The sequence below is a fragment of the Gopherus evgoodei genome, chromosome 1 (genome assembly GCF_007399415.2).
Source record: "Gopherus evgoodei ecotype Sinaloan lineage chromosome 1, rGopEvg1_v1.p, whole genome shotgun sequence".
Classification (NCBI taxonomy): domain Eukaryota; kingdom Metazoa; phylum Chordata; order Testudines; family Testudinidae; genus Gopherus; species Gopherus evgoodei.
In genome coordinates, this window is record NC_044322.1 from 130,194,275 (window position 1) to 130,770,990 (window position 576,716).

At 41.6% G+C, this 576,716-nt stretch overlaps 2 protein-coding genes and 1 long non-coding RNA gene across 7 annotated transcripts; 2 read left to right on the plus strand and 1 right to left on the minus strand.

Annotated features, from left to right (window-relative positions):
- Positions 1-75,105: 75,105 nt before the first annotated feature.
- LOC115646293 lies at positions 75,106-95,466 on the plus strand. Its single transcript, XR_003998987.1, has 4 exons — positions 75,106-75,118; positions 88,918-88,929; positions 91,334-91,339; positions 95,400-95,466. It is a non-coding gene; the product is annotated as an uncharacterized LOC115646293 (long non-coding RNA).
- Positions 95,467-113,987: 18,521 nt separating this feature from the next.
- On the minus strand, positions 113,988-259,801 carry PUDP (pseudouridine 5'-phosphatase). Its single transcript, XM_030572322.1, has 4 exons — positions 259,676-259,801; positions 212,005-212,223; positions 181,717-181,946; positions 113,988-115,784 (listed from the first exon to the last, which is right to left on the minus strand). Exons 1-4 carry the CDS (start codon positions 259,752-259,754, stop codon positions 115,608-115,610), a joined length of 705 nt encoding a protein of 234 aa, XP_030428182.1. The 5' UTR covers positions 259,755-259,801; the 3' UTR covers positions 113,988-115,607.
- STS (steroid sulfatase) lies at positions 259,291-442,135 on the plus strand. Of its 5 annotated transcripts, none has more exons than XM_030572287.1 (13): positions 259,291-259,706; positions 275,289-275,445; positions 276,265-276,420; positions 304,511-304,581; positions 313,864-314,016; positions 315,172-315,293; positions 318,020-318,142; positions 325,405-325,828; positions 335,180-335,316; positions 383,368-383,505; positions 394,113-394,272; positions 400,442-400,563; positions 440,182-442,135. In XM_030572287.1, exons 5-13 carry the CDS (start codon positions 313,871-313,873, stop codon positions 440,559-440,561), a joined length of 1,752 nt encoding a protein of 583 aa, XP_030428147.1. In that variant the 5' UTR covers positions 259,291-259,706; positions 275,289-275,445; positions 276,265-276,420; positions 304,511-304,581; positions 313,864-313,870; the 3' UTR covers positions 440,562-442,135. The 5 variants fall into 5 exon arrangements, with proteins under 5 accessions (XP_030428147.1, XP_030428131.1, XP_030428140.1 ...); XM_030572271.1 differs by having other exon boundaries at positions 276,323-276,420; XM_030572280.1 differs by lacking the exon at positions 304,511-304,581 and having other exon boundaries at positions 276,323-276,420.
- The last annotated feature ends 134,581 nt before the right edge of the window (positions 442,136-576,716 follow it).

Consider the following 576,716-nt stretch of genomic DNA (forward strand, 5'->3'; position numbering starts at 1 on the left):
GATCAAATCCTCAGCATTCATCTGCAGTGATTTTGATGCATGCTCTGCCATTAAGCACATGAGGTGGCAGGAGTACCCCACTGCATACAGTCCCTGGGTCATTGTTTGCTTAATTTGACTCAATGTACTGTTGTTCTTACCCTGCATGTTTGAAGCATTGTTCACTGAATACACAGTACATTTATTCCAGGTAATACTCTGTTTTGATAGCACTTTGATGGTTGTATCAAATAAGACCTGAGATTAATTCAATGTACAAGAAACCATATCTAAAAACTCAGTAACTGTAAGGCCAGTTTCTGGGTATTTATATGGAATCATGATTGGAAAATAATTCTTGAACTCATCTAAACTAGCATCCAGAACCAAACCAAAATTTTGTTCATGGGCATCTATCATACTTTGTACATTTTCAGGCGCTTTAGGTGTGATTGCCCATTATATAATATGGGTTATTTTTGTGGAACCACTTTTATGGCTCTTGGCAATTTTGGAATCTGGGAACATTTTCTTGAATAAATAACATGATCTAAGATGATCATTGTTGGTGTAACTCATGCCTATGGGGTGTGATGGTCTATCCCCCTCTAGTGACACCTAGATCATGTAGAGATTGATGAGTCTGCTACAGCCTTGTCTAAAAACCGTGTGGCTTACAGTAGTGGTTTATATACTAAGCTTCAGAGGTCCCAGGGTTAATCTCATCTGCTGACAATGAGGGCCTATCAGTGTTATGCTGGCAAGACAGATGTTAAGTTTCAAAAGAAATCTTGTAAATAAAGCTTCGTCTTTTATTAAACCCACAGGTTGGAAAAAAGCTGCCAGAACCTTAACACAGCTTGCATGTTTCTCCATGGCAATATGTCTTGAAATATCATTGTATCCACCATGACTAACAGAAAAATCAGCTCTGCACTACTCACAAAAAAAGAAAATGTTATGCCTCACCTTGATGTTTGTAGAAAATGGTGCCTTAAAGTGATAACAACTTTTCACTTTTTTCCTTAGTATAGCCTTAAAGTCTACATCTGTCATTGCTGATGTTGAGTCTTTTGTTTCTTGGAGCGTTTGTGGCGGGGGGGGGGAGGGACGGGGGTTGTTTTTAATTTGGGGCAGGGTTGGTAATCTTGCAATTTTTGACCTATACCCAAGTTTATTTTTAATTATTTGAGACTTCACAACCAATACAACCCTACTATCCCGACTGCTTCTCATTTTAACACTCTCACATTGCTTGCTGTCAGCTATGGCTCTCTGAACTCCTCAAATTATAACTCTCACATAAGTACTTCTAGATGTCACCTTGTAGTGAAGTGGAGTTGTTTAATAATACAAGGATGGGGAGAGTCATAAAGAAGAAGTTAGAGTAATCACCTGACAGAAAATATATGGAGTTGTGACGTTGCACAACAAATTAAATACAACTGTGCTGATATACTCACAGTTTTAAATGTATTTTTGATCCCCTATAGAAACTGATTCTACTTTAAGGCAGCAAGGTTAATATATGAAATGTTCTGCTTCAATTGAGACAGAAAGCTTTGGGGGTCAAAGTGAGATAGTCCTGCAAAACTTGGGACTCCTGGGAGGTATGGATTAGGGAGGTTTTGTGGGGAATAAACAAAATTTGTTGCTTATATAGGGAATGCCTTTCCTAAACAGAGCAGCTCACAAGGCCAGTGGCCACTCTGTGATGGGTGGTAACAACTGAAGCTTTACATTTCTGGCCATGTGCGCATAGCCTGACTTCTTACTGCCCCCTTCAAACTCTTCCCTCCTGCAACATATGATCCTCACTCCAGATTCCATAAAGATTACTACAGCTACACTTAAAATTCATTCTGATTCTAGAACTCCTACTACCAATATCCCCTCTTTTAAGTATAGGGAATATCATTGGAGTGGGTAAATTGTCTGAATTTAATTCCAGCTTGAAATCTGTCAGAAAGAGAATAGATTATTTGAAGGAAAAGCAATTCAGCATCAGTCTTTTAATCTCCCAGTATAGGCTAGAAATATAGGGTAGATCTTCTGGCCCAGCTGACTGCAGGACCCATAAAAATGTTGAAGTAGAATAAAGGTGTCTGCATACCACTTTTATTTCCATCTAGTCCTGGAGGTTGCCTTGAGCTGATTAACATTGTCACAAATTAGAGTAGTTGCATGTCTGCATTATCTTATGCTGGCTTTTAATGAGGCTGTTATGCTGGCAGAGATCCATACCCACAACACGCTTCCTACATCAAAGTGAGGAATCAAGAGAGAGTGATGTAAAGTAGTGCTATGCTGATTCAATATGAGGCACAGCCTCGCCCAAACTGGGTAATAAGGTCTCAGCTATATTTTATCTAGCCATATACCTTCTACAACCTCTCAAACAGGGCTAGCAGATAATCATGGGTACAATAAAATCAGGTTACTTAAAATGTAAGGCCGACTGATGTTAGGTACCCAAATCCCTGTTAAGGCACCTAAATCAAAGTTACCAGATTCTTTGAGGTGTTTTATAGCTGCAACTTTGACTTAAATTGAAATCTGGAAAAGGTCCTGTAATTTGCCCCCACAGTTTTCCCACAGACTTGAGCCATGAGCATAAGTTTTGGGGCAGATTCGTCCAAGCTCCACCTCACTGCCTTTTCCTCCAGGCCCCTTCTCAGAAACTCCTTTATCCCCCAAGTTTAGATTTTCTTCTCCTCTAGTGTTTTCCTTTTGTTGTCTTTGGTTTTTAAACATTAATTGCAAAAGAATTGAAAAAGTAGAAATAGGAGTGGATCAGGGTGCTGAAGAATACCTGGAACCAAATGAATGTGATCGTTTAACATTGAAAAAGCAAATATTTTAACACAAAATATCAAGCAAAATTAGTCTGATCTTTCACTGACTATAGGAGTCTGACCAGTAGCATTTTGTTCCCTTATGAAACTCTTGAATATGTCACAGACACTGTACTTTAAGCAAATATAAAATTCAGAAGAAAAGAGAATAATGGTACTTGCAATAATATTTTGATTGTACAGGCATGTTTTATCTTAGAACCATGAAGTGCTTTACAAATATTATTTCATCACCTCAATATTCCTGCGAGGTAGGCAAGTCCTTTAGCATCTGTTTTACAGCAAAGGATCGTTAAGTGATTTTGCCTGATATCACATAGCAAGTTAATGGCAGAATGAAGAAGAGAATCCATGAGGTGTGACTTCAAGTTGCTGCTCTACCCAAGAGAAAGCCATGTCTTTGTTAGCTTAATTAAATTAAAGAAATTAAAGAAAACTTTTTTTATGGTAGGAAAACTTATTCAATCTATTTTCAAGTCAGACAGTCTCTTGCAAGGGTTTGTAGTGACAACACAAGCACTCTCCTCCCCCTCCTGGTAATCTAACATGAGATGGGCCAAAGGCAATCACAGTCCCTGAACTTGGATTGCAGATATTGATCACTGCATGTGCCCTGGGATCAGAAGTAGAGTTAGATGTAGGTGTATTGTGGATTTATATAATGGCATTATAGTATTTTTCCTTATTATATCTCCCATTTCTAATAGTTCCTAACATTCTGCTAGCATTTTTGACTGCCGCTGCACATTAAGTGGATGTTTTCAGAGAACTATCAACAATGACTCCAAGATCTCTTTCTGTAGTGGTAACAGCTAATTTAGGCCCCATCATTTTGTATGCATAGCTGAGGTTATGTATTCCAATGTGTTTAGTCTTGAGAAACAATGACTGAGGAGGGACCTGATAACAGTCTTCAAATACGTTAAGTTCTGCTATAAAGAGGACTGTGATCAATTGTTCTCCATGTCCGCTGAAGGTAGGACAAGAAGTAATCAGCTTGATCTGGAGAAAGGAATACTTAGATTAGATTTTAGGAAATCAAGGTCCCTTCCAGCCTTTTGTGTCTATGATTCCAGTCTTTAATTACATAATGTCCCTTGCTATTCCTCAAATAATACTATGGAATGTATGTGTGGTTTTCATTCTTTTATGCCTATATCATTTTCATTACAAGTTCAGTATTACTATATCTAAGCTGGTGCACTTGCTCGCCATTGAATAGCTGAGCTGATCAGCAGTTTCATTCCTAAGTACAGAGAATTGCCGTAATCAAGACTGAAGGTCACAAGTGTGTGAATCACCAGCTCTGAAACCAAAAGGAGGGTAAGAGTCTTCCTGTGAGATGGAAAAGGACATTTTTCACGGCTGGGTCTATTTGAGTAATTAATTTGATCAATTCTGTTCTAGACAGGTTCTTTTAGCATCCTCATCACCATAGTAACTGAGCACCTTCCAATAGTAAATGCTACTACCATCTGTCACATTACTCCTCTTTAAAGGTGTAGTGGAAAGAACTGGATTCTTGGAGATATGTGGGAAGGCAGGGAGACCATGAATATTTCTTTACCCTTTCCCCAGCTGCCCCACCAAGCAGCTTTTTGTTCCAACAGGGGGCAATAACAGAACTGTCTGAGATTTGGGGATAGAGAGCAGGGATACTGACCATGATCATCATGGCTTCAGAGCGTTTCATGAGCCCTTGAGAAAAACTCCAACCGCTTACAGCAGAGGAGGGAGGAACTGCATTGCCAGCCATAAAGAGGTGCAGTGGTATGCATGTTTCCCTATGCAACAGAAAGTTCTGGGAAGCATCCTGCTTTTTTAAGTCAGAATGTCTTTGGTGCTTCTCCTGTCCAGTGTAGTTCTGCACCCATCCCAGGTCCTGATCCAAAGCTCATTAACTGAATGGAAAGACTCCCAATGACTTCAGTGAGCTTTGCATCAGGTCCCCAGTGCAAGACTGTGTGTAAATGGAACAGCCTAGACCTGAGCTAACATCCATGTGCTAAACATTTTCTTTTCAACCAACAACACAGCCTTTCCTGAATACAATTCAAGAATGCAAAATAACTATGAAGAAGCTAACTTAGCTGCAAAAGTAGATAGTCCACATATGTTAGCAAATGTTAACTATCTCTCTGTTGTACACTTACAACCAGTTCTTTAGCTGATGTAGAGCAGAGGAGCTCCACTGGGCCATGCCAGCTTACACAGGCTAAGGAAGTGGCCCAATAACTCTAGAATGTTCTAGAAGTACCATTTACTGTATACTTTTTGTATAATAGAATTTCATGTGCTGTTTCACTGACAGGAATAATGTTACCCACAGTACGACAAGATATAAACATGTATCTACGTTTTTAGCAAACAATTTTTTGCAGCCTTAGTTGTACTGGATACTACCTCTCCCACTAGCATTTATATTACGTATAACATATCAATACAATGTAACCTAATTAAATTATATAATGGGATTATATTATAGTGTAGCATTTTAGGTTTTATTCATATTCATTTGGAGATGTCTGCATACCTCACTTGTGACTTTATGAAGCCACTTAAGAGTTATACAGGTTATTTCAAACTCAGGCTAAGAAACCTTTTAATTCACACCACACAACTGCATCCTCCTCTGGGAATGCCACATGTTTTACAAAATAAATAAATAAAAACTATTTCAGAAATGTTTTTAAAACCTTAACTGGTTCTAATTTTTATAACACTATACCTATAAAGGCAAGCTACTGTAGTACCATGAGTACAACTGTACAAGAGTCACAGGGAAAACAAAAATGAAAATTCTTATAATTAATACATTTCAGAAACTTCTAAGAGTTACATAAAATAGCTATTTCTTTATATAATCACAATTTTAAGGTCTGTTATCTCAAGACCTATTGGAGTTAGGAGCAAGTGCTGTGTATTGCATTGGAAAGCTGGGAATCTCGTCAGTCCAACTACATAAAGTTCCCAACTATACCTTTCGAGGTCACAATATACTGGAACTTAACCTGTCTCTAATCTAAGTCTGCACATTCAGCCAGCCTAATTTTAGGAATGTATGACAGAGCTTGCCTCCATAGCAACTCGTGGTGGCCCAAAGTTGCCCTATTAACCTTGCCTCAGGGTCTCCAATGGTTGGCTACTGCCTCTCACAGAATCCAATGCTTTTGACCTCCAGCTAAGACACTCCTGAATCCCACCCCTTCTAAGGTATTAAATTCCAAACATAAGAAAAAACCAAGAACTCAAAATATGGTCAGCTAATGAGTCTCCCTTGGGATCCAACCTTTCAATTCAGGACCTGTCTTCAAACAACCAGTCCTTTGGTCTGTCTCCTGGCCCAGTCATCCCACCCACCACATGGCTCATCCACCCAGTGAGCTTTCTCAGACTTCTAGCTGTAACCAGGCTTCTGTCACAGAGGAAGGAACAGAGCACTGCTCATCTTCTGGTCAGCCACCAAGTGAACCAGGTCGTCTCTACTTAACTCCTCTCTCCACACCTGACATCTGCTGTGGATGGTGCCAGCTGGTCTCACAGGCCCTCATTAACTGCCTCTTTGCCACTGTAAGGCTTCTATGCCCCATCAGAGGGTACATTCCACACTTGGCATGAAAGAAGGAGATATTTCCCTGGAAGATTGCTTTAGGTGTTTGAAGTTGTTCAGAAATTTGAAATGTTACTTTTGGAAGATATAGATTAGTGGAAAGAATACAATTAAGGCAGTAGAGTCAAGATTCATGATAAACAAAAATTATCATATGGGTCTTCGATGTATCACATAGATATCACCATTTAATATGCAATGTCATTGTATTTATGAATCTGTATATGTATGCATATATAGCTATGAATATACAAAAAACTCATGAAGACTGGTATACACGCCTTATAAAGTGCTGATTCAGCATAATGCAGATATAGGTTAAGGCTGGAGCACTGTAACATTTTCAGTGGTGCAAGTTTCTGAAGTGGAATAGTTTTGGCTGTGAATTTCCTCTTCCTCTAATCCCTCTGCAAGGAGGAAGAGATCCCATGACTCTCCCAATTTGTAAAGGCCTTTGCTTGTGTTTCCTATCCTTAAAGATGGGCCCTGCTGGACAGGAAATAAAGACAGCTGAGGTTTGATTGGAGCATTAAAAGTAAACAATACAGGCTTCCTTTGAGGGGAAAAAAGTGAAAAGAGAAAAATGAAATAGAATTAAAGAGATTGTCTTAAGCCCCTAAAACACTGACATTTTGCAGAGCCTCAGCTAAATAAATATTTAGAAGTAATAAATGACAGGGGGAAAAAATCCAATGCTCCTTTAATTTGGAGCAGGGGTCTGTCTAATGAAGCAGATTGGCAGGTAGGGATTTATGGTTTGGAAGTTAAGTAAGTCTGGGAAAATCTATTCTGTTTAAAAAAAACAGATTTTTGATACTTATTGTAAAATGTACGATTAGGAGCACTGAGACTTATTTTCATTCCTCAGTCGCACACATCCAAGTTTCTCACCCCCACACAAGTGCACACGCATGAGAATTTCACAGTCGAGCACTCTCATATTCTTAGGTTATGCTGGTTGATAGGATTTTTGGAGCTTGTCAGAGAATAATCCCATCTATCACAGCCCAACAGGATATTCACATCATCAGAGAGGGATTTTCTTCCCCCCCCACAACAATCTATAGCATAATTTCTTCATGTTGCCTCCTTAGAGAGGGAACTGAACTCAGTTAGATTTTACTCCTAAAATATAAGAAATCATACCATCTGTCACCAACCACAAAGCTAGCATATGATTTATAAATGTAATCTCATTTCAATTAATTGAGATATTTAAAAATAGACTGAAAATGCCATAGAAACTATAGTTTTGGGAACAATCCTGCATTGGTGAGGGTATGGTACAGATAACTAAATAGGTCTTTTTAAAAAAAAAAAAAGATTATCTCCATAGCTTCCTGAATATAATAATATTGTTGTAGCCATGTCGGTGCCAGGATATTAGAGAGATAAAGTGGGTGAAGCAACATCTTTTAATGGTCCAACTTCTGTCGGTGAAAGAGACAAACTTTCAAGCTTAAACAGAGCTCTTCATCAGGTCTGGGAAACTAACTCAAACTGTCATTGCTAAATGAAAGATTTGAAGGGATTGTTTAGCATAAGTAGATAAACATATTTCAAGGGACCATTCAAGGTAAAATGGCCCATTAACAGACCTCCAGTCGTAGGGAGGATATGGGCAAAACCAGACAATCACTACACTCTCAAATGAACTCACATAGGAAAATGATAAAAGACAAAAACACCATCTGTGAGTGAACACTTTCCATAATGTGATCACCCTTTATCAGTCCTCATCCTCAAAGGAAACCTGCACAACACTTTCCACAGATGAGCCTGGAAGCTTAAATTCATAACTTTGCTAGACACTAACAATCATGGACTGAACACAGAGACTGTATTTATTATTTATTACAACAATCTGTAACCCACTAACAACCTCCCTCCAACTGCTTCCTCCTCCTCCTTTCTTCCCTATGACTGGAGGGATATTAATGGGCCACTTCACCTTGACTGGTCCCTTGAAATATGTTTTAACTACTTATGCCAAACATTCTGTTCAAATCTTGTAATTTAGCAGTGACACTTTGGCCTGGTCTACACTACACGTTTAAACCAATTTTAGCAGCATTAAACTGATTTAACGCTGTACCCGTCCACACTACAAGGCCCTTTATATCGATATAAAGGGATCTTTAAATCGGTTTCTGTACTCCTCCCCAACGAGAGGAGTAGCGCTCAAATCGGTATTACCATATCGGATTAGGGTTAGTGTGGCCACAAATCAACAGTATTGGCCTCCGGCTGGTATCCCACAGTGCACCACTGTGACCGCTCTGGACAGCAATCTCAGCTCGGATGCAGTGGCCAGGTAAACAGGAAAAGCCCCGCAAAATTTTAATTTTCATTTCCTGTTTGCCCAGCGTGGAGCTCTGATCAGCACGGGTGGCAATGCAGTCCCAAATCCAAAAAGAGCTCCAGCATGGACCGTACAGGAGATACTGAATCTGATTGCTGTATGGGGAGACAAATCTGTTCTATCAAAGCTCCGTCACAGAAGACGAAATGCCAAAGCGTTTGAAAAAAAAATCTACAGGCTACACAGTGCTGCGTGACAAGCGTAATGGGAAGCCAGAGACTCAAATGGACACTCATGGAGGGAGAGAGGTGGTACTGAGGACTCCAGCTATCCCACATTCCCCAGCAGTCTCCGAAAAGTATTTGCATTCTTGGCTGAGCGCTCAATGCCTGTAGGTTCAAACACATTGTCCGGCGTGGTTCAGGGAATAGCTTGTCAATTTACTCTCCCCCCCACGTGAAAGAAAAGGGAAATAAATCATTTCTTGACTTCTTTCAATGTCACCCTATGTCTACTGAATGCTGCTGGTAAACGCGATGCTGGGCAGTGAAGAGAAGTATCCGCTCCTCTCCCCTCCCCGGTGGCAGACGGTGCAATAGGACTGGTAACCGTCCTTCTTATCAACCCGTGAGTGGTCCTGGTTGGCTGGCCGGGTGCGCCTGGGTGAAAATAGGAATGACTCCCGGTCATTCCCAGTAGATGGTACAGAATGGCTGGTAACCGTCTTCATCATAGCAACTGGGGGCTGAGCTTCAATCAGCCCCCTCCCTTTCATGTGAAAAGAAAAGATTCTGTACTGCCTGGACTATCATAGCAGTGGGATGCTGGGCCTCTCTCCCCCACACTGCTTAATGTTCTGTCTGGACTATCATAGCACTGGGAGGCTGTCTCCCCCTCATTTTATGTCACTAAAAACTCTGTGTTTCTTATTCCTGCATTCTTTATTATTTCATGACACAAATGGGGGGGACACTGCCACGGTAGCCCAGGAAGGTTGGGGGAAGAGGGAAGCAATGGGTGGGGTTGTTGCAGGGGCACCCCCCCTGAATGGCATGTAGCTCATCATTTCTGCGGGATCTGACATAGAGCAGCTGTACTTTCTGATATATTGCTTCTCTAGTACATTTGCCCCATATTCTAGGCAAGACTGACTCTATTTTTAGAAACCATAAAGGAGGAATTGACTCAGGGAGTCATTCCCAGTTTTGCTTTTGCTCCCCAGGCCGATCTCAGCCAGGGGCACCCATGATAGCAGCAGATAGCACAGAAGGACAGATAACTGTCATCTCATTGCCAAATTACACTGGCAGCAGACGGTACAGAACAACTGGTAACCATCTCTGCTATCATGCAAAAGCAAATGAATGCTGCTGTGAAGCACTAGAGTATCGCCTCTGTCCGCAGCATCCAGTACACATACGGTGACTATTAAAAAAAAACGCTGAACGGGCTCCATGGTTGCTGTGCTATGGCATCTGCCAGGGCAATCCAGGGGAAAAGGGCATGAAATGATTGTCTGCCATTGCTTTCCCGGAGGAAGGAATGACTGATGACATTTACCCAGAACCACCCGCGACAATGATTTTTGCCCCATCAGCCACTGGGCTCTCAACCCAGAATTCTAAGGGGCGGGGGAGACTGCGGGAACTATGGGATAGCTACGGAATAGCTACCCACAGTGCAATGCTCCGGAAATCGAAGCTAGCCTCGGACCATGGACGCACACCGCCGAATTAATGTGTTTAGTGTGGCCGCATGCACTCCACTTTACACAATCTGTTTTATAAAACCGGTTTATGTAAAATTGGAATAATCCCATAGTGTAGATGTACCCTTTGAGTTAATTTCCAAGACCTGAAGAAGAGCTCTGTGTGGCTCAAAAGTTTATCTCTCTCACCAACAGAAGTTGGTCCAATAAAAGTCATTACCTCACCTATCTTGTTTCTACATATTATAATATAATCTGGAAAATGTGAAGAGAAATACTATGGATCTGTACAGAGAAATCACAGAAAATAAAATGAAAACTAAGATAAATGGACAGTCTTGATCATTGGAAAGGGATTGTTGTTATTACAGATGGTTCCTGACTTATGCAAATATTCCATTCCAGAACACCTTGCATAAGTCAGGAAGGTATACCTGACAATTACGCAAAAAAAATAAAATAAATTAAAAAAAACCCCAACCTTACAGAACTTTTTCCATAAGTGCGGATTAGCGAAAATCGAGTTTGCATAACCCAAGGAGCGTCTGTATTATATAAATAGTCAAAGAACTTTTCAAATCACACATCCTGAGGGAGAATGTCAATTTAGATGGAAAGGAGACAAACAACAAAGGATTGTGATAGAATGTTCTTCAAAGTAATGCTGCAAACTCTGTGAGCTGCAAGGCAGATTGAGTGATTTTACACCACCAAGCACCAGCAGTTCTCAGTACCTCACTCCAAGTGTGTCAAAAATGAAATAAACTCTTTGCAACCTAATCTTTCTCTTTTGTACTACTGTCTAATACTGATGGCTAATCCTCTGCCTCTAGGAAAATGATACTTCTCCAGACAAAGGACTAAGTCTAGCCCTGGTGCAAAAGGGAGCAGCTCAGTTCCAAAGCTGAATCCCAAAACAGAAAAGGATAATAGAGACATTTAACCCTACCAGGTATATGTGTGTATTGGCAGAGGGAGTGGCTGAGTGAATGACTGACTGCATTCTCCAAGAACGTTATCCCTTCTAGTGGGAGGCCTGGTTCAGAAGATAGGGTATCAGGATAGGACTCTGGGAAGCTGGGTTCTATTCTCAGTTTGATTTCTAGCCCACTATATGACCTTAAACAATTGTCCTGCCTCTTGTCTATACAAGTGAGATCCCCATTGGCTTAAGAGGGACAATCTCTCATTATGTGTTTGTACAGTGCCTTGAACGTTAGGGCACTGATCTCAGCTGACAACTCTAGGTGATAGTGTAATATATAATGATAATTATTAGAGATTTAACGTACCTAGAAATAATCTTGCCTTTTTAGCAGCATTTGGAAAACCAGAAAACAATCAGATGCCCCAGGTCAGTTATTCTCATGTTTGGAAATGCCAAATCCTATGACATCCATAGTGAAAATGAAATGTTTATTATGTTCAGTGGTGATGTCACTGTTGTGACACACTCTAACCTTGTCTTCTGATATTTTGACTAATAGCTTGTAGAAAGATTAAAATATTGCTCTTAGGGCTAGAGTGTGAAGCCGTATGCACACTGGTGAGCTGTTACTCTTCCAAGGTCCAAACTGAAAATAAAGAAAATACTTTTTCATAACACACATGATTAGACTGCAGATCTCATTGCCACAGGATGTCGCTGGGGCCCATAGGCACTGGCTTTTTCCTTTGCCCTGAGGTGCTCAAGCCCCGCTCAGTCCCAGGCCCCATCCTCCACTCCACCTCTTCCCCCAAGTCTCCCTGCCATGCTTCTTTCCTCCCATGCTCTACCTCTGGCCCTGCACCACTGTACCCCTTCCTCCAACCCTCCACCTCCTCACCTCTTCCTGTTCCCAACTCCACCCCAATCCCACCTCTTCCTCGCCTCTTTCTGCCCCCTCCAGCTAGCGCAATCTGTCCCCACTCCTCCCTGTCCCTCCCAGTGCCTTCTGCACACTGTGGAATAGCTGATCATGGCAGCCAGGAGGCGCTGGGAGGGAGGGGAAGGAGTTGATCGGTGGGGCTTCCAGCGGATGGGAGGTGCTGGGGGGGAGGGGAGGAGCTGCCTGCCAGTGGATGCTAAGAATATGCAAATTTTTTTCCTTGGCTGCTCTAGCCCTGGAGCACCTATGGAATCAGTGCCTATGCTGGGGCCAGTCACAGCAAGATTCAAAGAGGGATTGGTCGTTTATATGGTTAACAAGAAAATGCAGAGTTTCAATAGTTAATGTATCAAAAATTGTGTGGAAGGGATATAAAACCTCCCATTTCATGGTTTGAACCAGTGCCTAGCTACTAGGGACTAGGATGATACCTTCATGGCGGGGTTCTTACCCCACATGTACCTCCTGTGAGGATTCTTACACCTTCCTCTGAAGCATCTGGAGCTGGCTACAGTTAGAGACAGGAAACTGAATTAGATGGACCTCGGATCTAATCTAATATGGCAATTTCTATGTTCCTAGGCCCAGTTGAGTGAATGGCACTACTCGGGTGAGTAACTGCTCACCTTTGTGAGGGAAGTGTTTACCATCTGATCCTTAATATAGTAAATAAAACAAATACTGATGAACACTACTATTTTAGTGTTGGGAGCGGGCTATTATGAGGCAAAACAGCTAGCTCAACGTTTTCGTTTTATGTGCACTCTTGGAAAATAGCACCTTGAGACATTTTTATTTTGATTTGCTATAAGAGGACTGTTTACTGCCAGACAGTGTTAGAGTAACTGTTTGACATTAGTCAAAACTAACCTTGAACTCCTCTTTACTGGATGCTGTGTAACACTGTTCTACACCTCCCAGTGCTAAAAAGCCAGTTAATGACACTGTGAATTAATGAGTCAAACACCTTACCTATAAGAATAAACAAGAAAAGGCAAATAATTTATGGGTGGTTATCATGTCAGTTTCTAGTAAATGGAGAGCAAGAGAAGGTGTATAGCTCTGTGAATCTCCAGCACTTGGAAATACATTCAAATCTCGTCTGCAAAGAATTGATGATGTACATCCCAAGCTTTTTCCCCCATTGAGCAAGAAATCAAGATTTGTTTGATTATACAGTGGCTATGTGAATATGTTGTGCCTTCTTAATATATGATACTCTTATATTATAAAGACAGCTTCTAATGTAGCAAAAATCTAAGGCCACTGATTTTTGCATCCTAAGATCTACATTTTGAAAAGGAAGGCAGTGTTACCTATTGGCTAAAGCACTAGCAAGGAACTCAGAAGATCTGAGTCCTGCTGGCCTGCTGGGGGATATTGACCAAGTCATATCACACCTCAGTTTCCCCATCTGTAAAATGGGGATAATGACACTGACCTCCTTTATAAAGTTCTTTGAGATTTATGGATGAAAAAGCATTATCTATTATTGTTACAATTTGAAAGGGTTATTAAAAATTGTGCATACAAAATTAGCACAGACAAATCAGGTAATTGCACTGGCCCAACAGGGAGTAGTGGGGACCGAGTTCTCTGACTCTTAAGTCAACATCCTCTTTCTTGCTGAGAGCTTTGTTTTTGGGCTGTCAAGCCAAGGAATATGATTGTTAGCCTCCACAGTCCAGTCCATCTCCCAGGCTGCCAATAGTTAAAGAGCAATCTACCAGCTTCTGTAGAAGCACTGCCTGCTATATTGTGTATTGTACAGCTCCAAGGACATGGAGGGCAGTAAATGATAACAAAGGGGATTGCTGAATATCACAGTTAAGTAGTTTGATTCTTTGTCATGCAAATTGCACTAATATGCAATGAAGGCTGCCATCATTAGCAGTGCAGAAGTTTGTGAGTGTTTGAACAGGAAAGCATAGTCTGACACATAATTTACCCTGTTAAATTCCTTATTAACACCCATGTATAACAATCACCTTAATGTATCACAGGAGCAGATACCTCTTTGGAATCAGCGCTGAGAACTAGGATCTCCTGAGTTTCATTCTCTATCACGTTCCATGTCTATCAGGTGGTAGATTGCTCTCATCAAAAGAGGCTCCATTCTTGATTAAACATGTGATCTGCATGTTTCAGCAATTCATAATTGTTCAGGCTGAAGTTTAGTAACTCTCTTCTGCTTTTATTCCCACATCCTGTCAAAAATAATGATCATATTCTATAAATGTTTTTGCAACGTCATTTTTAATCCTTAAACATACAGTGCCACCTTCTCCAATTTGTATATTATCAGATTGAGGTTACTGTCACAGAATTACATTAAAACAGAGGATAACATCTAGTAGAGGGTGACAAGCCATCTTTCAGAAGTCAAAGATTACATGATTTATGCCAATATAAGGCATGGCCTCATGGAAGCCACTTTGCTTTTCAGGTGCCTTTTTCCTACCATGCTAATGCTAAGAAACATAATGACAAAAGTGAGTTAAAAATGAAACCTTTATGCAAACGACACATTTTACTTTCAAATTCCTAAGTACAATTATCCATCATGTTCCAGAAAAATGGTGGTAACTAAAAAAGCAGATAATGAATAAGTACTATAGCAGACCAATTACAGTGAATGCTAAAAATTACCTCTTTACAAACTCTTTCTCAGCTCCTTCTGTTCATTTGATTTATGTGTCATATGACTTTTTAATCTCTGTATTTTATCTCTCTTTTGAGATGCCCCACTAAGCTGCTTATATTTCAGGGAGTTTGGGAAATGAAATTGCCTTTCTTTCTGTATAAGATTGTACCTTCCCCAAAGATTTTTGATGGGAGTTCTTTGCAAAAAAATATTGCTTTTCCTCTATAAGTTCCTATAATATTGGCCCCGATTATTCTTTATGTTATACTGGAAACTTCTTATTAGAGGTGCAGACAATATTGGTTTGGTTTCTCTCCAGAGATGATCTCAATGGCATAAACAACACATTAAAGATTCACTAACAAAATTGTGATGTGTTTGGGAATGGAAGAGGAAAGAAAGGGATGTAGACCACTTTCTGACTGAGAGGATCATCACTAGGTTTCTAAACTTGCTGGAACAAATAGACTTTATGGACTTTTAGTGTATGGCTTCTAAGACTGCATATGACTATCCTCTATAAAGAGCTCTGGTACTGAGGTTAAAAAGGAGCTTTGCTTAAGTAATGATGGCAGTTTATGGCACTATCTGTATCAAACATTTTGGGCATTGTTATTATTAATTATTATTTATGTGTATTATAGTAGTACCTGGGAGCCCCATTCACAGACCAGGACCCCACTGTAGAAGATGCTGTAGAAACACAGAACAAAACCACAGTCCCTACCCTAATGAGCTTGCAACCTAAGCACTCAAGATACCTTGACTGTATGTATCTTTGTAAGTGTTCCTTTTCAAGGTGTCCTCTCATATATCCTACAAAGGTCTAGATATTCTTTTTCTCCATTCTATTTATTTTTGAATATTATCAGTGACAAATGAAAGTTTCATTTCTTACAATTATATCTAACACATAAAGAGGATGATCCAACTTTCACTAAAATCAAGAGAAAAAGTCAGTAAGAGTCTAATGGCAGTTGCATCAGGCCCATAGGCCCCAATCCATAGGTCTAGCTAAAATGACCTATACACAAGACCCTACAGGTGAAGGCTAAATTTTTGTAGTTATTGTTGTTTTAATTAGATCCCTAATTCTCATTCTAGCATAAGTAAGAGCAGCCTTACATTGGCTCCACCTACAATAGTTCTTCAGGGGTTGTGATGGTAGCAGGTGATTCATTATAGTATGATCCGTGGGACTGGGGAGAGAGGGTCAGGTTAAAGAAAGGATCTAGCTGGGCATGTCACCAGGGTAGACCTGTGTGAATAACCGATTTTTCAGTGGCCAAATCAAAAAGAATCAGAAAATAAATGGCTTCGGTCAATCCAAAATGAAAATGTTTTGAATTTTTCAATGAAACAAAAAAAGTAAAAAAAAAAATTCACTTCAGATAAAATAAAGCATTTCATCCAACCCAAAATAAAACATTTTGTTTCGATTTTGAGGTTTTATCAATATTTTGAAATAGTTTTTAAAGTACAATTGAGGGAAATCAGAAAAAAAAACTCTCTGAAAAGTCAAGATGTTTCATTTTGAAAACAGGGAAGCAAATTGTTTTGACATGTCTGATTTTTTTTCTTTCCCCAAAACAACTAGCTAAAACTGACCCAAATTTTTAAATTGTTTTGATTGATTGAATCTGCATTTTTTGGTGAAAAAAGGCTTTGCATTGAGGCCAATTTCGAGAACTTTTTGTGGCACTAGAGTTCAAATGAAAATCTTGGGCAATTTTATCAAAATTTTTGAAATCTGAAATTTTGACTTTCAAGTGCATCCCCCATAATGGTGACATTTTTACACTAAAACATGCAAATATTTGAGAGCAAGAGAGAGTATGAAAAATATTATTTACTGAAATTTCAAAAATTCTGAAAAAAGTTCAAAACAATGTGTGCTTGCTAAATTGAGGATTTATAAACAAGCAGAAAAGCTGACTTTCAGATGCACAGCAGCCACATTTCAGCTAATGAGAAGACATTCACTCCCCCAGCTATTCATATAATGTAAATATTGTATGTGCACTATGAAAAACTTATTCCACAGTTCTTATGCTAAAAAGAGCTCTATCCTGATTGCCACAGATCTTCATACATACAACATATAGTTGTATTTTACCATGCTCTTAAAACCATAAATAATGACATATTGAAAAATCAGGGCAAAGGAATTAACTAAGATCAATAGCAAATTAGTTTGAATGATGCACAGATGTATTAGAGTGGGAGTAGTTGTATTTACACAGTAGTGTTGTTGCTGTGCCTGTCCCAGGATATTAGAGAGACAAGGTGGGTGAGGTAATATCTTTTATTGGACCAACTTCTGTTGGCGAGACCTGCAACCTTTTGAGCTTACACAGGGTATGTCTACACAGCAAAGAAAATCCTGCAGCTGGCCCATGCCAGCCAACTCAGGCTCACAAGGCTGTTTCATTGCTGTGTAGATTTCCAGGCTCAGGCTGGGGTCTGAGCTCTAGGATTCTGAAGGGTGATAAGTTCCCGAGCTAAGGCTCCACCTAAACCCAGAAGTCTACGCTGCAATGAAACACCCTTGCACCCCAAATCCCATGAGCCCGAGTTGGCTGACATAGGCCAGCAGTGAGTTTCACTTTGCTGTGTAAACATACCCTGTGTAAGCTCGAAAGCTTGTCTCTTTCATCAACAGAAGTTGGTCCAATAAAAGATATTACCTCACCCAGCAGTTCTATTTGTAATTATATTTTATTGAGGTTGAAGTTTAGTAAAAGTAATAAAAAAAATAGTAAAATTTGATTACTAATTATTATTTATTAGAGGTGTTTGGAGACAAAATTGCAATAATTTTTGAAAATTTCAGACATTTTCTTGTCATATTTTTTAAAAAATAACTTGATTTTTTCAGCAAAATTCACTTTTCCTTTCCCTCATTGCTTTATTCTTCTCTTTTTTCTTTTTTTCTAATTTACTACTGAAAAGGAAGAAGAAATGGCAAGAAAGAGGGATGGAAAGGAAAAACTAAACACCAGCAAAACAAACACTGAAAAATGAATATTTTACTGTTCTAGTTTTCAATTAAAAAAAATAATTCAGAAACACTTTTTTTGTAAATTTTTCCTGTTTTTTTATAAATGGCCATTTTTCAATGAAAGGAATTTCTTATTCAAAAAAGTTCAGTTAGCTGTAGTGTTTACGTAGTGTCATTGCTATGTGCACTGCTTTACAGATGCGTAAACAGAAAAGGTTCTTGTCCAAAAGAATTTAGGCCCAGATCAGCAAAGGTATTCAGACTCCTAACTTTCATTGATTTCAGTGGAAATTAGGAAACTAAATACCTTTGTGGAACTGGACCCTACAGACTCAGGGCCAAATCCTGCAATTGTGTCCCTATAGTCTCCCTGAGCTGAGCTTCACTGAAGCATAGCAAGAATCTGCCAGCAAGAGATCTGATTTCAGGATCAGGAGCTATACCAGACAAGAAGCAGACAAAGAAAGGAAAAGGGATGTAGCATACAAGTAAGGTTTTTTAAGTTTCTGCATTTTTTTAATATGACTAAATTTTCAGAAGGCTTTTGGGTGACACCAGTTTTCCTGTACAGCATTTAAAAAGTGTGAGGGAAGGAAAAAAATCCAAAGTAGCTTATGACCTTTTTCAATACTTAATGCTGCATCAAATGAAAAAGACGAACCAGTCCCAGATAGAATGAAAAATGTTTCCCACTATTCTTTCATACAAAAGGACGCTTTTTGCAATGAGTCATCTGGGAACTAAGCTGAAATTATTCCTCCCCACCCCCCTCTGCAGCCCTTAGCAAAGGGAGAGGGGGAAATAGATCACCTTTGTCAATCATTATTTGAATAGGGGTCATTGTGTTAAACTGTCATCTTGGTTTGCTAATGATTGATAAGTTAGCTCTGTGAACCTTATAGCAGACAAGTGGCAAATGTGATCATTTACTCTCACGCCCACCCCTTCCTCAGGACTCACGTAAAGCAGGCTGAGATTTAAAGGTGACATTGCTTTAAACATTGCTTGTTTACTCTTCTATGGGATACAGTACAAAGAAAAAGAAAAGCATGCAAAATGCAGAATTGCTATGATCAAATCATAATTGATATAGCCATATGAGTAAAAGCCTGGGTTTAATCTTTACATGTGTTTTCAGATCATATTAAGATACCAGGCTATTTGGAAAGTGAATGCTGCTTGAATGTTACCTGGAAGGCTCGCTACTTTCCCTTTTTTAATATTACCAGACAGCCACGGTTTTATTCCCTTTAGCATTATGATGAATATCTCTTATGAGTGATCTGCCCATAACAGAGTTTTTTGGAGTTTTGTTTTTTTTTCAAAGTAATTATATGTTGCCACCAACTCTTGCTTTTGTTTTCTTCTCACATCAGTGGCTAAGTCTACACTTGGAGCTAGAAGTGTGAGCTCATGCTAACTCAAACAGTACATAAGAATAGCCACCCTGGGGTAGACCAATGGTCCATCTAGCCCAGCATCCTGTCATCATCTGTACCCATGGGAAAGAGGCCCATGAGGAATTTCACTAGTATTTCAACAATTTCCACCCCATCATCAACCTCAGCCTTGACCAGTCCACACAAGAGATCCCCTTCCTGGACACTACAGTGCAAATAACACTGGTCACATAAACACCATCCTATACTGGATATCTACTGACTGCTCTACTTACCTACATGCCTCCAACTTTCATCCAGACCACATCACATAACCCATTGTCTACACGCTCTAAGATACAACCACATTTGCTCTTATGCCTCAGATAGAGACAAACACCTACAGGATCTCTATCAAGCATTCTTAAAACTACAGTACCCACCTGCTGAAGTGAAGAAACTGATTGACAGAGCCAAAAGGTTAGCCAGAAGTCACCTACAACAGGACAGGCCCAACAAAGAAAATAACAGAACACCACTAGCCGTCACCTTCAGTCCCTAACTAAAACCTCTCCAGCGCATCATCAAGGATCTACAACCTATTCTGAAGGATGACCCCTCACTCTCACAGATCTTGGGAGACAAGCCAGTCCTCCCTTATAGGCAGACCCTGAATCTGAAGCAAATACTCACCAACAACTACACATCACACAACAAAAACACTAACTCAGAAACCTATCCCTGCAACAAATCCCGTTGCCATCTCTGTCCACATATCTATTCAAGGGACACTATTATAGGATCTAACTACACCAGCCACACCATCAGAGGTTCTTTCACCTGCACCTCTACCAATGTGATATATGCCATCATGTGCCAGCAATGCCCCTCTGCCATGTCCATTGGCCAAACTGGATAGTCTCTACGCAAAAGAATAAATGGACACAAATCAGATGTCAAGAATTATAACATTCAAAAACTAGTTGGAGAACACTTCAACCTCTCTGGACACTCAATAACAGACTTAAATGTGGCAATTCTTCAATTAAAAAAACTTCAGAAACAGACTCCAATGAGAAACTGCAGAACTGGAATTAATTTGCAAACTAGACACCATTAAATTAGGCCTGAATAAAGATTGGGAGTGAATGGGTCACCACAAAAACTAAAAACTAATTTTCCCATGCTAATTTCCCCCTCACAATTAGGTTACTCACACCTATTTGTCAACTATTTGAAATGGGCCACCCTGATTACCACTACAAAAGTGATTTTTTCCTCCTGTTGATTATACCTCATTTTAATTGAATTGTCTCATTAGAACTGACCCCCCCACCTGGTTAGGTAACTCCCATCTTTTCATGTACTGTGTATATATATATATATAATCTTCCTACTGTATTTTCCACTCCATGCATCTGATGAAGTAAGTTTTGGCCCACAAAAGCTTATGCTCAAATAAAATTGTTAGTCTCTATGGTGCCACCAGTACTCCTCGTTGTTTTTGTCTTCCGACAGTGGCCAAAGCCAGATGCTTCAGAAGGAATGAACAGAACAGGGTAATTTTTGAAGTGATCCATCCTCTGTCATCCAGTCCAAACTTAGTGGGAGTCAGAAATTTAGGGACACCCAGTGTCATGTCCTTCTATACCAGATATAGATTACTCATAGAGCTTGCTTATACACACCAGATGTATTCATCAAAAGATCCTTTAATGCTCTGCCAGGTATGGCTGAGGTTCATTTAACAAAGCATTTTACACACAGTAACACCTAGTGACTGAACAGTATAATAGAGTTTAGCATTCTATTACATTTCCTCCTTAAAGTTCTACATTCCTACAATCTACAATATTTACACTATCACGGTTTCTTGGAAGTTCAGTACAAATTATTCTAAGTGTCTCTGAATGATAATGATTTTCTAATTAACAACCCGAACTTGTAACAACTCATCTGATTGTCTATTAGTTGCAACATCTGGTTGTGGTCAGTTTGGAATCCTTATGTCTTCTTCTTTTGCTGTATTGGCCACCTGTAGAGTTTGCTGTTTAGACTGTTCTTTTTGGCAAACAAACTGTAAATGTTGATGGTTTCTGTTGAAAACTCCTCTGTCAGTTTTAATTGCATATGATCTGGCAGCTGAATTCTTTTTATTTATGACAGATGGAGTTGTCCATCTTTTTGCTCCAACCAATTTGACATGAACATGGTCACCAGGTTCTAAAACTCGCAGTTCTCTGAGTGACATTTGTTGTAAAAGTGTTCATAAACTCATTTTGCCTTTTAATCTGATTTGGCTACTCTCTTCATGTATGGACACTTTGGAAATAAGTCCTTTTCCAAAGTTGGAACTGTTCTGAGTTGTATTTCCAGCAGGAGTTGTGCTGGACTATATCCAGTAGCTGCTATTGGTGTTGATCTGTAACTTACAAGAGCAAGGAATGAATCTTTCTGCTGTAGGATTTCCTTGGCTGCAGGTACAGCTCTCGAAACCTCTCCATTCAGTAGTGGGTAATGTGGTCTGATAGTAAAATGATCAAAATCATGTTTCATTCAGAAATAGCTTAAATCTGCTGCAGTGAATTGTAATCCATTGTTTGTCATAAGTTGTTCTGAAATACCAAAGTGAGCAAAAGTGCACTTCAGTTTCCCTATAACATTGCAACGTGGATGTCTTCCAAGTACATTATTTCTATAAACGTGGAGAAATAGTCCACTACAATCAGGTAATGAGGTTTTCTGAATTTACAGCTAGTGTCTTCTCAGGTCTGTCTGATAGAGATGTTATTTTATATGGTTCAGCATTGTCTCTTAAGTTGATTTGTACTGGATCTTCTTTCAAAAGTCTAATATAATCAAATCCTCTGTCAAGTTCTTCCATCTTTCTCACTAGGCCCATCATGGCTGCCATGCAGCGGTTGACAAGGTTGTTGGTCTTTGATCCTTTGATCACATGCCCTCTGAATATATAGCCTGTGTCTTTGTTTCTTTGGTGAACTGACCCATTCAGTCCAGAATATATCCAGGTCAATAAGAGCTGTGAAAGTGATTGTAAGTCCCTTCTGAGATGACTATGATGTCAGTTCCTGAGTTAATTTTAAAGTCAATAGTCTCGCCATGAGTATTCAGTTTCACTTTCCAGCAGGCTCTATGTCATTAGAAATGATAGATCCCAGAAACAATGGCTCTTGCTTGTCTGTAATATGAGTCAAGTCCCTGACTGCTTTGGTGTGGCAAACAGCTGCAAAATGTCCATATGTCATACATGTATTACACCGTGTGCATCTGGTTGGACATCTATTATCTCTTGGGATATAACTTTTGTCCCTCTTAGCCTGGGTGTTCTCTCTCCTAGCCTCAGGGATTTTATGATAATAACTTTTTAACACAAGTTTCTGTTTATAGTTTGTAAGAAAGTTTCAGATTTTTCAAGTTGCTCCTGTTTTTGTTTTGTTGTTTGACTAATTCTGTCTATTTTGCTATCTGTACAGTTGTGGCTAGGGTTAAATCTTTCTTCAGTAGCAGCTGCTGTGGAAGGTTTTTATCTGTTAACCCAATAGCCAACCTGTCTCTTATATTTTTGTGTTTTGCAGTCACAAAATCACTTTCAGCCAGCGTATGAAGAGCTTTTATAAAATATTCAACACTGTGGTGAGCTGGAGCCGGTTCGCACCAGTTCATGGGAACCGGTTGTTAAATTTAGAAGCCAGTTTAGAACCGAGTGCCCTGCATGGGCTTCTAAATTTAACAACCGGTAAGTTGAAGTGACCAGGAGCATAGCTGGAGGAGGGGAGCAGGGGAAGCAGATGCTACCCCTGAGCACGTTATCCAAAAGTGGCACCTTAGGAGCTGATCCCGTGGGTGCTTCAGCTCCCCACCCCACCCTCAGCCCCAGCTCACCTCTGCTCCGCCTCCGCCTCCTCCCCTGAACACTCCACCCCGCTTCTCCCCCTCCCCCCATTTCCCGCAAATCAGCTGTTCACGCGGGAAGCCTGGGAGGGTGGAGAAACAGTGCAGTGGCATCACACTCAAGCCCAGGGAGGTGGACATGAAGCGGAGGTGAGCTGAGGTGGGGGGGCCGCCCGTGTCACAAGAAGTAACCCGCAGGGGGTGCGCAAGGGAACCACTCCCTGCCCCAGTTCACCACTGCACCACTTCTCCGTGCCCCCAGGCTTCCCGCGCAAACAGCTGATTTGTGGGAATAGGGGGGGCTGCAAGTTTGGCCTGACTCGCTGCTCCAGGCACTGGTGGCAGAGTCCAGGGGGAGCAGTCAGGAAGGAGTCGGGGTTGGATGGGGCGGTGGAAGGCAGTCAGGGGACAGGGAAGGGCAGTGGATGGGGCAGGGGTCCCATGGGGGGCATTAAGGAATGCAGGCAGTTGGATGGGGCAGGAGTCCTGAGGGGTGGGCCATGACCCCCTTGTGGGATGAGGAGGGAACCGGTTGTTAAGATTTTGGCACCTCATCACTGATTCAACACATTCCTTTGGTTCTTGAATTTTCTGGTGAAAACATGCTCTTTGATAAACCATATTTCTCTGAGGTATAAACATACCCCAACCTCAAACATAGCCAGAACCTTTTCATGGTATCTTTCTGACTGTCCTCAATAAAATCAAAGGATTTAAAGCTATGCTATGCTTGCTTTTCAATAGCAAACATTAAAGAAAATACGTGTATATTTCCAATTTCTTTGTGGAGATTGGTAGCAATGTGAAATATTGCAAAATATTGTTTCCAGTCTGTCTATTGTGAAGGTTTGTCAAAACTGAACTTCTCTGGGGCAGTGAAAAGTGATATGTGATCCAGCAACCTTTATTCCTCTGTTCCTTCTGTTCTCAGTTTACTCCTGATACCATGTAATTTCTTCTGTACCAGATATGGACAGGCTACAGACCTTGCTTATACATATGAAATGTGTTCATCATAAGATCATTTAATGCTCTGTCAGATATGGCTAAGGTTTGTTTAAAAAATGTATTTTACATACAGTGTCACCAAGTAGCTGAACCGTATAATATAGTTTAAAATTCCACTACACTCAAAGCATGTGATTGCGTCCATTACCATCATAGCTATTAGCTATTGGTGGACTTAGTATCCATAACTTAGCTAGTTTTTTGTTTAATCCATTTATATTTTTGGCCTTCACAACATCCCCCTTAAATGAGTTCCATAGGAAGAAGTACTTCCTTGTTTTTATTTTAAATCTCCCACGTATTAATTTTGTTGAGTGATCCCTGGTTCTTGTGTTATGTGAAGGGGGAAATGACATTTCTTTATTCACTTCCTGCACATCATTCTTGATTTTTAGACCTCTATCATATCTTCCATTAGCTACCTCTTTTCTTAGCTCAACACTCCAGTCTTTTTAATCTCTCCTCATATGGAAACTGTTTCATAGCCCCAATAATTTTTGTTGCCTGTTGCTGATATATATATACACACACACACACACACACACACACACACACACAGAGAGAGAGAGAAGCTGCAATCACAATTTCATGCAATATTCAAGGTGTGGAATATCATAGATTTATATAGTGGCATTATGATACATTCTCTTATTATCTAACTCTTTCCTGGTTCCTAACATTGCTAGCTTTTTTGACTGCTATGGGACATAGAGCAGAAGTTTACAGAGAAATATCCACAATGACCCCATAATCTTTTCTTTAGTGGTAACAGCTAATTTAAACTACATCAGTTTGTATATATAGTTGGCATTATGTTTCCGAATGTGAACTACTTTGCATTTATCAGTGTTGAATTTCACCTGCTGTGTTTTTGCCCAGTCACCCAGTTTTGTGAGATCCTTTTGTAATTCTTTGGAATCAGCTTTGGATTTAACTATCTTGAGTAGAACTTCAAATTTTGCTACCTCACTGTTTACCCCTTTTCCCAGATCATTTATGAATATGTTGAACAGCACAGGTCCCATTACAGATCCATGGGGGACCCCTTATTTATCTATCTCCACTGTGAAAAATAATGATTTATTTCTACATTTTGTTCCCTATCTTTTAACCAGTTCCTGATCCACGAAAGGACCTTCTTTCCTATCCCAATTCCTTACCTTGCTTAAAAGCCTTTGGTGAAGGAGCTTCAAAAGCTTTCTAACGTCCAAGTACACTATATCCACTGGATCACCCTTGTCCACATGTCTGTTTATCCCTTCAACAAATTATAATAGATCGGTGAAGCATGATTTCACTTTACAAAAGCGGTGTTGACTCTTCCCCGGCATGTTATTTTAATGTGTGTCTGATAATTCAGTTCTTTTTTATAGTTTCAACCAATTTGCCTGGTACTGAAGATGATAATCATCTATGGATTTCTTTTGCTCAGTTTTATCCCATTATTGACATATATGACAGGTATTTTGTTGTTTACTGCCTTAAAACACATGTGGACTTTTATTCTTCCCCTCTTTTTTGTTTAGCCAACACAGTAAACACAGTTGCATATGCAGTTGAACCCAAAGAAAATCTGTAGGAACAGAAAAGACCAAAGCGGATTTAACTGCATGTCCATCGCATATCAGCATAATTATGGCTGTGCTTTCATACAAGGTTGTTATCCTCCATGATCAAGACAAAACTAGACTGACAAAAAATAGGAATGCTATTTAAAATGAAGTCAAACTTCTATCTGAAATGTTGGTCTAATTTCTTACTGAAGCCTACGAGAATCTTTCTATTCCCTTGGTCCTCAAGTGACCCTTATTTCTCCTTCATGTCTCCAGGGAAAATATCAGGTGTACACGGATCTTTTTCATTTTGTAACCCTCCTGACAGCTGACTTTGTTCAAGAGAAGAAAGAAAAAAATGATCTCTCTCCTCTTTGATCTAATTTCAGTTGTTGGGTTTCATATGCCGGAGCTGGAAGTTGTTGGTGGCCTGTGAAATACAGGAGGTATAATCTAGATGATTTGGTGGTCCCTTCTGGCTTTAAACTCTATATCTATGTCTGTCAGATGTCAATCTGCCTGCCAGCTAACGAGCTCTCCCTGTCATACCTCTGTCTTCTCAAAGCTCAAAAATATTTACAAATATTTTCACAGTCAACCTGTGGAACACCTTGTCAGAGGATGTTGTGAAGTCTAAGACTATAACAGGGTTCAAAAAAGAATTAGATAAGTTCATGGAGGATAGGTCCACCAATGGCTATTAGCCAGGATGGGCAGGGATAGTGTCCCTAGCCTCTGTTTGCCGGAAGCTGGGAATGAGTGACAAGGGATGGCTCACCTGATGATTACCTGTTCTGTTCATTTCCTCTGGGATACCTGGCACTGGCCATTGCCAGAAGACAGCATACTTAGCTAGATGGACCTTTGGTCTGACCTACTATGGCCATTCTTATGTTCTTATATCTGAATGAATGGGCTAAATCCTGCTTGCCTTTTACATGTCATCCTCTGCAAGCATTCTCATTGCAATGGGATTATTTACATGAATGAAGTAATCAAGACTTGGTCCCAATTTTTTCATTCATTGTTATTCTTATTTATTAATAACTGCTTATGCTAAACATTCTGTTCCACCTTGTATTTAGCTGTGACACTGAATACATTTCCCAGACCTGAAGAAGAGCTTTGTGCTGCTCCAAAGCTTGTCTCTCTCACCAACAGAAGTTGTTCCAATAAAAGATATTCTCTCACACACATTATCTCTCTAATATCCTGGGACCAACCAGCCTAGAACAAAACTGCATAATCTTATCCATTGTTACTATTAATACCAATTTACCTTTCCTATTTTTGTTGGAGGAATAGTCAGATATTTTTAATGTAAAACACAATCAGTATAGAAAAATTAAAAGGTCTTCTTTGTAACATGATAAAGAGTGGGGAGGAAAGGACAAAATCTTTTGTTTCATTTGTAGGTAACCTTTCAAGATGAACAGACATAGTAAACCTTTCAAAAAAAATCTGTGGGGACCTCCTAAAATCCAACAACGGTAGCAGAATTTGTGCATCAGATACAAAAAATGATGAATACATTTTAAAATGAAATAGGTGTAAATATTTTAGGGTCTAATTCTGCTTCCATTCATCAACTGAAGAGCTATCTTTGACTTCAACATATGTAGTATTGAGCCTGTACTTTCTTGCCAGGACCGAAGTTTAGCATTCTTCGCTTCTTTTCACTGAGGCCTCAATTTAGTATTTAACTACTAAAGTACTTAAGTTCAAAAAAATAACTTAAGCAAATGAGTAGTCCCACTGAAGTCAGCAGGTCTCTGTGAGGATGTCTACCTTTATTATCACGTTGCAAGATCAGGACCTAATATGCTAAAAACCAAAAACAAAAACAGGAGGCATTTATGGTTCAGTTTCAGCTTTTTTGATGCCATGCACTGTTTCAGAAGACAGAAGAAACCCAAAGCTTGGTTCTTAATGAGAAAAAAAAAGTGTTTGGGTTGATTGCTTGAAATAGGGGAATCTGAATTTAGTCTTTCATGCACAGATGGTAAGTAGTAAACAATACTAGAGGTCCCTTGAAATTAATTTTTTCCCCCAGGGAAATGAAGGGTTTTTTTGGTATTGCTAACAGAATAGAATCTTCTACATTAACCTTTCGCCATCATTGGCTTGGAGACTGCTCTAAAGTAGACTAACACAAGAAATGCAAGGCTTGGCAATGTTAATTTCTCTGAACATTTCAGGTAGTGCAAATTACAATATGATAATGGGAGCAGATGCTGTTCTCTACTTCTAGAACTCATGTTCACACATGGTACAGTCTGATAGCTGCCTGCTACCCACAGGCCCAAAGATTCCCTTTTGAAGTATTCAAATCAGCATTATGTCAACTCTCTTTCCCTTTTCACATGTGACATGTCACATGTACATGATCTTTATTTTTTCTCCAGGACTTGTCACAATATCCCCCACAGCCTCATAGGATGAATAAATCAACATAATAATTTAATCAGTCATTGTGTGATAGATAACAGCAAACAACCCCCTTTCTTTTGTTTATACACATACCACACGCACATCTCTCATTATAATTGCTTCATTTACAATATTACTGCAGAATCTCAAATGTGTTCTCTTTCCCTCTGTCTCAGACTTTCTCCTGTCTTTCATAGATATATTGTTAATTTTGGGTTAGAAGACAAATTTAAATTACTCTTCTTTTATATGGTTTGGTTCGCAATGAGGACTGTTCTCAAGCTGATAAAATGAAAATTAAAAATGTATTCTCTGTCTCTTACAAAAGATGGATGAAAGGAGTAAAGTTAATAGCAGAGTCAAATTTGAATGAGGTTTATTAAAGGGACAACTAATAATTGAAAGTTTTGCAATTAATGGGGATAACAAAAAAGTTACCATCCTAAAGGAACTGAAAGGGGGGAAAGTCATTTTAATCTTTAGGCCATATCACTCTGACTAAGCAGCATTTGATATTCATTAAATGAGAAGGCAGCTCATAATCAGTAACCTGTGAATGATTAAACTTATATAGAAGCATTAGATTAAATCTGGGCTGAACAGGAAACCCTGTAACCAGAGGAATGCCAAATCACTAGATAGTAAACCAAATGCTCTTAAACAAAGAAGTTGTTTTCATGGCTTGTGTAGAATGTACCCCTTTCGCCCCTGCTGTTGTGAGACACACCTGATTGCCTCCTGCCAGAACACCTTGTGGCCTGTTAAATATTAGGAAAAATAAATGGTTGCTATTAAATCTGATCAGTTGCTGTTCTTCTGAGCATCGCAAAGAGATGAAATATCTTTCTCAGCTGTTTGGAAATCAGTGCAGATACAGTGACACACTCAGGTCTGGTCTATGCTAGAGGAGGGGTGTCGATGTAAGATACACAACTTCAGCTACGGGAATACAGTAGCTGAAGTCAAAGTATCTTATTCCAACTTACCTCCCATCCTCACCGCTTGGGATCAACGTCCACAGCTCCTCCGTCGACTCCACTACCGCCGATCGCTCCGGTGGAGTTCCAGAGTCAACGGGGAGCACGTTCGGGGATCAACATATCGCATCTAGATGACATGCGATATATCGATCCCTGATAAATCGATTGCTACCCGCCGATACGGCGGCTGGTCTGGACATGCCCTTTGTCTCTTTTACATATGTCCCAAACCACCTGAGAAACATCCAGAGTGGTTTATAAGGAGGAATAACTGCAAAGTCTTGATTGTCATGGTTCTGATGTTCTCACCACAGCTATCACCTGGGAAATGGAGGAAGAGGACCCCAGTAGTTTCTGTCAAACTTGGATATTGGTTTACAGCACACCACATAATTCATTATATAAAGAGATATAAAAGGCCCGTGCATGGTGGTAAGACAAATAAACCACACACATATAAAAATAATAAAGACACATATACTCTAGCCACACATATACATCATAACCAGCTTAAAGAGTGGGAGAAGAAGAGTAATGAACTAGATACAAAAAGTGGGATTTTTAGAAGTACTTGGCATTGACCTAACTCTACCCCCAATGAAACTTTTACCATTCTCTTCAATTGGAACTGCATTAGGACATGACTAAACTGAAAATTCCACCTCCCAAAAAATCATAGTCTTGAATCTGATAACCAAGAGCTCACTTCACCGTTTCTTGGAGAAGAAAATCTCCCATTAAAACAATTGGGAGAGAGATGTTTGTTTCCCTCCCTGCCTGTAGGTCCCAAGGCTTCAAAAAGAAAGATAAAAAGAGAGATTGAGGGCATAATTTTAATTTCTCCTGAACACCTTCATCTGAACAAAACAAAAGACCAGTTTCACAGTGTGAAAAGAAACCCAATCACTTACACTTGTTACACTTGTTATTATAACAGATACCTATCACTGAAATAACTGGCCACACTTTGCATAGTTTAAATAAAGGCAAACAAAAAAAAATTCTCAAATGAACAGTGTTAATCTAGCAACCTCAGGCAGTACCTAGTCAACTAATCTCAAAGGATCAAAGGAAGGGATTGCCAGGAGAAGATTAAAGGCCTGACCCTGAATATTGCTGAGCACCCTCATTTCCCATTAACTTCACTGAAACAGCAAGTATATTCAGCACCTCCCAGTATCAGGTCATGAGAGTATTAGTGCTCCTTAGTCTTCCTCTATTATCATTTTAGGGTAGCAGGTTAGCTGCTCTGGAACACTGCTAAAGGGATTTCAGTTTGTAATTAGCTGAAAGTCTGAACAATATGTCAAATGTCCTTGGGAGAGTGGGTATAATGCCTCTTCATATTACCTTCCCACAGTGTGTGCTCCACAATAGTTCTGCCCGGTCTTTGCAAAGGGACACAAATGCCTGGGAAGTTTCCTTGCAAACACACACACACTGCATACTTGGGAGAGCTAGTCAATAGCTACTCTTTCTACCTAGGGCAAAATAATCCCAAGTTCTCAATGTGAAGTGGAGCAAGGAGCAAAAGGAATCTTATAGATTGTGCACTCAGTGTAAGGACCCAGGACAACCGCAGTCCCTGCACTGAAGGTAGTGTAGGAACTGCTTCTGCCATGTGACCCCCAACACTGTGAGGTACCCAAAAGTAGGTCTGTTTTGGATGAGTTGGAATAGCATCATTAAAACCACCAGTGCCCTGTTGACATTCACCATAACTAGAATATGTGCCCATTTTATGAACCAGCTACTCAGCTAATGTAAATTGGCCAAACTTAGTTGGAGCATATGGAGATCAACATGTGTAAATCAGTGTAACTCTGGCCCTGTGGTTGGGGGCAGGTGGAGTGATTAGATATTACTGTGATTGAGCCATATAAGCAGCTAGGTAGGGACTGTCTTTTTGTTCTGTGTTTGTACAATTCCTAGCATAGTGGGATTCTGGACAATGACTAGGCCCCCTAGGTGCTCTGATCATATAAATAATAATGTATAACAGGTAGACAAATAGACACAGATGGGGGTAAATAAAGAGCATGTCCTGAATAGTAGCACTTCTATGGCCCTATGGATGTGCACCATATTTCCTAACATTTCACTGAAATTTTCCATTTCAACAAAGGAGTCAACAGAAACAACATAGTTCCTGAATGCACATGGTGTACAGGTATATACCAGATTGTAAATCATTTCTCGTTATCATCAGTTAAATGTTTACATAGAGATATCTGCTAAACAACTGGCATTGCTCAGCATCCTATCACACATCCTATCCTTTCTGATTACCAGATAGGTAAAATCAGGGTTAGATGTTCAGTGTTGTAGACAAAGCTGGAATAAATAAATAAAAATAATAAATAATTTCTTTGGAAAAATGGTAAAACTCTTTCAATAAATGATTTGATAAATATTATCCTAATTTCTCTAGCTATCATGAAACCGTTGCTTTTATTTTGGCCAGCTGGAGACTAGGATCATCTTGGTCCCAGTAACAGGAATAAATGCAGGAGTGAAGATGGAGAGGGAAGTGTTTTATAGCTCCCAGGGTCACAAATTGAAATATAATTTAAAATTGAGATCAAAAATCTAGTCGTGTTTCCCCACTGACAGAGCAAAGAGGGGAAACATTTAAAAATTATACCTTTTTTGTAGCACATCTTTAAGGGCATTTGCACCATTAAATGTTTAATTTATAGAATTTGTGGAAATGTTTAGTATTTTATTACTAATTTAATATGATGTGATTGATTTTGCAATGCTAAAATCAATAATTGTTTCACTTTAATCTTTCCTAATTAAACTGTAAAGTAACACATTAATAATACCAATTTAATTTAAAATGATATTTTAAAATAGTTGGCAAAAAGCACCTCCATAAGTCAAAGAAACAATATGCAAAGTCAAACTCACTGCTCCAGCTACAGTGAAGAAATAGATGGTGAATAACTTAATACTAGAGATCCATGTTTGGCAATCTTTAAACATATGTTTATATACAATACTGAGTAAAACTTCTATCAGCGTATTTAATTGGTTAATTAACCATTTGCTTATGAACACACACCCTCCTATGCAAATTGTGGGCTCAATCATACCAGGTGCTGAGCCCCTGATTTCAATCTACTTAAGCACTGAAACATGTGCTTATCTTTAGGCACTACTAATCCCATTAAAGTCAGCGGGACTATTCCTCTGCTTAAAGTGATCATCATCTTGCAGGATCAAGCCCTAAGTGACATATCCATCATATCTCATCTCTCTCTCTCCATTTCACCTGTTTATACTTGAATTTAATTGCATTGTCCTTAGCTGCCTCCTCAAAGCTAAGTTCTCCTAGAAATGTCAATTTACCACTGCATCTCGGAATGGGAAGTGAAATTGAACCCATCTAATGATAAATGCAACATTTGTAAATCCGAGTCAGAAATTCTATGACAGACTATGGTAATGGGAAGTGATGTAAGGAGCTGAATGTAATCCAGACATACGTTACAGACTGTCAGTAAAGGATGCAGAGTCTCAGGGCTTGTCTACAGGGATGGGTAATATGCTCGACAAGAGTGGTCTGGTCTGTATATACCCTGATGCACACTAAGCTTCTCTAGGGCACTTTAACATAGTACTGTTGCCAACTGTTCTACATTACAGCACAACAGCAGGGTCTACACACACACACAAACACACACAAAATTACATTCCTCTGAAACAGAATGGCTTAATGGCTTGGATGTATGCACACCTCTGGATACAAAGAACACACATAATGGGTAGAACATGTTGGAATTATTAATAATATTTGAAATCATTATTAGTATAGGAACCCACTAAATACGAATTTAACCATAAATTCCTTTATTAAAACCAGAGGACAAATGGTACTTATGCAATTGCTCTAAACACGCCTAAATAATTAGCAATTTGCCACATCCAAACAGAAACAAAATCTGTATAAGTATTTGAACAAGATACTTACAAACAGGCTAAATCCAGGTACTCAGACCCATATTGGTTGGCTCCAGCATGGTCAAGCAGGTATTATCAATGAACACTTTAAGAGTATGTCTACACAACAATGTAAGCCTAGGGTTAGTGGGACTTAAGTCAGCTGACCCATGTCAGGGAACCCTGGGCTTGAGTATCTACACTGCATTTTAACTCTAGGTTAAAGACTTTCTGACCCATGCTCAAACCTCAGGTTCAGGTTTGTGCACTGCAGAGTGGACATTAGAGTCAAAATAACCCTATCCCAGAATAGGGGATACCCTAGCACTCTGCTTCTGCCACCCCCCCCCCCAGCACAAACACACTAGCCCTACAGCCCATCCTGTTTCCTAACTATGGAGGTGCTATTGAGGGGACTCAGGTGTTCATAATCAGCTCCTTTGGTGGCTGTCTGAGTAGAATGACAGGCTTTGTACTGAACTACCACCTAATGTGAGAATTGGGCTCTCCACCTCCAAGCTGAGTCACATTGGCAGGAAAATGCTCATGTGCACCTGCCCTGAGGGTAATTAGGACATCAGTCTCCAGGGCTGTCAAACTATTAAAATGAAACTTTACACTTCGTAATGTTTAAAATGGGATGTTCATTGAAGGTGGTGTTGTTTGTTTGTTTTATTTTTATCTGTTTTTTTTGAAGTTTGATATAAAATGTAGGTTTCAGAGGAAAACCATACACACACTGCAGCCTGGCTGCTGTCAGCTATACAGCTGTGAAGTGCATCTCCAGGGCTTGGGGTTCAGTGTGCTCCAGAGTCCCCCGGATCCCTTATCTCTGCCTCTATTGCACCCTGGGAGATAGGGATAAGGGATCTCCAGGAGGCTGTGGGAAAGTTTGGAGACTGGCTCCCACTTACTGCCCTCATAGTGTGCACTGCTCAGGCACCTCTGCACATGCAGCCCAGGGGAAGACAGGAGCGGGGCCAGGCACAAAGGACAGAGAAACCGGACTTCTAGTAGAAATACTGACCCGGCCTTAAATATAAGCTCATTGGCAATTGTGTGTAAATAAAAGGGGAGGGGGGAAAAGAGAGAGAGAGAAATTACATGTCTTTTCAGAGTACTGTGTCATGGAATATATCTTTTACATGCATCATTGCAAGTCTGCTTACATCAGATTGTATCCTATCATCTGATGCACAAGTGCAATGTACCCTAATGCAGTGAGACACAAGTGTCACATTGTGTACAAGGCTTAAAGAAACCCTTAGTATTACAGAACTGACTCTGAACCTGTGAGTTGGCCTGTTTGAAGACAACCTAAAGTACTTGTATGCATGGCAAGTCAAGCTCTTGTAACAGAATTCCAGTGAACTATTGTTTCTGGTATAATGGAGGGAATGATCTTCATTGTTAGTAAACAATAAGTTATCTTTGTTTTCTGCTCTACACTTAACTGCCTGAATAAAATGAAATACATTACAAAGTACATTTCCTTTGTATTAATGTAAATTCCCTCTCAGCTGGGATCACTTAAATGCAAATTTATATTTGCTTTTTTTTAATGAGTAACACTTTGAAAAAGTTTTACATACTAAACAAAGAGAAATGGTTTGACAATACAAATATTGTTTATGTCCAAATAAACAGCTATGTGCAACAGGACACCATCATAGTGAAATGTTATTCCCCTGCAAAATAAAGTCACTACAATCAGATTATCACTTGAACAGAAGGATCCTACCTGCAAAATACCCTCCTTTGTTCACCTGGGGAATGGCAACAAGGCCAGTAGAAGGGGGCACTAGTTGCAGTGGTAGGGCCTATATAAATCCCTATTATGATCTCAGAGAAGAGCAGCAATACCAAGATTCACCTGGCTCATCTTCACTATCTATGGGAAGCAAATGGTGACAATTTCTCTCCTTTTCCCCTCCTTGGCTTTGCCAGAGGGGAGGAGTGCAAATGTGATGATCTCCTTGGAGTGCAGCAATCTTTAAAAGATGCTCCAATCTTTAAAAGATGAACAATGCAGAACTAAGTTATACTGAAGTAAAAAATTCACTGTTGGGCTGATTCAAAGGCTTCTGAAGTCAATGAAAAGATTCCCTGTAAGGGTATAGCTACTCTACAAAATTAGGTCAATTTTATAGAAATCAATCTTTAGCCAGCAATTTTATACAGTCGATTGTGTGAGTCCCCACTAAGTGCATTAAGTCAGTGAAGTGCCTCCTCAAAACCATGGCTAGCATCGACTCATAATGCACTGTGGGTATCTATCCCACAGTCCCCGCAGTCTCCACTGCCCATTGGAATTCTGAGTTAAGCTCTCAATGCCTGATGGAGCAAAAACATTGTCATGGGTGGTTTTGGGTACATGTTGTCAATCTCCCCTCCCTCCATAAAAGCAAGAGCGGACAATCATATAGTGCCTTTTTTCATGGCTTACCTGTGTAGTGCCATAGCATGGCAAGTATGGAGCCTGCTCAGCTCACCACTGCTGTTGTGAGCACAGTAAACACCTAACGCATTATCCTGCAGTATGTGCAAAATCTAGCTAGGAACCAGCAGCACGAGGACGATTGTGAGGAGGACATGGACACAGACATTCCTGAAAGCATGGGATGTGGCAATTGGGACATCATAGACTCATAGACTCATAGACGCTAGGACTGGAAGGGACCTCGAGAGGTCATCGAGTCCAGTTCCCTGCCCTCATGGCAGCAGTGGGGCAGGTTGATATAGTGGAACACTGATTCTGGGCCCAGCAAACAAGCACAGACTGGTGGGACTGCATAGGGATGATTCCCAGTGGCTGCGAAACTTTTCCATGCATAACACCACTTTCCTGGAACTTTGTGAGTTGCTTTCACCTGCCCTGAAGTGCAGGAATACCAAGCTGAAGCTGCCCTGACAGTTGAGAAGCAAGTGACGATAGCCCTGTGGAAGCTTGCAGTGCCTGATTGCTACCAGTCAGTCGGGAGTCAATTTGGAGTGGGCAAATCTACTATGGGGACTGCTGTGATCCAAGCAGTCAAGTCAATCACTAACCTTCTTCTAGCAAGGGTAGTGACTCTGGGAAATGTGCAGGTCATAGTGGATGGCTTTGCTGTAATGGGGTTCCCTAACTGTGGTGAGGTGATAGATGGAATGCATATCCCTATCTTGGCACCAGACCACCTTGCCAACCAGTACATAAACCACAAGGGGTACTTCTCAATGGTGCTGCAAGCACTGGTGGATCACAAGGCACATTTCACTGACATCAACGTGGGATGGCTGGGAAAGGTGCATGATGCTTGCAACTTTAGGAACTCTGGGCTGTTTGAACAGCTGCAAGAAGGGACTTACTTCCCAGACCAGAAAATTACTGTTGGGGATGTTGAAATGCCAATAGTTATCCTTGGAGACTCAGACTACCCCTTGCTACTGCCTTGCTCCCATGGCTCATGAAGCCATACACAGGAGCAGTTCAACTATAAGCTAAGCAAGTGCAGAATGGTGGCAAAATGTGCATTTGGACATTTAAAAGCTCACTGATGCTGTTTGCTGACTAGGTTAGACCTCAGCGTAACCAATATTCCCATTCTTATTGCTGCTTGCTGTGTGCTCCATAATATCTGTGAGAATATGGGGGAGATGTTTATGGTGGAGTGGGAGGTTGAGGCCAATCAACTGGCAGCCGATTTTGAGCACCCAGACACCAGGGCGATTAGAAGAGCACAGCTAGGCATGCTGCCTACCAGAGAGACTTTGAAAACCGGCTTCATGATTGGCCAGGCTACGGTGTGACAGTTGTCTGCATTTCTCCGTGATGCAAACCCACCCCCTTTGTTGATTTCCATTCCCTGTAAGCCAACCACCCTCCCCCCTTTGATCTCAGCTAGCAAAGGAAATAAAGTCACTACGTTTGAAACCATGCATTCTTTCTTTATTAATTAAAAAAAAGTGAGATAACTGACAAGGTAGCAGGGACATTTCTGTGTATTTTGCCTCCCCAAGCACAGCAGTCAGGATGCTTTTGGTGACATATCTGCGGGAGGTCCACTGGTAATGCAGATTTGGTGGCATGCCTGCAGGAAGTCCACCAGTCCCGCCACTTAGGCGTACCCACCGCTGAACTACTTCCAAAACCATGGTACTGGCAGACCTCCCACAGGCATGCTGCCAAAGGCAGCCTGATTGCTGCCCTCACGGTGACCGGCAGGCAACCCCACGGGGCTTGCCACCCCAGGCACACACTTGGTGCACTGATGTCTGGAGCCGCCCCTGCAAGGTAACCTGGGTGGCGTGGGCAACGCGGGAAGGAGGGAAGGACAAGGCCACATTGCTTATTGTAGCCACACTACAAATCAAAACTGTTTGAATGACAGCCTTCTGTTACTTGGGCCATCCTCTGGAGTGGAGTGGCTGGGTGTCCGGAGCCTCCCCCCATGCATTCTTGGGTGGCTAGATGAGGAGGATATGGAACTTGGGGAGAAGGGCAGGTTATATAGTGGATGCAGCAGTGGATGCTGTGTTATACAGTGGATGCAGCAGTGGTCTGTGCTCTTGTTGCCTTTCCTGCAGCTCTACTAGACACCTGAGCATGTCCATTTGCTCCCCCATTAGCCTCAGCGTTGCCTCCTGTCTCTTCTCATCATGCTCACTGTATGCTTTCTTGGCCTCTGTCACTGTATGCCTCCATGCATTCAGCTGTGTCCTATCAGTGCGGGAGGACTGCAGGAGCTTGGAAAACATGTCATCGTGAGTGTGATATTTTTGCCTTCTAATCTGCGATAAGGTCTGGGACGGAGATGATAGAAACATTTTGGGTAGAAACATTTGCACCTGCGGAGGGATAAAAAGGGAGAGTAGAATTTAAGAAGATACAATTCTGAGAACAAAAAGGAGACTCTTTCACAGTGAATCAAACAATTCACAGCAGACAGCACATGTGCCCTAGGTACAAGGTCGCATTTTGTCTTTTATATTGAGCTCCTGCCAGTATGATGACATATCACACATGGCTGGGCAACAGAATTCGGTTTCCAGGCAGCCATGGTAAGCCAAAGGGTATGTGGGGTTGGCTTCTTCCGCCTTCATAACATGTGAGAATGGCTTCAAACTGCAGCACCCTCCTTTCCCATAGCAAGCAATGCCAGTTGGGTTTGCCATTTAAAAGGAGGGTCTGCAGTTTTTGGGTGGACTTGCAGCACACCCCTCCCCCTGTTCCACTGCATAGCTATTCTCTGGGATGATCCCTTCCCCCCACCATGTGGCTATTCTCAGGGATGATCCGTTTTAGCCAAGCACAAACATCCCAGCATGAAGAGGGTCCTTTTACTGTTCCCTTACAAAAATTCCCCTATTTCATGAATGATAATCACTACCCTGAGGCTAACAAAGAAAGATATAGATCAAATGTTGCTTGAATGAGACCAAAACCCAGGACCATTCGCTGCCACTCTTTGTGCTGTAATGATTCCAGACTACATGCTACTGGCTTGGCGTGGTAAAGTGTCCTACCGTGGAGGACGAAATAAGGCAGCCCTCCCCAGAAACCTTCTGCAAAGGCTTTCAGAGTACCTTCATGGAGATGCCCCTGGAGGATTCCCACTCTATCCCCAGACACATTAACAGACTTTTCCAGTAGCTGTACTGGCCATGAATGCATCACAAGTCTTCAGGGCAAATCAAACATTAAACACAATTGCTTTTAAACCCTGTAGTATAGTTACAAATGTTCATTCAGCAAAGGTGCCTTCTCCGGCTTTAGGGTCCAGGAACCCGCCTTGCGAGTGTATTGGCTCCAGGGTGATGAAAAGGTCCTGGCTGTCAGGGAGAATGAATTCTCTGCTTGCCTGCAGTGCATTCTCCTCCTCCTCCTCCTCTTCCTGTTGCATGAGACACCCCTCCTTGCAGGTGTCCCCAGATAGTGGTGGGGTAGTGGTAGGGTCCCCCCCCCTAGAATTCCATGCAGCTGATCCTAGAAGCGGCGTGTCTGGGGCTTTGATCTGGAGTGACCGATTGCCTCCTTTGTCTTTTGGTAGGCTTGCCTGATCTCCTTAACTTTCACACGGCACTGCTGTGTGTCCCTGCTATAGCCTTTGTCCACCATGCCCTGTTCGATTTTGGCATATATATTAGCATTTCTTCTTTTTGATCGGAGTTTAACCTGCAAAGATTCTTCTCCCTATACAGCAATCAGATCCAGTCTCTCACATTCAGTCCACGCTGGAGTTTGTTTGCGATTCTGGGACTGCATGGTCACCTGTGCTGCTGAGCTCGCCATGCTGACCAAACAGGAAATGAAATTCAAAATTTCCCGGGGCTTTTCCTGTGTACCTGGCTACTGCATCGGAGTTGAAAGTGCTGTCCTGAGTGGTCACATTGGAGCACTCTGGGATAGCTCCTGGAGGCCAATACCATCAAATTGCATCTGCACTACCCCAAATTCGACCCAGCAAGGTCTATTTTAGTGCTACTCCTCTCCCAGAGGAGGAATACAGCAGTCAATTTTAAGAGCCCTTTAGGTCAACAGAACGGGGTTGGTTGTGTAAGTGCCTTGCTTATAAAATCGACCTAATATGGCTAAATTTGACCTAACTACATAGTGTAGACCAGGGCTAAGAGAAGTGATGATGCACCGAAATGTCCAGACAAATTTGGGACATTTACTCCACTTCACCCTATAAAGTTTCACTATATCAACTGTGATTCTAACAGAGTTCTATGTATTACAGTGCATAGAGAATGCCTGTATACAGGGCATTTATGATATACTCGAAACACTAAATTTATAATGGCAGATGAAAATTTCCCATGAAGAAGCAGACAAAATGTGAGGTGGTAGTATTGTTACCTTCTCCTCCTTTTCCTGCTGTATTATGTTTATTAATGTACTGACAAGAAGTGTGTGTGTGTGTGTGTGTGTGTGTGTGCGCGTGCGTGCGTGCGTGCACACATGCATGACAAGATATAAAATGACCTGGCAAGACATAATAGTCAAAACATTTCAACTAGTTAATTATGAAATACAATACAATTTGTTCCATCAATTAAGTCAAAACCAAATCTTTCAACTTAATCAAAATGAAATGTTTACTTTAAGAACAATGGCTATGATGTTTGCAATACTTAGTATATAACAATGTAAGACACGGGATTTCCATCTTGTGCTTCTGTTAATTAAACAATGCTACAGAAGACCTCTAAACAATTATACTAATGGCAACAGTACTGTACAGCAAAGACAAATCTTTTCACAGATGTGTTCCTTTCTGCAGAATGTAAGCTTTCATGTAAAAATGAAATCTCTCACCCTGTGATTGTGGAGATAGTCTTCACTACTCAAATCAATAGATTTCTGTCTTGTCACTCTGCAGCTAGACAGACTAGAACAATCTAACACCTGGAGAAGTATGAATTTCTTTCACCTGAATAGTGTTTTAACTTCAGAAGTTTATTTTTGACCATTTAAATACTTAGGGCTCAAGTTTTGGTCTCTTACAAGCCCTGAGTAGGTGCTGCTCCAAGTGCAGACCAGTACCAAGTCTCTGACTGAGGGTATGTCCAGTTTGCAATTCAAAACCCACAGTTGGCCCATGCCAACTGACTCAGATTTGTGGGGCTCAGGCTAAGGGGCTGTTTAATTGCAGTTTAATTGGGCTCAGGCAGGAACCCTGGCTCTTGTATGCTGAGAGGTTGGAGGGTCCCAGAGCTCAGCCCAATCTCTGCAATTAAACAGCCCTTTAGCCCATGTCAGTTTGCATGGGCCAGTCATGGGTGTCTAACTGCAGTGTAGACATACTCTCTGTCACACTTGAATTCCGATTGCCCTCGTTCCAGAGGGAGTAAGCTGTGCTAGCCCTATATATGACATATGTATCCTTCTATGCAGGCTCAGCTGTGTTGGCCACATTATTGATGAACACAAAAGCCAAGGCTACAGCCACTCTCTGTTCACTTCCCATATCCCTGGGCGAAAAGAAGAGTAGAAGCCCCAAGGAAACTTTTCTCTACCCATAGACTGCACTGCTACCTATGACCTGGATAGCCCACACAGGAAGAAAATGTGCTCCCTACACCACCTTACTCCACTGTGCAGGTGCATTGGGGCAAATATAATCTCTTCCTAAGACACTGAGGACAAGTTTGCAAAGGGGACTCAGATGGGCATGCTGTGAACATGCCATGTTATGTGTGAAATCAAAAGCATGGATGAAGTTTTGTGCACTCTCCCTTGTGACTTCAAATGACAGAATTTTTGTACCCAGTTTGCGAATGCAAGTAGATTTGGTTCATGTACATACTATGAATGGTAGTGCACCAAAAACAGGCTGGACATGCAAAACCGTGTACAGACGAAAAAGGCAACATTGTCAAAAAGTATCCCTTAAATCTAAGAGATGAGAATGTTATTATGAAACATTTTATGCTGTTAAGACTCCCTGACTTTTCAAGGAAAATTTTGACAATAGTTCATGGGAAATGTTAAGAAACAATCCATGTCCTTCTCATGAAATATAACAATGGTCTCAAATGATTCCTCATGGAAAAAAATGAAGAAGATTGACAAACAATCCTCCTTATATTTCATGTTTTTTTTTAAAAAATGATATAGATTTCCTTGTAAGAGAGGTAAGAAGAAAGTTACAAATGCATGAATATCAGATATATCTGAAGGTTTTTTTTCAAAAGCCAAGTGTATTATGTGTTCAAATATTTTCAGTGTAAAATCATTTCTGAGAATAATTTAAACTTCAGTAGCAAGATTTTAAGACAACTATCTGAAGAACATTGCAGAATAAAAAAAAAGTCATGGAACTGCTAACATAACTGAGAGACAAGCCAAATAACACCCTCCTTCCCCTCAAAAAAAAAAAAGGTTCAGCACAACTGTAAGGAATATTATTTTATAAAATTGCAATTAGAAAATTAGGTCTTATATTTAAAACCATGTTAGCTAACACATTTTAACTAGCACATTTTTAAACATGCCCTCATAGGTCCAAATAAGCTGTTAAATTTTGTCTACACTTGTGTTTAAAAGTGTTCTAGTTCATCTGTTTTTAAACATGACTGATTTTTGAAGTCTAGACATGGTGTGTATACACTCAGTTGGCTAGTAAAGTAGAATACATATGATAGTAGAATACAAGGATACAAAACATCAGTTCTATGTAAATATGGGCAGGAGAAGGAGGAAAAGATCTACTGGAAGGAGGAAAGGAATCAAAGGGTATGTCTACACTATAGGATTATTCTGATTTTACATAAATCGTTTTTGTAAAACAGATTGTATAAAGTCGAGTGCACATGGCCACGCTGAGCACATTAATTCGGCGATGTGCGTCCATGTACCGAGGCTAACGTCGATTTCCAGAGCATTGCACTGTGGGTAGCTATCCCATAGCTATCCCATAGTTCCCACAGTCTCTCCTGCCCATTGGAATTCTGGGTTGAAATCCCAATGCATGATGGTGCAAAAATAGTGTTGCGGGTGATTCTGGGTAAATGTCATCACTCATTCCTTCCTCCGTGAAAGCAACGGCAGACAATCATTTCGCGCCCTTTTTCCCTGGATTGCCCTGGCAGATGCCATAGCATGGCAACCATGGAGCCCGTTTTGCCTTTTGTCACTGTCACCGTATGTGTACTGGATGCCGCTGACAGAGGCGGTACTGCCGTGCTACACAGCAGCATTCATTTGCCATTGCAAAGTAGCAGAGATGGTTACCAGTCGTTCTGTACCGTCTGCTGTGCTATTGTAAATTGGCAATGAGATGATGGTTATTAGTCGTTCTGTACCGTCTGCTGATATCATGGGTACTCCTGGCTGGCCTTAGCTGAGCTCAGCTGGGGTGCAAAGACAAAAATGGGAATGACTCCCCGAATCAATGCCTCCTTTATGGTTTATCTAAAAATAGAGTCAGTCTTGCCTAGAATATAGGGCAAGTGTACTAGAGAACCACTGTATCAGGGAACCAGAGAGCACAGACACTCTGTGTCAGATCCCGCAGAAATGATAAGCTGCATGCTATTCACAGGGGGTGCCCCTGCAACAACTCCATCCATTGATTGTCATCTCCCCCAACCTTTCTGGGGTACGGTGGCAGTGTTCCCCATTTGTGTGATGAAGTAATAAAGAATGCAGGAATAAGAAACACTGACTTTTTAGTGAGATAAAATGAGGGGTAGGCAGCCTCCAGCTGCTATGATAGTCCAGGCAGGACATTAAACGATGGCAGGGGGGGGAGAGGAGCCCAGCATCCCGCTGCTGTGATAGTCCAGGCAGTACATCTGACGAAGCGGGTATTCACCCATGAAAGCTCATGCTCCAAAACGTCTGTTAGTCTATAAGGTGCCACAGGATTCTTTGCTGCTTTTACAGGCAGTACAGAATCTTTTCTTTAGACATGAAAGGGTGGGGGGCTGATGGAACTCAGACCCCAGTTGCTCTGATGAGGACGGTTACCAGCCTTTCTGTACCATCTACCAGGAATGACTGGGAGTCATTCCTATTTTTACCCAGGCGCCCCCGGCCGACCTCACCTGAGGCCAGCCAGGAGCACCCACGGGCTGATGATGATGATAGATAGCAGTCATATTGTACTTTCTGCCACCGGGGAGGGGAGAGGAGAGGATGCTGCTGTTCATTGTCACAGCACTGCATCTACCAGCAGCATGCAGTAGACATAGAGTGACATATAAAAAAGTCAAGAAATGATTTTTTCCTCTTTTTTTTACGGAGGGGAGCAGGGGCAAATTGACGACATATACCCTGAAACACCCCGGACAATGTGTTTGACCCTACAGGCATTGGGAGCTCAGCCAAGAACGCAAATGCTTTTCAGAGACTGCAGGGACTGTGGGATAGTTGGAATCCTCAGTATCGCCTCTCACCCTCCATGAGCATCCATTTGATTCTTTGGCTTTCTGTTACGCTTGTCACGCAACACTGTGCTGTGGCCTCTGTCTATCATAGCCTGGAGATTTTTTCAAATGCTTTCTCATTTCGTCTTCTGTAACGGAGCTGTGATAGAACAGATTTGTCTCCCCATACACCTATCAGATCCAGTATCTCCCATACAGTCCATGCTGGAGCTCTTTTTGGATTTGGGACTGCATCGCCACCCGTGCTGATCAGAGCTCCACACTGGGCAAACAGGAAATGAAATTCAAAAGTTCGCGGGGCTTTTCCTTTTTACCTGGCTAGTGCATCTAAGTTCGGATTGCTGTCCAGAGCAGTCACAATGGTGCACTGTGGGATACCCCCCGGAGGCCAATACCTTTGATTTGCGGCCACACTAACCCTAATCCGATATGGTAATACCGATTTCAGCGCTACTCCTCACATTGGGGAGGAGTACAGAAACTGATTTAAAGAGCCCTTTATATGGCTATAAAGAGCCTCGTTGTGTGGACGGGTGCAGCATTAAATCGGTTTAACACTGCTGAAATCGGTTTAAACATGTAGTGTAGACCAGGCCTATGACTGAGCTAGAATTGATCAGATTTACTCTAGTCTGTACAAGGCTAAATATGTCTGTACCCCCAGGTTGCTATCACTATAGTCTAGGAAAGAATACCAACTCATACAGTATTGTGGAAGTTTTTCTTAATCTTTTAAAAGATGGCTCAGTTTATCCATGTCAAGAATGTTTCCATTTTATTTTTAAAACAGCTTAGTTTGGGTGAGTGCAGTGATTTTCCAGCTGGCAGATGGAGCCATTCTGGATTGTAAGACCCAGATCCTCATGTAGTTAATAAAAGTCAATGGAGTTATTGGAATTTACACCAGGTGAGGATCTGGCCCTGAGGTTGTATCTGCATTAACAAAACTTCATAGCCACAACTCAGTACTGGAGCAGCTTCACTGCTGGTTGCAATCATAAAGTGGTACTCTGGCCAGGGGTCAGGAGTTTATACTACCATATAACTGATCCCATTTTATCTAACTTGTCTTTTGCTCTTTACACAGGAAAAATAATTTTAAGAAATCACTTGGACACAGTTGGGTACCAAATATCCATGAACATAACCTCAATATACAAAAACACTTTAGGTCTAGGCCCATACATACTGCAGCTTTGCCTGGTTTCTGGTGGTTTTGAAGTCACACAACACTGTGAACAACAATAGAAGGCTTACAAATTATTAAAAGGGATACTACCCTATTCCTAATCATTACACTAAGCATTCTGATTTGATAATATTTTGTGCTCATTTTGTGCAGGTCTAAATGCTGCTCAAGATACAATATATCTGAGGAACAGGTCCTATGAGTAGTTGTGCAGTTCTTCAGAGAGTGCAAGGTATTATCAGGGTCAATAAATAGAATGTTGCAAAAAAGCCATGTGATTCTCTCTGATGGTAATTTGTTCAATATGGTGGAAAATACAATTCCTATAATTAAGGATACTTGAACAGAACCTGTGCCACAATGGCCCAGGCTAAGACTGATTAAAATCTTACATCAATAGTGCTTTTTCAATGAAAAATAGATTTTTCTATTAAATAAAGTTTCCGCAGAAGGTGTCTGCTTCCCATGAAAAATTTCAACTTTTTGCCAAAAAAATGAAAACCCTAAAACATTTAGGTTTTTTTATGAATATTCAAAATTAAATATATGAGAGAGGGAGAAAGAGAAGAAGAGGGAAGACAGCTCAAAGAAAAAAGCCTTCTTGGGATAAGTTATGACTGAGAACTAATTTAATGCTGCATTTCTAATTTGGTTGATGAGAGAAAGATTTATTTAAAAATAGCATACTTCATACTGAAGATTGATGTTCTCCAAGCCTGTATGTCAGAATTTTTCAAACTTGGTTACCTAAAATTATGTCAGGTGTATGCTAGAAGGAGTTCACCTTTATAGCTATACTAGCAAACCCTCCTCGTGTCACAGCGGTTATTCTGTCAAAAGATTGCGTTTGCTGGTATAGCTTATACCAGTTCCTCAAACAAAATCAGCTATATCAGCAAAAGCAATGTTATGATGGCACAATTACATCTACCCGGTATCGAAATATCATAAGAAAGCCACAACCCTAACCAACATTCTTATACCAGCAAGTTGGTAGTTGTAAAACCAGCCTTTGCCACGTAATTTTTAATTCACACTTGAATAAATGATCTGAATTTCAGAGCTCCTCTGCACCCCAGCTTCCACTGACATATGGGAGTTATCAGTGCCCATCAATTCTGAAAAATGAAGCCCCAGTTATTTATGTGTTTAAACATGGATTTAGGTGGATTTAGGCACCCAAGTTTGATCATTTGTCCATAGATGCCTTTAGATCATTAACCAGCCAGTTTTCATTTACTAAAAACCTGGACTAGATTTGAAAGAGGTGAAAAACTCTTAATTCTATTGCCAGTCCACTCAACCACCCTATCTCATTGTGGATGCATGCTTAAGAAACAAGGATCTTGCTATCATGCAAATATTCTGAGTATTAATGAACTACTAAGGCCTCACCCATATACTCCAAGTAATTTTATTCTGCATGTAAGCAGAACTTTCTCTTAAATGAAGATTTTTGCAGAACATGTGATGTTCACAAGATTGTTGCCATGTCTACAATTACCAGGGATCGATGCTGCTGTGATGGATGCACAGTTAAATGCACAGTTAAGACCCACTAAATCAACCTCAGAACACTCTCCAGTTGACTCCAGTTCTCCACCAGCATGAGAAGATTAAGATAAATTGACAGGAGAGGCTAGGACAAGAAGCAATGGGCTTAAACTGAATCAAGGCAGCTTAGGTTGGACATTAGGAAAAACTTCCTAACTGTCAGGATTGTTAAGCACTGGAATAAATTGTCTAGGGAGGTTATGGGATCTTCATCATTGGAGATTTTTAAGAGCAGGTTAGACGAACACCTATTGAGGATGATCTAGATAATACTTAGCCCTGCCATGAGTGGATGGGACTGGACTAGGAGGCCTCTCAAGGTCCCTTCCAGTCCTACAATTATATGATTCTATATCCTTAGCCTGGGAATACCAAGATACAGGCTTTATTTTAAGTCTGTCAGCTCCATTTTAACATTAACAAAAAGAAGAAAACAATAAGGTAATTTTTCTACTTTTTTAAAAATGAGAATAGAGTTCAGTGCAATAAGGACTTTGTTATCCTAACATAACATATTGTCTTTTTTTCCCTACCCACTTACAGAGCATAATCAGGCACACTTTCACTTGCAGAAGGAATTCGTGCAGCTCTAATAATTTTCCAATTTACTAGGAGGGCAAAATCTCACTGATTCCTCTTCAATCACCCTTGATGATTCTTGAGATTCAAAGGTTTTGTTCAGCTCTTGTGTTAGAGAGTATTCAGTATCCTCTGTTTTCACAATGTCAGGCAGTCCAACCACTCCATGATTTTTAACCCACACTTTATTTTCGACTTCAGAGTTTTAATTTCTTTAATAACCTGTATCAGATTGTGGCACTAAATAGCACACTGAATAACTTCCTATGTAGTGTCAGATACTCTAGCTGAGATCTTCTCATGATTTTTGCTCCACTGAAGTTATCATTTCATGTAATGAACCTGTTCTCCTATTTATCATCTCTTGGGTTTGAGTCATCATATCAAGTATTTATTTCCAATGAACAATAATTAAAGAGTTTAACTTGGTGCTTAAAGATGACAGTGTGTCTTTAGAGAGCTACATGTCCTTAGATTCTGTCAGATTGAAGAGAGACTGCCACTGTTTCAAAGTCACTGGCTTGTTCTGGCCGCATGATTCAATCCAGAGGAAGGTATTCACACAGATAATTATTTATAAAAGCATGTTTGGGGCAGAACTAAACAAGAAAGAAATAAAATATTCAAATGCCTCAGTATCCAAGTGTTACTCAACTCATTTTTATTTGTGACCGAAGAAAGATTTCATGTTAAGTCTTAATAGGGCAGATTCAATTAATGCCTTTTTCTGCCAGATACAGGTAAGTATCAATAATCTGCTTCTGAAGTTGGACCTGGTCCTATTTATCTTTGCTCATTTTAAAAGAGCACAAAATTGATTAACTTACAGGCAGATATTTTTTGTTGCCAAGATTTAATAGCTGATCATGTATTTATGCGGCATCAACAACTGAGCTCTAATTGATCAGTGCTGTCACTTTTCCCCCTCATCTAACATTTTCTCTTTTTAAAATTTATTGTATTTATATCTAGAGTTGTGACAAACTGTTTTACAATCTGTGATTACCAATGTACATAAAGTTTTTGTATTTTTTTAAAAAGAGAATTCTCTGTTCAAAATAACAGGGTTATACTGGAAATAGCAGTGGTGTTACCCATTGAAGATGATGCAGTAGGATAAAAACCAAGGTTATGAGTGAGAGTGAAAGAGAATTTACAGCTCTGGTGGGACATAAACTGAGAGTCTCATATTCTTAAGTAATATATCCAATTTCAAGTATTTTGTGAAATTTCAAATGTCCCTGGGATTTTTCAGAACATCTGTTGTTAACTCAGGATTTCAGGTATTTTGATGTTAGAAAACACCTGCTTAGATTGCATCATTTTTGCTGACCTGGATCTCTTGTGGAAACTTCTATTCTTATTGCATTAATTGCAATGCAGTACATCCTCAACAAAGGACTTCTTTTACAACATTGCCAAATTCAGTATGAACTAGCCAGGGAAACCTGAGGTCCAGAAAGCAGAGTTTTATAGTATGTGTGTGGCGCTTAAAAAAAAATAAAACAAAAACAAAAACAAAACAAAAGAGTGACTGTCAAACTTCTGCCCCATATGGATCCCTCACTGTGTATTTTTGGACCAGTAGCCAGCATGACATGGAAAGGAAGTATGTGATTATAGCCTCTTTTAAAAGGACAAATTTTGCTTTAAAAAAGCAGACAAACAAACCCCCTATAACTGCAGATCTGTCAGGAAAGAAGGTTCATTGTTCTTTTTATTGTCTGTTAAATGCCAAGACAGTTTCAAAGAAATAGCAATAAATGTGAAAAAGGACTAATCTGTTCCCTTTACCTTACCACAGTGACACATTTAGCTTGCTGCGTGGTTTGGCATCATTTTTTTTGTTTGTTTTGGTATTTGAATAGGTCAGGAATGTCTCTTTGTACTAAAGGAATGCTGACCCTTTAAAAAAAATAGACTTTTAAAATATTCTGCATACAGCAGCTACTCCTGCTGTGAGTAAGACTAAAATTTAATACCAATGGAGAGTGCAGAGAGTCAAATGTATTTCTGCAAAATATCATGGAGCCCATTTAATCAAAGACATGTCAGTGCATCAAGTAAAATGAGACATTTTCGATCCTCAGAACCAAAGTATGGAAATCCATTGAAGCTCACTGAATTAAATACTTGATAAAAAAATAAAACTGATGAAGATAACCATATTGGGTCTCCTTTTGCTAACCCAGAGTATTCTTAATAGTCTTATTGATTTCAGTGAGATTATCCAGGGAGGGCCAGATTTTGTCACTCTTAAACATACCCTTACTCCCATTAAATAGTACCTTCCTTCATGAATATACTAATTGGTTTCAATAAAAAGAACAGGAGTACTTGTGGCACCTTAGAGACTAACAAATTTATTTGAGCATAAGCTTTTGTGGGCTACAGCCCACTCCTTTGGATGCATGGAATGGAACATATATTGAGGAGATATATATACACATACAGAGAGCATGTAAAGCTGGGAGTTGTCTTACCAACTCTGAGAGGCCAATTAAGTAAGGAAAAAAAACTTCAGAAGAGATAATCAAGATAGCCCAGTACAGACAGTTTGATAAGAAGTGTGAGAATACTTACAAGGGGATTCAATATTTGTAATGGTTCAGCCATTCCCAGTCCCCATTCAAACCTAAATTGATTGTATCTAGTTTGCATATCAATTGCAGCTCAGCAGTTTCTCGTTGGAGTCTGTTTTTGAAGCTTTTCTGTTGCAAAATTGTCACCCACAGGTCTGTCATTGAATGACCAGACAGGTTAAAGTGTTCTCCTACTGGTTTTTGAGTGTTATGATTCCTGATGTCAGACTTGTGTCCATTAATTCTTTTGCATAGAGACTGTCCGGTTTGGCCAATGTACATGGCAGAGGGGCATTGCTGGCATATGATGGAATATATCACATTGGTATATGTACAGGTGAATGAGCCCCTGATGGTATGGCTGATGTGATTAGGTCCTATGATGATGTCACATGAATAAATATATGGACAGAGCTGGCATCCAGCTTTGTTGCAAGGATAGGTTCCTGGGTTAGTGTCTTTGTTCAGTGACATGTGGTTGCTGGTGAGTATTTGCTTCAGGTTGGGGGGTTGTCTGTAAGCAAGGACAGGTCTGTCCCCCAAGATCTGTGAGAGTGAGGGATCATCTTTCAGGATAGGTTGTAGATCTTTGATGATGCGCTGGAGAGGTTTTAGTTGGGGGCTGAAGGTGACAGCTAGTGGTGTTCTGTTATTTTTTTTGTTGGGCCTGTCTTGTAGGAGGTGACTTCTGGGTACTTGTCTGGCTCTGTCAATCTGTTTTATCACTTCAGCAGATGGGTATTGTAGTTTTAAGAATGCTTGATAGAGATCTTATAGGTGCTTGTCTCTGTCTGAGGGACTGGAGCAAATGCGATTGTATCTTAGAACTTGGCTGTAGATAATGGATCATGTGGCATGTCCTGGATGGAAGCTGGAGGCATGTAGGTAAGTATAGCGGTCAGTAGGTTTCTGGTATAGGGTGGTATTTATGTGACCTTCGCTTATTAGCACAGTAGTGTCCAGGAAACGGACCACTTGTGTGGATTGATCTAGGCTGAGGTTGATGGTGGGATGGAAGTTATTGAAATCATGGTGGAATTCCTCAAGGGCTTCTTTTCCTTGGGTCCAGATGATGAAGATGTCATCAATGTAGTGCAAGTAGAGTAGGGGCGTTAGGGGACGAGAGCTAAGGAAGCATTGTTCTAAGTCATCTAGGGATGGAGAATTACACAACAAGATTAAGGGTGGCAGAATTGGGTCCTAAATCAGGGTCTCTCAAACAGGGGTCACCCCTTGTCAGGCCAGGCCGGTGTGTTTACCTGCCCAGACCACAGGTCCGGCCTATCATGGCTCCCACTGGCCGTGAATTGCTGCTCCAGGCCAATGGAAGCTGCTGGAAGCGGTGGCCAGTAAGTCCCTCGGCCCGCAGTGCTTCCAGCAGCTCCCATTGGCCCAGAGCTGTGAACTGTCGCCAGTGGGAGCCAAAATCAGCTGGACCTGCAGACGGGGCAGATAAACACACCAGCCCAGCCCGCCAGGGGCTTTCTCTACACAAGCAGCGACGCCTGTTTGAGAAACCTTACCTTAAATGAACAAACACACTTTTAGAAGAAGAAATTCATTTTTTATAGCACTTTTAATGCAATCAGGGGTTAGTGGGTCAGGATGATCAAACAAAACAAAATCATTTGAAGATAGTGCATCGCCAAATGCCACATACACAGGTAACAGTTGACAAGGGAGTAAATTTCTGAAACAATGGCCAAAATTTCCAAACCTGGCTGCTGATTCTAAGTGTCTGAATTTCAGAGGTATGGAGCACTCTGCAACCCCACTTGAAGTCAGTGGGGTTAGCAGAGTAGTTCTTAGAATCGGGCCACTTCTATTGACTTTATGATGTAAATATATACTATGTACTCCTTGCACCAGCTAGTTGAATCCTGTGAATCTCACTCTGTAATGTTTTATCATTATGGAATATTTATTGCCTTCTAATAATAAACTTACCTTTTATTAATAAGTTCCTTACCACTTTTGCCATGCTGTGTTGAATAGAAACAATTTGCAGAATACTGAGTGGAACTCAGAAGAGTGAGTAACTATGATTTTACGATCTTTTTAATCAAGGATGGGGAAACAGCTGCATATCTCCTTGGAAAATGGGAAAGTAAAGATGCAGGTTTTGTCTACACTTCTGCGGTAAATTGACCTAAGTTACACTACTCCAGCTACATGAAAAATGTCTGATGTTTGTTTATGAGAAGGTCATGCTAGACAGTATCAAAAGCCTTACTAAAGTCAAGATATACCACATCTACCACTTTCCCCCTAACCAAAAGATGTGTTAACCTGTCAAAGAAATCTATTCGGTTGGTTTGACATGATTTGTTCTTGACAAATCCATGCTGTTACTTATCATCTTATTATCTTATAGGTATTTGCAAACTGATTGTTTAATTATTTGTTTCATTATCTTTCCTGGTACTGAAGTTAAGCTGACTGGTTGTAATACCCTGGATTGTCCTTATTCCCTTTTTTATAGATTGGCGCTATATTTTCCCATTTCCAGTCCTCTGGAATCTCTCTCATTTTCCATGACTTTTCAAAGATAATAGCTATTGTCTCAGATATCTCCTCACTCAGCCTCCTGAGTATTTTAGGAAGTATTTCATCAGGCCCTGGTGACTTGAAGACATCCAACATACCTAAATAATTTTTAACTTGTTCTTTCCCTATTTTAGCCTCTGATCCTACCTCATTTTCATTGGCATTCAATATTTTGGTGAAAATGGAAACAAAAAGGTCATTTAGCACTTGTGCCATTTCCACATTTTCTGTTGTTTTTTTTCCCCACTCATTGAGTAACAGGCCAACCCAGGTCCTTGGTTTTCCTTTTGCTTCTAATGCATTTGTAGAATGTTTTCTTGTTATCCTTTATATCTCTAGCTAGTTTAATCTCATTTTGTGCCTTGGCCTTTCTAATTTTGTCCCTACATACTGTGTTATTTGTTTATATTCATCCTTTGTAATTTGACCTAGTTTCTATTTTTTTAATTTGGTTTTATTTTTATTTTTTTGGTAGGACTCTATTTTAGATCATTAAAGATCTCCTGGATAAGTCAGGGTGGTCTCTTCCTATATTTCCTAGGTTTCCTATGCAGTTGGATAGTTTGCTCTTGTGCCCTTAACAATGTGTCTTTGAAAAACTGATTACTCTTTTGAACTGTTTTTCCACTTTGCTTCCCATGGGATCTTACCTACTAGCTCTCTCAGTTTTCTAAAGTCTACGTTGTTGAAATCCATTATCTTTATTGTGCTGTACTTCCTCCTACCATTCCTTAGAATCATGAACTCTACCATTTCATGATCACTTTTACCCAAGCTGCCTTCCACTTCCAAATTCTCAACCAGCTCCTCCCTATTATCAAAAACAAATCTAGAACAGCCTCTCCCAAGTAGCTATCTCCACTTTCTGAAATAAAAAAATTATCTTCAGTACAGTCCAAGAACTTATTGGATAATCTGTGCCCTGTTTTGTTATGTTCCCAACAGATGTCTGGATAGATGAAGTCCCCCATCACCACCAAGTCCTGTACTTTGGATGATTTTGTTAGTTGTTTTTAAAAAAAGCCTCATCCACATCTTCTTCTTGGTTAGGTGGTCTACAGTAGACCCCTACCATGACATCACCCTTGTTTTTGACTCCTTTTGTCCTTACCCAGAAACTTTAAACAAATCTGTCTCCTATTTCCATCTCAACCTCAGTCCAAGTTTTTTTTGATATATTTTTGATATATAAGACAACATTTCATCCCTTTTTCCTTTCCTGTCCTTCCTGAGCAAGCTGTATCCTTCTATACCAATATTCCAGCCATGTGAATTATCCCACCAAGTCTCTGTGATGTCAACTGTGTAATAGCTGTGTTTATTGACTAGCATTTCTAGTTCTTCCTGCTTATTCCTCATACTTCTTGCATTAGTAAACAGACATCTAAGATACTGATTTGATTTTCCCCCTACGTTCTCTCTTGTCTCTCCCTTAGCCCTTCTATAACAGCCCTTATCCTTGCTACATATTAGAGAACAAACTAACGTATTTTTACTCTGGAGAAGGTGGTTATGTTTGTGCACCACTTAACCAGTGAGGTTGAGATGGAAGCAGAGGACCTAGATGTTAACTCTCATGGTAGACAGGAAAAAGTGTTTTTAAAGGGGAGATAGTTATACTTTACTGATACTAGCTAATGTGTGCATCAGCTGTACAAATTGCTGTAATAGTTCTCTCTTTCCTATGTGCCCTGGACATCCAGGGCCTTTCCCATAGCAGGTTATTCGCACTGCCTGGAGAGGTGGAATACTGGGTTGGTATAGGTGGGACTCGCAGGCTGTGTCTCCTCTACTCTATCTGAGACTGATACAAAGATTAGCAGGAGGAAAGCCTGGTAGAGCTGCTGCAGAGTTGCATTTAATGACTGGGACATTGGGGTCATTGCAGTGTGTTCTGCCCGGTGCTGTCCCTCTCCCTCAGACACACATCTGTTTTTGGATGGGGTTGTTTCCCATATCAATTCCTAAGGCTTCTCCAGATTCCAGTGGGTGCAGAGTCACCAGTGCTTCTCTCTACACCTCTCTCCCACTCTTTCTCATTCTGGGAACTATTTCTCTCTGGACTTACAAACTGCTCCTTATTTCAGAGATGAGGGGGGCAGGTCACAAGTGCTCCTACCACACCGCCTATTCCTCTCTCGTTTTGGATGCATGGGGAGGGGTGGGATTGAGAGGAATTAGTCCCTTAAGGAATACTAGATGCTTACTCTCTTCCCACACGCAGGAGTAGAGGGGGGAGCAGGGAAAAGGCAAACCTACCTCCAGATATCTTAGGTCTGGTGCAGCCTCTGCAGGAAGTCTCCACTGCCCCAGCTGGTCCCTCACATAGCTCAGGCCATGTCTACATCTAAAATTTTGCAGCGCTGGTTGTTACAGCTGTATTAGTACAGCTGTATAGGGCCAGCGCTGCAGAGTGGCCACACTTACAGCAACCAGCGCTGCAAGTGGTGTTAGATGTGGCCACACTGCAGCGCTGTTGGGCGGCTTCAAGGGGGGTTCGGAGAACGCGAGAGCAAACCGGGAAAGGAGACCAGCTTCCCCGCGGTTTGCTCTCGCGTTCCCCGAACCCCCCTGCAAACCGCAGGGAAGGAGACCTGCTTGCTCGGGGGTTCGGGGAACGAGAGATCAAACCGGGAAAGGAGACCAGCTTCGCCGCGGTTTGCTCTCGCGTTCCCCGAACCACCCTGCAAACCGCAGGGAAGGAGACCTGCTTGTTCGGGGAACGCGAGAGCAAACCAGGGAAGGAGACCAGCTTCGCCGCGGTTTGCTCTCGCGTTCCCGGAACCACCCAGCAAACCGCAGGGAAGGAGACCTGCTTGCACGGGGGTTCGGGGAACGCGAGAGCAAACCAGGGAAGGAGACCAGCTTCGCCGCGGTTTGCTCTCGCGTTCCCCGAACCACTCTGCAAACCGCAGGGAAGGAGACCTGCTTGCTCGGGGAACGCGAGAGCAAACCGGGAAAGGAGACCAGCTTCACCGCGGTTTGCTCTCGCGTTCCCGGAACCACCCAGCAAACCGCAGGGAAGGAGACCTGCTTGCATGGGGGTTCGGGGAACGCGAGAGCAAACCAGGGAAGGAGACCAGCTTCGCCGCGGTTTGCTCTCGCGTTCCCCGAACCACCCAGTAAACCGCAGGGAAGGAGACCTGCTTGCACGGGGGTTCGGGGAACGCGAGAGCAAACCAGGGAAGGAGACCAGCTTCGCCGCGGTTTGCTCTCGCGTTCCCCGAACCACTCTGCAAACCGCAGGGAAGGAGACCTGCTTGCTCGGGGTTCGGGGAACGCGAGAGCAAGCCGGGGAAGGAGACCAGCTTGATTACCAGAGGCTTCCTAAGGTCTGCTGGGATACCTGCTTATTCCACGGAGGTCAAGAAAAGTGCTGGTAAGTGTCTATACTTGATTACCAGCGCTGGATCACCAGCGCTGGATCCTCTACACCCGAGACAAAATGGGAGTACGGCCAGCGCTGCAAACAGGGAGTTGCAGCGCTGGTGGTGCCCTGCAGATGTGTACACCTCCTAAGTTGCAGTGCTGTAACTCCCTCACCAGCGCTGCAACTTTCTGATGTAGACAAGCCCTCAGTGATATAGGCATCTATCTGGGCAGAGCTTTGACCTGCAATCCAGAATAAAAGGAAAAGTTGATCACTCTGTGCTCCTAAACATATAAAATAAATTCAAGAATGGCCATTTACTCACCCTGACACTCATTTTTTACAGAATATTATATATATACACACATACAAACACACACGAGTGAAGACACAAAGTAAAAAAACAAGACAAAAAGGTAAAAAATTTCAAAAGTGCCCAACTGGCTTAGAACTCCAAGTCTTGTTTTCAGAAGGGGCCTAAACCTTACTGAAAGACATTGGGATCTGGGCTTCTAAATCATGTAGGAACTTTTGAAAAGGTTACCAAAAGCACTACTGTCATTCAGCTAAAGTTTTCTTTCTGGTCCTCACTCCCAGGAGGAAAAGTTACATGCTTGGGTTTTGAAATGTTTTAAGTAAAATTGATACATGTTGTGCTGCCATGTGGTAAAACAAGGTCAAAGAACTGAGTTTTGCATTTGGAAAATGGCGAGGTTTGTTTGTGGTCATTTCAGTTCCTGCAGTAGTGAATTTCACAGTCTCATACCAGCCATCTCGAAAGCTCTGTCTCCTGCACACTAGCTTCATCCTTGTGACAGATAGTTCCTGAGGAGCGTGGCTATTAAGGTTCTGGAGGGTTAGATGGTACCTAAAATAATCTGTCCATTCAGAGCCTCAATAAGGAATAAAACCTAAAATTTGACTTAATGTTCTATAGTGAGCTAACAGACTGAGCAGAGTATAGTGTTTACTTGCTCTTGTTGCTTTGTAGCTTTTTTAGGGCTAATTCTTTCAGTTCCAACGTAAATTACGTTTTCATGAGGTACTGGAGGAGTGCATGATTGAGATCAGCTCATGATTAGGAAGAAGGGGATGAAGTCTTCAATTCCTAAATTGTTTCTTATGGAGGCTGCTATTTGTAAGACCAGACCCAGTCTAGAAACCTAGAAAGATGTGTAACCTGAAGATTGACTTGAAGATTTATATACATATGTACTCAGCTGAAGAAAAGAGCAGCATGAGGGCAAACTCCTTGAAGGGTTTTTCTCTGCCTACAAGCATAACCTCTGTCTTGCTTGGGTTTAGCTTCAGTTTATTCCTCCTAATCAACCTGCTGATCTCAGCCAGGCACCAGGATAGCAAGCTGATACTGTAGATTGTGAACAGTTGAGTATAAGCTGTATATGATTAGCTACTGAGCCCATGAAATCTCACCCTTTCACCTACATTTAGTAGCTAAATGTAACAATCTGATTCAGAATTGCACTGCATTTTGTGTAGTCATTTACACTAGTTTTTACAGTGAGAGTGTAAGGCTACTGTTCTGATTTGATAGCATGTTACATCCTTTTTGCATTCACTTTGCACTGGGATAAGTGACTACATAAAGTGTAGGGCAGCAGCAAATGGGTCCTAGGCATTTTGGTTTGAGATTTATTTATTTAGGTCTAGATGATATTTTGCCTTCCTATAGGTTTGCTAAGTAATATCCAGATCAACAAAAATAAAATGATAGAAAAATGAAGTCAATAGTATCATTGAGACATATCCACATCAGAAAGTGCCACATTATCAAATATAGTTGGCAGTCTTTGTGCTAGAGTAATCAATCTGGACTAGCAAAAGGTACGGTACTGACAGTTAGGACTGAGGAGCCTTCACAGAGATATATGAAGTTTTGCATATTGCCCGCATATTCAGCAACTACATCCAGAACTATAGGTTTCTCACATACATGAGCACTGCATTCAAGCTTATGAATTCAGGGTCAGATTCTAAACCCCTTACTCACAGTAAGCTATGTAGTATGCCCAGTGGTCTGTGATGGGATGTTGGATGGGATGGGATCTGAGTTACTACAGATAATTCTTTCCTGAGTGCTGGCTGGTGAGTCTTGCCCACATGCTCAGGGTTTAGCTGATCGCCATATTTGGGGTCTGGAAGGAATTTTCCTCCTGGGCAGATTGGCAGAGGCCCTGGAGGTTTTTCGCCTTCCTCTGCAGCGTGGGGCATGGGTCACTTGCTGGTGGATTCTCTGCAGCTTGAGGTCTTCAAACCACAATTTGAAGACTTCAATAACTCGGACATAGGTGAGGGGGTTGTTATAGAAGTGGATGGGTAGGGTTCTGTGGCCTTCTTTGTGCAGGAGGTCAGACTAGATGATCATATTGGTCCCTTCTGACCCTAAAGTCTATGAGTAATGCAGCTGGGCGCACGCGTCCAAGAGAGGGTAGACAAACGTGATAGCTCTGCTCATGCTAACATACCAAGAATACTGCTGTGTAGCCAGAGGTAGTATGGGCAGTTGCTTGGGTTGGGAAGGATATACCCAAGGAATTTGGGCAGGTTTGCACTCAGCTTGGACTAACTGCCACCCGTGCTACCTCCAGCTACACTGCTATTTTTAGCACGTAGCTCAAGCAGAGCTAATGTGTGTCGATCTAGCTGTGCTGGAAAGCACACTTCCAACTGCAGTACAGACAGATCCTAGGTTACTACTTGAGTGATCCAGTTGGCAATGGGATTACTCATGGACTAAGCTACTATTTGACATGAGCAAAAGTATCAGAATTTAGTCTTTTAACATATACAATTATTTTATTGTTCATATACTTGGAGTGTTTACCAGAATCACGTGAATAATGAATTTTTTTGGTTCACTGTGATTTCAAAAAATTAGATTAAATAAATCGTTTTGGATCAAGTTGAACATGAATTTTTTCAAAATTTTTAGCAAATCAAAAAGTACTAACAATTAATTTTAGATCACCCTTGACCAAAATGAAATGTTCCATTTCAGTTTTGAGCATTTAATCTTTTTTTTTAATTGTTTTTCATAATACTCAAGGAAATTTCAAAACAAAAAGTCATTTGAATTGAAAAAGCAAAAATATTTCACTTAAAATAGTGAAACAAAATGTTTTAGTTTTTCTGGACTTTTGTTTGTCTGAAACAATTTGTTGAAAACATCACAAATCCATGAAATAACAAATGCAGATTTATCAACACTGTGTTCGTGACAAAAACTGTGTCCAAAAGAATTTCACCCAGTTTTAGTCTTTATTTTATTAACAATTAATTTAAAACTATTCAATGGTACGTGAAATCCTTCCTGCACACATTTTTAACATTAATATATTTTCATTTTTTTGTTAATAAAAGATCAATGCATACATGCTTAAAGTAAACTCCATTGGTAACACAACTTTCCTATTGAGGGTTTGAAGAGATTATAGCTTTAACTCGCTTTAAACTTGCTATTCCTCTAATATGAACTAAATTTAAAGGAAAAGACAAATAAAGCTTCCATACTTATACATACCTGACCATTTGCCGCCATGTTTTCCATTGCTTACTCACTGAGTTGAGTAGGAAACACCAGTAGATTGTAGTGTCTCAAATTATCAAATGGGTTTGACACAGATGGCTCTGAAATTTAGATACAACCATAAAAACATTTACCCAGAAGTAGTTATGGCTTAGAATGCACTTGAAAGTTGCATGCAAGCTGACCTGAGGATGAAACTCTCTCTCTCTCTAAATGTTGCATTGGGCTATTGCTTGAAATTGAAGCACATTTTATCTACTCTTCTAAAGACAAATTTTCACTTTATATTTCATAGAATTACTTGGGCGTTAGGAACTAAAACAAAAGATACATCTTGGGTTAAAGCTAATCTAAGAAGACTTCAGAATGTAGTTCTGGAACATGGTGATGGCTCACTGAAAAACAAATTGTAGAGAAGAGCTTTTAAAAAAAGAGAGGGAGACCCAGTGATCCAACCTTGACCAAAGTACTGAATGGACTTGGAACACTAGAGAAATCCTGATGGAAGGATGAGGAAGAAACATCTGCCCCATGAGCAGTGACCTCAGAGCACCTTTGCAGCCACCCCAACATGATCCTTGCTACGAGAGAGAAAATCTGCTCCACTCACAAACATTGCAACTGGGATATCATTGAGGAGTGCCTTCCTCAACATATGGAGAGTGGGTTCTCCCCAGCTGAGTAACACCAGAGAAAACTGAGGGACTGACTGCTCCCCTCTTCCCTGGAGCACAATACAGTAGAGCATTTCAGGGGGCAACATGAGACCATCAGTCAGAAGATACAATTTCCCTAGGAAGGGCTATTGGAAAATGGGAACAGCAGAGACATCCATCTCTCCTTCACCCACAAGCACCTGTTTTCAGTAAACAGAGATCCCCACACACACACATCTGCATATCCCTCTTCCTCCAGATAACAGGAGGCTTTGTGACAGTTAGTATCAACCCAGGTTTGCAGTAGCTCCCATAGGCCCTGTGCAGGAGATGCAGAGTAGGATGTATGGAGAGCCAGTCACAGGGCACTCCTCAGTGCTGGTAGGGGAGCTCCAAAAGAAAGGGGTGGGTTCGTTATATTTTAATGTGTTGGAACACCTTCACTTAACCTAGGAATAACTATATCAATATAGTTTTTTTTTGTAATCATATTCCTGAGAATAGTATTGAGTTTCAGTCATTAAAACATACATCCAGATCACTGAGTCATTCTGGGAGCAACTAAACTTACTGCCAGTCCCTCTCATCACTTTTACCTGTCAGTGCCACAGCAGTACTGATTCTTGAGCCAAAAAGCATTAAACATGTCAGGGAGGCTACTATGTGGATCTGCTGGTAGACACCACTGAGAAAGTGAAAGACTCCAACTAAAATACTTAAAATATGACATTCAAAATCTAGGAAAGATGAATACTGGAAATGGAGGTAGCAGTTGAAACAAGTGAAATTACTGTTAATGGAGACGTAATAAAAGAATAAAAGGGTAAAAAAAAGTGTGTGGTGGGGGGCAAACATTCTGGTCTTAAAAGCAACAAAGTTAGGGGCTGAATTAGGGACAGATAGCAAAGTAACCACCATGGACAAAACAGAACTTCTTTTTTTATCCAGAAGGAAGGATTTCAGTTTTGAAGCAATGACTAATAAGTTATGTTGTAGCCAGAGAGCCAATGAAAGCAGACAGAATGATCAGAGAATGAGCTGGTGATCTAGGCTCAAACAAACAAGGAGACATTCTAGAGGGAGAAGACAGATGGAGAGAAGGGGATAAAATTCAGCCTCTTGGCAATTACCTGATGATAGGTCCAAAATAAATTTCTACAGCCGATTCCAGAAATGAAAAAGAACAATCAGCAGAGAAGAAACGCCTTCTTGGACAAGATGCTCAAGGAGGACAGGTAGAGCCACAATGAGATGAAGAAGGTTGAGAAGGGTCTGTGATTATACACAAACGGAAAGTCATATCTGGATGTAAATTTTTACACTTCAATATATTAATACAGTGCTATGCTTGGTTCAGTAGCATTGTTCTGTAATTCAAGCCATGTAATTGCATATATCAGTAGTACACTTGGTCACACAATAGGATGATTCATCTGGTTCTTCATAATAGCCCAAAAGGAACTCACCTACTTCATTTCAGAAACCTTTATTGTTGTCTTTCGATGTCTGTATGGTATCAGATAGGAAGAATCCCTTTGTGACAAATTTATGTTATTAATCTGCCTGAGGCTTCAGATGATCAGACTGAGGCTGCAGGATCTTTAGGGGAGGAGATGAACAGGGCCAGCTTTAAGCTGATTCCCACGATTCCCTGGAATCAGGCCCAGCACCTAAGAGGGCACCATGCCTGCACCTAAGAGGGCACTATGAATTAGGTGTCTTAATTTTTTATTTTTTTTTTACTCACCTGGTGGCAAGGGGAGGTCTGCTCTGGGTCTTTGGCAGCATTTTGGCAGCAGGGGGGTGGGGGTCCGCTCCAGGGATTTGGCGGCATTTCGGTGGCAGGGGGTCCTTTGGTGCCGTAGAATACCTGGAGCAGACCCCCTGTCTCCAAAGTGCTGCTGGAGTGCCGCCAAAGCCCCGGACCACCGCCGGGTGTTCAAATTGGGCCCCACCCTTCATAAAGCTGGCCCTGTAGATGAAGGAGCACACCAAGTGACTAAGTTTAAAGCTTTATTAACCAAATAACAGTGGTGAGGGCAAACTCCACATCACTCAGAGGGAGGAAAAAAACATTAGTGCCTGAGCCCTAACCCACTTTCATACTTACTCATGCACAACCCAAGGATGGCCAAGCCTGGGTGTAATGTAAGAAGAAGGTGGGGGGGGGAGGGTAGATGAGAGTTCTGCCCTGTGCACAGGTCATCTAGAGTCCTCTGTAAATCTCCCACTTGCTTCAGCTCTCGGGAGGGTTTTAAACCCTGGGTTCTTCCAGGGGCATTTTCATCCAGTACAGGTACAGTACATGCTAGTGTTGGGTAGAAGCCAGCTGGATAAAGCAGTAGATGGAATACCAGTGTTGAAAATGGAAAAAATTGAAAGTGAAATTACTGTGTGCTCAAGGGAAGAAACAAGAGAAGTATAGTGAGATCTGAATAACGAAATGTTAGAAAGAGATTCCCACAGTGATAAGTATTAGGATCTCACAGCACTTTGTTTACTTTCTACCTCAGTGGCTTGAAATAAGGATTGTACACTCAGGTCATGGGGAAGGAGGTCTAGTCAATGCAATGGAAGAGGGAAACAAAATTCAGAGCTAATCATAGGCAGATTACATGACTAGGTAGGCATTTTATGGCATTCAGTGTTTTTATAATTAGGGACTAAAAACATGCCAAGGGAATAAGTGTACTCTCAGAGGTGATACGTTACATAGAGTATCACAAATCCAGGGAAGAATATGAATATAATTTTGTGGCTATAAGAATTATAATATTTTTCCACACAATTTCCAAAAGTAACCAGTGATTTTGGATGCCCAATTTGAGATGCCTTATGGGAGCCTGACTTTCACAGGACAAGTGCTCAGTACTTTCTGAAAGCCATACCACATTAAGGTGTCTCCAGTTGAGAACCCCAAAACACTTTATCCTCATCTGGTGTAAACTGACCTAGTTTTTTACTTCAATGGAACTACATCATTGTTTACCAGGTGAGGATTCAGCCCAATCATTTAAAACACATTAAAACTCATATGGACCAACAAAGAAACTGGCTGTTCTCTGTTGCTGAGCCCAAGACTGCTATCGTATAAAAACTTGCATTTTTCTATTTAATAGTTGTTATGCAGTAGAGCTGATTCACTACTGTTGCCCACTGAGATCCATAGAATTACACTGGTGTCAAATTGAATAATGTAATAGTGAATCAGTCCCATTGTCTTCTTACCATACAGTTTCAGTGAAATATGAATGACAGCGTTTCCACATTCTTGATATTTTCATTTTATCACTTAATATGATCAATATATAAGAAGTAAATGAAAGGTCCAAGCCACAATGGAAAAGAGGAATCCAAACAATGATAAACTTAACACTTCAGGAAAACGGACAGCAAGGTGTACTTCTCCCTTCTATAGTGCATTGCATCATGTTCAAAGTGGTCTACAACTGTTCATTAACTAAAATGCCTCCTTTCATCCTCCCAAAGTAATTAGTAGGAAAATGGGAAGATGTTAGATGTGCTAGAAGTGTGTTAGAAGATGTTAATGTGCACACATACAGTACAATACTTTTGCCATTTATTAATTGATGTGAGAGGAGAAAGAGATATTTTTATCAGAAATGGTTCAAGGGAACCGCTCAATTTAAGGCACCCTACCTATACCCTCCCGAGGGCTCAAGGCATGACCCAATCAATTTAGGCACCCCTACCCTTTCCCTTCTGAGGGCTCAGGGTATAAGGCATCTATCCTTACCCAGGGGACTTAAGAATAAGCCTGGTCAATTTAAGTACCTGCCCTTTCCCTTGGGACTCAGGGCTCTACAGGTCTGTGGAACCTTTTCCCACTGAAAGAGCCTTACACAGTTGTGCTCTAAACATCTATTTATTAGCAACACACACAGAATACATATACCAAGCAAATCTCTTATGCTCCCCTCTACCAAAATACAGACAAATTTCACCCGATGGTCAGTCAGGATTCATTCATCGGGAGTTCCCGGCAATGCCTCTGCATGTCATGGTCATGCAGAGGGGTCAGAGTTCTAGCAGCTTGATGTTTCATCGCAGTCTGGAAATAGTTCCCAAAGAGCATTGTTTTTCATTTACATTATATAGGTAAAATTAGCAAGCTCCTTCAAATTTACTAAACCTATCACATTGTACCAAATTCCTAAATAAAATTTTTAATCAATTACACACTGGCACCTATGTGTTCTCCTTCCTGCCCAAGTTTTTTACATATTATCTTTCATGCCCAAATTGTAACTTAGTTGTGACCTTCTCTGTTTGTCCAAATGGTCAGCATAAAACACTGGTCAGAGCTTATTTTACCGTTTGTTGAATCTCTTGCTGTATCCTCCCTAACTTCCGAGCATTTTTACAATATTGGTGGTTATAACTCTTGTTAGGGACATTCCTGAGGTGGGGGTGCTTTATCAGCAGCAGAACATTCCTTTTTTTCAATTTTAGTAGTGGACTCCCTGAGTTTCGCCCAAGGCTGGTTTAATATGTGGGGGGGGGGGGCATTGATCAGGTATCAGGCCTACAACATGAGACAGAAAAAGGATACCAAGATATGGCAGGGTAAGGAGACAGAGATATGAAAGGGAAAGATGATAAATAAAACTGAAGGACATAGCTATTTGGGGATAGGTACTTACTATATTTTAGCAAAAAGGGGAGTAGAATGGAAATAACCTCCTTTCTGTCCATCCACAAAGTGATGATGAAGAATTTCTGATGGCTGAATCAAGAGTAATACCATCTATAACAGTGTTTCTCAAACTGGGGTCACTGCTTGTGTAGGGAAAGCCCCTAGCGGGCCAAACCAGTTTGTTTACCTGCCCCATCCGCAGGTCCGGCCAATCGCAGCTCCCACTGGCTGCGGTTCCCTGCTCCAGGCCAATGGGAGCTGCTGGAAGTGGCGTGGGCTGAGGGACTTACTGGCCACTGCTTCCAGCAGCCCATATTGGCCTGCAGCAGCAAACCGCGGCCAGTGGGATCCATGATCAGCCGGACCTGTAGATGTGGCAGGTAAACAAACCGGCTCAGCCTGCCAGGGGCTTTCCCTACATAAGCGGTGACCCCAGTTTGAGAAACACTGATCTGTAAGTCACATCCATTATAGCCCAGTCTGGGCATGTGTCTATTTTACCTATAGTAGCCTCACAAAGCCCACATACTACTCAGCCCTGAGGTGCTGTACTAAACAAAACATGTCTCATGTCCTTAATAACTCACACCTGCTTAAAAGAACATACAGCATTTCTTTAATTCATTCTACTTCTACAATATAATTCATTCTACTTTCCACCATTACACAAAATTCACACACATTTTGTCTTCACTAAGTAAATAACAAACAAACCATTGTTCAGTAGGCATATTTGTAGCTTTGCAGGAAGCAAAAACTAATTCCATTCATATCCTGAAGAAAAACTGCAGTACCACAAAGGCAAATTTTCACCAGTTTGAGAACCAAATCCTTTCTATACTTCAGTCCCTTCAAATCTGAAGAATAAAATAACCACCTAAAATGTGTGTTTTCATGATTTCTGCCTGTAGATTTGTAAATGGCAAATTGCATGTGACGACTTATTATTATTGGGATGTCTTGTTTTGAATACAAGCACCATCACTTATTTACAGCTTCTCAGTCACTTTATCAGCAGCTAGCTTAATTCAGAGATGGAAGATAGCAAACAAATAAATACAAATATTGGAAGACATAATTTTCTGTTTTGTTACATGCATCATAATGTAAGTGGTTTCTGCCCTATGTCTTTTCTATGTAATCAGTCTGACAAACTCAACCATTTTCTTGTCTAAAAGAGGCATTTAAAATAAATAAATCACAAACTTGATGAAACATTAAAATTTCCTTCTTGTTCATCACGTATAAAGGTACAAAGAGAAGAACATACTTCATTGTTCAGTATATTATTCCTTCTTGTTTTGATAAAAACCTGCTTTTATTTAAGGAAAGACTTTGTTTCAAATACTTATGAGGAAAATGAATAAAATAGGCAAAAGACACATTTCTCTCTGTGACCTTTTAAGAGCCATTTATTTAAAATAAACTTATAATATGGGAAAGTTAAAAGGACATGAAAGCCACTTTTAAAATAAAATTGACAAACACATTTAGGACTTCATGTTACCTTCAGATCTGCAATGTAAAGCTGCAAGAGTTGAGTTCCTTTACATTTTTAAGGAGCTCTCAGAAATTCATGTGGTTAACTCAGGGTCAGTTGGTTTTCTTTCCTCCTGTAAAAGAGTAACCTCTCAAATTGTTCACATCTTCCTTATCTGATATGAAAACCCCATTCAAAAAGGAATGTTTTGATCAAAATTTAGTAGACTAAGCAGAAATAAATTGTGACCAAGTTCCTGGGATGGACCACACTGAGAATGCCACACTCAGAGCAGACTGCAAGAAACAGGATAGACAATCCCTAAAAGCTGGTGGTTTATTCTATAATTAGATTCACCAGATGAGTAACAAAAGAACTTCTGTAGCCCACACTGGTTAAACAGAAGCCAAACACAGTCCCCTGTAGCTATTCCAGCCCTTAACTACCATCCAGAGAAACAGGTCTAATATATACAGGAAATCCAATTCACCATATGTGAAGTTTTAGTAATCCCAAAGGATCAGACATTTACTCCCAAGCCAATATATATCTCAAATCTTTACCTAAATATCACACTGTCAGCCAACCCTTAATAAATTAACTAAAGAATTTATTAATAAAAAGAAAACAAGACAGTTACTGAATGGTTAAAGAATCATATACATATAAGTAATATCAGAGTTCATAGATCAGGATCATAGCAGTGCTGGAATGGACAGCTGGCTTGCAGAAGTCTGTCTGGTGACTGGCACTCAGTCCATAGTTCAAAATACTCCTTTTAGTTGTAAATCTACAGTTCAGAGAATTGGAGCAGGAATGAGGCAAAGCAGTGATGTCACAACTTGTAATTTATAGCTCAGCCCAGGTGCAGAGAAAGTTTCTGGCCCAATATGGACTCCAGGGTCACATGAGCATGAAAGTCACTGGTAAAAGATAGAATCTTAGGTCACATATCCTCATCTTATGTCCTTGCATGGTTTGCTGAATCACAGGGCTGGCCATTGGCCCCATGCTGTCTAAGACATCCACAGGAAAGGCCTATTGGGCGGGATGAGTTTCTTCAATGGCCCATTGTGAGCTGAGTGTCCTTAATAGGCCATCAGCTCATAGCTCTCTAGCCCTTATGTAAATCTACCCAGGCATACAACACATGGTTGAGATACAGATACATAACCAATGTTCAGAACTTCAGATACCAAAATGATGCATGCATATAAACAGGATTATCATACTTAATATGTTGTAACTTTTTCACTGACACCTTGTATGATACACTTTGTATAAGATTAGTTGCAACTGTGCAACAGTGGTAGCAACAATGATATAAATGGTTAGCTTCAGACAGTATCACACAAATACATAAAATTATCACCTGTTGTCATAAACAGATAGTTAAGGGTTAATGTCTCTTTTACCTGTAAAGGGTTAAGAAGCTCAGTAAACCTGGCTGACACCTGACCAGAGGACCAATAAGGGGACAAGATACTTTCAAATCTTGGTGATGGGAAGTCTTTTGTTTGTGCTCTTTGTTTTGGCGGTTGTTCACTCTTGGGACTAAGAGGGACCAGATGTCAATCCAGGCTCTCCAAAACTTTCTGAATCAGTCTCTCATGTTTCAAAGTTGTAAATAACAGCCAGGCAAGGCATGTTAGTCTTATTTTTGTTTTCTCAACTTGTAAATATTCCTTTTTGCTGAGAGGATTTTACCTTTGTTTGCTGTAACTTTGAACCTAAGGCGAGAGAGGGTTCCTCTGGGCTATATGAATCTGATTACTCTGTAAAGTATTTTCCATCCTGATTTTACAGAGATGATTTTTACCTTTCTTTCTTTAATTAAAATCTTTCTTTTTAAGAACCTGATTGATTTTTCCTTGTTTTAAAATCCAAGGGGATTGGATTTGGACTCACCAGGAATTGGTGGGGGAAAGGAGGGGGGGATGGCTAAATTCTCCTTGTGTTAAGATCCAAGGGGTTGGATCGGTGTTCACCAGGATCTTGGTGAAAAAGCCTCTCAAGGCTGCCCAGGGAGGGGAAGGTTTTGAGGGACAGAAAGTGTTCCAGACACTGAAATTTCTGGATGATGGCAGTGTTACCACATCTAAGCTAGTAATTAAGCTTAGAAGTGTCCATGCAGGTCCCCACATCTGTACCCTAAAGTTCAGAGTGGGGGAGGAACCTTGGCACCTGCAAAAAGCAATTAGTAAAAGGATTGCGGGGCAGATCTACATTAGGAGCATGACCTTTGAGTCACAAAATCTTCTTGAGTCCCATCACAAAGTCATTGAGAAAGCAGTGACCACTGAGATTGTACATATGCCTTCATAGGACTCTAAAGTTATGAAACCATATGGTCCAGTCACCAATCAGGTCTTTCTTATAGTCATTGGTGGTGAATCAGAGATCCACTGCTTCACTTCTGCATTATGCATCACAGCAATGTCTTTGGTTTTAGACCAAAGTTATCATTTGCACAGGCAAACTCAACTTGTGAGTGTTTCTCATTGTAATCTAAAGTGTAGTTTCCTCCTAACAAGTGCAGCTGTATAAGTAGCAGTATGGAATTTCCTGTTAACATCTGTCAATAACTTCCAATTCAAACATGCACAGTTTACAAGAAAAAAATAAATAAATAAAATCCTTCTGTTACGCAATCCAGTAAATTCATCTTGAATTGCAGATTCAATGGTGAGTTGTTTCCAGTTCAGGCATCATCACCCATTGTCTCCAGTTCAGGTGCTGAAACTTGTTTTACTTCGCTGCAGAGCTCATGAGTTGCTCAGATTTGAGTACCCAACACTAGCAGTAGCTTACCTAGTCAATGATCCAGATCTTTAGGTTTACTTTCACTGATTTCAAATGAGATACACTGATTTATATCCACTGTGAATCTGAGAATCCACTGAACTAAACAAATGAATCAGTGAGATCTAGTCTTCATAAGAAAGCCCTTTCTTCTTTTCCTATGTTCTGCTTCCTCTTCTAAAGCCTGGCCCTTCTGAAAACCAGGAAAATCCACCTTCTCGCTGACTCAGACAGACTCATCAGATCCCCCTCTAGTGAAATAAGGCAAGGCTCTCATTATCCTTAAAGCCCTGGTCTGCACTCCTGTCAAGGCTGAATCCCCACCCTGTCACTCCGAGTGCAGAAGTGGGACCCGCAAAGATTTTAAAAATGAATACTTGCTACTCCAGGCTTGTATTACACTCCAAAGTTTATAGCTTCTCTCTGACCTTAGCTTGGTAAACACTGCCACAATCCAACTGCAAAAGAAAAAAAAAAAAGTTTGAACCCAGGAAGGAGCACACGGAAATTCCTCCCTGTGGGGTACCCTCAGGCCCTTTCGCCTTCACCTCCACCCTCTCCAAGGAAAAGCTGAGAAAGAAAACAAAGGAGATTAGCTGTGGCTATCAGCTAATCAAACAACATGCACAAAAATTTTAGGACACCAAAAATCCAGTCCTGTTCTTTAAAAAGGTAAATGTTATTAAAAACAAAAAGGAAAAAAATGCATCTGGAGCTTAGGCTTTTTTGCTAGGTCTTAAAACAAACAATTGCAAAAATTAAGCACCCAAAATAGCTTTCTTGAGGGTTCAGCTTAAAGGTAACAAGCAAAGAAAAACATCTGGGGTTAGCACAGAGGAGATCTACAAGCCTTAAAAAGTAAACAGAAATAAACATGATCACCTCTAGCTAAACATTCTGATCTACTTATACATTTGGGTTGTTAAAAGTAGTTCTAGATATGATCTTATGATTTTCATATCTGATTCAAACTTTACACAGCATTCCTGCTGCCCTGTCTCTTCAGCCCAGAGAGCAACAGACAAAGGAAAAGTTTCTTTCCCATTTTAAAAAGTTGTAACCTTCCCATTCTCTCTTTTGATCAGGTGCCCACTCCTTTTCTTTTACCTGTGGGCTTGTTAACCCATTACAAGTAAAGCAAGCAGAGAACAGCTACCAAGAGGGATTTTACAGCTAACTGACGGCTGAGTGTCCATCAAAGGGAGCTACTCGCCCTTTCATTTATCATAACTTCATTATGCTGTTACTTCTTTTGGGATCTCCTGTCACAGAAGCCAGGGCAGGTCTCTTTTCTGTCTCTAGATTCACTCAGCCCAACGGCAAGGAACTTGTCAGACATGGATTTTCAGTCCTCAGATAAGATGCATTCTTTTTTGCTGTTCATGTCTACACTAAGGATATATTTCTCACAAGTGGAGTTAGTTTCTTTTTTAGCCAAATTATATAACCCCTTTATTTTGCTCAATCTCTATTTGGTTTGCCTAGACAAGTCTGGATTAAATATTAAATATGCATTGGAACATGAACTCAGGTCTCCCACAGTTTAGGTGAGTTCCCTAACCATAGGGCCAGGGGATCTTTCTGACTCTCTCTCTGGCACAAATAATATTGAAATATATTATATTAACTAGAATAGCTTCAACACTAGAGACCCACCCTAGAATAGCCCACAGCACAATGGTTAGGGTGATCATGTTGGGAAGCAGCACCCCTGGGTTCAAATTCCTACTAGGTTCATTCTACATCATGCTTCAGAAATATCTCCAAAATCTGGTAAACCAAGGTTCTCAATCTTCTTTGTAATGTTCACTCCTTCCTTCTTATGATCACATGAACCACCCCATTCCTGTTTGCATAACATCCCTATGGCAACTACAGAAATTGCTTGTATAGAGAAGTAATGTTAGGAAATTATTTAATATTTTTAGCTGCCTTTTAATGTGATTATGCAGCTGGAAATCTCAGAGGAAAGATAGCATTATGAGACCATCCTGTTGAGTATCAGCAAATACTGTTTGGATTCACAGTTCAAAAATTGGTGTGTTAGAAAGCCATGTGGAGCTCATTAACATTTTGCGTTAGCACTGCTCTCTAGTATTAGGAACCAAATCAAAGGCTTATTTTGCTATATCACTTTCAAAAATGCATTTGAATTAAATTTTCTTCAGCCGTACAAGTTGTCACTACCAGTCAGTCTCTAAAATGAGGGGATCTTCATGAGGTAATTATCAAAGGAGAACAAAATGTTACTTAGGTGTAAGTAGAGTTATGTTAGTATATTGCATCCTCTGATCCACATTCATTCACCAACCTAGATTCTCAGAGCTAAAAGTGCTGTAAAGGGACTAAGAACAGCTAAGCTTCCTCAGATAACCTTAATCTAAGCATTCTATTCACTATTTTTGGATGATTTCAAGATATTAGGGGCCACATGATGATCTGCAGAAACAATGGACTAGATTTGCAGCTTGTGATTTCAGTGGAGTTATACTGATTTACACCAGTTGAGAATCTGGCCCAATATATTACAGAAAACTCCAGTTACAAGTAAGAAGACTTTGTTTCTGAGATGGGTAAATTTATGTTCTTTTATGTCTGTCTATGTATGATTTATTAATTATTTTCATTTTCACTATTTTAACATATAAGTGAGGTAGATAAAAAAACTCAAGTGTAAAATCTAGCACTTGAAAACATCTTGTGAATTTGTTTTGCTCCCTAGAGGACTTTGGGTATTTTAAAATAATTAATGATTTATGAGGATACTGTCATGGGCAGTGGGTAAAATATGCCAGGGAAGGGTCTGTCCTCTCTGGCTGCAGCCATGCAGTGGGATGCTGGGCTGGTGCTGCTCCAGCCCGAGCTGGCCAGCATGACACAGGCTGCTCCAGCCAGGCTGGCTGGTGTGGCTGGGGCTGCTGTGGCCCCAGGCCAGGGCTCGGATCGGTTGGCCAGCTAGGGCCCCTCCTGGGACTCCTCTGGCAGTATGAGGGAGTGCAGCTTGGGATTTTGTCCCGCCAGGGGTTTCTCCGGCCGCAGGAGGAGGCGGGAGGCTTAGGGCTCCAGCCACACATGGTGGGGCCTCATGTGGAAGGGCTGGGGCCACAGGGCTAACCTCTCCGAAGGGGAGTCTACCTGCCGCCCATGTATACTGTATTATATCTGGGACAGATGACTATTACTTCCCATTTGTTCTTAGGGTGGCCATACAAATGATCCTTATGGTCACCCTAAGAACTGAAGAATGTTCTTGGATGAAAAATAGATATTGTAATGCATTGCCTTGGTGTAACCAAGGAAAGGACTGACAAGGATCTCCTCCATAAATGGTCACAAAACAATTATAATAAATAGATTAAAACACAATGTGGCTGCACAGCATAGGATACCCTATGGTATCCTATGCTGTGCAGAACATAAAAGCCAGATCCTCGGTTCTTGTACATAGCGATACAGCTCCATTGAAGTCAGTGGAGCTACAATGGTTTATAGCAGCTGAGGATCTGACACAAAGATGGGAGGTGACTAACAGCTGTGATAGGCATCACTGTTGTCTGCCAGTGTTGAAGATTAATTTTTGATATTGTTAGGAAAAATAGTGTAAGAGGCAATTTATGCATATGTGACATTATTAAGCTTTCAATTACTGCTTCTGCCCCTCCCCTTTGGATCTAACTGAAATCTCATGTGGCTGTATCCATCATGTTTACTTCACTGATTTTTTTCCCCGATTTCTTTTCTCTCTTATTCCTTTTTCACCCATTTTGTATGTTTGTGATGGTATTTTTAGGGTGGGAATGGGTTTTGTTTGCTAGGATGAGTCATCTTCACTCTCTCTCACACAGACATGCTAACACACAAGAAGGCATTGAAATGTCCTTTATTTCTTCCAAGCAAGATGCCAGTCTCCCGTTAGCATGTAATTTGATTTGTCTAACAGATTTCTTATCACTGATGTAAGAGCTACTTTCAACTTTTATACAGATTTTTTTTTTAATTCCCTCTGGAGATTGTCTTTGTACATCCATATTTCTGTTGTAACCTATAGGTGAAGGCATGTTTTTTATACTCAGAGCACCTGGAGATTGATTTGTTGATTCCTGACATGTTTATTTACTCTGATATAATTCTTTTTTGGTTAGCCCAGATGCAGGAACAATAATATTCCCTACATGAGAGTAGTTTATAGACGTAGCATTATTTGTCTCTTTGATGGAATGCACCCCTGTATTCACACCCTATACACTATGTGACAAAGTTCTTCCTCTACCTTGGTGGGTCCTGTGATTATTGGCAGATTTGCTCACCTCAGTGATCTTCCCCACAGTCTGGATCAACTCTTCCTTTGTCTGATTAGGAGCTGGGAGGTTTGGGGGGAACCCAGGCCTGCCCTCTACTCTGGGTTCCAGCCCAGGGTCCTGTGGATTGCAGCTGTCTATAGTGCCTCTTGTAACAGCTGCATGACAGCTACAACTTCCTGGGGTACTTCCCCATGGCCTCCTCCAAACACCTTCTTTATCCTCACCACAGGACCTTCCTCCTGGTGTCTGATAATGCTTGTACTCCTTAGTCCTCCAGCAGCACACCCTCTCACTCTCAGCTCCTTGTGCCTCTTGCTCCCAGCTCCTCACACACACTTCCTCTCCTCTGGCTCCCCCCTCGCTGACTGGAGTGAGCTCCTTTTTAAACCCAGGTGCCCTGGTTAGCCTGCCTTGATTGGCTGCAGGTGTTCTAATCAGCTTGTCTGCCTTAATTGGTTCTAGCAGGTTCCTGATTACTCTAGTGCAGCCCCTGCTCTGGTCACTCAGGGAACAGAAAACTACTCATCCAGTGACCAGTATATTTGCCCTCTACCAGACTTCTGTACCCCACTGGTCTGGGTCTGTCACATATCCCTCCCCCCTGCTCAACACCAAGGGGTTGGGCATCTTGGGAAGCCAGACAGTGCACACGTGAAAAGCCATTGGCATTGCCGTGACGGGTCCCTGCTCTGTGTTGCACACAGAACTGGAAAGGTTGGAGGGATAAGAACCAACTGGTCACCCTTGTGTTCTTCTCCTTGTTCCGCTGCATCCATTGAAGAGGGGCATGGTCGGTCAAGAGGACAAATCTGCGCCCGAGCAAGTAGTAGTGCAATGCTTCCATGGGGCGCTGGAAAGTAGCTTGGGCCCCTATGTAGTCCAAAAGGGAGGACAGTATATTGAAAAAGATCCTCTGGTGTAGAGATTGCAGTCTTTTCCTTTGCGTCTTCCTCAAGGGGAATCTGCCAGTACCCCTTTGTCAAGTCTAGAGTAGTCAAATACCGGGCATTACCCAGACGGTCCACTAGCTCATCTATACAAGGTATGGGGTATGCGTCAAACTGGGATACTTCGTTTAGTCGCCGGAAGTCATTGCAAAACCTTGTGGTGCCATCAGGTTTGGGCATCAGTGCGATTGGGCTGGACCACTGACTGCGGGATTCTTCAATAATCCCCAAATCCAGCATTTTTTTACTTCTGCTTTTATTTCCTCCTTTTTGGCCGCTGGCACCCGATAGGGCCTCATTGTTATTCTGGCCCCAGGGTTCGTGATGATGTGGTGATATTTCTAGGTTGTTCTACCTGGTTTTGTCGAGAACACATCTTGGTTCCGGAAGAACATCTCAGACACCTCAATCTTCTGGTCTGGTGTTAAATCGGGAGACCCTCTCTATCCCATTTAGTTTCACTGGTCTGGTGTATAAATGTAGGGTTAGTGAGACCCCCACAAGGTGGATTAGGGAGCATGGGTCTGCCCAATTCCCCAGGTTACACGGCATCGACTCCTCAGCATTGGGACACTGTGCAGCTATATGCTCCCACTCCCCACAGGCATAACATCTGTATGGAGCCCTAGGCGTTCCCCGGTCTCTTGGTTTGGGCAATCTAACATATGTCCTCTTCTCCCGCCGTGCTCTGACTCTTTGTGGCCTCTGGTCGGCCTTCAGCCCCTCTCTTTTTCCACCTGGGCCCTCCTGGTGGCCCAGTCACCCGAGCTCTAGGGGTTGGTGCTGCTAGTTTAACCCGGGGTGCCTCTTCCTTAACTGGTTGTGTCAGCTCCCTCGCCATCCTTCGCCTCTCTACCAGTGCAACAACCTCATCATAGGTGGAGGGTTCATTCTGGCTTACCCAGGCACGAAGCTCTGGCGGTAGTCCCCTCATGTATCGGTCGATGACCAGAACCTCTAGTATCTGTTCCGGACTCCGGGACTCCGTTAGCAACCACTTTCTTTCTAGATGAATGAGGTCATACAATTGGGACTGTGGGGTTTTGTTTTCTTGGTACCTCCACTCGTGATACCATTGGGCCCACACTGCGGTCTTTACCCCAGATCTGGCCAGGATCTCTGCTTTCAGCTGGGGGTAGTCTGCTGCAGCCTCTTCAGGCAGATCATAGTAAACCTTCTGGGCCTCCCCACAGAAATGGGGCAAGGATGCCAGACCACTGATCTTGAGACCAGGCTTCCCGTAGGGCTGTTCTCTCAAAGGCCAGAAGGTATACCTCTACATCATCCTCCCGCGTCATTTTCTGCAGCCAATGGCTGGCCCATATAATCTGCATCCCATCATGGCAGTGGTTCAGTTCTGTAAGGGTCTTTATCTGGTTTACCAGTTCCCACAAGATAGCCCAGTCTTGAGAAGCCTGGTCCATCAGCAGGCGATTTGTCTCTTGCTGCAGCCGCACTGCCTCCTGTGGGGCAGCTGCCTGGACACAGGTAGCCTCCTGCTGGGCCGCCGTAGCTTGTATCAATGCCCGTACTAAGTCATCCATTGTGATGAAAAAAAAACAAAACTTTCTATCTTTTTTTTTTAATTCACTCTCCTTCTTCTGCCGCGCTGTGCACACCAAATCCCACCCTGGTGCCAGTTGTGACAAAGTTCTTCCTCTACCTTGGTGGGTCCTGCGCTTATTGGCAGATTTGCTCACCTCAGTGGTCTTCCCCACAGTCTGGATCAACTCCTCCTGTGTCTGATCAGGAGTTGGGAGGTTTGGGGGGAACCCGGGCCCGCCTTCTACTCCAGGTTCCAGCACAGGGCCCTGTGGATTGCAGCTGTCTATAGTGCCTCCTGTAACAGCTGCATGACAGCTACAACTCCCTGGGCTACTTCCCCATGGCTTCCTCTAAACACCTTCTTTATCCTCACCACAGGACCTTTCTCCTGGTGTCTGATAATGCTTGTACTCCTTTGCCCTCCACGGGGCCAGCTCCAGGCCCCAGCGCGCCAAGCATGTGCTCGGGGTGGCATGCCACAGGGGGCACTCTGCCGGTTGCCGGGAGGGTGGCAGGCGGCTCCGGTGGACCTCCCGCAGGCGTGCCTGCGGTGGGTCCGCTGGTCCTGCGGCTCCGGTGGAGCATCCGCAGGCATGCCTGCGGGAGGTCCACCAGAGCCGTGGGACCAGCGAGCGGCAAAGAGCTCCCTGTGGCGTGCCGCCGTGCTTGGGGGGCGAAATGGCTAGAGCTGGCCCTGGTCCTCCAGCAGCACACCCTCTCACTCTTAGCTCCTTGTGCCTCTTTCTCCCAGCTCTTCACATGCCCTTCCTCTCCTCTGGCTCCTCCCCGCCTGACTGGAGTGAGCTCCTTTTTGAACCCAGGTGCTCTGATTAGCCTACCTTGATTGGCTGCAGGTGATCTAATCAGCCTGTCTGCCTTAATTGTTTCTAGCAGGTTCCTGATTACTCCAGTGCTGCCCCTACTCTGGTCACTCAGGGAACAGAAAACTACTCAACCAGTGACCAGTGTATATGCCCTCTACCAAACTCCTGTACCCCACTGGCCTGGGTCTGTCACAACTACTATAATATTTTTTGTTCAAAATATGCCTTAAAAGTATCACTTGAAAGCGAATAACTTGCTGTTCAGTAATATTATGGTGAAATGTACATAGCAACATGAGATGTAAAGTTATGAACATAAGCTGACATGACTGAAGTGTGTTTACCAGACAAGTCTGGGGAATGAATAGACCTGTTTCTCAAAGACAAAGGACAAATTGACATTTCTAGCCATCTGTCACCAAAGCTGATGACCCTCCCCTATCAAGTGCCCATTCTTTGGCAAGGAAGCAGAGGCAGGAACAAACAGTGCTGCATCTTAGCAAACAACAGCATGAAAACCTCCCCCCTCATCGGATACCATATCTCTTTGGTCTGTGCTGGAAAGAACTTGATGTAGGAGTCACTCTTAGGAAAATGCATTTCAAAGGGTGACTGAACTATAAAAGTGAGGGGTAAAAATACTGCAGGTTATCTCTCCCTATCCATGCAGAGAGTTCCTTCTTGGGTGCTGGCTGGTGACTCTTGCCCACATGCTCAGGGTTTAGCTGATCGCCATATTTGGGGTCGGGAAGGAATTTTCCTCCAGGGCGGATTGGCAGGGGCCCTGGAGGTTTTTCGCCTTCCCCTGCAGCGTGGGGCACGGGTCGCTTGCTGGTGGTTTCTCTGCAGCTTGAGGTCTTCAAACCAATTTTGAAGATTTCAATAACTCGATCCTGGGATAGGGGTTGTTATAAAATTGGATGGGTGGGGATCTGTGGCCTGCCTTGTGCAGGAGGTCATACTAGATGATCAGATTGGTCCCTTCTGACCTATGAGTCTATCTCTCCTTTCCACCTCAGAAGACAAAAGGAACAGCCCATGACTTTGGGAGCAGATCCTGGTCTGAGTCTGGTCAGCAATGTACTGAAAATACATGGTAAGGGACTTCACCTGGAATCAAGTCTAGCTTAGAAAGCGTTTTATCTTTATTTTTCTTATAACTATTTCTGATTTTAATAGCTCATTACCTGGACTCACTTAAAATCTCTCTCTCTCTTTCTCTCTCTCTCTCTTTGTAGTTAAATAAACTTGTTTTATTCTTTAATTCAAACTAATCCAATGTTGGTATCAGATTGTTGTATATTGATCCCCTGAGACGGACAATGGACCTAATATATTTGGACTGTCCAGGAGAGAGCTGGACAATGCAAAACACATATTTTGGGAGGGGGGAATCTGAGACTGAGAGTGTATTGGGGTCACTCTGCAAATAGTAATCAAGGCTGCTGAAAGCCAGACTATGGCTGGTGTTTGCTGACAAGCTGCGGGCGTCCGAACTGTTAGTTGGGAGTTACATCAGCAAAGTATTGTGAGGCACCCTAGGTTGCAAAGCTAGCAGTGACACAACACCTCACTGGTCTAGATTGCACTCCCAGGTATCATAGTCTCCACTGGGGAGTTCATCTTTCTGTAGCTACTACAGCACTTCTTTTTAATACTCTTCTGCACTGGTTTCCCATGCAAGATTTTAAGAGTGAGCAGTAGTATCCTTCTCTTCACTGCCTTTGATTGTTGTATATGAAATATATCTGATCACTATCAGACGTCATCACTACTTTTTATATACACATATCGGAAACACAGCCATTTTTACTTCCTTGTAACATCATGGGCCATCCCCTCACACCCCCTTGCAGCCAGTGTCATGCTGCAGGGGTACCATACCTTAATTCTCACCCCACTACCCAGAGGGTGCAGTCTGTTAACTTTAACATCCCCAGCCAAGGAGAAACCCACACATGCTAACAAAATAGCATGTCCCCTGTTAACAGCCTTTCAGGATAAGAGAAATTACAATATACACATCAAAAGGTCCTCACCTCAGGACCCTGGTTCAGAGCTCCCAAACTTAACATCCACAAAACCAAGTTTTAAAGTCTGTTTAGGCTGGTCTCCTGAAGCCTCAAAGAGAAACCATCAAGCACTACAGCCTGCATGGCTTCTACCTCTCATCCAGCTTCTTAGTCCTGACCAGCACCAGGTTGGGGCAGGGCCTCCTTGATTATACCACAGCCTGTCCTGGCATTTGGCTCCAGCTTGTCCCTTAAACAGGTAGTACACTCCGTCAATGCCTCCCCCCAGAGCTCGGCCCTAGGGCAACTTCTACTGTCTGCCCATGCCTATATGGGAAGTTCAAAAGGGCAGTCTAACTATTTGACTTCATTAAGGCTGCTGGCCTAGCCACCTCTCCCTGACAATATCATTCCCCAGCCAGAGGGGCACGTCCTGCTTAACAAGGAAACCTCAAGACCCTTAGCCATGTTTTTATTCCCATCAACAATGTATGTAGAGACAGGAATTGCATTCCCCAAAGCCCTATGTAGCTTGTGCAATGAACAAGCTCCTTCATAGTCTTTCACAGTCATAATTCAAAACAAACTTAACACCTTGTAAGGAAAGTCCTCTAGTTGCACTGAAGGTAATCAAGAGCACCAGGCTTGCACCATTGCTAAACCAGCATAAGGTTGCCTCCTGGTCTCTTCAAGAGCAGCCTCCCCAGGTACACTCACAAGCACATCCTTCATAGTTGAGGCTGTCTTTCATCCAACCTAAATCACTGATAGGATTTACTGACTGCTTTTTTCCCCTACAATCTTCAGAAAAGGACTTACGAGAGCCCACTTCCATTCTCTTGCAACTGTGTGTGTGACGTTATCAGTGGAGCAAACATTTTTATTCTCTTCCCTTTGTGGAATCATCTTTTCTTTTGGGATGAACTTTTTTTTAGCCCCAAGTTGGTTAGTGCTGCTGTTCCCAGGCATTCAGCAGGGGACCAGGCCCATGTCTCTTTCTCGTCTGCTTTGGTTTCCTCCTGGATGGGTGTTTCTACAACCTCACATGGTGGCTTTTCCCTTCCAAGGGCTGATACACAGGCTGTACAAGGCAGTGTTTCATTTGACATTCCCCAGAACTTTACTCGGGGCTGCCCTCTCCACCTCCAGTGGTTCCACCTTCTTATGCTGGGCCTTAATGATCTGACACTGCTGGAGGATTTCCTTGTGAAGCTCTTCCTGGTCTTTCTCCAACAGCAAGTACTATTGCTTACAGTTTTCTTCTTTTGCCCTGAAGCAGGCCAATTCCCACTCCTATTTTATGGCTTGAGCCAAGACACGGTCCTTGAAGGAGCGTATCACTTCCAGCTCCTGCAAGGCCGCTGCTTTTTTATGCCTGCAATAAGTTCCTCTGTTGAAGGACTTCAGCACTGATCCTCTCAGATGCAGTAGCCCATTCTTCTAATTTTTTTAATTAGTGGAGGAGTTTGCTGGGAAACTGTAGAGGGTATCCCATTATTACAGCTTCCCTGAGGCTCTTCTAGCCGTACTGTCCTGGCCTCCAAGGCAGCAATGGAAGAACTATACTTGAATGCCATCGTTTTTTCCATTTCCTGCAACTTGGCCTTCAAGTTCATATTTACCTGGCTGACCTGCCAACTTATTTCATAGTCAAGGACAGGCACCTCTTTGCATCCCCATCACTTCTTGACTGTAGGGGGTTTTCAGGATCCTGCAGACTATTCCATGTGTAATGGCCAGGACCATTCCCATGCATTGAGGCCAGTATGAGAGCGCAGGTGTGCCCCACCTTAATTCCACCCTCCCATTTGTATGGGGAAAGGGGGAAGGAATAGTCATCTGTCCCAGATATAATACTTGAAAATAGTATGTTCCCTTTTCAAAATAAGGTTTCAGGACTGGAATACTTACAATACACTCTTCATAAAGGCCTCACCTCAGAACCTTGATTCAAAGATCCCAAACTTAAAGCCCCAAAAACAAATTCTCAAAGTTTGGTTAGACTAGTCTTTTGGAGTCTGAGAGAGAAACTACCATCCACTGCAGCCAGCATAACTACTACTCCCTTTTCTTTTGCTTAGCTTACTGTTTCTGTTTTACTACCCCTGCCCGAGGTGGGACGGGGCCTTCTTGATTACACCCAGCCTGTAGGCTTGGGGTAGTGCACTCCTTACACATGTATATCACACACACAATTTGTGGATTGGTGAATGATATGTAAGTATGTAAGTATGTACAAATTAGGAACATACAATTTAAAAATAAATTAATGAAAGATAGAAAGTGTTTTTAACATCCAGCTCAGTCAGCAGAGCATTTTTGCTTTATTTCGGGTTTATGAAGATATTTTTTCCATACTGATTTAAATTGTAGATATTGACCTGGAATAACACATAGGTTTTTTACTTGTAATTAAATTGTCTAAACACTCTAAATGATAATTATTTTTCTATTCTATGTGATTTCTGGTTAAAACATAATTCCGGACCTTAACTGCAACTTACAAAATACATAAGATAATCTTTTTGTTCTATTTGCAACTCCCACATATGACTTGATTTTTCTTGTTAAGTGGGATAGGAATCTGTTGAGTGTAGCAATTACCTTAATTCTTACATCCTTTGTTAAAAAATGCAGGTCTCTGCAACAGACTGGAAAGAGCTATTTTCTTATTTTGAAATCTGCCACTGACTTTCCTGAAAAACACTGGTGCAGAAAGGAAAGTTTACTTTACTTTTCATTTTCCTTTTACAATATTTGGGCTTCAGAATCATAGAACCAAAATAATTTTTTTCCTAAATTGGTGTAATTTACACATTCTTCTGTGCTCTTCAGTTGGTGTGTAACTCCCTTAGGTTAATTAGAGCTAGATTCTCAACTGATGTAAATCGATGTAGCTCTACTGTGGAGCTATTATTATTTAAATCAGTTGAAGCTCTGACTCTCAAAGTCACAGACACATACTGACATGCCACTTAAAGCCCCTTTAGAACATAACCTTTTAATTTGACCCACTGAATCTAACTGAATTTTAAGGGAAACTAAACGTGCATAACTTACATGTAAAGGGTTCAGAGGAGAGAGATGTTGAAGCAAATGTATCAATCATATGCATCAGTCCAATGAACAATTTCTGATTCATATTTTATAAGTGTGCATTGGATGAGGCAGGACTTCTCTGCCTTGAGTCCCTCACTGCATATTGTTCAAATATTAATTCTAAGATGTGCATTTTGTCTGGTGCACATTGAATGGATCAGTGCTCCTGAATTTCTTTTCTCATTCACTGTACAATTCATAACGTCCACCAGAGTATTTGCCTCATCATGCAGGGTAAAATCAGCACAGTTCCTAAGGTACTCACAAGAGCTTTTTGCTTCTATGGACCTCTTACACTGTGTACAAAAGGTAAAAAAAAACATGGGTGGCTAAAAAATCACCATGTAGATGTTCAGGCTTGGATTGGAGCCTGGGCTCTGAAACCCTGTGAGTGTGGAGAATTCTAGAGCTCAGGCTTCATCTGGAGCCCAAACGTCTACACAGCAATTTTTAGCCCTACATCCCAAGGCCCGTGAGCCTGAGTCAGCTGCCACGATCCAGCTACAGGGCTTTTATCCCTTTGTACACAGACCCTTAAAGTGTTTTGGATATGACATTCTGGTGTTGTCCTACCTTCTTTGGTTTTCTAAACCATTACCACCAGCAGCCCCTGAAAAAGCAACAAACACAAGAACATTTCATTTTAAAACAATGTTATAGCTCTGCTGTTAAACACTCAAGTCTTGAAATATCAAAGTGAAAGTTGCAGGCCGGCTCCTCAGTTGGTGTATAACAGCATATTGCCACTGGCTTTAATGGAGCTATGCCAAAGGACCTAGTACGTTTACACCAGCTGAGTATTTGGGCCTTCACTTTTGTCTTCTTCAGTCACTCCTGTCTCACAACATAGGTAGACAACTGATTCCAGAACTGAGTAAATTTACATACAAAATCCAAAGAGAAATAGTCAGAAACACCTGATTTTGTAACTGAATAGAGGCATGGGTGTCGGAATGGAGGGACTGGGGGTCATGGCCCTCGCACTTTTTACTGGGCCATAAGGGCAAGCCTCAGGGAGAAGGGAGAGGTGAGTGAATGGGGCGGGGTCTTGGGGAGAAGAGGCAGTGTGGGGATGGGGTTTTGGGGGATGAGCGGTACAAGGACAGGGGCTCAGGGTCAAAGAAGAGGCAGTGTGAGGGCGGGGCCTCTGGAGTAATGGGCATTGTGAGGGCAAGGAATTTGGAAGAAGGGGTGGTGCAGGGGTGGGACTGGGGGTGGGGCACAATTCAGGATCGTATGGCTTCTCCACTTCAAGAGCACTTTTTCACTCCTGCTGTATAGACAACCACTTACAACTGTTCTGAACATAAGAATGGCCATATTGGGTCAGACCAAAGGTCCATCTAGCCGAGTATCCTGTCTTCCTACAGTGACCAATGTCAGGTGCCCAGAGGGAATGAACAGAACAGGTAACTGTCAAGTGATCCACTCCCAGCTTCTGGAAAACAGCGGCTAGGGACACCATCCCTGTCGATCCTGGCTAATAGCAATTGATGAACCTATCCTCCATGAGTTTATCTAGTTCTTTTTTGAACCTTGTTATAATCTTGGCCTTCACAACATCCTCTGGCAAGGAGTTACAGAGGTTGACTGTGTGTTGTGGGAAAAAATACTTCCTTGTGTTTGTTTTAATCCTGCTGCCTATTAATTTCATTTGGTGACCTCTAGGTCTTGTGTCATGAAAAGGAGTAAATAACACGTCCTTATTTGCTTTCTCCACACCAGTCATGATTTTATGGACCTCTATGGACCATCCCCACTTAGTCATCTATTTTCCAGTCTGAAAAGTCCCAGTCTCATTAATCTCTCCTCATATGGCAGTCGTTCCATACCCCTAATCATTTTTGTTGCCTTTTTCTGAACCTTTCCCAATTCCAATTTTTTTTTCAGATGGAGTGACCACATCTGCACATAGTATTCAAGATGTGGGTGTACCATGGATTTATATAGAGGCAATTTGATATTTTCTGTCTTCTTATCTATCCCTTTCTTAATGATTCCCCACATTCTGTTAGCTCTTTTGACTGCCGCTGCACATTGAGTAGATGTTTTAAGAGAACTATCTACAATGACTCTAAGAGCTCTTTCTTGAGCGGTAACAGCTAATTTAGACTCCATCATTTATTACATATAGTGAGGATTATGTTTTCCAATGTGCATTACTTTGCATTTATCAGCATTGAATTTCATCTGCCATTTTGTTGCCCAGTCACCCAAATTTGTGAAATCCCTTTGTAACTTCGCAGTCCACTGGGGACTTAACTATCTTGACTAGTTTTGTATCTGCTCTGTGAAATTTCACAGCCATAATGGTGAAGATAAAGTAACCTTTCGTTTCCTCCTTTGCTACACAGCGATGGCATAGGACTTCAGAAAGGTTAATGACGCAGTTGGTTAGATTTGGCATAGGACTTCCATCATTGGCACTGTAGCCGTCTCCCAATCATTTATCTTTCACAGGCTATCCATAAGCACTATGGAAATTCCTGAGGATGAAGCTGGTCAGGAAGACATTAAGGTTTTGTCTACACTGTAGTTTCATCGTTAAATCATTTGTCGCTCAAGGGTGTGAAAAAACACACCCCTGAACAACAAAAGTTTGAATGACGAAAAGCACCAGTGTGAACAGCGCTTCATTGGCAGGAGATGCTCACCCACCAAAAAAGCTACCGCCCTTCATTGGGGGTGGTTTTATTTTGTCAGTTGGAGAGCTCTCTCCGGCAACAAACAATGGCTACACTGCTTACCTTACAATTGTGTGGCTGCAGTGGCACAGCCTCACCATTGTAAAGTGTGCAATGTATACGTAGCTTTAGGCTTTGCCTATTACAAAAGTTATACCACTTTAACTATACTGGAATAGTTAAAGCAGTACAATCTCCTTAGTGTGGGTGCAGTTATATCAGTCTAGGAGAGCTTATTTCTGTATGGGAAGGAGACTAAACTATACCAGTATAATGGCACCTTTATAGTGGTATCACTGCAGCCAAACTAGGGGTTGTACTAGCATGACTGTATTTAACTTAAAAAAAGAATCGCAGCCCTCATTAATATAGTTATACCAGTTGAAAATCTGTGTGTAGATAAAGACCCTTAGTGAAGGATAAGGTTCTGGATCCTGAGTCAAGGCTAAAAGATTGTCAAGTTCTATCAAACCATAGATCAGAGGTCTCAAACTCAATTTACCTTAGGGCCAGTGCCAGTCCTCAAATCCTCCCAGTGGGCCAATAATGTCACTGAAGATGGTGTTCAGAAAAGAAAACGTTTATATTGTATTTTTTATTTCAAATTTCTTCAAAATAATAAAACTGTGATACAACTTCATACAATTCTTAGTCTGCCAGCGAGCTTTTAGTGTTTACCAGACACCTGGTAATGCTTCAGTTCTGTCAGTTTGTTGATGTTTGGCCTCAGTGACTGAGCAGTTGAAACCTTCAGGATTGCAGAAAGGTGTACATCAGACAGTTGTGTTTGGTATTTTGACTTGTTTATATTCATTGCGCAAAAAAGTGACACTGCCTTTATGGCTGACTCTGCCCTGCAACTAATGATGCTGCCTCTATGGCTGACTCTGCCCAGCGACTAGTGATGGTAATTCTGTCCCTCTCCCCCATCCAATGGGAGCTGTGGGGGGCGGCACCTACAGCAGACAGAGCCAGCAGCATGGGTGCATGCGTCTCTCCTCTGCAAGTTGCAGCGGGCAGGTTCTCAGGCTGAAGATGGCCAGCGGGCTGGGACTTTGAGACCCCGCCAGAGACAGAGTTGTCCATTAACTGACTAGTATAGACTCTTAGAGCCACCTGGAAACACACTGGTTCCATGAACATGTGAATGTAGATCATCAAAATAGGTCTCTTGCTTCAATGGGAAAGATGCAGCTCCAAACTAAAGGAAGCAGTGGTCAGTCAATGACAAGAATGTAACCCCACTTCCATCTCCTGACCTCCAGTCACATCTCAGAAACAAAATGTAGCTATATAGAGACAGAAAATGCCTAGGATCAGGGGCAACTCTATGTATTTTACTGTCCCAAGCACGGCAATCAGGCGGCTTTCAGTGGCATGGCTGTAGGAGGTCCGCTGGTAACGCGGATTTGGTGGCATGCCTGCGGAAGGTCCGCCAGTCCTGCACCTTCAGCGTACCCACTGCCGAATTACTGCCGAATTACCTCTGAAACCGTGGAACCAGTGGACTTCCCTCAGGCATGCCACTGAAGGCAGCCTGACAGCCGCCCTCACATCAACTACATGCCGCCCTCTGCGGCTTGCCACCCCAGGCACGTGCTTGCTGTGCTGGTGCCTGGAGCTGCCCCTGTCTAGGAGAGACAGACACAAAATCCTTTATAACCAGGAAATTTTTCACTAACATGGAATAATCATCATCAATTGCATGTAATTTGAAGTCAGCAAGAATGGCCTTACTATTTAAAAGGAGATGTACGGCTTCTAAAATATCTGGTGGTGGATTGGATACAGTCCTCACACATGCAGAAAATTCTTTGGAATGCGTAAGTCCAAGAAAATTAATTATTATGAACCATTAAATAGTATGAGCCTTGCATATATTTACATAAAGCCTGATTTTGGCCATGAACATGTGGATAGAGATACAAGCAGCAGAATAATTAAAGACTGAGTATGGTCAAAAAATAAATCCTGATCTATGTAAACAATAAATCATTGCAACTGAAAGCATTTTAAATAAACCTTGGAAAACAGGAACAATTTTTCATAAACATTTGCACAAAAAGAATTGTCTCATTTTTGGAGGAAAAGTTTTCAAATGTGATTTCCCCCCCAGCTCTAGTTTCTAAAATCACATATACTTTTTACTGGTTATGCTGTGTATTTACTTTTTATTTTCCTCTCAGCTTGGACATAATGAAAATAAAACAGTCCATTTCACTTTAGTTTCTAGTCAATTTGATTGTTGAGTTTTTGTGCCTTAGAATAATTCTGCTAAGTTGATGTTGTTGAAAACAAACAAATAATACTAATAAACCTATTTTTTCTTTTTCTGTCATTAATGGAGGCATATCTATCGGTCTCAGTTTTTGTAAAATATTGATCTTGCAATTTGCAACCAAATTTGACTTCATAGTGTCTTACTTCTGGAAACGTTGAAAGACAATATGCAATGGCCAGAGAACTGTGAAGGACTTGAGAGCACAAACTAGCATGATTAAGCTGGGTGTTTTTTAATCATAAATCTTCATTGTTTGTTTTTTTCACAAGGCACTTGGGTAATTGCTTGGCAAAAAGCATTGTGAAAATTCAGATGGGGATACTAACAAAAATGGATCATTTAAAGAATATAGCATTACAATAGGCTATATCAATATCAAATTAATCAACACTGAGAACCAACAGGCCTAGAACAGTGAGAGTATAAAGAAATGAAAAAATAATGAACAAGAAAATTGAAAATCAATGTTAAAATTAGAAAAGAACAGTCAATATGAAAGTGAGCGAAATATGAATAACATGGAGATTTGAAATGCTTTAATGTTAGGAACCAGATGAGCATTGCTTTGTCCATTGGGTAATTAAACTAATTGAACCTTTTTTTGTGTATTTTATTTGACAGAACAAGAAGCAATGGTTTCAAGTTGTAGCGGGGGAGTTCTAGGTTGGATATTAAGAAAAACTGTTTCACTAGGAGAGTGGTGAAGGAATGGATTACCTAGGGATGGGTTACCTCATGGGTGGTGGAATTTCCATCCTTAGAGGTTTTTAAGGCCCAGATTGACAAATCCTTGGCTAGGATGATTTAGTTGGAGTTGGTCCTGCTTTGAGCAGGAGGTTGGAGTAGATGACCTCCTGAGGTCTCTTCCAGTCCTAATCTTCTATGATTCTATTGATATTTTGGGGCCTTTCTCTTCAAAAAAGTCACACCAGACAGGTTGAAAACTATGGGTGTTTAAGAAAGCCCAGAGGAGGCCCTGGTAATGCAGTTATACTATTTCACCCATGTCACACCATTATAGTGCCAGTGAGGCTCTGTGTAAATCCAACAATCTGCCCAGGGGACTCTGATTATAGGATTGGGATCTACATTTGTGTGATGATTTGGGGGATCTATCTGTACAATGTATGAATCCTCGTTGGCATTCTAAAGTTATAAGTCATTACTATGAAAATTGCTGTATCATGAATGCCCCTCTGCATGTGCATTCCCCATGAGCCACAAGGTTATGTCAGGTCTCTGCCAGACCAGAGGCAACAGCTGGTTGGTACAGGACTGTCAGCTCCTGAAAGGTCGTACTTGGGGAGAACAAAAGAGTAACTGCACCACAGAGAAAACCAGTTCTCTCACCATTCCCTCTGCAAGGGGCTGATGTTGGGAGAATGGAAAATGCCCAAACAAGACTGAGCCAAATGTGACAAAGCAGGGGGTTGAAAGGGACTCACAGGTGGAAGACTGGGAGAGACACACAGGAAGTTTGGACAGCAGAAAGGAAGGAGAACGACAGGCCAAGGTCTGAGAAGAAATGCTGGGAGAGAGAAAATTCCATGTGTTAAAACACCAGCTATATAATGGGACAGAAGAGCTCTGCACAGGCCCCAAAACTCCTGCCCAAAGAATGCTCTGGAGTGGTGAGGAAAATGAAGCAAGGAAATGCCTGTAAGATTTATTATTTTTGCATAGATCTATGTGTTTCACATGTGATTAAGCAAAGAGAAATAATATGTTAATTTTATGCAAAGTATCTCTGTATTGTATGCTACGCCTACAACATGGCCACTTGAAGAGGTAAACCTGTGGGTGGGGCTCTGGGAAAGAGTTTGTTTAATCTCCAGGCCCTGAGGTGTCAGCACTGGTTCTAGGGACTGGATAGAGGGTGCTAGCTCTTGAATCCCAAGAGTGTCCGTAAGGACCCCAAGACAAAGGCAGTGACTGGACTTTGTTCGGATTCTGGTGACTTAAAGCACCTGGGGATTCAGCATCTGAATCCTTCACAGGAGTCAGAGGGAGCCAGACCAAATCTATGACAGTTTGTCCATGGGGAGCATGAGCCTGACTACAACATAGAGAAAACCAGTTCTCTCACCATGCCCTCAGCAGGGGCTGCTGTTGGGAGAATGGAAAATTCCCAAAGAAGAAAGCTATGAATCTTTATTTTGGGTTTAAGTGCCTTAATCCCTTTGTGGAACTAGCTCTAAATGATTTAACCAAGGCCACCCAGGCAGTATATGGCCAAGCAGGGAACTGAATACAGGTTTCCCAAGTTCCAGGCTAGCCCCTAATCACTGGACCATCCTTCTACTTATTTCTGTATTTCTTTTGCCCTATGTAAGTATTTGCCTTTGTGAATGTTACTCTTTAATCTTTTGTGATTTGACTCACATGATTCAATAAAGGATTGGCTGCTTACATCCCAGACAAATAAGGTATGTAATAACCAAGGGAGAAATTAATCCTGATACCAAAACTCCAGCACAAGGCCCTTCACTTAACCCCTGGGTAGAGCTATATGGTGGGGGCCATGCAAGTTGTCTCTGTGCCAGTTCCACATAAGTTAGTACAGAGAGTGGCATTGTGAGTGGGAGGGGAGGCATACTACAGGATCCACCACCATGAATATACCATGACCCTAACACTCCATGGATGTGTATGGACAGTGGACATTATTCCAGCCCATAGTCATTTAATGTCTCCTCTGCACCTTGTAATTCATCTGCATTAATCCCAATTATTCTGGCTTTATGTGGGTGAAGTGATTTTTCACTCTGAGATGCTAGCTGTCTGCTGTTGCTAATACAGGGCATGTGAACTGGGGACAATTGCACATACAACATGGTTTGCATACAACGTGTTTTGGAAAGGATGGACAGGGATTTACACGTGTCAGATATTTAGAATCAAATTTCAGTTTGACATCTCTTGATAAAAATTCTGTTTCCAAATGTGTGGGCATCTGACACATTCCAATATTTTTAGAGGTTATTTCAATATATTCTTGTATTAGTTTTTGTTTTTAAACAAAAGTTTCAGCTTCATCACATTTACAGGCAAGAATTGAAGAATGAAAACAGTCAGTGAATTTTGAATGTGGGTGAAACAACATTTGGGTAGTCTGACATTTTGCTTTCAAGGGTCAAGAAATAGAGCAGTTATGGTTGTAGTATTCTAGACAGCAATGTCTCACAATAAACTGTCTTGCTAATTGCAGAATGTTTACAGAGAAGGTTATAACAGGCATGAAGCAAGACTGACTGGAATGAATTTGCTCTCTTTACATCCTTTTAAAAATAGATCCCACATTTTCCTCAATATTACAAATCCTTGGATAAATATTGAGATGCAGTTGTAACTTCTTTTTTATGATGGCAAAATTATGCCCCCTGATGCTCTGTCCTTGCCCCACCTCTGTCCCCCAAGACCCTGTCCCCAAGGCTCCTCCCTTTCCCCCGGAGATGCCACCCTGGCCAAACCGGAGTGGAGAGCAAATGCCAAAAATGTGGACATGCCCAGGTGAAACTCACTGTATTGGTTTTAATCTTTAAATCCTCAAATTATTTGGGTCCAGATTACCTGAGAGACCAGCTCACCTTTCTGGGCCATTCTGCTACATAATCAGCAGCGAAATATGAGCACAAGTACAAAAGAGAGAGTATTCCTGGCATTACGCAGAAAGGCCCTTTGACTTGGGACATGCTTGATTGCTACTAGAGTTCAATTTTTTTAAGCAGGCAGGATGCAAACCTTTTTTATTTTATTTTTACATATTGAAGAAAAAAGAGCAGAGGGACTACTTATGGGAAAATGTTTGCATTAGGATTTGTTGATAATTGCAAGGGCATAATGCAAAGGATAGAAGCAGATTACTGGAAATTTTAAATGTTGTCAAGGGGAGGGCCAGAACTCTGAGACAGGTACTTTTTTATCTATTGTATGCATCAAATTAAATAAAACTGTGCAAATAGAGTAGGGCCAATTGTACGGATTTAAATTTTTATATCTCACAAACCACCAAATATTTGAAATCACCAACTCTGACAGGAAAACAATCATAGAATCATGGAAGATTAGGGTTGGAAGAGACCTCAGGAGGTCATCTAGGCCAGCCCCCTGCTCAAAGCAGGACCAACACCAATCTCAAATACCACTAAAGAAGTGTGAAAATAGACCACACAATCTTTTATTTATTTAGATTTATATCCATATAGAAGAAAAACGTGCCTCTCATATGCTCTCTGTGGCATCAACAAAACTTAAAAATATCCCATATTCAAAATGACACTCTAATTGTAGAGCCTCTCAGGGGTCCAAAAGAGATAATGACATTTAACTTTACACATAAGAGTCAAAGTATATTGTTTCTTATTTAAATTACATTCCTATTAGCCAAGCTTCTCAGGCAGATAAATACTGACCTGCAGTTAGAAATTTAAGCTTACATTTTAAACCTAACATTTTACTTTTACCTTTACAATAAACAAACAAACAAACAAGAACCCAAGAAAGGGAAATTACCTGCATATATTTGCTTAATATCTAACCCGTTTAATGTGGAATTTTATGGATTTCAATTACCTATAACTCTTATGAGAGACATTCGTCTTTCATTTTAACTGCTAGTGTCAAATAAGAAATGTGTGAACTTTTTATTCTTATTACTTCCCTGGGGTCAGGCAGAAAGACAGCATCCTAATTTTCTCAAGAATCACCACAAACATTTTACATTTTGTATAAAATTCCAAAAAGAAATTAGTTAAAATGAATTTAGTGCCAGTGGATGCCCTGAGGGAATGAAATTGTACATTTAGCTATGAAAGAGGTATAACATAAGCAAAGTTAATATGCAGCCCTTCCATTGTGACTCAACACTTCACTAAAGCGAAGTGAGGCCAGTCAGCCTCACCTCAGTCCCTGGAAAAATCACAGAGCAGGTCCTGAAGGAATCAATTCTGAAGCACTCAGAGGAGAGGAAAGTGATCAGGAACAGTCAGCATGGATTCACCATGGGCAAGTCATCCCTGACTAACCTAATTGCCTTCTATGAGGAGATAACTGGCTCTGTGGATGAAGGGAAAGCACTGGATGTGATTCCTTGACTTTAGCAAAGCTTTTGATACGGTCTCCCACAGTATTCTTGCCGGCAAGTTAAAGAAGTATGGGCTGGATGAATGGACTATAAGGTGGATAGAAAGCTGGCTAGATCATCAGGCTCAACTGGTAGTGATCAACGTCTCTGTGTCTAGTTGGCAGCCCGTTTCAAGCAGAGTACCCCAAGGGTTGGTCCTGGAGCCAGTTTTGTTCAATATCTTTATTAACAATCCGGAGGATGGCATGGACTGCACTCTCAGTAAGTTTGCAGATGACACTAAACTGGGAGGTGGTAGATATGCTGGAGGGTAGGGATAGGATACAGAGGGACCTAGACAAATTAGAGGATTGGGCCAAAAGAAACCTGATGAGGTTCAACAAGGACAAGTGCAGAGTCCTGTACTTAGGACAGAAGAATCCCATTCACTGTTACAGATTAGGGACCAAATGGCTAGGAAGCAGTTCTGCAGAAAAGAACCTAGGGGCTACAGTGGACGAGAAGCTGGATATGAGTCAACAGTTTCCCTTTGTTGCCAAGAAGGCTAACGGCATTTTGGGCTGTATAAGTAGGGGCATTGCCAGCAGATTGAGGGATGTGATCATTCCCCTCTATTCGACATTGGTGAGGCCTCATCTGGAGTACTGTGTCCAGTTTTGGGCCCCGCACAACAAGAAGGATGTGGAAAAATTGGAAAGAGTCCAGCGGAGGGCAACAAAAATGATTAGGGGGCTGGAGCACATGACTTATGAGGAGAGGCTGAGGGAACTGGGATTGTTTAGTCTGCAGAAGAGAAGAATGAGGGGGGATTTGATAGCTGCTTTCAACTACCTGAAAGGGGGTTCCAAGGAGGATGGATCTAGACTGTTCTCAGTTGTAGCAGATGACAGAAGAAGAAGTAATGGTCTCAAGTTGCAGTGGGGGAGGTTTAGGTTGGCTATTAGGAAAAACGTTTTGACTAGGAAGGTGGTGAAGCACTGGAAAGGGTTACCTAGGGAGGTGGTGGAATCTCCTTCCTTAGAGGGTTTTAAGATCAGGCTTGACAAAGCCCTGGCTGGGATGATTTAGTTGGGAATTGGTCCTGCTTTGAGCAGGGGTTGGACTAGATGACCTCCCGAGGTCCCTTCCAGCCCTGATATTCTATGATTCTATGATTCTAAAAAGGATGGGACCCCCACTTGGGATCAGAAGATAGTTTAGTCTTCACTCCTATTCACTTCAATATAACCTGTGCAGGTCTCAGAAACAGTCAATGTGAGTCCATATGCTGTATTGGCACTTCTCTGATGTGACCATCTTCTCTAGACTCTCAGCTTTCACTAAAAGCAGTAAGTCCTTTATAATGTGAAGAAAACCTCAAAAATGTGACCTAATGTTAGCCAACACAGGGGTGTCTGTAAAGAATCCGCAGAATGCCTAGAACAATAGCTCTGAGACATATGAACTGCCTTTCCATCTCAGTAGGGTGCTAACTCAGATGCCCAGTGCTGAGAATCATATTGACATTTATATTAACTATTTAAATCTTAATTTAAAAAAAGAAAGGGAGGATCACAGAGCCGCACAATTTACCGTGACACTCTGTATTTTTTCTCACAATCAAGAAGGCAAGCCCAAGGAAAGCAACCAAGCCCACGGGCATATTCTACTGAAGAGGAAGTGGGGAAGCTAAGTGGAGCTCAGAAAGCACATAATTGCATTTTGAATTTCTGCGCAGCCTGCAGTGAGTGGTCTCTCATTTGGATTTCTCACCTGAGTTGCATTTGTGGGTGGAGCTGGGAAGAGTACCACTACCACTACCTATCACTAATCTGACATCTGAGTCTATGGAGCTTTTAAGGTTCCTTTCACCTCTGTATTATATTTAAGTACAGAACAAAATGTTGATTAAAAGAATGTCCAGAATAATTTATGTTTTCTCCTTCCAGGATCCCAGGGGACAACTGACATGGTTAAAACTATTAAACCACTAGAACTTTGCTTACGCCGGGGCTTCTAATAGTGTTGCAATTGGTGAAACTAAATGGATGGTTTGAACCATACTATTTGTTTTTTTGTTTTTTGCTGAAATTCTCAGCCTTGGAAGGTTTTGAAAATAAGGTGGCAGTCAGGTCCCACTCAGCTAAGGGATTTATAGGTTAGGGGCAGGACCTTGAAATCTGCTCTGAAATAAATGAGGATGCATTTGCACTTTAATGCACAGGTGACGTATTCACTTCACCATTTGCTGGTATCAGGCATGCCACTGAGTGCTGCATCAATCCTCTTATGAAGTTATGTTCAATGATGGGTAGACCAAGACACAGTACTCTAACATGAAGATGAAAAAAATGTATTGATCACAATGGCTAGAAGCTAGGAAGAACACCATTTCATGGATATTTTAAGACAATATAAGGCATTCCTCATCATTGCAGCAATGTGTGTCCACGAGCATGATGGGTCCAGCATAACTTTGAGACTCCGGACCACTTTGAGGAACTACCTTTGATTTTAGTGACTGAGGGTATCAGACCACAGATTATCAGAGTGCTTTTTACTAACATAATTTTCAATTTCTCATTTCATGAATTGACCCAAAACTTTTCATCAGTCAGCTGATTTCTTCCAGGTATTAGGACATATTGGCAATGCTGCAGGTCTGCAAATTCTGGGGAGTGTGTGTGCCAAAGTGAAATAATAATTGGGGGGCTGGTTTCACTCCTTCGAGGACGAGGAGCCAGAGAGGAGAGTCCTTAAACTTCAACAGGAAGTCCTGCATGTTGCAGTCATGTCTGCTCAGGAGTGCCTGCTGTCAGTGATCCTGAGCTGCAGACTCCCAGTTGAGTAGATGTTTCTACCGAAAAGGTCCAGCTTTTTGGAGTCCTTCACCTTGGGAGTCTCCCCTTGTGACCCTGCTGTTCTTGTTCATTGGCCACAGCAACCAACAGGGATTCTAGGGAGGAGGGATGCATACACAAGAACTCATACCCATGAGCTGGGACAAAGGACTTCTTTTCAGTTCTCTTGGCGGTGGGGGGCAGGGAAGTGGGGGTTTGCCACAGGCTTTTATTGGGTCCATATTGGATGGTCTCGTTGAGAGGTAACACTACTCTTGATGGGCCCTTTGTGGTCATGTTGTCGACCAAAGTATGAGAGGACTCCTTTACTACATCCAAATTTTGGGGTACTTTTTTCAACAGCTACTGGTATGCCTTGAAGTCATCCTGGGAAGGTGATGTGCATATCCCAAATTTGGCTTTGTTGGGGGAGGAGGAGGTTGGCACTGGCTGAGGGCATTCCTTCTCATTTTTGCACTGGATGGGTCACATGGTATTGGCTCCTGGTACTCAGCACTAGCCTCAGTATTGAAGTTTGGATTAGGGACTGCCCGAAGAGGTGGTGGAGCCCTTCCTTCTGAGGTCATCGAGTAGGAGCGCCTCGACTAGGGTCCCTACATTGAAGAAACACCCACAAGTTCCAAAAGGGTCAATGAATAGATACCAGTCAGTGACCAGGGGGCCAAGTACCCAAAGGCATTGCCTGGTTTGGGTCCACCACCACATAGGGCCGACAGGAGGAGTGTCAGGGTCAACTGCTGGCATGTCTTCAGGTCCCACCACTTAACAGAGCTCTCAGTGATTTCAGTTGTTAGTGGGGGAGTCTCACTGCTGGTGCACGCTGGGCAGTCTCTTGCATCCGAGACACTGTCCCAAAGCGGGGCTAACGCTTAGACCAAGGTATCAGTGATTTCAGTTCTGCAGTGTGTAATGAGACTCTCAACTGCATTTCTGTGTTGCTTCCTGTTCTGAAGCCCAGTGACAAGGGAATCCAGGATGTTGACAGAAAACAGGTGCTTACTTTGTCTCTGCCGAGTTTATCAATAAGTGTGTCAATTTTGTGCCAAATGGAGTTACGGATTTAAGAGGTGCGTACTTGTCCACTGGCTCCTGAACTGAGCCTACCAAATAATTTCACATAGGCTACAAGCTTTCATTCACTCCTAACCTAGGCGGAGTGAAGGACTTTAGTGTCTCATAATCCATTCAACAAGCCACATCCACCCATCCCTATTAAAAAAAAATAAAAAAAATCTATTAATATTTTGATAGCACCCACTACGTGTTTGATACTATTCATAATAGTGTTGCATTCATAAAACAATTACTAACCACAATTATACTTCACAGGATAAGGCAATCTCACAGGGTGAAACAATGTATATATTAGTCTGATTATTAGAATCAATTATTGACCTACGGCAGGGAAAAAAAATCATCATCAACAATACATTCACCCCCCCCTTTTTGTGTTTTACTTAAAAAAAAACCTCGTTATTTGTATAACATATATTTTAGTCTGAAGCAAATAAACACTAAGGGTTTTGGAATGTTCAAGATACAATCATCAATAAGAACAATGTTAAGGGCCATAATCAATAAGTTTACAAGGCTGCACTCATAGGCCACAATGAAATCCATTTGACTTAATCAGGTTTCCTATTTTTCTGGTAAATATATAGCAATTTTGGACTATAGCCAAGCCCTGTCTACTGAGGACAATTATAAACCACTGCAGAACAACTTGCATGATCCACACAGCTCCCAAGTCACACTAGCATATTAGCAAACACATTCTATAAGGTTGACAGATTTCATTTATTTTCTTTTTTCCACCTTTTATTTCAGCCTGTGACTGATTATTTACCTTTCTTTTCTTCTTCCTATCTCCCCGCCCCCCACCCCGCTCCTTTTTTTGGCACTAGAAAGAAAACTCCGCAGCCGTGCTTGGAATTCAGATGAATGATTTCATAAGCTTATCACATATACTGTAGGTAGACTGCAGCAGTTATAGATCAAAAACATGAAACATTCCCTCAACATAAAGGTACATTTTGCAGAAGCCCCCTTGTAAAGTCTATGGTTTAAGGACATTGCTCACGTTACCACACAACTCTGAACTCAATGAGCTTTAAATACTTTTTGAAAGATGAATGCCTTTTCTGAAGCTCTCTTTTTTCCCCATAGGAGCACTCAACATTTACATTCTTCAAGGATTTCAGGTGACAAAGTTAGAATACTAGGGCCCAGTACTGAATACTTAGCATTCAATGCCTCACAGGATAGGGTTGTCAAGGAGCATGAGCAGTAATTCTCATGAACAAACAGGAGGTAACAAAGGGGGCAGACACTTGCAGACTCTTATCTTATACATTTTACTAGGTGTGTCAAACAGGCCATTGTGAACCATCAGGTAGGTGTTTCCTAGCTACAGATAGCATAGAATTGCCTGCGTTAGAAATATGCTGAATGTGAAAGTCAGTTCTCTTTATCATCCTTTCATTTTCCCTCAAAACTTTCAGTACCATATTTAATAGACAAAGCTGTATGGACAGTAACAGGAAAAAGTTCTTCCCATCACGCAGCCTGAATTACTAGGACTGCAACCTTGCTCTGCAAAAGCACTCCCAGTTTAATTGCTTGAGTACCATAGCCCCACAGGCTCTCCCCTTCTTCTGCCTGTGGAGTCAAAGGACTGGAGGTTTAGCATGGTGGTTCTTGTCCAACCCTTCCCACAGTTCACTATCCTTGCACACCCCATGGGCACAGTCATTAAAGGAGTGAACCCACCCTGTGAAGCTTTCCTTAATTATGCTTTCTGTTATCTATCAGCTCTGTGTTCTTGGGAAACTAGGGCACGATACCTAGGACCATCTCACAAAAATCCTTCCCCTCCACCAGCCTCTGCTTGAACCAAAGCTGATCAGAAGAAAGACTTACAAAAAGCAATGCAAAGGCAGTGGAAGACACACCTAAACCCCTCCGGACAAGGCTGATAGGATTAAGGAAATTTCCCTAGCCTCATTTGCATAAAAGTTGGGATGGGGAGGCATCCTCATTAGCATACAGAATGGAGAACAGAGATTCCAAGGCAATAACTGCACTGAACTCTGGGACCAGAAAAGCTGGGAAGCACTGCATGATGGGGAATCTCTGCTCCAGATGTTAATGAACCCACGCCTGCACACACCCAGCTCAGAAGTTATCAGACCAATTCTAGTAATAAATCCTTTATTGGTATCCAGAATACTGAAGCTGCCTAACTGCATTGTGACCTCCCTCGAAGGAACACCACCCATAGCCAGGAATGATCAGTTCCTATCATCTAGCCTGAACAAAACAACTTTGATAGATTCCCTTGAGTCATCAGTTTACTCATAAACAAATCTAGTGTTCTCCCTTGAATTATTGTTCTTTCCCTAGAAGAACTCCTACCCATGGTCAAGTAAGTGCTCTGATGCTTGGATCCAAAATCTGCATCAGTTCCATTGGGACTTCATCTTCTCCTGACTGATCGTGCTGGGGGCTCTGCCTGCCTCCAGCACTGTGGACCCTTAGCTACCACAACCACCTGGGAACCCTGATCAATTCAAGCTTCAAGGAGTGGTGAGAACCCAGCTCTCTCTCTATAGCCTTCTGACCCTGTCTTGTGTGATCAGTTATAGTTTTCTAAACCTGACTTTTATAATCAAATTTAAGTTAGATTTAATATTATAATCATTTTGTTTTTTTGGCTCCCCTTATATGGTTATTACCTGGCAATAAATAACTTTCATAGTTAAGCTGGTTGCTTCTCTCACTCTTCTCCCTCCAGGTGTTTTTTGGCCTCCCCATTCGCTCTGCAGCAATGCTTCTTGTACCTAAGCTAAAGATCCTTGTAGCACCCAAAAATCCTGTGGGGTTTGCTCATCAACTGGGTTACTACCAGAACAATTGTAACATGAAAGTGAGGATAGGGACATGCTGAACTGAGTCCAGGGACATATAAGGTGTCAGCTCAGGAGTGCTGATTAATCCATTCCTCTCAGATGCACTCAGTTAATGCATGTGTGTTCGTCTGATTCTGAGACTGGAAGAACCCAGCACTGAGGAACCTAGGTCCTGCAGGATAGCTCCATTGGGAGGGAACTTGTATAAGGGAGAAGTAGAGCTCCATATGAGAACATAAGTGACACAAGCAGTACATTGATAGAATTACAGAACCTCCCCCCCCCAGAAGAGTAACCCTAATAAATAAGCGTACCCCAAAGTAACAGATAAATCTGGTAACATGTCACATATGCACACTTGTGCCAGAGTATCTGCTACACCTTTGTCACAGGAGGAAAGATGTGCCTCTTAGCATACACAGCCAAAATTTATCACTTGACAACAGATTTTATTATTTTCAGCTCTCCAATTCTCACACAAGTATGATAAAAACCACACCACCTAAGTCAGCCTGAAGATTAAAGACCAATAACACATATTCAAATGTAATGTTCTTAATTTTTTGACTCCTTCACGAGTGTTTCCCCTACCTGTGTTCCCTTTGTGTTCTGGTTTGTATAATGTGCACGCTATTCTCTGTACACCTTGTTTGCGCTCTAAGTTGAGATACCTGTACAATAAAAAACTGCAAAATGGCCAGGTGATATGGTGATGTTCGTTGCATTATATCAGGCAGAAGTTTCCAAATTGTGTTCTCAAACATCCCAAGTGTGGAGAGCTGGCTGGCCAGATGATGCTGTTTCAAGAAGAAACACAAAAGACGGAATGGGAGATTAAAGGAATAGTAAAAGACAACTTTGTAATACACTTTTCAACAAGAATACATAATCTATTGTATTAAAGACAGCTAAAAATAATACATATGGATGTTGCAGGATCATGAATTAGAGCAGAGGTGTCAAGCAGATAATGTCTCTATTAATATGTGGCCCCTAGGAAAAAGTTTGGGAACCCCTCATATAAAGATGCAGAAGTTCCTTTAATTTCATTTCAAGTTGGTGGCATGCTCTTCTACTTCATCTCAGGTCAAGTGATTCAGCATTTGTAAGTCAAGACAAATCATTTCTCATGTTCATGTTTTGATGTTATGTGATTTACAGTTTTCACATTATTTTGTACACCATGCTGGCAGTTGTCAAGGGTGATTTATAAATATGTAAACCTTTCATTGACTCAAACTCAGCTGCTATCCTGTCATGGAATCATAGGGTTTGAAGGGACCATAAGAGTCATTTAATCTAACTCTTTGCCAAAATGCAGGATTTGCGGTGTCTAAACCAGTGGTCCCCAAACTTTTTCACTCGTGCCTCTGCGTACCCCCAGAAATCTGGGATGGGACGGGGGTGAGTGGAGCAGGATAAGGGAGGGGGAGCTGTGCTCCAGAGTGGAGGGGTGACTGGGGAAGGGTGAGGGTGGGGAGAGGAGCTACAATTGGGGCAGGATAGGGGAGACGCCAGTACCTCTCTTTCCCAAGTTTCAGAGTAGCAGCTGTGTTATAGTCTGTATCCGCAAAAAGAACAGGAGTCCTTGTGGCAGCTTAGAGACTAACAAATTTATTTGAGCATAAGCTTTGTGGGCTACAGCCCACTTCTTCAGATACATAGAATGGAACATATAGTGAGAAGATATATATAAAAACAGAGAACATGAAAAGGTGTAAGTGGCCATACCATCTGTAAGAGGCTAATTAAATAAGATGAGCTATTATCAGCAGGAGAAAAAAAAACTTTTGTAGTGATAATCAAGATGGCCCATTTTGGAGAGTTGACAAGAAGGTGTGAGGATACTTAACATGGGGAAATAGATTCAATATGTGTAATAGCCCAGCCACTCCCAGTTTCTATTCAAACCTAAGTTAATGGTATCTAGTTTGCATATTAATTCAAGCTCAGCAGTTTCTCATTGGAGTCTGTTTTTGAAGCTTTTCTGTTGCAAAATTGAAACCAGAACAGACCCCTACTGAATCCCACTTGAGACCTTACTCCAAACTGATATCATTCCATTAATAGAGACTCTTTGTTTGAAGTTGTTTAATCAATTATGTATCCACTTAATAGTAGTTTTGTTCAGGCTCCATTTCTCTAGCTTACTGATGAGAATATCATGTGAGACTGTGTCAAAAGCCTTGCTGAAGTTCCAGCATATTATGTCCACTGCATTCCCCCCTATCCATCAGTTGCCCTGTCAAAGAAGGAAATCAAGCTGGTTTGGCATGATTTGTTCTTGGTAAATCTCTGTCGGTTGCTAGTGATTATGCCTTCATCCTGCTGTTATTGGCAAACTGCATGTTTTATAAATTGCTTTAGTAGCTTCCCAGGTATTGAAGTCAAGCTGACTGGTCTAAAGTTTCTGGCTCCTCCTTTCCCCACTTTTTAAAGATGGGCACGATGTTAGCCCTTCTTCAGTCTTCCAGGACCTCTCCTATCATCCACAAGTTTGCAAATATTATTGCTTGTGGCTCTGAGATTTCTTCAGCTAATTCCTTCAGTAACCTCGGGTAAATCTGATTTGAATTCATTCAAATTGGTCAGAAGATAAGACGGTTACTCACCTTTGTAACTGTTGTTCTTCGAGATGTGTTGCTCACATCCATTCCAGGTAGGTGTGCGCGCCGCGCGTGCACGTTCGTCGGAAACTTTTTACCCTAACAACTCCAGTGGGCCGGCAGGTCGCCCCCTGGAGTGGCGCCGCCATGGCGCTCGATATATACCCTTGCCGGCCCACCCGCTCCTCAGTTCCTTCTTGCCGGCTACTCCGAGAGTGGGGAAGGAGGGCGGGTGTGGAATGGATGTGAGCAACACATCTCGAAGAACAACAGTTACAAAGGTGAGTAACCGTCTTTCCTTCTTCGAGTGATTGCTCACATCCATTCCAGGTAGGTGAATCCCAACCCATACCTAGGCGGTGGGGTCGGAGTGAGAAGTCGCGGCATGGAGCACTGCAGATCCGAAGGCCGCGTCCTCTCTTGACTGCTGGACCAGGGCGTAGTGGGAAGCAAATGTGTGGACCGATGAACAGGTCGCTGCCCGACAGATTTCCTGGATGGGCACACGGGCGAGGAAAGCCAGCGACGACGCCTGCGCCCTGGTAGAATGCGCAGTCACACGGCCCGTAGGGACGTGGGCCAAGTCATAGCAGGTCCTGATACAGGACGTTACCCATGATGATAACCTCTGGGAGGAGATAGGAAGCCCCTTCATGCGGTCCGCTACTGCCACGAAAAGCTGGGGGGATTTGCGGAACGGTTTGGTTCTCTCCACATAGAACGCGAGAGCCCTACGGACATCAAGCGAGTGGAGCTGCTGCTCCCTGCCTGAACAGTGAGGTTTCGGGAAAAAAACCGGGAGGAATATCTCTTGGTTGATGTGAAAGGTCGAGACTACCTTGGGGAGAAAGGCAAGGTGTGGCCTCAGCTGCACCTTCTCTTTGTGGAAGACTGTATACGGGGGGTCTACCACAAGAGCCCGGAGTTCTGACACCCGCCTAGCTGAGGTGATAGCTACTAGAAAGGCAGTCTTCCAAGAGAGATAGAGTAGGGAGCAAGTAGCTAACTTCTCAAAGGGGGGCCCCATGAGCCGAGACAACACTAGGTTAAGATCCCAGGTTGGAGCAGGGAGTCGGACGTTAGGGTATAAACGTTCCAGCCCCTTCAAGAATCTAGACACCGTCGGGTGAGAAAAAATGGAGCGGCCATCCCCACCGGGGTGAAAGGTGGAGATAGCTGCCAGGTGGACCCGCAACGACGATATCGCCAGACCCTGTTGTCTGAGGGACCAAACATAGTCTAAGATATTGGCCACTGAAACTTCCATAGGGCGGAGACCTTTCTCCATGCACCAACAGGAGAAACGCTTCCACTTGGCCGAGTATGTCGCTCTAGTGGAAGGCTTCCTGCTGCCCAAAAGTACCTCCCGTACCGGGGTGGAGCAGCGCAGTTCAGAACTGGTCAGCCACGCAGGAACCATGCCGCTAGGTGCAGCGACTGCAGGTCCGGGTGACAGAGAGTCCCGTGTTCCTGGGTAATCAGGTCCGGGTGAAGGGGCAGGGGAACTGGGTCGGCTATGGCCAGGTCCAGCAGCATGGGGTACCAATGTTGCCTGGGCCACGCTGGGGCTACCATGATCACGCGAGCCCTGTCCCTGCACAACTTCAGAAGGACCCTGTGGACCAGTGGGAACGGGGGAAACGCGTAGTACAAGTGGGTCGTCCACGGAATAAGGAAGGCATCCGCTATAGACCCGGGCTCCCTGCCCTGAAAGGAGCAGAACGCCTGGCACTTCTTGTTCCCCCCGGACGCGAAGAGGTCCACACGGGGATAACCCCACCTCTGGAAGATTGAGAGGGCGACGTCCGGGCGAAGGGACCACTCGTGTGATAGGAAGGATCTGCTCAGGCGATCCGCCAGCGTGTTCCGTACTCCGGGGAGGAAGGAAGCCGTGAGGTGAATGGAGTGGGCTACACAAAAGTCCCAGAGTCGCATCGCCTCGTGACATAGGGGAGAGGATCTGGTGCCGCCCTGCTTGTTGATATAGTACATGGTCGTCGTGTTGTCGGTAAACACCGCGACACAATGACCTTGAAGCTGGTAACAGAACGTTTGACAAGCAAGGCGGACCGCTCTCAACTCCCGCATGTTGATGTGCATCTTCACCTCCTGCGGGGACCACAGGCCCTGTGTTCTCAGGGTTCCCAGGTAGGCCCCCCAGCCGAGATCTGAGGCATCCGTTGTCAGGGACACCAAGGGCTGAGGTGGGTGGAAAGGGAGCCCCGCACACACTATGGACTGGTCTAGCCACCAGCCAAGAGAATCTAACACCCCCTGGGGGATTGTGATCAGCATGTCTAGCGGCTGCCTTGCCGGCCGGTAATGTTCGATGAGCCACAACTGGAGGGGCCTCATGCGGAGCCGAGCGTAACCGGTCACAAATGTGCATGCTGCCATGTGGCCTAACAGGGTTAGACATGTCCGTACTGATGTCAAGGGGGCTGTCCGCAATCGCTGAACGATCGCCGACAATGCCTGGAACCTCGGTAACGGCAGAAGAGCCCTGGCCACGGTGGAGTCCAGGACGGCCCCGATGAACTCCACCCTCTGTGTGGGGATCAGGGTGGACTTGTCCATGTTGATCATGAGGCCCAAGGTAGCAAACAGGCCGGTGATCACGCGGACGTGGCTGCAAACCTGTAGTTCCGACGTGCCCTGAATTAACCAATCGTCTAGGTAAGGGAACACGTGGATACGACTGCGCCGAAGATGTGCCACAACGACTGCCAAGCATTTTGTAAATACCCTCGGGGCCGTAGAAAGGCCAAATGGGAGGACTGCAAATTGGTAGTGAAGGGGGCCCACCACGAATCGAAGGAAACGTCTGTGGTGTGGCCAAATGGCGATGTGAAAATAAGCGTCCTGCATGTCGAGGGCGGCGTACCAGTCTCCCGGATCCATAGATGGGATAATGGTCCCCAGGGATACCATGCGGAACTTCAACTTCACCAGGTATTTGTTGAGCTCTCGCAGGTCGAGGATAGGCCTGAGGCCTCCCTTGGCCTTGGGGATCAGAAAGTAGCGGGAATAAAACCCCTTGCCTTTCTCGTTTTCCGGAACCGCCTCTATAGCTCCTTTGTTGAGGAGCGTCTGTACCTCCTGTCGAAGGAATTGCTCGTGAGAGGGGTCCCTGAAGAGGGACGAGGAAGGGGGGCGGGAAGGAGGAAACGATATAAACTGCAGGTGGTATCCCGTCTGCACCGTACGCAAGACCCAGCGGTCCGATGTTATTTGGGTCCACGCCGGAAGGAAAAACGAAAGGTGGTTGGAAAACGGGGGGGAAGGATCCATGGGGGAAACTGTTACTGCGCCCCCGGGGGCACCTTCAAAACGAAGGCTTGGGTCCAGGCGGGGGCTTAGAGGAGCTTTGATTCTGCCCCCCTTGGTTCCCCGAATGCCTACGCCTTCCATTCCTGCCACGGCGCCTATTGAGGTCCTGCCGTTGGCGGAACTGGGGGTATGGCCTGCGCTGCTGCTGCTGCTGTGGCCGGAAGGGTCTGCGCTGCGTTCCCGGCGTGTGCATCCCTAGGGAGCGCATAATGACCCGATTGTCTTTGAGACTCTTAAGTCTGGGGTCTGTCTTTTCCGAAAACAGGCCCTGGCCTTCGAACGGGAGGTCCTGGATGGTATGTTGGAGCTCCGGTGGAAGGCCAGAGACCTGCAGCCAGGAGATATGGCGCATCGTTACCCCCGAGGCGAGGGTGCGGGCAGCCGAGTCTGCAGCGTCTAAAGAAGCTTGCAACGAGGTTCGTGCAACCTTCTTGCCCTCGTCCAGAATGGCCGCAAATTCTTGGCGGGCGTCTTGGGGCAGCAGCTCTTTGAATTTGTCCGCTGCCACCCACGAGTTAAACGCGTATCTGCTGAGCAGGGCTTGTTGGTTCGAAACCCTGAGCTGCAGGGCCCCAGCCGAGTAGACTTTGCGTCCAAGGAGGTCCATACGTCTGGCCTCCTTGGATTTGGGGGCTGGAGCTTCCTGCCCATGACGCTCCCTGTCGTTCACCGACTGCACCACCAGGGAACACGGTGTCGGGTGGACGTGGAGGTACTCGTAGCCTTTGGAGGGGGCCATGTACTTCCTCTCGACGCCCCTCGCCGTAGGGGGGATGGAGGCCGGTGACTGCCAGATTGTATTGGCGTTGGCCTGGATCGTCCTAATGAAGGGTAGGGCGACCCTGGTGGGAGCATCAGACGAGAGGATGGTGACAATTGGGTCCTCGATCTCAGAGACCTCCTCGGCTTGTAGGCTCAGATTCTGAGCTACTCGCCTAAGGAGGTCTTGGTGCGCCCTGAGATCCAGCGGGGGAGGGCTACTGGAGGAAGTGCCAGCCACCACTTCATCAGGGGAGGAGGATGAGGAGACCCCCGGCAAGAAAGTGTCCAATGGGTGGGTCTCCCTCGGCCCTCGCCTCTGTCTCAGGAGCCAGAGCGGAGTCTTGCTGCTTGGATCCTTCCTCTCCATCCGGGGAGGGAGGGGGGCGAGACAATGAAGCTTCCGGCACCCTGTGCTCCGCCGTCGCAGGCCTAGCAGGAAGCTGTTGGGGGCCCTGGGCTTGATGGTATGCCCAGGGGGTCCAAAACCCCCACTGCTGCGGACCTTGGTCCTGTTGCGGAGGGTCTTGGAATAGTGCCGCCTGCCTGTCGGTGCCCAGCGCATACACGCTATCTGTCTGTGAAGACAACGACGGCTGCCTAGAAGGCCATGGCGGGGCCGACCCCGGCTGGTAAGGGTCTGCGCGGGTCGGCACCAAAGATGTTCTCGGTGCCGGGGATCGGTACCGGGAGTCATAGCGGTGCCAGGATCGGGACCGGGTTCTGTCTTGGTGCCGGGATCTGGACCGGTACCGGCCACTACTTCGGTGCCGGGATCGGGACCGGGACCTGCCACCGACGCGGTGCCGGGAGGTCGACCGGGACCGGGACCTGCCACTAGCTCGGTGCCGGGAGGTCGACCTGTGCGGCGAGTGACGGCGGGACTGGCTCCTGGAGTCACGGTGCCGGTATCGGCGGCTGGAGTCAGACCGCGATCGTCTGGAGGTCGATCGGCGCCGCGAGTGCGACCGGTACCGCGGAGGGGAGCGGTGCTGGGACTGCGAGCGGTGGTGGGATCTTGATCGACCGTGGCGTCGGGACCTGGATCACGAGCGCGAGTCCCGAGATGGTGCCGACATCATGGGCTTGCCTCTAGATGCGACCCGCACCAGAGGTACCGGGGGTGGCAGCTGAGTAGACTCCGTTAAGGCGATAAGGTCCCGTGCCGAGGCGAAGGTCTCCGGCGTGGATGGGACCAATAGCTCAACCCCAGATCTTATGGGGGAGCTTGGCGGCACCGGACTCGACGGACCCACCGGGCCCGGAGTCGACGGTGCCGGTGGCGCCGCGGCCGATGTCGATGCCGGGCGCTCCAATCGGGTCTGCCTGGCTGGAGTAGCAGACGCTGACCGTCTCGCCTCTGCACCCGGTGCCGGAGAAGGTCGGTGCCGGGGAGTCTTCCCGGTGCCGGTGCGCTCCGGTGCCGGCGCCGAGATCACGGCCTGCGAAGCCGCCGGGTCAAGTGCCGCCTCCATGAGGAGAGTCCTGAGTCTTTGGTCTCTCTCCTTTTTTGTCCTGGGCTTAAAAGCCTTGCAGATGCGGCACTTGTCCGATCTGTGCGATTCCCCCAGGCACTTCAGGCACGCGTCGTGGGGGTCGCTGGTAGGCATAGGCTTCTTACAGGCCGCACACTGCTTAAAGCCTGGCGAACCAGGCATGAGCCCGGTGCCGGGTGCCGGGAAGGGCTACAGCCCCCGGCGAACAACTATCTACAATACTATTTACACCTAATTACTTAACTAACTACACTTAACGATCTAACTAACAACTGTAACAATAACGATAGTTAACAAGGAGAGCTAGGGACGTGGAGGACAGCTATGCCGCGCTCCACAGTTCCAACGACCGACACGGCGGTAAGAAGGAACTGAGGAGCGGGTGGGCCGGCAAGGGTATATATCGAGCGCCATGGCGGCGCCACTCCAGGGGGCGACCTGCCGGCCCACTGGAGTTGCTAGGGTAAAAAGTTTCCGACGAACGTGCATGCGCGGCGCGCACACCTACCTGGAATGGATGTGAGCAATCACTCGAAGAAGAACTCTAACTTCTTTAGTTATCCCGATCTGCATTCCTTCCCCTTTATTTTCTATGGTAACTTCGCTAGTTGTCTGGTCACGTTATTTTTTGTGAGAAGACTGAAACCAAGTAGGCATTGAGCAGCTCTGCCTTCCTATCATCTTCCATTACTAGCTCACCTTCTCCATTGAGCAGTAACCATCTAACCTTTGATCAAACGCTGTCTAACCTTTGGTTCCAAGCAAAGCGCTTGAGAAAGTTGCATCTTATCTCTCTGCTCAATACGTCTCACCTAACAATATACCTGAATATGTTTTCATTCTGAGTTTTGCTGCGACACAAAAGGGGTCTGAGAGGCTTGCCCCATGTAATTAATACCTCCACATTTTTGCTGACGAAGACAGCTCATTGATTTTCTTTTCCTTTACTAGATTGCAGCCTTTGACCCTGGATTAAGCCATCCTCCTGGACTGCTTACATACTTATGGTAAAGTCTGTGGTTTCCTTCTATTGTGGTTTTGTGCTTTTCTATTAAAATCATATTCTCTTTGTCTTTGGTAGTAGCTATTTCTTTGAGCCAAGAGAGTCCCTTTTGTTTTAGTTCTCAGCCCTCGACTCATATTTTTTTCTTCTTGTTCCTCTGTTCTCATTTTTCTATTACTTTTACACTATAGATAGTTTTTGACACCCTGAAGTACTCCCTCCCTGTCCAGTTTCTCCACTTGTCTTGATCGCATAAACAGGTGGCTCTATCTCATGTTTTGTATATGCTGGAGTGGGGAACACTTGCACTTGGAAGGTCATAGAAAATGGAGCTGTAGTAACTGGAATGAGAGGAGGAAAAGGAAACTCAACTAAATGTCTTAGAGACAGTCATGTTTCTCATGCAGTCTCCACAACTGCATTTCTCTAGTCCCCTCTCAGAGCCACTTTTTCCACTTGCTTCCGCTGTTAATAACTATGGCATAATCCTATTTTGTTCTCCTTGTTGCATACACAACAACAAAAGGACAGTAATTGATATTAAAAGGTAGCAAATTCAAAATAATCAAAGGAAATACTTTTCACGCAACATATAATTGGACTGTTGAAGTCAATGCTACAGGATACTTTTGAGGTCAAAATATAGGAACATTGAAAATGAAATCAAAATTTTATACAGATAATAAATATCCATCATTATAATGACAACAAATTCTGGAAGAGATGTTAAACCTCATGCTTCACAGTTTAAACCAATCTCTAATAATAAGAGAATGGGATGGACTGAACATGATGGGATATTATCCTACATCTTAATATGAGATTTCTTGCAGTTTCCTCTGATACCTGGTACAGGCCACAGTCAGAGACAGGATACTAGACTAGATGGGACCACCGATCTGATCCAGAACGGCAATTCCTATATTTCTATAGTTGAACTAGAGCGTATCTTTTAGAATGACATCCAATCTTGAAACAAGTCCCTCAGCCTTTGCCTTCTGCAAGTGATTATCAAAATACAAAACCTCACGAAAGTCAAATTTCATTTTGAAATTATTACAGTTCCAATGCAATGTTTTTCATCTAAATAAGTTTTATGAATCTCCTGTCTGAACCTTTATTTGAAACCTAAATGATCTAATTATAATCCTGAATTTTTTTCCTCTACTGCAAGATGAATCCCAGTGATGCTCCTGGCATAACAAAAAGACACTGCATCCCTGCAGGGTAGGAAGAATGTTATGGGCCCAGGAATATAGAAAATCCAGTTAGTTATTTTCCTATTCATTCAGTTGTATCTTGTCCCATCTTGCTGTCCAGATTTCAATTTCAATCCTTAATGACAAAGAATATTGTCCTTAATGAGTGGTACCCATGAAGTTTAGGATTTATTCATTCAAGACTGAAGGTGCCACATTACTGGCTATTTGGCATAAGCAACCAGAGCATTCCATCAGAACAATGCTGGAACACTTGATTTCACAGAAACATGTATCTTAACCACAGAATATTAATGAAATATACAATTATTAGTTTCCCCTTATTTGATACATTTTGTTTATCTTGTTGGATGGCAAGACTGGGCCCCTCATATTTGAGAGTGAGGGTCTGTGGTCAGATCATTATGACCCCAAATCAAGAAAATCGTCCCATTTAGGACAGCATTTAAGCACATACTTAAGTCCCATTACGTCAATGAAACTAAGCATGTGCTTAAAAATCAGTCATGTGATTAACTGCGGCCCTGAATGGGAATAGACTTGAGCACATGCTTAAGTGTTTTTCTGAATCAGGTGCTATCTGCATGGTCAAGAATTACAGATTAATGGTCAAGAATGTTGAATCAACTTTTGCCAGCACCAGTCTCCCCATAAGCTCAGATGAAGCACCCAAATTTCCTGAATGCTCACCTGAAGAATGATCTGGTGACAGGAACTGAGTGGATTTTTCAGTCTGATCCAAATAGGATTTCAAGCAGAAAAAAAAACCAAAAAACCAAAACCAAAATACCCCAACAACCCTGTTCCCGACCAATGGTCCTGAGATACTGTGCTGCAGCATCACAAATCCAGAGCCAGAAAAGGGTGAGGGGAGGTAGACAAGTACATATGTTGAGGCTTGGGGAACTGCTGATCAGGCAAAACCAGTCACTTATGACTGACCTAATATGTTTCATTGCATCCACTTCTCAATTGCTGGGGCTAACAAGTTGTTGTCATGACTGAGCATTTTTTGGTTTCCAGTGGGATGAGGATGAAAACAGCCGTACTAATAGCTGCTTATTTTATTAGGAGTCTTTTGTAGTATTGAGACATCTGAACCCAGAGCCAGGAGTAAGTAAGCAATGGTAAGTAGTAAGTACATTTAGATGGGCTTTTACTGGTTGATAGATATGCCTGAAGAGGCAGATGTTGGTGTTGTCAAGTCAAAAACCATTTTGTTTTAAGACATCAACTACACTGATGACATAACCCTGTTGGTCAGTTTTGTAAATCACCAAAGCCGATGGCCAATCTGGTTGGGCAGAATTGGTAGGGTTATTATATATATTGGGCATTACTATCAAGCAGCCTCCTACTCTAGGTAACAACCAGCTCAATATTAGCCTGTCTAGATGGGTTACAGAGCAAGCAGAACTATCAAATACTTGGAAAGTGTCACACACAGAGCTGGAGGATGCTTGAAAGATGTGGCTGCTCATATAGTAGCAGCCACTGCCAAATTCTGGGCCCTTTGGTGGCCTCTGTGGAGATGTCAGGACATCAACCTTGCTACAAAGCTGCAGATTTACAGAACCATAGTTATACCAACTTCATTATATGCTAGTTAAATGTGAACATTGAGGTAAGCTGAAGAGCAGCAGATTGACATTTTTGATTCTCATCCTCATCAGCTGCTCCACATTAAGTGACAGGACAAAATCCGCAATAAGGCTATTAATAGCCAAATATTAATAGCCAGTAAGTGCCTCCATCAGGCCTGTTTCAATTTCAGCAGCTTTATTGGTATTGACATATTAGTATTAGTAGCAGGGAAGACCAACAGATTACAATGTGTGTTCACTGAGGAATGCTACTACACAGTTGCTGATCACATGGTTGCCAAATGCTTTGGTGGCATGATAAAATTGGCAATGAAGGACACATACCAAACATCCAACTAGATTGTCTTAAGGACCTAGCCAGAGATTGATCTGGGTGGTGCTTGACCTGCAAGGAGGCTACATCTCTTTGGGATTTGTCTTGATGATTACCAAGTAGGAAGTGAGGCATCCACTGTCTGCCCCAGTTTGAAGGATTACAGTTAGGAGAAATTATCTCATTTGATAGAACCTTGATATGGCACAAAAAGTGCTAACAAAATTTGCAGGTGATACAAAGTTGGAAGGTATTGTCAATATAAAGGAGGACCAGAATATCATACAAGAAGATCTGGATGACCTTGAAAAGTGAAATAATAGAAATGGGATGAAATTTTATAGTACAAAGTGCAAGGTCATGCACCTAAGGACTAACAAAAATATTTTTTGCTATAAACTGGGGACTTAGTTGGAAGTGACACAGTAGGAGAAAGACCTGGGTGTACTGGTTGATCACAGGATGACTATGAGCAGTCAATGTGATGTGTCTATGAAAAAGGCTAATGCAATCCTAACTAATGCACCAGGCAAGGTATTTCCAGTAGAGACAGGAAAGTGTTAGTACAATTATACAAGGCACTGGTGAGATTTTATCTGGAATACTGTGTATAATTCTGGTCTCCCATGTTTAAAAAAGACGAATTCAAACTGGAACAGGTGCAGAGAAGGACTACTAGGATGATCGGAAGAATAGAAAACCTATTTTATGAGAGGAGATTCAAAGAGCTTGGCTTGTTCAGCCTAACCAAAAGAAGGCTGAGGGGAGATACGAGGATGATATGAGGGGAGAGGCTAAATGATCACCATATTTAGGATTGGGAAGGAATTTTCCATCAGTCAGATTGGCAGGTTTTTTGCTTTCCTCTGCAGCATGGGGGATAGGTCACTTGCAGGTTTAAACTAGATAAATGGTGGATTTTCTGTAACTTGAAGTCTTTAAAACATTATTTGAGCGCTTCAGTAACTCAGCAGAGGTAAAGAGTCTATTACGGGTGTAGGTGGGTGCAGTTCTGTGGCCAGCAATATGCAGGAGGTCAGATTAGGTGATCATGATGGTGCCTTCTGGCCTTAAAATTTTATGAGTCTATGAGATTAAGTGTGATAAAAGATGGCTGAATGGGATTTACTGCTGGGTTAAGGGGAGTTTTCTGACTATGTTAATTTGCTCAGTAAGAGATGAAACCATTAACTATATCAGAATTGAAAGGAACAGAATTCATATTCATTCATAAGAACATAAAAATGGCCAGACCAATGGTTCTTCTAGCTCAATGTCCTGTCTTCCGACAGTGGCCAATGCCAGATGCTTCAGAGGGAATGAACAGAACAGGACAATCCCCTGTTGTCCAGTCTGAGCATCTGGCAGTCCGAGGCTTAGGGACACTGTAGCAGGGTGGACCCCTGCTCCTGTCCTGAAGGGGTTAAAAACAGCCCTGGGAAGGGGCTGTGGCTGGAGAAAGCAGCCTTTAGGCTGGGCTGATTGGGGAAGTGGCTGCAGCTGGGGCCACGCCCCAAACTGGGCAATGGGTCCTCATAAGAAGGCCAGAGGAGTTAGAAGCAGTCAGTCTCTCTCTAGCTGTAGAGGAGATGGGCCTGGCTGCCGGGAGCTAGAGACAAAGTACCTGAGGGGAGCAGGGCTGAGGACAGGCTGAGGAGCAGGGAGCTCTAGCCTAGAAAACACCAGGCTGAGGCCTAGCATTAGGCTAAAAGGTACTGGGGGTTGCAGAGGGCAGCCCAGGGGTAGGCTAGGGCAGCAGGTCCAAACTCCGTTGCCTATGATGAGTGGCTGATACTACAGTCTGCCCCAGTGAACGAGGGCAAGATGGAAACTGGGCAGTAGCCATATACTGAGGCAAAGTGGGGATAGAGGGTGGGGGTCCCCTGGGAAGGGGAAGCCCTCAGAGAAAGGGGTGACTGCTTGGGGGCAGCACTCCACATAAAAGGGCACTGGGACCAGGGAGGGACACGGGGCCAGAGAACAGGTGGATCACTGGCCTGCAGAGGGCGCTCCGGAGCTGGAACCGAGCTAATTCCCAGAAGTAACCAGCAGGAGGCACCGCAGGGGTGAGTCCGCACGTCTACAGACACCCAGAGCATGGGGTTACATTAGTGACCATCTTGCGTAATAACATGGGGTTGCATCCCTGATTGAATATCCATTATCCCATGGTGGCACTGCCAATGCGCTTTTGTTTTGCCATAAATATCCAATATTTATCTACGTGTATATGTCTTAAGAAAGTATTTGTAATGTTTTGGTGAGAGACCCTTTGGAACAACTTTGTAAATGTGATATGTGCCTTGATTTTTTTTTTAAACTCCAAGTTCAATTAAATGTATACAGCACTTTGAAAAAGTTACTAATTGCATCTTATTAGAGCTTGTTCTACCTAATAAGTTCCCAGTTGGAATTCAGCAATTATGAACTAAAGGGATCCCCAAAAGCACCTGTTTTACACTTGAAAGCTCAGAATTATTGCTGTATGGTAACACTTTCTGATATGCAACATTAGCCATGAAGGAACTGTGCAATAACATTTCTGTTATCTTGAATGGCAACAGAAGACGCAGAATTTACATTACTTTAGTTGGACTGTAGATACAATATAAATATTCACTAGAACTTCAACACATGGTTATACATAATTATATGCAAAATAGTATTACAGGAATATTCACCCACCTGCACTTTCAGATCCTTGGAAGAAAGGCATTGCAGATAAAAAACTATTACTACATTGTGCTTGACAATATTTTTCTGATACCATCCAATTAATAATCTACTGATAGTTTGGAATAGGATATTCTTAATTTTAAGGTATTTAAATAGTGTACTCAGAGATACAGACTGTTTTAAATTTGCTTTCAAAAAGTGTAAACAAATTTGGATTTGTTTTTCTTAGTAGAAAACCACAATTAAAAAAAAATCCATGTAATATCTTAAGAATTTTAGTGAGTCTTCCAATGTTCATTTATGTTTTGCTTTTTATTAAAAACAAATACAAACTAAAACTGAGCTGAAGAAATGCTAGAAAAAATATTTCACCTCTGAGTTCTTGTTTGAGTTACATTCTGTTATCTTAACAGTCCACTCATTTAAAAAATGAACAAACAGCACTCTAATCATTCAACCATTTAATTTTTTTCCACATGCATATTAGAAAGAAACGTCTGATATTATTCACTGAAATGTAATACTGAAGAACCTGTTTCTTATCTTCAACATTTTTTACATTCACTATTTTCATGGAAGAAGTTTTACTGTGATTATGAGAGTAATTTAGGACTTCCCACAGCTAAAAGGTTATTTTTATTTTCAAATTTAGAATGCAATCATTATCTCCATACAAGAGTTAAGATCTTTTAAATTAGTGTTTCCCAATCCAGGGGCTGGGGCAAAGTAGTACAGGGAAGTCAAGACACAGAGGAGAAGAGCAGTAGGGAACAAGAATTTTAACAACCCTGGATATGTTCCACCGTTCAAATTATACATCTCTACCCCGATATAACACAACTCGATATAACATGGATTCGGATATAATGCGTAAAATGGCACTCCGGGGGGCGGGGCTGCACGCTCCGGTGGATCAAAGCAAGTTCAATGTAACGCGGTTTCACCTATAACACGGTAAGATTTTTGGCTCCCGAGGACAGCGTTATATCAAGGTAGAGGTGTACTTATTTGTTTGTTTATAGTAGCACTCACAATGGGCTTTATACTTTCCAAAAAGAAAATACAGTCACTTTCCTGAACAGCTCACAATCTAAAGATAGACAGAAATGGACCCGGCTTAGCAGGAATGAATATAACATGTAGGATGGTAAAGATGGTGCTTGGCAAAATAAGATTGAGCTACAAAACAAACATAAATATTACTTTCGGTATTAAATCAGCAGAATTCTCTGTAATAATGTAAAGACTTTTCAGAAGGACTTAACTCTGGCACATGATAGGGGGCCTTCTGAAGGCTCATGAAGGCTAAAGGGGGAAGCATGAAAGAATGGAAAAACACAGAAAGGTTTATGTAAGAAGCTGAAAATGGACAGACAAGGCTGGCATCGTTGGGGGAGCAAAAGGAATGGGGAAGAGGCTATGTGAAATGAGAGGGGGGGATAGGTAGGGAGTAGTAGAGTTACAGAGGCTTACATCGAGCTCTGTTGAGCTGCAATTGCATATGGCCATAGGAAGCTGACAGTGGGTTCCCCCTCCACCCCATTCCAGAAAAGGGAAGTCACAAAACAAGAGAACAAAAAAGAACATGAAAATAAAACACACAAAAACAAAAAATCCAACCAGAAGATAAGAACAGGAAAGACAAAGGGATAGGTGGCGGCAACTATGCAGCACGATGGTATAAGGGGACAACAGCCTACCCGTAACAGGGAAAATGTTGAGAACCATTGTTCTAAGAAGTCTGTTATCAAGCAAACCAGAGCAAAAACCTCCCTGTTTGAAGCAGATTGTCTTTGCCATTTTGCAAATGCTCTGAGTGTACATGACATTATGCAGATGACAAGACTAGTAGAGGTGATGGACAGGCAAGAAGAAATATTCCTTCCACTTTGCAGTGAAGAAGACAAACCAAGAGTATCCAGTGAAATTTAAAAGTAAATCATGAAAGACTTCATTGTTTTATTTTGGGGAAAAAAATGAAAAATAGGTCATTTTTTACCCTCAATTTTCATTCCCTACCCCCCAATCTCCATAAAAAAAGAACATGTTGAAATATATTAGTCCTTAGTCATATGGTGGTAAACCAAACAGTTCTGGTTCAAAGTCCTCCATAGATTTCAGCACTAGATTTGCTTCCTTTGTAAGATCTTGATTCAAATTTTCATCTGGAATCATAACCACTTGCATCCCAGCTGCCAATGCTGCTTGCACTCCAAGTGGAGAATCTTCAAACACAAGACACTGAAAAATGAGAAAATAAAGACATAAAGGTTAAAATGTTGTAATTACTTGTATGATCACAAGAAAGGATGGCACATTATATACAGGATCACATGCAAGTCACTTTCTTGAGTTGAGTAAATGAAGCATCTATAGGGCCTGTTTGTGTACCACAGAAGTCAGTGAAAGTTTTCTAATTGGTATCAATGAATGCCAATTGATCCCATAATGCTGAAGAACAGCTGGTCATAACGTAAATGGTTTTCAGTGCAGTTTAGTAATGTATTCTAGAGAACTGGTGGAAAACTTAACATTTTCTACTCCACAAAGCATCTGGCAGCAACTGACATGCATATTGTCAATACAATAAATACAGTAGGACCTCAGAGTTAGGAATACCAGAGTTACGAACTAACCAGTCAACCACACACCTTATTTCAAAGCGGAAGTACGCAATCAGGAAGCAGCAACAAAAAAAACCAAATCAACCAAACAAACAAAAAAGCAAATACAGTACAGTACTGTGTTAAATGTAAACTACTAAAAAATAAAGGGAAAGGTAAGGAAACTGTTACTGTGCTTGTTTCATTTAAATTAAGATGTGTGATAAACTCAGGACAGATAGCTGCAAGGGAGAAGTAGGAATCAGTAACAGAAGGTTAAAAGGCCCTCCTCCTTATCAACTGAGAGGCAACCACAGGTCAATCAGGTTCAGCTGGGAAAGGTTACCAAGGTAGTAAATTAGAATCAGCTGAGGGGGGAGCTACGTGAGGTTAATTGGGACCAGCTGATTCCAACTTGGGGCTGCCTGAGACCTTTTTAAACCCTTCCCTGTGGAAGGAAGGGGAGGAGAGTAGAGAGAGAAGAAGCCCTGCTGCCAGGAGTGCAGGAGCAGAAAAACAGCGAGACCCTCCAGGAGGAGAGGCCGTATTTTCTCCCACAAGGGGGATAAGAATTCACTAACCAGGACTAGTGGAGATACAGGGAGCAAATTTCCCTTGTGTCCCAAGGGGGACCGCATTACCTGAGCCTGTCTCACCAGGGCTGAAAGCAGCAGAGACTGGGGAGATTGAGGAGGTGCCTTGCCACACGTGGTGTCAGGAGTGGGATAAGAGTGAGACTTCGTGGCACGTCATCTCGGGGCAGGGTAAAGCACCCCCCAACCCAGAGAAAAAAACCACAAACAAACCCAAAATGGAGGATGTAGTAAAGGCATTGTTGCAGGCCACTGCGGTCCAACAAGAAGCTACCAGGGTGCAGATAGCTGCCCAGCAGGAGGCACTGAGAGTACAGCAGGAGACAAATCAACTACTGATGAGCCAGGCGGCTCAGGATCGAGCCACTCTGCATGAGGTTGTGAACCAGTTAAAAGCCCTGACCACCCTAGCGCACGGCCCCCCTGGGACTCGGCCCCTGTGGGCAAGTCACTACTTACAGAAGATGACGATGGATGATGACGTGGAGGCATACCTCTTTGTGTTTGAGAGAACAGCCTGGCGGGAGGCCTGGCCCCAAGACCAGTGGGCCAGTATTCTGGCTCCTTTTCTGTGTGGGGAGGCACAGAAAGCATATTTTGACATGACAACTGAAGCAGCTTCAGATTACTCCCAGCTAAAGGCGGAGGTCCTAGCGAGGTCTGGCGTGATGACAGCTGTAAGGGCACAACGGTTCCATGAGTGGAAATACCGGGTCAACAAAGCCCCGAGGTCTCAGCTCTTTGACTTGATATATCTAGCCAGGAAGTGGCTGCGCCCTGAGACCCACCGGCCGGAGGAAATCATGGAAACCATGGTGCTGGACAGGTACATGAGAGGGCTACCGCCGGACATATGAGGATGGGTCAGTCAAAATGATTCCTCCTCCTATGATGAGCTAGTTGCCCTCGTAGAGAGACATCTAGCAGCGCAGGAACTTTCTCGGACCACCGGGGAAGGGAGGCGCCAGAATAGGAGGCAAGTCCATGTACCAAGGGCTCGAGTTGCTGTAGCTCCGGGCCGAACTCTGGAGGGGAGGAAGGAGGCCAAAGAGCAGCCAGAGTACTCGGAGGGACTCGGGGACTGGGAGAGAAAGACTCGGGGGGTAACGCCTCACAGCCCGAAAATTAGGGGGCTGCCCCGAGCAGGATACCGATGTTATGCATGTGGAGAGATAGGGCATATAGCTGCCCAATGCCCAAACCGAGAGGAGCCCATGCAATGCGACCTGGGAAATCTGGAAGAGCCATGTGACCTGATAAATCTAGTAGGGGTAGCGATGGTCCCTCATAGATATACTATGTCAGTTAAAATGAATGGCATGAAGACCACCGCATTAGTAGACTCAGGAAGCGCAGTCACGCTGGTCTCGGGGAAGCTGGTCGGGTATGATCAACCATCCCGGGCCAAGTGCACAGGGATATCCTGTGTCCATGGGGACATCAATTACTACCCGACCATCCCAGTAAAAATGGAGGTCCTGGGGAACCCCACTAAGGTGATGGTGGGGGTGGTCCCAAAACTCCCCTACCCAGTCCTCATAGGACGAGACTTCCCAGGGTTCGGCAGTCTACTTCCTGGAGGGGAGTCAGAAGGTGGTAATGACCCAGAGAGCAATGGGATGGCCTCGATAGTTAGTGACCCCCCGGCCTTCCATGAGTTTGCCCAGGATTTATTCTCGCCTCCTGGGAAACCCAGGAAGACTCGGCGAGAAAGGAGGGCAGATAAAAGGAGAGGAACAAGAATCCTGACCCAGAACCAGAAGCCTATACTCGTAGGGGAAAAAGTTGGTCGGACTGACAAGGAAACTAGGCAGGAGGCTGGGAGGCCAGCAGCTGGGCCCAGTTCCCCAGGGACCTCCCTCGAGGGGGAAGGGGAAGTAGAACCCCCTGAGTTTGGGCAAATTTGGCCTTCATTAGAGAATTTTGGGCTGGATCAGGCCAATGATCCAGTATATAATAATATTCGCAAAGAAGTAGTTGAGGTGAATGGGGTCCCTGTGGAGGGAAGAGCCAAGGGCCCAGGGCCATATTATGTGATCAAGAAGGATCTGCTATACAGGGTAGTCTGTATCCAAGAGCAGGTCGTGGAACAACTCCTAGTACCACAGAAACATCAGAGGGGAGTGATGGAGCTAGCCCACAGCCATTTGTTCGGGGGCCATCTGGGAATAGATAAAACCCTGGATCGAATTCTGCAGAGGTTTTTTTGGCCTGGAATATATGCGGCGGTCTGAAGATATTGTGCCTCTTGTCCGGAATGCCAATTACATGGGCCTCGACCACGCCTAAGGGCACCTTTGGTACCTCTGCCGATTATTGACGTCCCCTTTGAGCGAATAGCTATGGACCTAGTAGGGCCGCTGGAAAAATCGGCCCGAGGCCATCAGCACATACTGGTGATGATAGACTATGCCACCCGGTACCCCGAGGCCCCTACGGAACACTACGTCCAAGATCATAGCTAAAGAATTAATTCAGATTTTTGCTAGAGTGGGAATACCTAAAGAGATTCTGACGGACCAAGGGACTCCCTTTATGTCTAAATTAATGAAGGACCTATGTGCCATGCTCCACATACGGACCCTAAGGACATCAGTCTATCATCCGCAGACAGATGGCCTCGTCGAACGTTTTAATAGAATATTGAAGAACATGATATGAAAGGTGGTGAGCCGGGATGGGAAAAACTGGGACACCCTGTTACCGTACCTAATGTTTGCGATAAGGGAGGTACCACAAACTTCAACTGGGTTCTCCCCATTTGAACTGTTATATGGTCGCCACCCACGTGGCATACTGGACATTGCCAAGGAAAGTTGGGAAGAACAGCCGAACCCAGGGAAAAACCTCATCGAGCATGTGTTGCAGATGAAAGACAGGATAGCCCAGTCACCCCCATAGTGCGGGAACACATGGAAAGGGCACAAGGGGCCCAACAAACATACTACAACCGCCAGGCGACGATCTGAAAATTCCAGGTGGGAGATCGGGTAATGGTGCTTGTACCCACAGCGGAGAGCAAGCTCCTGGCCAGATGGCAGGGGCATATGAGATAATAGAAGCCATTGGAGATGTCGATTACAAGGTCCGACAGCCTGGACGCCAAAAGTTGGAGCAAATCTATCATGTAAACCTGCTGAAACCTTGGCAAGACAGAGAAGCTCATGTGGTCACTCTAGGGTCACCTCCTCCCGAGAGCAACCCACCTGGCCAAGTGAGAATATCCCCAGAATTGACCCCTGACCAACGATCTGAGGTGATCACATGATCAAGCGCAACCGGGACGTATTCTCGGAAAAGCCAGGCAGGACTACGGAGGTTCACCATCACATCCTCACAGAGCCTGGAGTGAAGGTGAATGTCAAGCCATACCGGGTCCTGGAGGCGAAAAGAGAAGAGATCAAAACAGAAGTCAGGAAAATGTTGAAGTTAGGAGTTATTGAAGAGTCACATAGCCAATGGTCAAGCCCAGTGGTCCTTGTACCTAAACCGGACAGCAGTACGAGATTTTGCAATGACTTCTAAAAACTGAATGAGGTGTCTCAATTTGATGCGTACCCTATACCCCGGGTAGATGAGTTAATTGACCGACTGGGGAAAGTATGATTTTTGTCCACCCTTGACCTGACTAAGGGTTATTGGCAAATTCCCTTGGCCAAGGCCGACAAAGAGAAGACAGCCTTCGCAACACCAGAGGGACTGTATCAATACACAGTCCTCCCTTTTGGTTTACATGGGGCTCCGGCAACCTTCCAACGGCTCATGGACAAACCGTTGCGTTCACATGGCAAGTATGCAGCCGCCTATCTTGATGATGTCATCATACATAGTCCAGATTGGAAGACGCACTTGGGAAAGGTGGAAGCAGTCCTCGACACCTTGAGGAAGGCGGGGCTGACTGCAAATCCCTCCAAATGTGCAACTGGGCTAGCAGAAGCCAAGTACCTGGGGTATATAGTGGGGAGAGGCGTGGTGAAGCCCCAACTCAACAAGTTAGAGGCAATTCAGAATTGGCCCCGACCAGTCCGGAAGAAACAAGTCAGAGCATTCCTGGGGCTGGTTGGGTACTACAAGCGGGTCATCCCCCACTTCGCCACCAGGGCATGCCCGCTAACAGACCTAACAAAAGCCCGTGGTCTGGACATAGTAAGATGGTCTAGTGCGGCTGAGGAGGCTTTTGCAGATCTGCGGACCGCCCTCTCCACTGACCCAGTGCTGGTATCTCCAGACTGGGAGAAAGAGTTTATCCTGCAAACGGATGCCTCTGAGGTTGGATTGGGAGCGGTTCTTTCCCAAATGGTTGGAGCAGAAGAACACCCAGTCCTGTTCCTCAGTAGGAAACTCCTGCCCAGGGAACGTAAATATGCCATAGTAGCAAAGGAATGCCTGGCCATGAAGTGGGCCGTAGAAAGCCTTCGCTACTACCTACTCGGACGGAGGTTTACCCTTGTCACAGACCATGCCCCTCTGAAGTGGATGCACCAAAACAAAGAGAAAAATGCGAGAGTGACAAAGTGGTTCCTGTCGCTACAGCCCTTCCACTTCAGAGTACAACATAGGTCCGGAATAAAGCATGGCAACGCGGATGGCCTTTCAAGGGTGCAGTGTTTGCCGACCCAAGTAGCCCAACCCTGTAGTGTTGAGCGGGGGGGGGGGAATATGTGATAAACTCAGGACAGATAGCTGCAAGGGAGGGATAGGAATCAGTAACAGAAGGTTAAAAGGCCCTCCTCCTTATCAACTGAGGCAACCACAGGTCAATCAGGTTCAGCTGGGAAAGGTTACCAAGGTAGTAAATTAGAATCAGCTGAGGGGGGAGCTACGTGAGGTTAATTGGGACCAGCTGATTCCAACTTGGGGCTGCCTGAGACCTTTTTAAACCCTTCCCTGTGGAAGGAAGGGGAGGAGAGTAGAGAGAGAAGAAGCCCTGCTGCCAGGAGTACAGGAGCAGAAAAACAGCGAGACCCTCCAGGAGGAGAGGCCGTACTTTCTCCCACAAGGGGGGTAAGAATTCACTAACCAGGACTAGTGGAGATACAGGGAGCAAATTTCCCTTGTGTCCCAAGGGGGACCGTATTACCTGAGCCTGTCTCACCAGGGCTGAAAGCTGCAGAGACTGGGGAGACTGAGGAGGTGCCTTGCCACAGATGGTTAAAAGCAGCATTTGTCTTCTGCATAGTTAAGTTTCAAAGCTGTATTAAGTTAATGTTTATTTGTAAACTTTTGAAAGAACCATAACATTTTGTTTGGAGTTATGAACATTTCAGAGTTACGAACAACCTCCATTCCCAAGCTATTCATAATTCTGAGGTTCTCCTGTAGCTATATTGTATTCTCCTAAAAAAACCAAACACCACAAACTTAAATAACTCCTCCCCTTCCCTGGTATTTATGAAGTTTAGTGAGAAGAAAACTGTCGGCACAGCTTGTCTGGATACCTGTGAGCTCTCTTAGGTTCAAGAACTGTTGCAGTTTTTGGCCCACATTACTGCTTATAACAAACTGTAAACATGTGATATTCAAAATGCATGAGCCACTTAATATCTTTTCATATGTTTTGTACTTAAAACAAGTGGTTTTTTTTCATGGTTTCCAGTTTTTGGAAAGCTGGGCTCCATTCAGAATATAGCAAACAATTTAGTAACAAAAAATGAATGCATGGCTCAGGAACTTAAATGCTGCGTCTCCTGCTTAATAGATATCTCAGTTAGAGACATAATGAAATGAAAAACATTAACTGAGGCCTGATACATAAAGCCACACCACATGAAATAATTTGTATCAATGAATGTTCATATCTGTGATTCCAAAAGAATTCTGTTGTTAGTTTGTTCTGTATTTAAACCTGAAACCCAATGTGTCATATCCTGACCCCACTGAAGTCAATGGTAAAACTCTCACTGATTTCGGTGAAGCCAGGGTTTCATCATATATTTGTAGCAATAATTTATCTGAATAAGCAGTATTAGTAAACAAGACAGTTAAGACTATTTGAAAGCTTTAGAAAACCGTTAGGAGCACATATTAATATGTGCATATCTTGTGCATCTAGAAAGGTTATTTGCATATATCTGTTTATTGCTCAGCAGAGATGTTCTAAATTGATATTATAATCTCTGTTTTAATGCAGAAAGGTTTTAGATGGGAGGAGAGGTCACTCAACTTGTACAGTAACTGTGGTTCTTCGAGATGTGTTCCCATGAGTATTCCACTTCAATTATGCATGCAGCTCTTGACCCTTTGATCAGAGATTTTCTGTTAGCAGCATCTGTTTGGCAAGCATGTGTGTCCTATGCGTCTTCAGGCTGGATACTAAGGCTATATAGGAGTATGTGGGTGAACCACTCTCAGCTCCTTCTCCACCCAAACATCCCCCAAGGAGCAATCCGATGCAGAGAGAAAGGAGGGCAGGTAGTAGAGCATCCACAGGACACACATCTTGAAGAACTGCAGTTACGGCAGAAGGTGAATAACCACTTCTTCTTTGACTAGTATTCTTATGGCTACTCCACTTCATGTGATTTTCGAGCAGTATCCCTAGAATTCAAAACTGCAGAACCAAGAGCCGCATGAGACTTGACATCATGGATCAGGGCATAATGTTTCAAAAACCAGACAGTTACGTATTCTATAACTGGTGTTCTTTGAGAGGTGTTGCTCATGTCCATTCCATATTATGTGTGTGTGTGATGAAAGTTTTTCCTGCAGTGGTATCCAAAGGGGACCGGCTCTGGCACCCCTGGAGTGGCATATACATGTCGCGGTATAAGGGGCGCTTCCAGCCCTCTTCACCCTCATTTCCTTCTTGCCGGAAACTCCAACAGTGGGGAAGGAGGGCAGGTCATGGAATGGACATGAGCAACACATCACGAACAACACCAGTTATGGAAAAGGTAATGGTCTTTTCTTCTTTGAGTGCCTGCTCATGAGCATTCCATATTAAGTGACTCCCAAGCAGTACCAATGGAGGCAGGTAGAAATTCATCGGCATATAGATTGCAGCACAACTCTGCCGAACCCAGCATCATCTCTGGCATGCTGAGTGATGGCGTAACGCGCTGTGAATGTGTGAACCAAAGACCACGTCATGGCTCTGCAAATGTCCTGGATGGGAATGTATGCCAGGAAGGCCACCGAGAATGCCTGAGCTCTGGTCAAATGGGCCCTCACGATCGGTGGTGGTGGGACCTTTGCCAACTGGTAACAGGTCTGGATGCATCCTTCAAGTTGAGGGGGGCATACCAGTCTCTGGGATCCAGGGAGGGGATGATGGAGGCCAGGGAGACCATGCAGAATGTCAACTTCTTTAGGTATTTGTTGAGGTTTCGCAGGTCCATGATGGGTCTTAGGCTGCCTTTGGGACTAGAAAATACTGGGAATAGAACCCCTTCTTCCTGTACTCACGAGGAACTTCCGCCAATGCTCCAGCTGCAGCAGGCCCTTTACCTCCTGTGCGAGGAGACTTTCATGAGAAGGGTCCCTGAAGAGGGACAGGAAAGAGTGGTGGGGTGGGGGGGGTAGAAAGAAACTGGAGGGTATAACCCTGTGCCACTGTGCTGAGGACTCAATGTTCTGACGTTATAATAGTCCATGCAGGGAGAAATAAAGAAAGGCGATTGGAAAAGCATAGGGAAGAAGGATCCAGGGTACAGTCTGGTAGGTCATCCTTGGGCACACCCTCAAAATGCACACTTGCCACCTTGCCTGTTGCAGGTGGAGTTTGACTGGGCGGAGGGCTGAGGTTGGCAGCCTTGATGCCGCTTGTAGCCTCTTCTCTTTTTATGAGCAGGCTCCGGCCTAGGTTGGCTCCCATGGCCCTGGGGTAGTTGTGAGTTAAAGCATTTACGGGCTGGACCTGGGATGTAGAGCACTAGAGTTTTTAATGTGGTGTGGGAGTCCTTCAAACCGTGCAACTTTGTGTCTGTCTGTGCAGCAAACTCTTTCTGGCTGTTGAAGGGGAGCTCCTGTATGGATTGCTGGACCTCAATCGGCAAGCCAGAGAGAGTCAATCAGGTTGCCCTCCGCATGGAGATGGCTGACGCTATAGTAGGAGCCGCAGAATCCACTGCATCTGAGGCTGTCTGGATGGCTGCTCTGGCTGCAGCCCTGCCCTCCTTCCAGACCACTGAGAACTCCTTGCTGATGTCCTTGTGAAATCTATCCTCGAACCTGGCCATGGCTTGTCACACATTGAAATCATATCATCCAAGGAGAGCTTGGTGATTGGCGACTCTCAACTGGAAGCTAGAGAAAGAATAAACTTTCCTCCCAAACGGATTTAGCCTCTTGGAGTCTTTATTCTTGGGGGTTGCTCCCAGCTGTCCTTGTCTTTGTCATTTGTTAATGGCTACAACTATCAGGGAGATTGAGGCCGTGTGGGTGTCTTAAGTATTCATGACCTTTCACCGACACATAGTACTTTCACACTGCCCTTTTTGAAATAGGGGGCAGGGAGGAGGGGGTATGCCATAAGACGTTAATAATTTTAGATATCCTCTAGGACGTCGAACAATGAGTCTGATGGTTCCTCCAGCTCTTCAGCATGGATCCCCAAGTTGGAGGTGACGTGTTTCAATAGTTCCTGGTATGCCTTAGTGTCATCTTGTGGAACTGGGAAGGGGGGCAGTAATCGCCTCATCAGGAGACAAGGAGGACGAGGCTGGTAGTGTGGGCTCCACCACCTACAGTGATAGTCCTAGGGGTCCAGGTAGGCCTAAGGATGACTGTAACCAGAGTGGGGCGAGACATCGTGGCTAATGGTTTGTCCACAGTCCCTGTCACTGATCTGGGCACTTGCCCAGGCTGGGTAAAACCCCAGAGGTTCCAGGGGGACTAGGTGGCAGGCCCTGGGGCCATGGAGCAGTAGGCGGTACTGCTGATGAGGTGGTTACCAATGGTGCCAAGACTTGACCCACTGGCAAAGACTCCTGTCCGGTGCTGGGGTCCAAAGCGGGGAGGGAGGGTTTGCTCTCAGGTGACCATGAGCAGGTAGATGGGCAACTTCGCTCATTACAGTGCCGAGTACTATGGCGCGACTGGGACAGCTCTTGTTGTGATGAATCCCTTCTGCGGGTACCTGGAGACTGATAGTGTTCAGTGGATCGGCCACAGTGGTCTGGCGATCTACTCCTCCTGCTTCCTGATCAGTACCGAGACCTGGAATGGGAGCAGAGAGCCAGGTGGTGCAGCTGGGCTCCGTGGTGGGGAGCTGAGAGCCTGGAGGGGCAGTCAGGCTCTCCATGCGGAGGGAGTGGAGAGCTAAGATCCCAGAGGCAGCTGGGTTCCCAGTGGTAACTATGTGAGGAGCTGAGAGCCTAGGGTCTCAACAGCCCACATTGCCCCTCTTAAGTTGTTGGAAGCGCTCCTGGTGAAGGAAGGAAGGTGGTGTGGACATCAACCACTGTAGATCAACTGAAGTTTTTAGTGTAGGCATTCCCTGAGTGTGGCCATCACTCATAGGAATAGTCTCTTGGCAGGAAAGGCAACATTTGAAACCTGCTGAGGCAGGAATGCCCTGTCAGGAAAAAAAAAAAGTTTCCCCGAGGGCAAAGAGAGGATATAAAACATTCCCCTCACTATTTATCTAACTAACTCTAACTATAAAACTATCTTCTTATTATAAAAATATTAGAAAGTCAAGGCATGCTCAAGATGGATACGCTAGGGCTCCATTTCAGGCTGAGGAGGCTGAGAAAGAACTGAGGGCATTTAGCCTGTCCACCCCTCTATAGCCTCAGTATCCAGCATGAGGAGGAACAGGATGCATGCACAGGCCAAACAGACACTGCTAACTGAAAATCTCCAATCAAGGGCTTGAGAGGTGCATGCATACCTAAAGTGGAGCACCCATATGAACACTACTTAAGTCAGGGCCGGCTCTACTGTTTTTGCCACCCCAAGGAGCGTGCTGAATTGCTGCCACGGACGCCAGGGGCAGTCCGTGTGCCGTTAGGGCAGCACACGCATTTCCACAGCGGCAGTAATTCGGCGGCAGCTTCTCTCTTCAGCCGGAAGACAGAAGCTGCGCTGCCGCAGGCAGCTGAGCATAGAAGCTGCCGCCGAATTGCCGCTGCTGTGGAAACGTGCGTGCCGCCCTAACAGCACACAGACTGCCCCCGCCGTCCGTGGCGGCAATTCTGCGCGCTGCCTGGGGGCAAAAACACACAGAGTGCCGCCCCTTGCAGATTGCTGCCCCAAGCAACTGCTTGGAATGCTGGTGCCTGGAGCCAGCACTGACCTAAGTAGTATATTGTGGATAGTCTGTGCATAATGTTTGTGCTTTTTCCAAAGTCTTAACTTATGAGAGAAACAAAAACCACTTCAAGGATGAAAGAATTGGCCACATATACAGGAACTAGCCATGTAAAGATATTATATGTACTGGCTGTCAGAACCAAGCTAGAATCAAGATGTTTTCCTTACAGACTTAAAATTGTCTCCTTGGTGACTAAGAATCAAGACATATTTTTTGCAAACGTTAATTATCTCCTTAGTGACTTATTTTCTACCTACTAAACTCTTGGAGAAGGGAAGAGTGCAGACTATCAACACACTGAATACAAACCCACGGTATGCACTACATACCATTCTCGGGGGGAAGGGGAGAATTAATTAAAGTTCTGAATTATGCCTGAACATAGGCAAGTCAGTTTATTTACAATCTACAATGAAGAGGCCTTTGTGTGTTTGTTAAACTTTTCCATAGGGTCTAAATGATAATACATTTGAAAAGACTCGCACAGCTATTTGGAAAAAAAAAACCCAAACATAACAAAACAAATAAACAAACATGCATACATTCTTACACTGCTAACATTATCTAAGGTTTACAGGTTTGTGTGCAATTTAAGTTCAAGTAAACCTATTTACATACACACAGACAAACTTGAAGGAAACAACTACAGGACTAGTCAAGCAGGAATCATAATAGGTATTATAGAACATATTACTGAAATAAAGTCTCTGGCATCAACAAAATGATTTTATATTATTTTATATAAAAGGAACCACTAGACAAGATAGGATGGGATTCTAACAAATGCTCAGGAATGGCCTAATTCTGCTTCCCATTCAAGTTAGAGGGAATTTTACCACTGATTCCAACAAGGAGCAGAAACAGGCCAATGGCAGAGTGCTTTTGAAAATCTCATCCATAAAATATTAAAGCACAGGTCATTTTCTCGTTTTAACTAGAGTAAATGGTGGTTTTTCTGTAACTTGAAGTTTTTAAATCATGGTTTGAAGGCGTCAGTAACTCAGCCAGAGGTAATGGGTCTGTTACAGGAGTGGGTGGGTGAGGTTCTGTGACCTGTGATGAGCAGGAGGTCAGACTAAATGATCACAATGGTCCCTTCTGGCTTGAAAGCCTACACTATGCGGGGAGGGGGAGATCAATCTAAGTTACGCAACAGCAACTACGTGAATAGCTGAAGTCGACGCATTTAGATCTACTTACTGCGGTGTGTTCACTGTGGTGTGTCGATGGGAGATGCTCTCCCATTGATTCCCCTTGCGCTTCTTGTTGAAGTGGAGTACCAGAGATGACGCTAGAGCGATTGGCGGTCGATTTATTGTGTCTATACTAGACAAGATAAATTGGCCCCTGCTGGATCAATCACTGACCGCCGATCCATCCGGTAGTGTAGACAAGCCCTACAAGTCTATTCCTCTCCAGGAAGAGTACCGCCTTCTTATTTACAACACAGATATTTTGAAACGATTTTCCCTTTTATAGCATTAGGTAAAGTTTTATTATTCCCATGTTGTAGATAATATTTCAAAGTCAAAATTATATGTCAGGGATTGGAAACCTTTGGCATGCGGGCCGTCAGGGAAATCTGCTGGCGGGCTGGGATAGTTTTTTACCTGCAGCGTCCGCAGGGTTGGCCGATTGCAGCTCCCACTGGCTGCGGTTCATTGTTCCAGGCCAATGGGGGCTGTGGGAAGCGATGCGGGCCGAGGGATGAGCGGTATGCCAAAGGTTGCTGATCCCTGCTATATGTCATTTAACTAAAATTAAAGTCAATATCAGATTTCTGTGTTACATTTAAAATTATACCAAACAGAAAATGACGAAAACCTATATATGGATAAGAAGATTCCAGAATTTTTGACCCATTTATCTACGGTACTCATATGACCCGCGCCAGTGTAGTATATGAACACCTCACAATCTTTAATGTATTTATCCTCAATACTCCTCTGAGGTAGAAAGTTCCATGTAACATCATTTTGTGAATGGGAAAATGATGCACAGAGAGGCTAAGTGATTTTTCCAAGGTAACACAGGGAATCAGTAGCAGAGCAAGGAACTGAACCCAACTTTCTTAAGTCACCAGCTAGTATCCTAATCACTGGTACCCTTCAACAAAATGTGAGCTTTTTGCTAAACCTTAAATGGGTGTAAGCTGTCCAATGGTTAAAGCAAAAAAATGAAAAAATGTTAAATTTAAAGATAAAAGTAGTTCAATAAAGTATATTTTAAAGAGATGCAACACATATGAATAGTCTTTGAAAGCATTAAGATGTAAGAAATATACATCAAATTGCCAGTTTGTACTTTGAATTTTCGGATAACTTAACGATGATTTTTTGTTATTTTTATTAATACATAACCAGAACTGTTGACCATACAGCCTTACTTTTTTCTTATATAAGCCTTAAGAAGGAGGTCATCAGACATACAAGGTCAGAAGAGAGAAGAGATTTGAGGCGTATAAATAGTGAGTCAGAGTAAGTGTACAAAGTAGCCAACATGTTTAAAAGCAGATACTTAATACACAGGTATCTATGGCACTTAAATTTCCAGGGTTATTTTCAGAAATGTTGAGCAACTGCAGCTACCATAAAATACAATGAAATTACTAGGTTCTGAGCAGTAGGTGGCTAGTCTGGTTCCCTGGAAGTTCTGAAAAATAGAAAGAGTCTGTTTCAGGTTCAGTGAAACATTTTATTCAACCTGAAATGTTTTGTTTCCAGGCCTTTTATAAGGACTAGATTCACAAAGGAAGAAATGCTAGTTCCTCAACAGCCATTGGGCTGAGGGAGAGAGGGAAAGGGGAGACGAGAGTCTGGTGGGTATGGTATCCACCTCGTATGTGGGAGATCCAAGTCCTCATTCCAATGAATATTTAATTATTTATATAAAGCAGAAAGGATTTCAACAGCAGAGATTGTGAGGGGACACCTTCCCCGTTTCACATGAGAATTGCCAATATCCTGGTGTTAGGATTCTTACCTGGGCACAGAAAGACCTGGTTTCAAGTCTCCTGCTCCAGAGCAGTGATTCAAACCTGGCTTTCCCACTTTCCAGGTGAGTGCCTAATCAATGGGCTGAAGTAGTAAGCGGGGGGAGGGGGGAGGATTCCTCCCCATTTTGTGAATGGTGCCTAAGTCCCTTGTAAATCAAATCTAGCTTGAAAAAAATGTAGAGAAAACTTTTCAGTGAATTTGTGTGAAATTGATGAATACCTTCAGGTTAACCAAACTACATTTTTCAATGCGTAAACTATTCATGCAAAAAAATTCACCCAGCTCCACTGAGCACTTCTAAAATTTAGGCTGCATTTTTCTGTGTATTCTTAAAAATAACATCAATAAGTCTAGAGAAAATGAAGTGGTGGGATAGACCGCAATGGCAGTGCTAGTACAAGAATTCCCACCTAGCTCTGCCAATGCAGCGAAGCTCTCACCTATAATATCTCTGTTTCTTAAAGACCCTTCATAATAGTCACTATCAACTGTCTCAGATTTCCTCCCTGTGTACCCTAGGTGAATTTTCTTATCACACCATCCATATCCTGGCAACACTAGACAACTAATGCAACTAATGACAATGAGATGGTAACATTAAATTTACTTTTGACCTAACCCATACAGCAGTATTTCCCAAACTTGGGATGTCGTCTGTGTAGGGAAAGCCCCTGGTGGGCCGGGCCAGTTTGTTTACCTGCCCCGTCCATAGCGTCTGCTGATCGCGGCTCCCACTGGCCACGGTTCGCTGCTCCAGGCCAGTACTTGAAAACTGTTATCATATCCCTCCTCAGTCTTCTCTTCTCCAGACTAAACAAACACAATGTTTTCAATCTTCCCTCATAGGTTATGTTTTCTAAACCTTCAATCATTTTTGTTGCTCTTCTCTGGACTTTTTCTAATTCAACCACATCATTCCCAGAATGTGGCATCCAGAACTGGACACAATACTCCAGCTGAGGCCTAATCAGCGCAGAGTACAGTGGATGAATTACTTCTCGTGTCTTGATTACAACAATCCTGCTAATACATCTCAGAATAATGGTTGCTCTTTTGCAACATATTGTAATGGTTACTGTAAGGAGGGTTACACTGTCCCTTTAAGAGTAGAGGGGGCCAGAAGACTCTGTTCCAGGAAGTTGGAATGAATAAAGGCCCAAGAAATGTTAATGGAAGAAAGGAAGTGGTCCTGGGTAATTAGGAGCTGGATGGGGGAAAACTTGACGACACTGTTCCTTTAAGGGCCCAGCTTCAGGAACCTTGTAGTGTAGGGTTGGTCAGAGCTTGCTTTTCTTCTAGCCAACTGGGAGGAGCTCTCTGGAGGAGGGCAGTATATAGACTGCTTTCTCCCTCAGAACAGGGGAGGCACTGGCAAGAGAAGGAAGCCAGAGTGAGAAGACTGAACTCCAGAGAGAAACAGCTATGAGAAATGACGAGAAAACTGGCAGAGGAAGAGCTCTACGTGAATGGCAGAAGAGCCAGAGATAAGTATGCATGTTTGTACTGCAGTGATGCAATTTACTGGCAGGACTGTTTGTCGGCACTAAACCAGCCCAAATGGAGGCCCTGAAGGAGGCTGTTGCAAAGAAAACTGGCCATGAGGAACTGCTCAGCCCTGTTAAAGTTACCAACCAATGAGAATCAATCTTTCTTTAGGAAAATAATCATGTTTTGTATTTGTACTTTTTAGTTAAAACTGATTATTTAAATCAAAGTTTCCTGCTTGCTGATTTAAATAATGATTAAAATTGGAGATTTAAATCACTGTGATGTAAATCAGTCCACCTAGGTCAAACAAAACCCTTTTGTCCTACTTTCTTTTAAAAATACTAACCCCATGTCCATCAATATGTCAGCAACTATTTGGAATCAGCCAAGGGAAAGTAAAAGACGCTTTCTGTCTTAGAGATTTGATGAAGCACGACTTAATTAATGACTTCCAGTGGGCAATGGAAGTGCTCTCTAACTTCTTATGTTAGTCTCCCTTCATATGTTCACTAAATGTTCTTAATTTCTTTTTCATTGCAGTTTGAGGAATAATATTTTCAATCTGTTGATCATTATCATTATGTATAAAGAATTGTCTGGCTAATATTATGAAGAATGGAACAACTGCCGTCAAAACATGGAGCACAGTCCCCCCTGTGGGTTTGGTTGTTAACAGTATACTTAGTTTGTGGCATACATCCATGTCTAAGCTCTCAATGCATTCTGAAAGCAGAAAAAGCATAAATCTGACACACACTGCCTTTTTAAAGAGTAAGCTTAAATGTAGAACAAAACAAACATTTTTCAATCCACACTATACATAGAAACAGACTTCACTAGTCTGGCTTGTGTTACTGGCTTCCGTGATGTCACTAAGCTTGTTATATGAGAGAAGCAGATGATTATGGAAGGTAATGTGCATAATGGAAAAGCTTAACTAATTCCCTGGAACTAGAGGCAATTAAAACCCTTAATTACCAAAGAAGCCAGGCAAATGACCCATAATTATGATAGCTATAATGTTACAGGAAATAAATGCACCAGTTCTTCCTTCTGCTTTACTTGCTACTGACATCTATTGTCAGCAGCATGGCAACATTTTTACTGAAACATGAAAGGTTTACAGAGGTTACATACAGAATGGGATTAACAACTGTGCTGCATAGCGATGGCATAAACTATTCACTGCCTAGGCCCACCCATGCAGGGGACTGGACTAGAAGACCTCTTGAGGTCCCTTCCAGTCCTATGATTCTATGTGCTAAATGCAGAGATATGAAAGTAGAGCCAAGTTCTTCAGTGTTTTGCATGAATATTGCAATGTCAGTATCCCTCCAACAAAGAGATGTGATTATACAGCTTTTGGTTGGGAGTTCCTACATTCTTTCCCCCTCACCCCATCTTGTTCTGAATGCAGTGTTCAGTACAGCTGCTATGACATGTCTCAGAGAGGAATATTATTGACAGTGTTGCCTTAAGACTGTTTTGACTTTGGCAGTAAACCAGATGGCTAGAAGAAAATAAAGAAATAAAACACTACATTTCATTCTTGGACTCCACACATGCAGTTAATAATTTCAACTAGGAAACAAACAGCCAGCAACAAAAAACAAACCATGAAACAAGAGGCCCTAATGCACACACTTTTTATCTGAGAAAGTGAGGTAAACATCCTAGTAAGGACTTTTAGTTAGGATCCTAGGTTAATACAAACAGGAGTAATGTATAGCAGGAGCACTCCAATATCTATACAATAGACAACTGTCTGTTATATTTTTTCACCCATCATAAATGGCTTAAATCTTCACAAGATTAAAAAAAGGGATTGGATATTTATATAGATATCAAGAATATCCAAAAGTTCTTATAATTAATAACACACATTTTGGAAGGGATATTAAATCTTATGCTTCAGGGCTTAAACCAATCTCTATTAGAGATCACATCTGAGGCACAGGCATAAGAATTAAAAAAAAATCCTTTCATTATAGATATATATGGCCAGTTATGATACTGCTATATCACCAATGTGATAAGGGAGAAAATTAGACTTGGGGATTTTATAATTTACATACATACTTTGTCTGCTAATTAAGAAATTTCTCATTTGGAAGAAGAATGGTAAGGAAGTTCCATCCTTTTTGGAAAGGAAACTATAATAAACTTTTCAGAACATTTCTTACATGCTATGATATGGATTGTACTTTTGATAAACATATCAAAAACATTCAGCCTGAATCTGCAAAGAACTTGAATACATGCTTAAATCCACTGAGGCCAAGCATATATTAAAGTACTTTTTTTTAACTGAGATCTTACTAAGGTAGTATCAAATAATTCACTCTCTTTTTCGAAAGAGCTAGAAGAACAAGAATTGTATATCTGGTGTTTCCTCAATTTTTTCTGTTATATATTTTATCTTATTTGCTGCATTTCCTAGATTGAGAGTCACAGGCAACAAAGAAACTGAAGAGAAAAGCATCTAATTTCTGTCTGCATTTTTTGTTACCGCTCTTACCTTTAGCCTACCTCTTGGCCTGCTCAAAGCAGATTCTGACTTGGTTAAATCTTTCTCACTGGAGAAGGCATCCCCTTATGGATACTGTCATCATATTAAGGCACAGATAGAATTAAATTATTATTAAACTCTCTACTGGGGAAACTAGTGGCAGAATGCCAGCTTCCTTTCCCAGCATGCATAAAACCTATTTCAAAATCTTTGGGGATATATCAGAAAACCATGTCCTCATTAAAAGAAATGCAAAACGAAGTCATGGGGACAGGAGTATTTAGCCTGTCTTATTCAAGAGAAGAATTAGCAGCTTTTCCCACCAAAAATAAAAATGAGAAGCTTTTTCTGAGGTAGAGGAGACCTCCTCTGTGCTTTCTGACGGATCTTTTGTCTCTCAAGCTCTTGCTATTTGTAAGGTTTCAGATTGTAAAAGAAAAAAAAATAGTTAACCTGGGTTGAACCCCAAGATGCAAGCAGCCTTCCTGAAGTAACCCTGAGTAGGCTGAAGAGAAAAGTTAGAAAAAATGGCAGAGAGAGTCTCTCTCCCCTTCAGTAAACAGGTTCTGCCAAATTATTGTTGCTGAAGTTTAGAATCTGGATGGATGTCCAGATAGCAGCTATGACAAGGAGGGCTTTTTTTCAAGGTTATAACTCTTCTTTCAGAAATGGTCTTTACTACAGTTAACCGGGACTTTGTTTGCACCAGCTAGGACTCTTACAAGTTACTACTATATTTATCATTAAATGACTCTGAAATAACATTCAGTGCAGAATATGACTCCAGTTCTGTATTGGTGCTTCTTGTAGATTGCATGTTATTAGGGCTATCGATTCATCACAATTAACTCATGCGATTAACTAAACAAAAATTAAAATTGCAGTTTTAATCACATTATTAAACAACAGAATACCAACTGAAATTTATTAAATATTTTGGATGTTTTTCTGCATTTTCAAATATATTTATTTCAGTTACAACACAGAATACAGTGTACAGTGCACACCTTATATTTTTTATTACAAATATTTGAACTGAAAAAAATGATAAACAAAAGAAACAGTATTTTTCAATTCACCTCATACAAGTACTATAGTCAATCTCTTTATTGTGAACATGTAACTTACAAATGGAGATTTTTTTTGTTACATAACTGCACTCAAAAACAAAACAATGCAAAACATTAGCGTCTACGAGTGCGTTCAGTCCCACTTCTCGTTCAGCCAATTGCTAAGACAAATACGTTTGTTTATATTTACGGGAGATACTGCTGCCTGCTTCTTATTTACAATGTCACCAGAAAGTGAGAACAGGCATTTGCATGGGACTTTTGTAGCCACCACTGCAAGGTTTTTACATGCCAGATATGCTAAACATTCATATGCCCCTTCATGCTTTGGCCACCATTCCAGAGGACATGCTTCCATGCCGATGATGTTCGTTAAAAAAATAATGTGTTCATTAAATTTGTGACTGAACTCCTTGGGGGAGAATTGTACGTCTCCTGCTCTGTTTTACTCGCATTCTGCCATATATTTCATGTTAGTAGGCTCAGATGATGACTTGGCATATGTTGTTCATTTTAAGAACACTTTCGCTGCAGATTTGACAAAATGCAAAGAAGGTACCAATGTGAGATTTCGAAAGATAGCTACAGCACTCAACCCAAGATTTAAGAATCTGAAGTGCCTTCCAAAATCTGAGAGGGATGAGGTGTGGAACATGCTTTCAGAAGTCTTAAAAGAGCAACACTCCGATGTAGAAACTACAGAACCTGACCACTAAAAAAGAAAATCAACCTTCTGCTGGTGGCATCTGACTGAGATGATGAAAATGAACATGCATCGGTCCGCACTGCTTTGTATTGTTATAGAGCAGAACCCATCAACGGCATGGATGCATGTTCTCTGGACTGGTAATTGAAGCATGAAGGGATTTTTAGCACATCTGGCATGTAAATATCTTGTGACATTGGCTACAATAGTGCCATGAGAACATCTGTTCTCACTTTCAGGTGATTTTGTGAACAAGAAGCAGGCAGCATTATCTCCTGCAAACTTGTTTGTCTGAGTGATTGGCTGAACAAGAAATAGGACTCAATGGATGTGTAAGCTCTAAGGTTTTACATTGTTTTATTTTTTAATGCAGTTTTCATAGATAATTGTACATTTATAAGTTCAACTTTCATGATAGAGATTGCACTACAGTACTTGTATTAGGTAAACTGAAAAATACTTTCTTTTGTTTTTCACAGGGCAAATATTTGTAATAAAATAAATATATAAATACATAAATATAAAAATACATTTGTAATAAAAATAAAGTGAGCACTGTATATTTTGTATTCTGTGTTATAATTGAAATCAATATACTTGAAAATGTAGAAAACATCCAAACATATTTAAATAAATGGTATTCTATTATTGTTTAACAGTGTGATTAATCGTGCAATTATTTGTGATAAATTTTTTAATCACACGACTAATCACATTTTAATTTTTTTAATCGCTTGACAGCCCTACATATTATAGGCACACTCCATAGATTGAATTTACATGGATTTTCTTTCATGGACCAAACTGATGAGATTCAAAAACTTACAAATATCACATGTAAATTCCATAATATGGAACTATGTGGTTAGATACCATCAGAATACCTCTCACACCTGACACGACCAACTCTCTGCACACACTTGGAGAGTGATACTATAGGAGCAGAACTGCGGCTCTGGCAAGACTTAGGAAGCCAAGCACCTTCAAGGGCTTGGAGCTACTAGGGTGTGCTGCACCAGAGCAAGGGTCCTTCTAGTACCCTTCAGGATGGCTGCAGGTGGAAGCCTCATTCCTGACACCTTAGGTACTCTAGAGCTAGGGAAGGGATTCTGATTGCTGGAGTTCCTAAGCATCTCTGGAACACATCCCCTGCTCTAGTGGAGGTCAGGGATAACCACAACTAGAGGTTTCCTCCATTTGAGAAGCTCCAACAGCTCTGCTGACTTTACAAGGTCCCACAGAAGACCGTTCACAACCACCTATGCTAACCTCACATGTCTACAGAAGCCTTTTCCTTAGGGCAGGCCTACACTTAAAATGCTGCACTGATGCAGTTGCATTGCTGTAGTGATTTAATAAAGACACTCTATGCCAATGGAGAGAGCCAATATAGCGATGTCTACAATGGTGCGTAGGTCAGTGTAACTATGTTACTGGGGGCGGGGGGATTTTTCACACCCCTGAGTGACTTCGTTTTACTGAAGTAATTCTGTAGAGTAAACCTGCCCATAGTCCTTTACAAGGACAACTGGTCAATCTGCCTCTGTATCTTATAAAATTAGCTAGAGACGTCTCTCAGCCCTTTTACACTTCACATGGTCTGCAAAACTCTTTTTTTTTTACCCCCATTTCTCTCTACAATTCACAGACAGATTAGTCAGTTCATTGTGGCACAAAGGGCTTGCTGCAGCAGTTAACTCCAGTTACACCACTTGAGCAAGCCTAGCTGGAGTTAGACCAGGGTGAATGTACTGCAAAACAATACCTGAGTTACACAGAACCAGTGGTTGAACTAGTGGTTGTAACTCGAACTGATGCATCCCAACTACATTACTAGCTCAAAGTCAGTAATACTTGAGCTCCAACTCACCCCCTTTGACAGGCCAACTAGCTCAGGCTTAAAGCATGTTAAGTTAGAGATTTTTGTGTGTGGATGGGAGTCCGGTTAAAGGAAAAACATAAATTACTCAGTGAAAAAATGCAGTGAAGATAAGTGCTCAGTTACACTATGTAAGTACGCACAATGCATCCTTCTTTATATGTGCACTTACGGCCTGGTCCAAAGCCTACTATGTCAATGGAGAGACTCCCATTGACTTCTCTGGGTTTTGGATTAGACACTTAGAATAAGTCTACACAGCAATGAAATACCCATGGCCAGCCAGGGTCAGATGACTCGGGACTGCAGGGCTCTGGCTATTGGGCTGTAAAACTGCAGTGTTGCTGGAGCCCAAATGTCTACACAGCAATTTTTAGCTCTGCAGACCAATTCTTCAGCTGCACTTGTAAATACATATATTTTTAAAAAGTGATTCTCTCTTTATGCTGGCAATTGTATATTTTCACTTTCTTCATCTTCAGAAATGGACACATTTTTGCTCAAACTTGTAAACAAAATTCAAATTTAAGTAGTGACCAAGGAGGAAGATGTAAGACTGAAAGATGAAAGTTTCACAAGGTTAAGTGTGGCTGATTAAAGGGGGTGAGAATAAAACAGTCATCCAGAAAAAATGTATAGTACTATCAATATGGCTGAATGATGAACAGTTGCTACTAATATGACAGTTTACATTGACTGCTGGTATATGGGAATTTTCATGAGTCATTATACAAAAAGGCAGACACATGCACCTTACATATAAAATGGTGGGCTTCTATTTAGCACTTATGTGAGTGATTGGAAAAATAAATTAGAAAAGGAACAACAACTTCTTTACTAATATGTCACAATGTTTGGTGGGTTATTGTTTAAGTAATTTGCATTTTCTTTTTTCCTATTCTTTGATATACATACTATCTAGAAACAAGGAAAAATGTGTTTAAGTGACCCATTTACCAGTAGACTTATTGAAATACTGAATAAATGCATTTTAAACAGCAACAGTATTTGCAAATTTGGTGCCCTACTGTTTTTAACCATCTGCAGGCTTTTTTTTTTTTTTAAATACTTAATGGTTTCTTTCTTTTTTGATATTTCATTCAGTTTCTTGGAAGTGTCTGCAAAGGTTTCAGTAGCAATTATTAATCATAGCTGGTTTTACTATGAGGGTACATGCCAATTCAAATTAACAGGCAAGGAGAATCTTACGAAGTATTAATTAGGCTGTCCAGGGAAATTATATTTCCTCTAGTTCTCTTAGTTCCATTAGGGAAAATGAGTACTAGGCTATGATGTTTCTAAATACTCCCCAAATAAACAACTCAGGTAATTTTTCAGCCATTTTCTAGGATTTTAACGTTCACATTAGACACAATCAGGAGAAGCATGTGAACCTAATCTTTTTTCTTAATTCATATTTATATTAATTTACTACTGTGACAGATGGGGCAGCTCAGTACAGAAATAAGATCAGTTACAGCACAGGTGCAAGGTTAAAGCAAACATCACTTGCAGTAAACAGAAATCAGTAAAACAGGAAGGGAAACTTACATTTGCATATCTTAAATGTCCTTTAGTGAGATGGTAATTAGAACACTCTGCATGTCTAGCTGTTGCATAAATAACATTTTACTTTGAGGCCAAAACCAGCAACTATTTTTCATAAAATTATTCAGAAAAGGTTATCTTGAGGAGGTGGAAGGGAGTGGGAGAGTTGGGGAGGGGATATAAAGGAGAAGTTTCAAACTTCTTGCTTCTATTCAGGATTCAGTCAAGTGAAAGAATGTGTTTCTGTGACTGACAGTTGGACACAGACACTGTGACTCTGTGAAGTAATGAGAAGGTCACATTTACATGTGAGGTTACTCTGATCATTCCGGATGGCTGGAGCATTCTTTTTATAGAGGACTGTGTGTTTAGAGGACAACACACTAAGAACTTTGTAAGGCATCTTGTGTCACAGGCCTCAAGAAATTCCCAGGCATTTCTGAAACAGTGTTCGATTATATGAACAGCAGAAATCTAACTCAATCAACAGTAGCTTGGAATAGCAATAGAGAAGTATTGTTCTTTTATGGGGAATACAGGGAAAACACTCAAAATGCTCAGTGTTGATGATGACCACTGCTACTGGATACTATATTTTCTGGTATCTGCCATTTACTGAACTCCAAATCTAGCCTGAAGGAGGAATTCTGTGCAGTGAAAAGACTATCAGTGATATCTTCCCTTCCACATGAAACTAATATTAATACATTTACCCAAACCACTGAGTTTTCCTAATTAAAAAATAATGCAAAACTCACATTTGTCATTGAATCCAGACTGTGACCCTTGTGCTGGATTAGAGTCAGGATGACTTACATGATCAATGTAAGATGCAACAGCAGCAGGCCACAGATAGGAATAAAACATGGTCAGAGGAAGAGATTGGTGATGTCTTAAGGTATGTAGGGAAAACTGATATATAAAAGGTCAGTTCCTTTTTCAGCACTGAATGAAGATAATACCATGAACAGGAGCCCATGGCCAAGGCCTTCTGCAGAACATTGTCTAACCTGAATCTTGATGAAAATCCAGCAGAACATAAAGTAATCTGGAAGCTCTTACTATTTTAGACATAAGAAGACTTCAGCTCAGTGCGCAGCAGCGGTCAAACAGGTTCAGAACCATTAGGAAAGGGACAAAAAATAACACATATAATATCATAATGCCCCTGTATATATATCTGTGGTGCACCCGCATCTTGAATACTATGTGCAGTTCTGGTCACCCCATCTCAAAAAGGATATAGTGGAACTGGAAAAGATTCAGCGAAGGAAACAAAGATGATGAAGGTATGGAACGGCTTCCATACAGGGAGAGAAACAAAAGATTGGGTTGTTCATCTTAGAAATGAAGACAACTAAGGGGGGATATGATAGAGTTATATAAAAACACGAATGGTGTGGAGAAAGTGAATAAGAAAGTGTATTTCCCCATTCACATAACACAAGAAGCAGGGGTCACACAATGAAATTAATAGGCAGCTGGTTTAATAGAAACAAAAGGAAGTACTTTTTTCACACAATGCACAATTAATTTATGGCAGCGGCACCGACCTTCTAATCTACCAGGGAGTTCTCAAGCCCCCCTAGCTCTGCCCCAAGCCCCACCCCCATTCCACCCTTTCCCCAAGCCCCCATCCCCGCCCCATCTCTTCCCACCCCACCCCCATTCCATCTCTTCGTCAAGCCCCTTTTCCTGCCCTAGTCCCACCCCCACTCCACCCCTTCCCCGAAACTCCCACCCTGCCCCCACTTGACTTCTGCCCTACCTCTTCTTGCCCCTTCCCCTGAGTGTGCCCAGCCCTCACTCTTCCCCCTCCCCTCCAGCACCTCCTGTATGCCACTGAACAGCTGATTACAGCAGGCATGAGGCACTAGGAGTGAGGGTGAGGTGCTGATCAGTGGGGCTGGCAGCAGGCAGGAGGTGCTGAGGTGGGGACAGGAGGTGGCTGCTGGTAAGTGCCTGTGGAACTTATTATCATAGGATGTTCTTATGGCTAAATGGTATAACTGGGATCAAAAAATAATTAGATAAGTTCATGGAGGATAGGTCCATCAATGGCAATTAGCCAAGATGGTCAGAGATGCAACCCCATGCTCAGGGCGACCCTAAACCTTTGACTGCCAAAAGCTGGGAGGGGAAGACAGGGATGAATCATTCCAACTGCCAAGTTCTGTACCCTCCTTGAAGCTCTGGTACTAGCCACTCCTGGAGACAGGATACTGGAATAGATGGGCTGTTTGTCTGGCCCAGTATGGATTTTCTTATGTTCTAATTAGGACCTCACTTTCAAAACTCATCCTCAAAAGAGTGGCTGCAGTTTTATACACATAAATTTGATAATTAGACACCTATTTCAGAACCTGGTTTAAGGACAGCTTAAACCCTGTCCCTAAGTATGATAAACTGATTTGGATTCTCACGAAAGTAACTCCAGAAGAATGCTTCTAACATCAAGTTCTGTACACTGTTTATGGTAACATCAGCAAAGATATTAAAAAAACCAGTCCTTATGTCTAGGTGCCTCTTGAATCGGAGTATCCCAGAAGCACTAAAGAAAATATATGCACATTATTAGCTAGTTACCTGGACTCCATTAAAACAGGTTTAATCCTTACTCTTTTTTAATCATGTGTTGGGAGAATACACGCATTCATTATGGGCTGGCTTTCAGAAAGGGCTGCTCGTAGCCTCCTTCTGCGTGAGTGCAAGCAGCACTGTGCATAGCTTTTCAAGCACTAACAACTGTAGGCACAGGTATTAGAATCAACTACATAAATATGCAGGTGTCAGGGCTTGAAAAAGCACATTTCAGTACAGTAACATTGCACACACACAGAAAGAGGCCAAACAGTGAGACATCCTGTAACATTTTGTCTTACAATCGCTTGAACAGAGGTACCAGATCCTCTTGCTTTTGGTAGGTGAAGTTAAGCTTCCATCTTTCCCTTCCTTTGTGAGGAGAGCCTCAAAGAACGCACATCCTGGGTCTGAAGCTGAACCCTCTCCTGAACAAACCAGATAGCGTCTTCTACCGAATACTTTTGACTGGGACTTTTTGTTTGTCTCTGAATCACTTTCAGTCCCAAGTTCCTGAGAAATGCATAAATGTATTGGCTTTAGAGAGTATAGTACAGAGTTATATTCTATATTTGCAATCTATAGTTTTATTATTGCAAAGTCTATTTATTGACCTTTCCTGTTTGTCTTTAAAAAGAATTGCTCCCCTGCAGAGGATATTAAATTCTTCTGTTTTATAGGGTGCTTTAGTTTTATTTCTTCTTTACATCCAGTTCAAAGTCAGTGAGACATTGACGTAAAATTATTTGTGGGTACAAGGTGAAAATCTAACATTGTTTGCTAAGGGACAAATAAACACACACAGGTAAAATTATTATTATTATTATTATTTCCCTCAAATAAAGTAATTTACCTGCCTCTTAAAATTAATGAGAACACACTTATGAAAAAATGCTTATTTAGTTTGTAAGACTATTGTAGCTTAGGGACGGAGATGTGAAGGTAGAAAAGGAAAGCAAAAAATCATGTCTACAATTAAGGCACAAGTAAAATATGTCATTGACATAATTAACATACCTAATTATTTTGAAAGATTTCCTTGCACTATTATATAGTAGTTTTGGGAAAGTTCTTCCTATTTCATTTTTTTCCCCCACTTACAAAACTGGTATAGCAATAATCTCTCTCTCCCAACTCATTATTTTCTCTTGAGCAGTGTTGTCCTGACAAGAATATATGTATTCATAATGAAATGTACATGACTAAACTGATTTAAATATCTATGGTACTGTCTAGTTGTTGTATAATCTTTGTTAGAGGCTTTAAAAATTACCGACCTTTCTGTGCCAAATATGTCTCAGGACACAGGTCCACTTCTTGATTTGTTCAGGATGGGAAGAAAGTGCAAGGAGCAACTTTCTCCTTTAAACAGCCTCTCACTGAGTTAGAAAACGAGCATCAGTAAGGTGGGTCGTCTATCAATCAGAATATGGCCTTCTCACCAGCTACGCAATGGGCATTGCCACCAGTCAAAAACTGAATGAAGACAGGTATGTATACATGCTACATTTGAATTTTTCACACCCCAGAGGCAACACTGCTTTCCAGTTTTTCTAGGGAAAAAAATGCTTTTGGCTGAGACTCAAAATGAAGAAAGTTAAAAATTATATGCAACTGAAAGATCTTTTAGAATGGAAATGTCAAGGCAATATTAACTATTAGTTCTCTATTCACTTCAGCTATAATAAACATTTCCTAATGATTTTTAAATTACAGTAAGTTGTCTAATGTCAGAATGTGGCTTTCAATGTAGGACAAAAACTAAAAAAAATAAACAAAACTGAAGCAAAAATTAGTTGTTTCCATGAAGATTTTTCTTACCATTATTATTAATGTGGAATTTGGATACTATACATCTGAATTAAAAACAGAAGGATCTTCAGCAGGAAATTCACAAGAGAAGCCATTTTCTAATATTAGCACTTTGGAGATTAATTTTAAATAAAATCAAATATCAAGGTTGTTGGGTTTACACCAAGCTGCTGAAACAAACCATGATTGAAAAATTAACATGAGCTGTCTTTATTAAAAACAAACAAGCAAACAAACAAACCAAAAAAACCCTGTGATGTTATCAAGGAAATGTCTGCCCTTCCAGCAAAGGGTCACAGAAATAAGATGTGGAGGAGGGTTTGAGAAAAAGAAAAAAATTCAACACTAGCCAGATCATGATGCCAAGATGAAGAGCACAAGGAGCAGAGACAGACCTAAAAATGCAGTAACAAGAGAATTAAAATAAAAGCTACAATAACAAACAACTATGTTCGATAAGGTTTCAGAATTTGAAATAAAAAGGGATTATGTCTAAATCTAGGTCATCTTTCAGAGGTTTTTCTACAATAGGACTACAGTTCATTTATATTCAAATTTCCATTGCCACTGTAATGTTAACTACCAAAAGGAAAAGTTGGCTGTAAAAGAACCTATTTGCATCTGTTTAAAAAAAAACAAAAGAATAGAGAGAAAACACTACAACATAATCAGTTTTATGTGTGATTAGAAACATCTCCATATTATAGGTAATTAATAGACAACAAAATATTCCCTCTAAAATAAAGCACTCTCTATAGATTGATAATAAAACATATTTAATTAACTGATCCTATGACTTCAAAAGGGCAAGTCCATAATTCTGAACCTCTCAGATTGCAAGACCATTCTGAGTGTAAAGGGCAGGCAAATCTCTGAACATTTTTAACACTGAAGTTAGGGAGAAAGGTAGGAGACAGGCAACATATATACCCTCCCTACAGGGGTGAAAGTAACTTAAAGGACTTACTGGTACGTTGGAGTCCTGAGCGGGGGCATGGCCTCAACCGAAAGAGGCATGGCCTCAACTGGAAGAGGCATGGCTGGGAGCCCCAGGGCCTTTAAATCACCCTAGAGCTACCTGCGAAGACGTGGCTGGGAGCCCCGGGGCTCAGGGGCAAAATAAAGGGCCCAGGGCTCCGGCTGCTGTGGAGCTCCAGGCCCTTAAAATCACTGTGGGAGCCCTGCCTCCGCTACCCAGGGGCGGCAGGGCTCCCGTGGTGATTTAAAGGGCCTGGAGCTCTGGCCGCTGCAGTGAGTCCCGGGCCCTTTAAAGCGCCACCCGAGACCCGCTGCTGGAGCTCCGGCAGCACTTTAAAGGGCCCGAGGCTCCCCACAACGGCCGGAGCTCTGACGGTGATTTAAAGGGCCCCACAGTGGCTGGAGCTCTTAGCCCTTTAAATCACTGCTGGGGAAGCTGGTCCAGTCCAGCACGGCGTACTGGCTCTTGCCAATAGGCCGTACCAGACCGTGCTGGCTTACATTCACCTCTACCTCCCCTACCATTAATACAAGATACGCTAAATGGATAAAACACAATAATTGAGCAAAGAATGTGGGCTCTCTTCCTGCTGTGCCACATAATTCCTCTATATACTTGCACTTTACCTCTCTGGACCCGTTTCTTTATCTGCAAACTAGGACTAATAAACATTTACCTTATAAAGATGTTGTGAAGGTAATGTTTATGAAGGACTTTGTTGTCCACAGACAGAACATGCTATGTAAGTACTAAGTATTAGCACTTACTGCATATAGCACTAAGTAGAGGGCCTTCCCTCTCCTCCATATACAAAATCAGATTCTGTTTTCATACAGATAATGAAAGGAATTAAACAGAACACACATACTGGAACAATTTATTATGAGCAGTGAATGAATGTTATGCAGATAATTCCCTGGCACTGACCTTATAGTAGGAGTTAAGCTGAATTGTACCATAAGGTCAACTGGTTCTTTGTAACACTCATAACAGCTAGAGTAAGTTAAACATATATTTATTTATTTCTACATTACTACTACTTTCTGTATCTTAATTGAGATGTATTATCAATTATATATTATATGCTGCTGTATTTTATCAGCTTTATCTTGACTATCCTAATGTTAGAACTGACTGTATATTGTTGCTTTAAGCAAAAATTATCAAGCAAATTTAGGCTATGAGAAAATCAAGGATGCAAGAGATTGATATGTATGTCGTAGAAGAAAATGATAAGACAGGTTATTTCTCCTGAGTGTTTCCATTCAGCTGTGTTCCAAATTCAGTTTTTTACATAAATATTGAAATTAATAGGTCTGCTCTGAAAATGAATTTACATTTTAAAAGATATTCATATTTTAATCTTCTATTTTAATATTTTTGAAAACACATTTTAATAAAAAAAATTGGTTAGTAATGACATCTTTTTACACAATAGCTTATAAGTGCATAGGCACATTCCTATAAGCATATATTGCTCATTTTCAGCTATTAAGATGCATTTAATTTTCCATTAAATCAATGTTTTCATAAATGAAAACATCACTAAACTATTGTTATAGTATCATAAGTCATCAGTTTTCCTCCTGATATGGGCACATATACAAACAAAATAAAAGGAGAACTTCTGTGAAGATATGAAGGGGAGAGAGTAAATCTCCCCAAGTAAATGAAGACAGACTTGGGACAGAAAAAAAGGCCAAGTGCTTATTAAAGTAGGAGGAGGATGTGAGGATATAGATGGTAGAGCTGAGCAGAGTACCACTGTCCCAAAGGAGGCATCAGCAGAGGAGTCCTGCACCAGGGCATAATGTCTCGCAAATGTGTGAATGGACCTTCACTTGCTCCGCAGATCTTCGGCAGCACTTCGGCAATGAAGACACCTGGAGCGAGTGAAGGTCCCGCCACCAAAGTGGTCCTGAAGACCCGGAGCGCTGCCCCGCCAGCAAAAGCGCCACAGTGGGTGGCGCCTTTTTTTTCCCCTCTCCCAGGTGAGTAAACTTAAAAAGGCATCACTTGTGCTCAGTGGGGGAGCGGCCACTGCCCCGCCACCGCTCCCAGCTACAGTACTGACTCCACATGGGGGTGGGGGTAGATTTAGTAGCTGATAAGATTTAGCTTTGTAAATAAGTTTTATCTTGTAGGATGAAGCCAAAGCTACAGACACTGGAGGTTCTGGATCACGTGGTGGTGAAAAGGAACTGGAGAGGCGGTTGGTTCACCCCACTTTTATCCCTCAGCCAGAGGCACAATGTGAGTCAGGGTGCACGCGCAGACCAACAGATACTACTTTCAAATTCTCCAGCTCTGGAAGCATGGTGCTCATGCATAAATTCACAGAGGAATCCACTAGGGAGCATCACATGAAGAAAAATCCTACATCTCTAATCAGACACTGCATAACTCATTGGCATAGTAAGACGTTGTATCGGGTCGCGTTATATCAGGGTAGAGGTGTATTCTGAATTTGGTGACCTTTCAGGCATGCTGCAAAAGACTCCAGCTTAATCGGATTTTTAGAGGGGGCTGTGGGCCTGGTTCCCATACAGACAAATGGGGTGGAATTTCCCCACGTGTCAGAGTTGCTGCTGAAATTATTACTATAATGTTAGTGGGATTGTATTGCGTTATCAGTAATGTTCAGCCACCTGAAGCTTTGGACAGACATCTTTTATATTTTTAATAATCAAATAATGTAAACACATACTACCTATATTACTTCTCATACACATCAGCTAAAAGCTAACTTATTTTTTTACATCGTATTCCCTAACTACCTCCAACCAACAAAGTAACGAGATTTAACTGATATACGTGCAGGTGGCAAAAAGAAATAAGAGAAGAGTGACTTAAAATTGTTTAAGGCTGGAGTATTTACAATACATTAGCTAAAATGTTTCCCGTTTAAAAATATTCAGACATTTTTGTCGGATATTCTAAAATAATTTAACATCTGGTTTGATTTATTCAAAATGTATAATAATAGTGCAGAGATAGCTAGCACTGTAATGGAATTTCATTAATTTAAAGGTAAGGATGACGAATGAGAAAAAGTAAAGACAAAATACATTACTAAGTAACCATTAGAGCACCTATAACAAGAGTATAAATCTTCCCATTTGGAGATGAGTCCACCTCCTTAAAATTGATACAGAAAGTGCCATATTTCTCCACAATCAACACTATGGCAGATGTCCCCAATCCTGCATATACTTATGGACATGCTTAATTTTGAAGTCAGTCAGATCAGAAGTTAGCACATGCATATGTGTTTGGACGATTGTAGCCTATATATGCTTTGGAAAAAGAGCTAAATTCTTTATTTTTTTAAAATCTGTGTAGGTCACCATGCTACATACAAATAGGACAGTGGTGGCCCATTTTATACAGCAGTTTTGCATGGTAACAAGCATTGGCACACTTGAACTGGAAGAGACTGTTTCTATTATATTGGGATAATCAATCCTTAAATAGACATTAGTGAGACACAAATACTGAAGGCAATCTAGATAAATTGAGAGGCAGCTCAGAGGTATTATAAAGTAGCATTTGGCTGCTAACTTAGAACCCTGAGACCACAGTAGAAAATAAGGATCCTGAGAGGAAACCAGCCTGCTGAAGGTATGTCAAGATGACAAAGTATTTACTACCCCACAATCCATCCAAGGAGCTCTATTGGCAACAGGAAAAATCTGTGACAGAAAAAAAAAAAAAAAAAAAAAAGGGAGACGGGTTGTCAGGCGGAACACTGGGGGAAAAATCCCAAACATGTCTGATTTTGTATACAGAAAGCAATGTAGATACTTTTTCAGTCCCTGTGTATGAAATTGCTAGTGTTTTCCTCTTATCATTTATTATACTATGTTTACTTGTTTTTAAAACTGTGTTCCAGAATGAGATTGGGTATATTAAATTCTAAGACACCTTCTCTGGGGCGTGCACCTGGACACACACAGAAAATTGGAGTGTTCCAATGAACCTTCACAGGAGTTTTAATTCCTGGTAGGGCCACCCACCCTGTACAGGTCAAAGGATATCAGACAAAAACCAGTCCACTGGTTCTGCAGGCTAAGGGTTGGGGGACAGGCCAACAACCCTATCCTAATACAGACACAGAAAAAGATAGCCATTCTGGCAAACAGCATGATAAACTGGATGGCGGACCCTTGTTTGTGCTCTAAGTTATGTATGACAGCACAGGAAGGATTCAGACTTTGAAACTGAAGACTGTAGAGATGTCTGATCTATCTTTATACATTACAGACCAGACCCTTAGCTAGTGTGAACTGATGTGGCTCCACTGACTTCAGCTCAGGTTATGGCCCAAAAATCTCCATGCTGTAGCGATTTGTAATGGAAATGGACCATTTTCCTTGGCAATGACATCTGATATCTATCTAAATTAAGAAATTATAGTTGGTTTAAGAACAGATATGTTCACCAACAAATCCACCTCCACTTCAGAGGCTGTGGGATACAGAGATTACAGAGACCTGGCACACCATGGCTGGGATGAATAGAAGACTGACTATTTCCTATTTTTACAGGCTTACTGCCTTACTCTGTGCCCCCTTCTGGCGACTCTAAACATTCACAACTAATGCCACATACTCCTTTCACCCAAGCTTTAACATAAACAACAGGAATAAGATATCAACACAAAACAAGAATAAAGAGCCCTATGAAGGACACGATAGATTGCCTGAACTTTCAGCATTGCATCAGCAATAGTGTATACAGGAGGAGCTGCTAATTGATGTTTCTTTAGATGCAGTACTATCAACTGCAAGAACTGAAAAAATATGACTGAGTCACGTCATGACTCACTGCAAAGGCTGGACAAAACAGAGTACATGGCTTTGCATTTCATTGAGTTAAATGTGCTATTTCCCCAATCCTTGGAATCATTTTAGGAGACCCTTTGTGATCTCAGATTCTAGGTCCACAGTGACTGGTTCGATCCTTACAATCAGGCCTAGGGCCATGATTGCAGGGCAGCCAAGTAGAGCATAGCTCATCTATACTGCAGACCTCTTGCAATGTAGAGTCTTCTCTTCAAGTTTCAGAGTGGACAAAAACACAAGAGTAAAAGAAAATTTTTTACAACTCTTAACTGATCATGGGAATCCAGTACAGAATAGATGCCTCTCCACAAACCAAATGGTGAATAAGACTAATCTGTAATCATATGGACCCATCTACTGGATATCAAAGGAAAATGATACCAAAAAGCAGACCTGGTGGTCAACCAACGCAAAAGAGAGAGTGCCTTTCTCCAACACTCCCGCTTTTCTTGGCCACTAATACAGAGGAAAGACAACATAGATTTTTGAATTCCTGGATAATTTTCATACCATAATCTTATTGGAAAAGGAGATACTATTATCACATTATCAAAATTAATTTTAGATCTATAATTTAATGTTTTAGACCTTCAGAATCTAGAGTGTTGTTCCCTACTTTCTCAAAAGAACTGCAAAACAGATATAAATTTTCAGGTAGCCAAAAATGTTTCAGGCGTTGAGCAACCTGGCAAACCACTCTATAGCAAAAATTAAGTGTTTCAGGCTATCAGGCCTTCCAAAATATCTTGCCAGCAAATTTATTAAGTTTTGGACCAAGTGATTCTTCGTGGAAAGAGAAGTATGTCTTGAGAGCAGCTAAACACAAAGACATCTTGGCTTTGACTACACTATGAGCTTTGAACTCAGCATGGCTGAGCCATGCCTTTGCTGCTGCTATCAGTGCCGCTGTTACTATGGCCATATTGCTATTTATACTCATGTTAGCTCGATGAGAACTAGTCGAGCACATGTACACGAGCAGAGGAATCACACATCCAGCTCACAGTGTAGACATAACCTTGGAATATATTTTAGCTTTAGCAGATGGGGTAACTGCTGCAGAGACTTAGGTCTGTAAGCTTTGAATTAGCTCCTTTTTCTGCTTGCTGGTGAAAGAGGGAGAGAAATTTAGAGGCTACTATTGAAGATGAGTGCCTCTCTAAGGATAAATAAGATACGCCCTTCATTTAAGGCAGACAGATTTAGGCCTTTGCATCAACTCATCTGTTTTTAGTAAAAAAACAGGTAGCTTCAGCAATATCAGGATTTTTCAGGTCTCCCTGACACCTGTCAAATTGGATTTAAGCCTAGATATTATACTGGGACTAGAATAGTTGTACTGATTGATGATCTACAGCCAGATTCTTTTAGAGCTCTTTGCAGAACTGGTGCCTTATATAGTATGTTAGAAATGATACTAAATATAGAAATCAACAGAAAACAAAACAAAACAAAAAAACAACCCAACAACAGATAAGGCTCAATTTAAACATCCTGCTTTTTCACTCTTTTCCATGATGCTATTATTCCAATGTTCGGTCTGATCCTAACACAGTATGTCACAAGCATTATTATGTCTTCATACTGAACAGTAACTGAAATCCTTTTAATAAAATACAGCATTCTAAGATGAATTTCTTCATCCTCGGAGTGACACTGAGCCCGAAGCCCTTACTAGTAATCACTTCACACAAAGCCAGATCACGCACTCAACACAGACAGTGAATCTGGGGACTTAATTCACAGATTTTTTTTTAAATTTATATGAAAGGTTATGGGTTTGAATTTGTTCTTTAAAACTGAAATGGATGTATTTCAAAATTTTCTGAGAAACTATATTTGGGATGTTCAGGGCTGTTTATGAATAACCAATTTACCACAGGACTATTTAACTTTCTGCAGTACACTCCTTTGTCTTCCCGCTCTTCGCCCCCACCCCATCCCCTCATACTCCTTCTCCATTTCTTTTGTGATGTATAGAAAAGCAGTTCCACATTTTCATTTTAAAAATAAAATGACAGTCAACATAGTGAATATTAATCATCCTTAGCTAAGGAACTGTACATGCTAATGCTAGATGCTCAAACAATATATGTTGTAGTTGGCTGTGGCCCCCATCCTTTGTTTGGCCCCTATCCATGGCTTGGCCTTCCCCAGACAGCAACAGCTTCTGCTCCTGGGGAGGAGGGGCAGCCCATTTCCCCCATCTACTCCCCCTTTTGCTTTTTCGAATGCAGTCTGTCTGTGTCTGTGCAAGTTTCCTGTACCTTGTTCTTGAAGTACAGTTTGCAGTTTCCTGTCTGAACCACAAATAAAAGCGGAAGTCCTTGCTGATGTCGCATGCTTGCTTAAAGCTATATTTCCAGTTGTATTCATGCTTATGAATATGTAATCAACATTTAAGGAGTGAGTGAGATAATGTGAGGGTAAGAAATCAATCACAAGGCTGGAACCAAAATAGTACTGTGTAAGGATAATCAAGGTGTATATGGGACTGTATATAAACCTACGGCAGTAGTGGCCAGAGAGAACTGTAATCCACAACAGCAAACGCTAAGGACCAGACCGGAAGCGGTGGAGCCCTCCTCTAGAAGCCTGTGGCCTCAGTGGAGCCTGTCTCTAGAAGGGACATCGGGGACTCTCGTCGCCTAGCGGTTCAATCTCTGGGAAGCTTGAAACAGGCCAGTCTTAGTCACCTAAGATTAAAAGCAACATCCGCACCTCCGGCCTGTCACCAGTATGAATGGGATGTGTGTGCGAGTATAATTGTGCAAAAACACCAAGGAGTCCGGTGGCACCTTAAGGACTAACAGATTTATTTGGGCATAAGCTTTCGTGGGTAAAAAACCCACTTCTTCAGATGAACCAGACTCCTTGTTGTTTTTGTTGATACAGACTAACACGGCTACCTCCTGATAACTGTGCAAATAAGGAAAGCAAGCAACAAATCAACCTTCAATACCGCTTTAGTTCGACCTTTGTTTGCGGTTATTTCTTGGCCTGATTCCAGGAAACAGGCAACAGGTGTGACTGTTTTAAAAGTAAATTTACAGACAAGTTAATCCCTAGAGAAACTATAAAAGAGAGGAAGTGACATCATCACTTTCCCTCTCCCTGCCCCCTTCCCAACTCAACACCTGGAGGAACGTCTGGAAGACAAAGACTTTGAATTGGGGAGGGTGATCTCAGGCTGGAAAAGAGTCCCAGCCTGTGTACTGAGGATCTGTGACCTGTTTGTACCATATGTCAGGGTGAGACACTGATTCATTCTAATCCTGTTTAGTTTGTAGAACACAGACCACAAATCTATTTTTATTTCTTAGATATCCAATTTTAATCTGTACACTTGCTACTTATAATAACTTAAAATCTTTCTTTTTGTAGTTAATAAATCTGTTTTATATTTTACCTAAAACAGTGTTTTGATTGAAGCGCTTGAAAAATCTCAGTTTACAAAGGCTAATGTGTGTCCTTTCCACATCGAGGGAGGAGTGGTCTGGGTAATGAACTTACACCGGCCAGGCTTCTGACCAGTGTAGATGGTACAGTTCTGGGGTTCAAGGCTGGGGAGCTGGGGGGAACTGGCTGTAGCCACTCTATTGTTGGCTCATGCAAGGCTGGGAAAGCATTAATGTAATTAAGTTGGATGCGTCACTGCCTGTGTAAGTACAGTACCTGCCAGAGGTTTGTGGCTTGATATAGCATGTGACATAATCTGATTAAAATATGACCATGCAAAATCATGGTTGCTACCACTGTTATATAATTGCAACAAATCTTATACCAAGTGTGACACATGGCCAGAAAGGGTTAAGGAGGTTGCAGGATAAATGGCCCAAAGTCAACCATTAAAGACGTGTTAAAAACAGATGTGAAAGGTAATTAGGGCGACTCCATGCTAGAATAGGCTAGAACTTTGAAATGCAAACCTGTATTACTAGAGAATTGGAGATGATACTAATTGTATAAGTGTACTTATGTCTTGTAGGATGTTAGCTATGTAAACAAACAGTTCCTGTCTGTCACTATAGCTATTGATTCAGAGATCAAAAAGACATATTAACATTTAGATGAACTGTAAACTATAGTAACATCACTGTATTCATCTCTCTTTGAAATGTATAGCAAATCATCTGTGAACCGTGGAAAAATGGGCAATTGCCTTATGTTAATCTGTGTAACTAATTACCAGCAATTCTTAGGAAACAGGTCTACTTCAAAATACCCATGATTGCCTATTGTTCACCAAAGTGTTCCAACATGTCAAAGAAGACCTGAAACCGTATGACTAAAAGATGCCTTGGGTCCCAATCCTTTTTATCTCAGATCTGCTTGATGCTTCATGCAGGGGAAGCTTAAACCCAAGATTGTGATTGTCAGTCCTAATCTGAAGTCACCCTGAATATGAACATTGGACAATAACCTATGAGCTAATTCTGAAAGAATTCTTTGCAACTACAAAGATCACGATCTCTGCTATGAATTTGATCTCAAGAACTGTACTCATGTCTGTATGTATACCATTCCCAAACTGGGGTTTGTGAACCCCCGGGGATTCATGAAATATTATAGGGGGTTCTCGGGAAAAAAATCCCTAATGGTGGACAGAGCTGTTCCTAGGGGCAAGCAGCCCAGAGCTCCTGGACTTCCAGGAGCTAAGCAGATCAAAGCAAACATATCTATCACACTGAGGAGATTTAAACTTCAAGACTCCTTATAAGAAAATGGAAAGGGAGATGGATATTTTTTGCTGTTTTTAAAATTAAATAGGCAGCTAGTATTGTTTTAGAATTATTATGAAGAACAAGTTTAAACTTTTTTGTAACATGCCTGGAATGCTCAAGACCTGAATGCTTGTGTAGGAAGAGCATTTTGAGTTGGCTTCTTAAATACCTTCAAGCTGTTTCACATCTGATACTCCTTCATGAAACATAGGAGCCTTGTCTTATAACAGGCTTATTCAAAGTGATACAAGCTACGAAAGTGAGATCTTGGAAGAGTGTTGCCGTTTTCATAAAGTAATAAAATTACGGTAATGATAAATAATAATTAATAATAAGTAGTGTGTAATAAACATGTCAGAAAAACAAATTGTATATTTCCAAGATCACTGCTTTTATATTTTATACTCAGGTAAAGGAGAAAATCCCTGGAAATATTCATTTTTAGGAGAGGGTTCACAAGACTTGACATTCTAGTGAAAGGGGTTCTCGGGTTGTTGAAGTTTGGGAACTACTGATGTATAGTGATCTTTTAACCAATACACTTTCTCTTTTCTTTTTAAATAAATTTTAGTTTAGTTAATAAGAATTGGCTGTAAACGTATATTTGGTAAAATCTGGAATATTCATTAACCTGGGAGGTAATGTGTCTGATCATTTGGGATTGGTAGAACTTTCTTATATGATGAATAAGGTCTTCAATAATCATCATCATATTTGACTTGGGAGTCTGGGCGGAGGCCTAAGGCTGGGTTGTTTTATTGGAATGTTGTTGGCTTCTGGGTAACCAGTAAGGTATTACAGAAGCTGTTTTGTGCTCGTTTGGTAAATCTAAGTATTGGAATATCCACCATCTTTGGGGATTGTTTGCCCCATTCTTTGCAGTTCACCCTAACTGAGTAACTCCAGTGTGGCTCTCTGGGATCCCGGTCACACACATGACTGAATGAGAGGGATACCTAAACAACAAACTAAAAGAAGCAGTTAGAGGCAAAAAGGCATCCTGTAAAAAGTGGAAGGTAAATCCTATTGAAGAAAATAGAAAGGAGCATAAACTCTGGCAAGTCAAATGTAAAAATATAATTAGGAAGGCCAAAAATAAATTTGAACAACTGGTAACCAAAACCTCAAAAAGTAAGAGCAAAAAAAAAATTTTAACTAAGCACATCAGAAGCAGGAAGTCTGCTAAACAACCAGTGGGGCCACTGGACAATCAAGATGCTAAAGGAGCACTAAAGGAGGATAAGCCATTGCATAGAAACTAAATGGATTATTTGCATTGGTCTTCACAGCTGAGGATGTGCGGGAGATTCCCCAAACTGCACCATTCTTTTTAAGTGACAAATCTGAGGAACTGTCCCAGATTAAGGTGTCATTAGAGGAGGTTTGGGAACAAATTGATAAATTAAACAGTAACCAGGACTAGATGGTATTCACCCAAGAGTTCTGAAGGAACTCAAATGTGAAACTGTAGAACTACTAACTATGATACCTATCTTTTAAATCAGCTTTTATACTAGATGACTGGAGGATAACTAATGTTACGCCAATTTTTAAAAAAAGGCTTCAGAGGCTATCACAGCAACAACAGGCTGGTAAGCCTAACTTCAGTACCAGGCAAACTGGTTGAAACTATAGTAAAGAACAGAATTATCAGACACATAGATAAACGTGATTTGTTGGGGAAGAGTTAACATGTTTTTTGTAAAGGGAAACCATGCCTCACCAATCTACTAGAATTCTTTGAGGGAGTCAAGCAGCATGTGGACAAGGGGGATCCAGTGGATATAGTGTACTTAAATTTTCAGAAAGTCTTTGAAAAGGTCCTTCATTAAAGATTCTTAAGTAAAGTAAGCTGTCATGGGATAAGAGGGAAGGTCCTCTCATGGATCAGTAACTGGTTGAAAGATAGGAAACAAAAGGTAGGAATAAATGGTCAGTTTTCAGAATGGAGAGAGGCAATAGTGGTGTCCCCCAGTGGTCTGTACTGGGACCAGTACTGTTCAACATATTCATAAATGATCTGGAAAAAGGGGTAAACAGTGAGGTGGCAAAATTTGCAGATGATACAAAACTATTCAAGATAGGTAAGTCCAAAACAGACTGCAAAGAGTTACAAAGGGACCTCAGAACACCGTGTGACTGGGCAACGGAATGGCAAATGAAATTCAGTGTTCATAAATGCAAAGTAATTTACATTGGAAAGCATAATCGCAAGCACACATATAAAATGATGGGGTCTAAATTAGCTGTTACCACTCAAGAAAGAGATCTTGGAGTCATTGTGGATAGTTTTCTGAAAACATCCACTTAATGTGCAGCAGCAGTCAAAAAGGCGAATAGAATGTTGGGAATCATTAAGAAAGGGATAGATAATACAACAGAAAATACCGTATTGTCTCTATATAAATCCATGGTATGCCCACATCTTGAATACTGTGTGAAGATCTGGTTGCCCCATCTCAAAAAACACATATTGGAATTGATAAAGGTTCAGAAAAGGGCAAAAAAAAAAAGATTAAGGGTATGGAACAGCTTCCATATAAGGAGATATTAATGAGACTGGGACTTTTCAGCTTGGAAAAGAGATGACCAAGGGGGATATGATAGAGCAGTGGTTCCCAAACTTGTTCTGCCGCTAATGCAGGGAAAGCCCTTGGCGGGCTGGACCACTTTGTTTACCTGCTGCATCCGCAGGTTTGGTCAATCGCAGCTCCCAGTGGCGTAGGCTGCTGCTCCAGGCCAATGGGAGCTGCTGGGAGCAGGGCAGGCTGAGGAACATACTGGCCGGTCCTTCCAGCAGCTCCCATTGGCCTGGAGCAGTGAACCGTGCCACTGGGAGCCACGATCGGCCAAACCTGTGGATGCGGCAGGTAAACAAACCGGTCCGGCCTGCCAGGGGCTTTCCCTGCACAAGCTGCAGAACAAGTTTGGGAACCACTGCGATAGAGATCTATAAAATCATGACTAGTGTGGAGAAAACAAATAGGGAACTGGTATTTACTTCTTCTCATAACACAAGACATAGGGATCACCAAATTAAATTGATAGGCAGCAGATTTAAAACAAACAAAAGGAAGTATTTCTTCACACAACGCACAGTCAACTCATGGAACCCACTGATAGAGAATGTTGTGAAGGCCAAGACTGTAACAGGGTTCCAAAAACAACTAGGTAAGTTCATGGAGGATAGGTCTATCAATTAGTATTAGCCAGGATGGGCAGGGATGGTGTCCCTATCCTCTGATTGCCAGAAGCTGGGAATGGGCAATGAGGGATGGATCACTTGATGATTACGTGTTCTGTTCATTCTCTCTGAAGCACCTGGCATTAGCCACTGTCAGAAAATAGGATACTGGGCTAGAAGGAGCTGGTCTGACCCAGTATTGCTGTTCTTATGTACCCCAGGTTGGTGGGACAGAGGGCTCTCCCACAGCCCGGGTTGCACCCCGAGGGCTCCATCATAATGTTGCAGTACACATTCTTAGTTGGCGCTTTAGGAGATTTTAAATTTAGACATGTAACATCTTTAATGTTTGAAGAGAGTCTGCTATAATTTTAGCCTTGTCACAATTTTTTTTAGATATTATGTATCACCCTAGGACTGTAAAAGCACAACGAGTTTATATTATATACCCTGTTAACTCACCTGCTATTCCCTGACTTTTCAACAATGTATCCTTATATAAAAAAAGAAAAAAAAAGTTTGGGAAAGTGGTCACAAGAAATGGGAGAGTGGACATTTATTTCTGATAATTTATAATGAAACTACTATAAATGTCTAATACAGCCACAAACTCACATTTCTTATTTTCACCTTTAAAGCCCTAAATCAATTTCTGAACATCTTGCTTATTGTCTCATTTAATTGCTCTCTTGATCTCTTTCTTCCCCTTTCAGCCTTGTGCTTGTATCATGCCTGGAACAATCTGCACTTCAACAAGTACATACACTCTTTATCCTCCTTCAAAAACCTTTTTAAACCTCACTTCTTTCAAGAATCTTTTCTGTGTTCTTCTCCCCGTGCCCACAGTCATACTGCTGAGCTATTGGCTGGGATTATCTTGTTTAAAACCACCTTTGCTTGTCCTTTAAACCAGTGCTTCTCAACCTTTTGATACCAGGCATTGGCTTGCTGCCTTCCTAAACTGTGTCAGGGACTGTGTATATCCATGGACCAGTAGTTGAGAAACACTGCTCTAGCCCATACCCTGTGAGAGGTACAACACAGAATCTGGCCCTAAGCTACTACAGAGATGATTGGTTCTATTCTCAACTCTGTCAGAAATGCAAGCTCTGTTATCTCACCAGGAAAATATAGGAAAGTATACTTTCTTGCCACCAAAGCGAAGTTCAGAGGCCATGGTCAGTAAAATGGGCTGCGAAATACAACAGATTAACAATAATCAGTGGGAAATCTGGGGCTAAAACTCATGATCTCATTCCTGGCTCCCAGCATATTTTACTCTAAGTCAAAATGGCAGCAGCTGCTATTGATACTAAATTGTACACCCATTTTAAGATTCTCAGCATGGAGGACATAGAGGGGGAGGAGCATGCTCATTGCAGATGGACCATGCAGGGATTTTAGCAACAAGTCTCTGTTTATACATAGGTCAACCTAATATCTTGTTTTTTTAACTTAAAAAACTCCAGACTACATTTTGTATTATTTACACATTATCTACATAAAGTCAAAACAACTTCTTACACAGTTTTTTTTCCACTCACCTTACACAATCCTCGCTTCTACAAATCTCGCGTTATTAGGGTTACAGTTAGCCTAACTCTTGCTAACAGAGACTGTCATGCATTAAGATCCCCTACAAATACCTGTCAGTTTTTTCTCTACTTCCACACTCCCCCCTTTTGTACTTCTAGTACAACAAATATTTTTAAACCTCTATTTGCATTAAGCCATGGATTTCAGATTTTACATCAGATGTTTCAACCTTAAGTGTTTTGATTGGATGTAATGACAATGCATGATTAGCCTGGACATGAAAGGTATTACTATTATTATGTCCTTTACTACAGCAACATAATTCTAAACTAAATAACAACAATACAAAAAAATAACATTTTTATAACAACATGATGGGGTTGTTGTACAGTTTTAGTGACAAAGCACAATACATTATACTTAATACATAAAGTAGACACTCTATAAGCTGTATGGAAAGCATTTTTTTTAACTTGATATATATTTTGAAGCATATGAATTTGTCCTTTTACTTTAGAGATTCTTTGAACATCTGGTAACAATGAAAGCAAATCTTGAAACCGTTTAGGTACTGAACTAGTCCAATTAAAGGGTATTTGGAACTTAAGGGCTATTTACAAAATTTTATCTGCAGGCCAGTAAACAATATGATTGCCTGCAGTGGTAATGAGATTAAAATGTATATTTTGCAATGTGGTGGTTTTAACATACACACAGCTATTGTTAGCTTGAAAAAGTAGGTGTCCTGTCAGGGTAGTTCCTTGTCCCCTACCCTCCCAACAAACGTTGTCATGAACTGTGACAACTTCGCATGGTTTCAGTTTATGGATACACCGAAGCTGTAGGAGTTTTAACAGCCAAAATGTCCATTGACTCTCTATTCCTATCTAAAATGTCAGGTGTTATTCTAGGGGCACTGGCTATAAATCAGTTAAGTATACCAGGTGGTCTAATTTTCCAGATGTCACGGTGAATAATTCAGTCCCACATGCATTCTCCTCATGGACTCGTCAGGATTCGGTATGTGAGAGCCCACACCCCCCTAACTGATCCAAACGCTTGGAAGGAGCACTGTGAATATCCACACTTCCACCCAGAAAGTCTCCAAGTATGTCTCCATGGCCACAGATCAGATGGCACTTCTGATGTGTCTGTCTGGGCAGTGGGCCAAGCCTGGTGCTCAAGATTTCCTGAATGACCAGCTAATGGCCATTCGGAATGATCTTGGGCACCAGGCTTGGCCCAATGATGATTTTCAGAGGTTTATAACTTGACCGATTATGGGTGAATTTTCAAGATGCAGGTTGTCCACCACTGCTCTAATAGTTCTGAAGAACAAGACAACAGGCTGGAGCCTCTTTTGCTTCCTCCTTCAGTCACAGAACAGTAGACTGCAGTAGTGACAAAAGCATGATCACTGTGACCAGATCCTTCTCTGGGAAACAAGGATCAATTTCCTAGAAAGTAAATGTAGAGGGAAGAATTTTTTGTCACACTGATGGTACCCATGACATAACATAAATAAATGGGAAGTTAATTACATGAAACATATCTTTTGCTTGTTGGGTTATTAATTTCCCCCCTGAGTCTTAGTGAGTCAGCAGGATCTTGAAATTTTGAAACAGCTTAAGCATGAAGTGGTTGAGCTGCTAACAAAAATATGTAATCTCATTAAACACTGCTACTGTTTCAGAAAATTGAAGGGTGATAAATGTTGTAACTATATTTTTAAAAAGTCTCTGGTGTGACCCAGGGAATTACAGACCACTAAGCAGGTCATAGTCTCACTGCCCCCAAGGCACCCCACTTGTGGTGTGAAAAAACAGTTATTTAACTTTCGACCTTTCGTAACTGTTGTTCTTCAAGATGTGTTGCTTGTGTCCATTCAATTCTAGGTGTGCGCCCACCCACAGGCACGGCTGTCAGAGATTTTTGCCTTAGTGGTACCCAGAGTACTCACTGTAGAGCCCTCTAGTGTGCTGTGTTCATCACACAGTATATCAGGCACTGCCAGCCCATGCCCTATCCGTTCCTTCTTGTCAACAATTCCAACAGAGGGGCAGGAGGGCGGGTAATCAAATGGACATGAACAACACATCTTGAAGAACAACAGCTGGGAAAAGGTAGGTAACTGTTTTTTCTTCTTCAAGTGTTTGCTCATGTCTATTCCATTCTAGGTGACTTGCAACCAATATCACTGGAGATGGGTTTGGAGTTCTCTGTCGTGCAGTTTGCAGCACGGCTCTGACAAACCCAGCATCATCTGCTGGGTCAGTGCATAGTGCGATGTGAACTTATGGATGGATGACCAGGTGCCAGCCTGACAAGGGTCTTGGATTGGCACCTGTGTCAGGAAAGTCACCAAAGATGCCTGCACTTTAGTGGGATGAGCTGTCACAATCGATGGAGGGGGTACTTTCACCAGCTCGCAGCAATAATGGATGCACGCTGTGATCCAAGATTAAATTCTCTGGGCTGACACTGAGCAGCCCTTCATCCTGTCCACAACAGCAACAAACAACTGTGATAACGTATGGAACAGCTGTGTTCTATCAATGTAGAAGGCCAGCATTTGTCTGATATCAAGCGTATGCAACCTACGCTCCTCATCTGATGCATGAGGCTTTGGACAGAGGACCAGTAAGTAGATGTTCTGACCGTGTGGAACTGGGAAACAACCTTGGGCAGAAAAGCCAGATGCGGGCCAGTTGGACCTTGTCCTTGTAGAAGACTATATAGGGCAGCTACAACATGAGTGCCCTGATCTTGGACACCTGACACACCAATGTTATGGTGACCAAGAAGGACACCTTCCAGGAAAGGAGCAGGAAGCTAGGAGCTCAAAAGGAGGGCCCTTGAGCTTTGAGAGCACCAGATTCAGGTCCCACGGGGGAACCAGATCTCAGACCTATGGGTACAGGTGCTCTAGACCTTTCAGGAACCGTGCCATCATGGGATGGGTGAAGACAGACCTGCTCTGAAGTGGAGAGTGGAACGCAGAACTGGCAGTCAGGTAGACCTTGACCGAAGACAGCGCAAGAAGCCCTGGAGCTTTAGATGCAGCAAATAGTCCAGGATGACCTGCAACGAAGTCTTGTCAGGACGAATGCACTTGTCCAAGGTCCAACATGCGAAGCACTTCCACTTGGCCATATAGGTAGCCCTGGGGACGGGTTTCCTGCACCCAGTAGAACCTGCTGGACTGCCGCAGAGCAGTCCTGCTCGTCTGTGCTTAGCTACAGACCAGCCAGGCCATCAGGTGCAGTGATGCCAGGTTTGGGTGCAGCAGATTGATGGGTTCTGGAACAGCAGTTCCAGACAGAGAGGTAACTGCAGCGGATCGGCCACCAAAAGGCTCAGCAGCATGCTGAACCAGTGCTGATGAGGCCACGTGGGGGCAATGAGAATGACCCATGCTCTGTCTTACTTCATGTTTAACAGAACTCTGTGGATAAGCAGCACTGGCGGAAAGGCGTACATCAGTGCTCCTGATCATGAGATCAAGAAGTCATCTGACAGGGAACCCTTGTCCCCACCGTACAGGGAGCAGAACACCTGGCACTTCCTGTTCTGCCTGGATGTGAACAGGTCCACCTCAGGAGTCCCCCACCATCGTAAGATCAGGTTGACCAAATCCAGAAGGAGGGACCACTTGTGGCAAGTGGAGCAGGATCTGCTGAGGCAATCTGCCAGGACCTTCTTGCTTCCAGGTAAGTGAGCGGCCATCAGATGGACAGCATTCTACACACAAGGGTCCCGAGGCTGAGCGCCTCTCGATGCTGCACTGAGGACCTAGTGCTGCCCTTCCTGTTGATGTAATACATCGCGGCCACGTTAGCTGTAGGACCTGTACCACCTTGCCTTTCAGGTGGGGTACAAACACTTGGCAGGCCAGGCGCACTGCCTTGACTTCCCTGACATTGATATGAAGAGCTAATTTCTGCCACATCCAGCAATCTTGGGTGCTGAGCTCACCCAGGTGGGCTCCCCAGCCCAGATCTGATGCATCCGAGACCAGGGTGAGCAACGGAGACGGGGAAATAAGGGGACTCCTCATAGCAGTGATTTGGGGTGTAGCCACCAGTTCAAGGATGAGAGGACATGGTCCGATATCATGACCACTTGGTCTGGGGGTGCCTGCTGGGAACGTAGACTGTTGCTAGCTATGATTGTAGGAGTCACAGATGAATCTGGCCATGCCTGATGAGATATGTGCATGCTGCCATGTGGTCCATCAGCCACAGGCAAATCCATGATGATCGGATGTCTCCTCATGTGGGCAATGAGATCCACCACGGCCTGAAAGCGTGCTTCTGGGAAGAAGGCCCTGGCTCGCATGGAATCGAGAATGATTCCGATAAACTCTATGTGCTGGATTGGCATCAATGTGGACCTTTTTGTGTATATTAACAGGTCCAGGTCGTTGCAGGTGGAGCATACCAGATCGAGGCTTCTCTGCACCTGTTCTGGAGACCTGCCCTTAATGAGCCAATTTTCTAGATCTAGGAAGATCTAAACCTTCCAGTGTCTGAGGTAAGCTGCTACTGGCACCACACATTTTGTGAACACCCTCGGGGCCGAGGACAGGCCAAAGGTAGCACTGTGAACTGGAAGTTGTGCCCTGCCACTATGAAACGCGGGAACCGTCTGTGTCCTGGGAATATAGAGACATGGAAGTAAGCATCTTTAAGCTGAGAGCAACATACCTGTCCCCTGGATCCAAGGAGGAGATAATGGAGGCCAGGGATACCATGTGGAACTTCAACTTCTTTGGAGACTTGAGAGGCCACACAGGACCAGGATGGGTCAGAGGCCCACCTTGGCCTCCAGGATTAGGAAATATCGGTAATAGAATCCTCTTCCTTCCATGTCCCGAGGAACCGCCTCCACAGCCCCCAATTGCAGGAGCTTGTCAACCTCCTAAATCAGGAGTTGCTTGTGAGAGGAATCCCTGAAGAGGGATGGGGAAGCTAGGGGGCAGGAAAGAGGAGTATCACAAACTGCAGGGTGTAGCCCTGAGCTACTATGTCCAGGACCCAGTGGTCCAAGGTAACCTGCGACCAGGCTGACTGGTAGGGAGAAAGGTGGTTGAGGAAAGGACGGGCAGAACCCATCTGACTGACTGGGGCATCACACACGAGCGCACCCTCAAAGCAATTGATTTTGGCCCCCCGGGTACTCAGTGGTTCTGGGTTGGGCTGGCAAATGAGGGGAGGAAGGGCAGCAATGGTTGTCCGGTGTCCCTCGGTGGCGAGGAAGTTCGCATCATTTGTGATTATGTGACGTGGCTCCTGGCAGACTGCAGGGTATGCATGCCACACGAGCAAAGGGTAGCAGTAGTGTCCTTCAACCCATGTAGCCTGGCATCTATTTGACTGCAGAAGAGGCCAACTTCATTGAAAGGGAGGTCTTGAATAGAGGCCTGCATCTCCTGGGAAAGGCCCACCCTTTGGAGCCAGGAGCTGTGTCACATACTCACAACTGATGCGAACATCCTCACCACCGAGTCCCATGGCATTTGCAGGGAGCATCTGGTTGCTGTGGTCCCTTCCTCTACCAGGATACCAATCTCTTGAGCCTGAGGAAGGGAATCCTGGAACTTCTGGAGACTCTCCCAGACGTTAAAATTGTATTTGCCCAGCAAGGCCTGATGGTTCGCCACCCAGAATTGTAGGCTAGCTGTTGAATACATTTTCCTTCCAAATAAATTGAGTTTTTTGGTTTCTTTACTGTTGGGAGTAAAAGCAGTGGGGACCTGCTTGTCCTTTTCACTGGCTGCAGACACAACCAGTGAACCCGGCAATGGGTGAGTATAAAGGTAATTAAAACCCTTGGCTGGCACAAAGTATTTTTTCTTAGTCCATTTCAAGGTGGGTGGATGGAAGATGGAGCCTGCCACAGTGACTTGGAGATCTTAAGGACTCCATTGTGCATGGGCAGGGCGACCCGGGTGGGTGTGGAGGCCGAAAAGACATTGAGAACAAGGTGTTCTCCTGCTTGGCCATCTCCTGCACTTCCAGCCCCAAGTTCTCAGCCACCCGCCTGAGAAGGGCTTGGTGTTCTTTAAAGTCATCCAGGGGGCTGACCCTGGAAGGCCCTGCAACTGCCTCGTCTGGGGAAGAGGCCGCCAGTGGAGACGCTGGGGGCTCGGCAGCCATTGGAGAGGGAGATTTGGGGGTGGGCACTGGGTCCTCCATCCCAACCGCTGAATTACCTTACAATACTGGGCCTGGTGGGGCTGTCGATTTCCGCTCCGACATGGCCACTGATGCAGGCTGCAAAGGGGGCATTGTCATCATTGGAATGTCCTATGCTCCCCAATATGGCCACCGTGTTAGCCACTGGCCTTGCTGCCACTGCTGTGCTGTGGATGGCAGAGCAGTTTCCAGTGCCCAATCCTGTTGTGGGTGATGGGCTGAACTGGGCCTCCACACCAGAGAAGCCACTCTTCAGTGACCAGGGAGGAGCTGTCGATACCTGGGTCTGCTTCCTTGTCATAGCTACCAGTGATCACTGACCAGTCATAAGCAATTGATGGCTATACCAGGGAGAGGAGTCCCGGTACCAGGCAGATCAGCATCAGGGAGAACAGTGTTGCAGAGACCGGTAACATGAGGGGGAGCGGTCCCACGGTGACCGGGACCAACGTCTAGATGCAGATTGGCGATAGGGTGAATTGCATCAATCATAATACAGGGAGCATGGACTCCGCACTGGGGAATAACGTCTTGATGTCCGGAGGGAGAATTTGTGTGGCATGGTTGCGACCTGCCAAGGGATTGCTTGTCTGACAATCTGCAGTGTTCCCCAACCCCCAGAGGGCTCTTAACGGCTGGCTTGCCCTCTCAGCAAGCCTTAGCTTGGTCCTGCGGCCACGGAGATGTCACAGAAGCAGGTGGAGACCTATGTGGGTTTGGGACGACGACGGAGCAGGCAGGATGGTGGGTCACATACCACTCACTAGAGTCAGTGACGGACCTTTAAATGGGCTAAGAGCCACAGGCGCGGAGGCACGCTCGTGTTGATCTGGAGAAGGTTGGCGGATAGGCCCATTCCCTCTACCGGATGACCCTTAGGCCTTCTTGCTCGGCGCCGGTGAGTGCTTCTTTGCCTTCTTCTTTGGCACCAGTGACAACAAACGGTGCCGAGAGGAGCCGGGCGCCAGTGGCGCACTGTGTCTAGAGGCCAAAGTACTCTGTGCGGCCTGTGTAGAGGGCTCAGAAGCTGGGTGGAGAGCGGACTCCATCAGGAGAGCTCTGAGGCCATGGCTCTGAATGTCCCTTTCCTTCTGGGTGCGAGGTCAAAAGTTCTTACAGATCCGGCAATGCTCCTTGATGTGTGATTCCCCCAAGGCAACTGTCATAAAGATCACTCATGGGCAGAGGTCTGCCACAGACCAAGCAGGGTTTAAACCTGAGAGCTTGGGGCATGCCCCACTTGTTAGCTATCAGCTAACTACAATACTTATCAACTACTTAATACTAACTACAATTAAACAAAGGCCCAAAGGCATGAAGTCCAGTGGAAGAAAACTGCTAGCTCTTGACTGACCACCACAGGCGGTAAGAAGGAACAGAGAGAGCATGGGCTGGCAGCACCTGATATACTGCTGCTTGAGCGCAGCACGTTAGAGGGCACAACAGCTGGCCCTATGGGTACCACTGAGGCAAAAATCTTTGATGGCCGTGCATGTGGGCGTGTGCACACCTAGAATGGAATCGACATGAGCAAGCACTCAAAGAAGAAAGAGCATTTCAGTGACTCTGCCCTGCTTTCCTCGTAAACTCAGTGGTTTTGTACGGTGATGACTTGGCCCTCCAGCCAGGTCACACTATAGTTCCACCCATTCCAGGCTCTCTCTGTCCTAAACAATGTCTGACAAAACAGTGAAAGGTTTCAGAGTGGTAGCCGTGTTAGTCTGTATCAGCAAAAACAACAAGGAGTCCTTGTGCACCTTAGAGACTAACAAATTTATTTGGGCATAAGCTTTCCTCATTGTTTTGACAAAATAGTGGTAATTAACACAATGTCTTCCACCCCTTGTGGGCACCTCTTCACCCTCATTCATCCAGAAAAGCAGCTAGCAGGACTTCCCACTGGAGTCCCTCAGTAAACCTCATAAGCCAGACAAAAATACAAACTAAGCAACTTCTGTCAGCTCAAGCTTTAGTCCATCTGAGGTTCTCACTACACCTGGCTTCTGTCAGGCCCTTCCCATGAAAAAGAAACTCCAGACCACCTCTCCCCCTCCCAACTGCACTGAACTCCTTCCTTTTAACTTCTCCTTGGACCTAACACACCCACAGAACAAAGTGGGGCTAATTAGAGGTAACAGGCAGTTGGTGTGGTGGTTATACACATTATCACATAGACTTATATCCATACCAGGTAAACTGTTTTAAACTATAATTAAAAATAGAACAACAAAACACCTGGAAGTTCATGATGACCTTATCTAACCAACACGGTTTCTGCAAAGTATTATTATGGATCAAAAATTGGCTAGGAGGAAGAAAACAGAGTACATTAAATAGTCAAATTACATGATCAATTTTCATCATGGCAAAAGGTTAACAGCAAGGTGCCTCAAGGTTTTGTACTTTGTCCTGTATTTATTAGTGATCCAGGAAGAGACCAAGTAGTGAGATAGTAAAATTTGCTTATAACTAAAAGTTAGGTAGATTAGTCAAGACCAGAGGGAACTGTGAGAAATTTCAGAGGGACCTAAACAAGCTAGGGGAACGGGTAACATAATGACAAATTAAATCCAATGATTGACAAATGCAAAGTAATGCACATTGGAGAAAAATAATTAAACTACTTGTACATCTTCCAGGGGTCTATACAAACTGTATCAACTCATGAAAAGGGCCCAGACATCACTGAAGACAGTTCAATGAAGACCTCTGCTCAATGTACATTTTCAGTCAAAAAAGTAAACAAGATGTCAGGTTGCACAAGGAATGGGATGGTAAATAATATGGAGAATATTATGATACCTTTATATGGTGCAACCTCCTCTGAGTACTGTGTCATCCCAAATCATATAGGACATTGCAGAGCTAGAGAGGGTCCAGAGAACAGCAATAAGAATGATCAAGAGCTTGGAAAAAAGTCACATGAACAGAGATTGAAAAGACTGTGACTGCTTATTTTACAAAAATGAATAAGAAGGGATAAGATAAACTTATACACAGGAAGTCATTGATGCCATGAACTTAACAAGGTTCAAAAAGGGACTGGATATGTATATAGATAAGAATACCCAGAGTTATAATTCATAACAAATTTTGTGGAAAATATATTAAGCCTCACGCTTCAGGGCTTAAGCCAATCTCGAACTATCAGAGAGCAGGATGAGATGCGCTGGAAAGAGTAGATTACTCCACATCTGCCTGCTGCGGGGTTCTTACACCTGCCTCTCACATATATGGTGCTAGCCACTGTCAGAGTCAAGTTACTAGGCTAGATGATCCAGTATGGCATTCCTATATTTTGCATTATTTTCATTGATAGGAAGGGAAAGGTATCTTTGATGGAAGGGAAGAACAGCATCGCTACTATCACTTTGAAGTGTTTCCTTCTTCAAATCAGCAACACTTCAGCCTTGCCTAGGCTTAATTTGAACCATCTGTCTCATTTTTGAATAAATACTCATTATTAGGGTAAGATAAAGAAATTCTGGAATGGAAGCATTAAGCACGCTTTAACAGATAAACCGGTCCCTTTTCCAGCTCTTCTCTGTGCTACTACAAGGTCTTTTATATTTATAATACTAATCTATCACAATACAAATATTTTGTTTCCAAATACATTTCTTTATGGAGTACATTTTGTAATCATCTTATGAGTGCACTCATTTCATGATATAGCGATCTGTGCACTACCACCGCATAAAATTCTTTGCCCTGTTTAGCCAATAAATAATCTGTCAGTGCTAACTGATTACCCTGTACATAGCTTTTCTGAAATGATGGCGAATATATAAAAATTCATCCTCACCCACACAACTGAATAAACTTGGGGCGGGGGGGAGGAGGGCAGCATATCTCTGAAAATTATCTGCAGTTTCACATTTCATGAACAACAACATTTAAAAAATATATACATATAAGGAGGGCATACAGGAATAAAGAGACACACACTGGGCCTTCTAAAGATTTCTGCAGGGCTTTCTACATTAATAAATTACAAAGAAGCAACAAAAATACCCTTAACAATTCAATTGCTTGTTTTAGACTTTATTCTTTGTTCTACAACTCTGAAGAATCATTTTTATGACAGGCACTGGCATGATTGTAAAGGCAATTTCAGCTATACAAAGGATAAGTGCACTAGATCTTTTTGAAAGAGGATTTATTTATTGCTTGCTGTAACCCAGAAGACATTAAAAACATTTTAGAGAAAATTCTTGTTAATCTAATCTAATTATTCAATGATTACTCTGTTTAGCATCTCCAAAAAAATGCTTGAGGTCTTGAAAGGAAAAAAGATAACTTAATGAGCAGTTTATCAGAAAAGAAGTATTTCCTCCCCTTTTTTCCTATTTACCATGCATAATTAATATGTGATAATATCCATAATGAGTTCTCTAAAACAATTAGTAACACATCTCCAGTGACCTGCTAATCTGAATATAATGCTTTTTGAATTTGTAGGTGTACCAATCTCTGTGTTTATGCACCCATACCATGTAGAAGGAAAGAGGGCTGCAGAACATAATTTATTATTTTGCATCAGATTTCATCAAGTCACTTAGTAACTACTTGATACATTATCAAGACAAATGCAAGGAATTTCTTTTTCTAAAATAGCAGTACCCCAAAGAATAAGAACCAATTACAATTCTCCTTTTCTACAATAATCATAGGCATCAAGTGAAAGAAAACCTTGACCAGAGTATTTTTGTATGAAATTTGAATGCCTTTTTTCATCTCCATAAGGCAAATACATCCATAAACAAACATGCAGTGCAGTGTCTAGAACACTTAAGAGCTAAATTACTTTCAAACCATGCAACGCTTCATTTTTCTTCTACACATGTATAACACAGCTAGTGGGAGAGAGGAGAGGAGGGGAACAAATCCTGTAGACAAAGTATTAGGATTGAAAGAAACTTTATAAATATCTCTTTTCTTTATCTGCTTTGTAAACAAAAAATACAATTCCTTTACAGGGGACAACGTTTATACCATGTCCTTAAAAGTCCTACATTCCTAAATGTGGTCCTAAATGTAGTTATCTTTTTCCATCTCTATTTTTGATGGCTGCCCAAACTGCAAAAGAACATTAAAGATTCACCCCAATAGTCTGGAGTCTGTTGATATTTTTCCACCCCTCCACATTGCTGCAACAAACTCAGAAAGTAAGTTTTGCAATCCCAGAAGTCACCTTCCAGCGTGGAAGGTACAAATTAGGGTTTACATGCTGAGACTATTTAGAAGCAGAAGCTGGTGCAGGATGCAGCCACTTGCTTATTACATAATACATCATGCAGAGAGCACATTACGCCAGTCCTCTGTGATCTTCGCACACTAGTTAGAAGCTTCTGGATGGTATTCAAGGTGTTGGTTTTAATCTATAAAGCCCTAAATGGTTTGAGACCTCGTTACCTCAGATAACTTCTCTCCATGTGGATACTGACACAACTGCAATCAGTCGAGCCAGTCAAGCTAGACTCTCCCCGACTTTTAAAAAAGAGGGGACTGCAAGCAGGATGCTTTTTCTGAAGGGTTCCCAGGTTTGGAATCTGCTCTTGACAGAGTTACAATAACTAGGATTTGAAAAAGGACAATCTGAAAGGGACATAAACCATAATATTTTAGGGCATGAGCCAAACTCTGACTATTGAGCATTAGGGAACAACTTCCTGCATTACCAGCTTCAGGGTTTCCTGTACTATCTTCTGAAGCATCTGGTACTGGTCCCTGTCAGGGACAAGATAATTCATTCCAGTTCCTGTGGCCTTGGCTACACTGGCGCTTTACAGCGCTGCAACTTTCTCGCTCAGGGGTGTGAAAAAAACACCCCCGAGCGCTGCAAGATACAGCGCTGTAAAGCGCCAGTGTAAACAGTGCCGCAGTGCTGGGAGCGCGACTCCCTGCGCTGCAAGCTAAACCTCATCAGGATGTGGAGTACGTGCAGCGTTGGGAGAGCTCTGAAGATGTGGAGAGCTGCGGCAGCGCTTTGAAGTTTCAAGTGTAGCCATACCCTGTGTTTCTTTTGTGCACCACTACCTGGGTTAGTTAACTTTCCAGGCAGACTGAAAACCATATCTTTTTTAACCAGGTGGAGAGGAAGTAGGTGAGGGATTATGGCATGGAGGTTTTGTCTATGGTCACTTGTATTAAAGGGATTAATTTAATTTTGAATGTGCCCATTGCCAATCTGTTGAGTGTGTCATCATTTTTATTTTTTGTTTAAAATTTCTGTAAATTACAATGAACTTAAGGTGAGCACTTAGAAACCTGAAATATAATATATAAATTAAATTAAAGATTTCATGGACAAAGCAGGAGTCACAAGGTGATTCCTGAACTTAGGCTTCTCAAATGGCAGCACATTGAGAGGTAGCTACTTCTCTATTATGTACATTATTTATTGTAATTATGGTACATAAAATACAGCCTGCAAAACTGTGAGTGCTTTTTAGCATCTATTCTTAGACAAGACATTGTAATTTTTGCTTTTAGATGTGGTTCTCACCACAGTTGTCCATGTTTTTGTCACCTCCAGATTACATTACTACAAGGAACTCTCTTAAGAAAGCATATTTTGCCTGTACTTCATAGCATTCACTAGCTTCTAGTTCATTTCTGGTAGTAGTTTAGATCCTGGCTACCTCCCTCTCTCTGTCTTATCAGAGGGTGGAAAGCAGGTTTTATTTATTTAGTACAGGGGTAGGCAACCTATGGCACGTATGCTGAACGCAGCATGAGCTGATTTTCAGTGGCACTCAGACTGCCCGGGTTCTGGGCACCAGTCAGAGGGGCTCTGCATTTTAATTTAATTTTAAATTAAGCTTTTTAAACATTTTTAAAACCTTATTTACTTTACATACAACAATAGTTTAGTTATATATTATAGACTTATAGAAAGAGACTTTCTAAAAACATTACAATGTATTACTGGCACACGAAACGTTAAATTAGAATGAATAAATGAAGACTCGGCACACCACCTCTGAAAGGTTGCCGACCCCTGATTTAACATGTGCATAGTTGTCTACTCAAACGATAGCATCTTCAGTGGCGTGCTGCAGTTTTTCTAGGGCACCACTGAACCTAGCCAGCAGGCATTCATCGACAATGTGTGTCATCGTCTGTGTTGTGCTGCAGTTGCACAAAGGGCTGTCACGAAGGCCCCAGCACAGAGACCTTGCCTGGTCTAGAACTTGTTCAACAGGGACCATTGGCAATGGGGCAGGTCAAACCCACACAGACAGACTGTGGGGCTGGTGACAAGGGACTGGGTGGTGATTATAACAGATATCCATTCCTCTTGCCAGAGAGTTTCTGCTTTAACATCCTGCACGGTGGATGAGACCATAATGGGGGATGTGATGGCAAATGTACAGTTGGCGGGCTTGGGTTGGGGCATACTTTCTCCTGTAACCTGCCAGTGGCAACCTCTCATCTGATATGAGGAGGAGCAACACTGCTCAGAACTGGAAGCTATGGGAGTGCAGTCAGATGCAGGGTGCCAAAAATGATGCGCATGGTGGCATGTAACTGCATATCCACCAGTTTGGTGTGTGACGATCAACTCCAAATTGGTGTGCAGTACTCTGCCACTGAATACGAGGTGGCAAGAGCTGATGTCCGCAAAGTTGGAGCATGAGCACCCAATGATGAACCTGCCAGGTTGCTAAGATTGTTGCACGTCTTAACTTTAGCTGCTGTCTTCTTCAGGTGGGCAGGGTAACTCAGTGTGCAGTCCAAGGTCACACCTAGATAGAACAGTTCTACTTCATGCTTCACCTTCTGACCATTCAGATAAACATTCTGTTCTTGGGTTGGGCTGGCATGATGAAGATGGAACAAACTGGAGACTGTTTTTATGACGCTTGGCTGGAGGCGCCAAGTCTTACAGGAGTCAGCTAATTTTTTCATGTCCCGGTTTAAGGTGGCATCAAGCTCGTGAAATGTCCAGGCCTGGGTACCAAAACAAATGTTGTCTGTGTAAATGAACTTTTGTGACTCCGTTGTTGGCAGGTCACTGATATAAAGGTTGAACAGGATTGGAGAAAGCACAGAGCCCTGGAGTAACCCATTGTTCTGTCATCTCCAAGTACTCATCTTCTCCCCCATATGGACTCTGAACTGCCTATTGCAGAGGAACAGTTCAACGACGCCTGTGACCCAAGGTAGCAGGACCTGTGATACTTTCATGAGCAGGCCAGTGTGCCATACCGTATCGTACGCCGCTGTTAGATTGATGAAAATAGTGCCTGTTCTCAAGTTTCTCTGGAAGCCATTTTCAACAAATGTGGCCAGTGCGAGTACTTGGTCGCATGTGCTACAGAGTCGGCAAAAGCCGGCTTGGTCAGGGCTCAAAATTCTCTCCACATCGGGTAATATGCGCTGTAGGACCAAGTGCTCCAGTACCTTGAAGCACACTGACTAATGATATGGGATGATAGCTTGATGTTTGACTTGGGTCCTCTCCAGACTTTAGGAGGTCAGTGACTTTTGCGGTGTGCCATATCTTTGGCAGCCTACCTTCACTGATGACCCTGATGAAGAATTTCACAAGCAGAAGCCAAGCATAGGGGTCAAGGTTTTTCAGGAATTCTGGAGATATGTTGTCATAGCCCACAGCTGTTCCACACTTGATGCTACCCAGTGAAAGCAGGTGAAACACCTGAACAAACTCAGGGTTTAAACGGTAGCTGACTGGAGACTGGGCATTTTTAGTGCAGTGTCCTTTGTTCTTCTGCATCTCACTCCGCAAAGCTCTAACCTGTTGAGTTTGGAGGCATATTGGAAATCACATCCGTTTTGTTAACCTCTCTGAGAGGATGGTTTTAGTGGGATGTATAGGGAATGGGTCGGTTGTATGGTTTTGATGTGTTAATAGTTCTAACTGATTTTTTAATACATATTATATTGTCTAATAATGAATTGCAGTTGGCCCTAGAGCATGGGATGAGTAAGAATAAGGCCATAACAAGGTTCCATCAGGAATCTTCCCTCAGCCTCATTTTGGGGAAAGCTGACAATTATGAGGAAGGTGCCATTCACATATTGTTTCCACAAATTGAGCTTTTCCAGTTAACACCTACTAGTCTCCTGAAAGACGCTCTCACTGACAGACACGTAATAGGGTCAGCTCACCATACGAACTTGAGTAACTATTAGCTGAACCATCTGCAGTCAGAACAGAGGTTCATCACTCTCTATGCTAGCTTATTGAGAAACCAATGAAGAAAGAGAATAACTGCTAATGCGTTAAGCAGTTCCAAAGTTCTGGGCACTTCCAGTTCCACCTTCAGTATACCCCGAATTTCCCAAAGTAGCCTATTCTCAAAATATCTGTGGTCTATATCATTTGCTTTCCACATTTGTGCAAGCAATTACTGTGATTATGTGCACATAGATGGAAGAAATGTACACAAACAGCTACTAATTTATGTCTTTAGATTTCTCCAGCGTATATCCAAGGCACTAGCTAAATTTTTTTAGGTCAGTTAAACAAATACTACACTATTTACTTAGTGTGATTATCTCAAAATAGTAGCAAAGCAAGAGAAATCCAACCCCCCCCCACACAAAATAACCAGAATCCAATTCCTTCTCAAATGTCCACAAAAAGAGTTGGGGCTCTGAAGTGTGCCTAGAACAGGGTTTCTCAAACAGGGGTAGCCGCTTCTGTAGAGAAAGCCCCTGGCAGGCCGGGCCAGTGTGTTTACCTGCCCCCTCTGCAGGTCCGGCCAACTGTGGCTCCCACTGGCTGCAGATCGCTGCTCTGGGCCAATGGGAGCTGTTGGAAGTGGCGCGGACTGAGGGAAATACTGGCCGCCGCTTCCAGCAGCTCCCATTGGCCCAGAGCAGCGAACCGTGGCCACTGGAAGCTGCGATCAGCCGGACCTGCAGACGGGGCAGGTAAACACACTGGCCCGGCCTGCCAGGGGCTCTCTCTACACAAGCAGCGACCCCCGTTTGAGAAACCCTGGCTTAGAAGAACAACAAATTCAGACTATTACTGACTGGGAAGGAAGAAAAGTTCCACAGTCAAGGATCCTGCAGGGAAAACCCTTAAATCAGGAGTTTCTTCTCTTTCAGACTGAAGAAATCCCATCTTCAATGCCTCCATTAGTTGAAATTATATCAGTACAGAATGGAAAGTGAGGTAATTCCCCAGTTAACCAGGCCACATACAGCCAGGGCTTTGTAAGTCAATACCGGTAGCTTGAATTTCACCTGGAAATTTGCTGGAAACTAGTGAATATTGTGGAACACTGTTGTACGCTCTCCACATAAAGTGCACATAGTAAAAAGACAGACACATTCTGCACTTGCTTTAGTTTATGGATACTCTCCATATGCAACTCCATATAGAACATATTACAGTAGTCCACACTCAACCAACTGACCACTTATACATGCAAGTCTCTTTTGTGTGTGCGCAAATGGATGTATGAATGCAATTCATTCATACAGATATTTTGAAAATTTGGCTCAATTGCTCTGTTAGCCAGGGTTTATAATTGGAAATGTTTATATCCAGAAGTATGATGATAAAATATTTGATAATAAAATAATAAAAAAATCTACCCACAGGAAATTCTATGCCATGTATACAGCATAATGGTTTACATTATACATTCCTGTTTATAGCCATGCTTCAACTAAGGGAAAAATCACAACTAACAGAACTATTCAAGAAAACGGAACAGAAGAATTTTGAAAAGAATGCTGTTGGCACAGCTTTTTATTCTAAGGTGAAAATTTCTGTGTCTTTTTGCATGTACTGTTTTCTTTACTTTTATAATAAACAAATTGTCTAATGTGTGAATTGTAAACATTCAGAAAACAGTGAAGCCCATTTATGTACAAACAGAAAAAGTACAGATTCACAATGACTGACTCTAAAATACATAACTTAAACAGCAGGGGTTCCAATTTTCAGCTACAATATATAACTTAATGACAGACTATTCATGCCTTTGTAATTCCCTTACCTTATTTAAAGTATGGCTAACAAATTCAAAGTCTCAGTATGTACATTAGACACCAGAGAAACTCCTTTAAGTAGATGCAATATGATTAACAAGATGATAAAGGCTTTCAGAAAATCAAATAAGTGAAATGTGTGTACTGAAAGTGGATCAGCTGTGAAAAGCTGTCAGAAAATTATGTCAGTGAAAAAATAAGAACAAAATCAACTGAAAAGAAAAATGGCAACCCTTTTTAGGTATGTTTCAATCACAGCGATGAGCAAATTTAAATCTAAGCAGTTCCTTCACTCTCTCTTTAATACTGTTGTACAAATTACAGCATGGTCACAGGACCTGGAATTCCCATTACTCTTTCACCTCTTCTTTTGTAACAATCATGTCCCAACAAAGATCTCTTTGAAAAAAGGAAAAACACAAAACAAAACAGGATTTGACACAAAAACCAAATGAGACACACAAATCTTAATGTAACCTGACCAATCTGAAGAACTGCATTGAACATTCATTGGAGTCAGCACAGAGTGCTAGTCATGATTTTGGGTTTCATTAAGCAAAAACTATTTAAAAAAGGGGGGTTGGACCACAAAGCAAAGTAGAATTATTTAAAGTACTTGACTTAAAACAGGCTGAGGCTTTGTATAACATTTGAAAAATGTGTTGTTCTGCAATTTTAGATTAAAAACCACAGCATTTATAATTTAGTTCACTGTAAAGGTAAAGGTAAATGGCATTACTTGTTAGGGATGTAAATATCAGTTGAAAAAATTAACAAGTTAAATGATTAAAATTATATGGTTTAACCAGTTAACCATTAACCAAGATCTCTCGGGTGGGCCGGCATGGGGCAGCAGGAGCTGAAGTCCTTCTGGCCTGGCCCTGACTGGGGTCCCAACAGCTACGTGCAGCTGGGGCTGAAGCCACTCCAGCCTGCCCGGCTCGCTGCAGCCGGGGTCCTGCCTGCCTGCTGTGGCCAGGATCGCTTCAGCCTGCCCGCCACGGCTGGGACTGGGGTCCTGCTGGCTCAGCCGAGATTGGAGTCCCTTTGGCCTGCTGACCTGACACGGCTAGAGCTGCTGCAGCTGGCCAGCCCGGTGTGGCCATGTAGCTGCCTGGGTAAACAGTTAAGGTCCAGTTAACGGTAAGCCTAATATCAAGTGGTAGCCGTGTTAGTCTGTATCCACAAAGACAACAAGGCACCTTAAAGACTAACAGATTTATTTGGGCATAAGCTTTCGTGGGTAAAATAACACTTCTTCAGATGCAAGCCTAATGCTTACCGGCTAACGGAGGTTAACTGTGTAACTTTTTACATCTCTACTACTTTTAGGGTTTTATATTATTTAAATTTCACAGAACAGCTATAGGAAGGAAGGTAGGTAGGCAGGCAGGCAGGCAGACATAAAGAAAGAAATTATGGCTCTGATCCTGCAAACACTTGAGCAAGCACATAACTATATTCACAAGCATTGTCCTATTGACCTCAGTGGGATTACTCATGTACTTACAGTATGTGCATAAATGTTTGCATGTGCATAAGTGTTTTCAGCATCAGAGGCAGAAATATTTGTATTAAACACTTTTGTCATTTCAAAGCATAATTGCTTCAGTGCTAATAATGATGTTATTTAGAGGGAAGGTGGTGTGCGCAACTTTTTGTTTTTTTGTCCTTTATTAGTGTTAGGTGGTATTCTGAGTGAATGGGTTGCACATTTCAGAAAACCATGGGGTTGGCAGAGTATGTTAACAAGCTGTGTTAGGGAACTGCTGAAAGAGGGGAGTTAAGTTTTCATAGCGAACCCTAACTGTGCATTTGGCAGTTTTCAAAAGTTTTGAGTTTTGCTCTATGTTCTGCGAGGGAATGACATACCACCAAGCAATCTTAACTCCAAATTAATTAAGTTGCCATTGAATATAATAATAATGTTAGTCAAATTCTGAAGTCTCCAGTCTGTATTGAAGAAAATTTCCCATCCATTTCAACAATATTTTTGCCTAAGTGTGTGTGTGTGTGTGTGTGTGTGTGTGTCTGCTCAGCCAGACACAGTGCAGAACTGGCACCACAGTGAGTACTTCAAGATTTCACCCATTTTTTTGTTTTTGTTTTTGTTAAAAGTTAACAACCCATGTAAATTTATAACTTCAGCATTAACACACAAAACACTGAATCTTGAACTCAGGTCTTTTTCTGGGACTATGAAAAGTTCATGTTTGATGTTAATTTTAGATCTACAAACACAAAAGAGTCAACTCATCCTTAAACTGAAATTCAGTATGGCCATGGAAAGAAAATTCTAAACATTCCGAAGCAATGTTAAGAAAAATGGAAACTGACTTCCAGAGGCTGGACAGTAAAGGTCAGAAGATATTATGCCAAACTGCATGTGGAAAAAGCATGGTTTACTAAAAATAATTCTTATTTTAAGATCTGTTCTCTTTGAAAAAAAATGTGCAAATTGGCCTTCCCTTGCCTCTGCTGCTTCATTAGCCCTTCCTTCAGGTTCACACAATGCTTGCTTTATGATTATTATGCAATTTTGTCATGCACATTTTGGAAATCATGGATTCCAGGGATTTTTCTTTTTTTATGCTCTCAACATTTTGTGATTTTAGTGGATATCCAGATATGATGGAAAAATCTGTTGCAACATTTGCGTTAAGAACCTTGAGTTCTGTCAAATAAAAACCTGAGGCTGCATGGAAGGTTAAGAAAGAACAGAAGCCCACAAACAGCACTGTGGTGACAAAAAAAAACAGACCAATGAACTCTTAGGGTATGTATATACTGCAGAGCTTGGGCTGTGGCACTATAAAATTGCAGTGCAGACATTCAGGATCTGGCACCTGGTGAGAAGTGTGAGTCTCGGAGCCCAAGCTCCAGCCCGAGCCCAAACACCTAGAAGACTGTTTTTAGTCCCTTAGTGCAAGCCTGAGTCAATTGACACAGGCTCTGAGAGTCATTGTCACATTTTTTTTCCTGTGTAAATGTACTCCTAGTGACAGATTTCACTACTCTTTTCACTAATATGTTAACTGCTACCACAGCAAAAGCCCAGTTCTAATTGTTTGTAGTGAATGGGAAAATAGTTTATTTGAGGTGCAATATCTGGAACACAAAAACAATACTTATGACATCTAACTCTTTTTTTATGATGAAATTTTATTATTTCTGAGCTTTTCATGATCTTGTCACAACTCTTCCTCCATGGTGGATCAATAAAAACAACGATCAATTCTTGTTTAAGAATGGTTAGGGGGTAATGACCCCCTTGATCCTACTGTTAAGCCTCCACAAAGATTGTTTCTATCACAGAAGCTCATGTTTGCTTTCCCCCACACCCCCAGCCATTACTAGACAACCTCCTAGTAGATATTGTTATTCCCTTTGCCTCAAATAAATTACTCCAGTACTTCCTTTCTGGTATGTTCATAATTGCACAACACAACTTTTAGCCACATTTATCTTAATTTAGAAAAAAACACACACTAAACATTTCAGTTATTAAAGTAGTCAGAGAATATATTCCACATATATTTTGTATATCAATACATCACATTACAAACTTTAAATCTCTGTTTGTCTAATAAATAGTTATCTGGAAAGATTATTTTCACATGATACCAGCATCAAATTCTGTGTTAAAGATAAGCAAAAGCAAAAGCAAAAAAAAAAAAAAAAAAAAAAAGACACTATGATATACAAGGAGTAAAACATTTGTCTTTTTTCTTTCTAATAAGGAAACTTTAAAAATGAAATATCATTTCAAATATCAGCGCCTCAGTTCTTGCTCTAAATTGAGGTTACAACCTTGTGTGACATCACTATTGAGACTGTTCAAAGCTTAGAGCTACTCCTGCACACAAGTAGTCCTTAGTCATACAAGTAGTCCTTGTGCATGCTACTAGGGTGAATATGTACTACTCACACAAGAGTTACTTGCATGGACAAGATATTTGGGGACAAGCTGGGGACTCCTTGTCAGTTGTTTATCAAAAAGAGGGAAATGAGGGTCTGTTATTCACATTCTCCCACATGTAGAAAAGACACGAGATTGATTTTATCACACACACACACACACACACTCTCTCTCTCTCTCTCTCTCTCACTTATTTATCCACTCCTGCCTATGTAAATAAGGGGCTTCAATGAAATGGAGGGTTCACTCAGGGAAAGGTTGAAATACACTAGCTAACTGCTTCAATTATGCCTACATATCCATTGTTCTCCGTGGACCAGCAATACGCTCTGTCTAATCTACACCAGAGTCTGGATTAAAAAAATCACAATTATGAAACAATTTTTTCAGCAATAATGAGGATCTCAAAATTTCTTTACAGGCTTCATGTTTCACGCAGAACAGAAAAAAAGAACGAAGGCATGATTTTAAAGAGAAATTGTGTTAATTTAAAATAGAAATGACAATATTACTTAAATAGGTATTCATTTCTCTTTCAGATATTTACCCTCACAGGTTTCCAAATTGGAAATTTAGCAAATCTGTATAAGAGGAAAAAAAACACCTTTTCTTTTCAAATGATATTTCTCAGTGCTGGTTTTGAAATCATAAACCAAGAATTATGACCTCATAGATTCAGCACGCAGGATGAAGAGATGGCATGAAGGAAATCTATATCCTTCTTATAAAAATGTATCTTTAATGTTTAGACTTTAAGAGGTAAATAAGCCACAAATGTTTGAAAAGAAAACTGTCCTATGTTTAAATAATGTTTCTAAACTTTGAGCACAAAAGCTCAGCTTTCATATTTATACAAGTAGTGGAAATCATTGAAGTTTCCTGTTACTTCACAGTACCATGCAGTAAATCAAATGTAATTTGCATTGTACAGTGAACGAACAGGACACTTTCAAATAATTTCCTGCTTCTACAGTATACATTTCTTCGGGAACAGAGAATGCTGTGTGGTTGTTTTTTTAACTCCTGGGGAAATTCTGCACAAAAAAATTAAAAATTCTGCACACAATATTTTAAAATTCTGCAAAATTCTGCAAATGTTATTTGTCAAAATAATACAATATGATCACGCCAGTTTCAATTATTTTGGTAATTTTTTTTTTTCAAAATACCTATCAGACACACACAAAAAATTCCCCCAGGAGAAAGTTAAAAAAAACCCTATGACAACCCAGTTTCTGTTTCTCTTCCCCCTCCTAGAGCCCAGCCAGGGGGCCAGACACCTGCACACCCCTCCCCCCCCCCATGCCCAGCCACAGAGCCCTTCCTAGCAAAGATACCTGCAAACCACCTCCCCAGCCCCCCACTCCCATAGCTCAGCTGCAGGGGCCCTGCTGCGCAGATACCCGCACATACACCCCCTGGAGCCCAGCTATTGGGCCCCCCTAGCCCACTCACCCACCCCCCAGCATCCATCTGTGTCCCCCCCCAGTCCAGACACCCACCCCCCATATCCCTCATAGCCCAGGGATCCAGAGGGAGAAACGGCCTGGTGGCAGCCACCAACACTGCAGCCCATTTCTGTGGGGGAAAGGAAATTCTGCGTGCAAAACGTTAATTTCTGTATTGTGCAGTGGTGCAGAATTCCCCCATGAGTATTTTTTATTTGCTATTAAATCTCAATCTCAAACCTTGTCATATTAAACAACAAATTTTAAAAAATCAAAATGTATTCTGAATTGTTTATTGCTGACTTCTCAGCTAATTCAATCCCTACCTTTTCTGGAGGAGGAGGAGGATGAAATCTCTTTGCACAAATTAAAAATGCATCAGGCTGTGGTTTGCTGTTCTTCACATCTGGGTCATCTCCCAACACAATATGATTAAATAGACTAAAGAAGTCTTTGTGTTTGCTTGTTTTCATCTGAAATGTCACTCTGGCTGAGCTAGTGGCAATAGCTATAGGTACATTGTGTTGGTGTAGATGGCGGATCAGCTTTTCAACCCCTGAAAGGCAAATTAACATGTATTTTAATATTCATGTCTTATTTACAGTACTTCAGGCAGTATCATAATGAAGTCATTTTACTGAATAGAATAAGGATTCATTTGTCCTCAGTCATTCTTGAAAGGAATTTTTATTAAAGTGGTCTCCACTGCAACCAGAGGTATAACTGTAGCATATGTAGACATACCTGAGATACCTTTGATCTAGCTAAGTTGAATAACAATAGCAGCAAAGCCACAGCAGCATGGGCAGCACCATGGGCTGAGGAAGATTGCCAGGGACCTTGTGTACTTACTTTTGCAGCTAGCTTTTGCTGTCGTGGCTTCACTGTTATCATTATTTGAGCTAACCATGGTTTGTCTACACATGCTGAAGTCACACCTCACATGGTAGTGTAGATGAACCCTAAGTGTGAAATATTTTTGCTCAACACAAAAATCAAAACGTGTTTACCAAGATAACAGCAGATAATTATTCTTGAATCAAATACTGATTGTTTCTAAAGCTACTAGAGTAAACTCCCCTTGTCTTAGCAACACGAGTTAGAAGCGAGGGGGGTACTTCAGCCATCAATGAGCTGGATACAGTTCCCTGATCCTGCATAATTGATTAGCATGAATTAGAAAAGCCTGGAAGGCTGCTCTAACTTATACTGGTGGTGTAAAATCCCTAAAGGGCCTCACATCCTTGGAAAATCAGGGTGGCAGAGCTCCAACATATCTTCTGTAGTGGGGATAAGCATGAACAAAAGGCCAGAGTAGTGGTATGATATCCTCAAAGAAGAAGAATTACAAGGCAAGTACTTTTTAGTTTCATCACTTTTATAGACTCAGGGAAAAGTAACATGACAAAATGTGTTATTGTGCTGACATCATTAAACTATATTTCCATTTTAACTGATAGAGCTATTGTAATTTATTCAACAGCTAATAAAAGACAGAACGATGTGGTTTGCCCAAGACTTCCCAACCAACAAAGATGCAAAACAAAGCTACAGTGCTTAATAGATTCAAATTAAGTAATAAAATTAATATTTACATTTTCTAAATTGCTGCACAAAACTGATTGATGAAAGTCCTACCTGTTCAAACAGCTAAATCTGAGACTATTAAGATTTTGATTACAATACTGCAATTTGATACTTATTCATATTATCCTAAGAAGCTATACAAGCAAATTGTAGAATGTCAGTCATGAAGGTTAAACCCAGATCAGAGAAAACCTAGGAGATTTAATAAAATTAGATTAATAAAATGGACTTTTGAGGGGAACGTATTCAAAAATGCACTTAACCAACAGGCCTCACATGGCACCTTGGGGCTTTAGTTAGGACCTTGTATCAAGAAAGACTAAAAAAAAACATGGAGCCAAATTTTCTAGCATAAATGGTTGCAGTATTATCAGTTTCAATGGAGATTTTCCCCATTCACTCCAGAAGAAAATTTGGCCCACAGAGTATTAAGAAATGTACTCCAAAATAATAAATGAAACACAGGGGAATAGCTTATTATATGCACTAATGAAGAGAGGATGAAAAAATGAGTTATCTAAACACACTTTTCTGATAAGTCAAGTATTCACTGTCACAAAAGCTGGACAATTCAGCAAAAGTCATCCAGCAATATTATGGGGTATTAACATTAATAGTATGTATGTGAGTGTATATACAGTAAAATCTGTTATCCAGCTCTGTACCCACTGGAAAGCTCTAAAAATCAGCATTTCTAATCTTCATAGAAAGTCCAGTTTATACTCCAGTTGGCACAGGGCCAGCAGGCTCCCTACCTGGCTCTACGTGGCTCCTTGGAAGCAGCAACATGTCCCTGCTGCTCCTAGGAGAAGGAATGACCACAAGGGATTCAGAGTGTGGGGGCGGGAGGGACATAGGACGGAGTGTGGGGCATGGGCTCTTGGAGGGAGCTTGGGTGCAGGAGGGAGCTCGGGGCAGTGGGTTGGGGCACTGGACAAGATTTGGGTTGGTGGATCCAGGGGGGAGGTGCTTAACTTGGGTGGCTCCCTGTAAGCAGCGACCTGTCTCGGCTACTCCTAGGTGGAACTATGGCATGCGGCTCTGCGTGCTGCCCCGATCACTGTTCCCACACTCCTTTCCTCTTAGTTAACCAACATATTTAACTTACTGCCCCCCTCCATTCCATTTCTCTCAACATGCCAGATAAAAAAAGCTTTTACTGTTGGTGTGTATATAAACAATACATGGCTAAACAATACATGTATAATGTTTATACACACACGTGGAAGTGATGTCCATATAATAACCAGCACATCAATAGAATGAAGAGGGTATCATTCACTTCTGATAGCCTCGCTTGCCCTCTCCCCACTAATCCAACTCCAATAGAATTTATTCTACATTTCAAAACTATTAGCAGCTTCAAATAGTCACTATTTTTAAAAACAGAGAGAGAGAGAGAGAGAGAAGAAAAGAAAATAAGCCCATTAGAAGAAATCTCCATCTCCATTCTCCCCTCCCCACAGAAAACAAAAACAAACAAACAAACAAACTAACTCCTAGAATTCCAGGATAGATAAGATTCAATCCAAGGCCAATCACAGGTTTTCTGTATATAAAATTGCTATTTTCAATAATTTTTAGATTGTGTCTCCCTTCAAATTATGTACAATTGATCATATGGTAAGCAAAGTGGAGGGATATGGAAAAAAATAATTATCCAATTACACAAAGTACACTATTCTATTAAGGTTCTTATCAACACAGGATTTGAGTACTTTCTGGTAGTTTAATTAAGCACTGTCATGTGTTTGTTTTCCCATCCTCTCCTTAAGAGAGAATTCTTGAGCTGGCCCACTGTGAAAGTTCTGTCTCCTGCACAGACTATCTTTATCCAGATTGTGGTGGGCCTAGTATATTAACTCCAATTAGATGAGCTTGATGTTATCCTTTGAGTAGATTCTCTGAGCTTGGCCAGAAAGTTCGACTGTGGACAGCAGCTGGCTGATGTATACAGTGTGGATTTTTTCTGTGTTGGTCAGATTTTTGTGCGCTGAAGGAGAAAGGGGTGATTCCTTCTCTGATGAGGTGTTCACTACATTGGACAGGAGTGGCACCACTTGCTCATGACTTTCTTTCACAAGTAGAAACGCTATGGTTCAGATTCACACATCTTGGGTCGAGACTCCTTTCAGATGTCAAACCTCCTGATTAGCGAATGTACTGAACTCCAGGAATGCAGAGAGGTTACTGGTTGATGGGTGAAGGCAAGATGGTTTCCAGTTGTTTGGGAACCCTTCCCAAATGTGTAAAAAAAATTCTGTATAATACATAGTATAAATAGTATGCATGATTGTTTGGTATAAAGCTTTTATTGGCATGTGTTTGGGATGGCTGCATTACTCATGACTGGCAAAGCCATGAGTGTGTTAAACAGATAATCTCAAAAGCGTGCCAATAAAGTGCTTATACTACATTATCATATAGTCTGTATTTGTCAAATATTTCAAGGAGGGAAAAATGAATGTTTTACTTTAAAATAAAAGTATTGGTACAGTTTTAAATTAATCTTCACCCATAAAGGCAATTTATTTAATACCATGAATTCAACTACACCACATGCTCAGGATAAGGAAAATTATGTTAAAACATTATAGGTGAAAATGCCTAATACACTATGCACAACAATAAGATTTTTAAGGTCCAATATCTTGGGAGCTTCCACATGTAGAAAAAAGTGCTGTGTATTCAACTGTTCAGCCAGAAACTTTTCCCTTTCTGGTCACTTCTCTCTCCCACTCTGACCCTCCCATATTGTGTTATGTTTCCTTTCCTTCCAATGTAATTTTCTCCACTGCAGCACTTTACAAGGGGTGGAGGAAAAGTGAATTGAAGACGTAAATGGGGAGAATGGGCAACCTAAGAGCAAATACATGGGAAAGATGGAAAGAGAGAGAGAGAAAAGAAAAGGGATGTGACACAGAGGGGAATGGAGAGAATTCCAAATTTATATTAAACTGAGAATCCCATTCCAATCCCCAAAAATGCCTTCCCACCACCTTTCTTTCCTCCCTATGACTGGAGGGATGTTCACAGGACCTTTCATGTTGAATGGTCCCTTTAAAAATGTGTTAACTACTTTTGTTAAACAATCCAATCTGCCTTGAATTTGGCTATGACACTGTGAATACACTTTCCAGACCTGAAAAAGAGCTCTCTGTAAACTTGGAAGTTTATCTATCTCACCAACAGAATATAATCCAGTAAAACAGGGGTTCTCAAAGTGGGAGTCGGGACCCCTCAGGGGGTTGTGAGGCTATTACATGGGGGGGGTCGTGAGCAGTCAGCCTCCACCTCATACCCCGCTTTGCTTCCACCATTTATAATGGTGTTAAATATATTTTTAAAAAGTGTTTTTAATTTATAAGGGGGGGTCGCAGTCAGAGGCTTGCTATGTGAAAGGGGTCACCATTACAAAAGTTTGAGAACCCCTAAAGTAAGAGCTAATACTTCACCCACCTTGTGTGTCTAACAATCCCATTTCTGTTTCCTAACCTGAGGTGACAGACACAGAGAGATGATGAGACACAGGAGTGAGTAAAAAATAAACTGAGGAACAGAGTAGGAGAATGGAAGGGATAACAGATAGAGGGAATGGAAAAGTTAATCATAGAAAAAAATCTGAAAAATTTTAAAACAGTGAGTTGCTGGGTGGTGATATTCATCTGATAAGTTGTAAAACTCTGACCACTTCATCTATACTTTTGTCTACTAATTCTGCTTCATCAGGAATAACCAGGTCCCAAGCAGCTTTAAAACAGACTTTTTTTTTTGGTTAAAATAAACTTGCCAGCAGTAAATTTCCTTCACTTCTCCAAAAAATGTGGAGTACCTTCTCCAAATGTATACTTACCTGAGGCCCATGTTGGTACACACATAGGCCAGAGACCCATTTAAGTTCCAATACCTTGTGACCTACCTAGGCTAGAAATGGGTCTTCATAGTGTTGGAAAGACATACATACAGCCTTTGTATTTTTCTAGCTTCATTTTGCAAATACCAATATACTAAACTAACCTTTCAGTCACTGTGTCTTAAAATTACAAAAAAAGAAAGAAAAAAACATGACACTTTTGGCATCGACTCCCATCATTCCCACCTTGGCTGATATTTCAGATAATGGATAATGACGGGGCTGAGGGCATGATAACTTAAGTTTGATTGTAGAGGAACAATGGAAGCTTTTTCTCTATGCTGTATACATATTCAATCAAGGAGACAATATTTGTTGTTTGTCTATTATTCCCCCATCATACACTCACAACAATTTATGATGCAATATTAAGAAATCTGACATTTTGTTTATAGCATCTTGTTACAACATGCCATTTACAGCCATCTGAGACATTTTTTGGCAGCCTATAAAAACAACAGTCCTGCCTGCAATACATCATCCCCAACCCCCTCCCACCCCCCCAAATAGCCACATGCCCAGCAATTTTGAGGAACTGGAATTCCTCTTACTGTCAGTAAAGTGGATATATTAGCAAACAGTCAATTAACTAATCCACCCATCCGGAAACTCAATTAATCTGTAGATGTGCCTCTCCACAGATTTTTTGTGTGTTCTCCAGAATCTGTTAATAATTGAAGTTTCTAGCTTCATTGTTTTTGAAGACAGTCTTTACTATGCAAATGAATTCACCTTTCTCTTGTTACATTTCTAGACAGAAATAAAAGCATGAACAGAAGTGTAAACATCCTTCTTTAAAATCAATGAAGCATTAATGTAAAAGCCTAGCTGAGTCCCTTTAAATGCCTACACTAACAAAAAGAAGTAGCACCCTTTCCTCTGAAAAAATGTCATTCTCTCACTGAAATGCGATTATAAATACAAATTAACTTTTGATTCTGAAAATGTATGTGAAGTCAGAGCCACCACTAATGTGAGAAAACAGATATTTAAACTGCTTCTTATGTTTGAACCAGAAGTTTTACTTTAATGTAAATAACCTATAGCATTTTAGAAGTAGAAGAGTTTTTCCTGTAAAGAAATATGTCCAATGACTTTGCAGTTTTTGGGTCTGCCCTTACCCTATGTGTCCTACTTATCAAATGGCTAATTTTCCCCAATTTGTGACCTCTTCAAGTGGCTTATTTTCTTCAATCCCATGGCATCACAATTTCAGCTCAGGAGTCACAGTGTATGTGTACTCAATTTTCACTAGAGCCAGCTGGCTAAGGAAAAACACTGTTGTGGAAAGGTTACCTCTTCAGGGTTCTCTCCCAAATTCACCTAGGGCACATGTCATGGTATGATTCCCCCCTTCTCCTCCCTTTGCATTTTGACATTACTAGTTCTTAGGGAGCCTGATACTGCTAGATCAGAGGTTCTCAAACTGTGGTCCAAACTGAGCTCCATTCAGGATGTCCACAGATAGTTCCCTCTGAGGTGTGTGCTTAGGTGGCTGCACACAAGAGAATGAAGGGCCACCCACCTAATTAGTGGAGCTGCACAGGCGTGGTTCCACTAATTAGGTGCCTGGACCCTGGAGAAGACGCACATGTAAGGTGAAGTTGTGGCCTTGTGGGAAATAGGGGGTAGGTGGGAGGGGGCAGTGGGGTGAGAAGAGGGGGTGGGGAGGAATTTGCGACATGCAGGGCTGCAGCCAGAGAAAGAGGTGACTTTCCTCAGCTCCAGGGCTGCAGTTGCCGGGGAGCGACGGCCCTCCTTCCCAGCCCCAGTTCAGGGGCTGGGGTGGTTGGGGAGAGAGGGAGAGACCCCCTTCCTTCTCAGCCCAGCTTGGTAGTTGCCGCCGCAAGGGAGAGAGGGCATGTCCATCACATTAGAAAGGTAAGACTACCGTTATTAAAATATGAGTTGTGTGCTTTTATTTGTAGAACAAAAAAAGTGAATTATTATTTTTTTAATGAAGTGCTTTTATCCAAAGTGCTTTACAATAATTAGCTAACAGTACACACAACATTTGGAAAGATCATTAAGTGGTCCGGCGAGACCCTCAGCAATTTTCAAGTGGTCCACGAAAAATTTAAAGTTTGAGAACCACTGTGCTAGATCATAACTATCTATGTATAGATACTCTATTTGTACAGGTTACTTAATTTGTTTTTTAATAACTGGCCAGCATACTAAACTCTACATCCAAGAATGCAGGTAGGTTCCAAAAATATGACATTAGGAAAAAACAGCTATACTTAAAAAAAAAAAGTGGGCTGTGTTTCTAAGTGCAGCTGCAAATTAGTGTATGCTCCTGACACTGTAACAGTGGAAAAAAATATGCTAACAGAAGTTTTCACCACTCTTATTTTTCCTTCAGGATGTTTTACAAAAGATCCAGACCAACAAAATCTATTTTTATATGAAACAGTTAACACAGCGTGATTATTTAAAATGTATTACCATATTCAGGTAACAGTGCAAGTATTACATTGATTCCACCATAAAGTACTTTACTGGGAAGATAATTTTTTTTTGTATCTTTCTTGTATTATTATTATTTTGTAGAAAAAGTTAAAACAAGTGTCAAAATAGGAAATTAAATTATATTAAAATTATAAGAAGCCTCCCACCAAACTATGAATAATTGACATTGTATTCCCATTTATGCTGAACTTCAAACCAAACCTGACAATTTCTTAATGTTAAACAAATTACAGTTATGCCAAAACAAATAAACTAACCAGAAACCCTATTACCACCAAATCACATGCTGAAAATTTATGTGAACTCATTATCTTTAACCTCTAATTTAAGGGCCCAGCATCTGCTCTCCTCCTGCAAAGGTCTTTCTATGTCCTCCATGTCCTAAGTGGCACAGCCAGATACTTGAAGCACCCCAGGGAGATGGCTTCTGAGTGCATCCATGTTCATCTGAACCCCAGGTCTGGTCATCCTTCAGAGATTGGCTCACATATTCATCCCGATGTAACAGGCAGTTAAAAAAAATACTGTCAGTAAAACCAGGTTTACTTAACTAAAAAGATAGTGAGAAAAATAAATGAAAGTTAAGCAGAATATCTTCCAACACATCTTTTGTCCATCTTTAGCCAATCCACAAATAGGCTTTGGAATTCAAACCTAGGCTACTACATTATTTATTTACCGCAGAGGTGAGAAAGAAAGCGAAATGTCTGTAAGCAGGTATTACAATTGCATTTGTACTCGATTTTAAACATTTCTACAGAAGCAGCTGTACTAAACAAAACCTTGTTAGATGGATGGTAAGTGGCTATATGAGGCAAAGTTAAGCTTGCTCTTGGAACCTTGCATGATAATGATATTTTACTAATTTACATTTGTTTAAAAGAGCATGAACTACTCTGTATTTGAATATTTATCTAGCTTCCCATTACTAATCATTTTCACATTTTAAACCATTTACTTTATTTTAAAAATAAAACTAACATTCCTTGGTATATATAAACAGTAGTAATCTTACTTTAAATATTTTGTCTGTTCAGTTTTTTATATATTAATATTCTAAAATACAAGAAAATAATCAAGTATTGTAGGTAGAATTTTGGGATGCTTATTATGCTTTCTCCATCTCTTCCTCTTATGGAATCTCCTGCCTTGATTATTTAGCCAGGGATTTATATTTAATCCTCTTTAGACACAATTTTGAAGTGACAATATTTAATAATTCCAATTTGCATCAGAAGACCAGGGATTAGATCATCATAAATTAACAGTTAGCAGGCTAAATGAAGATAATACATAAAGACCATTCAATGCAATCCAGTTGTGCTTCTTCAAATTAATGTCCTCTATTAATCAACCAGGGTGGTAGATAAAGTACCATGTATTTTACTGCGTGCTATGGCATGGTACACAAACCATAACAGCATGATGCAGTATAACACAAAAGAGGAAACATTATCTGAAGGACCTGTCCAAATTTACTGTTATTTTGTATCTATGAATGTACCATGTTTTCCAAATAACTGGAAAGTTCTATTGTTAATTTTTCTTGCTTCTTTTTTTTTTAAATAGAAAATAAATAGTGTGTGTAGCGGTTGTGCATTGTTGACCACTGGGTAGAAGATGAAGAGCAAAATAAATAAATAAAAATATAACATTGTAAACTGATCTTAGTTAAGTAAGCTGAGAAGGACAAGGATCAACTTCAGATGTCAGTTTAAAACCTGATTAATCACAGATGGCAATGAAATTAATAACTTTGAAATAAACAATCAACAAAAAAACACCAAACTGACAGGATGCAGGTATTGGGAGAACAAGAATAGCTCAGCATTTTCATTTTGAAAGTTTAGGAAAACTATAACACAAAAAAGCACAAATTAAAGCAGTCTTTTCCCCATTATTCCCCTGATGCTTCTCTTCAGTCTCACTGGATTCAGCTGAAACCTTGGTGACAATAATTAGTTCAATTAGTTGACAACCTAGGGATAGTTTGTACTGAACAAGATACTGCTACTGTGCTCTCTTACTTTCATTGATCACTGAGACAACATACACTGAACAAGTTACAGAAAAGAAAGAAAGCTATTATGGCTTGGTTGGACACAGCATGTCCCACCCTGATTGTTCTAGGGCTCTTATGCTATTATTTTGTATGGAGCCTTTTATATGTAGTCAGTTGTCATCTACTCATTCTGATGTAAAAACTAAAAACTAAAAAATTCCTGGCTCCATTTAAATCAATGGCAAACTCCCATTGCTTATCCAAAAATTGACAAGGTGGAAAGTAATTTACTTAATATTTTCTTTTGTCACTACTATCTTTGCCAACTGGACACATTCAGAATGTGATACTAAAGACAGTTCCAAAATTGCCAGAGAGAAGAAAAAAATAATTTCCACTTTCATTTTAATGTAAATGGAACAAGTATTTGGAGGAATAAGTTCTAAGTACAAAGGACCTGCTTAGGAAACAGATATTCTTATCTTCTCTTGTTTTTCAGAGGTTTCTTCTTGGGCCTACTCATCCAATTCTCTAATCTTTTCTAAATGTAAATCAATCAGATATTTTCTGAGCAACAATCTGCTAAGATTCCTACAAGAATAATATGAACTTTCCTGCAGTAAAATTCCTTAAAAACTAATGCAAATTCCAGGGACCTTTTTGAAGCTTAAGCTAAGAGACATTCGGGGGTGGGGAGGGGGGAGGAATGAGAAGGTACTATTACCCATATTAAACTTCAAAACTGAGGACAACTCCTTTTTAGGTCACAAGACCGAAATTAAACAAACAGTGGTATTCTTTGGATAGCAAATCACTGTATGAATACCATAACACACTATGACTCTGCACCCCTGTTCACTCCTTCCATTGGGACCAACAGGGCATTGAAATATGCAATAATATTGCTCTTTGAGCATTTTGCGATTCCGAAGAAACCCTGTACTGTAGGTCTGCTGTTGGTCTCCAGAAGAAAAACTGGAAACTGGTTGAAGTCAGTGCTGCAACTGTGATACTTGGGAGCTAACATTTTCTGGAACCAGGAAGAACAATTAGAAAAAAAAAATCTTTCAAGGTGAGTTCAGTTTTGGGACTGTCATTCTTGACAAGTAACCCTTTAGGGCATCCAGCTGACAGTCATCTAGGACAGTGAACCCAATTCTGAAATAGTTTCAGGCAATCTGGAACATCTGGTCACACTTACAAGTACATTAACTTCCCTGTACATTTCTAAACAAGTTTTGTTATAGATAGAAAAATTACAATGATAGAGATACTCAAGTTATAACATGGCCTTTCGGTTTGATTGTTTGTTTTTTACTCTGTGTCAGAACAACAAATACTGTAGCATCTACCCCACTTAAAAACAAACAAACAAACAAAAAACCTCCACTATCAGTTAAAACAATCATTTAAAAATATTATTGTTCTTCAATTAAAATATAAGCACCAGTGTAGTCAATTAAAACAAACCATTCACTAGGGAGTTTTCACAGATTAAGCCAGAAATATTTTCAGATTCAGGTAAAAGGTGAAACTGAGCAACTACAGGAAGCCTCAGGCTATATGCTGAAAAATGCTGAAGGCTTCACATGAATTTAAACTTGTCTGAATGTTTTATTTTCTCTCCTTAATTTTTTCTTTGTTTAAAAAGCAAACAAAAAAGCAAACTCTTCTTTAAAACAAACAAAAATAGGTAACTTTAAAATGCTTTTATATATATTTTGAGATGCTTATAGAATGTAGAGATGTAATTAGTAAAGAACACTCTATTTTACACCTTACCTATTACATCTTTGTTTCTCCTTCCCTCTGCAATCCCTTCTGATTAATAAAGTAATCAGAATAGTTATATAACAATCACATGACAAAACAAGACAACCCTCCTATGTGCTATTTTTCTGATATTGATGCAACTGGGCAATATGTTATGATAGCCTGGGATTTAGAACTAACAAGAGTAGCTATCAGTTTCCATTATAACTCAGCGTTTATACAAACTAATTTTCCAAAATATTCAACTTTTGGACTCATATGATTTTTGCTAAATACATATTTATTTAAATTGCTTAAATTAATTCCCTTCAGTCATTTACACACACACACACACACACACACACACACACACACACACACACACACACACACACACACACACACACACACACACACGGAAACACATAGGAAAGACAAAATAAGAGACTGACTCTAAGAGATCACACTTGTCTGAAGAGGGCTACACGCAAAATGGCCAAAATTTAAAAGATGAACTGTAGCATAAGTTTAGTGCTTAATATAGTCTGTACTTTGCTAAGCTTGAAGGAAAATGTGCTAAATGAAATTATAAATTGAAAAAAAAATCACTTCTGAGCATGTTGATTGTGTATCAGTATTAATCAATGTTCACTGCACAGCCCTGAAGAAATTGTCTCCAATCAAAATGTGACAAGTTGGATCACAGACCCCCCCCCCCGCCCCTCGCCAGGGAGCTGCAAACCAATGTGCCAAGATTACCTTTGCTCCTGTTTTCCCTACCAGCTCAGGACTCCAGCACCCTGTCTTGCTGAGCTAGACACTCCCATCTGCTTCAACAATGACCCAGGGTCTGAATAACTTGCCCCAAAGTTGCAGGTTTACCTGAATGTAGCTCACAGAAGTGTGCTTGTTTTTAACACTCAGATGCCCAACTCTCAATGGGGTCTAAACCCAAATAAATCCATTTTACCCTGTATAACGCTTATGCAGGGTAAACTCATAAATTGTTCACCTTCTATAACACTGATGGAGAGATATGCACGGCAGTTTGCTCCCCCAGGTATTAATACATACTCTGAGTTAATTAATAAGTAAAAAGTGATTTTATTAAATACAGAAAGTAGGATTTAAGTGGTTCCAAATAGTAACAGACAGAACAAAGAAAGTCACCAAGCAAAATAAAATAAAATGCACAAATCTATGTCGAACAAAACATCTATCAGAGCAAACATGGAAATTCACTTCCTTTTTCTTCACCCCTCACACCAGTAAGATGTGAATTTCAGAGCCTAATTTGGACCTTTAAGCATTAATACTTTGGGTCACAAGAACTGTTTTCTTAAATAGGCCTAGGCAACTAAATGCAACATCCTCCCTTTGATCTGACAGGAACATTTTTTGTTTCAATTGTTTTGAATCTAAACATTGTAGGGAAAATGTTGAACAAAATGAAAACTTTTAATTTCATTCCAAATTTGTCATGAAAAAGAATTCTGATTTTTTTAATCGAACCTAAATTTTGTTTGTTTTCTCATGAAATATCATACTATTGTACATGTTCTGTTTACAAGTCTTTGATTCTTATTGTGATATTTTGTTCATCTGTGCTAGCTCTTCTTCTCCCTGCCCTCATTTTATTTCCCTTTTCTGTCATCCTTTACAATTCTCTTGCCTTCCTCCCAAACATGCTGCATGCATCTTTCCCGCCCTATATACTTACAACTCCTTTGTACTGCTTCTCACCCCTCTCACTGTCTTCACTGCTTCTCTCCCTCTTACATTCTTTCTAATCAGGTTTTCATGCCACATCCATCACCACAGTAAATGTTGCTCCCATGCTATGTGTTGAAAAACCTTCCACTTCCCCGCCCCCCGCACTCCCTTCCAGTTACTGTATTGGGCTCTCCTGCTGCTTCTGAGTATGCTAGCAGGAGAGTGAAGTGGACTAGGCTCCCGATTCCTGAGGTACCAATACTGAGTCTCTTCAGAGATTGTAACTCTAGTCCATTTTATGCTTATGCTAGGACAACCAAACCAAAACAAGCAGCCTATGAACGCAGTGGAAGTACTGGAAGGAAGCTGAGATTACTGAACAAAAAATAACAGTCCATAAATACACACTGCACTGTTTAGGGTACTTAAGTATGTGTTACCCATATCTTACATGAGTCATATCCAATTGTGCATGAATGAGAACTTTGAAGATAAATGTAACCTCTTTGTGCAAGGCTGCCTATCTTTATTTCCAAATCATTTTGTAATGTCTACGTTGAATCTGATGTCAGACCAAACTAAAGCTCTTCAAGATTTCATCACCCTTTTTAATCAAAGAAAAATTAACATTACCATTCAGACCTCTGGCAACTTGACTGGATTTCTAGTTAATTTGATCATAATCTTTAAGACTATGAAAGCAATTCTTCAGTAGAAACCTTTGTAGCTTTTGAGCACAAAAATCTGCCCAAGGAAAATAAAATACTCATTCCGCACAAGGAGGGTGTAGCAGACTGTGCCAAAACTCAAATGATTTTTTAAAATGTTTTTGGTGTAACCTGATGCTCTACAGACCTGGGAATCACAAATCATTATCAGCACGTGGCCTCGATCCTCAAGTGAAACTGGTATTGTTACTGTGATGACGGGAGAGTAATAAGGCTGGAGCCATCGACCACTTGCTGTAATTGCTATAACTCTAGTGTTCAGTAGACTTTAGTAATATCTCCTATGTTCAACTGTTTCTTTAAGAGTATAATCAGCAATGCTACATTATTAGATAGGAGTCAACAATGTTATACTGTTGCAAAAAAAAAAAAGTGAGCACCATTCTGGGATGTATTAGCAGGAGTGTTGTAACAGAGGTTACTTACCTGCAACTGGAGGTTCTTTGAGATGTGTGGTCCCTATCTGTATTTCTCATTTGGGATACATATGCACACTATGTGCTTGAGTCCGGAATATTTTGTAAGCAGAATCCGTTGGCCCACATGTGCACCGTAGCTCTCCTCACGGTCTGAATGGAGGCCACAAAAGGTGGCGTGGGCTCATACCTCTCCAGTTTCCCATTCTTACTACAGTTCAAACAATCTGCAGCAGAGGGGATGGAGAGAGGGTAGTGAAATACACATAGGGATCACACATCTCAAAGAACTCCCAGTTATAGGTAAGTAACCTCAATTTCTTTTTCAAGTGATGGCCCCTATGTTTATTCCAAGTGTGGGAGATGAACAAACAGTAGTCAGACAGGCGGCTTTCAGGACACAGAAGTGATAGGTGAGTGTAGTACTGCTGTCTCTACAGTTGTATCCACAGCTGACAACTGGACCAGAGCATAATGTCTCATGAAGGTATGCAAAGAGTTTAAAGTAGCTACCCCACATATCTCGAGCAGAGACGCATCTCTCAGAGATGCAGCTGAAGCAACCTAGTGGAATATAAACTAGTTGGTAACAAAGGGTAATACAACCTGAGATCCATTTTGAAAGTGTCTATGTCAGTATAGTTTGACCCCTCGATCACTTTCCTGTGTAAACAAATAGTTTAGGTGTCTTTCTAACATCCTTTGTTCTTTGCAAATAAAAGACCAAAGCCCTCTGAACATCCAGAGAATGCAGCTGTCTCTCTTCATAAGAGGCATGTCGTTGTGGAAAAAAACTCTAGTAGGTGACTTATTTGAGTTAACATGAAAATCAAACTATTTTAGGAATTAATCTAGAGTGGGGTGTAATGACACTTTTTTAATATATATAGATAAATGGTAGCATACAGCAGATCTGCCATGAGCATTCCCAGCTTGCTTACTCTTCTGGCTGACATTACGGCTACTAGAAAGGTCAATTTCATGGAAAGAAGGCCATAGAGCACATAGCTAGAGACTCAAAAGGGGATTTAGTGAGTGACAGTAAAACAAAACTGAGGTCCCACTGAGGTGAAAACTTCAGCAATGGTAAAGAGGATCTGACAATCCCATTTAGAAATCTAGATATGACATGATGAATGGATATGATATGGCTACAGGTTTCAGAGTGGTAGCCGTGTTAGTCTGTATCAGCAAAAACAACAAGTAGTCTTTGTGGCACCTTAGAGACTAACACATTTATATGGGCATAAGCTTTCATGGGCTAGAATCCACCTCATCAGATGCATGGAGTGGAAAATACAGGAGCAGGTATAAATACATGAAAGGATACACACTCTTAGAGCCCTGACCAGAGATATTCTATCTGCTTCCCAAAATCCATAATCCTGGATGCCCCATCATCTCAGGCATTGACACCTTGACAGCAGAATTATCTGGGTATGTAGACTCTCTCCTCAGGCCCAACAGTAGCAGCACTCCCAGCTATCTTTGAGACACCACTGAGTTCCTAAGGAAACAACAATCCTCTGGTGATTTTCCAGAAAATACCATCCTAGCCACTATGGATGTAAAAGATTTCTACATGAATATTCCACACAAAGATGGAATACAAGCCATCAGGAATAGCATCCCCAATATCATCACGGCAAACCTGGTTGTTGCACTTTGTGACTTTGTCCTGACCCACAACTATTTCAGATTTGGGGACAATTTATACCTTCAAGCCAGCAGGACTGCTACCAGTACCCACATGGTGCCACAGTACGCCAAGATTTTTACGGCTGGCTTAGAACAACGCTTCCTCAGCTCTCATCCCCTAGCATCTCTACTCTACTTGCGCTACATTCATGATATCTTTATCATCTGGACCCAAGGGAAGGAGGCTCTTGAGGAATTCCACAAAGATTTCAACAATTTCCACCCCATCATCAATCTCAGCCTGGACCAGTCCACACAAGAGGCCTACTTCCTAGACACTATAGTGCTAATAAGTGATAGTCACATAAACACCACCCTATACCGGAAACCTACTGACCACTATACTTACCTACATGCCTTCAGCTTTCATCCAGACCACATCACACAATCCATTGTCTACAGCCAAGCTCTAGAGATACAACCGCATTTGCTCTGATCCCTCAGACAGACAAATACCTACAGGATCTCTATCAAGTGTTCTTAAAACTACAATACCCAGCTGGTGAAGTGAAGAAACAGATTGACAGAGCCACCTGGGTACCCAAAAGCCACCTACTACAAGACAGGCCCAACAAAGAAAGTAACAGAACGCCGCTAGCCATCACCTACAGCCCCCAACTAAAACCTCTCCAGCACATGATCAAGGATCTACAACCTATCCTGAAGGATGATCCCTCACTCTCACAGATTTTGGGAGACAGGCCAGTCCTCTCTTCCAGACAGCCCCCCAACCTGAAGCAAATACTCACCAGCAACTACACCACACAACAAAAACACCAACACAGGAACCAAACCCTGCAACAAACCCTGGTGCCAACTCTGTCCCCACATCTATTCAAGAGACACCATCATATGACCTAACCACAGCAGCCAAACCATCAGACGCTCACTCACCTGCACATCTACCAATGTGATATATGCCATCATGTGCCAGCAATGCCCCTCTGCCATGTACATTGGCCAAACCAGACAGTCTCTACACAAAAGAATAAATGGACATAAATCTGACATCAGGAATCATAACATTCAAAAACTAGTAGGAGAACACTTCAATCTCTTTGGTCACTCAATAGCAGACCTAAAAGTGGCAATTCTTCAACAAAAAAACCCTTCAAAAACAGACTCCAGTGTGAAACTGCAGAGCTGAAATTAAAATGCAAACTGGACACCATCAGATTAGTCCTGAATAAAGAATGGTAGTGGTTGGGTCATTACAAAACCTAAACCTAATTTCCCGAATACTAATTTCCCCCTACTGTTATTCACACCTTCTTGTCAACTGTCTGAAACAGGACACTCTCATTACCACTTCAAAAGTTGTTTTTCCTCCCTTGGTATGCTGTTGTTAATTAATTGTCTCATTAGACTGACCTCACACTTGGTAAGGCAACTCCCATCCTTTCATGTATTTATACCTGCTCCTATATTTCCCACTTCATGCATCTGAGGAAGTGGGTTTTAGCCTACGAAAGCTTATGCCCAAATAAATTTGTTAGTCTCTAAGGTGTCACAAGGACTCCTTGTTGTTTTTTATGGTATGGGTATTCACCAGAGGATGGAAAATTGCTGATTGCTGCTGGATGTACTCACAGATATCTGAGCACAAGACTTAAGCATAAATTGATACTCTAAGATAGCAGGGATCCCAGATGATTATGGAGGCAAACTGATTTCAGGAGAAATGCCTCCATTTTTCTGAGTAACAGCTTCTCATAGAGTCTTTTCTGCTTTAGTTAAGGATGGACTACACCCTTTTAGAACCCAAGTACTCTGTTTCAGACAGCCATCCAAATGCCACACCCTGAGTTGCAACAGTCCTGGACTTGGGTGCTGGAACTTATCCCATAACTGTGCTAGAAGGTCTGTCAACATGGGGATGTTCATGGGTGGATGAACTGAGTGCCTCGGTAGATCCGTAAAGAACTGTCTCAGCCAGTTGGGTACAATCAGGATGACTCAAGCTCTGTCTTGGCGGATCTTCCATAGAACTTGTAGGATCAATGGGATAGGAGGGAAAGTATACCCGTCGACTCCTCTGACACACCAGTAGGGCATCTCCCATCAATCTCTTGCTCATAGCTGCTTTGGAGATGTACCAAAGAAGATTCCTGTTCTCCTGCAAGGTAAAAAGTTTCCCAGCCAGCATTCCCCACTGGGTGACGATATTGTTGAGAACTGAATTGTGGATCTCGCATTCATGATTTGCAGAAAAATGTCTGCTCAGGCAGTTCACTAGGGCAGTGGTTTTCAAACTTTTTTTTCTGGAGATCCAGTTGAAGAAAATTGTTGATGCCCGCGACCCAACAGAGCTGGGGATGAGGAGTTTTGGTGGGCTGAGGGGTCTCTGTGCTGAGACAGGGGGTTGGGATGTAGGAGGGGGTTAGGGCTCTAGGGTGGGGCTGGGGATCTGGGATTTGGTGTGGAGGAGGGGGTGTTGGGTTTGCGGGGGCTCAGGGCTGGGTACGGGGGTTAGGGCGTGTGGGGTGGTCAGGACTCTGGGCTGGGGGTGAAGGGTTTGGGGTGCCAGAACGAGCTCCAGATTTGAGGGGTTCAGGGATGGGGCAGTGTATTGGGGGTGCAGGATTGGGGTATGAGCTTACCTCAGGTGGCTCCCAGTCAGTGGCGCAGTGGGGGTGCTAACGCTGTGGACCGCACTGTGCCCTGGCTCCTAGGCAGAGATGTGCAAGCGGCTCTGCGCCTGCAGGCACTCCCTCCCTCCCCTCCGCTCCCAGCTAGTGGGAGTGCGGAGCCAGTGTTGAGGTAGGGGGCAGTGCGTGGAGTCCTGTGGCCCTTCTATTTAGGAGCCGGACCTGCTGCTGGCCGCTTCCAGGGCACAGCATGGTCTCAGAACAGGTAGGGACTAGCCTGCCATAGCCAGGCAGCACCACCAACAGGACTTTTAATTGCCTGGTTGGGGATGCTGACCAAAGCCGCCGTGACCCAGTGCCTTACATTCCACGACCCACAGTTGGAAAACCACTGCACTAGGGAGTTTAGCACTCCTGGTAAATATAATGTAGATAGAGTTACGTAATGGCTGATACACCAATTACAGAAGGTGACTGCCTATATGCATAAACGGAGAGATCTTGCTCCCTCCTGCTTCTTTATATTGAATATCGTGGTTTATTGTCCAATATTATTTGGACATATCTGGATCAGATGAATGGTAGGAAGGCATCACAGGCTTGATAGCTCTCTGTGAGTTCTAGCAAATTGATATCCATTCTGGACTCCCGTGGGGTCCAGTCGCCCATGTGAGTTCTCCAAGCCAAGAGGGAGATATTGGTAAATATTGTTGCCTCAGGAGTCACTTTGAGAAAGCCTGTAAATCATTCTCTTCTCACTCACGCTGCCACTACTGAAAAAACCTTCATAGAGACCCTGGTTGCTGTAGCTACACCAAGAGAAAGAGCTCTGGATTGGTAATGCTCCTGATCAAAGAGGAACCTCCTGTAGGCTAAGTGGATGTATATGTGAAAATATACATCTTTCATGTTGACAGCCACAAACCATGTCCTCTCCTCTAATGAGGGAACTATTGAAGCCAAGGATATCATATGGAATTTTAGTTTTTGAATAAACCTGTTCAGCTGTCTCAGATCAAGAATTGCCCTCCATCCCCTATTCTTTTGGGGGATCAAGAAGTAAGGGGAATAGAATCCCTTCCCTTGATGTAGAAGTGGAATTCTTTCTATGGCTCCCCCAAGGAGAGAGAGTTCACCTCTTGTCATAGAATCTCCTCATGAGAGTGGTCCCTGAAAAGGAACCTGGAAGGGGGTTTGTGGATAAGAGGTACCAGAAACTATCAACGAGCTGTCATGAATAATCTCTAATATACATTTGTCTGTAGTTAGAGCCTTCCAGCTTTTGGCAAATTGGGTAAGGTAGCCTCCAAATATCAGAGGAGAGAAATGAGGTGGCATCAATAAAGGGACACAGGTCTCAACACTCATCAAAAGAAACTCTTTGCTTGGGGGTTAGAGTACAGTATGGTGGGACGCTGCAGAGGCTGGATTCCTAGATCCATAAACCCATGGGGGGGGGGGAGCATGGATCAGCCCAGGCTTGGGAAGCTAATGATCCAACCAGTGTACTAAATTCGGTGAGGAATCCTTGTCATGTGCCACCTGAGGCATGGTGCACATATGCTAAGAAGAACCCACTGTCTCCTACCTGGTGGCTTCTGAGGACATTGGTGGTAAAACGGCTGAGGAGGCGGTCTTGGCCTATATCCATCTATACTGTTTTCTCATAGGGGCAGGGGTACAAATGCCCAGTAAGCAAAGTGTTGTCCTCAAGTTTTTAAGGAAGTGGAGAGACTCACCTGTCTTCTCATGGAATAGGTTGATAATATCAAAAGACAGATCTTGGATGGTAATCTGCACCTCTCTAGGAAAACCTAAGGATTCCAACCCCGAGTGTCTCCTCGTAGCAGTGACTGTAGCCATTCCCCTAGATGCACTATCTGCCACATCCACCTCAGCTTGGGGGGAAGTTTTTACCACCAATCTGCTCTCATCCATTAAGGCCTTAAATAGGTCCTATCCTCCTCAGGGAGCTTGTCCTTAAATTGAAAAATCTTGCTATTTATAAGTAGTAAAATAATATCTGGCCAAGAGGATCTTAATAATGTGAGATCTTGAACGGGAAGGAAGTGGAAGAGAAAACCTTTCTCCCTAGAAGGCTGAGTTGCTTGTGTCTATTATAGGAAGGAGTACTCTTTGGTTGCTGCTTGGACCATGCTGTAGCCACCTGCACCACTAAAGACTTAGGCAGTAGATGAGAGAACAAAAACTTTTTTACACACACACACACACACACACACACACACACACACACACACACACACACACACACACACACACACACCCCAAATGGGACAAGTAGCGCATCTTGGCCCTCTTATGGTGGAAGCACAAGAAGCAGGAGGAGTATGCCAAATTGTCCTTACCAGATTCATGATAGCCTCATTGATGGAGAGGGCCACTTGATTGGGAGACTGGGACCAGAAAGCTCCAGAATGTCTACTAAATTGTGCTGAGGTTCCTGGTCTTTCTCAAATTGAATCTCTAGCTCTGCAGAGCTCTTGATATTTTTTAAGTAATCCGACAAAGACGGAGAAGATGGAGTAATCGCCTTGTCTCCTGAACATGACAAGATCACTCCCAGAATACCTCACCTTCCCCTTCTGAATATTCCAGTGGGAATGGTTGTAGGTATCCACAGGATGGCAAATAGGTGTCCTGTACCAATCCTCGGTGTCTAGGGCAGGGTTCTCACGGTCCCCAATATTGCCAACTGGCTGAGGAGGACCACCTGTCTCTTGGCCAATCATATCTGGTCAGAGACTGGAACCTTAATCTGGGGCTCCTGTCTAGTGCCACCTCCATCCAATGCCACAGCAGCTCCTGTGAGGCCTCAGATTCATCCACTGAGAAAGCTGAATCCCTTATCTCTGGTATCAATGGTTGTGCCCCAAGGCTGGCAGGTGGGGTAGAAGAATGACTCTGCCTTGCTAGGACAGCATCTTCCTCTGGTGTAGCCACATCCCAGAACAGACAGTCCCAATAAGCAGGGTGAATGTGCATAGGGAAGAGCAAAATGTCCCCCAGGGAGAGTCCACTGGCGGAGCCATCAGAACTAGGGTTTCCTTGGTTACTATGGTGGTTGGCTCCCTCCAGGGCTGTGTCACTACTGGTACACATTGGCTCTAAAAGCAGATGGGAGTACCAGGAGCTGTTTATCCCAAGCCTTCACCGTTAGAGCCATTGGATCTGTACCCTTGAGTGCCTCCCTCTCCTGTCTAGATTTATTTAGGCCTAAGCCCTTAGTGCCCATGTGTGCCAACTTTGACGGGGTCAGGGGGTGATCCTCTCTCTTTGGAGCAGTCTTAGATGAAGATGGCTTGTCCTTGTGTCTATGACAGGGCCATTTGCTCTCATGTGAAGCCTTTTGTTAGGCTTAAGAGTCTTAGCCTCTGCTTGGTGAGACTGATATATGGGGTGGGGCAGACCAGGAGGGAGGGAGAGGTCATCCAGACCAGATCTCATTGGAGCTTCAAAGTCTTCTCCAGGAGATATCTTCTGAGTGTTAGTTCCCAACCATCATGAGTTCTGGTGGGAAAAGACGCTATGAGACTCACAGGCAGCAGAGGCAGCGCTGATATTTGTTGCTTACTGGAAAGGAGCAATGGAAGGAAATAATGTTTTAACCCTGGGACACGGGGCACACTCCAAGACTACTCAGGGTGACAATGTCCCTGGGTGGGAAAGAAATGGGGAAAAAAACCTAACTATACTTTGTACAGTATACTACAAAGACTACTAAAAGTACTTCTATATGATACCTTACTGCAATGATGCAGTAAAAAGGGAGCTGATGATATCAAAAATTTCAACTCACATCCTGAGGGCGTAAGAAGGAACTGGAGATGTGTGTGCCTGCACCATCTTTTATGCCTGTCGTTTGGAGCACAAGGAGAGCTATGGTGTGTGTGAAGGCCAACAAAATCCTGTTTCAGGTGCATAGTGTGCATGCATATCCCACATGTGGAACACATATAGTGACCATCATACAAAGAAGTAATTCTTCCACTATACTCAGCACTGATAAGGCCTCAACTTGGAGTACTGTTTCCAGTTCTGGGTATCATCCTTCAGAAAAGATGTGGACGAATTGGAGAAAGTCCAGAGGAGAGTAACGAAAATGAGTAAAGGTCTAGAAAACGACTTACAAAGAAAGATTGGAAAAACTGGGTTCAGTCTGGAAAAGAGAAGACCGAGGAGGGACAACAGTTTTCCAGTAGGTAAAAGGTTGTTATAAAGAAGAGGGTGATAAATTGTTCTTCTTAACCACTGAGGACAGGACAAGAAGTTATGGGCTTAAATTGAAGCAAGAGAGATTTACGTTAGACATTAGGAAAAACATTTCTATGACTATTCCTATGCTCACATATATATAAATTTATAAATAAATAAAAGTAGAACTGGAAATTACTAATCTATTTCCAAGCCAAGGAAATAATGAGCTGCTAGTAACTAATGTATTTTTCTCACTTTTCCTGCACTTTAAACAATAGCAAAGATTCTTCTCAGAGTGCAGTTGGGTCCATGTTCCAAGTAGTATTCTTCCCCTTTCCAACACCGCTTCGAAAACTATCCTACTCATCCCACAAATTAACTTACATAACTGCAATTCCTGCTAATTACATTTGTAACCAGTTAGAAATATAAGAAGAGAAAGTGTCCTTGGTACTTCCTGAGAGCTCTGTCAATCTGACATTTCCTAGGTCTAAACTGAATTTAGATTAGCAGGAGACAATTTGAGGTTTAATAATCTGCTAAAATAACAAATTCCATCCTGCACAATATGCCACATTATGTGATAACATGTACATAAATGACAATGCAAGAATGTTTCTTGCACTCACTCAAGGACCCCATGAAGTTAAGTACAATGTATAGTGACAATGTGTTCCCTCACACAAAGAATATAAATTATGTAAGAAATAAACTATACCCAATTTTAGGTATTTGGGACTAATGTAACGAATATTTGATCACAGGAATGACTTTGTACAGTCAAAGGAGCACTGTTGCAAGTTCATGTTTCTACCAATCTAAAAGCAGGTGGAAAAGGGATCTTGGCAGTATGCTAAATTGGCTATACATTTTGTTTAACTGATCTTTTTTTAAAATTATATAAATATAGCAATGTTTTAGTTTTTCTTATGGACTCTCCTAATTTTTTTTTTTAAAGAGATTCTATGGCTGTGTGTTTACAATTTGATCTCACTATGATTGGTCAACAATGTTTTTGACTGTCCAAGTTGCCAGAGCTCCAAGAGGTAATTTTGGCTTTACTTTTATTAAAAAGTTGATGAAACCCTGAAAAGCTTTAATTTGATATTGATCCCAAGCAAAAGTAATGAAGCAGCTGATATGGGACTTGATTAATAAAGACTTAAAGAAGGCAATAGAATTAATGCCAGTCAACACGGGTTTATGGAAAATAGATCTTGTCAGACTAACTTGATATTTCTTGATGAAATTACAAGTTTGATTGCTAAAGGCAATTGTGTTAATGTAACATACTTAGACTTCTGTAAAACATTTGACTTGCTACTACACAACATTTTGATTAAGAAATTATAACGAGACAAAATTAACACAGAATATATTATATGGATTAAAAATTAGCTAACTGACATACCCCAAAATGTAACTGTAAATAGGGAATCATCACTGAAAGGATGAATTTTAGTGGGGTCCCACAGAGATCAATTCTCAGCACTATGCAATTTAATATTTTCATCAATTAGAACTGCAAGAAAACAAAAAATCTTCACTGATAAACTTTGGGCAAGTGGTAAATAATGAAGAGGACAGGTTACAGAGTGATCCAGATTATTTTATAAACTGGTCAAAAGCAAACACAGTTTTACTACAGCTAAATGAAAAGTCACAGAACTAGAAACAAAGAATTTCGGCCAAATAGACAGGATGAGGGACTATATTCTGGGAAGGAGTGACTCTCAAAAAGATTTAGGGGTCACAGCGTATAATCAGCTGAATGTGAGCTCCCAGTACAATGTTATGACCAAAGGACTAATGAAATAATTGGATATACAAACAGAGAACTCACGAGTAGAAATTAAAATGTTACATTACTTCTGTATTTGGCAGTTATGCGATTGTAACTGGAACACTATGGTCAATTCTGGTGTCCACAATTCATACAAGATTTTGAAAAATTTGAGAGGTTTCAGAGAAGAGCCATTATAGTGATTAAATGATTGGAAAATATGCCTTAAAGTGAAAGATTCAAGAAACTTATTCTGTTTAGCATAACATGAGGAACAGAAATTTGATAATAGAAGGCTCTTAAACTACTAAAGATATAAAATCCAAAGATATACGTTCCAATGATTGGAAGTCGAAGCAGGACAAATTCAGACTAGAAATAAGGCAGTTTTTAAAAACAGTAATTAATCATTGCAAGAATTAATCAAGTGTGTGGTAGATTCTCCATCACTGGAAAATTTTAAGTCAAGAATGGATGGGGTATATTTTTTTTTTAAGTTTTTAAGTTAAGTATGCAAATGAAGAAAGGCTGTTGTAAGAATAAAACCCATGTTTGTTGTTGCTGTTGTTTGGAGTTACATAAAATAGATTATTTAAAAAAAAAAGAAAATTTTAGCAAAAAATTTAGTTTTCAAAGAAGCAATTTTCCAACAGAAATACATTTTGTTAGAAACAATTTGACCGTTTTACCCACTTGTAGGATCAGGAAAAAATTCACCATAGATCCTACATCTTACAAGGCGTTTCACCTATGAGTTGGTTTTCCTCTGCCTGGCCATGGCATTTCAAGAATGGGTAAAGTGACTTTTTTTCTTTCTTCAGATCCGTCATTTTGTTTACAACCCACTTAGCAGTTCCCAGGGAACTCAGTGCTGCTTGAAGAAGAAAGCAGAAACATGACTGAGATATGAAAGACTTAAGAAAAATAGAAATGAGAGCACACACACAAAAAATCAGTAATTTTTAAAGAAGAAATATGTCATTTGCTGATGGGAGTCAAGAAGCTAACAGCTACCTTTACTGCTTGGTTGGCATCAAAACCGCAATGAGCTTGTTGACTCCCTTCATGGCAGTAACTGTAATTCAACTTACTTGTGAAGGTCAGTAGAAACTAACTTGAGACAGAATCTGAAAGCAGACCAATGGATTAACATTTTCAATTGAAAATGGGATTTAGGACCTTAATCCTCATGGATTAGACTCCTAAAGTGTATAAGTGACTTCTGAAATTTTTGTTTGTAGTCTATTAAATATACTTTACTTTCATAATTAGCTTTAAAATATAGCACAGAAGAACTGTGTTACAGTCTACTACGTGTCTTTCCTTTTAGCTTCATGCTATTTTTTGTAGATTTTTGTGTTCTTTTCAAGGAATATAATTTTTCTGAGGTAGCGCTCCATGTCCCTGATGGAGCAACTAAGAATCTCCTCCATATTTTAGTCCTGCACTTATAATACCAAACTTCAGAGCTTCCTTGTGGTAGGGCTGCTACTCAAAGGGGCTGCTCCTAGACACTTCAGAGAGTAGGAAAGCAAAATTGATAATTGAACATATTCTCCCATGATTCTCACATATTGAGAAGCTGCCTATCAGCTTGATATCCAAATCTGTGCAGACCATCTTCACAAGTCCACTAGCTGAGATCCTTTTCTATCATTTTTTGAGACATGGATCCTCATCCACTTGCTAAATCAGACATTTTCTTTCTGCCTACATAAAAGTTTGACAAGAATGAAAGACAAATGATTTCATTAAATTAGTTCAGCCTTCAGCTCTGACCCCAAATTGTCTAAATACAAATGAGATTTACAATTTTAAAGGGATGTAAGGGATGTAGAGACATTTCAGATTCCTCTACATTTATTTGGCAAACAGTTCCCCTTTTAAAGAACTCACTTATTCCACAATCCAGAACACTACTGACCTTCTTATTACTTGTACAAAAGAGTTGACAAGCCACAGTTTTGATCGATCTCCAGTTAACAAGACCCAGGAGGTCAAAGCTATCCTTCCCTTCAAGAAGGAAAAGAAAGCCAACAGCAATTTGATGAATCCAAGTAAAAGAACAAACAGCCAAAAAATAACAGAGAAGATAAAAATTTGAAGCCTGTTTTGGGTGGGGGTGGTAAGAAAGCTTTTAAAAAATATTATTATTTATTTATTTGCTTAATTGACTTTTGTGTTATTTCGTGTTCTCCAACTTTGAAAGTTGCTATGAGAAAAGATGGTTACCTACCTTTCGTAACTGTTGTTCTTCGAGATGTATTCCTCATGTCCATTCCAATAGGTGTGTGCGCGCGCGCCATGTGCACAATTGTCAGAAGTTTTTATCCTAGTAGTACCCATTGGGTCAGCTGTCGAGCCCCCTGGAGTGGTGCCTTTGTGGTGGTGTATATAGGTCCCTGCTGGCCCGCTGTCTGTTCAGTTCTTTTTGATGGAGTATTCCGACAGAGGGGAGGCAGAAGGGATTTGGAATGGACATTAGCAACACATCTTGAAGAATAACAGTTATGAAAGGTAGGTAACCGTCATTTCTTCTTTGAATGATTGTTCATGTCCATTCCAACAGGTGACTCCCAAGGAGTTTCGATGGAGGAGGGGTCAGAGTACACCAAGTTGTTGATTGCAGTACCGCTCTGCTAAAGGCTGCATTGTCCCTCGCCTGTTGAGTGATGGCATAATGTGATGTGAAGGTGTGGATGGAAGACCATGTTGCTGCCTTGCATATGTCCTGAATGGGGACCTGGGCGAGGAACGTAGCAGAAGAGGCCTGCACTCTTGCGGAGTGTGCCATCAATGCCGGGGCTGAGATCTTAGCCAGGTCATAGCACGTTCTGATGCAGGACGTTATCCATGATGAGATGTGCTGGGATGAGACGGAAAGCCCTTTCATCCTTTCGGTGATTGCAATAAAAACCTCTGGTGAGTTACAAAACAGCTTTGTGCATTCAGTGTAGAAGGACAGGGCACACCTAACATCCAGGGAATGGAGTGCCCGCTCTTTGTTGCTGGCATGAGGTTTAGGAAAGAATACCAGTAGAAATATGTCTTAACATGAAATGTGGTTAACATGAAATTGCGATACTACTTTGGGTAAGAATGCTGGGTGAGGGCGTAACTGACCTTGTCCTTGTAAAAGACCATATGGGGGGCTCGGAAGTCAGCGCTCTGAGCTCGGAGACCCTTCTGGCTGAGGTTATGGACACCAGAAAGGCCACCTGCCAGGAATGGTAGGATAAGGGGCAGGTCACGAGGGGCATGAAAGGGGGACTCATAAATCCATAAAGGAACATGTTAAGATTCCACTGAGGAATGGGCTGCCTCATCTGGGGGTAAAGCCTATCCAAGCCCTTAAGAAACCAGCCCACCATGGGATTGCTAAAGACTGACCTGCCCACCACACCTGGGTGGAAGGCCAAAATGGCCACCAGGTGTACCTTAACAGATGATATTGCATGCTCCTGTTGCTTCAGGTACAAGAAGTAGTCTAGCACAAGGGGAATAGAGGCTTGCTGCAGTGAGGTATTTTCTGTATGGACCAAATGGAGAAACACTCCCACTTCATCAGGTAAGCTGTTCGGGTGGAGGGCTTCCTGCTCCTCAACAGAACTTACCTAACAGAGTCCGAGCACTGCGGTTCAAGCTGGTTGAGCCATGGAATTTCCATGCCATGAGGTGGAGGGACTCCAGGTTGGGATGTTGTAGTTGGCCATGATCCTATGGGATGAGGTGTTGGAGCATAGGAAGGGCCACTGGCCTGTCCACTGATAGGTTCAGAAGTGTGGTGAACCAGTGCTGTCGGGGCCATGCTGGTGCTATGGGGATCACTGAAGCCCTGTCCTGCTGGATCTTGAGGAGGACCTTGTGTATGAGGGAGAAAGGCAGGAACGCATATAGCAGGTGACGCGTCCATGGTAGGTGAAAGCCGTTCACTATGGAACTGTGGCTGTGGTTCTGAAAGGAGTAGAACAGCTGACATTTTCTGTTGGTCCACGTCACAAACAGGTCCATGTGGGGATAGCCCCACCTTTGGAAGATCGAAAGGGCAATGACCACTCTGAGAGATCACTCGTGAGTGTTGAACGAGCGACTGAGATGGTCCGCTAGTTTGTTCTGTGCTCCCAGCAGATAGGAGGCCTGTAGCTGAATGCAGTGTATGATGCAGAAGTCCCACAGTCGGCGAGCTTTCTGGCACAGGGGAGAGGAGCGAGCACCACCCTGTTTGTTTATATAGAACATTACTGTGGTGTTTCCATCAATACTGAGAAACGTTTGCCCTGAAGATGAGCCTGGAATGTCTGGCAAGCCAGGCGAATTGCTCTCAGCTCCCTGACGTTGATATGCAGTGACAGCTGTGGTTGTGACCACGTCTTGAGTTCTGATACTGTGTGCTCACCAGCCCATCTGCGATGTGTCTGTGAGCAGCAACAGTGAGGAGTGTGGGCCAGCTGAGTGTTAGTTGAATATACAAATTATATCCAGATTTTCTGTTTCTGTTTTTTTAAACTTGCTGCCCTCCCATCCTCACCCCCACATACATTCCTTTTATCCCCAGCCCTTTTAAGATATTAGGAAATAAGATATAAATACAGCTACCCCTCCAAAAAATTTTTTCTAGACTACTAGTACTGCATCATAAAGGCTGAAAGGCCAACATTCAAAATGCAGAAAGTTCCAAAAGTTATGTTTGTTACAGTTACATTAATTAAGCTACTTTACACGTACCTGGAATTTGCTATTCTGCCCTCTCTCATTATATTTTGACATAAAATATTGCTGTTTGCTCTAGAAACTTTAACTTTAAATTCTATGTTGGTAACAAACTTAGTTTAGGATTTTCTTCTTTTGCATGCTTGAACTTGTTACCTAGGGCTTTTTCCCCTCTCCAATTACATACTACAAACATAAATGAAAGAAAATTTTACTAAAGGAACTAAGATTACAAGTTCAAGCAAGCACTCAGAATATGCAAAATATATACATGGACAGACACATAAATCTGTCTACATGTGTAAAGGCGTGCATCTTGTCTATTTTACACAAATACACTAGCAAGGGTCAGCAACCTTTCAGAAGTGGTGTGCCGAGTCTTCATTTATTCACTCTAATTTAAGGTTTCGCGTGCCAGTAATACATTTTAATGTTTTTAGAAGGTCTCTTTCTATAAGTCTATAATATATACCGGTAACTAAACTATTGTTGTATGTAAAGAAAATAAGGTTTTAAAAATGTTTAAGAAGCTTCATTCAACATTAAATAAAAATGCAGAGCCCCTTGGACTGGTGGCCAGGACCCGGGCAGTGGGAGTGCCACTGAAAATCAGCTCACGTGCCGCCTTCGGCACGCGTGCCATAGGTTGCCTACCCCTGCACTAGAGTTTATACACATACACACCTTAAAATAAACTTGTTGAATTACACAGCTGCTCTCAAATATTATAAAAAGAAGACTAGATCATGCAACTTATAAACTTCATGCATATTTATCCTATCCATGTGTTTTTCTGTTCTTTAAAACATGTATTAAGAGCAGCTGTTCCATAAGTGTATATGAAAAAGCTCTCAGCATCCTCAGTACCTTTCTACCAAGTAAACAGGCAATTTTTAGCAAAACCTGTCAAGCCAAGAGTGAAGAAATCAGGTCTGTGAGAGAAGGTGCTTTGTGAAAGGAGGTTTTAGAACTAACTATACAATAGTCAGAGTTTAAATAATTTCATATGCAGTTATTTAAATATTGAAGAGACACACCTGGCATCAATGCAGCATTAGGAAATATTTTTTCCTGCTTCATTTTACTTTCATGCAGTAGCTCCTCTTTGGTCATTGGAAGTTCAAGTACATCTCGAATAATCTGTGCTCCCTCCAATGCTTTTTTACCCATGACTAATGATTTCAAATCCCAGGTATAAGCCTTTCCAAAGCGTTCACATATTTCTTGAAAAACCACAGTATAAAGATGCTCAGTATCTGCAAAAAAAGGGAAAGAAAAGGCATTTGTAATAGGCAAGGCCAGAATCAGTACCAAACTCTTATGTCAAGAACACCCAAGCTTTGCCTACTTGGACGGTCACACTGGCAATTTGTCAGGTGCCACAAGGGTATACCTAAATGGAACTCATCACAGCTGTCCTTATATTTAATACAGAAGTGAGCCAGACTGACGAGATCCACATAGTACACCAAGTATCAGGTATTCTTACTCGTCAAAGGCAACACTTCTATGTTATAGGAAAACACTGTGGGCCACGATAAAAAACTATATTGACCTACAATTTCACTGTCTCTGTCCCGCCTGGGCTACTACACAGTAAATGTAAGAAAAGCAATCTTAATTAAGGTATCATATTTATTCTTCAACTGAGGGCTTGTCTATACTATCTCCTAAGTCAATGTAAATTACGTCGCTCAAAGGTGTGAAAAAGCCACCCCACTGAGTGATGTAAGTTATATCAACTTAAAGCGGTGTCCACATCGTGCTATGTCAGCAGGAGATGCTCTCCCGCTGACCTAGCTTCTGCCTTTCGTTGAGGTGGAGTATTATGCTGACGGGAGAGGGCTCTCCCATTGGCATAGCACATCTTCACCAGATGCACTACAGTGGTGCAGCTGCGCCTATATTGCGTGATAGTGTAGACTACCCCTGAGAAAGAAAAACAGAGAAGGAAATCTGGTACTTGAGGGATGTCATAGAATCATAGAAGATTAGGGTTGGAAGAGACCTCAGGAGGTCATCTAGTCCAATCCCCTGCTCAAAGCAGGACCAACACCAACTAAATCATCCAAGCCAGGGCTTTGTCAAACTGGACCTTAAAAATCTCTAAGGATGGAGATTCCACCACCTCCCTAGGTAACCCATTCCAATGCTTCACCATGCGCTTAGTCAAAATTACATATTCAATTTAAATTACAATAAATAATTTATTTTAAAAGTTGTTTTAACATCAGCTGCGGAGTTGCTTCAAAAGATACCAAAGTCATTATTACAGTGCTGCTGGCATGACTACATTTATACATTTATATCTGACTGTGTTTCCACTATAGTCCACCCTCCCATCTCTTCTTGTTTCCGGGGGTTAATCGTAAGAGGTCACTTCAGGTAATATCTTGGCATATAAAAACTCAGCCTCAGGACAAAGCTTTTATTTTTAAATATGATTAGTTTAAAAGAAAAAAATACCGTACCCTGCCAAAAACAGAACTTTTCCAAGGTTTGGAAAAGTGAAGGTTGATAACATTAGATCTAGTCAAAAAGAATGTGACTAGTAACATCTCTATTATTTTAGTTCCCACCTCTTCAGCAGAGATTATAAACTGTACCTTTATAAGTAGCTGGAAGATTCTCTCTAGATGATTTCTAGATTGGATTCTAATGAAAAACAGTTCCTATGCAAGCTTACACTTATAAACTAGTTCCTTTTATTTTGGGAAATTATTTTTAATAGAAGAAAAATAAAACGTGCAATGAGAATATGTTCCACTCACTGTTTTGCTAAGTAGCATAGAGAAAAGATGAATATTTCAGAAACTTTAAATTCCAAGCTTTGCCACTGCGATAGCTTAGAGAACAGACTATAGAGGGGTGAGCAAATGAAAGCAATACAGTCCCTGCCCTCTGCAGCAGTCTGGCGCACATATTCCTTTGCTGCTCAACTCCACTAGTCTGCTTTTCTTGATACCAGCAGATGGTTCTAATTTGAGACCAATGAAAAACATATGGGATATTTCCTATCATCTCAGTAGGAACAAGTGAATACACAATGGAGCAGAAACAAAGGATTTTGCTGACCACTAAGTCACTTTGGTTTCAGCATTCTGTGTCAGTAATTAGAAGAGAACCTGAAGTTCAAAGGGGTTAGGTAAAGGTCCATCTTAGTTTAAGGGGTCTAGAAGTCTAGCAGGAAGTACCCCTCAGCCTACACAAATCTGTAACATTTGCTGAAGATGCTGCTTAAACAATTCAAATGTAGAGGGCGCAAAGAGTTAAGCACACTACTAATTTAATTATGGGTGGACCCCAAAGCAGACCAGTTGTATCACAATACTGCTCCAGATCAGCACAAATTAAAGTGAGTTGTCACTGAAAGGTGTCCAGATTGATAGCTTGAGAAAGGAGAAAAAACTGTTCACTTGGCACTACCTGCTGGTGTTCTCAGCAAGTTGAGGTGAAGATGAATTGACAAGATAATGCTTAAGATGTCACAGCTCTGTTTTTCCTTTGTTTCTGATATGTCAAGAATTTAAAAAATAAAATAAAATTGAGATCAACTAGAAAAAAAAAGGAACCTAAACCTTGATAAAATTGAAAATTAAGTCCCATCCAGTTCAGCAATCAATGGAAAGCTAAATCAGGGAATCAAAGAACAAAATTACAGGTTCTAAATAAATACATTTTAAACTATCTATAGGTGAACATGCAACATTACAGGTAAAGATCCCCAAGTTAACCCCCTCCATTTTTTTTAACATATAACAGCTGTGAACTGCTGTTTTTCATTCTACAGAAATAGTTAATAGCATCCAGATTGCTGACTTGAAAATAGACAGTTCTGAATTGCTACAGTTTACAAACTGAACAGCATTTCATAGAAAACTCTGCACACATACTTTACAAAATACCTGTTAATAATTGCATACAATTACTATTTCGATACGATGGTACCTAAGATCCCAAACAAGAATCAGGGCCCCTGATGTGCTAGGAACCGAACAAACAAGTAACAAATAAGATGGTCCCTGCCCTCATACACCAGTTCAGCAAGGTGTGTGTCTATTTTAAGCACCTAAGTAGTCCCCCTGATTTCAATTAAACAACTCTCATACTTAAAACAGTTAGGCTTAAGTACCTTGCTGAATTAGAGTCCCAAATTGCCTCCTTCTCTTCTTTTTGTCATTAAAATATTTGACAATAAAAATTTGCTTATGAAGATCACGATCTTTGTTCCAAAGAGATTATGTCATTTCTTATACTCCACTTGAATTTATAAAACCTGGACACTGGACAAATGGCTGAAATGCAAATTCTAAAAATCTCTAGTTTCTTATATCATGACTTCAGGTAAAATTATGAATTTGTAAGAAACCAAAAGGTTTTCAATCTGATATTTTCATTATTAAAGAATGAAGAATCCTTGTGGTCCTCCTGTACCCATAGCTGCAATTTGGAAGGGTCTTACACAGTTGTGGAAACTTTACTCCCCTGGGCAAACCTGTAGGACTATAGCACAATTAATAAAGTAACTGAAATAACTCTTGACTTAATCTTCAGTCAGAATCTGGGGCAACATCTAATTAAAAATAAATAAAATAAAAGTCCCAGTGCCTATAAGGCCTATATTTTTGTGTTAAAAAAAGAATAAAGCCAATTGTGAGTGTGTGTTTGGTGTCACAAACACACAGGATTAGTTCCATGTTTTTTTAAATACAAAAACATGTGGGAACTTCCCCTCAGAATGCTGCAACATCAGCTAGCTATCCAACAGTAAGGGTACTCTTAACTTTGCTATTTTGTTATCCATGCTGACATGGGAGTATCTCAAAAAAAGTGCTGAACATACTACAGCCAGGTTAGTTTTGGTTCCATTACAAGCAGGGGGGGTGGGGGCATATGCATAACCAGCTAAATGGCAAGACACTATGAGTATGGAAAGTAATTGTATTTTCAAGCTACTATATGCAAACAATGGAAAGTAAAATATTCTATATAAAAACTAAGGTGTGATTGCTGAAGGCGCAAAGGGGGAGCTTAACTCCCATTGAAAGGCAAGAGGAGTTGTGCCCCTAGCTCCCCTTTATACCTTTGAAAATCCCCCGTGCTAATTGTGTCCTTCTAAATTTATCCCATCTCATATCGTTTACGTAGATGTAGTCAACATGGCGTACTGCCCACCAACTTTATTTCACTGGGATGAGTGATTTTATTCCCTAACCACACAGGCATTCAATAGTCATTTTTATGGTGATCCTTCTTGTATAGAAAGAGGAAAGGCTACACCATTGTTGTTGCTTACATTGTGTAAAAGCCAGTTACAATAAATACAGATAATGTGACAAGAATTACAGAGGTGTTGGATTGCTCTATTTGTGATCCAGCAGAAAAATATGCTGAAGCATACCAGGAAAGCCTGGAGGTAACTTGCATCACAGTACACTGTAAAACATGATTGTTTATAATCTGTTGAAATCACCAAAGAGAATCTGAATTAAAAGAACAGATCTAGCCAGGTTAGGGTTGTGTATTGTGCTCATCACTGTAATATCTAAGCATCTGCTCTTTACCAACTGCCTGTGATCCAGGAAGATACTTGAAGATGGAAAAATGTAACTTATTAATGAATAAAGCAGGGGTTGGCAATCTCTGGCACACGGCTCGCCAGGGTAAGCACCCTGGCGGGCCGGGCCAGTTTGTTTATCTGTCGCATCGGCAGGTCCGGTGGATCACGGCTCCCACTGGCAGTGGTTCGCCGTCCCAGGCCAATGAGGTAGGCGGGAAGCAGCGAGGGCCTAGGAAGGTGCTGGCCGTGGCTTCCCGCCTCCCACATTGGCCTGGGAAAGCGAACCATGGCCAGTGGGCACCATGGTCAGCTGAACCTGCCGACATGGCAGATAAACAAACTGGCCCAGCGAGCTATGTGCCACAGGTTGCCGACTGCTGGAATAAAGCTTGGATCTAAGTTTTTTTGCCTGTTTTCTTAATTTATTACAACACATTTTAAGTTAATCTACAGTTTATCAAGAAGATAAATAGGCATGCCAGCTTCCTTCAGCTATAGATAAGGCTATGATTTAGTCATGAGTATTTTTAGTAAAAGTCATGGACAGGTCACAGGCAATACACAAAAATTCACGGCCCATGCCCTGTCCATGACTTATACTATACATTCTCCTGACTAAATATTAAACGGGTCACTGCTGGGGGGTGCAAGGACCGCTGTTGGTTGGGGACGCATCAGCAGAGGCCGCTGCTAGGGGGAAAATCAAGGGGCTGCTGCTGGGAGGCAGTTGCTCCAGGGGGCTGCTGTTGGGGGGAAGGGGCAGCTGCTTGGATGGCCCTGGGGGTCAGTCACACTGGCCCCTGCAGAAGTCACGGAGATCACAAAAAGTCACGGAATCTGTAACTTCTGTGACCTCCATGACAAACACAGAGGCCTAGCTATAGGCCAGAGACCAGCAACCTTTGGCATGTGAGCCATCAGGGAAATCCACTGGCGGGCCAGGATGGTTTGTTTACCTGCAGGTTTGGCCAACTGCAGCTCCCACCGGCCGCAGTTAGTGTTATAAAGGGCGAACAATTTATGAGTTTAGCCTGTATAAGCTTTATACAGGGTAAAATGGATTTGGATCCCATTGGGAGTTGGGTACCTGAGTGTTGGAGACAGGAACACTTCTTAAGCTGTTTTCAGTTTAGCCTGCAGCTTTTGAGGGATGTGGTTCAGATCTGAGGCTGTGTTTGTAGCAGGCAAGCGTGTCTGGCACAACCAGGCAGGGTTCTGAAGTCCCACGCTGCCAGGGAAAAACGGGCTCAGAAGTAGCCTCAGCACATCAGTTGGCAGTTCCCAAGGTTATGTGACCCAACCCGTCACAGAGAGGCCTGGCCAAAGCAGGGGCAGAGGGCCCGAGTGGAGAGACAGGGCGTGGCTCAGTATACAGGTTGGGCTACATAACCTAATTCTGGGGGAATTCTGCGCCACTGCACAAGTGCAGAATTTATGTCCATCACACATTTCTTTGCTTTCCTGCAGAGAATTATGTTCTGAAGGGGAAGCAAAGGGAAGCACTGGAAACTATATCAGATTTTGTGATGGATCTTTAATATGGTCAAATGGACATTAGGATTTAGTACAAGATCATCACATTGACTGCTGCCTGTGACCCATATACGATCTGAAATTACCGTAATACTCTGATATTTCCTGGATAGAAATTCTTCAGAACAGGCCTTCCTGTAGTATTTTGGCACATCTGTTTCTGGACCCATTTTTCTATTATAAACAATGGAAGTAGTAAAACTAAATTTCTGCACCAGAACCCTGGAGTTTGCCCAATATACAGCCTTTGCAGTACCACATACTAGGAACTGTGTACCACTCCTTGGGAATACCAGAGCCATTTAACCTATTTAGGTGAGCTTCACTTATCAACCTGCCAAACAACGATCCAGGTGTGCATGTGCGCTCCAAAACCCCTCAGTATTGTTCTGCCTGTCTAAAATCTAATCCAGATAGATGGAGAACAAAGAAAAATGAGTGTGGTTCTATGGAAAGCTCCAGGCATTGATAAGAAATAATTTCTCATTTCCCTGATAAGATTTTCTCTGAAAATTCCCCTTCTAGCATCTGCACCAGCCTTTTTGGGGAAAGCTCTTGTTTCTTTATCAGCAGTGCAACTCTACTCTTGTAGAAATGGCAGAAGTGTTAGTGTAGACAGCATCAGTGTTTTTCTTGTTACATCTTCAAAACCTAAGAACAATGCTAGAGGACACAGGAGTTTAAAAAACTACCAGTGAACTGCAGAGACAGCAATGAAATTGTGTGAAAACCACTGAACATACAGCCAAGGACTCTGCTAAGGAGCAGCAACCCTAGAAGAGGACAGAGGAGAGTTTAGTTAAGGAAAGTCAAAATGTTGCCCTTCCAGAAAGGGTATATATTCAGCTCCAATACTGAGAGAGTAGGGTTGATTTAATCACACACACCATGGTAGGCTTATAAATCACCATATTATGGTAGCAAGTCACTGAAGCAGCCATAAGTGTTTTTCAGATAGAGCACTGTACATACACATTCCCCATTCTTTTCTGTCCTCTCTTTTCCTGTGTGTGGATTTGTCATGTCTGTCCTAAAAGCAGATGCCACAGCACCCCAAGGCATTGTGTCACTTGAATCTCCTACTTGGTCACAACATGGCTGATTATAAATCCATTTAGATTTGGCCCTAACATGACTGAATACTAATCAACTTATACAATCTATGAACAGAGATCGCTTTTCCCTTGGACTTCTTCCAAAATATTATGAACAATCCAGATGACTTTCTAAAGGAGACTCTAGGTATTAAACAACAGTGTTTTTCATATGCAGATTTTGAAGGCTGGCCTCATGAGATATATCATATTGATGAAGGAAGAAGAGCAAAAGGGTAATTGTCTGACTGATTTGCAATTCTGACACTACCTTGGGGGTAGAACTTGAACTGAGATTATACTATCAATACAAAAATGGATACAGAGGATGGAATATCATTTTGACATTATGAAAAAGACTGTAAATGCTGGATAGTCCATGTGTTACAGCAATCAGCACAATATAAGAATCTAAGGAGAATAACAAAGTGCATGCTGTGCAAAGTATGGCCTGATTTCCACAATAGCAAGGGAGTTTAAGAAACAAGTCAATTTCTCTATTGTATCAGTGTTAAGCAGTCCTTGCCAGCCCTCACAATTTTACAAATCTTGTGATATTTTCAACTTTTTAAATAAAGCTCCTGCTGCTGGAATCAAGAGTTTGCATGAAAATTCCAGCTTTCATTAAAAAAAGTTTCTAGTATTCATGGTTGCAGAGAAATACTTGAAAACATGAAGAAGTGCACCTTAAAGGCTCAAAAACCAGAAAAAAAACACATTTACACATTTTATTATTTTTAAATGCTTGTGATTTTTGAACTCCTGGGGTAGGCAATGGTGCAGTCTCCCACTAGGCAACTTACCTGTATTATTATTAGGGCATATAATTAAAACTCGAGATTGTTTTACCAAGAGAGGTCTGTTAAAAAGCCACCTATATAGTTTTCATGCAGATAGCAAGAGATTGTTCCAGCATGGAAATTAGCAGAATTTCATTCATAAAAATTGACACTTCTGCTGGTGTCACATCACATCTGTCACTTATACAGAAATAACAGTCAAATTCACACAGTTTGACAAGGAAAAGCAGACAATCAGAATTGGGGGGCCTTTTTGAGTACAGAATGTGGTAGAGGCTGTTTGTCCAATTAAAAGAAAATGCAGATGTCAGTGCACCTGACTGAGGACAGGCAGTCCAGCCATGGTTCTTGGCTGACACCTTGCAACCAGAGCAGCTTCTCAAGCTGCCATCTCAGCAATCCAATAAAACAAACAAAAAGCAGAGTAACCCCCCCAAGAAGCTACCAAACAACTACTAAGAGCTGTCATTACAAGACACTTGTAATTGTAAAGATAGGATGCAAAACATCCAGAAGCATGGAAAAAATTGTGGAAAGGATGGTTCCGCAACTCGTGAAGCAGGACAAAACGGAAGAACAGAGGGAGTCTGAGTGTGGGCTTTTTATATCCTTTACTTGAAAAGGACATTTAGAACGTTAGACAACTAACCTCTGGTTCTGGGTGAGTTCTTATTTTTTCACAGTTCATCCAGTCCTTGACCATGAAAGGAAACAGAGCACTAACGTAAAAGCGTATGACAGGAGTAACGTGATGGCTGAGGAGAGAACAAGGTCAACTGTTTAGTACAATATCTGCATGAGTAAATAAGGAAACAGATCAACAAAGCCAGACAGAAGCCTCCTACTGCAAGACAAACCCAAGAAAGAAACCAGCAGAATTCCACTGGCCATCACATATAGTACCCAGCTAGAACCTCTCCAATGCATCATCAGGATTTACAATCCATCCCGGACAATGATCCCTCACTTTCACAGGCCTTGGGTCGCAGGCCAGTCCTCGCCCACAGACAACCTGCCAATCTGAAACATACTCTCACCAGTAACTGCACACTGCACCATAGTAACTCTAACTCAGGAACCAATCCATGCAACAAACCTCGATGCCAACTCTGTCCACATATCTACACCAGTGACACCATCACAGGACCTAACCAGATCAGCCACACCATCATTCACCTGCACGTCCACCAATGTAATATACGCCATCATAAGCCAGCAATGCCCCTCTGCTATGTACATCGGCCAAACTGGACAGTCTCTACGGAAAAGGATAAATGGACATAAATCAGATATTAGGAATGGCAATATACAAAACCTTATGAGAACACTTCAACCTCCCTGGACACCCAATAGCAGATTTAAAGGTAGCCATCCTGCAGCTAAAAAACTTCAGGACCAAACTTCAAAGAGAAACTGCTGAGCTCCAGTTCATCTGCAAATTTGATACTATCAGGTCACGATTAAACAAAGACTGTGAATGGCTTGGCAACTACAAAAGCAGTTTCTCCTCCCTTGGTTTTCACACCTCAGCTGCTAGAAGAAGGCCTTATCCTCCCTGATTGAACTAACCTCGTTATCTCTAGCCCGCTTCTTGCCTGCATATATATATCTGCCCCTGGAAATTTCCACTACATGCATCTGACAAAGTGGGTATTCACCCACGAAAGCTCATGCTCCAATACGTCTGTTAGTCCATAAGGTGCTACAGGATTCTTTGCTGCTGTTTAGTAGTTGACTTTTTGAATTGCTTACAGAGTAGCAAGAGAATAGGGGGGAACAACTGAAAGTGTAAAAATACATGTTCTCAAAAATGACTCCCACAGAGTATAACCTTTAATGTGACATTATTCAGTCTTGCACCAGGACAACCCACCAACACTAACTGGACATTTCTCTTGTGAGACTAATGCTGCACTTTCCTAATATTGAATAGACAAAGAAAAAAAAACAAAATGAGAGGGGTGGCTAAAGCTCCACTTTTCCTTCTATTCAAGAACAGGTGAGGTTTTGTTGTGGGACACCACAGGAAGAGATGTAAGTGAATACATCTCTGAAAAGAAGTTACTTGAGACCCAAATACTCTATATAGGATGTGTTTTGTATTTTGAATTGTTGGGATGATTAGTTTACAGGGTCTGGAACAATGAGCTCACTTTGTAAAACTTATGCTTACATTTTAATTTAAAAAGTGAACCAAAATAAGTAGCAGCCACTGAATGAGTCATACTACAGTAATAGTTGCTTTAAAATTAGAAGCTAGTTATACAGGTCTTACAGCAAAGTATTCAATTAAATCATGTCACGTGGCTGTTAAACTATAGCTTCTGAAAGCTAAAGGAAAAATAATGAATATGATTGCTGAGAATTAAGATTACTGATGCTAATTTAATTGAGGGATGATTTGCAAATTAGTTTTTTTTTGATTAGCACTTAGCATAATTCACTAAAATTATCAATTATTCATCGTAATAGGGAACAGGTAAGAAGTCTTTTTTAGGTTACCTTTTTTGCAAATTTAAGTTACTCTAGAGTCTTTTTTTCTCGCAATATTACGTTAACATAAATTTATGCCATCCAATGATGCATGAGTATACTATACATTAATTACTGCAACAAGTCTAGAGAATCACTACTGTTGGCCATATAACGTTCTGTAGGACTTCTCATTCTTCTCGTGTGGCACTCCCTGCTGGGAATTCAAGTTACTGCTAAGATGCTCAGTATGAAAATATGTTTATAGTGTCCAAAATAATAAATGAACAGAACTAATCTCAAGAGACATTGAGATTTACCTCTAAGGGCTTGCATCATTTGGAGAATTTTTCTGTAGAAGAAACAGCTCAAGCTGACTTTGTTTTACATGCAAAGAAATATTCTGTGTCCACAGGCCAAAAGAAGTCTGTAGACAAATATGAAGGGCCTCCTAATTTACATTTAAAGACACCCTATTTTCACCTCTATATTTTTTTTAAAAAGAATATTTCTACTGCAGTCTATTATGCACATGTCCTAACCCTATCTACAATGTCACACATAGAAGTAACCCCCAAATACATAACACTAATAAAACACGCATCATTTGATGCTGAGTTGTAAATATGCCACCAACTAGGTAAACTCTATACCAAAAGGAAGGAGGAGCTATATTTTGCTTCCTGAAAAAAATCTCTTTGGAAAGTCAAATGAGATAGGTGCCTATGTAGGGAAGCATGCAAGTATCCACTGGAGTCACACTGCTTAGCTCTCCAACTACAACAGGAAGTAAAAGAAACACCTTCTTTTAGAAGGTGGGGAGTGAGACTACTCTTAAGCACACCACATCACTCTTCAAAAGAGTGCTTGATTAGGGAGGCACTGCATGCTGAAAGAGACAATGGATTGGATTTTCAAAAATATTTAAATGATTTAGGAACATAAGTCTCATTAAAAGTCAGTGACTTATGCTCCAAGTCACTTAGGCACTTTTGAAAATCCTGTCTGGAATGCTCATTACATTTTTGGTTATATTTTAAAGGCTGCCTGACATCTAGTAGAAAATGAACGTCTCTTTTTCTGCACAGCACTGGATAAGTTCCAAACTTAACTGCACACTACATCAGATAAACACAACTACAAGAAAGAACAGAGACCCAGAAAAATGGTTGAACATTTGTTTGCTTAGTAAACATGCTGATAACCTATATTTCTATATGATGTTAATTATAAGACATCTAGCTTCTCGCTTGGGTATGCATTTCATTTCAAGAGACAGACTATTTCATATTGGTTGACTGCCAATGTTCAAAAAGAGACGTTTCAAAGCTACTGCAAGGAGATCCCATGATATTTATGTATTTTAAATAGACTTATAGCAGGAACTCCTGGCCCAAGCCAATGCACCAGAAGGAAGTCAGGCCTTTGGGATTCACCTGGTGAGGATGATGGAGCAAGAAGAGAATTGTGTTATACAAATTGTATCAGCCTTTCTTTGAAAAGCAAAAGTCAAACAATAAAATGTCCACACTGCAAAATGTCCTTAAGACCCTGGGGTCCTACTCTTTCCCCACAGGGTAGCGGTAATTACCACAAACTTAAATGGGAGGGAAGGTTTGGTTTAACATGTTTTAAACTAAAGAATTAACTAGCCTATACATATTTTAAGTACCATGTTTAACAAATAAGGCAATCTCCTGCAATGTCCTGGATAAACCTTATTGAATTAAATATAATGTCTTCGGGGCCCATTGTATTAAAATGCAATTGTTTATTGTTATTGTGGGGTTGTACATAACTTCTCTAGTAGATGTGACTTATGCAACCCTTTGGAAATGTTAGTAACTTCAAAGGACTCTATGAAACAGACAGCTGCAGCAGCACAGGAGCCAGCAAACAGAGCTGCTAACAGGGGAGTTTCGGTAGGAGTTCTGTTGGAGGAGCAGGTTTTTGTAGTTTGTAGTTTGTGGATTGTATTGTGGAGTTTGTGTGTGAGTGAGTGTGTGTGCAGGCTGCTAGGGGCTGTGTGCTGGGAGCGAGGCTGAGCCCTGAGTTGGGGGCGGGGCTTACCTGATTAGGGGTCCTATATAAGGAGCCAGGCACTCAGGCAGCGGCACAGACACCAGCAAACAGAGCTGCTAACAGGGGAGTTTCGGTGGGAGTTCTGTTGGAGGAGCAGGTTTTTGTAGTTTGTAGTTTGTGGATTGTATTGTGGAGTTTGTGTGTGAGTGAGTGTGTGTGCAGGCTGCTAGGGGCCCTGTGCTGGGAGCGAGGCTGAGCCCTGAGTTGGGAGCGGGGCTTACCTGATTAGGGGTCCTATATAAGGAGCCAGGCACTCAGGCAGCGGCACAGGAGCCAGCAAACAGAGCTGCTAACAGAGGAGTTTCGGTGGGAGTTTCCAGGGGGAGGTTACAGGGGAGACCAAGGCAGAGAAACCAGGAAGTCAGACAAGGGAAGGGGCAGGGGTCTGCCAGCAGCCCAGTGCGTGTTGGTGGCCTGTGGTGCGGTGTGAGGCGTGGATTGCCAGGCATAGAGTTGGAAGGGTATGATTAAGGCAGAGGCAGCAGGTAGAGACACACTGAGGATGACCGGATGTGGTAGCTGTGGCATGTACATGGTCCTGGAGGGGGCACCTGAAAGGAGTTTTGTCTGCATGAAGTGCCGCCTGATAGAGCTGCTGGAAGAAAAGATAAGAGAACTGGAGATGCAGGTGGAAACCCTGGCTGAGTTTAGAAGGGGCTTTGAGCAGATGATGGAACACAGACATGATGAGGCGCAGGGGATAAGCTCAGACGAGCGGACAGAAGCAGGACCAAAGAACTCTGAGGAGGGGCTGCTGGGTGAGGAAAGTGGACGGTGGAAGCATGTGACTAGGAGAACCAGGCAGAGGAAAAGACGGGCCAGCGATGGAGAAATAGAACTCAGGAACAGGTTTGCTGAGTTGGAAAATCAAGATGGAGCACAGTAGGCTGCTGAAGGAGAGAGGGCAAGGAAAAAGAGACAAGCAGCTAGTCCTGCAGAAGGAGGGGAGGAGTCAATGGAGGCGGCACCGAGTATGAGCCCTAGGAGGATTGTAAGGGCGAATACAAATCGAGAGGACTTGCGGCCAGCTGGTGTGGGGGATAGACCAGGGAATCACAATGTCGCCAGGAAAAGGCAAGTCTACATGATTGGAGACTCTTTACTGAGAAGAATAGACAGGCCTGTAACAAGACCTGATCGCGAGAACAGAAGGGTGTGCTGTCTGCCAGGGGCTAAGATACAGGATGTGGACCTGAGGCTGAATAGGATCCTAGCGGGAGCAGGAAAGAATCCGTTGATTGTCCTTCATGTGGGAACGAATGATACGGCTAGTTACTCGCTGGACTGTATCAAGGAGGATTATGCCAGACTGGGGAAGACGCTCAAAGAAATCGAAGCTTAGGTGATCTTCAGTGGGATTCTGCCGGTTCCTAGAGCAGGGCGACGAAGGAGTGACAAGATTATGGCGATCAACAGATGGCTCAGGCATTGGTGTTATAAGGAGGGCTTTGGGATGTACGGTCATTGGGAAGCGTTTATGGATAGACAACTGTTCGCTCAGGATGGACTTCATCTAAGTAAGGAGGGAAATAGAATTGTAGGATGGAGGCTCACCAACCTCATCAAGAGAGCTTTAAACTAGGAAGTTGGGGGAGATGGTTGGGAGATGTTCAGGAGATCTCCACGACGGAATATAACCTGGAGAGGGAAGTAAACAAAGTGAGAGGGGATACCCTTGCGTACCAGAGAATTGATCCAAGGAGGAATAGTGGAGTAGAAACCAGATTAACGGGTGATGCTGGTGATAGAAGGTCTATGCACGACGGGAGAAAGAATGTCACTGACACCAAACGCCAAAAATTAAAATGTCTGTAAACTAATGCGAGGAGCCTAGGTAACAAGATGGAGGAACTAGAGCTACTGGTGCAGGAAGTGAAACCGGATATTATAGGGATAACAGAAACCTGGTGGAATAGTACTCATGACTGGAGTACAGGTATTGAAGGCTATGTGCTGTTTAGAAAAGACAGGAAGAAAGGCAAAGGTGGTGGAGTAGCCTTGTACATCAATGATGAGATTAACTGTAATGAAATAAGAAGCGATGGAATGGATAAGACAGAGTCTGTCTGGGCAAAAATCACACTGGGTAAAAAAGCAACTAGAGCTTCCCCTGAGATAGTGCTTGGGGTGTGCTATAGACCACCGGGATCTGATTTGGATATGGATAGAGACCTCTTTAATGTCTTTAATGAAGTAAACACAAAGGGGAAATGTGTGATTATGGGAGACTTCAACTTCCCGGATATAGACTGGAGGACGAGTGCTTGCAAGAATAATAGGGGTCAGATTTTTCTGGATGTGATAGCGGATGGATTTCTTCATCAAGTAGTTGAAGTACCTACGAGAGGGGATGCCATTTTAGATTTGGTTTTGGTGAGCAGTGAGGACCTTGCAGAAGAAATGGTGGTAGGGGACAACCTTGGTTCGAGTGATCATGAGCTGATTCAGTTCAAACTAGATGGAAGGATAAACAAATGTAGATCTGGGATTAGGGTTTTCGACTTCTCGAGGGCTAATTTTAAAGAGTTAAGGAAATTAGTTAGGGAAGTGGATTGGACGGAGGAACTAGTGGATTTAAATGCGGAGGAGGCCTGGAATGACTTTAAGTCACAGCTGCGGAAATTGTCGGAAGCCTGCATCCCAAGAAAGGGGAAAAAAAACATGGGTAGGAGTTGTAGGCCAAGCTGGATGAGCAAGCAACTCAGAGAGGGGATTAGGAAAAAGCAGAAAGTTTACAGGGAGTGGAAGAAAGGCGGGATTAGCAAGGGAAGCTACCTTGGTGAGGTCAGAACATGTAGGGATAAAGTGAGGAAGGCTAAAAGCCGCACTGAACTGGACCTTGCAAAGGGAATCAAAACCAATAGTAAAAGGTTCTACAGCCACATAAATAAGAAGAAAACAAAGAAAGAAGAAGTGGGGCCGCTATACACTGAGGATGGAATGGAGGTTAAGGATAACCTAGGCATGGCCCAATATCTAAATCAGTACTTTGCCTCAGTTTTTAATAAGACTAGTGAGGAGTTTAGCGATGATGGAGGGATGATAAACGGGAATGTGGATATGGAGGTGGATATTACCGCAACTGAGGTAGAGGCCAAACTTGAACAGCTTAATGGGACAAAATCGGAGGGCCCGGACAATCTCCATCCGAGGATATTAAAGGAACTTGCGCGTGAAATTGCGAGCCCGTTAGCGAGAATTTTTAAGCAATCGATAAACTCGGGGGTTGTGCCGTATGACTGGAGAATTGCTAACGTAGTTCCTATTTTTAAGAAAGGGAATAAAAGTGATCCGGGTAATTATAGGCCTGTTAGCTTGATGTCTGTAGTATGTAAGGTCTTGGAAAAAATTTTAAGGGAGAAAGTAGTTAAGGACATAGAGGTCAATGGTAATTGGGACGAATTGCAACATGGATTTACTAAAGGTAGATCGTGCCAAACCAATCTGATCTCCTTCTTTGAGAAGTTGACGGATTACTTAGATAAAGGAAATGCGGTAGATATAATTTACCTAGATTTCAGTAAGGCGTTCGACACGGTTCCACATGGGGAACTGTTAGTTAAATTGGAAAAGATGGGGATGAATATGAAAGTTGTAAGGTGGATAAGGAACTGGTTAAAGGGGAGACTCCAGCGGGTCGTATTGAAGGGTGAACTGTCAGGCTGGAAGGAGGTTACTAGTGGAGTCCCTCAAGGATCGGTTTTGGGACCGATCTTATTTAACCTTTTTATTACTGACCCTGGCACAAAGAGCGGGAATGTGCTATTAAAGTTTGCGGATGACACAAAGCTGGGGGGTATTGCTAACACGGAGAAGGACAGGGATACTATTCAGGAAGATCTGGACCACCTTGTAAACTGGAGTAATAGTAATAGGATGAAATACAATAGTGAAAAGTGCAAGGTCATGCACTTAGGGATTAATAATAAGAATTTTAGATATACGTTGGGGACGCATCAGTTGGAAGCGACAGAGGAGAAGGACCTTGGGGTATTGGTTGATAGCAGGATGACTATGAGCTGCCAATGTGATACGGCAAATGCGATTTTAGGATGCATCAGGCGAGGTATTTCCAGCAAGGATAAGGAGGTGTTAGTACCGTTATATAAGGCGCTGGTGAGACCCCATCTGGAATATTGTGTGCAGTTCTGGTGTCCCATGTTCAAGAAGGATGAATTCAAACTGGAACAGGTCCAGAGACGGGCTACTAGGATGATCCGAGGAATGGAAAACCTGCCTTATGAAAGGAGACTCAAAGAGCTTGGCTTGTTTAGCCTGGCCAAAAGAAGGCTGCGGGGGGATATGCTTGCTCTATATAAATATATCGGGGGGTTAAGGTTAGGGAGGGAGAGGAATTATTTAAGTTTAGTACTAATGTAGGCACGAGGACGAATGGGTACAAACTGGGTATTAGGAAGTTTAGACTTGAAATTAGACGAAGGTTTCTAACCATTAGGGGAGTGAAGTTCTGGAACAGCCTTCCGAGGGAAGTAGTGGGGGCAAAAGACTTATCTGGCTTTAAGACTAAGCTTGATAAGTATATGGAGGGGATGTTATGATAGGATAGTTTAATTTGGGCAATCGATCTTGGATTATCACCAGATAAGTCTGCTCAATGGTCTGCGGGGAGATGTTGGATGGGATGGGAACTGAGTTACTGCAGAGAATTCCTTCTTGGGTGCTGGCTGGTGAGTCTTGCCCACATGCTCAGGGTTTAGCTGATCGCCATATTTGGGGTCGGGAAGGAATTTTCCTCCAGGGTGGATTGGCAGGGGCCCTGGAGGTTTTTCGCCTTCCCCTGCAGCGTGGGGCATGGGTCGCTTGCTGGTGGATTCTCTGCAGCTTGAGGTCTTCAAACCAATTTTGAGGATTTCAATAACTCAGTCCTGGGTTAGTGGTTGTTATAAAAGTGGACGGGTAGGGTTCTGTGGCCTGCCTTGTGCAGGAGGTCAGACTAGATGATCACATTGGTCCCTTCTGACCTACGAGTCTGAGTCTGAGTCTATGAAACAATGTCAGGGGACCTACTGTATGACTGATTACCTATCTGCAGTCTATTCAAAAATCTGAAACTTAATAAAAGATCCACTTACAAAATAATGGGGGTTCTTGTTTTGAGCAACGGGTGTTATGAATTTGAAATCACAGAAAAACCTTTGGTTAGGGTCTGAAGGACTGCTCAGCAGTCACAGCCCATTTTTGAGTTAGGGTGATCTCCAGTAAGCTTATTATCCTGTGTGCAGGTTCTTTTTTGTTGTTTTTAATGTTTTCTCTGTATTGCTTTTATCTTAAGTATAAAATGTGCTTGCTTAGAAAGAGCTGTGTGGTAGATTGTGGTAATTACATTGTTAACTGTCTCTGAAGAAAAGGCAAAATAAGCTAGTTTAGGCAGTCTGTCTTCTGCTGGGGATATCACAGTACAGCAGAACCCCATTTATCTAATCTAATTGGGACTGGGTCCAGATCGGATAATCAAAAATCCATATAGAGAATGGGAAAGTGCCATGCTGCAGCACCATCTAGTGGCCACAGGAGAAATCAGCCCCTTCTGCAACTGGGTGTGCTGGTTGTCCAGTTAATACGAAGAGCCAGATAATGGAGGGTCGGATAAAGAGCAGATGTAGGAAACTGCTCAGTGTGGAAATACCCTGGTCAGAAGCGTGAGGGACATGGGCTTCCAGCAAAAAGAGGCAACAGCTTAAGCCTAAAGTGGGTTCCCTTGCTGGAGCACAGAGAGAGAGTACGTATGCATTTCTCCATTATTGTGATACTATGTTCTACACATTCATTAACAAATATTACTCTCTGCCCAGAGCCTGCGTAACAAGGGTTTATGTGCTTGGGAAGTTCATGGGGATAGGCGGGAAGGAATTCTTCTCACCCTCATGTAATGAAGCTGCTCCACAGCTGTTACTGAGCAGCCCCTATAACACTACCCTGTAAGATCTGGTACAATCACATTTATTCTATTAAAAAAAAAATTCCAAGCAAACTTCTTGAAGCTCATCTTTATAAAACCATCTTCAGTACACAAAGGAATCACACTTCCAATTCCAGCACACAGGGAGACAAATGAAACAACTGTGATGAGTTTGTATTAAAAAAATGCTCCTTTGACTTCTATCAAATACAATCATGCCTGCACTCCATCCAAAACTGGCATACTAGTTCAAAGCCTGCAGAAGTCTGTGAAAATTTCTCTCATAATCTACTATTTTCAAAACTATGTAACCTAGCCATAAAGATACTATTCTAGATGAAAACTTATCCAACTTAACAAACAAGGAATCACTTGTTTCAAATACTGTTCAAATAAAAGAAATATACTTATCAAATTAAAAAAAAATCAAAACCACCCTCATAGTAGAAGTCTGAAAATATGAAGTTAAAGGGAGAATACTGGATTCATTTTTTCCATCTCCGAGATTTTTTTTTTAAGGGATAATTGACCTATCCTGTTTCTAGCCTCTATAAGCTGGAAAGTCTTCACAACACTACTTTAAACTACGCCATTGTTTAAAAATACAAACACAGATATGGAAACTGATGCCTACAGAGATTACATCAGCTGCACAAAGGACTAGATACCTCATAACGGACAATCTTCCTTCATTCGGATATACTATGAGAGACAGAATCAGGAAGCCCAGCCAGCAGAGGAGAATGGGGGTATAAGGTACTATGGTGGCGTTTCTGAGTCCAAGTGTTTTTGTTCAAAACTCAAATATTTAGGCTTTGGGACAAAGTATTTCAGTTTTTCATGAAAGAATCAAAATTTCCATGGAAATTTGAAAAAAAAAATGTGGGGAAAAAATCTTTTTTTTCTCTTTTCATTTAATTTTCCCAGCCAGCTCTACTCCAAATCTTGTGCTCAGACCACACCTCTTCCCAGCTTTACTTTCACATAGTGGGATAAATTCTACACTGGTGTAAGTCTACTGACAATAGGAATGCTTCGGAGTAGAGTCGGAAATTCAATTAGCCCCAAATCTAGAGTTTCTTGTTTAAAATGTGGTAAAGAAAGCAACATTAGAGAAGATTCAAGCAAAAAGATACACATTGTTTCCCACTATCCCTCCCAACAATAAATACAGTAAATTACAAAAGGTTTAGATGGAGAACCCAGTTAGTGACCCAAGAGCAGATGTATGCTAGTGAGCCGAATTCATGTGAGGACTGAAGCAGAATCACAGTGCTGGCAGGAGAGTTTGTGAGTGTTGCTATTAGGGCTATATTTTCAACCATCTCAAAGGACTGTCTCTTGTATCACTAGAGAACTGTTCTGGGCATAATTGAAACATTATGTTATGATTGTATTTTGAATGTGATGGCTTAGAGTTACAAGAATCACCGCTGCATATCCCATTAAACGAAATGAAAAACACGTACAAAAACTGAAAGGGTAGAAGAAACTTTATTCTATCATTTCATTCTTCTGTGTGATCAACAGTGTTGAAAATAAAGGAACAGAATTTGAAACTGGCTTAGGTATCATTGTATTATTGCTAAATCATTCTTCTTCCTATCTCAGGCTACGTCTAGACTACCTGCCGTATCGGCGGGTTAAAATCGATTGCTCGGGGATTGATATATCCTGTCTCATCTAGACGCGATATATCGATCCCCGAGCGCGCTTATATCGATTCCGGAACTCCACCAAACCCAACAGAGTTGCGGAATCGACAGAGGGAGCCGCGAACATCGATCCCGCGTGGTGAGGACGGGTGAGTAATCCGATCTTAGATATTCGACTTCAGCTACGTTATTCATGTAGCTGAAGTTGCGTATCTAAGATCGATTTCCCCCCGTAGTGTAGACTAGCCCTCAGTGTTGCAAACACAGGTCAAAAATTACCTCTTGAGAGACAAGTGGCTTTGCTCCCCTGTAGTTTAGATTTAAGAAGCCTGACATTAGTTTCTTTGGTGTGGGGCACTCAGTACCACTGGGAGCTTTGGGTGGCTGTGCAAATGTAAACAAATGGTCTGGAAGCCCACCAAAGGATTACCCTGACGGGCTGCAGGTTGCCCACCACTGCCCTAGTTACTAAACATGCAAATAGTAAGAGGTAATTCCCAGCTGTGAGGAACTTACAATATAAATAGTAGAGATAATTAAAATTTCAATGGGGAAAAAAAGTTTTTGAAGCAAACTGTAATTGAAATATTTTGAGAGTTGTCAACCAGTTACCGAGCTGGTGAAAATTCTTTGACTACAAAAATAAATAAATAAATAAAAATTAAAAAATTGAGAAGACGTTTCAAAATTGTCCACCAGCATTTTTTTTAATTCCCACAGTATTTTTTTCTTTTTTAAATTTCTATAGTTTTCTTGACCAAGTCTTCTAAATAGACAAGACAGACAGTAGAGCAGGATTAGAGTTCCATTAGCTTCCAGTAGAATAATTCAGCTCAACTTGCCAATGTGGTACACCTAGGTTTTGCAAGAGGGACACAAGGAGGGAGGAGAGATATATCTTTTTAATCCACCATTTACTACCATACGCTAAAACTGCTAGAGAAAATTACAAGAGCAGATCAGACATATTTTTCGAGTTCTACATCCAGTTAAAAAGGGTCACCTTTCATACTTAACCTTTGTTTAGGGTAAAGAGAGAAGAATTAAGAGGTATGCAAGTTACTAAGGAAAGAGATGCTGGCAGCCAAAGGATTTTTTGTTCTGTAAAAGACATGTTTGGTCTCTACTAGGCCTGCACCAGAGGTAGCTGTCCCCTAGGCTGTCTATTTCCACTAACTAGGCTTCTCCATAGTGGCTTTTAAAGAGATGGGGAATTCTAGCACAAAAAAGCACATCTATCATAATATTCCATTAAGAAGCTGTTTTAGTGCTGTGAGTTCTTCCATGTGAATGGCAAATCTAGCTGCTGACACAATTTATAGGATTAAATTCTCTGACACATTGCCCTCACAGAGAAAGTATATCTGACTTTTGGAAAATACCGTTGTGTAAGTCCCCCTGACCGTGATATAAAGGATAATTTTAAACACCAATTTTGTTGCCAGTTGGTAGGAGGTTTTTTTCTTTATTACAGTGACACTGTTCATGCTGCTATTATTAAGGTGTGTCAGCACCCTTATAAGCCCTTATTATATTTTAAGAGCTTTATAACTCGGCCACAAACAAAAAAATTAAAAGCTATGAGAGAGTAAATGCAGTTCCTTCATTTAGAGAAGTGATTCCTTTTTGCAAGCATCTTACCTTTCACTGAAAAGTTAGCATCTGTCTATCAATAGACACAATCAAACTGTTGGGGGGGGCCAGGCCCCAAATAACTGGCAATACGGCGTGGGGTTAAAAGTTACATTCTCAGGCCTGCCATCGCCCTCAAATTGCCCCTTAGATTAATCAATATGTTCATTTGAAGCTAGTATGAGTACATGTAATCATTTATCATTTTTTTTTGTTCTTTTGTTTATGGTATAAAATGTAATCGAGCAAAGGGGGGCTCTGTAGTGTGGGTAAAGGATATAGTTAATTAAAGGATCTGGTACTTAATGAATTGTAAATGATCAATTGTGGCACCTGTGAACATCTTTGTAAATAAGTGGGATATATAAGGTGGGGAAGAGGATAGTAATTTGTGCAGGATTTGAGATTGTATATCTCCTAGGGCCTTGCCTTATTTGAACTCAAATAAAAAAGACTTGCTTCTCCACTCCAGTGTGGTCATTGGGGATACGCACACCGGGCAAACGAACCCCAACTGTTGCCCCCTGCAACAAAACTCTCATTGACTTCAACGGGAATCAGAACAGGTCCTAGAGCATGCATAGGCAGCAGTTAGATTGTCATTACAAACCAAACTCATCACAGTGTGTCACAGTCACTAGAATGCAAACTGAAGTTTAATGAATAGACAACAATTGACTCAAAGGCTTCATTATGGTCATTGTGGGTTAATAATACATTTTTCAAACTTGGAATCCTCCATTAAATACAGTGTTATCTGATATGTGCATTATTTTTTTTAAACGTATTTGTCTTAAAATGGATTTACTCTCCTGAGCCTATGCTCCTGGTGCAAGCTCTGAAAGTTCTGAAGTTGTATGCTGTTGGCTGTAGGCGGGGGGCAGTATGGCTTGCCACTTAAGTTGAAAGTTGAACCCTAGTGGTTCTGGGGCCTCCACCTGTCAGTTCCTCTATTTCTAGTTGACAGCATAGGAGATCTCAATGTGTGCTGCCCTCCTACTCCTATGATATTGTATCACACCTACTTATTCCACATTTCATGAACTCTTTGGGTAGAAAAAAAAATTGCCTCAAATATACTTTGACTAGTGTTTAACTCTTTTCCAAAATTCAAGGCAAGGGATGACAATATTTCAAAGATGAAAGTATGATGGACAATGCCAAAAGCAGCAGAGAAGTCAAGAAGGAAGAGGATAAAATTCAAGCCAAAAGCTTTGACTAGGAAAAGACCATTAGAGACCTTAGTGAGAGCAGTTTTGGTAAGGCTAGAGTAGAGGTTCTCAAACTGTGGGTCAGGACCCCAAAGTGGGTCACAACCCCATTTTAATGGGGTCACGAAGGCTGGTGTTAGACATGCTGGGGCCCTGGACAGAAGCTGAAGCTTGAGCCCCACCGCCTGGGGCCGAAGCCAAGGCCCGAGGGCGGGGAGGGCGGTAAGATTAAATGCCCCCCATGCAGGGCAGAAGCCCTTGGGCATCTTTGGCCCCTTCTTCCCTGCCTGGGGTGGCAGGGCTTGGGCAGGCTCAGGTTTCAGTCCCCTCTCCTGGGGTCATGTAGTAAATTTTGTTGCCAGAAGGAGGTCAGAGTCCAATGAAGTTTCAGAACCACTGGGATAGACGAAGGTAAGCAAAGGCACAAAACTTCAGTCCCCCTGCTCACCTGTCTAAGTTAGAAGTTTTGAAACAAACTTATAAGTCGGAACACATGAGAAGAGAAGTGGAATCTAGTAGGGGAGGGAGAGAAAAAGGATGCTAGGCATGGAAAGAAATAGTAGAAGGAAAGGAATTAGGGGTTAGGGGTTTGTTATAGAAGTGGATGGGTAGGGTTCTGTGGCCTGCTTTGTGCAGGAGGTCAGACTAGATGATCACATTGGTCCCTTCTGACCCTAAAGTCTATGAGTCTATGAGAATCAGAAAGGGTAATCTGTGAGAAGCCGCAGCCAGCACATCCCTCGCCCGTGCCGCTTCCTGCAGCTCCCATTGGCCTGGGACGGTGAACCGCAGCCAGTGGGAGCCGTGATTGGCCGAACTTGCGGATGCAGCAGGTAAACAAACTGGTCTGGCCTGCCAGGGTGCTTACCCTGGTGAGCCGCATGCCAGAGGTTGCCGACCCCCGATATAGACAATCAAATATTCCTTAGGTAGTGGTCAGCTGAAAGAAATTCACTCGGGGTACTAATTCAGATTTTGGTGTGTTTGTCACCGTGATTCCAGGGGCTACTTAAGGCACCCAAAAACTCCAGTCCACCTCTCCCCCCCCCCCCCGCAATAATAACTTAGAAATTAGCTGACAGGAGCACTCTAATTTCTACATAAAGAAAGAAATCTAAATAAATACTAGTTCAGCTTTAATACATGTTCAGACGTCTTGTGTCAAGTCACTTAAGGGGCAGTGTTAGGTTTAAAACTTTAGTGCATATTCTTACTTTGTTACTATCTCTTAAATACAACAATTAAAATAACTGTAGAAAAATCTAGATTACTTCCTATCAGTTAGGCTACTTTCTTTTTGCAGTCCATCAAGCTTGGACCATTTAACTTTTGGAAACATCCTACTAAGGCTAGGCCCCAGGAGTTTATACTGCATCTGCCTGGGTTCTAGGGTGTTACCACACTACAAATAATAGAATAGAAAGTGATTTTAAACATTAATGAAATGTACATTTTCAAGTCACTTTCACAATAGTGCCAATCCCAAATGTTCAAAATTCATGAGTCAGGACCACCAAAAAAAATATGAGAATATAAAAAGCAGATTTGGTGTTCTTTTTATTTGCCTTCTGCTTTTTGAGCCTTTAGGGTGCACTGGGATCAAATCTGGAAGCTTTCTCCGCAGCCATGAGGGCTAGAAACTTCAATTTTTCTTGAAGAATGAAGGCTGAAATCATCACATATCCACTTGACTCCAGGAACTGAGGCTTTCAGGAAAACAATAATTATCATGAGACTCATGACATTTTCTGTTTAAAAGCTAGTTATTTCCCCCAAAGTATCTTAAACACAACACTATAGTGATTTGAGTTGCAGTTCTGACATGAGAATGTTTAAAACTAAACACCAAGAAAAATTCACATTTTAAAGTTGAGAAAAAAAAATGGAGTTTTCTGAGATCTATCAGGGCCACTGCAGGCAGGAAAAGAAAATAAACAGGCACAGGACCGCTGGGCAGCTCTTCCTTTTGTAAAATTTGGAAGGTCAAATCTTCCAGTCCTTAATCAAGTAAAACTTCTATTGCCGTCAGCCCCTCCCCACATACATATTAACATAGGCTCAATAACTATACAATTCACACTTAAATATCTGACCCCTCTTACCAAAAGGCTACACATTTTATATGCGTTGGCACAGAGACTACATTTTCAGGCATATTCTGAACAGCGCTGAGTGCATAGATGGTGCCCCATGAATAATACAAATCACAACAATTATATTCAACTTTATGGACTCTGTGGATGTAATTGTTGTTCTTTGCTCTGGAATCAGCCTGAATACCACTGAAACCCTAAGAATTTGAGGCATAAACATATCTGATATTCAGACGGCACTTTTTCATTCCTTCCTTTCCCAAACTTGGAACAAAAAATAACAAAACAAAATGGTTTTCAGTTAAAATGTATAATTTTACAACAGCCATTGCTCTACAAGCAGCCTCAGGCAGAACCTGCCACCCCTTGGGGGTTAAGTGATCTCTTCTCATCCTCTCTCTTTCTTGATCCTTCCTGATTTCTGTGTTGCTTTTCATGCTGTCAGTCATGACATCTTTCCCAACTGTTTGGGACCCTTTGCTGAAGTCTCAGAGAATTGGCCTTCTTGGTTTTGCTCCCATCACATTCCTTGTTTTTGCTCCCAACAAAGAGATAGGCTGGTGCAGTAGATAGAGACCTGGGTCCTACTTCTCCCATGGACTTCCTGTATGACCTCAGGCCAGTGCTTTAGGGAGAAAGTTTCAAAGGTTTTTAGACTCCCAAAGATCCACTAGGCATCTAGTGGGGTTTATAAAGCACCTAACCTTCTAAGTCTGGGGTCCCCAATGCGGTGCCTGCAAGTGCCATGGCGCCCGCCGGGGCGTCTAAGGACACCCGCATACTGGTCAGCAGATGAGCATCTGCTGAAATGCCGCCCACAAGCTGCGTCATCCAGAGGCATCACCACCGAAATGCCGCTGATTTTCGGCGGTATTTCGGCGGTGAAGCCTCTGGATTATGCTACTTGGAGGCATTTCGGCGGCGACGCGTAGTGATGTTGCCACTTGTCGGTGGAATTTCGGCAGATGCTTGTCTGCCGCCACGGTCCTCCATGGCTCGTCGTCTGGCACCCGCCAGATGAAAAAGGTTGGGGACCACTGTTCTAAGTCATTTTGAAAATCTCACTGGGTATGCAAATACCTTTGAAAATTTGGTCCTATGTTTCTCTGTGCCTCAGTGCCCCAGCTGTACAATGAGGATAACAGTCCTGCTCTATCTTACAGAGAGGCTGTGAGGAGACATAGGTTAGACACTGTGAGGCGCTCAGATACTATGGTGATGGGGTCACATAAGTACCACAAGTGGAGTGGGAACTTCTCTAAACCCGTGGTTCTCAACTAGGGGTACATGTACTCCTGGGAGTACACAGAGGTCTTCCCGGGGTAAGTCAACTCACCTAGATATTTGCCTAGTTTTACAACAGGCTACATAAAAAGCACTAGCAAAGGCAGTACAAACTAAAATTTCATACAATGACTTGTTTGTACTGCTCTAAATACTATACTCTGAAATGTACGTACAATATTTATATTCCAATTGATTTATTTTACAATTATATGGTAAAAATGAGAAAGTAAGCAAATTTTCAGTAATAGTGTGGCTGTGACACTTCTGTATTTTTATGTCTTATTTTGTAAGCAAGTAGTTCTTGAGTGTACTTCGGGGTATGCAAGACAAACCAGACTCCTGAAAGGGGTACAGTAGTAGTCTGGAAAGGTTAAAAGTCACTGCTCTATACCATTGTTATCTTTTCCCTTGGTTTTGGACACTTCATTGCACCTACTTGAGTCATATATCCCTCTTTTCTGAACGTAACCTTAACTATATTGCTTCTGAAGCCTTGGCTACACTGGCGCTTTACAGCGTTGCAACTTTCTCGCTCAGGGGTGTGAAAAAAACACCCCCCTGAGTGCTGCAAGATACAGCACTGTAAAGCCCCAGTGTAAACAGTGCCCCAGCGCTCTCTCCCAGCGCTGGCGCTGCGACCACATTCACACTTCAAAGCGCTGCCGCGGCAGTGCTCCCCCAGCAGCGCTTTGAAGTTTCGAGTGTAGCCAAGCCCTTAGACTCCTGTGGTCTGTCTTCAACATTCCCCCCACACACCGGAGGGATTCCTGTTTTACAGGCTCATCTAATGACTTCCAGATCCTTAATTTAATTGCCAACCCTTTGTTATCCTGATCACCCAGCCTCTGTTTATAAACAAAATATCAGACTCCTTGCCCCAAGGGCACAAGCTGGGAGTAGCACTTCTCCTCTGCAGAACTCACATTCCACACCCAGGCCATGCTGCAGTTAAGAGCTCTGCCTGGAGCTAGGCTGTGCACCAGGAGCAGACCTCCTGGAAGAAACATACATGCCACCCACCCTCCCTAAGTGGCATCCCTGAATTAACCTCTGTTCAACACTGCACTGGAAGTTAGTCGAGACTTTGATCATGTGCAATGGGTGCAGCTACAAATTCTTTTTATTAGTAGGAAAAAACAATTTGAGGAGATGTTATTCTCTCTTCTTCTAAAATGCAATACTGTTGAGACTGGTCATACTGTATCTAATGGTTAAAAGAAACTTTTATAGCTACCCCACTGCCTCTGAAGCATCTCAAACTTTAATTATTTTTTCTCCATACATATTTCCAGTGACACTTTCTCAATTTCATCCTTGGGAACAACTGGCATGGGATGTAAGGGGAATAAGTCGGTTCTAATTTTCACCTTTAAAATAAAAAACAGCCATAATAAACTGTAAAATACATAATACTGTAAGGTCATTGATAAGTTAAACATTTTAATAAATTTTACAATTTCATTAACTGTCACATAAAAACAAAAAAGTAAATGTACTACAAGGAAGGAAGGAAAAAAGTAAATGTACTAGAACAATAGTGGCACTTCTCATTGCTCCTCAATCTTCCTAATTTCCTCACTCATGGAAAATTAAATAGTTTAAAGGAAAAAAGATAAATATAATAAATATATGATCTACGGCAATAATAACAATGTAAGTTGTGCAATGAGGCCACAATTAGATATTTTACAATACCTTAGTGAACCAAAATATTTTAATTTTCCTGAGAGATGTTTGTCATAAAGTGATGTTTTTAATTTTTAAAGAGTTGAAATTCAGCATGCTGTGATCTGCTCTTTACTGCTGGCGCTCCCCTGAGCTCCAAGACATAAAGCAAAGAATGTTCTGTTAGCCACAGGAAAAAATAATGCTCGGCATAAAAAGATTCACTATTTTTCTAATGTTACTATTCCTTGTAACAATGGGTCTGTAGTGGAAAGTCAGTGATGCATCATCTTAGATAGCTGTCTGTTTGTGCACACGGAGGTCTAATCTCTTGCCTCGAAGCATAACCATGATGTCAAATGTACATATTCCACAGCAAAGCAATTCCAAAGTCAATTAAATATCATTTTACTTGCCATAATAAAAGACCTTTACCACCACCTCAAACTATTTACATGTAGGAAATCGCTCACACATGATCAGACTGATGCTCCATGCTTAACACTGACTTCCTTCATTTCTCTCTGATACACTGTAGACATCTTTCCCCTAAATAAACTCTCTCTTTGGCTCCATTCTCTTCCAGCTATTACTGGAGTCCTCTCTCCATTAGAAATACTCCTGATCAGTACTACTACTTCTATACTCAACCCAAACCCTTCAAGAGACTTCTCTTAATGATCAGTCAGCAATGGAACAAGAGTCAAGCAATGCAAAATGAAGAGTTTCTCTCAATAGGAATTAGGTGCTAAATGGATTTGTTCCTGTGCCACAAATAACAAAGAAGGGAAATACAATTTCAAACAGAAAACATTGCCTAGCAGTAAGGGCAGCTGCAGAGCCGAGTACCTAGGGTAGCAGAAGGATTTGTCATTCACAGGTTTTAATCAGTGATCAGACATTCTGAAGTAAAAAACCAACAGCTGCTATAAAGAATGGCACAATGAAGGATTCAAGGAAGGCAGTCAAGTATGGAACAGGCACAATGTCCTCATTTATAAATGAAGATCATAAAAAAATAACTATGTATTAAATAATTATTTCAATTCTAAGGGAAAAATATGGAGGGAGGGCATAGACAGCCGTTGAAAATCATTGAAACAAACAAAGGAAGCTGAACTCATACAAGTACATCCAACTTCACAGGAACCTTACCCCGAAGAAAATAGTAAGTTTAAACAACAGATGGGGGATAGGTGGAAAATTAAGGAAGATGAATTGTTACTGGTGCCCATGGAGAAACTTTCAAGAGCTGGAGTAAGACTCTCTCAATGGAAGGCCCTAGAAAGACTTCCTACCAGATGACCTTTTCAAAGAGATCTCCTGCCCTAGCAAAAACTGGGGAAAACAAGAAAAGAAGGAAACTAAAGAAATAAATTATATTCAGTAGTTGAACCAAGCTTTCACAAGACCAGGATTCACTTAGATGTAACTTTTTGCAAGTGTTAGTACCAAGGTACTGTGGTGAGGGGTACTCTGTAAATAGGGTCCTATCAAATTCACAGTTCATTTTGGTCAATTTCACAGCCATAGGATTTTAAAAATAATACATTTCATTATTTCAATTATTTAAATCTGAAATGTCAAGGTGTTGTAATTCTAGGGGTCCTGATCCAAAAGGGTATTGTTTGGGTAGGGGTGGGTTGTAATGCTATTGTAGGGGGATCACAGTTTTGCCACCCTTATTTCTGCACTGCTGCTGCTGGAGGCACTACCTTCAGAGCTGTGTGGCCGGAGACTGGCAGCGCCCAGCTCTGAAAGCAGCACTGCCGCCACAGCAGCACAGAAGTAAGAGTGGCATGGTATAGTATTGCCACCCTTACTTCTGCATTGCTGCTGGTGGGGTGCTGTCTTCAGAGCTGGGCACCTGGCTAGCAGATGCTGCTGTCTGGCCACCCAGCTCTGAAGGCAGTGCAAAAGTAAGGGTTGCAATACCGCAATCCCCTCATCCCCCCAATAAACTTGCAACTGCCTCTCTTCCACCCTCTTTTGAGTCAGGACCCCCAGTTTGAGAAATGCTGGTCTCCTCCATGAAATCTGTATAGTATAGTACACAAAAGACCAGATTTCATGGTCCATGATGTATTTTTCCTGACTGTGAATTTGGTAGGACCCTATATATAAATATCAGACACTGAAGGAATACTAGAAGCTGTAGAAGAATAGAAGGCAAATGTGTGCAGAACGAGTTAATCTTGATATCCACAACAAGTATGCTGTCCTCACTAAATCAGAGGTAGAAAGGAATAAAAGAGAAGCCCAGAGAGGGTCAGCAGTATTACTGCTAACCACTGTTCAATTATTGAAAGGGAGCCAGCTGAAATAAAGATTCCATATTGTAGACTAACTACTCCATAATGAGGAAACTAGATTAAGATCTGTGTCATAAACAAAACAAGATCCTATGTTACCTTCCCAGGTGCCAGGACAAATGATGGCAATAGCAGGATACAGAATCCTAAAGAACGTTGAATAATTCCTAGAGATTTTAGTCCAAATTAAAAACAAAAGAAAAGAACAACAACAACAACAAAATGAGATCAAGAGTCTCTTTAGAGAGGTGGTAAAAGAAATGAAGACAACAATGATGAAGATGTTAATTTTTTCTTTTCTACTCTCTTATTGGAAATCAATTGATGGTTGCATCAGACCGGTAGATAGAAGCATCACCAAATGTTTAGATACAACTGATCTTGCCAGAGAAACTTGGTTGCCTATAACTAAAAAAAAAAATGGACGAAAGGTAGATGTCTTTGGGTTTTAATCAAATATTTCACATACTGTTACATGAAATTTCACTAAAAAAGAATCCAATCTGCTTAAAGATGAACATGGACATATGCACTCAAGACTTATTTAAGGATTGTAATGAATGAGTTACAATATATAGGAAAGGTTTCAGAGTGGTAGCCATGCTAGTCTGTATCAGCAAAAACAACCAGGAATCTAAAACAAATTTGTTAGTCTCTAAGGTGCCACAAGGACTCCTCATAGTTTTTGCTAATATATGGGAAAGTATCAAGTTTGGAGGGAGAGTAAATTGTCTAGTGCCTATTTAACGTCTTCAATAATAAACTAAGGGAGCGCATAAACAGCATTTTAATACATTCACTAAACTGGGAGGAGCTGCAAACACCAGCGAGGCAGAGTAATGATACATAAAGGGACTTAAGTAACAGACAGCAAAACAGATAGAAATTTGCAATGAGAAAGGGCAGCAAAGGAGACAAGGACAATTTTGGGCTGTATATACAGAGGCACTGTGAGAGAGGGCTATAACAGTCCTCTGTCCACATGAATGTGATTACTTCAGTAACAGTTTTTTTTAGTCTTGAGCATTTTATCACTAATGTGAAATTGACAAACTGCAGGAAATTCAAGTAAGATCAACAAAGACAGGGGCAAGAAACACTTACATGGAAAGAATACATAAGTTAAATATGTATAGCTTGCCTGAGGAAGAAGTAAATGTGGTAATCTGAGCATGGGAGAAGCAGCACATGACAGAAGTCAACAACCAAGGAAGGAAGGAATTTATTTATTACAATAGAAGAGGGCATAGCTACAAGTACACGGAACTAAGAATAAGGAAGAAAATTATCAATTAGCTTGTGGTTAAATTTTGCAAGGACAGTGGTGGAAACCTTGTGGTTTGAACTACTTAGAAGTAGAATGAACTAAACATTAGTAAACACTTACATAATAAGGAAAAATCCTGCATTGGCAGAGTTTAACTAGTTGATTAGTAAAAACAAAGGATGATTGGACAAACGCCTACAAAGAAAAAAAAATCCTTATCTGAGTCACAAGTACATAAGCCACACTGTGGAGAGGAAGAAAGACTCTCCTGTAGAAAAGTCAAGAGATATTAAGCCTAATTTCGATCTCAATAGCAGTGAAAATCAGCAGTAGCTGCACACATCAGACTGAAATAGACAGTGGGAGAGAGATAGAAAATGAAGGAGATGGTGTGATGCTATACGATTGAAATATAACCACATACATGATTAATATTGCCACTGACAATTGCAACAAATCTTGTACAAAGCACATCATGTAAGGTGTTGAAGGAAAAGTTATGATTTGCTAAGTATGATTATCCTGTTTAAATCCATGTCTGATTATTGTACCTGAAGTTATGCATATTTGCTATATATTTATATCAAGATAATTTGCATCCAGTCTGGCCAGCTCATTGTGAATAGACTATTCAAGCTTGATGGCCCATTAGAGGACACTTCACTCTAACAACATTGTCATGGTATAATTCCCCACTCTGAACCTTAGCATCCCAAAAGGTGGAGTACCAGCATGAATTTCTCTAAGCTCAATTACCAGCTTAGTACTTGTAGCGCTGCCACCAACCAGGAATTCCAGTGCCTGGTACACTCTGGTCCCCCAAAAACCTTGCCCGGGGACCCCCAAGACCCAGTCCCTCTGGATCTTAACACAAGGAAAGTAAACCCTTTCCCTCACGGTTGCCTCTCCCAGACTTCCCCTCCCTGGGTTACCCTGGAAGATCACTGTGATTCAAACTCCTTGAATCTTAAAACAGAGAGGAAAATTCACCTTCCCCTGCCTTCTCTCTCCCCTTCCCAGATTCTCCCTGAGAGAGAAAGTAATCCTAACACAGAGAGAAAATTAAACTTTCTCTCCCGCTTCCCTCCTTTCTCCCCACCAATTCCCTGGTGAATCCAGACCCAGTCCCCTGGGGTCTCACCAAAATAAAAAAAAAATCAGGTTCTTAAACAAGAAAAGCTTTTAATTAAAGAAAGAAAAAACAGTAAAAATTATCTTTGTAAATTTAAGATGGAATATGTCACAGGGTCTTTCAGCTATAGACACTGGGAATACCCTCTCAGCCTAAGTATACAAGTACAAATTAAAATCCTTTCAGCAAAATACAAATTTGAACTCCTTCCAGCCGAATACGCATTTGAACTCCTTCCAGCCACATACACATTTGCAAATAAAGAAAACAAACATAAGCCTAACTCGCCTTATCACCTAGTATTTACTATTTTGAATCTATAAGAACCTGTATCAGGGAGATTGGAGAGAAACCTGGTTGCACGTCTGGTCACTCTCAGAACCCAGAGAGAACAACCACCAAAAACTAACAGCACACACAAAAACTTCCCTCCCTCAAGATTTGAAAGTATCCTGTCCCCTGACTGGTCCTCTGGTCAGGTGACAGCCAGGCTCACTGAACTTATTAACCCTTTATAGGCAAAAGAGACATGAAGTACTCCTGTTCTATTAACCTTTAACTATCTGTTTATGACAAACATAGAAGAATCTTGTCCAGACTGGTGAGCCTTCCTCTGGATGCCCCAGCCAGAATATGGGTAATGGCTGCAAGGCATGTAAGTGCATGTTACTTGCTCATGTGCCCTGGACTCCATCTTGTGCCAGTAATTTTTCACAAACTATGCTCTGAGCTTTGTTTTGGGACATTAAAATTCCAAGCACACGGCAGAGGGTATAAAATAATCTCCATGATGCCTCTTACCTGCTCTAATACTCTGGACTATGGATTAACAACTAAAAGGAGCATTCTAATCTGTCTGAGGGCCTTCCAATCTGAGCCCTGCACAGATACAAAATTTGCATCTGCATCTGATCCACAATCTACAAAAATGGTCCGCGGATATAAAGCAGATATCCACAGATTCTCAATTTGTACCCGCATCTGATCCAGATATCCGTGGATTTGCAGGGTTCTCTACCAATCTTTTGGAAGTTACCAGAGACTTTACAAGCCAGCAGTTTATTCCATCACTGCTACAAACATGATATAAGAACTTTGCAATGGTTGTATGTATATGATTAGGGCTCTACCAAATTCACATCCATGAAAAATGTGTCATGGATCATGAAATCTGTTATCCTCCATGAAATCTGGTCTTTTGTCTACTTTTACCCTATACTATACAGATTTCATGGGAGAGATTAGCGTTTCTCAAACTGGCAGTACTAACTCAAAACTGGGGTGTGAGGGAGTAGCAAAGTTATTGTAGGGGGGTTGCGGTATTGCCACCCTTACTTCTGTGCTGCCTTCACACAGTGCACAGTCAACCTGTGGAATTCTTTGCCAGAGGATGTTGTGAAGGACAAGACTATAACAGTGTTTAAAAAAGAGTTAGATAAGTTCATGGAGGATAGGTCCATCAATGGCTATTAGCCAGGATGGGCAGGGATGGTGTCCCTAGCCTCTGTTGCCAGAAGCTGGGAATGGGCAGCAGGGAATGGATCACTTGATGATTATCTGTTCAGTTCTTTCCCTCTGAAGTACTTGGCATTGGCCACTGTTGGAAGACAGGATACTGGGCTTGACGGATCTTTGGTCTGACTCAGTACAGCCGTTCTTATGTTCTTCAGAGCTGAGTGGCTGGAGAGCCAGGCACCCCACCAGCAACAGCGCACAAGTAAGGGTGGCAATACTTCTTCACTGCTGCCTTCAGAGTTGGGTGGCCGGAAAGTCATAATTGCTGTCCGAGGACCTAACTCTGAAGGCAGCAGCACAGAAGTTAAGGTGGCAATACCATACCATGCCATTGTTACTTCTGCACTGCTGCTGGCGGCAGTGTTGCCTTCAGAGTTGGACTCCTGGCCAGCAGCTGACATTCTCCATCTGCCCAGCTCTGAAGCCAGCACGGCCGCCAGCAGCTTCCCCTTGTCCCCCCACACACATTCAACTGCCTTTTGATTCAGGACCCCTACAGTTACACCATGACATTGCAGATTTAAATAGCTGAAATCATGACATTTACGATTTTTTAAATCCTATGACCTTGAAATTGACCAAACTGAACTGTGAATTTGGTAGGGCCCTATATATGACCTATTAACCATTTAAACTTTCTTCTTCTTTTTGCTTATAAATAAACCTTTGAATTTTAGTTACTAAAAGATTAGCAAAAGCATGATTATAGGGTAAGATCTGAATTATACATTGACCTGGCTATGTGGCTGATCTCTTGGGATCAGAAGAACTCTTTGATGAAACTGGCTTTTCAATAACCACTCATCATAAAGGCTAGTGTCTGGGTGGTGGCTGGAATGCCTAAGGACACTGCATTTTTGACTTCTTGATAACCAATGTGGTGAGACAGAAGTTTACTTTCGTTATTGGCTTGGTATATCTAATGAACAAGTAACCACCAGTTTCGGGTGAGTCTGCCCTATTTCTCAGCAGTTTGTCCTGACTCTGGTATACTCAGCTGTCATCAACTGAGACATGATGACAGGGTTTCTGAAGTTACTGATGCTCAGGGAGAAATTATCAGGAGTTGAATTTCAGTGGGGCCATAATTTCATCCTTTGTATCAAAATTACCATAAAAAAACTAGTAAGTAAATACAATAAATCTTGCAATAATAAGCAATATAAGGGATTTTATAATCCCTTATAAAATACATTTTACAGTAATAGAGAGCACCATTATTGCAATTTTCAGTATTTTATATCATAACAATAGAATATTAAAATTGTATTTACAAAAACAACGAGGAGTCCGTGTGGCACCTTAGAGACTAACAACTTTATTTAGGCATAAGCTTTTGTGGGCTATAACCCACTTCATCAGATGCATGGAGTGAAAAATACAGTAGGCAGGTATAAATAACAAGCACATGAAAAGATGGGAGTTGCTTTACCAAGTGAGGGGTCAGTGTTAACAAGGCCAATTCAAACAGGGTAGATGTGGCCCATTCCCAACAGTTGACAAGAAGGTATGAGTATCAACAGAGGGAAAATAACTTTTTGTAGTGACCCAGCCACTCCCAGTCTTTATTCAGGCCTAATTTGATGGTGTCAAGTTTGCAAATTAATTCCAATTCTGCAGTTTCTCATTGAAGTCTGTTTTTGAAGGGTTTTTTTTGTTGGGCCTGAAAATTGTATTTAGTTTTCTATAAGAAGTTAACTGTAAGTGTAACCTAAATAATTTAATTGGGGTCAAAAAATCCATTGCTAACAAACAAGAACCCAGGCTGAGACTGGAAAAGCACCCAAGTGAAAGTTCCATTATTCTGGAATGAAAGTTTCCACATAGAGAGTTATACTGGTAAAATTATAGCCGTATATTTATACCGGTAAATTTCCTCATGTAAACAAGTCCTTAGGAACCGCGGCCAGTGGGAGCCGCAATCGGCCGAACCTGCAGATGTGGCAGGTAAACAAACCGGCTAGGCCCGCCAGGGGCTTACCCTGGTGGGCCGCGTGCCAAACATTGCCAAGCCCTGATTTACACTTTTTGATGCAGATCAATGAACTATGTACACAAACCATTTGTAGCTATTAATTTTATGTAGTGCCCATCACCATGACTTAGAGCGGTAAAAGATTTTAAATGGAAAATTATGTTCTGTACAAACTGTGAGGTATGACACCATTCCTTCACCCTGAAAGGAATTTAACAAACCAATTCAGGCAGGACATTTCTATTTTAATGTAAAGTAAAGCATAAGGAAAATACAGATATTTAATAGCAGATTTTTTGAGGAGTGAATGGAGTGGGGAATTGACACTTTTAAAAACAATGAAGCATGCACTTTTATCCTAAACTTATATACCTGGCTATATCCCTTTAAGAAAGGAGAATGTGTGGTAGATGACTTGTCTGTAGAAGCTGAGTCAGTGTAAACTTGCAGAACTCTGGAAGAATAGCTGGAAGGGAGGAATTATTGTTTCTGGAGCACAGAAGGAATTAACTAATTCATGCAATTGGGATTATTATTCAATTCTTGTGAATTTTTCATATTTGCTTTCTTGCCAGCATTGTCAACACTAATAGAAGATAAAGAGTAAATGTTTACCCTTTCTGTATCTGTTACTGTATCTGTACCCTTTCTGTATTTTGCACAAGTAGCATGGGAGGTTGTTGTATAAAAGGACTTTGATGGGAATTCTGTAGTGGTATTCGCTTATGGGCACACTCTTTTGTTTTATAATGTTAATGAGACATTTAAAGACTTTCCTATTTCTCCTGTAGTATAGCATATAGCACCAGTTCAAATAACAATCAATCCCCTGTAAATTGTTCTCTGTTACGGCTTGCACTCATGAATTAAACTTCTGAGGCTATAAACTAGCAATCTTCTAAAACTTTCCCCTGTTCAACATTGCTGAACACGTACAGCTCCTGTAGATTTCAATGGGACATATGGATGCTCAGCACTTTAAAAAATCAGGCCTCATTTATTCATGTCTAAGTATGGATTTTGGGAAACCCGCTGTAGGCGAAGAGATTTGAAAATGTTGGTCTGTGGTTACAACTGCATATGCTCTGTGTGTATATAATTTTCAAATTAGTTTGCTTTGGATGTAAATAATCAGAAGATGCAGTAAATAAAAAGGTCATGGGTAGATTAGAATCTCATTAAGAAAGAAAAAATATGTGGAATTTGCATTAAATACACCCCCTCCTGCTCTAATTTTCTATTTACTTTTAATAAACAATGATGCAAAATACACTGATTAGCAACATTTGAATCTATTGTTGTATGTACTGGCAAAGGGTAGGCAATTGCCAATGGGGGCTGCAAGAAGCTGCGGCCAGCATATCCCTCGTCCCCACGCTGCTTCCCGCAGCCCCCATTGGCATGGAGCAGCGAACTGCAGCCAGTGGGAGCCGCGATCGGCCGAACTTGTAGACACAGCAGATAAACAAACCGGCCTGGCCCGGCCCGGCCCGCCGGCGGCTTACCCTTGTGGGCCACATGCCAAACCTTGCCAATCCCTAGTGTAAAGTCCAGTAGATAATAGCATGCTGCACACTAACTGGCCCATGTGAACTCTCCTAAATGCACTAAAAGTTCCCTAATGCATGTTTCCATAGTCCTGTTTCAAACAGTACTATGTTAACATACAATAGGGAACTTTACGTGCACATCAGCCGGATCTGCATGGGCCAGTTAGTTAGCGCATACTAGAATTTACACCCCACTGGTGCAGACTAATGTATCATATGGATGAACTCAAAGACTTCCAAATGTAAGTAAGTGCAGTAATTAGGCTTATTGCATATTGATACATTAATGAGCAAATTACAAGAGCACAGATTTTATAAAATTCGGTGGCAGGTACGCCGAAGCCGCGGGACCGACAGACCTCCCGCAGGCAAGCTGACAAAGGCTGCCTGACTGCCGTGCTTGGGGCAGCAAAAAAGCTAGAGCCACCCCGATCAAGACCTAACATACTTATTTGAATGCTCCTCCCTAGATAACTGTTGTTACTATTGTGAATTATTTGGCATTATTTAAAAATTATTCCTCAGCTATTGAGGTGGGCTGATAAATAAATCCATGTATTTATTTAAATTTATTTGACAAATTCCACAATATTCTTGAATAAATTATTTTAGGTGCTTGTGGTTTATCTTCAAATATGAGCTCAGTTTTACCCACTATTACACTGCACAGGCTGCAGAATTCATATCATATTTAAGATCTAATAAGAACAGGATAAGAGTAAAAAGGGCAAAATTAAATCTTCTTCTGTCCAGAGGTGCATATCTTATTCATTGTGATGGATTTGGAGCTGCCTGTATTAATTTATGAATACTAGAAGTCATAGGCGTTTGATTCTTGTGAGGAGGGTTTACTGTCTCTTGACCTAGTTATTGCAGGGCTTACCGTATACACGTACTGAGTTAATTCAATAAGCATCTCAATACATGCAAACAGGTAGACAATAACTCAGGATTATTGACTTTAATTTTGCTATCCCTGACTTCTACTGAACTGAACAGGTTAACCAATCTGAGAAAACCAAACCAAGGAGGAGAACAACACAACTTGCATCTGAATTTTAAGTAATGCACAGAGAAAGAAAGTGAAGGTGAACCCAGACTCTAGAGGCTAAGGTATGACAGGCCTACATCGGGCTCTGTGTAAGGTAGATAAGCATATATACCTTCTGCTGTTTTTTAAATCCCTTTTTCTCGTGTTATAATTAACAATAGGAGCAAAGCAAAGAATACTTAGTTTTAAGAAGGCTGTTCTGGGCCAGTGTATTCACCAATGGTCACCAGCTCCCAAGGGAAGAACCACAGGTGACAAACTCAGTAAATGCAGTTGATGCACGGGGTGGCTTATCCCCTTATTCTGTTTAAGAGTGAGGGAAATGACACGATTCCATCTCAAACACAGGTAAGGGCATGAGGTCGAACACTTGAGGGGGTGCTCATGAAGAAATGGGGTAGCAGACCCAGACCAGTACCCAGTAGAGGGTCCCAGTTTGCATGTAGGGCAGGCAGATGCCCCAGGGGACAAAGGGAATCAGAGAAAAGGCCAATGGGAGTGTATGCAGTCACCAGTACAGCAGCCGGACTCCATCCACACTGTGTTCATCAATTCTGCAGAAACCAGAGAGGAGGAAGATAAGCTGAAGTTTGAGAGAGAAAGGCTGTGCTTGGAGGCCATGTGACTTGTTGATTGGAAACAGGAGAAGCAGCATTGGGATGAGGAGACAACGCAAGACCAAGCAGATAGAACAAGAGTGTCAGTAACACTATGGCCTGGAACTGGAGAAGATGTGCTAGAGGCTCACAGATTTGATAAGGAAGTCAGATACCATACCACATCCTCAGGGCCACACAATTCAATTTAGAACTCATCTCAAAAGCATTTCAAAATATACTCATGTCATCCCCATCCCTATAGTGAGGTAACAATTTAGAACAGTGGTAGGCAATCTGTGGCCCACAGGCTGCACAAGACCCATCAGGATAATCCATTGGCGGGCTGCGAGACAAGTGTTTACATTGACCATTTGCAAGCACAGCTGCTCGCAGCTCCCAGTGGCCGCTCGCAGCTCCCAGTGGCGGTTCACCATTCCCGGCTAATGGGAGCTGTGGGAAGTGGCGCGGGCCCAGTTCTCTTCTCACTTATGCCAGTGTAAATCAGGAGAAATGGTTATGTAGTTACACTGGCATAAAGCCAGAGTAAGAAGGACTAAAGCCCCATAATTGCAGCTGCAGTCCTTTTAAACGTGGCTCTCCTGGGTGCAGATATAATCCTTTCAATATGTACATAGTGAAACAAAATGGTATTCTTGATTAAGACTGCTGTATTCCTAGATACTCTTCTCACCCAACCCCATTCAAAACACCTGTTTTGGGTAATGCTGGGCAAGTAACACAAATGGTTCTAATGATGTTTCCTGAAAGGATTTTCCAACTGTTCTTTGGTCATCAGACAGAGGCAGCTAGATGTTGGTTAGGGCTTTTCTACACTGGCACTTTACAGTTCTGCAACTTTCTCGCTCAAGGGTGTGAAAAAACACCTCCTTGAGCGCTGCAAGTGCTGGTAGGTATTCCCCTCATGGAGGTGGGTTTTTTAGGCAGGGCCGTCCAGAGGATTCAGGGGGTCTGGGGCAAAGTGGGGAAGCTGTGGCGCTTGTACTCACCCGGCGGCGGTCCGGGTTTCTGGTGGCATTTTGGCAGCGGGGGGGCCCTTCAGTCGCTCTGGTCTTCGGCAGCACTGAAGAGCCCCCCGCCGCCGAAATGCCAGCCAAAGACCTGGACCACCGACGGGCCAGGGCTTGGGGGCCTGGGGCAAATTGCCCCACTTGCCCCCCCTCCCTCTGGTGCCCCTGTTTTTAGAGTATCCCAGCACTGTGCCGCGACTACACGAACCACGTTAAAGCACTGCCACTGCAGTGCTTTAACGTTGCCAGTGAAGAAGTGCCTTTACTTTTCAGATCATTCTTTCTGTCTACACATTAAAAGGCCAAATAACATTATTCTATTAATATACAAAATGATAACGATTCCATTTTAGCTTACTCAGTCATAACAGATGGTAAGAAGACTAATGCGGAACAACAACAAAAAATTCTACACACACAGTCTCCTCTCCTCTTACATAAACGAGGCATTCAGTTGTGATAAATCCCAGTTGAATCTTTATGGTTTGGAGCCACTGGATGATAATGAACTCTTGACATTGAAAAAGCTATTATCTAGTATTATAAAAATATCATGCTTGTCATTGACTTGAAAGTCAACATATGTAAGTTTAGAAGACATATCATATATACATATATAATATAGATATCCTTCAAGGCATGTTATGCTAGCTGTTGTATACTTTATCCTAATTCAGTAGACTTTTTTCCTGCTTCCATATATTCAATGTTAGTCTCATGTGCAGAAATGTTGGGATCAAACAAAAGAGACACCATGCCCTAAAAATACTAAATGGATCAACTACGTGTAGGTGTCTGAAAGCCGTTCTGTTCTTTGGATTTTATTTCAGTCAGCTAACCCACACAGTGAGTGATGAAAAAACATGTGGTTAGAAATGTAATTCCATTAGATTCTAGCAATTGTAAAAAGTAGGTCTCTATAAGCAAAAACTGAAGGGTCCTAAAAATAACCTGCCATATAAGCTCTGAGCATTTATTATTAAGAATAAAATATTCTCCTTTGCTTTAGGGAAAGCATGTGGTGATTCTGTACCATAAAAATGCTGTTTAAATAAAAACAAACTCTTTAGCAGTACATCAAAAATTAAAATTTAGTTATTCCTACTCTCTGGGAGTTGTACTACACAGTGAAGTCTGCACCACTTTTAAACTACTTTACTAAATCTTGCTGCATATGTAAAATAAAAGACAGGCTTTAAACAAATGTTACTACTGTAAATTAGAGCAGTGACTGATCGTTTCACTATAATTAATGAACTGTGAGAGTTTCCAATAAAAATACTATTTATTTTATTTGTTTAATTAGGGAGATTCTGCAGGTAATGTGCACATGATAAATTGTGTTTAAAAATGGGGAAAGGAGGGCACACGCTAAAATTATATCCACTAGCCGAAGGGCAAAGAGAAGACAAACCAAAAAGGAAAAAAATGCTGCAGAAAGAGAACCAAAATTATTACGAATACACTGTACTGAAGTGTGTGAGGGGGGCATGCTTTACACAGTGACATGACTAGAGTAACAGAGGGACTCAGACAAATGGGGATGGATTTCCATAGATGGTTACAGGGAACAGAGAAGTTGCTGCCCCTAGCCCAGTTCAGATGACATCTCAAGATGGAAATCAAGGACAACTTATCAAATTCAACTATGTTAAATGAACTTGGGGGAAAGACAGGCACTAACTTGATACATTTCACAACTTTTGCTGCCCCTTGATCAGTTGCAAAGCAAGTTCAATTTTCAATATTGCAGAAATTACAAATCAACTGTTAAAACTTCCTCACTAAATCTGGGAGACCTTAGACCAAGACTTTCAAAATTAGTTGCTTACAATTTTGCTAATAGTTTAAGCATAAAAATAGGTGCCAAGAATTTTCAAAAATGATGAGCACTCAGTAGCTCCAATTCAATTTAATGGGAGCGGCTGAATGCTCAATAATTTTGAAAAATCAAGCCACTTCTTTAAGTGCCTAACAAAGGATTCAAAGGCCTAGTTTGAGGCGTCCGCTTTTGAAATTTTGGCCATGCTCTTTTAAAATGTTTTTCCATGCAGATTCACTTGACATTTAAAAGTATGTATATAAATTATTTCTTCAACTTTCATATGCAGTATTTAGGTTAAAGATATTTTCTTCCTTTACACTATTAACATTAATTTAATATAAAAAACATCAAACCAAAATTAAAGGTCAGACTGATCTCACTCCATGTTTATGCCAATATTACTGTGCTGCTCATTCTTGCTCAGAGCACTAATAGGGCTATGTACATAATTAGAAGAGAATATCATAAGTATCTAACCACTCATTTCTCTCTCCAAAAAACAATGTAATTACTCCAGACCAGGCTGGATAAAAATCAATGGTTTTGTTGTTGTTTTGTTTTTTTAAACAAAAAAATGGATATTTTTATTTAAAACAGATTTATTTTGATAAAATGCTTTTTGAGGAAAAAAACTATCTAAAGAGAGTTTTAATTAAGATACATTATAGCTCAAAGATATCCCATCATGGATTAGGGATTATAAATTCTAATTCTATAGTATGAGACAATATATTTATGTAATGCTTAAGAAAAGTTTTGTAAATGAGTTCCAATAGCTCATGGATTCAGAGACCCAATCTTATGGGGTTCCAGGGGCTTCTGTATAGATTATTTAGATTAATCTTTCTATCTACCCAATGGGTCTCAGTGCTCAGTCGAGAAGATACCATCAGAGATGCTTAGTTTTGCAGTTCTTAAACTGTGGATTTGTGTGTCCAGAGGTAACATGCTGGTTAACAGCAAAAATGTTTTTAAATAAATAAATAAATAAATATACAGAGGAGAGAAATAACATATCTCAACTCTATTGTCCCTCTGCAAATTTGTGTACACAGAGTCAATCCCTTACCTCTCTCTAAAAGTGCAAAGTTTCAAAAAGTTCAATGAATAGAGGATTGTTGGGAGCGGAATAGATCTGCATAAGGAGAAGTCTGGAGATAAATGTGAGAAGCGAGGGACATACGCTTGTTTTGTTAAAATATTATATGTTTGCTGTTGAAGAAAAAAATCCAGAATACTTTACATTGTTGTTTTAGTTAAATAAAACAATTTAAATGTCTGTCTGGTGATGTTCTCCTCCTAATAAAGCATGGCAAGAAAATCCTCCAAATATTAATAATTAACCTGTTGCACTGGAGATAGTTCGCCTGCCAATGACTTCATAAATACCTGCTTCAATTACCTTCGGTAAATGAAAAAGCAAACAATCATTCATGTTCTGATTTAGCTGTAAAACTAATCTGAAAAGTTTTCAAAATAAGTCACTGTTTAAAAATGTATAGTGTGGGGATTGGTCCTGCTTTGAGCAGGGGGTTGGACTAGATGATCTCCTGAAGTCCCTTCCAACCCTGATATTCTATGATTCCATTATTCTAACTTCTAAAAATGAAGCCTACATCTATCTCCGAGTTGTGAAGAATATGTATTAAGGTTATAACAACCTACAAGAATGAACTTTTATGTAGAAAACCATGATTAAATCGAGTCGTGCTGAATAGTGATTTAAATCACGATTTAAGTCAATTTGATTTAAATAAAATCCACCCTGCTCCAGACATTTTTAACCACTTGAAAGACAGAACCACTATATAGGATCAAATTCTGGAAGCCACCTGACTGCTTGACCTTTTGCTTTCTGAAATTCACAGCTCCTGTTTACCATGTATACTCACAGAGATCATATTAAAGTTGTGACAGAACCCAAGACAGTTAAAGGTTGAAACAAGCCATAAACACTCTGATAACTAATTTATAATGGTGTGCATTGATAAAGTCATTAAGGGGGTGTCCCATTGTGCCTTGTAGTGGAAAACACTAAAGTATATTTTAATTTGAACAACAAATATTATTGTTTTCCCATTTTCATATTACTCTTCTTTTAATGCATTTTTCTGTGTGTACGTTTCCTTCATTTTTAAGAAGGAATCATATTAGTATTTTAGTATAAGAATTACTGAAAAATACAATTTTAATCTGAAAACTACTTCACAGTTTGAAGGAAGGGAAAAAAATTAGTCTTAATCCAGCTGGCCCAAGCACTTCACTAAATCAGAGCATCTGCACACAAGATGCTGTAGGTGAAGTCTGACTTTTATTTTAACAAATCCAGAAAGTGACACAAAAATTGGGGTATTTATCTATAACAGCCTGGAGAGATTAATTTAATAACAGTGAAGAGCAGGTTTAATACCTGGAGTGTCCCAAACACAGCAATCTCAGGTCCAAGAATTTGGGATCCCATATAATTAATTTCCCAGTATGATGTACAGCTCACATTCTAGGAAATTCTTAAAGCTGCCTCACTGTATGAACCGCCTGGGTCTGGGAGATTAAATAAGACTCAGAAGACTAATTAATTTCATTTTGTGGTACCTAATAAAGACAGAATCTCAAGTATTATTTATTTTTAGTGAGAGACAGTATGGTCTTTCAGAAAAATGCCTTTGGACAGTCTGTAACTTGAAGCACTAATCTTGAACACACTTATACAAGAGAAGTACAGTTAAAAATCAATGAGACTGCTCACGAAAATAAAGTTATTCATATATATAAATATGTGCAAGCTCAAGACCTACATACACTACTCCTGGAGGAATTCTGCACCACTGCGCATGTGCAGAATTTATGTCCCCTGCAGAAAAGTGTCTTTCTGACAGGGAAGCAAAGGGAAGCCACAAGAGCAGTAATTTGACTCTCCCCAGCAGTATGTTTCAGGGGCCAAAGGCAGCCAGCAGAGAGGCAAATCACTGTGGGGAGGCAGGACTAGGGAAGACCCAGGTGGTGGCTCCTACCCTGCGCTCGGCTCAGCTGCTAGTCCCAGCAGGGCTGGGGAGGACAGGACTTCCTCTTCCCTTGCATGGCATCCAGTGCCAGGTCAGATCCAACCCCAGATTTCTCCCCCGGCTGCAAGAAACTCTGCAAACTCTCTCTCCCCTCTCTTCCCCCTCCCCCCGCTTCCTGCACCCATCACTCCTTAGCTGCAATGAGAGGGATTCCTGTTCAGGATCCTCTGCTCCATCCGCTCAACCACAGTGCAGCCGGATCCCCTCATACCCAGACCCTCCTGCCAAGCCTCCCTCCCACACACACTCAGAAGCGTCCCCGATGAGCCCCACTTCCCCTGCACCTGGACCACCCTGACGAGCAACCTGCACCCAGATATCCATCCAGCTGCATCTGGACCCCCCAATGAGCCCACATCCATACCTCTTTGCCAAGCTCTATCCTCTGCACACCCAGACCCCACCTCCCACTGAGCCCCAACCACCTTCACCTAGACCCCCCTGCAGAGTCCCATTACCGTTGCACCTAGAAACCCCCAACAAGCTCCTATGCATCCAGATCCCACACTGAGCTGCCCGCAACCAGACTGACCCACCCAGAGAGCCCTCTCAACCCACACCTGGATCCCCCCACACTAAGCCCCTCCACACTTGGATCCTGCCTTGCTGAGCCTGCCTGCCCACACTTGGTGCAACTGGCACAGAGAGGCAGGGCCTGGGGTATTTCTGGGGCAGGCCTGGTCCTTGTGCTATGTCTGGCTGGGTGCAGCCTCACCTAGGGTGACCAGATAGCAAACGTGAAAAATCAGGACAAGGGGGTGGGGAGTAATAGGAGCCTATATAAGGAAAAAACCCAAAAATCAGGACTGTCCCTATAAAATCGGGACATCCGGTCACCCCAGCCTCACCACTGAGTCTGTGTCCCAGGGGGAGCTGCCCAGTGATCTCCCACCTGTGTGCAGCCAGTGGCCTGTGCACCCCAATGCCGCGCTGGAGCCTCCACATTTATTTGACAAATAAAATTCGCAGAATTATAAAATATTGTGTGCAGAATTCCCTCAGGAGTAAATTTTTACTCGTGTTGATAAATTAGACTCTGACTTTGAGGAGCATCAGGGCTGCTAGAAGTTTGTAAAAGTTTTATTTAAATTAAAAATACTAAAAACTAAAAAGAAAAAAATCCTATAGATCAATATAAATATTTCCATTAAAAAAAATCAGTGAAAACAGTGAGGTTTAGACAAATTAATATCCCCCTGGAGTGCAGCACTCAGAACCTGAAAGTGAAACTGAGTATAAACATGTGATACTGACTTCACTGACTGGCACTGTTTGGGATGAGAGAACTGCAAAAGGTGAACAAAGTACCTAAATAGTAACACGTTAATGAGCCTTTAAATATTTTTTTTCTTTTCTTATACAACGTAAGGTACTATGAGCAACACAAGTAAATAAATTTGTTTGCACAATATTTTTAAACTGATGTCCCTTTAAATTAAATGGAGACAATGAATGTGGAAGGGTAAAAATGGATATTTTCCAGAAGGGAAACAGAAAAAATAATGTATACGGTGGGCTAAACCAAAAAGACCTCTCTCATCCAGGAAAGGCATACAAACCCAAACCACGCTTTCCCAGAATTCTTCCAGGTGAAAAGTTTGGTTTCCTACATTATGACACGTCAACCAAAGTCAGAACCAAAGTCCGTGCGCAAGGATTACAGTAATCTACAGTAATGGTGCAAAATAAGGCTTTCATCCCGCAGGCACTTATGTACGTGCTTAAATACACGAACAGTCCCACGAACTAGTGAAAATCATCAAGGCCCAGTGTTACAGCACTACTGTAGAGCTGTAGTCATTCAAGGCAGCAGGGCGGAACAGTGTGTTTTATTTACTTATTACAGGAAGCAACCAACCCGGCTGAAATGAGACCGAGCCTACACACCAACTTTTCTACTAATAATGTGTTTCTCCAAAACAGCTGCCCCAGTCCTGCCTATTGCACTGGAGCTGTAAATTCTCCCGCGGCTTCCCCCTCAAATCAGAATTCGAGCCCGGTACCTTACACACCAAGGAGGCCAGAGGACTCTCGCAGGCTGGGGACTGAAAACCCCTTTCAAACCCACAGCGGGCTTGGCTTACACAGCTACCCCAGCACGCCCTGGTGGCAGCCCTATTCAGTGAGGAGGAGGGCACAGGAGAGTGAAGCAATGGTCTGAATAGCAGCAGCCCAGGGAGGGACCCAGCTCGAGCTTGCCCCCGCAGAGAGAGGGCTAGCAGCCAAGGGCGCCACTCAATCACCAGCGCGCGCCGTGCCACCCCTGGACAGGGACACGAGCGGCTGCGCCCGGCCCCTCTCCCGGCGCGGCAGCAGGAAGGGGCCGAACCGCACGGCCGCAGCCTGGCTTGAGAGCGGCCGGGAGCAGCCGAGGCGCGGGCTACGCACCCAGCAGGAGACCGTCCATGTCAAAGATCAGGTGGGTGGCGGGCCGCGGCGGAGCGGGGCGGCAGGAGGACGCGGCCATGGCGGGGCAGCAGCTGGAGCACAAGCCGAGGAGCCGGGCGGCGCAAGCGCTGTTAGCCACCGGCGAAGGGGAGGCGGGAGCCTGCTGCAGCGTTACTGCTTGATAGTGGGGAAGGCGCAGAGCTGGGGCTGGTGCCGGTGCAGTGCAAGGGCTGCGGGATGCTCACACGAAGCGCTCTGCGCTGCAGCTTGGGACTGCGGGCTGCACTGCTTCCTCCCATGCGCCCCGAGGGAGAAGGGAGCGGGTGCTGCAGATTTCTGCCTCTCTCCCTCTAGGGCGGCTCTGGATTCGGGAGAGAATCCAAACCATGTCCGGAGAGCATCTGGGCCACAGCCGCAAGAGCAAACTCCATTTGTAGCCAGTGTCACTGAGGCTGTAGGAGCCTCTGTAGTACCCAGGCACAACCCCCAGAGTGTATGGAGGCCTGGCCAATTTGATAACTAGGCATAACTCCTATCTCTCCCCAGAGGCGGGAACAGACTAACGGCATGGCTACACTACGAAATTAGGTCAGTTTTATAGAAGTCGATGTTTATACAGTCCCTGCTAAGTGCATTAGGTCCGCGGAGTGTGTCCTGAATACCGTGGCTAGCATTGACTCACAGAGTGGTGCACTGTGGGTAGCTATCCCAAAGTCCCCGCTGCCCATTGGAATTCTCGGTTAAGCTCCCAATGCCTCACGGGGCAAAAACATTGTCGCAGGTGGTTTTAGGTGCATGTTGTTAGTCTCCCCTCCTTTCCTCTCGCCTTGAAAGCAACGACAAACAATCATTTTGCGCCTTTTTTCCTGGGTTATCCATGTAGATGCCGTAGTATGGCATGCATGGAGCCCACTCAGCTGCGTACTGCTTTTGTGAGCATTATAACCACCTCGCGCATTATCCTGCAGTATGTGCAGAGCCTAACTAGGAGCCGCCAGCATGAGGAAGATTGTGAGGAGGACGTGTACACACGCATTCCTAAAACCTCGGGATGTGGCAATTAGTTTATCATGCTGCAGTGAGGCAGGTTGGTACAGTGGAACACCGATTCTGGACCCAGCAAACAAGCACAGACTGGTGGGACCGCCTAGTATTGCATGTCTGGGTTGATTCATAGAGTCATAGAATATGAGACTTGGAAGGGACCTCAGGAGATTATCTAGTCCAATCCCCTACTCAAAGCAGGACCAATCCCCAACTAAATCATCCCAGCCAGGGCTTTGTCAAGCCTGACCTTAAAAACCTCTGAGGAAGGAGATTCCACCACCTCCCTAGGTAAACCATTCCAGTGGGGTGGGGCCACAAATGAGGGGTCCAGAATGTGGGAGGGGGCTCAGGGCTGAGAGAGGGAGTTGGGGTTGGGAGGGGGCGAGGTCTTCGGCTAGGGGGATGTGTGCTCTGGAATGGGGCTGAAGATCAGGGATTTGGGGTGAAGGAGGAGGCTCCAGGCTGAGGCCAAGGTGTTCGGACTTTTGGAGGGGGCTCAGGGCCAAGGCAGGAGGTTGGGGTGCGGTAGGGGATGTGGGCTCTAGCTGTGGGTGTAGGATCTGGGATGGAGTTGGGAATGAAGAGTTTCAGGTGCAGAAGGGGATGTGAGCTCTGGGAGGGAATTTGGTTGTGGGAGGGGGATCAGGGCTGGGGCAGAAGGTTGGGGTGCGGGAGGGGATTCAGAGTGTGGGCTCTAGCTGGGTGCCACTTATCTCAGGCGGCTCTCGGAAGTGGCCGGCATGTATGGACAGCTCCTAGGCACAGGGGCCTGGGAGCTCTGCCTATGCCTGCAGGCGCCGCCCCCATAGCTCTCATTGGCCATGGTGGGAGCTGCGAAGCTGGCACTCAGGGCGAGGGTGGAACGTGGAGCCCCCTGGCCCTGATGCCTAGGAGCTGGACATGCCTGCTGCTTCTGGGAGCTGCGCAGAGCCAGGGCAGACAGGGAGCCTGCCTTAGCCCTGCTGTGCCGCCGACCAAACTTTTAGCAGCCTGGTCAGCGGTGCTGACCAGAGCCACCAGAGTCCCTTTTTGACCTGGCGTTCCAGTCAAAAATTAGACCGCTGACAATCCTGACTGCAGAGTTAAATCGATGCAAGACAGCTTACGTCGATCTAGCTATGGAAGTGTCTACACTTAAATTTCACTTCAGCTGACATAACTGACCCACTATGCCCACTTGATAACTTCACCTCCATGAGAGATGTAGAGTCAAAATCGATGTAATTTGGTCAGCACAGCGTTAGTATAGACACTGCAGTGCTTTTGTTGACTGTTACTAGCTTTCAGGAGCCATCCCACAATGCCCCACACTGATAGTACAATCAGTACAAGTGCTGCTGGTGAGGATGTGCACCGCCAACACAGGGAACAAAGTATAGACATGCACAAGCTGTGTAATTACAGCGCAGCCAAGATTATCCCTAGGGGGATCTGGGGTCAAGGACAAGCCCCACCTCCCAACCGAGGGGTAGGAGAGAGGCAGCCCAATTTGCCATACCCTAGGGATGACTCTGGAGGCAGCTGTATGCTAAGATAAGTTAGGTCGACTTCATTTTGTAGTGTAAACATGGCCCTTGTCTCAGATACCAAGTATGTCACTTTTCCTAATAATTGTATCAACCGGGAATTGGATTGTGATCTTTAAAAAGCAAACAAACACACACAATGCATGGACAAAAGAAAAAAATGTGAATCTGTTATGTGGCAAATTACTTTAAAATTGACGCAGTGCTTAGAATACCAGCGTATCAATTGCTTCAAAAGCTGCTGTAAGAGTGTAGGCAGTTTATCAGGGGTTTCTTGCAAGGATTTGTTTATCAAGCATGTTTAACAAATACTAGTGTAGTCATTGATTAGAAGGGTAGTTGTACATATAATTTAATACATTTTCCCTAATATAATATTCTAATTAATGTAGTTTTGTCACCTAGATTAGTTGATAACGTGACGTCAGTACTCACTGACTACAAGAAATTACATCAGAATGAGCCATGTAACATGAGACAGCGATTTTCATATGCAAAAAGGAATGTTTTCTGTACAAATTCCTTCTAACATTTTGAAAATGTAACCAAACTATCTTTACCAAAAAATTGGTCTATTTGATCCAGAGCTTTTGAATATGTTAAAAATTGGTGAATCGCAGACAAACCCCATTCTATAAATCAAACAATCATTGTATTCTAAAGGAGACTAGTCTTACAGCTGGATGCTCTGCATTACAAAATCATATTATGTTTAAACGTGATTGTGATCAAGTTAGCTGCCCAAAAGATGACTGTAATTTGTCCTACTCTACATTGGCTGGGTCAATTGTGATCAGCATTATGTCAGCTAATTCTTCACAGTTACGTTCCAATACAAGAATATCCTCCAATATAAATAGGGAAGCCTCCTTAGATTTATTCAATATAATTACATCCACTTAATGAACAAATGAAGGTGGGGAAAGTCCAAGCAGACACAATAAGGTCATAGTATAGTATCATCACAAACATCTAAAATAGTTAATTCCAGTTTTATTGGATGCCTTTACATAATCTGACTCATAAATATCACAACAATAGTGTTTTCTTGAAACTGGAGAAGAAAAAAAAAGGAGGGTGTGAAGAGAAATGGTATAACTGTCTTTCTTATTTTAATGACTTTATTTTTAATTTTAAACTTTTCCATGTGATGTGATGAAGCATGACCCATTTAAATCATCTGTTCAGTTGTGATTTGTGAGAACATTCAGTGGGGCATTGGTCCTGCACCTGGTAATGCACCTGGCATTGGTCACTGTCGGTAAACAGGGTACTAGGCTGGATGGACTTTTGGTCTGACCCAGCATAGCCATTCTTATTTGAGATCAGTGATACCCAGAAGGCTAATAAGGAGCCATGGTCTGCTTGGTGAGAAGGATGGAAATGGGATATAGAGATACAATCATGCTGATAGGCCCTGAACCTGCACAGATTAAGCAAATGCTTAACTTTACATACTGTGAATAGTCTCAATGACTCTCGGTGCATATAGCTAAGCATGTGCATAAGTCTTTACACCAGTGGTTTTCAATCAGGAGTGCATGTACCCTGGGGGTACATGGAGGTCTTCCAGGGGGTACATCAACTCATTTAGATATTTGCCTAGTTTTACAACAGGCTACAAAAAAAGCACTAGTGAAGTCAGTACAAACTAAAACAGGATTTCTCAAACAGGGGTCGCCGCTTGTATCGGGAAAGCCTCTGGCAGGCCAGGCTGGTGTGTTTTCCTGCCCCATCTGATCGCAACTCCCATTGGCCTGGAGCAGTGATCTGCGACCAGTGGGAGCCGTGATTGGCCAGACCTCTGGATGGGGCAGGTAAACACACCAGTCTGGCCCACCAGGAGTTTTCCCTACATAAGCGGTGATCCTTGTTTGAGAAACCCTGAACTAAAATGTCATACAGACAAATGACTTGTTTATACTGCTCTATATACTGTACACTGAAATGTAAGTACAATATTTATATTCCAATTCATTTATTTTGTAATTATATGGTAGAAATGAGAGAGTAAGCCCTTTTTCAGTAATAGTGTGCTGTGACACTTTTGTATTTTTATGCCTGATTTTATAAGTAAGTAGTTTTTAAGTGAGGTGAAACTTGGGGGTACGCAAGACAAATCAGGCTACTGATAGGGGTGCAGTAGTCTGGAAAGGTTGAAAGACATTGCTTTTTTACATGATCAGGGCCTTACTTGGTATGATCACGTGTGAAGGGTCAATTATATTTTGTTGTTTTTTAATAAATGTAAATTAACACCCTGTGGCCTATACTGGAAAAGGATGTTTTTAAAAATACCTCAGTCCCAAAAAAGAACAACTTTCTTAGGTTTCGTACAGAGAGAATTTCACCTATAGGCAACATCTGTTGGAAATGTTCAAGTGCATGTGAGTGCAACTGAATGCCCAGTTAGGGGCATGATTGCCAGTTTTAGATATGAAGTTCAAGTACAATTTTTTTGTGTTATGTTACCTCAGTGTCATTCTCTAACTCAGGACCTGGGCACTGATTCAGGAAAGAATTTAAGCAGTTACACAACTTTAAGTCAATGAAACTTAAGAACATGCTTAAGAACTTTTCTGTGTTGCATTGGACTTGGTGTGCTTTCAGAATTGTGCATCTGGCCCTGAAGTCATTTGGATCATACCCTTAAAAACAAAGGAAAGATTTACATATTTTTCTTAAGTTATTGAATTCTGAAATGTATTGATGAGAGTGTGTAACATTTTTTGAAATCTTGTTATAAGACCTGAGACTGTTCAGAAACATGGTCCCAGAAATAGCAGTCTTTACAGAAGTGATAGAAACATGTTTTACCGTACGTACCACTCTGAATTTACTTTTGTTTTTCTTGTTGTCCTGCAGACAGCTGTGGCAAAGAGGATAAATGGATCTAAAGCTATTTTGCTTTGAATTTTAAAAGAAGTCTAAAGACAAAAATAACCCAGTAACTTAGAAGCCTTCACAATGACTTAAATAAAAGCTTGTAAACCCGTTATTAATAATACATTACCTGGAGTGATTTATAATTAAATGAAATGAACAAACTGAAATTCAAGATAGTTGCAATACTTGAGTCTGCTAAACCCTAATAAAAGAAGCACATTCCAATTGTAAGGGACTGGGGCATAGTGGTCACAGTTAGGCTGGTGTCCACAAGTCAATGACAGTCACAAGGCAACAGTCAGAGAACAGGGAATAGAGTAATCACTAGAGCCGGGATGAATAAGCAAGAGTCAGGCTCAGAGTCAGGCTGGGGTCAGAGACCAGAGATCACAGTTAGTTGCTAGGCTGGAATCAGAAGGCAAGAGTCAGGATCGGAGTCAGGCTGGGGTCAGAAATGGGAGAAACTGAAAGCAAAGTGAGATCTGGCATCACAACAGGCCAGAATCCTGTGTGGTGTACAGACAATTCCCTGCGGCACCCTCCAGCATTAAATAGTGAGCATGAGCCAATCAGAGGGCTGCAGGGTGATATCATTCTGGATCATTTGGGAAGTACTTCCTTTAGTGCTTAATCTCCACAGTGCTTCTTGGATACAGCTCTGCATGGCCCAAAGTGGGAAAGTTAGCTACTGCCTGTTCTGCAGGCCTGGGTTCTAGTCCAATAGATCTTTATACGAATAGTGAGTGTTACAGCAAAAATCTTTCACCTTGAGAACATGAATCAAGTTACTTTCATTGTTTCTGCTTGTGTTCTTACAATTGAAAGAGAATATGAGCCCCTCACAGCTGACTGGCAGAGGGCCTTTCATACTGTAGCTCCTATCAGGCCTGATACACTCTTTGCGCTAACCTGCTGTTTAAGTATCTTGATGAATCAGTCGTAACACAGTAAATTCAGTTAGTTTTCGGAATAACATGCAATATTCCAAGGAGAGGAACATACAGTAAAAGTTTAATTTACTTTCACAAATAACAACAGTATTTGTAAAACAGGAAACTCATCCCCAAAAGACACATAACCCCAAAAGTTACCTTCACTTTAATGCTAAGTAACTAGAAGGCAAAGTCTTAACCTCAGTGATCCCACACAATCAAATATATGGGAATGACTTTGATTGCCTGGTAGTTCCTGCGGTTACTTGATCCTCAGACATTCCCTCTAGGTTTTTCTAAAGTGAACAATATCTCACTGTGATGCTGCAGGATTTAAGGACTCCTAGATTTCCACTTCGTCATCCATAGCAGCTCACAACCATGCTAAAGGCATAGTCCTAATTTCCACCAGGCATGAGTAATGCAGTCATACAAATCTCATGCCAACAGAACACAGGGGCGCCCGGGGGGCGGGGGCAAGTGGGGCAATTTGCCCCAGGCCCTGGGCTCCTCAGGGGCCCCCACGAGAATGGCTGAGGCTCCCTCCCCGGCCCTGGCCCAACCCCACCTCTGCCCCTCTCCTGAAGCCTCAGCGCATCCAGGAGTGCCCCCTTACCACGTGACTCTGAGTGGGGAGGAGCTCAGGCCCTGCCAGAGCCACGCTGCATCTCTGTTCAGGGACACTCCTGGATGCGGCGCGCTGAGGCTCCAGGTGAGGGGGGAGCCGGGAGTAAGGGGCCGAGGAGGTTGGATAAGGGGCAGGGAGTCCCAGGGTCAGTCAGGGGATGGGGAGGGGGCAGAGGTGGGGGGGGCGTTCAGGAGACAGAGAACGTAGGGGTTGGATCGTGGGCATTCCGTGGGTCTGTCAGGACTCAGCGGGGGGGTGGATAGGGGTTGGGGCAGTCAGGGGACAGGGAGCAGGGGTGGGGTCCCGGGTGGTGGTGGGGGGAGGTCTCTGGGGGACGGTGAGGGGACAAGGAGCAGGATGGATTGGGGATTCTGAGGGGGTGGACAGTCGGGGGGCAGGATGTGGGTGGGGGTCGAATAGGAGGCAGAGCCAGGCTGTTTGGGAGGCACAGCCTTCCCTACCCTAAAGCTCATTCAGCAGTTTGCAGAAGAGCCAAGCTGTTAGTTTTTCCATTAGGGCTACCATCCCTTTCACTTCTCAAATGCCAAATTATAGTCTATATTTTATTTCAGTGCCATAGGGAGATTCATCTCAGGGGAGGGTAGCTTCATTTAAAATTAGCCACTAGGGGAGGGATCACATGAGAAGAGCAATATCCTACACCACCTACCTCCTTCCCAGCCCTACCAAGAGAGACCCCCCTCCCCTGCATTCCCTGAGGCTTCAAAGAGGTTAATTCATTGGTTCTCAAACTTTTGTGCTGGTGACCACTTTCACATAGCAAACCTCTGATTCCAACCCTCCCTCTTATAAATTAAAAACACTTTTTTATATATTTAACACTATTATAAATGCTGGAGGCAAAGTGGGGTTTGAGGTGGAGGCTATCAGCTCACGACCCCCAGTAGTAGCCTCGTGACCCCTTGAGGGGTCCCGAACCCCAGTTTGAGAATCCCTGGGTTAATTTAATTTTAGCACCCTGTATCCATTCACATGCTTGTGCTATTTTGAGCATTTCAGTTTTCACAACATAGGCTCATCCCAGGTTCTGGAACAAGCTCAAATGCTCAGTTCGTGGAGTATGTACATAAACTATAATAAAGACAAACCCACAGTAATCGTCTCCAGTTTGTGAGGGACCCCAGGGAGCCAGTCTCTAAGAAACAGATAAATGCATGGAGGTTAAGTCCATTAATGGCTATTAGCCAGGATGGGTAAGGATTGGTGTCCCTAGCCTCTGTCAGAGGGCGGAGATGGATGGCAGGAGAGAGGTCACTTGATCATTACCTGTTAGGTTCTCTCCCTCTGGAGCACTTGGCATTGGCCATTGTCATAGACAGGATAGTGGGCTGGATGGACCTTTGGTTTGACCCGGTATGGCTGTTCTTATGTTGTAACCTAAATGAACCCAAAGTTATGGAGACAGATATGAGTCAAGGAAGCCAGCAGAGTATCAGAAACCTGGAAAAATCTCTTACTGAATGGGCTCGGGCGTTTGGTCACAAGCTGAGGTGGTTCAAAACTTTTGGATTTTTTTTTAGCAGAATTTTTTTATTGTTTCTTTAAACAATCAAACACAGCAAGCAGCAAATATTTGGCCACACAATTCTGAAACCCAAAACCATATTCAGGTTTTGGCAGACTAATTTCAGCTTTTCAATTAAAAAAAAACATAACAAATCTTGAAGGAAAGCAGACATTGTCTGTGATTTTTTTCTGCTTTTTAAAAACCCTTAGTTTTTGATCCAAAAAAAGTTTTGACAGAAAATATTTGTCCAACCCTTTTAATGAGCTTTAGTGCCTTTTAGCAGTAGCTGATGCTGAGAACCAGTGATACCTTGTAAAGAAGTTTTCTCAAAACTGGGTTTATGCCGAGATGCGGAAGGTTTATTTTTCCCAGGGCTGCCCGTGCAGGGGGGAGCAAGTGGTGCAATGGCCCTCACAAGAATATAGCATTGTATAGTATTGCAATTTTTTTATGGAAGGAGCCCCTAAAATTGCTTTGCCCCAGGCCCCCTGAATCCTCTGGGCGGCCCTGATAGAACATTCATATTACATCACCATTATTTATTCTGTGCCAAATCCTAAAGCACCCGAATGCTTCCTGGTCTGTTCAGGCTTGACTGATCTTCAGGTTGTCATGATGGTACAGTAAGGGATGCAGAGTACAAGGTGTCTTGACTAGTCTGGAAGGCCCAGATCTACCAAGGTATTTAGGCTCCTCGCTTCCAGTGAAATCAATATATTTGTGTATATGGGCCAAAGTGCTCTGGACATTTCACTGACTGCGGATCCTGACACTCACTTCTCCTGTGCAGGATCCATAGAGACCACTAGTATCCTGAGGCAGCAGAAGCCCCAACAGAGTCACTTGGGTGGAGTGAAGAAAGAAAAATATTTAGGAATCAAGGTTCTTACTGTGAACCCTCCAAAAACTTGATAGAAAGGATATTAGGAATTTTAGGAATCAGGAAACATCAGGGGCCCTCTCTCCTTCTCCCTGAGATTGGGGGCCAATCAAATTGCTAGTTGAATGCTCTGTGTATATTGTTACATATATATGGTACAAGAAAGAAAGAAGGATGCAACGTGACCAAGTTAAAATATAATACTTATAATAAATACATTATTAATCAACCAGCAAATGAGTACAATATATACAATGGACTATAGCATACAATTGATGTTCAAGCAGAGCTCTGTTGAAATGAGTGAGGAGTTGTGATTAAAAATCAGTGGTATTATGATCTTGTGGACTGTATTTTATTTCAGACAGAATTTGGAATTCTAATTAACTTATTTTATCACTTGATGGAAATATTTTCCTAACCTATTTCTTTTGTCTGAAGTAGTGCACTGTAGCTTTTTTCCTGAATTGCTGTGTTGTGTCCTATGCCTAGATCAGAAGTCATTCCAAAATGGTCAGTTAAGAGATATATAGCAGAGAAGACCTGCTCAGCAACAAGTGCACCAGCAATAAATTCCTCCAGAGCTTTAAACCTAAACAGAAATTCATACGTTTATTTTTTTTCTGCAAAGTAGAAGAGATATGCACAACAGATGAGTGTTCCTATTTTCTCTTTAACTGGCAAGTAATTGAACCAAGAACAATGAAGAGATTTTTGTGGTCCTTTTTCACTGACTCGTCCTCCCTTGCAGTTTTTTTCTCTCTCCACAGTAATAAATAAATAAATAAATAAAATAAAACTCTTCTATGGCTGCTATAGGGCCTGAATCTGCACCACTTAAGTCAAAGGGAGCTTTGTCATTGATTTCAGTAGGTGCAAGATCAGGTGTGTAATGATAAGACAACACTAATCGCTCAATTAAAACTAGCTAAATATGCAGAAATATAGAAGTCCTTAAATTTACCTACTTTCCCTGTAAGAAAATGGAATGTTCCCAAAGGAGCATGTTTGTCTGGAAGATTGACAGTCCCCATTCAGGCACCTGAATAAGTAAGTAACTAGACGTGGGACCGTCATCTCATCCATCTAAACATAATTCTAAAATTTGGGGAAACTTTGCGGACTGCAACACTTTTTCACATCAATGAGTGATATCAATGGGACTACTCATGGAGTAAGGTGCTGTTCAACATAAAGAAGAGTATCAGAATCTGACCATCTAATATCAAGGTGATAAGCTTTCTGCTTCAATGTATGATTCAAATCTCACTTGCAGTATTCAAAATTTCCTGTCACAAGCTACAGTATGTGTTCTGATGCCACTCATCTAATTAAAAAATTAAACCTATATCTTTATGGGCAACCACTGCTCATTTATTTCATAATTGAAATTATAAATTTAAATATTACTCCTAATTAAAAGAGGTCTACGGATAAATATCTAACTCATGAAGAGCAAGTACTTAATACAAATTGAAAGGGATTTGTGCGGGCTCCAAGTATGAGAAATGAATTAATCATAAATCCGATGATGCAGCTATCTACAAAATAGGTTACAGAATGATTTGTTTTGTAATTATTTCATAAATATTAGATGTCATTTAGACCATTTGGTACCACAACCTATAACAGATTAACGTTGTGTTAACAACTGCATTTGACAGCCTTACTCCATAATCTACTGTAATAGTTTTAACTGATTTTTTTAGCCTAACAACTGTGCCGTCATCTGAAACAGAAAAACTAGTTTAATGCAATTTCCTAAAAGCTAATAACAAGATTTCCAATATTAATAGTAATGTATATTCTAATTATGTAAAAGGTGTCAACCTGAAATCAGTCACCTCATGCTGAGATCCTGTCTGATCTTGCACACTGCACAGGATCAAATTGAGTTCTTGGATGGGAGAACTCTTAGGAAAACCTAGGTGCAGGAAACATTGGATTTGATTCAGTAGGTGGCACTCTTGTCTCTGAATCTGTATCAGAGCAAACTTCTTGCATCATGTTGGAGGACCTCTGCAGTTAGAGCTGGGATTGATGTACAGTTATTAAAGATCTCATGTTGCTTTATTGTGTACGAGTAAGTGTGTCAATTCTGGTAACCTGGCCAAATTTAAACTAGGCCAGATATAGATTCAGGTCAGAGGTGGCTCCAGGCACCAGCGTTCCAAGCGTGTGCCTAGGGCAGCAAGCCGTGGGGGGCACCCTGCCAGTCCCTGCAAGGGCAGCAGTCAGGCTGCCTTCGGCAGCATGCCGGCGGGAGGTCCGCCAGTCCCATGGATTTGGCGGCAATTCAGTAGCAGGTACGCCGAAGCCGTGGGACCGGTGGACCTCCCGCAGGCAAGCCCCTGAAGGCAGCCTGCCTGCTGTGCTTGGGGTGGCAAAAAAGCTAGAGCCGCCCCTGATTCAGATGCGTAACTTAAAACATCATTTTGGCATTTAGATAACAAGATATTAGGCTTTGGGTTTTGTGGGATACACAGATTGCTGAAGTGTTGAGAAATTCCTTTTTTCACCTTATCTAGTTAAGAAGCCTTATATACTCTTCTCACATGGACACAGTCAATATTATCCACTTTCATCATTTCCATGTTCTACTCATAACTGACTCTATCTAGAATTTGACACAATCACTACAAAAATACCAAATCTGGTAACACATATTTCTAATTCCTCATTAGCAATATAAGTGACTATCACCACAGAAAATCACAGATTCCACTGGCTCCCAATGTGGTTCAAATAGTAATTCTAAGTCTCAGTTCTATTATACAAGGTATTCCTGGAGTTATCGAATACTCCAGAAATTATCCTTCCACAATACCCATTGGTGAATATGTTCCACAGAGTGATCCAGTCAAATAGACCCAGGTTCTGACTATTTGGCAGTGAGAACAAAATTATTCTTGCTTTTGGAATCCCTATTGAGATTTTTTTTTCTAGTGATATCAGACTAAGGCCATGACAACCAGTGAACTGATCAAGGTGCAAAACACACCTTTTCATTGAAGTTCTTCTACAGTATATATTCATCTTTTTGTTTCTTCATTCATTTGTTTTAAATCATAGCCACACAAAGTCCAGAGGAACCGAATAATGTTGTTGTTTTGGGATTCTGTAATTATATACAGTATGTCCTAAAACTATCTACCCCTTAGATTTCAGGATGATCGAAGGTTTTAAAAGTGCAGAAATATGGAAAGTTAAACTAAAAGAAGTCTCTCTCCATATATAACTCTCTTAATGGTGTCTGTCCTTTGAACCCATATTTAAGACCAGAGAAGCATTTGTAGACGTATTTGGAAATATTGTAAACTCTGTGATTAGATTGGATTAGAGTGCAGGATCATTCAACCATTTCGTATTAAATATGAATTTGTCAACCATGGTTGCGCCAAAGGTTTATGTAGTGCCCGATCCAACAAAGCGTTTAAGCACTGAGTTAACTTTAAGCATGCGAGTAGTCTTGTTTAAGTCAACAGGACTGCTCAACTACTTAAAGGACATGCTCAAGTTCTTAGTTGGACTGGGACCCAAAGTTCAACTTTCCTGACATTCTTTGTGATCATTGGGTTTTCCATGTGCTCCTTTCTGACAGCAGCTCACATCTTCACTGAACATTTAAAGAATGGGCCACCTTCTAGCTTACCCATTTGATCCAATGCTCCATACCTTTGTGCCCTCTTTCTCTTTCTGATCAGAATTTAGAAGAAAACCTAGTTTTCCTAATCTCTGAGAATGATCCATAGGTATTGTTCCCATACCAACCTAAACACAGATATTTCTTTATAAGAACAACACTATTACAAATCTGAGAGAAAATCAAAGCAAATAAAAGTGAAGTGCTATACAATCTTATATACACCTCTACCTCAATATAATTCTGTCCTTGGAAGCCAAAATATCTTACCGCATTATAGGTAAAACTGCAATATATCGAACTTGCTTTGATTTGCTGGAGTGCGCAACCCCGCCCCACCGGAGCACTGCTTTACCACATTATATCCGAATTTGTGTTATATCGGGTTGTATTATATCGGGGTACAGGTGTATTTTTTTCTTCAAATGTCTGGTCAGAAACACCACTGGTAGTAAGTCAGGTTATAATATGTGTGTGTCCTTCAGGCTTACAGTTTCTCTTATTAGGCTCATCTCCAATAGGAAAATTACCTGTTGCTTACAGCAGATGCTGTAAATAGTTTAAGTGTTAGTATCGACAGACAAAACTGTTTTCAGCACCAAGAGAAAACATGGCTGAGACCACGTTTCACCATAAGTCAAATGGAACCTCTAACTCTTATTAGCATCCCAGTCCTAGTTCCCAGCCCTGCTGTGTCAGTAAAGTCATTCAGTTATAATATTAAGTCTCTTTGGTCCTTTGGTGTAAAGATCCCTTAAAATCCATTGATTTCTAATCAAATACAAGTTATACAACAGCAGCAAAGAATCCTGTGGCACCTTATAGACTAACAGACATTTTGGAGGATGAGCTTTCGTGGGTGATTACCCACTTCGTCGGATGCATCCGACGAAGTGGGTATTCACCCACGAAAGCTCATGCTCCAAAACGTCTGTTAGTCTATAAGGTGCCACAGGGTTCTTTGCTGCTTTTAAAGATCCAGACTAACACGGCTACCCCTCTGGTAAGTTATACAAAAAACATTAAGATCAGTACCATTTCCGTTTTATGTTCTAATTCTTCCAATACTCAATTAGTAGACAGCTTATTTTTTCCTCTTCTGTCACTTAGCCTGTAGCACTTCAACAGAACCCTCTAAATCTTTTGCATATCATTTTGGTCAAAATAAAGTCTATTTACATAATTTTGTTGTTGTGATTCCAGATTGAACCATTATGAATTTTCAGACTAGGGTTGCCAATCCTCCCAGTTTTACTGGGAGTCTCCTGGAATCAGGCTTTATCTCCTGGAGGCTACTGCAGCCAAACCAGGAGATTTTAGGCGCTAAAAGTCTGGTGGTGCAGCGGAACTATGGCAGGCTTGCTGCCTGCCCTGGCCCCGCGCTGCTCCCGGAAGCGGACAGCATGTCCCTGTGGCCCTTGGGGGAGGCGGGGGCAGGAACTCTCTGCATGTTGCCCCCACCCCCAGCGCTGACAATGCAGCTCCCATTGGCCAGGAACTGTGACCAATGGGAGCTGCGAGGGCAATGCCCATGGGCAGGGGCAGCGCGTGGAGATGGCCTCCTAGCCCCACCGCCTAAGGGCTGTTGCCAGAGGGATATGCTGGTCACTTTCGGGGGCCTCCCAAGGAAAGCAACATCCCCTTCACCCCCTCCCGCATCCCAACCCCCTGCCCCAGCCCAGAGCCCAGAGTCCACACCCACGCTCCCTCTCTGAGCCCACACCCCCTCCTGCATCCTAGACTTCTGCCCCAGGCTCAGCCGGGAGCCTCCTCCTACATTCCGAATCCCTCAGCCCCATCCCAGAGCCCAAACCCCCTTCCACCCCTCAACCGCCTACCCCAGACCAGTGAAAGTGAGTGAAGGTGGGGGAGAGCAAGTGACGGAGGGAGGGAGGCTTGAGTGAATGGGGGCAGGGCCTTGGGGAAAAGGCGGGACAGAGCGTGAGGCAAGGTTGTTTGACTTTGTACAATTAGACAGTTGGCAGCACTATTTCAGATTAATTTAGCAATCTTGTCATTTCAATTAGGTCAGGTCTATACTGCAGTTTTAGTCAGACTATTGTATACCCAGACAATCTCAGATCCCTTTACTAGAGTTTGTATCAGAGAACAGTATGTGCATTTCAGAAAGATAGGAAAATATCAAATCACCTCTTTTCTCTCCTTATGAAAGCTTCTGCTGCGCCCAATGTACGGCTTGTTATGGCTGTTCAAAGCAACATCTCTCAGTGGCTGCCAGAAGACATTACTTCTAAGAATTTTCACTTATGGCGAGAAGAGGTGGATGAAAAATTTTAAGATAGATAAATAAAAAATGTGGATGACATTTCTTACAAAATATTTAAATAAAACGTGAAGACTTTGTTGATGTTTTTCAACAAGATGTAAGACAGTGGCAAGGGATATAGTTTTACAAATCTGAAGGGTTCACTGCAGAGCTAGTGAATAAATGGCAGAAGAGGTGTTTTCATGTGCTTTTAAAAGTTTTAAATAAACACAGTAAAACATGAAGGCTAGCCATTGAAATCTCAGTTGTTTGATAGGTGTCACACTACAAGTATGCTGTGACGGGTTGGACCTTCCCGTCCAGGATGCCACCTGATGTGCTGGGGTTCCACTTCACTTCTGTTCCACCAACCTGGACTTCCTCATCCTGTCCTTGCTGTGTCAGGCCCCAAGCCTTCTCTAGCACACACACAGGTAAGGCCACACTCAGCTGCAAACACAGACTGAAATCAGCTCTCTGTGGGAGGATTCAGCTCGGGACTTCACCCAGCACTCATGTGCACACCTTCTTTGGGCCCGGGGTGCCCCTGCTGCTCGAGGACTGCTGCTCCAGTGATGCCTGGAGTTGCCAATGCAGCAGCTGGCCTTGGGACTGCTCCAGCTGCTCGGCCAGCCCTGGGGTCAGCTGCACTGGCTGCTGCAAAAGTCATGGAGATCCCGGGAAGTCACAGAATCCTTAATTATCGGCCCTGGAGAAAGGGTGTGATTTTGTAGTCAGCACAGGAATGGGAGCTATTCACTCTGGCACCAACTCGCTAACATGTCTTTCAATTTGTCTCTCTCTCGTACTTAGTTTCTTTATATACAATATGAGAAGAATAATATGTATCTCACAAGCATTTTGTGAAGCTAAATTAATACTTGCAAAGGGCTTTAATATCCCTTGATAGAAGTTACATGTAAATGCTCAGTAGGAGTATTTTACCATACTCACGGTAGAATGAACATTAAATTGCATGTTGGATTCTCTCTTTCCCTGTTTCCTACAGTGTGTTTCTAATTAATTTGAATTGAAAGTCCTACAGTAGTTGATCCAGTACAATTGGAAGGTTTAAACTACATTATTTCTCTTAAGCTTATCTTTGCATGCACATGGACTATGATAATTTTTTTGCCTTTGTTTCTTTATGTCTAATATTACATATGTGTATATGTATATATATATAGAGAGAGCGAGAGAGAGATTTCAAAGAAAGAGATTGTATAGTCTTTTTTACACTGTTTTATTTATAGGGGCTGTATGCCAAGAACAAATGCTTCCTTTTCCTTCCCTCCTCTGTCATTCCTACAGTTAATGAGAGTGGACTTTCCACCCATATAGTGGTGATAAGTGCATGCAGCCAGCTTGTTTGAAATCTGGAGGCAGAAAGTGAAACAGCCTGACGTGAGGTAAAGTATCTTTTTTCAAATATCTCTCCTGTGTACTTATATTGTAAGCTCTTTGGAACAAGGGACTGCTATATTTTTCAGTTTTATGCAGCCGTAAGCACATTTTGGCACTTGATAAATTAATAATAATAATGTACCAAAATGTCTTATTTTCCTCAGTAAAGTGAAGCAGTTTATATTTTATAACAATAAAAGGAAGGTGGTTGGTGAAAGACTCTGATAAGCCAAATCTACAAAAGATAGTTTGTCATTATGGTTGCCAGATTAAGATTGTAACATGAGAATGCACTGCGTTAGTACAGTACTGTAATGTGCTATGAAGTTTCCTGCCTAGAATGGGTTAAAAAGAACATAAAACATTGTTCTGGTTTCTGAAAGCAGTAGGAACCAGTGAGAAAGTGGTGAGACCCTGAGTTACACTCCCTGCTGTGCTGCAGTGTGATTTTTTTTTCCCCTCATCACTTCAACCCTTGTGTGTTCAAAAAAGTGATATTAAAAGAATGTGTAATTTTGATTAGAAATTCTTTTTAAAGACTCAAAAACTGCTGGGCTGCTAAAGAGTTGTAAAATAAGCTCTTTAACAAACCTGTGGTTTTAAGGTAGCTTTGCTGACTCTGAGTGAGTGAGCTATGTTGTATAATGCAAGCCCATTGGTTCAATGGAGGAAATACATGAGACTGAGAAATTTAATTATTTAAATTACATACATATATACATACAATTACATAAATTATTGAAGTTAGACTTTTTCTTCAATAATCCCATATGCCCTCAGGTTTACTTAGGCTAATGAAAATTAAGGCCATGTATTGTGGGGAATATCCACTAATGGAAATAATGGAGAAGAGAACTGGCATGGGTGTGACAGAGGAGCAGCAATGGAATGTATGCCCTGCAGTACCCATGTACTCACCACTTACACACTATTGCAATAATATTTGTACAAACTATGCCTTGTGAGGTATCATATGAAAGCTAATAACACACTGGTTACTAATATGATTGTAAAATGCATGTGTTAATGATTATATGTGAAGTTATGAATTCCATCTGTATAATGTTACTAAAACACACTTAAGGCCAGACAGCCTAGCCCAGATAAAGGTGGTAAACAGGTCTGTCCTAGATAAACAAATGTGGGTGTACCTCAATTTATGTATTAACAGTAAACAAGGCCATCAAGCTTAACCTGCAGGGGTTATCTGATCCTGAATTCGAAAGACAGAGAATTAACATGGCTCCTGCACCCCAGAGAGACAGAGGAGCCTGAATCCCTGGGAGACATTCCTGATTTGTAAGACAAAGGGCATGGCTACGCTTGCAGATGTAGAGCTCTTTGAGTTAAACCAGCTGTCTGAGACCGCAGCAGCAAAAACGCTGCTGTGTGTTTACACTGTCAGCTGCAAGTGCAGTGGCATGGACACATTAGCAGTTCTTGCAACACCACAGAGAGCAGTGCATTGTGGTAGCTATCCCAGTGTGCAAGTGGCTGCAACATTCTTTTCAAATCAGGGAGGAGGGGAAGAGAGGTGATGGGTGGATTGTGACAGGAGTATGTTGTGTGTATGTGGAGGGAGAGACTGTGTTTTGGGTGGCAGAGAGTGTGTCAGCATGCTGTCCTGTAAGTTCAGACAGTGGCAGAGGGAAGGGGGAAACCCTGACATCAGCCCCCACCCCTGCCTCTCTCTCTCTCACACACACACACGCACAAACACAGCAGCATTCCACAGTAAAGGTTTGCATTGTCCTAGAGCAGATAAGCATGCCGGCTGTCAGAAACGGAGCTTTGAAAGGGGATATCCTCATGTCTGCAGCCGAGTTCAAAACACTGAGAAGAGTGGCCACTTCAAGGAATTATGGGATCTTTCCAGAGGCCAATCACAGCGCAGTAATGCAATATGTCATTCACACTGACACCCGGGCGTTTCATCCGGGGTACAGCAAGCTTTATGCTTCTCATGAAGGTGGATTACTAGGAACGCTCCAGCTGCAGAGTCCAGGCACTCTACATGCCTTGCAAATCTGGACACTTTAGGAGTTAGGTCGCCCAGGGCTGATTTAATGCACTCCAACTTGCAAGTGTAGACAAGGCCAAAGACATTCCCCTTAGGGATATAAGGAACAGAGAAAGATTCCATCTTTACCCTTCACCTTAGGGGACAAATAAATCAAGTGATTTAATTTCTGATATGAGTTGTGGCCAGGCCAGTCAGTAAAGAACTTGAAAGGAGAGTGGGTATGAGAAACACCATCTTGAGCAAAGACTGTTCTAGCTAGATTAAGTTTTAGTCTTTTAGATGCTTATTCACTTTTATTTGCTTGTAACCAGCTCTACCTTTTTCTCTTTTACTTGGTATCATTTAATCCATGTTGTTTTGTTAATAAAATTGTTTTACTTTTATTATAAATCAGGTCAGTGTTGTGTTTGAAGGGAAGGGTGTATTTATCCTGGTTAAATTAACAGAGCAGCAAATTTAATATCTTCTTTTAAGGCACAGTGGTAGGGGCTGGGCAGTCCAGAGAAACACATCTGTGGAGCTTGAGGGCTAGAGTTTACAGATTGTTATCTGCTAGGCAAAGTTTGGGCTGGGTGAGCCTTGAGGAGTTTGCTGGTAATGAAGACAGATTGGTGTGGTAGGCAGCTGACACACAGTCTCATCACCAGCAAAGCTCACTTTTGCTGAGGGAGAGAGGTAACATAGAGGCCAACACCTCTGGGTATCCCCAGCAGCATGTTATAGAAAGAAGCAGACCTTTTATGCATTAGTTATTTGTTTTTGGTTTTTTAATTTGGATTTTTTTTAACAAGAAACCTCCCCAACAAACTGTCCTTAACTACAATAACCAAGGTGGGAATGTTAAAACCTTATTCCCAGATTCTGGACCTTAGCGTCCAAAATATGGGGGTTAGCATGAAAACCTCCAAGCTTAGTTACCAGCTTGGACCTGGTACCTGCTGCCACCACCCAAAAAATTAGAGTGTTTTGGGGCACTCTGGTCCCACTGGAAAACCTTCCCTGGGGACCCCAAAACCCAAATCCCTTGAGTCTCACAACAAAGGGAAATAATCCTTTTTCCCTTCCCCCCTCCAGGTGCTCCTGGAGAGATACACAGACACAAGCTCTGTGAAACTGCACAGAGACTCCCCCCTCTCTGTTCCCAATCCTGGAAACAAAAAGTACTTTCCTATTCCCCCCAGAGGGAATGTAAAATCAGGCTAGCCAATTCAACACACACAGACCTCCCCTGATTTCTTCCTCCCACCAATTCCCTGGTGAGTACAGACTCAATTTCCCTGAAGTAAAGAAAAACTCCAACAAGTCTTAAAAGAAAGCTTTATATAAAAAAGAAAGAAAAAATACAAATGTTCTCTCTGTATTAAGATGATACAACACAGGGTCAATTGCTTAAAAGAATATTGAATAAACAGCCTTATTCAAAAAGAATACAAATCAAAGCATTTCAGCACTTATATTCATGCAAATACCAAAGAAAAGAAACCATAGAACTTACTATCTGATCTCTTTGTCCTTACACTTAGAAACAGAAGACTAGAAAATAGAACTACTTCTCCAAAGCTCAGAGGAAACAGGCAGACAGACAAAAGACTCAGAGACACACTTCCCTCCACCCAAGGTTGAAAAAATCCGGTTTCCTGATTGGTTCTCTGGTCAGGTGTTTCAGGTGAAAGAGACATTAACCCTTAGCTATCTGTTTATGACAGGGAAAAGTCCTTTAAATCTTTTTATAGCAAATTCTTATAATACATTGTCTTCAGGCAAAACTTAAACTAAGATGACGTCTTCAGCTTATGTATATATATATGTATATATAATTACATGCACGTGTCATTTTTTACCTCTTTTTACTCTTTTTTCTTTTGCATTGATTATCATTGTAAAAATAGTGGTAGCAACAGTAAAACGTAACAGCTGTTAATACTTGTGCTTCAGTCAAAAGGAGAAAAAAAACTCACAACTTTATCATGAGTCTCTTGGTATTTGATGTTTTACTTATTAGCTCATGTCTTGAAGTCGTTTGAATATATGAGACACTCATCTTGCTTGCTTGCTTTCAAGACTCTGGCACAAATGGTACAGACAAAGGCTGGAAAAAACATGAACACTAAAAGTTCAAATCCTAGATGACAATTAAAAAGACACGAAAAATACTATTTTTTTTTAAATCCTGTGATTTTTGTGGGCCTGACTCGTGATTGGGGCTCAATACGAAAGTTTTAAAACTCAGAATTTAGTTATATAAATTACTACCAACTGTCTCTTCTATTAAGTTAACCTACCCTGTCCCCTTCCTCAAAGTTTTATACATTTAGGGCTATATTTTCAAAAGCGTTGTATATCTAAATTGGGAGTTTGTGCCCCTGAAATCAGGCAAAAAGTGCCTTTAGAGCATTTTCAAAGAGTGCAGAGAAATAGCTAGTGAATTGGCTTTGCCTAGATAGGTGTGCCCAGAAATATGTGCCCACCATTGAATTTTCACTGGATTGCACTAAAGGGCATCGTTTCTGAAAAATTTGGGATGGAGGACAAACTTGTGTCAGCATATAAAGCATTCTGAGTCCCAAAGAGCATCATAAATGAGAAAAACTAGACAGTTAATACTTTCCTAATGACCATGTCCAAAGTCAGAGGAGAGATGGGGAAAGATGTGACAGTGGAAGACATAATAGAGCATTTAGACTTATGACAAGATGGGATGAGGGGAACCATAGTCGAGGGAGAAGGACAATATCCATCCATGGCACCTGGATGCACCTGGACATAATTGTAAAGGCTCAAATATGCTATTCCTCAGATTATGCCCATGGCAACTGCCACCAACCCGAACAAGCTCCCCTGCATTGCCTATTTGGGCCAGCTGTTTAACATGCACAAACCAGACAGAACAGCCCATCACTTGCAAATGGGGCGTGGTCACTGGGCACATACTCATAGCACGTATTTGGGCCAAGTCAAACTGAGACAAGAGAAGGAAAGGAATTTGTGGGGTCATCCTGACCACATAGAATCACATGTGCAGCTGTATAATGATTCATTAAGGAGAATCAAAGGCCCGTCTCATAAACATTATTGAAGAATCACTAAAAATAGTGGCCTAACCAGGTTGAAAGTTTATGAAATTCTCAGAATTATGGCATAAACAAAAAATAAATAAATACTGTCTTAAAAATATGTTCTATACAGCTCTATTATTGGCAGAGTGTTAGCAGGATACAAGCTGCACGGTAGACGCAAACTGCTTGAATCTTTTTTAAGATATTAGAAAAACTCCATTAACTCAGCCAGTCAAATCACTGTTGCTGCAGTAACACCCCCACACACACACACACACAATCTAAAAAAGTACGTATAATGACTAGTAGTAACTACGTAATGAAACCCCACTATTAAGGAATTCTGTTTAATTAAAAGTGGGAGAAAGTCAATAAAATGGAAAGGTTTTTCTTCCTCTTATTGCTCTGGTGTATGTTTATAAAATTTGCAGGTTACATCCAGGTGGGAGGGGTTGAAAGCACTTTGGAGGACAGAATTAGAATTCAAAATAACCTTGACAAATTGGAGAATTGATCTGAAGTCAACAAGATGAAATTCAATAAAAACAAGTGCAAAGTACTTCACTTCAGAAGGAAAAATCAAATGCACAACTACCAAATGGGGAATAGATGGCTAGGTGGTTGAAAAGCATCTGGGGGTTATGTGGATCACAAATTGAATATGAGTCAACACTTTGATGCAGTTGCGAAAGAGACTAATCATTCTGGGATGATTTAACAGGAGTGTCGTACGTAAGACACAGAACTTTATTGTCCTGCTCTACTCAGCACAGATCAGGCCTCAGCTAGAGCAGTGGTTCTCAATCAGGGGTATGCCTGCCCACCAAGGTACACAGAGGTCTTCCAAGGGGTACATCAGCTCATCCAGATATTTGCCTAGTTTTACAACAGGCTACATTTAAAAGTAATGGTGAAGTCAGTACAAACTAAAATTTCATGCAGACAATGGTTTGTTTATTGTGCTCTATATACTATACACTGAAAGGTAAGTACAATATTTATATTCCAATTGATTTATTTTGTAATTATATGGTAAAATGAGAAAGTATGCCATTTTTCAGTAATAGTGTGCTATGACACTTTTGTATTTTTATGTCTGATTTTGTATTCAATAATTTTAAATGAGATATAAATTGGGGGTTTGCAAGACAAATCAGATCCCTGAAAGGGGTACATTAATCTGGAAAGGTTGAGAACCACTGAGCTAGAAGTCTGTGTTTAGTCCTGAGAACCACACTTTAGGAAAAATGTGAACAAATTGGAGAGAGTCAAGTAGAAAGCAATAAAACACTGAAAGGTTTGAAAAATTGATCTATGAGGAAAGGTTTAAAAAACTGGGGATGTTTACTCTTGAGAAAAGAATACAGAGGGAGCAATCAGATAATAGTCTTCAAATATGTTATGAGCTGCTATAAAGAGAACGGGGGATCACTTTTTCTCCATATCCATTGAAGGTAGGAGAAGAATAGGCTTAATCTACAGCATGGAGATTTATATTAGATATTAGGAAAAAACTTTCTAGCTATAAGGTTATTTAAGGTCTGGAATAGAGTTGCAAGAGAGATTGTGGAATCACATTCATTGGATGTTTTTAAGTAAAGGTTGAACAAACACCTGTCTGTGCTGATCTAGGTTTTTTGGTCCTACCTTAGCTCAGAGCGCTGGACTTGATGACCTCTTGAGGTCCCTTCCAGTCCTACGTTTCAATGATTCGATGATCAACCCTGCACTTGCAGACATGCAAATGGAGACAGAGGACTTGTCTTGACTACTAAAAAAAGGTTTATATTTTACCCTGGATTAACTAATACATCTGAGCTATACTGAAATGAAAACGCAGTTAAGATTAGGCATTTTAGTTTTATTGCACGGTAAACTTGCCAGCATCAACCCAGAGGGGTTATAGGTATAGCCCTATCAAATTCACGGCCATGAAATCTGATCTCCCAGCATGAAATCTAGTCTTTTTTGTGCTTTTACCCTATACAAGTGGTCCCCAACATGGTGCCCGCGGGTGCCATGGTGCCCGTTGGGGCATTTATGTGCGCCCGCCTAGTGATCAGCAGGGGAAAGAAGCCGTGGCCCGCGCCTGCCGGGGACAGAGAACTCCAGGGCTGCAGGCGCTGGTGCTCTCTGTCCCCAGCAGGCGCAGGGCTGCAGCTTCTTCCGGCCCCTCGCCTGCGAGCACCCGTGCTCTCTGTCCCCGGCAGGCGCGGGGCCGCAGCTTAGCCGGAGAGAAGCCGCGGCCCCTCACCTGCCAGGGACAGAGAACTCCAGGGCTGCAGGCACCAGTGCTTTCTGTCCCCAGCAGGCATGGGACCACAGCTTCAAGAAGAGAAGCCGTGGCCCCGTGCCTGCCGGGCATAGAGAACTTCAGGGCTGCAGGTGCCGGTATTCTTTGTCACCGGCAGGCGCAGGGCCTGCCTAGTGCCCAGCAGGGGTGAGATGGCAGGGCCCCCCGCCTGCTGGGGACAGAGTACTCTGGAGTTGCAGACTGCGCAGCTTCTCTCAGGTTTCTCACTGCACTGTCCAGAACTGCTGCCAAAACCCCCCAAAAAACGCTCAGCCTCTGCAGAATGGACCGAACGCTGCCCCGTAGCATGTACTGACACAGGCACCTGCTTGCTTCACTGGTGCCTGGAGCCGGCCCTGTATGTGAGTATTCTTCCTGTACTGATATTGCTGTTTTCTTGTGCTTTGCAATTTATTTTTTTATTTTTTTAACATTTTAACATTTTGCTCCAAAATGAGTGGTTCAAATAAGAGACAACGTACATATTATTTCAACCCAGAGTGGGAAGAATATTAAATATGATGTACAAATACAAAATAAGCCTTTAAAAATTGTTGGCGCCCGCCACACTCTTCTGAAAACATGAATATGCTACTGGCCACAAAAAGGTTGGGGACCACTGCCCGATACTATAAAGATTTCATGGAGGGGATGAGCATTTCTCAAATTAGGGTTCCTGACCCAAAAGGGAGTTGTAGGGGGGCTCACAAGGTTATTTTAGGGGATTCCAGCCAGCAGCTGACACTCTCCAGCTGCCCAGCTCTGAAGGCAGCGCTGCTGCCAGCAGCACTGCAGAAGTAAGGATAACATTACTGCAACTTCCCCTACAATAACTTTGCGACCCCCGCCACAACTCCTTTTTGATTTAGGACACCTACCGTTACAACACCATGAAATTTCAGATTTAAATAACAAAAATCGTTAAGTTTATTATTTTAAAAATACTATCACTGTGAAAATGACCAAAATGGACCATGAATTTGGCAGGGTTCTAATTATATGGCAGTTTTCCCCATGGTTTACCTCATGGGAAAAGTAGGTGCCTAGTCTTCTCTGTATTTTTACCTCAAGATAGCTCATGCATGTTAGTTACTCCTAGGTTTAAGGAAAAAAACACCTTTTTTTAGCAGTGGGGACCAGGGCAGATACAGAAGTACTAGTTAAGGAGATTAAAGGCCATCATACAATAGGAGTTACATAAAAGTGACACACGGCTGCATAAGAAGAGCCCCACAATTAATGCTAGGTGTTTTAGAAAAGATAAAAGGATGTCAGAAGCTGAACAGCATGGGAGTAATAATGCTGGAAATTGTAAGTAGGACCTGTACAGGGATGTGGTCTTTCTCCTTGATAAATCTGAAGACTTAGAAAATAGGAGTACTCTCTTAAACATAGCTGGTGTCCCTGAGAACACAGAAGGAAGGTGAAAATATAATTTCCTTTGTCCACGGATATTTTGAAAAAAGATAAAAATTCCCTAGTTATTGAATTCAAACACACCCACAGAGCACTTCAGTCCAGATAATGAGACCCCAAGAGCAATTATTGAGAAACTGCTCAGCTTCCAGCAAAAAAAAAATAATAATAATACTAAGGGAAAGCAAGACAATGTAAAAGATGTCTTTTCAGAACAGTCAGCTTTTTTTTTTTTTTAATGCCTAAGCTTTGGTGTAGAAACATTCATAAGGAAAGGAAGTGAAATAAATATAATGATCATCTAATGAAAAACGAGGCTCGTTCTGCTGTGTGGGACCCTATTGAGTTAACCTTTATATATTAAGGGAGGACAGTTTCTTAACACTTCTCAGGAATTTAAAGATTTCCTACATTCTCCACCTAACTTCCTAAAAGAAGAGACACAAGCAGCTGGATTTCTATCTATATGTGCCACAAAAAAACACCTGATACATCATGTCTTGTGTCATAAACAGATGGTAAGGGTTAATGCCTCTTTTACCTGTAAAAGGTTAAAAAGTTCACCTAGCCTAGCTAACACCTGACCAGAGGAACCAATAGGGGAACAAGATGTTTCAAAAGGAAGGAGGGAAGTTTTTCCTTTGTTTAGAGTTTCAGTTTGGAGCCAAATGGGTGGAAGTGGCAGAAAAGAAAAAAACTACTAGCAGTTGGAGCAAATATCAGAGGAGGCAAACCAAAATTAAACCCTATCACCGGGGGCAACCCAAGGCCCCACCTACAACCCAAGGAAAGCCCCAGACACCTTATTGTCCCACCTCACCAGTCTCCATCAACCCACCTCGTCCCAGTGACCAGTCAGCTGTTTTAAATGTAATGAACTGGGACACATAAAGGCCCACTGCCCCAAGAACCCCAACTGATTACAGTTCATTACACCACAATCACACCAAAGATCCCGAGGCACAGATGCCTCTCAAATACCCTCGGAGCGAAGGGAAGACTTGAGAGTGGGTGGAAAGAAGGTTATCGCGTGGAGAGACATTGAGGCACAAGTGTCAGCTATCCACCAATCCTTAGCGGACCCCAAATTCATCAACCCAGAGGCCCAAGTGACAATTCACCCATTCATGTCAAAATCTTTAAACTTGCCTACAGCAGAGTTGCCTGTCCAATACAAGGGCTGGTCAGAAATGTCGACTTTTGCAGTCTATGACAATTATCCCATCCCCATGCTACTGGGAGAAGACTTGGCCAACCGTGTGAAGCTAGCCAAGAGGGTCACATGCAGCCAGGCCAAGCAAGCTTCCACACTCATCCCTGTTCCTGAGCCATCCACCAGGGCCCCCTTCTGTGTTACCAGAGACCCAGACAGAGGTGGTGGAACCGGAGCTTCTACCCATGAATGCTACAGCTATAGTGAATCCCAGAACCAGAACTGGCAAAGCAACCAGCACCAGAACCGTTGCCAGTACTGACTCCAGCACTTGCAAACACATCTACAACTCCGACACCAGAGGGCACCAGTGGGCCTGAACTGGCAGAAGATGCAGACAGCCCTACCCAAGAGGCTCAGCCAGAGCCTAAAATATCACATAGTGCACCAGCAGAGAGCAGTTCACAATCAGCGAAAACAATCGCGTCACTTACATCGCTTCCAGAGGGACCAAGCCCAAGTCCACAGTCTAAGGAGGAACTGATGTCTCCAGCCTCAAGGGAACAGTTCCAGGCTGAGCAGGAAGCAGATGACAGCCTTCAGAAAGCTTGGGTGGTGGCACGGAGCACCCAACCGCCTCTCAGCTCTTCTAACCGATCCCGGTTTGTTGTAGAACAAGGACTTTTATACAAGGAGACTCTTTCTGGTGGACACCAGGAAGACTGGCGTCCTCAAAGACAGTTGATAGTTCCAACTAAGTACCAGGTAAAGCTCTTGAGCTTATCCCATGATCATCCCAGTGGCCATTCTGGGGTGAACAGAACCAAGGACTGGTTGCGGAAGTCTTTCCACTGGGAGGGAATGGGCAAGGACGTTGCTAATTATGTCCAGTCTTGTGAGGTGTGCCAACGAGTGGGAAAGCCCCAAGACCAGATCAAAGCCCCTCTCCAGCCACTCCCCATAATTGAGGTCCCATTTCAGCGAGTAGCTGTGGATATTCTGGGTCCTTTCCCAAAATAGACCCCCAGAGGAAAGCAGTGCATACTGACTTTCATGGATTTTGCTACCTGATGGCCAGAAACAGTAGCTCTAAGCAACACCAGGGTTAAAACTGTGTGCCAGGCCTTAGCAGACATTTTTGCCAGGGTAGGTTGGCCCTCCGACATCCTTACAGATTCGGGAGCTAATTTCTTGGCAGGGACCATGAAAAACCTGTGGGAAGCTCATGGGGTCGATCACTTAGTTGCCATCCTTTACCACCATCAAACCAATGGCCTGGTGGAGAGGTTTAATGGAACTTTGGGGGCCATGATATGTAAATTCGTAAATTAACATTCAAATGATTGGGACCTAGTGTTGCAGCAGTTGCTTTTTGCCTACAGGGCTGTACCACATCCCAGTTTAGGGTTTTCACCATTCGAACTTGTGTATGGCCACAAGATTAAGGGGGCCATTACAGTTCGTGAAGCAGCAATGGGAGGGGGTTATGCCTTCTCCAGGAACTAACATTCTAGACTTCGTAAGCAACCTACAAAGCACCCTCCTACACTCTTTAGCCGTTGCTAAAGAAAACTTAAAGGATGCTCAGGAAGAGCAAAAGGCCTGGTATAATAAATATTCCAGAGAGCGTTCCTTCAAAGTAGGGGACCAGGTTATGGTTTTAAAGGCACTACAGGCCCATAACATGGAAGTGTCATGGGAAGGGCCATTCACGGTCCAAGAGCACCTGGGAGCTGTAAATTATCTCATAGCATTCCCCACCTCAACCCTAAAGCCTAAAGTGTACCATGTTAATTCTCTAAAGCCCTTTTATTCCAGAGAATTAAAGGTTTGTCAGTTTACAGCCCACGGAGGAGATGATGCTGAGTGGCCTAAATGTGTCTACTACGAATGAAAAATTGACGATGGCGTGGAAGAGGTGAACCTCTCCGTGACCCTTGGACATCTGCAGCGACAGCAGATCAAGGAGCTGTGCACTAGCTTTGCACCAATGTTCTCAGCCACCCCAGGACCGACCGAACAGGCATACCACTCCATTGACACAGGTAATGTTCACCCAATTACAACCCCACCCTACTGGGTGTCTCCTCATGCCCAAGCTGCTATAGAACGAGAGATCCAAAACATGCTACAGATGGGTATAATCTGCCCCTCTAACAGTGCATGGGCATCTCCAGTGGTTCTAGTACCCAAACCAGATGGGGAAATACACTTTTGCGTGGACTACCGTAAGCTAAATGCTGTAACTCGTCCCGACAACTATCCAATGCCACGCACCGATGAGCTATTGGAGAAATTGGGACGTGCTCAGTTCATCTCTACAATAGACTTAACCAAGGGGTACTGGCAAGTACCGCTAGATGAATCCGCCAAGGAAAGGTCAGCCTTCATCACCCATGCAGGGGTGTATGAATTTAATGTGCTTCCCTTCAGGCTGCAAAATGCACCCTCCACCTTCCAAAGACTTGTAGATGGTCTCCTAGCAGGATTGGGAGACTCTGCAGTTGCCTACCTCGATGATGTGGCCATTTTTTCTGATTCATGGGCAGAACATCTGGAACACCTGGAAAAAGTCTTCAAGCGCATCAGGCAGGCAGGACTAACTGTTAAGGCTAAAAAGTGTCAAATAGGCCAAAACAGAGTGACTTACCTGGGACACCAGGTGGGTCAAGGAATGATAAATCCCCTACAGGCCAAGGTGGATGCTATCCAAAAGTGGCCTGTTCCAAAGTCAAAGAAACAGGTCCAATCCTTCTTAGGTTTAGCTGGATATTACAGGCAATTTGTACCACATTACAGTCAAATCGCAGCCTCACTAACAGACCTGACCAGAAAGACACAGCCAAATGCAGTTCAGTGGAGAGATGAGTGTCAGAAGGCCTTTAACCAGCTTAAGGCGACACTCAAGTCTGACCCTGTGCTAAGGGCCCCAGACTTTGACAAACCATTCCTAGTAACCACAGATGCATCTGAGTGTGGTGTAGGAGCACTTTTAATGCAGAAAGGACCGGATCAAGAATTTCATCCTGTCGTGTTTCTCAGCAAGAAACTCTGAGAGGGGAAGCCACTGGTCAATCAGTGAAAAAGAATGCTACGCCACTATGCATGCCCTGGAAAAGTTACGCCCATACGTTTGAGGACGGCGTTTCCAGCTACAAACCGACCATGCTGTGCTAAAGTGGCTTCATACTGCCAAGGGAAACAACAAAAAACTTTTTCGGTGGAGTTTAGCTCTCCAATATTTTGATTTTGAAATTCAACACATTTCAGGAGCTTCTAACAAAGTAGAGGATGCACTCTCCCATGAAAGTTTCCTAGAGTTAACTTTTTAAATTGTCCTTAAAATGTGAAAAATCATGTAGTTTTACATAATTAGTAGTATATGTAAAGGTGCATGTGTTTTATTAATCTGTTTATTCTAACGTTCTAGGAAGAAATCACCACCAGCGTGGTTCCACACTGTTTGAGATTTGGGGGGCGTGTCATAAACAAATGATTAAGGGTTAATGCCTCTTTTACCTGTAAAGCCTAGCTAACATCTGACCAGAGGAACCAATGGGGAAACAAGATGTTTCAAAAGGAAGGAGGGAAGTTTTTCCTTTGTTTAGAGTTTCAGTTTCAGCCGGAGTGAAAAAGATCAAGGAACCAGCCTCTTATCAGAGTAGTAAGTTTTAGAAAGGGATAAATAAGTTTATGTTTATTTTCTTTGTAACCTGTCTTATGCAATTAGAGGTAGAATCAAATTGAGTATTTGGGTATTTTTTGTGCATCTAAATTTGTGCCCAGGTGTGAAAGTTACTGGTTCCCCTGACACAAGGGAACATCCTCTGTGTTTTGAACCTGGTGTCTGTGAGAGTGGCTGGTATGCTAATCTCTCCCACAGGGTTTTCTTTTACCTTTCTTTTCTTTAATTAAAAGCCTTTTTCTTAATACCTGATTGATTTTTCCTTGTTTTTAGATCCAAGGGATTGGACTGGTGAAGTCCCTCAAAACTACCCAGGGAAAAAAAGTAGTGCTTGGGGGATGGCGGCAGCGATACCAGATCTAAGCTGGTAATTAAGCTTAGAAGTGTGCATACAGGTCCCCACATCTGTACCCTAAAGTTCAGAGTGGGGAAGGAATCTTGACTGCTTGGCTTTCAGTTTTTCTGTATTGTTCTAACTAAAGAGCGTTCTGTTTACACTGTTTACTGAAGACTTATTTCTGTCAGGTTCTGCAGAACATATTTGGCCTCCTCTTGTATCTTCAGCAGATTTTTTTTTTTTTAACTTGCAGAATGCATTGCTATTTCAGAGATCGTTCTTTTTAATACTTTGTTGTTGTCTAATCCTATTATGTTTCAGTTGTGTTCCTCAAATGTTTTGCCTGCTTAAACATATTCAAAATTCATTCTTTTCCTTGATGTTAAAGGGAGTAACTCAATGGTTCCTACGGTGCATTTACTGAAACTTATTTTTCTCTAAAATATGATTATTAGATGTGAACAAAACCCAGTTAATAGCCCAACATTCCTGTTTTTGTTTTTTTAATGGTTTTGCTCCTTTCCTGGCACACCTTCAGGATATTTTTCTCCTTTACTATGATATGTTTTACAAGCAACCTTCTCTATATAAGCACTGCATACTTCTTCAATCTTTTTTTCTGTGTGCTTATGTTTTCTTCAAGGTATGTAAAATACTATATTTCCTTCTAGTTTGGATGCTCTCCATAGTGTAAGGCCACAACCATCCGTTTCCAAACGTAGTTTCCATTACTCATGTCTGACTTTCAAGATTCTTCATGGTTTTATGTGCTATTTATTAGCCCAGTCCTGATGCAACATGAGTAACTTTACACATGTGCATAATGGTTTGCAGGGTGTTTTCCATAGTTCTTTAATTGTTAATAGCATGAACTAACCTATTTTTAAAAAATAAAAGATTACATTTTTATTTTGCTGTTAACTCCAGGAGCAGTGCAGGGAACGAATCATTCCTCACAGAGGCACTGTTCCCTTCCTGCTCTTCCCTTGCTCCAGAAAAGTTCGGTCCTGGGCGCATACCCACAAAGGGACTTGAGCATTGCAACAATGAGCATCACAGTACCTAACTTTTAGGCACCTAGAAAAATCACAGGTACACCACTGCTATGCATACTGCCTGAGTTAGGTGCCTAGGCACCCTGTACAGGGAATGGGGAGATATAGGCACCTCAGAGTACAATACAGAAAAGCCAGCATGCTAAGTGGGAAACATCAGGTTCTTGAAGCCTGGTCCACAGTGTTCTCAAGGCTAGCAATAAGATTTCCAACCCTGCAGGATTGTCCTGGAGTTTCCAGGAATTGAAGATTAATCTTTAATTAAAGATTATGTCATGTGAGGAAGCCTCCAGGAATATGTCCAACCGAAATTGGCAACCCTAGCTAGCAAGTTGCAACCTGCCACCCAATGACTTGCTCTGTCAGAATTCAGCTTGCTAGAAGCTAAATTCTGACAGAGAGGACTTCAGTCCTGTGATCAGATTGGTAGAACTCGGGGGACTCTGGTTGGTTCACAACTTCTATTTAAACCAAGCACGAACACAGGAAGGTGTCCGTGCAACTGGGTTCTCTCTGCTTAGGCCTGTCATCCATGTGCTACCTGCTTCCACTGCTGATCTCCTGGTGAGCTAACTTTTCCTGACTCTTGGTTTTGTTCTCTAGCCTGTCTTGGACTCTTACCCATTGGTATTTGACCCAGCTTGACTCCTGCTCTGATCACTAGGTCAGACTGTACACATCCACTCTTGACAGTGAGCTGCTTAAGCTATCCAAGGGGAGAAGCCAATGAGAGGGGTGTGTGCCATAGTGATAGGCACCTCCCTCAAAGCTGGACTTAGGCACCTATCTCTTCTAGAGATCCACAAATGAGAACCAGCCAAGGCACCTGAATAGCTTTTTTTGCAGAAATGAGTTAGGTGCCTACCTTGCTCCACATGAAACAGCCACGGAAGGAGGAGGTTGTGGTGCTTATCTTATAAGTTTTAGGTCAGTGGTTAGAGCAGTCATGTGGGATGTGGGAGATCCAGGTTTAATTCCCTCAGGCAGAGGGGAGAACATATTTGAAAAGAGGTCTCTCACTTATCAGTAGAGTGCTCTGACCACTGAATTATAGATATACTGTTGTGGGACTGCTTCAGCCTCTTCCATGAAGCTGTTCCACTGTGGATAACTAATGAAAGAGTGCTTGGAGCAAGGGGATTGGACCCTGGGTCTCCCACCTCCCACCATTGGACTTTAGAGTCATTTTTTTCCTCTTGTGCATGAGTGTGCCAAGTGACTATTCCTCTGTGGATACTTTATTAAATAGTCATTAGGTCACAGAGAGAGAGAGAGAGAATGACTCGATAGTCCAGTGGTTAGGACACCCACTGGGCAGACCCAGAGTTTACTCCCTTTGTTCTAACCACTCTGAGTATTCATCAAAGATTAATGCATTGCTGTATAGCTTGGAGATTAAACGTTTCATTTGGGGAGAAAATCTGCAACCCATACTCATGATGTGCAGTCCCTTAATCTGAGGTTTCTTTGGGGCTATTCACAGAGTATACTACTCAGCATGGGTTAGGTTGACAAAATCTACCACTATGCTAATTTAAAACTATGTTATTTGTTAAACTTACTTGTTGTGTCTTATCCTGTCAGCTCTTCAGGACAGGGACTGTCTCTTTCTCTGTTTTTGAACAGTACCTAGTAAAGTGATGACATGTTGGGGACCTTTGGGTGTTATCACAACGCAATTATAAATAGTAGTAGACTCTATATGGAAAAAAAAATCCTAGAAGCTTTCGCAGGAGAATCCTACAGATGAGATCAAATGAATGCAGCCACAACTTTTTAACACAGAACATCATCTTAGCTATCTCAAAAGATTTGGGGCCAGATTTACCAATACACTGTTGCTGCTGTGCACCACTCTGATGACGCAGGGCAGTCATTAAATGGTCATTTCACCAGGTCACTGTGACGAACTGAGTAGCATACTCCATTCTAATAAATTGGTTGGATGTGGGAGAAATACAAGAATATAATATCAAGAGACCTACAACTGTGGTCCTCAGAGACCCCATAGACTACCTAGGAGCAGTTGTGAGCAAGGTTCATGAAAACCTATGAGCTTTGTTTTGACAGAGTTTCAGCCCTTGTCACTGACTTGCATTTTGAAGACTTTCTCTGCAATGAAAAAGCTAGAAACCTTTTTTAAATGAATGTTGGGATTAGCGTTGGGAGGGAGGGGATCGTTGGCCACGGGCTCTTCAGACCACCAAATCCAGCACTATATTTTAGCCCTCTGCCTTCCATTCTGCCCTAAGTTGCTATTCTGTTATGGAGCTGGTAAAATTTAGAAACACAATAAACTTTATTGTCTAAAATTAGATGTTTTTCCTTAAGGGTTTTCTAAACATCTCGCTATGTTCGTTTTTGCTGATGTGGATGTTGATTTTTCTCTCAGCTCTATTCATCAACATTTAAAGATGGGTTATTCTTTTAATAAACAGAAATTTGTGCAGAGATGCACCTTCTTGGAAGCCTCATAAAGAGTTTAAAAGAGATAGGCATAAACCAAGACCCATGGATCTACACCCTCAAGATCTCTTTTCTGTCATGATGTATGTGTTTTGAGGACATTGACATGACCTAGCCTTTTTAGAACAACATCATGATCAATTTTTTGAGAATTTGAATCTACTGGAAGTGTCAGGTCTTTGAACATATTTGATTAAATTGCAGTTTGCTGCTCCTAGTGGAACAAGCAACATGTTTTTGCATCATCTTATGAGACTTCTGTGTCACAATGGGAGAAAGCCTCTTGACTCAATTCTTAATGATTTAGGGCCAGATCTTCAAAGGTATTTGAACACCTACAGATACAAATAGGTGCTCAGTGGGATTTTCACGTTAGGCACCCAAATATCCTTGAAATAATTTTACAGAGGCCCCTAGAATATAATTACCCCACCCTAAACAGAACTGATTAATTCCCCTGCTAGGAGCCACATAACAGCTGTGGGGCAGTGCTCAGCTAATAGGGACAGGAAAGGAGGCTTCATTCATTCAGACATGTCCCTCCCTTCTATTCATCCTGCCTCCTCAAGTATGCTCTATGGTCGTGAGATGGGGTACTGCATCTGTCCATCCCTCCCAAACCAGTTGGAAGAAAGCTATGGGGAAGGTGAGGGGAGAAAAAGGAAAAACACGCATGTTACCAGCTTTGTCCATTGCTTTGGGGTACGCTCATTTATTAGGCTTACTTTTCAGGGTGGGGGTGGGGGATTCTGTACTTCTATCAACAGGGTGGGCACTTCCATTTAGGCTGCCTAGGCAATCTCCTAGGGCGCCAGGATTATTGGGGGATGGCATTTTCCTGGGGGCGGGGGGGGCGGCAGGCGGCTCCGGTGGACCTGCCACAGTTGTGCCTGCGGAGGGTCCCCTGGTCCCGCTGCTCCAGTGGAGCTGCCGCAGGCATTCCTGCAGACGGTTCGCTGCTCCCGCAGCTCCGGTGGACCTCCCGCAGGCACGGCTGAGGCAGCTCCACCGGAGCCTCGGACCAGCGGACCCTCTCCGCAGGCCAGCGCGCGGGCCAGCAAAATGGCCGTGCGCCTAGGGCGCTAAAAACACTAGCGCCGGTCCTGTCTATCAATGTACTGCTTGTGTCACTTGTGTGCACATATAGAGCTATACTTCTTCCTGCTGCAAGTTCCCTCCCAGTGGAGCAATCCTGTAGGACCTAGGTTCCCCAGGGCTGGGTTCTTCAGCCCCAGAATCAGACAAACACACACATACACATTAACAGAGTGCATCTGAGAGGACTGGGTTAATCAGCACTCCCAAGCTCACCCCTTATATATTCCTGGACTCAGTAGGCTGAGTCAAGCAGCACTTCCAAGCTGTCACCCTCATATGTCCCAGGTTCAGCATGTCTCTGTTCCCACTTTCACATTACAATTATTCTGATAGTAACCCACTTGATGAGCAAACCTCTGCAGGGGTCTTTTAGCTTAGGTACGAGGAGCTTAATCATTAAAGTATGCGGAGCTACAACCAGCTTAATCATTAAAGTTATTTATTGCCAAGTAACAACCATAGGGGAATGAAACAAATAAAACAGATATATTATTAAATCTAACTTAAATTAGATTATAAAAGTCAGGTTTAGAAAACTATAACTGATCCCACAAGTCAGGGTCAAAAGGCTATACCTAGAGAGAAGAAGAGAGCTGAGTTTTCACCACTCAACGAAGCTTGACTCTGTCAGGGGTCCCAGTGCTGGTGGTAGCTGAGGATCCTGAGTGCTGGAGATAGGCAGAGCCCCTAGCATGATCAGTCAGGAGAAGATGAAATCCCAATGGAACTGGTGCAGATTTTGGATCCAGGCATCAGAGCACTTACTTGAGCATGGGTAGGTGTTTTTGCAGAGAAACAACAGTGGTTCAAGGGAGAACTCTAGATTTGTTTATGTATAAACAAGGGAGAATACCAAAGTTGTTTTGTTCAGGCTAGACCATGGGATCTGATCATTCCTCCCTTTGGGCAGTGTTCCTTGGAGGGAGCTCACAGTGCAATTAGGGAACTTCACTATTTTGGATACCAATAAAGGATTTATTATTAGAATGGGTCTGATAACTACTGAACTGGGTGTGTGCAGGCATTGGTTCATTAACATCTGGAGCAGAAATCCCCCATCATGCAGTGCTTCTCTGCGTTTCTGGTCCTAAGAGTTCAATGCGGTTCTTGCCTTGGGAACTCTGCTCTCCATTCTGTATGCTAATGGAGATGCCTCGTCCCATCTTCTATGCAAATGAGGCTAAGGGAATTTCCCTAATCCTGCCATCCTTATCCCAGGGGTTTAAGTATGTCTCCCACTGTCTTTTCATTGTTTTTTGTAAGTCTTTCTTCTGACTGGTTTTGGTTCAAGCAGAGGCCGGGGGAGGGAGGGAACTTTTTGGGAGTCAGACAGGCTGAGTACTGTGCGCTGGTTCCCAAGAACACAGAGCTGACAGGTAGCACACAGGGCATGTGGGAAGGAGAGAAGGGGGCAGGAGTAGAGCCTCTGGCATGCTAGGGAGAATGGGGGACCTTGCTGTGGGGAATACACAGAATCCCTAGGAGAGTACTTGGGGAACATTGGTGTGGAGGGAAAGGGGCATGAGGAACATAAGAACCCCTCATGAGTGGAAACCGGCAGAGCCCTGTGTGGATACATCCACATCCGATCCACAATCTGCAAAAAGAATCTGTGGATATCCGCATCCGCAGATATCCGCGGATTTGCAGGGCTCTACACCAGGGGCTGGACTGAGGTTCTAAGGAACCCTCCCGCACCCAGAGCCCGGTCGGGGAGAGACACGCTGGCAGCTGTGGGAAGCCATGGCAGGCCCTCCACCTGTCCTGGGCGGGGAGCCTGAGCAGTCCCCTGCCCAATGTCCCAGCCCCTTGCCCAGGGCAAGAGACCCAGCCTCTCCACAGCTGCCAGCACGGCTCTCCCTGACCAGGCTCCAGCTGGGTGAGGGGGCAGCTTGAAGCCGCAGCCCGGCCATGGTAAGAGCCAGGCTGGCAGCTGTGGGGATCCGTGGCAGACTCTCCACCTGCCCTGGGCATGGAACCCAAGCAGACCCCTGTCCCTTCCCCCCAGGCCCTCTGTTCAGGACAAGTTGAGGATCCACTCTGTGGTTCCTCACAGCTTTCCACCTGCTCTTACAGTCAGAGCCCTTTGTATCTGCATCCGCCGTGGTATCCGCAGAAATGATTCACGGATATAAAGTGGATACCCACAAATTTGCAGGGCTCTAGAGATTGGGGGACCCTGCCGTGGGGGGAGTATGGGAGCCAACAGAACCCCTAGTGGGTGGGGAGAGATTCTTTGGGGGACTTTCAGAGAGTCTCTGAAATAGAGAGGGATGAGAGGATGGCACCCAGGGAGCTTGTGGGGTGGAATGGAGAAATGCAAAATGGATACAGTGTATTCAATGAGCGCTTGATGCCTTTCCTGCTATACATATATTGACTTGAGTTCACGGGACTTTAATAATATGTAATAATCCTTATTAAATAAAGATTGGGAAGATGGGGACTGCTTTTTTTTAAAAAATGCAAAGATAGCTTATCATTAGAGAGTTGAAAAAGCATCTAAACAGAGGCTGTAGAATGAAACAGAAGTAGAATAACAACATTCTTTCTACCATGTCAGAAGAGAATGACTATGGTTCTTTACTTGTCATGTGACATAGCAAAAGATGTAGCAGACATGGCTAATCTGTAAAGAATGAATAAGCTTTAAATTAATGTCAGAAATTATTATTAATAATATACAGTATGTTCCTACTATTCTGTTTTGTTATGATTCCAAAACTTACATTTTTGTATTTTTCAATACACAGTGAGGAATTTTGTTTTTGCAGAATCATCTGGATTAAGTGTGTTTTGCTTACAGTGACATCTTTTTTGTGGCTGTTAGAACTTCATATTGAAATACTAGCACCCTATTAAACAGTTAAAATCACTTTTGGCATAATATTAATGTATATCAAAGAATATTTTTAAGTGAGTATCTTTAAATGTTGTTTGTTTTAGCAAACCTCCCAGTTCAAAGCATGTAAAACATTTTATCAAAGGATTCTGCAGATTTCTATACAAAAGGAATAGTTTAGAGATAAATCACTTAAACTGAATAAAACCGTAGGAAGATTGTGTGTGTGAAGGGTTTTTTGTAGCAATTGTAGCTACAGCTGCTGCATGTTCCTATAATAATCAAGTTGATGACAAGGAGCTGATTGGTGAGAAAACTGGGCACACTTCTAATTTTGTTAAGAGAAACAGGACAAATCTTCAGCTTCTGCATGAGGTATCAAAATATACTGTGCAGAAGACAGAACATTTGTAATGAAAAGAAATGTTTGGTAGATCCATGTGAAATAAAAACAGCTATGCATATGCATTTCTATACATTAGAGTTTATTGGAAAAAGGAATTTATGCGAGTAAAATGAAATCTATAATTCTGAAAACAGTAACATGAATTATGAAGGAAAGTAACATTTAGATGAGTACTGTTTTTTTTAAAATGTAAAAATTATATTTGGCTGATTTTTTTTTAATTATTTGAAATTCTTATATTTCCATTAAAGAGTATTTAATTTGATTATATTAACATTACAGTTTCAAATAAATAGAAATCCAGTGTTTGATACTATCTATCTTAGGTTCTTATATGGCCCCCATTGCTGAAAAACACCCCGTGAGGTAGAGAATTCCTATTATCCCTATTTTATAGAGAAGGAACTGAGGCACAGAGAGGCTAAGTGACTTGCCCAGAATTACACAGGAAGTGTGTGGCAGAGCATGCACGTGAAACAAGGCATCTCAAGTCCAAGAATAGTATCCTACTTGCTGGTCAGCCTTCCTCACCCTTTAATTTATCCAGTTAAATTACCTGTTCTCAGATACTACACATTACCTTTATTCTTACTGGGTCTTATCTTTATGTCTTTCTCATGCTGTAATATTCTGTAGTCTTCTGTAAATGAACCATCCACCTTAATATTTTACCTTTTTTAAAAATATGGGATTACAGCAGCCCAGACTGTCTTTCTAAGGGAGACTAACATGGGTGAAATCCTAATCGCATTGACTTCCAGGATTTTACTCCAACTGTTTATTGCTGAGCTGAAGCAGGTGTGTTCTTTTGGTTATGTGAGTTTCTATTGAAGTCTCAAACTTAACAGGCACTGCTTTTATTCCAACACACAAAGAACCCCTTTCCCATACTGGAATTGATCAACTTTAAATTCATTTACAGGCATTGCCATAGTGTGTATTGCTGTAGTAATTGAATGTCTAGATATCACAGGCATACTTGCCGATATCTGAAGAGCGTTACAAGGGGCAATTTTCCTTATAAACCGGGAATGTGTGAGAGATTAGTTCCACCATCCACTGGACAGTTGTCTATGCATTCTATTGGATTTTGAGGCCTGATTTTCTACTGGTGTTTCCATGTACGCTGTGCAAAAGTGGGATTAAATTAAAACACCATTGACTCAGAATAGTAGTGTGTTACACCCATTTTACATAGGTGTAAATGAATATACAAGGCAATGCAGGATCAGATCCTAGATATTTTTCTTGGAAAAATATAAACAAAACCTTTCAATGTTTGTCCTTTTGGATTCTTGCCTTATTTGGAAAAATTGCATTAGCATTCTTACCCCACCAAAGCTATCTCATACCTCCTCCATCTCCTTCAAGGCTCCCCTTTCTCCCCCCACTCCCAAGTCCTTTCCTTCCATTCTCATTGCTTCCCCAGTGGCTTCTTAGCCTTTTTTCTTTAGTGGCTGCCAGTGGCTCCCTCATCTTCTTGACCATAATGTATTTCTTCCTTTTTCCACCCATATCTGTCTCTCTTTTTCCTGCTCCTTTTCCAAAGAGAGGTGGAGGCTGCTATTACTGAGACTGGTTGAATGAGTGTTTATGTTCATTTGCTCTCTCACTGCAAGGACCACAGATATCATCAGGAGCAGAAAGTAAGCCCTGGTCAGGAGAGCAGCTGAGGAGTGTATTCAGACAGCTATCCCTGCAGTGATGAGACATAGACATTGCAGCACCATGGTGGTTATATATCTGAACAATCAGAGAACCAAGACAATGGCTGAGGCCATCCTCACCAGGGACAGATTCTACTGGGTGGTACCAGCCAAATTGGGACTTCTAGCAAATGTACAAAGGAAGATGCTCTAGAAATATTTCTAAGGGAACTGCTATCACTAACTCTTTCTTATAGACTATATTTCAAAAGTAAGGGTATGAAGAGGCTACATGATACTCCTAGTAGAAGAGATTAGAGTTTCATGATGAAAGTTACAATCTTCTTAGTTTAAAATGTTAGAAATTGTTTTATTGTATTATGTGATTTACTGTTTTATGTTTCTATCCAGACTCAAGATCTTACTGAAATAAAGATATGAAAGATAGAGATCAGCCAGCTTCTAAGTTACAGCCTCCATTTATTGTACTACTTTGATACTGGAAACCAAAATACTGTCGGTATTGGTATTTTCATTAACAACACCTTTGTCCTGTTCACTATTGGCTAAATGCCTCACCAGAGGTTCTAAAAGGCTTTCTTGATCTGGATCATATATTTTAACTAAAATACAGGCTTGTCTTTTTTCAATTAGCTTAAATCTTTGAAATTTAGTGTTTGTGAAAGTTGTCAAAACATACCCTCATATGCTTGATTTCATATAAAACGATGTTTCTGTTAGTGCTGCAAGCACACGTCTGGATTTTAATATCATAAGAGTGGTTTCACAAGCGTGGGAAATCAAACAGGATAAATAATGTTTAGCTGATTGCTGCAGCTTGAATGATTTGCAGAGTTTTTATGTCTATCTTGTTCCTTCAACTTATATTTCTGAACACGTCACAGTAGTTTCACCTGCAGAGCAACATGTTCAAGTGTCAAGGCGAACAGAGCGGTCCAGAATTAGGCTGTTCCCCCTAAATTGTTAAAGTGATGTTGAGTTGTCTTTCAGCAGGGCTCCTTGTGATGTTAGAGAGTGGCTAGTAAATTTTACAGCTAGCCTGAAAAATTATGGTAATTCCCAGGGGGGGTGACTTAGTGGACTAATATTCAAAATGTACAATATCTGCACTCCCTAGAACCATATGTTCCAATTCTAACAAGAGTCTATCATGCTTTGGAGGTTAAAAATATGATTTTACCTACTGTTTGCTGTTTAGGGGGAAAATTAGCATGTGACCTTGTGATTAAAAACTATATCATACATATATGCACAAGAGTAGCAAATTAAGATTGCACAGAGAAGCTTAATTCTGGTGTATCCTAACTTTTGAATGCTTGATTTTGCAACCTTAATAATGTTCTTGTAACATAGTTTTTTGTGTGTAATTTCATAGATGCTTTTTAAAAAGCAAACTAAAAAAAAATCATATTTACACCCACGTGGGCCATCCAGAGGAACTTTTAGATCCACTATGCAGACCTCTGCCACACAAGTTAATGGAGTAATTGATAGCAGTTTTAGGTTTTCATCCTATATGTGGACAAGCACTAGAGGAGAATGAGACATATACTTGCCAGTTGGTTTCACAGATACTTGCTGACAACAGAGAAATGGTGAGACTCGGTAATCTTGGGTTCCATTCCAGAGTCTGGAGGGAAGTCTTATCTAGTGGGCACAGACTTTTCTGCAGCATCCCCTCCAATCTGTCCATGGTCCAGTCCTGTCTCACCCTCCTGTATCCTCATCCCAGACCCATTCTCCTCACCTAATTATTCCCAGTCTCCTCTCCCCAGGCTTCTTATCTTATTCTCCTTGCCCAGCCAATCCCAGTCCCTCCTCCTGGAACCTCGTTCCACCCCCAACTTCCTGTAACCCCTTCTCTTCCCCACATCCATGTTCCCCATCCACCTACTTCTTGTCCCAGTCTGTTTGCACAAAGAGTTCTAGTTCTTTTTCTGGTTCCTTATTAGATTGTTCTCCTTTCCTCCTGCCACACAGATCCCCAGTCCTTATCTCTGTCTAGCCAGTCACAGTCTTCCCTGATGGTTCCTTGTTCAACCTGTCTTTCCATCATCTACTGACTCCCCATCTTCCGTACAGTTTCCATCCCTGGTTCCCAATCCCACTCTTCTTGATCAGCTGGTCTCAGATTACCTTGTCTACCAACCCCCTTTCCTGCCTTTAGTTCTAGTTTCTCCCTCCTCCTCAAGTTACTTGTCCCAATCTATCCTCTCCCACCAAGTCTAGCCTTTGTCCCTCCTTCATTTGATATATGACAAGTGCCTCGTCTTTGCAGAATGGACCCAGCAGGGTGGCAATTGTGAGCACAGCGAAGACAAGCTCCCTGTTTTCAGTTATAGTGCCCAGACCTGGCATGGCCCACCTCAGGCCAGAGCTGCAACTGCATGAAAAGTCCTGCTCAGCCCTGGGCTGGAAGAAATTCAGTGCATAGGCAGTGCCTGAGGGTTTTTTGCTGGGAGGCTACACTCAGTAGCGCCTGAAGCTCCCTAGAAGTGGGAAGATCACTGGCGCCTGGTCTGTGGCCCTGCCTCCATTATGTCCCTCTCCCTAGGCCCTGCCTGCATTCCGCCTCTTCCCCCAAGGCTCCCCCCATTCTGCCTCTTTCCCTAAGGCCCTGCCCTTGTTCCACCTCTTCCTGCGCCTGCTCTGCCTCTTCCCCCAAAGCCCCACCCTTGGTCCATCTCTTCTCAGCCCCACTCTTCCCCCTAGACTCTGCCCACCACTCACTCCTCTCCGCCTCCTCTCCCCATCGCTCATTCTGAAGGCAGGAACAAAGAGGAAGGGTATAGCTGTCCCACTTTTAAAAGTGATGTGGCCATGGCCCTCCTGCTCCTCCTGTTTCGACGCCTCTGCGTCTCCCCTGACACAAAGGCACCCCTGGCAAATGTCATCCAAAGAAAAGGCTGCCAGGATTTTTTAACATGTGCAAAACAATGTATTTTTCACTAGCCTAATTCTGTGAAATGGCACAACCATTTTAGCTGCAGCTTTCCCAAAATATTCAGCCTGAGGCAGACATGCAGCATGGAAAATTTCAGACTGAATAGTTAGAGTTTGGCAAAGATATAAGCAACTGAAAAAGGGTCTTATATTGAGAAGTGATGGATGACTTAATAGACATTATTACCAACTATGCCTATACTACTGTACGGTCCATTGCAGTGTATTTTTTGGACTTAGAGGGAGAGCTGGGATAGAATCTTTGTTTCCAATAGAAGATTCAGAGCCTATGGAAATCACTTTTGGCTATTAGCTATCTGCTTTAAATTGGGATTGTGCCTCTGTTAAGGAAACAACAGAGGTAGAGCTCAGTGAGATGAAGGATGTAAGTCACTTATCTGATCCAGCTGGGTTTATGGGGAAAAGATAGTGCCCTATCATGTGAGACCCCTGTAGAAACAGAGGAACTGGAGATTTTCTATGTTGTCTTAAAACACTGTAAAATTTTTGCTACAGGCAAGATTTCTTATCTGACCACAAACTGAGGCAACCAGGTCAACTATTAACAAAGGTCAATAGACTCATAGACTCTAGGACTGGAAGGGACCTCGAGAGGTCATCGAGTCCAGTCCCCTGCCCTCATGGCAGGACCAAATACTGTCTAAACCATCCCTAATAGACATTTATCTAACCTACTCTTAAATATCTCCAGCGATGGAGATTCCACAACTTCCCTAGGCAATCTATTCCAGTGTTTAACTACCCTGACAGTTAGGAACTTTTTCCTAATGTCCAACCTAAATCTCCCTTGCTGCAGTTTAAGCCCATTGCTTCTTGTTCTATCATTGGAGGCTAAGGTGAACAAGTTTTCTCCCTCCTCCTGATGACACCCTTTTAGATACCTGAAAACTGCTATCAGGTCCCCTCTCAGTCTTCTCTTTTCCAAACTGAATAAACCCAATTCCTTCAGCCTTCCTTCATAGGTCATGTTCTCAAGACCTTTAATCATTCTTGTTGCTCTTCTCTGGACCCTCTCCAATTTCTCCACATCTTTCTTGAAATGCGGTGCCCAGAACTGGACACAATACTCCAGTTGAGGCCTAACCAGCGCATACTGCTAGCTAGAAGAATCGCTCAGCAGTCTTTCTGTTTGCTAACAAGACAGAAATGTTTGGATAAGGATTGAGAGACACTGTAGTTTGATTCCAACTCTGAAAAACACACACTACAAATTAGAAAACTCTATAGACTGATAAATCATCAGAAGTGAAAGGATAGTTATGTATTAGAGGTAGTTGGGGTATGTATTTGTTCTCCTAAAAAACATTGATGAAAGCAACAACATTTTCATTAAAGTTTTTATTCAAGTTTTCATTGAAAACCCAACCCCCAGTATGAGCCAAATACTGAAATGTTAGGGCTTGGGATAGTCAAGAAAAAAAAAATTCAGGTTTTGTCTGAGATTTTTCAGTTTTTGGTTGCTGAAAAGTGTGTGTGGGAGGGGGAGGGACTTCTCAACAGACCTCCTGTCTCCTCCTCCAGCCCCCCCCCCAAATATTTGTAAACAGACATTTCCTGCACATTTTTCTTTATCACATTCTTTATATGTATATAATGAAAAAAATTACAAGCTCTGTTATCTGTGTGTGACCTAGGAACCTCTTAACGTCAACTGGCAAAGGGCACAGAGGGAGTGCATAGGGGTTACGGGAATCTCCGCAGTCTGGTATGTACATTTTAGCTCACCAAAAGAGTGTCATGTGAGGTCTCTGATAAAAGCCTGTGCCACTCTGGTCACCAATATCATTGTGAAAGTATGTACAAATACTATGTCAGTAATTGCGTGCATGTGTGTGTGTGTGTGTGTGTGTGTACTGAAAATATGTTCTTAAAGTGTATTTGTAGAGACTTGTCATCAGCAAAGGTGAAAAAACATCTCTTTGTTCAGATAAGAAATTGGTATTTGTCTGATTCATAGATTCATAGACTCTAGGACTGGAAGGGACCTCGAGAGGTCATCGAGTCCAGTCCCCTGCCCTCATGGCAGGACCAATACTGTCTAGACCATCCCTGACAGACATTTATCTAACCTACTCTTAAACAACCTCCCTAGGCAATTTATTCCAGTGTTTAACTACCTGGACAGTTAGGAACTTTTTCCTAATGTCCAACCTAAATCTCCCTTGCTGCAGTTTAAGCCCATTACTTTTTGTTCTATCAGAGGCTAAGATGAACAAGTTTTCTCACTCCTCTTGATGACACCCTTTTAGATACCTGAAAACTGCTATCATGTCCCCTCTCAGTCTTCTCTTTTCCAAATTAAATAAACCCAATTCTTTCAGCCTTCCTTCATAGGTCATGTTCTCAAGACCTTTAATCATTCTTGTTGCTCTTCTCTGGACCCTCTCAAATTTCTCCACATCTTTCTTGAAATGCGGTGCCCAGAACTGGACACAAAACTCCAATTGAGGCCTAACCAGTGCAGAGTAGAGCGGAAGAATGACTTCTCGTGTCTTGTTTACAACACACCTGTTAATGCATCCCAGAATCACGTTTGCTTTTTTTGCAACAGTATCACACTGTTGACTCATATTTAGCTTGTGGTCCACTATGACCCCTAGATCTCTTTCTGCCATACTCCTTCCTAGACAGTCTCTTCCCATTCTGTATGTGTGAAACTGATTGTTCCTTCCTCAGTGGAGCACTTTGCATTTGTCTTTATTGAACTTCATCCAGTTTACCTCAGACCATTTATCCAATTTGTCCAGATCATTTTGAATGTTGACCCTGTCCTCCAAAGCAGTTGCAATCCCTCCTAGTTTGGTATCATCTGCAAACTTAAAAGTGTACTTTCTATGCCAACATCTAAGTCGTTGATGAAGATATTGAACAGAGCCGGTCCCAAAACAGACCCTTACGGAACCCCACTTGTTATACCTTTCCAGCAGGATTGGGAGCCATTAATAACTACTCTCTGAGTACGGTTATCCAGCCAGTTATGAACCCACCTTATAGTAGCCCCATCTAAATTGTATTTCCCTAGTTTATCGATAAGGATATCATGCGAGACTGTATTAAATGCCTTACTAAAGTCTAGGTATACCACATCCACCGCTTCTCCCTTATCCACAAGGGTCGTTATCCTATCAAGGAAAGCTATCAGATTGGTTTGACACGATTTGTTCTTTACAAATCCATGCTGGCTATTCCCTATCACCTTACCACCTTCCAAGTGTTTGCAGATGATTTCCTTAATTACTTGCTCCATTATCTTCCCTGGCACAGAAGTTAAACTAACTGATCTGTAGTTTCCTGGGTTGTTTTTATTTCCCTTTTTATAGATGGGCACTATATTTGCCCTTTTCCAGTCTTCTGGAATCTCTCTTGTCTCCCATTACTTTCCAAAGATAATAGCTAGGGCTCAGATACCACATCTCTTAACTCCTTGAGTATTCTAAGATGCATTTCATCAGGCCCTGGTGACTTGCAGGCATCTAACTTTTCTAAGTGATTTTTAACTTGCTCTTTGTTTAATTTTATCTTCTAAACCTACCCCCTTCCCATAAGCATTCACTATGTTAGACATTCCTTCAGACTTCTCAGTGAAGACCGAAACAAAGAAGTCATTAAGCATCTCTGCCATTTCCAAGTTTCCTGTTATTGTTTCTCCCTCCTCACTGAGCAGTGGGCCTACCCTGTCCTTGGTCTTCCTCTTGCTTCTAATGTTTTAATAAAAAGTCTTCTTGTTTCCCTTTATTCCCATAGCTAGTTTGAGCTCATTTTGTGCCTTTGCCTTTCTAATCTTGCCCCTGCATTCCTGTGTTGTTTGCCTATATTCATCCTTTGTAATCTGACCTAGTTTCCATTTTTTATATGACTCCTTTTTATTTTGTAGGTCATGCAAGATCTCGTGGTTAAGCCAAGGTGGTCTTTTGCCACATTTTCTATCTTTCCTATCCATCGGAATAGCTTGCTTTTGGGCCCTTAATAGTGTCCCTTTGAAAAACTGCCAACTCTCCTCAGTTGTTTTTCCCCTCAGTCTTGATTCCCATGGGACCTTACCTATCAGCTCTCTGAGCTTACCAAAATCCGCCTTCCTGAAATCCATTGTCTCTATTTTGCTGTACTCCCTTCTACCCTTCCTTAGAATTGCAAACTCTATGATTTCATGATCACTTTCACCCAAGCTTCCTTCTACTTTCAAATTCTTAATGAGTTCCTCCCTATTTGTTAAAATCAAATCTAGAACAGCTTCCCCCCAGTAGCTTTTTGAACCTTCTGAAATAAAAAGTTGTCTGCAATGCAGTCCAGAAACTTATTGGATAGTCTGTGCCCCACGGTGTTATTTTCCCAACATATATCTGGATAGTTGAAGTCCCTCATCACCACCAAATCTTGGGCTTTGGATGATTTTGTTAGTTGTTTAAAAAAAGCCTCATCCACCTCTTCCACCTTGTTAGGTGGCCTGTAGTAGACTCCTAGCATGTCATCACCCTTGTTTTTTACCCCTTTTATCCTAATCCAGAGACTCTCAACACTTCCATCTCCTAAGTCCATCTCCACCTCTGTCCAAGTGTGTACGTTTTTAATATATAAGGCAACACCTCCTCCCTTTTTCCCCTGTCTATCCTTCCTGAGAAACTATACCCATCCACACCAACATTCCAATCATATGTATTATCCCACCAAGTTTCAGTGATGCCAACAATGTCATAGTTGTATTTATTTATTAGCACTTCCAGTTTTTCCTGCTTATTACCCATACTTCTCGCATTTGTATATAGGCATCTAAGATACTGGTTTGATCTTGCCTCTCAGTTTTGCCCTGACCCTCCTTTCTCTCTGCCATTATAGCCAACACTCCCTCTTGTTTCCGACCCATCTCCCAGGTCTTCATGTTCCCCACTTACCTGTGGGCTTTGCTCACCTATCCCCGCCGAACCTAGTTTAAAGCCCTCCTCACTAGATTAGCCAGTCTGTGTGCAAATAGGGTCTTTCCGCTCCTCGAAAGATGAACGCCGTCTCTGCCCAGCAGTCCTTCCTCAAATAGCATCCCGTGGTCGAGGAAGCCAAAGCCCTCCTGGCGACACCATCTTCGCAGCCAGGCATTCACCTCCATGATACATCTGTCTCTGCCCGGGCCCCTACTTTTGACAGGAAGAATCGAAGAGAATACCACCTGCGCTCCAAACTCCTTCACCCGTACTCCCAGAGCCCTGTAGTCACTCTTGATCCGCTTAGCGTCACACCTCACAGTATCATTTGTGCCCACATGGATGACTAGCATGGGGTAGTAGTCAGAAGGCCGGATAATCCTCGACAATGCCTCTGTAACATTTCGGATACGGGCCCCGCGTAGGCAGCATACCTCCTGAGATGAAATGTCAGGGCGACAGATGGGCGCCTCCGTCCCCCTCAGCAGAGAGTCTCCGACCACCATTACCCTACATTTCCTATTTTCAGTGGTGGCAGCAGACCTCCCAGCCTTAAGGGTACGAGGCTTCTCCTCCTTTACTGTAGGGGGTGATTCCTTCTCTCCTGTATCAAGAAGAGCATAATGGTTACATATTACCACGGCGGGACGGTTCGCAGCAGGGGTGGAGCACTGCCCGCTGCCAGAAGTAACCAGCTGCCAGTGTCCACCCTGAGCCATCTACTCCTCCACCAGTGGTGTGTCAGTAGTCCTGTGAACTGGGACAGCTACCTCAGCTGTCTCCACATGGACACTGTCCAGGAATTGCTCGTGGATACGGATGCTCCTCAACCTAGCCACCTCCTCCTGTAGCTCTCCCACCTGCTGCCTGAGAGATTCCACCAGTAGGCACCTTTCACATTGGATGCCCCCCCCCCCCCCAGCCTGGATATCAGTAAGTGGAAATTGCAAGTTACAGTCTTTGCAAAACCACACCAGAATCTTGTTTAAATGTAAATTAAGTAGTGTATAGTTCACAATGGGTCGCCGTTCACCAGTCTGAACAGAATGCCGAGGAAACATAGTGAGAACGTCAAAAGAAAGAAACGAACAGGAAGAGTTAAAACAGCAGGGTATTGGGGGGAAACCTATCTGGAAATATACATCAAAGGTTTGATCTACTATATTTGAGGACAAAGAAGACATCCTACCACCCTTTACTGAGGAAGTAAGCAGATAGTGAGTCTGCATTGTGAAAAAGAGGTCTCAACCAGGCATGATTTAAAATGTTGAAGAGAACTTTGGGTGAGATAAACTTCTTTAGAATGAAGGTTAGCCTGTTAGTTTAAAAACAATGAGTCCAGAGTCACCTTAAAGACTAACTGATGTATTTGTGCATAAGCTTTCGTGGGTAAAAAAAAAAAAAACTTCTTCAAATGCGTGGAGTGAAAATTACAGATGCAGGCATTGTTATACTGTTAATTTAGTCGCTAGAAAGTGTGTTATGGTGTTGTTTTGTATGTAATAATGTATTTTCACTATTCTTACTCACTATCACTTCAATTAATAATGAACATATCCTTGTTTTAAATAAAGTCTAAGTCCTGTGGGGCCAAGGAAAGCGGTGATTCTACAAGCTGGTGTGTACTGTTCCTTTGGGAACTGCAGGCCTGGTAATTCTAGCCATCTTCAGTTGAACAGGGGTTGGACACTGCAAGAAATGTTCAAAGGACTCAGGAATTGGTGTGTGTCTATCTCAGTCTGTACAGAGAGAGCAAGTCTTGTGTGGCCCTTGAAGATGCTTGTGCTGCCAGATACTCATGGTTTCAGGAAGCTGATTCACAGCAGGGACAGACAAGATTTCCTCATGTTAAGGGCAGATGGTTGTGAGACACCTCACAACCCTGGTACACTGAGAAGTATCACAATATGCATTTGCAAAAATACACAAGGGTAAATGTTATACTAAAATTCTAAATTGTGATGCAGATGTTACAAATCATATTTTCACTCAGTGTATATACATTGAAGAAGGCAAATATAGTGCCAATCTATAAAAAGGGAAATAAGGACACTCCAGGATATTACAGACCAGTCAGCTTACTTTAGTATCTGGAGAAATAATGGAGCAAATAATCAAGCAATCAGTTTGCAAACACCTAGAAGAGAATAAGATGATAAGTAACAGACAACATGGATTTGTCAAGAACAAATTGTGTCAAACCAACCGAATAGCTTTCTTTAACATGGTAATAAGCCTTGTGTTTGAGGAGAAGAGGTGTGGTATATCTCAACTTTAGTAGGATTTTTGATACTGTCTTGCATGACCATCTCATAAAACAAATTAGTGAGAGCCTAGATGGAGCTATTCTAAAGGTGGATGCATAACTGGTTGGGAAACCATTCCCAGAGAGTAGTTATCAGTGATTCACAGTCAAGTTGGAAGGGCATATCAAGTAGGGTCCTGCAGGGACTGGTCCTGGGCCTGGTTCTGTTCAATATCTCTGGTAATGGTTTAGATAATGGCATAGAGAATATACTTATAAAGTTTGCATATGATACCAAGCTGGAAGGGGTTGCAAGTGATTTGGAGGACAGGATAACAATTCAAAATGATGTGGAGAAATGGTCTGAAGTAAATAGGATGAAATTCAACAAGTACAAATGGAAAGTTCTCCACTTAGGAAGGAACAATCAATTGCAGACATATAAAATGGACTGCCTAGGAAGGCTTACTACAGAAAGGGATCTGGAGGTTATAGTAGATCACAAGCTAAATATGAGTCAACACTGTTGAAAAAAAACGGTCATCATTCTGGGATGTATTAGCAGGAGTGTTGTAAGCAAGACACATGAAGTAATTATTCCACTCTACTCCATACTGATAAGGCCTCAACTGGAGTATTGTTCTGGGCACCACATTTCAGGAAAGATGTGGACAAATCAGAGAAAGTCCTAAGAAGAGCAACAAAAATGATTAAAGGTTTAGAAAACATGACCTATGATGAAAGATTGAAAAAAAAATGGATTTGTTTAGAAAGGAGAAGAGAAGACTGAGGGGAGAACATGACACCAATCTTCAAGTACATAAAAGGCTGTTACAAAGAGGAGAGGGAAAACCTCTGAAGATAGGACAAGATTAAATTACAGCCAAGACAGTTTAGGTTGGACATAAGGAAAATCTTTCTAACTTCAATGTGGTTAAGCAATGGAATAAATTGCCTTTGGAAGTTGTGGAATATTCGTCATTAGAGGTTTTTAAGAACAAGTTAGACAAACACCTGTCAGGAATGGTCTAGTTATTAAGTAATCCTGCTTTGAGTGCAGGATTGGGCAAGATGACCTATTGAGGTCCCATCCAGTCCTACACTTCTATGATTCTATGACTGTAATAGCAGCAGAAAGCATTTGTGAAAGTCTGTGTAGGAAGAACATAGTGATCGATTTACTACCTAATAGTTCTTGTTGAAAGTAATTTAAGAATATTTCAAGTACTATTTAAATGTTTCTTTTTTTTCTACTATACGTACATATAAATATACACTAAACAATTGAATGGTACTCTGTCTTTAAATGAGACAGAGAGCTGTTACTAATCTCCAAGGTGAGGGGTTTGAGTATCATAGCCCCAGGTTTGATTCTGTGTAATATGCACTGAAAGGTCCTGGAAAAGATAGAACCTTGGTCTGTGCTCAATAAAGAGTTAAATGGAAGTTTTGAAAAGGGAAATGTAATAGGAGCTGTACATAACTTGCCCCCATCATGCCTTACCTAGTCCTACATGGGTCTCTCTCTATTGTCTAGAAGAGTATAAGCCTCCCTTAAAACATATTGTAATTTTAGCTGCTTAGTGCTGGAGTATTGCATAGCATGCCAGGTATACCACAACTTGGAGGCAAGTACTAATGGTGTTTCAGCTGCTAGGTCTGGTGTGCCCACTGGTAGGTGCTAGCCCTGATGTGCTCCATTACTCACTCAGACATATAGCTAAATGAAAATGGTTATCTTGCTAGGACTGGCAGGAAAAGGAAAGGTTCCAAATGCCCTACACAGAGAGGCCTAAACAATTTCAGTTCAAAGTGAGCAATAGGGTTTTTTTGTTTGTGTCACTGGGGTCAGTCCACTGGAGAGTAGGGCTCTTACTGCCTTGGGTGACCTCTCTTTTAAAAGGCTCTATGAGAAGTAAATAGGAGCTTGCAGGTCTCCAGGCCACATTCAGTTAGTGGTGTATCTCTCACTGGGGCTTCTTTACCCTGTCTCCCTGCCCAGTCATTGCTGCTCCCCAACAAGTCTCACAGACCTGCACTCACATGTAATGTCTGGAAGTCACACCCTGTATGCAGTTAGTCAGGATTCTTCTCTGCAGCTTCTGACTAAGCACTGCCACTGCCTCCCAAAATTGCCCAGTCAATTCCCAGTTCAGCGTCCTTCCTCCTACCAGGCCAGGAAGAAGAGGATGCCCAGTGGGAAGAGGATGATGGGAAATTGTAATTCATGGTAATATTTATCTTGTTGTCTGGATTTGTAAGTGGTTAAAGGTGGGTTTGGGACTCCACTGTGAATATTCCTTGTTGGACTTTAACTCGACTGACTAACTCACTTGAAGATTTCAAACTATCCTGTCGTCAACAGGATTGTAATGCAAGTTAATGAATTCAAGTAACGATTATTTATTTATTTATTTATTTATTTATTTATTTAATTTTGCCTTGGACACAAGGTCTTTGTCTCAATACCTTCTTCTAGAAGCAGTTTCTCAGTCTGCTTCCTAACAAAACACCATCCCCCATATTTGGCTTGTGTGACTGTAGAAATTCCACTTCAAACAACATGCAATAATCCTTTTTGGTTTTTTTCACCCTCTTGCTTACAGCTCTGTGGTCAAATTAAATTCCATTGGGAGTCAACCTCCAGGGGATTTTCTGTCCCGGTGAAAGTATGTTCACATCCAGCATTGCATATGAAAAGAAGCTATCTTTATAAAAAATAGTTTTAACAGTATAGTCAGGAAATAGGAAAAATACAATTTTCCTATTCTTATTCTTATTAGGCTGGATCTGGCTGTAGTATTGTTGATAGCTCATTGTGATCTCATGTCAGATATTTTCATGTTATTTTATTATGACCCCTTATGTTTAAACCATTTATGGAGAATTTCTTCTTAGGCATTCATTTCAATAATTCCTTAATGCATTTCTTCACCACCTTTACCACAACAATACTTATTCCCTAATGGAAATATTTTTTGTACTGATAGTATTTTGCTATGAAATTTGTTTACTTCAGATACTGAAATCTCTGAAAGTTTCTCCCGTCAATCAGCAGCTGTTACAAAATGCTATTTTCTTTGTTTTCAAATAATCATTAAAATGTAAGAAACCTTTCTTCTCATTATACGTACATGCTGGTTTATTGCTACAGGATTATCTTTATATGTTAGAATACTAGCACACAGATTTCTTTTTAATTTTAATATACTGCTGATGGATTTGTGTTAGAGAAGGAGGGCCAACACCTGACACACATAATAAAGTACGCATAGGTGCCAACTTTTCCCAGCACCAGTGGGTGCTTGTGCCTCCCACCCCGACTCCACCCCTTCCCCACCCCCATTCCAACCCCTTCCCCAAAGTCCCTGTCCCAACTCCGCCCCCTCCCTGCCCCATTGGACCCTTCCCCAAATCCCCGCATTAGCCCCACCTCTTCACCGAGCGTGCCAAGTTCCCCCTTCCCTCTCCCTCCCAGCGGGAAGTGCTGGGCACTAAGGGGAAAAAGCGGTGCGCTCGGGGAGGAGATGGAGTGGAGGCGGAACTGAGCTGGGGCGGAGGTGCTGCCGGTGGGTGCAGAGCACCCACCAATTTTTCCCCAGCCCCGGAGCACCCACGGAGTCGGCATCTATGAAAGTATGTACTTAAGAAAAAGGTCAGATTTTCTACCTTGACAGTATGTCAACTTAAAAGCCATAATAATTGCTTTCTTCACCTTTTGTTCTTACTATAATAACTGGGGATCTGATAATGCTGAATTAGAGTAACCCTTGTGAAGACAAACAATGGTCTTTATCCTTAATATTTCCAACTTGTTCATCACCACTAGGAGGAAGATGAGGATCCTTGTACTTCTACTATTTTATCACTATGCTACAAAGAATGCCAAAAGTTACAGAACTTCAAACCCCAACTTTATTTTAATCATGGCTGATGACCTTGGCATTGGAGATATTGGATGTTATGGAAACAAAACATTAAGGTTTGATAAAACACTTGGAGGTGGGGCAGAGTGCTTCATAACTATGTATAGAACATACTGTTTGCTTACAGATTTTAAACTATTTAAATACAGTTAGAGCTTCCGCAAGGTATCTTTTGTATAGAAAGGTCAATCCTGTTTCTGCAGTGTGGACTGCTTATATTTGACTCTCGTTGTTTCTTTACTCTTATAGAAAGAAATTTAGGTAAATATACATAGTCCTCCCAAAAGCTGCCTCACAAACAGAAAAAATCAATAAAAGTAAGATTGTGGTCCAAGCAAGAAAAATGAATGATATATTTTTAACACAATTTCAGAAGTATACATATTTTGAAGTAGTCTCAAAACTGTAACTTTTTGGAGAACTTGTCATTATGCATTTGAAAATAAAGCACTGATTTGTTTTACTGCAATTCATCTTTAACTACGGCATGCTAATTAAATCCATTAAAGCAAATGTTAATATATCTAATTCAGAAATGTCTTCCCAACATGATTGTTGTTAAGGTTAGGTAAGATGCTGCAGTATTGGTGCAAAAAACATATAGGTTAAGCCTCCACATTTAAATTTTTTTTTCAAGTGCGTGAATCAAAACTATGATTGAGTAGAGTAAAATATAATATAAAGGATCTTTCCTGTGAAATGAGTGCCTGTGAAATGAGTGAGATATAGATCAGTAAACACTGAACATTTATATTGAAATATTACAAAATTGGAGCTTTTTAATAATATGAAAAATAACTGAAATATGTTAAATTCATACAACTCATAATTACAGCTATATTTTTATATTATATGTCTTATATATTTTTAAAAACATATATATAACTTTAGGGTATACCATGTTGTTACTGTTTTAATAAGGTTTGTGAAATGTGAACAGAAGATTACTCTGGGCTGCAATACTCCAAAATCAAATGTCTGGTTGTGCATTTAGTGTATTGTAAAAGTTGCACTAGACCCGTATTTTGACCAGGATCATTATTTTCAAAAATGCCTAAGTGACTTGGGAGCCTGTCTCTTTGAAAATCAGTGCAAATCAGATTCCTAAGACACTGAGGCATTTTTGAAAATTTTAGCTCATAAGCTTTAATTTGACCATTTCCAGATAATCAATATGAAATTATTATATATTTACATATATTCTCCCCCAGAACCCACAATATTGACAAGCTAGCTAAAGGAGGAGTGACATTTACTCAACACATGGCAGCATCTCCACTGTGTACCCCAAGCAGAGCAGCTTTTCTGACAGGCCGATACCCTGTCAGATCAGGTAAAATTCATTAATATTTCATGATCATTTATGCATAATGGTTTTGCCTCTGACAGGAACTATTTTGCATTTTTTGCCTTCTCCCCCAGTACTGTCTGGATGTGTCTTTATGATCAATGGATCAAATACTCAGTCAAGTGCCCAGTGAGGCTGTGTGCTTGGGAAGAGAGAGTGAAGAATCTTCAGCACAAAGCATATCCATGTCATGTCCGCCTTTCCTCCTTCATTTTAAGAATGATATAAGCGCATGAAACTTTAGCTTTGGCAGTTCTTGCTTGTCATTGACTTCAGTGTCTGGGTCTCTGGGTACTTCACCATGACACCTTAAACATTTCCAAACGTGTTTTTTAGCAAGGACTGTTATATTAAGCAGATTTCTTGTTCATTAGTGATAACCCATTTCCTATTCTTGCCTCTGAGAATGAAAGCAAAGCATGTCTCAGGGTCCTGCTTAATAAGTGTATGTTCATTCCAATCAAGTAACAAGCTGCAGCTGCAGCAGTCAGTGTAACCTTCTGGGTTCATTCATACTTTCTGTTGTAAAGGAAGCTAATATGTGTTTATTACCAGTAGCACCTGCTATATTTAAAATTGCAAACAGCTTTCCATTGTGACCCTTGTTTTCGTGTATTTGTGATTTTCTGAAAAATTCATTGGTTTGAGCTGAAAGTTTCACTGATTGCCCTGCCCTGGGTCTTCTTTAATATCCTCATGTATCAATGAAAGAGTCAACATTCTTTTTTGTCAAATTTATATAAGTTGTTCAATGGGGACTAATTGCAAATACTAGTGGAGACAGAGAACTAATACCAAAGGACCCTGAGATATCAGGAGCATGTTGAGAAAATAACAAAGTTAGCTTCAACTTGCAATAATTCAGGCTAAAACATCTGAAGGAAAGTAATCCAAAACCCAGATATTTAATGGGAGAGAGAAACCTGGAGAAAAGTAATGGCATACTAATAATTAATAATGATTAATAAATTATTAATAATAATAATCCCCAGCTGGTATAAATCAGTGTAGCCCCAATAATCTTAATGGAGCGACACTGATTTATACCAGTTGAGGACCTGATCTGAGATATCTAGATATGCCTTCAAATAAAATAAATAAAGTGATTTTTGTAGAGAACACAACTATCTATCCATTAAGCATGTTGATTGGGCATGCAAAATCGAGGGCTAAGTTGGAAGTAAGGCTGAGATCACTTTGATGATTTGGTCCAACAGGTCTTTTCCATTTCTTGCTGCTACAATTACATGCATATGGTGGGATCCATGAAAGGACTACAGCATTGCAACACTGAGCGTAACAGCACCTAATGTCTAGGTGCCTAGAATATCACAGGAACAAGACTGTGATCCACCAAGCTGAGCTAGCTGCCTAGGATCCCTATACAATAAATGGGCAGAGATAAGCTCCTAAGAACATGATCCACAGAAGCCAGCACACTAGGTGGGGACCCACCTAAACTAGCCAATCGGAGATGCTGACCAGATGGGTGTGTGCTCAGAGATAGGTGCCTAGGTGTAGGATGCAGAAAGGCACCTTGCTCTGCTTAGCAATCCACAAGTGGGAACCCACGTCCTGGAGTCAGATGGTTTAGGCATCTAAGGCATTAGTGAGGGAATGAATTAGGTTCCTGCTTTGTTGCACACAAAAGAGGGATTGCGGGGGAGATGGAGGCAGGGAAGCAACAGCAGGAAAGTGCTCTAACCACAGAGCCAGTACTTAATTTATGCCAGGGCTTGCTACATCAGTTATGAATGTAAAAAAAAAAAAATACATTTTGAGCCCTGGCATCTCTTTCATTACAAATTAATCACTGCACTGAGGTATGGGGAAATTGAACCTGGATCTCCTGTATTCCACATGAGCATGCTAACCACTGGGCTGAAAATTATAAGGTGAGCAGCATCTCCTCCTCCTTTCTTTCCCCAGTTTGTGAATCGCTCTGGGGCTTAGGCAGGAGATAGTCATCTGGACACCTAAAGTGAGGCAGCAATGCAAATTCTCAGAGGCAGAACGGTAAATGCTTGGCAAACTTCTACTCAAAACTTAGGTGGAGAGCAAGCTTGGGCATCTACAGAGTTCGTCAAGAGTTTTGCAGATTGCAGTGAAGCCAAAAATGGGACTTAGTACTTTTGTGTATCCCACCCTTAGTGCCTTGCTCTGAAGATTTAAAAAATTTTGCTTCAGAAATATCAATTAACCAAGCCTCACAACATCACGTGAAGTAGATAGTATTAATAGTTTTACAGGTTGGTAAATGAGGCAAAGAGATGTTGAGTGAGTTGCCCAAATTCATATGGAGTCAGACCTGGAAACAGAACCTTGGAGCGTTGACTGCCAGTCCCCTGGTCTAACCACTACTCTGTGGTCCCTGACTCTTAAGGAAATAAGAAATATTAAATCGTGCAATCCTAAATTCTATTTTCAGAAGTACAGATATGTCATAGTAATGACTACAAAAATTGCCTCTCTGTTTGGAAGGGCCCACAGTAATTTGAGATTTTTCTCCATCTCTACTTCTCAGCTTTGCATAAAAGTGGAAAAATGACCTTATTCAGTGGAAACAGGCAATTCCCTGCCATTTGCTACTATAGCTGCTGGTGGGAAAATGTCATTCTAGTGACACCCACTTTTTAAAAAAAGTATAGAATTGATGAATGAAAATTGTTTATCCTCATTATGCTGTTCACACTCATTTTTGTTTTATTTAGGAATGGCTGCATTGTCAAACATTGGTGTCTTCTTATTTTCTGCCTCTTCTGGTGGACTTCCCACTGAAGAAATAACTTTTGCAAAACTTTTGAAGCAGAAAGGTTATTCTACAGCTCTTATAGGTACGACTGTTGATATATTTATAGCAACAACTATGTTATGTAATAGCATATGTTTTATTATTCATTTAAATAAAAAGTGCACTTTTTACAGTACAAGAAGTATTAAATCAGTCACATTGTTATTTTCTTCCGCAATGCAATGAGTTTACTCCTGTAATACACTATAGCTCACCAGAACTGCAACACATTCAGAGAAAATTTGTGCATGTGTGAAGCACTAATAATTTAGTTATGTCTTCTTTTTGATCTATATTGACATAATGTATAAGGTCCCTAACATGGGCAGTGCCCCATTGTGCAATGCAGTGTACAGACACAGAACAAAAGAAGGCCCCAAAGAGCTTACAGTCCTAAGTTTAAAGTGTGACAGGTAGGTGCAATAAACAGACAGGTAGCAGGAAGTAACAGTAGTCACTGCACACCAGCTGCTTAAGCATTGCTATTAGGTGATTACATAACCAACATTAATATGTTTGGACAAATAGAGACTGTTTAGGGTAATAATAATACTTCATTATATTTAAATGTATTGCATTTAAATACTGTGATGTGCTTTCCTAATTTGGGCAGTGAGGCACTTCATATTGCTTGTGTTGGGAGGTTTCTGTGAGCTGATCACAAATGAAATTCTATTGTGATTTTTCATTTTATTTGGGAATTAGTCCTGCTTTGAGCACGGGGCTGGACTAGATGACTTCCTGAGGTCCCTTCCAACCTTGATATTCTATGATTCTGTGATTTAAGTATTTGTTATCTACATGCCAGTCATTAACATCATCATTTTCAAAGGTGTCCACTAATCTGGTTCCCGCATAGAAATCTAGGGCCTGATTTTTAGAGGTTACTTGACATCATTTTGAGTTGTGAATGCTTAGTACCTCTAAAAATCAGGCCTAAATGCATTCCAGTTTTAAAAGAATAAAATAATAAATCCTTGTCAAACTCTTCTGAACAAGGTGGTATGTTCTGACAAATTTGGAACAGGAAAATATCAGCTGTGTTGTTTAACAGAAGCTACACTGCAGATATAGTAACATTAATATAATTCACAGTCACCATAAAAGTTTAACCACAGTTTGATTCCCTGCAGTCTGTATACAATTTAAGGCTGCAAACAATTCATTTTTCTCTTTGTAATAAGCAGTTCCATTTAATGTTGCTTATTTTCTGGAGGCTGACTTACATAATGCTTAGTCTTCTTCACTACTATCACTGTGACATGACAACCTTCCATGTAGATCACCAGAAGATAAACATGATGTTATGAGGGATTTCCTCCAATTGTCCAAATGATAATATTGCATCTTATAGTTCCATAACTTACTATATTCATAAAGCATAATGAAGCCTTCAGAAAATCAAGAAGAGTCTTCAAACTAAGGAAAGAGCGTGCATAAATGAAAAAGGGAAAGACTGTAGATTTATATTGCAGAAGACAGATTTCAGTGCCCAACCTGTCCTTCTCTGCCTACTGATATTCTCATCACGTCATCTTGGCAGGTCAGGGAGACTTTGCTTGGTTCAGCCTAACTCAGTGGTTCCCAAACATTTATTGTCACAACCCTCCACTAGTGATGGATTAATATCTCCATGTTTCCGTGCACCAAGAAGTTATACATCCACTGTTTTCTAGTCCCCTGTGCCTCATTCCTTTTCTCTCTGCTTTTCCTACTCTCTTGTATTTTTTCTTTACCCTGTCTTTCTTTTTAACTTGTATCTTTGGTGCACAAATTTTCTTTCTTTTTTAATCTCTAAATATATATTTATATGTACATTTTTACATCTCCTTGTTACACTCCCCACTCCCAATCACCTCCAGAAGGCAACATATATTACTTAAGTGGCAAATATCCCTTGGTCACTCCATAGATCAGAGTTGTATGTGGTCCCATTGAATGCAGCTCAGCTGTGGAATAATCAGAGACTCTTGAGCTGGCAAGCTGGTACCTGAACCTATAACCTCCTATGCATGAACTGTCCCCTATATTTAGCTGCAACAGGGAGCAGGAGGAGTGTAGGCAGTGTTCAAGACTGTGTACTCTTTTAACCACAGCCAAGGGTACATGTCTGCAGTGGACAAAGGGCATTCTTTGGTCCTACCTCTCCCTCATTGCTCCTGTCTTTTGTCCCACATCTGATTAATCTAAAGCCCTCAGTAGGACCTATCTCCAGTGTTAGAAAAGTCCAGTTGCTAAATTCAAATAATGTGATCTTCAAAGTGAGAATCTGCAAGATCTGTGGACCTCATCTAGCTAGAGATTGAGTGACCTGCTGAGCCCACACAATGAATTTAGTAGGTTAGTGTATTGGAAAGGTAAAGATCTTATTAGAAACAGCACACTGTGAATCAGTTGTCATATACATCTTAACAATTCATTCATTGCATTGATATATTTATTTGAAAGTATAAAATCAGCTATAGGCATCAATCTTACTTTTTAAGCACCTGTTCCATTGGTAAAACACATACAAAATCATAAAAAAGAACTGCCAGTTAATATAAACAACTCAGTTTTCAGCCAACTCTTTTCTCAACAGCCTGAGAAAAAAGAGGGAAAATGTGGGCTTTGCCATGTGTCCAGAAGGTTATGAAATCTGTGCTCTGGCAGAGCGAGAGAGACAGCAAGTTCCAGAATTGAGAGCTCATTACAGAGAACTCCCTGCTAGCAGCTCCTAAATCCCAACTATTTAGGTCTTTACAGTTTAAATCCAACATGTGAAATTCTACTCTGAAGCTTATTGGAAGCCATTGCAGTGTGCAGAGCACGGGTCTAACATGCTCCCAGCATACACCTACACTTAATAAACAGGCTACAACATTCTGCAGTAGTTTCACCTTCTGAATGGTCTCAAGTTGTAGCCATAGATCAAGCACATTACAGAAATGTAATCTCAAAATGTCAAAGGCATCAATAATTGTGGCAAGGCCCACATTTCGAGAAAAGGTCTCACTCTGCTTGTCAGAAACAGATGGGGAAAAAAGTGTTCATGGATACAAACATTACTTGGGCACCCAGAAGCAGCTCAGGATCTATCAGCAGCTCCCAAATTGCTCACCTGTTTTGAAAAATCACAGTTGCACTCCCTCAGTCAGGCACTGATAGAAATTCCTTCAGTTTCTCTGGCTCCTTATTCCACCAGCACTATCTCTGCTTTGTCTGGATTAAGTTGCAACCTGACAATTCTTAATCGTGGCCCAAATTCATCTAGACACTGAATAATTTGTTACATTTAGTAAAAGGTTTTTGATTAAAATTGTCTAAATCATGCATGTTGTTCAACTCAGAAGAACCTCCTTAAAAAGATGTTTTATTTGTTTTTGTAGCACTTTTCTTCTACCTACCTAATCACAAGCACCTTGAGACTGATAAATTAAAATACAGATTTTTTAAAAAAAAGTTTGAAGATCCTTTTGTTTTTATGATTATAAGCCTCTAATTTTACTTCAGTTATCTGACTTTATGAGAGGAATGTGCTGCCCAACTTGTCATCCATCTGACTTTAACATTATTTTCTAAACTCAAAAACAGTCATCAAAAGTCAAAGAGAATACACTGATATAGTTCTGTAATTTCATCAACTTCACTTTTACTGGTTTGACTGAATCCTTGGGAAACTTCAGATCAACCAAAGGAACTAGTCGTAAGCTCTCTGGAGGAGGCCAGAAAATTAATGTGACAATGTGAGCTGGCTAGTGCCCTAGTGCATAGGAAGAGAGAAGAAGAAGAATTGTACTGCCAGGTATTTGCCTTTGCTAGCTAGAACAGAAATGCAGAGCTTCACAATTTCAGTCTTAGGCCCCTCTGCCAGTATGACAATATCAAGAAATTCAGTATATCTGGCCATGATGTAGTTTTTGTAATTTGTCCTGTTAAAGTACATGTATTGGTTCACAGCAGTAGTGACCAAAGGCATTCTGTCTATAGAGAACTGTGTGCCTTTGAGAGTTGAGGTGGCTATCCTGATAGCAAGGGATGTCACTTGTGACATATTGAGTGTGGGAGTCATAAATGCCTCTAGTTAAGTGGAGAAAATACTGTGAGCAATGCCTGTAACTATCAGCCACCATGGGTTTCAAACCCAGGTCCCTGGAGTCATCACACTCTAGTTCTCTACTAGGCAGCTCACAGACTGGATCTGGGACCAGGGTCCATGAAACCCAAGTGGGGCATAATCTCTGCCCTGCACTCTGATTGGGAGAGATGCAAGGCTCCTGGACTGCTGCCTTTATTTAAGCCAGAGGAAGTTGTCTCTACAACTGAGCTTCACCCTGCCTAGGACTGCTGGTCTGATGTTTATCTGTTCCCACCTTCTGATCATGACCTCTTGGTACCTGAGTTTTTATCTCCTTCTTCCAGTTTGTCTCTTGGTTTTGATCTCCTGGCATTCCAGCCTGGCCTGATTCCTGGTAATTGGCTCCTGGTCCCTTGACTCATGTCTGACACTAATCCTTAGGCCAGGCTTCCCACACCTCGTCCCTGATGCTAATTTCTTCTATGAGTTGCAGCACATGCTCTTCGTCATGCTGGCCTAAGACTATCAGCTGGTGTGCAAAGAGAACTAGACTCTAGCCATGTGCTTACCTCACCCTGTTTGGGATGTTTGGTGGTGCTATGCTCTTTGGAGGGGGTATAATATAGCAGCTGGAACATTTTTGGCTAAATATAATTTTGTCAAAACATGCTGTTTCACTGAAACATTTCACAGAGACATTGATTTTGATGAAGTTTTCATCTTGAAGGTTTCTGAGATCCAAGATTATCTGATCACTTCTGACCAGAGAGAGAGAGAAGGACTAGAATAGAAAAATAGCTGTTTTGAAACAATTTCGTTTTGCGAAAGTGTTCAGAAGGGTTATTGCACCTTGGAAGGAAAACAAATTTTAAAATCACAAAAATTGTCATGAAATGGAATTGCTGTCCTTTGGTCAGGTCTAATATTTAGTGCTGTTGGGAATGGGGAAGACAGGATGGACATGCACCTGTATCTTAGGCTCATGAATTATCAACATCAGGTACAGTCTTCCTTTGTGCAAGTTCAGAAGTTGTGTGATGTAGAAGGAGGAGAAAAGTTTAACCTATCTTCTGTTCTCTCATATGTGCTTATTTGGAGGAAATGCTGGAATCCTGCTTGGTACAATGATTTGCAACCCACCCTAGATCTTGTCTCAGGCACCTATCATAGCCTGGGACTTTCCCTCAACAGTGTGAAGATGAAAGTGGTCTGTCAGCCTGCCCCAGCACACATTGCCTACTTTTTCCCACAAACTATCATTGGTGGTGAACCCCCGAAAAATGTTGAGCATTTCTCTTACCTTGGTAGCCACCTCTTCCAGACAGCTAATCTTGATGTGGAGATTGAACATAGGATCTGTTGTGCCAGAGCATTCTTCAGAAAGTTGCTCCATTGTGTCTTTATTGACAGAGATCTGCAAATGGAAACTAAGATGCCAGTCTACAATGCCCCACTCCTTTTTTATGGGTGTGAGACATGGGTGACACACCAAAGCTATCTTAAGTGTCTGGAGTGGTACCAACAGTGCTACCTTAGGTAGATTGTCCATATCAGATAGGAAGACCACCACACCAATGCCAACGTTTTCCGTACAGCTAACATCACCAGTGTTAACACAAAGATTATGTAACATCAACTTCGCTAGGCTGGTCATTGTGTACCGATGACTGATGCTCGTCTTCCAAAGCAAGTCCTCTTTTCTCAACATAGTCATGGCAAGAAGACCCAGGGGGAACAGAGGAATTGCTACAATGACTCCCCAAAAGTACATCTTAAGAAGGGAGGCATTGATCCCATGAACTGAGAAGAGCTGTCTGGCAATGGCATCACATCATACATCAAGCCTTAGTCTGCTTTGAAGAGAATCACCTTGTTCAAGAGGCTGAGAAAAAGCAGAGGAGAAAGGAAAGTGTACAGCATCCCGGCCAGCAACTGTGCTCTCTCCAAGCAACTACCTGTCACATGTGAAAAAACTTGTAGAGCAGGGATTGGAGTCCTCAGCAATCTTAAGACTCTTTCCTCCTGGCAGACATCATCCTCATATCGAGGGACAGCCAACGATGCTTGTATGGAGAGAATGCTGGAATCCTGTCTAGACCCTTTTTTTTTTTACAAGATCACAACTTACACTGCTGTGAATTTGCGGGTCATTTTTTAGATAGTTGACTACTGCAAAATTGCCATGTACTTGATCATTGGAATACACTACTTAAAATGTTGTTATTCTTGTTCCTGACAACTATTAGATGCAAATCATTAAAGTTACAAGGCATAAAAATGAATCAAAGCATACATTAGCCCTGTCTAGTGATTGGTTAAGATTCTATTCAGTTATGTCAGTGTAAGTCTGGAGGCGATGTTGTTGTTTATTACAATAACACCTAGTGGCCCCAAACAAGAATGGAGGTAAATTGTGCTAGGCACTGTACAGATGCATAGCAAGGAATAGTACTTGTCTTGAAGAGTTATCTGGATAAATAAAGATTCTCATTTGGCATGAATGGAATTTACACATAATGCAGAGCACTGTATCTTAGAACAGAACCTGATCCACTCTCTTCCTATTTTGACCAGCGCTCAGGCTTGTGGGGAAAAAATCATTCTGTATCACTTAAATGCAAAGAAAATGAATTTAAGGGACATTTATTATTTGTTATTTGTGTATTTATTTACTTATTTTAAAAAGATCAGGAGAAGGAATCTTTCATGCAAATATAGCAAGTAACTAGCATTTTAAAAACCCGTGTGAGCCCTTGTATAAATAAATATTCAGTATACTTTAAATACCTACCTGTTTGGAACAGCTCTAGTTACTGTGTTTTAGAAATAAATTCATTGGAAATTATTTACCTGATAGATCACAATGATGAATGGTTGCAACAAATCCACAAAGACACTTTTGGGAAAACTGGTACAGCTAATTTCACCAGGAGCTAATATAAATAAGTATTTGCAAAAGGGGCGTTAGCTACACACGAACAGAGGCTGCATTTTCAACTAACTGTTCAGGGTCTGTTGCTCTTCAGTCTCTCAAGCCTACCTAATGGTCACCTGAGGAGCTTCAGACATGGTGCAAAGTCTTTGAGGATGAAGGTATAAACATGGAGGGGGGGAGCAATAAGGATCCACATAATAAATGAGGGCGAAATGCCAGTCCTGAAGTGGCGATTTCCCTTATTCACGGGGGCATATACTACAAATGGGGCTATTTAACTACATAAATGTTGTATGTGCTTGTTTCCTTATAGGAAAGTGGCATCTTGGGCTGAACTGTAACAGCAGGGATGACTTCTGTCATCACCCCCTCAGTCATGGATTTGATTACTTCTATGGACTCACCGTGACCAGTCTTAGAGACTGCAAACCAGGGGAAGGCAGCGTGTTTGTGGCAGGGGTTCGAGCATACCTTGCCACTCCACTTCAGCTCATCAGTATTACCCTAATCTCTTTGAAGGTGCTGCATTATATTGGCCTTCTCAGAATACCCCGTGGAGCACTGCACTACTTCTTTTTAATATCTACAGTTTTATTTGGACTTTTGCTCATTTTCTTTTATACTTTTCGATATCTAAACTGCTTCTTAATGAGGAACCACCAGATTATCCAGCAGCCACTGTCCTATAAGAACCTTACTCAAAGATTGACGGAAGAAGCTGTACAGTTTATAAGAAGGTAGGTTGGTTTAGTCATGTCATGACTTCATGTCAGCATTTCACTGTCATAGTGCTGCTTAAAAAATATACATATAGACAGGTGGATGAAGGAAGCAGGGTCATTATGTAATACTGTCATTTTTCTCTAGATTTAACAAGTCACTAATGAAAGTGAACCATTTAACAATTGGATGCATATGAAAGACTAAGAAATCTAGTATCAGAGGGGTAGCCGTGTTAGTCTGGATCTGTAAAAGCTGCAAAGAATCCTGTGGCACCTTATAGACTAACAGACGTTTTGGAGCATGAGCTTTCATGGATGAATACCCACTTCGTAAGAAATCTAGGTGCACATCCTCCATAATCTCTTCAGTATATTGTGTTAGAGGCATAATTGTTTTTTCCCAGGCAAAATACAAAGACCCAGATTTTTAAAGGTATTTATGTGTTGCTCTTCTCAGCATTGCAATACCTAAACTGATTAAGGAGTCATTTTCAGACTTGACTGACTTTCAATAAGATTTCAGCTCCGAAGAGCCTGAGGCCCAGATCCTCAACGGTATTTAGGTGCCTAACTTCCACTGATGTCCATTATGTTGTTTATATTTAAAAATAACAAGATCTCTTCATAGGTAACATTCCATTAAGCAGTAAATATAAGTTTGGGTCCTGTATTCGTCTTTATAAGTTCAGTGTGACTTAATAGATATAGGAAATTGTTGCCGGAATTCAGTATCTTTTGAAATGTGATTCAAGTATTTTCAGTATTCAAAAATGCCATGTTAGATAAGTTATTGCAGTTCTAGATACATGATCATTGAGCATATTGGACTGGAAAAGCGTTGGTGTTCAGTTGTATGTGGCCTTTTGGGTACATCCATTAAATTAGACTTCTGTGGTCTAAATTTTTAAGAGAAAATAGTGATTTGGGGTGCCTTAATTTTTGGGTGACACGTTCATAAATGTAAATGAAGTTGTATTGTATTATATTTCACACTAGTGTTTAGAACTGCCAGAGAAGAGAAATCTGGATCACCAATTGGTCTAACTTGGCATAATTTTATTGATTTAATTGGAGCTGAACGGATAAATTGAGGATCTGTTCTGTAAGACAAAAAGATGTTAAGTTAGAATTAACAGCACATTATTTTTGGTATTTAGAGTAAACTATGTTCTGGCCTTAAACTCCATGACTATAGGTTCAATTAGATAGTGTCAGAGCCAGTGTATGAAAACAAATACTAATTTTGTTGCTGATTACCTCCATTGTATGGAGGCAAGTCAGTTCAACTTATATTAATTCTAATTATCATTTTCCCCCAAGAGCAGGTTTATATATAGATGGTATAAACCTATCAAAATATACATGAGGCATTATGCTATATTTGGAAGTAAATGGATTCTAATTATTTTATGTTAAGTTCAGTGCGGTGTTGTAGCCATGTTGATCCCATGATAATAGAGAGACAATTTCTGTTGGTGAGAGAGACAAGCTTTGAGCACATAGAACTCTTCTTCAGGTCTGGGAAATGCACCCACGGTATCACAGCTAAATACAAAATGGAACAGATACCCATGCAAAGTACCATTAAACAGTTACAACCCATACACATCCTGAAAGATATATTTCATGAACCCCCTCTTCTGGCCTTCATATCACCCCTCAACCTCTCCAAGGTCACCATCAGAAGCAAGCACCCCTCAGACCAGGGCACACCAACTCAAAGCAGCACCAGATCCTGCCAGACTAACATATGCAAAGCCTATAGACATAGCCCCACTGTTTCTATGATCAACACCCCCTACAACACACCTTTCAAGATCCAGGGGTCCTACACATGCCTATCACAACATGTGGTGTACCTCATCCAGTGCACTAAATGCTGCAATAGCAACTATGTGGATGAAACCAGATAATCACTATGCTCTCGAATGAACTCACACAGGACAATGATAAAAAACAAAAATACCATCTGTCCTGTGAGTGAACACTTTTCACAACGTGATCACTCTGTATCTGACCTCTCAGTCCTCATTCTCAAAGGAAACCTGCACAACCCTTTCAAAAGACAGGTCTAGGAGCTTAAATTCATAACTTTGTTACATGCTAAAAATCATGCACTGAATAGACACTGAATTTATGGCTTATTACAACAATATGTCATCCTTTAACACCTGCTCAGCTTTTTGCCCCTCCTTTCCCCCCTATGACTGGAGAGGTGTTAACTGGCCACTTCACCTTGACTGGTCCCTTGAAATATGTATAACTATTTATGCTAAACAATCTGTTCCACCTTTGTATTTAGCTGTGACACTTTGAGTACATTTTCCAGACCTGAAGAACTCTGTGTAAGTTTGAAAGCTTATCTTTCTCACCAACAGAAGTTGATTCAATAAACAATATTACCTCAGCCACCCTGTCTCTGTAATGCTAAGTTCAGTGCAGTTATCACTTATGCCTAAGGATATGATTCTGTCATGGAGGTCACAGATTCTGTGACTTTCCAGGACCTCCAGGACTTCTTCTGGGGCAGGACTGGAACAGCAGCCCCAGGGCTGAAGCAGCAGTTGGGTTTGGGTCAGTCACTGCTGCAGGAGCAGCAGCAGTGCTGGAGCAGTTGCCAACAGTCACTACTGGGCAGGGCCGGCTCTATAGTTTTCGCCGCCCCAAGCAGTGCACCGAATTGCTGCCGCGGAGGGTGGAGGCAGTCCGTGTGCCCTTAGGGCGGCAGGCGCGTTTCCGCGGTGGTGGCAATTTAGTGGCAGCTTCTATGTTTAGCTGAAGCCGCCGCAGACAGCTAAACATAGAAGCTGGTGCCGAATTGCCGCCACCGTGGAAACGCGTCTGCCGCCCTAAGGGCACACGGACTGCCCCCACCCTCCGTGGCAGCAATTCAGCGTGCTGCTTGGGGGCAAAAGAACAGGGACTGCCGCCCCTTGCAGATTGCCGCCCCAAGCACCAGCTTGGAATGCTGGTGCCTGGAGCCAGCCTCCTGCTGGAGTTGCCGGAGCAGCAGCCTGCAGTCAGCCCCTGGGACTGCCAGAGCAGCGGTCCCTGGGGCTGCTGAGCAGCTGGCCGGTGGTCAGGTGCAGCGGTCTCCTGGCCACCGGAACAGGCTGCTGGAGCAGCTAGGCAGTGGACTAGCTGCCAGAGAAGCGGTCCTCACAGCCAGCAGCTGTCCATTGGGTTGCCGGAGCAGCAGCCAGAATTCCATCCCGGGGCCGCTGGAGCAGCTAGGTGATGGGCTGACCACTGGAGCAGTAGTCCCCGGACCTCTGGAGCAGCAACCCCCCTGGAGCTGGAGCTGGAGCAGCAGCAGGGCTGGAGCAACTGCTGGAGGTCAGCTCCCGGCAGGGCTCTGACTGTTAGTCCCCCCCTCCCTCAGGGTATTTTTACTAAAAGTCAGGAACAAGTCATGGGTTTCTATGAATTTTAGTTTATTGCCCCTGACCTGTCCCTGACTTTTAGTAAAAATAATCTTAATCTTACTTATGTCTCATCAGCACATTGTTTAGTAAATGGTCTGGTGCACAGGCAGTCCAAAATTTCAAAATGTCCAAGGCGTATTTTAAACTTCTTTGGAATTGGTAGGGTAAAAACACCTCCATGATCTTTCAGCGTACCTCTCTCTACTAAACTCAGATGGCTGACCACTATTCATGGGAAAAAACAGTGAAATCAGACTTCTGGAAAAATTATATTTCCATAGATAAAATAGGCTCATAACTTAGAGCTATGGTGATAATGCTACTTGAGCATTTTTCATGCAGATACAGATGAAGCCTCCTCTCTAACGTCATAGCTTGTATAACTATAATTCTCTGAAGTCTCTGGTGACAGCTAATAAACATATCATTAAAAGAAATTACCTTTTATCCTGTTCTGTTCCAGTCACAATTTGGCATAGTCAAAACCCTGAAACACATTTATCTCTCATCCTCTTTAGCACAGCTGTGAGTTAGAGCTTTTTGATGTATCACCAAGGCATGCTGTACAGGTCCCATTTTGTACCAAAAATTACTGTGTTCATAATTCTAGGATTTAAAAAACTCTGAAATCAGATGCTTTTCATGACTCCTAAAGAAATTAACCAGCTGATTAAGGCAAGACACTCATGTACTTGGATGTAGTTTATATATTGTATACATATGAATGTATCTATCTGTACAGTTTAAAAAAAACTGATGAATTAGTATCTCATTGATCACCACCTGCGTACTTTACTTGAATGTTTTCCCCTTCCTCTGCCCTATTTCTGTTTTGTTGCTTCAGAGTGTAAGTCGGGGTCAGCTACTTCTGGCACACAGCTCGCCAGGGTAAGCACCCTGGTGGGCCGGGCCAGTTTGTTTACTTGCCGCGTCGGCAGATTTGGCCGACCGCAGCTTCCACTGGCCGTGGTTCGCCATCCCAGGCCAATGGGGGCTGTGGGAAGTGGTGCGGGCCAAGGGATTGCTCGACACCCCCTTTGGCCTGGGACGGTGAACTGTGGCCTGTGGGAGCTGCGATCGGCCGAACCTGCCAATGTGACAGGTAAACAAACTGGTCTTGTATTTGTACAGATTCTTACACTCTGTAGGTGCTACTGGAAATAAATAAAATAAATAAAGAAAGAAAGAAAGAAAAGTAATAATAATTTAGGAGTCATTTTGTCAGCAAGCTACTGACACAGTTTGCTAGTGAGCAGTTGTAACAAGCATTGGATCTGTATTTCTGTATTGGGTTCCATGTATGTTTGGCTTTTCAGTTACAAAAAACTGTGGGTCGATAAGGAATCTTAAATGTTCTTTTTGCCAGAAAGAATCATTCAAACATTTTCTTTTGTGGGGGGAATGTCTGCATATATGCCCATAAACTACAAGGAAAGGAAACTACATGTATGAATACTGTATATCTTAAACATTTAAAGCTGATGGGTATTAAACTGCAGATGTCAAAAACATGCTGGCAATGTGACTGCTTGGAAAAATCATTTAACATATACAGAGATAACAAAGACACATCCCAGTTTAAAATATCTTCCTAGTCACAGCCAAGTTTCCCATTTTCTTATTCACAATACTTTTTTTTATAAGCCACTCCAAAATGGACCACAATGCCCTTTTCTTCTCAGACTATTACAAGTGTGAGATGTTTAGCTTATTTTAAATCATATCTTTAAAAAATCAGAAAGATTTTTTTTATTTTTATTTTTAAGAAAACAACCAGGTTTTTAAGCACAAATAAAGTGTACAAGAAAAATGAATTTCTGACTCAAGGACCCAATCTAAGGAGCTGATCCTACTTCCATAAAGTCAATGCAAGTTTTGCCATTTACTTCAAAAGGAGCAAGATTGAGATCTAAATGAAATTTGTACAATTGGAACAGCCAGAGAGTGGTAGTCCGATCTTGAAGTGAGTGCAATTAGCCTTAGCGAATAAGCATGGAAAGAATTCACTAATGAAATGAATTTTAAAGAGGTTTAAATGGGGAGAAGAACATTTGGTGAGAAAGGGGGAGAGGGAGTTCCAAGCAGAGAATTAGTTACTGCAAAATATCAATTAGATTTGCACCCATAGATACAGATATACTGTTACCTGTTTATGCTCAGAATATCTTGACATTCCTACCTATCAGATTGCTCTTCAGTCACTTATGTTTGTTGCCATAGGTATACATTTGGGTCAGATTCTCAGCTGGTGTAAATCATGCAGCTCTATCAAAATCAATGGAGTTACACCGATGTGCACAAACTGAGGCTCCGGCCCAATGATGTTGAATATATGTAACTGTATGGCAAAATTTGGCCAGCAATATTTTTAATATGATGCATCAGCTGGAAAGTTTGTAGCTTGTCTTTCCGATTGCAGGTTGATTTGGAAGTCATTGTGAGGAAATAAAAATGGAGCCTGTGATGTCATATTTACATTAATTTGCCAGTTTTGAATAACACTCACACCTACAAAGTGTGAGCCCCACTTGCTGCTCTACTACAGTGGCATCAGGCTAATACTCTTTGCCACACTGGACATATTTGTGGTGACAATCAACGATGCTGATGCACAAAAAGAAGTAAAGAAAAGATGGGTGGGTTGCTTTCTGTTGCATTCACAAGGCAATAAATGGGAGAGGGAGAATTATGGAGCTGAATCTAATTTTTTACTAAGTGGAAAAGGGGGCTATAAAGTAGGGGTACAACTTAGACCCACATGAAGGCCTAGAGAAAACTAAAGAGACCTTAGTGTCAATAAGAATCGTACCCTACAACGGAGAGAATAAAAGATATATGTAGATGTTATTACAAATAGCTAAGTATAGATTTAAGAATGTCTAATGACATATTTAGATGGCTTTTCTTTACTGAATTGGAATGATTGCATGTTTCATGTCAACATAAAAATTTCTTGCTGTACTTTCAGCAAAGGAAAGTTAGATATGTTGAAACTGAAAGCTCTCTCTTAGCATGCATACAAGATAGCAGCAATAAATTTTCAAACGAGATTTGACTGAAGTGCTCCAGTTAGTAAAATAGGAGTTAAATTGTTATTGTCAAATCTCCCTCCCACCTACTAGCTGAGATGCCATCCATTTTCAAGGTGGCAGCAGAAGCAGTCAGTATTCTCCTCACAGAGGCTTGGCATGAGATAAATGATTGTCTTTAAAAGATCAAAGGATATTAACAGGGAAGACTCCTCTTCACCTGACAGACATCTGTCAGTCAGAGCTTGTCAATTTGAGCCGCAATCTGTAAGGAGGAAATTTTGTTAACCCAGTAACATACCTAAACCACTGCCCACAGCTGGAATACCAAATGTTATGCTTATTGCTGAAAGCAGCTAGAGGGGCTTTTCTGTACCTTAGCTCAATTAACAGACCAAGATGGGAGTAGGGGAGTGAGTTACCACAAGGAGCAAATATGACCCTGTGCCCTCCTGACTTGAGCTTTTTCTGAAGCATGTTGTTTTGTGAGATGGAAAGTCTGGCAATAGTTAACTATTGCTAAGCGAGATAAAGCTGGTTACCTGATAGAAAGCTACACACTGCAGGCTGGAAAACTCCATACTTAATTTAGCTTCTGCTCAGCCACTGTTTTTTGTTGATAAAAAAGTTATGTAATACTAACAAATTGGATATAAAAAGAGAAAAAATCTGAGCATGATGGACACTTGGATATCTATCAAGTTCCCCTGCAGGCAGAAGGTGGCCACTGGATGTCTGCAGTTATTCACTTGAGACCTCCTCAAGACCCTGGGTGAATATGAATCTGGGGTAATTTGGGGTGCTCTACTAACCTGTTGGACATGTGTACATACTGGAGACTAAATAAAGTTAAGTACTTTTGTTTTCCTGCTTGCATCAACTATCTATCAGTCGGATGGCTGTGTCCCCATTGATTTATTTCCTGCTACAGCCTTGCAAAGAGTAAAGTTACCAAGAGCTTTACGTTCAGCGAAACCGTGGGTAACTAAACCAGTGAAATGATTTTGAGTATACCTCTTCATGAAAGTTAGATCTTTGTCATCGTGGCATTTTTTTAATATTATTTATTTTACAACTGTCATCTTATGAAAATAAACACTAGTTACGGATGTGGTGGCGCTCACCTTTAAAGGTACTGATGTAAATGTAGCTGTAGCAATTCTGCTATGTTGTTAGAAAGTGACAGTTTGTATGCAATTTCAATTATCTCTAATACTAACAGTTGAAAATCTATTTTTTAAGTGATGGGAAGAATATATGAGAAATTGTGTTATTCCCAGTTTATGGTAACAGTCTTTATTTTTGTGACTTCTACTTTCCCAGATAATCTCCCAGGCACACGTCCTCAAAGGTATTTAGATGCCTAACACCTACTGAAATAATGTGAGTGAGGCACCTAAATACCTTTGAGTATCTGTGCCTAATTAGAGCTGAACAGATAAAAATCTAATATAAAATAAAGTATCCGCCTGGTAGAATTATTGAACTAAAGGACAAACCATATTTTATTAGAAATGTTGGGGAAAATTTAAAAATAGGTAGCCCTTAATGATTGGCCCATACAGAGCATAGATGAGACAATATCATAAACCTAAACAGCAAATAATTGATTTTGAAATGCAAGTTGAAATAGGTTTATAAATACACCAGAATAGTTTGTCTATTTGTTTTTCTTTAGAATGATATATAGGTATTATAGCAATTCCTTTCATCAATGGGCTTTTCACAGGTTTTACAGGCCCTTTAAGGCTGAAAAAGAGAACCTTCCTAGTTCAAAGGTTAAAAGTTTATTGCATTGTTTTCCTTACCTCATGTCCAAGTATGGCTTTCTGGCTCAGCACATTAATATTGTATTTTGGGGAGGGGGAGGCAGGGGGTGTTTTAACCACCAGAAGTTCAATAAGTACAAACAATATGGGATGGGGAAATGTACAACAGAAAAAAACTGCTCTGACCTGTGTGTGCAAGGTGTCAGTCTAGACACACTGTACCCTAGCTGCTCATATGGTTCAGCTGAAATGTACAGTGCATGGAGTATCATAACAATAAGCTCAGCTAGTCATTATTAATACTCTGAGTAATGTCCCCCACACTAGGATTGTAATGCAAAAATCCATACTTATCTAAGCTTTCCCTTCACAGCCTTCTGGATTAAGACACATATATTGTCAGATCCCATGAAGAGCAAAATTGAAGCTCTGTTGTTGTTGTTGTTGTTGTTGTTGTGGGGGTTAACTTTTTTCCTTTCTTTATTAGAGAATAATCCATAGGAAATGACTTGAAATGAATAAAGAGTGGATATTGTTACAAGAGAAAAATATTTTTTCTACCTCTCTATATATTATGCATAACTTTCGTAATAATATTGTGTTCGGTTCCCAGTGATAGCTATATATTTTTGATCCCTATTTCTCATGCTAACCCTGTTAGTTGTTAAATGTCCATATGTTGAGCTTGCCAAGAAGAAAGCTGGCTAAGCATCTTGTTTGATTTGGGGATTGTATATCTTTTAAACTATGCATTGTTCTAGTGCTTCCTAGTGAGGTCAGAGAGAGCCTGAATTGGTAATAACATGCAGAAAGAAAGGCAAGTGGCTAGGCACTTTTAGGACCTGATTCTGGAGAGTGGTTGTGCCAGTGTTTTTTAAAGAGGTATAACAACTAATCTAACAGAAGGGTTAACTTGTCTGTATTTCTTATCTTCAGTACAATATATATTAAGAGTGGCATTTCTAACATGAGATTCAGAATTGCTCTATAAATGATTTTGTTAGTCCTTCCCCTATATAATATTTCTTCTGTTCTATAGAACATGCATGTAGAAAAACTTCATTGTTAGAAATGTTGCTAAATTTTTATTGCTGTCCCAGTGACTTACTTTGGGGGGGGGTTATTTTATTTTATTTATTTCAGGAATGCTGATACACCATTTCTTCTTTTTCTGTCCTACCTTCAAGTCCACACTGCTCTATATGCATCAAAGGATTTCAAAGGAAAGAGCAAACATGGTTTATATGGGGATGCTGTAGAGGAAATGGACTGGAGTGTAGGTATGTTGCACATTTATCTTAAATGAGTTTAAAAATTTTCACAGATGTTTCTTTAATCTTCATTAGAAATTTGTGACGATTCCACTGCATGCAAAATCTGCTCTGGTAAGGGGAAGACTAAACAATGTGTATTAATACTGATTCCTTAGATGCTGTGTCATGCTCAGATGCTATTAATACTGTGGGTCCCTTGGTATCATTTGAAGTCAGTATAAATTCTGCATGCTGCAAGTCATCGGAGGGAAAGCTGAGTTAAGGAGACTTCATAGGGCTGTCATCAAAAAAACTAACGATAAAATAACTGCAAAGTCTTAATATGTACTGTTATTGTTAATTCTTAGTAAGCACAATATATAATGAGTAATTCTTCTGTATTGGTGAAATCAGTCAAGTAGGGTCCTCTTCTCTGGGCACAATACAGCTAAAAGGCAAATAAGTCACCTCTCAAGGCACAGATCCTCTGATGTTGTAGAGAGCAGTAAGTTGTCAAATCGTTCAATGGGCTTGCTTTATTTCTGGGCATTTTGGAATGACTCTCCATTTCTGGAGGTAATCACCTGTGAAAACAACTCACAGTTCATACTTGAAACAATCAGGTGAAAGTAGAACAGTACTAAAAGTTAATGAACATCTTGCATTCCTGCTCCTTACCTATCCCAAGCCAATTCTGGTTTTAGTAAAGCCAAGTAAAAAATTACTTTCTTCACATAAGCAATATTTACTCATAGACTCAGACTTTAAGGTCAGAAGGGACCATTATGATCATCTAGTCTGACCTCCTGCACAACGCAGGCCACACAATCTCACCCATCCACTCCTGTAGCAAACCCTTAGCCTATGTGTGAGTTATTGAAGTCCTCAGATTGTAGTTTGAAGACCTCAAGCTGCAGAGAATCCTCCAGCAAGTGACTCATGCCCAATGCTGCAGAGGAAGGTGAAAAACCTCCAGGACCTCTGCCAATCTGCCCTGGAGGAAAATTCCTTCCCGATCCCAAATATGGCTATCAGTTAAACCCTGAGCATGTGGGCAAGACTCACCAGCCAGCACCCAGGAAAGAATTCTCTGTAGTAACTCAGATCCCACCCCATCTAACATCCCATCACAGACCACTGGGCATACTTACCTGCTGATAATCAAATATCAATTGCCAAATGAATTGCCAAAATTAGGCTATCCCATCATGCCATCCCCTCCATAAACTTATCAAGCTTAGTCTTAAAGCCAGATATGTCTTTTGCCCCCACTACTCCCCTTGGAAGGCTGTTCCAGAACTTCCCTCCTCTAATGGTTACAAACCTTGGTCTAATTCTAAACTTCCTAGTGTCCAGTTTATATCAATTTGTTCTTGTGTCCACATTGGTACTAAGCTTAAATAATTCCTCTCCCTCCCTAATATTTATCCCTCTGATATTTATAAAGAACAATCATATCCCCCCTCAGCCTTCTTTTGGTTAGGCTAAACAAGCCAAGCTCTTTGAGTTTCCTTTCATAAGATAGATTTTCCATTCCTCGGATCATCCTAGTAGCCCTTCTCTGTACCTGTTCCAGTTTGAATTCATCCTTCTTAAACATAGGAGACCAGAACTGCACACAGTACTCCAGATGAGGCCTCACCAGTGCCTTGTATAATGGTACTAACGCCTCCTTGTCTTTGCTGGAAATACCTCGCCTGATGCATCCTAAAACTGCAGTAGCTTTTTTAATGGCCATATCATATTGGCGGCTCATAGTCATCCTACTAAATTACTATAAACAGACTTTCATCTCAATATTAGATACATGCTTAATAATATGCTTTCAAACAATGTATTTTGATTGCAAGCATGTAGAGTTCAACTCCATACACATTTCTGTTCATCTTAGCAACTAAAGGAGACTTGCATTGAAACTTCCTTATGCCCTCAACTTTCACTACTCCTCCTGGTGCTGTGGTAATCACTATGACTGAGTTGGTTGTTTACTACCATCTTAGCATTAGACTGCCATATGTTTGGTGAACATCCATGTTGTCATGCCCTCCAAGCCATTAGCATGTCTGGACATCATGTCTTTTCCTCTACCTCTGCTTCCAGTTTGGGGTCTTCATACGCAGTGGTAAGGATTAGGCAAATCTACTTCACTACTTGTTACTGCCATTCGTTACCTCAGCTTAACTTTGTTCACCTTTCGAGACAGTTTACAGTTGTGGCCACTGAATATAAGCATCTAGTTGGAGACAAATGCAACAGACTAGCTGTTCCTGAAGCACTAGTATTGTAGAGTTGTTTACAGATTGAGTGTCACTACTTCTATCCAAAGATACAACTGGACTCTCTGGGAATACTTTAAACATACCAAGCAGCAAGTTTCAAAATCAAAAAGATATAGTTAAAACAATTTGAGAAATACCAGATAGCCAGGATCTGGCTTTATTCTCCTGGATGTTTTGATTCATACGTAGTCCATATTAAACAGAGATAGTTCCAGTCATGAGATAGTAAGCAATCTCTGTTCTTCCTCAGACTCCATTGCACTCTTTTCTTTTCTTTTCTTTTCTTTTCTTTTCTTTTCACAATATGTCATAAAAGGACGAGTAGCAGCAGAGCTACACACCCAGGGCCAGATCCTCAATTAGTGGAGCTCTGCCAGTTTATCCCAGCTGGAGATCTGGTCCCACAGTCTGGCTGTTTGGTGAGAGTGATTTGTTCTCAGGTTGCATATACAAATGAAAAAGGGAAATTTTAAGTTCTTATGGATACATTCTCTTCCATAATTACAACTATAAAGAAAAGAACTGGTGCTGGGATTTTCAAAGCAGCAAATTTCCCTTAAAGGGAAGTTTGATCCTCTGTCGACCAAACATAAGTAACTAGCTACACAAGAAAAATAAAAATTGGGCACAGAAATTTCAACTTGACATGAAGGGTTGATTCACAAAAGGACTTAGGCACCTAACTGCCACTTTAGGTACCTAAATCGCAGAATCAGGCCCCACTAGGATTCTCAAAGCCCCCGTTTAGGTATTACCAAACTCTATAGACTTCTAAACTCAGTTGACACTCAAATTTTTGCTGTAAAATTTCCCTAAGTTCCTATGTTTGTTCTGTTCATGCACACTGCAGTCCCATGCCAGTTATCCGGATGCCTAAGTCCCAGTGTGATGTATGAATCGGGGGAAGATAGGTGTTCTTCCACCTGACTTGCCAGCAAGGCCCCATCTGGTAAGCATGCTCCGATCTCGCCTAGTTGATCAGGCCCCTGTAAATGACATGCTTACACAAAACAGCCAGGGCGGAGGTGAACCTCCCTCATAACTTTTAGTTCAGTGTTTAGCGTACTAATGTGGGATGTGAAAGACTCATGGTTCAAGTTCCCACTTTGCTGGAGGGGTGAAGGAATCTGAACTGGGGTGTACGACCTCTCAGGTGAGGGCCTGAATGGTAGGGCTATGAGATATTCCTAAGTGGGACTACCTCAGTCTCTTCTGTTGAAGCTCTTCCACCATGGATAAATCATTTAAGAAAAACTGAAGCCAGAGAATTGGATCCTGGGTTTCCTTTCTCCCAGGTGAGTTCTCTATCTACCATGCTACAGAGTCATTCTCATGCTTGCTGCTCTCTCTCTGGTCCAATGACTCCTTCATTATTTGGCCACAGTGAAACAGCTTCAACGGGAAAAACTGACGGAGCAACCCTTCTTCTCCCATCAGAATATCTTATAGCCCAGTGGCTAGAGTACTCATCTGAGAGGTGTCATGTTCCAGTTCCAGAGGGTAGCCGTGTTAGTCTGGATCTGTCTGTTAGTCTATAAGGTGCCACAGGATTCTTTGCTGCTTTTACATGTTCCAGTTCATATCCCTCTCTCTCCTCAGGGCTTGAGTATCCTAACCACTGGACTAAAAGTTGTCTCCCTCTCCATCATGTGCCTAACTTTCTTTGTGAATATAGCCCAAAATCTTTAAATTAAAAAGTAACCTAATTATAGCCAGGCAAATAGAAAGTATAAAAAACCACATTAGAGCACTTAACTTGAAATCGGACACATCACCCTCAGCTAAATACTTGAGAAACATTTTGCTGCTAGTCTTAAACACAGTCATCCGTGAGCTGCTCAATGTGGGCAAATGTCACAGAAAATCTTTGTTGGTGGGTAATGAGAAAGTGTGAACAGCTGTACTGCGGTTGTGACTATCAGATTCCAGAGATTAAGAACTTGTGTCAAAAGCAGAAGCATGAATGAAAATTGTTACCTGATTTTTGAGCCCAGTAACTCAGGTCAAAAAGAAGGATTTCACTGTCATAAAGTACTTAAAGTAAGGAGAAGGCTTCTTAGTTGTGTCTCTCCGGACTGAGAATCTTCAATTAAGGAAAACTCTCCATTTTTTGAGACTTAATCACCTAACCAACTATTGAAATAAATAGAGAGTTTTCCTTCTTAATTTTATCAGGGGAGTTGACACAAAAGCAGGTGGATGAAATACTTTTTAAAAAAAATCTTTTATGTTTGAATTGATGTTTTATTAATTGATGTTAAATTGATACTTGATTATGATTACAATCCATGTCCCAAATACTAACTACAAGCTCACAGGATAAACTTTAGGATTCTGTATTTCTACTGCTCATGCATGTTTCATGTGTATGTAACAGAATTCAGTGCTTAAAGAGTTCATAGTTTTAATGCTGTTTCATATGACATGCCTTGTGGGGTTATTTTCTGACTAGTTAACATTTTAAATTTGTTTCAATGTAAGATAAGTACCTTATTATTTATATTAATAATAGTTAATAGTTGTAGCAGGTGAAATAACCTCCCACTGTAAAAATGAAGGGGAGTGAATAGACTATAATCCCTTTTTCTTGCTGTTATTTGTCTTAAATAACATAATAGTGGATTTAATGTGGAAGTCTGAGTGGATATGTGCTGAAATTATTTATGATAAAAATTAAACCACACTAAGGGTATGTCTACACTACGGGATTATTCCGATTTTACATAAACCAGTTTTGTAAAACAGATTGTATAAAGTCGAGTGCACGCAGCCACACTAAGCACATTAATTCGGTGATGTGTGTCCATATACCGAGGCTAACATCGATTTCCGGAGCGTTGCACTGTGGTTAGCTATCCCATAGCTATCCCATAGTTCCCGCAGTCTCTCCTGCCCATTGGAATTCTGGGTTGAGATCCCAATGCATGATGGTGCAAAAACAGTGTTGCGGGTGATTCTGGGTAATTGTCACTCATTCCTTCCTCCGTGAAAGCAACGGCAGACAATCATTTCACACCCTTTTTCCCTGGATTGTACTGGCAGACGCCATAGCATGACAACCATGGAGCCTGTTTTGCCTTTTGTCACTGTCACCGTATGTGTACTGGTTGCCGCTGACAGAGGCGGTACTGCAGTGCTACACAGCAGCATTCATTTGCCATGACAAGGTAGCAGAGATAGTTACCAGTTGTTCTATACCGTCTGCTGTGCCATTGTAAATTGGCAATGAGATGACAGTTATCCGTTGTTCTGTACCGTTTGCTGCTGCACCTGGCTAGCCTTAGCTGAGGTCGGCCGGGGGCGCAAAGACAAAAATGGGAATGACTCCCCGAGTCAATCCCTCCTTTATGGTTTATCTAAAAATCAAGTCAGTCCTGCCTAAAATATGGGGCAAGTGTACTAGAGAACCAGTGTACCAGAGAACCAGAGAGCACAGCCGCTCCATGTCAGATCCCGCAGAAATGATGAGCTGCATGCCATTCACGGGTTGTGCCCCTGCAACAACCTCACCCGTTGATTCCCTTCTCCCCCAACCTTTCTGGGGTACCGTGGCAGTGTCCCACATTTGTGTGGTGAAGTAATAAAGAATGCAGGAATAAGAAACACTGACTTTTTAGTGAGATAAAATGAGGGGTAGGCAGCCTCCAGCTACTATGATAGTCCAAGCAGTACAGAATCTTTTCTTTAGACATGAGGGGAGGGGCTCATGGAGCTCAGCCCCCAGTTGCTATGATGAGGACGGTTACCAGCCGTTCTGTACCATCTACCGGGAATGACCGGGAGTCATTCCTATTTTTACCCAGGCGCCCCCGGCCAACCTCACCTGAGGCCAGCCAGGAGCACTCACGGGCTGATGATGACGATGGATAGCAGTCATATTGTACCGTCTGCCACTGGGGAGGGGAGGGGAGAGGATTCTGCTATTCATTGCCACAGCACTGCGTCTAGCAGCAGCATGCAGTAGACATAGGGTGACATAAAAAAGTCAAGAAACGATTTTTTTCCCTTTTCTTTCATGGGGGAAAGGGGGTAAATTGACGAAATATACCTGAAACACCCTGGACAATGTGTTTGACCCTACAGGCATTGGGAGCTCAGCCAAAGAATGCAAATGCTTTTCGGAGACTGCGGGGACTGTGGGATAGCTGGAGTCCTCAGTATCCCCTCCCTCCCTCCCTCCCTCCATGAGCGTCCATTTGATTCTTTGGCTTTCCGTTACGCTTGTCACACAGCACTGTGCTGTGGCCTCTGTCTATCATAGCCTGGAGATTTTTTCAAATGCTTTCTCATTTTGTCTTCTGTAACGGAGCTGTGATAGAACAGATTTGTCTCCCCATACAGCGATCAGATCCAGTATCTCCCGTACGGCCTATGCTGGAGCTCTTTTTGGTTTTGGGACTGCATCGCCACCCGTGCTAATCAGAGCTCCACGCTGGGCAAACAGGAAATGAATTTCAAAAGGTCGCGGGGCTTTTCCTGTTTACCTGGCTAGTGCATCCGAGTTCGGATTGCTGTCCAGAGCAGTCACAATGGTGCACTGTGGGATACCGCCCGGAGGCCAATACTGTCGATTTGCAGCTACACTAACCCTAATCCGATATGGTAATACCGATTTCAGCGCTACTCCTCTCGTTGGGGAGGAGTACAGAAACCAGTTTAAAGAGCTCTTTATATCGATATAAAGGGCCTCGTTGTGTGGACGGGTGCAGCGTTAAATCGATTTAACACTGCTAAAATCTGTTTAAATGCGTAGTGTAGACCAGGCCTAATACAATCACTACAAAGAATTCTGGAGCACCCTGTAGCCTTATGTTACAGCTGTGTGAAGACATACCTCTTCAGATCTCTCTCTTCTGTTCTCCTTACAGTAGGGGGCGCTTCTAACAGAGAGCCCTTTATTCTTCTATAGAACAATCAGTGCTACATAGTTCACACGTGAGGAAGAGCTAGGAAATGCTGTCTATACTCTGGGGCAAGCCAAACACCAATAAGGTGTGGCCATTACATTGAGTGTCTTTATTATTATAAAGAGAATTCCATGAACTTCCCAATAACATGAAAAACAGAATTTCCCCTCCCTCACCATATTCCTAAGCAGATGTTGTCAACAAGGTGTACTTATGATGCTCATTAAAAAAGCAGGGAATCTCCTTAATAGTGTGGATAGGTGGTGTAGAAGAGAAAATAAGTATGTCCTACCTACAGTCAGTTCACATTTAGAAATGAGGATTTCTGGCTGTGATAGGATTCAAATTTGGAAAAGCCTTTGGCTGACTACAGGTAGATACAAACAAGATACTTATATTACCCTGTGATGGTGACAAGTTGTGGACATAATTTTACTGTTTTGGACAGTACTGCCCTATTGAGCGATGTTGGTATTTTCTTGTTGTATGCTAAGTAAATGGTGGTATGTAAGAAGTATGGGCAAAATTTTATAAAGGGGCATGTAGGAGAATCAAAAGTGTTTAATTATTTTGAGTGGCTAGTTTGAGACATCTGAAAATGAGTCTGAAAGTGCTGAGCTTCTACCCAAGCTCCTTTCAGATGTATCTAGCTGAAAAACCAAAACTTAAGGCACTCAGAATGACTGGGGTGAAATCCTGGCCCCATTCATACCCAGTTGAAAATCATAACAAATACGTTATGGTCTGACTACCCAATATCACCAGGTGTGTTACCAAAATTCAGAGCTCAAATGCCATGAACGTAATATGGAGAAACTTTGGACTTCAGAATCATACTTACTATAAAGGCTTTATAGAGAATGAGTCCTAACACTGACCTTTCCTGCTGTATAAAGTCCAGAAAAGGAGTTTAAATGAAGCAGTTAAAAAGCATACTGCAAATGTTGCTCTTGTCCTTGGAAAAAGTAGTTTATAAAAATATGATTCCATTTTGTTTATTTTTACTAAGAAAGTGAGACATTTGAGATTGAAGAATAGTCTGACATCATTATTATTATCCTGTAAGTTTGATTCAGAGCTGAGCAAGTAGTAAAGTGAACAATAGCGTATTTTGGCTAATAAACCCAAGACAATGATTTCATAAATAAGCCCTTTGACTGGTTTGAGCATTGGCCTGCTAAACCCAGAGTTGTGAGTTCAATCCTTGAGGGGGCCATTTTGGGAACTGGGGTTAAAAAAAAACTATCTGGGGATTTGTCCTGCTTTGAGCAGGGGGTTGGACTAGATGACCTCCTGCGGTCCCTTCCAATCCTATTTAGATATGTGACTATTTAGATATGGGACTTGTTAGGGCAAAATAGAGATGAACTAATATAAAAATATGGGTGTTATTTTTATGAATAAGGGTGCATTTTACTTTTTCAAAACTTCACAACATTCAAGAATATAGTCTCTTTTCTCATATATTTATAGGGGACAATTCACTTTGACCCCTGCATAATACAGGCCATAGAATTTGTTTCACTAAAACTTGCCTTTTCAAAATATATCCACTCTTGATTTGCAAACCTCAAGTGATGGATAATCCACCACTTCCCTTGTTAGTTTGTTCCAATGGTTAATAATCCTCCCTGTTTAAAAAATTGGGGCACAAAGTCTTGTGGCCTGTTGGATTTACCATTTATCCTAGATGTCCATCAGTGTCTAGAAATACTTTCTTCCACTTCCAGCTTGTTAGGAAACTTCTCTCCTTCTTTGCTGGTGAGGATCTGATCACAGTGGTTCATATATTTATCACTTCCAGACTGGATTACACACTGGGTCTGATCCTCAGCATAGCACCATTAACTTCAGTTGTCTTCAGACCAGCTGAGGATCTACTCCAAAGTATATGGGTCTGAAAGTGGAAGCAATGGTGTCATAAACAGATGGTTAAGGGTTAACGTCTCTTTTACCTGTAAAAGGTTAAGAAGCTCAGTGAACCTGGCTGACACCTGACCAGAGGACCAATGAGGGGACAAGATACTTCCAAATCTTGGTGGAGGGAAGTCTTTGTTTGTGCTGGGTTTTTTTGTTCATTGTTCGCTCTTGGGAAAAAGAGGGACCGGATGTGCAACCAGACTCTCCAAATCTTTCTGAATCATTCTTTCATGTTTCAAACTTGTAAGTAGCCAGGCAAGGCAGAATAGTCTTATATTTGTTCTCTTTCAACTTGTGAATGATTTTCCTTTTGCTGGAAGGATTTTTACCTCTGTTTGCTATAACTCTGAATCTCAGGCTAAGGGCGGGGGGAGTCCCTCTAGGCTATATGAAACTGAGTACCTTGTAAACATTTTCCATCCTGATTTTACGAGATAATTTTTACTTTTTCTTTCTTTAATTAAAAGCTTTATTTTTTTAAGAACCTGATTGATTTTTCCCCCTTGTTTTAAGACCCAAGGGGATTGGGTCTGAACTCACCAGGGATTGGTGGGGGGACGGGGCAGGAAGGTTAATTCCTCTTTGTTTTAAGATCCAAGGAGTTTGGATCAGTGTAGCCTCTCAGGGTAACCCAGGGAGGGGAAAGTCTGGGGGGAAAAAAAAGGGGGGGAGGCCAATTTCTCCTTGTGTTCAGATCCAAGGGGTTTGGGTCTTGGGTTCCCCAGGGAAGGTTTTGGGGGAACAGTAAGTGTGTCAAACACTGTATTTTTGGCTGGTGGCAGTGTACCAAATTTAAGCTGGTAATTTAGCTTAGAAGTGATCAGGTCCCCACTTTTTGGACGCTAAAGTTCAAAGTGGGGAAAAAACCTTGACAAATGAACAATGCAAAATTTGGCAGATTGCCTCCTTAACAGGATGGGCTGCTGTGAGCATGTCACTCCAATGCCTTTATCTCTCCACTGGCTCACAGTCTGGGTTTATTGCCTGTTTGAAGCCTGATCTTTCAAAGTATCTGTGGCTCAAGACACAGTTCCATCAGTGGCCTCATCCCCAGCTAAAGGAATCATCATGGCCTGCCAAAGTACTTGTGCTCCTCTGCAACAATGGAGATTATGGAGTCCAGGAAGAAGCACAGAAAGGGGGAGCAGCTGAAGGTCTATGCAATAAACTGTTGACCTCATTACCAAATTTATCTGTTATATACTCATATACTGATGGGCCTGCTTATATGAAAAATGTTAAAATAGGCATGTGCTCCTCGTAAGAGCTTTCAGTTACTGCAGCCACAAAGAGTGAGATGATGACAGCTGCATATTTAAATAATGCTTTTCATCTGAAAGTGCTTGACAGCTATAGAATGAAATGCAACAGTTTGTAAGCACCGAGAGAATAATAGGTTTAAAAGTAATAGCCAACATGGATTTGTCAAAAATAAATCATGCCAAACCAACCTGTTTTTCTTCTTTGACAGGGTTACTGGCCTACTGGATAGGGAGAAAACAGTAGATGTGATATAATATGTTTTTAATAAGGCTTCTGACGCAATCCCACATGATACACTCATAAGCAAATTAGGAAAATGTGGTGTAGAAGAAGTTACTACTAGGTGGGTAAAAAACTTATTGAGAGACCATAATCAAAGAGTAATTATCAATGTTTTCTGTCAATCTAGGAGCACATAGCTACGGGGGTAATGCAAGTGTTTATCCTGGGGACGGTATTAATCAATATTTTCATTCATGACTTAGAATGGGGATTATGCTTTATAATCTGTGGATGACACCAAGGTGGGAGGGATTGCTAGCACTTTGTATGCCAGCATTAAAATTAAAAAGAGCCTTAACAAATTAGAAAATTGGTCTGAAATCAACAAGATGCAATTCAGTAAAGAAAAGTGCTTCACATAGGAAGGACAAATCAAATGTACAACTACAAGATAGGGAATAACTGGCTAGCTTGTAGTGCTGCAGAAAATGATATGAGGGTTATAGCGGATCATAGATTGAACATGAGTCAGTAATGTGATGCAGTTGTGAAAAAGACCAATATCATTCTGGGATGTATTAACAAGAGTGTCTTATTTAAGACATGGAGGGTAATTGTTCTGCTCTACTAGACACAGGTGAGGCCTCAGCGGGACTACTGTGTCCAATTCTGGGCACCCCACTTTAGGAAAGATGTGGACTGTGGTGAGGCAGAGTGGCCTCCCTTTGAGCCTGAGAGTGAGGGACCAATACACTTGCCTTGATAGGCAGAGTCAAACCAGCCCTGCTCTCTGCACAGGAAGTGGAGAGATGTGGCAGGAAGTCTCAGTGTTGGGCTCTGCAGCTCAGTTGGGCAGGAGCAAGGGAAGAAGGCAGATGCCCCTAGCAGAACTCAGACCCGAAACTGCACTGTGCAGCACCCTGCTCCCCAGCCATAGAGAAGAGTTACCAGGACTGCCATCAGCCATGTGTCCCGAAGAGATGGAGGAACCTTGGACCACAAAGCCCTGCACCAACACTGTGGTAGGAAGTAGCCAAGGGAAACCAGACTTTAGTCCAGTTGGGCTGCCAGAGAGTGAGTAAGCATGTTTTGGTGAGATCCCTACGGACCCAGGGGCAGGATCATTCAGCATTAGTACCCTGGGCAGGAACCCAGTGGAGTAGGATGGGCCTGGGTCCTCCTACCCACCTGCCATCAATCCCACCCCTGATTTGGTGGCCTGCTTCCCCTTGGCTTGATGGCCTGTGCCATGTTTTTTACTTGCCCCAGCCAGAAGGCTGTGAGGGCCCCGACTTCTGTTTGCTGGCTGCCTTATTCAGGAGGTCTAGGCTAAAGCCAGCTCCTTGCTGGGCCCCACCCAGAGATCCAGAGCCCCAGACTGTTTGCTGGCTGCCAGGAGGCTCAGGCTAAAGACTGCTCATTGCTCTACCTCTTCCAGAGGGTCCGAATCCCAGACTGTGATTGCCATCTACCCTAGCCAGGAGGCTTGGTCTAAAGACTGCTTACTACTCTGCCCCAGCCAGCAGCCAGAGCTATAGACTGCTAATTGTTGTTGTTGCCTGACGCAGTGAGACAGATTGGCCTCCCTCCAAGCCTGAGGCTGAGGGACCACTACATGGACAAACTGGAGAGAGTGCAGAGGAGAGCAATAAAAATGGCAATAGGTTTAGAAATCCCGACCTACAAGGAAAGGTTAAACAAGCTAGGCATGTTTAGTCTTGAGAAAAGAGTAGGAGGACACCAATCTGATAAGTCTTCAAATATGCTAAGGCAGAATCCCACATTGCAGGGTCCTAGGGCCTGGATCCCAGGAGTCTACACTACAATTAAATAACACTGCAGTCCAAGCCCAAAGCACTGGGCACAGGCCAGCCACAGGTGTCTAATAGCAGTGTAGACATACCCTAACTTTCCTGAAGGATTGGGCTTAATCTTTAGCAAGGGAGATTTAGATTAGATATTAGAAAGTTTCCCCGTAACTGTGAGGATATTTAAGCACTGCAATAGCATTCCAAGGGAGGTTGTGGAGTCCCTGACATTGGAGGTTTATAAGAACAGGTTCAACAAACCTGTCAGGAATGGTCTAGATATACTTTGTCCTACCTCAGTGCGGGAAGCATGACTGGATGACCTGTTGAAGTCCCTTCCAGTTCTACATTTCTGTGATCCTAAGGGCCTGATCCAAAACCCATTAAAGTTAATGGGAATCATTTCCATTGACCCAACTGTTTTATACAGCACAGCAAAGAATTGCATCTTTGGAGACGAAGAGAAAACTTTTGAAATTAGGATTGTATGAGACATTTGGATAGGCAGAATACAATTAATGAAACTGGAATTTGTCCAGGACACCAATACTGGGACAATCAGCAACACTCCTACTCTTATGAAACTATCATGGAGTCTAAATGATCACAAATATTCAGGAGGGCAGAAGAGAGCCACTTCTTGAGATGCATACTACACTCTCTCTAATCCATCTGTTACTGTCTTCCATATGTAGAAGCAGCAAAGAATCCTGTGGCACCTTATAGACTAACAGACATTTAGGAGCATGAGCTTTCGTGGGTGAATACCCACTTCGTCAGATGCATGTAGTGGAAATTTCCAGGGGCAGGTATATATAAGCAAGCAAGCTAGAGATAACGAGGTTAGTTCAATCAGGGAGGATGAGGCCCTGTTCTAGCAGTTGAAGTGTGAAAACCAAGGGAGGAGAAACTGTTTTTGTAGTTGGCAAGCCATTCACAGTCTCTGTTTAATCCTGAGCTAGTGGTGTGAAATTTGCAGATGAACTGAAGCTCCGCGGTTTCTCTTTGAACACTGGTCCTGGAGTTTTTTTGCTGCAGGATGGCCACCTTAAGGTCTGTTATAGTGTGGCCAGGGAGGTTGAAGTGTTCTCCTACAGGTTTTTGTATATTGCCATTCCTAATATCTGATTTGTGTCCATTTATCCTTTTCCGTAGAGACTGTCCAGTTTGGCCGATGTATATAGCAGAGGGGCATTGCTGGCATATGATGGCCTATATTACATTGGTGGACGTGCAGGTGAATGAACCGGTGATGGTGTGGCTGATCTGGTTAGGTCCTGTGATGGTGTCGCTGGTGTAGATATGTGGGCAGAGTTGGCATCGAGGTTTGTTGCATGGATTGGTTCCTGAGCTAGAGTTACTATGGTGCAGTGTGCAGTTACTGGTGAGAATATGTTTCAGGTTGGCAGGTTGTCTGTGGGCGAGAACTGGCCTGCCACCCAAGGCCTGTGAAAGTGTGGGATCATTGTCCAGGATGGGTTGTAGATCCCTGATGATGCGTTGGAGGGGTTTTAGCTGGGGACTGTATGTGATGGCCAGTGGAGTCCTGTTGGTTTCCTTCTTCGGTTTGTCTTGCAGTAAGAGACTTCTGGGTACACGTCTGGCTCTGTTGATCTGTTTCCTTATTTCCTCGTGCGGGTATTGTAGTTTTGAGAATGCTTGGTGGAGATTTTGTAAGTGTTGGTCTCTGTCTGAGGGGTTAGAGCAGATGCGGTTGTACCTCAGTGCTTGGCTGTAGACAATGGATCATGTGATGTGCCCAGGATGGAAGCTGGAGGCATGAAGGTAGGCATAGCGGTCGGTAGGTTTTCAGTATAGGGTGGTGTTAATGTGACCATCACTTATTTGCACCATGGTGTCTAGGAAGTGGACCTCCTGTGTAGATTGGTCCAGGCTGAGGTTGATGGTGGGGGGAAGCTGTTGAAAGAGACCAACACCTACAAAATCTCCACCAAGCATTCTTCAAGTTTCAAAGAGAAACTGGGGAGCTTCAGTTCATCTACAAATTTGACACCATCAGCTCAGGATTAAACACAGACTGTGAATGGCTTGCCAACTACAAAAACAGTTTCTCCTCCCTTGGTTTTCACACTTCAACTGCTAGAACAGGGCCTCATCCTCCCTGATTGAACTAACCTCGTTATCTCTAGCTTGCTTGCTTATATATACCTGCTCCTGGAAATTTCCACTACGTGCATCTGACGAAGTGGGTATTCACCCACGAAAGCTCATGCTCCTAAACATCTGTTAGTCTATAAGGTGCCACAGGATTCTTTAAAAGCAGCAAAGAATCCTGTGGCACCTTATAGACTAACAGACGTTTTGGAGCATGAGCTTTCGTGGGTGAATACCCACTTCCTCAGATGCATGTAATGGAAATATCCAGGGGCAGGTATAAATATGTGTGCTAGCAAGCAAGCTAGAGATAACGAGGTCAGTTCAATCAGGGAGGAGAACGAGGTCAGTTCAATCAGGGAGGATTCTTTGTTGCTTTTACAGATCCAGACTCTCACGGCTACCCCTCTGATACTTCCATATGTAGATCAGCATATATGGTGGATCTGTGTTTTATAATAGAAACCCTTTTTGCATTCTAGAAATCTTATGCCGAAGTTATAAATGCTCAGATTTTTAAACTTGAGAGACTATTTCTAATGAGAAAGTTGTCAAAGGAAAGCATCATTTTTTTTATTTTTAAATTACTCAGCACTGAAACTGCATTCATAGGAGATTTTTTTTTAATTTGCTATCCTATTTCTAGTAATAACTTTTTTTTTTATTCTTCTGGGAAATAGTATGACATTCAGCTAAACCTATTAAAACTGGCCCTTCATTTAGTCATAATATGTGAGCTGCTATTAGTGTGGCTCTCACAGCCGTATTTTACTATGCAGGATTTCTATGCAATCAGCATTTATCTAGAATCCCACTATGTTAATTCCAATATGTGAAGGAATAATAAATCAGCAGCAAACTAGTGAACTCTGGATTATATTAAAAATAAATAAAGGTAGGGAATAATAATATGAGAAGCAAAAACAAGACTCATTTATGCCCTAGCGAGAATGGTAGCACAAAGTGAAAGGCAGACCGCAGTCAGGGCCTGGTTTATTAAATTCAAGCAGCTAATCAAGACTGAAGTACAAACAAAGCAGATTCAGGAAACTTAAAAGTGAGACTGACAAACTTTAAGAGGTTGACATATGTGAGATAAGATACAGTTAACTTTGCATTTCTTGACTTTTTGTTGAGGTGTGTCACAATAGTAACATTTTAGAACAGAGATGGGCAACATGAGGGCTACAGAAACCACTAAAATTCTTTGGTGGGCCAGAGGGTATGACATAAGGGAGTATGACATTGGGTCCTGTCCCCAGAGGATGTGTTGCAAGGTGGGTCATTCCTGCCTCGGGTGGAGAGGGGTTGAACAGTGAGTCTGCCATGCACTCACCCAGCAGTGATGGCTTCTGTCCCATGGGGCTGAGCCCAGCTTCTTGCTTTGGCCCATTGGCTAGCACCACAGCATCACGCGATGCACACGTCAGCATGCAGGGCGGGCTTTCCCGCTGCAACACCTTATCCTTTCCTGGCCTTGGTGCCACTGGATTGCCTGCCCTGAGCTGGGCTGTGATGGGCCAAATGAACTGATCTGGTGGGCCAGATATGCCTCCCAGGCCACAGTTGGTCATCCCTATTTAGAAAATTAATTCAATTGCCATGAAAGGTGGTTGATTAGCATCTATAGGAAATGGAATTTTTTATCAGTCTACAAGAACGGATACTTTTCAGTAGTAAAGCGCTTTCCCATGCTATTCTGCCAGTCTGCTTTTAACTTTAACATTGGAGGACTATTTCTAGGGCTGAGAAGGTAGTTAAGACTCCAGGAGTATTTAGTCTTTGGCTTTGCTGGTGAAATTGCCAACAAGGATACGGCTTAGACATTTAGGTTGGTGTCTTTTGAAGGGTGGATACCTTCCAAACAGATCTGGGCTAAGACCCAAAGTCATTTCATATGTCATCAAACAGTAATGACTTTTAGTCACTGCTGACTGGGGCTGGATTTAAGAGGTGACTTTGTAATGAAAGACTCCACATCCCATTTCCAGTGTGATAAACCTCCTGACTCATCTAATTCCCACTTACATGCAGGTTTTTATAACATCTTCGTACAAAATAAAACTCCACTGAAAACATTATTTAGAAGATTATAAAGCACATAGGTAGCCACTTCTATAGTATTTTTTAATCAGTCAAGTTTAATGACATTGATTAACATTCAAATAGAATACTATATAGTGGAAATCTCCTTTATAATGCACCAGATGTTTGCATTTGAAATTACCCCATGGAAGAAATTTGCTGTCAGATGTTGTAGAGGCTTCATCAGCAGCCAGTAGGGAAGGGGTTAATCTATGCCAGCACAAAAAGTTTTTGTGACTAGTGCATTTTATTTTGCAAACACAATTTGTATCACTTCCAAAATTAATTAATTCACCCAAAGTTATGAAGCCCTGAAAATTGGGCCTTGTAAAAGAAACACCGAGAGAACATATTTTGTAGACCTGTGAACGAAAATGCTGTAATCAGCTAGAAAATTAACATTACTCTTGAGAAGATCTGAAGTTTCCGTAACAGAAAAAAAAGCAAATTCTTGTATTAGGCTACCTAGGGATAAAAGAAACCCAACAACTCCACAAATTCCTCTCCAAACAATAAGGATGCAAAGTTTTGCAATCAACAACTTTCTACCACCCACATTCCTTCACAGAGAAGTAAGTTTTCCTCCTTACTTTTAATCAATCATTCAGTTGAAATAGTAGGATATTGATGCTTGTTTAAAGTGTGAATGGGAAAACTAATTACAAATGGCAATCAAGATAACAAAGACATTCTTGGCCTAAATTTACCACAGGATCTGTGCTGGCTTCTGCATATACCTTGATGGAGGCTGCTAATGGTGCAAATTCTGTTTAGGGGAAAGTTGTAAGCAGAGAGTTTAGAGGGAGATAGTACTACCCAAATAGTGTGAAGAATATATAACCAGAGCAGCTGGGCATGTGACAATCCAGTGCCTCACCTCAACGACCATTTAGCAGGGATTGTTTGAAACTGTCATCAGGAATTAAATCTGCTCTGTCTCAGCAGAAACCTTGCAGGAAAGCATTAAGGATGAGTCCCCTATCCAGTGCAAGGAGCCAGGCTGGCACAGAGAGGTGTGATTTATATCTCACTATGCCAGCTTTGGAGAATGTGCCTCTTGTGAAGATGAAATCTCTCAGCATTGACTATGAACATGATTTTATGATCCTTTTTCAACACCTGGACATATCTGTTTAGGTATTTATAGCTCCCATAATAATTACATAAAGAATGTAGTTGAGTATTGAGGGATATTGATGATATAACTTACATCACTTTGTATGAGAAAGAAGCCCAAATTTGAAACAAAGATTCACAGAAACTAGAGATGGACAGACTTATTAAGGCATTTCATCCATATTCCTTATAGTGCAAGATACTGCCTGTAATTGCTTGTCCAGGACTCCTGGAGATCTAGTACAGCCTGTAAATAATTAAACACAAAAGCGCATTAAAATAACATTAAGTCAAGCACTCAAAAGTTAGGAAATGCCAACATTGAGGTTGTCTATGCAACCTTATTTCAGCTAACTTGTGTATATACATTATGATACTTATGTTATCAAATATATTTTGTCCGCAGGACCCACCTAATCCAGTGCTCAGGATGGACTATGCTCACTGAATGAGCAGCTATTCAATATTTTGTTTTCTCCTCTGTTCAGCATGTGGTCTTATTTACTGCACAGTAGTCACAACCTCTTCTGAATACAGAGTTGTTAATTTCTTCGTGGACTTTTCATTATAATGTCAGAGTGCTTCACAAACATAAATTAATTAATTTTCCCAACACTGCTGTGGAATGAAGATGGGTCATTCCTGCCTCGGGTGGAGGGGGGTTGAACAGTGAGTCTACCATGCATTCACCCAGCAATGATGGCTTCTGTCCCATGGGGCTGAGCCCAGCTTCTTGTTTTGGCCCGTTGGCTAGCACCGCAGCATCACACAATGCACACATCAGCATGCAGGGCGGGCTCTCCCCCTGCAACACCTTATCCTTTCCTGGCCCTGGTGCCACTGGATTGCCTGCCCTGAGCTGGGCTGTGATGGGCCAGATGAACTGATGGGGAGCTCAGGCACATTAAGGTAATAAGCATCCATTAATTTTGTGTGTCTAGTTTGAGACACCTAAAACTTGATGTGCACAGTGGAGATTTAACTGGTCCACCATGTGGATCCTGTCTCTCCATGCACTACTCTGTACTAGCTTCTCATCTGGTTAAAAGTGTTGATCTTCAGAGCTCTTAATGGGGAGGGAACAATCTGTCTTAATAGACATCTTTTTTTTTCTGTGTCCCACTACAGTAATTGCAATAAATTAGAATATTATAGCATACGGGCCCCAGAGTGATACATGCAATGAGCGGGTAGATTCAGAGCCTTCTGAGGCTATGTCTATACTACACATCACTGGTGGTGGTCTGAGTTGTAAGTGTAGCTATATTAAGCAGTGAGAAGCACTGTGGTGTGTAGCTATGTGTGTCAATGAAAGGCTGTGGTGGGAAGACGCACCAAGGAAAAGTTTCATAGCTCCCAGTTGACAGAGCCTTTCACTATGTCAAGGAAAGGCTCTGCCAAGGGGGAGGCAGAGGGAAAGGCTCAGTCTTTCCCTGATGCCTTCCACCTGTCAGAACCTTTTCCTGCTGCCAGAGTCTTTCCCCGTGATGGGAAGGGCTCCAGCAGTGGGGAGATACCAGAGCTTTTCCCCAGTGCCTCTCTCATGCCAGAGACTTTCCCCACTGGGGGATTCTTTTCCTGTGAAGAGGAAAGGCTCCAGCGGTGGGGAGGTGGTGAGACACTACACTGCTAAAAATAGACAGGAAGGCACAGCTTGGGTGAGTAGATAACATGTATGCTATGTTCTGGCATACGTACCCACACCCTTTGAGTGTGTTTTTACTCTGCTTGCCTAAGCCGTGTCTCACAAGCTACACTGCTATTTGTACGCAGGCAGGGATGGTGGAGAGGCACTGCTTGAGTATGTACTCCAGATGTTCCTGAAAGACGCATGCAGTGTAGCAGTGTGCCGTTTTGCCATTTTGAGGACTTAATGGAAGAGACCTATCTCTGTGTACAAAGCTTTCCTTCAATAACAGAACTGTAACAGAGCCAGCCATGCCCTCTGGGAACACAGCCTCCAATGGAAAATAATTATGGTAGCGCTGGTGAGTTTGGGTCTTTTGAGGAAGAATCAGTATGAATCTCACTTTTGTACATGGGATCTAGACACTATGGAGAAAAGTGCATTATAGATGCATACAGACTGGAGATATCTGAAGTGTGGTGATATCCCAGCATGACAAACACCTTGTCAGGCCTTCACACTTGATTCTCCCTCCCTTCACACATGCATCCTTTTGCTTCTGTCTCAGAATAACCTTCACTTTATTTTACGTTAACAATGTTATTTGGAGAAGGAGGATGGTTCAGTGGTTAGGGCACAAGCTGGGGATTTGAGAAACCTGAGTTCAATTCCTAGACTTCATGTATGACTTTGGGTAAGTCTCTCTGTGCCTCAGTTCCCTATCTATAAAAATGGGTCTAATGCCTCACAGGGTTGTTATGAGGCTAAATACATTAAGGATTGGGGCATGCTTAGCTTCTGTGGTTATGGGCACCATGTAAGTATCTTAGATATATCTTTTTTTAATTGATTTTGTTTTAATTTCTAAAGCAGACTGGAATTTAAAAACAAAGTAGGACAGCATTTCTCATAAACAGATGGTTAAGAGATAATGTCTCTTTTACCTGTAAAGGGTTAAGAAGCTCAGTAAACCTGGCTGACACCTGACCAGAGGACCAATAGGGGGACAAGATACTTTCAGATCTTGGTGGAAGGAAGTCTTTGTTTGTGCTTTTCGTTTTTTTTCGTTATTCACTCTTGGGACTAAGAGGGACCAAACGTACACCCAGGCTCTCCTAATCTTTCTGAGTCAGTCTTTCATGTTTCAAAATTGTAAGTAATAGCCAGACAAGGCAGATTAGTCTTATTTTTGTTTTCTCAACTTGTAAATGTTTCTTTTTGCTAGAAGGATTTTTACCTCTGTTTGCTGTAACTCTGAACCTGAGGCTAGAGGGGGTTTCCTCTGGGCTATATAAATCTAAGTACCCTGTAAAGCATTTTCCATCCTGATTTTACAGAGATAATTTTTACTTTTTTCTTTCTTTTATTAAAAGCTTTCTTTTTAAGAATCTGATTGATTTTCCTTGTTTTAAGATCCAATGGGATTGGGTCTGAACTCACCAGGGATTGGTGGGGGGAAAGAAAGGGGGATGGTTAATTCCTCCTTGTTTTAAGATCCAAGGAGTTTGGATCTGTGTGAAGCCTCTCAAGGCAACCCAGGGAGGGGAAGGACTGGGGGGAGCGGAGAGGGGATGGTTAATTTCTCCTTGTTTTAAGATCCAAGGGGTTTGGATCTGTGTTCCCCAGGGAAGGTTTTGGGGGAACAGAAAGTGTGCCAGACACTAAATTCTGGCTGGTGGCATTGTACCAGATCTAAGCTAGTAATTAAGCTTAGAAGTATTCATGCAGGTCCCCACTTTTTGTACTCAACAGTTCAAACTGGAGAAAGAAACCGTGATATGATGAGCAGCGGTTTGGGATTTTTTAGGAACCAAAAGCCAGTAGGATTTTTTTCTCTCCTTTCTAGCTGCTTGGAAAGCAGCCTGAGGGCCGAGGTGTTAAGTTTTTTAACAAGGGTCTTTGTTAAGAGGAGGCTTCAAGCTGTGAGCAAGCAGACAGCAAAAAGGAATTTACAAGTTGAATTGTTTTCTTTCTTTCTACCTCTCGGGTATAGCTAGTTAGAAAATCTCTGTTAACCAAGCAGCCCTGAGCGGAGTACATCCCAGGTTTCAGTGAGCTGCAGAGGGGGGTGTGGCCAGCACAAGAAAGCAGAAAAATGAGTACCCGTGGAGCAACTAACAAACTAGAAATGGCTAGTCTGGACGCAGAAGAGGAAGCCAAAGAGGTTGACCACAGGAGAACTATGGAGATGATAGAAAAAGAGATGGAGATGAGAGAAAGAGAAGAAAAAAACAAAGAGGCTGACCACCGGAGGGCTTTGGAGCTCCAGAGAGAGGCCCACCAGCAAGTCCTGGAATTAGCAAAGGTTAAGCCAGATGTACCAGCCAATCCTAACAACCCTTCTCCAGGTACTGTTTCCCATACGAGAAAATTCCCCACCTACAAGGCATGATGATGATGATACTGAGGCCTTCTTAGAAAATTTTGGAAGGACCTGCCATGGGTACAACATTCCTGCAGACCAGTACATGATAGAGCTGAGGCCACAGCTCAGTGGACCCTTAGCAGAGGTTGCGGCTGAAATGCCTAAGGAACACATAAACGATTATAAACTTTTTAAAAACCAAGGCCAGAATCAGAATGGGGCTAACACCTGAGCATGCCCATCGGCGGTTCAGAGCCCTAAGGTGGAAACCAGATGTGTCATTTACCTGACACGCCTACCACATTGGAAAGAAATGGGATGCCTGGATATCAGGAGCAAATGCTAACGCTCTGGAAGAGCTGTCCCTCCTCATGCAAATGGAACAGTTCTTAGAAGGTGTTCCTGAGGAAATAGAAAGATACATCCTAGAGGGGAAGCCCAAAACTGTAACCGAGGTGGGGGAGATTGGAGCCAGATGGATGGAAGTGGCAGAAAAGAAAAAAACTACTAGCAAGAGGAGCGAATATCACAGGGGGGCAAACCGAAAATAAACGCTGTCACTGGGGGCAACCCAAGACCCCACCTACAACTCAAGGAAAGCCCCAGACACCCTATTGTCCCACCTCACCAGTCTTCAGCAACCCACCTCGGCCCAATGACCAGTCACCTGGGCGATGTTTTAAATGTAATGAACTGGGACGTATAAAGTCCAACTGCCCCAAGAACCCCAACCGAGTACAGTTCATTACACCACCATCACACCAAAGATCCCCAGGCCAAGATGCCTCTCAAATACCCCTGGAGCGAAGGGAAACCTTGAGAGTGGGCAGAAAGAAGGTTATCGCATGGAGAGACACGGGCGCACAAGTGTCAGCTATCCACCAATTCTAAGTGGACCCCAAATTCATCAACCCAGAGGCCCAAGTGACAATTCACCCATTCATGTCAAAATCTGTAAACTTGCCTACAGCTGAGTTGCCTGTCCAGTACAAAGGCTGGTCAGGAATGTGGACTTTTGCAGTATATGACAATTATCCCATCCCCATGCTACTGGGGAAAGATTTGGCCAACCATGTGAAGCTGGCCAAGAGGGTGGGGATGGTTACACGCAGCCAAGCCAGGCAAGCTTCCAGACCCATCCCTGTTCCTGAGCCGTCCACAAGGGCCCTGTCTCTATTACCAGAGACCCGGACAGAGGTGGTGGACCCAGATCCCCTGTCAACGACTGCAACAGCCATAGTGCATCCAGTCCCCGAACCGGAACTGGAAAAGCAACCAGCACCAGAACCGTTGCCAGCACTGATGCCAGCGCTTGCAAACCCATCCCCAACCTCAACGCCAGAGGGCACCAGCAGGCCTGAACTGACAGAGGCAGCAGACAACCCTACCCAAGAGGCTCAGCCTGAGCCTGAAATATTGCATCGTGCACCAGCAGAAGGCAGTTCACCATCAACGAAAACAACCCCATCACCTACATCGCTTCCAGAAGGATTAAGCCCAAGTCCACAGTCTAAGGAGGAACTGGTGTCTCCAGCCTTAAGGGAACAGTTCCAGGCTGAGCAGGAAGCAGATGACAGCCTCCAGAAAGCTTGGGCTGCGACACAGAGCACTCCACCACCTCTCAGCTCTTCTAACCGATCCTGGTTTGTTGTAGAACAAGAACTTTTATACAAGAAGACTCTTTCTGGTGGACACCAGGAAGACTGGCGTCCTCAAAAACAGTTGGTAGTTCCAACTAAGTACCTGGTAAAGCTCCTAAGCTTAGTTCATGACCATCCCAGTGGCCATTCTGAGGTGAACAGAACCAAAGACAGGTTGGGGAAGTCCTTCCACTGGGAGGGGATGGGCAAGGACATTGCTAATTATGTCCGGTCTTGTGAGGTGTGCCAAAGAGTGGGAAAGCCCCAAGACCAGGTCAAAAGCCCTCTCCAGCCACTCCTCATAATTGAGGTCCCATTTCAGCGAGTAGTGTGGATATTCTGGGTTCTTTCCACCCCCCCCCCCCAAAAAAAAAAACCCAGAGGAAAGCAGTACATACTGACTTTCATGGATTTTGCTACCCAGTGGCCAGAAGCAGTAGCTCTAAGCAACACCAGGGCTAAAACTGTGTGCCAGGCCTTAACAGACATTTTTGGCAGGATAGGTTGGCACTCCGACATCCTTACAGATTCGGGAACTAATTTCCTGGCAGCCACCCCTTACCACCATCAAACCAATGGCCTGGTGGAGAGGTTTAATGGAACTTTGGGGGCCATGATACATAAATTCGTAAATGAACACTCCAATGATTGGGACCTTGTGTTGCAGCAGTTGCTTTTTGCCTACAGGGCTGTACCACATCCCAGTTTAGAGTTTTCACCATTCAAACTTGTGTATGGCCACGAGATTAAGGGGCCATTACAGTTAGTGAAGCAGCAATGGGAGGGGTGTACGCCTTCTCCAGGAACTAACATTCTAGACTTTGTAAGCAACCCACAAAGCACCCTCCGACACTCTTTAGCTCTTGCTAAAGAAAACCTAAAGGATGCTCAGGAAGAGCAAAAGGCCTGGTATGATAAACATACCAGAGAGCGTTCCTTCAAAGTAGGAGACTAGGTTATGGTCTTGAAGGTGCAACAGGCCCATAAGATGGAAGCATCATGGGAAGGGCCATTCACGGTCCAAGAGGACCTGGGAGCTGTAAACTATCTCATAGCATTCCCCACCTCAACCCTAAAGCCTAAAGAGTACCATGTTAATTCTCTCAAGCCCTTTTATTCCAGAGACTTAAAAGTTTGTCAGTTTACAGCCCAGGGAGGAGATGACGCTGAGTGACCTAAGGTGTCCACTACGAAGGAAAAAGTGACGGTGGCGTGGAAGAGATGAAACTCTCCACAACCCTTGAACGTCTGCAGCAGCAACAGATCAAGGAGCTGTGCACTAGCTTTGCCCAAATGTTCTCAGCCACCCCAGGATGGACTGAACCTGCATACCACTCCATTAACACAAGTAATGTTCACCCAATTACAACCCCACCCTACTCGGTGTCTCCTCATGCCCAAGCTGCTATAGAACGAGAGATCCAAAACATGCTACAGATGGATATAATCTGCCCCTCTAACAATGCATGGGCATCTCCAGTGATTCTAGTACCCAAACCAGATGGGGAAATATGCTTTTGCGTGGACTACCGTAAGCTAAATGCTGTAACTCGTCCCGACAACTATCCAATGCCACGCACCAATGAGCTATTGGAGAAATTGGGACATGCCCAGTTCATCTCTACATTAAATTTAACCAAGGGGTACTGGCAAGTACCGCTAGATGAACCCGCCAAAGAAAGGTCAGCCTTCATCACCCATGCAGGGGTGTATGAATTTAATGTGCTTCCCTTTGGGCTGCGAAATGCACCCGCCACCTTCCAAAGACTTGTAGATGGTCTCCTAGCAGGATTGGGAGACTCTGCAGTTGCCTACCTCGATGATGTGGCCATTTTTTCTGATTCATGGCCTGAACACCTAGAACACCTATAAAAAGTCTTTGAGCGCATCAGGCAGGCAGAACTAACTGTTAAGGCTAAAAAGTGTCAAATAGGCCAAAACAGAGTGACTTGCCTTGGACACCAGGTGGGTCAAGGAACAATAAACCTCCTACAGGCCAAGGTGAATGCTATCCAAAAGTGGCCTGTCCCAAAGTCAAAGAAACAGGTCCAATCCTTCTTAGGCTTGGCCGGATATTACAGGCAATTGTACCCCACTACAGCCAAATCTCTGCCCCACTAACAGACCTGACCAAAAAGACCCAGCCAAATGCGGTTAAGTGGACTGATGACTGTCAGAAGGCCTTTACCCAGCTTAAGGCAACACTCATGTCTGACCCTGTTCTAAGGGCCCCAGACTTTGACAAACCATTCCTAGTAACCACAGATGCGTCTGAGCGTAGTGTAGGAGCAGTTTTAATGCAGGAAGGACCAGATCAAGAATTTCATCCTGTCGTGTTTCTCAGCAAGAAACTGTCTGAGAGGGAAAGCCACTGGTCAACCAGTGAAAAAGAATGCTACGTCATTGTGTATGCCCTGGAAAAGCTACGCCCATACATTTGGGGACGGCGTTTCCAGCTACAAACCGACCAAGTGGCTTCATACTGCCAAGGGAAACAACAAAAAACTGCTTCGATGGAGTTTAGCTCTCCAATATTTTGATTTTGAAATTCAACACATTTCAGGAGCTTCTAACGAAGTAGCTGATGCACTCTCCCATGAAAGTTTCCCAGAATCAACTGGTTAAAAATTGTCCTTGAAATGTGAAAAGTCTTGTAATTTTACATAATTAGTAGTATATGTAAAGTTGCATGTGTTTTATTAATCTGTTTATTCTAAAGTTCTAGGAAGAAATCACCGCCAGTGTGGTTCCACACTGTCTGACATTTGGGGGGCATGTCATAAACACATGGTTAAGAGTTAATGTCTCTTTTACCTGTAAAGCGTTAAGAAGCTCAGTAAATCTGGCTGACACCTGACCAGAGGACCAATAGGGGGACAAGATACTTTCAAATCTTGGTGGAAGGAAGTCTTTGTTTGTGCTTTTTGTTTTTTTTTAATGGTTCACTCTTGGGACTAAGAGGGACCAGACATACACCTGGACTCTCCAAATCTTTCTGAATCAGTCTTTCATGTTTCAAAATTATAAGTAATAGCCAGACAAGGCAGATTAGTCTTATTTTTGTTTTCTCAACTTGTAAATGTTTCTTTTTGCTGGAAGGATTTTTACCTCTGTTTGCTGTAACTCTGAACCTGAGGCTAGAGGGGGTTTCCTCTGGGCTATATAAATCTAAGTACCCTGTAAAGCATTTTCCATCCTGATTTTACAGAGATAATTTTTACTTTTTTCTTTCTTTTATTAAAAGCTTTCTTTTTAAGAATCTGATTGATTTTCCTTGTTTTAAGATCCAATGGGATTAGGTCTGAATTCACCAGGGATTGGTGGGGGGAAAGAAAGGGGAATGGTTAATTCCTCCTTGTTTTAAGATCCAAGGAGTTTGGATCTGTGTGAAGCCTCTCAAGGCAACCCAGGGAGGGGAAAGTCTGGGGGGAACGGGGGGGGGGGGGATGGTTAATTTCTCCTTGTTTTAAGATCCAAGGGGTTTGGATCTGTGTTCCCCAGGGAAGGTTTTGAGGGAACAGAAAGTGTGCCAGACACTAAATTCTGGCTGGTGGCAGTGTACCAGATCTAAGCTAGTAATTAAGCTTAGAAGTGTTCCTGCAGGTCCCCACTTTTTGTACTCTAAAGTTCAAACTGGGGAAAGAAACCTTGACAGCATTAATTTGAGGAATAATATAAAACTTAAAAGTGCTTTAAACTGAAAAAAATTAAAGGATGGCATGCTCGTTAAATATAAACTTCTGTTTTTCTGCAAACCCATGCATAACTTGATCCTGGCTGTTTAAAAAAAATAACTCAGGATGTCTCGGCATTTGTAGCAAAACTACACAAAATACTAGTTTTGACTGGTTAAAATAGTTAGTTTGACAGGTACAGGTCTGCTTGTTATCCAGAATGGAATAAATTTTTGACATCAGAAAGCTGTAGAAATGTTAAACAAGTTATCAGTCAGTAAGGTTTCACATGCTGTTTTTTTATTTACAATATAATATGAACAGATGTAATTTGTCCCTGTCTACAAAACCATCAGCATATGCAGAGGCTTTCAAAATCATTTAATAATGAGTAATGAATCAAAGAATATAAAGAAGATATGATGAATGGTTAGGAACCATTGGTACTATATTTTCAGGTGTAATAAGAAAACAGCCTTTTAAAAGTCTGTGATTTCTTGGTTCTGAACTTTGTAAATTTGAAGTTAGACTTTCCCTGACAGCTAGCTAGATCTACAGAGCTGTTTCTTGCTGACAAGTTGCATCAGTAATGAGCCCCTAACGAATGCATTTATACATTTGCTTTGGGGAGTTGGATAGTAAATATCATTTTCTTAGGAACAGGAAGAGGAGATCAAAGGAAAATAAGCTACTCTGACACTACCAGAAGCTTTGAAAACTGGCTTTTGAAAACAAAAATGTTTTGGTTATGAAACTTGACGCATGCATAATTTGGTTGTTTGAGCTATTTTGTAAATAAGAGGGGGTAGGGAGGAAGTAAATCTACAATATTGATTTTAGCAAAGATGCATCCTTACTTTATCTAAAAATAGAGTTTGTTTGTTTGTTTGTTTGTTTGTTTGTTTGTTTGTTTGTTTGTTTGTTTGTTTGTTTGTTTGTTTGTTTGAGGTTGTTCTGTTTTCCCAGATGCTAAGAGCAGTTTTGGTCCATCCGTCATGTGAGGCATCCCATTAATCACAAAAAGACCACTTAGGTCACTTTGGATATAGCTCCATATCTACTAATGGGGACAAATGTTGTCCTCATTCAAGTACACTGCTGCCTGCAGTGACTTCAGTGGGAGAGATGCACTCTCATCCAAAGGCAGAATCTGGCTCTTGTTTTGCTTATGCTATTCTGGTTTACTCTTGTTCTACCTACTATGCCATGGACAGATCATCCATCCCTTCCTTTGTCTGTATTTCCTCTGTGTAAAACCCTCCTACTGGATTGCCATGGCTCTTTTTCTCAAACGGCTTTGGACATCCACTCCTACAATTTTTTCATCAGGTCCCATGTATATTGGTATATTAGAGTGCCTCTGTGTATGTAGTGCTGCAGAAACCAGAATAATGTAAGTTTGAAGAGACAATGTAATAAAATTCTAATATGAAGAACATACAGGTCCTTTCTGAAGTCCTGGCACAGTCAAGGAATTATGATGTGGTTGGAATAACAGAGACTTGGAGGGATAACTCACATGACTGGAGTTCTGTCATGGATGGATATAAACTGTTCAGGAAGGACAGGCAGGGCAGAAAAGGTGGGGGAGTTGCATTGTATGTAAGAGAGCAGTATGACTGCTCAAAGCTCTGGTATGAAACTGCAGAAAAACCTGAGAGTCTCTGGATTAAGTTTAGAAGTGTGAGCAACCAGGGTGATATCATGGTGGGAGTCTGCTATAGAACACCAAACCAGGGGGATGAGGTGGACGAGGCTTTCTTCTGGTAACTAACAAAAGTTACTAGATCACAGGCCCTGGTTTTCATGGGAGATTTCAGTCACTTTGATATCTGCTAGGAGAGCAATACAGCGGTGCACAGACAATCCAGGAAATTTTTGGAAAGTGTAGGGAACAATTTCCTAGTTCAAGTGTTGGAGGAACCAGCTAGGGGCAGAGCTCTTCTTGACCTGCTGCTCACAAACCGGGAAGAATTAGTAGTGGAAGCAAAAGTGGATGGGAACCTGGGAGGCAGTGACCATGAGATGGTCGAGTTCAGGATCTGACACAAGGAAGAAAGGAGAGCAACAGAATACAGACCCTGGACTTCAGAAAAGCAGACTTTGACTTCCTCAAGGAACTGATGGGCAGGATCCCCTGGGAGAATAACATGAGGGGGAAAGGAGTCCAGAAGAGCTGACTGTATTTTAAAGAATCCTTATTGAGGTTTCAGGAACAAACCAACAAACCCTATGTGTAGAAAGAATAGTAAATATGGCAGGCAACCAGCTTGGTTTAATAGCGAAATCCTTGCTGATCTTAAATACAAAAAAGAAGCTTACAAGAAGTGGAAGCTTGGACAAATGACCAGAGAGGAGTATAAAAATATTGCTCAGGCATGCAGGAGTGATATCAGGAAGGCCAAATCACACTTGGAGTTGCAGCTAGCAAGAGACATTAAGAGTAACAAGAAGGGTTTCTTCAAGTATGTTAGCATCAAGAAGAAGGTCAAGGAAAGTGTGGGCCCCTTACTGAATGAGGGAGACAATCTAGTGACAAAGGATGTGGAAAAAGCTAGTGTACTCAATGCGTTTTTTGCCTCTGTCTTCACGAACAAGGTCAGCCCCCAGACTACCGCAGTGGGCAGCACAGGGTGGGGAGGAGATGACCAGCTCTGTATGGAGAAAGAAGTGGTTTGGGACTATTTAGAAAAGCTGGATGAGCACAAGTCCATGGAGCCAAATGCGCTGCACCCGAGGGTGCTAAAGGAGCTGGTGGATGTGATTGTAGAGCCATTGGCCATTATCTTTGAAAACTCATGGTGATCGGGGGAGGTCCTAGATGACTGGAAAAAGGCTAATGTAGTGCCCATCTTTAAAAAAGGGAAGAAGCAGGATCTGGAGAACTACAGGCCAATCAGACTCACCTCTGTCTCTGGAAAAATCATGGAGCAGGTCCTCAAGGAATCAATTCTGAAGCACTTAGAGGAGAGGAAAGTGATCAGGAATAGTCAACATGGATTCACCAATGGCAAGTCATGCTGACTAACCTAATTGCAAAGTATGATGAGATAACTGTCTCTGTGGATGAGGGAAAAGCAGTGAACATGTTATTCCTTGACTTTAGCAAAGCTTTTGATATGGTCTCCCACAGTATTCTTGCTGGAAAGTTAAAGAAGTATGGGCTGGATGAATGGACTATAAGGTGGATAGAAAGCTGGCTAGGTCGTCGGGCTAAGTGGGTAGTGATCAATGGCTTCATGTATAGTTGGCAGCCAGTATCAAGTAGAGTGCCCCAAGGGTTGGTCCTCGAACTGGTTTCGTTCAATATCTTCATTAATGATCTGGAGGATGGGGTGGACTGCACGCTCAGCAAGTTTGCAGATGACACTTAACTGGGAGGAGTGGTAGATATGCTGGAGGGTAGGAATAGGATACAGAGGGACCTAGACAAATTAGAGGGTTAGGCCAAAAGAAATCTGAGGAGGTTCAACAAGGACAAATGCAGAGTCCTGCACTTAGGACAGAAGAATCCCATGCACTGCTACAGACTAGGACCGAATGGCTAGGCAGCAGTTCTGCAGGAAAGGACCTAGTGGACAAGAAGCTGGATATGAGTCAACAGTGTGCCCTTGTTGCCAAGAAGGATAACTGCATTTTGGGCTGTATAAGTAGGGGCATTGCCAGCAGATCGAGGGACGTGATCATTCTCCTCTATTCAACATTGGTGAGGCCTCATCTGGAGTACTGTGTCCAGTTTTGGGCCCCACACGACAAGAAGGATGTGGAAAAATTGGAAAGAGTCCAGCAGAGGGCAACAAAAATGATTAGGGGGCTGGAGCATATGACTTATGAGGAGAGGCTGAGGGAACTGGGATTGTTTAGTCTGCAGAAGAAAAGAATGAGGGGGGATTTGATAGCTGCTTTCAACTACCTGAAAGGGGGTTCCAAGAAGGATGGATCTAGGTTGTTCTCAGTGGTACCAGATGACAGAACAAGAAGTAATGGTCTCAAGTTGCAGTGAGGGAGGTCTAGGTTGGATATTAGGAAAACCTTTTTCACTAGGAGAGTGGTGAAGCACTGGAATGGGTTACCTAGGGAGGTGGTGGAATCTTCTTCCTTAAGAGGTTTTTAAGGTCAGGCTTGACAAAGCCCTGGGGATTGGTCCTGTTGGGGATTGGTCCTGCTTCGAGCAGGGGGTTGGACTAGATGATCTCCTGAGGTCCCTTCCAACCCTGCTATTCTATGATTCTGATTCTATTCTAAGATTTATCTTTCTAAGGGATCTTACACTTCTCTTTGTAGTTAAAGTGAAGTTTCTTTGATACATATAGGCATTGTCCAGGTCCAGGATGCTCAGTTATTCATTGTTCTTCCCTTTAGAATGGAAGAAGGCATCCTGATAAATCCATGTAGAAAGAGATTTTCACAAGACGTATTTTACTTCAGAGCTTTAGTATAGCCATAGAAAGTTCCTCTATTTGGCAAAAATTCAAATCTTACTGAATATTTATAAAAGATCTTTATAGGGCCTTTAAAAATGAAGATACCTAATTAAACCATAGGATTCTCCAGGGGAAAATCTGTGGGTCATTCATTTTAAACACTCTGGGCTAGATCTTCAGCTAATGTAAATATAGGTGATATAGCTCCACTGATGTCAATGGAACTATGTTGATTTACATCAGCTGAGGATCTAGTCCTTTTGAAAAAAAAACAACAAATTTTTTGTTATTCTTTTAAGAAAAGATTGTAAAGTCCATGTGGTTGAACCAAAGGGTATTTGGTTTTAAGATCTAGCCACAATGTCTGTGGTGTAGCAGCCAAACAGTAGATCCTCCTAAGATGTGCAAGGTTTGTCTATGTCAAATATTGGCAGGGAAGAAAAGAAAACACAGGAACTTCCTGCCAGCAGCTGGCTCGCAAGGAGCAACACACATATTGCTGTCAGCAGGAAGTTATAGGAGTGTTGTTTGCAAAGGAGAGAGAGAAGAAAAGCAAATGTACAGTATGATGGTTATGCAGCTGGAATCAGAGAGAGATTTATTCTTGTTTCTATTAATGTCTTGATTTGGGTCCCAAGCCTCTTGCCCGATGATAAGGCAGTGTTCTAGTACTGCATCAGGGTAGAAGTGTCACCTCCCTGAATCATCAGCACCTCTCCATACAGCTCCTCTGGGTCAGTAGTGAACCAGTGTCCTAGCCTGATGTTAAGGGCACTGTGCTGCAGCAGGTGGCTTTTTTCCTACTTGGCTAAGAGAGAAGACCAATATGGGGCCTTTAAAAAGTCACTACATATTTTTTACGAGAAATAGGTGTTACACTTGGTGTACGGGCCAAAATCCAATTGGAGTAGTTACATCCCTCCTCCCTAAATTTCTGTTATAGTCACTTCCTGCTCTAATCTGTTGCGTTGCTATGTCCTGTCAAACAGTGGCTGCAATTTACTCTTCAGTGGTTTCATGTCAAAGATGGATGAGTGATTCCTGTAGACATGAGTTAAGGAGAACTTTGGGAGTCCATCTGGATGAAAAGTGCTAGAAGTGTAAGATCGATAATACTGTCTCAGAATTTGAGCTGACTGTGATTGACATTTAATTACTACTTCCTGTGTTTCCTATTAACCTTAGGTATCTGGAAAAGGAGTACAGAAAGGGAAGATAATTTAAACAGCTACTATTGATATTTTAAATATACCATAAGCAGAAATATCCCTAGATACTGATGTTTATGCATATTTATCACTGTATAGCTGAATGGTTACAATCAACTCCTGGCTGTAGAGCAACTGCATTTTCTGTAGGCTGTAAGAATAAAAAGCCACTTGATTCTGTGTACTTAAACAACTCTCCACGTGATACTGAAACTGCAATGTGTTGTGGACATGCTTGTATGTATTTCTGGGAAGAATGGAGATTTCACAGCTCACTTGCTTGTCATCCATCTGTACACAACTCCCACAGATTTAAATTGGTGTTATATGCACATAAGGAAAGAAAAAACAGGTCCCAAGCCTGTACCCTCCTCCACATCCATAAAGACATGTCTGACAGCAGGAGCAGGGCAGTTCCACTGTGCAAGGAAAGGGGCAAGATACTGAGGGGCTTTGCTCAGAATGCTTCCCTTCTGTGCAACGGGGACCTCAGCACTGCAAGGTCCCAATCTTATATGTTACATTTACCAGGATAACTGCACCTTTGACCCCTCCTGGTCTGTTTGAATGCAATTTTTTAAGGTTACAGACCAAAAGCCATCTTCTCTAGTAGAATCACACAATTCTCTCACTTTCAGGGCTTGTCTTCACTGCAACCGTTAGCTCAAGTTAGTACAATACATTTGAGTTACTCCACTTGAGCTAGCCCAAGTCAAGTGTACAAGCTAGCCTACTTCGAGTGAGAGCAGAGCACAGGGAGAGTGACCGCTCTGAAACAACTTGATACTGCACAGTATTTGGATTAGCAGCTGATGAATTGTTGTAACTTGAGCTTCTGCATCTCTATTGCATTGCTAGCTCAAGTGGTAGTAGCCCTCAAGCTCCAAGCCATGCCTCTGATGGGATAGCTAGCTGGAGCTTACAGCCCCACTTAGCTTGAGCTGGAGATTATTGTATGTGGATAAACTCAAGTTATAGCATCAGAGGGGTAGCCATGTTAGTCTGGATCTGTAAAAGCAGCAAAGAGTCCTGTGGCACCTTATAATCCAACGAAGTGAGTATTCACCCATGAAAACTCATGCTCCAATACGTTTGTTAGTCTGCAAGGTGCCACAGAACTCTTTGCCGCTTTCAAGTTGTAGTGTGAGCTAACAACGTAGTGAGGCCAAGCCCTCAGACTGGATCTTCAGTGCTGACTATGAATATCTTATGAGGCAGCCCCAGCAGTTCTGTTCTCTCTAGAAGTAATGACAGTGGTAACCAGACAGCTTCCCTAAAGCAAAGTGTTATTTATTTAGAACAAAAGCATTTAAGAGAAAACAGATCTTAAAGCAATAAAACTGACTATAGGCATGTCTAGTTTACAAGGTATCTAACCACATTCCACATGGGGATCCTAGTAGGTCTAAGCTTCCTATAGACCCTCCCATCCCAAAGACCTCTAGGGTCTTGCTGGCATGGTATGTAAGTTCAGACACTGCACTATTTATCTTCTATGCATCAGGAAGGGTCCCATTCAAAAGCTGTTCAGTCCTTTTGGTCTTCAAGTTCCTTGCCTGTCAAAACAAGCTTGTATATTCCTTGGATAGGACGTAAGGTCCTTGAAACTGATAGTTTTGCCCACTGTCCTTCAAGTGTATGCTGGGGTATCTGTATCTGGGGCCATTGCCGCCTTCTTGTTTGTTCTTCCCAAAGCCACCTACTAAACAAGATCAGAGCCTTCATACAGGAAAGTCTTATAACCCAATATTCCACTCACTGACCAGGTCACATAAAGTGTTCACAGAATTATTACCTCTTAGATTATCATATATCAGTTCCATGTCTATCACACCCCCATACCTGTCAATATACAGGGATGGGGTAGAGGCTTGACAGACTATCAGAAAGGTGAGGACTGTCCCAGATGATACAATGCTATGCTGTACTCCCACCCTGCCATTCTTTCACACTGTGAAGGCAACTGAAGCATCAGGGCAGCAGTAGAGTCCATGAAGCAGTTCTACATGCAATCCATAGTCTAGGAAGAGGCAGAAGTATTTCTCCATCCCCACTCCACAAAGCAGAACAGATTTTTTTTTCTGTTTGATATCTTCTCTGCCACTGACTGTATGAGAAGCACTTTCAGAACATGGCTGGATAAAATTTTCAAAAGCACCCAGGTCTCATTTTCAAAAGTAACATGGGCATTTAGGAGTTTAACTGTCATTGAAACTCACTAGGACTTAGGCGTCTAAGCTCCAGAGCCTCCAAGGTATTTAGGCACCTAACTCCTATTGTTTCCTTAAATTACTTTCACTAACTGCATATGTGCATTTAAGAGCAGGAACCATATGTCCGTGACAATGTTTGTTCAGAAAGTCTTCTATGATTTACTAATATGACCTACAAAATAATTTCTTTCCATTTTTCAGAAGTTTCCTTCAGAGTTTAATTTGTGTGCAGAATGCTGATACAGTCAATTTCAGAACCAAAATCAGTAAGGGGGAAAAATAAGTGGTAGATTACTGAACAATAGAAAGCTGTACAGACTTAATTTTTTCCCCATTTTTCTACTTAAATCCAAAATGTCATCCAGAGAGACAACAGAGTTTGCCCCTTTCTGTTAAGCTCAGTTTCTTCTTGGAATTAACAACTTCTCCGTGCAGAGATTCATTCATGGCTTGTCTTGTCTGCAGATGAGAAGTGCATAGTAGGCTTCAAATGTCTAACAGCATTAGCAGATACAAAGCCAATGAGCTATTGGGCCGGGAAGTAAAGATGCAGATGCAGCAGGAAACATGCAAACTGAATGTCACATTTAGAGAAAAACAAAAGGAACCTACTGAACATCGAGTCAATGAAATGCAAGCCAATTGCATTCATGGAAGATTAGGTTTGCACAGGGGAAAGTAAGGAAATGTGGGGAATAAAGATTCCAATAGCAATGTTAATTCTGTCTTCCTGAATATTCTGTTTATTTTGCGGTATACGTTTTACAACATAAACCCAATCCGAGAGTGCAGTGTAAAGGACTCAATCTCAGAATGCAGTGAAGAGGAATGTGCTTGGCCAGAGGAAGATACTGAAAACCTTGGGTTCTAATGTCAGTCATCTCTTTTTGTTAAAAATATATATTGAATTAGAAAAATGATATCAAACTAAAACAATTTGAAAAATACTTTGGTTAAAGTTTTGAAAGCAGCAAATGGGATTGGGTGATTAAATTTCTGCACTGCTTTGAATATCTCAAACTTTAATTTTACATAATTATGGCCCAATACATTTGGATCCAAATATCTAGGATGATTTGAGTTGATATGTAAAATTTGAGTTTAGAACTTTATTTTTACATCAAGTTCTTTGAAGTTTATAAAGAAACCTGCCTACACGTCCCCGTTCATTAACCCAATATAGTTTTAAACATATAAATGTTCCAATAATGGAAAATAGTTGAAGTCACTGGACCTCTACTCTTTATTCCAGGAGATAATCTGGCCCAAAGTATGGTTTGCATGAAAATGAAAAGCATTCTTGTCTGTCATTAAAGCTTGCAAACATTCCCTGGTCTTAGCCAAAGGAAATGTTTCCAAAATTTGGATGGAAAAGCTTCCATAATATACATGGGAGAGTTTGGTGCAGGACAGCAAATGGTGTATTGTGTACATTTGGTTGTATGTGTAAAATGGCCTTTTACTCTCAGATGTTAGCAGAATGATGCTGTGAATTTCCCAAAAGAAATGATCTCAGCTGGAGCATACAAAATGCAAATACAATAGACGCTTCTAAAATTGCATGACAATGTCTCATATTTAGTATCTTAGGCAGTCTAAAAGTTAAGAAATACATAGCATTATGGTGAAGAAATGTAAGGTCTTAAGTGAATTTTAAGCAACATATTCATTAACTAATGTACACACTAACCAGGTAGCCATAAAGCAGCCATACTGTTGACCTCTACCTATCCCAAAAATGTTATCTCTTCAATCCTATAGTAGCCATGCAGTTATGGATGCCCTACAATCCGATATTGCCTATAGTGCAGCTATACATAAAGGTCCCTATAACTCTCATTAACTATATCTCAGGGGGGTAGCTGTGCTAGTCTGTATCCACAAAAACAACTAGGAGTCCCACTCCATGCATCTGAAGAAGTGGGTTTTTTACCCACGAAAGCTTATGCTCAAATAAATCTGTTAGTCTTTAAGGTGCTACCAGACTCCTCATTGTTTTTTTTAACTATGTCCTATCTTCATGCTTTATTATACGCCAAAGATTGAATAGCACTTTTTGTACACATGTAAAACACATCATTCCAACAGTTACATTTACTAGGTAATTTGAAACCCATATTAAAATAAAAGATTTAGCACCTAACTGTAGCCCTTATCTTATACATAATTATAAGTCAAAGTTTGGATGATTTATTCATAGCAGCTAAACCATGCACATCTATTGTCTGAAAATTTACCTCGAGGGTCTGAAAGGCAAGTTATCCTTTTAAGACTGTATAAACAACCACAAGCCAATTTCAATTTTAAGTTACAGCACAACACAAATCTGAACACATAGCAAATTGATACTTATATCTTAACTGAGCACAGCAATTTTAGCTTTAGTTTTTTATAGAAAGAAGGCAAGTCTAAAGCTCAAACAGCAAAATTCTGCTTTTGCTTACCACAACTGAAGTCCAGTGTAACACCATTGAGGAAATATATCTTGGCTTTGAAGACCATCTCCTTCAAATTAGAATTGGAGGGGTAATATGGGAAATCTATCAAGACAACCTAAGACAACCTTCATTCTTTCTCATCACCCTCACTCCCTATCTTGTAACAAAATCCCTGTAAAAGATATTCTATGAAAAGGGTTCTGATATAATTAAAACTAGGTGTCTCTTTTTTATATATAACGAGTGATGCAAAGATATACATGAGAGATAATAAAACAAGTCAGTACAAGAAAACTGAAGCTGATTTATGCACTCACAAAACATGAGAAAGATTATTGTAGTCAAATAACCACGTGATGAATGTTCACCATGGGTAAGTAGGGAAATTATCAACAGAGCTAGAGAAAAGGGAGAGGAGAGAACACCTGAAGTTTGCTAGGATCTATTGTGTCTCAGTTATTGCATTTATCATGAAAAAATCTGCTGGAAATAACTCATCTGCCTGCATAATTGCATATACCATCAGAACATGGGGTGAGAAGCAGTACAGTACATAAACATGTTTGGGTTATGTCCCACACCCAAACACAGTCCTAGAGAAATGATTATACTATGTATTATGATTTACGTATTATTTATACATCACTCAGATTGTATTAGGTACTTGGGGCCTATCCTCAGGTGTTGTAAATTAGCATAGCTCCACTGACTTCAGTGTTGCTATTGAGATACTATCTATCTACCTACCTCTTATTTCCATGGTTTCTAAGCACCTCAAGTTGTTTATAGATCCTGTAATTTGATGTGCTTGGGCAGACCCTGCACATGCACAGAGCTCCACTGAAATCAAATTATAAACATATTTCCAGGTTGTTTCAAATATAGGTCAAATCTTCACCTTATTTCTGTGCATTCCTTCAGCAACCATTATGAATGCATCATACTGTGCATGAGAGCAAAGGAAGCAAACCTTTCCAATACAAAAGTTACTAGTCATCTCTGAAGGCCTGTGTCATAAACAGATAAGAAAAGTTAATAGCACAGAAGTACTTTATATCTCTTTGACTGTAAAGGGTTAACAAGTTCAGTAAGCCTGGCTGTCACCTGACCAGAGGACCAATCAGAGGACAGGATACTTTCAAATCTTGAGGGAGGGAAGTTTTTGTGTGTGCTGTTAGTTTTGGTGGTTGTTCACTCTGGGGACTCAGAGGGACCAGACGTGCAACCAGGTTTCTCTCCAATCTCTCCAATACAGGCTCTTATAAGTTCAGACTAGGGAGTACTAGGTGATAAGGCGAGTTAGGCTTATGGTTGTTTTCTTTATTTGCAAATGTGTATTTGGTTGGAAGGAGTTCAAACTGGCATTTTGCTGAAAAGATTCTAATTTGTACTTGTATACTTAGACTGGGAGGGTATTCCCAGTGTCTAGAGCTGAAAGACCCTGTACCTATTCCATTTTAAATTTACAATGCTAATTTTTACTGTTTTTCTCTCTTTAATTAAAAACTTTTCTTGTTTAAGAACCTGATTGTTTTTTTATTCTGGTGAGACCCCAGGGGACTGGGTCTGGATTCACCAGGGAATTGGTGGGGAGAAAGGAGGGAAGAGGGAGAGAGAGGCTGATTTCTCTTTGTGCCAGGATTACTTTCTCTCAGGAAGAGTCTGGGAGGGGGAAAGAGAAGGAGGGCGGAAGGTGAATTGTCCTCTCTGTTTTGTGATTCAAGGAGTTTGAATCACAGTGATCTTCCAGGGTAACCCAGGGAGGAGAAGCCTGGGAGAGGCAACGGTGAAGGAAAGGGTTTACTTTCCTTGTGTTAAGATCCAGAGGGACAGGGTCTTGGGGGTCCCCGGGTAAGGTTTTGTGGGGACCAGAGTGTACCAGGCACTGGAATTCCTGGTTGATGGCAGCACTACAGGTTCTAAGCTGGTAATTGAGCTTAGAGGAATTCATGCTGGTACCCCATCTTTTGGACGCTTAGGTTCAGAGTGGGGAATTGTACCATGACAGCCTGATTCTGAGAAGCACCTGAAGCTCCCATTGATTTCATTTGGAGTTGTGAGGGCTCAGCACCTCTAAAAATCCAGCCCTGAATGTCTTAAGTACTTTTTGGAAGATCTCAGGGCACAGGTTGCTATCATAGTAGCACTATTAAATAATAACAATCACAAATTAGAACTGATACAGGACTTTCCCACCTCCATTACATTCTACTTCATGTTGCATTATCCTATGGAATAAAATGTCTCCATTTTCAGAAGTGATATAATAAAATATGGAGGTATGATTTTTAATCAATCCATGCTCTTGGCTTTCTAGGGGAATTTTCTATATATTTTCTAGAAAGGCATTTGGATCAATTTTTTCCTGATTGTCACCTACCAGAGTCACATGCATGTTTTGCCTGTATGCAGAATCACCTGTGTTCCTTGGGTTCTATTGATTGATGTCATGGCACATTATCTATCTAATCTATTGCCTCTTTCCAAAATCTCCACATTCCACTTGCCATATTTCAGCTCAGAATGCTAAACAAGTGTATGCAAGTATATATGGTTCACTGTATGTGCTGCAACTTCTTGTCTTGCTGTCAGTGGTTTTATTATTTTTCATTTTCACCTCTCAAGTGTTGCGCTCAATGACTAGGTCTGAAAGTGATAATTACTTCCCCACTGCGGAGACAGACTGATTTACATACTTATCAAGGGGAAACTTGATGACTCTGAGCTTATCACAGAAATTTGAATATTTATAACCTGAAATCTACAAAAGCTAAAATTAAGACATGGATGTCTAGGTCTTAGTTACTGTACTTGGGCATGTTTTTACACAGCACCCAGATTGTACTAGATACTTGGGGCAGATCCTCAGGTAGTGTAAATTTGTATAGCTAATCAGTGGGTTTAATATCAGATCAAAACATTAAACTCTTTTCATAATACTCGTCTCAAAACCGTTATAGGAAGAGTAAGTTCTGCTAAATTGATTTTTAGCTTGTAGATGTTGAAATGCAGAAGTCGCAGCATTTATTTTTCATAAGGAAAAAATATTACCCTTCTGAACACCGAGTAGAGGTTCAGCTATGGAATTACCTTATAATTCAAAACCTGTGCCAGTGAAGCAGCTGTCCCCTCAGGGACTACTACATACTGTCTACACTGCAGTCTGGCTCCATCTGGCTCAGTCTGGCTCCATCATCTTCTCAAGGCCAAGTCCTGGATTCCAGCCCCCCATAGTATTTGGGGAAGTTTTGTGGGACCCTTTGCACATGTTCAGAACCTCCCCATTTCCCCAGACATGGAGGCAAGTCCCCAGAGCTGACTGTCAGTCCCCAGCTGAGATGTTTAGAAAAGCTATTCAGCCACAGGGAGTGGTGCCAGCAGATGGCTCTGAAACAGAGCTGTTAACCAAACAAATGATCTCTCTCCTCTAGTTATATGGAAGATGGGGTGGCTCATGCTCCCAAGTCACCCTTTGCCCTTCCACCCTCCCCCAATGTCCTTTAGAGCATCGCTACAGACCCAGGGATGCAGTAGTTCCAATAGAAGAAAGTGGAAATATGGGGAAAGATATACGAATGTTGCCTTGAGTGGGGCAGTGGTATCTCATTTGCCTGAATCATCTGTATCCACCATTAGGGCTCTGTGTTTGTCATGGAGGTTGTGATAGTCACGGATTCCATGACTTCCTGCGACCTCCGTGACTTCCACAGTGGCCAGTGTGGCTTGCCCTGGGGACCACCTGAGTAGTGGTCCTGGAATTGCCGGAGCAGTTGCTGGCCTCTCAGGGCTCCCCCCATGGCAGTGGCTGAAGCAGGCACTGCTCCCCTGGGGCTTCATCTCCTTCCCCCCCCTCAGCAGCTAGTACCACAGACTCCCAGAACTCTCCCCTCCAGCATCTTGTGCTGCAGGCTCCCCCTCCGCAGTGCCCCCCCAATTCAGTTAGGGGTATTTATGGTATAAGTCATGGACAGTCCACGGGTCATGACTTTTTTTTTCTAGCCTGTGACCTGTCTATGACTTCTACTAAAAATATCCGTGATTAAATCGTAGCCTTACCCATCATCTCTCCTATACAGTAGAACTTCAGCTGGAGCTGTTCCACACCCCTTCTGCAGCATTCTGAGCATCGTGTGGATTGGTCGCACTGGTGCAGAACTTCCCTATTTGGGAGTAAGAAGGCTGCATGACCTTTAGTGTTGTGACAGATGGGTCAGGATTGGGTCCTTTAGTGATTTTAGCAGGCATCTGTTTTATTTCAAACAGACGAACAAGATTCACATTTTAAATTATATGGAAAACATTCCTGGATTATTCATTTTAAATGAAAGTGAGTGAATTTATTAAACAAATACATGTATATCACACACACATCTTGATTAGATTTCTCTTTGAAAAAAATTCAGAATTGAGTGCAATGGGAGACTTGCATGATTCAGGACTGCAGCACTGGGCAATATTAATGGAATGTTAAAGTTGAGATTCGATATGAGTTGTACTGAGTTAACCAGGATAAGACTGTAGAGATGAAATCTTACATTCTCAAAGTCATCCCAAAGAATAAGAGTCAAGCTCCAATCAGCTATATTCCATCACTCCATATAAATTGATGACATCACATTTTAAAAACCTTTCTAGGAGACAGCACCTGCAGATCTGACACCTTATAATATTACTTAAAGCAAAAGTGGAGCAGGATATAAAGATGATTCTGCTAGGATATTTGCATATGGGCATTTCAAAGGGAGCTTTAGCTGGACTTTAAAGCATTAATCCTATTAACTAATTAATTAATTAATGTCAAACCTTATTTTTAATGCCTTCATTAATGTGTCTGTAATTTAAAAAAGTAAAAATGAGACTGTGACATTATGTGCTACATGGAAATGATCTAGATCAGTGGTTCCCAAGCTTGTTCCACCACTTGTGCAAGGAAAGCCCCTGGCGGGCTGGTCCAGTTTGTGTACCTGCCATGTCCACAGGTTCTGCTGGTGGCGGCTCCCAGTGGCCGTGGTTCGCTGCTCCAGGCCAATTGGGGCTGCTGGAAGCGGCGGCCTGTACGTCCCTCGGCCTGCGCCGCTTCTAGCAGCTCCTCTTAGCCCAGAGCAGTGAACTGCGGCCACTGGAAGCCACCATTGGCCAAACCTGCAGATGCGGCAGGTACACAAACTGGCCCAGCCCGTCAGGGGCTTTCCTTGCACTAGCAGCAGAACAAGTCTGGGAAATAATGATCTAGGTTTAGGACCAAAGATGATGAAACTCCTGGGATGACAGTGCTGGGAAAAACTCTGTCTTATATTCTAACCACTCAGAAATCTTTCAGCGTAACCTTAGCTCCATAGTCTTGGGCTCCATCAGCCAAACCACATTCTGGTCAATCAACTGCCCTGCAATAAAATGACATGTGCCCCGGGAGCATCTGCAGCCTTAGGGATTAACAGAACTCTTAACTTTTCCAGACCACAATTTTCAAGTGAATCTCTTCAACTGACAGTTCTGTCATTTGGGAGTAGTTGTAGAGTGTCACAAGTGTATACAGTGAATAATATCTGTGCCCTGAACAAAGGCATTTGCAACAAATTCATTATTGATTCAATAGAGCTATTATTTTTGCTTATTTCTCAGGGTAACCTTCCTTGAATGCTGCTGTAATGCCAAACTAAGTTTTTATTCCTTCCTGCAGTCATGGTGTCAAAACCTAGTCCCAGATTTGGACCTTAGCGTCCAAAATATGGGGGTTAGCATGAAAACCTCCAAGCTTAGTTACCAGCTTGGACCTGGTAAAGCTGCCACCACCCAAAAAATCAGAGTGTTTTGGGGCACTCTGGTCCCCACAAAAACCTTCCCTGGGGACCCCAAGACCCAAATCCCTTGAGTCTCACAACAAAGGGAAATAAACCTTTTCCCTTCCCCCACTCCAGGTGTTCCTGGAGAGATACACAGAAGCAAACTCCGTGAGTCTAAACAGAGGGACTCCACCCTCCTGGTTCCCAGTCCTGGAAAACAGAATTACTTCCCTCTCCCCCCAGAAGGAATGCAAAGTCAGGCTAGTAAATCTAACACACATGGATTTCCCCCTGACTTCTTCCTCCCACCAATTCCCTGGTGAATACAGACTCAATTCCCTGGAATTCCCCCCTAAAGAAAAACTCCAACAGGTCTTAAAAAGAAAGCTTTATATAAAAAGAAAGAAAAATACATTAAAATGGTCTCTCTGTATTAAGGTGACACTTACAGGGTCATTTGCTTAAAAGAATATTGAATAAACAGCCTTATTCAAAAAGAATACAATTCAAAGCACTCCAGCAACTATAGACATGTAAATACAAAAGAAAATATAGAAATCACTATCTGATCATTGTACTCACAACTTGGAAACAGAAGATTAGAAAGCAGGAAATAGAAATCACTCCTCATAGCCGAGAGAGCATACAGGCAGACAGCAGAACCAAGAACAAAGGACTCACACACAAACTTCCCTCCACCCAGAGTTGAAAAAATCCTGTTTCCTGATTGGTCCTCTGGTCAGGTGATTCAGATACTTCTTTCCAGTGAAAGAGACGTTAACCCTTAGCTATCTGTTTATGAGACATGGATAAGACTGATTTCTAACTCCAGTTGCCCTTCTGACACATGGTGTGTAAATTACAATTCCCTGCACAATTGAACCTATAGTCATCAGACTTGGCTTTAATTTGTAAGCTTCAATTAAATCTACAAAACAAACAAGTCTTAAAAATTTAGACCCAAAAATAATGTATTGGAGAAAGTACTGAACAATTGAAAAAGGAGGGTTGTGATGGAATTTGTGTTTCAACCCTATGTAGTGGTTGCTTCCAATATAAATATGTGTGTGTGTGTAAAATATATACACAGTTACACTTAGTGTAATATATTTATGTTATTGTTTTTCTTACCATTTTGAACACAACTGAGATACTGTATGTGTACAGCTGGGCGGGAACTGGATTTTTCATTTTGCAGGAAATTCCACAATTTCATTTTTTCCCCCCGATCTGGAATGGAACAAAAACAAACAAAGAAAAAAATTCCAAGAAACAGGAACAAAAATAGGGGATATCAAAATGTTTTGTTTTGATTACATTTCATTCCAATTTTGACCTTTTCAAACATAAAAAAATCTAAGCAAAACAAATTTTGGCATGTTCAGTCCAAAAATGTCAAGTGGGACATTTCAACACTATTAAACTGATGCTTATTTTAAAACAAAATTTCATCAAAATCTATTTTTTTTATATTCTGCTTTCAGTGGAGCTGACATTTTTCATCAAAAAATTATTTTGATGAAAAATTTCTAATCAGAGCTATGTAGGGCTCATATTAACACTAACCACATAGTTCAAACACCCTTTAGTGTGCCTTATCTTACAGTAAAATACATCTTATTACTTATTTATGCTCATTTATTTAGTGCTCATTCCAAAAGGTGTCAATGTTCAAGGAGAAAATAGAAATGCAAGTTCTGTTTTATTTTTGTGATACTTAATCTCCAACCACAGCAAAATGTGTTATTTGAAATACTGAAAACTTAGGTTGCTAGAAATAAATTGTTGTCATTTTAGTATTTATTAACCCTGCTGTAATATAATCAACCAAATGCTGACTTTGTTATTACCTTATTATGACCATGATTAAAAAATCCCATTGACGCCAATGGGAATGTTTTCATTCACATTAATGGGCTTTGGATGAAGCTCTATATGCAATTTCTTGCCTTTCTGGAATAGATACAATGTGCATGGTTTTGCATGAGTCTAAACTCAGTAATGATGTTCAGACTAGGTCATTTTTTATCCAGTCTACTTGCCAATAAATAAATACTCTTTTTTTTTAATGGAGTGCGTCGGAAAGGGGAGTTTCAGATGAATATTTCCTGTTTTGTCCCAGTTCAGGTAGAAAAATTAATATTGATTGTTCATGAATGAGAAAAGGAGGCCTAAATCTCGTGCTTCATTTGGTGTGCTTTTAATTATTTCTTTTAACATGATCTATTACATGGTAATAATTGTACTTTTTTCTTTCACATGCACATGGTGTCATACTCTGCAGTTCTTAAACTCTGGGGTGAGCCTCCCAAGAGACGCATGGGAATGCATCAAGGGAGGCATGAGGTGTGTCCTGCTTTTTTTAAAAAGAGCTCTGGCTATCAGCCCTGGGTCGCTGGAGCTCATGCAGAAGGACCGTACACATCCGGCAGGCAGAAATAAAGGGGAAAGCCAGAGGCCCGCCACTCGGGCTTGAGCTCTCATCCCCTCCCCCATCCTCCCATTCCCTCCAGAAGGTGGCTCCAGCTGTCAACTCTGGGGTGGCATCAGCAGCGCAGAAGTAAGGGTGGCAATGGGGCACTAAGTCTACTGTGAAAAGTGATATTGACAAATATCACTTTTCACATTACCACCCTTATTTCTGTGTTGCTGCTGGCGTGGTGCTGCCTTCAGATCTGGGTGCCCAGCCAGCAGCCACTGCTCTCTGCCTTGCCTTCACATCTAGGTGTTGGTATTTGTAGTTGGGGAGGGGGATGTAAATGAGTACAGACACAAAGAAGGGGACCCCATCAAATAAGTTTGAGAGCCACTGGTCTAGAGGGATACTAGTTCATTAAGAAAAATAGTTTTCAGATTTTAAATAGAAAAGTTTATTAGAGTAGGTCATCTTGTCTATCCTTCACTTTTTTAAATCATATGTACCCACACAATGTCCAACCTAACTTTCTGACTGCATTACCACCACTTTATCAGCAGACACGACAGTGTTTAGCAAGCACAACCAATGGAAAATTGCCTTTTTCTTTCTTTGGCACTTAGCCTACCTGCTACACCAAGCAAAATGACTTGTCAGATGGAGCTGCATGAGCTGTTAACCAAATCCCCCCACAACCCACCAGCTTTAAAATGTCAGACTTTGTAATAGATTTTCCACAGCTCTGTTGGGAAATTTCAACTCCCACCAAGTTTCAGAATTTATGTAAACAAATTCTCCTATTCTTATATAGCTACTTTTCTCCTGTTTTACAAACCAGAACAATAGACACTGCTTATTTAACTGGTTGTATCCCTTTAATGAGAGCCCAGTCATTAAAGTCAGTAGGAAATGAAGGCATTCAGCACCTTCCAGTAAGTGCTCAGTACATTACAGAACTGTGATTTTACTGAATTGCAACTTGCAAGGGGATTGGTGAGCAAAAGGATGAGGTAACTGCTTCTAAGCCAATACAGGTTGATAATGATAGAAAGCCAATATAATCTGAAAACTGTTTAAGTGGCCTCACTCCTGATGAAATGGATTCTGTATTTCTGGGATCTTGCATCATGCTACTTAACATGGTAGCTGAATGCTTTAGTTGAGGAACCAGTTTTTAGTGAGCAGATGAACAAATCAAAATAGCCCCCATATTGTCACTTTTCTTGACTGGTTAAGCAGAGAGGATGAGGAGAATGGTCATGGAGACTGAATTATCTTTATACTGTATGGATTTTCTGAAGAACCAGATTAAGGCTCATTGACAGGGCAGTGTTGGGAAGGGTACACTTGTGTTATTTGTGCTGTATCTTTTTCTTGGTCTGTTTGCAGTGACAATAATCCTACATTTCTTTCAGTACAAAAATGTACTTTAACATTAAGCCCTAATTCTCATTTATACTAAAGCCTCTTTACAAAACTTGAGCAGTGTAAATGAGTCTTAACATTGGTTTAAATGTAATTTACAGCCATTGCAAGGCCTGTTTACAGTGTCAGAGTAATGTGAAGAGCCCTCTGTATAAATGAAAATTAGGCCCAAAATATTTTGAAGTCTCACAACATATCCAAGTGACCCAACCAGGGGCGGCTCTAGACATTTCGCTGCCCCAAGCAGGGTGGCATGCCTCGGGGGGCGCTTTGCCGGTCACCGGGAGGGTGGCAGGCAGCTCCAGTGGACCTCCCGCAGGCGTGCCTGCAGAGGGTCCGCTGGTCCCGCGGCTCCAGTGGACCACCGGAGCTGCGGGACCAGCGGACCCTCCGCAGGCATGCCTGTGGAAGGTCCACCGGAGCCACGAGACCAGCAGACCCTCCGCAGGCATGCCTGCGGGAGGTCCACCGGAGCCGCCTGCCGCCCTCCCGGTGACCGGCAGAGCGCCCCCTGCGGCATGCCATCCCAACCACGCGCTTGGCGTGCTGGGGCCTGGAGCCAGCCCTGGGCCCAACTCTTTTTAAATATGTAAATGTACATTTTAAAACTTTTTCTCTAGTTTACTAAGAGTCTGTTCTGATCTGCCCAAGAGCATTTTTTCAACTGTGATTGATTGGCAGAGTTAGATAATGAAATCGTGTAGCTTCAAGGGGCACTTCTTCTCTGTACTGTTGCTCTTTTAAAAGTCCCTTATTCTAGCGCATGCGCTAGGTGAGCCATGCCTCTTCTGAAGGCTTCCATGTGTCAAAGCTCTAGTACATTGTTAGCTGTTCTTTGCATACTGTGATTCTTTCAGTTATGATCAACTTTTTCAAACTCCTTGTTATGGGGTCGCTGTGGAGCAGCCCTTTCCTCTGATGTGCACAAATCTTCTCATTTTATATGTCAGGAGGCCCTACAGCAATCAAGCCACAATCTTGATAGCAGCCAGCTCTGTGTGGTAGCCACCTAGTGTGCTCTGCATGGTGCCAGCTGATATATAAAATAATGTTTTTAAGGAAAAACATCTGAAACATTAATAAGGGTAAACATATTTATTTCTTTCAGGTTAAAAATAAAAGTTTAAATCTTTCTGTTTTGTTTTTTCAGGAAAGATTCTGGATGTGCTAGAGAAATGGAATTTGAATGATAAGACTCTTGTATACTTCACATCTGACCAGGGGGCACATGTTGAAGAAGTCTCTAGCACTGGAGAAGTCCATGGGGGGTATAATGGAATTTATAAAGGTGAGCTTCTTGTAATGATTTTTAGAAACATGTGTCAAAAATTAGCTACTTACTCTGCCCCATTTGTAATATGCTGTCAGCCCAAAATGTTCACATCTGGGTTCCTAACATTAAACTTCTAATGTCCAGAATCCTAAATCCATATTTAGACACCTAAACATAAATGGCCTGATTGTCAAAAGTGATGAGCATCTGCAGCTCCAGTGACTTTAGTGAGATTTTTGGGTGTTTAGCACTTCTGAAAATGCCTTTAAATACACCAGTGAGCCATCCAAAAAGAGATATCAGTGCAACAGGCTGAGATACCTGGTTGGGTAGTAGAGGAAAGGGGAGGAGCGAAGAGGTAGCTGTGTGTCATCAGAAATTGTAGCCAAGTGAGTGGGTGAAGTCACACAGAGAAAGGGTGTAGAGGGAGGATGAGGGAGCCAAGGACAGAGTCTAAGGAGACACCCATGGAAAGCAGCAGAGGAGGAAGACCCAATGAAAGAGATGCTGAAAAATACCAAAGAGATAGGAGGAGAACGAGGACAGGACAGAGTCATGAAAGGAACACAAGATTTCAAGAGGAGGGTATGATCGGTGGTGTCAAAGGCACGCAAATTGATGCTTTTCTCACAATACAGCTATTGAAACAATCAATGCGTACTTCAAATTCAAGAAATTCTGTGGCAGCTTGAGACCATCAGTAAGTTTATCTTATTGTAATAAAACCTGCCATCCATGAGATTGTGCTGCTGTAGAGGAGAATAGTGTTTTTAGCAAGATAAGGTGAACGTTAAAGTAGCAAAAAATCTAGCTGAACAGATGATCTTTTTCTTTTTGTTTGTTCATGTGTCCCTGACATGATGTCACTTGCTGACTCATTTCACTTCAAGCAATAGCAGTGCAAAATATGCAGATGGATTTGGTAACTCATTCAGACAAAGGGGTCATGATATGCACATGATTATAGATGACAAGTTGATTCTGGAGAAGGGGAGAATGAGAAGAGGAAGAAATGAAAGAGTGAGAGGGAAGAAGAGGAGGACCTCCCTTTGATATCACAGTCCCACTCACCAATATATAGCAGATTGAGAGGATGGGGGAATATTGGGTGAGGAAGAAGGTAAAGAAGAGGGACAGGGAGAGAACTGTTACCGTTCCACTGCACTGTGAAGTTTTCATTAGTACCAGCTGCTAAAACAGAGCCTGATTTTCAGCGTGGAAGTGGCAGGTACACGGCATCTCTGAAAAGCAGGCCTGTGATGACAAAAGTGAGCTTAACTTCCATCAAAATAGGAGAGAGATGCCTGGGTCTTGTATGGACAGGTTTAGATAGTCTCACTCTTCTCAGAGAAAATTTTGTGCAAATGGTTCTTTAATTTTTGTTTCCCTTCCTTTTTGGGTGATAGAGGGAGAGAATTGGGAAACCGGTTCCTAAACTTACTAGCTGTAATTTTATAGAGCAGGTAGCACATTGCTTTTGAGTATGATTTCAGAGAAGAAGACTTAGAGGGAGGGAAAAGAGGGTCACAGGAAGTAATAAAAGTGTAGTAGGGCCACCGTGTGAGGAAGCTGTATAACTTTAATGTGTTTATAAAGTGTGCGAGAAACAATCTCAGATATTAGTAGGGCAAAAATTGCAGCAACCACAGCTGTGGAGGTTACAGAATATACAAGGGGTCCTATTGTGCTATAGAGATTGACAGCTGAGAGAAATCTATCATTAACCTGAATTAGAACTATACTAATACTTAGCCCTTATATAGCACTTGCCATATTCAAAGCACCATAGACTTACACATCTGTAGCTGTAGGCATGCCCCAGTGAATTTGGGAAGCTCTAAAAATATTAGTGCTTTAGAATGTCAGACGTAAAATGGGGGATACAATCTAAGAAAGAAGATGAATACATCTGGAGAATGTACTTTCCTTTGGAACTTTCATTTAACACAGAGTATTATATTTATACTTATATAACAATGAATAATTTGAAACAGATCTTAGTTGAATCAATACGGATCTGATAGCAGCCTAAAGAAGAAAACAGACCCTTTGGGGTTTTTTTTCAATGGATTATTAAGTGATTTACAGATTCCTTTTAGGTAATCTGATAAATGCACTAATATATTACGGGTGGGAAGATAAGCAACTTAATAAAAGACATTTATAATGAAACTAAGATATTTAAAAGATCTCTGCAATCAGTTTAATTTACCCTAACAGATTGAAAATGTAGTGGATTATGTTTTATCTTTCACACTCTACTCTAAAGCCCCAAATCAAAAGGCATCTTTTAACATTAAGAAAAGTCATGCTTGATTGTTAAAAGCTCATGAAGGGAACGGACCATTAGACACATAACTAGTTATTTTTATGTGTGAAGACCCTCTTTACATACACAAATTGAGTGTGCAAGATCAGTGCACATTTGCATGACTGATCTTCTGAAAATCAGACCTGTTATGTCCTAAACTATCAGGCACTGGATGTTAATATATGTAGAAAATTAACTGGACAAAAAGCTATCCTTCTTGCTTTTGTGTATGTATATTGGAATTTAGCTCATCTGGTTAGAGGAATAGAAGTAATAGGTGTACTTTATGAGAGGGACATCTCAGTGTCTGTGCTGTGGAATCTCAATAATGTGCCTTTCTGTATATGAAAATGTGAACATTAATCAAACATCTGACTCTCTTATCAAAGTTGTAGCAGTCTATTCAACAGTAATTGGTTCTGCCCTAAATCAAAAGCTCACAACAGATCTTCACAGTTTTGAACTCACTAATTTATCTTGATGCACAGCCAGGTCAGTCCCAATAATAAAGTTAGGGGCTGTTTGGATGCAGTGTCTGGTACCAGCTAGCTAGATTGCAAAAAGGTGACGTCACTATTATTATTTCCTGAAACTTTGTGTTCTGATTATAGTGTGATCTCTGAAAAGCTGGATACAATGCAAAATTAAAACCTGACATTGACACTGTAGTTAACCAGCTCTTTGACACTATCAGCAAATAAACAAATCCTGCTTAAATCTTCACTGTCCTCCTCTAACTGCGTTAACCTGAATGTTGTTACATAATGACCTATAAATTTAAGGATTGCCATTAGACTCATGGCCCATCTAGCCCTGTAGCCTCTTTTCAACAGTGGCCAGTACCAGATGTTTCAGAAGAAGGTGCAAGAAAGCCCACAATAGGCACCTTTCATTATATCATTTTTGTATTTGGCACCTTTCAGTTTCATTGAATATCCCTTTGTTGTTGTGTTATGAGTCGGAGAAAACAGAAGATCTCAATATGCCTTCTGTACACCCATTCATGGTTTTGTATACTTTATCACGTCCTCTCTTGTCTTCTTCATAAAATAATCAATCCCAGACTGTTCAATATCTCATCAGACAAGAGTTTTTCCTATCCCATAATTGCTTAGTTCTTTAGACACCTTTTCTGAGGGACCTGTCAAAGACCTTTTGAAAGTCAAAATATAAGTGGAACATTTGCTCCCCTCTAATCCTCCAGTACAGTAGCTGAATGTAATGAGAGATTGCATATTTTTGCTAGCAGCTCAGCTACATTGGATTTGTACATTTGGATGTGGTGAGTTACTGGGGTTTTTTTTAAATTATTGATTTCTTCCAGCACCATTTCTGATTCCTCAATCTCTGAGGCTACCTCATCTTCATTACCAGAAGTGATTGGTCAAAGATAGGTATCTTCTCCAACGTGCTCTCAAAATCTATATTAAATCTCTTAATTTCTCTTTACTCGCTGGCTGCTGTAAATTATGCCCCTGTTTATTGGCTTTCCTAGAGTTAAAATTTCAAATATTGAAGGATATCTGTTTGGTTCAATTAAGTTCTTGAACCTTTCCATTTAGCCAAGGCAGTTTACTTCTGGACTTCCAGGTTCTGATTTTGTTGTGAAGTATGCAGACCTTCTCAGACATTGTTTTCCATTGCCATATATAAAGTCTTTACTTACTATACCTTTGACTTTCAGGGCCTTATTAACTACCGCATTTTATTGACAGCTCCTTTCTAAATTCTGTGTTACAGTGCCAATTCTTTGCAGCTTGCCTTTCCCTAAGACGTTTAACATAATTTTATTGTGGTAACTGAAATGTACACAGGAAAAGCTTTGCGTGGGCTAGCCTATTCAAGATATCTTGAATCCAGCTAGTTCTTGTAAGAATAACAATGGAGACAGCATAGTGTGGCTCTCAGGGCAGGTAGTACAAGCCAGATACAGGGCCTGGCTATGTACTTGGCTTGCTAGCCCACTCTCAAGCCAATGCTGCACTGCCTTCACTGCTGTATTCATGAGAGTTTGGATAAGCTATTCTGTGCACAGCTTTTGCTAGGCAGACATACATGCACTAATTTTGGTTTTGAGCTATGTGTGCTAAAAATAGCAGTGGCACTGCAGTGGCACAGACAGTGGGATAGGCTAGCTGCCCCGAGTACATTCCCACCAAAAACTCTTGGACTTAGGGTGAGTATCCAGCCATACCACAACACATGGCCATGCAGCTACCACTTCTATTTTTAGCATGCTAGCTTAAGGAACGCTAGCATGGGTTGTCTATCTGAGCCAGAAATTACACCTTTAGCTCGAGTGTAAAATACCCTACGCTGAGAATAGCTTTCCATTAGTGTGCTCTGGAGCTGTTCCAAGAAGCAATCACTTAAACTTCATTAGAAATGCTGCAGTGCTTCAGTATAGATTCTCACTACAGTAATGGAGGGGTTTGCCTGCCGGCATAGTTAATCCACCTACTCAAGAGGTGGTAGCTTAGGTTATGAAAGAATTCTTCTGTTAACCTAATACTGTCTATACTAGGGGTTATGTTAGCTCAGGGGTGTGGGTGTTTCACACCCCTGAGCAACGTCTTCTGCAATGTGATCTGCTACAGGGATAAGCTTCTTCATCAGTGTTTCTTAAAACTATTGATTAACAAGTTTTTGGGTTTGTTTGTTTTTGAACTAGCATGCAATCAATTTGACTGTGTTTATGGTATTTTTGCTGCAGAATTTAAGTTAATAATAATAGGTGAAAAACTGACCCTATCAAAGTCAGTGGTAGTTTTCAATTAACTTCAGTGGGCCAGGACTTCATCCCCTGTCTCTAATTTATTCTACTATTGTTCATCTGGAATGATCAAACCATCCTGACATTCCAAACAGAATACACTATCCTGAGCAATAAGGCTATTTGTTGAGAAGAGGCTCAGCTTTGAGGACAGCTTTCATTCACCATCTCTGTTTGTCAATTCTTCTTGTATGAGAACCGAGACAATTCAAGTTAAAAACAGAACAAAAAACAAAACAAAAAAATAAACCAACACTTTAGAGAACACTGAAAATAGATAAAGCAGAGGGGTTAGCAGATAGTCTTGCCATTAAAAATGGTGTTCTGTTTGAGACCAGAAATAGCACACATTTTATCCTAGATATTCAGAAACAAGAGTCCACTACAGGTGAGTAAAGTAATTCATTTCTGCTTATTCTCTCTTCATTCAAAAGAATAAATAGACTGAGGGAGGCCACTTCCTGATGTGCATGAGTAAGAAGAAAAGTTTACCCTGATTAAACTCCAGTGAGAGAGAGAGAGAGAGAGAGAGAGAGAGATGATTTCAACAGTTTTGAGAGAACCAAGCCCAAATATTAAGTCTGTGCAACAGAATCACAGAATGTCCTAATTCATCTTACATACAAACTCTATCCCAAAATACTTTACAAAGTTAAACAATAGCAGTCAATGTGAATTAGAGGTTTATGCAAGGGAGAAAAATATACATTTTCAATGGAAATGGAAATTTGGGATCTCTGTAGGTGACAACACAGAGTTGTAGCTGTACTTTTTCTGCACCCACAGTTTTTTTCTGAGGAAAAGGGGAATTTCAGCTATTAATCATAAGGCTTAAGGCCATAGTCACTCAGAAAGTGTAAACATCAATGTATAAAAATACAACCTGAGTTGTTTTTGTTCATCTTTTAAATACACTTTTAAAGAACTTTAAGAGAGAAAATATGTCTCTGTGTGAGAATGCATATCGCTGCCTAGGTGCTGCCAGCATATGGACTCATGGACTGCGCCTCCTCCTCTTTTCTGGTACTGCCAACCTCAAGAATTCAAAAATAATGAGTCAGGCCCTAAAATATCATGAGTTTTATTTTTAAATAATATGTTTGGGTTCTTTTCATTTGCCTCCTGGTTTCTGAGCCTTTAGGGTGCTTTGCATTTTCAAGCTTTTCTTTGCAATCCTAGGGCTGGAAACGTATCTTTTAAAAGGAAAGCTGAAATTCTCATGCAGTTTCTCAACTGAAGCAGCTGGAGTTTTGAGAAAATATCAAATATCACAAGGTTTGTGATCATATTATGAGAGATGGCAATGCTTATGTTGTCACTGGACACAGCTAGATCTGTATAGCAGAATAAATTCTGCTACATTAGCATCTAGTTCCCATGTTGAAACTACTCATTACTCTGGTTCAGTGGTCTATTCTCAACCTCCATAGGACTTAAACAGTTTGTCTGTTTCCTGAAAGCAAAATGGTGGTTGTGTCTGGGCAGAAACAAGTGAGGAAGTAGCCTGGCTGCAATGCACGGATGATGTCTATTCTTTTCTGTGTTTTCTTATACTGCACTTATCAGCATAGTATCTAAGTGCCTTCTGTCAGTGAATTAAGTAATGTGACTACACATATGTCACTTGTTCTTTGTTCCCCCATTGCTATGTGATTATGAGAAGGAAACGTCAAAGAAATGCACCTTGAAATTGGAGCAGAAAGCAGTGAGGTTTGTGATGCCCTTAGTTCCGGGAATGTACATTCCCCAGTCTTGGACCAGCTCCCAGAGAAAGTTCTGTCTCTTGTACAGATGAGCTTTATTTTTATCGTTGAGAGTTCCATTGTGGCAGAGGTATGTAGTTGTCAAGCACAGTCTTTGTCCCAGAGCTTTAGATGGTCTTGTTATCCTAGTCACTGCCCATGAAGTGCATTGAAGATAAGAACTGAGACCTTGAACACGATTGGATAATCTATGGGAAGCCGGTATAGAGAACGGTGGACAAGTCTGATGTGCTTATGGAAGCCTGTGTTGCTGAGGAGACAAGCTTCAGAGTTCTGAATTAGTCAGTGACTACTCTGAGGGCTTGTCTACATCAGAAAGTTGCAGCGCTGGTGAGGGAGTTACAGCGCTGCAACTTTGAAGGTGTACACATCTTCAGGGCATCACCAGCGCTGCAACTCCCTGTTTGCAGCGCTGGCCGTACTCCCATTTTGTCTCGGGTGTAGAGGATCCAGCGCTGGTGATCCAGCGCTGGTAATCCAATATAGACACTTACCAGCGCTTTTCTTGACCTCCGTGGAAGGAGGAAGCCTCTGGTAATCAAGCTGGTCTCCTTTCCCGGTTTGCTGGGTGGCTCCGGGAACGCGAGAGCAAACCGCGGCGAAGCGGGTCTCCTTTCCCGGTTTGCTCTCTCGTTCCTGAACCCCGAGCAAGCAGGTCTCCTTCCCTGCGGTTTGCTGGGTGGCTTCGGGAACGCGAGAGCAAACCGCGGTGAAGCGGGTCTCCTTTCCCGGTTTGCTCTCTCGTTCCCGGAACCCCGAGCAAGCAGGTCTCCTTCCCTGCGGTTTGCTGGGTGGCTCAGGAACGCGAGAGCAAACCGCGGCGAAGCGGGTCTCCTTTCCCGGTTGCTCTCTCGTTCCCGGAACCCCGAGCAAGCAGGTCTCCTTCGCTGCGGTTTGCTGGGTGGCTCCGGGAACGCGAGAGCAAACCGCGGCGAAGCGGGTCTCCTTTCCCGGTTTGCTCTCTCGTTCCCGGAACCCCGAGCAAGCAGGTCTCCTTCCCTGCGGTTTGCTGGGTGGCTCCGGGAACGCGAGAGCAAACCGTGGCGAAGCGGGTCTCCTTTCCCGGTTTGCTCTCTCGTTCCCGGAACCCCGAGCAAGCAGGTCTCCTTCCCTGCGGTTTGCTGGGTGGCTCCGGGGTACGCGAGAGCAAACCGCGGCGAAGTGGGTCTCCTTTCCCGGTTTGCTCTCGCGTTCCCGGAACCCCCCTTGAAGCCGCCCAACAGCGCTGCAGTGTGGCCACATCTAACACCACTTGCAGCGCTGGTTGTTGTAAGTGTGGCCACTCTGCAGCGCTGGCCCTATACAGCTGTACTAATACAGCTGTAACAACCAGCGCTGCAAAATTTTAGATGTAGACATGGCCTGAGACTGTGGGACTGCATGACCAATTGTGGCTGTGTATTGTCAACCAATAGAGACTTCACTGTGGCTGCAAACTCATAAAAATACTTTCCTTTGCCAACAAATATCACCTCTGGTTTGCTCGAGTTCAGCTTCATCCAGCTGTTCTTCATCCAAGAGCTAATCTCATCCAAGCAGTGGGCCCTCTTGATGATAGTGTTCATATGCATGTTAAAGGCATTTGAGTACATGTTGTTTGATCAGTTCACCAGTGGTAGCATGTAGATGTTGAAAAGGACAGGGGAAAGAGTTGATCCTTGTGGAGCTCTGCAAGCATCAGGCAGCAGTTCTGCCCCATTTGCTTCTTGGGCTCCTTTGTATATACTTAGAGGCAAAGTGCCCCTTCCCTGGGTGAGTGAACAGCAGATTTCTCAGCAGCTTTTCAACTCAATAATTCACAAGAACAGAGGAAGAAAATTTATCTTTTTTGTCCTACTTGCCCCAACTCTCTTCAGAAGTATTTCTTTTTAATAGGTCTACTCTTTTTCTTCCTCTGACACACTTGCCTCATTGCTTCCTCTGGCCACTCTGATTCTACACATTGCTTCTGCACAGGGCCAGCTTTAAGGTGTGCGGGGCCCGATTCGAAAGAGCTGCCACTGAAATGCCGCTGAAGACAGCAGCAGCGATTGATTGCCGCTGTTTCTGGTGGCACTTCGGTGGAGGGTTCAGGGCCTGATTCCCGGGTATCGGGGGAATCGCCCTAAAGCCGGCCCTGGTTCTGCACATGTCATTCTCTCTCCTTTGGAAGGAGAGTAAAGTTCCAGGTCCTCCTTCCATCCGTTATAATTTTTCATTGATATTTATCTTTTCAGAGCAAGTCAGGATACCACTAGTCTCAGATCAATGATTCTCATCATGATATCTGAAGTGGTGGGAATAATGCCCTGAGAAATAAGTACACAAACGCCAGCAAGGCAATTTGCCTTAGAGAATGTTGAAGCTACGAGGCCATAAAGCTTTCAATAGTGTTCACAGAACAGCAGATGGTATCCAGGAACTGATTGTGAATCTAGATGAAAATACATGAAGTGCTTCCCTTTTGTGAAAATAATCATGATATTCTAACTAATTGCCCGCTAAGCCCATGCAAAGGCCCTGTAGGATCCTCAAACTGTTATGAGATCTAGAGACCCTTTTTCATGAGTGAGCCCCTGGTTACCACCTTGGTCTGAAATTCTACTGTCCTTGTGGAAGTTGGTGCATCTCAGGAAGATCGATGCAATAGAAAACAGGAGGCCAAACTTCAGAAAACATCAATTTATCATCATAATAGACAATTCTAGTGGTGACTGTATCTGTAGCCCCCTGACCGGGGGCTATGCCATTCACATCAATGAATGCATCCAAAATATTAATCTTGTTTATACACTTAGCTACACTGGATTTCAGTAAACACACTTTATTCTGAGGACCTGGGTTGATCTGCCTGCTCTCAATCAACACCCACCAAATCACTCCTGAAAACTCATGTCATCTGAGAGCTTTGCCACTGACTTCAATAAGAGCAGGACTGATAAACTCTTCTGGTCAGGAACTTTTTCCAAGTTCATATATTCATTTTTAAAACACTTTGGAGCACTGTGCCTATCCATGGTACTATGTAAGCAATTAATTACAATATTTGATACCTTTTCCATATGGATTTGTGTCAATCACATCTCATTAAGTAATGGATAGGTATGTTGTCTGTATCATAAATATGTGCTGGACTTTCACATTAGAAAGAGAGGACTGGATGACTGGGGCAGTGATAGATATCATGCAATCTAAGAGAGGGAAATATGGGTTTGTAAGTTCTGTGTTGAATGCACTCAATCGGATCATTTGGATGATAGAATTATAATTGTTGTCACCTAAAAAAAAAGATCTTCAGGACATCCAGAAAGTGTTTGAAATCATTGCATATCTTCCTGATGTGTTTAATGTCAGAATTCAATACCAAAATCTTTTCCCCCCTCTATGAATCTGACAGCAGCAATTATAATAAAATGCTGCAAAACTTTTCCGGATGTTCATGCTTCAGACCTATACAAATCTATACTTTGACTTCTGGTTTGAATTCGTTCTGCACATGCCTTTGTGCCACGTGAACGAGGCAAAATTTTTATGAGGCATTATTTTTTTTCCTCCAGCTGTTCTTGCATTTCAGCTGTGTGTATCTATATCTATATCTATATCTATCTATCTATATATATATATCTCAGTCATATATATATGGAAAAATCAGCTGAGTAAAGGAATAGTACATTTAGTGCAAATAAAATAACCAGTTTGTGAGGGAGGCATGTAAAGAGGAAACAAAATAATGGTGTTTAAATGGCATTTCTGAAGGAGAAATTACTTTCTGTTAACGCCATGTTCACTCTTTCAGGTGGAAAGGCTACAAACTGGGAAGGAGGTATTCGTGTGCCAGGTCTTCTTCGCTGGCCAGGAATGGTACAGGCGGGTGTCCATATTGATGAGCCTACAAGTAACATGGATATATTCCCTACAGTTGTTAAACTTGCAGGGATACCATTACCCAAAGACAGGTATGTATACAGTTTCTTGTATTCTACACAGTATCTTTCATGGACACTTTCTTCTCTTTGCTAGCTTTTATGTCTGTATTTAGTGGGAGAGAAGCATGGAAAAAGTCTGGATTTGAAATTTCATTATTTTACCATTGTTTACAATAGTAAAGTGTCTTTTTCATAGCACTGTTGTGGTATATTTTCTAGCCATGTTGTGCATGAAGACAACGAAATCTTTTGGAGTGCCTTTTCTGAACTAGTTCATATAATTAATTTCCGTCTCCTCTTCGGTGATCCCTTGGCAAGTGATCCAGCCTCTCAACAACCCTAATCTGCACCACTCATATCAATGGGTGCTTTGTCCACCGAGGTAGTGTGACCTCCTTTGTAAAGTGCTTTGAGATCTATGGATGGACAGTTCTGTAAAAGAGCTAGGTACTGTTCAATGAGTGCAGGATCAGATTCCACGTTCTAGATCATCCTCCTACTCTTTGCCTTTAAACCCTCACCTGTACAAAATAATGAGTAGCTCTGTAAGAAACAGTCCTCTTCTTGCAGTTTTATAGTGTGAGACCAATGAGGCCTTCAAAGAAATTAAATGGATCAGCAGAATTTTTAGAATAGATAAATGCAGAGTATTGCAAATATATGAAGGTCACTGCTATGGAGCACATTCTGATCTGAGTTAAGTCACTGTAATGCATTGACTTTTATGGAGTTACACTGTTTTTACACCAGTAGAAGCTTCCTCTAAGGCAGGGTTTCCCAAACTTGGTTCACGACTTGTTCAGGGTAAGCCCTTGGCAGGCTGCGAGACGCTTTGTTTACCTGAGTATCTGTAGGTACCGCTGCTTGCAGTTCCCAGTGGACAATGGGAGCTGTAGGAAGTTGTTGGAAAAGCTGTTTATTGAAGAATATCCCTTACCTGTCTCCACTAGGCTAAAAATGATTTAGTTTACAAAGGATAAGCTGAGGATCAAAGGGAGATGCTAAATTTTACTGGAACCCAGGCCTTGAAAAGGGAGAGGGGTTGGGTGAGCTAAAGGGGCTGCCCAGAGAGTGTCAATGAGAGCTGACAGGCACACAAGGAGACACACAGAGATGAAGAAAGCATGTTGCAAGCAGGACAGTCTGCATCTCCCAGCCAGAGGTAGGGGTTGGGATGAGGAGAATTTACAAAGAAAGAAAGATTAAGGGTGTCATAAGCAGATGGTTAAGGGTTAATGCCTCTTTTACCTGTAAAAGGTTAAAAAGTTCACCTAGCCTAGCTAACACCTGACCAGAGGAACCAATGGGGGAACAAGATGTTTCAAAAGGAAGGAGGGAAGTTTTCCCTTTATTTAGAGTTTCAGTTTCAGCCAGGGTGAAAAAGATCAAGGAACCAGCTTCTTATCCGAGTAGTAAGTTTTAGAAAGGAATAAATAGGTTTATGTTTATTTCTTTGTAACCTGTTTTATGCAAATAGAGGTAGAATCAAATTGGGTATTTTTTTTTGTGTAACTAAATTTGTGCCCAGGGGAACATCCTCTGTGTTTTGAATCTGTTGTCTGTGAGAGTAGCTGGTATGCTAATCTCTCCCAGAGGATTTTCTTTTACCTTTCTTTTCTTTAATTAAAAGCCTTTTTCTTAATACCTGATTGATTTTTCCTTGTTTTTAGATACAAGGGGATTGGATCTGGACTCACCAGGGATTGGTGGGAGAAAGGAGAGGGGATGGTTAATTTCTCCTTGTTTTTTAGATCCAAGGGGGTTGGCTCTGGATCCACCAGGAGTTGGTGGGAGAAAGGGAAAGAGATGGTTAATTTCTCCTTGTTTTGAGATCCAAGGGGTTTGGATCTGTGTTCACCAGGGAATTGGTGAAGTCCCTCAAGACTATCCAGGGAAAAAGGTGGTACTTGAGGGTGGTGGCGGCGATACCAGATCTAAGCTAGTAATTAAGCTTAGAAATGTCCATGCAGGTTCCCACATTCACTATTTTTACCTTTGCTCAGCGTGCTATGTACCTATGGGTGAAAAAATAAATAATACTTTGTTTTGAAGATGCTGTTTTCAAGTCATTGATCAGCCATTGTCTCAGGCTCCAGCTGGAGAAGGCTTACGGGTGCCAAATTCAGTTGGGCCTGTCAAGTTAACACTGTTGGAAGACAAAGAGGCTGCAGGCCAGAGATCCAGTCTAAGGGTTATTGGACCATGTGGTTCTACCCAGAGTGAGGTGCAGGAAGAAAAGCCTGTCACTTGAGAGAGATAGAAAGGGGTCCTAAGTCTTAGCTTGCCCAATAACTGTAACACAAGGTATTGTGAAAAATATGAAAACAGAAATTAAAATATCTTATGTGAAAGTCTCCCACCATCCTGTAACTTCTCTGTGATCCAGTTGCCACTAATGCTGTCCTTGGTCAAGAGATGAAAGAACTAATACCCTGGCTATCACTTCTAGGGCACATTAGACTTCAAGGCTGCTAAATATTTTGCTCATCCAACTTCTCTTTAATGTTGAAAACAGTATGTTCTAATTTCCCTTCTTGGTCATGAGAGGTAGATTTAATTAGTTTGTGTTCCTGCCTTTCTTTTGATCAGTTCATAGGTGCTAGTATACAGTTCCAAAGCTGTTGTGTCCTTTCCTAAATACACTCAGTAAATCATCAGCAGTGAAGAAGCTCTTCTTTGAAGTTCTAGAGAAATACTGGTCTGTCTTCCGGTGCTCATTTTGGGCATGTAAAATGAATGTGTGCACCTACTTAACTAAACTCAGTGCAACTTTCCTTCTGTACCTCCTTGGAGGTTCTAGGCAAAATAATAAATACAAATAATAAAATAAAGCAAAATAAGACAAAGTAATTCAGAGTTAATACATCAAGCATAACTTATGATTACTTATTATTAGGCCAAATGGGATGCTTCTAAGAATAAGAATGAATGAGAGTGGCAGAATCTGGATCCAAATTTATAAATTGCTTTAAACTTCAGGAAATCCTATCCTGGTTGAAATCAATGGGAGTTTTGCCTATGATTCCAAAGGGGCCAGGGTCTGACCCCATATTTTCTTCTTAGACTTTTAAAATTAACCTTTGCTTAATGAAATCACTCATAATAAATTGATAGCCATTTCTCAGATCATTCATTGCCAGGAACTTAATCAGTGCAAATATCTTCCTGCAGAATTCCAGAGCAAATTGAGAAACATTTTTTGGAAGCTGCAAAATTTGGTTCCCAAGATCAAGTGTGAGTGTCTGATGTACTGAAGTTCTGGGCTAGATTATGTCACTAGGACATGGCCTTTACTAAGGAGAAGCATGTTGCTTCGTTGTCTCAGGACAATCCCAGAGAAGGAAATGTGGTTCAGGGGGTCACAATTCCCTCCCTCCTCTCCCTTTGCTCCTCAGGGAAAGTAATTTTCTGTGACCTATAGCACAAATAAATTAATACCTGACAACATGCCATATGAGCTCTGTTATGAGTTCTGTTGGCTGGTGTGATGAGGGGGCACATTAAAATCTCTATCCATTCCCCACCTGTCCCCCATTATTCTCCCCTACCTGCGCAGGCTAGTTGACTTGTAGCACCTCAACCCCTGTGTGGCGAAACTCAAGGCCAAGCTAGCTTTTGAAGGGGCATATTTCCCCCTATGCACCTGCACAGTCATCTTAACCATCTGAGATTGATTGGAGTTTATTAGTATTCAGTTATACAGCTTATCTGACACTATCCGTGAAATGATGTTCACAATTAATTATGACTTTCAAAGTGAAAAAAAAATGTAATATTTTCCATGGGGAAAATAGGAAGGAACATCACAACTGGCATCCAGAACTACTTTATGAAGTGACTATTTTTAACTGTCCCTTAAAACTCAAATTAGATAGCTGCAGAATTAGTTCATCATATGTTGTTAGAATATTCAAGCTAATCTGAGTTCCATAAAGCAGGGTCACTTTTTAATTTTACATGGCAAAAATGAGTACCAGCCGACACAACAGACTGGTATTTCTTCACAGCTCAGTGAGGATACACTCTGCTGCTGATGATTTATTGAGTGCTTGTAGAAACAGACAAGACAGGTATAGGATATGAAAAATTACAGGCTTGCCCTGGGACATCCATTACAAACAATCACTCTGTCAGATGCCTGGTGGTCTTGATGTGTGCAGATTTTAAGGACATAGATCTCATGCTCTCGGAGTGGACACTAAGCCCCTAGCAATGTTTTTTTTTTTGGTTTTGGTTTGGTTTTCCTCTTTTTCCATGATGCCCCCACCACCACTTTATCTGCTTTAACCTCTGCCATCAAATTGCTTTGTTGCCACCACAGTCCTTCTAGGTGAGGAGAAGTGGAAAGAACTACATGCCATAATTACTGTTCTACAATAGCTCAAAACAGGTTATTGTGACTAGCATGAAGCACCCCAGTGACTGGATCATTCACCAGCTGTCCTCTGAAGTCTTTCCAGCAAAAAAAGCCAACAAATAGCTTTAGATCTGGGAAAAGCTACATTTCAGAGAGGAAGACCCGAAAATGAGGTTCTAGGGTGGGAAATATAGCAGAGATCACCCCCTTCTGACTGAAGGCAGCAGGCCCTGGGGGATCAGGTAGAAAAGGGATTAATTAGAAAAGAAACACACATCCTTAGCAAAGAGGCTGGAGAGGGAGGGTAGCAGAAGCACTTTCTTCTCCTATCCTCATCCTTCCTTGTAGCAACCAAAAAATAGTTAAGGAACCGAATCAGGAGATTTTCACCCATGTACAATGTGTTACCTCTGAGTCGGTCTACATTTGATGAGTCATCACTGGGTTCTCACTGAGGCTATGTTTACACTAACATTTATGTTGGCAAAACTTCTGTCGCAAAGGGGTATGAAAAGGTCCTGCAACCTGTGTCTGTTTCTATGATAGTCAGCCCCTGTTCCAGCCTGTCTCTGCTCCTATCTCAATGAGCTATCTCATGACTGATTCCGTGAATCAGACCGGAGAACCCTAGGGTGTAGGAAAGGAGTTTCTAATTTTATCAGACACTTCCTAGCCAGGGAGCAATATCAGAAATGGAACCCTACATGGAAGCCAGGGACTACATTGTAGTAGAAGCCCCAGTATCTTCTCCCTCCTCATTAGCTAGGGGTGAGTACTTAGCTCACCATAGTGGTGGTCGTCCATGATTTCCAAACTTTTCTCATCAGTTTCTGGCCAGTAGGTTTAATTTCCCAGTAATTACCTGGCAATTTTTTCAAGCATTGGTTGTAATAACAGGGAATTGCACAATAATTAAAATGTTAGAAGCTTAAAAGTTCAACTGTTTTAAAAACTGTTTTTACAGGATGTCTTTCAAAAAGCTGAAAGAATAATAGCCTTGCTGATCTATGTATGTGCGTGAATTAATCTCTTCTAAAAACTGTTGTAAAACTTGTAATTCACACAATGCCAAAACTGTGGATTGTGATTATTTTCTTTCCTGTCAGTTCATTCTAGCAACTTGATAGCTTAATGAACAGAAACAGTCATGTTTTGCTGATTATATAACTCCTTTCCCATCTAAATGGATGGATTCCTTCAAAGCATGATCAGATATGTCCAGCAGCTGTTAGAGGACTATTTTTATTTGGTGACCATGCAGTTCATCCCTTAACATGTATTCTGAAAATAATTCATTTCAACTTTGGAATCATTGCATTCATATTTAGTTTAACATATAGAAGACATTCAGGTAGTGCCCTGAATGTCCCTAACCATAAAAACTAGGACAGAGCCAATGGCATGTGTTGAAGATTTCACTTACCTGTCCCACAGCTACCACAGCAAATCTACTCTTTTAAGCAGCATTAATGGCTATATGTGTCTGTGTATCTAGAGGCCCATGTTCCAGAAATTTACTCACATACAGCTCAATTATTTTTAGACCAAAAATAGAGAGAATGAGATAGGAAAGCCAACTATCTGCAAAAGGCAAAATGCAAAATTAACATTTCTGTGAATAATGTAGAACTGGAGAAAAAATGCCAGCAGGTTTTGCTCCAGATTCACCAATTTGTTGTTTCCCTTCAAGTCCTGAAAACTAGGCCAGTTCTAACACTCCGGCCTTCATGGTGGAATGGCACTTGCACTGTCTATTAGGAAATAGAAATGCATAGTTAGTTTTTTCTCAGCCAGGAAAAGCTTGTGTTATTCTTCCTGACTTTGAAATACTTTCTTATTCAGAATTATTGATGGACATGATCTGATGCCCTTGCTTCAAGGGAAAATTCTCCGATCCGAGCATGAATTTCTCTTCCATTACTGTAATGCATATTTAAATGCAGTGCGCTGGCATCCAGGAAACAGTAAGTAAACTTGCCTGTTCACATTTTAAATATTTCATATAATTTTTATTGCAACTTGAAAAGAATCAGAAAAAAGCCTCAGGCTATGGTTACAAATAAATTGCTTAAAGTGCTGTTTTTTCTTCATCTTTTGTATACCTTTCTCCTTTTTTATCTAGAAAACACATCTATCTACACAGCCAATTTATTATTTGACATTAATTTGATGCTGCACAACAATGTTTTATATCAGTGCTGAGACCTACAGTAACTGAGTATATTTTCTATTTTTATTTGTTTAGAGCAGAGTTTCTGTTACACGATGTTACATTTGAGTCAGAGCCAGATATTACTTTTTAAATAAAATGTACTGCTAATAGGAATGTTTGCTGGACAGCTTAGTGGGTATTATGCCAACTGGACAATTTTTACTATTGAAAGCAACAAAGTATAAAGGAACCACTGGGACAAAGTCACAAATCCCAAGTGAATTATGAGACTTTTCATGCTTTTATGAAACTATAATTGTGCTTTGAAGGCCAAAGAACTAAACATCGCTCATTCATCTATTTCTTTTTATTAGCTAAGTTTTCATGGTGGCATAATGTCAACCTGTTGCCCTTCCTATAAAAATCCCTGTGCTGAAGGAGTCACTTTCTCATTTAGGTGACAATATGCAATACTTGTCCCAGGTCAGTTGACACTCATGGTGACAAATTATAAAAAGGCTTCAGAATGTTGACATGACACAAACCTTTTGCACTGGGCTTCACCATGCATGCTGTCAATTTCAGTGCTTTTCAGCAGGTTTGTTAGCCTGTCAGGAGAGGTGGATTTAAGACTCTGATTCGTAAACCTCAAATCATTTGGAAGTTTAGTATGAATAATCATCTATACATCTTACCCAAAACTTTCCATAATCACCTTGGATTGCATATGGGGATGAATGAATATCCTGGAAAATGACAGGACTGAGGCAATTAAAAACAGATATCAAGATGCTGCACATTAAGTAAGGCTTTAGGAAAGAAATGCATGAAGTGGTGTATTTGAGAACCAGTACACGATCATGGAACAAAAGGGTATTGTAATGCTCAATCATGCAACACGAAGATGTGATTATACCATTTAGGTACAGCACCACATCCAGGACAGGGTATAACTGCACTACCCTACAAGGAGCAGGGGACGCAGTGTGTTTCTCAGAGTTCCCAGGTCTGTAGAGGTTGTTTGCTCACTATCATGTGTGATGCTGTATGGAGTATGTGGGACACTTTATGATATTGCTGATACCAGTATTATAAATTTGCAATGAATCATGCCAGAGATCTCATGTGAGGTATCTGCAAAAATGTTATAATTTGACAAGTCTGATAATCTTTTTAATATGTTTGTATTACCTTCATATTATGAGTTATAGATATATAGGGTATATCTGTATTTCCAAACTTGTGCTGTGCATCTGGGCGACACCCCCAGACAGACTGGCGGCAGCACTGCCCAGCCTGCTTTATGGTCCATCAAGGGACATCAGCTGTACAGTGAACTCTTTGAAAAAGTCAGGGGCTACACCTTATGACTCAGCAAGGCATGCAGGGGCATGCCCAAGGACAGAATTCTAAGGATTGCATAGGATTGCCAACTTTCTAATTGTACAAAACTGAACACCCTTCCTCCACCCCTTCCCCAAGGCCTCACCTCTTCCCCACCCCTTCTCTGAGCCTCACCTCCACTCACTCACATGCTCTTCCCCACCCTCACTCACTCTCTCCTTTTCACCAGGATGGGGCAGGGGGTTGGAGTACGAGAGAGGGTGAGAACTCTATCTGGGGGTGTGGGCTCCAGGATGGGACCAGAAATTAGGAGATCAGGGTGTGGGAGGGGGCTCAGGGCTGGGGTAGGGAGTTCAGGGGGGAGGTGAGTGCTCCATCTGGAGATGTGGGCTCTGGGGTGGGGCTGGGGATGAGGGGTTTGGGGTGCAGGAGGGGGCTCTGGGCTGGGACCAAGGGGTTCAGAGAGTGGGAGGGAGCTCTGGGGCAGGGGGTTGGGGTGTGGGAGAGGGTGCAGGCTCCTGGAGATAGTTTGGGTGTGGGATGGGGCTCAGGGCTGAGGCAGCAGGTTGTGATGCAGGAGTAGGTGTGGAGTGTGGGCTCTGGGTGGGAGTTTAGGTGAGGGAGGGAGCTCAGGGCTGGGGCAGGGGGTTGGGATGCGGGAGGGGATGCAGGCTGTGGGTGGTGCTTACCCTCAGGTGGCTTCCGGAAGTGGCTGGCATGTCTCTTGGCTCTTAGGTGGCCAATGGGAGCTGCAGAGCTGGCACGCAGGGTGGGGGCAGTGCACAGAGCTCCCCTGACCATCCCTCTGCCTAGGGGCTGCAGGGATGTGTCGCCACTTCTGGGGAGCCACACAGAGCCAGGTAGGGAGCCTGTCAGCCCCAGGCCAAGCAGACTTTTAATGGTGCAGTCAGCGGTGCTGACTGGAGCCACCATGGTCTCTTTTTGACTGGGTATTCCAGTCAAAAACTGGACACCTGGGAACCCTAGGCTTCCAGGCTATGTGCTGGGTAGCTTGTGTTTGGAACAAAGAAAATGCATGGCAAAACCCTATAAAAGGCAGCTGCATCTTCTCCATTTTGTCTTCAGCCCTACTTCTTGTCATCAGTCCTGCTTCTTGCCTCTGGAGGAACTTTGCTACAAACTGAAGCTCTGTACAAAGGACTGAATGACCCATCCAAGCTATGGATGTGTTCCAGAGGGACTTTCAAGCCACCAAATTCACCAATACTGTTTAGAACCTAGTATATGGACTATGAAGTCTTTGTATTATGTGGTTGCATTACCATTTAGCAACTCTCTTCTTTTTCTTTCTTTGTAATAAACCTTTAGTTTTAGACACTAAAGAATTGGCTGGCAGCATGGTATTTTGGATAAGATCCAACCTAATATTGACCAGACAAGGTGGCTGGCCCTTTGAGATCAGAAAAACATTTTGTATAATGAGCAGAGTTTTAAAATAACTTTTCACTATACTGGACCTTGGTGCTGATTGGGAGCCAGAGACCTTGAATGCAATAAAGAAGCTGTGTGATTTCTTTTCTTGATGACCAGTGTGGGATCAGAAGCATTATTTGTGACTGGTTGGGGAGTTTAACTCAGCGTTACCCACCAGTCTTGTGAGTATCTGCTCTCCCTTTTGCAGCCTGCCCTGACTATGGCATTTCCAGTGACGGCTGTCCTAGGCACCGCCGGGTCACACCATACATCTTTGTGGGATGGAGTTCTCGCTCTTTCTCCTGAGCAGCTAGTCAGCTTTGCAGTCCCTTGGGGAAGAAGGATGAGTGGAGAGTCAGCTTTGGTGTCCTTTGGGGAAGAAGGGTGAGTGGAGAGGGTTGGAGCAATGGCCCCTTATCTTCCCAACTTCTTTAGTGACTAAAATAGAGCAGACTCTCTTATTCCCAGAATTCATGGACTGCAATTTTTCCTAGTACTAAGATGTGCCATACAAGGATGGCGAGAAGTCTGTTTGCATCCTCCCTCCATGCTGCATAGCAAAACAGAGCTAGGCAGAATCTGGCCATAAAGTTTACTTGATGTCACTTTGTATGGAAGTGTAGTAGCAGCTTGACAATCATGCAGAGTATCATGCAGAGCACAAGCAGGTGTAGCTAAACAGTCTTCTTCTCTCCCTTTTGTGTCAGTTTCTCTGGAGTGTTCAGTTGTCATTGATACCACTCTTTCCAATCCCAGCTCTTCATAAATACCTTTCTGTGGAGACAATAGAGCAGCATCCATAAAGATCTTTGCTCAAGCCAGTAAAAGGTCCTTCACATTGCTTATCTCACTCCAACATGTTACTGTTGTATAGAAAGAGACTCTATGTACTCCTCTAGCTTGTTGCTCTAGTATGCAGCTGATGTTATCAGCATTGCTATGGGCACTCACCTGGCACAATATAGTATTTTCCCTCACTTCTGATTTCTCAGTAGCTCTCTGTGGCAGTTCTCTGATCTTGTAAGAAGCGCCTGATATGTTCAAAATACAGTATATTATTAATTAGTGCTCTTTAAGTGTTCCCAACATCTCTTATTGGCATTTTGACCACTAGTTTCATATGCAATTCTGAATTTTATTATTACCATTTGTGACAATCAGGTCCAGACACCCCAAGGGGAAAAGAGGGGGTCTGACCCCCAAAATAAGCAGCTGAATCAGCTGATTGTGTATACAATTGTTGTACTATAAGTAAAGTATCATATAAAAACAGATGATGTGCTGCTCATGAATATCATTGTGTGGTGTATGTACAGGTGGTGTGTAAAGAGTGATGCATGCGTACTGGAAAAATGTTCCTAAAATATGTTGTGGGGGCAGACTTGTATAAACAAAGGAATGTTGTTTTGCCTGTGTCTCCAGTGTAAATGGAGCAAGGTGATTCCAGAGACAATAGAAGTTAGATAGAAGTGACCAGGAGAATGGGAAGTCAATAGCTGATGAGAAGAACTTTAGCTGGAAATACACTTAAAAGAATACATTTTAAAAGGTTTACTGGATTATAAAAAAAAGAAAGGGCAAATTAGTTCAAGGGTATCCTTAAAAAAGGCCTAGAAAACTATAAAATGCTATCCTATCATACTCACTTAACTTTACCCTTCTGCATTGTGGTTTGCATGTGGGCACAAACCCAAGCCTGCATAACAAAAATGAAATGTATGCAAGTATCAGAGTATTCGTTTCTTTCTTGTCTTTGTATTTTATGTACTCTTTAGAAAATATGCTTCAGCCTCGTAAACTCTGCCCTGTCCGTAATGGCTGCTCCTGCTAGGGATTGCGTTTGTCCAAAAGGAAGAGCTTCAAGCATCATTTGTCCAAGTGCAAAAGTTTTGTAAGGATTGAGCATTGAAGGTTCCAGAATGTTAGCATGCAAAATATCCTGTGTATGCACTCACATCTATGGCTAGTTTAAATTTAGTTAAAGGGTTGCAAGTCTCATGTGACTGTGTATAGTGCCTGTGCACCAGAATGGAGCTGGTCAAGCTTTATTTGACAAGAACTTCCAAGAAAAGGATAACAGCCAGATCTTTTCTGTACATAGAGAGAGGCTCAGGAAACTAGTGCTAATACAAAAGAGCCCTGTATGGATCTCCACCGTCTTCCCTCTAGCCAGCTGCAGCTGTGGAAGATGCTTGAATTACTGCAGATCTAGGTTTTACCAGAAGGAGGGAGACATTTAGTACCTATCTGGACAAAAGGAAAATAAAGATAAATCATTTGATTTTCTTTCTTAAATAAACTAAAAACACTGCAACAAAAGACTGAATCCTTAGTACAGTAGCCTTTTCAGACTGATAGCCAAATGGATATTTAGGATATATATATCCTCAACACCCAGATGCTTAATTGGATTGATCTCCAAATAATACAGAGTAGAGTCAGAGAGCCTATGAATGAGCTGCATATTTTGATGGCTGATCTTCCCTTCACTGTATTTCACCAAGACAAAGTTGCTCTGCATCCTTTTACAAATCCGTTTCTGAGGTCCACCAAAACCAAGCCATTTGGCTGTGTTTTCTTCTTAAAACCCCATTGTCAACCAAGGGAAGCTAGGTTCCATACCCTATCTAGAGTATTAGTAGTCTATTGTGCTATTTTATATGAGGTTCTTATACTGAGCCCACTACTGTGTATCGAAGTGGCTCTTACTAGTGTGTCAAATGATTTGACTAGAATCTGCCATATGTGGTTCTCTTCTTTTTTCCTGTCCTCTGCCTGGGGAGAAAATTGTGTTTGGATTCTTTTACATTTCTTTTAAAATTATTGTTTGTTCTTATTTAGATAAGACTAAGGCATTAGGTGTTAAAGTGTTTTGTAGGTTTTGGGAGCCAATGTAAGGGGAATGTAATTTCGATGCAGTGCCTGTCAAGGTGGATCAGATTATGCATTGAGACATGTTATGCTTTAACTGAAAACCTGACCATCTCTTTGCTAGGGTTCTGGCAAACTCAGTGGCCTGCCTCCATACTGTTTCCATCTTAGAAAGCTGCAGGGCTGCTACCAGTTCTGCTCATATGTTTACATAGCACCTTTCTCAATGTGGCATCTAGGTCTGATGCTCACTTTGGGAGGGCAGTACAGCAATTAGAACTCCTGAACCCACCTTCTTGGGGTTTGTAATGGTAAGTAGATTCTGACAAATGGGAATATGCAGAGATCATCTCTAAGAAGAAAGGTTGATTTGCAGTAACTGTGGTTCATTGAGAGTGTTGGCTGTCAACATATTCACGCTAACTGCTGACCATCCCTACTGCGCTCTAGGACTCTGAGGTTTAATAGAAGGAACTGAGGTGGCTGAGGGTTGGGGAACGCATGGCCCATTATAAACTTGTCTCTGAACATTCAGTACTACAAAGGGCTTTTGTAGAAGCTCTTGAATCTCAGTGATGCTGGAGGGCTCTGCCCACACATATTAATATTCTGAAGCTACACCTTTGAAAAATTCTAATTCCTAGTATTTAACCAGTCTTTTTGCCTAATTAGATGTCATCTTAAGTGCTCGGGATCCTAAATCATTAAATGTTTACACTTTAAAAGATCATAATCAATGACAATGTAGTTTCTGCTTTTGAAGACTAGGCTGTCTAAGGTTTTGTGTAATGTTCTGGTCACTGTATTTGTCAGAATATGCTCTGGCCTAATTTAACTTGATCAAATGCTATAGTTCTGCTGATGCTAAGAGATTGGTACTTCTGTACTATGGATTGCTCTTCTCTGTTAAAGTTAACAATTTACATAAAGGAATACTGTAAAAAATGTGAAGAGCTGCTGCTCTGGAACTTTACTGGCATAAGAATTAGTGCTATTAAAAATGCATCACTATGACAACGTAATTATAAGGAGAGCATTCATCAAAAAAAGAGTGTGTTTCTGGTCGCATGGTACTGTTGCATGTTGCAAACTCAGAGGCCTATTCTGCTCTTATTGAGACCATCATTCCATTAATATAAATGGGAAATACACTGCACACGCTGTGCAGCAAATTCCTGTGTGCCTTGTAAACATTCTGGAATACAAAACAGCACAGTATATATTACAAAGAAATAACAATCCTAATGGGTTTTTTTGCACTATAAGTAAAAATCTGTTGATAAATGTCAAGCTGATTGCACTAGCAACAGTTCAGTTTCTCTATTACAAATCAGGGTTTTAGTAATACAAAGGAAACTGCTACTTTTAGACAAAGAAGAGGAAGGCGGGAAAACATAAGCTTCATTTTTGTGTGTAATAGAAATGTTTACTGACTTGTCTAGCATGAACGAGATCAACTTCTTATTTTTTTATTAGACAATAAGTTAAACCAGCACTTTTACGGCTTCCTTGCCCTCTCTCCCTACCTCATAGTAGGTTGCTTCCAGTACCAAAACTGTGAGTGTCAATATGAATATTTTTAAGGGCCTTGCCATGGCAAATTAAACTGAAATGAAATGCCAATAAAATCAAAACAGTGCATCATGAAAACATAAATGACTGATAGAAAGGGGAATACAATTCACTGAGATATATTAATCTGCATAGACAGAGGGGAAGAATCTACTAATCTCAGTGTTACATTGCCTCTAGTACTGAGACACAGGATAAAGGGAGAATAATACCCAAGTTATGAGTTTTAAAAATCTAAATGAAATTATTAGCAGCTCTCATTACAAGAACAACCACACATCAAAAACAATTAATTGATCCTTTTTGTGAAAAATACTGATTCCAAACCTTTAACTTAGTGATGTAATTTAGAAATGTCTTTGAGAATTCTTATCCATCAGTTCACTTGGGACACCCCCAACCTCAATGGGAGAGGCTGAGGTTGTCTGGCACAGGGGGGCCCCATGCTGCTTCACACATTATGGGCCATATTACTATCAAAGACCACACTATTATTGTCCATTCAAAGGCCATCTGGTTGGTCAGATGTCATTGGATATTACAGGTTCAGACCAATGGTCAAGGAGCATTCTTGTCAAACCTCTTGCTAGTCAGTCTTTGCCTACTCATCCAACCTGAATTAGTCGGCTAATTTTGTTCTTTGGTAGACCAAGCTTTGTGAAGAATTTCAATTCATAGAATTATATTCATATTGTGTTAGCCAATAACGTAATATTGTTGCAAAAAAAAGGAACATCATTCTGGGATGTATTAGCCATAGTGTCAGCAAGACACGAGAAGCATTTCTTCCATCTCTTAGCACTGATAAGGCCTCTAATGGAGTACAGTAACTCCTCACTTAACATTGTAGTTATATTCCTGAAAAATGTGACTTTAAGCAAACCAATGCTAAGCAAATCTAATTTCCCCGTAAGATTTAATGTAAATGAGGGGGTTAGGTTCTAGGGAAATTTTTTTTCACCAGACAAAAGAATATATATATACACATGCACATGCAGTATAAGTTTTAAACAGACAGTTTACAACTGGTACACAGCCATGATGATTGTGAAGCTGGGTTGAGTGGAGGAGTCAGAGGGTGGGATATTTCCCAGGGAATGCCTTACTGCTATATGATGAGCTAGCATTTGGCTGAGCCCTCCAGGGTTAACTGGTTGTTAATGTAGCCTCACTCTACAAGGCAGCAGGCATGGAGGGAGGGAAGAGCATCGCAGACAGAGACACACGCCCTGTGTGAGAGAGAGAGAGAGATGCACATTTCCCATTTAAGTAGCTGACCCCAATCTTAAGTACACTGCCTTGTTAATTAGATCAGCTTGCTGAGACTGCAGCTGCTGCCTGGAAGCTCCCTCCATCCTGAACCCTGTTGTGTGCACCCCCTGCTCTGTGGAAGATGGGGTAAGCGGGGTGCAGGAGCGGGGGGGGACACCCTGACAGCTCCCCACTTCCCCCCTCCCGCTATACAGCAAGCAGGAGTCTCTGGGAGCAGCTCCAAGGCAGAGGATAGGAGCAGCACATGGCAGTGGGGGGAGGGACAGCTGAATGCCAGCAATTAGCCTGCTGGGCAGCTGCTGCACAGGGAACTTAGGGGAGCAGGGAGCTGATAGGAGGCTGCCAGTCAACACTGATTCCAAGCCCCCACCAACTAGCTGCAACGGGCTTCTCTTCCTGCAAGCAGTGGACAAAGCAGGCGGCTGCCAGACGACGTTAGAAGGGAGCATTGCACAACTTTAAACAAGCATGTTCTCTAATTGATCAGCGAAGTAACAACAAAACAACATTAACCGGGATGATGTTAAGTGAGGAGTTACTGTATTGTGTCCAGTTCTGGGCCCAACACTTGGAGAATGTTGAGAGGAGAGCAACACAAAGGTCTAAAAACAAGGAAAGATTGAAAAAAACTGGGTTGTTTAGTTTGGAGAAGACTAAATACATCTTCAAATACATACATTCAAGTCTTCAAGTTTATAGAGAGGAGGGTGATAAATTGTTCTCCTTGTCCATGGAGGAGAGGACAAGAAGTAATGGGCTTAAATTGCAGCCAGGGAGATTTAGGTTAGACATTATGCAAAACTTCCTAACTGTAAGTTAGTTAAGAACTGGAACAAATTACCTAGGAAGGCTGTGGAATTTCTGTCACTAGAAATTTTTTAAAACAAGTTAGGGCTTATCTAGACTGGCAAATTTCTGTGCAGTAAAAGTAAAGCAGATTTTTGTGCTCAAACTGCAGATGTGTGCACACTGCCAAGCCACTTGGTGCACAGAAACGCCTCAGTTGCAGCGCTGCAAAAAAAAATCACCTCGACGAGAGTCATAAGGCTATTTGCAGAGGCTCCAGTGCTCTCTTGCCTGTGTAGACACGTGATTTCTTTCTGCGCTGTAATTGGCCTCCGGAGCTGTCCCATAATCCCTCAAGTGACCGCTCTGCTCATTGTTTTGAACTTGGCTGCCCTGGAAACATGCACCCCTCCCCTTTCAAAGCACCATTTCTGACAGCTATTGAGTGCTGTGCTGATCTGCTGCAGGACACAAAGCAAACCATTAATGTGGAATGCTTGTGCAGTTGAACACAGAGGCAGGAGGTGGGGGCTGATGTCAGGGTTTTCCCCTCCCGCTGCATCAGGACTGGTTGCTTCCTGCCACTGTCTGAACTTACAAGACAGCATGACGACACGCTCTCTGTCCCTCAAAACACACTCTCTCTCTCTCCTCCCCTCCATACACACACACACTCCCTGTCACACACTCTTCCCCCCACACACACTTCAATTAGAAAGCAGCTGACGATATAGTAGGATGTCCATGAAACAATGGGATTGGAAACCTGCATCATGCGACACTGTGCCTGTCCCATGAGGCATCACACACCATTCCCAAAGCACTCTGAGCCAGTTGCACAGTGGGACAGCTATCCACAATGCACTCCTGTCTTTGCTGTTGCAAGAGCTGCTAATGTAGATGCGCTCCACCATCACAAGCAGAGTGTGGACACGCAGCAGCGGTTTAATTCCAGCATTTTAATAAAAGTGGTATAACTTATGGTGCAGAAACTTGCCAGTGTAAACATACCCTTACTGTCAGGGATGGTCTAGATAATACTTAGTCCTACCTCTGTGCAGGAGACTAAACTAGATGACCCCTTGAGATCCCATCCAATCCTGCATTTCTATGAGTTACAGAAATAAAAATGAGTAAAGAATCTACTTTAAAGAAAAAGTTCAAGATTGTAAAGATTTGACTGTCTGGTTTAATACCCCTTAAAGGGATTTGATCTTCCAAGGGTGGATGTTCAGCAATTTCTGAAAATCAGGCCCCTTTATCATGTGTCTTGCTAAGAAAACTAAAATTGAGGCATCCAGAATTACTAGTCACTCTCAAATCCTTGGACAACGATTCATATTTGAAATAGTTTTTCTTTTCCTTTTTTTTTAAGATGGGAGAATATCAGACTTTTTAAAATTGTTGCAACTACATTGTGCATTCTGTTGCCTGCTTTAAAATTTTGTAACCCTACGCTCCCAGAGATGGTCATACAGTGCTATTCAATATGTAGCACATTCACTTTAAAAGCCACAGGACAAGCAGTGGAAATGAGCCAGAAGTAATCAGGTTGCTGTTCTGGAAATGAAAATATCTATTCTACTGTGTTACTGGCTAAAAGGTTTGCCTTGTGAATAAAGCTGGTTGAGGAATAGAATAAAAAATGTCCGAGTAGCCCTTTTTTTGAAATTTCAACATTTGAAAAAATTAAATGAGTTCTAGTGAATTTCTGCATCTTGGAAATATACTGCAGTAATAAAAATGAATTCCATCAATGTCACCCACTGGGAGTCGGATCTTTAAATGTTTATATAGTAGTCAGTGCCAACAATTGTGGTCTGGAGTATCCCACTTCGTATGATATTCCATTAGAGATGTTTAGTCCTCCTAAAGGAGAGCAGTCTTCCTAGTCATTGTTTATTTCAATTTTTTGCTCAGCACACACTATTTTCCTCTATGCACTTAGTATATCTTTACTCAAGGTGCAGGATTATTTCAGCTAATGACAGTGGATTTTTTTTTGTTGAGACCTGAGATTAAAAAATACGGAAGATTTTGCAGTTGACAGGTGTCAGACAGATCAATTAAAAAAAAAAGAAATGTGTTTTGATTTTAGTGCACTATTTTTTTTTAAGCCATGAAAAGAATTTAGGCCAAAATTTGTTCTCAGTTACCCAGGTGTAATTTAAAATCAGTGGAGATAAGAACGGCCATACTGGGTCAGACCTATGGTCCATCTAACTCAGTATCCTGTCTTCCAACAGCACCCAATGCCAGGTGCTTCAGAGGGAATGAACAGAACAGGTAATCATCAAGTGAGCCATCCCCTGTCGCCCATTCCCAGCTTCTGGCAAATAGAGGCTAGGGACACCATCTCTGCCAATCCTGGCTAATAGCCATTGAGTGACCTATCCTCCATGAACTTATCTAGTTCTTTTTTGAGATGTATGATTAGGCAAGAATTTTACCTCTTGCGTAAACTAGTAGAGAAATCAGACTTGTTTCTGAAGATGAAAATGTGCATAAAAGCATCACAATCTGCAATTTCCCCAGTTTCCCAAGACTGATATGAATTTGTACATTCTAACCCTTATTTTAATTAACAGGGTTGAAAATACATGGTGGTGCAGTTTAGTTTAAAATGTAGCCATGTCAATTTGTGACTCAGCATTTAAATAAAATAAATAAAATTAAAGAATGCCAAACTTATGTACAAAATTGTCCTGAGAGCAGTTAAGCATGTAAATAAGTGCCGGTAGATATTGAAAACTGGGAAATGGCTATGTAATTCTGTAGAATCAATCTGAAACTGTTCTTCCTGTTATAAATGTATGTGCAGGAGGATGGCTGAGGCTAGAGTGGCAACAGCAGTTGTAGAAACAATAATTTCTGTGTGAGGAGATGTTTTCGAATTAAAGTCATTGGCAACACATCTTCCTCTCTAATTCAGCTCTCCTCAAATAGTTTTGGCTTAATTTTAAAAACGTAGTACCCTCATACATCCACAGAACAAATGAACATTATTTTCTTTAAAATGAAGGGGATGGGGGGATAAATATCTATTGAGATCTTCCAAATAGGCTTTTTCTCATGTCCTCTTGTGGAAAAAATAATACTGATAAGAAGTTTTGTTCATTGTGCTCCTTCCTTTATGGTGAATGAATGCTATTGCAGCTTCATATGTGAAATGTCAAATGTGTTACGATACATCACATTAGACCTATAAGCTTTGCCTTAGTTTTGTTTTTGTCTTTCTCTTACTTGCTTTGCTGAAGACATTTTCATATCAATATTGTTTACCTTTTCTTACATGAAAAAGGTAATCAGAGACTATTAGTGATTAATAAGGACTCCTATTGCGTCTGAGAACCCCAGGACCTACTTACAAATACAAAAGAGAATAAAATCATCTATTTAGCTGTTTTGGTCCAGGAAGTGAATATTTCCTTTAACACAACGCACTTCAAAAGAAGTGACTATCTTACAGTATGATTCCTTGTCTACATCACGCAGCTTTTAGTGACAAGGCAGTGTGGACACAGCCTTGTCACTAAAAGTTAATGTTTGTAAATGGTCTTTGTTGGTTTGTTGACACTTTTGCTGACAAAATACTTCCAACCCCATGAGCAGCATTTGCTTTGTCGGCAGGAGAGTGCTCCTGCTGACAAAGCCACATTCACACTACCACTTGTATCGGCAAAACTTTTGTCTTTCATGGGGAGGCTTTTTTAAGTACCCGTGAAAGATAAAAGCTTTGTTCACAACTTCGCAGTGTAGACATATCCCAACTGTTGCCAGGTAAACTTTTTGTTTTCATACCATGAAAACAGATCTCTTTAAATTCATGCTCCTAGCACACCAACCTCATCTCTTCCTTCAGTAAAGGAAGTCAAACAGGTGGCATTGTGTGAGAGTGAGAGGGAAACAGAGCGCACAAGCACAAACCAAGGAAAAATAATCAAAGCAACAAATTTCTCCATTTCCTTTAAAAGCTTTGCTTTCTGATTAGAACAAGAGTAGTAAAACTGATTTAAGAACCAGTCAAAGAGCATGGTGGATGTCCCTTGACATTGACATTCTATTCTTAGACTCTCCTTCTCAGACATAAATTGCAGCCATAACTGATCAGTCTCTTGAATTCAAGACATCCTGACCTAAATTTGTAATGTTCTTAGTGAATAGAAAAAAGTTGACAGGTTTGAATGATTATATAAGAGCAAAGACATTTTAAAGAGGTAATTTAGTACCATTTAGATGTCAACGTGAATGTGTTGCTGTCAGGAACAGTACCATATATTTGTGGTAGTAAAACAATCTTGAGGATTTTGACCTATAGAATTTACATCCATGCCTTGGACAGAAAAAGGATTTAAACTAGGGCAGCTTTCTGTTTTTAAAGAGACCATCCATTTGGAAGGTTGGCAGCAGACACAGTGAAAGTAAATAATAATCAATATAAAAGAGTAGACAAAAATTATGTTCCAACCTTCAAAAGTGGATGTCTGCTCACAAAATCACTTTTAAAAAAAAGGAAGGGGGCTCTTTAAAGATCTCCAGAGCAGTGCACTTCCAAAGATAGCTTCAGTTCAGTGTTAGATTTGAGCCTGCAGCATCCTATATATTCAGAACATTGCACTGATTCATTCTAATTTTAAAATTGGGTTCAAATGACATACGCTGTCTTAGGCAATGTGCTTCCAAGAAAGAAGTTACTTCATATGATCCTGCCTAGTATATAAAGTGTGCCAGATTACTTGGTTCCTCTCTCTCACACAAAGTGCTTGTTTCTCAGGAAAAAAAAAATCACTGAAAAAATGATTGCCTGGAGTTAGCTAATGTATCATTACCTCATTAAGAACACTGTCCTGGAGGAGAGAGTGCCATAAAAGCATCAGAATGAAAGAAGAACTGTGTAGAAAATAAGGTTTCTAATCAGTGTTATGGACTCAGATTCAGAATGACCGGATAAGTTGCAGACCAGGATACTCTGCTTTCACTTACTGACCACAAGAGACATGCACATATCTAGTGCAGGAAAATAACCACCCTTTTACTTCTGCCCACAGCAGGCAGATAGTGTTCCTTGGCCTCCCCTTCTTTTCCTAGTACAGGCATTTATTTTTCTTCTTCTGCTTCTACCAATGCAGGCAGGCACTCTTCCCACCCCCTCTTGGTCTAGGTGCTATATGAGGCCCTCACAACATAATTTATTACATTTTCCTCCTATATCTTGTTTAATTATGTAAGACTTCAATACTTTAAAAACTTTTTAAAAGCTTCTATTTGTTCTAAGTCCTTTGACTATTTCTCCTTATTGAAAAAGTATGAAAATCTGCCTGCGAACAGAAAAGTGGGGCTAAATTTAGCAAACAAATTGTTTGCTGAAGACATTTCTTTCAGCTCTTAACTAGAAATACAAAGTCCATGAGATCAGACGAAGCAACAGATTGTGACTTTTTACAAAGATATTCTTTATTCAAAACTTTCAATTAAAAAAAAAATTCTTGGACTGCAGATCAGTCCTGAGTTTGTTCCTTGATTCTATGAGTAGAACTTAGATTTGGGGTTCCAGGGCAAATACATGTTTGAACTTTATTCTCCAGGACTACACTGCTGTTTCTTTTACACCACCAGAATGGCATTCGGGGTCTAGGATACACTGGCAGTGTTGCAGAGGAAAGCTGCACCAAGCTGCACCCTAAAGGCTCATAAACGAAAAGACAAATTGAAGGAGTCAATATTTATGATTAAAAAATATAATCTCAGGAATTTTATGCCAGTCTCATGACTTTTTTGAGTCTTGACTCATGATTTTTGAAACCTAGGGGTTGGAAACACTGCAGTGGAGGGAGTCCAAAGCCTTTTACTCTGAGTCAATGTTAATCCTCCAAACACACACGAGAATATTTCTGCTCTCTTCATTTTGTGAGCAGAGATGTTTCTGCTGTTACACACACTTGGTACAATCTGAAGTCATTGAGGTAGAATTCCTGTTGACTCCAGCGGCAACTTTGCCTGTATGAGGACTTTATGTTCAGAATAATTTTGTTATCTAGAATCTCCTCATCGTCTTCATCTCCACTGGCCAGTCCAGTGTATTGAGACTTCCCCAGACATTTCACTTCCTTATATAATTGTCATTCTTATGAGAGTTGAGATGATTCTTGGACATTTCCTTACATTCCTTTCTATATCCTCTTAGCTCGTGAGCCAGGGAAAAATAACTTAGGTGGTACCTATTCATAGAGGTACCTGAGTGTGTCAATTAATCATTTGCTAAAGCAGCTGAAACACTATGATATACAAACACAAGGTAAAAACATACAGCAAGAAAAATAAAAAATAAAAGTTAGATGTAATCATTTCATATACAAGAGTATTTTGAGCCTATATCTGCAAAATTAAATGAGATGGAAATTCCAGGAAAATAATTGTATGCAAAGAATTCTAAGTAAATGCAGAAATCATGGCACATTTCTCCTGAGAAAATGTCTTGCTGCTGCTAGCTTGTTAAATGGATTCATTGTCTGTCTCTGATCTATCATTCATGTTTATATTGCCCATCTAAATTCCCTCTGCTGTTTCTTTTATGTAAGGTTCTTCATTTCTAGCATTCAGAGTCACACCTTAAAATACATATGAATTAATATTTTGAGGCCACATTTGTGATGGTGCCCCCGTAAGGCTTTATGGAAATATGCTTATGAATGTATATATATGACATAACTAAAATATATTTTATGCTATATATGCTGTGTAACATATCTCTGTAAAGGTTATGATCTACTGAATCTATTAATCCTATTTATATGCATGTATCATTTTTGTATTCAAAGTTATGAGTATTGGCTGTGTACTAGCTTGATTTTGTAAGTAGCCCCTGTAAAGCATTTGATCAGCTTCTTGAGAAAGGAATGTGCAAATTAAGTGCCCAGTCAAGAAGCACTTAAGGAACAATGGATCTTGGAAGGCTCCAATCCACATAAGAAGTCTACCTGAGGATGTTCAGGGTAGCAGGTAAGCAATGGCTGCTGCCTGTAAAAACTGAGTCATGCATGGACATGTGATTTGCCCATGTGACTGCAAAAACTCCATCTTGGAGCTGGACTTTGCATAGGAGAGAGGAGGGGGTCTCCACCCACAAGAGAAAGTCTATTTAAGCCCTTGGGAGACTCCTCCATTTTGTCTTCAGCTGGCTAAAGAGATAGCCTCTCCACCCCCAAGGATACCTGAAAGAAACTGGAACAAGGGACAGTAACTACAGGGAGTGTGAGTGATTGCTGGACCCAGACTAGCAGGAGACTAATCTGTAAAAGGAAGCTTATTGGATTTCCTCTGAGGATGAGGTTTTTATCTGTGTTCAGTTTTCTTACTGTATTAAATTCAGACTTACATGTTTTATTTTATTTTACTTGGTAATTCACTTTGTTCTGTCTGCTATTACTTGGAACCACTTAAATCCTACTTTCTGTATTTAATAACATCACTTTTTACTTATTAATTAACCCAGAATATGTATTAATACAAACAGCTGTGCATACCTCTCTATCAGGGTTATAGAGGGCAAACAATTTATGAGTTTACCCTGTATAAGCTTTATACCGGATAATACGGATTTATGTGGGGTTTGGACCCGATTGGGAGTTGAGAAGTGTTCCTGTCTTTCTCACTCAGATGCCCAAGTTGCTTTCAGTTAAGTGTGCAGCTTTGGGGCACCTGGTTCAGACCCTGGGTCTGTGTTGGAGCAGACGGGTGTGTCTTGTTCAGCAAGACAGGGTGCTGGAGTCCCAAGCTAGCAGGGAAAGCAGGGACAGAAGTAGTCTTGGCACATCAGCTGGCAGTTCCCAAGGGGGTTTGCACTACCTTAAAATTCCAGAATCCTTTAATCCAGTAGGCCCTCACAAAGCAATACCTTTTACTCTAGAGCTGGACGCAGGCCCTGAAAACAACTTTCTTCCGTTTCTTGCATCACCTCTCTCAAACCACACCTATCTGTTACCCAGCTAAACAGGGAAAGGAAACTCACTGAAGTCACATCGTGCAGGTTTTAAACAGTTGATGATGTTCACCCTAGATATTGCTGCATTTTCAATGGTGGAATAAGTGATCTTTGTCTATAGTACGTAGATGTTAGATATTTATAAAGTATTTCAAGGCCCTTAAGGATGAAAAACACTGTGTAAAAGTATTATGTATTATTTACTACTTTTGTGTATATCATGTACCTGCCTAGCTAGTTAAACTGAATGTCATACAGTTTAAGCTCCTCCAATTTGTAGTCTGGGGACATTGTACAGTATGAGACAACATATTTTGTCCGTTTTCTTTTTCTCAAAACTAAATAATTTTCATTCCAAAGTCTCAGATGCACGTTTAGAGTTATGAGCTTCAATTACAGAGACTCATGCTGGCAGTTCTGTAATAAAATGTATAGTAATGTGCTTGTATTGTTTATAGCTGGCAGTGATTCAGGGCCTGTATTTTGGACTGGATTCTGAAAATGCTGCATGTGAGCAATTCCCACTGAAATTGCTTACATACAGCTGCTGTTGCAGCCTAAGGCTCTGGATGCATATACCTTTAAGAAGCAGAAGCTACTGTAGTCAGTGTGTTTGAGTCAGTCGTTCAATGGAAAGTATAGAGATATAGGGAGGCAACACAAAGTTAAAAAAAAGACTACAGTTTGTTCAAAGATCAAAGTTAGCTTCATTAGTAAGGGCCAGTTTTACTTATAAGAATGCAAGTATCCAGCACACGAAAATGATTCAGGTTTGAACCAAGCACCCTGACAGTGATGTTTTGCAGTAACTACTTTGAATTTGCTGCAAAACCTGGAAAAAAAAATCTTTGAAAGAATTCTGATGTGTCTAACAAGTCCAAAGCTAGAAGCAACCAAGTGAAGGAATATAGAAAATGCAGTAAGTAGCAGTTGTGTTCTGCTGAAAATTAGTGTCTGTGTAAAATTGGACTTCATAATTTCTGTAAAACTAAGTAAGCACAGAAAGCATACCAAAAAATCCTCTTTTTGGAATTTTGTTTTATTGAACAGTTTTAATCTGTTGAAAAGCATTTTGAGACTTTATACAGAGTTATGTTGGTCTGAAAAACCATACCTCTTTTCCTTTAGTTTGGCTAGATGCCGGTAATCTACCACACACTTCAACAGCAGAAAATACCTCAGAAAATCATAAACTATCAGGGTTGGAAGGGACCTCAGGAGGTCATCTAGTCCAACCCCCTTCTCAAAGCAGGACCAATCCCCAATCTCAGAAAATATGAAAATGTGCTGGTTGTACTAAATGTAATAACAGCTAAGCAAAAATAGCATTGCTTTGGCATTTTATAGGTCCACCTGTCCAAAGACTTTGCATTCTGTAAATTGTGTTGAGATCCTTATTTTAGTGCAAAAATAAATACACAAAAAGAATGTCACAAATTTGGGACAGGTCAGCAGAAATTTGAGCAGTTAACAAATGAAATTGCAACTAAAATGATAAAATTAGCTTACCTGGGTAACTTTTCTGATACAGAGTATCAGGGGGTAGCCGTGTTAGTCTGTATCCACAAAAACAACAAGGAGTGCGGTGGCACTTTAAAGACTGACAGATTTATTTGGGCATAAGCTTTCGTGGGTAAGAGGCATCTGAAGAAGTGAAGGTTTTTACCCATGAAAGCTTATACCAAAATAAATCTTTTAGTCTTTAAGGTGCCACCACAACTCCTTGTTGTTTTTCTGATACCGGGAATTGAAACAAAATACATGTTGCTTGTATTTTTGCCTCACTCACCAGAAAAAAGCTGACCCTAACTGAATGGCTAGAATGTGCCAGAAGTTATAGAAATCTCAGAGCTATTTGGCAGAGAAAGAGAGCAAGGGACAAGTAAATCTCAAAATCGAAAAAAATAGTTAGCAAAGAAATAAAAACTATTTTTAAAATTGATGCAATAATCTGAAAGCCTGTTTTAAAGACTATTGAAATCCATGGAAAGTCTCTAGACATAGAGGTAATTTCCTTCATAAAGGCCAATGTATGAGTATATAGCAAATATGCCAGGAGGTGGCAAAGTGAATCATTTCCCCACAATGCGCTAACATTTTTAAGTATCACTGTCTTTGCCTGCCAGCGTTGCTGAATGATGCTGAAAAACATGTTTGTTAACGTGTGCTAGCTAACTCATTCTAAAATACAACCTATTTTCTTAGTCTAGACACGTCCCACTGAGGGCCACGCCCAAAGTCTATACACACTTTCTTTACCTTTAATTACATGAAATTTGCATTTTACTCAAGTAAGAGAATGACTATAGGAGTAATAATTACTTTTATTATTTATTATTTGTATTATGCCAGTGCCTAGGAGCCCCAGTCATGGACCAAGACTCCACTGCACAAGATGCTATATAAATACAGAATAAAAGGATGGTCCCTATCTCAGAGAGCTTCCATCTAAGTACAAGACAAGAGACAGCAGATGAATACACTAAGCCAGATGGAAGAGCACCAAGAAACAATAAAACAATATTGGGCAACATGATAGACAGTGGTCTCAGAATGCTAGCAGGCTGTAAGCTGCAACTTTGATCTGCAGTTCAGATACTGGGCAAAACTTGCTCTCCAATATGCATGTGTAATTCCTATAAACTTCACTGAGAATGGCACGTGTATCTGGGGGCAGAATTTGACCCGCTGCTATTAACTTTAGCTTTCAAAAGAATCATTGTCAATGTTCGAATGACTGGGAGCAGAGGAAAACAATGGGAGTTTCTGAGAGCTAAACAATTCTGAAAATCCAGTCCTGCATTGCTTCACTGCTGTCTCAAGCACCAGGTCTGGTATGGTGGACACAACTCACTTGATGTGCCACTTGATGTTTCAGGTACAGCATGACATTCCACAGGGATTTCAGAACATCGGGATAGTACTGCCGCAACACAGTGGCTGGATTAGAATATTATTTCCTTGCTCAAATGGATCCAATATTCTTTCCAAGCAGGATTTGGATAAAAAAGACTGTTTAATTTGATGCTTGGCCTTGGTATTTGACGTGTTTTCCTGCTCAAATAGTGCTTAGGTATTATAAAATGACTTCATTCTTTGAAGTCTTGAAACATTTCAGGAGACTAAAAAATTTGCCAAATTATATTTTTTTTAATCTGTGCAAATATGTTTATTTATAGTGATGACATATTGGGTTTTGGCAAACAACTGAATAGGGCAAAGCTCTAAGATATGTATTTGAATATTTAGATGTTAGTAACCTGAATTTATAAAAAGGCTAAGTGTCACTGCCACAAGGAATCTATAGTGTATTTTTTTAAATATACATTTTTCGAAAGCATTTAACCTAAGTCAAAGAAGGTAACAGGTATGAAAAATCAGGTGTATTGGAAGATGGGGGAAGGGCATGCAAAAATCAACTTCTTAGCTTGACTCCTAAATGTGCCCCTTTACTCTTTTTTCAAGTTTAAGCTCTCCAGTAATGAAACCAGAATATAGAATGTGAATGATTAGACTATTGTAAGAGGTTATCTGGTGCTCTCAATGGGTTTCTAATGCTATCGTGTCAACTGTTGATCTTGAATTGCAAATGAATTAACAGAATATTGAAACAGGTGACACCCCCCCTTCACTCTTAAAATCCCTGCATCTTCTCGTAGCCAAAATAAAGCTATCTGTCATAGGTCTGGTTTGCTAAACAAAGGCACCCCTAAAATTATACCTCATAAAACTCCAGCTTAAGCCTTCTCCTCAGGCTTTAGCTATTTCTATGGTTACTTTATCCAAGCCTAATGTCTGGTCTACATCTAAAACTTAGGGTGTCCAAGCTACGTCCCTGGGGTGTGAAAAAATCACACCTCTGAGAGATGTATTTAAGCTGACTTAAGCCCCACTTTTGGCACCACTGGGTTGACAGAAGAACTCTTCTATGATGGAGTTCTCTCTCAAAGGGTTGGGTTTACTACAGCAGCAACAACAACAACAAAAATTCTCTCACTGCAGCAAGTGTCTACACAACAGTGGGAAAGCTGCACTGTGGCAGTTGTGCCACAGAAATACTTGTAATTTAGATGTAGCCTAAGATATCTTTCCCTGCTTGCCTGAATTTTGGGGTCCTATTATGTCCCTGAGATCTCTTCTGTCCTCATATATTCCTGTTTCCTTATAGCTCAGAGGGATGATGAACCAACTGTACCAGTGAATCAGCAATATCCGCTTAACATTTTCCAGCAGGATCAACACTTGCTAACAGGGTGCTCTTTTCAGGCAAACTCTGCCAGCTTGAGACTAAGATGTAAACCCAGTGGGTTTAGAAATCATAATAGCCCAATGTCATTCTAATGAAAAAGTAAGTATCAGAAGTTTAGGGGAAAATATTCTCAACAGATTAGTAGATAATTTGGAGGGATGGGAGGAAAGTGTTATGTGATAGGGCTAGCTGACGCTATTTGTGTGTGGGAAAGTCCTTTAGTGGGAAAATAGTTATTGAAAAATGGGATGAATTGAAATACTGTACGGATGCATTTTGAGATTTTTCTCAAGGATTGCTCTTAAATTTTGAGCTCTGGCAAGGCATCCAAAATAAATAAATAACATCTTGAAAAGGAAGCCTGAGCACTGAGTAGCATGGGAAGATGGGCTTTAGATGAATATTTCTTTTTGGTTGTTGCTACTCTTTCTCTTGTCACAGATCATCAAGCTCTGGAGACTATTTTTGGCAAAGCAACCTGCTACAATTGAAAGATGGGGATTGTGCTTGCAAAGCGACAATTTAAAAATTGAACATAAGCCTGGTTTAAATAAATAAAACAAGCCGAACCCAGCTGTTTGTATTTCAGGACATCCTTTGAGTGCTATCGTCACTGATAACTACAGTAGAGAGATGTATATAAAATTCATATAGTATCATGCAATGCCAAAGGCACTTTCAGTACTTTGGAGAAGGTACAACATGCAACTCTAAATGACTTCCATCTTCAAGCTGTTATTTATTTTATTTATTTGTATTTCTTATTTAAATAATTGATTAAGGCCCTGATCCTGCAATCTGACCAGTGTATAGAGTTGATCAGAAACTTTCCAACAAAACTGTTTCATTGGAAAATGCCAGCTCATTGAGCTTGAAATTTCTTGCAAAAACAAGTTCAGTATGATAAACTTCCACTGAGGCCTTGACTACACTGGCGCTTTACAGCGCTGCAACTTTCTCGCTCAGGGGTGTGAAAAAAACACATCCCTGAGCACAGCAAGTTACAGCGCTGCAAAGTGCCAGTGTAAACAGTGCCTCAGCCCTGGGAGCGTGGCTCCCAGCGCTGCAAGCTAATCCTCATGAGGAGGTGGAGTAGCTGCAGTGCTGAGAGAGCTCTCTCTCAGCGCTGGCGCCGCGACCACACTCGCACTTCAAAGCGCTGCCGCTTTGAATGTAGCCAAGCCCTAAGGGCAAGGTCTTGGCAGAACCCTGCTGCTGGGCAGACTACCTGGATGCTGAGGGTCCACAACTCTGCGGCAGCCCCACCATTTGCTCCCCAGGAAAAAAATCTGGTTTCAGAAACACCATGAGTTGATTTGTTTCTGAAACAACTTTTTTTTTTTTACGTTCTAGCTCATGAGAAACTTCTGAAAACTTGGTTTTGTTCTGAGTTGCAATGAAACCAAACTTCAAAATACTGAACATTTCTCACAAAACGTGAATCCTGAGTTTTGGCCTCCTGTATCTATGTGAGCAGACTTCACTAACACACAGCCCCGTCACATCAAGCTGAAGGCAGGCAGGTTGATATTTGTCAGCACGTCCGGACTACAGTATCAAATACTAATTTAATAATCTCCACAATAACTAGGATTTGAACACTAAAAGGTTATTTGATGTTTGAGAGGAAGGAATGTCCACTGAGGACACTAGCTTCCAACTTGGGAGACCCAGGTTCATGTCTCTCCTGTGCCACAGACTCCCAGTGTGACTTAAGGCAAGTCACTTAGGGCATGATCCAGAATGATTTGGAGGTAAGGAACCTCTTCCATATGAAGAGAGATTAAAAAAGACTGGGGTTGTTCACTTTAGAAAAGAGATGACGGAGGTATGATATGATAGAGGTCTATAATATCATGAGTGGTGAAGAGAAAGTGAATAAAGAAGTGTTATTTCCCCCTTCATATAGCAAAAGACTCAAAGATCAACCCATGAAATTATAGGTAGTAGGTTTAAAACAAACATAAGGAAATACTTCTTCCCACAATGAGGGTCAACCTGTGGAACTCATTGTCACAGGATGTTGTGAAGGCCAAAAGTATAACTGGGTTCATAAAAGAATTAGATAAGTTCATGGGGGATAGGTCTATCAATGGCTATTAGCCAAGATGGTTAGGGGCATAACCCCATGCTCCAGGTATCCCTAAATCTCTGACTGTCAGACGCTGGCACTGGGTAACAGGAGCTGAATCAATTGATAATTACATATATCCGTCTGAATCATCTGGTTCTGGCCACTGTCAGAAGACAGGATAGTGCACTAGATGGACCATTGGTCTGACCCAGTATACCCATTTTTATGTTCAGTGGTTTAAGTGTTGGCCTGCTAAACCCAGGGTTGTGAGTTCAATCCTTGAGGGGGCTGTGTAGGGAACTGGAGTAAAAATCTGTCTGGAAATCAGTCCTGCTTTGAGCAGGGGGGTGGACTAGATGATCTCCCAAGGTCCCTTCCAAACCTGATATTCTATGAAATCTCTTCACCTGCACCTGAAACAGGGGACTCCCACATGCTGTATGAGCACCCTATCCACTAGGCTAAAAGTTGCTGTATTGCAGCTGTTCTGTTTCAGGCCCTACATGCTTATTTCCCTTCAGTTCTTGCATCATTAACAGAACTAGGTGACTCCTTGCAATGTAGACCTAGATGCCTAGTTTCATGAGAGGCGAGGCATCCCCCACCATTAGCATCTGCCAGTGGCTAGCTTAGGCAGCTCTCCCACCTAGTGCACTGGCTTTTGTGGACTGCATACTATAGCACCTATCTGTTCCCATTCATTGTTTAGGGAGCCTCAGCACCTAACTCAGGCTTTGTGGATCTCAATGGTGTTCCTGTGATTTTCTAGGTACCTAAAAGTTTTGTTCTGTGGTGCTCAGTGTTGCAACTCCTATGTCCCTTCATGGATCTGGACCTTTGTGTGTTTGAGAAAAATTTGTAAAGATATTTTGGGGCCTAATTCCCACTGAAATCAATTAAAACCCTCTTAAAATCTGGGGCTTTGTGCCTCAGTTCCTCATCTGTAAAATAGGGGCAAATAACACTTCCCTACCTCAACAAAGTGTTGTTAGGATAAATACATTAAAGACTTTGAGGTGCTCAGATAGGACACTAATGGGGTTATACAAGTGGATAGATTATTGGTCACAGCCTAGTGAATCAGTTGAAGACTCTGAGGGCATTGAGCAAACATACCAAAGTTGCGTATAAACAATAAGAACCTCCAAAATGAGTTTTATTTCAGTACCCAGGAAGATATAGAGCAATACAGCATTATTAACATACTTCTGATTTCAAATACACTATTATGAATACAACTGTCAGAAATGGGGAATATTAGTAGAGATGATTAATTACTGCACTGCAGGCTGGGGCTTACTGAGGAGTCAGGTGCACATTTGGGCCCTAGTTCAACAAGGTACTTAAATATGAGGGTAACTTAAAGCTTGGGGGTAGTACTTGACTGCTTAAAGTGATGTGCATAAGTATCTTGTTGAATTGGAGTCAAATAAAACAAAGGGGTGAAATCCTAGCCCCACTGAAATCAGTGGCAGAATTTGAAAATGGGGCTTAACATAGGCAAGAGAAAAGGGTAAATGAAGAACGCACTAAACCAAATAAACTAAACTTTGCACCAATTCACCTGCACTGCAGCCTTTGCGGCAGAAACTCGGGAAGAGGAGGAAATTTATTCCAAGCATTTGCAGGATACAAATTAAATGCCAATAAAATGTGAGCACCTTTGTCTTCCTCAATAAAGGAAGTGAATGATGATAGCACAAAAACCACAATAGAAGACACCATTCATCAAGACACAGCATTAGAAAATACATTGTAAGGAACAATCATGCACTGGCAGGGGGATGAACTAAATCAGTGTTTTTCCCATCTCTCCTTCTTTGATCATTTGTCTTATTTGCTACAACATTATACAAAAGATATTGAGTCTATTCATAACAGAAAGAGATGGACATTACATAACCAGAAGTGCATCATGTGTATGTAAATTAGCACAGAATAGGTTTCCATTTTCTGATCATCTCAATTAAATATACAGGACTTATAAGCATTTGATAAGAGCAGCAGCTATTTGACCTACTGTCTGTGGGATCATTCACAAAAGTTCTAGATTAATACACTTTTAAGGTATTTGTTTCAAAGTTCCCACTGAGTTCAGTGAAAGGCAGAGTAGAGGCTACTGAAATGGCAGAGAGTTTGGATGACACACCTATGCTGGATAACTGTGTGTTCCAGAAGTGATACAGTTCATAGACACACAAGGAAGATTGCTAGTTCACCAGAAAGACTGATTTGGTGTGGTGACTTTTCTGTGGTGTCCTATAAATCCCTGCAGACTTCTTGCTAACCTTGGATAGGGTTGCCAGGTGTCTGATTTTCAACTGGAATGCCCAGTCAAAAAGGGACCCTGGCGGCTCTGGTCAGTACCCCTGACCAGGCCGTTAAGCATCTGTATGGCAGAGTAGCGGGTCTGAGGCAGGCTTCCTGCCTGCTGTGGCTCCACGTGGCTCCTGGAAGCAGTGGCATGTCCCCCCCCAGCTCCTACCTGTAGGGGAAACCGGGGGCTCCATACGCTGCCCCCACCCCAAGCGCCGGCTCTACAGATCCCATTGGCTGGGACCGCGGCCAATGGGAGCTGCAGTGGCAATGCCTATGTACGGAGCAGCACGCAGAGATGCCTGGCCATGCTTCCGCATAGGAGCCGGAGAAGGAACATGCCACTGCATCTGGGAGATGCTGGAGGTAAGTGCCACCCAGAACTTATATCCCTGATCCCCTCCTCCCTGCACCAGTCCTGATCCCTCTCCTGTCCTCCGAACCTCTCGGTCCCAGCCCAGAGCACCCTCCTACCCTCCAAACCCCTCACCACCAGTGGGAGCTCTCTCCTTGCACCCCAACCCCCTGCCCCAGCCTTGATCCCCCTCCCTCAGTCCAAACCCCTCATTCCTACTCTGGAGCACCCTCCTGCACCCCAAGCCCCTCATTCCTAGCCCCACCCCAGAGGCTGCACCTCCAGCTAGAGCCCTCACCCCCCTGCACCTCAAACCCCTACCCAGCCCAGAACCCCACCCTGCACCCCTCATTTCTGGCCTCACCCCAAAGCCTGCACACCCAGCCAGGGCCCTCACCCCCTCTGGCACCACAGCCCCAGAGCCAGCCTGGTGAAAAAGAGTGAGTGAGGGTGGGGAGAGTGAGTGACAGAGGGAGGGGAGGAATGGAGTGAGTGGGGGTGTGGCTTTGAAGAAAGGGTGGGGCAGGGGTGGGGCCTTGGAGGAGGAGCAGGGTATGGGGCAGAGCAAGGGAGTTCAGTTTTTTGGGAGTAGAAAGTTGACAATCGTAACCTTGGAGTACAATTTGTTCCCTCTGAAGTCCATTATGACCTGCAACAATATCCTCCTCCAGTTTTATTCTTGATTATTGGAGTTATTCTCCTCTACCACCCCAGTTTGTTTGCGCACACACAGAAGCATCATTTGTATTTCTTTTTTGTCCTTCTTGATCTTTTTTCTGGCCCCACCAGACCATTTCCCTTTCTGTCCTTTTCCCCTTCCTCCTCCCCCCATGAATGTACAGGCCATGAGAAGGAGAAAGCTGAGAAAGTCCCAAATTTTCTCTTCTAAATTTCAATTGTGTAAGTCAGTCACAACAGCTGGAGGAAGCAGAGCAGATACCAGTGCAATTTGGGTAAACTGTCTCATTATGCATTTTAATTTGTTATTTTGATCATCATGGCAAAGCAGCTGCAGCTGAAATTTGTGACACACACTTTGGGCATTTTGTTTGCTAAGTGTGAAATTGCATAACTGCCAAAGGAAAGGAACCTGTGGCTAGCTTATGCAGATACTGTAAAAGTGTTAATATCAAACTCAAGAAAAAATTGACCCAATCTTCTGCTAGCAATACTTTGTGTGAAAATGTGTTTCCTTGACAAACAGTCTTACTGTATTTTATAAGTGCTGTTCTCTAATAGTAGACACTAACTATTATTATGTTTTCACCTAGAGCTGTTTATACCCTGTGGCACTAAGGGCTCAATTCTGTGCTGGTATTCTCCATCTACTCCAGGAAAATATTTGAAAAAAATTAAATTAAATTATATATTATTTCTTAGCTTGCTCTTAGTCACATTAAAGAACAACTTCCAGGTTATTTGGGCTCAGCTGGAATGAAATGTACTGCTTTCTAGTAATAAAGGTCTGCCTCTTGTAACAAGTCTTTATACAGGGGGACTTTGGTTTTATGGGAATCAGATCTAGCTTACGTTCCATGAGCTTCCGATGTGACCTTTGGCAAATCACTTAACATCTCTGTGCCTCTGTCACTCGCTCTCTGTAAAATGATGGCAATAGCCAAGATTTTTTTAAAATAAGAGCCTATGTTTTTATATCCATATTTAGGCACCTGAATAATGGACTTGATTTTCACCAGTGCCGAGCACCCAGCAGCTCTCATTAGCTCAGTGTTTCTACTTCTCAGAAGCATTGTCAAGCTTATTTCTTTAATATCTCTAAAATATTTTGAGTTCCTTTCACGGTAGATGGAGTAAAAAAGGCTTGAAAACATGGCACAAGTATAACATGAATGCTCAAAAGCCAGTAGACAAAGAAAAAGAACATCTCTCCCCTGCCCATTTTTTTTTAAACTTCACATTTTTTTACAGCTTGCCTCATGCTTTTGACTGCTTGCTTGGGGTTGGCAATGCTGCATATTGTTGAAATACATCATCTAATCCAAAATATTTCAGATAAAAAAATGGATATTTCAGGACACAGAGATATGTTCATGATAAAAACAGGTATATTTTTAAAAAGGAATTAGACATTTAAATCATAAAGCTAAAAAACACAAAACTTGTTTCTTTGCACTTACTTGTCTTTCATCTTTTACTTAGAGTATAAGCTTTTTGGAGCAGAGAGAGTCTACTTTTCTGTGTGTTTGTGACCCTGATCCATGACTGGGGCCCTGAGGCGCTGCTGCAGCACAAGTAATAAATAATTATAGTAAGTTGGCCCCTGTCCTAACAAGAGTTCAAAGATCAACAGTCTCTAACAGAAACTGGATTTAAACTGGAGACATTGAACAATCTCATTATCCTCCAACCTGCTGTACACAACTGGAGCTGGGTGAATAGCTGATTTTTTAAAAATTGTGACTCCACATCAGGGAGGAATTGAAGCCTGATCTACCACATCCCAGATAAGTCCCTGACCACTTTCTCTGCCCCTCCAGTTTTTGGGCCAAAACTATTTGACCAATTTGTGTCAAATTCAGGGATCATTCTGGGTCAACCAAAACTACATTTTTAATGCAAACAAACTGTTCGTCCAAAAACATTTGCCCAGCTCTATACACAGCTCAAGTGTACCACACTTCACGAAAACATCTGCAAATAGCAAACCTTTGGACCTTTATCTAGGTTATGAAATATCTGCATATCAGCCAGACGTATTTGATCAAATAAAAAACCTGGAGCAACTTTCCCCCAAAAGGATATCAAACAAATAGCAGCATATAACATGCACTATTCAAGACAACAGCAAACTTTGTATCCACAATTTCACAGTTGAATTTTGATTTGGAAGGATTTTCACCATGCATTATTAAAAAAAAAAAATTCTGCCTTGGCCAACAAAGAAAATGTGTCTTTTATAATGGTGGTGGTCATTGTAATCTGCCTCTTTGAGTCCTAGCACTGGTGACATCTGAAGAGCAAAACATTTTAAAAAGACAAAGTTTTTTCTAAGTAACACTTTGTAAAGTTACTGCTTCAATTCACTAGAGATAACGATTTCTACTGTATGTATTCACATTGATCCCTCCACTTATTCATGGTCAAGTTCTTCTGTAAAAACATCCTTACCTGGCATAGTTCAAAAAAATAAAAATCTGCTGTAAGTAAATATTATTTCAGGAAATGTGCTTGCTGAACTAATGAAGTAGCTCCGTTGCTATGTCTACACTTGGAACTAAGGATGTGATTCCTAGGTCAAGTAGAATCGAGTTTATAGCCTGGGTTTCATCAAGCAGTGTCTGTACCCCTAAAGACTTAGGGCATGTTCAGGGGTGAAAGTAACTTAAAGGACTTACTGGTACTCCAGAGTTCTTAGGAGGGGGTCGGGCCTCAACCAGAAGAGGCATGGCCTCTACTGGAAGAGGCATAGCCTTTAAATCCCCAGGCACTTTGTCAGGATTTAAAGGGCCCAGGGCTGGGGCTGTGGTAGCAGAGGCTGGGAGCCCCAGACACTTTAAGTCACCATCAGAGGGCTCCCCAGCCTCTGGCGGAGCTTTAAAGGGCCCGGGGCTCCAGTGCAGTAGCAGCAGCCGGGAGCCCCTGGCCCTTTAAATCACTGCTGGAGCCCCACCGTTGCTACCTCAGGGCTCCAGCAGCAGGGTTTGGGTGGCAATTTAAAGGGCCTCAGAGGGTAGTGGCAGTGGGAGTCCCGAGCCCTTTCAATCAGCACCTGAGCTGCACTGCCAGAGCCCTGGAGTAGCAGCGGCAACCAGGCACTTGGGCAGTGATTTAAAGGGCCTAGGGCTCCCAGCTGTTGCTACTGCACTGAAGCCCTGGGCCCTTTAAAGCTCCACCTGCTGCAGGAGCCTTGGGGTAGTGGTGGCGATGCTTCGGCGGCAAGTTAAAGGGCCTGGGGCAGTAGTGGCGGCTGAGCCCCTGGCCCTTTATATCACTGCCTGAGCCCTGCCGCTGCTAGCCCAGGGCTCCGGCAGGCTCTGGGTAAAATTTAAATAGCAAATAGAAGGTAAGGTGGCGGAAGACGCTCTCCTGCTGACATAGCACTGTGTGCATGAGTGCTTATGCCGGTGTAACTTATGTCACTCAGAGAGTAGTTTATTCACACTCTGAGAGACATACGTTATGATGACATAAGCTGTTGTATAGACATGGCCTTAGTGTCAGTTCAGCCCTGACCCATCCCAGTTGCAGCCCCAAGGCTGTCTGTCCATATTTATTAGAGAATTTAGCAACAAAAATGTTCCTGTTGCTAAATTCATGAAGAACTGCATATATATCACAGATATATAATAATATGACCCATAAAAATGTTTATAAAAATATAGCAGAAAAGAAACAAAAACCACAACCCCAACAAAGGTGAACTCTACTACTAGGTTATGTGTAGAAATTGATTAGAGAATGGAATGAATCAGAATGGGAGAGCTCATAAGGAATGTAATGCACTTTCTTAACACAAAGCAAATGAAATATCTTCGAGCAATTCAAATTAATACACTATATGTGTATAATTTGGCATCTAGAAAGTCAGGGGTAGTCAAACAAATTCCCTCATTTACACAAAAAGGTGGTGGAAAGTGTTGAATTTCTCCTTCTATACAAAGAAGTTCAAACACCTCAAATCCAGTAACAAAGGAAACAGCAGCATACTTATGAAGCTGCCCTCACAGAAATGACTCAGAATACTATAGAGCAAACTACAAAATCAAGGTTGAATTTTTACCTCAATTACACAAGTATAGCTTCCTTTCACTTCAATGCCTGTGTGTCTGAGAACAAGAAATACCAGGACAAAAATCATATACACATGTACAACCCTAACCTCATCTTTGGAAGGATATATTTTACTGAGAAGCTCTTATTTCAAAAGCATATATTCTGTTGTTACTACCTAGCCTTCAGAGTTAAAGTGGTCTCACATGTGTGTGAGAACACATGTATGGTGGTTGAATGCTGGAATGGAAAGGCAGTTTGTTGCAGTGATAAGCAATCTGTGAGTAGATTTGAGTGTTATGATGTTTTGGTGGTATGAATGTCAACTGAGGGTTGGTCTGAATGTTAATGGTGCTGTTACTGGTGATTTCCTTGTGTTTAATGATCATGTTAATAATAGAAAATTAACTTGAACAACTTGGGTATGTCTAGATAGACAGTCAGGATAGACAGACATGCAGTAAGTCTGCTTGGGTTAGTGCACTAAACATTGCAATGTGGATGTTATGCCATGGGCAGCAGCTTCGGATATCTACTGAGTATAGACCTAGGGGGCTAGGCGGGCTTGCACTTGGGTAGCTAGCCTATGCTGCTGCTTGTGCCACAATACCCAGGCTGTGAGACCCTCTCCCATCTGCTGTATAGTCTTACCCTAAGATAAGACATTTTTCTGTGTGAATTTAATTGGGCTTCTTCAAAGTGTCTGTAGGGGAGCAGTGTTATGCTGAGGTGCATATGGAGGGTTGTTGGGAAGCTGATACCATTATGTGGGTGAAGGCTTAGTGCTGGTTTCAGGGAGAGCAGGGGCTACCTGAGGCTTTCATGCCTTTTCCAGTGGAGGAGTCACAAATGTGGGACTGTCTGGTAATATTTTTATCAGCTGTATATATGACTGTATACAAATCCACTTTGTAGTGTGCCAGATCCCTACGGTGGCCCAGGTGGGAGGGAGCTGATTTTCTTCCTGGGCAAGGTAGATAAGAGCTAGATGTTTGGAGCACATGTGCTGTCTGGGTTGAGGCCAGATGCATTCACAAGAACTGGCTGGAACCAACCCATATGAATGAAGGGCCCAAGACAGACAATGGACGAACCAACAATTGGGGCATTAACACTGAAATGACTGGGCAGTCTGGACACAGCATGGCTGAGTTTGGAGAAAAAGGAATGAGGGGTGCCCAGACTGTGTTTTAAGTGTGCTTCTGAAAACACTCAGGGGACAGAGAGAGAGAGAAAGGATCTCTGGCAGGGACACAGAGAGAGAGAGGGACAGAGAGAATAAAGATGGACTCAGAGAATTATGGCATGGTGAAGCTATTGAGTTTCCAATATGAACAGTCTTCAACTTGGCTTTTCCTTGCTGACCTAAGGACTTTCTCATGCTTTGTTCCAGTGAACTAATAAATAACACTTTGCTTTGAAAGGCTGTTTTGCCTCACTGTAAATGCTTATTGGGTTGCATTGCTCCCTAATAAGTTAAAGTGTCCCCAGTGGTCTGAACTAAAGTGGACTCGCTATAGAAGCTCACAATGGGAAACAGAGGTTCTTCTTCGAATAGATGCAGTCGTGTATTCCATGTCAGTATATGTGCACCCCATGTACCAGAGCTGAAGAACTTTGCTTAGCAGTACCCATAAGGATGGTGCTCATAATCTGCGGCCATAACTCCTCTTCTTTCCATATAAGGGTGGCACCACCCTAACCCACCTCAGTTCCTTCTCACCTCCCACAGCTAGAATTGGAGCTTTTTATGGTGTCTTCACCTTGCAATTTTGCTCTCAGTTTTCTGAGAACTTTTTCTTGTACATAGTAATAGCAGTACCTTAGCTTTAGTTTGTGTTAGTTTAGTGTTAGTAGAGTAGCTGGCTGCCCTGTGTGATGCCCTCACCAAGGTTCAAGCATTGTCTGTCATGTAAGGGGACCATCCCCAACAGCAACCACTTACACAGGGTGCTCGGTGCGTCTCAGTGAGAGACACATTAAAGAGAGGTACTCCATCTCTGAGTCATTCACAGAGAGAATTCAGGGGACAAGAGACTTGCAGTTGAAGCAGCACCTTTTGAAGCAAGCTAATGAGGCCCTGGTTGTCTTCAGATCCAGCAACTGATTCCACTCTGCACATGGGCTCTGGCATCTCCCCCAAAACAAAAAGAGGTATTTCTCCTTCCTCTGGTGTGGCAAGATCCCATAAAATGAGTTAGGACCATCAAGGGCTTAGGAACACTCCTTTTCCTCTCCTAAGAGGAGTGCTGATCAGCACCATAATCCCTCTGGCATGCAGGATGGAGCAGGTCCATTCAACTGTTCCCAGTAGTGTGCTGTGAGTAGTGAGGGCCCGTGCCGTCAACTCCAGTTCCAGCCGTTTGATGTACATTAAGTCCAGTACCGACAGTGTCAGCAACCGCACTGACTGTCTCCATGCCAAAACCACCAGAATCAGAGATCTCCTAGACTACGACCGGGGGACTGGGTGGATCCCCAGGTGCTCGGTCAGTGCACGGGGTTCTCCACCCTTCAGACCTCCCCTGCCCGTATTCCAGGAGGTGAGGGCAGTCATACCGCCCATTGCTTACCCTCAGCTCTCTGGACTTTTCTATTGGGCCCTGCCCTGCAGTTCGCCACTCCAGGCCAGTGGGGGCTGCAGGAAGCGGCACGGGCTGAGGGATGTGATGGCCACCCTTTCCACAGACCCCATTGGCCTGGAGTGGCTAACTGCAGCCAGTGGGAACTGTGATCTGCCGAACTTGCGGACGCGGCAGATAAACAAACCGGCCCAGCCCGCCAGGGGCTTTCCCTCAACAAGCGGCAGACCGGCTTTGGGAACTACTGACCTAGGCAACAACTCTACACACTCGTGCTCCACACATTTCACTTCCTCACCCTCATGTGCCACTCCGATACCAAGTGGCAGACCTCTTACCATGTGTGAGGGGTGCGGGACCGTGGTGGGCCAGCCTGTACTCCACCTTAGTTCCACAGCCTGCCGGGCTAGCGGTTGTCAGCTCCTTTACAGAGCCATAAGCTTGCGCATGCACCTGGTGCGATTCACCATCCCCAATTCTGACCATCCTGCAGGTTATTCTTAAACTGAAATCAGATTGTGCCAAACTCATTCCTATTGCTCTGGCATGACCAAGACAATGTTGGTTCTCCAACCTCCTCACATTGTTGGCTCGGCCTCCCATATGCCTTCTTCTTCATTCTGACCTCCTGATTCAACACCACAGCCAGCTTTTGCAGTAATTTCCCTGCACTTCAAGGCCTGGATGCTGCATGGCTAGATGATGAGGAACGATGTTTGGAAGCAATCCCAGAGGTCTTGTTTAACAGTATGAAGCCTTCCATCAGGATGGCCTATTCATCCAGATGAAAGTGATTCTTGGCATGGTCGTTACCCCAAGGAATTCAACCAATGCTGACTTGTATCCAGGAGTACTTGGTCCTTGGAGTACATGTTATACTTTAACTCTTCTGGTCTTGAACTTAGTTTATTGAGAGTCCTCCTGGCTGTTTTGGCATCTAATCCTCCTATCCATGGGAAGACAGTGTTTTCAAGCCCCATGGCAGTGAGGTTGTTGAAATGAGTCACTTGTATCTACTCAACAGTTAAAAAGCCAGTTCCTTTGTGAGACTTTAATACTGTTTTAGTGGCTCTTATGGGGCCTTTGTTTGAGCCTTTGGCAACTTTTTTCTCCTTTCTGTGGCAGAAAACTGCCTTTCTTGTGACAATAACGTCTGCAAGGACAGTGTGTGAGTTGCAGGCTTTGATGGCAGAACCTCCTTTCACGCAATTTTCCAGAGACAAAGTAACCTGAGGCCACACCCTATGTTTTTATCTTAGGTAGTTTCCCTGTTTCACTTCATCCAAGTTATGTATCTACCAGTATTCTTCCGTAAGCCACATTCGACCCCAGAGGAGCAGTGTCTTCACATATTGGGTGTCAGATGGTGTCTAGCTTTTTATTTGATTAGAATTAAACCTTTCGATTTCTTACCTTATCTGTTTGTTTCGTATGCAGATTGGATGAAGTCTCAAGTGGTCTCCTCACAGTTTCCAGATAGATAACTTTCGATATCATGAGAACATATGAAGTAGCCCAGGCTATGCCTACTCAAGGGATACAAGTATCTTCCACAAGAGCTCAGATGACATCAATGGCATTTTGAAATGATGTTCCTATATTAGACAGGTTCAGGGCAGTCACTTGGTTCTTGTGTATACTTTTGCAAACCATTATGCCATTACTGCTGCCTCCAGATCAGATGCAAACTTTGGGAAGGCAATCCTGCAGTCCTTCTTTAAATAGACTCCGAGCCCCACCTCCTGCGAGTACTGCTTGAGAGTAAATGGTAGTCTATCTGTAACTGTTGTTCTTTGAGGTGTGATGCAGATGTGTATTCCATGGCCTGCCCTCCGTCCCCCTCCATCTGTATCAGAGTCTGTATTCCTGGTATTCTCTGCGGAGGAAGTGAGGGGGGTGAGGCAGCACCTCTTTCATATGACCAGGGGAGGGGCTGCAGATACAAGGTGTGAGCGCCACCCTCATGGGTACTGCAAGGCAAAGTTCTTCAGCTCTGGAGCATGGTGTGAGCACACACCCACATGGAATACATATCTGTTCACATTTTGAGGAACCACAGTTACAAGTAAGTAACCATTTTTTGCTGGCACCTGAAGGGTCTGGTACACTAAAGGGGTTACTCTCAGAGGACTGGATTCCAGGGGACCTGGGTTACTCTCAGGGGACTTTGGGGTAGGGACCATCTTTTTTGTTCTGTGTTTGTACAACACCTTAGCACAGTGCAATCCTGTTTCATGACTAGGGCTTCTACTTGCTGCTGCAATACAAAATAATTGGTATTAATAATAGTATAAGCCCTGCAAATCCATGCCAGGATGGATCTAGCATGCCTATCTGTGGGGGAATTCTGGTGCTACAGCCATAGCCTTATTCTTTATTCTAGTTGTTGATTCCATAGAGAAAAGGGTATGTAGTAATCCCTACATCAAATGAGAGTTTACTAGCCAGATGTCTTTGTAGAACAAAGAGATTGTTAATTACTGGGAGATTAATTTGATCCTTGTGGCTAGCCCTCTGACAAAATGAGATTTTATACCAGCTGAGAGAGGCAGAAAGAGTCCTCTTCCTTTTAATATCCAGCCTTATACAATTTATCAACTTTATGGATTACAAGACTAACAGCTCTTATGTCTATCAGCATATTATATTGACAGTTCCACAGGCACAGGATCTGATATGTTTTATTTTTTTATGATGATCTGGAAATCACTAGTTAGACGGCACTGCTGTCCTTCCAGCAATACAACGATGTTCCAGAATTACACCAGAATGCCACTGCCATGAAATGAAACATTGTGAAACAATCGCAGACTTTGCTCAGCTCAGTGCTTTGCCCAACACACCTGCTACGCTAAGAAGCAGAGAAGCTGTTAAATTAAAATTATTATGAAGTATTTGGAAAAGTAAGACTAGCCAAAGCCAGAAAATTCAAATGGAATATAGCATCTCACGTTCCATCCTTCACTTACGCAATTGCAAGACAGTGGTTGCAAGCTGTGGCTGGGGTTTCAGTTTTAACATTGAATGCCCTTAATTTTGCTTGTTTGTGTTACAAACAGGATGCTGCTTACTTAGTTTCCACATCGTTTCTTTTTTTGCAAACATATGTATTTACTTGAGCTACCCTAAATAAAGGCTTTTATTATTCAGGACACTCTATTTAATATTTGTCTGGCTAAATCCTTGAACTGGCACCAGGCTATGGTGCCTAACAATGATGGAATTGGCTGCAGATTTCTTTTCAATGTCATTCTGCACAAAAGCTCCATGAAAGACAGATGTGTAATCAGACAGCATGACCTCCTCAAATTCCCCACATGAATATTTTTATTGAAATTCTTTCTCATTGCTATTTTGATAGCTATGTAAATTTTCATTTTTCTTGACCTCTGTTTTCCAGCTATATCTTTACGTCAAATGATTTGTAATACTATGGGCCAGAGCCTCAGCTAGAGTCAATCAGCATAACTCCGTTGTGTGATCTTAAACAACCTACAATTCTCACATATCACTAATTAATAGAATCCTTAGCTTTTCTCTTCTTTATGCCTCCCCCAATCCATCTTGCCAGTTAAACACTCAAAATCGCCTGAAGCAACACTTAGCACAGAACCATCTACCTTTCCCAGTACGCTTAAATAAGTACCACAGTAAATAGAGGCATATCCCTGCTCAGAGCAATGGTCTGTACAAAGACACATATAGAAGAATTGTGATTTATTTAAATCTGAGAATATTTTACGAAGCAAAGCCACCAGTGTGCCTTTCAGAATAATGTTGGAAACACAGACAATGGTGGTTGCATCCATTTTGCAACTTGACAGCTCTGTAAGTCTGTGGATATCTGCCGTGGGAGTCAGGGAGTTCTCTGAAGATTTTAAAGGTGCTGCTACTTATTGTCTGCACAAGCAAGCCAGTCCCAGGCTTGAAACATCCTCTCCCTTTGCTGAGTTCTAAGCAACATTCAGAGGTCCCTCCATCCTAATATCCTTCACTCACCTGATCTTGGTTATTGAGTGTTAGTGCCGTCTAAGTGAACTGGAAGCCTCCAGGCTCTGTCAGATTGTCACTGAATAAGTTCTTAAGGGTAATGTATCTTGTACTGTGAAGAATGATGTAAGATAGGAGATGCTGGAAAGAATCTTAAGGTTACTTACTTTCTTTTAAATCCAGGCTGTATATTATAACTTCATTCTGTGGCTCTTTTTGCACTGGCACAGGTCTGTCTGAAAGACTAATCTTATCTTAAAAAGCCAAATGTAATGTAGTTAGCACATTTAGAGTGAGACGCCAGTTATCTCTCCCCTCATCCTATTTCCTAATGATTTCCATGGGGGGCTTAATGAACATATTATGTAACCCTGCATATAAATAATGACAGCCAGTTACTGGATTAACAAAGCTTGCTTGGAGCTCAATGAAGCTCTTTTTACTGAGATTAACTTTACCTTGAAATGTGGAAAATACAAAAAAAAAAAAGTCTCCTTGACTGGCACTTAAAGGATGAGCAGTTTAAAAAATTGTTTCAGTGATGCAATGTTGTGAAATAAAAGCTGGCAGTTTGTATGTGTTTTTTCCAGCAAGAGCAGGAGATGAGTTGTGACTCTCTGAGAGGCAGTTTATTCTCTGGTCTGGCAGTTTATTCTCTGGTCTGGGGCAGTTCAGCTATGTGTTGCTAACTCTGGGCAGAATGAAAAGTTACAATCTTGTCTAGAGACAAGGTGAATGAGGTAATATCTTCTACTGGACCAACTTTTGTTAGTGAGAGAGACACACTTTCAAGCTTACACAGAGCTCTTCTTCAGGTTTTCTTCAGAACAGAAGAAGAGCTCTGTGTAAGTTTGAAAGCTTGTCTCTCAAATACCCCGGGACCAACATGGCTACAACAATACTGCAAACAATTGGGCTCTGTGCTATTTGAGCAAAGTATTAGTCATTTCTTGGTAGACTTCTTTGCGGTTGAACATTCTGGGGTTCCCCAATACATCTGCGTTTAAACCACATCTGCATCAGTTCACATTTGCTTTCTGTGAAACAAAAAAACAAACAAAAAATATAAAAAAAATCAGACAATACTTTAAGAAAAGAAAAATTAAACTATGTTACATCAGTTCATATCACTTACTCCCTTTATACAACAAAATGAGACATTTAGCAACTAATTTAGAATTAAAGACATATTTGATTCTCATTTGCCAAGGCAATGGGTCACCCAAAGATGACATTGCCACATTTCCTAAACAATTGCAATTCAGTTTCATTTGTGTAATTATTAGGAGTGCTATTGCAGTAGCTCCTAGAGGCCTCAATCAGGAAATGGGGGACTTATTGTGCCGGTCATTCTACATCCATCTAATGGAAAGACTCTGCCTCAAACAGCTTGCAATCTATGTATGTGACTACAGACAACAAGCAGATGGAAGGGCTCAAAGTAACAATAAGATGATTATAATTAGCATAGTAAATGGTAGTCATGGAACATCAGCTGCCTGCCTATGGTCAGTATTTTGTAGGCATCATGGCAGAAGTGCATTGTAATGAGAGATTTGAAGGTAATGCAATGACTTGTGGCTATTTATGGTGCACTCTTGTGCAGACGGGTGGCATGAGAATAAACAGAGAAGTGTTTTAAGATGTCTATGATTCATTTTAATAAAGAATATGAAGTGACTGAAATTGTTCCAAATAGGTGTGGAACATTGCAAGAAATTTTTTTGTGCTATTTCTGTATTTTGTGGTTTCTGTACACTAATGCTGTAAATGTAAAGGTTGAGATTAATGACTAATTTTATGTGGTTTGATTTTGATGTTCACAAGGGGTTTTGGTACTCTAGTCATCAGCTGTTGTTTCTTTAAATTGCAGGTGAATCTATTTGGAAAGCTTTTTTCTTCACTCCAAACTTTGATCCAGAAGGCTCCAACGGTTGCTATCATTCCCATGTGTGCTATTGCTATGGAAGTCTTGTCACACACCATAACCCACCGTTACTCTTTGATCTCTCCAGAGACCCCGGAGAGAAAAATCCACTAACACCAGAGACTGAACATCATTTCTATGAAATCCTTGATATCATTCAACAAGCAGTAAACAACCATACCAAATCATTGCACGTAGTCTCCAACCAGTTATCATGGGGGAATATCCTTTGGAAGCCCTGGCTTCAATTATGTTGCTCATCCATCTTTCTGTCTTGTTACTGTGACCATGAATCAGAGGAAAAACTAAGCTTGCCCACGGCATGACACCTTTGAAACACACACATGCTTTTTGGATAACAAATCTGCAATTTTACCTACAATAATTGGAACAAGCGGTATTGGTAGGTTGTTTTGTTTGAACCACTACAACACCTAACCTTTACAATCCCACTGTGGCTCCTAGGACTCTATCATAGGTGTATAGCATCTGCTGGAATCCCAAATCCTACTATATAGGGTAAACCATCTTTTAAATACACCATTGCCAAATATTTTGGGGGGAGGGAAAACCAATCCTGGACCCTCCATTCCTGAGGAAAGAGTAGCATAATCCTTTCTCATGCAATGTCTGTATGAAGCCATATGCCATATTCGCAGATGGTCATGCTGTAGTCACTCTACAGAGCGTACTATTTCTTAAGACCTCTGACTCCAGCTGTGTTCACAAGCTTTGAAGGTATGTAACTACAGCTTCCAGCTGTAACTGTCAAACATCGCTCCTGCCCCCACTGGTAACTAACATCTACTGTTACGAGAGTATTGCAGGAAGGGAAAAACACAAAAAAGATACTACCATGATGAGGACCATAGAAGTACCTAGCTAGATGGACAAACAGACACAGAAACGAACAGATAAAGAAAGGATTTGTAGCCACATTCATGACACGCAATCAGTGCTGCTATAAGACAAAAAATAGATGACTGACTGTACAGTACAACTTATAGATGACTACACAGTAACAGCTGCCCATATTTAACATGACTAACAGATGATGTCATTTGCATTCTCCAGTTTCGGGGGCGGGGGCAGATGGGCATACTGAGCTGCTGACAAGTGGGAAGGCAGAAAAGCAGGAAAAGGAGTGTGTCATATAAAGCCTTTTACAGCCACTAATCATGTGGAGAGGTCCAACTTGACCCAGTCAACTGGATCCATCCTACTTTGCCAACAAAGTCCATAACAACAAACATCCCAAAACAGGGTCCAAACACCGAATGGCCAGTTCTGCCCAATCCATATGTCCAAACTCCAAACACAGGTTGTGCTATGAGGGTCTCTCTCAGTGGCTATTGTGCAAACCAGCTGTTTCACTGATGGGAGAGAACTGTATTTTTTTAAAAAACAGTCTTGCTTCAAATGTTTGAAATTATTACTTTGAAACCCCCCTACAAAGTCTGCTGTTTTCTGAGAAGTCTGTACAAAGTAAATCAGATTTACCCAAGGCTGAATGTATATACTCTGTATTTTTAATAAGGCCTGGGCAAATCTTTAGCACTTATGGGCTAATTTCAGTACCAGAGTTTACTCTGTATCTTGTTCACTCACATTTTATTTTCATTCTGCAGCAAAGCAAATTATTATTTTTGGCAGGTATTATGAACAGGAAAACATATCAGCAATATAAACTAAAATTATGTGATGCCTAATAATATGAGACTTTCACCCTGTCACAGAAACATAGTGAATTCTTGTCCATCCAACAACATAATGCATTAAGGCAGGCATCGGCAACCTTCGGCACGCGGCCTGTCAAGGTAATCCACTGATGGGCCACAAGACATTTTGTTTACATTGACCGTCCACAGGCGCGGCCTCCCACAGCTCCCAATGGGCTTGATTCACGGTTCCAGACCAATGGGAGCTGTGGGAAGGTGCAGGGATGTGCTGGCTGCCGCTTCCCCCAGCTCCCATTGACCGGGAATGGCGAACTGCAGCCACTGGGAACTGCGGGGGGCCGTGCCTGTGGACAGTCAACATAAACAAAATATCTCATTGCCCGCCAGTCAATTACCCTGATGGGCCACGTGCCAAAAGTTGCCGACCCCTGCATTAAGACAAAGGTTCTCAAACGTAGGGTTGCGAGCTGTCAGTCCCTGTACGGTTGGGCTCCCGCTGTCAATCTCATGCCTGGCTGCCAGCCGAAGCCCATGCATGCAGACAGCGCCCCCATCAGCAGCAGCACAGAATTAAGGATGGCAATGCGGCACTAAGTCTTCTGTGAAAAGTTTCTTCACACCCCCCCAGCACTAAACAGTAACTATTTAAAAAAAAACTTTTCTGCTTATAACAGTAATTTGATAAAAATATGTTTTAGTCTTAATTTAAAAGCGGTGAGAAAAGGCAGATTAATTTTAAACAATAGGGTAATAAATTTAGCATTGAAAGTGTGTTTTTAATTTATAAGGGGGGCGGTCGCACTCAGAGACTTGCTGTGTGAAAGGGGTCACCAGCACAAAAAGTGTGAGAATCACTGCATTAGGGGGTGTTTGATGATATTAGTGAGTCCCTAACACAATATGATTTTTGCTGACATTAACACTCAAAAACAGTATTGAGCTAATATTAAAGTTGTGATGATGTTTTTTCGAGCTGTCTGTCATGGTAATATATGACTTGATTTAGAGTCTAGCCCTCTGCCTATTATAACCTAGTGTTTTATTTGCCTTTTTTATGAAACTCATGCAATGAAGCTCAAGGTTTCACAGATTTATCCATGGCATCCATACATTTTTTCCTGGTAAGTATGGTGTCATATTTCCCATATTCCCTATTTTGGATGATTCATTGCAGATTCATCATTGTACATTTTTCTAAAGGTTATGCCATGCATGGCATCCATAGGTTGACAATAACATAGCTAGATCCTGTGTATTGTGACAAGTCAGGTCAAATAACCCCTGGATAACCCATATGGGCTATTTATATTACAGCTGAAAAGCCATGAGATGGCCATTCAGCTTGGTTTCCTATCTGTTTTATTAAATCACAGCAAATACATGATAAATTGAGCAACAAAGAAATCTGTTTATGCTTGTTGTACTGCAAGTACTTTTCTGCTGTCATCTATGTGAACTTTTCAAGCATGAATGTATGCAACATTATACGTTCTCATACATTTCTTGCTTACTATGCAGTACGTATTCAGCTGAGCTATTTTACATTGTTGAACCCATCTTTGTCCTTACAATTCCCTAGTTGTGACCTCAATAAAGCTCTCAGTGGATACTCTTAAGAACATCCATATCTTCTTTCTTTACTCCAGCAGCTGCCAGCTTGCTATCTTTTTTTCTGCATGATGCTGGTTCGACTGTTCTTTTTTTGATGCAGATAGCAGTATATGTTCTCTGATTCAAGAGAAGTAATTACCAAGAGAGGTAATTACCAAGAGTGGTAATTCCTCCACCCATCTCTTTGATCTCTTTCCGCAACTGAATTAGGCCTGTCCAATACCCCCATTTTCTTTGGAATCATCCAGGTCTTTCTGATCTCCATGGCTAGGAGCTTTACACGCCTCAAATTCTTCCTCGCTCCTTTCCATGTCAGTCTCCATATCTGTTCCAATCACCACAGTAAAAAGAAATCTTTTTGAATAGATGCATTTTTCTGAGCTCTACAACTCTAATCCTCTACTTATTAGTTAAGGTCTAACAAGAATGCTTGAGTTAACTGTATATTATAACATCAAAGACATTTAAAAAAGCATGGACAGTTGAAGTTATTTCTTGTTTGTGCCACATTTCATATTTACGAAAATCTGATGTAACACAACATTTAATTTTTTGACACTGAAAATAAAATCTGCAATCTAATTTTATAATTGTTACTTCAATAAAATTGTATTAAGTATAACACTATATTTTTCAGCAGTTATAGTGGATGCTATTTTTTTTCAGTGCTTAATAAAGTAATCCCCCCCACATAACAAATGTATTGTGCCTTTCGGTGACATATTTCGGATCCTGATAATTAAAACAGTCTTGTATGTATGCAGAATAAAGAGTGAAGCACAATGTACCATCTTGTACAGTAGCATCATCTGCACTAATAAAGCAAAGTTTGTTTTTCACAGTGGTTTGATGGTGGCTCATGAATAAATTCTATTATTTATTAATGAGAAATGTGCAAGAAAAGCTTGCTCCTGCGCTTTGAGATGGTCTCTTCCACCCCTATCTTTTAATTATCCTAGCTGTACAAACGTGTTAACATGGTACAGGGTAGCAGCCTAGGTCAATTTAAATGTTTGCTTGGCTTCAGAGGAAAGATGGTCTACTAGTTAGTGCACTATCTAACTACCCCTGGACTTCAGATTTGTGAGTAGTACCATTACTTAAAGCTTTGCACATGTGAGATCAGGGTCTAAAAGACAGAGAGATGGCTTAAAAAGAGAGGAATTGGCAGACTCAGAGAAAGGTATTAATTAGATTTTTTAAGTACATTTAATCCTAATTTCTTCTTCTTTTTATGAGCAAGGGGGAGCAAGTGGAGAGATTTGAATAATAGTTCCAAAGTTGAACATAGTAACACAGGAAAAGAGAAATTAAGAGGTAAAATGCACATTGATGAAATTATGCAGATAATTAATAATATAATTAATAATATATCATTATGATTGAAAGTGCACAGACATGTTGAACCTCTGCATAATTAAATAAAGGTGGCAATTTGAATATGAATCTTTTCAGCCTTGCAATAGTTTCAAAAGGAACCTTCCAGCACATGCATTTACACTGTAAACTAAAGCCCTGCATGTCAGAATACAATAACATTAATTATCCAAAGAAAAGGATTTGCAATGAAAATTTGGTTTTGCATTCAGAATTTTTATATTTTATTAGTTCCAGATTAACTAAACGTAAGGCAATTAAACATTTTCCTTGGATGCTTTCAAAGCCATGTTGAAAGACCTGCAGGGAGGGGGTGGAGGAAGAGAGAGTGTCAATCCGTCATAGCTTTTTAGTGCAGTAGTTGGGGCATTCACCTGGGAAATGGAAGATGCCTGGTTTAAGTCCCTCCTCCACCCAAAGGGACTAGGATTTGAACAGGACTCTTCTACCTCTAATGTGAATGCCTTAACAACTGGGCTATAGAATAGTTTGATGGTGGGGGTCTCCTCAGTTTCTCCTGTTGAAGCTGTCTCCTTTCCTCCCATCCCACTGAAGCTTCTTGCAAAAACATCATAGATGCCTATCACCAATAGAGGGATTGCAGCAGAGAAACCCAAGCAAAAGGAAATGCCTCCCTGCAGCCCAAAGATGCTGAACTTCCCTGAGAGGATGGGGCTTAGGACACACCCCTCACTTTGGTATCTCCCATTGGTTAGCTTAGGTGGGGAGCTTCCTAGCATGCCGCCTTTTGTGAATCCCTTTCTGAGGTGTCTGTATCTCCCCATTCATTGTATAGGGAGCCTAGGCACCAAACTCAGGCTTTGTAAATCCCAGATTTTTTCCAGGTGTCTAAAAGTTAGGCATCATGATGCTCAGTATCCTCATGCCTAGTACCTGTGTCAACCTGGGCCATATGGTTTTAGAGTTCAAAGTTAACACACTCAAGTATACCTGTAAGTGTGCAGCCTTCAGAAAACTAATATGATATGCTTCATGTCTTGCATACCTAAATAAGCGGAGATCCTCATTTTGCACAAGCTAATGCTTCAAGTAGCTCACATTGCAGTTATGTAAACTGGAGAGTCAAAAGCATATAACAATACGGAGAACTCCTCTTATGAGAGGAATGGTCATGACCTCGTGGACAAAGACAGATTGAGAAAGACACTTCTGCCTACTTCCACAAGCTGAGAATCCAGGTCTTTTTGGGAGTGGGTGGGGACCTGAATTTGGAAGCCTCTGACAAGTTGTAGACATGAGAATTCTATAAACGGAGCAGAAACCAGCTCCATCACACCTTTTGTATGGTTTCTCCTTCCCACTAGCACAATCTATATCTTATCTGAAATCAGCTTCACAACTTCTGTGTTGGCCAAGCATTTGCAAGCAGAGAAACTGAATGGTCTGGACTTGGTCAGCACACTAATTCACTGCAGCTCAATCCGCCTCACTAGCTAACCAGTCACACATGCTGAAGAAAAGAATGACAGAACAGAGCCCTGCATCATGGAGTACGCGAGAGGTCAGGCACCCATTGGAACTGTTCAGAATGGCAAACAGCGTGCCGCTGAAGTATGAGACCATCTGCCCCTGTTAGGGACTGTGGATGAATTAGAGGAAAAGGAGTGACGTTGACTGCTTAAACAGCGAGGAGTCCTTGTGGCACCTTAGAGACTAACAAATGTATTTGGGCATAAGCTTTCATGGGCTAAAATCCACTTCATCAGATGCATGAAGTGAAAAATACAGTAGATAGGTATAAAAATACAGCACATGAAAAGATGGGAATTGCCTTACTAAGTGGGGAAAGGGATCAGTGCAAACAAGGTCAATTCAGTCAGGATGGATGTGACCCATCCCCAACAGTTGACAAGAGGATAACTTTTGAAAATCACTAAAATCACTTAGGCCAAGATCCTCAAAGATATCTAGGCACCTAACTTCCCACTGATTTGAATTCCTTTGAGAATCTGGGCCACAGGCCTTGCAATAGAGTGGCACAACACCTAAATACTTTTACAATTCTGCTCTTAATTCCTTTTAGTGCTAATCAGAGTAGATTCCCTGGTGAAGTTGCTATTTCCTATCACATATAAATGGAATGGTGCTCAAAGTATTTTTCTTTAAGTTTAAAATTAAATTTAAAAAGACAAATACAAAATATAGCTATGTTCTGCCAAACACACTTTTTTAAAGACGATTTTCCTTTGTGCTTTTGTGATTAAATAGAGAAACACTTTTTTTCTCTCCCTAGATAATATTGTATCATCCCTGACTGGCATGAAAAACTTTATGAAATGGTTGAAATTATTATGCAGTGCTCTTTATTGTAACATTGATTGTGAGAGAATTTGGTGCAAACTTGCTATTTGTAGCAATATTTATGATAAAAGGATGGAGCAAGAAAATGTCAAGTGCTTAGCAGACTTGCACTGGACTTGCAAGAGAATAATTTTTCTTAGTAGGCCCTCATCACTGCTGAATTAAAATAAGCTACCAAGAAAAAAAATTACAAGTGAGTTTTCCAATCTGATGGTGATAAAACAGATTACTCTAAGCATATTCCATATGTAAGAACTTCTTTCATTTTTTCTCGTTTTTATCTCTTGTACAGTTCCCCTTTAAAAAAAGACAATATAACTGGAGTTAAGAAAACCAACTTGCCATCAACTACTATGTGCCGATTGCCCTGTAATAGTCAATCTTATACTATCTTAGATAACACATTGGGACACATTTGATTAATGCCACTGTCCAGATAACTGTTTAAGCTCTAGGGAGATTGGTAGAGAGGAATTTCAGACCCTAACATCTCTCTGTCTGGTACATATGAAAAGTGCAGTTATCCAGTGTCATCTCATCACTCACCAGGCTTTTAAAAAACATTACTTTGCAAAAGGATCATCTGGATGCCCTAGCCTTCTCTCCTCTGATGCTTGCTAAAAATAAACAGAGATCCTCTCTGACACTAAGATTTATGCTGCTGAACGACACCCCTCTTTGATTATCTTTCAGTGAAATTCAGTCATGAGAGGCCACCCCTAGCAGCTAGATGGCATTCTGCCCTTTCTGGAAATTAATGACAATGACAAAAGTGGTTTGCCAGCGCTCAGGCAGCTGCATTAATGTGCATGGTGTGAATGCTGCAGATACTTAGTTTTGCCTATTAATTTGAAACATTCAATAGCAGAATACATAAAAAGCACTTTCCTTTAGCTTAGGCTCAGTTCCATGTATCTTGTATGAGTCTCGTTTTGCAAGAGGGGTTCAAACTCTCACAACCACAATTCAGTTTATAGCTTGAGAAACACAAGCAGGGCCGGCTCCAGGCCCCAGCGTGCCAAGCGCGTGCTTGGGGCAGCATGGCGCGGGGGGGCTCTGCCGGTCGTCGGGAGGGCAGCAGGTGGCTCCGGTGGAGCATCCTCAGGTATGCATGCAGGAGGTCCACTGGAGCAGCAGAACTGGCAAGCGGCAGAGCGGCCCCCACAGCATGCCGCCATGCTTGGGGTGGCGAAATGGCTAGAGCCGGCCCTGAACACAAGCTCTGTTAAACTGTTTGTTTCTGCTCTTCAGATATTTAAATGTGTTTTATGAATGTAGAGGTATCTCTCTGCAAGCATGGAGATTGCTGTACTGTAAGATGGCAGACTTGTTAAAGTCTTGTTAAGGGCCAGACACTGGCTTTAAGCCATGGTGCACCTTGTGGGGAGAGCTGGAAGGGCAGCAGTACAGTAAGAACCCCTGGAGGAATTCTTGCTGATTCAGGCCAAAATTTCTCTTTAGGTTTGAGCTCAGTCACTCGTTAAAACACACTGGGTGCATTCCCTACTCCTTCAGTTATCTCTGTTGGCTACTGCTGAGGGAGTTGTGGGGCCCTAACCTTCATGGCCATGACATGAGCATGAAGTGCAAGGACTATAAATGTGGTTAGCCCTAGCACCTAGAAGATCCATGCATGTTGCACCTCATAAATGTGTTCAGACATCTCAGATTTCCAGAAAAGAGCCCTTGTGATCATACCCTGACATCTCAGATTCCCTAGTGCAAAGAAGATGGGGGCTTGGACCCAGAGTACTGTCCTCAGGAGCTGAAAAGATGGCATTAAGAGATCTGCACCTACTATTTTAAAGCAGATGTATAGAGAGGGCTTTCCCTTTGCAAGGCGGCAGTGGCTGCTGCTGTTGCTGCTGGCAGAAAAAAAGGGCCTCCATTTCCTGAGAGATTGTTGTGAATTCATGTTTGCACATTTTTTGCATTTTGTATTAAAAGCCTAGAGGAACCAAGAGCCTCTGTGAAAGGCTTTGAAATCAGTGGAAGTTAGATGCTTAAATAGCTTTAAAAAGCTTTTTGTTTGTTTTCTGAATCAATTACCAGACTCCTTTCCAAAAGAGGTCTTTCCCTTTTGTGCTTTAAAAGGGGGTCTCCTATTGTTCAGGGGAAGGACTTTAGCACGTGGAATTGCCATCCTTGCATATTCATGTGGAATCAGTTGTGATTTAACCCTAAAGATTTTAGCTTCAGCATCCAGCATCCACTGTAACTGTAACTCCAGCATCCACTGTAACTCCACTGTGACTCAGTGGAGAAGTTATGAATGACAGAATTTTAAAGAATTGCCACCATTATGTAGGTCAAGCAATTTATTTTTAAGGTCATATTAATCATTCTGTATGCCAACATTTTAATTATTGTACTGAGATGAGCTATTTCAATTAGAATAGAATTCTGCCAGTAATAAATTAAGCTGTTTTCTGATTAGCATTTTCTGCTAACATCAGTTATAAATGTGGGATGTGTCGAATCACTTGGGTTTGAAGTGCAGTACTCAACTTCTCTAGCGTGCCCTTTACCACCTGAATGCCGTGCCCATAATACAGTGAGCACACATTTTCCCTCTTCTTATAGAAACAGAGATTCTCCCCAGGCTAGCAAATAGATAAATTGCAACACAAGTACTCATGACATAGATATTTGTAGCGAGCAATCTTCTTAAGTTTTAATTTAGTCAGTTTCTTAGGGTAGACAATTTTTTTTAACATACTATAATGCAGCATGAGGCCAGGTAGGCTCTTAAGTTACAGAGCCTTTCTAATAATTTTATGGTATCAGTTTCTTTTATTCAATATTGTTGCTTGATTGAGCTCACGTATTTGTTAAAACATGGGCAGTAAGTCTGCAAAGAAATTAAGTACATACTTCAGTTAAATATGTGAGTCATCTCACTGATATACTCAAGTGCTTTGCAGGATCAGGGAGTATATTTCCAACAGGAGAAAGTATACAAACCTACTGTCACATTACTGAGATAAAGTGGGTGAGGTAATATCTTTTATTGGACCAACTTCTGTAAAATATATTACCTTACCAACCTTGTCTCTTTAATATCCTGAGACCAACACAGCTACAACAGCACTACACACAACAATGGAAGATGTTGTATTACTGTCACTTTAGTTTGACTGATCAATAGATTTAACTTATTCTAAAATAAAATAATAATAAACAGTTGCTTATGTTTTAATTTCCAAATTTGTCCCACTTTCAGGGGGCTCATTTAAGCCATTTGTTACCTCACCCCCAAATCTTCTCTTGGTAGAAATACAGAGATAAACCAACGTTTTCAAAAAAATCCCAACTCAATGCCCAATCATTTCTGTTACTAAGATACAGTTTACAGGAGAGATTATAATGCTGAATATATTGGTAAAAATAATTAGGCTTTCTGTAAAGGATAAATCCAAATACAGCAGGCAGCAGCAAAGGTCAGCCACTATCCAGCTATAAAGTGTACCTGCATTAGTGGGTCACAGAAAAGAACACTGAATCTGCTAAACTAGTCCCCAGAGGAAAACAGATATTTAAATGAGAAATGAAGGTAGCCTTTTATACACGCATAGCTAGGAACCTGCTAAACCCAGCATTTACCACTATCACAATGGCTTATTGCTCAATGGAAATAAAACATACTTGACTTTAGATAGCAAAAAATAGATAAAAGAATCAGCTATTGGAATCAGATAAATATTGAGAGAAGAATTAAAAAAAGATACACTACCAGCATCGTAGTCCTTCATGGAGTGGACTCAGAAAGGTTCAGACCAGAAATAAGAAAAAATTACAACTATTACTCTGTGTAACAGCCCAGGAAGGAATCTTTATCATCTCATTGCTCCAGCCAGGGGAGGCATATGCCTGGCTTGACATTCTTTACCTTTGCTGCTCCCTTCTCCATTGCTGAGAAGAGAGAAAACACCAAGGATCTGAAAAAGCCTCACACTCTGCTGCCTTTTTATATGGCAATATAGAGCAAAGATTTGGGCTTTGTGACTGTCATAAACAGATAGTTAAGGGTTAATGTCTCTTTTACCTGTAAAGGGTTAAGAAGCTCAGTAAACCTGGCTGACACCTGACCAGAGGACCAATAGGGGGACAAGATACTTTCAAATCTTGGTGGAGGGAAGTCTTTGTTTATGCTCTTTGTTTTGGGTGTTGTTTGCTCTTGCAACTAAGAGGGACCAGACGTACATCCGGCTCTCCAAATCTTTCTGAATCAGTCTCTCATGTTTCAAACTTGTAAGTAATTAGCCAGGCAAGGCGTGTTAGTCTTATTTTTGTTTCCTCAACTTGTAAATGTTGCTTTTTGCAGGAAGGATTTTACCTCTGTTTGCTGTATCTTTGAACCTAAGGCTAGCAGGGGCCCCTCTGGTCTATAGAAATCTGATTACTCTGTAAAGCATTTTCCATCCTGATTTTACAAAGATAATTTTTACCTTTTCTTTCTTTAATTAAAAGCTTTCTTTTTAAGAACCTGGCTTTCTTTTTAAGAACCTGGCCCGGCCCGCCAGGGGCTTTCTCTGCACAAGCAGCCGAACAAGTTTGGGAACCACTGTTCTACAGAATTTGACACTTAGATAGGGCATCATCAGTCGTCAGATTGTCTGACCTAGGAAAGTGCTGAGTAGTCAGGCTGATTTTTTTTTGTTCTGATAAATGTCTGTATTTGTGTGACCAGACTGGTGGTCATCTACTTTCACCTGGCCCCATCAGATTGGTCAGATATGCTGCCACTGTGCCATCGTCTGATAGCAACTTTCTGTGGCTGTTCTAGACAAAGCATAATCCACACATTTAAGACTACAAATAACTTTTCCTTTTCTCATCTCTTTTTAGGATGCACTAATATACAACTTGTGAAAAAAGACAGGAGGTTTAAGGCAAAAAGCACCAGACATTCCATGGATAACTTTCCTTTCATTATTGTGAAAATGTATCCTCCAAGGTCTGCATGAAAGCTACCATGTCCTTAAGGAGACCTAGAGCTGTGGCCACAGTGAACTTATTGAAAGTGGGTGGATCAGTGCAGAAGGGAGGAATAGGAAAGGTAGAGCCCTTCAGATGGGAGGTGGTAGGGCAGTGGAAGCAAAGGTACTCATACTAGCTAAGCAAATCTTCTCAAGAGGGAAGGGAGTAGTTTAGTGTCCATATTCTTATGGAACCAGCAAAGTGTCTTCCATAACTAGCCCTTCCTCATTCCCTGAATGAAAATAAATAATTATCAACATTTAACCAAACCACTGTGGTTGATTTTTAAATAGAGCTGATTAGACAACCAATATCGATAGGGCTAATTAAATCTCATGGTGTAAGGTGTATGCTGACTGACTGTAAGGATCAGGAAGGAATTCATAACCTAACCGCCACTCTACCTACCTTCAGACATTTTATACTTGGATGGATGGCTTATTTCTGTTTGTTTTGTTCTTTTGTCTTGCTCTGAAGAGGAGGTTTTAGGCAGTGCCAAAGGCAGACTTGCTGGATTAATGCTATGATCCAGGATGGCAAATCTAATATGCCTATGTTTCTAAGAATAATATAGGAAAGGAACTGAAATTTTTTCAGAGAAGTTCCAAGGCCTTATAGCACTTCAGGCAAGAACAAGTATTTGTCAGTGGATTAATAAGCATCCCTTCTTTCAACAAAATTACTATTTTCCTTTTAAATAGAATGAAGAAAAGGCTTTGTAAGAACCCTAAGGGTTTCAGTCATGGCTTTTCTTGGACTTGTTCAGTGCTTTCCTCACTATTCTCTGCAGGCATTTCCTTCCATGCCTGTTACCTCTTGAACTATGTACCCTTTGACAAAAATTAAAATCTACATAAGCCTCCAAACATTCATTCTAGCATTAGTAGTCCATACACACTGCATCAAATGCAGTATACCAATTGCTGTCTCAGGCTATGTTTTTCAAGATACTCCTGAGGAAGAGCAACAGTAAAGTCACAGACTTTATGCAACCAACCACAACAACAACCACAACCAAACAAGGGACCTGCTTTTCCAAAAGTGGATCCTTTCTGTGTATGTGCAAATATATGGATGTTCTGTTTTCAAGCACTAACAACTGGAAATAGTTTCAAATTACATTGTTTCTTTATTTATTTAAAAAATATAGGGAAATTCCATTAAAAACATCCGTACATTTAGAGAACCTTAAGTTTCCACTGTTAAGCACTATAAGGCCTGGAATTGCTGGAGTTAAGGTTGCACATGCACCCTTTGCTCTTCTCCTTCTCTGTGTGCATTCTAAATCAGCCTGTAACGATATGATCACATACTCTCTCAAATACCATCATACATCCTTATACAATTTTGATACTCTTATAAAGTGTGGTCCATCAAGTGCTCAGTGATTGGGGCAAAGGCTTTGCAATAGGCAAGTGTATATTGACTATGTATGTTACACAATACACCTTACATTTTATTCTCATCATCATTCTAGGTCAGAGGTGGGCAAACTACTGCCCACGGGCCACGTCTGGCCTGCGGGACCCTCCTGCCCAGCCTCTGATCTCCTGGCCTAGGAGGCTAGCCCTTGTCCCTTCCCTGCTTTTCCCCCTCCCTCGCAGCCTCAGTTCACAGTGCTGCTGGCGCAATGCTCTGGGCAGCAGCGCAGCTGCAGAGCCTCAGCCTGACCCAATGCTCTGTGCTGCGTGGTGGGGTGGCTGGCTCAAGCCAGGTGGCACGGCTGCCTATCCTTCTGCTGCGCAGTGCATGGCTGTAGCACTGCCAGCCATTGGTGCTCCAGGCAGTGCGGTTAAGGGGCAGGGAACAGGGGGGTTGGATAGAGGGCAGGGGAGTTTGGGGTGGTGGTCTGGGCGGGGGGTGTGGATAGGGGTTGGGGCAGTCAGAGGGCGGGGAACAGGGGGGTTGAATGTGGGCAGATGGCTTGGGAGTGCAGTCAGGAAGGAGAGTGGGAATTGGATGGGGCAGCAGGAAGCAGTCAGGGGCAGGAGTTCTGGGGGTGGTCAGGGACAAGAGGTGGTTGGATGGGGAAGGGAGTCCAGCAGGGCAATTAGGAATGAGAGGAGGGGTTGGATGGGGCAGCAGGGGACAGTCAGGGGCAGGGGGTCCAGGGACAGTCAGGGGACAGGGAGGGGTGGATGGGGCAGGGGTCACAGAGGGTCTGTCGGGGGGGCAAGAAGCAGAGGGGGTTGATGGGAGCAGGGGTCGGGCCATGCCTGGCTGTTTGGAAGGCACAGCCTCCCCTAATCGGCCCTCCATACAATTTCGGAAACCCGATGTGGCCCTCAGGCCAAAAAGTTTGCCTGCCGCTGTTCTAGGTAGTAGAAAAAAATTGTTTCTAATTAGGTAATTATGTCCTGATCTTCAGATGGTGTAAACTGATGTAGCACCAGTGACATCAATTCAGTCCACTGAAGCGTAGTGTCAGAGCGAAGTCAGCGAAGCTACACAATTTTATACCAGCCAAGCACCAAGCCTACATTTGTAACATATCATTATGACCTTTTTACAAGGAACAGTATACATAATGTTCTCTTATGCACTTTATGAGCTATTAAAATTATTTTCATTATAGAGTATTGCTAATTTACCAGGAAACAGTTGTGTTGTCGTAAGACCGAAACGTGACCCAGATTTATGTGGCTGGAAGGAACAGATAACCAGGATTCTGTTCCAGGATGTCCAGGATGTTAAGGATGGATGAGCCTGCAAAGCATAGGGAGCACATGAAGGATATAGGGAGTAGACCACTGGAAAATCAATACACAAGTTTCTGAAACTTTCAGCCTGAGTATCTATCTAGACCACAAGTGAGAGGAAGGGATTTTAATGTTTGAGCAACAGAATCTCCAATTCTTATGCATTATTAATTGATCTTAACAAAAATAACATGGGCATGTCAAGATTCATCAGAAATTTTAATAGCATATTAATTTATTTAAGGACTGGCACACCATGAAGCCTACCCAATGTAACTGATTGTTTTATTTACTCTCTACAAGTTCCACTAATCACCTCAAATGAAAATCATGTCTAATGATCACAGATTCAGTGCCTGGTTACTTTAACAATGTTTCAATATTCATTTACATTTGTTTTTCCTAATTGGAATTAATTGGAATAAATATGTGTCAAACAGTTAAAAAGTCAGTAATCTAATTTCGGGGGAAAGATATATTGCATTCACCCTGAAGTGCCTGGCTATGTTTTTCTTCTTCTGTTTTGCCCTGTGGTCTTTGTTTAGATTATATGACAACCATCAACTGCTAAATCCAGTAGCAATCCTGGAGTATGTCAACCCTAGAATCAATCCTTAAGGTTTATTTCATTTTAATGTTAAAATAAGAGAAATGACTAATATAACATTCCCTTAAAATGTGAATGATTTATAATTAATCAGCTCATGTTATTGAGTGTATACTGCACAGTATAAAGGTTCTGTCTTTCACAAGGGTAGGACACCCCAGTAGTAACACCTAGGACAAAGCAAAGACTAGACAAGTGTTCCTTTAACCTATTCATACACCTCTGCCTATGCACTACTGTGCTGGCCTATAGAATACTTAAGTCTCCCTTAGGGAGAGATTGTCAGTTTATTAAAATTATGTGATATGGACAAATGTCCAGCAAACTCATTTTCACTTGTGATCTAAGGTAGGATTGATTCCCAGGTTTTCAAAAGTGAATAGTTAATACAGTTATTTATTGGAAGATTCATGTGATTCTTAAAGAACCATGAAAAATGAAGTTGATTGCCATGATTTTGCATGGCTGAAGTGAAGAGTGGTTGCTTTATGTATGTTTTTAGTTTTCATTGTCAATTTGACTAGCCAGAATGTTACAAAAATACAGAACATGAAAGGAGTTTTAATTTTTAAAGAAAAATCTGGGAGAAAGCCAGAGTGTCATGACAGAAAAGTTTTCCATGTAAAAGGTATCCATCAATTTCCCCCCCTTTTAAGCCACAGTTTTTTTGCTTGTTTTCACCACCAAAATGCATCTGCTTCCAAAGAAAAGTAAAATATATCTACCAATTTTGGAAAGCTATAAATCAGAGACATTTGGAATGGAAAATAGGGAATGGTAGACATGGAATGTCAGATTAAGGCCTGGTCTCTGCTTCATCTACTGGGTAATAATATGAAAAGACACCATGCTTATAAAATTAAATTGACACTTTATTAAAAGAGCTGATGGTCTCTTGGCTTTAAAGTCTATGAGAACTATTTACAGAGGTGCTGAAAATGCAGCTAACATTCTAAGACCGGTCATGCACATTGGCTTCCTGGTGCCTCTCCCAAATTCTTCCTTCCTGCAATATGTGTTCCTGTCTCCAAGTTCCATGCAGATTCTATATGAGAAAGTCTGTGCTGGTTCAGTGTAATGGATTTGAAACTGATTTAACTTTGCTCATGCAACCCTCTAATGTAGACGATCTTACACCAGTTTAAGTGCCAGCTAACCCAGTTTTGTAAGTGAGGCTTAAATCAGTTTTAAGTGCTTGTATGTTTGCACTTGTGTAATTATATTGATTTTTTTAAATCAATGTTGTTACAACAACACAGCTTTTCAAATATGGACCAGGCCTAAGTGAGGGGAGTGGGGAGAGGGAGGGAGAGAGAGAGAGAGAGAGTGAGTATCTGTAAGGTCCTGCAGAATCTGGGACAGCTGACATTCCCACACTGCCACCAGGAGCCATGCAGAACCACAGCCAGTGAGTGGGTGCTGCAAGAAGTATCACCTAAGATAGCCAGAGTGACAGTACAGGCAGTCCTTGGACTTATGACACAATTGGTTCCTGAAAATCGCTTCTTAAGTCGAAACGTTGTCACTTGGAACTGATTTTCCCATAGGAACCAATGTTATAAGTGGGTGATTGATTCCTGAACCAAGGCCCAATATACTATTTTCACCAAAATAACCCAGGTTTTTGTACTCAATCAATTATACACAAGTAATATAGCTATATTAATGTATTTATATTGTAAATAGCAATCACGTTGACATAAAAATATCACATAATATGCTAAAAACACATAAAGAAATACACTACAGGCAGTCCTCGGACTTATGGCACAATTGGTTCCTGGGCATTGCTGATCTTGTAATTTGATTTGTACGTTAGGAAACCTACTGAAGGAATGAAGAAGGAGATGGGACACTGTCTTCTGAGCTTATGGATGGGTCTAACTGGGCAAGGTTTTCAGGGGGTTTTGAGGTGATTTAAAAGGACTTAAAGAAAGTGTCCAAGGATGTTCTCCTCTTTTCCTTTTAAATATCTCTGTAGCAGCTGTACATTTTGGATATGATCCTGTTCACAGATGCACTGTGGTCAATGCTGGGATCATGTTCCTCAAACAGGGACATGGCAGCTTCCAAATTCCTCAGCCAACACTTTTGTTGTCAAGACTTTACGAGGAGGAGTCTCTTCAACAGTGGCTGCATCTTCTTCTTCCTTTGCCACTTTTTGCTGTTCCAAATCAGTTAGGTCCTCATTCACTAATTCTTCAGATTGTGATGTCAGCAACTCATCAACATCCTCTGGTGCAATGTCTAAGTTGAGATCTTTTCCCATTTCAACAACAGTGTTGGTCATCTCCTCAACAGTGTCCGTAAAGCCTTGGAAATCAGACACAAAATCAGGACATAATTTTCTCCAAACACCATTCAAATTTGATTGTTTGACTTCATTATATATCTTACCAATGTTCTTAGCTGCATGGTAAATGTTGAAGCCCTCCCAGAATTCCTTCAGAGTTGGTCAACCTTCCTTCTCTGTTGCCGTGATGGCCTCGGCAAATGTGCTTTTAAGATAGTAGGTCTTGAAGGATGCAATTACACCTTGGTCCATGGGTTGCAACAGTGAGGTGGTGTTGGGGTGATGTCAGGATGTATGTCATCAAGTATGGTTGGATGACCAGTAGCATTGTTGAGGATTAACAATGCTTTAAATGCAAGACTGCTTTTGCTGCAATAATTCGTGACATTTGGCACAAAATGATGATTGAACCAATCCTCGAAAATGTTCCTATTGAGACAAGCCTTACAATTGGACTTCCATATAACTGGGATAAATACCTTGGAATATTCCTTGAAAGCCCTGGGGTTTTCAGAAAGGTACAAAAACAAAGGTTTAAGTTTGAAATCACCTGCAGTATTTGCACTGAGCAAAAGAGTGAGCCTATCTTTAGCAGCTTTGTACCCTGGCATTGATTTCTTCTCTTTGGCAATGTAAGTTCTCGATGGCATTTTTTCCAAAAGAGCCCAGTTTCATCAACATTAAAAACTTGCTGAGCACAATACCAATCCTCTTCAATGATTTCAGCCAATGTCTCAGGAAAAACATGAATTACTTCCTCATCAGCACTGGTAGCTTCACCTGAGACCTTGATGTTATGCAAATTGGCCCATGCTTTAAAACACATAAACCATCTGTGACAGGCTGGATCACAGAAACGCCCTTGGGGCTGCCAACTGATGTGCCAAGACTACTTCTACCCCTGCTTTCCTGCCCTGGCAGCTTAGGACTTCAGTGCCCTGCCTGGTTTGAGCCAGACGCGCTAACCTGCTGCAAACCCAGACCTAGAGTCTGAACCACGTCCCCTAACAGCTGTAGGCTTAACTAAAAGCAACTTACAGAAGTGTTCTTGTCTTTAACACTTTGATGCCCAAATCCCAATGGGGTCCAAACCTCAAATAAATCCATTTTACCCTGTATAAAGCTTATACCAGGTAAACTCATAAATTGTTCTCCCTCTATAACACTGATAGAGACATATGCACAGCTGTTTGCCCTCCCCCCCCAGGGCAATACATACTACTCTTGGTTAATTAATAAGTAAAAAGTGATTTTATTAAATACAGAAAGTAGGATTTAAGTGGTTCCAAGTAGTGACAGACAGAACAAAGTGAATTACCAAGTAAAATAAAATAAAACATGCAAGTCTATGTCTAAGAAAATTGAATACACATAACACCTCACCAGTTCTGGTAAGCTTCCTTTTACAGACTAGTCTCCTGCTAGTCTGGGTTCAGCAATCACTCACACCCCCTCTAGTAACAGTCCTTTGTTCCAGTTTATTTCAGGTATCTTTGTGGGTGGAGAGGCTTTCTATTTAGCCAGCTGAAGACAAAATGGAACGGTCTCCCACGGGCTTAAATAGACTTTCTCTTGTGGGTGGAGACCCCATCCTCTCTCTTATGCAAAGTCCAGCTCCAAGATGGAGTTCTGGAGTCACTTGGGCAAGTCACATGTCCATGCATGACCCACAGATTTTTCAGGCAGAAGCCATTGCCCACATGGTATCTTTAATGTCTCCAGGAAGACTTCTTATGTGGATTGGAGCATTCCAAAATGCATTGTTCCTTAAATGCTTCTTGACCGGGCACTTAACTTTGCAAATTCCTTTCTCCAGGAACTGATCAAATGCTCCACTAAGGTTATTTAGAAATCAAGCCAATACATGGCCAATATTCATACCTTTGAATACAAAAATGACATATGCATACAATTAGGATTAATAGATTCAGTATATCATAACTTTTACATAGATATGTTACATTACATATGTATTACAGAACATATTCCAGTTATATCATATATATTCATAAGCATATTTCCATAAAGCCTTATAGGGGGCACCGCCACCCCACTTCCCACTTGCATTAAAAAGGCTCAGCATTAGAACTCTTTCCCTGCTGTTTCTTTAGATCATCATAAAGACTCCTAGCCTCTTTCTGAATTATGCCTAAACTCACAGGAGCACGGCGTTGATTTTGATCCTCCAACCAAACAATGAACAGTTTAAGTGATAAGTGATAAGTCCAACATGCTGCTTAATTATCACAGTTGCTTGCGTAGGAGCTGAGCCCTTAACACATTCCTGAATTTGTACCTTGTCTTTCAGCATGGTCACAATAGTCATTCGGGGGAAATCCAAAGCTTTACTAATTTCAGTTGGTGTCTCACTTTCTCGGACCTCTTAATTATTTCCATTTTTATTTCCATAGTAATTGTTCTACGTTTCTTAGAAGAAGAAACAGCACCACATTTTCACTTTTCTGTCATTATTATGGGCAAAGAAATACTAACTTTTTAGAAAAAGTTTGAAAGCATAAAGGATCACCAAGTAAAAATGGCATCAGAACAGCTACTGAGCGCCCTGAGTCAGGAGATGGGAGGCACAGAACATCGATGCACATATGAACTTGTTTGCTGGTGTGATGTTGCGTCAGCTCAAGCATCATAAAGTCAAAATCAGTGTCGTAAAGTTGAAACGGTGTCCATTTATAAACGGCATAAGTGCTGTTCATCATAACTCGAATGTCGTAGAATCGAGGACTGCCTGTACCCTGTGGTCCTCTGATTGACCAAGCACCCTATTTAACCTAGGGAGTTTCCCAAGAAAGTTGTCTGGGAAACCACAACGACTATGGCCTGCTGTGATTCCAGACTGTCTAGTCCCTGTTCTTTGGTCTCCAATTCCAGCCTGATTCTGACCCAGACTCTCACCTGGTACTACCTCTGACCTCCAAGTTCTGATTCTGGCCCCAACTCTTGCTTACTGAACCTGGCTCTTGCAATTGCTTCAACACCTGTTCAATGACTACTGTCCCTGATATGCAGACCTCAACCAACTGTGACCGATAGACCAGACTGCCTATGCCCCAGTCTCTTACGGTATGTATAGAGGTGAATAGGGAGAGACATAAAGAGCACAAAGAGCTGGGATAGTGATGTAAATTAGCTAAAGGGTTATAGTGGTAATAGAGTGATGCAGTAAAGGTGGGAGCCAACCACCAAAGACAATAGAGCAAATGAGATTCAAAAAGTCTCTCAGAGTACAAGAAATAAATCTGAGTATCAATAGAAGAAATGTATTCCATCAAATTGGAAGGCAGAAAACATACTTCAGCTTTTAAAAGTATTACACACTTTCATATTAGCCTTGTGAATGCCATCTATTGTACACAATCTGGGACCATGATGTTTCAGAAGCCTTGTGTCATTCAAAGCTGTATAATGAAAATCCATAGCCCATATTACTGCTACTATATGGGAAGTGAGGATGGGGCCTGGGGCAGAACCGGCGGTTGAGAATCTCTGGGGCCTAGAGGAAGCCGGCGCCTGTGGATACTCAGATTCTGTTCGGTCTTCAGAGAGAGGCTCTAGAACTTCCCATGCTCCCTGGAGCAACCTGTGAAAATAGTCATTCAAGTACTTGGCAATTGTATAGGTTTATTTAATGTGAACAACCTCCTTAGCACATGTACTAAAGTCATTTTGAGAAGCAGTTCATTCAAATGCTTCCAGTCTGTTCTCACCTGCTTTTTTTCTGTTTCCTTGTTTCATCCTGATAAAACAACACTGACAGTGCAAGGACATTAAAACCTCGGTTTAACTTGTGTGTATATATCTGAGGATCCATGCCAGAGCTGAGTTTGTTTAAGATGTTGCATGACAACCTGATTCTTTGAACTGAATCTATACTTTCTTGTACCTCCCGTTGCCATGACACCCAGATGAAATGGTTCAGATATTTTTCCCTATGGGTGAACCAACAACTAATGTATTCTAAGGAGGTGTCTCTGGCTGAACCCTTCATTTCCGGAATACTGATGTGCAAACTCTTTTCAGAAGCATGCACGTCATTACATTCTCTTTGTAAACCTTCAGGAAATCCTGCAAAAACAGTGCAAGCTTGAATCTCTAAAAATCCTTTCAACTGATTCTTATAACCTTAACTCTGTTAACCTTTATGATCTCATTTTCCACAGCAGCTTTTAAATTGGTTCCACCAAAGCTCCGAGAGACATGGGTGACCCAGACAATATGTATATTATTATCTACCTGCAGTGTCCATAGTTGAAAATGATTCTAACAAGTTTTCATCAATAATTATGACATTTTCTGAGGTGGCTAAAGATCCCTTAGCCTTGACTGGGATGCTAGAACAATACAGCACATGATATAAACACACATCATAGTATTTGTTAGTTATCTAAACAGCAAAAAATGGATTTTTAATAGAGACTTTACTTTCTCTTTATAATAAAAGGAATTTAAACTGCACAATTTAAAGTGGTTAGGTCAAATATTATAGAAGGGTGGAGCTGCAGGTCACAATAAAGGATTTTGCAATGTCATGTGGGACTCACAAACTGATAACTGCTATTTTGGAGTGAAATCCTGCAATTGTTTTTTACATGTCAAATACATTAGGATAGATTCAACTATGGGATACATGCTGAGTACTCCAAGTGTTTTGAAGGATGCATCTCCCCCTGAGCAGAATATCCATCCACATGTAAGCAAAGTCAGGATGAGCTCTACCCTGACATCTGGTGGTGAATTATGCAAAGTGTGGAAAGAATTTCAGAAAGTGTGAAATCTCAGATATTTGCATAGGCATGCCCAGCATAGCCCAAGGCAGCCTGGGATGGTTATTTTGACAGCTCTGGGATCCTCAATTTCTTTGTTATTGGGGAAGGATGAATAAAGTGTTGCCACCTGATTATGTGAATGAGGAACTACAAGACTGCTTTATGACAGAGATGTCTCAATATAAAATAAGTGACACTTGCTGGTGAATTGAGAGAGAGGTTGGGGACTGGTGTGTGTACTTGATGGTATGGGCCCCTTTTGAGGGCCTAGAACACCAATTGCACATCCTCCTCTCTCCACTGTAAAAGAGTAGAGATAATTTTGATTCCATTAGGAGTCCATCTAGAGACTGCTGAGCTGAATTCACGTTGGGCCAATGGTGCACCAGCACCAGGGCTCCCCTACTAAGAGCTGAAATCACTGAAAGAGCTGAGCTGAGATCACTGAGTGCTGTGTTAACTAGTGGGGGAGCCTGAAGACCTATCGTTAAGCGGCTGGCAGGGCGGAGCAGTTTGCAGCATGTTGGAGCAGCCCATGGAACAGTGAGCGGAGTGAAGCGGTTTGCAGGGAAGGCTGGAGGAGCGGCACAGCTGGTGTAGTGGAGCTGGTCGTGGTGAAGGCTGCAGCAGAACTCCACGGAGAGGCGGAGCAGTTGACCCTGGCCCACGTAAGGTGCCCCTTAACACCTTGTGTGGACTGTCCCCCCCCTCCGATTTCCACCCAGGCTGGGGGGGTAAAACTCTGCAGATAAAGTTTTGAATTCTGGGGTGGCACTGACCAGAGACTTTCGAGCTGTTGGACTTTGGGGTGATTGGGCTTAAGACCCCAAAGGGGAAAGGACATTGCCAAAAGTACTTGGAGGTGGGTTTTTGCTTATGGTTTGTGTTATAATCCTGTTTGTGGTGTTTCTCCAGTGGGATGCCGCATTGTTTCCTTCCTTTATTAAAAAGATTTTGCTACACTCAGACTCTGTGCTTGCAAGAGGGGAAATATTGCCTCCTAGAGGCGCCCAGAGGGGTGTGGTATGTAAGTGTCCCCGGTCACTGGGTGAGGGCTCGAGCCGGTTATGCATTGTGTTATTGAAACGGAACCCCTGGATACTGAACCTGGCCCTTGTTGCTGCCAACTCAGAGGGGCAAAAGGGTTACACAGATTGGAAGATTGGCTTTGTGCAAAATGTGACATTGGCACCACAAGATGCAATGAATCAGTGCCTCCCATGCACCACATTCACCATTAAGCTTCTTATGGAGTCTGAGATACTTTTGTAAGCTGCTTCTGCTTCTAGCACTCCAGAGAAATGTGATCAGGAGCCAAGCATCTAACAATGTTCATAGAAAAATGCTGTTATTGGAACCAAACTGTTTCACTGGTTCTCAGAAATTTATGGGTGCAGGATGTAATTTCTGATGCTCAAAGGAGGGAGGAAGGAAGAGAGAGATTTATCCCAAAATACATCATAGTTTGGTGGCCAGGGCACACAACTGACAATGAAGCAGACTAGGATTTGAAATTTGGTCTCCCATAGCCCGTGTGAGTTCCCTGAGCCCTAGAACTGGGGGAATTTTTTTCACTAAACTGTATTTTTACTGAAAAAAATGTATTTTGGGAGCCCCACAATTATTTGCTAAATTTAGATCACATTTCATTTGGAATTTTTTTTCAAAAGAGTTGAAATGTTTCCGACATGTAGCTGAATCAAAATAAAAAACTCAAAAAAAAATTGTCTAGAGATCAAAACATTTTGGTTCACTCAAAATAAGCTGAAAAAACAACATCATCATTTCAAATCATGTAAAATAATTTCAGTTGATTTGAAACTTTTGTTTTAATTTAACTCATTTTTTAAATTGTTTTAGTTTGAATCAAATTGCATATTTTTTCTGATTTTTGTTGCGGTTCAGCTCTAACCATCAGACTATTCACTGTTCCTGGAATGAGTATCTCTCTTGCTCTTTTGTTGTAATTTACTCAGGGTTTTTTGAAAAAAAAATCAGAAAAAGTCTTGGTTTCATTCCACACTGGAACAAAAAGAAATTTCAAAACTTGAACATTTTTTGCAAAATGAAATTGTTGTTTTCTAGCCAGCTCTACAAGGGAGTGAAGTTTGTTGGCTTTTTGTTTTTCCTTCAAAAATTGACAACTTTTTTGTTGTTCTTGTCAAACTTTTTTTTTCAGATTTTTGCAAAACTTTTTTGAAAATAAACAACAACCCACTAGTCCAATTTGACAAATATGGACATTTTAAGTTTGTCAAGAAAACCTATTTTCTGCCTAAAATTGTTTCAGTGGATGATTTTCAACCAGTTCTAGTGTTGAGTCTCCTTTGCATTGCAGGAAAGTACCAATGCATAAGCCTGAAGATACTCTTTAAAGCAAAAATAAAGGACTAAAGTCAATGTTTTCAAACTTCTGGTGAATACTAGGCATCTAAATCCATATCTAAACATTGAAATGGAAAGGGCCTGTTTTTCACAGGTACTGAGTAACCACAGCTCTCAAGGACTTCAAAGGGGACTCTCAGTGCTTAGTACTTCTGAAAAACTGGCTTCTTACATATAGAGGTAGCTGCCATATCTTTTGACCTGCAGATTAGAAAAATTAGTCTAGTTAGAGCTTTAAATTCAGCCTCAAGGCACTGCTTAAAAAGGCCTTGCCAACAGCGCTCACACACAGGTATTTTTTCTTGTCATTTTTTCACTGTCCCCTGTGTGTTCTGTAACACCCAGACCCCAGTTCTGGATCAGTACCATGAAGCTTGCCCTTCTCTGGTGGTCATAAAATATATAGTAAGCTGTCTGGAGTGGCTCACAAATGTGGGTGCCAACCTCAGGGCAAACTGTTACAAACCAGCGCACAAATTGGTTGCATTTTCTATAATTAGATTTCACCAACCAAGTATCAAGTGTGAACCCCTCAAACACTGTAACAGCCTTAACATGGAGTCACAGATAATCCCTTTGAGCACACTGGTCTATCTCACCACCCAGGCAAGCCTGTCTTTGTGATAGATGGTCCCTTATACCAAAATTGCAAACAAATTCAGTTTATTCCCAGTCACAAAGGACCAGTAACTTACACCAGGTCAATTGTACCTTAGATCGCTCACCAAAGACAATGGTTGTAGTGAATCCTATAGTAAACTAAAGTTTTATTAACTATGAAAAAAGAAATTAGTTGTTTACAAGATTAAAGCAGATAAATAGACACACAAATAAGTTATAGTCTTAGGTTTCAGAATAATAATAATAGCAGCTGCTATAATGTGAAAGTTCTATGTATCTTTAGGGCTTACTCAAGCTAAGAAACTTGCAGATCCCTTGCTTATGCTTGCAAATATTGTCCTCGCTGCATTCTAAGCAGCACAGTGAAACACATCCTTCTGGGCAGGGATTTTTTATTCCATTCCCCCAACGTTCAAACTGTGATAGGGCAAGGGTTTATATTAGGACTGTCAATTAAATGCAGTTAACTCATGAGATTAACTCAAAAAAAAATAATCAAGATTAACTGCAGTTTTAATCACACTATTAAGCAATGGAATACCAAGTGAAATTTATTAAATATTTCTGGATATTTTTCTACATTTTCAAGTATATTGATTTCAATTATAACACAGAATAAAGAGTGTGCACTTTATATTATTATTTTGGATTACTAATATTTGCACTCTAAAATGATAAACAAAAGAAATAGTGTTTTTCAATTCACCTCATACAAGTACTGTAGAGCAATCTCTTTATCATGAAAATGCAACTTACAAATGTAGATTTTTTTTTGTTACATAACTGCACTTAAAAACAAAACTATATAAAACTTTAGTCCACTTAGTCCTACTTCTTATTCACCCAGTTGCTAAGACGAACAAGTTTGTTTACATTTACAGGATATAATGCTGTCCATTTCTTATTTACAATTTTACCTGAAAGTGAAAACAGGAATTCACGTAACAATTTTGTAGCTAGCATTGCAAGGTATTTACATGCCAGATATGCTAAACATTCATATGCCCCTTCATGCTTTGGCCATCATTCCAGAGGACTGATGACGCTCATTAAAAATAAATTTTTAAATTTGTGACTGAACTCCTTGGTGGGAGAACTGTATGTCCCCTTCTCTGGTTTACCTGCATTCTGTTATATATTTCATGTGATAGCAATCTCGGATGACGATGCAGCACATGTGGTTCATTTTAAGAACACCTTCACCGCAGATTTGACAAAAGGCAAACAAGGTACCAATGTGAGACTTCAAAAGATAGCTACAGCACTCGACCCAAGGTTTAAGAATCTGAAGTGACTTCCAAAACTTGAGAAGGATGAGGGGCACGCTTTCATAAGTCTTAAAAGAGCAACACTCCAATGCGGAAACTACTGAATCTGAACCACCAAAAAAAACAAAACAAAATCAACCTTCTGCTGGTGGCATCTGACTCAGATTATGAAAATGAACATGCGTCAGTCCTCACTGCTTTGGATCATTATCGAGCAGAACCCGTGATCAGCATGTACTCATGTCCTTTGGATTGGTGGTTGAAGCATGAAGGGGCACATGAATCTTTATTGCATCTGGCACACAAATATCTTGTGACGTTGGTTATAGCAGTGCCATATGAATGCTTGTCCTTGCTTTCAGGTGACAGTAAACAAAAAGTGGGCAGCATTATCTCCTACAATGTAAACAAACTTGTTTGTCTCAGCATTAGCTGAACAAGGAGTAGGACTGAGTGGACTCTAAAGTTTTACATTGTTTTATTTTTGAATGCAGGCTTTTTTACATGTCTACATTTGTAAATTCAACTTTCATGATAAAGAGATTGCACTACAGTACTTGCAATGAGGGAACTGAAAAATACTATTTCTTTTGTTTTTTACAGTGACAAAAATAAATATTATGTGAGCACTGTACACTTTGTATTCTGTGTTGTAATTGAAATCAATCAATTGAAACATCACCTTCATATTAGTGCACATAACAAAATTCATGTGATGGGGGTGGGGCTGAGGAGTTCGGAGTGTGAGAGGGGGCTCAGGGCTAGGGCAGAGGGTTGGATGCAGGAGATGAGGGCTCTGGTTGGATGTTTGGGCTCTGGGGTGGGGCTATGGATAAAGGGTTCAGGGTGCATGAGGAGGCTCAGGGCTGAGGCAGAGGGTTGGGGTGAGGGGTGCGTGGGCTCTGGGGTGGGGCCAGGGATGTAGGGTTTGGGGTGCAGGCTGGCCCATGGCCGTGGCAGGGAGAGAGGACTCCTCCCAGCCCTCTCTCTCTGCAGCAGTTCAGGGCCAGGGGAGAGGCGCCTCTCCCTGGCCATGGCAGCTCCGGTGGGACTGGGCTGGGCTGGGTCCAGGGAGAGGCTTCACTTCCCCATTCGTGACAGGTCCTAGGCAGGTCCATGCTGGGGCCAGCCGGAGGAAGCACCTCTCTCTGCCGCAGCCTTGAGCCCCCTGCGCTGGGCTTAAAAGGCAGCTGCACAGCTGTGTGGCCGCACAGCTTAGAGGGAACTTAGATCATGTCCCGTCTCAGTCTGCTCTTTTCCAGACTAAACAAACTCATTTTTTTTCCATCTCCCCTCACAGGTCATGATTTCTAGACTTCTAATCATTTTCTTGCTCTTCTCTGGACTTTCTCCAATTTGTCCACATCTTTCCTGAAATGTGGCACACAGAACTGCACACAATACTCCAGCTGAGGCCTAATCAGTGTGGAGTAGAGCGGAAGAATTACTTCTCGTGTCTTGCTTACAACATTCCTGCTAATTCTTCCCAGACTGATGTTTGCATTTTTTTGCAACAGTGTTACACTGTTGACTCATATTTAGCTTGTGATGCACTATGACCCCCAGATCCCTTTTTACAATAGTCCTTCCTAGGAAGTCATTCCCCATTTTGTATGTGTGCAGCTGATTGTTCTTTCCTAAATGGAGTACTTTGCATTTGTCCTTATTGAATTTCAGACTATTTACTTTAGATCATTTCTCCAGTTTGTCTAGATCATTTTGAAATTTAATCCTATACTCCAAAGCACTTGCGACCCCTCCCAGCTTGGTATCGTCAGCAAACTTTATAAGTGTACTCTCTATATCGTTATCAAAATCATTGATGAAGACGTTGAACAGAACCAGACAAAAAACCAGATCCCTGCGGGATCCTATTCATTATGCCCTTCTAGCATGACTGTGAACCACTGATAACTGCTCTCTGGGAATGGCTTTCCAACCAGTTTTGCGCCCACCCCTATAGTAACTCTAGGTTGCATTTCCCTAATTTGTTTATGAGACAGTCATGTGAGATAGTAGCTAAAGCTTTATTAAAGTTGAGATATACCATGTCTACTGCTTTCCCCTCATCCACAAGGTTTGTTACCCTGTCCAAGAAAGCTATCACGGTTTGACATGATTTCTTCTTAACAAATCCATGCTCACTGTTACTTATCACCTTATTATCTTCTGGATGTTTGCAAACTGATTGCTTAATTATTTGCTTCATTATCTTTCCGTGTACAGAAGTGAAGCTGACTGGTCTGTAATTCCAAGGGTTATTTCCCGTTTTATAGATGGCCACTATATTTGCTCTTTTCCAGTCATCTGGAATCTCTCCTGGCTTCCATGACTTTTCAAAGATAGTCGCTAATGGCTCAGATATCTCCTCAGTCAGCTCCTTCAGCATTCTAGGACGCATTTCATGAGGCCCTGGTGACTTGAAGATGTCTAACTTGTCTATGTAATTTTTAATTTGTTCTTTTCCTATTTTAGCCTCTGGTCCTACTCATTTTCACTGACCTTCACTATGTTGGATGTCCAATCATCGCCAACCTTTTTGGTGAAAACTGAAACAAATAAGCATTTAGCACATCTCCCGTTTCCACATTTTCTGTTATTCTTCTCATTCCCATTGAGTAAGTGGCCTACCCTGTTCTTGGTCTTCCTCTTGCTTCTAATGTATTTGTAGAATGTTTTCTTGTTACCTTTTTTGTCTCTAGTGAGTTTGAGCTTCTGTTGTGTCTTGGCCAAATTTTGTCCCTACATACTTGTGTTATTTGTTTAAATTCATCCTTTGTAATTTGACCTAGTTTCCACTTTTTGTAGGACTCTTTTTTGATTTTTAGATCATTGAAGATCTACTGGTTAAGCCAGAGTGGTCTCTTGCCATACTTCCTATCTTTCCTACGCAGTGGGATAATTTGCTCTTATGCCCTTAATAATGTCTCTTTGAAAAGCTGCCAACAGTCTTCAATTGTTTTTCCCCTTAGACTTGCTTCCCATGGGATCTTATCTACCAACTCCTTGAGTTTGCTAAAGTGTAACTTCTTGAAATCCATTGTCTCTATTTTGCCGTTCTCCCTCCTACCATTCCTTAGAATCATGAACTCTACCATTTCATGATCACTTCCATCCAAGTTGCCTTCCATTTTCAAATTCTCAACCAGTTCCTCCCTATTTTTTAAAATAAAATCTAGAACACCTTTCCCCTAGTAGCTTCTTCTACCTTCTGAAATACAAAAAGATGGTCTCCAATGCATTCCAAGAACTTGTTGGACAGTCTGTTTCTTGTTGTGTTATTTTCCCAATAGAAGTCCTCCATCAATACCAAGTCATGTGCTTTGGATGATTTTGTCGGTTGTTTAAGTAAAGCCTCATCCACCTCTTCTTCCTGGTTAGGTGGTCTGTTGTAGAGCCCCACCATGACATCATCCCTGATTTTTACCATTTTTATGCTTACCCAGAGACTTTCAACAAGTCTGTCTCCTAGTTCCATCTCAACCTCAGTCCAAGTGTATACATTTTTAATATATAAGGCAACACCTCCTCCACTTTTCCCTGCCTGTCCTTCCTGAGCAAGCTGTACACTCCTATACCAATATTCCAGTCATGCATATTATCCCCCAAAGTCTCTGTGATGCCAGCTATGTCATAGTTGTGTTTATTTACTAGCATTTCGATTTCTTCTTGCTTATTCCCCATACTTCTCCCGTTAGTATACAGACATCTAAGATACTGATTTGATTTCTCCCTGAGTTCTGTCTTGTCTTTCCTTTATCCCTGCTATAACAGCCCATGCTCCCCACCACATTCTAACTCTTCTCCCAGGTTTCCATGTTTTTGACTTACCTGTTGGCTTTGGTCACCCGCCTCCTTCAAACCTGGTTCAAAAGCCTTCCTCATTAGGTTAGCCTATCTGTATCCAAATATGCTCTTTCCTTTCCTTGATAGGTGGATCTCATCTCTTCTTAGCAGTCCTTTAATTAATGCATATAACAACTCACAACTAAGTCATAAAGTCCAAATACTAAACATAACTCTAGAAATTTAACACCTATTTTAACAATACTAACACACAGGTGAGCCAAACTGGTTTCCAGCTATATATTTGTCAGTGTTCATTGAGGTTTAGGGGCTATGGCATGAACTGGCATCTGGTCTGCCAGAGTCACAGTTATCATTTCAATCAGCCTTCAGTAGTATATTTCACTACTGATGGACCACAGATTGGTCCCATTCCGCTCATCATTAGACAGCATTACAGCATTATATAAACAGAGGAAAACCATACAGCTAGAAAATCAGTTATATAATATACATAGTAATTTTAGAATGGCTGTATTTCAGACTTTACAAAACCTTACTGGGCACACCATGGCTTCCCACATAAATCATACAAGATACTGACCAATTATAGTCTTAATCATGGAGGCAATAATCATATAGGGTATCAAGTACTAATGGGGCTTTTTTGATCAGTTTTTCCTCAGGTTCCTCCTTTTCTTTCTAGGCATTTTAAGTCTCTTGGTTGTAGCATTAAAACCATAAAGATTAAGTTCCTAATATAATCTTAACCATTCTACATTACTCTGATGTATCCAATTGCATACAGAGTATCAAAAAGTCATGTATCTGTCATTTATTATGAGTTTCTTGCCACTGTTTCATCTATTTTAATCTTTTATTGATGATACTATATAAAATAGTTTATTATATTTAATCTACTGCCTATGCCAAAACTGAGACTTCCAAAGCTGTGCACTGCATGGTTGGGAAAAAGCCACTAGATGTTGGAGGAGCACACACTCTGGGTGGAGACATCCCTTAAGGATAAATTTATTAAAAGGGGAACTCTACATCCTAGCAAAGAGGATAGGAGAGAAGCTGGTAAACTAAAGATAGAAGCTAATAATTAAACATACAAGAGACAAATTTAAATATAACACTTGAAAGCAAGCAACTAAATATTGACAAAATGCACAAGTACTTATATACAAAACCTAGATGTCTAAATACTAAGATACTAGAGTGTCTGGTATTAAATTAGGATATTGATATAATAGGCATCACAGAAACTTAGTGGAATGAGGAGAAGCAGCGGCACATGGTAATACCAGAGTACAAAATATATGGGAATGACAGACTAGGTTCCAGTAGTGGGAAAGCAATACTATATACTATAAATGAAACTGTACCATAGAATCTCTATGGATAGAAATTCCATGATTGAACAAGAAAAATATAGCAATAGAAGTATACTACCAACCCCCTGACCAGGAAGGTAACAGTGACTGTGAAAAGCTCAGGGAGATTAGAGAGACGATAAAGGCAGAAAATGAAATTATAATGGGAGATTTCAACTATCTCCATATTATCTGAGTATATGTCACCTCAGGAAGGAATGCAGAGATAAAATTTCTACACACAGAAAAATGACTGCTTCTTGGAGCAGCTAGTTCTGGAACCTACATGGTGAGAAGCACTTCTTGATTTAGTCCTAAGTGGAGCACAGGATCTGGTCAAAGTAACGAATATAGCTGAACTGTTTGGCAATAGTGACCATAGTGTAAATACATTTTGCATCCTTCTAGAGGGGTGTCAAGCAAGAGTTAAAATTTAGCTAACAGCTAACACAGAACCACAGATCAAGCATGGATGCTTCAGTAGCAGAAGGACACGGGCAGCTGTAAACACTTGATAAACTTATATGGTCAAGTGTCTGCCCAGTAACTTAGCTGTTAGAACAGAACAAACCCTCCCTTCACAGCCCACCAGATATCTGTAAGCACTCATCCCTAGCCCTCCACTCCCACCTCTTTCCCCCGCAAGGTAGCCATAGATATTTAATATAATCAGAATGACCTCTACACATACGTACTGTTCCTATTTTTATCTTTGTTTACAGTTCTCTTGACTTGAAACAATTTCTATCTCTGTATGTACAGATAATTGTAAATTAATTGATAAGAGAATGTATATAACTGGCTACGGTGGCACCATATTTTTGAAGCTGTTTACTAGTCTTCTCGGTACCGTGAATAACCTTGTTCGGTATTGTCTGTGCCTGCCTGATTCTTGGGGAAAAGAATCTTTTTGCCTAACAGTTTTGGCACAGCGAGTGGGGTGTGATCGGGAATCCTCGGAGAGTTTCTCACAACCAGCGATAGAGGTGAGTACCCTTTTACTTACCACCTCTAGTGCACACCTTGGTTTGGGACTCCCCGAGACACCGCTTTGCATCCCTTTTTTAATATGAACCACATATAAGGCACACAGACAAGAGGACTGAATGAAAATGTGTTTGTGGCCAAGTTTTTGGGGTTCAGGGATCACTGGAGGCAAAGGCTGCACTGCCAAGTTTTTGGGGTACAGCAATCACTGGAGATGAAGGCTGCAATGCCAGGTACTGAACATCAAAGTGCGTGCTGCAGTGCTCAGTCGGTCTCCCCTGAGACCGTGTCATATGAGTTGCCCCAGAATGCATCAACGATTCCCTCTACGGGAGGAAGACTCATTGGTGTGCTCCAGAATAAACCAATGACATCCTCTACAGGAGGGAGACTCATTGACTGGCCCTGGGGAACATCAATGCCCTCTATGGGAGGGAGGCTCATTAAATTTATAAAAGGAAAACGTGAGAAGGTTCAAAAGATGATGGCAAAAGATGGATGGAATGAAGGCATGAGTACGATGGACAGCACTCATGATGGTCTGGTCAGAAGAAAGGAAGATTAGAGAAAGGGATTGTAATAATGTATTGCAGATGTGAAAGGAAATTAAAAGAGTTGGAAATACTCCAAAAGGCTCATACAGAGCACAATCAAAAGGCAGATTTCAATTGCAAGCTGAGTGAGCTTGAAGAAGAAAACAAGGCTCTAAAAGCAAAACTAAAAGAAAACACCTCCTCTGCATGCCATTTTGTTGATAGCATACAACAAATGGGTAATTTCATTGACTTTGGTTTAGGCAGAGTCACTGATAAAGACCAAAATGAAATTAGTTGGAAACACCTTGAGAAAAAAATTCAAAATTGGAACCTGGCACACATGGGGGAAGAGCAAAATAATTGGCCCCTCTTCTTCTCCCACCCCTTTTAAACCCAGAATTAAGTGCCAGTGTTCCCTTGGCCTCTTTCCAAGTGACTCGGTGGTCAGGGACAGGTGAAAACAGAGTGGCTCATAAAATTTGTAAGTACACTCCTCTCAGCACAGAGGAAATGAGGGGCTTACTGAAAGATTTCCCTGATCTAAAACCCAAAGACCTGAATTTGATATTCTGAAAAAGAATATGCCAGATGGTTACCACCTATGTGTTATATCCCAGGGATTTTTATATTTGAACAAAAGCTAAATGCCCCGATCTAGCATGGGCCAAGAGGCCTACAAATGGACACCGAAATTGTGTTTGGGCCTCTGTTAAATTTGAATCTGAAAATGATGTGACTCGTGCCTGCACTGAGTTTAAGGAAGCCATCCAAGAAGCCTTGGGTAACAGAGCTGGTAATTGCAAACTGGTCAGGGGCTCCGTATAAGGCAAGGATAAGCCTGCAGCTCAATACTGTGAGAAAAATGGGAGATGTATTCCACCAATACTGGCATTGCGAACCCAAAGAAAACTGATCAGGCATTTCTAAAAATGTTAAAGGAAGATTTTAACTCCCACCTGAAACCAGCCCTTAATTTGGGAGTGAACCCAGGCTCTGATTATGAATCCATCTGTATGTGGGACTCTGAATGCAAAGCCAGACAAGCTAAAGAGATAAAGAGCTAGTCTGCTGGCATTGCTGTGGTAACAGCAAAAGATAATGTAATTTGCTATAACTGTAGGTGTCTCAGACATACCTAAAAGAACTGCAGGTGTAAGGCCCAAAAGCCTAGTTGGGGACAGAATCAGGGCTAGTTGAATCTCTGCAGCACCTCACTGCCCTTTCAATCTGGTCCTGGTCCCATCCCCACCCCCTCCCACCCCCACCTCATTGTGTTTTGTATGTGGGGAGACCAGACATTGAGCAGCCGGATGCCCGAGCTGAATAACCTTGGGCAACCAGCTCTCACTGGTATCTCAACCATCTGCCTGCCATTACACACACCTAAGCAAAGAGGAAATGGCTACGCTTTTAAATTCCATGACCCGCTAGAATCCAGTGCCCCTCCCACTTACCTGTCAGTACTGCTAAGTGTCTGCCCAGTAACTCAGCTCTTAGAACAGAACAGCCCACTGGATATCTGTAAGCACTCACCCTATCCCCCCATCCTGCCTCTTTCCCTGCAAGGTAGCCATAGATATTCAATGTAATCAGGATGACCTCTCTACGTACGTACTGTTCCTATTTTTGTCTTTGTTCACAGTTCTTTCTTGACTTGTAACAATGACTGTCTGTATGTACAGATAAATGCAAATGAATTAATAAAAGAATGTATATAACTGGCTATGGTGACACTACATTTCTGAAGCTGTTTATCCGTCTTCCCAGTACCATGAATATACCCCCTTCAGTATTGTCTGTGCCTGCCTGATTCTTGGGGAAAAGAATTTTTTGCCTAATGTGAAAATGGCAAAGAAACCACCACCCAATCATTTAATTTGAAAGGGGAAAAGAGGACGGAGAAAGGAAAAGATCAGTGGTTTGAGCATTGACCTGCTAAACCCAGGGATGTGAGTTCAATCCTTGAGCAGGGCATTTAGAGATCTGGGGCAAAAATATGTCTGGGGCTTGGGCCTGCTTTGAGCAGGGGCTTGGACTAGATGACCTCCTGAGGTCCCTTCCAACCCTGATATTCTAAAGGATGCTAGTTAAACAGAAATTAAAAGGAACAGACAAAAGAGTAAAATGCTTGCAAACTGCAAGGATGCTATTTAAAGACATTATAGAATCCTGTGGCAGCTTATAGACTAACAGATGTATTGGAGCATGAGCTTTCGTGGGTGAATACCCACTTCGTCAGATGCGACAGGATTCTTTGCTGCTTTTACAGATCCAGACTAACACGGCTACCCCTCTGATACTTTAAAAACATTATGCAAGGTCATGCAAGAGGCTGAGATGAAATGTATACCCCAAATAATAATTTAAAAGAACAAACATTAAGGGGCCAAAAATGCCACCCTGACTAAACAGCAGAATGAAAGGCATCCTTTAAGAATTGGAAGTCAAATACTAGAGAGGAAAATAGAAAGGAATATAAACTCTGGAAAGTTAAGTGTAAAAGTATAATTAGGCAGGCCAAAAAAAAAAATTTGAAGAGCAACTAACTTAAGACACAAAAAACTAACCACATTTTTTTAAGTACATCAGAAACAGGAAGCCTGCCAAACAATCAGTGGGGCCACTGGATGATTGGAATGCTAAAAAAGCGCTCAAGACAAGGCTGTTGCAGAGAAGTTTAATGAATTATTTGCATCATTCTTCACTGTAATCAATGTGAGGGATATCTCCACACTCAAGCCATTCTTTTTAGGTGACAAATCTGAAAACTGTCCCAGACTGAGGTGACTAGAGAAGACATTTGGAAACAAATTGATGAATTAAATAGTGAGAAGTCACCAGGACCAGATGGTTTTCACTCAAGAGTTCTGAAGGAACTCAGATATAAAATTGTAGAAGTAACAACTGTGATATGTAACCTATTGTTTAATTCAGCCTCTGTTCCAGATGACTGGAGGTTAGAAAATGTAATGCCCATTTTTAAAAAAGCCTCCAGAGGTTTTCCTGGCAATTACAGGACAGTAAGCCTAACTTCAGACCAGGCACATTGGTTGAAACCATAGTAAAGAACGAAATTATCAAACACATAGATAAACAGAATATGTTGGGGAAGAGCCGACATGGCTTTTTTAAAAGTAAATCATGCCTCACCAATCTATTAGAATTTTTGGGGGTGTCAACAAGCACGTGGACGAGGGTGATCCAGTTTATGCAGCGAACTTGGAGTTTCAAGGTCTGACACAAAATGCTCAGAAGCAATGTAAGCAGTCATGGATAAAAAGGAATGTCCTCGCAAGTCGTTAAAAGATAGGAAACAAAGAGTAGGAATAAATGGTCAGTTTTCACAATTGAGAGGGATAAATAATGAGGTCACCTAGGGATCTGTACTGGGACCTGTACCATTCAACATATTCATAAATGATCTGGAAAAGGGGGTAAACCTGAGACAGCACAATTTGCAGATGATCTAAATTGCTCAACATAGTTAAGTTCAAAGCTGACTGCGAAGAGTTACAAGGGGATCTCATAAAACTGGATGACAAAATGGCAGATGAAATTCAGTGTTGACAAATGAAAAGTAATACACATGGAAAAAAATGAATCCCAATTATACATATAAAATGATGGGGTCTAAATTAGCAGTTACCCCTTGAAAAAAGATCTTAGAATCATTGTGGATAGTTCTCTGAAAACATCTTCTCAATGTGCAGTGACTGTCATAAAAGCTACCAGAATTTTAGGAACCACTGGGAAAGGGATAGATAACACAGAAAATATAATACAAATGTATAAACCCATGGTATATGCACACTAGGGGTGTCAGTTAATCACAGTTAACTCATATGATTAACTCAAAACAAAATAACACAATTAACAAAATTAATCATGATTAATCACAGTTTTAATCACACTGTTAAATAATAATATAATACCAATTTAAATTTATTATAAGTATATCTGGATGTTTTTCTACATTTAAAATATATATTGGATTCAATTACAGCGCAATGTACAGTGCCCACTTTATATTATTATTTTTTATTACAAATATTTGGACTTTAGAAAAGATAAATGAAAGAAATCGAATTTTTCAATTCAGCTCCTACAAGTACTGTGTTGCAATCTATTTATCATGAAAGTGCAATGTACAAATGCAGATTTTTTTTGTTAAAATAATTGCACTCAAAAACAAAACAATGTACAACTTTAGAGCCTACAAGATCACTCAATCCTACTTCTTGTTCAGCCAATAACTTAGACAAACAAGTTTGTTTACATTATGAGAGATAATGCTGCCCTCCTCTTATTTACAATGTCACCTGAAAGTGAGAACAGGTGTTCACATGGCACTTTTGTAGCTGGCGTTGCAAAGTATTTATGTGCCAGATATGCTAAACATATACTTATGCCCCTACATGCTTTGACCACCATGCCAGAGGATATGTTTCCATGATGATGATGCTCGTTAAAAATAATGCTTTAATTAATTTGTGACTGAATGCCTCAGGAAAGAACTGTATGTTTCCTGCTCTATCATTTTACCCGCATTCTGCCATATATTTTCTGTTATGTCAGTGTTGGATGATGACCCAGCATATGTTGTTTGATTTAAGAACACTTTCATTGCAGATTTGACAAAAATGCAAAGAAGGTCCCAATATGAGATTTCTAAAGATAGATACAGCACTCAACCCAAGGTTTAAGAATCTGAAGTGCCTTCCAAAATATGAGAGGGATGAGGTGTGGAACATCCTGTCAGAAGTTTTAAAAGAGCAACACTCTGATATGAAAATTAAAAAACCCAAACCACCAAAAAAGAAAATCAACCTTCTGCTGGTGGCATCTGACTCTGATGATGAAAATGAACATGTGTCAGTCCTCATTGTTTTGGATCATTATCAAGTAGAACTTGTCATCAGCATGTACGCATGTCCTTTGTAATGGTGGTCAAAGCATGAAGAGGTATAGAAATGTTTAGCATATCTGCCACATAAATACTTTGCAATGCCGGCTACAACATTGCCATGCAAATGGCTGTTCTCACTTTCAGGTGACATTTTAAATAACAAGTGGGCAGCATTATCTCTTGAAAATGTAAACAAACTTGTTTGAGCAATTGGCTGAACTAGAACTAGGACTGAGTGGACTTGTAGGGTCTAAGGTTTTACATTGTTTTCTCTTTGAGTGAAATTATGTAAAAAAAAAATCCCACATTTGTAAATTGCACTTTCACGATACAGAGATTGCAACACAGTACTTGTATGAGGTGAATTGAAAAATACTAGTTCTTTTGTTTACCTTTTTTACAGTGCAAATATTTGTAATAAAAAATAAAGTGAGCACTGTGCACTTTGTATTGTGTGCTGTAATTGAAATCAACATATTTGAAAATGTAGAAAATATCCAAAAATATTTAAATAAATGATATTCTATTGTTTAACAGTGCGATTAAAACTGTGATTAATAATTAGTATATTTTTAATCTCGTGATTGATTTTTTTAATTGTTTGACAGCCCTAGTGTACACCTTGAATACTGTGTGCAGTTTTGGTCACCTCATCTCAAAAATATATTAGAATTGAAAAAGGTACGGAGAAGAGCAACACAAATTATTCGGAAGGTGAAACAGCTTCCATGTGAGGAGAGATTAAAAAGACCATTACTGTTCAGTTTAGAAAAGAGATTACTGAGGAAGGATCTGATAGAGGTCTATAAAATTGTGAATAGTATGGAGAAAGTGAATAAGGCAGTGTTATTTACCCCTTCATAGAACACAAAAACTAGGGGTCACCCAATGAAATTGATAGGTAGCAATTTTAAAGCAAACAAAAGGAAGTACTCTTTCATGCAACACACAGGCAATCTGTGGAATTTGTTGCCATGGGATGTAGTGAAGGCCAAAACAATCACTGGGTTCAAAAAAGAATGAGATAAGTTCATGGAGGATAGGTCCATCAGTGGCTGTCAGGGATGGTCAGGGATGCCACCCTATCCTCTGGGTCTACCTAAATCTCCAATTGCCAGAAGCTGGGACTGGATGACAGGGGATGGATCACTTGAAATGGCCATATTCTTTTCATTCCCTCTTAAGCATCTAGCATTGGCTATTGTTAGAATACAGGACACTGGGCTAGATGGACCATTGGTATGACCCAGTATGGCCATGCTTATGTTCTTATGAACCATCCATGACTCTCTTGCCTATTTACATCAACTTCCTTTGCAATCAGTCAAAAGATTACATAATAGTTTTCCTGTAATTCAGGCCTGAAGCACAATATTCTCATTTTATAAGCTGTTGTATTGTCAACCCCAGAAGTTCAAAATTCATGAGCCAGACTCAGAAAAAGATTATCCCTCAAATCATGAACTTTCTTTACATGTGTTTGTATTTTGGTCAGCCTTATGATTTTTAATTCCCTGCCCACCCCCAGAATATGTTTGCGAGAATTAGCATTGCCATATCTTGCAAACCTGTCAGTATTAATGTGAAGTGGCCCTAACCACACATCAATTAATTATACACCCTCCCAGCTCAGACATCAATTCTGGGCAACCCCACCCAAGACGCAACCAATTCCAAAAGCTTTGCCCCAGCACATCTCTGCTCCCCTTGCAGTTGTGGAGGTTCTTTGCCCTTTTGCCAGTCTCAGGGGGACTGATTCAGAAGATTGTCTTCTTCTGACCAAGCCTGGGGCAGAAAGGCAGTTCCATTGAGGTCTTTTTTCTGCCTTCCCAGGTCTGGTGATGCAGAACAGAAAGGAAGAAACAGAGGAAGGCGATGGGAGCAGAACTTTGACCAGCTACTGGGCTTTCTGCTTCCTCTTGCCTACTGTGTGGAAAATTATATCAGCTGCTACCTCTCCCTATCTCCTGCATCCAAAATCTTCTGTTGCCTCTTGAGGGGTGAAGAAGAGCTCTGCTTCCTCCCACAGGATGTCTAGTTGGCTGCTCTTTCCTAGGAAGTGGGGAAGAGGAAAAGGTAATCAATCAGAGGGCAGATAAAAAGAGGCCTAAAGCATAGTCAGGACTAGAGATAGAGGACTTGGAGAAGATGGAAAGGGAATTCAGCAGTATGTGCTGGGGAGAAAGTGAGGAGCCCTTCTCAGAAACAGAGCTCTGAAAAACCAGCCCAGAAATAAATGAAAAAACCCACACAGTGAATCCAGACTTTAAGGGAGTTTGCTTCATGCTAGTTGCAGTATTTATACAGCAGGGAGTATTTGTATTTAACATTTTTTTTTCCAGAAAACAGTGTGGAATAGAAACTGAGAACATTAGTTAGTAGTTGTTTCTCAGTTCAGTGGAGTGCACTTAGCCCATTAAACTGGAGTGACTGTTTGTGTGGTGAGCTGGGGTTTGCACTGAGATAATTGTACTGATGGTGAAAGCTGAGTGTGGGGGAAAGAGCCACTTGATTTCCTGAGTGATAGAAGATGCCGGATAGAGAGAAATCAGTTCTGAAACTCTGGGAGGGGAGACAGCCACAGAATGAATGTATACTATAATGAAGTTTGATGTCAGTGGGAGTTATGTACTGAGTGGCAAACCGAGGTGGTGACTAGCAGGGTTGAGTTAATACAGATAGATTGTTCAAAGGCCTTATTTTTAATAAACTTAGGCATGCAACTGATATATTATTTGCATGACTAATTACTGCAATTGCACAAGCAAATCAGATAATTGTCTGCACAGTTGACTAATGGTAATCTGTATGCACAATTAACTATCTTGCATGCAAAATCATAGTAAATGTCTACACAAATTAAGGCATGTTTAAAAAGCAGGCTGTAAAAATGTTGGCCTAGCTGTGAATGGGAGACTGAACATGGGATGTCATAGGGAAACAGAATGCTTTGGTACTGTTGCTCTTTCTCATGCCAGTGTCCTGTTTGGACACCAGTTTTGCCTGTGTGCTGAGCATGTAGAAAATGTCCAAGGTTTTGTAGGTCAGCTTCCTAGTGAAGGAGAACCCAATGATGTAGAGTCTGGGTATATTTATAGAAGATTAGGGTTGGAAGGGACCTCAGAAGGTTTTCTAGTCCAACCCCCTCCTCAAAGCAGGACTAATCCCCAGGCAGATTTTTACCCCAGTTCCCTAAATGGCCCCCTCAAGGATTGAACTCACAATCCTGGGTTTAGCAGGCCAATGCTCAAACCACTAAACTATCCCTCCCCCCCCATTTGCTTTATTTACAGACCTATACCAGTCCTATAATGAAATACTCAAAAAGCATGCCAGGGTCATTCCTTCTGCAAAGAGTCTTCTGCCCAACACCGAAGACCTGTGACTAAGGAGCAACGGTGCCTCAAGAATTGACTCTAGTTGGAGGTCAAGGTCCTACTGCTCGCACAGGTCCTGTCCCAAAAGCTGCCTCTACACACAAAAGCCCTGCCTAACCCAAAACTAACAATAATACAGCTTGCCTTCTCACAGGTCAAAATTTGCTCACTAAGAAAAAGAACATGGAAGACTATGTGTGACAGCACCATCTGGTGATGCCGATCATAAAAGCACTCACAGGTTCTCATTAGTAAGGACACATTCTGAAGTAAGAAAACAACTGCAATGAAGAAAAGCTACATAAGAGTGAAAGCAGTCCAATGTCTGTTGAAATCACTACTGCTTTTAAAACATGAATGGCAAAAGACTGATTTTAATATTGCTCAGAATGAAATTTACCATATTTTTATATCCTTCAAAGAGATGTTCAGTTCCACATCTACAATTTATTGACACTGTAATTGCTTTCAGACAATGGAGCATAGATCTGCAAATGCTATACTTTTTCCTTGCTGCTTGGAATTCAAATTTTAATCTCTACATATCTGACAGAGCATGGACATCTATATTCAAATCAATCAAAGCTCCGAGTTTCCTCAGTTCACTTGGAAATGTGATACAAAATCCTTTGCTGGATGTACCCTATTTTCAGACAACACTCCAATACGGCTGCCTACTAAGTGGAGCCTGTTGCTGTAACCATAACTGCTAAAAAGTCACTGAAACAATAATAACTAATAAATGCTTCACTCTAATATAATACTCTTCAATCATAGACCTCAAAGCACATTAAAAAGAAGGTCAGCATCATTTTCTCCATTTTATAGATGGAGAAACCAAGGCACAGGGAGGTGGAGACTACAGGTAAAACTCATTTGATATCTGGTGTTTGAGACTAATTATTTTAAAATGAACACTCGTGAATAATACTGGCTATATTCTGCTCTTGCTCAACAAATAAAGCTCACAGGGAAGTCAATGAATGTCCAGTATTACTCAGTATACAAGCCGTTTGTGTCTTTAAAATATTCAAGTTTCTTTAAATGGAAAACATTCTTCCTGGATGTTGTATTGGATCTGCTGCCTTTTGAAGGAAAGCATGGATCCGTAACCAGGTTCACTTTGTCTCTTTAATAGAATTTTTACATAATTAAAAAAAAAGGAGCTTTAGTCTACATGTAAAACAGATTACATTTTTAAATCCACTTGTTCTGATGTGGTATTCTCATTATGGTGATAACATACAGAACACAAGGTCATCCATGAAGCTCAAGGGAGCAAAGTCATATAAAGGCAGTGGTTATAGTGATGGGTCTTTCATGTTTGACATTGGTTTTCTGTGTCAAAGAAAAACAGACTCAACATATTTTTCATTTCTGTTTGCAGTCACACAGATTAACAAATGTAAGATACGGTTGGGCAGGACTCACTTGACTTGCAAAAGAGAGATAATGTTGTTGTGCTGTACTGAAGATGCTTATGTTAATTAAGCAGATTTCATTAAATCTTATGAATAATATGTATGCTGATTATGCTCAGATTTATGTTTCTTTTGAAGCTTTCTTTTCACTATATGTAGCCAATGTCTTTAATTGGATATATAAAAATTTTTGTTGTGGTAAATATGGATAAAATTAAATTTTGGTTTTAGGCACAGATGCTTCATTTTCCAATACGAGTGTAATATTCATTTCAGTTCTGCAGAACTGGAGAGGTACTATGGTTATTATTATTATTGGAACTATGGTAGTGCTTACTGGCCCCAGTTGAGATCGGGGTGCCTTCTGCGAACTTCTGTACATATACACCACTACTCCGATATAACGCTGTCCTGGGGAGCCAAAAAATCTTACTGCATTATAGGTGAAACTGCGTTATATCAGACTTGCTTTGATCCACCAGAGTGCACAGCCCCGCCCCCCTCAGAGCGCTGCTTTACCGCGTTATATCCAAATTCATGTTATATCAGGTCGCGTTATACTGAGGCAGAGATGTAGTGTCAACATATTATTTGCTTGTCTTTGTCTTATCAGTTCAGTTGCCAGATAGTTTCTACTGTTTGTCTGTGTATAAAATTATAATTACTTAACTTCAACTACTGCTACAATTCTGGTCATGTCTCAGTCATTTTCTTAGCTTACAATTATCGTCTTTGCAGTCATCGTGTTTCTTTATCTTCTAGCTGATCAAAACACTGCTTCTCAGTTAACTTATTGCTTGCCCTCACTGGTTTAATATGATCTTCTTTTAATATGACCCCTTGTAGTCAAGAGATAGCACTGGCAATCCATGAACTTGAGAATCAAATGTAAATTAAACCTACATGAAACTCTTGTTACAAAACTTCAAAATATGTGAAACTTAGAACTCTGGCTAAGTTCACTGGAAGGTTGGGTAAGGTTTCAAACCTTTTTGAATTCAGCTGTGATAATTCTGTAAATAATTAATATCTAAAATGCAGTAGAAATATAGGAAAGAGGAAATTATGGAGGGAGAGAGTATTCTGCAGCATTAAGGACAGACTGAGTATGATGCTGGCTAACACCTCTAGTTAGGGCATTTGACATGTGAAAAGATGTCCCAGGCCATGTAGAGTGGTAATTGTTGAAATAGACAGAGAGAATATGTCTTGTGTAGATACATCTTCAAGGGACCTTTTTATGAGATTGTCAAAAATGGAGCAGAAAAAATAAGAATGGAAGCTCTTTATTCCAAGTGTAAGCAGAGTCTGAATGAATGCTTCCTTGACATCTAATTGAGAGGGGAAGAGACTATGGATGTGTTTATGAAAATACAGTTTACTCCTGCTCTGTTTATATACTCACCATTTACAGGTGTGTGAAAGGACCAACTTTGGCTGGTGTTGGTTGGGGCTCGAGATGGTTCTGTGTTGTATTGATGGAAAGGAACCTCTAGATATTGAACCCGGCCCTGATTGCTGTTGCTTTACCTAACAGAAAGGTTACACAAGCAATGAATACAATACTGAAGGGATCCAAGACTCAGGCAATACACCTGGCAGGAGAGACTGTAGGAAACACCTCTATGGGGGCATCTGGTATGATAATAAGCAAATCACATCAAAGAAACAAGAAAGGGACCCTTGAAATCAAAGGTTGGTTCTGTGATGGGCTGGCTCCTCAAGGATCAGAGGGAAGCCAGGAGAATGTACTTTCTACAACATATAAGACTGTCTATACTGTAACTAAATCCTGTGATGCACCTACCTAGATAACCTTTGACAGGGTTTCAAACTAGAGATGTTATGTCTGATGTATTCCTTTCTTTAAATATGTTTTCTTTATATATTCTTGTTAAATCATGTTTTGCTCCAATTAGTTGGCTCTGCACTGAGAATTTCACTGAGAATATCCTGAACAGATTTAGCCTTTCAGTCTTCAAGAGGAGGCAGTACAGGAAGGGTGTCTGGAGCCCAGTGGCTTGCCTACATGGGGAAAAATATCCTGCAGTAGTTCATGCACACTAGCTAGTGTGTAGTAGCTACTCTGCACTTACTCTCCATGAGGACACTTACTACACACCCAGGGCTTGTCTACATGGCCCTGCAGTTAGGACAATGGGGGTGTGAACTGCAGTGCACAGCTAGCATGCTGTGCTGTAACTCTCCTGTGCAAATGCTGTTAATACAAACCAGTTCATGCCCTTTCAAACAGGACTAAGTTAACTCAAACTAGGCACTTTTTGGTTCACAACAGCAGTGTCCACTCAGGGGAGTTACAGTGCAGCATGCAAAGGCGTGCTGCAGTTCACACCCCCATAGTCCAAACTGTGAGTCATGTAGACATAGCCTAAAAGTACCTTTCTGCACATAAACGTAATGAACTTTGGAACCGTATTAAGCTAAACTGCCTTGGGGAACTCCTTGACCTGGTCTACAGTGGGGGTGGGTCAATCTAAGTTATGCAATTTCAGCTATGTGAATAATGTAGCTGAAGTCTACGTACCGTAATGTCTTCACCATGGTGAGTCGACTGCTGCTGCTGCCCCCATCGACTCTGCCTGTGCCTCTTGCAGCCATGGAGTACAGGAGTCGATGGAAGAGCACTTGGGGGTTGATTTATCGCGTCTAGACTAGATGTAATAAATTGATCCCTGCTGGATCGATCGCTGCCCGCCAATTCGGCTGGTAGTGTAGACATACCATTGGTGTGCAGTAAGAGTGTCCATACTGGGCATTAGTAGCACTTTAAATTCACACTCTAGCTCACGGCACACTAACCTCCCCTTGTAGACAAGCCTTAAGGCACCCACAAATCTTGGTCAAAAGTAATATGGACCAAGGAACTCTCATAAGATGTGCTGTTTGCAAGACTGCAGTCCAAACAGCACACATGAAAAGCCTAAAGACCATGCAAGAGAACTGAGTTTAAGGGACCTGAGGTGACAAAGGCCCAGTTCACTCTAATGCAATGAAACTAAGCAAACGTGAGTGGTTTCAGCTGAATTTCACTTTGAGTTTTGGATTTAGCTGAGCTCAGAAGTCAAAGCCCTAGGAGGTGTGGGTGGCAGTGTGAATCCACAAAAAGCAAGACAGAAAAGCAAAAGCTTTATGTGAGCCCCTGCAAATCAAAATTGCAATATTTTGCACATCTCTCATATTAAAGTCTACATTTGTGGAATCTGATTTTTGTTTCCATGTGCTCTCATAATTTATTTCCTGCTAATAACTAACTGTAGCTCTTTTTCCTGCATCTTTGTCATTTATCTATTTATGTAGGCATTTATACTGTATTTATCATAATGATACTTGGGTGCCTCATCTTTCATTGCTCATTTTTCTCTTGATTTTTATGGACTTCCCTCTTACTTGAAACATGCACAGCTGATTTTCTTAACTGATTTAAAGGTACATCTAATCATTTTTCTTAAGCATAATTTGTATTGTGTGTCAATGATTGGCTGGTGTACCACAATTTGTGGTTCTCAACCTTTCCAGACTATTGAATCCCTATCAGGGGTCTGATTTGTCTTGCATAGCCTCAAGTTACACTTCACTTAAAAACTATTTGCTTACAAAATCAGACATAAAAATACAATGTCACAGCCACACTTTTACTGAAAAATTGCTGAATTTCTCATTTTTACCATATAATTACAAAATAAACCAATTGGAATATAAATATTGTACTTATATTTCAGTGTATAGTATATAGGGAATATATATTATATATATAATATGTATAAACAAGTTATTGCCTGTATGAAATTTTAGTTTGTACTGACTTCACTAGTGCTTTTTATGTAGCCTGTTGTAAAACTAGGCAAATATCTAGATGAGTTGATGTACCCCCTGGAAGACCTCTGCATAAATCTGGGTATGCATAACACTGTACTACACCTTATTTGTCCAAGCTATTTGTTAATCAGGTTTGTTATTTAGTTTTCTATTTCTTCTCAAGCTCTTGGTCATATATTTGGAAGAAGACCCTATGTCACGTCAATCAATAATAATAATATTAATTAGTAATAATAGAATTTGACTAGGTATTCCAATAACAATATATGAGTGACACAGATGTGTTACTTATGAAGTACTAACAGCTCTTTTACTTCTTTGTTTAGTGTCTATAAATAAGCAAAATGGAAATAAAATAGGTTATTCCTATAGTAAACCACTTATTTCATAGATATTTTTCCAGACATAAGGATACTGAATATATTTTACCCTTGGATAAATTCAATTTGTATTCATTTTAGAGCTTACTCTGTTAATTAGAAAAGATTATAGATTAATAACTAGTCATTGCTGATATATGCAGTGGACTGTAAGTTTCAGTAGATGATGTTTTCTCCCCAGAGAGGCATTAGTGATTAGTTCATACAAATCATAGCAAGCACTATAGACTACCTTCCAGAGTCAGTCTTCATCTCTACCTTACATTTTAATCTTTGAGTCTTTTCCAAAACAAAACAGAACAGAACACTCCAATTCCAGATATTGCTCATAGAATAAAAAACTGATTTACAAGGAATTCTTTGTAGAGCTAAAACAAGGCAGCTTAGAAACAGAGACTATAACAAATTGTGATAAAATTGTGTTTTAAAAGAAAATGTATTGTTAACTGTACAGGATGAACTGTCTATTATTCTGATCTATATGATATAGGATCCCAGCTACAGTTTTGCAGTTTGTCTGTGAACCTTGACCAAGGAGCACGGGTTGAATCCAGAAGGTCAAAGCCCTCTATGCAGTGGCTTCAGCACTGGAGAAAGAGGGAAAATCCTGGATATTGTCCGTTGCCCCACTGCTATACCTGGCAGTGGAGTCATGGATGAGTGGTGTCAGGAAAAAGGGGAGGACAGCCAGAGGGACTGTGAAGGGCTGAATGCCATCTTCTCACTACAGCAACAGGAATGCCTATCATAGCTCAGACAGAAAGAGGACCTATCAAGGCCAAAGAGCATCTGTGCATTACACAGAGACACACAGGACCCACGCTATCCTCTGAATGCCAACAGCTTTTGCATGGGGGGCACCATGATTGAACACTATTCTCCTCTATCTCTCTTGCCCCATCCTGCCTACTCCACTATGGGCAATCGGAAGAGAGGAAGAAGTTGGTAGCAGAATCCCCACAAACTCCTGGTAAACCAATTAAGTTTTAGGGGGTTATGAGTCCGCCGCCTCTCCTTAACTGTGGTTCCTTCTCTTCTCTACCAAAATCTCTTCATGGGGGTTACTGTCACTTCAGGGTAGCACTAATTTCTTTAGCCTCCCCTCCCTTCCTTTGGTGTTGGGGGAGAAGGGCAGCTGAGAAAATAGGAGGCCTGAAAAGAAGCTCTTCTCAGGTCCCAACCATGGACCAGCCACTCTGTCCCCCTATTGTGCACTCCTGAGGATGCCCTAGACCTCCCTCCAAAAGGGACAACAGGGCTTCTGCAGGCCTAGAAAACTTGGCCTATTGTAGAGTGTGGAGAAAATAAGACCATGGAAAACATAGGTGTTGGAACTAGGAGTGCTGGGAGTGCTGCTGTACCCCCTGGCTTGACATGGTTTCCATTATATACAGAATTTACAGTTTGGTTCAAAGGCTCTCAGTACCCCTACTATAGAAATTGTTCCAGCGCCTCTGCTTGAAAGGAAATATCATCTGTATCTGACCTTCCATACAGTATATCAGGACGCCCCCCAAACACACACACCAGGCCCTGTTGTGACTGCTGCCCTTTTTCAGCATGGTTGAATGCTCAGGTTTGGCAACACTGTGTCTAGCTCTTCCTATTTTCCTTCTTTGTGGGAGCTAGTCATGTAGACCGTATATCCCAAATCCACCAATCAGTTTTCTATGGGAGAGCAGGGTCTGCTTGCTATCCTTCACCTATTGCCACTTCTGGCCTTTTAAATATTCTGAAATCCAAAGCACACTGAGCTAAGGACATTTATGTCAGTGACAGCAGAGATGAGCAAATCTTTATGAAGTGACTAGCATTAGTTAGATAATATTCTCTCAGGTTTCCCAATACGTCATTAAAATTAGCTCAGGGAATACTTCAGATACCACAGTAACATTGTTTACTCATCTAAGGCAAATAAAGTGATAGGCAACCTAGTTTATCCCTGCTAGCTGACATGTTTTCTTTTAGATTCACCCACCCCTTTAATTTATACACAAAAGTGTAGTTTGTACACAGTTCGTTGTCAGTTTCTGAGCAGTAATGTTAAAAAAGGAATTTCTAGTGCTAGTCTACACAATTGCAGTACCACATAGAAACACATTTTCATGAATTCAAGACCTGACAGTCCATCTCTGTGTTCTCCAGAGTCTGTAAATGTTAACACTGTTGGCTATTTCACTAATCATCAAAGCATGTTACAAAGGAGAGGAAGGGTCACGCTGTGAAGAGTTGCTTAATGTACTGTGAGTGAGTTCATTTTGGTGCTGTGAATTTACTGGCTTGGGAGAGCACTGTCACTTTTTTTCCCCCACGCAAAGAGCCCTGCATTGCAAGTGCATTCAACAGGGAGCCAAGCCTAAGAGGTTCAATATGCCATCTGAGTTCCTTAAAGGGGAAGCTTGGCCCAAGTTGTTTCAGAACCCGCTTAGGGCGAGTCAAGCCCAAGGAACTGCGGGAGCACACACAAATGTATTTTGAACATGTGTACAGTCTACTATAAGTGGCCTCTTATGTGGGCAGAGTTTAGAGAATTATTACCACCCTTTGCTTTCCAGTTCAACCCCTGATGGCATCTAATAACTTGTACCAATTTTCTTGTTCCTTTTGGTCTTTATTTATGTTTCCTCCTGAAGCAAAGCATGGCCCATCTCATAGCAAAATGCTGTGTATTTTTATGTGTATTCTTCGTAACCACTTACAGAGTAAACAGGTCCACATAATAATCTTTTAGAATGTAGAGCTTAAAAATACCTATTCTGTCATTTTGTTTACAAATGTGTGATTGTGCCCTTCTGTACATATACCAATGCATTGTCCTCTTTACGTTTTAAACTGCTCAACTGTCGGGACATCTCTTTGGAGATTATTCCTTAGATTTCTAGATCTCACTACCTGGGAGCTTTGATGCTGACAAAAATTTGCCATTTACCATTTTTTCTCCATTTTCCCTAGTGCTTCTAGTTGTACAATGTGATACTACACCTCAAATTTTTCATAGAGATATTGTTATGATAGGAATATGGAATAACTAAGATATGTTTTGTGCAAGATGGATCATGTGAGGTATCATTAGAAAGGTTATGTTCTACTGACTATGATTATCCTATTTGTATACATGTGTCATTTCTGTATTTGAAGTTGGGAATAGTAACTATGTAACAGTTACAACTGTGTTTACATCTGGAGAACACATATCAGACTGAATGTAATCAGTCCGGGATGGGCCATTAGGGAGAACAATAGATCTTTGAAGATGCTAATCTCCCACCTTCCTGAGAAGTTTCTGGGGATGCTGCTTTGACACTGCAGGGTCATGTGGTCATGTCACTTGGTACAGGACCCAATCTTGGCCTATTAGTACTTTTCCACTAATAGGGGATGGGGATCAAACTGGGAAACAAAGGATTCCTGCCTTACATAAATCCTATTTAATGCAGGGAAGTGAGTTAATTATGGTTGATTCTTCACTGAATCCCTGCCCAAGATGACTGCTGAAAACACTGAAGACTGACCTGGGGAAGAAAGGACTGGACCCAGGCTAGAAGGTGTCTGGCCTGTGAAAGGAATATCTGGAGTTCTAAGCTACAAGCAAGAGCTGTTTGTCTACAAGAAACTCTGCAACCTGCTTAAAACAACATTTACAGTGAGAAATTATCATTTGTAGTCAGTTTCCTTATTGTATTAAGCTTAGTTTGCCTCTTTGCTTTATTTGCTCAGTAATCTGTTTTGATCTGTTTGCTATCCCTTCTAATCCCTGTTTTTGTTTTCTATAAACCAGTTTGTGCAATTCATAACTAGGGGGCAAAAAGTTGTGCTCATCTTCCTCCACATTGTGAGTTTCATGAGCTTAGGCTGTACAGTTCTCTGTTCAGCGCAGGGCAAGACAATTTTGGGTTTACTCTTCAGATGAGGTGCGCACTTGAGCGCTGGGCAATCCCCAAACTGAATCTTCCTACGCAGAGCTGATCTCAGTGTCGGTGTCTTTCTGCAGCTGGGTGTGGCCCTCCTTGTGTCTGTGCTGGAGAAAGTTTGAAGGCCTGGCAGTGTAAAAGAACCCAGGCTGGTGGAACCAGTGGGCTCAGTGGTAACCCAGTGGCACCTCAGAAGGGGGCGGGGGCAACCATCACATATACCCCTTCCATGTACCCCTGTCAAAGAACTAATATACATGATATAAAGTAATTCCTCCATCTTGTGTTTCCTTCCTACCCAGGGGCCAGAAGTGAATATTAGAATCAGGTGGCACTAGCCAAAGCCCTAGAATTTGCATTTTGTGCATTTACAGGTTTCCTGTGTGACAGTCTCATATACTCAGTGCTATAGGCAATCTCTACCTGTGCCTAAAAATAACTTTAACAGCTACACATAGGGAAAACTCATGGGGGGAAGTGCACAAAAGTAAAAGGCAAATTAGAAAGGGAATGGAGCCAGAAGTACTCAAGGTGGGGGTAAAAGTGCATTCACTTTGGGAAGCGTGCTGTGGCAGCTTCCCCGGCTTCTAATTCTGTTGGTACTTTGTTCATTGTTATTGTTTATTTACAACAATCTCTCAAGAGGCTGCCATATTACCACAGGTTGCTAATTCACGGGAAGCAGTTTTAGAAATAAAAATGGGCTCATTCTGTCAAAAAAATGAAAAGAAAGCACAGAAGGCTGACCACCGCTTTACAGACACAAAGCAATATGTATTATGGATGGTATAATATATTTGGGAGGTAAGGTGAGTTTGGATAAATTCACCAGCAGAACCAAGAAATGATGTGAAAGGAGTATTTTTTCTCACTTCAGAAATAAAAAACAAACAACAAATCCCATCCATGGAGATGTTTAATTCTCTATTAGAACAAAGAGATTATTTCCTATTCTTAGTGGTCTCTGGAACATGAAAATTCCATGCATATTTAAAAGCCCTCTTAAATAGTTTTTATAGTACCTTTCTCAATGTATTAGTCTAGTAGAAGGTGCAGATTTGCATAGCAGCATGCTAAAGAGCCTCAGAGGCTTCAGGGGAGGGAGGGCTTTGTCTGGGCCAGCAAGTAAAAGAAAACCATGGGCTCTTTTAAGGATTCCCCATCCCCACTTGTTTTCTCTCTTTTTTGTTGGCATTCACCCTCCTCATGGGCGGATTTATTGGACAAAAGTGCCCACTGGATCTCCCTGTATGTCTGAGGCACCATTCTGTGCCCTGAGAAAATTCTCCCTGCTTTTTTCCTTGGGATCAGGACCGGGTTTTAGGGCTTTGCTGTGGGCATTATGATAGTTGCCTTTGGGTTTTAGGAAGGAATTTTCCTCACTGCCAATTTGTCCTGGTCAGGCTGTTTTTTTTTTAATTATTTTTTGAATAAATCTTTCCTCTCAGCAGCCCAGGGACCTGGTGAATAGGTTAATATGTAAAACTCATGTTGTCATAACTTGGCAGGTGCTCAATACAGGTAAATCATTCAGTAGGGAGTCCAGATCCCTGATAAACCAGAATTGGAAACAGATGAGGAGAAGATGCCTCCTAAAGGTGGCGGGGAAGGGGTTTGGGGCACCTAATGTCTGGTGCAGAGAAGAGACTACCTTTTCTGCCCCCTCCCTGCAACCCTTGTACAAGAGGAGGGCCCTGAGGGTCCAGCAATGGTGGTAGGGCCAGGTTAAAGTTGTAGAGATAGTAACGGGGCTGAGGGAAGCCCACCACCAGTTAGTACATTTTACAAAGGAAGAATGGCCTGGACGAGTTATTGCTGGATGTCTCCTGGATGTGTAATTTAATAAGGCTGTGGCTTACTTAAAACACATTCCTGGTATCCTGTCTTTCTTTCTGTAGTTTCAGGGATAATGCAGTCACGTTTTTTTTCTCATGTAAACACATAAGACAACTCACACACACACACACCTAAAATGGTCAGATGGCTTTTGCCCTGTCCACCACTGCATCTTATATGCACCAGTGACCAGGTCTCCTCCTAGCCGTAAGAAAGAAGAAATGGGAAAATGGGCAACTACTTCCCACTCACCTTGAAACTATTTCCTTTTTCCAAGGCCCTTTTGGAAATTAACAGCCAAAGATAAGCCCGCTTCCCAGGATCTCCTAAAAAGGCAATTTGTTCTGGGAAAAGTGGTAAGCATTTGTTTTCCAAAAGAAACCCAAACGTAGAAACAAAACAATTACAGCTAAAGACAAATCCAACAGCAACTCCAATGCTTCACAATCATTTTAAAAGCTAGGTTGAAGCACAAAGGATGAAATTCACCCTTGTGTAAAGGACCTACATAAGGACTATACAGAAATTAAGGCCTCATGCAGTCTATCTGCATAGTTTTATCTACAATACCCAGAATAGGTTTATATGGTTTCATAAGGGCTGCTCAAAAATATGAAGATAAAAGGAAATCTATACATGAAACAGAAAAGTAAGAGGAAACCAAACAAGGATGTTCAGAGTCAGTTCATATATGCAGAAAAAAAGTTAAGAACAGCAAAAAGTAAAAGAGATCAAGTTAATAGTAGTCAAAGGGTCTTTATGAGTACAGCAAGGCAAAGTATAGTATTAACAGAAAGTAGGTGCATTAATGAATGAGAAATGGAATGGAAATATGTATGATTTGCATAATATCTGTGATGATGAACTTTTTAAAGAAAGTAAGCTTTATTTTTTTGAATAAAAAGGTAAAAGTTTTTCTAGCTGTTATGATTGTGAAGAAAACCTTTCAAGCATGAACAGATATGTTTTCAGAGTTCAGGAACTATTTAAATGCTTCTGAAATGAATGCCTAGCCCATTTGATTACCCTTGCTCATTTTACTGAATAGCAGCACCCTGTAGATTTAAGAACACCAAAAGAGAACAGACGGCTCTGAGATTTCAAGCAAGTCAGCCTATGGGCAAGGCATGAGGATCAGTGAGGAAAAGGACACGTTTCTTTCAGAAGTTTCCATTTCTTTTCAAGGTAAATTTTAAATACACACAAAACTGGTGTGTTAAGGTGTGTTAAGGTTAAGAATGTTAAGGTTGCAAAGTTAAGCACCTAAAATTGGGAAATTCCAGAATTAAGGTTTTTTGTGCAATCTTAATTCAGCCCTCTTGTTTATATGCATTATAATTCAGTCTTTAACTACATGATCACATGCTGTTGTTTTCACGAACCCACTTCATTCAGGACATGGGATGGACAGTACTCACTGACTAGTTGTTATTAAATATTTTTGTTTTATCCTCATTATCCCGTGTGTGGCTTCATGAAGTTGAAGGCAGCTCTAGAGGCAGGAGACTGGCATAAAGATTCAGGGCATGAGGTGGAGCATACAAAGACCTGAAGAAAGGATCATGGAAGGGGATAGAAAGGGGAAAGAACCAAATGGGTGGTACACATTTGAGTAGACTATGTTTTATGTTTATTCATCTAGTGTGGGCCCAAGATACCAGAAAACTGATAGACAAGTCCTTCAGACCTTGTAAGACAGCCATGATATCAAACTTTATCTCTATGTAAAACATTAGATGCTGCACAATTCATGTTCTAAATCATAAAAGTGCAGTAAATTTGCCTATTTGTTTATTTGCATGCTGCCCCCCCTTATCCACCCTCTCCTGCAAATTACCGCTCTTCTTGGAAGGCTCCTTGTAATAGTACATCATCTCACAGCTAATCACAAGTAGAATAACCCATGATGCAACACTACATTTATGTAACATATTGAAATATTTAATAACAAATAATAATTATTTATATGGTTAAGAGTTTTTACATGCATATAGTGAGAACATAAGAACATAAGAATGGCCATACTGACTCAGACCAGAGGTCCATCCAGCCCAGTATCCTGTCTACTAACTGATCAATGCCAGGTTTCCCAGAGGGAGTGAACTTAACAGGTAATTATCAAGTGATCTCTCTCCAGCCATCCATCTCCACCCTCTTACAAACAGAGGCTAGGGACACCATTCCTAAGACATACAATGATAATATATTATTTAACTGGCAACATATGTACAAATAGTTTATTATATATTCTTATCTCTGAAGCTATACAATACACCCAGTAGGAAAATGTATTATCTAGGAAAGGACAAAACTCTTAGGCCAACTGTGGAAAAAAGTGTTACGTTCTATTGGGTTCCCTTGCGATGTAACGTTTCTGCATCAGTTTACTTTCCTCACATTTTCTGATTATTCTGTTCCTTTTGTTCTTTGAATATATTGTGAGAGAATATACAGTTAATGAAGATGATGTTTGAGGAAGGTGGAACACAATTGTTTTTCTCTAATGATGGAGGATTTCCAAACATCACTGCTGGTATGTGTGTATATAAAAAACCCCATAGTACCCAACTAAGGAATAATCTCCCCCCATCAATTGGCTTATCCCCTTAAACATGGGAGTTTATATCTCTTTTACAAGACTTTTTTTAAATCCCGGAGGATGTATATGTGTCAGGGTTCCTCCCAACTCTGAACTCTGGGGTACAGATGTGGGGACCCACATGAAAGACCCCCCTAAGCTTATTTCTACCAGCTTCAGTTAAAAACTTCCCCAAGGCACAAATCCTTCCTTGTCCTTGGATGAGTACTGCTTCCACCACCAAGTGAGTTAGACAAAGATTCAAGGAAAAGAACCACTTGGAGTTCCTGTTCCCCCAAAATCCCCTGAAGTCCCTTCACCCTGTTTCCTGGGGAGGCTTGAGAATAATATGCCAACCAAATAGGTAAACAAAGTGGGCACAGATCAGCCCTTTGGTTTTTAGGACACTAAAAAGCAATCCAGTTCTAAAAAGCAGTACTTTATTATAAAGGAAAGGTAAAAGAAGCACTTCTGTAAAATCAGGATGGAAGGTAATTTTACAGGTTAATCAGATTCAAACAGAGTATTTCCCTCTAGGCAAAACTTTTAAGTTACAAAAAAACAAACAAACAAAAAAACCAGGAATAAATCTCCCTCATAGCATAGGGACAATTCACAAGCTAAAACAAAAGATAATGTAACGCATTTCCTTCCTATTACTTACAACTTTCAATCTTAGATGCTTAGTTCAGGTATGGCTTTGGGACATCTATTTTCCCTGCCCTGATTCCTCACTGACCCAGAGAGAACACACAAAGAGAGACAAAACAAAAACCTTCCCCCACAGATTTGAAAGTATCTTCTCCCTTTTTTGGTCCTTTTGATCAGGTGCCAACCAGGTTATTTGAACTTCTTAACCCTTTACAGGTAAAGGAGGGATTTTATGCCACCCTTAGCTGTATGTTTATTACAATGTTTGTGGATGTTCTCATTATCCATGTATCTGACTGATTCATTTTTTAATCCTGCTAAGCTATTGGCCTGTGTGCTACCTTGTGACAATAAGTTCCACAAGGTAATTATGCAATGCTGCTTAACCATATTGTGGCCACTGTTATGGTTTAACTTGAACCAGTGCCCATATATTAATAGGACTAAACCAAGAATTGCTTCTTCTCTTGTGGTTTGGAACATTTACAGTGTTGAAAAATGTGCTTCTCTAAATGTTAGAGTCATAAAGTTTAAGGCCAAAAGGGGCCATCAGATCACCTAGATTGACTTGTATATCACAGGCCCCCAACACCACTCAGCTCCCTAACAGTACACCCAACCACCAAAATTAGACTAGAGTGTTACATCCAACAATCTCTTATGTGCCACAGGCAGAGTATATGAGGGACTGAGGTACACCAATGCCCGAGGCCCCTGCAATGGCAGTGACTTAGGTAACATATACGCAGGTAATCCTGGCACATGGCCCCCACTCATGCTGGTGAGGAAAGCGAAAAAAACCCAGGGTCACTGCCAATCTTACCTGAGAGGATATTTCTTCACAACCCCGTATATGGTGATCATGCATAAGAGCAAGAGGCCAGCCAGCTAAACCCTTGAGATAGAGAATGCTCAAAAGCCCTGTCTCACCACATCCTATGTCCTATTTCTTTTTGTGGCTATCTCTGAAGCTTCAGAGGAAAGAGATTTTAAAAAATCACATACAAAACACCCAGAATATATTGGGTGGAGGGAAAGAGGAAAGAATCCCTTCCTGACCTATTCAAGTGACAGCTGAGCCTTGGAACGTGAACTTGTAAGAAAATAAGACATAAATCAGAAGGAACCCTCCAGGGTTTCTTATCCTTGCTCCCCATCATCACAAGCCATCATGTCATACAATCCCACTCATACATTTGTCCAGATCTCTCTTAAAACTAATTTAGTTGTTTGTCCCTACGACTCCTATTGGGAGGCTCCTCCAGAACCTCACTCCTCTGATGGTTAAAGACCTTCTTCTAATTTCCAGACTGAATTTCTTCATGGTCAGTTTGTACCCATTTAATCTTGTGCTAACATTGTAATTTAGCTTAAATAATGCTTCGTTGTCCTAGTTTATCCCTGGTCTATTTATAGAGAGCGAGCATACCCCTCTCAGCCTTCTGTTGCTAGACTAAACAAACCAAACTCTTCCAGTCTTCTCTCATAAGACAGACCCCCCTATTACTCTAATAATCTTACTAACTCTTCTCTGCAGCTATTCCAGTTTGAATTAATCTTTCTTGAACATGGGTGCTCATAACTGTACACAGTATTACAGATAGAGCCTTACCAGTATCCTGTACTGTGGCATTAATATTATGATATTTGACCAGTTACTATGTAGGAAGTTGAAGTCTTCATTATTATTTTATTAAATTTGTTCCTTAGTTGATTCCCCTCCACACTGTGCACTCAATATTCATTTTCTGTCTAGGAGACTGATAGTCCTTTTTTAAACACTATCACATAGGGCCAATGCTGATTTCACTTACTTTAGTGTATAGCATCAGTTAAGACAATGCAGTTGCACTGATTTAAAACTGGTCTGAGATAAGTATTAATCCATCATTTTCTTAATTTTTAGTGTGTGGAGATAAATAGATTGATTTTTTGGCACATGACTCGTAATACCTGGAAACAATCTGCCCAGGTTTTGAAGCCAGTCCTCTAAGCACTTTCCTTTTCCCTCCTTTCCTTGGAATGTGTTCTTATTAATTGTACAAGCATTCTTGAAAAGCAAGATGAAGACGACTATAAGAACAAATCTGTTGTAGATATTGTGACAGACCCAGGCCAATGGGGTGCAGGGGTCTGGTAGAGGGCAAATATACAGGTCACTGGGTGAGTAGTTTTCTGTTCCCTGAGTGACCAGAGCAGGGGCTGCACTAGAGTAGTCAGGAACTTGCTGGAACCAATTAAGGCAGACAGGCTGATTAGAACACCTGCAGCCAATCAAGGCAGGCTAATCAGGGCACCTGGGTTTTAAAAGGAGCTCTCTCCAGTCAGGTGGGGAAGAGCCAGAGGAGAGGAAGTGTGTGTGAAGAGCTGGGAGCAAGAGACACAAGGAGCTGAGACTGAGAGGGTGTGCTGCTGGAGGACTAAGGAGTACAAGTGTTGTCAGACACCAGGAGGAAGGTCCTGTGATGAGGATAAAGAAGGTGTTTGGAGGAGGCCTTGGGGAAGTAGCCCAGGGAGGTGTAGCTGTCACACAGCTGTTACAAGAGGCACTATAGACAGCTGCAATCCACAGGGCCCTGGGCTGGAACCCGGAGTAGAGGGTGGGCCTGGGTTCCCCCAAAACCTCCCAACTCCTGATCAGACACAGGAGGAGCTGACCCAGACTGTGGGGAAGATCACTGAGGTGAGCAAATCTGCCAATAAGCGCAGGACCCACCAAGGTAGAGGAGGAACTTTGTCACAATATGCTCAGATTACTTACAGCAGTGACAAGTGTGGTCTTCAGATTACAAGGGTGCAGTGATCACGATGCTTTTAACATCCCTGGGAAGCCAGTTCAGGGAGCAACATTAGTAAAAATTACTGGAGGAGATCATGGCTTTTTAATCTCCATCTTGATGAGAGAATTTAATGTTTGTGACTAGCTAGAACAGGGGTCGGCAACCTTTCAGAAGTGGTGTGCCGAGTCTTCATTTATTCACTCTAACTTAAGGTTTCCCGTGCCAGTAATACATTTTAATGTTTTTAGAAAGTCTCTTTCTATAAGTCTATAATATATAACTAAACTATTGTTGTGTGTAAAGTAAATAAGGTTTTTAAAATGTTTAAGAAGCTTCTTTTAAAATTAAAATAAAATGCAGAGCCCCCCGGACTGGTGGCCAGGACCTGGGCAGTGTGAGTGCCACTCAAAATCAGTTCACATGCCGAAGGCGGCATGGGTGCCATAGGTTGCCTACCGCTGAGCTAGAAGGAAGGAAAGGAATTAGGTAGAAGAAAATAGGAGAAAATGTAAGCGTGGGCAACTGTCAGTATTTACATACCCAGTGGCTCTACCAAGAAAAGAAAATTCTTTAATGCAGGTTTGTTTGAAATTCTCAGCTTGATTCATCATTGATATAACAAGTCATTGTTATGCCAGAGTACACCGGTCACATAAGTGTAAGCCATTTTTTAGTAAGCCAGTCCTGAGGCTCTATTTTAGAAGCTTCTCCAGCATTTTATACAGCAAAAGATGTGATATTGAAAGAGAGCTATTGACTTTATTTGGGCTAAAATTTAGGTTTTTTTAAATAAAGCTATTACAAGACCTAATATTGGAAGAAATGTTTTCATGAACTCGTTTCATGAAGCATAAGGAAAACAGCTTCTTTTGTGTTTGCATGCATTTCAACATACTCGTGCAGAGTTTACAACAAAAAAATATTGTAGCTTTGTGCTAGCATATGAGAACCAGAAGTAAAAAAAAAATAGTACCTAAATATAAAAGCTGAAAAATTTTGAGCAAAATATCAGGATTGAGGTGCATTGGCAGAACTGTGTGAAGAATCTTATATAACAATGAACTGAATTACACCCGATACAAGTCCCTGTTATCTTCTTATTTTTAAGAGCACTGAATTCATGCAGCTTTGTGAAAGCAAGAACACTGTTCACCTGGATGATAGTGTTATTTCTCAATCAGTCACAAAGCAGCAGCTTTTGGGGACTCACAAGTAGTCAAATTTCATTTCTTACATCCAGAGCGAAGTTACTTAATATGCAAAAAAACCACCATTGAATTGCTTCTGATTTCCTATTACTGGATAACATTGCTGGGTTCTTGTCAAAGGAATCTTTAACAGTAGAAATCCTGGGACTGCTAGTGCAGATGGTTATGGATCCTAGAACTGAAATCTGTCTTCAAGGCTGAAGGGATGGGAGATTTGAAATTTAACAAAAATTTTAGAACTAAACATTTGATTAACCAAAAAATAAATACTGAATATCAACAAAAAATACTGGATATCAACAAAAGAACACTAGTTAGTTCTAAAAAGTCAAGTTTTGAATTAGAAATATTTGCAGAAGTTCTGATCAGCCATAAGAAATTTGCATTGCAGATAAGTGACACTTGGAAAGGGTTATATCACTTTGTGTGTGTTTCAATGCTGCTGGGGTTTAATTTATGTACTGTCATTGCAAAGAGGGAAGTATAATTGATTTTTAATTATCACAAACTACAAAGAGCAAAGGGAAGGTACTCCAGTTTCCAGACAAAGCAGGAAGAGTATTAGGAGTTATGAAGAGCAAATTACAGAGTCATGGCCTATTAAAGTCTTTCAGGACATGTGGTGCTCCTGTATTTTAAAAAAGTGTACATTAATTTCTGGAGTCAATTTCAGAGTATAATATTTAATTACTTTAAAATGGCTATAAAAGTTGAATATAGAAAATTAACTGGTTTATTTATTTTCATATAATTTTCTCCATCTCTCCCACCCTAGGTTTTGGGGTAAAGGCAGTGGGTTTATATTCCATGCAAATGTAACAGAAGTTTGCTAATTAAACTTGTAATTTCATGGCTTTCCAGATAATGAGCTCAGGGGAAGATAAAGCCCCCATAGGAAAGTGTTTTGGTCCCAGATAGTGTTACAAAATGCATCATTATTTGATAGGCTGTTGAAACACAGTTATTTTTTTACAAGTGCTAATATACAACTACCCATCTTCCTGTCATTTTCTGTACCAGTATGAAAGGGGCAAAGGGCTTCATTCTCCACTATGTTGCAATAGTATAACCTTGTATAGTTCTTTACATTTGTACAAGGTAAATGAAATATAAAACACCTCCACTCAATAATAACTGTTCACAAGAGAAAGCTTCTGGCTTTTCTGAGGGTCTTCCTTTTCACTAATGACCTCATCCAGTGCTTATTGAGTCAATGAGAGTTTTTCTATTCATTTCAAAAGGCACTGAATTAGGCCCAGTTAAATATACTACCCACTACAATCAGGAGCGGCGCCAGGGTTTTTGGCACCCTAGGCACAGGGCCGACTCGCCGGTCCCGCAGCTCCAGTGGACCTGCCGCAGGCAAGCCTGTGGGAGGTCCACCAGAGCCGTGGGACCAGCGGACCGTCCACAGGAAAGCCTGCGGGAGGTCCACTGGAGCAGTCTGCCGCCCTCCCAAATCCTGGTGCCCTAGGCGACCGCCTAGGTCGCCTAAATGGAAGCGCAGGCCCTGACTACAATACACATTGAGTAAAACTTTTAGTTTCCTTTGCTTTCTGTAACATTATAATTATCATTACACTCACCTCTTCACCATAAATCTTTCCTCCCTATTTCTCTTCAGGTTCCTTTTCTTCCCTTTTCCTGCTGGTTGTCATTGAAAACACATTTGTCATGGATTTTCAATAGAGCTGGTTGAAGTGTTCAGAGATTTAGGTTCAGTTCATATAAGCATCCTTATATATTTTGATGAGTTGCCAAAGCTTATCTGAATTGCTTGAGCCTTCAAAACAAATCTGGAGATTTCATAATAGGTTTTCTTGGGAAATTTCCAGCAATTCTGCTTTGGGTTCTGTTATACTGCAACAACCTCTCTGTGAGTATTTCAGCACCTCCAATTCCATCTGGAACCCAGAAGGATACACATGCATCCATAAAAATAAAATGCTACCCGAATACTTCAGAGTTTCAGTAAAGGTTTTATCTCATTCCAGGTCTAAACAAAGATTAAAGCTAGTGGGGATATCTAGACTTTTCCTGCACTCTTTACCCCTAGTTTTCATCATTAAGATAATTGACTTCTCCAGGAAAAAAGGAAATAATTAAGAACTCTACTGCTTCTTGGGAAAAAAATAAAGTAAGAGGAAATAATGGTTGAGGAAGTAAAAAAAGTGTATTCAAATGATCATCATGCCTTTGAGGGAGTTCAGGGAGAGAAATGTAAGGTTTTAAGAAGAAGTTTGTACACTCTTAATTTCAATGCTTTCTTTGTTTTTGTCCTGCACTTCCCCTTGGATTCCACAGTACAGACTATACATTCCTAAATGGTTTCTCTAAACACTGCACTAGCTGCTATTCTAGTGGCAACAACTTTTGAACTGTAAAGGCAAGGAAATGTGTTTTAGTAATGTGTTAAAATAGTCTGAAATGGATGGATTTTATTGTTTTTAAGGACATTATTGTATTTTATACCAAAAGATGCACTTTGGGACGTTTTGGAGTATTATGGTGTCTGGGGAGTTGCTGTAGTCTGTGTACTTGGGTAGAATTCAGAATTCAACCATGTGTGATCATATAGAAGGAACCACACTACTTGTGTTATTTTGAATTATTAGAGTATTGATTACTTTATTTTTCTAATATATGAATAATGTGTAAGGTAGTTGGTTTCTTTCCTCAAATTAGATTTAACAATAATTTGACTTACAAACTAGCAGCACATGAGATAATAACAACAACCATGATTGCACCATCAGTGACCCATGCACGTCACAGTCTATGGCCAAATCTGCTAGCAATAACATAAAATAATATCCGAGACACTCCAAGGTGAACTGAGAGAGGAAACATCATCTTCTAAAATGACGACATCAGAAAATCTTCCACTGTGAGTAATGACTGACATGGAAATAAGTCTCGTTCATGGTCTCAGATGTAACCTATTGCTTCTCCCAGTTCCCTAGTGACTGATACTCTTTGGCAATTAGAGCAATACTTTTTGTAGAACAGACTTGTTTGTTCCCGATGGCAGACTATTTGTGAGAGCAGCAGATGTAAAGGTAAATAAGGCAAGAACTGTCTACTCCAAAGATTTCCAGTCAGTACCACATCCAGTGAACAGCAGCTCTGAGGAGATGATACAGGAGGAAAATTTGCATCGTTGGGAAATAGTAATGGAAGCTTTATCTGCAAGGGAGCTTATAGCACAAAGAAAAGAAAGCCCTCCTTTGTAGGATTTGGAATAATATCAAAATGGTGAATGGACTGGAATAGAGCTATTTTTAAAATCTGCCATTGGAAAAAAGGAGGGTAGGAGGAGAAGGAAAGAATGAGAGAAAGAGAAAAAGAAAGTGGTACTGAAATAAAAAATGAAAACCCAAACATTTTTAATGGGAAAATTTGAAAAAAAATATATAGTTTTTTTTTTGTTTTAATTACCAGCCCTAGTTTGGAATAATTGGAGGGGCATTTGCAGCCATGTTATATTTCAGTCTACTGCAATCAGCCACACTATTGCCAAACCCTGGCAAGGTGTATGAGGATCAGACAGCGACAAAGACTAGTGCAGTCAGCATGGATAATTAAAAGTGCATTACACAACAACATATCACGGCTAATCTCAGCTAGGTGAGAATTGTGTCTGTTTATATAAATATTTGTTGCGAAGGGAAGGAAACTGGGAGTGAGCTGTGAATTAGATTGCACAAACCCAGGAAAGTTTTAAATCAAAGAACTGCTAAATAACAATCAAGTTCTGTGGACTGTGAGTATATGTGCTAGATCTGCAAAGGAATGGGTTTAAAAATGTCATCAGGGAGAATATAAGAATTATATGTAGTACCCAATGAAAAGACAGCAACTGAGCTATAGAAGATAGCTTGAAAACATAGGTTTGGGTCTGCATTTTGAGGGCTTGCAGAAACACCTACTAAAGTTAATGTGAAATTCTGCTTGCATGACTAAAATATATTGGAGACTATAAGATTAAGAAGGGGATTGGACCAATGGTGGAACTTTCTTATATTTTGATTCTGATCACAATTCTGTCCCAGCACTATGGCCCTCAGACAGCCTACTTAATTTATTTTCAACATGATGGGCTTAATTGTATTTTACGCATTTAAAATTGGCTTTTTCTATATTCCAAATTTAACAAGTTACTGTCTGACAACCCTGAGCATTCGGCACCTAGCTTCTTAACTACAGTATAACCACTACATCTATTAGTGCTGATCCAGTTCTGATAAAGAATGAAACTCCCCTCTTGTTCAATTGGCAGGTGGCCACTAGGAAACTTAATCATCACTAGCAATTAAAGGAAAAATTTCTATATTGATTTTAACCAAGTTGAAGTAAGAATTAATCTCCAATAATTACATACATAAGAACAGCCATACTGGGTCAGACCAAAGGTCCATCTAGTCCAGTATCCTGTCTACTAACAGTGGCCAATGCCAGGTACCCAAAAATGAGTGAACCTAACAGGTAATGATCAAGTGATCTCTCTCCTGCCATCCATCTCCACCCTCTGACAAACAGAGTCAAGGGACATCATTACTTACCCATCATGGCTAATAGCCATTAATGGACTTAACCTCCATGAATTTATCCAGTTCTCTTTTAAATGCTGTTATAGTTCTAGCCTTTACAACCTCCTCAGGCAAGGAGTTCCACAAGTTGGTTGTGAGCTGTGTGAAGAAGAACTTCCTTTTATTTGTTTTAAACCTGCTGTCTATTAATTTCATTTGGTGACCCCTAGTTCTTGTATTATGGAAATAAGTAAATAACTTTTCCTCATCTACTTTCTCCACATCACTCATAATTTTATCTACCTCTATCATATCCCCCTTTAGTCTCCTCTTTTCCAAGCTGAAAAGTCCTAGCCTCTTTAATCTCTCCTGGGACCTGTTCCAAACCCCTAATCATTTTAGTTGCCTTTCTCTGAACCTTTTCTAGTGCCAGTATATAAATAACGGGTGAAATCTTGGTCCTGTTGAAATCAAGGAGAGTTTTGCCACTTACTTCAATGAGGTTAGGGTTTCACTCATTTTTGTTTTTTTCACTTAAACATGAAGTACAGAAATATCTAGAGATGGGTAAAGTCCATGAGGAACAGAAAATTATCTCAACTTTCTCTTCTTTTTGGGGGGTGGATTTTAACCAGGGGCTCCAGACAGGCCTCTCCAGTACTTCACTAAGAAGGTTATTTATCTCTCTGCTGCTCACTCTCAGATAAAACAACTGACTGTATTATGCTGGTTGCTTTCAGACATACTTTTTGTTCTGATCCTAATGAGAAAATGGCATTTGCAAATGAGACTAGAGGGTTTGTTGACCAAATTCTACATTCCTACTGCTTCAGTTTTGATCAAAACAAAGAAGGAGACACGAGGAAGGTGCCATCTCACCAGAGATATTTTCAAATGTGTTGGAGTCAATTCTGAAGGAGAGGGGATTAAGTTAGTTGGGATCACAAGTCTTTAGTATCAGTGGAGATGGATTAAGCCTAGAAGACCTAGGGAATATGACAAAAGAATTTGCAATGAAAATACACAAGAGATGATCTACAAATGAGCATAGCCACTGACCAATTGGCTTGCAAAATCAAAAGAGATTCTCACTGAATTAAACCATACCAATTACATTCTGAAATGGAATCAAAATGCTCAAGGAAGATTGACAGGGAAAGCATCTTATAAAGTTGGAAACATTTCCAGAAGTAAGTCTTCCTAACATAAGTCTTTTGAGAATGAAAGTACATTCTCTAATATGTTCTTCTACTCACAATGTGTTCCTTGGGAACATAGAGACTAACTATCTACACAAGGAGAGCTGAGGGATGAAAGATGATCAAAATCATAAAGAGAGATTACAAAGCAAGTTAATCAAGGTGAGAGTAAGACAAGAGCTGGAGATAATGTATGAGCAGTCACTGGAGAAGTGTGTTGATCATCTGTCCTGGAAATATGATGGCAGATGGACCCAAGTGAATAAAGCCAAGTGAATTCTTTATATGAGGAAAAGATGATATGGATCCCCAAGGAGGCCCTAAACTGATACAAACCCACATGGTGTCTTTTCATTCTCACCAAAGACAGACAGAAAAGGAAAACGTGGCATCAAGCATCAGTAGACATTCACTATAAGGGACAGATTCTCCATTCTGCTCAAGCTCTGTTTTGTGCAGGAATAGGGAGTGGGGAGTTGAGGGAAAGATGACTTTAATCTATTCTTTTTATGGAGCCTCTTGGGTGCTGATTCAGCTCCTGCCACAAACTAAAGCAGCCTCAGGGATAGAGTATGGCAGGGGAGAGCATAAAAAAACACTCCTAGATGGTTTTTTGTCCGCCAAGTGCTTTTTTGAAGATCCCTTATATCTCTTCCTTATATAAGGAATTCAGTTGCATTTATTTAGTTGAGTCCATCTGCCATTGCATTTGCAAGTTGAATGAGCAATACACTCCTCGTTCCACTAACTACATTTTAAGATTGCTGGAGCAGCGTAAAGGGGCCTGTAATAGGGCAATCTGACCCTTTAATGGCCCAGGGGAGAGGAGGGGAGGGGAGGCAGGAAGCAACTGACCTTGCTCCAGGGAGAAGCCCAGCAGGTAGGTTCTGGGAATCTGCTGACAAAGCTGAATAGTACCTCATAATTTGCCCACTTAGCTGGACAATAAAGGAGGTCCCAGCTCATTGGTGAGGGCAGGTGAAGGGAGGAGGAAAGGAAGGAGAGAGTAGGGAGTATATTTTCCTGTCACCAGAGCAAGAGGCTGCAGGCAGGTGGGCCTTGTATATCTCCCTCCCACCAGGGTTGGGGAAGGCCCTGCCTGGTAGCTACTGGAGGCCAGACGGTCCCAGTCTGAACCTTTAACCAAGTTGTTGTTTGTTATTTTTGTACATTGTTTCTTTCCTTGTGAAGATATTAAACAGAGCCCTGAAGGAAGGCCCCCAGTGTTTTGATGTTGTAATATTGCTCTAGTGGAATGAAAGTAAAGTGGCTCACATTCTAGTTTTCACAATAGAAATTGGGATGTGAAATTGTCCAAAGGCCACAAAGTACTCATGATTTCATACTTGTGATTCAATGGAGGAGTCCTATGAAAGCCACAACAAAGGGCCAATTAGCCAACAGAACATGGCTTAGTGCAATAAGTATCCAAAGACATATGGCAATAAGAAATGAACCCTTAGGTCTCCGGGTTTCTAAGAGGCTTGTTTTAGTTATGGAACAAACATATTTTCATTGTCTGACCTTAATCTGCCAATGCGTTTCTTTGAACTGAAGAATGTAAGAATTTAAACTAAAGCTGGTACTTGACAGGTAGCTGTGATTTAATAGCTTTGTCTTTGACAAACACTTCTGACAGTTAATTATTATTTTGCCTAGAAGTTTTCTTTTTCATAATAAGGTCAACACAAGAAGTTATGTGGAAATGAATAGAGGGAACTAGCTGTCACTTTACAGTGTCTTTGTTTTAAATTTAACAATATACCCTTATGCCAAGATTATGACAATACAAATAGATCACATTATGGAACCTTTTTTTTTGAACTTCTTTATAACATTTTTTATGAAGTAGACGCTTGGGTCCAGATCTTCTAAGGCAGGGGTCAACAACCTTTCAAAAGTGGTGTGACGAATCTTCATTTATTCACTCTAATTTAAGGTTTCGAGTGCCAGTAATACATTTAACATTTTTAGAAGGTCTCTTTTTATGTCTATAATATATAACTAAACTATTGTTGTATGTAAAGTAAATAAGGTTTTTAAAATGTTTAAGAAGCTTCATTTAAAATTAAATTAAAATGCAGAGCCCCCCAGGCCTGTGGCCAGACCCTGGGCAGTGTGAGTGCCACCGAAAATCAGCTCGCATGCCACCTTCGGCACACGTGCCATAGGTTGCCTACCCCTGTTCTAAGGTATTCCATTATGGGAGTTAGGCCCCTAAATACCTTTGGGAATCTGAGTCTCAGATACTGTTGTGCACTGACTGATGGACAACTGCATAAATGAATGAATAATAATAAGAATGGAATTAAATATAATAGTGAAGAATTCTGCACTCTGCTTATTTACTGGGGATTCTCTCCTATCATATTATGCCATACCACATGGCTGAACATGTCAAAAACCTGATGAGTCTCTCATATATGGTTTTTCTTTCCGAGGTTTTGCTGAACCCAAAGCTATTGGTAACTTTACTCTTTGCACGGCGGTGGCAGGAAATAAATCAATGGGGACACTCAAAACTTCTACTTTATTTATAGAGCCCTGCATGGATACAAAGCTCATATCTGCGGATGCCGGATATCCGTGGATATAAATCAGATATTAAGGGAGCTGCAGGGCTTCACCGGGAACTGCAATAGTGAAAGCAGCAGCATATTGGGCCACTGCTTGCAGGACCCAGTGCCCCATATGGGCAGCTCTTCTGGCATGGCTGTACCGCCCTCAGCCCTGTTCCCCATTCCTACCCACTGGGGTGGGCACCAGGCTCACCCACAGCTGTCCCTGGTTGCACTAGTGTGTGCAAGCAGCTTGCATGCTGCCAGTCAGGAGATGCAGACTGCTGTGTGGAAGGGACTTCTGTCCCAGGGTGTGACCAGGGACTGCTGCTGGTGGAACTGGTGCCTACCCCAGTGGGCGGGACTGGGGGCAGTACAGCCACACTGGAGAAGAGTCTGCATAGGGCTCTGCCTCCTGTGAGTGGCAGCCCAAAATGCTGCTGCTCTTGCCGCTGCAGTTCTCGGTAGAGCCCTGCAGCTTCTCAGATATCTGATTTATATCTGCGGATATCTGCATCCGTGGATATAAATTTTGTATACATGCAGGGCACTATTTATTTAGTCCAGCACTTACACATATCTGCAATAGGTTAATAGAACAGCCCAAATTACTCCCAGATTCATATTTACCCAGGGTTTTGAAGAGGTCTCGAGTGGATAACTGTAGACATCCAGTGGCCACCTTCTGTCTGCAAGGGAATTTGAGAGGGGGTCTAAGTGTTCAAGCATCCACTGAGCCCAGAATCCTTCCTCTTTTTATTCCCAATTTGTTAGTATTACATAGCTTGTTCATGAAAAAAAGGCTAAGCAGAGGCTAAATTAAATGTAGAGTTTTCCAGCCTGTAGCTTTCCAGCCTGCAGTGTAGATTTTTCCATCAGTTAACTAGCTGTATCTCACATAGCAATACTTAACTATTGCCAGTCTTTCCATCTTGCAAAACCTCATGGTTCCACAAAAAGCTCAAGTCAGGTGAGCACAGGGTCATGTTTCCTCCTCATGGGCGCTCACTTCCCCCTCCCCTCCTGATCTGTTAGTTGTGATAAGGCTGCTACAAAGGCCTCACAGCTGCTTTCAGCAATAAGCATAACATTTGATATTCCAGCTATGGGCAGTGGTTTAGGCATGTTACTGGGTTAACAAAATTTCCTCCTTACAATTCCCCTCCTTGCAGATCACCTCTTTCTTAAAAAGAGGGCCTTTGCATAACTGCAATCACACCCGTAAAGGGTCCTGGCAGCCCCAAAGCTGTGGTCCATCAAGCTCAAGGTTCTTAGCTGAGACCAAGGAAATGATCTTCTTATTGGCATCCCAAATGCAGCAAACCCAATCAGCTTGGGGATGACTGCAGGGTGGCAAGTTGCACATACTCCCTTTCTAAGAGTAAGAGTGATGGTGGAAGAAGCCATCTGGCTCATCTGTTGGGGGTCTTGGAGTTGCCAAATTTAGTGCCAGGTCCATCATGTCATCAGGCTGAAAAAGAAGATCACTACTACTTGGAACATCAAAATTATTACAATGGGATTCAGGGCCAAGTGGAAGATCCCTGTGCCAACAAGTAACCATTCCAATAATGCCTCTCGTCATTGGTATATTTTTAGATTCTGGCTAATTCTTGCAAATATCCATTTAATTTCATTGATGTTATGATGTACAGTAACTATGACCTTGTGTACCTCTTGTTTGGCAGTATGCAGGTGGCTCTGCAAATCAGAGTGTACAAGCAACGTTTGTAAAACAGTTAAAGTCATTCCAAGAGATATAGATTTTACAGCAGAGTACAATGCATATGTCTCTTTTAATTGATTATATTTAAATTCAGGCACTTGAAATTCAAAATCACGTCCCCGAATCACTGTAACATGACAAAAACATTTATCCTCATGGGGATCATTATCTATTTTATGCATGTAATTAACAAGAAGCGTAGGACACCAGCTTCTTAGAACACACAGTGATCACCTATTTATACAAGCATAAAGTTATTATTTGCAAATGGGTTAATAGCATGGTGGCATTTCCCTTCAATCAGTTCCAAACACAGATCCTCTACTTGCAGGGCATTTTTGTTGCTTTCATATCCCATTCCAGGTTCTTTTAAGCAGGCTTCCAATTTTACTGTTTTTCACCCTGGTCATTTGTCACCACCCATAGTCCATATGTGTCAACCCATTGCATTTATCTTCTTTGCTAGCATTTCCTCACTGATGCTGTTAAAAACCCCACCCTTGTTCCAATTGCTCCCTATAGGTCTCTTATCCATTCCTTTCCAGATTTGGGGACTTCCTGTAGATTTATCCAGTTTTCCCAGCTTTCAAATAATGGCTGGACCAACCATTTACAGAGGGCCTCTAGTGCCAAAATGTTTCTTGAGAACCCAGAGCATCCAAACTGCATGGCAAAGGAGCTTCCCATTCCCCTCCTGAATGAATTGATTTCCCCTCCAGTGCTGTCCGCTGGACAGGGCCACCCAGAGGATTCAGGGGGCCTGGGGCAAAGCAATTTCGGGGGCCCCTTCTACAAAAAAAAGTTGCAATATTATAGAATACTATATTCTTGTGGGGGCCCCTGTGGGGCCAGGGGCAAATTGCCCCACTTGCCCTGGCTCCCCACCCCAGGTGGCCCTGCCGCAGAGGAATGTCAGTCCACAAATGAACACATTTAGGCTTAATACAATTAAATAATAGCTTGTCAGTTCCCACCCAGTGACAACCGTACCCAGCTGGGTAGCTTTTAATGTTCCACACAAACAAATCCCCTCTCCCACTAGCCACCTGTGTATACATGAGAATGATATGGTTGCCATCGAAGTGGGGAATTCCATAGTGGCCAGTTTTTTCAACCCAAAACATGACACATTGCCAGTTCTTGCTCATTCCCAAGCTAATATTTCCAAGGGGCCTAAAGAGTGATTTGTTTTTCTGGGACGTTGGGCTCAGTAGTGACATCAAAGGTATTGTTCACTTTACATTTCACTGTCATTCATTGATTGTCTCCCCATGCTGTAAAAACAATGGATTCCTGATTCACATCACCAAAGGAGCAGATCTGCAATCCAAATGCCACGAACAGCAGCACACAGGAGTTCATTGTCTTCAAGGTCTTCCAGCATTCACGTGGTTAATAATCGAAAACACAAAGCAGAACAAACTTTTCCCCTCTCTATATAGAGAGAGCAGCAAAGAGTCCTGTGGCACCTTATAGACTAACAGACATTTTGGAGCATGAGCTTTCTCTGGGTGAATACCCACTTCTTCAGATGCATGTATTCACCCACGAAAGCTCATGCTCCAAAACGTCTGTTAGTCTATAAGGTGCCACAGGATTCTTTGCTGCTTTTACAGATCCAGACTAACACGGCTACCCCTCTGATACTATATATAGAGAGATATCACTAAAACATTTAAGCTAAACTTATTAACTTTTACTCAGACACATCTGGGCCTGAGTCCTACTTTTCCTCTCTATCCTTTTTTCCCTGGGAGGGGACTCTTGAACTCTTAACTGTGCTTTGAGCATGTGCTTGGGGCTCAGCAAATTCATCAGCCCCGGTTTCTTCGGGCTTGCTGAGGCTGGACACCTGACAGTTATGAGTACATCTTTTACTGGTGAGTGAGCAGTTTTCAGTAACACAAGGGACAATCCCATCAGATATTTCCAATGCTGCAAAGTGGAAACAAGTGCTAAAGCTTTCTTTTCATAGGGAGTAAATCTCCTCTCCACCTCACTGGAAGGCTAGGAGACATATGTCACAGGGCAGAGCATTGTTCCATGGTTCTGACTCTGTAAAGCTCTCCTCACAAACAGTTGTCCCATCCATGGGCTTAGGCTAAGGCTTCTTTTAACTAGACCATGGATTCTTGTTGAGAGCCCCAGTTCCGCTTTACTCTCTTCTTCAACAGTTCTCTGAAAAACCCTCAATGAAATCTCAGCTCCACTCTCATTTGGTCATGGGAATGACCCTTTTGTCCCCAAATCACTAAAAAAATTACTTCTTGGGAGCACAGCTGGGCTTTCTTTGGGCTCACCTTAAACCAGTTTCCTGACTCTTTTGTAATACCCTGTCCAATATCTCCAGAGTCTCATCCCTGGTCTGAGTGAGAACCAAGTTATCATCCACATAAAAATATTGGACATAAAAATGTCTCTTTTGGGCATTCCTTCTCACATCTTGACTACCTAGGCATGACAAAGAATAGAGAGGTATGTTCCAGCCGTGTTCCTGGCAAAACACAACTGCTTCCCTTGAAAGGTAAAAGCAAATCTGTAATAGCCATCCTGATGTAAAGGGATTGCAAAGAAAGCCTTGGCCAAATCCAAAACTGAAACCCACTGGGCCCCTCCTACCATGGAGGCCATCCCCTCCTGACACTTAGCCATTACGGGGACATCAGCGAGGTCATCCAATTAAGGGGCAAAAAATCCAACACAAGCCTCTAAGTATTACCATCACCTTTAAGAACTGGCCACAGAGCGGCATTATTGGGGTTTTGCCTGTTCTACCAAAACTCCTTGGCCCAAAGCCCATCAAATGTTTCTTTGAGGCTGGCTTTTGCCTCCTTTGGCTATCTATACTGATCTGGCCTGTGGGATCGGGGCCAGTAACTAGGATTTCTGCATCAATTTTACCATATTCTATCTTATTTTTGCCCTACATTCCTGATATTTCTCTGCAGTTACTAGGACTTCTGGGGGCCACTTCAGTTCTTCAGATGCCTGCAGGGCTGCTCTCCGGTACTTTGCTCAAATCTCCACTGGCTCCCAGAGTGCGCCGGGAGGTGGTTCCCCCAAGACGTGTTAGCAAAATCAACCAGCACTCTCAATGCTGTTAAAACATCAATTCCCAGAATCTCTTCTCTTTCCTTTCTCCCCTTTAGCCCTCGCCTTCCTTTAGAGTCTTATCTGGGAGGGCTATTGATTTACACGTGGTTCCTTCATTCAAAGCAACAAATTCCCTATAGCTATAAAATAAACAGCTTTGGGCCTGATCCTTCTTTTGTTAATTTACTACTTTTCTCAAAACTGATTTTCAGGCAGTAATTAAAATCAGTAGCAAAATAAACTTTCCTGTTGCTTGGCAACCGTATTTTCAAGGGCAGTAAAGTAAAGCCAGCTGTGGTTTTAACCCTTAACTTTCAAAACAAAAATGCACAAAAGAAAAAGAAACAAACAGCGTGTGTGTGGGGGAAGATGTGTCCATGTGTGTGAAGAACGACTTAAGAAGGAAGGGAAATTTAAGCAAAAAAATAAAGCACAGACAACAACAGCAAGTGGGGTTCCTTGGGCCAAAGAATCTGGGAACCTGTACCCCTAAACTGGCTCTGAGAGGAGAGTGAAGGCTGCTACAACACCCACCAGAGTGAGACTGGGAGGTGCCAGCTGTCCTTGCCAGACATCCCAAGACTGGGCTCCAGTTTAATGGGACAACCAATTTCCCTGGTACCGTAGCGTGGTCGGGGTGAAGGGCCTGACCTCTACCCATTCTTTTCCTCCTTGGTTACTCCCTTGGGGATCAATCTTCCTCACTGAGGGGGCTATGGTCATGGGAGTCTGCAACTCTTCCAGTGTTTCAAGCAAGGGACTATATGGAGACTGCCCAGAAGAGCCCAAAGGAAAGGAAAGTTCTTGGTGATCATCCCTCTCATCATCATAAGAAGGATGCAAGTTGCGGTCCTCCTCTGACCCATACCCCCTTCCCAGACTACAGCTTCCTCTAATTGAAGCCACTGTTCCCTTATGCTCTCCCTCAATGGCTCTGAGAGCACAAATTTGTCTCTTATATTCTCCATGATCTGCCTGGATCTTAGCCTGAGAATCCTTCAGTAAGGTTCTAACAATTCGTTCACTCTCCACTGTTGGATGTTTCAGTCTAGACACCTCCTGTTTCAGCTTCCCACTCACCCTCTCACTGTCAATGTCACACACACTTGCTTTTGCACTCCAACTATCTGAGCTTTGGAGGATGTCTGACTCAGTCTTCAGGCTGGATATCTCTTTGTCTTTCTCAATTTTATATTTTTCAGTTCCTCTACACTTGCCTTTAACTGACCTATCTCCCCATCTACTACTATCACTATTATCTGCTTACAGAGCTGCGGGATCACCCTGGGGCCAGTCAAAGCTACAGGTGTTACATGTTACCCCTGTTCCTGTATAAAATCAGTCAAGCTGTTTCCGCATTTTCAACTGTTCTTTCTTTCCAGATGTTTCCTTTCCTTTGGACATAATTCCTCACTTGAACAGGACACCAGCCTGAGCTCTAAGTCCCAATAACAGAATTTACCCATAAACTGACTTGTGAGTTACAACATGAGAACTGTAGGTAGCAACCCCACCTCACCATCCTCTACTTCCTATTGCAAAAGACATCTATTTTTGGTTTGCATCAACAGTCCCCTTCCTCTCTATCATCTTCTTTTGGGCCTCTATTACCCGGGGTTTTGTGGAACACAAAGCTCTTTGTAACTTTATTCTTTGCAAGGCAGTGGCAGGAAATTAATCAATGGGGACATGGCTGTCTGGCTGATAGATAGTTGACGCAAGCAGGCAAAGAAAAGTGCTTTCCCTCAAAACGTCTACTTTATTTAGTCTCCAGCACTTACACCTGTCCGCAACAGGTTAGTGGAGCAGCCTTAATTACCCCCAGATTCATATTTATACAGGGTCTTGAGAGATCTCGAGTGGCTAACTGTAGACTCCAGTGGCCAGCCTTCCATCTGCAGGGGAACATGAGAGGTGTTCAGGTATCCAAGTGTCCACCGAGCCCAGAGTTCTTCCTCTTTTTATACCCAATTTATTAGTATTACATAGCTTGTTCATCAGAAAAAGTGCTGAGTAGAAGCTAAGTAAAGTATGGAGTTTTCCAGCCTGTAGTGTGGAGTATTCCATCAGTTAACAAGCAGTATCTCACATAGGAATAGTTAACTATTGCTAGACTTTCCATCTTGCAAAATTACATGCTTCGGCAAAATGCTCAAGTCTGGAGGGCAGAGGGTCATGTTCACTTCTTGTGGTCACTCACTTCCCCCTCCTCTACTGATCTGTTAGTTATAGTAAGGCTGCTACAAAGGCCATACAGTTGCTTTCAGCAATAAGCATGACATTTGTTATTCCAGCTGCGGGCTATGGTTTAGATGTGTTACTGGGTTAATACAATTTCATCCTTACAGATAGAAATTCTGCTAATTGCATGGCTCCAGTTCTGTATACTAAAAAAAGTATTCTATTGTCCAATAAAAAACTGTTAGATATAGAGATAGATATAGATGATATAGACAGTTAAATAGGGAAAGACCAAGATACTAGGTAATTCACTCTCACAGTGAGAATCATCCTTAGATCCATGCTACTACCATTTTCACTCATGAGACTCAAGTATATTATTTTAACAGTTCACTAGTCTATCCTGAACAAAAGGACAACATTTCTGTAGACTACAGAATTAGAACCATGCAATAAGAAGAACTTTTATAGACAGCTACATTTTAGCCTTTCCAATAAGCATTATACAGTAAATTAGAGTGTTATCAAAATGTAAAATGTGACAAGAATGGAAGCAATCATTCAACTCTTAGAATCACAGAATATCAGGGTTGCAAGGGACCTCAGGAGGTCATCTAGTTCAACCCCTGCTCAAAGCAGGACCAATTCCCAACTAAATCATCCCAGCCAGGGCTTTGTCAAACCTGACCTTAAAAATCTCTAAGGAAGGAGATCCCACCACCTCCCTAGATAACCCATTCCAGTGCTTCACCACCCTCCTAGTGAAAAAGTTCTTCTTGTTCTGTCATCTGGTACCACTGAGAACAGTCTAGATCCATCCTCTTTGGAACCCCCTTTCAGGTAGTTGAAAGCAGCAATTAAATCCCCCCTCATTCTTCTCCTCTGCAGACTAAACAATCCCAGTTCCCTCAGCCTCTCCTCATAAGTCATGTGCTCCAGCCCCCTAATCATTTTCTTTGCTCTCTGCTGGACTTCTTCTAATTTTTCCACATCCTTCTTGTAGTGTGAGGCCCAAAACTGGACACAGTACTCCAGATGAGGCCTACCAATGTCAAATAGAGGGGAATGATCACATCCCTCGACCTGCTGACAATGCCCCTACTTATACAGCCCAAAATGCAGTTATCCTTCTTGGCCACAAGGGCACACTATCGACTCATATCCAGCTTCTCTTCCACTGTAACCCCTAGGTCCTTTTCTGCAGAACTGCTGCTGTCTAGCCATTCGGTCCCTAGTCTGTAGGCTGCAGGACCAACCCTTGGGGCACTCCACTTGATAACAGCTGCCAACTAGACATGGAGCCATCAATCAGTACCCATTGAGCCCTATGATCTAGCCAGCATTCTATCCACCTTATAGTTCATTCATCCAGCCCATACTTCTTTAACTTGCTGGCAAGAATACTGTGAGAGACCGTATCAAAAGCTTTGCTAAAGTCAAGGAATAACACATCCACTGCTTTCCCCTCATCCGCAGAGCCAGTTATCTCCTCATAGAAGGCAATTAGATTAATTCAGCATGACTTGCCCTTGGTGAATCCATGCTGACTGTTCCTGATCATTTTCTTCTTTTCTAAGTGCTTCAGAATTGATTCCTTGAGGACCTGCTCCATGATTTTTCCAGGGAGTGAGGTGAGGCTGACTGGTCTGTAGTTCCCCGGATCCTCCTTCTTCCCTTTTTTAAAGATGGGCACTACATTAGCCTTTTTCCAGTCATCTGGGACATCCCCTGATCACCATGAGTTTTCAAAGATAATTGCCAGTGGCTCTGCAATCACATCTGCCAACTCTTTTAGCACCCTTGGATGCAGTGCAGCCAGCCCCATGCACTTGTGCTCATCCAACTTTTCTAAATAGTCCCGAACCATTTCTTTCTCCACAGAGGGCTGGTCACCTCCTCCCCAAGCTGTGCTTCCCAGTGCAATAGTCTGGGAGCTGACCTTGTTTGTGAAGACAGAGGTAAAAAATGCATTGAGTACATTAGCTTTTTACACATCCTTTGTCACTAGGTTGCCTCCCTCATTCAGTAAGGGGCCCACACTTTCCTTGACTTTCTTCTTGTTCCTAACATACCTGAAGAAACCCTTCTTGTTACTCTTAACATCCCTTGCTAGCTGCAACTCCAAGTGTGATTTGGCCTCCCTGATTTCACTCCTGCATGCCTGAGCGATACTTTTATACTCCTCTCTGGTCATTTGTCCAAGTTTCCACTTCTTGTAAGCTTCTTTTTTGTGTTTAAGATCAGCAAGGATTTCACTGTTAAGCCAAGCTGGTCGCCTGCCATATTTACTATTTTTTCTACACATCAGGATGGTTTGTTCCTGGAACCTCAATAAGGATTCTTTAAAATACAGCCAGCTCCCTGGACTCCTTTCACCCTCATGTTATTCTCCCAGGGGATCCTGACTATCAGTTCCCTGAGGGAGTCAAAGTCTGCTTTTCTGAAGTCCAGGGTCCATATTCTGCTGCTCTCTTTTCTTCCAGGATCAGGTCAGGATCCTGAACTCGACCATCTCATGGTCACTGCCTCCCAGATTCCCATCCACTTTTGCTTCCCCTATGAATTCTTCCCTGTATGTGAGCAGCAGGTCAAGAAGAGCTCTGCCCCTAGTTGGTTCCTCCAGCACTTGCACCAGGAAATTGTCCCCTACACTTCCCAAAAACTTCCTGGATTGTCTGTGCACCGCTGTATTGCTCTCCCAGCAGATATCAGGGTGATTAAAGTCTCCCATGAGAACCAGGGCCTGTGATCTAGTAACTTCATGGATATTAACTATATTTTCTGTTTCATTTAATTGTTTTGATGTAGCAAATTAAGATATACTATACTTTTACATAGACAATAAAATAAATTAATCAAAGGGAAATATGTGACTGCCAAAAACAGAAAAATAGATGTTGGAGAATGAAAGTATAAGAGACTATCAGTCACTTAACTACTTTCATCATAATCTCAACTAAACCATGAAGGAAAAGAAAGGTTGTCTTTTCCCTAATATAGTCTTAAAATAGTCTTTTCAATGTAATAATTAAACATTTTGGACTCTTTAGAAATGTACGCTTGGTAAGTATATTCATTTTGTGCAAAATGAATCAATAAATTATTTCACTCAAAACTAGAGGCAGCTAAGATATTCTGTTACTGTGGCACAAAGTTATTGCATAGTTAATAGAAATGCCTGAATAGTTAAATGCACACTACTTATGAGTACAACTTTTATTTGCTGACCCGCTGAATTAATGTATCAATACAGAATTTCTGGCACTGAAAATGTATTTCCAGCAGTTAAAGTAGTTATTATACTATACTTCAAGAAGTGAGGATTAGCAATGGGAAGAACATGGTCATTTACCCCTGGGGTAGTAACCAAAACATGGTTATATTCACATTCAGTTACTTATTAGAGTGACAATTTAAAAGCAGACAGAACGCATTTCACTTTTTAAGTGCAAAACTATTTCAACATGTTAAAATAGTGCAGCATTGCAGCTCTCACTTCACATCTGATTTACAAATTAAGCAAAGTCTGGAATTTGACCACTGACAAAAATTAAAAGTCAGTTTTGGTAAAAAGAGTATGGGGAAAAACTTCCTGTGGTGTCAAAATAATTATTGCTTAAGTCTCTTTTCAAAGTTTGTCTTCTCTGAAATTCTTTGAGTGTTGAGCATTTTTTTTTGTAATAATAATGCTAAATGTTTATCTTTTTAGAAAGCCCTGGAGTTAGACTCGTAAACTAAGACACAACCATTGCAATAAACAAAAACTGAAGACCAAAAAAGGGAGTGTAGTAAGTACCATTGCTAATTTTAATGGAGTCTATTTAATAACTGACTTTTGTGCTTGATGCTTTGTGCCTAATGGTAAAGGGTAGTCAGCAACTGGATTACAGCCTTACATTGTTGAACATGTGGAACAACAAACAAAACAAAGTTTAAAATGAGAGTACATATAATGAGCGAGGAATGGTTTATTCTGAAAAAAAAAAAGAGCACAAGCTGTGCTTTCTCTCCCCAAGAATCTCTCTTATAACATGAAGAGAAGATTGTTGAACATAGAGAAATTAGTGACACAAACATCTGAAAAGGAAATTAGAATAAGTATTTGAGCAAAATAAATTCTGTGACAACTTCTACAGAACTTGTAAATTAACTTATTAGTTAAATTCAAAGTAATGATGGAATTGGGACCAAGACCCAGATTTTCTATCATTTTGTTTCAGACCTATGAAATACCCGTAATTAAAGCATGACACAAGTATAATATGTGGGTTCTCAGAAGTAAACTAAGTATTGCATGCATCCTACCTCAGACAATATGCCACACTTCGCAGTGCTGAGATTGTCTTTCTACAGTTTTTCCAGTGAGAAAAAACAACTTGTACTCTAATAGAAAGGTTCTTAATATTAGCATATTTCTCAGGCATCTCTAAATGAAAGAAAACAAGTGAGTGTCACAAACTATTCAGAAGCAATATACAATATATGTAACAAAATTTTTCCCAAAGCAAAGGGATGCTCGTAGAACACAATGAACCTGGCACGTGTGCATGGGTGAAGGAAAAGAATTGGAAGAACTAGATTTTAAAAGTCATTACAGGCCATAATTACTGTATTTTTTTTTTGTTCAAGTTTTCAAAAAATGTCTGTAGCACCATTCAGGATAAGCTGGGCAAAGCTACATTACTGATGATATTGGCCTCAGACAGTGTGAAGGGGAAGTGATCCTCTGCTGTCAGAGAGAAGAGAATTTGAGCCAATATTTTAGACCCTTATCTATAACCCAATAAAGTCAATAGGCGCTATTCCATTGATTTCTATAGGTGTGAGATTAGGCTCTTAGCACACACTTCTGACTTTCACACAAGACCCATTAGCTATGACAAGACAGCAAAGAAAGACCCATGGCTGGCTTGTGCCAGCTGACTCAGGCTGCACTGTTTCATTGCTGTGAAGATTTCCGGGCTCAGACTGGAGACTGTGCTCTGTCCTAGAGCCCAGGCTCCAGCCTAACTCTGGAAGTTTACACAGCAATGAAAAAGCATGCAACCTAAGCCCTGCAAGCCCAGGCCAGCTACAGGTCTCTAGTTGCTGTATAGACATACCCATTGTATCATGGAGAAAATCAAATATTTTAAAAATAAACATATACTTATTCATTGTATTTTATTTTTAATGAGTTAATGAATAGGTTTGAGGAAGGTTGTACGTTTGAGCTCGGAATATCTTCATCATTAATAATAATAGCTCCAGCAACTGCTGCCTGGAACTGAAAAGGCAAGAAAACAAATGAAAGGAAATTGTATGAGTCTAGTCAAAGCAAACAATATGAAAATTATATTTAACAACCACAACCACTACTTATGGGCCTAACTTCAATGAGCTCTACAAATTATTTAGCATCAACCAATGCTGAATTCAACATCTCTTCTTCTACTATTGCTGTCAAGTAAACTACTGCATAGAGCTTTCCTACGGCCTGATCCAAAACCCTCTGAAATCAATGAGATTCTTTTCCTTTGACTTCAGTGGACTTTGGCTCAGGACCCTAGACTGTAAGACTTTCTGGACAGGGACCCTGCATATTATGGCATATAAATAATACAGCAAAACAACAACTCCATTAAAAGTTCTCTAGTGCTAGTTAGCAGCAATATTGTTGAACTAGACTATCATCTCTGTTTCACTTTCTCTGGAAAAGAAACCTTTAAATTAAAGCTTGTCCTTGAGACAACACAGCACTTTTACATGCAATGACAGAAAGTGTTATTCAGTCAGTCTCTATCTAACCTCAGCTATACAATGGGAAATATGGGTGGGGAGGGGGAAACAGATTTGGGAGGATAGAGAAAAAATAGTAAACGCAATATGATGTGTGACAGAGAAAGTTTTAGTGGATCTCTCATTCTTTCTGTCCCATCCAGCTCAAAAATCTCTCCCCCAAAGCTGTCTGCTAATGGTTACAGGTCAAATATAAAATAAAAATCTGTCCACAGCACCAGGATTCTAATGCTAATCCATCCAAAGTAGCGTACATCAGCCTTGCAAAATTCTGTTTACCTGCTCGTCTCAAGGGGAGTAATTTATTTTGATGAGTGATTAAAATCTCATTAGTCTTTTCTAGTAAGGATGGCCAAATAGATTCTGAGCCATCACTGTTCAAAGTTCATGTTGATTTTCAACACTGCCTTGTTTAAGTTGTGCTGAGAACTGGATCCAAGGGAACAAAGATACTTTGGTTTTCTTGTCATAGTGTCTTCCCTGTAAAGTACTGATATGGTTTATGAGCTGCTGAAATTCCAGGCATTACAAGCCAATTTGTGGCATTTAGCAATATGCCTGAGTAGGAGGTGAGTGGAGCTGCACCTCCCTACCTTAACCTAGTGTAGTCCCACTCCCTGCTGAAGCAACATTGTCTGTGGGGATAGTATACTTTGCAGATGGCCCAATCTATAGCCTCACCTACTTTCTGCTCCTTTTCCTATTCCCTTTGGAGCAGGCCATGGGAACAGTTCCTGAGGCCCACTGAGTGTAGGGACTGGCCCTTATGTGGGCTGTGCAAGTGGACAGAGGCAGGAGAAAGTTACTTGTATTGTCCCTTTGTACATCTGCACAAGAGCCTGTCACAATTCGGTTCTAACTCTCAATATGCAAGTCATTTTCTATGGGATTACAAAAGATGCTCTCACTACTTAGATATATATGGTCTTATAAGTGGTGGGGAAACATTGAAGATCAAGTATGTTACAGATCATTACCCAATTTATAACAAAGAGGTTGTTGTTAATTGTGGTTGTGTATCTCTCCTTTATCATTATTTTCTTCTCTCTCCTCATACATACAATATATATTGACATGTCTTGAGTGTTTAAAGATCTCAAACAATGGAACCTCAGTGTTGTAGGAACTTCAATTGCTCAAGTAGGCCAAAAATTTCAAAAGCAGGTGCCTAAAGTTAAACTCCTAAAATTAGGCCTAATTAAGGGTTCATTGGGGGAATGCAGACAAAGCTAATTGCCAGCAGGCATCTGATTCCTCTGATGGGACTACATAACCTTGCAGGGGGGAAAGTATTGTTGGTGTCACTGGGCATAACTCTAGGTAACTCGAGGGGGTGGAAGACCACAAGTGTCGATAAAGCCCCCTTGCTCTAAGCCAAAGTGAGCCAAGATTCCTCCATGTTCAACTTTAGTCAACCCGACAAGCTGATATCTGGGAAATGTGTAGAAAGACCCTGAGCTGCCGGTTACAACCAGTTAAAACCGGCTGCAAGAATGCGGAGGTGGCTTCAGTAAAGGGGAGGGGGGAAGGGGGAATCAAAGTGACTTAACAGTGGAAAAGTACTGTAGCAGATAACTTGGGTATAAAAGGGGGGGGAACTGCTTGGTTTAGGTGTGCTTGATCTGAGACGTGCCAGTCTCCTTGCACCGCTTTGAGATCTCAAATAAACTTTGCTTGCTTCTCCACTCTGGTGTGTTTATTGGCGCGATGCACACCGGGCAACGAACCCCGCTGTTGCTTCCCTCGGGCACTTTGTGCCTGCAACAGTATGAAAGGAGACAAATGGGCATAGGCCCTGGTTTGTAGGTTATTTTGAAGCCATTATTTTGAAAGGTTAAACATCCAGAAAGGCCCAGATCCTCAAAGATATTAGGCACCTAACTCTCATTGATGTCAATGGAAATTAGAAGCCTAAACAGCTTTAAGGACCTCGGCCAAACAGTTTACATATTGGTTTTAATTTGACTGAAGGAATCATTTCTTGTCTTTTTGAAAACAGAATGAACAGTGACACCTCCTCCTTCTTGTGGTGAATAGCAACAATCCTCAGTATTTTACTTTGACATAAAATGGAGCCTTCAAATCTAAATTACTTGATTTCCTAGGAAACCTGTTTTATCTCGTAATTTAAGTGCTTTCAAATCCCCATGCAAGATGTAGTTTACACACTTCATGTTTTTGAAGAATCTGGTGACCTTGAGGTAAATCTTCATTACTATATATTATTGCACAGCAACTGCAGGCAATTGTTAATCTATATGCTAAGGTAAAATCTCTTACAGTACATTTGCCATATTTGTATGTGCATAAATGGAGACAGACTTGTTTTTCACAGATGATTTAATCTGCTATTTACCTACCAATGCAGGCAAAGCCTGTAGCTATTTTAGCAAAATACATAAAAAAATTATAACTGAACAAACCAACGATGAGAAAAAAGTGTGTTTTTGATTGTAGTTTTCTATCTAGTGACCGGGATTCCTCAGTGACACAACAATGCCATTATGTAATGTGAACAATACATGTAACCCTTTCCTATCAAAAACCAGAAGAGCAAATTTAAAGGAAAAAATATTATTTACTATTTACAAGAAAAAGTATTATCAATTGCTGATTATTGACATATTAGGAAGTACTTGATAATAAATTCTATTTATTTATTTCATTTTTTAAATGTGTCCATTGTAATTTTCACCAAAGTCAAAGTGCAGATGGTCTCAGGCCCAAAAGCAAAGCAGTAAATATAACAAATGCACCTCATCACCACTCAGTAACAGTCTGAGTAAACCCATTCAAGAATCTTGAATCAGATTCCCAAAAGTGTGCAACCTAGTTTAATTATAATATGTTTGTTTTGTTCTGTTTTTTTAACCTTTAGGATGAAGCTGCTCTTTCCACTAATTTGTGGGTGATTATTTCAGGTTACAAAAATCAGCCTTAAACGTGTGCTAAAAACACAGACCTTTGCCTGACTACTAAGATCTAGTCTATACATGGAATTATCCCTGGTTAACTATCCCTGATTAAAAACAAGTATGTGCAATCTTATTCCAGAATAAAAGTTCCTTGTTCCGCTTTATGTTAATCCATTTATGGATTAAGCTAAACTGGAACAATGAACCCAGGATTCAGGAATAATTCCAGTTTCTCATTGAAGTCTGTTTTTGAAGCTTTTCTGTTGCAAAATTGCCACCTTTAAGTCTGTTACTGAGTGACCAGAGAGGTTGAAGTGTTCTCCTACTGGTTTTTGAACTTATGATTCCTGAATAAATGGACATAAATCTGACATCAGGAATCATAACATTCAAAAACCAGTAGGAGAACACTTCAACCTCTCTGATCACTCAGTAATAGACTTAAAGGTGGGAATTTTGCAACAGAAAAGCTTCAAAAACAGACTCCAAAGAGAAACTGCTGAACTTGAATTAATATGCAAACTAGATACCATCAATTTAGGCTTCAATAGAGACTGGGAATGGCTGAGTCATTACACAGATTAAATCTATTTCCCCATGTTAAGTATCCTCATACCTCTTGTCAACTGTCTGAAACTGGCCCTCCTGATTATCACTACAAAAGTTTTTTTTCTCCTGCTGATAATAGCTCATCTTAATTAATTAGCCTTTTAGAGTTGATATGGCTACTTCCACCTTTTCATGTTCTGTATGTATGTATCTCTCCTTACTATGTTCCAGTCTAGGCATCTGAAGAAGTGGGCTGTAGCCCACAAAAGCTTATGCTCAAATAAATGCATTAGTCTCTAAGGTGCCACAAGTACTCCTGTTCTTTTTGTGGATACAGACTAACACGGCTGCTACTCTGAAACCGAATCTCACTGAGTTTCAAGACAGCCTATATTCTATATTTTAAAGGTTTAGAAACTCTTCTTTTCTGTTTGGAAATGCAGAGTTCAGCACAACGTTAGCTCAGACACAACGTCAATCAGTGAAAGATTATGGTATGTAGCATGGATAACTTCTTAGGCAGAGGTGGCTAGAATGTTCTCTCAAAATGACACCCAAAATGATATCTAATAAACTCTGAGAAAATGATCCTCAGCCAATAGAAGAAACAAAGTGAAAAGTTGCACCTAAAAGCTTTCAGAGGGCTGGTCACTTTTCCTTTAGATTTACCTTGAGTAATTTGTTTGGACCCAAATTATTCTGAACCATTTTAATTCCACAAGCAGCCACAGTGAACACAGAATGGTCATCTAATTCCTTTCCACCTGGCCAGTTTTTCAAGCCCTTATTTCTCTTTAGTACACTGACAGATTGTCATCTTTCCAATACGGAGTCTAAGAACATATGCTTAAAATGTGCATTTAAAAAGTCTATTTATTTGGTGTAAATGTTAAACGTGGGGAAGATGAAGGCTGAACTCAGCACTTAATTGAGGCGGCCGTCAGAAAATGAATCACTTCACGTCTGAAGAGCCTTCCCTATTATTAGCATACTTAGAATTTGTGCAGACAATACTTTTCCATTTAGGATATATTCTCTGTCCATGCATTTTACACACCCATGTCTTTCTTCTTACATTTACCTGTATGGCTCTCTCCCTACTGGAGAAAGAATGTGTTTCTCTGTCACTTTGAACAATGAGCTGCTACCCATTTTCTTATTTATGTTTTATGTGGATCAATTCAATTTAGACTCCAAAAGAGAGACATATAAGAGTTTTGTTGGATCAAATTCTGGACCACAACAAATAGTCTGAATGGCTAAGCTGTATACTAACGATCTGCATGGGGAATAGGAAGAGAAGAGTCCATCACCCAGGTGTGGTTCTTCTGCTCTAGGAAAAACTAGATTAAGGCACATACAGTGTAGACTCATGCCTAGGGTCCCATCCCTTCAGGTCAAGTGATTACACCAGAATCTGAGCTTTCATTTAACAATAAGTAGCTGATGTGCTTTTGTAAACCGAGTTTATTTCACATACAGGGTCTATTTCCATTCCTACATGCCCCGCACAAGCTTTCGTGTGCCACCCCTGTTCCCTCCTCTACACAGGGACTCCTGCAACTCCCCTAATATTCCCTATGGTGGGACCTCTATGTGACTCCATTCACTTCTCTTTCCATACCAGTGTTTTCTAGTCTACCACCATGAACGTGTCTCTGTGTGCATGCCCATTCTCACTTCCCCCCATGCCACACGCTCTGTGTGCTACCCCCGCCCCATACCAGAATCCACCAATATCCCCCACTATCTCCTGGGATCCCCATTCTCCACCTCATGGCAGAGATTCTGTGTGTACCCTCCATGGCCCATTTTCCACACCCAGGGGTTTTATGTGCACCCCACTCCTTCATCTTCATATGCAAGGGTCCCCCATTCTCCACCCCATTCCAGAGTCCGCTGTCTGACCCCCCCCATTTCTCTCTTTCCTCCATACTAAGATCTCTGTGTCTCCCTCCCCTCATATCCTCCCCCATTGCCCCCCACCAGGGATTCTATATGCCCCCTCATTTTGTTTTTCCCCCATGCAATGTGTGGATGCCCTCATTCCCCCTTTCCCTCTACACCATTATTGTGTGTTTGTTTTATTATTTAAAAGTCATTCAGGGTGTCAACATGTTAAGCTCTATTGGAAGGATGAATAGAGATGAGATGGAGATATTGTTATGCTAGAAGATGTTAATGGGTGCCATCAAGAACTCTGATTTATAGACAATTGCAGAGGTGCTTGAAACTGTGGCCATACTAAACAGATATCAGAGACAGTATGTGTCATTTCCCCATTCAGTTGTCCAACTCCCCCCCCCAAAAAAAATCAATATGGTTCTGGTCCCCTGATGCCTAGAACATTCCCTGAAATTTTGGAATTGATCAGATGCAGCATGCAAAAGTTAAGATGTTACATACAGACAGTCAGATAGAGAAATACAACCAAGTTGAGTGTAAGGCCTTCACAAACTTGTCCCAAAAGAAACCATAATATTTTATTTTATTTTAAAAAGCATTACTTTTAAACCAATTGCGTGATCTCTTGGGCCTCACTGATGGTTTTTGAATGCTTGGAGTTGGCAAGAGTGGACCCAGCATTTGACTTTAGACAGTGGTAAGAATTTTTTTTTTATATAATTTAACTGGTGCCTTTAAACTATTCAAAATATATATCAAATGATTCAGAAAACACTACTTACTTCAATGCCAGGATTGAATCATCAGCTGCTCAGAATCATAATTTCTCCAAGAAGCTCAGTATGTAAGAACAAGTGAGTATTTCTGTGTCTCAAAATATAGGACAAGGTGAAGTAAAAAATCTGAAGTGTAGTTAAATCACGTAAGGATCTCCAGGGAGATGGCATAACATGCCATATTATTTTTGTAATAGTTTCCTGGTGTCAAGAACTAATTACTCCATAAATCCTCTACTGTTTTGATATCTGTATAAGAAGCATGATGTGTAGCAGGCAAATATGCCTGATAACTGTGCATTTAAAAAAAAAAAGCTTCCTCTTGCTGATGTCATCATTTCCATTGGAAGATCTTACCTTATTAAATGTTCTATTTTAACTTAGAAGTGACTGCAAAAGATGAAGCAATAGATTATTTCTGCTAACAGGTAGAAAGGCACTAGAGTAGACATCATGGGTGAAATCTAATAAAGTCAATGGCATGACTCCCATTGGCCAGGATTTCATACCACATTTCCCCCATCTTGTGTGGTTTGCAATGGTGTGTGGTCATGAAATAATGAAAAATTATGGGTCAAATCTTCAGCTGGTATAACTCTTCATAGCACTGTTAATGTGGTCTATATGAAATCACTATAAAATGGGTGCACAACTGGTTGAAAAAAATGTACTCAAATAGTAGTTATCAATGGTTTGCTGTCAAAATCGGGGGAGAGGGCGTGTTTAATGGAGTTCTCGCACTGTCTAGTAATAATCAATATTTTCATTAATGATTTGTATAGTGGAGTGGAAAATATGCTTATAACATTTTCAAATGACAATGCTGAAAGGGTTATAAGCATATTGGAGGACAAGATTAGAATTCAAACTTACCTAGAAAATTGGTAAACTGGTCTGGAATCAACAAGATGAAATTCAATAAAGACAAGTGCAAAGTACTTTACTTAGAAAGGAAAAATCAATGCACAAATACAAAATATGGAATAACTGGCTAGGTGCTAGTATTGCTGAAAAGGATCTGGGGGTTATAGTGCATCACAAATTCAGCATTAGCCAACAATGTCATGCAGTTGCAAAAAGGGCTAATACCTTTCTGGGGTATATTAACAGGAGTGTCATAATTTGGACATAGAAGGTAATTGTTCTGCTCTACTCCACATGGTGAGTCCTCAGCTGAAGTACTGTGTCCAGTTTTGGACAACACACTTTAAGAAAGATGTGCACAAACTGGAGAGAATCCAGAGGAGAGGAACAAAAATGATAACAGATTTAGAATACCTGACCTCTGCAAAAAAATTAAAAAAAACTGGGTATGTTTAGTCTTGAGAAAAGAAGACTGAGGAGGAAACCTGATATAATTTTCAAATAAGTTAAAGACTCCACCCCAGTGGACAGCCCAAACAAAAGGCTGTCATTATTTTGAACTTCTGAAGTGGCCTTTTCCTTCTCTCCTATCCTGCTCCCAAACCCCACCCAGGCTACCTTGTCAGTTCTCTCCTTTGTTAATTAAGTTAATAGAGAATACATGATTTTTAAACTATAGTGACTTTATTTCCTTAGAAAGCAAGCTGTGATCGAAGGGGGAGGGTGGGTGTCTTACAGGGAATGAGTCAATCAAGGGAGCCGTTTTTTATCAAGGAGAAACAGAACTTTCACACCATATCTGGCCAGTCGTGAAACTGGTTTTCAAAGCTTCTCTGATGCACAGCGCTTCCTGGTGTGCTCTTCTAATCGCCCTGGTATTTAGCTATGCGTAATCAGCGGCCAGGTGATTTGCCTCAGTCTCCTACCCCGCCATAAATGTCTCCACCTTACTCTCACAGAGATTGTGGAGCACACAGCAAGCAGCAATAACAATGGGGACATCGGTTTGGCTGAGGTCTGAGTGAGTCAGTAACATGCGCCAGCGTCCCTTTAAACATCCAAATGCACATTCTACCACCATTCTGCACTTGCTCAGCCTGTAGTTGAACAGCTCCTGACTACTGTCCAGGCTGCCTGTGTATGGCTTCATGAACCATGGCATTAAGGGGTAGGCTGAGTCCTCAAGGATATCAGTAGGCATTTCAACATCCCCAACTGTTATTTTCTGTCTGGGAATTAAATCTCTTGCTGCAGCCATTTAAACAGAGTAGTGTTCCTGAAGACATGAGCATCATGAAACCTTCCCGGCCATCCCACGTTGATGTTGGTGAAACGTCCCTTGTGATCCACCAGTGCTTGCAGCACCATTGAAAAGTACCCCTTGTGGTTTATGTACGGGGTGCCCTGGTGCTCCAGTGTCAAGATAGGGATATGGGTTCCATCTATTGCCCCACCACAGTTAGGGAATCCCATTGCAGCAAAGCCATCCACTATGACCTGCACATTTCCCAGAATCACTACCTTTGGTAGCAGCAGCTCAGTGATTGCTTTGGCTACTTGCATCACAGCAGCCCTCACAGAAGATTTGCCCACTCCAAACTGATTCCCAGCTGACCAGTAGCTGTCTGGCTTGCAAACTTCCACAGGGCTATCGTCACTCGCTTGTGAACTGTGAAAGCTGTCTCACCTTGGTATTCTGGCACTTCAGGGCAGGGGAAAGCAAGTCACAAAGTTCCATGAAAGTGCCCTTACGCAAGCGAAAGTTTCTCAGCCACTGGGAATCGTCCCACACCTGCAACACTATGCGATCCCACCAGTCTGTGCTTGTTTCCTGGGCTCAGAATCGGCGTTCCACAGCTATAACCTGCCCCAATAACAGCATGATCTCCAAAGCACCAGAGCCCACGGTTTGAGAGAATTCTATGTCCATGTCCTCATTGCTCTCGTCGCTGCACTGCCATAGCCACCTTTTCCTCGCTTGGTTTTTCAGGTCCTGGTTCAGCATAAACTGCATGAGAATGTGCAAGGTGTTTACAATGTTCATGACTGCTGTCTTGAGCTAAGCGGGCTCCATGCTTGCCCCATTATGGCGTCTGCACAGTTCACCCAGGAAGAGAGGCGCGAAACAGTTGTCTGCCATTGCTTTCACGAAGGGAGGGAGAGAATGTACCCAGAAACACCAGCAACAATGTTTTTTGCCCCATCAGGCATTGGGATCTCAACCCAGAATTCCAATGGGTGGGGGAGACTGTGGGAACTATGGAATAGCTATGGGATAGCTACCCACAGTGCAACGCTCCAGAAATCGATACTAGCGTCGGTACATGGATGCACACCGCCGAATTAATGTGCTTCGTGTGGCCATGTGCACTCGACTTTATACAATCTGTTTCCAAAAACCAGTTTCTGTAAAATCGGAATACTCCTGTAGTGTAGACGTACCCTATGTCCACTGAAGGCAGGACAAGAATTCATCAAATTAATCTGCACCAAGGGAGATTTAAGGAAGAGATTTCTACCAATAAGGATAGTTAAGCTCTGGAAGAATTGCCAACAGAGGTTGTGGAATTCCCATCACTGGAGGTTTTAAAGAACAGGTTAGATAAACCTGTCAGGGATGTCCTATGTGTGCTTGGTCCGGCCTTAGTGGGCTGGGTTGGACTAGAGGACCTCTTAAGGTTCCTTCCAGTCCTGCATATCTGTGGTTCATTAGAATCCATACAGGGATCTAACCCTGTATCTCAATCTGACCTTCTCCTTTTAATCTGATTAGACCCTAGGATTTTCTATAACATAAGCCTATCTAACTTCCATTGAAGCCAGTTTGAGTCTTTAACATCTATATCTGTCCTGTAGGTAGAAAGGTACAAGCTGATTTTGCTAGAGGAAAGTCTCCAAGCAAGCTTTCCAGGGCAGATACTGTCTACTACTCTGTGTTAGTATTTTGCCTAGCTCAATGAGGACACAATCTTGGTCGGTCCTTAGGCACTACATAATAAACATGATTATCAATAATAAATATCTACTTTTTTATAGAAAGTGTACATTATTGAGAAAACAATGCACATTTTGTGGAAATAATAAAATTGTGCTCACTGAATTTCAGAGTGGACCAAAATTCACAATTATTTTGCAAGATGTTAGAAAAAAATTCTTGGTTTTTCATGTGAACATTTTGCAAAATGAAAGCAGGTGATATTGAACAGCTCTAACAGAGTTCTAAGTTTAAATGAAAATTTTATTTGATGACCTATTTTACCTTTCAAGATGCTCCTTGTCCACTTTATCATTTATTGCCCAGTCTTGTAACCATTCACGCATGTAATATTACTAGTCATATTGCAGTTAGTGGAACTACTCATCTGAGCATGCAGAAAGTAAATAAGAAAGTGCTATTTACTCCCTCTCATAACACAAGAACTAGGGGTCACCAAATGAAACTAATAGGTAGCAGGTTTAGAACAAAAGGAAATATTTTTCATACAACGCACAGTCAACCTGTGGAACTCCTTGCCAGAGGATATTGTGAAGGGCAAACTGTAGCAAGGTTAAAAAAAAGCTAGATACGTTCATGGAGGATAGATACATCAATTGCTATTAGCCAGAATGGGCAGGCATGGTGTCCCTAGCCTCTGTTTGCCAGAAGCTGGGAATGGGCGACTGGGGATGGATCACTTGATCATTTCCAGTTCTGTTCATTCCCTCTGAAGCACCTGGCATTGGCCACTGTCAGAAGACTGAATACTCGGCAAGATGAACCTTTGATCTGGCCCTGTAAGTTCATTCTTATGTTCTTATACTTAGCTTTTCCTACACCAGCCACAGAGTGGACATGCCTGTGTAGTTAATAGTTCTGTTAAACACTAATGAAACTCCAATGAAATAAGGTCTTAATTAACTTCCGAAAAGCCTGTGGATGGCTCTCAGCATGAAAAATAAAAAAATCTCAAAGGGTCAAGTTCTGCTTCAAATTACACCTATTCACTAAGGTTGAACAAATATCATTAAAGGCAAAATGTGCCCATAAATTATCATTAAAGCTAAGTGTTCAGATATAATCAGCCTTTTCCTAAGGCCCTAGTGCAAGTGAACTGGGATTACCCCATACCCTAGAGCCTGTCTCTCTTTTAAAAGATGTTTTATTTCTTTTTGGTGCCGTTATTACATGTCAGACATTGTAAAGCTCCAACAAACCATAATAGATTTAAGAATACATTACAGAAAATTTCTTGAGTGGCACAATTGCATACACTGGTCAAAGTGTTATTTAGCTAAATAAAACTTGGCAGTTCAAGAAAATATATAGGGAGAGAGACAAAGTTCTTGAAACTAGAACAGAACTAGTTTGCTTAATAACATTTTATGTGATTCTAAATGTGCTCAAATTATATGCCAGGGTGTTTTTGTTGAGAAATAACTTTTTTATTGAAAAGGCTCAGTAAACACTAATGCAAGTGTTTGTTTTAAAATGTGAATGTGGGTTGCATCAAGAAAACAACAAGGAGAAGAACAAGAACTGACAGTTAGGTCCACTAACAACTCTAGTTACTAATCATACTTTTGTAAATTGTATGTGATTTTAAACCGAGATTGAAGGTCACCAGGCTGGATGACCAGCTACTTAAAATACTTTACAACATAATTTGTTATGTCTCTGTAATATATTTTCTTAAAACTTTAAAAGCCATATAATTTCCTGAGTCTGAACATAAATTTTCAAGTGGATCCTAACGTAAATTGATTTCGTCTGTATTCATGTACCTGCTTAGTATATATATGTCTTGGTAAGACTGAGAACAAGGTTAACAAGATGTTAATATGAATGACCTTGCGCAGGAACATATATACTGTAGCCATATGTAGTGTACATATACACATAGCCCTCTTAGCACAGGTATAAATAGCAGTGTAGACGGTGAGGCATGGCTTAGGGGAGGAAAGACACGCATGACGAGTGTGGCTACATACTTGATTATACAACCTACACTGCTCTCTACTCACTCAAGCAGTGCATCCTTACCTACCATGCTATTTTTAGCAGTATAGTGTCCCACTGCTGGAACCCAGCACAGGAAAAGACTCCAGTAGCTCTCACCTCCTGGAGCCCTTCTCCCACCTCAGGGAAAGACTCCAGCAGTGGGGAAAGGCTCTGGCAGCTTCCCATTGCTGGAACCTTTCTCTGCAGCAGGGAAAGACTCTGGCAGCGGGGAAAGACTGTGGCGAGGAAAGGGAGCAGGGAAAGACTTCCCTCCAGGGCCAGCTCCAGGTATCAGCATTCCAAGCTGGTGCTTGGGGCAGCAATCTGCAAGGGGCTGCAGTCCTTGTTCTTTTGCCACCAAGCAGCGCGCCGAATTGCCGCCATGGAGGGCAGGGGCAGTCCGTGTGCCCTTAGGGCGGCAGGCACCTTTCCACGGTTGCGGCAATTCAGCAGCAGCTTCTACGTTTAGCTGTCCACTGCGGCTTCAGCTAAAGAAAGAAGCTGCCGCTGAATTGCCGCAGCTGCGGAAACGTGCCTGCCGCCCTAAGGGCACACGGATTGCCCCCGCCCTCAGCAGCGGCAATTTGGCACGCTGTTTGGGGCAGCGAAAACTGTAGAACCAGCCCTGCCTCCCTCTGCCAGATCCTTTCACTGAGAACATGTAGCTGAACATCACAGTGTGGATACAAAGTGCTTTCCATTGCAGTTTGTAGCTACAAATACACTACTTGCCTCTGCCATTGGTATAGATGTAGCCATAGGGGAGTGTATGCAGGATCTCACCCTCAGTTTGTAACTTTCACTTTTTAGTGGCATGATTGAAAAGGGGACTGAAGAAGCACTGGTCTTATTTCTCCTTTAGCTCCTGTAATTGTTTTCTGTTCTAATCATTATGGTGTACATCTAATACCTAGTCGAAAACTAAATTAATGAGTGTGAGAGAAGAACTGATTGTTCTTTCTGGAAAAATACCATTCTTTTCTGTGACCCATGTACAGTACTCATCTGCTTTTGAATTCAGACAGTCCGTTTCTGCATGTTACTCCACATTTTTATAACCTTACAGTAAAATCTGTTCTTCATGTTGCTATTTCAATTTGTAGATTGAAATACAGGAAATTAACACAACTAAAATCTCGATAGAAATGTATGCTCAAGTTCAATCACAAGTTATTACCTGTGTTGTAATGAAAACTATTTCCCTGTGCTCCAGAAATTGTTGGGTGAAATTTTATAGCCTGTGTTATGCAGGAGGTTAGATTAGATAATTATAATGGACTGTTCTGGCCTTAAAAATGTAAAAACTAAGACAGACAAGGACATTATACAGCTGGTTTCTTATTTCAGTTTTTCTATGTGCTGTAGTTCGAGCACAATCAGCATCCATATTTCTTACTATCACTGCAGAACTCAACTGTGTTGCTTGTCTATGTAGAAAAGGCAACGCTAATTTAACTTGGGACAAACTGAAGCACTATGTGAAGTTTCTATTAAGCCAAAATAAAAAAACCTGTGAACGTAGCTAATATTCATGAGATAATCACTTTGCTCTGTGAATGATCTTTGTTGGTATCTATCACTGCGTGGGAACTACTTTATGCATGAGGTTTGCTGGCAACAGCTACCACATTCAGTGACGGTAGCTGTCATTTAGAGAGAGACACAGACATTATTTTTAGCAGTTCTAAATACCCAACAGGGTTCACACCATAGAGGATTGTTCTTGGAGTTATATGCTTGAGGAGTGAATGTTGTGTAGGCAAACTTACATAAATGCCCTGAAGGAGACCATTGTGTGAATGAACTTCGATAGCACCAACTGCCATCAGTGGACACCCCGGCAACAATTTTCACTGGCCCTAGCCCACTGATGATGTATTTTATTATACTGTTTTCCTCTGATACTCCACAATATAATTCCTAGTTTATGTCTCACATCACAATAATCAGACTTCTCTTTAACTGACTCTCCTTTATGACTGTCCTTGATGTCCTACAATTCAAAATATCCCAGTAAGACTACTTTTCATAAGGGCTTTGAGGGACCACAGGATTTGGGTGTGGAGAGGGGGAACTCTAGGCCAACCAGATTAATGAACCAAAATTAAATATGAGGATGAAGAAATAAAGGTTAGTGATGAACAGAATTAAATGGCTTGATTATTTTAAAACTAATGAATTCAAAAAAGTGTTTGAAATTATGCCCCAAATCCTGGTTTATAAAAAAAAAATGCAGTTAATGATCTGTTGGTTTGTGTCATCACTATAGTATTTAACAGCATAATCCATGCTTGTGAATATGTAAATGAACCCCAGTCTGGCTTACTTAGTTGCTTAATGTCAAGGTTCTAATGATGAGTATTGGGGAATTTTTCACCCTGCCATGTCAAGCAGCATCCGACACCATATAAAACATACCATTTCCAATGAGAATAGTTGAGTGCTTGAGCATAAAATTTACTTTCTGCTCAAATGTTAGGTGGGGAAACGAACATAAAATGAGGGTATGAAAACAGCTGAAGCAAATTTCATTTTAAATTTGAGCAAATCTTAATGGAAAATATTGGGTATTATTTACCCAGACCTAGTACACATTCACAAATACTATATCTGTCTATATATTATTTAATCCTTCTTGTGAATCTTTTATACCTATTTCACAGATGTTTGCTGACAACAGAGGAAGATGAAGGTCAGGGATATTGAGTTCCATTCCAGGACCTTGAGGGGAATTAGCTCATTCCCCCCCGCAAAGCTTGACCTCTGTTACTCCAATGCCCCAAATTGTCCCTGCCCCAGTCCTGTCTTTTCCCTCTCCCTGGCTCCTCCCCACAGTCCCATTCTCTTCACCTAACCAATCTCAAATTCTCAGGCTTCTCATCCCAGTCCATCTCCTAGTCCAGCTAATCCTAGTCTACCCCTCAAGTCTCCCCAACTGCATCCCAGTCTCCCTCTAACTGTCCTAGTTTTCTTGCCCAGCCAGATGCTGACTCTTCCCTCCCCTCCCTGGCTCCCTGTTTCACTCTTCCCACTTCCTGCCTCCTGTCAGTGTCTAGTCTTGTTCTCTCTGCTTCTACTGGCTCCTCACCCTTACTTACTCCTTCTCTCTCCCTACCCCCTGGTCTGGCTCTTGACCGCTTGGCATTTGAGTCAGGCACATTCTTCTTCCATGCTACCTGGACATTAGAAAGGGGGTCCCTGAGCGCCCACGAGAGACAACGTGTCTGTTCTCATATTAGGCCCACCCTAGCTTGCAGCAATAGCCCTTGAAGTCCTGGTCTGGAGCATGCTCAATTGCTCTTGTCAGAATGGTGGCTGCACAGCCCAGTCAACATAGGAGCTGTGACAGGCCCAAAGTATGTCAGTCTTTGAAGAATTTAGCTGACATATGCTAATGAGTTTCTACTGGGCTTGCACAAACAGAGATTTTTTCAAAGACTTCTAATTTGGCCATATGTGGGCAGATTTTCATGCGAACAGCAAGAGGCACATTCCTGGCACAAAGGCCATCCCCCTGTGAAAAGGCAAGTTCCAGCTCAAATACCAGGGTGCTTGAGCTTCTCAATAAAATGGTTTTAAGGAATGTTTTCAACATAGACAAAACAATGCATTTTTCCTTAGCCACATTCCCAGAAATGGCTGACCTATTTTGGCTGAAATGTAAAAAAAAAAAAATCAGCCCAAAGCAGGCATCTGTCTGGAAAATTTCAGTCCAAAGTTCAGCGCAGTGATAAGCAACTAAAAACAAGGTCTTATAATGGAAAGTGTCAATCAACTTTAATAATAAGTGGAGCTACTTGCTCTTCCTATAACATTAGAGCTGTGTGAGTAATGTGTTTTTTTGGTTTGCTGTCAATTCTAGAAAAACAACAATTATTCACATAAACCCAAAGATAAACATTTTCAAAATTTTCAACAAATTGAAAAATTAAAAAAAATGGTTTCAGGTTTAAAATAAGTGTTTAATTTGACCTGAAATACAACATTTTGTTTCTACTTTGAATCTTTTTAAATTGTTTAAAAAATCAAATAAATTAAAAGATATGTCAAAATGAAGTCATTTTGAATTGAAAAATCAAAACATATTATTTAAAACATATAAAAAAAAACCACTTCAATTTTTTTTCCAAAGTTTTTTATTTTGTTTTTTTCTGACTGAAACAATTTGACAAAATCACCAAAGAGTTGCAAAATATTTCAGCATCAACAGATCTGAATTTTTCACCAAAAAAGTTTTGATGGAATATTTGGCCCAGATCTACCGATAATAAGGTTAGTTCTTTGAAAAGTGGCCATCCATTAAATGAAAAACATATTTCTGAATATAAGTAATTCTAATAAAGACTTTTTCGTTTGTTCCATTTACAACAGGAGTTCAGTGACATATGACACAAAAAAGAGGCAACATTGCTACATTATTAATTGGTAACAGTCTCTTCAACAATATATTTGTCTAATAAACACTGTAGCTAGTACAAGAGTGTTCATACGTTTATTTATTATTAACTTGTTTTTCAAAAGCAGATAAAACTACATTCCTGTCATAGAACTGATGAGATAGAGTATCACTAAAACTGAGACATTTAAATTATACAACATATTCAAGCACATACCTGTCTCCTGTAGAGCCCACTCTAATGGCATTTGCCAAAATCTTTTGCATGCTTATCCTAATAATGTAAACTGTCTCAGAGCTTGATATCACTGGCAGGAAATACAAGGGAGTGAAAAAAGAATAGAGTAGTTTGATTTACTCTATGAAGTGAGAAAAAAACCTGAACCAAATAAAATGTCAAGTAATGAGCTGTTGGCAAAGTCTTGGAAAATATGCTGTAGAAAACAATCCTGCATTGGCAAGCATATGAACAAGATGCCTAATAAGGCTTTACTGTAAATCTGCAAGATCCTACATTAATGTAGACTTAGATACCTTTTGCTGCAGGGCTCATTGCTTAAGGCACAAAGGCTATTACATGCTAGATCTCTGGCTGAGACTAGGCTAGGCTAAGACAAAGGCTCCTGACCCTGGAAATATGGGTAGACACTTATCACTTAAACAGAATACAGTGCAAGAGATATGATTTCTGGGAACATTGTCACCCCTCGCCTGTTCCCCCCAAAGTACTGTTAAGAGTAGAATATGCTCAATTCCTAAGTATAGTACATAAGAACATAAGAATGGCCCTATTGGGTCAGACCAAAGGTCGATCTTGCCCAGTGTCCTGTCTTCTGACTGTGGTCAATGCCATGTGCCCCAGGGGGAATGAACAGAACAGGTAATCATCAAGTATCTATCCCCTGACGCTCATTCCCAGCTTCTGGCAAACAGAGGCCAGGGACACCATTCCTGCCTACATATTGCCAATCTTTAATTTCTATGAGCGTAATTTAAGTAGGTAATTTAAGAAAGGCTGTATATGCATTTATGCACTATATCCCTATTAAAAAAAACACATAGCTGATGTAATGGGACACCTCCCAGAGTACAAGCACAACAACTAGAACACTTGATGAACTGAAAATAGAACAAGCATATTACAATATTGAGTATAACTGGAATATAGAAAATGAATCATAAAATGAAACACACACACATACACACACACAGGGATACACCAAACAGAAATATAATTACTGATACAATATTTGTATTATTTATTCATGTAAATTCTAGGAAAAACTGTAAAGAAACCATATTATTCCTTGACATCTCTGTTATTACCTGGGCTACTACACTGGTCTACAATTTTTGAGAAGTCGTCTGCTTCAGAGATAAAATGTGATATTTATTATGTATTTTGATGTGCTGAATTCAAATATGACAATTAAAACAACTGATTGGCTACTGTTTCTAAGATATTTAAGTTTTTACATTTTATGTCTATGTATAGTGTGTAGATAGTAGAGTTTTAATCATAAATTGTAAACCTGGGTTTTTTCATGTATTTATGGTTGCTTTACATGATAATATTTCACCTGTCCTGTTTATGTAACACTTTAAAAATCAGCAAAAGGGTTATATAAATAAAATTGATTATGAAACAAAAGGCAAAAAACTATTGTATACATAGTTTAGCCCTATTCAGTGTCTACTCGGCACTTCTTTGCTTGTCTCTTGTATTCCTTAAATGGAGCATCTCTTGTCACTGTCCAGCAATAGTCTGCAAGCACTGATGGGCTCCATTTGCCCTGATAGCCTGCCAGGAGATTCCACTGCTGTAGTCTGGAGCCCAACAGCTCTGCCTTACTCTTGGGTAGTTCCAAATCCCTGACAAGGTCATTCAGTTCACCTTGTGTTATGAGGTGTGGTTCAGAGGAGGAGGATGGGAGAAAATGTGGGTCCTGTGACATTGATGGTTCAGGACCAGAAGTTTCATCCTCTTCCTCATCTGACTCAAGTGAGAATGATTCTGGTGCATTAGGAACCGGCAGTCCTTCTCCATGGGGTACTGGGCGTATAGCTGATGGAATGTTTGGATAATGCACAGTCCACTTTTTCTTCTTTGACACACCTTTCCCAACTGGAGGCACCATGCAGAACTAACAATTGCTGGTATGATCTGTTGGCTCTCTCCAAATCATTGGCACTGCAAAAGGCATAGATTTCCTTTTCCTGTTCAACCACTGGTGAAGATTTGTTGCACAAGTGTTGCAGCATATGTGTGGGGCCCACCTCTTGTCCTGATCTCCAATTTTGCAGCCAAAAGAAAGGTGATAGGCTTTCTTAACCACAGTGGTTAGACTGTGCTTTTGTGATGCAAAAGTCACTTCACCACAAATATAGCAGAAGTTATCTGCACTGTTTACACAAGTACGAGGCATCTCTGCTCACTTTGGCTAAACAGAAATGTGTCCCTTTGCAAAATCAAAAACTGACAAATAAGAGAGCAGGACACTGTATGATTTCTAGAGCTGATATAGGGCAATTTGTTCAGCAGAGTGATGTAAGCTTCATTATGATTGCATCATCCATGACTTCTAGGAATAACATGTTGTAATTCATATAATGTATGATGCAATACCAGCTTCAGATTGCATCATTCATTGTTTTGCCTAAAAAGCAAGTACTGTCCAAACCCAGTCATAGATTTATTCATAGATCCAGTCAAAGATGTATTTTAGTCAGTTCTGGTTTAAATTGAGATCCCTTCCCTTTAGAACTCACTTATCCTCTGCCATTCCCAAGGCAAGGGTCGTATATACGGACCCAATAGCATATCTTGAAAACTAGAGCCAATCAACAATTTTAAGCATCATTTTCGTTCTCAGTGACCCAGAATTAGTAAAGTTGGACTACATTTATTTCAGAAGCATTTTGGCTGCAGAGCAGTGCTACTGCTACATTTTTTGAAAGGGGAAATGTTTGCTTCTCCCTATGTGCAAGCCCTGATACAGATATGACATGGCCATTACTCCATCCTGCCCACTTAAAGGAGACCCCTCCTACTCCATGAGCACAAAAGCTAAGTTCATGGAGAATTTCTGTATTCCGTTCCATCCTTTGGACCTTTGCACAGGGCCAGCCACAATCTACCTCTTAGTAGTATTAGCAATATAGCGTATAAGGCCCCAATCCTGCAGATACTACTTTGGAAGTGTTTGCAGGATCATGGCCTTGGTCTGAGACACTGTTTTAGAAACAAACCTAAATAATATTATCAGTAAAGCACTCCATGTTACGTATTTGTTTGTTTGTTTTCTCTTGATTTAATTAGTTAAATGACCTTGTGTAGATACATGAGAGCTGCTCAAAACACATTTAAAAAAAAAAAAAACTTGCAAAACATTTTACAAATGTTTTCACTATTTTTTTTATTTCAAACATCTTTAGCTGTCCAGAAAACAACATAAAACAAACCTCCAACAAATGTGTTCACCAAAAAAATCAAAATCAGAAACATTAGACAAGCTCTAATTCACATGCTTTTACACATGTCAAAATATATCCTGCTCTTATGGCCCCAGACCTTCCCTCCTGCTCCTAACCTGTCCCCACAATGTCTCTTCCAACTCTAAGGAAATTGAACTTTGCAGAGAAGGTTCTCTGCGCTTAGGATCAAGCTGTGAAGAGATAGCTGTCTCCTTCCATTAACACAGGATCATCTCTGCTTGTGAAAGTGGAGGGAGCATGGATCACCAAGAATCCGGTACAGATTCCTTTATTCTTTTTTTTTTTTTAATGAAACCATGTTTTTAAATAAAAAAACCTATCTTTAATGCAAGTATTCCAAAAACTTCTACTGAAATCAGAGGGAGTTTTGAAGTCACAGGGATTCAGAACTAGGCTTTACGGGACTCCACTCCCCGATTAGAATAAAAAATAAATGTTGAATCTTCTGCACTCCAGCATCTATAAGCTAAACTTCAATTGGGCAGAACTGTATCTGTCCATATAAATTTTGAGAGGAATATCGTGAAAAAAAAGTTACCCTTGCCTTTAATGCATCAATCTGTGACAGTCTTGCCAACTCTCAGGATTTTATTGTTAGTTTCATTATAATTGGGTGTTTTTCTTAAAGCTCCAGTTGGAGTTGTGAGACTTTCGACATTTATTTTAAAAACAAAGATAAGCTGTCCATGATTGTGGAGAAATGTTCAAAAATTAGAATATAACTAAAAAGGCCCAACAAATAATATTTTTAATCATGGTTTAAGCCAATCTCATGATTTTTGAACACTTGAGGGTGGCAATACTAATAGGATAACAACCACTGATCAAAACTGTTGTCTAAACACACACACTAGTACAATAATTAGGACCAAGACATCTATAACTTTTGTAAATTCTTGGTTCTAAATATGCAAATGGTTCAGTGATAAGCTCAGAGCCATCCAGTTTCCCCTTGATAAATATGAAAATCAGTCTGCCTCTGCAATGAGGAAATAATTATCACTTCTAGACCTAGTAATTGAGCATAACACTTGAGAGGTAAAGATGAATAGTAATAAAACCACAGAGAGTAAATAGCTGTTGCTCATTGATTTTTCATTTGCCTCTAGTTTGTTTATTATTCAGTAATTCTTTCCTAATTTTAGGTGTATTAAAGATAAATAATGTTGTTGACATAACACATTGTTTTCTTTCTCTCCCCTTAAATCCCCCCTTTTAACTTTATTTCATGTGGCAAAAAAGAATTATATTTGTAATTTTCTTAATGTGTCTGTTATAGTCTGGTTAGTGGTACAGGGAGCACATAAAGGGTTGTAGGGACCAGATCCCCAAAGGTATTTAGGCACTTAACTTTTAGTTTTATTTTTTAGCATTATTTAGTTAGGCACCTAAATACCTTTGAGAATCTGGGTGTAGGAGCCATTTCCTCCTTCTTCTGCCCCAAACTTGAGGCCAGCTATGATATGGGTGGGGAGTGCAAGCCCAAGTGACCCTAAGCTGTATGAACGAGTGAAGTGGGGATGTTTAGAAAAAGCCCTACTGCATTGAATAGAATATGATAACCTTTCTATAGACTTATATCTGTGCTGGAAGTCTATAGGATGGTTAGCAGTACTACAAAAAGGATTTCATTCTCTATTAAACGCTATAAGTTTTCAGAGTCATTTCAATTTTGCCCTATTTTATTTCTACAGAAGCTGTTAAATACTGCAGGAATGTATTCAGAAGTGTGGGGTCAGACAAGCAGCAGGACTGGGTGTTCAAGCTGCCACTTTCTGGGAGCTGCAAGAAAGAGCTGGGAGAATATTCAGGCCTTGTCTATGCTACTGCTTAAGTCCATGCAAGTTACATCATTCAGGGGTATGAAAAACATACACCCTTGAGCAATGTAATTTATGTCACCTTAACTACGCTGTCTACGCTGTGTTATGTCGGTAGGAAACACTATACCTCTGCCATAGCTTCTGCCTCTCATTGAAGTAGGCGAGCGTACTCCCACTGATATTGCACGTCTTCACCAGATGCGTTAAAATGACACTGCTATATAGATCGTAGGGCGTCGACTTAGCAGGGTAGTGAAGAGAAGCTCTGACTGAGGTTCTACTAAGGACTCCAGCTTCAGAATAGTTGCCCTCCACTCCAACGCCTCATAGGCAGAATCCAGTCCTATTAAGATGATGAAAAAGAGGTGGTTTTCAAAAGAGACATAAACACCTTGAGCTGATATTAATTAACAGGAAAGGAATTTGCATATTAATTAGGTCTGCTCAAATACTGTTTTCCTTTTTCACAGAAAATTCAGTTTTGGGGAAAACTGTCTGCTTTCTGTGTAAAATTTAGGTTTTTTCCCATCTACATCTCTATATTTATTTTCAGAAAAAAATGTGATGGACCAGCTCTAAATTAAGGTCCCCATGGCAAAGGCACTATGGGAATAATTCACCCTTGCACTGAGGACTTGCACAAAATCTTCTATCTCACTAGTCTCACCTAAACCATGCATGAGGCTGGTAGATCAACATCTCTATGATAGTGGAAACTGCACACAGGCTGAAGGGGTTGAGTGAAGAGGGCACAGTGATTGCAGAGGCATGTCATTCATTGGCTATTTTAGAGCTTAAAGCTTGTACGGTGGATTATGTCCCCTTGGCCCTGATGTAGAATGTCTGTGCAAAGCCTACATACTCAGGCTTTGTGCATGGAGTGTGTGGATTGAAGCCTAAAAAGTCACCTCTTTTAGACCTCATAGTGAGCTCATTGTTACAACAGAGGTAATCAGAGCACAGTAAAACATGCATTTTTATGCACCAAATAAAAAATTATCTTAAATTTTTATTAATAATTTACTATTTGTATATAGCACAGACTGTAGGTGTGCATGACATTTTACATAACCAAGTATGGTCACTGGACTAGGACTCAGGAGACTTGGATTCTTGCACTGTCACAGACATCCCAAGTGACCTTGGTCAAGTCACTTAAACTCAGTTTTGGTGTCTCCCCCATAAAATGGGAACAACACCACTTTCCTAAATTTCAGTGTTCTTGTGAAGGCAAATTCTTTAATGTTTGAATGGTGTTCAGATTTTAATTTGATGAAAGCTATATAAGTACTTAGCAGGGCAGGCTCTAGCCATTTTGCTGCCCCAAGCACGGTGGCACACCTCGGGGGGCACTCTGCAGCTCGCCTGTCCCGCGGCTGCGGTGGACGTCCCGCAGGCATTGTCATAAACAGATAGCTAAGAGTTAATGTTCTTTTACCTGTAAAGGGTTAACCCAGGGAACCAAACACCTGACCAGAGGACAATCAGGAAACAAGACTTTTTCAAATCTGGGTGGAGGGAAGTTTTGGGTGTGAGTCCTTTGTTCTTGGTCTGTTCTTTTCTCGGCTCTGAGAGTGATCTTTCTATCTCCCGGCTTTCTAATCTTCTGTTTCCAAGTTGTAAGTACAAGGATAGTAAGACAATAGGTTTATATTGTTTTCTTATGTATTTACATGTGTGTAGTTGCTGGAATGTTTTAAATTGTATTCTTTTTGGATAAGGCTGTTTATTCATTTTTTTCCTTTAAGCAATTGACCCTGTATATTGTCACCTTAATACAGAGATCCTTTTATGTCCTTTTTTCATTCTTTTTATATAAAGCTTTTTTTTTAAGACCTGTTGGAGTTTTTCTTTAGTGGGGACTCCAGGGAATTGAGTCTGCAGCTCACCAGGGAATTGGTGGGAGGAAGAAGTCAGGGGGAAAAATCTCTTTGTGTTAGATTTACTAAGCCTGACTTGGCATACCCTCTGGGTGAGGGGGAAGAGAGATTAGATCTCTCGGTACTTGTGTTTCCAGGACTGGAAGCAGGGAATCTCGTAGGGTCGTCCAGGGAGGGGAGCCTGGGAGGAAGTAACAAGGAAACAAGAGGAGGGGGTTATTTCTCTTTGTTGTAAGACTCAAGGCATCTGAGTCTTGGGGTCCCCTGGGAAGGTTTTGGGGAGACCACAGTGAGCTAGGCACTGTATAATTCCTGGCTGGTGGTAGCAATTACCAGGTCCAAGCTGGTAACTAAGCTTGGAGGTTTTCATGCTAACCCCCATATTTTGGATGCTAAGGTCCAGATCTGGGAAGAAATGTTATGACAGGCATCCCTGCGGATGCTCCACTGCGCCCCCCGCATGCCGCCCCAAGCACACACTTGGCGCGCTGGGGCCTGGAGCTGGCCCTGGTACCTAGATAGATAGAGCCAAAGAGATTACAATTCTGATGGCAGAAGGGATGGGGGAAAAGGGGAAGGAGAAAGGAAAGTTCCTACAAAACAAGGCTGTGAGATTGCCTGTTTTTGTTATGCTTGCTTCATTAAAAATAAATAATCATTAAGAGTTTATATTGGTATAGGTATGTGGGTCATATCCTCTGTAAATTTGATTTATGTGCCATTTTCTTCAGTCTCCATATAATTTCCAATCAGATGAAAATATATCAGGTAGAGAAATTACTGCCTGAAAATGCTTGACAATTTTATAATATATTTTTAATCACAACTCTGTGATTGGATTTCTGAGCTATTTCTTTCCTAGTCACAGCAATTTACTTGAGCAAAATTTCATAAGGAACCATGAGAAATGTTTTGCTAATGATACACTCTGAGTTTCCTGTGTCCTTCTTTTGGATTTTTCAAAGAAACCTAGTGGGTTTGTTTGACATGATCTGTTCTGACCTGACTATAGCTCTAGACCTCTGTTTCACATGAATGAATTATCTTCAAATGATCATTTTAATTCCCTGGTTATTGGCTTCATTATTTTGCCTAGTATAAAATATATAAATGTTGGATAACGGTTTCCTGTGACTGATTTTTGCTGCTTTATAGGGACTAGAATGATATTCTTTTGAGTTATCCAATCTCTTTGCCACTTCAGAGTCCAATTGTTTCCCCTCCATCTCTTCTCCCAGTACCCTGTGTTTTATTCTCTCTCGCTTGCTCTCGTTCTCTCATACACACCTGCTAAAACTTCTTCATCTCTGATACTAAGTCAGCCATCACAGCTGCCTGCTATCCCACCTTTTTTTTGGCAGCCAGCCTCTGTCCCTTCCAGCCATTACTGTAATCGCTTTTTTTCTTTCTCTCTCAACTACCAGGCACATTTCACAGCTATTAGAGAACTTACTCAGTAGAGAAAAAAAACACTATGGCCCAGATCATTTCCTTACAAAGAAAAATAATTTATAGGAGATAGAAATCTTTGCATGTTCCCCTACTGGAGTTTCCACTAGATTGTGTCATGGAGTGGGGCATGTCAGAAATTTCACTTGTATAATAATAATAATATGCTTATGGTGCTACAAAATGTCCAAATCATATCAATAGGAGAATTGTACCTATAAAGAGATGGGCATCCCTGGACAAACATTCTGTATTCTTATAGATAGAGTGGGCATCTACTCTGCTAATTTACTTACCAAAATTTGGGAATTGAATATTGAATCCCAAATCAAAACTCCCATTTAAGTGAATAGAAGAGAGGTTTTCATTCATTTTGTTATATGGAACAGAGAGAACACAACGGAGCTTCTATTTTAGTAGCAAGACTCCTCACATTCAAAGTTCAGAGGGGCCACCATTGTTTGACGTTATGGCAGAGTTCAAAGGCTGTTATAATTTAGAAGCCTGCTGGACTTGTCAAAGGCTATTGTTTTGTACCATTGTTTAATACAGTGCTTTTACCAAAAAGCTGACAATAGGCACATTTCCATTCACTTTATGTCTTTTTGGCTGTTACCCCACCCCCACAAATCATTGGCTTTAGCCACAAATAACAGTTTAAATACCAAATACTTTGAGAACTGTGCAAAAAGTCCCAAGAATTGGGCTAAATAATTGAAATACGCACGTTATCATCTGCCAGAAAAACATCAGATGCGGCTGCTGTATATAATATACAAAATTCTTCCCAGATATGTCTAATTTTTAGGGAACTATGTTGCTTAGCAATGTCCATTCTGATGATTTTTAGGGAACTATGTTGTTTAGCAATATCCATTCTGATGCATGTACAGTTAAAGGTCACTAGAGGGTTCTGGAAGCTTCAGAGAAAATGTCTAACAAACCCAGCAATTGCTCTTTTCCCAATAATGATTCAGATTGTCCACATGTTACTCCTGGGGGATTTCTGCACCATTGCACAATGCAGATTTTTGCAGAAATTAACATTTTGCTAGCAGAATTTCCTTTCCCCTACAGAAATGGGCTGCAGTGCTGCTGGCTGCCACTAGGGGCTACTGGACCCAGCAGAGACACAGAGAAGATGCTGCTGGGGGAAAGAGAGATGGGGAGGAAGCTAGAAAGTTCCTGGTAGCTATAGTTTCCAGCATGCCCTGAGGGAAGTAGACTCTCTGCAAGCCTGGGATTGAGCATCAGGCAGGCTGCTTCTCTATCTGGATCCCTAGGCTCTGCAGGGTGATGGGGTGGTGTCTTGGCAAAGGGGGAGCCTACAGTTGGGCTCTGTGGGGGAAGGTTTGTGGGTATCTGGGCTGGAGGCCTGCAGCTGGATTCTGTGGGTTGTGGGTGTCTGGCTCCCCATCTGGGCTCAGGTGGGTGGGAAGGGAGCTGAGAAACAGGAAATGGGTTGTTTAAGAGTTTCTTTAACTCTCTACTCCTGGGGAAATTTTTGTGTGTGTCTGTATTTCAATGCCCATCTGCCATGTACATTGGCCAAACCGGACAGTCTCTATGCAAAAGAGTAAATGGACCCAAATCAGACATTAAGAATTATAACATTGAAAAACCAGTAGGAGAACACTTCAGTCTCCCTGAACACTCAATAACAGATTTAAAAGTGGCAATTCTTCAACAAAAAAACTTCAAAAACAGACTCCAAAGACGAACTGCAGAACTGGAATTAATTTGCAAACTGGACACCATCAAATTAGGCCCGAATAAAGACTGGGAGTGGATGGGTCACTACAAAAATTAATTTTCCTCTACTGATACTCACACCTTCTTGTCAACTGTTTGAAATGGGCCACCTTGATTACATTGACCTTATTAGCACTACAAAAGTGTTTTTCCCTTGGTATTCACCCCTTCTTGTCAACTGTTGAGTATGGTCCACTTTCACCTTAATTAAATTGGATCATTAGCACTGACCCCCCACACTTGGTAAGGCAACTCTCCTCTTTTCATGTGCTGTGTATTTATACCTGCTTATTGTATTTTCCACTCCATGCACCTGATGAAATGGATTTTAGCCCACGAAAGCTTATGCCCGAATACATTTGTTAGTCTCTAAGATACCACAAGTACTCCTCGTTGTTTTTGTATTGTTACAGACATACTTACTGACAGGTATTTTGAAATAATACTACTTTCAATTCTAACCCCCGGTTTTCAGTTACTCAGAACTTTTTCCAAACAATTCCATTTGTTCCTAATCATTCCTCTCAGGCCAAAGGTAATTTTTATTTCTGGAAAGTCTATGCAAAATCATTTCAGTCATTGTTGCGTTATGTAAGCATAAAAGAAAAATGCACTTTCAGATTGAAAGTATGTGTTGCACAACTAAAAACTGGCTGAAGCTAGATACTTTATGTCTTCTTTGTTCTGTAGCTGCCACTGAATAAGAAAAAGTGTAGAAAGTTGAAGACATCTGTTTAGTATTTTGAACTGATGAATCCTTAAAACCTGGATGTTCTCATATGAGTTTTTCTGAGACAATTTTAAATGGCTTAGAACATTGAGTGTGCTATGCTGCTTTAGCTGTAGTGAAGCCTTAATTATCCTGTCCGTTAAGGCTGATAAATGGAAGGCGGGTCTTAAGTTTACGAAGATGCCAAGCAACAGCACCCGCTTTGCCTGAAATTGGATCTTGTCACTGCAACTCCAGTGGGGTGGGGTGTATTTCAAGTTCCCCTTGGAAGCTACTTGCAAATTGCAGCTTCTTGCAACTGCAGAACATGGTGACACAACTTCTCAATGGCCTTTGCCAGCAAGAATCAGCATATGCTATGTTAAACAAAAAAGCCTGAAACTGGTTGTCAGTGAATGCACTTAATGGTTTTACTTTTAGCTTGTTGAATCCTGAGTAAGGGCAGAACTCCTGATCCAAAAATCCCCAATATCCCAATAGGCCAAAATTCCCATTGTGCTCAAGAATAATAAAAATGGTCCCTGATATAGGACCAGTTTTCCTGAAGGATTTTCTGTTGGTTTATGCCCTATTACAGAATAGGAATTTAGACCTGTTGACCATTCCATAATAATAAACTTCCACAAACAAAAACTATTCCCCACCATGCAAACTGTAAAAAACATAGAGATATCTACTTATGGGATACATAATATTAGTTGCACACTAATGCCCACACACATTTCCACCAAGGAACTTCCTTCTGCTTCTCAGTGATAAGGAAAAACTGTACACAACACATTAATCTCCCTCCCTTAATTCCAAACTTATGCTCCCCCCCTAAAAACATAACATACGATACACTTAAATTGTGCACATATGTCAAGACTTGAATAGTTACTAATGTTTCTGAGGTTCCACTTTGATGTGGCTTTAATCTCACTGAGTAGCTTCAGTCACATTATAAATTATGGGACATGGCAGCCATGTTGATTTAAGGGAAATTATTAATATAACAGGGAAGGTGGGGGAAAATTAATTATGCTAAATTACAACCTATTTTTTTTCAAATGTACGCTTGAAGCTAATTGGCAATAAGCTTTACCTATATGGAAAGTGTGACTGATAGCAAAGCAGCCATTTGATAGCAAAGCAGCAAAAGAGTTACAATAAATTTGAGAGGCTGGTGAAAAATTGTGTAAAGGTCTCATTTCTTAATTAATTTTGACTCAGAAACTAAGTAACACATTTAGTTGAAAATCTCCTAAAATCAGATATTAAGTGTTGTAAATTTGGGGATGATAAAGTACATCTGTCAACAAAGAAGGTGAATTCCTGCTGTAAGTGAAAAATTGAACTAAGTCTTACCAGGATAGAGGCTCCACCCCTATCTCTTTAATAATCTAAGTGATGGTGTGTAAAATCTTTCTTTTTATGGTCCTGAACCTTTGGAACATTTTTCCCTTAGACATCACAATTTGCCATACTACATTTCTGGCAACTTAGGGGTGGTAAAACTTCTGTTACATGCATGCGAGGTAGTGGTATTTGTTTATCTGTTTGTTTCCTTTGATGGGGGACATCAGGGAGATGTCTTCTTTATATTTTATTTCTGATCTGGATTTACTGGCTATTTACATTGATGTGTTTCTTATTTGGTTAATTTTCGTAATGTCATTTAGTAATGCTGATCTACAAAGGCAGGGGAAATAAACAAAAACGTTGCCAATTTCTGTTCCCTTTTTTTCTCATCAAAACTGACTACAATTTTTTGTTGAAAAATCTTGATCAGTTTTATTATTTAATAATCATTCCTAAGGTGACAAGGCGTTGGGCATGTGATGCTGAAAAGAAAAAATCATGTTAATGATGATGATGATGATGATCACCTGAAGCTTTGTGTTCATTGATGTGCCTCCCTGTGAGGCTATGGGAGTAAAGATGGGACAGAGATTGCCATAATTCCACAAAGAGAAGCACTGGTAATATTTGTATTCCTATGTTTCATATCTAAGATAACATAGCATGAGCTAAAAGACTACTTTGTATTATGTTATCCCTGGCATCCTCTTTCTGCTAAATTAAACTTTGTGGCTCTAAACAAGTTGGCAATATCTTCACAAGAAAATTACCCGTGTACTGAAAGTTGTAGCTATTAGAATATATTCCACTGACCTTTCATTAATATTAAAGGAAAGCTGGGTTTTATGAACAGTAGTAAGCAACATTTGAAAGTAACCCCAGCAGAGCATTAAAAATTAAAATTGTATGAAGTAGTTCTCTGGATACCACATATTTCTTGTACATACCAACATTATATCAAAGTTTCCTAGGTCCAATGAAAAGAAATCAATTATTCATGAAACTAGCAAGCTAGTATTTAGAACACTGAGCAGCATTTCTCTGACTTTTTTCTGGTATGGGACAAAAATGCTGCTTCATGACCACTACATCTTTGTAATGAACACACACATAGCTCTAATGAAGGTGCCCGAGGAAGCTCAGATAAGAGGAGTCAGAGAAGATGTTATCTAGGCAATTAAGGAAGACCTTTATTACACTATTACTGCATTTAAATATATATGTGGGGTGTGCATGAAAATGATCATGGGTTTTCTTTGGTGTGCAGCACTCTGTTGTGCCATGGAATCAATGATAAGGTGGTGTGCAACATGCAGGGTACTATAATATAGGTCAATTAATAGTTTTGTTTTTATTTGATTTAGAATCCATGAGATAGCATCATATTTAACTAAGGTGGTTCATTCACTTTTCCTTAATACTAATATAAAATAATTTTCCTCTTCACTGTTTCTCATATGTATTTGACATGACAAAATAATCATAGAATCATAGAATAATAGGACTGGAAGGGACCTCGAAAGGTCATCTAGTCCAGTCCCCTGCACTCATGGCAGGACTAAGTATTATCTAGACCATTCCTGACAGGTGTTTGTCTAATATGCTCTTAAAAATCTCCAGTGATGGAGATTCCACAACCTCCCTAAGAAATGTATTCCAGTGCTTAATCACCCTGACAGTTAGGAATTTTTTCCTAATGTCCAATCTAAACCTACCTTGCTGTAATTTAAGTCCATTGCTTCTTGTCCTATCCTCAGAGTTTAAGAAAAACATTTTTTCTCTCTCCTTCTTGTAACATCCTTTTATGTACCAATGCTCCCCAGGTTATGCAAAACCTGACTTATGCAAATTTGCACTTATGGAAAAAGTTCCATAAGCCAGAAATAGGATTTTTGAGTTGCGGAAATTTTTGCATAACATACAGGTATACGTTTCCGACTAACGCAAAATTCAAGTTATGCAAGGCTTTCCAGAATGGAATGATTGTGTAAGTCGGGGGGCATCTGTACTTTAAAACTGTTATCATGTCCCCTCTCTGTCTTCTCTTTTCCAGGCTAAACAAACCAATTTTTTTCAATCTTTCCTCCTAGGTCATGTTTTCTAGACCTTTAATATTTTCTTGTCGCTCTTCTCTGAACTTTCTCCAATTTGTCAACATCTTTCCTGAAATGTGGCACCCAGAACTGGACACAATACTCCAGTGTATGCCTAATCAGCGCAGAGTAGAGCAAAAGAATTACTTCTCGTGTCTTGCTTACAACACTGCTTCAAATACATCCCAGAATGATGTTTGCTTTTTTTGCAACTGTGTTATACTGTTGACTCATATTTAGTATGTGGTCAGCTGTGACCCCCATATCCCTTTCTGTAGTACTCCTTCCTAGGCAGTCATTTCCCATTTTGTATGTATGCAACTGATTATTCCTTCTTATATAGAGTACTTGCAAATATTTGTCCTTATTGAATTTCAGCCTATTTACTTCAGACCATTTCTCCAGTTTGTCCAGATCATTTTGAATTTTAATCCTATCCTCCAAAACACAACCCCTCCCAGCTTGGTATCGTCCACAAACTTTATAAGTGTACTCTCTATACCATTATCTAAATCACTGGTGAAGATATTGAACAGAACCGGACCCAGAACTGATGTCTGCGGGACCCCATTCGTTATGCTTTTCCAGCATGTGTGTGAACCACAGATAACTACTCTCTGGGAATGATTTTTCAACTAGTTTTGCACCCACCTTATTAATCTAGGTTGCATTTCCCTAGTTTGTTTATGTCATGTTAGACAGTATCAAAAGCTTTACTAAAGTCAAGATATACCAAGTCTACCACTTCCCCACCGCTTCCACAAGGCTTGTTACCCTGTCAAAGAAAGCTATCAGGTTGGTTTGACACAATTTGTTCTTGACAAATCCATACTGACTGTTACTTATCATCTTATCTTAATCTATAGCTTTGGTATTTAAGTTTTTACTGCAGCATCATAAAACTCCTTTTTATCAAATAGACGAATATGTTTGATTATCTCAATCAAGCAATCTTAAGGTAATAACGTGAAGGTAAGTACTCAAGGCCAAAAAAAAAGTCTCTGGTATCAATAAATTAACATAATCACATGGTCATTTTCTCATACTTATGATTGTACCATTTTTTCATAGGGATCTAAATCTCTTGTATTTATTTTTCATTTTTATTTTTGTTTTTTGTTTCTAAAGCACTTTTTGTTACAGGTGATAGGTTGTTATACCTGGAATTTTATTATTTTTTTAGGTCTAACAATTGCAGTGAGACTGCAAGGTTCTCCAGTCTGCAGCACCATGATGGTCAATCCAGAGAACTCTCTAGGAATGAAAAGTAATTCATACTTGAGCCCCATTCAATCTTTGCCTTCTCTGCTGAGAATGTCAGCAAGTGTGCCAACTACTGCAAACAGTAATCATCTTTTTGTCATGTGAAAATCGGTCCACTGGGAACTAGACTGAAATCAATGCATTTCAACATAGCCCTCAGAAAGTAATGGATTTTAGTTAATGATTCGAACCTAGTGTTGGAAGACTCTTGCATACTGTTAGAAATCCTGCTCTCTTACCTCCCTAATCCGCCCTGGGCTTTCTGCATTTAAAAATATTTTTTTTCTAACCATAGCTCTAAAGAGTTCTAAGAAATGGCATAACACCACACGACACATTTTGATATTGCTTCTCTATATCTGAAAAATGGAACTTCAATTTAGATTCCACTGTTAAACTGATAATGATCTTAAAGGATCATTCTTTCTGAAATAGATATGCTTTTTTTTCACCCTTCTAAAATCTGTTCCTATCTGTTATTGAAAAATAACATGGTAGTGGAACACTGAAATAATGTCCTAAACATCCAGGTAGTATGCTGCCCAATTAAATAACAGACAATTGCTTTTATTGCCTTCTCAATGACACAAAGATTTTACATATTTGTTCAAGTGATGGAATTTCATTTTTTGAAGAAACTATCAAGGTCTGAGTCAGCATTCTGACCCTCTTTGATTTCTACTAAGACAAGCTATTATAAATATTCTCTTTATATAGGAAAGTGAGTTTATCGTAGGACTTCTACATCAGCCTCCCTAAAGACTGCAAGATGACAAATGCACAATATATACTTTTCTTCTGATAACAGAAATTAGATATTTTTGTTTGCAAATGGAAAACATTCTGGATACCTGGTTTCATATTCACTTTTACTTTGCAGCCTGAGAAATATTTTGTCATTTCAGAATTCACATCTATTTTTTACTGCTTTGCCTTGGAAGTGATAAAATACATGATTGTACATGTTCTAGTAGCTTTATTTGAAAGGTGACTCTCTTATTCAATTCATATATTGTATATTCACTTCCAAGGTTCTCAGGAGTGCAGATTACAAACAGGAAGGAAATATATATGCAGCATGTTGTTTGCTAGAAATTATTTGTATTCACAGTCTACACTGCTACTTATTTTGGTGCCTGTTACAATCAGACTTTTCTGTCCCAATGAATTTTAATTATGTATGCTCTCCTAATTTTTAAACTAAGAATTGTACTTTTTGGTGCAAAATGATGTATTGGTGTGAAATAGTTCTTTGTTAAGTGTTCTCAGTTCTGAGTAGCCACTGAAAGATACACCTCTACCTCTATAAAATGCTGTCCTCAGGAGCCAAAAAATCTTACCACGTTATAGGTGAAACCTATATTGAATTTGATTTGATCTGCCAGAGCACACAGCCCTCCCGGAGTGCTGCTTTACTGCATTATATCTGTATTTGTGTTATATCGAGTGGTGTTATAATGTGGTATAGGTGTATTAGAATACCCTACATGCCCAGAAAGCAACCTAACCCCAAGATAACAGGACATGCTACAGAACTAATAAACACTGTCACACAAGTAACACCTTTTACTACTAATTGTAAGCAAACAGCATTTGTATCGGTCAGCCATTTAGTATGTGGTGTGTAATTGCATGTGTAATGTTAACAGACCTTAGTCATTGATGAGCAGGATTGAACCTGGGACATCTGAAGCTTAATGCATGAATCTCTTTTGAATGAGCTAAAAGCCACATGCCTCTAAGCTAAGGCCTTAGCAGCTCATTAATCTCTAGATGGTCTAGCTGCCCCTAGAGGGGGACCGCGCACCACACCAAGCAGGCACAGTTACACATGGTTCAAGGCCAGTCATACCACACTCATTTGTAATGTGAAGCTTTACCTCAAAGTGTCTGTGTAAAAATGGCACCCTCTTACTCAGCAGATCTGTACCTAGTTACGTCAGCTGACTTCAGCAGCATCAAATCCAATTTGATGAATGGTAGCATTGTGGAATTCATACAGCCCTGGGAGCATGAGACAGATCGCTTTCTTTCTTGGCACCATGTAAGATTTGGTTCACTGACATACTTGTAATCTGAAGGCAGCAGCTATACTTGAACAAGCATATCAGTCAAAGAAAGAAAGAAAGAGACACATGGGCAGTCTTACTGGTGTTAGACTTAGCATCTGAATAAACTGCATCCCAGATGAGAATGAAAAGCAGCAATTCTTTCAAGACCTAACTTTTATCCATTCATAGCACCATCTTGTGACATCCAATCATGTAATTTACATGCACTGCCAATAAAATTAACTAAATTCTAATTGTGAACCACCTGTTCAATCCCATGGTCTTCAAATTCTTCTTTCATTCACACTTGTGCAACCATACTGGAGAAAATAAGAGTTGCATAGGAGCAGCTTGTAGAAAATAAAGCTCCACAAGTGTGATTTGAGGACAGAATCTGCACTGCAGAATCTTTATTGTTTGGTGATTTATGACTTCATTATGACTTTTTGGTAGAAACTTGGTGTTTTAATTTTATTTTATTTGTCCCCTGACATTTATTTTTTGTGTGAAAAAACTTGTTTTGTTATTCTCCCACAATCTTCCCATAGCAGTATTGCAGGCACAGAAAAAACAGCATAAAAAATTGGAGGTGTATTATATTTAAGGGGAACAAAGTTTTATTTTTAAAAATGATTATTGAAAATGTTTACACAATACATATAATGGAGGGAGAACAATAGAGGAGAGTACTTATTAACATTAAAAAGACAATTATAGATAGCATGAATGTATATTTACTTTTAAAATTGCATTTAAAAAGTTTCCTAGACTTTTCAGTTTAGAAAATTATTACAGGGCTCCATATTACAAAACAATCTTAACCATAGTAAGATTGAAATCCTCTTTCAAATTTGAAACTCATAGGGTGACTACATGTTCTGATAAAATCGAGACTGTCCCAATATTTAACCCTTTGTCCCATGTCCCAGTCAATGTACGATCGGGACACCATTTGTCCCAATATTCAGATAAGGAGGCGAGTGGGAGGGAGGCGCCGACTCTGTGGGTGCTCCAGGGTTGGAGCACCCATGGGGAAAAATTGAAGCTAAGCTCCCCCCTCCTCACATTCTTTTCCCTCCTCCCCCCAGAGCACCGCGTTCCCGCTCCTCCCCCCTCCCAGTGCTTCCCCTAACAGCTATCTGGCAGCGCTTAGCACTTTCCAGGAGGGAGGGGAGAGAAGTGGGGATGCGGCATGCTCAGGGGAGGAGGTGGAGAAGAGGCAGGGCAGGGGCGGGGACTTGAGAGAAGGGGTGGAATGGAGACGGAGTGAGGGCAGATACCTGGATGGGAAAGGAGGGGCAAGCACCCACCTGGCAGAGGGGAAGTCGGTGCCGTTGGGGTAAGTGGCAGGCAGGGTATGTGTGTGTGAAGAGGTGAGGGGCAGGTGGGGAGGGTGAAGAGGTGAGTGAGTGAGTAGACAGCGGGCAGGTGCAGGGGTGAGGAGGAGAGCAATGGGTGAGTGACTGAGGAGGGACGCAGCAAGCCAGCAGGGGGACAGGGGATGAAGAAGGGCATGGTGGGGAGAGGCAAATGGGGAGGGGGCGGGACCTGGGGCAGAGCCTGGGAAGAGCAGGGGTGGACTGTGAGTGGGGCTGATGGGACCCCAATGTCCCAATATTTTAGTGTTGTGATCTGCTCACCCTAGAAACTCATAAACATGGAATTTATGTAAGTGAACAAGTTATCGTTGGTAGCAATCTTTCTAGTACCAGAAAATAATTTTAATAGCAGCTCTGATTCAGATGTTTGAGGTTTTCTGTGTTTTTTATTAATATTTTAAGCAATATTAGTTAGTTTAAATGTTAATAAAGCTAAATTTAACATCCATCTTGCCTGGTTACTGTTTGTATGTATTTATTTTTCTAATAAAATGTTATATTCTATGTAGTGTTCCAGTGGCTGAAAGTTGCTGACATTAACAGTACTTTTTACTTCTTATGTTTGTGTTAGATTCTCCGAATTTACAAGTCTATAATGTTCTGTTCATCATTGCTTCACAAATATTAAACTGTATAATGTAGACTTTTTATCATTTGTTCTATTGACAAAAAATGCACTACAGATGCATTATATTTTAATGATGGTTGAAATAGTTATCATTCACTGAATGTATATGGAAAACCAATTGCCTCAGCCGTATAGTTAATAGGTGTACAAATACATTTGATGACCAGCCTTTCACATTTGGATGTTCATTTCATTGCCAAGTTTCAAAGCATTAGAACAAAAGCTGTTGGGTTTTAGTGGTCATATATGGAACAGGACTGGCAAATTGCAGCTGCCTTAAAATGCTGCCCCTACTTCTCCTCCTTACTTGCATGTGTCAAGATTATTTGAAAGATAAGGTGTGTGAGGTAATATCTTTTATTGGAACAACTTGTGTTGGTGAAAGAGACAAGCTTTCGAGCTACACAGAGCTCTTCTTCAGGTCAGAGAAAGTTGCTCTGAGTGTCACAGCTAAACACAAAGTGGACCAGATTATTTAGCATACGTAGTAAACACATGTTGTAGGAGACCATTCAAGGTGAATTTGTCAGTTAACACCTGCAGTCATAGGACAAAAAAAAAAGGGGGTTAGTAGGCATAAAACAATGATTTTATTAAATCCATCCTTGTTAGTGTCTGTCAAAGTTATGAATTTAAGCTCCCAGGCTCATCTTTTGAAGGTGTTCAGGATTCCTTTGCAGATGAGGACTGAGAGGTCAGATACAGAGTGATCACTTTGTGAAGAGTGTTCACCCGCAGGTGGTATGGCAGGGTTTTCTTTTATCATTTTTCTGTGTGAATTTATTTAAGAACATAATGATTGTCTGGTTTCACCCACATAGTTGTTGTTAAGGCATTTAGTGCACTATATGAGGTACAGAACATGTTGTGATAGACGTGCAGAAACACTACATGTTGTGACAGCTATATGTGATTGTTGAAGTTGTGGTAGAAATCTGTGAGGGAGTTTAGGTCATCTGTCCTGAGAATGAAAATATCAATGTATTCAGGTATATCATTGGTTTTGTGTTACAAATGTCCAGAAATTCTTCCTCAAGGTGGCCCCTGAAGAAGTTGTCATATTGAGAAGCTATCCTAGTATTCACAGCTGTTCCGATGGTTTGGACAAAATGTTTGTTGTTGAATGTTAAATTTTTAGGGGTGAGGATGAATTGGATGAATCTGGCAATGTGTTTGGATGGATATCTGAGTGTTGTCCATTGTCTAGTAGATCTTTGAGGCAGGCAGTTATGCTGTCATTTTGAGGGAAGTGGGTATATAGACATCCATGGTGGCAAAGAGGGTTTTCTGTGGGAGGCTGTTAATGTTGCGGAGTTTCTGGAGGAAGTTGGTTGTGTCCTGGAGGAAGCTGGCCATTTATAGCCCAGTAATTGACTATAAGCATATAACATGAGAAGACACATGCAAGGTTCCATCACCACTATACACTGAGAGTGCTGATGAAGCAACATACTTCTCTGAGGGAGGGTGTGTCTTACACTGTTGTCTAGTGGCCCCACTGATGATGCAAGAAACGGCATTAAGAGTATTCAGCGAGCTGCAACACGGACACTCTAATGGAAAATGAGGGGGGAAATGAAGGGGCACTCTTAAGGGTATCTTTTATTGGCTGGGAAGGGGGGGTGAAATAATGGTGACATGTAAAACTACTTTTTACTTCCTCCACATTACAACTAGGAATGAGGAGGCCAGAAACATGGAGGCCAAGACATACAACAAATTTAGAATTGTTAACAATTTCTTTGTTAACTGGTAAGTAGACAGTTCCAGAATAGAATAGTTTATAAGCTACCCACACTTTTTTACTTTAGCTTTAATCAATGATTAATTGAATTAATTCAGGGTAGGAGACAAGATTTATTTCTTTTATTTAGCATTTGATTAACTGTTCCTGCTTTGTTCCTGTTTGTGTTTTAATTTTCTATGATTAAAGCACTTAGCTGCCATGCCACATTGGCTGGTGCTTATAGAAAAATAAAATAAATAAACAAACCAGAGACTTATCCAGACTTTCTATTAAGCCAAACTCATCTATACATAATAAGAAAAAACTGTGAACTACGAACAAGTATATAACAATAGAAAACAATACATGATTTTAGCAATATTTAGGTTGCCATCTTCAGTGTAACTGTAGCTAGTGGGCACTTCGGAACCATTGCACCACCGTCCATATACAACTAAATGTTTCCTCCTCATTCAAGGTGCATTAATCTTCTCCGTCTTCACTGTTTCATGGGGCCTAAAGTTCACAAGGTCAGCCAATCAGCTGTATTTTAAAGCACAATTGACACAATTGAACATTCAAGTCAGTTACATGTATAGTTGTCCATTTGAATGTGCAAAGGCCTGGTTTGTGTGCACAATTGTAGGAATTGCACATGCAAATTAGGCATGCAGAATTCTTATCTTGCCTTAGACACTTGAATTTTTTAAACTCAGTCCCCTAATATCAATGCAACCAAAAGGTCTGCCTCGAAAAATGGAATGAGTGTCTGGATCTTGAACTGCTGCTGAAATGCCATGGAGAATCCTGTGAACTGAAAGTATTGTAGGATTTGTCTTCAGGTACTAAATCACCAGAACATAATAATATCTGACTCAAAACACTTTTCATCAGTATATCTCAAAGAGCTGTACAAAGGAGGTAAATATCATTAGTTCCATTTTACAGAGGAGCACAAAACATGAAAAATAAGTAAGGGCAGGGGAAGAAAAGGGTTACAGAACTGAGGCTCAGAGAGGTGAAATGAGTTTCCCAAGGTCACCCAGCAGGTCAGTGGTAGAGCTAGGAATAGAATTGAGCTCTCCAAAATCCCAGTCTAGTGCTGTATCCACTAGGCAACACTGCCTAAGCCCTGTTACTGTTACAGAAATAAATGTACAGGTATGCTTGCCTATAGTGAGAATAGCTGTTTGGCGATAACCTAATTCTATGTCCCTTGCTCTATCTACTGCAACAAAAAACTAAAAATTCTGTGCACACTATTTTAAAATTCTCCAAAGTTCTGCATATTTATTTGTCAAAATAACACAGTATAATCACACCAGTTCCCATTATTTTTGGTAATTTATGTCAAAATACCTGTCATCAAGTATGTCTATAACAATACAGAAAACAAAAAAGATTCAGGAAATCTTTTTTTGACAAATAGATTCCTTAGAAGGCATATTAATACAGAACTCCGAGTAATAATTCATTTAAACTACAATAGAGAACCATATTTCCCACGCCCCTCAGAAGCAGTACAAAGAGTTGGGCGAGTCAGGGGTAATGGAGGAACTGAGGGAGAGGGAAGTAAATTGCTGGGAAGGAGCCTGGATGTGAACTTAGAAGGTTATTCAGTATGGGTGGGAAAAGTATGGAACGGGGGGCGGGGGTTGGGCGGGAGGCAGGGAAGGATTGTTAGGGAGCTACACCCATGCAGTCACTGTTTGACCCCCTAGCCTCTCCCATTCAGTCAGGCACACCTGCCCCAGTCCCCATGTGTTCCTGCACCACCTGTGTTCTTGCATTCCCAATCTACATGTGTTCCTCCACCCCTACTCAGAAACCCACTTCCCCATCCCTATGTGGCTCTGTACCCCCTCCCACTGTCCCCACGTGTCTCTGTGCCCCACTCAGCCATTCCATCCCCATGTGTGTCTGTGCCCCCACTCAGCCACCCTCTGTCCCTATGTAGCTCTGCACCCCTCCTCCATCACCATGTGGCCCTGCACTTCCCTCTCCTGTGTGGCCCTGTGCCTCCACTCCCATTCAGCCTCTTCCCCAGTCTGTCTTTCCCCACTAGCCCGTATGAGCCCCACCTGAGCCCCCAATTCTGAACCCAATGCTCTCTTTCTCCCCAGATCCCCTATCTCTTGACCTGGCCTGACAGACACTGTGAAGAAGGCAGGATCTTTTTCTACTCTAGCTGGCCAGTAGCTGCTGCTGTATTCTATCACCAAAGTGCCCTCTGGAATCAACATTTTGGCAGAAGCTTTTTTCTGTGCAAAAAATTAAAGATATGTGCGGTTCATTTATTATGCATGTGTGTAGTAGCGCAGAATTCCCCCAGGAGTATCTATCAAAACCCAGTGAATTGAAAGAGGCTGGGGACAGTATTTGTACCTGGTGGGGTGGGCCTGATCCCTCTTTGTGCCCAAAACACCAATTGCATCTTCTGTTAATTTTGATTCCATTAAGAATCTAGTTACAGGCTGCTGAGCTGAAATCACTTTGGGCTAATGGTGCATTAGCACTGGGGCTTCTCTACTATGAGCTCCAATCTCTAAAGAGCTAAGATCACTGAGAGCTGTGTTAACTAGTGGAGGAGCCTGAAGCTATATTGCGGAGCAGAGAAATTTGTGGGGACAGCTGGTGGAGCAGAGTGGCTGGCAGAGTGGACCAGTTTGTGGGATGGTTGGAGCGCCCACGGAACAGCGAGCAGAGCTGAACAGTTTGCGGGGATGGCTGGAGGAGCAGGGCAGAGCAGAGCAGAATGGAGCGGCTGGTAAAGTGGAGCAATTCGGGGTGAAGGAGGAAGCAGAACCCCATGGAGAGACAGGACAGTAGGCCCCGGACCACGTAAGGTGCCCCTTAATACCATGCCCCCCCTTTTCCACCCAGGCTGGAGGAGTAAAACCCTGCTAATAGACTCTTGAACTCTGGGGCTGCACTGACCAGGGACAGAGACTTTTGGGTTGTGGGACTTTTGGGACTGTGGGTGATTCTTGGGTTGCTGGGCTCAAGAGACTTTTGGGATGTTGGACTTTTGAGACTTTTGGGTGATTTTTGGTTTGCTGGACTCAAGAACCAAAGGGAAAGGACACAGCCCAATTTGCTGGGGTGAATCTTTGCTCAGGGTTTGGTCTATGAACCCTAGTTGTGATGTTTTCCCAATTTAATGCTGATGTTGTTTACCTCAGGTTATTAAACATTTTCTGCTACACTGAGACTCTGTGCTTGTGAGAGGGGAAGTATGGCCTCTTCGAGGCATCCAGGGGTGTGTGTAAGATTTTCCCAGATCACTGGGTGGGGGCTCGAGCTCATTGTGTGTTACGTTATTGGGAGGGGACCCCTATGTCCTGAACCCGGCCCATGCTGCTATCAACTCAGCTTGGCAGAAGGGTTATACTTCTAATATTTTAGGAGCAGCTATTCACCAACTCCAAAACACTGTCCTTGTAGATAAAAGAGTGTTAGACAAGAAAATAATATCTATTCTTCTCACACATGTCCCAGTTCCTTCTGTTTCTGCAGCTCCAGGAGAACTATGGAATGCACTTGTGATCACAGCCCTACCCTAAATGTTTTAATCTTAGGGCAAACTTTGGAAATCAACAGTATAGTCTGTAAACAAGTATAGGGAACAGCCAACCAATGCAAACTGGGTTGTGGTGTTCAATAGCATTGCTTGGCCCACGGAGGCTTCAGGCAAAGCAAGGAGTAGCTGTCAGGGGCAGCTGGTCAGTAAGAGCTATGCTGTGGCATTGTGTAGTGCAAGGTGAAATATTACTTTCCCAGGGGTGAGAACTGAAGCTGTTCCAGGTACTGAAGGCTGCAGTACATCTAGCTGCCACAAAAGTCTCTGGGTCTTGCAGCATGTAGACTCCATGAAGCAGGAGGAGGCACACAGGGACTGGAGCCTTCTGTGGAGCAATGTCACATTAGTCTAATAGAGACAGACAACAGAACTCCCTGAACATACTCCCAGCAGCTGTAGTCCTTTCATGTTCCCTCTACACTTTCCTCTTCAAATCCAGCATCAGGCAAGGTTGAAGTAAGGTAATCTGGTGACCTAGGCACACTACAACTTGGTACCACCAGTGATAAACTCCCACAATCCTGTCTTCTTGAAGTTGCAGAGTCAAAGGAATATCCTCCTCTCTCATGGGTCACGGGCCGTGGCATGGGCATGGGACCCACTCCTTCTAACTTGGAGTGTTAGAAAGGGCCCCATCCTCCTGGGAGCATCATTAGCCCATCTCCCCCTATAGAGGCAGAGGAGGTAGCAGAGATATTCCATAATATTTACCATAGCCACTGGGGTGTATCTGCTTGTGTGGTAGCTCCAGGTCCATTGCACTCTCCCCTTCCTGATGCACAAAGAGTTCTTTGTTGGTGTGGCATTGGTAAGGCAGGGCAGAGAGTCTAGGAATGAACACCTCATTAAAATGCCTGGGGAAGTTCATCCCTTTCTGAACTGTTGGTTCAGGTTGTCTGGAGACTTAAACAAATGTAATTGCTTTGGTTATACTTGCTTCATAATTTCAAATTTTAATTCTCAGCAGTGATGGTTAGATAGTTACTTTAAAAAATGAAAGATGAGATTCTGATATAATCATGTGACTCCAGGAGATGGGACCCTAGCCATGTAGTGTCTATGCTTTAATCTGGATCTGGAAAAAAGGTAGATGGGTTTCTGAGCTGGTAAAGAAAGGGACTTTTCCCACCAAATTAATTGTGTTCTCTTTATTGCACGTTTTGGAGGGACAGATAAACTATAGCACAATTACATACGAGATAGGCCACACAAGAAGAAAAATCATATTTGCTTTAATTCATATGGTGTTACTATAATTCTTTAATATTTATAATGTGGTAGTGTCCACTCAGCACATTATGGTGTGCTATTGTGTTATGTGGCATTAGGGTAGATTTTTAAAGCTAGTATTCTAAGCAGGCCCATAAAAAGCCTTTTGTCACCAAGTACTACAAAAGGGTTGCTCTGCAGTGTCCACACAATAACTAATACATCAAGAGGTAAGGCTGCAGCAGTGCATCTTCCCACAGCCATATCATGAGTAGTCAAAATTCCATTGAACTAATAGCTCATCAGGCTGACACCATTGAGTCACAGCAGTTTCATAGACCATGGCACACCAGGAAGTGATGTGACTAACATCTATCCAACAGCCTTTGATTGGCCTGGCTTGGTGGACCAGGTACCCATTTCACATCTGGATGAACTAGAGGTGCCTTTTGAGTGTGAGATTAAGTGAGATCCAAATCCATACTCTTCAGGAGTGTAGCCAAGTACCTTAACCATTCAACCACCACACCACAAGTAGCCAGATGGTGGCATTTCTATAGCAAACGACTTTGAAATTGGTGGCAGAGCTCAAAATCGTATCTGGCACCTCAGCGGGATGCACTGGGAAAAAACAGATAGGCTTCTAATGAACCAGAAAAAAATGAGGGAAATAGCATATACCTAATGCTATGCCATCATCACTCCAATAGCTGCCCTCTTCCATAGATCAGTTTGTCTCAGCCTTGTTCTGTCTTGCCATCCTTCTGTATAAGGATACATGATGTATCCAAGTGATTTTGCTGTGCCTTTATGAATGACCTATATGAGAAAATCACTTCTTTATGTATGTGTCAGGTGTGCCATGGTGATTTACCTACTACGGTATTTGTGGTCTTGCTATGGTCTGGGGTAACTACTAACATTCATAAATATTGTGATTTTTCTGGGTGCAGTTTGTAGGATTGAAAATTTTCTAATTGCACAAAACTGAACACCCTTCCCTGCCACCTGCCCAAAGGCCCCACCCCTGCTTGCTTCACTTCCCCTCCATCCGCTGCTAGCTCTCCTCCAGTCTCACTTATTTTCAACAGGCTGGGGCAGGGAGTTGGAGTGTAGAATCGGGGGTGAGGGCTCCAGCTGGGGGTGAGGTGGGGCCGGGGATGAGCTTACCACAGAATTGGACGCCCCGGCAGCCCTTAAACACATGGGCAGCCAGGGAGACTCCAAGTGCTGCCCTTGCGCTCACAGGTGCCATTCTTGTGCCCCCAGGCATTGCCCCCACAATGCTCATTGGTCATGGGTCCTAGCCAATGGGAGCTGCAGAGCCAGCACAGGGTAGGGGAAGCGCATGGAGCCTCCCTAGCCGTCCATGCACCTAGGGGCCGAAGGACTTAGCAGCCGCTTCTGGGAGCCACACGGAGCTAGAGCAGCCAGGGATCCTACCTTAACCCTGAGCCCCTGATGTACTGTCGACCAGCCTTTTCATGGCCCGGCAGGTGATGCCAACCAGAGCCGCCAGGGTCCCATTTGAACTGGGCGTTTGGTTGAAAACCTTATGCAGCAGTTTGATATGCATTCTCCGGTTACATGGTCAAGGACCTTGAATGTGAGTGTCTCACTAAAAGCCCAGACATTTGTTCTGATATACTTTAAGTATCTGAGTAGCCTTGTGATTAGAATATGTTACCAAGCAACAGTGGAGAGGTTGTGTACATGCTTGTGATAGCCACACATTAGGGCTAGTTCAGATACTTTGGTTTCTCAGTGGTTATAGTTGTATCCAGAGGTGAAAGTAAGCCAGTTCGGTCCAGTACAGTGTACCGGCAAGAGCCAGTACGCCGTGCCGGACCACACCGACTTCCACGGCTGGGACTTAAAGAGCTCAGAACTCCTCGCGGCTGCAGGCAGCCCAGAGCCCTTTGAATCCTGGCCGCAGCTCTGGCGGCCGGGCTGGGGCCAGGATTTAAAGGGCTTGGGGCTCCCCTCAGCAGCAGGAGCTCCGGGCCCTTTAAATCCCGGCCCCAGTGAGGCAAAACTCGGCGTTCCCCCCCGGGGGGTGTCAAACCTTAGTCCCAGATTTGGACCTTAGCCTCCAAAATATGGGGGTTAGCATGAAAACCTCCAAGCTTAGTTACCAGCTTGGACCTGGTACTTGCTGCCACCACCCAAAAAATTAGAGTGTTTTGGGGCACTCTGGTCCCCCTGAAAAACCTTCCCTGGGGACCCCAAGACCCAAATCCCTTGAGTCTCACAACAAAGGGAAATAATCCTTTTCTCTTTCCCCCCTCCAGGTGTTCCTGGAGAGATACACAGACACAAGCTCTGTGAATCTAAACAGAGGGAGTCCACCCTCTGTAATTCCAATCCTGGAAACAAAAGCACTTTCCTCTTCACCCAGAGGGAATGCAAAGTCAGGCTAGTAAATCTAACACACACAGATCTCCCTCTGACTTCTTCCTCCCACCAATTCCTTGGTGAGTACAGATTCAATTTCCCTGAAGTTTTCCAGTAAAGAAAAAACTCCAACAGGTCTCAAAAAGAAAGCTTTATATAAAAAAAAAAGAAAGAAAACTACATACAAATGGTCTCTCTGTATTAAGGTGACAAATACAGGGTCAATTGCTTAAAAGAATATTGAATAAACAGCCTTATTCAAAAAGAATACAAATCAAAGCACTCCAGCAACTATAGACATGTAAATACATGATCTCTGTACTCACAACTTGGAAACAGAAGATTAGAGAGCAGGAAATAGAAATCACTCCTCATAGCTGAGAGAAAAGCAGGCAGACAGACAAAGACTCAGCCACAAACTTCCCTCCACCCAGAGTTGAAAAAAAAATCCTGTTTCCTGATTGGTCCTCTGGTCAGGTGCTTCAGGTGAAAGAGACATTAACCCTTAGCTATCTGTTTATGACAGGGGGGCTCCCAGCCACCTCTTCAGCTGGGCGCCCATGATTGATTTAAAGGCCTTGGGTCTCCCAGCCACAGCTGATGCCCCAGGCCCTTTAAATCTTAAGATGCCACGCCTCTTCTGGATGAGGCCATGCCCCCCCTCAGGACTCCGACAGTACCGGTAAGTCCTGTAAGTTACTTTCACCCCTGGTTGTATCCACCTTTAACAATGAAATATAATGTATTTTTAAAGAGTCCTGTGGCACCTTATAGACTAACAGACGTATTAGAGCATGAGCTTTCGTGGGTGAATACCCACTTCGTTGGAAGCATGGGTAACATAACAATGCATGCGTTAGTCTATAAGGTGCCATAGGACTCTTTGCTGCTGTTACAGATCCAGACTAACATGGTTACCCCTCTGATACTTGACATAATGTATTTGTGTTCATTCAATAACATTGAGGTTCATGTCCCCTAATTCATGATCAACAATACTGCTTGTCAATAGTTATCTGTGATAGATAGCTATTTCCGGATATCTGTGTTCTAATGTTGTGTTTTACATCTGAACTTTTATGTACTAGATGTATGAGTAAATTATACTTGTGTTCCTGGGCAAATAACTTACGGAGGGAGCATGGGGAATCTGCCAGATATCATCCATTACAGATATTGATTGGGCAGCATAAATGCACATGGAAACTGATCTGAAAGTGCTTTTGGAAGGTTGTTAAACTAATGACTAAAGATGACACTTTCAATGAAGAGATGTGAAAAGAGGAGTTGACTTATGGCCCATACATTCTGGGGGATTCAGAGAGAAATGTGAATGACCTACCATATGGCTTTGGTCTCAGATATTGCACTGTACAGATATCAGTTTGAGATTGAACTGGAAAACAATCCAATCAGAAATAGGAATATTACTGTGGGTTAATACAAGCAGCTCTGACAGCCTCTGGCAGAGAGATAGATGCCATGGGGAGACAGCAGCTTTTCTAAGCAAGTGGTCAGAGACAGATATTGGTACCCATGCTGAAAGTACCAGTATATACATGTAACTTAATGTTTTTAGCCCTTTTACCAATATTTGTAGTAATATTAGACTGTAACACTTTTATATTTACTCACTTTATATTTTTATGATATCATCCACAGTATATATTTTTTCTCAAATAAACCTAATTTTAATTAGTATAAATTTAACTTTAACCTGGTGATTTAAACATGGAGTCAATTCCTACTGGAAGTTTCTGAAGGAAGGAAACTCAATTCTTGCCTCATAATCTGAGTGGTGATAAAGATACCAACATGAGCAGCAGGCCAAAGAAAGATATGGACGCTGAGGAACCCAGGCATAATGTACTGCCATTGTAGTTCTGCGGGATAGAGGAGATGCCTACAGACCAAGAGGAGTGAAGGCATAGTTACTGTGATGGACTCACCATATCCTGAACAAACTCTATGGAAGTAAGATAAACTTTATTGAATTACACTTATTGAATTAGGTTTAATACCTTTGAGGTCCATTGTATTAAAAATGCTATTGTGTATGTGTTATTGTATGTACTTTCTCTAGTAGGAAGGGGATGCTAATGTAATTTGTACATTATCAGCTCTTCGAAGCCACTCTCCTGCAGAGGTAGTTCATATACTAGTTCAAAATGGATTTTTTAGGTACTAACAGACAAAGAAAGGGTTTGGATAAATAGTCTTGTTTTAAACTGGCCCGGGGCCTTCTTCCTCATCCAGCAAACTCATGGGACCCAATCCTCAGAGCAGGGTTAGAAGGACTTAGCCTACTGAGGTATAGGTGCTAGTTCTGAGCTGAGATTATTATGAACAGCTGACCATAGAAAATACCCCCACTTTCTGGGGTTTTGAAAGACTACTCCTACCAGAGCCCATGTTGGAGTTCAAGTGATGTCTGGTAAGCTTATTAGCTTGTGTGTAGGTTGTTGTTGTTTTTTTAATATGTTTTCTCTGAAGTGTCTTTACCTTAAGAGTAAAATAGGCTTGCATAAAAAGAGCTGACTAGTATACATAAACCTGGGCAGTTACACTGTTAACTGTCTCTGGAGACAAAGCAACCAGGTGTGCTTGGGCAGCCTTTCCCTGCTGGGAATAACACAAGGTAAGCAGGGGAGTATGCAGCCTGCAAATTCCTTGGTCAGAAGGGAATGAGATGCAGATCTCTGCTCAAGAAAGGATGGGGAGTGAGAAACCTGAGAGTGGGTGCCCTTGCTGGACCATTGAGGCAAAATAGAGATGCAGTGGCCCTAACTGTGGCAGTTATGCAGTTGATTTAGATGGCACCGCATTGGCTTGCAATCAGTCTATGAGTAAGCCACCATTTCAAGATACCAATACATAAAAAGAGAGTTCTTGCTATGTGCTCACTGCCATTCTGTGTGACAGGGATTCTGCTCTTGCACAGTGAACGTGATGGTCACGAAGCGATTTAGAAAACAGACCAGACAGCAGAATTCTTTTATCAGTGGTGTGAATTTTCGCATGATCAAATGCTCATTCATTTATGCACAAGCAGTAATATCAATATCAACAGCACAAACATTAATCAACATGGCCTTGTTTAACAGGTGTCCCTCTGAAACGTATTTTGCTACAGACTATAAACTCTGTCAGTCGATAGTGATGGTTTACAAGTCACTTCAAAAGGAGCATAGCTGTTACACACTGTTCCATAACACGTAAAATCACCAGTGGGCAATAATTGTGCTGCAGACATTTCAATCCAATAGTGCTGATGCAAAATTCCAGTCATCTGTACAGCACACAAGTACAGAAATACACCACATGTACACGTTTTACCTCTAAGTGGATGAGGGCATAACTATGAGGAAATGGGATGACAATAAGAAGGAGAAAATATATGCTAAATAACCGGATAAGTTTCCTGACACTTTGATCTGTTGACTTGTGAAATATTTTCCTAAGGCAAATGATGAAAGCTTTATTGATACTGTCATAGGGTGTAAAGACCTCATGCTGGCCTGACAATCAAAGGAGTGATCAGCAGCCTCACAGCAGCTGGGAGAATAAAATTGCTGAGAAGCAGAGGAATGGGGAGGCTTCAAGGGGATCAAGCAGGCTGGAGAGGAAGTCTTACTGGCAAGCTGGTGAGAAGCTGCCCAGAGCAGAGACAACACTGCAAAGAGGGGACAACTGGATCTATAGTCTGGAGAAGCCTACAGAACTAGGAAGGTAGGAAGGAGCTCAGGGCACAGTAGGTGGAGTTGATGAGGCTTGATTCTATCTGGTTTAAGAGCCCTAAACTGGAGCTCAATGGAATTGGTGGGCCTGGGTTCCCCTACTGATCCCTCAACAGAGACTTATGAACCAAGAAGGTTTCCAGACCCTCTGAGGACCAAGACCAGCTCACCGTGTGTGTGATATTATATGACTAAAAGATGACCATATATTTCATTGTTCCTACCAATGTTATACAATTGCAAGAAATCTTATACAACTTATGTAATGTAAGGTGTCAATGGAAAAGTTATGATTTGCTGAATATGATTCTCCTGTTTGTATGTGTATATTATTTTTGTGCCTGAAGTTATGAATATTGACAATGTACCAGTATTTCGAATGTGTTTGCTCCTGGGGTAATACCCACCAGATAGTTTACATACAGTCTAGCCAGCACATTGTGAATGGACTGCTCAAGTTGATAGCCCATCAAAGAACACTTAGCTCCCACAATGGATATAGGAGAAGCTTGTCTCCGCCTGATGTGCCATCCGCTGGATGCCTTAGTCAGAATATGGGTAACGGCTCATGCTATGACTCATCAACGCATGCAAAAGCATGTGACTTGCTCATGTGACCCTGGATTCAATCTTGTGACTCCTATACTTTTCCACAAACACATGAAGTTCTCTCCACATGGGAGAAAGAATAAAAGGATCTAGAAGCATCTCCATGTTGCCTCTTACCTGCTCTGATATCTGAACTATGAACTTACCCTAAAAGGAGCAATTCAACCAATGGACTGAGAACCTTCCAATCCTTTGGAAGCTACCAGAGACTTTACAAGCCAGCAGTTTATTCCATCATTGCTACAAACCTGACCAATAACTTTGCAATGATTGTATTTGATTCCTTTGTCCATTTAACTCTCTTTCTTTTCTCTTATAAATAACCTTTTAGATATTAGATACTAAAGGACTGGCAACAGTGTAATTATTGGGTAAGATCTGAGTTGTATATTGACCTGGCTATGTATCTGATCTGTTGGGATTAGAAGAATCCTTTGTTTGATTGAATTGGTTTTCAATAACCACTCATCTTTAAATCTAGTGTCTGAGTGGTGAAATAAAGGCTGGAATACCTCAGGAGACTGCGTTTCTGACTTCTTGTTAACCAGTGTGGTGAGACAGAAGTTTACTTTTGTTTCTGACTTGATATATCTTATGGAAGAATAACCACCAGCCTGGGGGTGGGTCTGCCCCATTTCTCAGCTGTTTGCCCTGAATCTGGTATTCTAAGCTGTGACCCAGTGAGGCACAGGGACACACTGCCATGTACAAGGAGAAAACCTGCATACCTCAAAATGGGACTACCATAGGGAATCAGGCAAGAGAAGCTGACTGATCAAGTGGACTCTGCGCAGTGCTCTGTCTGACCAAAGGTGGGGCATATGGTTGTATTAACATTCTGGTTCACAGTTACATTTAAAACTAGGCTGGGCAAAACAATCGTTAACGTACAATAGAGAATATTCCTGCATAGGTCAGCTGACAGGGGGCGAACAATTTAAAAGGGTCCAGGAGCTCCAGGCCCTTTAAAATCGCCCAGGTGGGCTTTGGATGGAAATTTCACTGGCCCGGGCTACCCAGTTCTAGCAGAACTGCAGCCAACCACATAGATGCTGTGAGACAGGAAGTCCGTACAGGATAACAATTGGTGTCTGGAAATACCCCATGTATTGTTCTATTTATAGCCTGGGACCAGGAGCCTTGTAGTGTAGGGATGTCTCCTCTCTCAGCCAATCATGACAAATTCCTGGAAGGAGGGCAGCATATAATCTGCCTCTTGCTATGTCACAGGTCAAAGAGATAATAGGAAGGTACTGAACACTAACCCAGCAGAGATGCTTTGTGAGGGGAAGGATGTTTTATTTCTGAGAGGCTCTGTTAACAGCCTGGACAGGGTGAGTAGGGTGGTTAGGACAGTCCCTTTTTTAAGGCCCCGACTGTTTTGGCAAAACTGTGATTTTGTCCCATTTACTCTTGCCAACTGATCATAAACTGGCAAGAGCAAATGGGACAAATGCACAGATTTGCCAAAAAAGTGTGGTGCGACCCCTAGCGGGGCCCAGAGAAACATGTGAGGAGGGAGAGCAGCAATGCCAGCCTTGTGCAGGTGGGAGGGCTAGGGAGAGCAGCTCAGGCCAGGCTGGTCCCCAGGTGCGGGCGGGAGAAGGGGGTTGGGGGGCATGAAAGGAGAGGGTGGAGATGGCCTTGTGCAGTGTCCCATTTTCCCTTTGGGAAAATATGATCACCCTAAGTCTGAGTAGTGCTGGGTGGAAGTCATTTAAGGGATCATCTAGGACAGGGGTCGGCAACCTTTCAGCAGCGATGTGCTGAGTCTTCATTTATTCACTCTAATATAAGGTTTTGTGTGCCAGTAATATATTTTAACATTTTTAGAAGGTCTCTTTCTCTAAGCTTATAATATATAACTAAACTATTGCTGTATATAAAGTAAATAAGGTTTTTAAAATGTTTAAGAAGCTTCATTTAAAATTAAATTAAAATGCAGAGCCCTTCGGACTGGTGGCCAGGACCTGGGCAGTGTGAGTGCCACTGAAAATCAGCTTGCTTGCGGCCTTCGGCAGGCGTTCCATAGGTTGCCTACCCCTGATCTAGGAGAAGCCAGTTCAGGGTTGTAGCCTGCTAAATCATGTTAATGTTGCTTTTGGGCCTTCTCATGATCCTATTGAACTCCATATAACTGGGGGATCAGGATCAAAGATACTAAATACATGGAATAAAGCTTTCTGTAACTTTAATAACAACTTAATATTGCAGTTATAAAAGCAGACAAGAAAACCTCATGCAAGTTGCAAGAGAAATCAGGAGGAATGGGAAGAAATCACGCAGTATCTTGTATTATTAAACCAGTGCAATCAGAATGCAAGGAAGTGAACATCTTCTAGAGTGTTTGAGTTACTTCTCCCCTTACTTAAAAAAATCTGATGTAGAAACTCTAAAACTAAATGGAAACTACAGCAGCACAAACTCTTGGAATGAAAATGAAACAGAAACTGACATAGAACTGGAGTATGTAAGAGCCTCAAGCCACAAAATCCTGACAAAAATAAAAAAATCTCATCATAAGTACTATAAACCACAAAGCAGCAAAAGCTCATAGAATGCATTGGAACCCCTAAATACACAGCCACTGCAACTCCCACAGAAAGAAAAGAAAAAATTTTTGATATCAGCTGCCATAAACAAAAAGAGAAATGTGAGATGAACAATCCAACTTGAAACAAAAAGAACCTCTAAATATTAAACTACATGTTGCTCACCATCACGCATTTTGCCTCTACAAATCAATGCTACAGAAAAATAAAAATCAGAACACAGGAAGGAAAAACTAACACTAATTGCATGTGACAAGCCAAGCATGGAAAGAATTGAAAGCCAATAAAAAGCAAGCCCAGTGATTCAGACTGGTAAAGTCAGGACAGAATGCTTCCAAGATCCACGCAAAGGAAAACAACCTGGGGGGCGGGGGGGCAAAATACACTGACGGACATAGTTTGAAAAGACAAGTACAATGAAGTCACCATTAAAAACAATCCCCCAAAGAGGCCAATAAAAATACAAAGACTGAAAGGAAAAGCTTCAGAAACTTAAACTCAGGAAATAAAATAGACCTGATGAAAACAGTTCTGCAAACAAATACACTGATATCTTACATAGGAAGCCCAAAGTAACAATGGCTGGAGAGCAGAACTCTATCAATAACCTTCCCTATTTAACCCAAAAGAAAGAATGCTAAATTTCTGGTGCCCTCTCAGCCAAAGCACTCTCTCCACCACATGACAATATATGGTCAAATGTTAAATATAAATAAAAGCATTAGAAACTTCTACATACTATCAGTCTCGGGCCTCAACAATGCTAGCCTCCCAACCAGTGGAGCAAACAACTCCACTCAAATCTGAAAAAGCTCAAGACAGTGGACCAAGACCTAAATTACTAATATATAAGGTACTGGGAAGAACAAAGCAAAAATGGTAACAAGCTATAAACTGTAACAGATCCCTATAGAGAACCATCACACTAGCAGACTACTTCACTATAGTGGAAGGTATAAAGATAGCCTATAGGGAAGATTCTCATAAAATAAGACATTAAACACTCTAAGACATGAACACAGTGTAAACTCATAAAGGGGTGTCTTCAATCAATATAGTATAGGAGAAATTCAGATACATAGATAATTTCTACTCCAAAATTCAAAAATCCATGGAGTGGCAGGAAGATATTTTTTCAGATTACCACAAGTGATCAGAGACTTTTAAGGAAAAGGGAAAAAAAAACGAAAAACAACAAGACACAAACAAACAAACTATTCGGAAAGAGAGTGAAGGCATAGATGATATTGTGCTGTGTAGCAAAATGCTGCCAGCTGAGGAATGAAGGGTAAGGACAGATACACACATGAAATAACACCCTAAATATGTTTTTGTAGCCCCACTTCTGAGGTGTGGCTCAAGCCTCCATCCTGGTGCTTACTAATGTCCCCCCCACCCCTCGCCAGACTCACACACATGGATTGGGTCCTGGCTTCTTTGATGTGACACCTGGTGCCTGCACCCAAGGTGACTCCTCTCTGTGCCTGGGGCACAATGGATACTGTCCCTTGAGAAAATGACTGAGGTTATCACTCTTAACAAGGAGTATGACCCTTTACTCACCAACAACATTAATACAAACCCTAAACAAATGAAATGTCACAACCAAAAATAGCAATATAACAAGAGGACCTTATTGGAGACAGGAAAAAAGAGGCTCTTGGGAAGGAAAGATTAACTAATAAATGCTAAATCACTAATAATACAACAAATCCCTCCATCTTCCAGTGTTCACAAGTGTACTACAAACCTCAGCTCCATCCCTGGCACCTTTCCAGGCAGATGGAATGCATAGGATGAGTCCAGAAATGAGTGTAGAAGTGATGTGAATGTTGGACAACTTAAGAAAATGAAAGGGTCCCTCTTATAGTGTTTTCAGCCCTGGGTGGGGAAGTGTCCTTTCTTGGCTCCCTGGTCTGGAGCCCTGAAGAAATCTTGGCTGGCTCCTGGTAGCCAGCACCAGGCTGGTTCTCTTCCTTGCAGGATTCTGGTCTCCACAGGGCTTGAACTGACTGACTACATACTAGATCCAACAGCAGTTAAAATTCTCCCTTTGTGGGGACTAGAAGTTAATCAGAGTCTCCCTGAGCTATTCTGATTTTCTGTCAGCTCCAACCTCACATATACCTCAAAAGTGAGACTAAACTAGCCCCTTTGTCTCTAGGTCAAGCTGTCCCAGCCACTGAGTTAAAAACCAGTCCTGATTACTGGCTCCTCACTAGCCCAACAAATTGTCTGTATAAGTCACCCCATCAGAAGCCTCTCTGTTGGCTTTTGCAGGAGTTTCTGTCTATTCTGTCACTGACCCAGACTCTAAGCAGCCTGGGAAATGGTGTCTGGAATCTGTGTAGCCAGTGTAGGTGTTGTGCATAGGGTAGATCCCCTAGAGGCTCAGTTCAGGAACATGTTCCAGGAGCCGACAAACTTCAGAAGGAGAAGTCAGGGGCAGATTGAATCCAGGGCTAACATATATTTGAGGGAGTCTTTCTCTCTTACACTTTAGTTACACTTGCTGTGTGTTATGACAATAAAGTATCATTGAACTGAGGGCAGGGAGGAGGGAGAATTGTATTGAACATTAATTTCCTTTATTAACGGTGGGACAATTTACATGATTTGCCAGTTACTAATCGGCAATGGGATACTCGACTCTCAAAGCCTTCTTGAGCTGATGATCCGAGAGAGAATGTAAAAGATTTCATTCACTTACTGGGAAAAAAACGGCCTTAGAGATTTGATGAACTTCACCAAATGAGCAATAAGTTGACTGTAAATCACTACAGAACTTAGAGATAGGAAAGAGCTATTATTTTGTCTAGTTTTGAATCAGGCCCTCAGATAGAAATTCCGGGCCCCAGGGCCAGGGCCGTCCCTAGCAGGGCAGAAATGAAGAATCTGTCACTTCTGGGACCCCACCACGAGGACTCCCAAAGCACGGGCCCCAGATGCACATGCTTAGTCATCCTACAGCCCAGCTCTCCCTGTTCCAATCTTAGCATCCTTTTGCTCCTAAATTCTAGAAATAGTGCTTCTCAGGTTTATCTCACAATACTTTCTCTAGCATTCCTTCTCACCTGAGGGACTCTGTATATTTGGTCATACTTTGTTGCTTATCATTTATTTTTATTTATTGATTGGTTTGTG

Coding starts and splice junctions, on each gene's coding strand:
- PUDP (XM_030572322.1), bottom strand. CDS start 259,754: ATGGCCGCGTCCTCCTGCCGCCCCGCTCCGCCGCGGCCCGCCACCCAC. Junction 181,947..212,004: donor TAATGCTGCATTGATGCCAG/GTGTGTCTCTTC, acceptor TTTGCCTTTCAG/GGGTTGAAAAGCTGATCCGC. Junction 115,785..181,716: donor CTCCTCCTCCTCCAGAAAAG/GTAGGGATTGAA, acceptor CTCATTTTTCAG/TGTCTTGTGTTTGAAGATTC.
- STS (XM_030572287.1), top strand. CDS start 313,871: ATGAGGATCCTTGTACTTCTACTATTTTATCACTATGCTACAAAGAAT. Junction 315,294..318,019: donor CCGATACCCTGTCAGATCAG/GTAAAATTCATT, acceptor TGTTTTATTTAG/GAATGGCTGCATTGTCAAAC. Junction 383,506..394,112: donor GTATAATGGAATTTATAAAG/GTGAGCTTCTTG, acceptor TCACTCTTTCAG/GTGGAAAGGCTACAAACTGG.